Here is a 535671-nt window from a genome sequence, read left to right as displayed (position 1 = left end):
AACGCTGCGGTTGATTGATAATAATACATTTATTGGGACTGCGTAAAACATCGACCCTCTCACCAATTGCATGCGTTTAAATGTGATTTTTTTGTTTTTGGTTGTTACAGGGTTTTTTTTTGCCCTGGGAGCACTGCAACCTTGTATGGGAGCTGTAAAAAGTAGGAGATTGATAAGAAATAATTTTTATTGGGTTATGTATCTATAGTGAGTTTAAATTTTGGAATAAGTCTATCGTTTTCACATTCAAGAGGCACTTAAATGTGGTTTTTGTTCTTTTTTTCTCATTAATTAGATGGCCAAAGTGCGGAATCACGTATCTCCGTTTGCGACACTATAGACTCTATCCAACTTTATTTTTTCTTTGGAAAACTTGGGGAACGTAATTATTTTTAAAACTACCTTGATTTTTTTCTAGCAGCGGAATAGTCTGTGTGAGGTTCAGGCAATAAAAGTAGGCTTGATTTTCTTCGAAAAAATGAAGTAGGAGCAGAATCTTTGAAACGCCGTAGTAAAGATACGTGGTTTTGCACTTAGGCCATCGAATTGCCTCATATATGCGATGCTACTCTCGGCTGAGTAAGACCGACATAATTAAAGGGACTATTCACTTCATCAGGGTCGGGCTGGCTCGCATCTGAGGGCGTAAGCCCTTGGCTGGTTAAAGGGGCGTAATGAGATATTTCCCGAGAGGGCGCCCCCTACGTGGAGGAAGATTTAGAAAATTTTGGCGAAGCAGCACAAGTTTACGCTGTTTTGAGGTTCAAATTTGATTAATCGTACACGCTAAAAATTACAAAATTGAAATATTGAGGTAACCGACAGACCTCTGAAATTAAAGGGCAAATAAAAACTTAAAGCTACTGGACGCATTCAAGCACCATTACTTCCAAAGGAGCCGAGCCAGAGCTGCAAACCGCAGCTCTGGCTACACGAGCTTTAGATGAGGGTCTGCAAATCAATTTTAAAAAAGAATTAGACATGAACCTGAAAAAAGAAAGAAAGAATCGAGTTTCAACACTGCCGAAGACAGCAGAGATGTATTACACTACTGCACACGATTACGCCGCGCGTCATCGCGCCTTCAATTTTTCAGATGCATCACAGACGTCCATCAAGTACGAATAGTTGTATCTCTGCGCCGTCGTCAACGCGCATCCTTTCCCTCGATCTATTTCCATATTGTGTTTGTATCCGTTTGTCTTATTCGTAACGGTGCCTGGAGGGCCATGTGAGTTAACACAGCCGAAGATAGGAGAGACGCATTCGTTTTTTTTAAAAAACTTTTCTTCCGAATCTCACTAGCATCCTAGAGCAGATCATTGCGAGTTCACACCTCACGACTCACGTCGCGCCATCGCGCCTTGAATTTTTCATATGCAATGTGGACATTCATCTCGCGAGAATAGTTGTATTGCGTTTAGATGTCTCTTATTTTTGAAATTTCAGATAAGCTAAGGTTAAGTTTGCTCGAAATATGCTATGGTATGTCCAAATCAATAGTCATTTTGAAAAGGAGAAAGACATAGTCTGTATATATCCATGAGTTTTTTTCAGGACAACTCATGGAACTCATGGTTGTTCATGTCGGCAGTATGCGGTGTTATACCTATGTTGATAATTTTGATTTTTTTCAATCATCCTAAAAAGGTATAAAATTAAATGTTTGAGGGAGCATTTAAGTTTTGAAATTTTCCAAAGTACTTTAGAATGCTGTATGAAACTTTTGGATCATAGACTTGGTGATGCAGCTGCGTTAAATAGAGAGCAGTTCGATGTGAGAGGTTTCAATAAGCGTAAAATACTCTGATTTTGATGTGTAGAGGAAGACCATGTTTTTATGAGAGACACGCTGCTAAGACAAATGCACCCCTTCCAATGCGCATTCGTTCATAAGAGCTTATCATCTCAATCGACGTTGTCAATTCGACTATCACGGAAAGAAATAAAATTTATTGAGGATCCCCGGAAAAAGAAACCTCACCGGCACCGGTTCTAAATGCAATTAGTACTGCAACCACCAAGTAGTGCAGGTAATTTTCGGGATCGGTGCGGCAGGAGACTTTACCGATGAAAATGTCACAAGGAACGGGGGCAAAATGATGACAGAATAAAAAATAAAATGAGAAGTCAAAGTGGCAACGTCGACGGAGGGTGCAAAGTCACGGGGCCAGTTAGTGTTGGCAATATGTTTTGATATTATGAAACAGGGGGTGGTATTAATATGACACAGCTTACGGCCTCCGAAGATAATCCGATTCATCATGCCTCAACACCCCTCAAAGGGTCCTAAGTGAGAGGCAAATTGAAATTAACTTTCGGATAAATTCACTAAACGGATAAATATTTTCTGTTCCCTTTAGTAATTGCTCGCCCTGCGCTTATTAAGCTGCGTGGCGAGGAATCAAGAGGAATCGACCTTTGCTCTTATCAGTAACTAGGATCCTGTTGTAATCACTCTTAAGCTACAGGTGAGTACCCCTGGCCTAGAGTCCCCGCAGAGGGAGAGAATTGACGTGTTTGAGCCGCTTTCTGATTGGTCTATCGCTTATGCGCTTTTCATGTGCTTTTAATGTGGATTTTCAGCTTTTGCGCGATGAATTCTGGGTACGATCGAGATATCTCAACAGTGCTTTGCGATTTATCGATTGATCTGCCGTTTAAACATACGGAAAAGGATTGATGAACAGGGTGTTCGCAACGAACACCTTTATAATTGATTCTTTATCATAGCTTCGAACGGGGAAATATCGATAATCGATCATTCACGCACTGATTTTTTCCGAAGAAAAAATCGAGTATGACAGGAGTAATAAAGCGTTGCAAACGGAAATATGTGGTTTCGCACTTCGGCCATTGATATCATCTTCAAAAATGTCGAAACGAAGTCTACATACTGCTACTGCATCAAAGTGCTGTGTGTGTTGCTTATACCTACTATTTGAAGGGGCTCTTCTTTCTTAAATTAATCGCACTAAAATTGAAATCAATTTTAATTTGTCTTTACGATTTCCTATCTTTTTAATACGAAAGACTCATTTTATCCATTCTTTTAAGGTGGCATTACTCACCAAACGATGTAAGAATATCGCAATCTCATGGCAAAAAAATTGCAATGTTATAGCATTAAATTACAAGTTAATTTGATATTTTCGTTGCTCTGCATACTTGAAAGTCGGTAGAACTTTCAAGGAAACTCAAAATATAAAAATGTGGTCCTCATGGCCTTTGGCAGTGAATAGAATACAATTTGATGGCCAAAATTAGAAACCGCGTATCTCTGTTTGCGATGTTGCAGAATTCCTGTCACACTTTATTTTCTCTCTCGGAAATTACTCAACGTGATTTCTCGAAACCCTCCTTGATTTTTCTTCTGTATCAGTAGGAAATTCTGTGCTATCAAGCCATAGATTTGACTTTTTTCTCCTCAAGAAAATAACGTAGAAATGGAAATTTTGAAACATTGCAATTGACATACTTGATTGGTGATTCTTCCTCGTATGACCAGAGCAAAGTACCCTAAAACCACAGGCACTTGCCTATTGTCAGGATTGATGGGCTGTTTTGATCGTTGAGGCCTGATCCGTGAGCCATGCGCGGCAAATCGCGGATGAAAAGGCGAAAAAAAGCCGGGCTGAAGTCAGTGCCCGGGGCATGACGAACAGGTTCATTCCATTCAATGTTCCGGTGGCCGAAGGGACGAGACGAGGGACGAGGGGAGCGCGACCGCATCCTAACTAGAGGAACAGGGACAGAGCAAAACAGCAGTAAGTGAGTTTCAGGGTGAGCCACGGTTAGCAATCGTTACAATAGGTTTCAAACCCCATGTAGAAATGTACGCCTGTCTCCCGTGGCAGGGACGCCCGACGCCCTAGGGATGGTTGCGCTTTCTGGAGCAATTAGCGAGATATTACGCGACGCGATATTCGAAATGCACCCTCTCTCGGTCTCGGGCAAATTGCAGCGCCCCGGCCCGAATTTAAATAATAATAACAACACAAAAACAGATTGCGTTCTACTCGTGAATTAATCGGCGCGGTAGGCGTAGAGATCCACTTGTTTAAATCGTATTAAATGTAGGCGACACCGTGACTAATCCTGATTCGTATTGTCTCTGATGCACTGACTGCCGTGAGGAAGGATAGGGAGCAAGGGATATTAGAAGTCTCGCGGTTGAAATAATGTTTTGATTTGGAGGTCGAAGCTGAGTAGTGGCCACGTGGTTGTGGTGTTACGTCAAAGGGTTGACAAAATCTTCGGAATGGAGATGTTCCATGTATAAGGGATTTGCGATTTGACGATTGATAAAAGTTCTTTAAAAGTTTGACGATTCTTTCGTAAAAGTTCGCGGGAAACACGATGGTGCCACTAGTTTTCTCTGAAATCAACTCCCAAGCTCGAAAAAAGCTCTCAAGTTGAGGCCAAAATGGAGGGGATATCCCAAGCTATCCTGAGAGTCCACCTCTACATCAAGACAAACTCTCCATGCGAAGATAGGGAGCAAATACAGCAGGGTTGCAGTGTTTTCAGTTTTAGAGTCCCCAAATAAAGTGGCAGCCCTGTCAATGTATTTGCTCCCTATCTTTGCATGGAGAGTTTGTCTTGATGTAGACGTGGACTCTCAGGAATGCGTGGGATATCCCCTCCATTTTGGCCTCACTTTGAGAGCTTTTTTTGAGCTAAGGAGTTAATTTCAGAGAAAACCAGTGGCACCATTGTGTTTCTCGCGAATTTTTACAAAAGAATTAATAGTCAAATCGCAAATTCCTCACACATGCAACATTTCAATTGTCAATCTCTGAAAAATTCAATTGGAATATCTGTTTTCATTGTTCTTATTTTCCGAATATCATGCACTTTTCGGACATTTTCACGACCATAATAATAAACTGTCCTGCCGTGCTAAGGAAAAACGGCGTGTATGAGCATTCGAGGGGTGCCACATTTCATCCGATAAAATGTTTATTTTTTATGAAAGTTGTGAATAATATTCCTTAAAAATTCCTTCCTTTTTTCCCGAAAATTCGTGATTTACCGGGAGAGCTTTGGGGACACCTGAAGATTCATACGGCGTTTTTCCTTGGCACGGCAGTATGGGATTCTAAGGTTGCTCAATTAAGGGGCTTGGTGGGCACGGCACGCACGTAAGTACAGTTTTTGCTACTTCGAGAAATGCTTGTTTGAAGTTTCGACATTACATAAATCCTTATGGTGGAAAGAACATTTAAACCGCCTTCTTGGCACTTAAAAATTCAAATCTGGGAGCAACTTTTTCACAGAATATGCAATAAAACCAGTTTCACTTGAAATCATTAATATCTCAATTTTGTTAAAAAACTGCACTTATGCGCCTTGTTCTCCAATCCCGTCAATTGAACGTCGATGGCCAAAGCGCGAAATCACGTATTTCCTCTGCGATGTTTCAAAATTTCCGCTCCTTTCTATTTTTTTGAAAAGATACAAGACAATTTTATGGCTGGAAATGCATACAGAATATTCTGCTCATGGAGCAGAAAAATTAGGGAATAACGTTCACTAGATTTCCAAGGAAAAAATAAACTATGACAGAAAGCCTGCAACGTCGCAAACGGAGATACGTGGTTTCACTCTTCAGCCATCGATTTGTAAAAGTATTTTAATTGGATGTTTTAAATGTATTTCCCTTTAACGTGATCGATTTTACCTCTCAGCTCGGACCATCCCAAAAAGAGCATGTGTCAAGTTTCAGCTCCGAATCGGATACGAACTCGAACCCATAAATATGTGTTTTCTGTTTACATCTTTGGCTCTTGGCTGGAAAATGTGTTTTCTGGTATTTTTTTTTAAACTAATAATTTTCCGAGAAATAGCGCAATGAATAAGAAAATTAAGGTCGTTTTCAGCTCCAACGATAAACATTTGGTGAGATACGTTTATTTAGACTCTTCATTCCACACCACATTCAGCCGTCAAAGCACTGCATGAAGTTCATACGAGAATATGGTTTCAATGGTTTCACTTTGAATTTTTGGCAGCAAACGGATCCTTTTCGCCTAGAAGCACATTTCAGCTGTTAGTTTCCATAAAATCTCAGTTTTAAAACTTCAATTAAAGTTTAAAGTATGCGAATGCGCAACTTAGACGTTCAATTCGACTAATCGAATGCAATATTTCGTGTTCGTGTTTAAGATGCACAAAATAGATTCTTAAAGGAAACAGCTGAAGGGACCTACTAAGTGTAATAGATTAATGTTTTGTTAAAAATGTAAAGAGAAGCTATTTTTTTTTGCAACATTAGTCCATCATCTCAATTGCTTAGTGTCGCTAAAAATTTACTTTAACTATCGCGCAATCCCGGTGATTTTCTCCGATTTTCCCCCGTTTTTATTTCTCCTCAGAGTAAGCTAATCGAGTTTGCATCAAAATAGCAAAAAACGATGAAAATATTGGCATAATGTCTGATGTTCAAGTCCTTAGCATATCCTTTTCTTTCTGGATTGTTCCGTTCTATCATGAAAGAGCTAATCTCGGGTGAAAGCAGGTGAATCGGACGTATTTCCACCAAACTGAACTATTCGCATTATGACGTGAGCCCTATTATGAATATATTCTCATAGGTCTCAGGGCTCATGCCTTAGTGCACATAGTTCTATTTGGCAGAAAAACGTGTGCAATTAAGTTCGCGAGCAAAGGAAAAATCACAGCGCAAGCGAGGGCGAGGGGTTGGTGAACGGGCGCGCGGGGATCGGGGGAGTAGTTAAAATAAGGGATGTAATTCCTGCTCTCTGATAGGCTGCCAGGTTGCGCCGAAGCGAGCCAACCGCGAATGAAACAGTGTTTCCAGCGAGGAGGAGGGTCCTTCCTAAACGAGGGTCAAACTATCCCTCCGTCAAAATGTATCTATGGTTTTTCTCGGCGCTCAGTTTTTAATCAATTCTAGAATCAGATTGACTGGAATCTTCCATCGAACTGAGATTTATCCAACCTAACGTGAACGACAATACGTTTTTCTGCGTATAAATTCTTTGACGCGTGGTTATCCTCTTATCAGATTTACGGAATCAGTGTTTCATATAGTTTTTGTTTTCTATCGTATCAAAATTCGGGTAAATTTTTTTTTGACCCACCAAGTGTTTGTGACCAACTTTGTCTGTGTAAAACAAGCGATATTTGCCTTTTTTATTTTTAATGGTAAACAACAATTTTTAGGAAATTTAGTAGAGATATAGGCGAAATTTTTGAGTCGAGTTGAATAAAGCCTGTGGCGCTCTGCTGGGGAGATATTTTGCATTAGAACAGGATATTTGTGTTACTTTTCCATCGGCTTATTGAGGTATTACTGAGATATCGGGACAAAAAAGATATAAGTTTTGGATCATTTCAGTGCAAAAGAGGATTATGGAATAAAATATGGTGTCAAGACTATGAATTCTCATTGCGGACCAACTCCGAACGGCGAGCACATTCCTCTTCCCTGGCATTTGGGACCACCCCCGTCGGCTATAAACGTAAGTAAAATTTTAAATAATGAAATACTTGACAGGGAGAAAATCCTGGAAAAGTTTAAGTGAACGTTTTTAAAAATTTTGATAAACCAAATGACTCCTAAAATTTTCCAATATCGATGGCAAAAGTGCAAAACCACGTACCTCCATTGTGGTGTTTCAAAATTTCCGCTCCTATTTTTTTCGAGGAGAAACGAGCTGTAAATCAGCTTTAAATTTTTGACGAGTATTTTGCAAATAGTGAAGAAAAATTCCGGCAGTTTTTAGGAAATAGCGTTGAATAGTTTTCAAAAGAAAAAAATGAAGTATAATAGGAAGTCTGCAACGTTGCGGACAGAGATTCGTGGTTTTGCACTTTGGCCATCGATATTGTTTCTAATTGAAAAATTCGAGAGGTTAATCTTTTATTAAGTATTGAATCTTTTATGCGGGAAATTTGCAAATCGACGGTGAAAGTCGGCAATCACATAACTCGTTTGCGGTGTCTGAAAATCTCCGCCTCTACGTCATTTTCTTAAAGGAGAACAAATTGACATTATTTCTTGAAGTTTTTGCAGAATTTTCTTCGCATTGAGAAGAAAAATCATGACAGTTTTAAAGAATTGCCGTTGAGTAGTTTTGCCATTTAAAAAATAAAGTATGACAGGAAGTCTACAACGTCGCAAACCGAGTTATGTGATTGCCGACTTGCACCGTCGAAATGCAAATGTCTCTTAATAAACCGAGCATTTAAAAACGTGTCAATGCGTTTAGTTTCTAAGGCTAGTCTCCTCATCGTCATCGACATTCCTTAAAATCCAAAGACCTTAGCGGTTGCAGGAATTGACCAGCTGAGTTGGTGCGTTGAGTTCGCCTTCACTTTCGAGTGATACTGTGCCACGCTCGGGTGGTCGAATAGTTGCTTCGCGCCTTTGCACGCTAAGTATAGGTCGCGTTCATTTCCACTGTTATTCCTTAAAATGCAGCGACTTTATCCATTACAGGAATTTTCGTTTGCTCAAGCAATTCCGGTTTCTTTGCAGTCACCAGTTCGCTTGCTGTCCTGTTTGCAGGATTCGACTTAATTTCATCGATCAGTCTACGGACTATACAGGCAGCCAGTTCAAGGATTGGCCGATTTTCCGGCTATCATGCGGAATGACCTATGTGACCTGTCATTCTGTGAAATGGGGGGGGGGGGGGAGAATGCTTGTTTTGCATACGGAATGGTCGATTCCGTAAACCCTAAACGGGGTGTAAAATTTCCATCACAAGTCGAAAACGTCGTCCGTGATTGAAATTTGTATCAAATCCTCATTCTTGCTTATTTTGCGAATTTCTTTTTCCTCTATAAATTTTTTGGAAGAAGGGATATTAAACAAAAGAATCAAGATAGATGTATTCTTGGCGTGATTTAGCTGTAACCGCCCCCGTAGGCAAAGGGATTTTAATCCATCGACAGATCATTAATGAGTGAAATCGAACACTTGATCATGCAAAAAGCGTTAAAAAAATCAATCAAATCGGTGGCGGATCAGTATCGGATGTATCAGGGGGGCCAAGTTTTTAATTTTGAAAGAACCAAGACCCCTTAAAATATTTTTTTAACTCGAGATTTCGGTATTCAAGAGGCCAAGGATGAATTCATCGCTGTAAATAATAAAGAATAGCCGTTTTTTATGAGTTTAAGTCCGTAGACGTCACAATTACGTGAGAAAAAACAATGTTTTACCTTGAAATTTTGCGGGGCTTTTCGTCCGACAGGAGCACCTTAAAAAAACCTGTCCAAAGAATGAAGGTCTAATTTTGACCCATGCACAAACCGGTAGCCGAAGTGCTCGACCACGTTTCACCCTTTGCGATGTTGCAGACTTCTTGCCAAGTAGCCATGCTTTATTTTTTCTTTGGAAAATTGGTGAGCGTAGTATGCATTAAGAAGTGCCTTTATATTCTTTCTTCGAATACTCTGTATGAATATCAAAGCTATGCGTTTGGCTTGTTTCTCCTCGAAAAAATAAAAACGTAGCAAAACCTTTGAAACTCCGGAATGGAGATATGGGGTTTCGCACTTTGGCCATCTATACATATACACATACATCTGCACGTGTGTATGACACTCCTGTAGTTTGGCGGTTTAACCCAAGGACACCGTGCATAGAAATTCATTTTTGCAAAGCTCTCATTCATCCAAATTTCTAATGAGGCTGATCAGACTAAGAATGCATCATATACTTTCCTTTCTTTGAAACTTCAAATAAATGAAATCACGCTGGGGTAAAAACTCCTGAATAAAACTATTCTAACGCTTGGGAAACCCGTGTTGCGTTCTTTCCACATTGAAGGCGCAGGTCAATACTTATGACGTTGACGATAGAAACGTCCTAGAATATGTCCGTTTTGACGTTTGTTACTGGTCGATAAGAGAAGAACTTCCAAATTACGTCATGGAAGAAGCTGGGTTCCGAATTTTCAATTTTTGACAACCGTGGATCCTACAAAAAAATTTGGAGAAGCATTTTCAATTCCACAAGATTTTTCCAGATCAGTTTCAGCTGACAAATTAGGAAAGACAATTAGGCCTCTCTCTTATGATCTTCGACGGTAACACGTTACCCGTCATTTACGTAATAATTTATTTACCAACAAACCTTAAATCTTCTTTAATTTTGATTGATTTCTCGTCATCCTGAATGGATTTCCGATTTGACTATGATCTAAAGGCATTTAAAACCCGTTTATTAGGTACTTTTACACTAGGATAAATTTTCCAGTTAATTATACGGACGAGACTTCTTGTTGAGTTAACCAGAAACCTCTTTGTAGTGACAGGTTGGCTCTTTGAAATGAGGAGCTTGGAGGACAAGAGGGATAAGTGCAGTTTTTGCTATCTGAAGTAAATACGTCTTTTAAGTTTCAAAACTAGATGGTGCTTTACAAAGAGAGTCCGAACTCACTTTTTGATGCTTAAAAATTTGATTTTAATGGTGAATTTTTCAAGGAATATATTTTAAGACTATTGTATACAGCCTATGTAGGCTAATTAAAGTTTAGAGACGTATCATGTGTATTTTTAGTTCCTATAGGAACTCCATTAGTTTAAATTCCCTTTATAACTATAATAGAAACTGTTAAAAGTTAAAATCGGCCTTAATCTTTGAAATCCGATTAATATCTACTACTCCGGACATAGTTGACAAGGCTTTAGGGTGATTGTGGGTTTCATGTGTTTTTTGCGGGCTTCATGTGTTAAAATCAACATAAACGTTATTCATGTGTAAAAGCATCTCAATTTTTCAAAAACTGCGCTTAATTCTGTGTCTTCCGAGCCCCTTGAATGAGAGACACAATTTTTAAAACAAGATTTCCTGTTGACTCGCGTCGAAAATTCTCGTCCGGGAATCATCGACTGCGGGTTGATTGTTGAAATTTATAGACAAAGCTATATACAAGCGATATACAAAGAATACATAGGGAATATGGAACGATCCTATTGGTTGGAATGGGTGATTCTTAAAGACAAGAGGGAAAATATTGGACTAACCATAGGGTATCTCGTGGCTTGCCTTCAGTTAGTCTATTACCTACCTCCTTTCTCCATTTCGACCACCCGCTTCCACCAATACTGTCGTGCTAGGGAAAAACGCCGTATGAGCCTCCAAGCGCTACCAAATTTCATTCAGTAAATCACGAAATTACGGGAAAATTTGTGAATATTTTTCTTCCAGTTTTTCAGATAATTTTGTTCGCAATTTCACCTATGGTTCCTGGAAATTTCAGGGGAAAATATCCATAGCTTTCCTCAAAAATAAACATTTTATCGAAGGAAATTTGGCAATTCTCTAATGTTCATACGGTGTTTTTCCTTGGCACGGCAGAATAGGATCCCTCCATATCCCTTTTGTTTTTTGTGTCTATAACTTCCTCTATCAATTTCAAAAATCAGCCCGCTGGAATTTCTTTTGATCCAACAAAACAATGGACAGGTTGCGTGTGTGAGGAATTTGCGCTTTGACTGTTGATTCTTATGCAAAAGTTCGCGAGAAACACGATGGTGCCACTGGTTTTCTCTGAAATCAACTCCCAAGCTCAAAAAAAGCTTTCAAGTTGAGGCCAAAATGGTGGGGATATCCCACTCTACCCTGAAAGTCCACCTCTACATCAAAACAAACTCTCCATGCAAAGATAGGGAGCAAATACATTAGCAGTGATGCCACTTCATCTGGGGACTCCAAAACTGAAAACACGGCAACCCTGCTAATGTATTTGCTCCCTATCTTCGCATGGAGAGTATGTCTTGATGTAGAGGTGGACTCTCAGGATAGCGTGGGATATCCCCTCCATTTTGGCCTCAAGTTGAGAGCATTCTTTGAGCTTGGGAGTTTATTTCAGAGAAAACCAGTGGCACCGTCGTGTTTCTCGTGAACTTTTACATAAGAGTCTACAGTCAAATCGAAAATTCCTCATACATGCAACATCTCCATTCTCCGTTTAATCCTTGATTTACGATACACATTCTTCCCATGGATTAATAGAATGGATTCGGACATTTTGTGAGCAGGGATCGGGAGGTGTGCATGTGCACGGACATAGTCACGGACAGGCGCACGGACACGGAGGAGGGTTGGAGATGAACGGAGGCGGCGGTGGAGCCGCTGGTCACTGCGCGGATCTGTCCTACGGAGCAGCTCTCTGGGAGCATCATGGCGGCGCACCTACGCCTTATCGACCGGATCTCCTCGCATTCTCCCCGGAGCTCTGGGCCGCCTCGGCACCCTCCATCCCCCAAAACAGAACCCCCTGCGTCCTCCAGCAAAGGTAAGAATCTAATTCCCACCGCCCTCTTTGTACTCGAGTAGCACACTGAAAAAAAAAATCTCGGTGTATTTACTAAGAAAATGGTAAAATTACCAAGAATTCAGGGTTCTATTCGATCCCAGTTTTTTCTTGGTAAAATTACCATTTATGGAATTGGTAATTTTACCGAGAAATCTCGGTAATTTTATAAACTTTCTCGGTAATTTTACTGGACCTCGGTAAAAACGCCAATATTTTTTATCGACTGTGGTAAAATTACCGAGATAAAATGGTAAAGTTACCCGGAATTGATTACCAATAAAAGTGGTATTCTTACCTGAAAAAAACAGTAAGAATGCCGGTTTGTTGGTAAGCTTACCAGTCTGTCTTTGTAAAATTGCCAATAATTGGTAAAAAAAAGTGAGATGGTAAAGGTACCCACGGGCCGTCGTAAAAACGCCGAGAATTTTTTTTCAGTGCAAGGGTGGCAATGTTGCAGGCAAATAGTGAAATTAGGCACTTAAACAAATGCCTAGGCAATTCGTCAAATTCTGCAGATATACAAAGTTTTCTATGTTTCACGTAGAGCTCTCAATTTCTCAATGTTTTGAACAAGAAACTTGTTTAAATTGAGAATTTCAGTGGAATTTTACCATTCAATTGGCTTTTGAGAAATTTTAGGATTTGAAATTGAAAATATTTTGTTATTCCCGAAACATTGCAAATTTCGAGATAAATGCTCAATCGAGGCCTGAAAATCGTTGAAACGGCCTTAAAATGGTCCAAAATTCTCCTGAGCATTCTTTTCCACACTTTCAAAGACTTGAATCGTTAAAATTGAGCAACTGATTCGTTTTTTCAATCTAGTAGAGAATATTTGCCCATATGCCTGCGACAGCAGTGCATTACGATTTCATAAAAAAAAAAATAATTGATACACTTTGCAATGTTATGTATGTTGCTCCTGTACTAATTGAAGGGGCGCCTCTACTCTACACCCGAGCAGCACAGGTTGAACTAGATTGCGAGTACGTGGAAAAGGTTTCAGGGCATTCCGTCAACGATTTTTTGTCCGCACACCTGTTTTGTCCAGTAGTTTACGCCCCCACGCGTGAAATAAGCAACAGTGACTTGGTCCAAGTGTCATATTGTAGTCTGTATGTAAAACTATATTGACAATAATGAAATGAGAAAATTGAAAGAGACGGAAGAGTTGTTGTGGTAACTCATTTTTTTAATGAAATGTTATTTCCTTCTTTTGATCAATCTTTTTAAATCGTCATGGGTGATTATTTGGTTTTATTTCCATCCTTAAAATTTTCGATGAAAAGTAAACCTTATAAATACTTTTTTTTAAAAGAAAATATTACTTTATTTTAAAAATATTTACATTTTTAAAACAAGGCAAATATTTTTAAAACCTTTTCCAAGCGATGGCATCGATATTAAAGTCAATAAGCAGTAGTTGTGTCGAAAGAAACTGTGCACAAATGAATAAAAGGGGGGAAAAACCGAAAAGCACGCAATCTTCGGTTTTAGCCCATTTGTACATAGATCTTTCAGAGTCAAATACATCCTATTTTGAGTGTTTGGTTGCGCTCACACCACGCTGCAGCACAGTAAAAGCACAAAATATAAAAGAAAAAATTAATGTGCTTTGAAAATCATTAAATACGACAAGGAAACACCTAAATATTTACAAAACAAACATTAAATTTTCCTTTCCTTTATATATTTTTTTTTATCAATTTAAATTACAGTAATCCATGCAGAGTGTGCGAACATATAAAAATCATGAGTTGAAAAACGCTGACTCTGCGAGTTTAAATAATAGGTCCTAACATAAAGCGGAGTGATGCGACGTGCTGCCAGCACGAAACGCGCACTGGCGCCTACAAACCTAAGCAGATACTTCACGCATTGCGCAATGCTTGAGGTATCCCTTAGGTTTGTAGGCGCCAATGCGCGTTCCGTGCTGGCTGGCTGGCCGCGCCGCAGCGTGCCACGGGCCACGGCGCGGCGGCGCTTCACTATTTCACAATAGAGGTGTTGTAAAGTATTATACGAAATTGAAGGCACTCCAACATACCAACAATAAGAATGACAGACATCCTTTAAGAGTACGGAACTTTCCTTGCAAAATAAGTCGAGATTAGAGAAATAAAGGAACATTCTTGAGTATGCCGTCAAGAAGATTTTATTTTGAATCAAGAATAAAATAGGTGAACAAAAGCGGGTTTCTGCTTGATGTAAGTGACTTTCCTTTTTATAAAAGTATCTTTTCTTCTTTAAGAAAACATTTTCTTTATTAACTCATTAGGAAATCTTCTCGGCGGTAAATTTGAGAATATTTCTCCTTAAATTAGGTCATTTGTTCCTCTAATGAAGTTAAGAATCATACTAAACGTTATGAAATACAGATACTAGAACAGTAAGTTTTTCGACTACCGCTCTCTTTTCGTTGTCGTCACTCGGTTTAATTTGCGAGGGAACTTCCTGCTTTTGAAAGATGCCATCAATCATGATACGTTGGGGTGCCTTCGATCTTATATGATACTGCGCAACACCTCCTTGGCGAAATAGTAGCTCGAAGCGCTGCGGCGAACCAGTGCCGAAGCGAAGTTATCATGCACAGGAAAAATATGAGATCCTTTAGCTGCGGCAAATAAAAAGGTTTTCCAGTTCAAGTATAAACAGATGGGATTTTCTTGAAAGATAATTAAGTCCTGTTGCACCAAAGAGGTGCAGAGAGTTTTAGTGCATTTTCTCTCATGGAAATAACGCTCCCTCATTTTTACCAAAAATCTCAATTATGTATTTTTATATGTTGGAGCAAACAAAAAAAAAAACAAAAAAAAGCAAACCCTCATTCTTGCGCCACTTGGGCATGAAGTAGAGGTGCCCCTTCAATTAGTAGAGAGTCAACAAACATAACTCTGCGATGTGCATCAGTATAGTTTTCCATGGTTATATATGTAGGACATTGCGTCAACGATTTTTTGTCCGCGCACCTGTTTTTTTCCAGTAGTTTAAGTCCACGCGTTTTTTCGGAAGGGGAGTTTTGGTCCACTTACCACTTGAGACCCAAAGTTAACTGGTCCACATGTAAATACACACGACAATTGCTTACGACGTTTAATGTCTTGGAAGAATGCGACAAACGAAATTATCTGAAAAATTGGAAGGAAAATATTTGTAAGTTTACCAGGAAATTCGCGTTATATCAAAGGAAATTTGGCAACGCCTGAAGGTTCATACTGCGTTTATCCTTAGCAGGGCAGTTTTGGCCCCTGAGCCCAGAACGGACGGTACGTCTATACATCCCGTAACTTTTTTTCAGTGCAAGGTTCATGGTCTCTTTCAGCAGGAAAATCTGTACTGCACGGACTTCTATTTGCTAATCTCGTTTTTTGTTCTGCTCCCTCAGGTTCGGTCCTAAATCAGCGGCTTCCTCTACCTCGTGCTCCTCGATCCTGTCGAACAGTTCTCTGAAGAAGACGCGGCGACGGGTGGCGACCCTGGCCCAACGACGAGCCGCCAACATTCGAGAGAGGAGGCGCATGTTCAACCTCAACGAGGCGTTCGACAAGCTCAGACGCAAGGTACCCACCTTCGCGTACGAGAAGCGGCTGTCCCGGATAGAGACCCTCCGGCTGGCCATCACGTACATCACCTTCATGTCGGAGCTCCTCAACGGCACTTGCAAAACCACCGAGAGCGTCAGGGGAACTCCTCCGCTGTATCAAGGCCCGGGCAAAGGGAGTACATGCCGTACTCGCTCATATCCTAGTCGATTGAATGATCCGATTTCGAGGGCGAATGGAGATGTTGCATGTGTGAGGGATTTGCGATTTGACCATTGATTCTTATGTTAAAGTTCGCGAGAAACACGACGATGCCACTGGTTTTCTCTGAAATCATCTCCCAAGCTCAAAAAAATCTCTCAAAGTGAGGCCAAAATGGAGGGGATATCCCACCCTACCCTGAGAGTTCACCTCTACATTAACACAAACTCTCCATGCAAAGATCAGGAGCAAATACAATAGCAGGGTTGCCACTTTATTTGGGGACTCCAAAACTGAAAACACGGCATCACTGCTAACGTATTTGCTCCCTATCTTTGCATGGAGAGTTTGTTTTGATGTAGAGGTGGACTCTCAGGGTAGGGTGGGATATCCCCTCCATTTTAGCCTCACTTTGAGAGCTTTTTTGAGCTTGGGAGATGATTTCAGAGAAAACCAGTGGCATCGTCGTGTTTCTCGCGAACTTTAACATAAGAATCAATGGTCAAATCGCAAATCCCTCACACATGCAACATCTCCTTTCTGGACTCATGAAATATTGTTCCCTGCTATAGTTTTTGGCTCTGAATTCATTTCTGGCCTTAAAAAAAAAGGCGAAATCTTACATTCAAGGAAGGTTTCAGGGGGCTTGGGTCTTCCATAGTAAATACTCTGGCCCCTCTGAAATCCCACTTTAATCTTAGATTTCGATATTTTTGAGGCAACAGATAAAGTCAGCGCTGAAACAGTGGGGGGAATGGGGTTGCCATGTTTCATGATTTTTGGTCTATAATTGTTGCTGAATTCAAGAGAGATATGACTTCTTCTTCCATGAAATGACTTCCAAAAATTTAGGGAACCTTAGCTCGAACCAGGGGCACGCGGGACATTTATGGCGAAAAACTGCGAGGAGGAAAAAGTTGTAATTGAACTTACGAACCCTTTCACGCAGTCTGGCGGTTGACCCCTGAGGCATCCTGTATGTTCGGGTCCAAAAAAATGTTACAAACATTACAGTCTTCCTGACCGTTTATGATATCAAGACACGAACTCGAGCTGTCTTGTCTCTCTCTCTCTCACTCTCCCCCCCCCCCCCTCTCTCTACGGGGAAACGCTGAGCTCTGTGAGACCTCGTTTGTATCACTATTGTCTAGTCACACAATATGTCTTCCATTTTTTACTGTGATTAAAAGATGTTTTAATGTTTGTGTTGATCCGTTTGCTGTCTGGCTTGAAAATTAAGGGAAGAAAATTGGGAAATCGGTTGTTAAAGGTTTTCAAAATAGTGAAGTCAAAGAAACTGCGTTGAAAATTTTGGCCCCACAGTTAAAACGGAATGGAACCTCTCTGCGGCTTTGGAGTAATTCTGAGTTGAACTGCCATGCCCCTGATCCGGCTTGAATGGTGTTATTTTCGGACATTGGGTTTTCGAAAAAAAGAGGGGGAAAATTCGCTTCTAACCAAAAAATAAGTTTTTGGCCCTCTTGCAAATTTTTTTAAAAAATTCCTCACGCTTGACCCACTATAAGTTTGAAAAGAAAACATATTAATATTTGCCATTTATTGTGAAGTTCTTATATCGTTTATAAGTATTAATGTATAAGAAGAACTCTTAAGTTAAACGTTGAAAATTCTCAAACGTAATTATGAACACCTCACCTCAAAATTTCAACCTGGAACTAGTCCAAAATGGTCAAAAAATCATCATTGATGGAATAAACTAGGAGAAATATTCTAATTCCTGCATGGAATTGTACAATTTTTCTCTCAGAGAGAAAATTGCTGCATTGATTAAGAAAACTCATACGTATACCTTCTTCGTCACTTTATCTCTCAACTGACGCATTATTGAAGCTCATATTTAATCAGTTCAAAATTATTGCTGTCACATATTAATATTTGGAAATTGCGACCCCAGCAATTTGGCAACACCGAATTCCCTCCATTTAAACCTATCTTGAATTATCGATTCTTGTTGGAGCACCTGCCCCCTCCAAGAATCTATACATTTCCATAGGTTTAGACGGGGAAAAACATCGTTGCCAATTAGCTGGATCCGCCAATGGGAAAAGCGAAATCGTCCTATAGGACTCCTGAAAACGGGTCGCAAAAAATTGTCAATACGTGTTTTTTAGTTTTTCTAATTTCATTTGTGTTGCCGAAAATCTTAATAAAACTTTTGTTTTTTTGTTTAATGAAATGTTGTATCGTACTTACTTTCAAATTTTCTAGACGAACAATGAATGCGAGCAAATATCTACAATAGAGAAAAACTCAGTGCCAGACAAGTATGAAAATAAATGAAGAGGAAGACAGGAAGACTTCAAATGGAAAACGAAGCGCTCCTTCAACTTGTTGGTTATGTAACCACCGCTACATGGGTGTTCAAATAGTCGTATCACTCATTTCGGTGACTTGCAGTGCAATACTGCCGTGCTGAGGAAGAACGCCGTATGAACATTCGAGAGTTGCCAAATTTCCTTCGATAAAATATTTATTTTTGAGGAAAGTTATGATTAATTTTCCTTCACATTCTCAGGAAATTTAGGTGCAATTGCGCACAAAATTATCTGAAAAATTGGAAGAAAAACATTCATGTATTTTCCAGGAAATTCGTGATTTATCAAAGGAAATTTGGCAACGCCTGAAGGTTCATACGGCGTTAGTCCTTAGCATAGCAGCATGACTCTACGCCTCGAACTGCGTAAGATTCGACTATACCTAATGCCGAAATTCTTTTTCCCGTCCAAATTCGCGAATAATTGACAAGGCAAGCGTAGAGTACATTTTACATTTATTTATTCCTATTTTATCTTGAAACCTGAAAAAGTCACGTTGAGTTTTAACTGAGCAAGTTCCAAGTACTTACATAATATCTTATTCCAAATATTACACAAGATTTTCCTCGACCCAGACCCACAGGGAAAAAGTTAGGGGGGCCAGTGCCTTCATAATAGTGGGTATGCAATATGCATGGTAAGAGATCCTGTGTGGGAAGCAGGTCTCTCTTACTACGACATTTCACTCGCCCGTAACTTGGTACAAAATCCATATTTTTTGTGCCAAAGCTTTATAATTCAATACCCTCAGAACGAAATATTCAAACATCAAAATTCCTGCGATTTTTTTCTGCAGAGTGTTGCGCCGCTCGATTATTCCCGTCATCGTGAAATCACCCGTTAGTCCAGGCGCCTGGTAAGTCTAACTGGAATTTTGGGTACACAGCGATTTTTTTGGCTTACTTTATGTTTTTTGGGTCGCTGAATCCGAATCTGAAGTTTCCTACCACGTATCTGGTGAGCATTTTCCGCCATGTTGAAAAAATTGCCCAAAAAGGGCTTTTTTTCGGTTTTTTTTTATATAGTGGCTACGCATGAGTAAAAGTCCCGGATTTAGTTAATGTTTTGAATAGCTGACATAATTTGGAAGAAAATGGTATATGAATATGCTAGGTTTGCTCAAAAATTGAGGAACCTCGGAACTCGGAACTTTGGAAAGCTTCGGAACTTGGCTGACCGCGGCGAGCCGGATCGCGCGTTGACGGGTGCGCCGCGAAAACGTGAATGGGCGCGATGTTCACGATGCTGTATCTTCCTCAATTTTTAAGCAAACCTAGCATATTCATATACCATTTTCTTCCAAAGTATGTCAGCTATTCAAAATATTAGCTAAATCCGGGACTTTTTCTCATGCGTAGCCGCTATATAAAAAAACCGCAAAAAAAGCCCTTTTTAGGAAATGTTTTCAACGTGGCGGAAAATGCTCACCAGATACACGGTAGGAAACCTCAGATTCGGATTCACCGACCCAAAAAACATAATGCAAGCCAAAAAAATCGCTATGTACCCAAAATTCCAGGTAGACTTACCAGGCGCCTGGACTATAGCGTCACCGCTTGGTTTCTCGGTTTTCCTGTGCCGCTACTGCAGTTTAGACCGTTTAGGCAGTAGTTTAAGGGCGCTAAAGCCAGGATTTTATTTCGCAAATAGATAATTTTTGCAGAAAAATCAAAAATTAAGTAGTAGGATAAATTTAACTAAATAGTAAAAGGAACTCAAATCTACAATATAATACAAAACTATTTGGAAAATCTCGTCATGTAAATACAGAAGATTCAAAAACGCCTTCAATTGAGGCGTGATACCTCACGCGTTCCGGAGAGTTCAAATAGTTGTATCCCTGCGCCTTATTAAGAAGATGATGGAAGATTAATATTGAAGCAGCTTTCCCGTTAGCCATTTCGGGTTATTTCTTTGCCGGTACTGCAGTTTTGACGGCATATTGTAAGGGCGCTCAAGCTTAGCTAGTATTTAGCAAATGGATAATTTGTATGGAAGAATTAAAAACAAGACAGCAGTAGGAATTTCACCAAATAGAAGTTACTCAAATCAATAATAAAATTCAAAGAACTGCGATAAAAAATGTGTATGTAAAGCTTAAATTTGAGCCAAATAAGCACGTCCGAGCAAATTTTGATCTCATAATTAACTGGAACAAAAGCAAGGCACAAAAAATCAAATCGAGGGGATGCGCGCGTAACCGTGGCAGTAGCTCGGAAGATCAGTCATTCCCTTTCTTCCACGCTCTGAATGTTATGGGACCAGAAAATCTCGTTTTGCAAAAACGGAAGATTCAAAAACGCCCTCAATTGAGGCGTGATACCTCACGCGCTCCGGAGAGTTCAAATAGTTGTATCCCTGCGCCTTAGCAAGGCGATGGAAGCTCAATATTGAAGTAGCGTCGCCGCTTGGTTTTTCGGTTTTCCTGTGCCGCTACCGCTTCGTCAGTTTCGACCGTTAAGGCCGTAGTTTATGGGCGCTAAAGCCAGGATTGTATTTCGCAAATGGATAATTTATGCAGAATAATTAAATATTAAGAAGCAGGAGTAATTAAACTGAATATTAAAAGGAACTCAAATCGACAATATAATGCAAAACAATTTGGTAAAAAATATGTTTAATAAGCTGGAATTAGAACCAAATCATGTCCGAGCAAAGATTTGAGTACCCTTTATTATTCAGTTAAATTACTCCTGCTTTTTAATTTTTAATTATCCTGCAAAAATTATCAATTTGCGAAATACAACCCTGGCTTTAGCGCCCTTAAACTACGGCCTTAACGGTCGGAACTGCAGTAGCGGCACAGGAAAACCGAGAAACCACGCGGAGACGCTACTTCAATATTAAGCTTCCATCTTCTTAGGAAGGCGCAGGGATACAACTATTTGAACTCTCCGGAACGCGTGAGGTATCACGCCTCAATTGAAGGCGTTTTTGAATCTTCTGTATTTACATGACGAGATTTTCCAAATAGTTTTGTATTATATTGTAGATTTGAGTTCTTTTTATTATTTAGTTAAATTTCTCCTGCTTCTTAATTTTTGATTTTTCTGTAAAAATTATCTATTTGCGAAAGACAATCCTGGCTTTAGCGCCCTTAAACTACATTTGGAGACGACCCATGTCAAAGAATTTTGGCATGAAATTTCGATTTAAGAGTTTTGAAAGTAAAGTAACTGAAAAAAAAAAAAAAATCCACGGAGAACTAAGAATCGGTATTCTGGAGTCCAAATCGGTTTTTTTCCCCTGCGTCTGCTGCTGGACGATTCGAAACGTGCGCTCAGTCGAAATGTGAAACTGCTTACTGTGCGGCGCGGCACGTGGCTTTGTTTACGTCTGTATGAATTCGCTCACCAACACGTCTGATCTTGCAAGAGACTCGCAAGAGTGACGCTGGATAATAACAGATTATACGTTCGAAAAATCGTTCCTCGAGTTACACGCGTTACAACGTATCGTGCCATCGTACCCACGTTGTTATAATCCTTTTCGGTACACAGATTTGACAAGGAGAATCACTGAAGGAGTTTGTGAAAATGTCGTCGTCAAGATCTGACAGTCCCTCCAGGACCATCAAGAGAAGAAAAACCACATCCGACCTGGATGATTCTACTTTGATAGAAGCTGCGATCGCAAATCCACACTTGTCTATTCCAAAATTGATGCGCAATTGCGTCCCCGATTATCCTGCGTCCAGATTTGTTGCTTATTATAGGTAAGTAGGATAGAAACTTGATGTATAGGTACAATAAAGGAGGAAAGAAAAAAGCTAAACCATTGCCTTCTGTCAGTTCAATAAAAAGCACTGGCTGTCACTCAGAACTTCAGAAGTAAGTTAAGTTTCATCAACTTCAGAACTCTAGTTCTCGAGTATTGAGCTTGCATCCGTTTGCTTACTCAGGCATGTACTCATGCATGACGGAAATTCTTTAGTGTATGGGCTGCTGCCCTGCTGGGCTGCTAGAAATGTTCAATTATCAACGGTGAAATAGCAAAAATGCATATCTCGGTTGTGGTGTTCCAAAATTTCTGCTCCTATCTCATGTTTGAAAACAAGATGAAACCAGCAACCAAGATGAACCATCAAAGCTTGAAGTTTCCCTAGAAATTTCTTCATATACAAACAATATACAACAATATCACATCAACAATGTCCGGATATTCTGTAGAGGTTTTTCGTAGTATTTTCCTCTTACAGCCACTGCAACCAGAGAGGATGGCCTTGGGGCATAAAAGAAAAATATCATTCGGAATGGTAACTTGTGTTTGAATCCCTTCAAAAATATGCTACTTATCATATAGGCTTCCTATCATATATGCTGAAAGAAAATAATTAATTCTCAACAGAATGCAACCATTGAAAAAAGGAAAGAAAAAAATAACAATAATTGGTTTCCTGATCAATTATGAAAATTCAAAAGTGAGAAGAATTAATTGGATTATGTTCAATTCACTGAGTAATCATGAAAATATTCTTTTTTCACAGAATCCGTCAACACGGACTGCAGTGGCGAAGGAAGTCTAGGAACATAGACCGGTAAGGAAGGACTACTAACTATCTATCACTTATGTGTTGTCAATATACAAATACCAGCTGCTTTTATAGCGCAACTTAGCGCACCTTAGAGATCGGTGAATTTCACCTAATTTTGGCAACATTCTTGTCGCATATTGACGGAGAAACTACAAAAATGCATACTTCGGTTGCTATGTTTCAAAATCTCTGCTCCTAATTATTTTCTTAGAAGGAGACTGCACCACCATTATGACTTGAAATTTTCTCAGAATATTCTTCTCACAGAATGAAAAAATCACAGAAGTTTTAAAAAAATGATGTTTCCCACATAGCACAGAATATTGATGTAATACTACAATAGTACTGACACGTCAGTATTTATATAATGCTGATGTATCCTGATTTAATATTATATCAAGACTATGCCAGTATTTATTAGTTACTGATTTGGAGCTGTCAAAATATTGTTACAGTATTGGCCGAAAAGGTTGATGTCATATGGAAATCAGGGTTATGACAAGGTCATCAGAACACTGCAGGACAGCGACAATATGTATGCATTACTACCTTGACACTGACACGTCTGTACACTCAGCGCACTCTGTCAAGTAGATATGAAAGTTCAGACGATGACCATCATTTTCATAGTACTACACATGTATTACATTTGAAACATGAATTACACAAGTATACAAGTATTGAATATTATAAACCACTTACTTGATGTCCTGCGACGTTTAGTAGCGTAAAATACCCGGACGCCCTCGGGTGGATTTGAACCCGAACTGCGGAATTCCTAGCCTAGTACTCTGCCATTGAGCCACAGGGAACTGATGGTATTTCGGGTTAAAATCACGCCTGTCAAGGCTGTTACAGCATGCATAGCATCAGTGTGCGGCTCGACTTTCATCATAACTTTGATTAACACCGTGTTTTCTTAGGCTTCTTTTTCTTCCTATATTTTTTTTTCATTTTTTCGTGTTAATTTCGTTTCGTGTTATTTTTTTTTTACCTCGTCAGCACTGACTCAATACTGTTGTTTGATATATTGAAGGTATTAGTGTTATATTCATGCTGACGCGGTATACCTTTTAACCGACAATCTTAATATCATACTGCATTAGTGTTGGTGATATCATGTCAACATCCAACAATATGTATCAGTATTGACATAAGATTCTGTGCTATGTGGGTTAGTAGTTGTCGATGTGGTCATTGTAAAATGGACGAATTTTTTCTTGTTTACAGACACCATCATTTATGTGCAACTGTCTTTTGACTTTTTCTAGTCTAGAAAGTGTTCAAGTTAACAGTATGTCATCACTGTGATAAACTATGTGTACCCACACTCAAGCAGTTTTAATCAAGATTTCTATTTTTTATGATTGATTTCAACACCCCAGAAATAATCAATTGTATAATAATTCTTTTTTAGGAGCAACAAGGACTCTGAAACAACGCCAAAACCTTGTAATGCCTCTTCTGACAGTTCACTCTCATGGTCTCCTCGTCGTTCTTCAACACCAATATCGAATCAACATAGCTCATCTTACGGTCACTGCAACTTATCGAAGCCACTCAAAGCCTCCAGTAAGACCGGAAGATCAAAGACACTCAAAGCCTCCAGTAGGACTGGAAGATGGAAATTATTGAGGAAATTTATTTCTAAAGTCAGTCTTGCGGTGTCTTTCTCTTTACGCGCTTTGAATAAAGTTTATTGAAGGTATTTGGCTTTATTAAAAATCATTTTATCCATTGATTTTCTAAGTCTCAATACCCCCCCCCCCCCCCTCCTTCAAGTTAAATTTTTGCCTTGGTTGATGATAATTCTTTGAAAAAGTGCTTTAAAATAAAACAAACCTCCGATGCATACAAAATGCATAATCTTTGATCAGATGGATAAGGGTGATTTCACGATAATAGGAATAGTCGTGTCGCCGTGGGTTATGAACGACATAGGGCAAAACGATTGAAAACCAAATTAATTAATCAATAGGAATGATGTCCCTGAACCTATCCATGCTAAAAAATATGATGAATTATTATTATATTTAATAATATGAGACTTTAAAGGCCGAAAATGTCCGGTCGGTTACGCGTCGCCAACCCCGATTTTGAAGCAAAAGAGCAATTTGCGGTAACATATCAGTACTGATCATGAACTCTTTGGCAATATTTGCTGAAAAGAGACTCTAGTGTTCAAGAAAATTGCCAGTTTGAACTGAAATGTTTATTATTGAGCGAGAAAAGTCATAAGAAAGAGGTGTCGCCACATTTGGCAACAAATTTTTGCAGTTGTATTAAGTGCAGTGTTTATCTCGCCAGATGGAGTCAGGAGTTTCAAAACTGCCATCAAATTGTTCGCTGAAGTCTTCTTGACAAAACCATTACTGATAAGTCAGTTTTTTTTTACAATGATAACTTAAATTATTATGAAAACCAGTGATTTTTACGTGTGTAGCACTAATTCCTCACTACGCAAAAACCTCAATTTAATAGTATTAAACTAAAACGAAGTCTCCAAAGTTTAGAAAACTTTTAAGGCAGCATTAATTCCACCTCATAACTCAAGAATTGCCAAGTTTCATCTTTTGTATCATCTTTAATCTCACATTTTTGAGTGTCGGTTACGCTGTGTCTGTTACGTAACCGACACAATTTGGCAGGGCCGCCATGTTTGCGTGGACCTCCAGCAGTCCCGCGGAGAGCGCTGATACCTGATTCAATGGCTTGTTTATCAATCACTTTAACTTTGCACTGACTCAAAATAGAGCGTGCCAAAGCTGGAAAAAGGAAGTTTAATACCTTTAGAATGAGGTAATGAAATCCTGTTAAAATTGGTGCACTTTTATTTCTCAGGTATTTCACATTTTAACTATTCCTGTTATCGTGAAATCACCCATAAGAACCTGGGAGAACCAATTATTGTATTTCAGCCAAGTACTGACTTTAGAATGAACACTGTCTAATGCTTGAATAAGCAAGACATATTGTGAACCGTAGCCTAAATCTGATACTTGCATAAATTGTGTTTAGATAGAGATAATATCTTGAGAAAATATATCAAACTAGCTCAACAACCACCAAAAATTCAACTTTCTACAAATGAGTGTTGAAAGGTTGGAGCAAAAATTCAATTTAAAAACCATTCTCCGCAGTTCTACAACTTTTTTTTAAACGTAATCCAATAAAGTCAGAGCTCCTAAAATTTAACTGTATCAGTGACTTTTTGAGAAATCAGGCTTTTAAAAAGCCTTTTTCAGTCTGATGAAAGCTAACGAAAAAAAGGCAACGGCTAATCGCATTAATAGGAGACAATAAAAGATGAAGGATGCAGAATTGTGAGAGGTAACGAATCTGTTTATTAAACAAACAACATAAACAGATAATTAACAAAGTGATCCAATCAGTATGAGAGAGAACCTTGTTTTAACACAGTTTAACTCTGCATCAGAACTCAGTGAGGTGGATGTCCCCTGAAAGATTCCTTATGCTAGGACGGGGGTAAAAAATTAAAACCACTTCCTTCCCATAAAAGCTCTCTCGTGAAATTACTAAGATGCCTCAGAAGTAATGTCAAAAGATTCTGTCGTGCAGGACACGATGATACCATATTCGCTAGCAATAGACTGTTCCAGCAACATATCACGTTTAAGTATTTTAATTTCAAGCAATTTATTTGATTCAAGTAGTTATAAGTTATTCCATTTTCTAATTGGTTCATTTTATTTTGCATTTGAATAGAAAGATGTTTGATGGATTTTTAAGAGAAAAAACTATTCAAGATCTCTCTCTGCACTCCATTTGCCTACATCTACTGTTGCCATCAATGAGAAAAGGCCGAGAGGCTTTTTTTAAAAAAGGAAAAAAAAAGGTCTTAATGTGATACCAAAAGAAGCTGATTATTCCCTAAGCAATTAGTTGGCTTTTTGAGTCCGAGATTCAAAAACCATTTTTCCATCAAATTCTGTGGGTTTACGAATCCCTGGTTCAGAGAGTCCAGATGATATATTACAGCTATCGTCCTGGGTCCCATAGCAACGATTCAAGTTTCAACAGTCTCGGGCTTTCCAGCTTGTCTTAAATGCTAAAATTGTTTAAAAACGTGGTGTGCTACGTAACAACATGGAATTTGTAGCAGTTTTGAAGTAATGAAATGAGCTGGGTCCAGAAAGTCGAAGCCCTTGTTGAACTCTAATGTGTCCTCTCATCAAACTAGTTTTGGCTGAGTTAAATCTTGTCTGTCCAACTAGTTTCATCAAAATTTAACCAATGTTTTGGCACCTGGACCAAGTCTAACAGGATATAAAGACTGCACCTTTCAGAAATTTCAGTTCCCTTTGAAAGAGCATTGAGACTTTAAGAAGCTTAAGCGATGTAAGGCTTACCAAAATATCTAAATAAAAACAGTAGTAGAAGTGCTTTGGACTCATCGTTTCAAAACTTCGATGAAGGTTTCGCGATGCAACTGAATATTTCCTACCATCTTTAATTTCTTCTTGCCCTCAGCTTGCTGCCTCAATTTCTTATATTTCCTCGTCAAATCACCACCATACTGAAAAAGGGAAAAATCAATTACTAACAATGATCTTTCTCAAACCAGGTGACCAGAGGCTATAAAATAAACTCATTAGACTTAGGGATCGTTCACAAAATACACGGTGCAACGTTTTGTATTTTCCGACCATCCTCCCCCTCGTAATACTTTTGTGACGTGAGACTCTATCCTTTAGTACGTAAAACCGAAATGGCGTAACACTCTCCTCGCCCCCTTCCCCTCTTCGGAGCATTACATATTTTCTAAACAGCCCTTCATGAGGGGAAGATCTAAATTAAAAATAAGGATAGAGATCTCAAAGCCAAAACCTATGAAACGCTGCTACAGGTACCAATGAATAAAGGAGTGTGTTGATCACTTTGATAATAGAAGCACCTGAAAATACTGAGAAAATAACTTAGATATGTTCAGTGCAATATAGTAGACTCAAAACGGTCAGATTACACCACAAATCAGTGCCCTCAATTGGCGCAACTAAATTGCTCATTATTCTTTCAGATACAAGAGTACCTCTTTCATTGACGACTCAAATTCAGATTTTTCACTCCAACTTTACAAGCAGCCCTTTCCTAAACATTCAATTCTGGGTTCAAAAGTCTGAGTGTGGACAGTCACATCACTGAGGCCAAAGCATGAGTGGGAGAAAAAAAAGCCTCAAAATTTTTGGGAAAGATTAGCTCATAATACTGATGTTAACGCATTATTTGATGCAGAAAATGAATGACATTCTAAAAAATTTAATTTGCTAGAAATAGAATACAAAATTGTGAAATTTTCAAAGCTCATTAACGCCTTTACCTTTTAAACGAACATATGTTTTGATGGACTCCTGTCTATCTCCTTCAGCAAGCTGTGATTTGCGACTCTAGCAGTACTTCAGGAGTCGCAGCTCACAAAAGAGGATAGGCAGGATTCTGTCAAAATAAACGTCGGTTTCAAATAAGATGAGCGAATTAATAAATTTGAAAATTTTGTGAATTAATATTTAATTTTAACAATATGTCTTGCTTAACAATTAATCCTCTTCAACATTATTAGTGTGGCTCTCTTTGATTTATCGATCTAAAAAAGAACAGCGTATTTTCCTTTATCTGAATACTTCTCAATGTCTTCTATTATGGTCAAAGTTTACTGATCTCCTTTTTGATGCTTTATAGCCTCAGTTATGTTTTAGGTGAAGATTGCAAGCTTTTATTTGAAAATTTTTATCAGTCATTTAATTAAATCTCTTCTTTTTCAAAGCTCTTTAATGATAAAAAAATTCCAACTTCTAGTATAAAATCCTGCTGAACCCTTCTCTAACACATATGCATTAAAACTTTCCAATTGTATTTTATTTATAAAATTAGCTTGCAAAGTTTGGACAGTGCCTGGTGAGACATTTTTCCCTCCACTGAAGTCATCAACTTCTTCCGCATGTTCCAAAACTTTTCAAAATGGCAATCAGTTATAGACTCAAATTTTGTTGGCTGGGGGTTGACTACAAATTGAGAAGACACAAAATAAAATCCCAAGCAGAGAGCAAGTCAGCAGAAAGCTAATATGTAATTGATTAATGAGTGGCTCCAGTCTGCCATGATCTATGCTTCCCTGCTCAATAAAATTCAGGCCTTAGACAAACCTAGGGGAAAAACAAAACAGCATGGAAAAAATTCCTGACACACTACAAACTCCCAAAAAATACCCTTTCAAACTGTCCGAACATTGCTAACTTTGGTAGATGAAAAATAAAATAATACTAACCAGTTTCGCAGTGACATCTTTCCTGTATGGCTTTATATCACCTCGGGATAAGACCTTGGCTCCCACTACAGCTTGGACAGCGATCTGTCAAAAAAGAATAGTTGCGAGAATTAACAAGCTTTCAACTGCGTTTAGACACTTAACTTGTTAAAACCACCATCAAGAGGGTTTTGAGACACATCTACTCTTAAAAATAAATGGTAACATTCAAACTGATATCTATTAGAGCTCTTTCCTGAACACTACAGAGTTTTCTCTTCATCATGGCAATGTTTTTTCATGAAAATTTCAAGTACAATCCGCTAAAGATATAAAAAACTTTCATAATGAACTATTAAGTTAGAAATAATCTTTCATGATTTACATTAGAGACAGTGAATTCCAACTTTCCACCTGGGAAAAAAACATCGACACAGGTCATGATGGGCATTGAAATATATCTAAACGTTGGGCAGGTTAGGTTAGGGTACACATTGGCACACTAGAGCTTGGTTTCATGCACATTTTCCTCCTTCTATAATAAAAAGGTATCTGTAATTTTGTCCAAAAATAAGTTACTACACAGGAGACTTCTTCCATGGTAAAATACAGTGAAATTACATTAGTGTTCGATTTGACACAAGAAGACTCCAGTTTTTTTTTGAGCCGGAAATGACAAAAGCTGGAGCCGGAAAAGACAAGAACCATTATTTCCCCTCGATGAATTCAGTCTAGAGAGTTTTGATACATCTATTATATCGCTGGTCCAAGTGCAAAACCTTGTATCTCCAAAGCAGTATTACGGAACATTCACTTCTAATTTATTTTTTTGATTAAAAACAAGCCAACATTACAGCTTAAAATTCCGACAGAATATTCCGCCCGCAGAACGGAAAAATTGAAGCATTTTTCGAGAAACTGCACTGACTAATGTTCCAAAGATACAACAAAGTATGACAGAAAGTCTGCAACATTGCGAACAGAGGTACGTGGTTTTGCACTTTGGCCATCGTATTCTAGGTAAAATTTTGACAAATATTACGTAATGTGGTGTCAAAGTTGGTCCCCTGTTTTGTGGTCCATTTTCCACGATGATTGTTGACTGATCATAAGAAAGAACTTGGATCGATCTTCTGGAATTTGAAGTTTACCAGTGCTCTATGTCTACATACAGCTATCGTGTTTTCATTTATTGGCCGATTCAGTCTCGGAGTAATTCGCGGTAATGAAAGAATTCACTTACATGAAATTGCTGCCGAGGAACTATTTCTACTAATTTGTCAACAAGTCTTTTGGCCTCGTCCTTTACTTTGGAAACATGGACAATCATGCTCAGTTCCTCGATTTTCTTTTGATTTAAAAGAATATCTACCTAAAGAGAAAAAGCAGTGATTGATTAGAAAACAGAATTAAAGAGGTTAATTTTTTAGTACAGGGCTTAATAAGTCAGCACATTTTTTGTTTTGAAATGTTGGATTCGACTGATTTTCTTGTTTGAAATAATCCTGAGAATTTTGTAAGATTGCGTATGTATCTTGTTAGTGAGAATCACCTGTCATTGAAATGCATTTCTTTTACTCAGAGCATTGCTAAAGTATTGAAACTGATTTAACGTAGGACATGAAAAATAAAATCTTTAGCTACTCCTTACGTTTCACTGACTCTTTTCTAATAAATAAAAGTGAACTCTCAAGTCAATAATAATAATAATAATAATAATAATAATAATATATTTATTAATGCAACAGCCTCATGAAATTCATACAAATTTATGAGCTTAACACTCGTCAAATAATTTAATGGAACAAAATTTAACATCAAATAAATGTAACAAAATTTTAACAAACAAGTAAAAAAAAAAAAAAAAAAAAAAAAAAAAAGAAAACAGTAAATGAAGAACTAAGACTTAAGACTTAGGGGACTACATTCAGGCAATTTAGGGATTGGGGAGATTTGCGTCGAGATATTCTTTTAACTCGTAAAAAGGGTTTTCTATGAAGTAATTTTTTATGTTATTTAGGAATAGATTTGAATTTTCTGATTTAATGAAAAGTTCTTTTAATGGCTTGGGAAGCTTGTTAAAATATCTGATACCTCTGCTTTCTAAGCTATCCCAGTCTACTTTTTCCCCCCGTTTTTTTTCAATTTTTGCTAGGATATTTCTGGTTTGTATTTGATTATTAGTAATTAATTTTTCTTTGATGATGTAGCCTAATTTAATTGATTCCTTTATTGTTGAATATATATACCTAGAGAAGACAGTCATCACATTGAACTCTGGGAATAGTTTTCTACAAGAGTCAAATTTTTTTTTGTTTGCAATAATTCTTAAGATTTTTTTTTGAGTTAAAAGAATATCTCTGGCACCTGTTGTATAGCCCCATAATTGTATGCCATAGCTAATTATGGAATCCACGTTAGAATGGTAGTAAAACATGAGGGACTCCCTATCTATTTTCCTATTAAGTTTCCTAATAGCAAATGCCCTACTTGCAATTTTTTCCTCAATATGTTTTGCGTGAGAATGCCAATTTAGTTGTTGGTCAATGAAGAAGCCCAAATATTTCACTGTTTGATTTGTCTGAATTTCCTTATCACCGATTTTGACCGATTGAAAATCTAATATATTTTTAGTGAAGTTTAATATAAAGGTTTTAGCAAAATTTAATTTTAGATTATTATCCTCTACCCATTTGTTGACTCTATCGATGACCCATTTAATTTTATTTTCTATATCCACCCCTTTAACTACCACATTGATGTCATCAGCGTAGATTACTGTTTGAAGGTCAATTCCATTGTCCTCTAGAAAATCTGGCAGGTCATTTATGTATATAAGAAATAAAAGTGGACCTAGCAATGAGCCTTGGGCTACGCCAGCGGTACTAGGTGTGAAATTGGAATGATATTTTCGGCCATTTTTCGATACTTCGGTTGTTTGAAATCTACCGGAGAGGAAACTCCGAACCAACTTACAGGCTTTAGTGGAAAAGCCATATTTTCTTAACTTTTCAATTAAGATATCGTGATCAACTAAGTCAAAGGCTTTCGACAGATCAAACTGTATGCTTACGATTGACTCTTTAGAACAAGCATTTTTTAGTTGCCTTATTTGGTTTAGGAAGGTCATGACCGCTAAGCCTGTATTTTTTCCTTTTCGGAATCCAAACTGCGATGAAGTAAACAGATTGTTTTTTTCAAAATAATCATAGATTTGATTGTATAGAACTTTTTCGAGAATCTTTGACAAAAAAGGAAGTATCGCAATGGGACGATAATTTTCCAGATCTTTTTTGGAGCCTTTTTTATGTAGCGGGAGAATTTTGGTTAATTTTAATGATTCCGGGAAATTCTCTGTGGAAATTGTTTCGTTTACTCCTTGAACTATTGGATCCAGCAGAAGTTCCAAATTATCTAACAGTAATTTGTTGGGAAATTCATCCAAACCAACTGCCGCTTTTTTGTTCAGTTGTTTGATAATATTTTGAACTTTATACTTTGTGACGGATTTAAAATCAAAGGAATTTTTGTTTTTATTTTTATCTCTCATTAAATTACGAGCTAGGGCTGGACTTCCTGTTTTGGGAAATTTTGCCCTGATGTTCACAAAGCTGTCATTAAATTTGTTCGCAATTTCTACTGGATCATCAATTAGCTTCCCATCCATCAGGAGGTCACTTACATTTTCGTAAACGACTTGACATTCTAAATCGTTTTTGATGACCTTCCATACCTCTGCATTTTTTTTACTGGCAATGGCTGACTTTATGCGCTCAACATTTTTTGAGTATCTACAATTACTTATGAGTTTTTTTATCTTTTTATTTGCTCTGTTTACTAATTTTTTATATTTTCTCAAGTTGTGGAACTTGAAGAGTTCCCAGTTCTTGTTTTTTTCTTTGATTAATTCCCCTAGTTCAATTTTTTTTAGAGATGGTAGCTCAAAATTATCTGTTTTCATTTTTTCCACTTTCAGCGGGAAACTACTGTTGTAGTTTTCTACAATAGATTCATGCAGTTCTTGTAAAGTTAATTGTTTTTTCGATTTTATGTAGTCACCTATGGCATTTTTAAAGATAGTGTTATTTCTTGCAGAGAAATATCTTTTCATTATGGGTTCTGTCTCATTACCTTTTAGCTTTGTTTGTGAGGCAATACTACAATGGTCGCTTAGAGTGGAGTCAAAGACATTTATATTCCCTATATCAAAATTTGAAAGACAGTTGTCAAGGAGGGTTTTGGAGTTTTTTCCTATCCTTGTGAACACATTTTCAACATTGAGCTTTAGATTAAAGGATTTGGCCAACAACCTAAAAGAAGCGTTATCTTTGCATTTCGAGTCGTTCATATCGACATTGAAATCACCGTAAATGGCTACTGTATTTTTTTGCGGTTTGAGTTCGTTAAGCAATTTTTCCATATTACTAAGAAATACCTTGAAATTTCCTTTTGGAGGTCGATACACTACAAGAATAAAAATTGGTTTTAAAAGTTGCACTTTTTTTATTGAGGTCACTTTGATACCTGTTATTTCAAATTCTTCTTCAATCGCTAAATGCTCAAAATCTAGTTGGTTATAATTTACCTGTGGAGAGACATATATGCTTGCTCCACCCCCCCGTTTTACTTTGCGGTTAAAGGAAGACGCTAAAGAGAACGTTTCTAGCTTAATAATATCCTTGACTTCTTTTATCCAGTGCTCAACAAAGCAGAGAATGTCAATTTTACTGCATTTTTCCTTAATTTCTACAAGTACTTCTTCATCTTTATTCCTTAAACTACGTACATTATGAAAGTATACATCTAGTTGTACCTCATTCCTTAAATTGTTTTGCCGCATTTTGTTTTCTAGCTTGGTTTTTTGAGACTGGATGAGAGAAATGAATTTAGTACCTAATTCAACTGTGGGCACAGTTACGTCTAAGGCATTTAGTTTAAAGAATTTTCTCTGTCACTCTTGTTCAAAATTAAGGATGACAGTTTTTCTGCGATTAGGTCCTTACCAAGGCTATTTAGGTGTATACCGTCTACCGAATAATGTTCCCGACTCATAGGCGTGTTTATAAAATTACAATGCTTGTATTTTTTACTAAACTGAATTAACTCTAAGTTAAATTTGTGGATCTCTTTATTAACAAACGCATCTTTGCTGTAATCTATCCGGTATGGAATTGCTAGAAAATTAATTTTTGTCTTACTATGTTTCCTTAGAAACATTTCAATTTCATTTATGGCCTCTTCCGTTCGTCCCTCATACACATCAATCACACAATGGTGATCTGATGATACAATGCTTAGCATTGAATATTTAAATATTTAAAACAAGAAATGCCTTTCATATGGATTCACTTAAATTTTCATTTAAGTATTTGAATATGAAAATAGTGACATGCATTGACCAGCATGAATATTAGTTTCTAGATCTAAATTTCTAACATTTTTAAATGGCAAGATAGTTAAAGTGACATTCGCTCCCCTGAAATTCCTGGTATATGCAGATGTCTGTATTGGAGTACCTTGAGACTGTCAAAGTTTATCTGCTACTTTTAGATAATATTAGTTGTAAATCAAAGGATAAAACAGGGCAGCTGAAATAAGACTTTTTTTCCTCTTTCTTTTTAAAAAAAACTTGTGTGACTAAGGTATTTATTATTACATGCAAGGTTATGATTCCAGCAGAAAGACTCTAAAATGGGCCCCTTCCATGCATTAAATATCTATCGTAAAATTCAAAACTCTAAACTATTGGACAAAATCTACATTAAAACTCGCAACAACTAATGCCCTTTCGAAGTGTCACTCTTAAAACTATGCATTCAAGGGGTATTTTGTTGACTAACTGTAAGGAGAGATTTCAGAGGAGCATTTTCTCACATTCTGATGAATCTAAAGGCCTTCTATGGATGAATAATTTAAAATGCATGAACGCTGCATGATGCATGTAAATGATAAAAAAGCGGAGTTAAAAGAAGCAGTTACAACACTATTCTCTGTCAACCAGAAAAACAGTATACAAATCAGAAAGTTTAAACCAATCTTAAAAGGAGTTATGTGAAATAAGGCACAAGAACTACTCAAAAAAGTCGAACCTCCTTCAACATTTTCGAACGAGAGTTGGGCTGTTTAAAATTCATACACCAAGAGAGTTTTGGGAGAAAATTGTTCAGCATTTCAATCTAGCATGTTCAAAGCTTATAATCGTTAGGTTTTCAACTATGAAAATGCAGCTCTACTTTCTCTGTTGGCAAAAAAAATTAACCAAACTGTTTCTGACTATTTCTCTGGGATACTGGAAAGTGTTTTCAATCAGCAACTCAAATGCCGATTTTTCAATTAAACTTGGCAAAGATCACTCCAAAAAAATTTGCCTCTGCCCACGGACGTTTGTTTGCCTGTGGGAAAATGGGATGAAACTTAGAAAATTGTTCAAATTATTTTAAAAAAGCATTAGTTTTTTGGTTTGAAACAGATCTTGAACTTAATTTTTTAAGATATTGTAAGTAATTCTCAATGGCTGGAGATTAAGAAGAAAAAAAAGAGACGAATACACGTACCTTTGTCACGTCAGTTACTTCATAACCATGGTCTTCATAGTCAAAACTAGCAAATCCAGAGGAAACTGATTTTATGGCATCATGAAAATCTACAATGATTTCATTTAGAGGTAGGATGAATTTGCACATCATTTGAGTCTTGTCAATCATTGACGATTCCTGTTCAACTCCTCTTCGTTCTATGCATAATTTCGCTACTTGGTTGTAATATTGTTCTGCAAATTAAGAGAAAGCCAACAGATCATGATTATTTAGGGGCACAAAAATAAGCATAGAGTGTTGTGTGCTGATATTTTGGTCATGGTATTTGCTCCAGGACCCAGTTTATTCTGCTATTCATCTTTCTTCAAACACCATTTAAATTAGGTATTAAAGAATAAAAATAAAAAGATAGGGAAAGAAGTAAACATTTATGTGATTAAATCTTGGAAAAAAAAGTTGTCTTACTACATGCAGGAATACGACTAACTTTTTAAATAAAAAGCAGAACTAACCAACTATTAGAGTACATGAAAAAAAAAAGAAATTAAGTATATTGAGTGCCGCTGGACAATGTCTGAACCAAGAAAAAAAAAAAAAGTTACTGTTCCTCTTCAAAATCTTACACAGAAAACGATTTAAACAACTGGAAGTTCAAAAACCAACTCCTGGACGAGATATTAAAAATTATTGTTCAAAACAAATCAAATGGAAGTTAGATTATTACAAATGACATCAGTTGTATTTTTGTCATTCAACAAATTTTGATTTTGAACAAATATATCTTGTTTAGGAGTTGATTTTAGACTTTCTGTGGTGTGATTTGCTTTCCTTCTGAAATTTTGAAGAGGAATCACATAGCTTAGAGCTTCCAATCACACCCTGCCTAAAGCCGACCTGATCTGTAGAAAATTCAACAAATATTAATCGAAGACAAATATGAGCTCGTAGATGATCTGCTACAAGTAAATGATAAAAAACATTATATTTGGAATAAAAAATAAGAAAGGATTTTACCAGGTAAAAGAAGTGTGCCAAGGACCATCGGCTCTTGAACCTCTACAATATGCTGCTGTTCAGGCCAATGTGCTGGATTTGAAATTTCCAAAAGTTCTTTACCATGTAACCTGACAATTTTATCACCTTTAATACGAACTGTAACACACAAAAACTAAGATAAAATTTTAAATTTAAAAAAGTTCCTTGCAAAATTTCCTCATAGCATAAAATACGGAAAACCATAAGAAAATTTGCAAATTATCTCTCAGATACGAGAAGTAATTTAGACAAAAAAAAATATTCTTCTTGTAAGAAAGGGAAATTTTTTTAAGGTTGAAACCAAATTATTAAGAAAAAAGCCAAGGAATTTTTATTTTACACCATTTTAAAGAGAGGAAAAACATTTTTGCAAATAACTGAAGCCTCCATACAATGAAGAAGGTGATTTGACATGTTTTAAAGAAACTGATGCACCGGTAGAGTTCATGCCAAGTAAGTTTAAATTGTTTTATACTACTACCACGCCAACACGTCAGTATGAACATTTAAGAGTTGCCAAATAAAATTTTCATTTCTAAGGGTACTGATGGGATCTGATTCTAAATAAAATTCTCTGAAAATTGGAGGAAAAATATTAACAGATTTTCCTGAAGATTTGCCAAAGCCAGAGGGTTCATACAGCATTTTTTCTCAGCACCGCAGACTACGATAAAGGATACTTCGACTCGAGTTTTGTTTACCATTGGTATCAAATACAAGAATCAGGGTTAAGGATTTTTTGTCGCACTTAAAAAACAGTTCTGACTAATTTGGTGTGGACTAGAATCTCTAACAAAACTTGTTTTAAAGTAAACTTTGCAAAAAAAATTGATCTTAAAACCAAATTTTCAACAATGTAATATCAGTTAAATCTTTGAAGGGGTTGGTCTCCTGCAGTGTAGTGATTGTAGTGCAGGTCTTATGATCAGAAGGGTTCTATTCCCCATTAAGTGACCTGAGTTTAATGATCTCAGGCAAAGGTCACATGGAATTTGGTGTAAAATGGTTGGGGGTACTAAGAATTTATAAGAAAAATCTATTTTATTTATTTCATTTACAAGGGTTCCCACTCTCAATGATTTTCCTTGATGCACAAAAAAAATTTATAAAAATATATTGTTTTTTTCCTCTTTGAACAAAAAAAACAGACACCTAGGTTTTGTGAGTATTACGATGGAGTTACTTGTTAAAATGATCAAAATAGGAATCATGGTATTTTGATCATTTTAATATACGGTACTACTCAACCAAGAATGTTTGAGTTACATGTTGTTGAACCATATTTAAAAATATAAAAAGGGAGTTTATCTTTATGCTCCATGAGTAGAGACATCTGGAAAGAGCTCTTTCAGCCAACTGACAAACTAAACTAATAAACTACCACCAGACTATTTTCAGAGAGAGAGAGAAAGAGAAGAAGGTTACCATGAAACGATTTCTCACCTTTATATGTTACACCTGGAGCAGTCATTATACTTGTTGCGTCATATTCTTGCTCCAGGCGTTGTGAAAAAACTTCCAAGTGAAGTAAACCTAAAAAGCCAAGTCTCCATCCAGCACCTAAGGCAGCACTGAAAAATAATTATTTATAAGGAGAAAAAACAAATCATGACTAAAAATAATAGAACATAAAACTATTTTTAAGATGTAAAATTTACCAGTTAATTTTTCACTTTTGTGACATTGTGAAAATAAGCACATTAGACGCCTCAATATTCTTTATAAAAATTCACTCTTTCTGAAACAAGTCTCTATAGGCTGCTCTCTGTTGTTTCTTTCACATAAGGAAAACAGGGCACTTTATGAGAGGACTTAAAGAAAATGTGTCTAGGTTAAAGCTGTTCGGAGAATTATTGAAAATTAATTGTAAGATGTTTAAAAAACGAATAATTTTTACCTGGTATCGGGAATAACAGTTACAGCAGGATCGTTCAAAGCTAATTTCTCAAGCGCTTTTTTCATTGCTATATGTTCTGATTGATCCATAGGGTAAACGCCTGCAAAAACGATAGGGCGAGGTGGTCTAAAACCTGGTAGCGGTTCCACGGGCGCATTTTTCAAATATACTGTATCGCCAATTTTAGCCTCAGCAGTTGAGCGCATGTTGCACATCATGTATCCAACGTGACCTCCGGATCTAGAACAATGAAGTTTTTGAGAATTGATTGGTCATTGCATATGTCATGAAAAACTGACGTATGGAATGAAATGAGTTTGATAGGTTTGTCTGATGCCAAGAAAAGTGATGGGAAGTGGTTAGGTATATAACCGACTCCGTCCATAATTTTAGCGTTGGAATGCTGGAACATTGGCTGATTCAAATTGTTCAGGCTTGCAAGGGCCAATTAGCACTCAAACACAGCTATTGTTATCTGATGAGCAATAACTCACTATAAATAATAATTTCACATAAAAAACAGCGGTAGCATAAATCTGGCTTCAGTTATTCACTCAAACACCTACTATTACTTTCAATTGTTGATAACAACAGGATGGAACCATAAACATACAATAGGATGTAGAGCCGACTACAGTTCTTTAGATGAGACGATAGACAGGCAACCTGGATTGCATGCAGTATCAGAAAATTCAAGGAATCAACAGCACTAAATCAGGTAGAACAGATGTGAGGCATGCATACAATTTATGTGCGGTTGTTGGTATTACAAATGAAACATATAACATATCGACAGTGAAACTACCAGACCACGTATCTCCGTTTGCGACGTTGTAGACTTCCTGTCACACTTTATTTTTTAAATGGAGAACTACTCAACATCAATTCTTGAAAACTTCCGTATTTTTCCTCCTTGTGCAAAAAAAAACTCTGTAAAAATTTCAATGAATGATTTTGATTTGTGCTCCTTCAAAAAAAGAAAATGGGAGCGGAGATTTTTAAACACTGCAAACAAGATACGTTGTCTGGTAATTTCACCGGCGATATTTTCATTTGAAAGGTTGTTGAAGCTGTTTCAATCTTCACTTAAAAAGCTTTATTTTTAAAACTTGTCCAGGAAGGGTTCGTTTTCCCCGGGAAAATTTCATATGTGCAAAAAATTTCAAAAAACATGGAACAGGTTTTGTACAAAAACAATTTCATCAACAAAATTAACTTTCATTCACTCGCACAGCTTTAAAGCTGATAATAGTTGCTTGACACATCCTAAACGCATCTGATCTGAATTTAAACCAGTAAAAGTGAGTATAAGTTAATTTTACTGACAAAGAATTTGCACTTTAATCACAATAATTGGGGGGGCTTGGAGGACAAGGCGCATAAGTGCAGTTTTTGTTATTTCAAGAAATACATGTTTGAAGTTTTGAAATTACATGGATCCTTATGGCGGATAGAAAGTTCAAACTGACTTTTGGATGCGTAAAAATTGAAATTTGAGAGGGAATTTTCATGGAATATGCATTAGGAATAATTATACTTGAAATCATTAATATCTCAATTCTTTCAAAAACTTCACTTACGCGCCTTGTCCTCCAGGCTCCTCAATTTCAGCAATAAATTCCTGTTAGATGGTTTCCATGAGCATTCCTGCTGTATCTTTGGCAATACTGTTCGGTAGCGTCAATTTCAGAATTATTTGTCGGTTCATCAAATTCAAAAGAGTTAAACTTACAATGTTTCAACTTCTTCTTCATGAGGTCGCAAGATTCCAACTGATTTAACAATGTACTGTTTTCCAGAATGAGCCGTTACTACAGTATCGCCTTTCTTTAGAGATCCATCTTTGATTGAAAGAAGAGAGACGGCACCTTGATATTTATTATACCAACTATCAAAGATTAAGGCCTTCAGTGGGCTTTCTGGATTAGACTGAGGAGCTGGTATTCTTTCAATGATGGCTTTCAACACCTCATCACAGCCAGTTCCTAATTTTGCAGAAATCTGGAAAAGAGAGAATAATCAATAATTAATAAGGGGCCAGTGAGTGACTCTCATCGCACAATTAAATTACGACCGAGTTACTTATGTTTTCTCTTCAAAAATAAAATAAAAATTTTGTGGTTGGGCTGATTCTGGCTAATGCCATTTACATATACTTCAATTTCTTTAATTTTTTTTTGGTGCAAAAGAAAAATAAGAGAGAAACAGGTTTCTCAGTTTGTAATAATTGCTTTTTGCAGAGTCTACCTCTTAGTAGATGATCGCCACATGAACGTTATCAACTGTAATTTGAAAGGCATGATTAAACCTGTGTCTGATGACTCAAATTTTTAAAACATCTAAAATATGGTTCTGTTAAGGGACGGTGAAGGACAAGCGTAAGGATAAGGTGAAAAAATGAAAGAAACACAGAAGATATTTACCTTCAGCACCGTTTCCGGATCTACATCAAAGAGTGAGCCGAGTTGTTTTATAACTGCCTCAGGTTGCGCAGTTTTCAAATCTACTTTATTTAATACAGGAATTATTACAAGCTCTTGGAAAAGAGCTAAATAAAAGTTTGCTACAGTCTGAGCTTGAATACCTTGATTAGCATCGATTAATAATATAACCCCTTGGCAAGCAGCCAAAGACCGAGACACTTCATTTGCAAAGTCCACATGACCTGGGGTATCGATCAAATTTAACAGATACTCTTCGCCTTTGTAATTGTAAAATATTGAGACAGTTTGAGCCTTCACAGTGATACCCCTCTCCTTTTCAACCTGTAACCTGAAAGATATGAAAAAGCACAATCGTCAAAATACGTTGAAAAAGTAAAATATTAGTAAATAAAAAAAGGAACATGGTTTATCTTCCTTCAGTGATCATCAATTTGATAATGCATCTGGTGAAATCATCATATTGTTTACCCTGGAATTAAAGAGTTTTAATTTTTTGTTGCAATTATATTGCACAAGCAAATTAAAATTGAAGCATTTTCATCAATATCATATGTGAATTGTCTTATGGCATGAGTGCTGTCCATACAGAGGCGTTAAACAGAATCTCTTAATATCTCAGCACATTCAACGATGCTCCATGTTGAAGTTGGATGCAAAAAGTTCTATGATCTCACAAAATTACTAATTTTATGATGTTCCTTGAAGAGATTTTGTTTTTTCTAAACAGAGATTTCATACATCTATGATATTTTGTTGATTCTTAGGAATTCAACAATGATCGAGTAGGGACAAAAATCGGATGGAGATGAAAATAGAGTATACTGAACAAGGTTTGTATATTTATGAGCATAGTTTTTATAGAATACCAAAAATTTAATTTTGCGTTTGTTGACATTCGGATCCCTTCTCCTGGGTCACCGTTTTGAAATGAGGAATTGCTAATTTTGGCTTATCCATAAAATCACCTATCTACATGGGGAAACTAGTGCTCTTTCCAAAATAATCCTAGAACAATAAATATTATGATAACGCAAAATGCAGTCAAGATATGATGCGAGAACAATTTTTAGAGTGAAGCCTTACCTGTCAAGTACTTGCTGTTTACCTGCTTCTGGACGCAGGGTATCGGTGATTTCAAGCAATCTGTCAGCCAAAGTGCTCTTCCCATGATCGACGTGAGCAATTATACTAAAATTACGAATACGTGATATCGGGATGCTTTTCAGTTTTTCAGAAATTTTATTACTACCTTCCTCATTTTGATCACTTCCTGGTTTTGCAGCAAAGCTTTGGGATCTGAGAATGAATAAAAAAGACTATTTTAAATTCTATCAAAGAGAAGAAAAAAGCATTTTTGGAGGTATTCAGGATCAGTTAAGTAGTACCGAGTGTGTAAGAATCACACAAAATTCTGAATTGAAAACATTTAATGAAGGGTTATAGTTCATTCCTTGTCTAAAGCCCCGTTCTTTCCCATGTTGGTGGTTGTCAAAATAAGTTGATATTTTATGTAAAATTTGATGCGAGGCAATGTTCTGAATGCTTCTAGTTCGGATTCCAAATCCAAAGGCGCCATGGCGCAAAGTGCTCCTAAAGAATAAGCAGTGACCCCTAAAAAATTGCCACAATCCTAATATTTCTGATGGGTGATTTGCTGCCAATTGGCTTAAAGCCGGTGATTTGTTGCCAATCAGCTTGGAGCTAAACTTGTAAAGTAAGCAGCTGCACTTGCATATATACGAAAGCCCAATTCACACTATCATACTTTTCTTCCGACATACTTGAACAAAAAGTTGGATGGAGAGTTGGACGGAAAAACTTTTTTTTTTTTTACCGATTATAAATAGCCTATCGGCTAATCCCACGCTCATTACCCCAGTCCCAGGTGACCATTGCCTGAGACCATCAAACTCAGATCACCTGGCCGGGAATCGAACCGAGGACCTCTTGGTCATAGGGCCAGCGCTACAACCACGACACCACAGGAGGCCGACATTTACCAACATTTTATTCAATTACCGTTGCACTTTGATATCATCATTAGCCTGCGGTTTGCGAAGATACAGCTTCAGCTCATGTCGTTTGGAAGATTTCATACCAAGTGTTGAAAAATTGATAGTGACGTCACATTCAAGTTTCCGTTCAATTTTTCATCACATCCTCGTTTTCTCTTGTCAGTATTACACTATCCAACTATTCATTCGACAAGTTGCATCCCAGAGTTGGATGAAAAGTTTGATAGTGTGAATTGGGCTTTACTGCTCTTTTAACTCAGATAATTTTTCACTGATTGCTTCCCGATGCATGCAAAAATTCAATTCCGTTACCGATAAAAACTCAATTGCTCCTTCAAATTGAGATTAATGGGCCAGATAGCTCTTAAAATAAAAGGCAAGTTTAAAACATTACTTTCATTATGTTTGTTGGCGAGGGTTATAAATTAGTGTGTCCTCTTTCTTGAGTGTCACATTTTCAAAATGTATGTGTATGTGTATGCATGAGCCGCTTTTACGGCGCTCTGCGACGCCTATTCTCCACAGGAATCTGTCATGGTAGAGATCCTCCGGAAGCTGGCATCTCTCCATCTCTTCATGGATGCCCTCTACCCACCGTTTGGCTGGACAGCCTCTCCGTCGCCTACCTGGGGGGACCCACTCCAACACCTTCTTCGGCAACCTGGTATCAGCCATTCTCTGCACATGCCCATACCATACCAATTGCTTGGTCATGATATCGTGCACAATCGTCCCCTCAACGCCCATTATCTCTCGGACACGTTCATTCCTGACACGTTCTCTCCTCGAGATTCCAGCCGATCTTCGCCAGAAATCCATCTCGGTCGCCTTGAGCATTTCTTGGGTCCGCTTCTTCAACTGCCACACTTCACTGCCATAGGTGATAATAGGCTTGACAACCGAGCTATAAATCCTCTTCTTGTTGTCTTTGGAAACCCTTTGGTCCCAAAGGATCCCATTTAGCATGGCGATGGCTTTCCTTCCTAGAAGATTACGGTCCCGAATGGCCTGATCCAGCTTCCCATCCGAAGTCAGCTTCACCCCCAGGTACTTGTATTGTTCGCAACTTTCTATATGTTGACCATCCTCCAGGACTATGCTTTGCTGAGCACCTCCGACTGACATCTTTTTTGTCTTGCGAACACTAACCTCGAGGCCCCATTTGCGGTACTCCTCCGTTTTTTTCAAAATGTGCTCGCTGATATTTCTTTGAAGAAAGAATGAGCAAGCGTGTTGAAAAAACACCCTGATAAATTTCGATACTTGATAAAGGAGTTCATTCATGGGAGATGATATTCTGTAATGACTTAATTGACTGTCAATTGTAATGATTGATGAAACTGATTTGCTTGGCTCCGTGACTTATGAAGGCTTGGGATCAGCAAATTTAAGCCTGTCCAAATGTATTGATGCTAGCAAAGATACGATTCTTGAGCATAAAAAATGGGATGAAGTATCATGAAATGAAGGTATCATATTTTGCAGTATAAAAATTTCGCGATGAATCAAACCAATTCTAAAACATCTTACATCGAAATGGACCTGGAAAGAAACGATGAACTAAAAAGCAGATGATCCCGGTGCTTGCTGAGTTTGGACGGATATGTCTGGAACACTTTTAGACGAAAGATCATGATACTTTATAATAATGATATTAAAAAACATTACACACTGATTGAAAACTGATCTAGAATTGGTTAAAATTTAGAATAAAAAAATTGAACACGTTTGAGTTTGAGGTTATGTTTACAATAACATTTCGGGGTAACAGTGTGACCAACAACTCCAAAACTTTCCGAATTATATGATTGCATTTTATTTAATCGTTGAAATCGCAAGATATTTGTTGCAGTGAGAACACTAGAATACTGAATATCTTGAAATCGATTTTTTTTCGGTTTATTTATTTCCAGTATTAGTACCTATAAATTATGAACATGGTACATGATATGACTAGATTGAGTGACCAACTTTTCCTGCTCCTGTTCCGAAGTCGCTCACATTGCCTGAACTCGTAACTGAAGGCGCATTGGTTTAGGATAAACGCATAGAGAAAAAAAAGGAGGTGTTTGCATTTCGGGCATCTTGGAATATTTTGATGACTTGATGACGTAGGTGGGTACAGCTGGGTACAGAGACGTCCCCTTCACACTGTACCCACCTACGTCATCAAGTCATCAAAAAATTCCAAGATGCCCGAAATGCAAACACCTCCTTTTTTTTCTCTATGGGATAAACGCGATAAATTTTGAGTAGAGAAATATGTTTGTGTGACTGCTGTAAAAACCCATAGAGTACATAGAGTCGTAATGTAATTGGGAGAGCTGGCGCCACTTTTAAGCATTTTCCATGTCCCGAATTCCGAGACTCCTGTGTGACGCCGGGTCACTTTTTCGATACATAATCGATTGTTTGCGATACACAGGTACCCGGTCATCCGATGACAACAACAACAACAACAACGGAGATAGGAATTACCATGTATTCCACACCGCCATTTTGGATCGAAAATGTATCGAAAAAGCGACCCGAACTCGGCGCACACCGGGCTCGGAATTCGTCGAGCAGAACATGGCGCCAGCTCTCCCATTTACATTACGACTCTATGTACTCTATGTAAAAACCTAATGAACGTGAAACTGCTGAAAACACCCATAAGCCTCCAAGCCACTCGTAATATCGAGCTGAGGGGTCAAATTTGCTTCTGTGGAGATTTTGACTGAACAGAGAGGGGACTCTCTCATACTGTCAGGGATCCCCTTCATCACGGATTCACGGCCTTAACTTTGAGAGCTTTTTTTAAATGTACAGGTTCATTTCAGAGAAAACAAGAGTTCATGTTCCTCGTGCTCTCGTGATATTTTCATATTCCAATACTTTCAAAACATTAAAACATGATCGGAAGTTTTCACACGTTGTAATGAAAATCAGCATTTATCAGCTTTGCCCTAAGTCTCTTTGGGATCATTCGTTTCCCTGATTTGAAAAAAATTATCGAATGAATAAGTAGTTGCAACAGGGCCGGATCAAGGGGGTGGCCACATGGGCCGCGGTCCATGGCGGCAAAATTAGGGGGCGGCAAATTTTGCAATTTTTTTTAAATGCAGGTACAAAAAAATCGGATTCTGAAAAAAACTACAAACAAGTAAAGGTGACATAGTCTCTCATTTGCTGAGAGTTCATTTATTTCTAATTTTGTTGTATTTCGGTGATACAAAAGACTGCGCACTTTTAATTAGTTGAGTTAAGAGAGAAACCAAACACGTAATTTGGCCTGGAGCGGCGCGGCACGGCGCAAAGAGAAGTGATGACGAGGACTTGAGATGAAAAGGAGAAGCCCTCGACACGGCGCGGCGGTCGGCATGTAACACATATTAGCGCCTACGAGACTTCATGAATACTTCACGCATTGCGTCAAACACAGTACGGACAACAGCGGTCGGCGCGGCGAGAAACGCACAGTGCCTACAAGACTACACGAATACTTGACGCATTGCGCCAAACACAGTGTGGTTTGCGCGGCACGGCGGCGGAAGTTAAAATTATTAAACCACATTAATGTTTGTTCTTTCTTAATTTTTTAGTTCATTTCTTACAAATGAAAGGCCTTGTCCCCACAGAGATAGGTTTACGAAACTGAACTTTCGCGCGAAGTTCCGTGAACTTTTGCTAGTAGTGTTGACAGGGCTTACGCAAAAAATGTGTCCAACGCGAGTGAACGCGTCTCATGCACCCTTCTCCCTCCGGCACGTTCACTTGATGGATTTTATTGATATTTCAAAATGAATGAGAAGAGGGCGGCAAAATAAAGTCGGCCCATGGGCGGCAAGTAGGTAAATCCGGCCATGAGTTGCAATATAACAACGCTCGTGAAGCTCTTAATGCTACAATTGAGGCATTTTTCGGTAAAAGGTCGTATGAGACTTCTAATGCTATCATGATTGTGCAACGTATAGTTCTCTAGTTGTTGTAAGTAACTTCTCCAACAGCAGAAACTGCACTTATGCGCCTTGTCCTCCAAGCCCCTCAATGTAGGTCCAAACCATGTTCGTCGATCGGCTCGAGTTTACAAATTTTCCTCTACAAATGGTCGAGTTTTAATGAAGGGAGAAGTACCATCCACCAACATCCACAGATTTGAATTTCCAGTAGCAATTAGCAAATCTAGAGACCATCAATTCATTTTTGCCGTTTTCCTCACCCAGAAAACTATAAAGGTCCCCTACAGTTTAGATGCTCATTTTCTAAAACATTTTTTTTGGGGGGGGGGGGGGGGGGGCAATTTTATCCCCTTCTGATAAGGGATGGGAACCATCCTAGATCCCGTACTACTTCACGGCGCGGTGCAAGGCGACCTCAGATTGTTACGAATCACCAGATCCACTTCAAGTTCCTTCATTTCATCGGATATGCAACTTGATCTCCGGGAAGTTAAAATAGTTGCCTGGTGGTAAGGTGAACATTCAGTAACCAGATGATTAGTTACTTTTCTTAATGCACGACTAGAGCGTTTTGCCCGCGATGGCACTTGTTCAAAGCTGTCCGACGACAATGGGTGAAACAGGGTGGGGGGGGGGGGGGGGGCGAAAACACCCCAACTCCCAAATTTGTCAAAAATTCTCTGTAAAACCGAGATTTGCCGTTTAAATAATACGAACCACTTTTTTGCCCAACGGGAAATTGGAAATTCTCTAACACCGCAATCGAGATCCGTGCTGCCATGCTAAGGAAGAACGCCGTATGAACTTCCAGGCGTTGCCAAGTTTCCTCTGATAAAATACGAATTTATTGGAGTAATTGTAAATATTTTTCTTCTGACTTTTCGGACTATTTTGTTCGCAATTTATTCTAAAATATCTGAAAAGTTTAAGGAAAAATATACAAAAATTTCGTCAAAAATACATGTTTTATCGAGGTAAATTTGGCCACACTCGAATGTTCATACGGCGTTCTTCCTTAGCACGGCAGCGTGGTCCATCATCGATATCGATGGCCAAAATGTGAAACCGCGCATTTTAGTTCGCGACGTTGCAGCCTTCCTGTCATTCGATCTCCATGTTTTCTGTGGCATTCTGGTGAACGTAATTTTTTGAAGGCTACCTAATTTTTTTTTGTTTTGTTTTGTTTTGTTTAAACAGAATATTTTGTAAAAATGTCACGCTAATAGGTTGGCTTGTTCCTCCGATCGAAATAATAACAGAGGAGTGGAAATTTTGTAACATCGCGGTAGAGGTACGCGGTCTTAGGGATTCAAAGGCCGAGATCTTAGTTGACCCCCCTCCCCCCTCCACCGCAGAGCACGCGAAGTTTTAAATCACTAATCTTAGTTTTAATTACCAATTTTTTTTACCAGAATGACGTAGATCTTCTGAGTTTTTTAAGCTCATGGTAAGTTTTGATTCAGTCAATTTTCTCGGGATTCTTTGATTTTTTCTTGTGCTTCGTTTTTTCGAAAAACGCGATTGTAGTCTTTGAAGAATTTGACGAGCTGAATCTCAGCGCAGTAAGACTGATCAGAAAACAATCTCAGGATTGCAGATTATTTTTCTGTTCATTAGTAATGTTCGTTCATTTATAATATATTCCCCCATTTAATTTTACCTCAATTTTCTTTCTACTTTTTTTGGCGATGTGTGTGTGATTTCACGTTTTCAAGACATTTTACGAGCACAATCAAATTAATCAAAACACACCAATTAAAAAGTCCGTTTTCGATTCAGATGCGAAAGGTCGCTGTAGGAATGGACGGGAACAAGGGAGCAAAATGTAGGGGAAGGAGCAGAGGGTAGGGAGGTGAGAGACGACACGGTGGTGGGAATACTGCGACGGAGGGGGGAGGGGGAATCAAGAGAAAGAGAAATGAGAGGCATCGCGGCGCGAAGCGTGGAGGGGAATCACAATCAGCGAGAGGGGCAAGCACGAGGAACAACCCCCACCCTTACGGTGCCGCTCTTCGTCGAGTAAGGTCGCCTGACCTCTAACGTAAAACTTGGGAACTAACGGCAAACTCGCTCACAGCAAGCGAATGGGAAATATGCGAATGTATTGCTCGTATGCTCGTATTCGGAGTTCGTGAAGACCCTCAGTGCAGGCGAGATCATGCGGACGGTTTAATAACGTGATTGTGTTTATTTGTGTGTGTGGAATAAAAGGTGAAGTGAGACATTAGGTAAATATCTCTTCTGAATTTCATCTCGTTTTCACTTCATTCGTTTGGATACTTGTGCTTTTTCCCTGAGAAATATTTTTTGTCGCTGTGATTCACGAGTTTAATACTTCGTCACATCGCGATGCTTTGTTGATTCCGTACGCGGTTGATTTTAATTCACTCTCCAGTGAGTAATTGTGTCCTTTGCGTCTTTCTCAAATCATTTTTTCGTATCGTTAGTCGGTGGTTTGATGTAGTCGTCTCAAGTTCCTGATGTAACGAATTTTGGAATGCTCTAAATTGTTTTGTTTACATTCGTGATTAGTCCTGATATCCTCTGAGAATTCGATCTAAGTCATATTCGATGCTTCATTTAGTTGCATTGGAGTGATTGCTGTTCAATTTGTTCTAATTGCATCCTTCTGGATGAGCGGGAAGCTTTGTTTTGACAATTAATTTTAGCGCGTTCGTACGAAAGCGAAAGTTACTCCACGCAAGACGTGACTCATACACGACGGAGTCCCCCGAGCGGGTCGATTTTACGACGACTCGTAGAGCACAACTTTGTGTTTGTGAATGGGAGTAGTGATTTGAAAACGCGTAGCATTGTACCGTTTTGTTTTTCCATATCTTTCGTACTTCGAATTCTTAGACAGCCTTTTTTTACTCAATTGTAAGTGCTTTATCTCAACTGCTGATAGCTCTTTTATCCTGAATCACGAGTCATTCTATGCAGTTACCTACTTGAAAGTTAGTGATAATGAATGTTCCATGAGGAACCTGTACCTACGATTTTAGTTTTTCAATGAACCCCGGAGAGAATTTTTCATTTTAAACTAATTTGTCGGGTAATCGAGTTTTGTTTTGCCTGTATTTCACCAGGTCATGATCGGTTTGTAAATAATTTGAATATTAATTAGTTGAGAACAATATACTTACTTGACTTGCTCGATACATTTCTATGCATGGTTTTGGAAACAAAAATTGATTTTTTTCTCTAAAAGAGGCAAACATACCATCCAATATTCCTAATCACTTTTAGGGGAATATGGTTTGCAAATTGATTTTTAGTTTATGTTGGTGGTTTCTCCTAATTCTATCATAGATAGAAAATGTTTGAGGGTAGGAAAAAGGGGTTGACTTGCTCATCCAAATATCAGATCAGTTCCTGAGAGTCTGCAGTAGGTAGGTCGTGATTTTTAGAATGATGGAGCCAGCTGCTCTCCAGAAATTTCTTGAGGCACTTTATTCCAAGACAGTCCCTTCACCTGTCACTTATGTTTTATCTCTGCATGATTTAAAAAGCTCCTGTATTGGAGGAAAATTTTAATAAAATCATAGGAAGTTTTTTCAATCCCTGGGTGGAGGGAATTGGATTCTGCATTTTTCTGATTAGTACTTAAATCTTTGTTTCTTGATATATTAGACTCAAGAGTTTAGTGATCCTTGTGGAAATTGCACCGATTTGTGTTGACAAGCCCGGAAATAGTGGGGATTAAATAGGACTTTTCTGTAGATATTCATGCGAAATTTTTTAGAATTATGGCTCTCACTTCAAGCAACAAACCTAAAGCTTCTTCCAGTGATTTTTCTGCTCAAATTGAGTCCTGATGTCCTCCATGCTTTTCCCCTGTTCATTGGGTAAGACAACCTAACTTGCCAGAAACCTTGTGTTTTCGAACCTAAAATTAAGTTTTTCAATTACTTAACATCGACTGTTATTTTTGTTTGTTTCAGTTGCTGTTATCAGTCACCAGAGTCAAAATTGGGATTTTTAAGACAATAGATTCGCTCATGTTCACCACAAATGAAAAGTGATCATCAAAACTGCTCAATAATGGGAACGTGATGCCACTATGGCCTCGCCATGAGTGAGGGTGGCGGTGAGGCTATGGGTCCCTCCTTTGCAGGAGGGTACCCACCCTCTCAAACCCCTACTCCCTCCTCAACTGTTCCGGACACTGGTGCAGATAATTCCAAGTCTTCGTCTTCCGCTGGTCTTCCACCTTTCAGCTCATTCTCATCCGAAATGTCCAACGAAGGACTAGGCTCGCGCCTGGGGCCTGAAGGTTTCGGAACAGAGCCCTTCGCCACTGGGCGATTGATAACAGATATCTCTGGATGGGGATACTATGAAGAAGGTTTGACAGGCCGACTGTTAGACAGAGGTGACGGATTCCCTATGTTAATTCCTCAGCCACAATACCGTCCATGGGAGAGTAAACCACTAGATTCTACCTCTCAGGACAGTTTAATCAAGCCTGCGGACTATCCCTTATCTCCTGCAACAATTGCCAACAAATTGCCATCATTCCAATCTCAATTTAATTCAATTCCAGAGCAAAATGGAGAACCGGTTTCTCTGACAACGCTCACTCCTGCTCCTCCTTCCCCTTGCAATTCCTCTACTGGTTTACCCAGCTTCCATACACTTTCTGCTGTCCCAAGAGGGTACCCACTGGTGCCGGCACCAGTTCAAGCAAGGGAAGTTCCAGCCATTCAGCAACAGTTTCTGGATGAAAGACACATTCATTTGTTCCAAACCCCTCCGACGCAGTATCATTTTGCTCAACCTCAACAAACGACTCTCCTTACTGTTGTCAAAACTGAGCCCGTTGCTCTTGTAACTTCACAAGGTGTGTACCAAAATGCCATGACAGTGTTAGATCACGATCAAATCAAAATGGAAGAAAGTCTTTCGCCGCGAGGTCTTCATGAAAGGAAGAAGGAAAGACGAAAAATACGTGCCTCATCTCTAGAAAGCTCAATAGAAAGTGACGGAATTGGTAGTTCAAGTGTCGAAAGTTCGGGTCAAGTAGCTGCTGTTTCGAGTACAGCCGGTTTCAAATCGCCCATGATGCAGCACCAAAACATGGGATCCATGAGTGGCGGACCTGGTCTTTGCCATGATGTTGAAGATTGTGAAAATGGCAGCAATGAAAAGCAAACCAAGAAAAAACGCAAGCGCTGTGGTGAATGTATTGGTTGTCAAAGGAAGGAGAATTGTGGCGACTGTGCTCCGTGTCGGAATGATAAAAGTCATCAAATATGCAAGATGCGAAGGTGCGAGAAACTCACAGAGAAGAAGGTAAATTAATTATCATTTCTCTCACTATTTAGTCAATTTTTTTGCAATTTTAATCTTACCCATTTTGAAATTCAGTTGTTCCATCATTTCCTCTCCTTTTCATAACTATTCCAAGGACTGCATTTTAGGTAACAATCACTGGCAAGGTATTATGCATTTTGTTCATCTAAACCAGGAAGGAGGGCAGACCCTTAATAAGACCAGGTCACATAGTAAATCTCGAAGTCCCCATCTCATGGTAGGGATTCAGGGTTCAAGGTCTATCAGTTACAATTTATTAATTCAAGTGCAACGGGTTTGATCTTTTTAGTCTAAGGTCTTATTTTCCAGGTTAAGTTAGTCTAATTTGCCCATCTATTTAATAATGTATGAAAAATTATAGGTAGTTTCCCCAAGAATAATTGATATTCTTCTGATCATGGTCTCTGTAGATTCTCAAAGCACACATAGGTATTTTTTTTATTATTATTTATTTATTTATTTTTTTTCATCATTACTTACCGCGCTATTCATATTCCTGACATTGGCTCAATATCTCCTCAATTGCACAAAGGAATTAATTGCTGGACGTTAGTACGAAAGAGAGGGGGAGGGGGGATGAAGGTAAAACAGCAGCAACTAAATTAACTTTTACTTGAATGTTTTTCTATTCAAGATTTGTTGAAAACGAAATAATCTATTCTGCCAGCACCTCCCCCCCCCCCCCTCCTCGCCAGGTGAACGTTAAATTTCACAAGAAAGAATTCATAAATGATGAGGCCATTTTTATACCCCCCGGCCCGTTATTGCTAGCTGAAATAAAAATTATACGATCAAAATTCTTCGCTCGCGGGGAAAAAATTAACATGAATTTTTGTCGTTTGTCAAACGGCCACAGTTGGGTGAAACAGAAGCGACGAGTTTAATGAGTTCATGCGTCCACCAATTTTCCACGTGAGTGTCAACTTGATTTCTGACCCCACCTCGTGCTCTTTTTGCCTCTGCAAAGTAATTCGCACTCGAGTACTTTCGCGAATTTCATTTCACGTTTCATTTCGAGTAATGACGCTATTCTGCCAGGAGAATGAAGGAGAAAGGCCGGAGGATCGATCTAGGGTTTTCCGCGAACAGTCGGTCAGCTCCTGCGTTCGGGTGAACTTTTCACGCAATCCCGTGATTAATTTCAGAACAATTTCATTCGGAAGAGAGTTCTCAGTAGAGTGTGCTGCGCGGCAAAGTTTCCTCCACCAGTGATGTCGCTGTATCAACCGGATGTGAGTAGACTCATCTCATGAACGGTTGAATGGCGAATCCAAAATTAGGTCCCGTCATTTCCTCAAGGCAGATCTAAAGTTCCGAAAAGTGCAAAAATAAATGAGCGAAAGATTGAAGCATCTCAAGGGCTTCTTCAGCAAAAACGATTACATTTTTCGAGGGTGTAATGAAATCTGAATCAAGGGCTTCTTCAGCAAAAACGATTACATTTTTCGAGGGTGTAATGAAATCTGAATTCTGATTGGTCGCGGAGTGTTCATTTTTAGAGAAGGAAACCTCAATCAGTGGCGAGGCGTTAATGATCGATTATCGATACTTCCCCCATTTGAAACTATGGTAAAGAATCGCTTCTTCTCCAATCGATTAATCGCAAAGCTCGCCTCGCCACTGACTTCAATAATTCATCAACTCCGCGAGGGGTCTTGAGCAATATTAGGGTCCGAAAAACAATCATTTAGAAAGCTTGGTACTTCGGCAAAAAAAAACCCTCGATTAAAAAGTTTACTCAGACCGTGACTTCGGCGAGAAGCCCAAGAGATAGAGAAAGACAACGTTTTACGCGGCTGTCTTACCTCCGGGGATCAAGGTTAAAGGTCACTATTTTTTCCTTTCCTTCGAAACCTTCGCAACTTTCGTGACGGCAAGCCACGTATGTGCGTGGACCTTCCGGGAAAGCAATGGGATTGCTCATGAATTATTATTGTGCCTGCGTTTCATGCAAACAAATATTTTAATCGAGAACTTTACTCCGGCGAAGGCAAAAAGTCAGAAATAGGTTGAATATGAATTTAAACGTTTGTTACTTATTTTCAAAACATGAAAACACACATTAAATTATTACTTCTGCATAGTGCTGCTTTACGTGGGAGGTGTAATGTATTTCCTCATTTGTGGCACTACTCGGAAAAAAAACGCTGCATGCCCCTCAGTCGTTGTCAAATTTCCTTCGACCAGTCACGAATTTCTGTGAATTTTTCTATTCCGATTCTCCAGTGAATTTTATTCGTAATTTCTTTAAAAAGCCTGAAACTTTCGAGGGGAGATATTCTAAACTTTCCTCCAAAATTATTATATTCTGATAAGGACCTCGGCAACATTCAAATTCTCATACGGCGTCCTTCTTTGGCAGGGCAGACTGCTTAGTCTAGTCAATCGGAAAAATCCGATCCTCGTCCCCGAGACGCGAGATCAGTGCGGCGAGGCGTGAACAATCGATTTTCCCCCACTCGAAGCTATGTTAAAAAATCGATTATCAAGGTGTTCGTAGCGAACACTCTGTTAATCGATTTTTTTCCATAGGTTTAAATGGCAGATCAATCGACATACAGCAAAGCACGCTACGGCGTGAATGATCGGATATCGATTTTCCCCTCACTTGAACCTATGTCAAAGAATCGATTATCAAGATGTTCGTTGCGAACACTCTGTTAATCGATCCTTTTCCATAGGTTTAAAAGGCAGATCAATCGATAAATCCTAAAGCTCGGCAGGGAGATCCGGCCGCGGCCAACCACCAAGAGCCAAGAGCGCGGAGGAATCGGGGGTTGAAGAGGGGCGGCGAGGTTCCGGGGGGACGGGGGATGAAGAGAACCCAACGGTGGTGGCGTTCGGGGGGTGGAGGGGGGGGGGGGGGGTTGCCGGTGAGCATCGTCAACATCCATTCTCAATCGCGCAGAGAGGACATCTGCTCATTTCGCCGTTCCTTCTCGTCTGCCTTTTCCTAGTTTTCGTTCTTGATGCGTCCCATTTTTCGGTTCAGCTATGACGAATGTCCCGTCGCGTCGTCGCGGAGGCTGCAACATCCTGTGCGCGATCCGTTTTCGGTGTCGCAGGGATGCTGCGAGCCACCGATGCAATATGCGTTGTTTTCTTTATATGCTGTTAAAATTGAGCCTCCGATGATCGTAGAAACGACGGATGGGCTTTGCTATGCTACATGGGTTTGTCGTTTCCGGAACGGAGGAACTTACGAGTGGCAATTTTGCAACACTGGAAAGAACACATTGCTAGAGTCCAGACTCTTGAAAACATTGACAAGAAAAAATACGCTTGATTCAATCGGATTTTTGCTCGAATCAAAACGAAATCCGCTTAAATTAAGAGGCTTGATTCTTGGTTTAAGCTTTATTCTGATTGAATCAAGAGTACTTTGTCTTGTCGGTGTTTTTAAGAGTCTGGACTCTTGATCCAATGTGTGTTTTTTTTTTTTTTTTTTCCAGTGAACTTTTCTACTCTCTAACTGTATTTTTGTTGAGAATTTTTGGCATTCCCAACTGATTCACTGATCTCAAGCTGATTTTTTCCTCTACTTCACGCGAATATCAGTAAAAATAAGGATAGGAATTTTGTTAAAATTGAGCCTCCGTTGATTGTAGAAACGACAGATGAGCTTTGCCATGCTGCATGGGTTTGTCGTTTCCCGAACGAAGGAACGTACGTGTGACTTAATTTCAATTTGACAACTTTTCTACTCTCTGACTGTATTTTTCTTAGAGAATTTTGGGGCATTTCTAACCGATTCACTGATATCCCGCTGATTTTTTTCTCGATTACAAGCGAATATCAGTAAAATTAAGGATAGGAATTGCACAATCATTTGCTTGTGAAAAATTGAAGTGTACGAGTCGATTTTTTACAATCGCGCACATGCCACGATATCGAGGTAAAAATTGCGTACTTTTTTAAGTTTTCGCAGAATTGCCGGCAAAAATGAGTATTTGCGCGGTGTTGAGATGAAAAATGCGTAATTTCTCACTTTTCTACAAAACCCCCGGAAAATCGCGCTTTTGCAGCACTACTGAGGTGGAAATCGCGTATGATTTCTTATGTTTTCACTAAACCACTGGATAAAGCACGCATTTTTAGAATTGTCACGGTTTGCGTAAAAATGATCTATGAATCAAAACTGGTCAAAGCGGACACCAAGCGTGCATCTATTTGAACTCCGGAGTAGTGACGTGGTATTTCGTGGAAATAAAGGAAAATCTTAGCTCTTTGTTTCGAGTTGCCTCGAGTTGCGCAAAATTACTGACGTTTAATTGTAGGTATTATGTTCGCATTGTTTAATGCGGAAATCAAGCGCGCAACTATTCGAACTCCGGAGTAGGTATGTAGTATCACGCGGAAATGAAGGAAAATCTTAGCTTTTCGCGTGTCTCAAATTATCGGCGTTGCTGGATGTCGGTATTATGCTCGCATTTTTAAGTAAAGAAATCAAGTGCGCAACTACTTGAACCGCGGAGTAGGTATGCGGTATCAAGCTTAAGTGAAGGGAAATCTTAGCCTTTCGCCTGTCTCAAATAATGGACGTTTATGAATGCCGCTATATTCATGCGAAAAATGGCTGTTTCGTTCCTTCACTGTGGAAGCGATTGTTTGAGCTTTGCCATCTACTTTAGATTGTCCAACTTGGTGCATCATTTGCAATTGAAGGTGGCTAATGGCAGTAAATGAACAGAGCTATCTCACAAATTTTGCTAACATATTGGTTGCACGTTAAATTTTTGGCCAAAAACGGATCCTCCACTTCAAAAGGCCCGTTGCAGCTGTTCCTTCCTAAAACTTTGAATTCTTAAACCATATAATAAAGCTGAAAGTATCCGAACGCAAAATATCCAATTTGTCATATCAAACGGTTGATTTTTGGGGTTTTTCAAGTAAGAAAAAAATCTTCAAATGGAAATCTGCCTCATTGTACCATAACCCTACCAATTTAACGCACTTTTTTGGGGTTTCGTCCCCCTTTCACCGGGCAACGCACCTGTCACTCCTCTCTCCTTCGCAAGAAAAAATGAAAAACCTCTCCCCCCGAATTATATAAGTCTTTTGACTCAATGTGTCATACAAATTTCAATTTCCCCTTCCACCTGTAGGTAATGCAATTTTTTGCACCTGGAAAGTTGCGTTGCATTTTACTTTTTCGCCCACCTCCCCACATCTCAACGCAACGCAAGCCTCGTGTACACAGCCAGGATCATCCATAAAATACGTAACGCTTCTCACCTTGCAAATAGAAAAAGATCGATCTAAAAAAAATCGATTCACAAATTTAAAAACGAAAATAGCCTTTGTTAAGTTAATTTGTTTCATAATTTCTGCAATTTTTTACAAAGAATTTAAGTTGTTTAATCCATAGCAACATTGGCATGCTCTTGGTTCCTTTTTGCAAAATGTAATTCAATTATTGGAACCAATGGTTTCAGGAATTTTCGTCCAATAAATGTCGTCCAATACTACTAATTTTGTTAAACTATACAGTTTAAACTGTATTAACTGAACGAAATACCACGAAAATAAGTATGAGCAAAGAGAAAATGCCTTGAGTAATGAAATACATAATGAGGACATCATGCTGTAACGAAACGCGCCTCGACGCTGGAAAATTTCGAGTTTCGACACGGCTTGGAGCATTTAATTTTTTAGGCGGTTGTGAATCTGGCTCTCTCGCGTTCGTTTTTTCACGGAGACAAACGATGACATCGCAGACAAATGAAACAATTACGTAACCCGTGTAACACTTTTCACACGTGGTCGGAAAAAAGAGATATCATGCCCGAGAGCAGGAGCCAGCGCGTGTAGAGGTGTGGAAAACCCATGAATGTAACGGCGAGAGACGAGAGCGACCTTGGAGTGAAAATTTCGCGTGAGCATTTCCGCGAAGAACGGCTCATCGCGGCGCTGCACTCGGCGTCCCATTCATAAGCGGTCGGCCCCGCCACCCACCGCCTACTAGCAGCCTCGTTTATTCACCGAAAATTCCCGGCTTTCGAGAGCTTTTTCATTCAGCGCTCCGCCAGTCCCTTGTGCTCTCTAAGTTTGTTTCATTCGTCGCGATGTTTGTGTGCCCACGCGGGAATCCAAACCAAACAAGGGGATTCTAACGCGGCTCTTTGGATACTTACATTCTAAAATGAACCACATCATGAAATAAGGAACTAATATTTTTGACCAGTCTGTAAAAGCACCTATCTGCATTGGGAAATTAACGGCGTGTATGTCGTTCCTTAGTTGAGCTAGAAATTGTAGTTCCACGCGGGAATCCAAACCAAACAAGGGGATTCCAACGCGGCTCTTTGGATTCTTACATTCTAAAATGAACCACGTCATGCAATAAGGAACTACTATTTCTGATCAACCTGCAAAAGCACCTGTCTGAATTAGGAAATTAACGGTGTGTACGTCGTTCCTAAATTGAGCTAGGAATTGTGGTTCCTTTCTGCAAAATGTCGTCCAAATACAAGAGTTGCGCGAGCCAACAATATGTGTCCACGTCGTCGTTTATGAAAATCGAAGAGTTGAGAACCTAAATTAATTCCCTTGCTCTATTAGCTCTTTATTGGGAAATTGTTCTTAAATTTTGGTGTCAATTCCGGAATTAGAATCGTTTTTATAAGGCCAACAGATTCCTTGAGAATGACAAGCTACTGAATGTCCTAAAAAACGCGGAAAAGTCTTGAAATATCCAAACTGTGAAAAGTCAAGGTGAAGCCAAGAAATTTCGCTATTATCGATCTTGAAGTTGTTCTGTCATGCTGGATGGCTCCAGTCAAACACATGCGCTATAACGGCTGAGTTTGAATTTTGCAACAGATTTGTCTCTTAAAAGTTTTTTTATAGGTAGGTTTACCAATTATCCTTGAAAAATTTGAAGTCCTTTTGTTTCAACATTTTGAAATTCGGAAAAATTCCAAATTTCAGGGATTCTTTCTCGGAATCTCGGATCTGGAACACCGGGAAAGTCAACGAATTTGTGGGAAAAGTCGAAGGGTTTTGCGAGTAGTGCGGCGGGCTCCTACCCACCGATTTGAATCTCTTGTCTAGAGTTGAGCAAAAGTTGCTAAAAAATTGAAATAAGAAAAGGGGGAAAAGGAGGATTCTTGTTCGACGGTCTAGGAAGTCTCGGAAAGCCAAAATTCGGGAAACTAGAAAATCTCTGAGTAAAACCTGTGTCACACTATCAAAATACTCCATCAAAATGTCAAGGTCAAGTGCTGTGATTAGTCCAAATCATTGAATAAGCCAATCAAAACACCTGATCTTGATATTTTGATGGCTTGCTTTGATAGTGTGACATAGGCTTACGGGTAAAAAAAGAGGTTAGAGGGAAAATCAAATACTTTTAAATTAAAGCATCGATGGAAATCCTGGAAAAGCAGTTCCGAAACTCAAATTGTTCTGAATTGCCGCTCTACAGCGGCGAGTACTCGCAAGTGAAAAGATGAATAGGCAATATATTCAAAGCTCGGCGATACTCCTTCCCGGAGGCCTCTCGGCAGCCACCCAGCGAGCACCAAGCTGTCTGGCTCTCCTCCGCGGATAGCGGGAGCCGATGTCGTGGCCGGCGCGGCGCACAGTGGACCGAGCAATCAGAGTGGTCGAACATGAAACTGTTTACCAAAACTATAAATTTTGATGTTTTTTTCGTCACATTTTAAATTTTGAGGGGTGCTCAGAAAAGAAAATTTTACGAGGAAACTAATGGAACTACTTTTAGAATTTTTAAGTTTTGTATAAACGGAGTTATGAGCGTTTTAAAGTTTCCGAATTTTGTCCGACCTCTCATATTGACTCGATCCAGTGTGCGGCGCAGCGTGGCGCTAGGAGCCGCGGGAATCTCCTCGTGGGGCGCCGGCCGGCGTCTAGTAGCGCTGTCCGTTCCGCGTAAGGAAATGATGCACGGGCCACGAGGAATAGTATCGAGCGTCCCGACGCCGAGGCACGGGCGCCGCGACGCCTCGGAGGCCGCGTGCCGGGAGCCGCTCCACTGCGCCGCCGCGCCGGCTTCACATTGGCTCCTCGTCGCCAAGGCTGCCGCGTGTCCCTGAAAATCGCTTCTCCGGAATTCACCCCGACCGGGAACGGCGTCTTCGCCATGATGGGTAATTGGAAATGTGCTCGGTGGATCTGTTACTTGGACATATTTTTGTTTCAAGCATCGTGTCCTGGGCCTGTGGGGTTGAAAGTGATAGACAAAGCGATAGACAAAGGAGTATGAAGCGGTCCTATTGGTTGAACTGGGTGGTTCATATATACTAAGGGAGAAAATGATGGACTAACTAAAGGGGTCCCTCGTGGGTTGGCGTTAGTTAGTATATTAACTTCCTCCTTTGTCCATCGCAACCACCCGCTTACACCAATAATAGGACCCCTCCATATCCTTTTTGTCTGCTTTATCGATAGCTTTGTCTATCAATTTCAACGAACAGCCCGCAGGGCTTGAGGATCATATCAGCATGATGAGCGCACGGAAAAGGCCGTTGCTTCGCCTTCAACTTACGATGTAGGTAAAAGCGGGACCACAGGAGTTGAAATAGTTGTATCAAAAGTTTCTCGGATTGTTTAAGGTCTCTACACTCAAAAAGGTTCTGTTCAAAAATGACTATGTGCATAGATTTTGCCATTTGCGTGCTTAGTTCTTTAGATTGAATTATTTTCGATTTAGAAAAAACACGTTTATTTCTGCAGCGTACCGAAAAGACGCACATTCTGTATTTTTCGCAGGGTTCTTAGCGATCGGAAAAACAAAGAGCAAACCGCATCTATGACTTTGTTTAGGGCGATTTCTTGAAAACGGGGGAAATTTCTTCAAGACACGCTATTCTTATGCTACCCTCCCATTACTTCACACCTGAGGAAGCAGTTTCTGCAGTCTTGCGACTGACAAAAATCCAGGGTTTCGGCAGTCAGAATGGTTTCAATGTTCAATCATGGCTTCACTCTTTCCGCACGATCGTTGGAAAAATAGCTCCAAGGCTCAAGGCACTTGCTCAAAGGTCGACAGTTGGAAAATCGTGTAGTATCCAATCACGTTATCAGATGACGCGTACAATACCCGCCAAATCTTGACCACAGCCACAACCCTCTGTGCCGTTCTCTCAATTGTCTCTAGGCTTGGCTCGCATGGATTTCCTCCTTAGTAGGGATTCTCCCTCATTCTGTCTGTCTCTTGACGCACTCGTAATCCCTCGGTCCGATCCTCTCGAATTTTTGGAGGACGTATATTACTCGCAACGGTTAGTGGCAGCATGGTCCCAGCCAGTTTAAAGCCCTGATCACACCATCAGCAATCTATCTATCTATCCACAGCCGTCTACAGTCAAACATGTAGCTTTCATTTCTGTGGGAGAGGAAAACCCAGAGAGTACCTATGGAGGAAAAGTATGAATACTGAGCGGTCCTTTTCTAATTGGTTCAGGCATTTTAGGCCTCAAGACGGACGTTGCTAGTAGATATGGGTTTTGATTACTAAGAATGCGGTTTTTGAAATTGAAACAAGAAGTCGCGTTTCTTCGCTGAAGTGACGTTAGTATGATACGAAATATCGATATTGTGACCACGGAGGAATAAAGACGGATTGACTTTTCCTACGAAGGGACCAGAAGGTGCGTGCCCTTCCAGATTTCCAGAAATGGCAACGGAGCCTTGTTTCGGAAGCAAGTAGGAAAAAAAAGCGTAGGGTCGATACTCAGATATCCGCGATGCGGCGTTGCCAAGTCATCTTCGCGGGCGCGCCACCGACCCCAGGATCGCGGGACCCGCGGCCACGGGGTGGCAACGGGGGATGATGAGTCATCGGCCGGGGCGGCGGCGGAGCGCGAAGGGTAGGCTTTTGGCCGAAGCTCCGGTCCGTATCCGCACGCAGCACCGTTGCCAAATAGTGCCGAATCCCCCCATAAACCGTGTAAACTATACGTATTTAATCGCACGACTTGGCAACCCTGCCACGCAGTTACGCACGCCGTACAACTCGGATCCGCGGTATGCCTCGACCATTGGTTATGCTAGGTTAGGGCGCCTACTTCATCCCCTCATCCCCTTTCCGCTAATGTCTTCTGCTCTTCCCCCCTCCCCCTCCCTGCGCCCCGCGGCGGATCCACCGTCTTGACCCCCCTCTACTCCTACCGTGCTTTCCCCACTTTTTCGCGGACTTTAAGCCCCGGCCTCTCGCGTTTCTGCCCCTGCACGAGCCGTGGATCCCTGCGTGGTCGGTCTCTTCGGAGTTCGGACTCTCGCCTTTTGTTCAATGGGTCAGTGTCACAGAATCGTGTTTCGATGGTTGAATCCGACGGGCCGTTTTTAAAATACGGAACGCTGAGAATCCCTCGTTATCACTCTGTAGACGTAGCGGGGAAAATCGTGAATGATCGATTATCGATATTTCCCCATTTGAAGCTGCTGTGAAGAATCGGTTTTTAGGTGTTCGTTGTGAACACCCTGTTTATCGATCCTTTTCTATAGATTTAAATGGCAGATCAATCGATATATCCCATAGCACGCAACACCACTGCAGACCTGTGAAATCAAGGAGATTTTATCACCAATGGACGATTCTATAACATACGGAATTTACCAGATTCATATTATTAATGAATCCTAGGGAGCTTTTACCGTGAAAGATCTGGTTTCTTTCTTTTTTTTCTCGTCGAAAAGCAGTTGAATGGGTATGGACATTAATGTCAGAGTTATCAGTCATTCCGTCTAGGGTGAATGAATGAACTCTTTTCATTAATTTTTATCAAACTTTGCTCTCATACATTATTCAGCTTCTTTAAACTGAAAGTATGGCCATTATTGCTACTGATTTCGTCCGAAATAGAAAACGCAATGTTCAAAGACGCTCGAGGTCAAGGTACTCAAGGTTGACGAATCGGGGTTCGTATGGTTTATAAGAATGTCGAGCCTGTTTTGTTTGTATGAAGCTTTTTTCTTTATTTTCTCCAATAATGCGGTGCCAAAGCTGTCTGTCGAGATGTTTTCTCGATGGAGAACAAGTTTTCATGGCAGTTTCTCGCCATTCTGTCACCGTCGAAAGAAAGTTCATTCGGAAGTTTACCTGCTCCCTTCACTTTTCCGAGCTTTTACTTGGGAAATTCCTATGCATCGAGCAGTCTACCGGAATCCCCGTCGCTAATCCGTGAGTCATACGATGAGTCGTAGGCAATTTTCCAACCCTCCGCCTCATTGCATCATCAACCTCCCCCTGGATTTTCGTTTTAGTCAACTTCATCCTCCCCATTGGTTAGCACCCCTCTTCGACATCGGGAAAGGAAAATTCGGACCATGACGAAACTTACAAAAAAGTCTGCAGATGAACCGTCTCACTTTGCGGCATCAAATGAGATTTTTGATCACGATTCTCGAATTTTGGACTTTTTCGATGTGTTTTTCTTCTTCCTTTTTTTTTTTTTTTTTTTTTTTTTTTTTTTTTTTTTTTATAAAGCTCAATAAGATGAAACTCTTCTCCTCTCTTTAAAAAAAGTTCTCAGAGAATAGGGTATAGTTTTATTTGAGGGCTCCTTCATGTCTCTCCATTGCAAGGTTCATGGTGGACCAAATGGACCGAGTTTATCAGAAAGGAACCAACCCACATTTTCGAAAAAAATGAGTTAAGAATGTTTTTGAGTTTCGTTAGAGTATATTTTCTCCTGCCAAAAACGGAAAGTCTAAAAACAAACATTTTCTTGGGGAAAAGAGGGGTTAAAGTTTATTTTCTAGATTGAGTCTTAGGGAGGAATAAAACTTCAAACATGTTTTTCTCAGTTTCAACTCAATGTGGGTTGGTTACTCTCTGATGAACTCGGTCCAAATGTGCATTTGTGCGCATTCTCAATGGCGGAAACTTAAAAATATAATTTTTTAAATGAAAATAAACGAAAATGTTCTGGAACCATCCGTGCAGCTAAATCTTTGATATTGAACAAAACGAACTCTATTAAGTCGAGAAATGCAATCGCGCCGCGCTGCGAGGCGAAAAATCCTTGCGCTGTTTGCTTTGTGTCTCATCATCTAAAAATAAAGCCCTCATACGGCAATATTCGCATTCGGTCCCGTTCCCACTAATTTGGAGAATCACAAAATACGAGATCAACAAAGAACAACTGATGAGGTCGCCGGTCTGTTTTTCTCTCCATCTGAAAAACTGAAAGCAGAGTCTGCTGAAACGCATTTTACCGTTTCATAACATCGGTTTTAATCGTGGTGTCCAGGAGCCAGGATCTCGAAAACCAGCAAACTTTGGCATTGTCATCAGAGAATTTAAAATATTTAGGAAAATCAAAGAATTTTGGCTAAGGCCCGAGAATTCTTTCTCTCTCCGCCATGCGAGATTTTATTATTTTTGTACCGTTTACGGTTTCTTAAAACTTAATTACAATCTTGGTGTCTAGCACCCGGGAAAACTGGGCAATTCGGGGTTCATGAGTGAGTGCTTATGCTATGCTTAAAACCAAGAATTCCGCCCCTCTCTACTACATACATAGAAGACGCTTCTACAGCGCGCCCGGGCGCTCTGTGACACCTAATCGCCATTCTTGTCTATCGACCCAGAGGTCATCTGGTAAATGGCCCCTCTCTACTGCCAGATCAAATTACTCTTAAAAATGTTGCTCCACCTCAACTTTAAAGAAACAGTCCACCCCGAACCCCGAACCTTAGAGACAAATCTTCCCCCTTTAGAGAATTTAGCGGAAAATGAGAGATCCATGGGTTCAAATCAAGAAATTACACTTAGAAAATCAGGAAAGTGAGAAAATTCAAGAGCTCTAGAGATGATGCCTTCATTGGTCCTCAAAATTCGGGTTTTTTCTCAAATTTTCGTGCGAACTGCATCATACGATTTCTGCCGAGGGCAACCTCTCGAAGGAAGGCAGACGGAGAATGTAGCGGAAAATGAGAGAGATCCATGGGTTCATATCAAGAAATTATGCTGTGGAAATCAGAAAAACGAAAAAATTCAAGAGCTCTCGAGATGATGCCTTTATTGGTCTTGAAAATTCGGTTTTTTTCTCAAATTTTCGTGCGAACTGCATCGGGTGATATCTGCCGAGGGCAACCTCTCGAAGGAAGGCAGACGCAGACGGAGAATTTAGCGGAAAATGAGAGAGATCCATGGGTTCAAATCATGAAATTATGCTGTGGAAATCAGAAAAGTGAAAAAATTGATGAGCTTTAGAGATGATGCCGTTTTTGGTCTTAAAAATTCGGTTTTTTTCTCAAATTTTCGTGCGAACTGCATCGGGTGATTTCTGCCGAGGGCAACCTCTCGAAGGAGGGCAAACGGAGGAAGGAAGAAAAACAACGGTAGTTTGTTTTGGAGGCGCAGAGCAAACACTCCGGGATGAAGTTTCAATTTTGAAAAAGCGGGCAGATATCGGAGGACGAGATCAAAAGCATCTGCCTCGAAAACGCGATGCCATGCGAGCAGATTTCAAAAGATTATTCGGGATCACCGCGGCCCGGATTCTCGGGTTCGTAGTTCCAGTGCGACGTTGCCGCCCGAGGCCGGATGCATTCTCGATATTGCCGAATCACTCGGAAAATGTCCGAAAATTGCCGAATCACTCCTCATGAAGGCGTCGTTTTTAAGGTTTGTCCTCAGGTGACGGACGCATGAAAAAGTTCGGAGGATTATCGGGAAACCGGAAAATTTTCCGCAGCATTGAGAATTCCGGAAAATTCGCCACGGAACCTCAGACTTTGAGAAAACCGGAAAATTTTCCGCAGCATTGAGAATTCTGGAAAATTCGCCACGGAACGTCGGAATTTTGGTCCATCGAATAAATTGGCGAATCTTGTTTCACGAAAGAATTCGCGTTGAAGATTCATATTAGGGGTAAATACATTAGAGTGTAAACTAAATGAAAAATTGTATCTTTTTTTTTTTGCTTTTTCCATCAATTTTCGAAAAATTGGGTTTGGGGTGGGTTGCGCACGTTTTACGTAATTCGAAAGAGCGCCCTGAAAGATTGTCTCATGGTTGCCATTCAGAAGAGAATGGGGTTTGAGAAGTCTGTCAAAATGCCTCATGTAATACTTGACAGGCCTTTAGAACGTGACCTACCCCTTCAAGGTCTGAAAGCCTTTAACGAAGGTAAATGCCTCTAAAATTTTCTGAGCTTCCAGTGTTCGCACTCTTTTAGCACAAGCAATATCCTCTAATGATTTTCAAGACGACAAGTCCAGACAGCCCATCCCTTCCATAGGTTGTTTCGTAGGCCTCTCTACGTAGATGAAATTCCCTTTCGCAAAATGAGTCCAGTTCTTCACTCCCAAAATCGCATACGATTTTTTAAAACCATTAAAGGAAAGGACCTGAGGCACAAAGTAACATCCTATAAAGATTTCCCCATATCCACCCCTTACGAGTCGAGGCAACGCATCCCTCAAATAGTTCCCTTCCTTTAAACTCTTAACGCAGAGAGAATTCTCCTTTACAAGTGCCTTCAGTTATTCACCCCCAAAATCCTCAACAATTTGTCGAAGCTAGTAAAATTCACATTCCTTCAGCACAAGGTAACATCCCCTAAAGATGTCTTCATGTTGTCCCGTTACGAGTGAAGGCAATCCACCCTCAAACAGAGAGATATTTTAATAAAACTCTATACGCAGACAAAATTCTCTTCCAAGCATGCATCCAGCTATTCACCTACAAAATCTTCTGCAATTTTTAACACCCGCAAATCAATGTCCGCTTTTCCTCGGCACAAGATAACATCCCCTAAAGATTTTCCTAAGCGTACCCTTTACGAGTGAAGGCAACCCATCCCTTAAATATAGAGGTCGTTCCTTAAAATTCTACGCTCTTTCACAAATGCATCCTGTTATTCACCCCTGAAAATTTCTTAAACCGTAACACTTACTGTTCATCCCTTAAATATTTACAAGACGACAATTCAACACGCAACACAGGACCGAGATCCTCCCTTAAAATTAATCCCCTAAAACACGCTCTTTCACAAATGCGTCCCGTCATTCACCCCCGAAAACCCCTAAAACCAGAGCACTTACTGTTCATCCCTTAAACATTCCCAAGACGACGACTCACCACGTAACACGGCACCGAGGGGTAAACTTGACAGCCCCGCCGTCGGATCTAGCCTGGTGTGTTATTTTTCTTTTCTCTCAAGTTCGGTAGCCCCCTCCCGTCTCCCGTGCCACAATCCCCTTCCCCTCCCCTGCCTCCGGTGGGCCCTGGCGGGGCCCATCCTCCCCGGCCGCGGCGGCGCGCGGCTCCAGTTCGCAGGGCCCATGGATGTCCGTTATTGGTTTCTGCACTCGGGTTCACTCCAACAGCTGTGAAATGCATGCAGCTTCCCCCCCCCCTCTCCTCTCCCCGCGCCCCGCCGCCTACCCCGGTGCACCCGTGCGGTGACGCGAGATGTGGATGTGGCGGAGGTGGTGGTGGTGTGCACCCAGCAGACGCAGCACCCTCTCAGCTCCTCGCTACTTCCGAGTCTCCGGTCTCGTGGTCCGTGTTGCCAAAAGCCCGTTTCCTATACCTCGCATCCGTTTTTGCATCTTACTGTATCGTGGAATTCTGAGGGTTTTTAAGGTGGCTCTTCAGCGTTGTGGGGAGGAATCGATCAATTGATAATTTCTGGATTTTATGCATTGTGCCCAGGGCTTGAAAAAACCGGGAACTACCTGGATTCATCCGAGAATGAAACACTACCTTGAAAGAAATGGATTGCTGATTTTATAATCAAATCGTTAAAAACTGTGTCCGACTTGTTTCAAATGTACATTTTATAACAGTGGAAAGCTAATTTAACCACGGGGGTGGTTAAATCAACATTGTCTCATTCTAAAATCTATATTGAAACATGCCGGACACTTTTTTTCACTACAAAATTGTAAAATCAGCAATTTAATTTTTCTCCGTGTTGAAAAAGTCTCTTGGATCCTGAGTCCAGACCCTTGAAAAATTTGACAAGGAAAAATACTCTTGATTCAATCATATTTTTCTTGAATCAAAAGGAAATCCGCGCAAATTAGGAGTCTTGACTGCCAATTTGAGCAATGATCCGTTTGATTCAAGAGAAATTTTTCTTATCATATTTTTAAGAGTCTAGACTCAGGATCCTAGAGACTTTTGTTCCGGGAAAAGCAAGGAATTTTTCAGAGATCGATGCTAAAACCGAGAGTTTCCTCTTTCCCCATTCTGAAGTCAGATTATTCTGAAAAATGGTTATTTGTGTTAATTCGGCTTCAAAGAATCGAACAAAAAATGAAAAATGTAATTTTTCATACAGACTCTGAAGAAAAATCTTGTTTCTATTTTTCAAAGAAATCTAAATAAAAACGGATGGAAAGGCTGATAAATCGGGGAATTGCCAGGGGACAGAGAAAATAAAAAATTCTAGACACCACCATTTTCTGACTTTTTTTAAAAGAATTTCCGAGCATCACATCATGTAGATCGTCAGGTATTTGCACAGAAAATTTGACCAAACATTTGGCCATAACTAACTGGGAGCCAGCGTAATATAATTTCAGAGGAAAGTTCGTACGGGAAAAAATTAATTATCACATCCGTCATGACTCGAAAAAAATTCGTAAAATGTGACATGTGCTCCACAATAAAATTGTGAATGACGTTTGCACCGCAGGCATTGCGTGTACCCGCAGCGTTACTCGACTAGCTGCTAGCCGCGGTGAACGCGTCCTTTTTGATGCGCCCAATGCTGTCGAAAAATTCTCCAGCCCGGTTTTTGAACACGATATTTTTTAACTTAAGGAGCCGAATATCATCCCTTTCCACAAAGTCTCATAAGCATATATTTTTGCGTTGGCAAATTTGTATAGTCGGTTGTATGAAAAAAAATAAGCGTCTTCTAGCATATCGAAATTTCAATTAGGAAGGAGAGGTATTTTAGAGATTTCTATGGGAAGCAGCCCTTATTTCTTTACCCTAAATGATAAAAAAACTCCTGAAAACCCCTTTTTACCAATTTTCTGAGACAAGCAAGCACTGGAAAAAACCACTTTGGATCTAGAGTCCAGACTCTTAAAAACATCGACAAGTAAAAGTACTCTTGATTCAATCAGAATCCAGCTTAAATCAAGAACCAAGCCTCTTAATTTAAGCGGATTTCCTTTTGATTCAAGCAAAAATCCGATTGAATCAAGAGTACTTTTTCTTGTCATTGTCAATGTTTTCAAGAGTCTGGACTCTAGATCCAATATGTTTTTTTCCAGTGTATTTTCTTTTCCCTAAATGATCAAAAAACTCATGGAATCCCCTTTTTACCAATTCTCTACGACAAGCAAGGACTAGCTAATCGAGACTCGCCGATTGACGCCCAACTTTGAGTGTTCGAAGCTTCGGCTGCCAACTTCACAGGGGTTGCGAGCATCCGTAAATCATAGCCGACGAGGATTTCTCATAATTTTTCATTCAATTTTAAGGGTGGCCAACCGTCATACGCGTCGGAAGGTCTGCGTGGGTTCCGACGCCCGAAATTCTCCTTTCGTCTCGGATCGGACGCAACGCATTTCACGGCCGCGGCATGATGAATGGCCGAAAGCGAATTATCCGATTCAATTCGGAACGAAATCGAAAAGGAGGGTAAAGGCGGGAACGCGGGATCGACCCCCTCCCCCCCGCTCACCCCCGAGCGAGGGGGAGAGGGGGGGGGGGGGCTGAGGCGATTTATCAGACGAGTTGCATTTCCACTACGCCAGACAAACGGAGCACTCGGGCAGTCGGGCATAAAGAGCCTGATCGGAGCGCGGTAAAGCCGCCCTGGCGCCAGATCTCCGCGGAAAAGCTCCGCGATCTGTAAAACCGCGCAACGTGCTATGTTAAGTCGTGGGTAGATAGGTGGTTTTGGATTAGGGGAGGGCGCGGTCGCCGGAAAGACAACCGCGGGGCGAGCACCCAGGTGAGAAAGAAACCCGATGACGCGTCACAAACGCGGTTTTAGAACGTGTTTGACTGGCGAAAAGGGCCGGGCGGGGGACGGGGGAGCCGGCGGAGGGGGAGGGGGGCTGGAACCGGTACGAGACAACAGCTGTTGTCCGAGGACCCGAGGAGTCTCCATCTCCGCCGCGGTAATCAAACCGGTGTTTGATGAATCGTCTGGCCATCAGTTGGACCGGTGAACCGGGCGTGCGTATTCCCGCCGTCCGCGACCCCCTCCCCCCGCCCACCCCCGCGGTCCCCCCCCCCCGCGCCCCCCTCGGTTGCGTTAAACTTGAACTTGCGCCGTTTCGTGTTTCGCCCCGATCAGTGGGTCGATAGGGCTCGATCTTGATCGATGATAATGACTGATGACATCGCGATTAGAGTCATTGGGGACGGGTTCAAGGATTCTCATCAGCACGTTGACGATTTACCCTGGCAGGCTGATCACTGCAATTGAGTGAATTGAAAATGAATAGGCAAAAGTGTAGACAAAGGAGACGGCGGAAAAGCTGAGGGGTCCTAATGGTGGAAATAGGTGGTTGCAATGGATGAAGAGGCTGAGTAATAGACCAACTAACGGCAACCCACGAGACCTCTAACTGTTAGTCCCACTGGAAAAAAAGACAGTGGATCTAGAGTCCAGACTCTTAAAAACATCGACAAGAAAAAGTATTCTTGATTCCATCAGAATCTAGCTTCAATCAAGATCCAAGCCTCTTAATTTAAGCGGATTTCGTTTTGATTCAAGCAAAAATCCGATTGAATCAAGAGTATTTTTTCTTGTCAATGTTTTCAAGAGTCTGGACTCTACTAGATCTAATGTGTTTTTTTTTTCCAATGCCATCATTTCCTTACGCGGTCTTTGAGAACCATCAATTCAACCAATAGGATCGTTCCTTTTCTCCTTTGCTTTTTTGTCTACTGCTTTGTAGATATACTGCATAGTAATAAAATCAAAAGGAACCAGGCATGTAAGATTTGTGCGCATTCCACTGCCTCTGATGAGACATATTACCCCAGAGCAAGTTTGAACGGAGGAAGGTTGGTTTGAAATTTTATCCCAACGTAAGATTCAATTTCAAGGACAAAGTTTAACGACTTTTTTCATGTTAAAACTAGCACATTTTTAACTAGCCACTGGTTGTGTTGACTACCCTATTTTTTCCGTGTTGCGTTATGCGAGGAAGAGCTTGGGCTCTTTCCGACTGACTCGGAGACTTTAACGCGGAGTAGCAAAGTTGGATGGGCGAAACGCGTGATACAACTATTTCACCCTCCAAGTAGGTAGAATTGCATAGCCACGGAATGAAGGAGAACGTGAACTCTTTTCGGCTGATTCAGAGACTTTAACGCGTGAGTAGTACAGTTGAATGGGACGAAACCAGTGATACAACTGTTTCGACCCTCAGGGAGACGAAATTAGCACGCATATAAATCCAAGGTATCGGTCCTAGGGATTGGACGAAAGAGATAGAAGAGGAGATTAAAGGATTGTTTCAAAGCTGCGATGAATTTACTTTCGACTGGAGCACCCGAAGAATGAGAGTGAACACCTGGGATTAAAGTAAACAACCGCCCTGTTTTAGTTAATGGGCAGCTGTCAACCGTTCCTTCAGTGTATGCACCAGGTGATAAAATTCTGTGCATTTTTTTTGGTGCTCTGTATTGCCTCCAAAATGAAATCTTTCTTTTTCTACAGAAGACTCTCGAAAATTGACACGGAAAAGAGCCGTCAAACTTAGTTCTTTAAAATTAAATATGGAGTATAAAGCCACCGAGTTCTCGCCAAGGGGCAATGGCATCAGGTGCGGTTTAATGTTCGAGGTTCACAAAAGTGTTTCGCCTGCAACGTATCCGATAGGCAAAAGCGGGCTCACAGGAGTTGAAAAAGTCGCATTAGCATAGCAAGCGCGGAATTCGATATGATCATTTGAAGAATCAAGAAGCGCTTATAGAACAGACGGTTTTGGGTGTCAGTTGCATTCAGGGATGTAAAATTTCATGAAACTAAAGAAATTAAGATTTCTCAGTGAAATTTTCGCAGCTAATTGAAAATTCATTTTGCATCTCTGTTTATATCAACGGTGGAACTGTAAAACGCGTATCACGATCGCAGACTTCCCGTTATAATTTATTTTTTGAACGAAAAAAACTCAACGCTATTTCCTGAAAACTGCATTGATTTTTCCCTGAATCTTCGAACTCGAAATTTCTTCCTTCTGCGGGCCGATTATTGAAATTGATAGACAACGCTATAGACAAAGATGACAAATAGGATATGAAGGGAACCTATTGGTGGAAGCTGGTGGTTGCAATGGACAAAGGAGGCAGGTAATAGACTAATCAACGGCAATCCACGAGGAGCCCGACAGTAAGTTATAGTCTGTCCCAGATACGAAGAGCCCTGGAAAATCAGAGTAATTAGCACTATTTGGCGGGTTGGGGTGCCTCGACCCTCGTCACCTGTCATCTCGTCGCCTCTCACATGCGTCGCACAGAGGGTCGCAAGCCACCTTGAGGCAACGCATACTCCCTTCGCATCTCCAGACCGGGATAGGCGATGCACGAGGCCGGTTTTCCCCGGGACCCAGGAGCGGATTCCCGACGCAAGGCGCCGCCGCGCTGCGGAGCTCGTAACCAGCCCTCTGTGCGGTGCGGGGTTGGCTCGGTGATTAGACGGGTATCAATAGAACGAACGATACCTTGCGTCTACATCGTGCAAATTATTCCGATTTTCCAGGGCTCTTCGTATCTGGGACAGACTATAGTCCATCATTTTCTTCCTCAGTCTATCAGAACCACACATTTCACCCAATAGGATCGTTCCATGCCCCCTATGTCTTATTTGTCTATAGCATTGTCTATCGATTTCAATAATCAGCCCGCTGGGGGAAATATCGTTTCGCCCGAGGCGGGAGCGTGCTAAATTCGCCACTGCATCCGATCATAAAACAGTCCGAAATGTTTTATGAAGAATGCTTTTCTCCAATTTCGCGAACATCGCACTAGATTCCGCTGCCTCCATTCTTCCGCAGATAACAATAAGTTATCAGAGGTATAATCGCATAAAAGAAGATCTGTGTCCCAGTTCGATTCGCCAGTGGGTTGCCATCGCGCTCAAAAGAAACCCGAATCCCGCCGTGCAAGAACTCGACCAACCTCGAAATCTGACAATCGCGTAACTGAAGACAGGAAGTCGAACCAGGTGTGCTGTTTTTTTCGGGCGCGTTTCTCGTATTTTATCGAATATGCACGGTTTTCTTCAGCTTCAGCTCCTGCAGGATGATTGTTGAAATTGATAGGCAAAGCTATAGACAAAGAGGACAATAAGGATATGGAGGGATCCTGTTGGTGGAAGTGGGTGATCGCAATGGACATATAAGTCCGTTGCAAAGAGAAACAACGGAATTGCACGGGGGGAAAAAATAGGTAGCATTTACCATATTCTGGTTAATCAACGGTACACCCAGAAGGCATGGTATAACTTCTATCAAAATTATCGTGAAGGTAACAAGAATTTTCCTTATTGTGACAGTAATCTTGGTAGAAGTTAGCACACTGTCTGGTTGTGCCATTTTTTAACCAGAGTATGGTAAATGCTACCCAAATTTTTTTCGCGTGTAGGAGATAGGTAGTAACTAACGGCAACGCAAGGTACACCCTTTCGTTAGTCTATCATTTTCCCCCTTAGTCTATAAGAACCACCCATTTCAACCAATAGGATCGCTCGATACCTCCTAAGTCTTCTTTGTCCATAGCTTTGTTTATCATTTTCAACATTCAGCCTCTTCATTAGATTTTGGTTAGTCAGGCGCGTATGTTTGAGTATCATGTACCTGAGCGAGTTCACCGGGCACATTATTTCGTCACTACTCTGACGTAAAGGCGTATCTCGATTTTGACGAGAACCATGTTCTGCATATAACTCTATGCTTACTGGGGCTCAAGGGGAAATGAAGATACGCCCTTTCGTCAGAGGTACGACGTTATTAGGAGTCTAACTCTGAAGGACACGGTCAGGATCATGGACCGTGCACAGCATTACCGTGCGGTTTCGTCACGGTCTGATCAATGATCCCGGATGTAAAAAGTTAGTTCACAATGTCACTGAAATTACTTTTCGATATGTGACCGTCATGATCAGACAGCTCAACGTCCGAACCAGGATTCGGCCCTGCGGGCTGATTATTGAAATTGATAGATAAAGCAATGGACAAAGAAGACAAAAAGGATATGGAGGGATCCTATTGGTGGAAGCTGGTGGTTTCGATGGACAAAGGACGTAGGTAATAGACTAACTAACGGCAACCCACTAGAGCCTCGATAGTTAGTGCATCATTAACCCCCTTACCCTGTAAGAACCGCCCATTTCAACCAATAGGATCGCTCTATACTCCTCATGTCTTCTTTGTCTATAGCTTTGTTTAAAAATTTCAATAATCGGCCCGCAGATCCGGGTGTACAGCAACCTGAAAAATCGGGAATGCCGGAAATTACCGGGTAATTCTTTTTTGATCAGGGAATACTGCTAGAAACGTCATGGAATTCGCGCGATACGTGTTCATCATTGAATTTTTCGCGGAATCGTCATATTTTCGTCACCGCGATCGGAAAAATCGGAATTTCGCGGAAATAGCGAATGATTTTTTTAATGAAATTTGCCGACAGCCATGTGTGGGATTTTTTTCACGGCCATGGAAATCGTGAAATTATCAGGGATTTTTTCCCCTTTATTTTTATTTTTTTGAGAGTGCTAGGCATCCTGCCTCATTAGACTTCCAAAGGGATCCGGTTAGGGCCCATCACGAATGCACCAAATTTATTTTTACCACAGTCGCTTTCATGCGATTTTTACAGTTTGAATCGCGAAAATTTTCGTATCAGGTTACCGTAAGGGGATCTAACGCGCGTTCTCGGGTTTTGAGGTTCGAGGTTCGATTCCACGTTGCAAGCTCTCCTCCAGCGGGACATCGAGCGCATAAATGAAGTGGTACGCAGCCTTTCCACGGGGAAAACACCGTATGAGCCTTTAGACGTTGCCAAATCTCCTCTGATAAAATACGAATTTTTTGGGAAACTCTTAAATACTTTACGTCCAATTTTTTTTTAGAGAATTTTGTTCGCAATTTGATCTGAAGTTTGTATAATTTCAAGGGGAAAAATTCAACTTTCTTAGGGTGTCTAGCATTAGGATTTTCCCGATTCTATCAGGATTTAAGGTCAATCCGGATGTAATCACGATTTCATCAGGATTTGAGGAAAAATCGATCGTAAAATCAGAATTTGAGAAAAGCACTTGTTTTTAATCCTTAGAACTTATTTCCGGAGTTCTCCTTTCGCATACGCTTATGCAGAAATTTTAGTTTTTCTCCGTAAATAATGAGGATTTGGAAAAATTATGAAATCAGGACTTAGCAGTCATAAATCAGGAAAAGTCAGGATTTAAGGGAAAATAGGTCGTAAAATCAGGATTTCAGAAAAGCACTTGCCTTCAATCCTTCGAACTTAATTCTAGAGTTCTGCTTTCGCATACGCTTATGCAGAAATTTTAATTTTTCTCCGTCTAAAAAATGGATTTAATCAGCACATGGAAAAATTATGGAATCAGGGTTTAGCAGTCAAAAATCAGGAAAAATCAGGATTTCCCACAACGAAAAAAACTAGTAACCCTGTTTCATCCAAAATGAGTATTTTATCTTCTTAAATTAGGCAACGTAGGGATGTTGATACGGTGTTTTCGAGTATGGCATGGTACTGGTATTGGTATTGGGCCGAGCCAGTCTGCGAAGACTTACGACGAGCGGAAGTGGTCGTGACAACGCGAGTTAAAAGGAGGACTTCCGCTCCAATGCGCGGCCACCGCGGGCATGCCCCCCCCCCCCAACCCACCGCGTGCCCCCTTACCCCCCTGTGGGGCCCCGGCCCGGGCCGCCGTCCTTATCTGTATCATATGTTGTGTTATGCTAGTCTTCGGCTCATCGCTTTTGTTTTTTAGCCTCAGCAGCAGGGCTCCCATTGGCCCGCCGCGCTCCCGGTATTATGTGCCATTTTAATTGCGCATCGCGGTGTCTAGTTTCCATTTTCCATGCGTCCATGCTAGCTTCGATTCAGTGGGCCGATATTCTGCTAGGTTTTCCTAGAGTCCCTTTATACTGAGAGTCAAGACAATTCGGCTCATGGATGTCACAAACGGGAATAAAGATTACAGAAATTGAACGTTTTTCGTAATCTTTGATCGGCCCATTCTCAAATGCCTTTCTCCGTTCCTCCTCTCATTCCGTTTGTTCCTTGTCGAACCCGTAATTCCCTGGTCCATTCCAGATTATAATCTTTGCAATTGGTGAAAATGTAATCTTTATTCCCGTTTGTGACACTGTGGAGGCCTAAAATACGGGAACCAATCAGAAATGGATTCAAATTGTCTTGACTCTCAGTATAAAGGGACTCTAGGTTTTCCAATCGATTCGAGGACTTTTTGTTGCCTTTGATGCTCTATTTGTTGCTGCGTAATTTACTTTAATAATTTTCGTCAGAGGCGGATCCAGCAATTTGATAACACCGGAATCCCTTCATTTAAACCTATGTTAAGTAATCGATTCTTGTCGGAGCAGCTGGCCCCTCCAAGAATCGATACATTTTAATAGGTTTAAATGCGGGAAAGACCATGTTGCAAATTCGCTGGATCCGCCAATGCTTTTCGTACATTTATAAAACAGAAAATGACGAAAAATAGAACCACTGGGCTTACCTCGTCAAATGTTTTTCTCGATTTTTCTTTGCAAAATTGTTGGATTTTTTATTTTAGAGCAATGGGCCGCAGGTAACATCGTGTTTCTTTTGATTCTTGATTCTTGTAGATTAGCTAAAAAGAAGAAGATCCGTCCAAACAGCAACTCTCTACTTTGAATATCAACCGAGATATCGTCATTTGAAAAGTCGGGTTTTCGTCATCCACCGCGGTAGTGCATAAGATGGTATGTCCTACCGCCGTGGATGACGTCATAAATCGAGTTTTACAAGGCACGATATCTCGGTCAATCAATATTCAACGTAGAAAGTTGCTGTTTGAACAGATCTTGTTATTCTCAGTTGATCTGCAAGAATAAAGCATCAGGACACGATTTTGTGACCAGCGCAACTGACCCATTTCCAGTATTTTCCTGACTTCCTTAAGTTTCAATTCGAGTTAAATCGAGAGATCTACCTGGACGTATGACAGTTACCATGAATTTCATGACCGTAAGAGAATTTTAGGCCGTTAACGAGCTCGGTATAGAAAAAAATCATTGCTCTTGCAATACTCATAGTGGTTTCCAGGCCCGCCTTATTTTTAGTCATAATTACAATGTTACTTTCATGGTATAATAATTATTTCGGTTCTGGTAACATTGCAACATTCTTATCGGGGCCAAACTATTCCTTATTGCCATTCAAATGAAGATAAAATTACGGCTAGAGAAGTAGGTGGAACCTAGAATCCACCAAAAACAACGCTAGACCAATGATTCCTTTTTTCTTTTTTTTTTTTTTTTTGTCCTTCCTTCCTCCCTCGTAATAATTATCCGGGGCATGCTTGTGATGCGACTCCCGTCACGTCTAATATAAAGCAAAAAGTGGTTTTAAAACCTGGTGTCTTATAAGTCGAACATTATATCATTTATTCATATCGTAAGTTTACATCGTCCTTCCTTAGGGGGACTCTATAGAAATTGCAGAGATAATACTTTTTCCACTTATTGCTCCGGGAAAAGTGAGGTGTCAATGAGCTTGGTGCTATTTATAGTCGGCAGATAGTGTTAAACTCACGAATTCTTACGATGCATGCTATGAGGAAAACGGCAAAAAGTGTTTGAGCTTTTTTTGTTATCACTGTGCCAATATATTTGTTCCAAACGTACATGATAATAATTTTAAATTAATTTCTGTTTGTTCACAGGTAATTACCGAGTCATCCACATCAATTTAATCTCCTGCTTTTGGTCAGACTGGTGAGATTATGCATGGATCGTCCACCTCTGTTCAGTTGATTTTCTTTCTTTTACTTCTTTCAAAATTTTGCATAGCTTTCGGTTTTTACGATTTACGAAGCAGGGTTGCCGCAGTCAGGGAATACCAGGAAATGTCAGGGAATCGTAAAAATTCAGCTAAAACCTGGAAATGTCAGGGAAAAATTATAAATTTATTTATATTAGATTTTTAGAATGAATTTGACGTTTAGAACAACAAATTTTGCAGGGTAACTATTTCAAATTACGTCTTTTTTGTCATATAGCGTGTTTCATTTGTTAGGGAATTTTTCTCAAATGTGTCAGCAGGGAAATTTCAGGGGATTTAATTTTCTAAAGTTTGTGGCAACCCTGTCCGAAAGACTTTTTCCAGTTTTTGGTCGATCGGGAGAGCTGCCGAGGCATTGAACCGACAAAACTACTTTTGAAGACAACTCGGCGGAAGCACGCGATTATTTTCGTGAAAAGTCACACTTGCCGGCAGCAGCACTGCCATGCTAAGGAAGAACGCCGCATGAACTTCCAGGCGTTGCCAAATTTCCTCCGATAAAATACGAATTTATCGGAGTAATTATAAATATTTTTCTTCTGACTTTTCAGACTATTTTGTTCGCAATTTATTCTAAAATATCCGAAAAATTTAAGGAAAAATATACAAAAATTTCGTCTAAAATACATGTTTGATCGAGGTAAAATCGGCAACTCTCGAATGTTCATACGGCGTTTTTCCTTAGCACGGCAGCAGCAGTCGAGTGAATCATCCCGCGATCTCGCGGGTCAAGGGCAAGAGGTGTATGTCCAACGGGTGATTCACGCGGCGGCGGGGCGGGGTGGGGCGGCGAGGGCGGAGGGAGGAAGGCGGAGAGAAAGGGGAGGCGGCCACCACCGCGCCGTTCGGAGTGGAGTCGCGCCCGGATTATAACCGGCAGATTAAAAGGACGTGATTTTTCATTAATGTTCTAATTTGTGACAGACCGAGTTAGTCGCAGTCGGGGAGTAGACTGCTCGTGAGTCAGCCAGTCCGAGAGAAGCGAAAAAAACTCACAGACTGCCTCTGTGAAAGCTCGTGTAGGTCCCGTCCCGAGATCACTACGCGGTCCAACCCCCCGGAAGGTGTCTGTGGAGATGGAATTTTTTCCTGTTCAAAGTCGGAAAATCATTGACAGGGGCTCTACGCAATGGACAAGGTAACCGACATTTCGTGTTAATATGGGAATTAGAACACGAAGTAACCCGGAAAAAAGAACTTAGCGCTGAGCCTTAACACCCCTCGGGTTGAAAACTAAAAAGCTGTAGGGCCCAGCACTACTGTTCAGGGGTGCAAAATCTTCCAAGCTTCCACATTTCCACACGCCAGCCAACCGAGTTTCCACATTTTTCTCATTAGTTCTCCACAAAATTTCCCACCAATCTTCAAAAAGATGGCGTTTTTCTTCTGTTTTCCCTTTAATTTCGACTTTTGGCCCCTCAAAATGTTCCGTCCTTCCCACGGTTTCACGCACACGGGCGGGCGTGTGATCGGGCATTTTCTGCACCCCTGCCCAAATTAGCACCTACTGTCGGTCATTTTTTCTTCCTGTTTGCCGTCGAAGTTGATATTTTTAACCCTCCCCCCTAAAAATCGAGGATCTATCGCCCTCGAGGATTCTTTCGGTCAGGTCTCGCCCTATTGAACCCTCCCAATGAGGCTGTGATGAAAAGCGTGTCTCTCAATTCGACTTAGGACCAAAATTGGGGACAATGATCCAAGCCGGCGTAGGTGCGTAGGTCCTTGTATTAACGTGGCTTTTTCTGTCGCTGTGTGAGCGAGTGATGCGGGAAGCCTACCCATTTTCACGGAGTCGCCGTGTTGTGTTGTGTCCGCGCTCGGCGCGTCCGTGTGCCGTGCTCGGCACGGCGCACAGCGGAGCCTGCCTTTGGTTAAGTAATAAACAATTGAATACCAGTTTTTGATTGGCCGTGTGTCTTCCTGCAGGAAGTTGTTTTTTATTTATCCTATAGCCGGATATGGCTTATAATTTAGCCCTGGATGCATCAATTTAGTTTAGTTTGTTTCAAAATGATCAACCACTCCGGGCACCGTCACCGTCGTCACCGAGCAACTGTCGCGCATCCTTGCCAAATCTCGCGCAGCCCGTCGGCTTCGCCGTGGACTCGTGCGGAGAGCAGAAATCAGAGCTGGAAGGGTCCCGGAAAATTGGGGAAAGTTATCGAGCCGCATACAACGTGGAAAGTCAGAAAAAAATCCGGAATTTTTTATTCGAGTATCTCTCCTAATGTTTTTCCGGTTTTTTCTCCTCAGTGAATACCGGAAAATATTTGAAAATTCGATGTCATCAGGAAAAATTAGGGGAAAAGTAGGGAAATATGTCATGGATCAGGAAACTTAGAGTGCTTCAAAAATGTTTCTAACCTTTGGTTTATTGCATTAAATATGTTGATTTTTTAAATGAAAAAGTGTCAATTTATTCGCGCAAAAATCAGGAAGTCGCGACTTTAATATCAGGAAATTCCAAAATTGAATTGTAGTAGACACTCTGTTTTGTTAACCTTAGATTATTTGTCCCTCGGATATGCATTTTGTAAGGCTCATACGGCATTGCCATTGTTTCATCTGCACGGCGCTGCGCTGTTGATCTACCGAGCTCTAAAAACATTTTGCATGGAAAATCCAACGTTGCGACGTTTCTACTGATGAAATACTTAATTTTTTCGCAAGTTATGTAACATTTTCAACGATTCCTATGTACGAAAAAAAATTATCTACACAATTGAGAGAAAATGTTCCCCAGTTTTCGAAACAAATCCCGCTTCATTTACTCGTTGCAAATATGGGTAAAATAGTGGCAGGTCCACACTATCTATATTTTGCGGGGAAATTAATGCCGAAAAGTTCAAAAATTTTATATATATATAAAGTCGCTTTATAACGCACTCTGGCGTTCTACGACACCCAAACGCCACATATGCCTGTCTTCCCAGAGGTTATCGGGCAACTGACACCGCAACATCTCTTCGTCAACGCCCTGCCGCCAACCCTTTACGGGACGTCCCCGTCGCCTCTTCCCAGGTGGTACCCAATCCAAAACTTGTTCGGGCAACCTCTCCTCCGACATTCTTTGCGCATGTCCGTACCAGCATAACTGCCTGGACATGACGTCGTGCACGATATCTTTCTCAACCAAAATTTTAAAAATTTCAAAAATTTTATACAGATTCAAAAAAATGTTCAAATTTTTTCCATTTTTTACTCTAATTGAAATTTTTAAACTTTTTAGCCTTACTTACCATGCAAAATAGGGAGGACCCGGCACTATTTTACCACCTGAAAACGTACAGTTCGGGCTACATTTTTTAGTTTTTCTATCTTGTTGACTCAGTACAGTAGACTCTGGATTATCCGGATTAATTGGTGCCGGGCCCGATCTGGATGAAAAAGAAATCCGGATAATAATAGTAAACACAAACACCATCAACCAACACTACAGTATTCTTATTATGTATACATCATGTACATACCAACACGAATTCAAAAGGTTAACGCCAAATTGAACGACTCAATGGTGATTGTGAATGGTAGCCAACGACGATAAATTACAATACAACGATTAAAGCGCGCAATGTGTGAAGTATTCATACAGTCTTGTAGCCGCTAATGTGCGTTTTAGGCTAACTAACCGACAGCACTGCGTTTGGCGTAATGCGAGAAGTATTTATGCAATCCAGTAGGCGCTAATGCGTTCCACGCCGACCTCACTGTTTGGCGCAATGCGTGAAGTATTCCCTCAGCCTTGCAGGCGCCAATATGCCTTGCGACCGCTTCTCCGCGGATCCGCTCACTTATCGGAATGCGTACGTAGTTACATGGTTGCAAAATCGATCCGGATAATCCAGAGTCCAGATAATATGAAGCCAGATAATCCAGAGTCTACTGTACTGCGCTTTTTCCATCGTGCTTCTAGTGGAAACGCTGCGCCGCGCCGCTCGAACACTCGAATTTTGCCAAAGTTCCGCAAACAAAATAATTATTTCTAACGATGGCCTTGCAGATTTTCCCTTGAAATGATCCGATATGTTCGACAAAATAAAATCGCGATAAAAATTCGCAGCAAAATCGGAAGAAACATCTGCCAAAATTGTATCGAAAATTCCCATCTTTCGAGAAGGAATTCGCAACAGAGGCTGATACTGCTGTGCTAAGGAAAACCGCCGTATGCGCATTCGATAGTTGCCAACTGTCCCCAGATTATTATTTTCTAGGAAAGTTACTTATATTTTTTTCCTTGAAATTTTCAGGTATTTTAGATCAAATTACGAACAAAATCGTGTGACTTTGAAGCAGAACATTCAAAAAATGTCCAGTAAATACCGTTTTCATTGAGGAGAACCAGACAGCTGCTGAGGGTTCATACGGCGTTTTTCCTCAGCACGCCAACGTACCGTCGTCCCTCTAACGCAGGGGCGTACCTTGATTTCCGTATGAGCCCTAGAAAGCATGGATTCATATGTAAAACGTGAAAATTTAGAACGCTCTCACGCCAGATGAGCTACGATACGACGTATTCCGACAGTGCGTCAGTATTGGCTTCTTGTCGGGGCGTCGCGATGCGCAACGCGACGTCAACGTCGTGCGAATCGCGCGAACATGCATGCGTCCCGGGGCGCGGGCAGCGCATCACTGGAGCGAATTCGCATGTTTTGCCTCACCCTCGACGTCAACCGGGGACACCGGCAGGCCCGACCGATGTAAGATCCTCTCAAGGCTGTTTTATTTCCAGCTCCTGCCGAAATGGGCAACCACTTTCAAGGTTACGTCCCGCGTCTTCGGTCTCTTTCTCTCTGTGCCAACAGCCTTCCTTTGTGCCGTACCCCCGCGCCCCCCCCCCCCGCCCCCTTTCCGCCGGCCCCCGCCAACCCCCCCGCCCCGAGTCCCTCGATCCCCGTCATCCTGGTTTTTCGGCTCGCATTCTATCATCCAGAGACGTTTTATTCCTGGAGCCGCCGTCGTCGTTAACTAGAACAAACTTTTTTCCTTTTCTTCTTTTCTTCGTTTCTTCGTCTTTCTTCGTCTTCGCGGCTTTGTCTCGATATTTTTGCTTTTGCGTTTTCGTTCAATTTTTTTGTCGCTCCACCTTTTTGCATCGGGCTCTGTCTGGCTTTGATTATTCCCTGACGCTAATTCTTTCCCTGTCTCTTAGGTTCCCTAAAATCTGTTGTGTTATGGAAGAAAGCCCTAAGTGCATTCTGGGATGAGCCTCGAGACGGATAAGAGCATGTGCAAACCGTGGCTCATACGAGAATTTCCGTAACATGGCAGAAAAGCGGTCACATTTAGGAGCTTTCCGTCATCGATTTTGAATCTATGTCCTCTTTTTTTCTCGCGCAGAATAAAGTGAGGCGGTGGCTGATCCCGATTTATTGATTGAGTGACATACTGGCATAGGTAGGAAAGAAATGAAGTCAATATTACCGAAAAATCCCAAATTCAATCCATTTGAATCACTCTTTAAGTATGTTTTATTCCCATAAAGCACATAATTTTCGATAAAATCTTGGAGAAAATTGTTTGTGTGCACACTTTAGCGTTGTGTGGGTGTTAATGCGTATCGTCGAAAATTTTCTTTTAACAGCGTATCTCACTTTGTTTTGTCTCGACCGCAGGAAGTAAATATTTTTCTCGATGAAAGTTCGAGAGAACTTTCTTGAAAGGGCCAAGTAAAACCACGCAAAATCATGAGCAGCGACAAGGCAAGGATAAGGCGATGAACTGAGAGGAAAAATGACACAAACATTCGGTTACTGTCGGAAATGACTACAAAGGAATCTCAGCCTTTAGTAGCTCTGGGGATCCATGGTTTTTCCATGATTGTTTTCTGTGATCAATTCGACGTAATCTGTATCGAAATCAAATCCAAATTTGAGTTAGTTTATGTGCTGCTTCTTATGTTAACCGCAGTGGCGTGGCGTGAATTGCGATGTATCGATTGTTCTGCCATTTAAACCTATGGTAAAGAATCGATTATTAAGGTGTTCGTTGCGAGCACCCTGTTTATCGATCCTTTTCCATGGGTTTAAATGGCAGAACAATCGATACATCGCAATTCACGCCACACCACTGGTTAACCGAAAGTAACACAAGAACACGAATCTTAGGTCTGTGATGAGTCAGTGAACCCCAATGGACACATTTAAATTTCTCCCCCAAAAAATTAGGTTTTAGACTCACCAATCATAGTGAAATATCTTTATCAATCAGCGAATCCTAGGGAACTTGTGACGCGATTTTTAGGGTTTTTCGGTGAAAGCATATAATAAACACTATTATAAAAATTTTCACCAAAAAAACCAAAACATTGCGTCAGACGTTCTGAGGTCCAGTTGCGTGATGGGGAAATTTTACTCTCGCAGTTGATTAATTTAAGAACTTTATTTTTCAACCTGAAATTTCGACACTGGAAAAAACCTTAAATGCCGCCGAGAATGTTTTTTTTTTTTTTTTTAATCAAAAATTTTGCCGCTTAATGTACCTAAGCTGCTTTTTTGCTCAATCCGAGGATGTTTCTTTGTGTTTTCATAAACAATTCCGCTAGAATCAAGGGAAAGAAAAGTCTTGGCGGCAAATTCAAGTCATGCTTGAGTCAAGACTCAAGCATACTAAAGTTATTATAGTAACTTTTTTTTCAGTGAAGAAGTCCGGAAAAAGTTCTGATTTTTTAAGGGCGGTCCGGAAGTACTGAAAAACTGCGGACATTCCGCAAGAAGGTCCGGAATTGTACTCACTTCTCTATCATTTTTATCGCTATTTAAGCGAGAAATTCAAATTTTTGAAATTTTTCGAATCTCGTCAAATAGAGGTACTGAAAAAGTACTGAATTTTTCTCTTGAGGAGGTACTGAATTTCTTGGGAATGCACTGGAAAAGTACTGTAAAAGAACTGATTTTTGGCCAGCCTGTTTTAGTAGACGCCCTAAGTAACTTTTTTTTTTCACAGTAATAAGTTTTCACCGAAGGTCCTCTCGATCTCATCCGAAAAGCTAACGTGAAGGGAGATCTGCCTTGTTGCAAAGCGAGTTACGCGGTTTGGTACAGTTGAGGCGATGATGACGGGTCTGGAAAGGTGGAAGTAGACGGGCGCGAAGGAACCGGATGGTGCATCTGCGTGGGCGTGGGAAAGGTGCGATGCTGCCGGTCTACGGAACCGTTCGGTCGTTGCGTTGCGAGCGCGGGCGGCAATGAAAGCATCCCTTAATGCAAATTAGCTCAAGTACCGCCAGGGGTCGAGGGGGGCCCGGAACAAGCATCTCAGCTCGCTACCTGACACGGATCCGGAGCGGAGACGTGCTTCGGGTCATCGACAGCCGAGAGCTCTGATCGCATCCCATTCCAACGATTCTTTTCGGGTGACTTTCGCGCGCTTCGTGCGTCAGTCCCATGCGCATTTAAAAACCGCGTTTGCGCTGAGGATGATTCTGCCGTACTAAGGAAAAACGCCGTATGAGCATTCGAGAGTTGCCAAATTTCCTTCGATAAAATGTTCATTTTTGAGGAAAATTGGACCGCGTTAAACAGAAAGGAACCAAGCCACATCAGCTATTGCCAAATTTAACATGGAAATTTTATTTTTTACGAGAGAACGTTTGTGCGGATTCCTATGAAAATTTGCAGGAATTTGCTTTGTATTATGGAGAAAATTCACTGAAATTTGCACAAAAATCCACACGACTGTTTTCATGTAAAAAATTAAATTGCCCGATTAAATTTGGCAATAGCTGATGTGGCTTGGTTCCTTTCTGTTTAACGCGGTCCAATTGAGGAGCTTTCCGGAAAAAGGGCACATGGCAAAAAATTGCTTTTGAGAGAATTACATTTGAAGTTTTGGTCATTACTCTACGGTCACTGACAGTGACTTTCGTTCGAAATCGGGAGTCCAAGCTGCGATGAGAGGTATCGTCAGTGGCCAGAAATTAATGATGGACACTTGAAATGCATTTTTCTCAAACGCCATTTTTTGCTATGTGCCCTTTTCCCGGAAAGCTCCTTAATTATGAATATTTTTCCTTGAAATTTTCTAAAGTCTTGGATCAAATTACGAACAAAATTATCTGAAAAATTGGTAGACAAATATTTAAAAATTTCCCTAAAAATTAGTGATTTGCCAGGGGAAATTTGGCGACGCATGAAGGCTCCCACGGCGTTTTTCCTTAGCACGGCAGTATTGCGTGAGCTGGGTGGTTTTTTATCGTGTGCGATGCGATTCCGTACTGCGAATTCACAAATTCACCTCTGCATGCTGAGGAAGATGCGTGTCTAAAAACCGCGTTTGTGCTGAGGGTTTGCGCGCGAGTTGCGCCGTTTTTATCGTGTGCGATTCCGCACTGCGAATTCACAAATCTACCTCTGCATCCTGAGGAAGAGCGCCGAATGAATTTACGAATGTTTCAGAATTGCCTCGGATATTTACGAATATTTCTCTCGAAATCTTTGGGATTTCTGGATTTAATTATGAGGTAAATCTTCCAAAAACCCAAAAGAAAATATGCACAGGTTTGAAAGAAAAGTTCGCACATCATTGAAAAATATAAGAGGACATTTTTGGAGTCACAGAAAGTCAAGAATATTCGTGATTTCATGGGTACTGGAAAGCGAGTTGAGACACCTCGGAAAATCCTTGAATTTATCAGTTCTTGGATACCCCCGACTTCCAGATATTTGCCCAAGTGATGCCCGGAACTCCTTGCATTTGCCCTATTTCCATGATTGTGCCGCTTATGACCATCAAGAGGTTCGTTCTTCTTCTTCTTTTTTTTTTTTTTTTTTTTTTTTTTTTTTTCCCTGCTGTGGAGGCCTCTCAAATTTCAAATAGCGTCTTCGGTATGATATTTTGTCTCCTGGGAGTTGTCAAAAATGCATAATTTTGAGTAAAATCATGCAACCTTTGCCTAGAAATCTCCAGATATTCTAGATTAAATTGCGACCGAAACTATCCGAAAATTTTGAAAGAAAATATTCAACATTTTCCCAGTAAATTCGTTTTTTATTAAAGTTAGTATGGCAACGTCTGAAGGCTTATACGTCGTTCTTCCATAGCACGTTAGAACAGTTCTCGGAAGCGAATGCGGATGAGAGTGTGTGCGATGAGTTAAGTTTTCGGCGATTATCCCGTAGCCTCTGATGCTCTGTTTTCAGTTTGCCTCGGGGCGAAAATGTTGAGCTTACGTTACGTGGATACGCGGAATCGTCCGTCTGCGCGAAATCGTTGGCCTTGGAGGGCAATAACCTACAGTCCGTCATTTAAATAAAGTGTACTCGACGCTTCTTTTTTGTGGCCGGGCCAGTATCGAACGGAATAATTTTATTTTTACTCGGGATTTCGTAGCGGGTTCGTCATCTTTTTCTTTGTCCCCGCGGTGGGAACTCTGTTGTTCTGGAAGTTCTGTTGTTCGTTCGTTCGAGTTGTTACTTGTTTCGACGCAACCAAAAGCAGCCGTTTAAGACAGTTATTGGCACTCTTATCCCGTATTTTTCGGTACAAGAGGCCGCTCATAAAATGCGTAACACATTAAAAAAAATTAACCAAAAGTCTGTGTTCCGGGTGTCTACAAGTCTGGAATTACCGGAAAGTCCGGAAACAGTACTGATTTTTTAAGGGCGGTCCAGAAATACTGGATAAGTGCAGAAAATCCGCAAAAAGGTCCGGAATTTTTTTCATTTTTGTCACAATTTAAGCGAAAAATTCAAATTTTTGAAATTTTTCGAATTTTGTCAGTTGGAGGTACTGGGAAAGTACTGCATTTTTCTGTCGAGGAGGTACTGAATTTCTTGGGAATGTACTGAAAAAGTACTGTAAAATTACTGATTTTTGGCCAGCCTGTTTTAGTAGACACCCTGAAACACATTAAAAAAATTTAAGCAAAAGTCTGTGTTAATATGGGATGTTGAGGTAAAAAACGCGGAATTTTTAATGTTTTCACGAACCAACATGAAAAATTGCGTAATTGCCGCGATACTGAGATGAAAAAAAAACAAGTGTTATTTCCCGTATTTTTACGAAACCTCTGGATAAATTCTCTACATTTTCCCGAAAGTTGCATAATAATGTTTCGTGAATCAACACTTATTAAAGCGTACACCAAGCGCGCAACTCTTCGAACTCCGGAGTAGGTATGTGGTATCACGCGGAAATGAAGGAAAATCTTAACTTTTCGCCCGTCTCCAATTACTGACGTTTATGAATGTCGCGATGTTCATGCGAAAAATAATTCTAAAGTGGATTGCATTTTGCAAGAAGGAACCACTATTTCTCGCTCTTCCATAAAAGCACGTATCTACATAAGGAAATCAATGGCATATATATGTTGTTTCCAAAACGAGCCAGAAATAGTGGTTCCTTATTGCAAAATGTAGTCCAAATGAAGTTCCGGCATTTTAGCGGTGGGTGGCAGAATGTAATAGACGCTTTTATTCATGACTTGGGAATAAGTAGTGATTAATTCTTTCTAAATGAAGTCCAATTCGTAAAAAAATTGACTTCAGGAAATTCAGAATAATTTAAGACGGTTTGCGCGCCTCTGTAGGGCAGACACGGAGCCTGTGAAAGTTATTTTCTCCGTTGCGTTCTTAGAAAAAGAAAAAAAATCAGATCAAACATGTTGGAAGTGCAGCAGTTTTAATTCAGCGGGCAAATCGCACTAACACCGACTTTTTCAAGTTGTTTGTATCGGAATGATGGATCATGTGCACTTGACAAATTTTAGATTCAGCCTGGGAATCCGCCCTTTTAGTAATGTCTGTAAATGGTTAAGAATGCGACCTACCACCAAGATGACATTGACTTGCAGTGACTTAAAGAAAAGAAAAAGAAAGCAAAAACGAATTTGAGGCCTGAAAGTGGTTTTTTTTTGCTATTGGTTGTTATCGGATTTGAACCTTGAAAGCTTCGGTTTAAGAGTTGACAATTTTTTTGTTTTGTTTTGGCCATTCCGCGCTGTAATCAAAGAAGAGAAAAAAGAAGAAATGAAAGAAATGATAGAAAACAGTGCTGTGTACACCGTCTACGTTGTGCTCATTATCTCTACTTTAATGCGCAATACATGTCCGATAAAGTGTCCCGGTGGCAGGTTTACAACTGACAAATGAATGAAGGTCTTCCTTTTCTTTTCTGACCAACTAGTTTATCTAATTTACTGTCCTCGTAATGCTCGAAACGTTCTTGTTTGTTCTTTCTTTTCTCGTTAAAATTACTTCATAAGCTCTCAATCATGTTTCGCCTCTACTCATGCCGGAATGGATTCAAGTTCATTTGGCGAAGGTTTCTGATAGTTCTATCTAACTTAGCAAGAGGTGCAGGTCCAATTAGCATGTCTGCCGCATCTCCGTCAGTGGCCAAAATATTACAGCCAAAACACATGTATGTAATGTCCGCCGTACAATCGAATCAGTTCAAGAAAGACCTTCGAGTATTCTTAATGAGCCTCTGTAGAACTGAAAAATGCGTTGGGGAAAAATACCTCCAACTAAAAATAATAAAGCAGTTACCAGATCCTCGCTGGGTTTGAGTTCTAGGTGAGCTAATAGCCAAGACTATGTCAGCAGGCTGATCATTAGAATTCATAGACGAAGCGATAGACTAAGAAGACAAAAGAGGAATAAAGCGATTCTATGGGTAGAAGTGAGTGGTTGCAATGGACGAAGGTGGTACCCACGGCAACGAACAACCGGCAGCAACTCACGAGAGACCCTATGGTTAGTCCAACATTTTCTACTTCAGTCTATGACAACCGCGCTTAGGATCCCTCCATATTCTCTTTGCCTTCTTCGTTTATCGCTTTGTCTATCAATTTCAATAATCGCCCGCAGGCAGTGATTCTCTCTGTGAATGTACTCAAAATTTCACTTAGCATTCATATCTTCCGGGATTTTTGGACGCTGTACAGGCTCTGGCGCCGAATTTTTCTTCCTCGATTTTTAACATCTTTGCAAACGACAACAAAGTCAATGGGTCACCTTTGGGCTCATTGTCAGTGGACGCTATCCTCTGCGAGCCCTCGCGAATTCCGGAGTCCTCTCTCGTCGGCGACGACACGACACGGGGAAGAAGGCCAGAACTAAAAATATTCCGCTCCGGAGTCGGAATGATAATAACGCTCGGCGAAGACAAGAGGGCAGGGGGAACGGCTCCTGTCCCCATCGTGGATGTTGTCATTAGCTACATGCCGACCCTAACCCGTTCCCGGCTCGCATATGTGAGTGAGTGGGCAGAGCAAGGGGCCGACCCCGACCCTAACACCTATCCCACACCCTCAAATAGTCCCGAAGTGGGTCACTGGGTTACCTCGCCGCAAGGTGAGGGAAAGGTTCAAGAACCACGTTTTACCCCTTAAATCCCGACACCCTCTTTTTTACGATCCGGGCCCACCGGTGCGGTCCCGGCGCTTATTCTGCCGCGCGAAGGAAGAACGCCGTATGAGCCTTCAGACGTTGCCAAATTTCCACTTATAAAACACGAATTTCCTGGTAACCTTATGAATATTTCCCTCCCAATTTTTCAGATAATTTTGTTCGCAATTTCACCTAAAGTTTCTGAAACTTTCAAGGGAAAATATTCATAACTTTCTTCAAAAATGAACATTTTATTGAAGGAAATTTGGCAACTCTCGAAATTTCATACGGCGTTCTTCCTTACCACGGCAGTATTTACGTGCCTCCGTTTTCTTGAGATTTCCGTTCGCCCCTAGCCCGGCATCGATAAGGGGCCCACCGGGCGGGGAGGGGCAGAGGTGTCCGCCTCGCCTTGGGCCCCGGCCGGGCCGGTGTTGGGGTCCCTGCCCCGTTCCCCCCTCTCGCCGCGGCTAATCGATATGCTGACCATAGTGCTTTTGTAAATTACTTCATCTGGATGGGGTCCGGGCACGAGCCGGGAGCGTGCCGCGGTGCACACCTTTCCCGTTTCGGACTGATACATGGGCTGTTTATTTTTTCCCCCTCCCTCTTTTATTGCCATTGTTGTTTTATACGCCCTCTTCGCGTCTTCCGCGTGGGCCCAGCTGATTTTGACGAGGGTTCCTCACCCCGGCTCCTCGCGGTTATCTCGCCGCTCCCCGATGCGTCTTCCTATTCACCCGGGTTCGTTGCTCCCGGGTTCGGCCGTTGGACTTTTATGGGGTCCTTAAGTCTTTCCTCCTCGCCGACTCCGCTTTGATTTTTTTTTCTTCCCTCGCTTCTTAGCTCGACGTGGCTTTGCGGTGATAAGGGACGAGCTGTCAGAATCATCCGATCGCGATCCTGATCTTGATTTTTTCTCCTAACGCCCGATTTGAGATGAATTCCGAGAAGTTCCGTTATTTATTTGTTTGGTTGTTCTTTTTTAACGGTTTTATTTCCTTTAGAGTCCCTTTATACTGAGAGTCAAGACAACACCCCCTGATGGAGTCGAAAACGGGAAAAAGAAAGAAATTGAACGTTTTTCGTAATCTCTGATCGGCCCATTCTCAAATTCCTTTCTCCGTTCCTTCTCTCATTCCGTTTGTTCCTTGCCGAACCCGTAATTCCCTGGTCCATTCCAGAATATAATCTTTGCAGTCGGTGAAAATGTAATATTTATTCTCGTTTGTGACACTGTGAACTGTGAAGGCCTAAAATACGGGAACCAATCAGAAATGGATTCACATTGTCTTGACTCACAGTATAAAGGGACTCTACTGCGGATTTGAGAGATCTCTCACTCTTGAATCTTCGGATGAGATTTCGAATGAGAGGACGCGTTTCTGACCGTATCGTGGTGATCTTATGAACTCTTTGAAAATCGTATCCCACATCGGAGGTGCAAATTGTTGTATCTTCCTTATTTTGCGAAGAGACTTCTGCAATTTTCTGCTATGAGTGAAGTTTTCGCGTAAAGGTCAACACAACGCGCTGATCAAGATGCGATTTTATGAGGCGGTCGGTTCTCGCCGAAAGGTCAACACAACACGCGTATTTTAATGTTGTCACATTTTTTGAACGCGCTGTATTTCCTCAATAAATTAAATGATGTATCAGCTATTGGGATTCTAGAGTTGATTTGTGCCTAAATCATTTGGTTTCATAGGAGACAAAAGCCATGAAATATATCGACGGTGTAAGTCGGCAATCACATAACTCGGTATGCGACGTCGCAGACTTCCTGTCATACTTCATTTTTTAAACGGAAAACTCCTCAACGGCGATTCTTTAAAACTGCCGTGATTTTTCTTCTCTGTGCGAAGAAAATTCTGCAAAAACTTCAAGGAATGATGTCAATTTGTCCTGCTTTAAAAAAATAACATAGAGGCGGAGATTGTCAGACACCGCAAACGGGATTCGTGATTGCCGACTTACACCGCCGATATGCTGAAAACGGTAAATTTCCTCCTCTTTTGCTTCGAAATTTGGTTTGCTTTAAAACTGATGGCACAGTATTGCCTCGATCTCGAAGAATTAGACCAAAGATTTTAAGAAAGCCATCGATTTGATCCCAGATCCTCACTCATTTTTCCCGCATTTCTGAGATCCTTCCTCTTCGATACAAAAATCCGTCACGATGATATTTCTCAAACACTCACGCGAGGCTTCGTAGCGTCGCGTTCGGCAAGAACAAATGAGCCGGAAAAGGGGGCGGCATGCGATGGGAACGGTGGAAAACGGAGGAAAAGCGGTGAGGGCCGTAGGCGTGCCGGTTGTGAAAGGTCGTGTACGCTACCGCCTTCGCCCGTGGAAATGTGTCGTGAGTGTTGCAGCGGGAAAGCGAGCAGGCGCCGGCGGCGGCGGCGGGCGGGACGGAACATCCCTTCTTAAACGCTTACGCTCTTTCGGCGCAATGATGGATTACCGTCCCCCTCGCATTGTTTACGATTTATAGCCGCTACAGCGTTGTCGAGTCCCGTTCGCTTCCAGAAAAAGATATTTAGACGGCCAAAGAATTGAACAACTTATATTGCTGTGCTGAGGAAAAACGCCGCATGACTATTCGAAGGTTGCCAAATTTCCTCTCAGAATAGATCCATTCTTGGAAAGGTTATGAATATTTTTCCTTAAAATATTCAGGCTCTGTAGATCAATATTCGAAAAAATCCTTCGTAAAATCTGAGCAGAAATATTAAAATTCGTTGTTTTTCGAAGGAAATTTGGCAACGCCTGATGGCTTGTACGACGTAGTATATGTCTCAATCGCGACGTTTCAAAATCTCCCTAGATGTTTTCTGCCGTGCTAAGGAAGAGCGTCGTAGGAACATTTGAAAGTTACCAAACTACTCCATATAAAACATGTATTTTTGAGGAAATTTTTGGAAAGACACGGTGAAAAACAAGGCTTGTTTCGCTTTTCACTGTATTTTTCTAAGTAATGTGTTAAAAGAGCTCTGTCAAGTAAATGGTAGATGTTATGATCGATCGTATGTTGCGCACCAAGCAAGCTGCAAATTTTCTCCAACTCTTGTTCGTTATGTTTTCTGACCATAGCCGTAGCTTGGAGTTGATCGAAGTTAGCAGTCAGCTATGAATATGAATGAATTTGCGTATAATAATGAATGTATAATAAGAATGTACTGAAGTAAAAATATGAACATCAGCGGAATATTTTGTGTAAGTTATGAATCGTCAAGTTTGTGACTTTTTACCGGCCGTTGTTCGACCATGAGGAAAAAAGTATATTTTCCTGTGATCGCATATCTGGGAATACTCGAACGGTGTTGAAACTTGAAAATTTTGACTTTTCGGTTTCTCGTATTTTGACAAGGTACCTATATTTTTTCTATCAGAAAATATTAATAGGCAAGATATAATTCTTTTTAGACTCTTAGTTGTTAGTGAGAGTCGGCTTCCCAGTTTTTAAAACATATCGATCAATTTATAGTAATGCAAAGCTAAATTCAAGCTTTAAGCGTGTGAACACAAAATGAAGTTTTAATCACGCAGGGAACCTACATCAAGAGCGGGGAATGGAACAGTAAAAAAAACGCAGCAGTTGAAAGTGACGTCTTTTTTATGATCAATTATGTGTGTGATTATTTTTTTGCCGGATCGGTCGGTGAAAAATAGTCTTGTCTAGAAAAGCAGGAAAAAAAGGAAATATTTGCTCCAGAAAAAATTCAGCATGCGGATGGAGCTGTAATGCAGCAGCAAAATGGAATTTAAAATCAGAGGATTGAGATTGTATCTTAACTTGGCTTTCACATTTTTATCACTCCCTGGGAAACCTTTTAGTCTCATTTACCAGTATTTGTCATCCACTGATTTAACTTCGTCAATCACGAGGATCGTTTGGACTACATTTTGCAATTTGGAACTACTATTACGGGCTCATTTTGGAAACAACATGCGTGTCATTAGTGTCCTTTAATATGCAGATATGCGCTTTAATGAATGAACGAAGAATAGTCATCTTTATTGCAAAATGAAGTATACTTCATTTTACGTTTTTTATGAATTCTGGATGACGAAATCGCTATCTCGCGTTGATTTTCCATCCCAGATTACGTAATATCGATGAATCGGTGCTACGCACATATTCTAACGTTCCGCAACGAACCCTCAAATGCCTCACTCTTTCCTGTAATGTACCTGTAACGCAGATTTAGACCCTCTCCCTCCCGAGAACTTCACGGATTTTATGAATTTTATATCCCACAGAACGTCGTTCACACACAATCCAATTTTTTTACAAGATTTTACCAGTGCAATTTTTATCCGAAATTGTTTTGATTTTTGGAAGAGATCCAAGTAAAAATGGAAGCGAGGGAAAATCTGGCAATATTCAAATGTAGTTACGTGCTTTCGTGAGGGGAGCGACGAGTATATTGGTCAAAGTAAATCTTCCTGCTGCTTCCCCCTTTGGTTTTTCTCATTTAATGACCCCCGTAATTTTCTCGAGGGTATACTTAATGGGGAACTCCGGCAACACTTTCGTGTGAATCGCGGGAGGATTCCCGTAGTAAAAGCGCGAAATCCACGGTCGTACCCTCTCCCCTCTCTCCACTGCCTTTATCCCGGCTTTGGCCCCCTCCTTCCCATTTCCCGCGTCGAGGATCTTCCTCAACGTGCATTTCCGTGTCCCCTTGGGTTTCGGCCTCCTATTTCCGCATCCCTTTCGCTTTTTCAGGCTCCTCTACTTTGTGCCACTTTCGCTGCGACCGGGTCTCGTGGCACACCTCTCTCAATAACTAACTAACAAGTCGCTCTTTTAGCGCTTCTGTGCGCTCTGCGACACCTAACCGCCACTGATAGCGATCCTGCCAGCGCTTCAGGCGGATGCGGTGTGATACCTGGACGTAGTTCTACCAAACAGACCTATGTGTAAGTGAGAAATATGGGGTATGCTCGTTAGTTCTCTTTGCGTAGGAGTGAATGAGAATAATTGTGCGCCAGTGACGTCAGCGGCAATGATCGAGCTCCCGCGCGAGGGCAAGATCGTCGTCGGGGCGCTGTAACTCATGAGCCCTGTCCACAACGCTCTCTTGCCATGCCCGCGGCTCATGAGTTCCGCACTCAGCTGCACATAGGTCTGTTTGATAGAATGCAATATCCCGCTTTGCCAATTCTTCAAAAGGAACCACGCCCACTTTTACATTGCTTCTTATGCAGATTTCTAGAGCACACCCCACATTTCTCATCGCCACATAGGTCTGTTTGGTAGAAATACGTCCACCTATCTCACACTTTAGTTTAATTCAACCAAGCTACTCTTTTTTGGTAAGTTGGAAATTTTTGAGCCAACGTGCGTTAGAAATCAGCTTAAAGCTGAAAATCTCAATACAGAGGGAAAAAGCTCATACGAACATAATTTTCTCTCAAAGAGGTACGCTGTTCGGTGCAACACTTGCAACGAACTGATTTTTAACGTACATCGCCGGCTAGAAAATTCCTACTTACTGTCTTACGACGACCCGTGCATCCACCGCAATCAGTTCGTCTATTTTTGTTCCCGTTATTGTTTTCTTCAATTGTCATATCCACCGGACTCAAAGGCACGTCAGTTCACAAAAATTCAAAATAATGCCATCGATACCGGAAAATACATGTGTCCTCTGCGCTGCCATGCTGAGGAAGAACACCGAATCAGTCTTTAGACGTTTCCATATTTACTTCAACAGAAAACGAATTTACCGGATTAATGGGGGATGTTTTTCTTCAAAATTTTCAGACAATATCTTTCGCAATTTAATACATAGTATCTGTAAATTTCAAGAAAAAATAAGCACAACTTTTCTCTGAAATACACTGGAAAAAAAACACATTGGATCTAGAGTCCAGACTCCTGAAAACTTCGACAAGAAAAACTACTCTTGATTTAAGCTAGATTCTGATTGAATCAAGAGTACTTTTTCTTGTCGATGCTTTTAAGAGTCTGGACTCTAGATCCATTGTGTTTCTTTTTCCAGTTTACATGTTTTACTTGGGGAAATCTACAACCCGCGAAGGTTCATACGGCGTTCTTCCTCAGCATGCCAGTAGGACAGCGTAATTCCTCGACTCATGGTCGATCGTCAGTCTGCGTTGCTGAAGAAAAATCAACGTAGTACAACGCGTTTACCAAATAAGGCAATTTTTATAAGCACAATCCTGTTTATATCCCTGCCACAAAATCTGTTTCTATCCTAGAACTCAAATGTCTATTGAACACTAAGTTCGCCTGTCGATGACTTTTTGATTTCTGAAAGTGTAGACCTACATCGGTGGCGTTATTGTTGTACCGTTCGATCTCGATTGTGATTGCGCAATTAATCCTCGTAGTTTATTTTCCCGCACGGATAAATATTTGTCTTTCCTCCTTTCCAAATAATTGTACTTACCGAACATTTTTTACCTCTCTCTCTCACCTCCTTCATTCCGGCCAAAGAGAACAACAAGGTTACGGGAGTTTTAAATAGTCACCATCGACGAATTTACATCTTAGATTGGCGCAAAAGTTAAGAATCCAAGTCTCGTAGCCGATCGTTGTGTAAAGAGGCGGAAAAAAAATTAACAACGGCGGAAAAGTTAAATATCCCGCTGACTTGAACTGGAAAACTTTTACCCTGAGGACGTTAAAATGCATGCTTAATCGGTGTAAGCCCGCAATACCTCCCGCAAAAAATGACCACACCCATGTGACATTGAATTCTTTCTTGATCGAGAATGAACAGTCCGATTGATCACGAATTGAGTATTTCCGAGTTTTTCACGGAATAGCAGAAAGTTCTTCGGTAATGCAACGAACAGGATGTCCCAGATTGCCAGATTGCAGAAATTGCTCTACATGTTCTCTTTTCCTACGTAAAGGTATTTTATTCTTCCCTTCAAAAAATGCCTCCAGTCGAAGCTACGGCCTCGCGTGAATATAGTTCCGTTTGGTAGAAATACGTCCATTTGGCTGAGCTCAAAGTCATTGCGTGCCCACTTCACAAATTGCTGAAATTTAGATAAATTCTAACGCCTTGTGTCCATGGGACGTTTCCTGGGATTTGTGAAGTTCCAATTGCAGGAATGAAACTTCTGGGCTTCTCCGTTAAACGAAGTAACAGCATTTCTTCTCCTTCTCTCTCAGTCGCTTTTAGGACCCCATAAAGACTCTCCTTGGTACCGGATGGGTATTGACAAACTCAATATTTTTCCCAACTTTGCAAGTAAGACTTTTCCCTGGGACAAATCCCATGAAGCGTCCCGTGGAGACAAGACCTAAGGAACCGCCCAACTAATCTTCCCATGGTTCCAGATAACAACTCCAATTTTCAGAGTTACTCCTTGTCTCCACGGTACGTTTCATGGGATTTTTCCCAAGTTCGAGTCGCCGGAATGAATTTTCTGGGCTTTTTCCGTTAAACAACACGACAAAGTTTCTTCCTCTTCTTTTTAAATCATTCCTGGGACTCCACAAGGACTCTTAATTGGTACTGTGACTAGTATTGACTAACTCAGTATTTTTCCCAACTTCACAAGGGAGATTTTTCCCTGGGACAAATCCCATGAAACGTCCCGTGGAGACAAGGCCTACGAAATGAGTTTCAGCTTCAGCTACGCTCTAAAATCCGCGTATATCTCGCACCTCTATCAATCACCGTATACTCATGATGGGACTCGGCGTACTCGATGATACCATCAGACATCGTTAGACTCGGGGATGACGTGGAGCCAGGCGGCAACGCAACGGAGTCCGCGGTCGGAACGATGCTAGCCAATGGCAGCCATGGCTGAGGAACGAATCGGATCCGGAGGGTTGTCAAATTCACGGTGGCATCAACCCCGAAATCCACGGGGGCGAACCCCGAAGCGCCCGCGGCCCGTGCGGCAACACCGCGGCGGCTCGAAAATGAGCAATGAGCCTCACATCTGTTTACCAGCTGCCGCGCGTTCCTTTCATCGGCCAGCTGATTTCCATAAGAATAACGAAAACCAACAGTCATTGGTCGATCCGGCCGTGGCTCCGGCTCCAGCTACCCCCGCCGATGCCAAATTTCAAGTTTTATTAAAAATTTAATTTTTTCCCCGAAGAAAAAAACGCCTCGAGCCCGAGCTGAATAAGTTCGTGCGATTTCAGAGTGAGGGCTATTTTACACTCGGCCTCGTAAAACTTATTTTATTTGCATGATTGGGCAAAACTTTAAAAATTAATTTATCTCCACCTCGCGGGGTGAGACTGAATAAGACATCAATGATGAAATCCGGAAACATCACAGTCCGATCGGTTGGAACTCTTATGATCAGCTTATTGACGTCAAGTTCGGACAGTTATGCCGATCTTTAAGTGAAATGTAGGTACTCACGAGAGCCTATCGATGCCTTTTCTAGCCCTCTTATTGGCCAGCGATGTAAGTTGGAATCATCGATGAGTTCCTTTAGAGCCTTTGTCACTTTCTAAAGAAGTGTGGAAACTTTTCTGGCGTGGATTCCTGCTACTTTTTGCCCTCCTTTCTCGGAGTCATCTAGCTGAATTTGTAACAGAATTCTCTCATTTTTAAAGTGTAAAAGTGATCCTTGATCCCCACTTGCAAAATTAAATGTCATTTGCTCCTTTGTGTTATTTATGGCTGTCTCTAAATAATCTTTACACTATAAAATGTTCACGTTGATCAATATTTAATTTTTTTTCTATTTCTTTTGTTTCAGGTAAAAATGGATCTCCAATTCTCTCCGCATGCACGTAGTATATACAGTCGTAAGCAATACACTCTTCTTCAATAATCTAGTATTCCTCAGACTCAGCACGTTTCTAATCTATAGTCCCTAGTCTGCAGCCCGCCTATAATCCCATGAGCATGTGGGGGTTCTTTCAAAGATGAAGTTAACACTCGCCTTCAATCGATCGAGTATACAAAATTCACTCTTAAAAGTCCGAATAGTGGTATCAAGTTCCTTAGTTCTCTTTCTAAAACAATTGGTTTCTTTGTGAAAATGATTATTAAAGATCACCACTAATCATCTAATGATGACTAAATGAGCGACGGCTTGCGCTGGCCGTTTAATGACGTCCTTTACGTTAAATTCACTCTTCAAGCTGCTCAAAACTTTTCATTCAGCTGTCGTCATTACGTGAATACGATTATTGGCATCGAAGAGGAAGTGTTGAACCCTCAGAAGAAACCATACATTTAGGCCCTCATAGAGCGGATTTTTTTCTCGGTCATGAATTAAAAATTAAAAAAAATAGTGGCAACAGTGTATCTGCTAGGGCGCGCTTCTTGCGTTGTGATCGGAGCCATTTTTTTGCGGCTGTCCATTACATGAGTCCGCTCCGCGCCAAATATGAGCGCATCCAATTTAATGTTTATTTTAATGATTTATTTTTAAAGTTTTTTTCCTCATTTCATCTCGGCTTTTCCAAGTATTCACGAATTCGGAGAAGATCGCGTAATATGACGAGGATCTTGGTCTTCAAGGATCTTGTCGACCCAGAGGTTCTTGTCCTCTCGTTCCAGTAGGTCGATCGCTCCCAAATCGATGTCGTCGCGGTCATCTTGTCATCTTTGCCTCTTTTCCGATGGTCCACAATCCTCTTTGTCTGATTTTACGCTTATATAGTGTGCTCGATGAGTTCCACCGCACCACTATGACTTTTTCGCTAATTAAGGTATCAAGTTGAAACTCTGAGGGGAACCCTATGCCCAAACGAGCTACTTTTTGGACCGCCAAAAATGTTGAGGAAATCTTCTGAGAAAGGGGAGGGGGTTAAGAGAGTTCAGAGTGAATGATGAATTTCAGAAAATAAGTTGGAGAAACGGTTTTTTTTCCCAAGTTTTACTCTTTTCAAATCTTACTACCAACATTTATAAATCCTCGAGAAGAATAAATGAGAACTTTTTATCATCAGGGGTGAAAAAAAATAATCAGGATTTTTGGGATCAAATACGTACTTCGTAGCCTGCAAGGGATGATGACCCATGACTATGTCATCCTTTGACTTTTAAGTGAACTGTCACTCGTTGAATTAAGGATCTGTTCGCTTGTCACTACGCTGAACGTTTTCTTTTTTATATCATGTCAACCCTATAATGCCATCCTCTCGTCAGATCCATGCTGTTTTTCTGGGCACCATTAAATGTTTTTGACTCGGGTTAAAAAGCACAAATGAATATGGCGTTCGAAACTTATTTCTCCAACGTCTCTTTTTCGTTCAATAGGTCAAACAAATATCATTACAAAATGTTAAAAAAACACTGCTAAATTCGTCGTTTCCTGGACGAAAGAAAGTAACTCCATTCCACGGTTGCAAAATTGATTCGAACAATTTGATTTTTACGAGAATGCGCGTGTGCAATTTTAGTGTATAATTTTTCTAATTTTGGCATGAGATCGGATGAATAATCGGTGAAATTTTCAGTTAGAAATGCCCAAGATTCTCCCGGTAAAAATACACTTTGTAAGGGAATATTCGACAACATTGAAACGTAGTTACGGTGTTTAGTGCGGGAAAAACGGATTAGAACTATTCACCATCCGTAATTGAGTAACACCATTGTTACTTAAATTTGTGTGATTAAAATGTAGAATGAAGACTTACCGTAATTAACGACGCTTTTTCCCGTTGCCTCTAGTTGTTTAATTTTTTTTATAAAAAACTCGGCAAAAGACATCTACATTTGTGGTTTTTTTTCCTCCGTCTTATTTGAAAAGCTTTCACAAGAGCGCATTTTCCGCAGAAATGAAGTGATATTGGTTTTTTGCGAAAAGCCCAGAAAAGGCCCCATCATGAGAGTTTGGCTTTTGTACTGCCTTTTTCGCCTTTTCTCACCGTAATTTGCCGATTTCGCACTTACACCACATTAAATATTCCAGGCGCAGTTTTCCTCAATTTATGTAATAATACGATCGAGTGAATAATATTACCCCCGCGGGCATGAACAACCTTGGTATCGGAATTGAAATTTTTCGCAGAAAATGCCGTTTGAAATTGGCAAAACCTCACTGGCTTGCATTGCTGGCTTTGCAGTGTTCACGATTTTCCTCGGACGTTTTTCTACGTGATGCAGTTTTTGCATTTGCATGTTGTCGGTAGTTGAGCTGTCTCGAATGTTTTGCGTCTCACAATTTTTTTTATTCTAATTTTCGCCTACGCAGTCTTCCTTTTTTCATTCCTTTAAGTGGAGCTACAACACTGACAGAAAGGATTCGTTAGGCGATCAATCAGCTTAAAGTATTCAAATTTTTGGATTTGTTTGTCTGTCTGTCTACTTTTTTTTTTGCCCTTTTCAAAAATCTTTGAAACTCAAAGACTAAGCATACTGTAATATGTCTGGACTGGAAGGTATTCATCCCGAAAGAGTGATCTTGAAGTGACTTAAACTAACATTTCAGGTGCGTTTTAAGTGAACGATGCTGCCAAATTTCTCCCGGTAAAACTTTTAGTTTTGAGGAACGTCATGAATAATTTATTCAAAATGTTCTGATACTTCAGTTGTAATTGCGAATGAAATTTCCGAAGAAAATCAGTGGAAAAATACTCTTAAATCTCCCAAAAATTCACATCTTATCGAGAGGAAAATGAGGGAACGTGTTTTTCCAATTATTCGACAAAGGCCCTACCCGCTCTCTCGAGCGTTACGTAAATTTTGGACGGTCAATTCACGAACCGCGACCAAGAGCTCTTATCTGAGAGTCCGTGGGTCCACGCTTCAAATTCAAAACGCTTAATTTCGGATTTTTTACCTCCCTCCCCCCTCCCCATTTCCCCTAGCAACGCGTCTATATCTGTGACGTGGGCCTCTACCCTTTTACATATAGAATCAAAATTGAGTAACGCTTTCCTCGAAGTTCTCGACCCCTCCCCCTTCTGAGAGCGTTACGAATTTCATTAATGGTTCTTAAACTAATTTTAGAAAGGCGAATTGAACGCTTTAAGACGCCTAAAGACGCTTAAAGACCCTTTGCGCATAGTTTCTTTTTATTGAATTCCTTTATACTCCATTCAGTGCACAGGCGAATCTAGGCTTTTCGAACGAGGAATTTTGCGTTGGCAGCGCAGAGCGAAGCATTGCAAGTCTACGTCTCGCGCCATCGCGCCTTCAATTTTGCAGACGCAACACGGACATCCATCGACTACGAATAGTTGTATCACTGCGCCGTCATCAACGTGCTTCCTTTCCTTTCCTTTATTCCCATGTTGTGTTGGTTCCGTATGTCTTATTTGTAGTGGTGATGAAAAGCTACGGAAGCAACATAGCTGAAGATACGAGAGTCGCATTCGGGCCTCGTTTTTAAACTTTTCTCCTGCAGGCCAGGGACATTTTGTCGGCAGCGTAGAGCGAGGCATTGCGAGTTTACGTCTCGCGCCATAACCCCTTCAATTTTGCAGACGCAACGCGGACATCCATCAAGTACGAATAGTTGTATCACTGCGCCGTCATCAACCGCTTCCTTTCCTTTCCTTTATTCCCATCTTCCGTTGGTTCCGTGTATCTTATTTGTAGTGGTGCTTCAAAAGCTAAGTGAGCAATACAGCCGAGGATAGAAAATACTTGAAACGTCCTCGTTTTTCAACTTTTCTCACGAATTTGCCCAAGACACGACTTCCAATTGGCAGCATAGAGCGAAGCATAGCGAGTTCACGCCTCGCGCCATCGCGCCTTCAATTTTGCAGACGCAACTCGGACATCCATCAAGTACGAATAGTTGTATCTCTGCGCCGTCGTTAACGCGCGTCCTTACCCTCGCTATATTTCAATGTTGTGTTTGTTTCCGTTTGTCTTCAAGTCGTATTCGTATCTCAAAATCGTTTCTTGAACAGCGTTTCTTCTCAGAAGGCCTCATTTAGTTCACCTTTTGATTGATATCCTCAAAATTAGCATCTTTAAAAGGACAATTTTGGCAAACCTTGTGTAAAATTCAGTAGTTCAACTTCGAAATGTTCCACTGTTTAAAGTTCAAAATATGGAAGAAAAAATTCCACACCTGCCTCAAAATTTTAAAACTTTTGATGTATTTTCTCTGCTGTTTTGTATTTTTCGTGGGGGTAGATCATTGTAATCTCGCGAAAGGACCCATTTTTAAAGTTACACCGCTGAATTTTATATGAGTTTTGCAAAGATTGTGCATTTTACGATGCTATGTTTAGGATCTCCGTGAACCTCTCGTAATCAAAACGTAAACCGTATCGATGTCCAAAGTGCGAAACTCCATACCTCCGTTTGCGTGCAAGGTGGTAGGGGAGCCCGGGGAGCTTTCTTGAAAAATTTTTCAAAAGGACCCTACAACAAAACGGCTAAATCGGCCTAAACACGGAATCGTACGATTTTCTCAGGAATGATAGAGGGTCTTCCCAGACACTCAAAACTGGTCATATTTTTTGCCTAACCCCCAGGGAAAAGGGGGGAGAGGGGGTCAAAGTCAAAACCTTTAAATTAGCATAACTTCTCAACGGTTTGTTGTAGAAAGATGATCTTGGTGTCAAAGTTTCCAGAAAAATGAGAGCTTTCAGAATATATGTATGAAATTAATTAAATTTTAAAATTTGACCCACTTTTGGGGCATTTTACTAGGTCCCCCTTTCGTAAATTTTCGTTTTTTGAGATTTTCGGTTGTTCGGTTCGCACGGATCAAAACAAAAACAATTTCAAATAAAAGTAGAGCGTTTAAGCTTTAAAACAAGCCCAAGATGATCTTGGGGAAACAATTGGAAGCGGAGTTATGAGTCTTCAAAGTTGACGCGGCGCGCGGGAACCTTGTATGTTCCGAGTCTCAAGGTCACCTGCGCGCCCCGGATTGCCTGCAGGTTGCAAGTTTTTGTGTTTTTATGCTTCTGTAGGTCATTCTTAATGTAAATCATTCAATGAAGATAGAATAATCGAAATTTTTTAATTTTACGGGAGGAGTGAGAGGGGGCTTAGAGTATCAACCATTATGTCCATCATACCTCATTAAACATTTGCTGACGATGATGATTCTGCTCTTATAATTTAGAAGAAACCATGGACCCTCAGTTCAAATATACATATGCTCCATACAGAACTGAACCATTTAGAAATTATAACCCATTGATGCCAAATTTTGGGGTACCCCTAATTTTAAAATTTTTTAATTGAGCTATAAGCTACAGCGCTTGACGGAACTCACTTGGTAAAGCCAAATAGTTTCTCGTAGAAGCAGACGAGCTTTGAGCTTCAAAACAAGTCTCAGTTATTCTTGAGGGGGCTATTTGAAACGCAGTTAAATTTTTTTGACATTAATGTTGTGTACCTCGCCGAAGGCCCATTGTGTTAAATAAAAAAATTCTGATTAAACTATCTTCATTGAATGATTTACATTAAGAATGACCTACAGAAGCATAAAAACACAAAAACTTGCAACCTGCAGGCAATCCGGGGCGCGCAGGTGACCTTGAGACTCGGAACATACAAGGTTCCCGCGCGCCGCGTCAACTTTGAAGACTCATAACTCCGCTTCCAATTGTTTCCCCAAGATCATCTTGGGCTTGTTTTAAAGCTTAAACGCTCTACTTTTATTTGAAATTGTTTTTGTTTTGATCCGTGCGAACCGAACAACCGAAAATCTCAAAAAACGAAAATTTACGAAAGGGGGACCTAGTAAAATGCCCCAAAAGTGGGTCAAATTTTAAAATTTAATTAATTTCATACATATATTCTGAAAGCTCTCATTTTTCTGGAAACTTTGACACCAAGATCATCTTTCTACAACAAACCGTTGAGAAGTTATGCTAATTTAAAGGTTTTGACTTTGACCCCCTCTCCCCCCTTTTCCCTGGGGGTTAGGCAAAAAATATGACCAGTTTTGAGTGTCTGGGAAGACCCTCTATCATTCCTGAGAAAATCGTACGATTCCGTGTTTAGGCCGATTTAGCCGTTTTGTTGTAGGGTCCTTTTAAAGCCTTTAATATGCAGTTGGAGTTTTCATCTCAGACAATTACCAAATATAAGCGTTCTCTCTTCCTCTTTCCACCATCCCTCCGTGCTTTCTTTCTCACCTTTTTTTCCTTCCTTTTTTTGGTCCAAAGGGAAGGGCGTACGCCCCTACGCCCCCCTCCCCCCAGGATTCGCCTATGATTCAATGTAACGTCCAATTCACGGACGAACAGATCCTAGGTCAAATCAGTTGGGTTAGGTTAGGTTAGGTCCAATATCTCACGCTTCGCATCGCGTCGGCGATCGTTCAGAGAAAAAACGAGGAGTGAAGCGATCAAAGCGGTCGGAGCTTACCGCCGGCGGCGTCGCGGCGCGGGGGGCAGCGAGGGGGTCGGTAGGGGGCGGAGGGGGGTTCGGCGGACGAGTGAGTGCGTAAATGAGAGCGAGAGTGGTCGTGGTCGTGGTCGGAGAGAAAGAGTTAAAACGGTTTTATGAATGGTCCGGCCCCGGAGCCAGACTTGGCGCTCTCGCGAGCATTGTCTGCCGAGCGCCGAGTCGATTCGCGCTCGCCAAGACGTCGCGTCGCGTGTCGGCGGCGGCGGTGGCGTCGCGACGCGCCGAAGGCTACTGTCTGGACGCCCGTCTAGAGTGACGGTGGCCCGCAGCGCCTCGGCGGCGCGGCGATGCGTCAAAGAGAGCACGCGGATAATAAAGTGCCTACTCAGGACCTCTCAAGACTGACCTTAAACTTGGCTGCTTTGCCCCCGCGGACGCTGCGCTGTTATCACGCGACGCACAGTGGATCGAGTCAACAGATCGTATTTGCTACATCAAACGGATGAGATTGTATCAAAGACATAAAGACGGAGTGCTCGTATCTAAAAGCACGGGAAAAAAGTGAAGCCTGGTTTGGCGCTGGGTGCTTGTGTGAGTGTGTAAATGAGCGCGGGAATCCATGGCGGCAAACGGAAATTTGATTTGAACTTGTCCTCTTGATTTTTCCTTATTTCTTCTTCTAAACGTGTTTTAAATGCCTAAAACGATTATATTAAGAAAGTTTGGTCTGCGTCCTAATATAATACACCTACTTTTGCTCAGTAACAGGCAGTAATCTCAGATAAAGTTAGTTTTTCTTCTGCTCATGGTGGTTCTGCAGGTTCAAACAGACCGTTACAGTGCTAGATGACCGTTACTCCCAAATGAAATTAAACGGTCGACGACGGACCAAAACTAACCTAAAGTTAAAAAAATATGAGTGGGTAAGTGAATTTGGGCAAAAATCAACCTAGAATACTTTGTTTCCGCAATTTTATTTAGTTCCCGCCCTACATTTGAATTTCAAACTTGTCCCGATTTCCCCGCCAATCCTCTAGCCAATAGTAGAGGTGGTTGAAAAGAAGCTTCATTTTTTGCTTTTAGCCCTCCGTCTTTATGTCTTTGGATTGTATCAATATCGATTGGTTCAAAACATAAACATAGCCTCAAAAGTCAATTCAGAAATCTGAGGGAACGGGTCTTTTGAAATAGATTTTTTATTCTTTTGAGTACCAAATGCCAATGCAAAGTGAAATCGTAAGAAATTTTTTCATTTTCAGCTTTTCCAACTTAAATCCTATTGGTTTTGTTTGAGGTTATGTTCTGTTGTTTTGAACCAAACGATTCATCGAACCACTATCGAATACGGTCTATAGGAGAGGTCGGGCATGATCTTCTAAGTTCAAAAGTGTTTATCTTCAATATCATGAAATGCTAATATTTTAACGGTAATTTCTTTGGTTTTTTCGTAAACTTGTCCACGAAAAGCACCCCTCACAACTAAAATTGCGACAAAATAAACGTACTATTTTACAATTTTGTCAAAAATTTCATGCCCGATTTCTTTCAAAGACTCGATCCACTGTACGACGCTGCGAGACGCAAGACGCGTGGCGCGCCCCCCTTACGCCCACACCGAGGAACTGTTTCGTTTGTACAAGGGGCGTTCATTCTTCGCGCATTGCGTTCGGGGATGGGGGACATAGTAGGTGCCTTTTCTGAAATACGTAACGCTCTAGGCTTTTTTCCCATCGGCCTCTGTCCACCCACTGGAGGGATCTGATTCTGATTCTGCGTTACGTGATGAGTGGGGTCAAGGGACTCAAAGGCCGCGTTACGTAACGCATGAGGATGTAGATTGTGGGTACTTTACTTTTTTTTTACTTTTTTTGAATAAATTATTGTCAGTAAAATTCGTTTGCAGTAATCGAATCTCTTTTTTTCCTTGAAATTTTCCTTTTCCTTTCTTTTTCGTTTTTGCTTCACTATACACTCTTTTTCTTTGCTCTTTGTGATCGAAATATGTTTGGATGACTTATTTTGCGTGTATTTTTACCTTTATTCATTTTCTTTAATGAATGCCAAAAAATTGAGGGAAAAATTGAGGTTGATCATCGACTTTTCCTACTTCGGGTGGGAGGGGAGATCCACAAGGGTCCGCTTTATGTATTTTTTAAAGAGGACGCAAGACCTGCGTCACTGTCCGCAGTGTCCGCAGGATTGAAGGGTCCTGTCTCCTCCTAAGCGAAACGGAAGGATTCGAAATCCCAAGCTTCCTGCTTTCCCCTCGAAGAACCTGCTCGGGCAATCCTCTTTCGGCAAGGGTTGGCACTTGCACTTGTTCCTGCCGATCACACTTACAATTAGCACTGGAGAACCCCTATCCCCACACCCTTGCCCTGTCCCCATCCGCGGCGCAACCTTGTGGCGCCATGCCGCGATAGTGCACCCTCAAAATGTGCAAGCGGCATTAGCTATTCAGCGGATAATTCGAGTGCTCCTCAGTTCAGTCTCTGACTCCGTCCCCACCCCAGGCAGAAGGGCGTTACCCCATTTTCGTGTGAGCCCTCGGGAACGTGGGGTTGAAGGGACGATAGGGGTCGTATCGGAATGTTGTCGCACCCTCGATTTTTGCACCTTCTCCGAACCCGTTGATTTCCGCCGCCGATCGTAGGATCGGACCCTCCCCCCATCGATGATGTTCCACCCCTCCGCATTCCGCGACAGGTTCCTCGGGGTTGGGGTAGTTTTCGCACCTTATTTGCGTACATTATCATACCGTTCCGTCATGGCCGGTGCTTGGAGGGGATGAGCTTCGATAAAAGTCCATGCCTCACTGTAGCTCTTGCTGGTCTCCAAGAACGCATTCCTCGTTGGATGTCATGCCTCCTGCGCCCTCATGAAAGATGAACATCGAGTAGTATTGACCTTTTGTATACCCTTTAGCTCGCCCAGAGGGACTCCCTTCCGGGATCTTCCGATACACCACGCGGAGCTTGAGACACTCAAAAAAAAAGAAGAAAAAAAGCGTACATTCTGTGTTCTAGGGAGGATCTTTAACAAACTCTTTCTTTTGGTCTCAATCAAGCAATTTACTCTTGAGGTGGATTTTCATCGAAAGAGTTTTCAAATGCTTATTTGGACCACATTTTGCATTAAAAAAACACCATTTCCGGCTCATCCCGAAAAGCACCCATTCAGTGCGATCCAGAAGTCCCGCTGATACCAAGGGATGGTGGATAAGTGTTTTAATAGTACTTTGGGCAGAGAGCATCCAAAAAATTGTCTTACCGAAGAGGAAAGTGACTCCTGTACCATCAGCCTGCACCAGACTTTTGAAAAATTGAGGGATGGACTTAACATTTTGCGAATGCTCCTAGGTCAAAGGAAGCGACCTTTGAAAACTTTAAAGGGGTCATCCTGGAAACTGGCAAGAACCCTAGGGATTGTAGAGGTGGTGCGGGACTTTTGGATCATCTCGTCGATCATTCGCGCCACGCCACTGCGATTAATGGCTCCTTAGCGCGAAGTGTAGCCGATACACAAATGTTTGAGAAGGAAAAAACATAATAATTAGAAGAAGAGGATGAAGAAGATGACGGAGAAGAAGAAAAAGAAGAGAAAAAGAAGGTGAAGAAGAAGGAGAGGTAAGAGATGAGAAAGAGGAAAAAGAAGACTTCCTTTGTCGTTCCTCTCATATCTTCTCAGTTTTTTTCCGTATTATTATTGCTTTTTCACTTCCTCTTCTTTTTCGTTCTTTTCTTCTCCTTTCTCTTCTTCTTCTTTTTCTTCTTCCTTATCATCGTCCCCATCCTCCGCAGAGTCAGACTAAGATGATTTCTATGAAGAGTCGAACGGGCTTTTTTCAAGTTTAATTCATCACCGTGCTTTGGACTTACGTCAAGTTGAACAAGATCTTCTCAGTTTTTCTCCGTATTATTATTGCTTTTCCTCCTCCTCTTCTTCATCGTCCATTTCTTATTCTTTCTCTTCTTCCTCATCATCGTCTCTATCCTCCGCAGAGTCAGACTAAGATGACTTCTTTGAAAAGTCGAAGGGGCATTTTTCAAGTTTCATCACCGTGCTTTGTACTTACGTCAAGTTGAACAAGATTAACGGTAACAACGTTCAACGATAGTTGAATCACCGTGGACCATGGAGCGCGGGAGCTTGGCGCATGCGCCTGATGGAGCAATGGCGGTGGCGGTGGCGGTGGTAGAAGCGCAAGCGGTGGCGGCAAGAATGGTTAATTAGCATGGCCTAGGCCTAGGTGGCCAGCCCAAAACCGTGCAGCTGTTCCGCAACGTTGCCGCTCGCGTCATAATTCTACTACCGCCCGTCCTTTGACCCGACCCTCCAATAAAGTCAAGGACTCCATCCAACATTAATTTTAATTAATTCATTTAAATTTCGCATAACTCGGATGGTTGGCGATTGCGACAGCGCGATTTTGTACTCTCTCCGTGGGAAATTTTAATAGGCTCGGTTGGTCGTGCAGGGTGTCTACAAGTTCGAAATTTCCGGAAAGTCAGGAAATAATACTGATCTTTTAAGGGCGGTCCGGGAGTACTGAAAAAGTGCGGAAATTTCGCAAGAAGGTCCGGAATTTTTGTCATTTTTGTCGCAATTTGAGCGAGGAATTCAAATTGTTGAAATTTTTCGGATTCGTCAATGGAGGTACTGAAAAAGTACTGAATTTTTCTATTGAGGAGGTATTGAATTTCATGGGAATGTACTGAAAAAGTACTGATTTTTGGTCATCCTGTTTTAGTAGACACCCTGGCTCGTGCGGATAAGAAATGATTCGCTCAGATCGCCTTTTCCCAGACGAAAGAACGTAATTCCATTCCAAGGTCTCGAAATTGACTCCAACAATATAATTTTCTACTAAAGTATCACCATGCCCTTTTTGTCCAAAATTTTACTGTTTTTTGGATGTAGTCAGAAGAAAAATTGGTGAGATTTTAAGTTAGAAATGTTCAATAGTTTTCTAGGTAAAATACGATTTGCGATTGGGAATTTTGCAACATAGGAATGTAGTTACCTCTTTCGTGCGGGAAAGTTCAATCCGTCCTGTTAAGGGCGATTTTCCACCTTTGCCCTGTTTAAAAAGAGGAACAGCTTTAACTGAATTTAAATTAAAAATCCTCAAGTGAACGGACGAAATAAATAAAAGGTGGAACTAAAATCAACTTATTACCAAATGAAGCATGCGAACATATTTCAAAAACAATTGCTCTAAAGTTATTTTTTCTCCTGACGTATATTTTCTCTCTAAGGCTCTGTCTTTCAGTCTTTAAAAGGCCCTCATTGAATATAAAGCATTTTTTTTCGCGTACTTTATCCTTTCGCGATCCCAATTTTTTGCTTTGCTCGCGCAGTTGCGGATCTAGAGATTTATCGGTGGGAGTGACAACCAGTATTCAAGCCTGAACCGGTTGATAGACACGGATATTCCTTTCCTTTGTCACGCTTAGTGATACAATACTTAAGCTCTTAAAAAAATGCCTGTATGGCTGAGTTTATCAAGACTTCTAGAGCCTTACATTTCAAATGAGTTTTGTGTCAAAGGGTGCACTTCTGTGTATTAACAATTCACTAGTGATAAAAGAACACAAGCACCATAACACTACACGCAGGATTACAACTGAATGATCGAAAGGTGAAACCGCGTGCTAAACACGTCAAAGATATCGGCTTTTTTTTTAGAATAACACGCAAGTGAGGTTTTTTCAAAGTTTTTTTCCTCCCTTGAAACTGGGGAGAACTTGAATTGTTTAAAAATATGTCCGACATGTTTCAAATGTGCATTTTACAACAGTGGAAAGCTAATTTAACCACGGGGGGTGGTTGAATTAACATTTTCCATTCTAAAATCTACATTGAAACATGTCGGACACTTGTTTTAACTACAAAATTGTTAAATCAACCATTTCATTTTTTCAGTGCAATGTGATACTCGATTCCCAACCCTGATCAGTATCCGTTGTTTTAATTTTCAGACACTCTTATAAGTTCTTTTCACGAACAGGGACAGGACAGGACGTCGTGGGCCCATTCACAATATTTCCGTAAATTGCTCCTTTTCTTTAGGGAGGCCCACAACACTGCCGAATTTTTATGAATACCCGGCAAAAATAATCGTCTTTTTAGTGACGCTATTTTAACGGCCTCCTTAATCACAATGTAAACCTTACGGGGTTTTTCTGAGGAAAGGAGAACAACTCTGAATACGGCCCTTATTACACGTAGAATTTGGCAAGGGTGGAGCTCAAGAGCGTTGATATTGCCTAACCCTCTGGGCGCTTTGTCTGTGAACGAGGCTCGCACTCTCCACGGGCAGATGTTTATGGTTCTTGCCTCGGACTCGCCGCCGCGCAGTGGATTGAGTCAATTGGAGAGGTTGGACATGACATTTTTTACTAGAACTGCAAATTTTGACAACTATTTCATCACATTTAAAATTTCAAGCGATGCTTTTGAAAGCATATGTCACGAAGGAACAAATGGAATCGCTTCTAGAACTTCAAAGTTTTGTATAAACGGAGTTATAAGCGTTTAAAGTTTCCAAATTTTGTCCGACCTCTCCTATAGACTCGGCTCAGTGTGCGCCGCACCGCCGCGCGGTGTCAATGAACATCAATCAACATTTTACATCCGCCATTTCAACCCCCGCCCCTCCCCGCGAAGCCCAGTCGGCTCATCAGTAGCATGAAGGGGGGGGGGGGTGTTCATCTGACCTGTGAGTCAGCACTACCTCCACCATTTGTGCGCTTAAATTTTTCCTCCAAACGTCCAATTTTTCACGCATTGGGTGTAACGAGGTCCTTTGTGCTTCAAGTCAGTCAGAGGGGAAGAGGAGAATTGCACCATTAGCTCGGTGAATTAGGTTTTGCGTAAACGAATGCCGTGGATAAAGATCTCGTGAAGAAATCCATTTCTCTCCTATCGATGGAAGTACGATGCTATTTTTCGAGTCTTTGAAGTGCTCCCTCGTAAAGTCACATAATCTTCAGCTTTAATCTTCAAGCTTTGGCGAAATGCATTCTGGGTACCAACAGGGTGTCTAGCGACCGGGAAAACCGGGAAAGTCAGGGAAAGTCAGGGAGATGAAATTGGTCCGGGAGAAGTCAGGGGAAGTCAGGGAAGAAAAACGCAGAACCGGGAAAGAAGCGAACTCCCGTCGAAGATCGCGATTTTTTGAATAACTTCACGGCGCTTCGATACTTAGCCGTGCAGCGCTCTCTCCTGGTCTGAGGTGCCATCTGAACCGTTAGTGCTGACGTAAATAAAGAGACTACATAGCGTAGTCTCTTTATTCTATGGTGCTGACTAGTGGTGCTCCCTCTCTCTATCGCTGTGTTGCGTCCGCGACGCCTCCTTTAGCGTCCGCGACACCTCTGGAAGTGCCCCCGACGCCTTTTGAAGCGTCCACGACGCCTTTAAAGCGTCCGCGACGCCTCCTTCAGCGTCTGCGACACCTTTGGGAGTGTCAGCGACGCCTGTGCAAGCGTCCGCGACAACTTTAAGGCGTCCGTGACGCCTCCTTAAGCGTCCACGACACCTCTGAAAGTGTTCGCGACGCCTTTTTAAAGCGTTCACGACGCCTTCCAAGCGTCCAGGACGCCTCTGGTAGTGTCCGCGACGACTTTTGAAGCGTCCATGACGCCTTACGCAACTTAAGGCGCGTCGGTCCGCGGCGTCCTGGACGCCGGCGGAAAATGCTGCTACCGAGTCGAGGGCGAGAAGACGCTCACATTTCGGAGCACGGCACCTTAGGAGCGGAATTTGTGGATTTTTTCCGCTCTGTCCGCTGTCAATTTCTCGAATTTTCGTTGATCGGACAGTATGCTTTGAGCCGCGAAAATGGCTGGAGGCGCTTTTTTTTAGGAGGGTGTGGATTCGATCGACAAGAATCGACCGAAAAATAAAAACGTGAATCGATCGACACCGATTCGATGGACAAATTATTAAAAAAGCGGTGTCGATTCGATCGACATGAATCGATCGGAAAAAACCGTGAATCGATCAGAAAAAAACGTGAATCGATCAGAAAAAAACGTGAATCGATCGACGAGAAATGATTGACAATTAATTAAAAAAAAAAACCGGTTTCAAATCAATCGACATGAATCGATCGAAAAACCAAAACGTGAACCGATCGACGTAATTCGATCGACTCACAGGTTTGTCGATCGACTCATAGGTTTGTCGATCGATTCACAGGTTTGTCGATCGATTCACGGCTTTTGTCGATCGATTCACGGCTTTCGTCGAACGATTCACGGATTTTGTCGATCAATTCACGGCTTTTGTGTTCGATTCGCGGGTTTGTCGAACTGAACACATTCGAGCTACGGAACCTTAGGCGCGTCTGGACGCCGGCGGAAAATGCTGCTACCGAGTCGAGGGCGAGAAGACGCTCACATTTTAGAGCACGGCACCTTAGGAGCGGAATCCGTGGATTTTTTCCGCTCTGTCCGCCGTCAATTTCTCGAATTTTCGTTGATCGGACAATATGCTCTGGGCCGCGAAAATGGCTGTACGCGCTTTTTTTTAGGAGGGTGTGGATTCGATCGACAAGAATCGACCGAAAAATAAAAACGTGAATCGATCGACGCCAATCGATGGACAAATTACTAAAAAACGGGTGTCGATTCGATCGACAAAAAATGTGGATCGATAGACGAGAAATGATTGACAATTAAAAGGAAAACCGGTATCTAGTCAATCGACATGAATCGATCGAAAAACCAAAACGTGAACCAATCGACGTAATTCGATCGATTCACAACTTGGTCGATCGATTCACGGGTTTGTTGATCAACTCACAGATTTGTCGATCGACTCATAGGTTTGTCGATCGATTCGCAGGTTTGTCGATCGACTCATAGGTTTGTCGATCGATTCACAGGTTTGTCGATAGACTCACAGGTTTGTCGATCTATCCACGGCTTTTGTCGATTGATTCACGGGTGGGTCGGTCGATCCACGGCTCTTGTCGATCGATTCACGGAATTTTCGATCGATTCGCGGCTTTTGTCGATCAATTCACGGCCTTTGTGATCGATTCGTGGGTTTGTCGAACTAAACACATTCAAAAATCGGTAGGAAAGGCAGCGGACTGAGCGGAATTTCTCGGCGTCTTCGCTCCGATCTGTTCGCGACAGATCGGAGCGTCCTCGCTCGGCGTTTTCCGCAGCGTCTCTTCACCGCTAAGGTGCCGTCCCCGCGCAAAAATCATTAGACAGATTTATCGGTGTCTGGACGCCGCGTCCAGGACGCCGCGTCTAGACGCGCCTAAGGTTCCGTACCTTCGAAAATATGTAGGAAAAGCAGCGGACTGAGCGGCATTGTCGGTGTCTCCGCTCCGATCTGTTGGCGACAGATCGGAGCGTCCTCCATCGGCGTTTTCCGCAGCGTCTCTCCGCCGCTAAGGTGCCGTCCCCGCGCAAAATCATTAGACAGATTTATCGGCGTCTCTCCGCGGCGTCCAGGACGCCGCGGACAGACGCGCCTTAAGTTGCGTAGCTTAAAGCATCCGCGACACCTCTGGAAGTGTTCGCGACACCTGTGGAAGCGTCCACGACAACTTTAAGGCGTCCGCGACGCCTTCTTAAGCGTCCACGACACCTCTGGATGTGTCCGCGACGCCTGTGGAAGCGTCCGCGACAAGTTTTAGGCGTCCGCGACGCCTGTGGGAGTGTCCGCGACACCGCTTGAAGTGTCCGCGACGCCTTTTGAAGTGTCCACGACGCCTCCTTTAGCGTCCGCGACGCCTCCTTTAGCGTCCGCGACACCTCCGGAAGTGAACTATTTCTTCCTCTATTTATTTAATTCCCGAAGTTGCAAATGTCTATAAAGTTTTTTGAAGTAAGCAAAGATCAAGTTGATGCAATAGTGGAAGAAAGAAAAGAATCTTTTTTACGGGAGTCTCCGTTGACACTATGACACCCAAAGACCGCAGAAAGGTTTTATTCTTGAATTGTAATCCATCGCTTTGAAGGGTGGAAAACATCGTACAGACTGAAAGCAAATCTTGGTAAAAGGTCATGAAAAGTCAGGGAGAAAGAAAATTCAATAGGTCAGGGAAAACCTTGAAAGTCAGGGAGAATGAAAAGAAAAATTTGCTAGACACCCTGTATTGTCTGATTTCAATCTTTTTTTGCAGACGTGAGATGTACAAATAATTAACAGCCACTTTTCCAATAAATAGGGAAATCTTACACGGAAGCTCTTCTGTTCAAAGGAAACAAGCAGGAAGCTCCAACGCATTGGCGTCGGAGAGCGGCTCTGGGGGCAGTAGTTGTAGTCAAGAATGAGGGCCTAGACACATTTTGTCATTGATGTACAATCCGACAACTGTCGATTCATGTTTTGTAACTTAGCAGATTTACGTAGCCGGTGTATAAATGTGTATTGGGCTTTGATATGGCGAATACATGGCATTATCACTTGTTGTATACTTTTAATTTTGAAAGCTCTTTGGAGGTCCGCTTCCTAAAAAATCTCTGGTTGATAAGTCGTTTAGCGAGGCTGCAAAAAATTTGCATTTTTATATCTGAAAGTGTAGGTATTGGTTTTTTGTATAATTGTTTTTTTGGATTGCTGGAAAAGTAACGCATACTTCTATAATTTAGGACTGAGTCAGGGAAATATAAGGTTCGTTAAATAGTAAATATTCCTAGTACCGTGTGACACTATTGTTAACGAAAAGTTTTTGCAACTTGTCAAAGAGGTTGTTGAATGATCTTCGAATAACTTTTGATGAGCTAGAGGTAATGGTTCTATCTGCAGCTCGTGGACTTCTGTACGATATTGTCCAGAATCATCTGAATTTTCAAAAAGTGTCCGCTTGTTCGATACCCAATTTGCTCATTCATGCATACAAGGAGAAGCGCATGAAAGCTTTAGCAGACATTTTGGAGATGAATCAAGAATTAGATGAAGAATTTATGACTTAAATCACGGCACCTTAATCACGGGATGACCTTAATTACGGCAACTATTTATTGTCCATGAGATGCAGATGGTTCCATTTCCCTAGCTCATCAAAAGGTATTCGAAGATCAATTTCATCAGCCACCCGTACGAACCACGTTTCTAGTGACCCGTACTTGCTTCGCACGTATGAAACATACAATCGGAGAAAACAGAATTCATCTTACAATAATCAATAATCAGTAGGACATGAATCGTTGCGATGTATAATACGACATCATAATGCGGCATTACTATTGTAATTCATTTTAATGGATTAGGGGCATTATAAATCATTATTGCCACGTCGGAATGAAATGTTGTAGACTGAATTGAAAAGCATGTTGGCAAAATTTATTATAAAAATAGTATAACATGTAGGTACATAACATAAAGGTAATACAAATTAAATGATTAGAGCGTGTATATTTCATTACATTATAGGTACATTACAATCATTTTTGTCATTGTTGGAAATTTTGATAGTTTGAAATTTGATAGTTGATAGTTGATAGTTGATAGTTTGAGAGTTGAAAATTTGGTTATTTTATTTAGTTAAGGTGATTCGATAGACGCCATATTTTGTGTCAGAATGGCATGCGACATATCCCATCAATTGGTTCCATTTTTTCATTTACTCATCATTTTTCTCCAATTTTAAGTTTCGCAATTCTGTTTTCAGGAGACTAAAGCACTCACTTATCAATTTGTATATTTATATTGAGTTAAGGGTAGAGACGTATTCCTCACCGGAATTGAGGAATGGAGGTGTTACAGTAAGTCCGGCATTAGGTTCCATTTCGACATCAGCGACGATCAACGCTACGATACTGGAAGCCAGTCTTCCGATATTAAATCCCTAGCGGGGAAGAAAAAAAATGCCTAGATTTCGCTAAAAATCCCTAAATCCCCAGATTTGCTCAAATATACTTAAAAAATCCCTAGATTTTGCAAAAAGCGCCATTTTTAACGAAGAATCATGATGTCATTCGATGTAGCGATTTGCAATATTTAAATCTGATTGGCTCGTTTGAATTTTGGCGCTCTCTGAAAGCAGTGCTAATCCAGACCAATAAAATGAAAGAATATTAGTTGATTTCTTATTATTAACAGGTTGAATGCAGTTGAATGTCAAGTACATCGAAGGACGCAATCGTTTTAATTTCCGGCTTATTTGCGGGGAAAATAGTGTTGCCAAAAAGGCCTACAAAATATAGATGAAAAAATGTTTTCGATTGTCGAAGCTAGAATTGAGGTTAAAAAGTTGATTTTTGGTAACTTTACCTCATCAAAAAAAAATCCCTAGATTTCCTGAAAAATCCCTAAATCCCTGGAAATTCCGGAAAATCCCTAAATCTAGGGATAAACCCTTAGACATCGGATGGCTGTTGGAAGCATTAGAGTCAACATTTGAAACGCTGCTGCAGAATTTGCCGGGAGTATAATCGAGTGTTGAAAGTCAGTAGAATTGAACAATGTAATAATTGCTTTCCGAAATAAGCGTTATAATAAAAAAACCACGAATCTGAACTGTTAATACTGGAACACACCTTCTGTAAATGTACCTTGCGAGAGATAAGTAAAAAAATAGATGTACTGTAGGAGAAGTGCTTCTCCACAGAGTTTGAAGAAGGGGAAAAAAATGCCCAAATTTACTTACTTCAGCATTTTCGGCAAAATCACTGCAATTTCCGAACCTTTTTCTGGCCAGGGGCCAAAATTAAATGATTATGAAGGGCCACTTAGATGTTGTAGATAAAAATAGGACTGTTGAAAAAGTCGCCGTTTTCAATAAATATGTTCCCGGAATGGAAAAAACAGCTCACAAATAAAAGCAAATTGCCATAGAAACTTCTTCACGAAATCACACACACAACGAAGAACGAGGCGCTACAGACGAGTCCGTCCAGGACAAGTTAAAAAATTCCCATGAGCCGAGTGCCGTAGGTTAAGGGCCCGTTCGCCAAAACTAATCGGAACTGTATGAATGAATTGCTCCTTTTAAAAATCAAAACAATATCGAATTGCGATATATTACACAGTTAAGATAGGGCTATGTCCTGTCGTAAGCGGCGACATACAGTCGATATCATTTCAATAATCGCCCCAATGGCCACGATAGTTGTTAGACGTTTACGGTTTCCCTGGTAACCTTTGTTTGCTATCAGCTGATATCGAGTAATTAACTAGGAAGCTCCAACCCAGTGGTTAAAGCTTCCTTAACCGCGAAAACTTTAAAATTCAAATTTTCAAATTTTGAACGTAAAGTACATTTTTTCCATCACGAGATAAAAGCACAAACAAGTTTTGAATTATTGACTGTATCACCATGATTCCAAAAATACAATACACAACATAGCATTGACTAACAATAAAACAGTATGCAATAAAATAAAGTCATGACAAGGAACATAGCCGAAAATGGCGCCGATTCCCATCAACCAACGCGCGGTCTCTACAATGTAACATGCTGCATTGATACTCCCCAGCTGGGACCGTCCGGAATAGCAGCTCTAGTGCAAGCACCAGAGCCGCTAAAACACTTTTCATAGAATGTCATTTTTTGTGTATTGGTCATTTTTTTAAAGTCGCTTTCTAATTAGGGTTTGCTTCCGTTTTTCTAGTAGTTTTCAAAAACATTTTTACACTTCAAGTTTTCTTAAATATACCAACTTCTGCCAAGAAAAAGTACCCGCAGCAGAAGTCCAACTAGCGCATGCTGTGTATAAAATAAGAGAAAATTAGGTATTTATTAATTCGAGACGTAAAACCCAAGAAGAAGTGAGAGCCTTGAACTTGGAAGTCACCAAGTACCAGATATTAGTGTTCTGGGAGGTTAACGCTTAATTCGAATCACTAGGAGTTGTTTTAATCGCAAATTTCCGCCGTTGGTTTTGATCGTATTATTTTTCATCGGAATATGAGTCACAGGATTTTAATTTACTATCCTAAAGATAAAGCGAATGAGAGCCGAAAGGCCGTATTCATAGTTGTTCATTCGTGAGGTCTTATACCTCGGACGCGGCATCATTGAAAGGTCAATTTTTATGAAACTCAAGCATAATTTGACAGTAAAGGGGCAAGAATGACAGAATGACAGAATAGGGAACAAATTCTCTCAAGGGATTACAATGATTTGCCACTGAAAAAAATTCAAAATACGCTAGAAAATGTTTTACACGTTTTGCAAATTGGTAGGTTAACTTATCTTAAAGTTTGTAAAAATTGTAATTTTTTCTCTTATGCTTAAGAATTTTTGCAGTGGCAAACGATCGTAATTCTGTATACAGGCCTACATTCGAAGTTAGGCTGTTTGTAATATTAGTGGAGTCTCATAAAAACCGTCCTTTTTATCATGCTACATTAAAGGCCCCCTCGAACTTGCCTCAGGGACGCTTAAACCTATGGTATCTTTGCGCCGTTATCAACGCGCGTTCTTTTCCTTGCTCTATTTCCATAATGTGTTTGTCCCCGTTCGTGTTATTTGTAGTGGTGCTATTAAAGCTACTTAAGTAACACAGCCGAAGATGGGGGCGACACATTCGGGCTCGTTTTTAAACTTTTCTCCTGCAGCTAAAAGCGACATTTCGTTGGCAGCGCAGAGCGAAGCATTGCGAGTCTACGCCTCGCGCCATCGCGCCTTCAATTTCGCAGACGCAACACGGACATCCATCGAGTACGAATAGTTGTATCACTGCGCCGTCATCAACGCGCTTCTTTTCCTTTCCTTAATTCCAATGTTGTGTTGGTTCCGTATGTCTTATTTGTAGTGGTGATGAAAGGCTACGGAAGCAACACAGCTGAAAATACGAGAGTCGCATTCGGGCCTCGTTTTTAAACTTTTCTCCTGCAGCCAAGCTGCATTTTGTCGGCAGCGTAGAGCGAAGCATTGCGAGTTTACGTCTCGCGCCATAACGCCTTCAATTTTGCAGACGCAACGCGGACATCCATCAAGTACGAATAGTTGTATCACTGCGCCGTCATCAACCGCTTCCTTTCCTTTCCTTTATTCCCATGTTCCGTTGGTTCCGTGTATCTTATTTGTAGTGGTGCTTCAAAAGCTAAGTGAGCAATACAGCCGAGGATAGAAAATACTTGAAACGTCCTCGTTTTTCAACTTTTCTCACGAATTTGCCCAAGACACGACTTCCAATTGGCAGCATAGAGCGAAGCATAGCGAGTTCACGCCTCGCGCCACCGCGCCTTCAATTTCGCAGACGCAACACGGACATCCATCAAGTACGAATAGTTGTATCTCTGCGCCGTCGTTAACGCGCGTCCTTGCCCTCGCTATATTTTAATGTTGTGTTCGTTTCCGTTTGTCTTCAAGTCGCATTCATATTTCAGAATCATTTTTTGAATAGCTCTTTTTCTCAGAAGGCCTCATTTGGTTCTTATTTTGATTGAAATCCTCAAAATTAGCATCACAAAAAGGACGATTTTTGTAAACCTCGAGTAAAGTTCAGTGGTTCAAACTCCGAACTCCTGCACTGTTTGAAGTTCAAAATGAGGAAGAAAAAATTCCACACCTACCTCAAAATTTTAAAACTTTTGATGTATTTTCTATCCTGTTTTGTATTTTTCGTGGAGGTTGATCATTGTAATCTCGCGAAAGGACCCATTTTTAAAGTTACACCGCTGAATTTTATGTGAGTTTTGCAAAGATTGTGCATTTAACGATGCTATGTTTAGGATCTTCTTAAACCTTTCGTAATCCAAACGTAAACCATATCGATGTCCAAAGTGCAAAACTCCGTATCTCCGTTTCCGACGTTGCAGACTTCCTGTTATATTTCATGGTTTCCTTGAAAAACTAGTCGGCGTAATTCAGAGGAAACTTCCCTCGGTTTTCTTCTTCACCAGCAGAATATTCTGTAAAAATTTTAAGTTACAAAGTTGGCCTGTTTCACCTCGGAAAAATAGAGAAGCGGACATTTCGAAACACCGCTATGGAGCTACGCGGTTTCGCTCTGAAAAACTGACGGTTCCAGCAAATTGGCAACATTGTCTTTTCTCCGTTTAAACCTATGAAAATGTATCGATTCTTGGAGGGGCCAGGTCCTCCGACAAGAATCGATTATTTAGCGTAAGTTTAAATGGAGAAAATCCGGTGTTGCCAAATTGATGGACCCGTCTCTGCTTTTTAAACATCGACACGAGGCCTCACAAACGAAACACTGGAAAAAAAAAACACATTGGATCTAGAGTCCAGACTCTTGAAAACATTGACAAGAAAAAGGACTCTTGATTCAATCAGATTTAAGCTTAAATCAAAAGGAAATCCGCTCAAATTAAGAAACTTGGTTCTTGATTTAAGCTTAAATCTGATTGGTTCAAGAGTATTTTTTCTTGTCAATGTTTTCAAGAGTCTGGACTCTAGATCCAATGTGATTTTTTTTCCAGTGCTCACAAAGAAAGGAGTCGTTTAAAAAACGACTATGAACACGATCGTGAGCCTCACCAGAAATGAGCTGTTTAAGGGACGCGCGTTAATATCCCTCCAAAGCTCGGCCCGGGTTCCCTGCCGGGAGTAAATCAGACCCTGTGCTTTTTCATTAGTGGTCCAGTAGGCTTACGTAACGGGAGTAACGCGGAGCGCGAGGCTCATTAGGTTTTTGCCGAACGAGGTGGAATGAAAAATCGATAATGCGTGATGGCAGCCCGCGAAGAGCCGCGGTGGGGGTAGAGTGCGTGAGAGGGGGGAGAGCAGGGATGAAGGGGTACCCGCGGAGGAGAGCCTGCAACTACGCAGCCCCCCCCCCCCGCCCCTCCCGCCTCGCGGCGTCCGCGTCCCTGCGGCACAAGCGCGCGAGAGCTGATAGACAAGCTCATCGGATTCCCCTCCCCGGGAGCTTGGTCCCTGCACCCCCCGCGCCCTCCCCGCGACAGGGTGCTTTATTCAGGAGCCGAGCCCGCGTCCGCGAAACCCGTGCTCTTGCTCTTGCAAAGGGAGTCGAGTCGAGAGTGAAAGTCGGGGGCTCCAGCTGTGTGCGCGAAGGCCGGAGGACGGAGGGACCGGAGGGGTAAGTAAAGGGACAAAGTGAGTAATACGACCGTCGACCGTGTCAGGATGCTCGCTTACCATCGTTGCCGAATTCACTCGATTTTATGTGCCGTTTTATCCCGAAGTTGAACGAGCCAGGCATAGGTTTTGCTCCCTGATTTTAGAGGCTCTGTGTATGGAGGCTTAAGATTTTTAGGCTCTGATATCTTAAAACAATTACACAGTAAGAAAAAGTTACCGACTTTTTGTGTTATTAAAGGAAGTAGAACACAAAGTAGTAACCTGTACGTGTGGATCTTTGATTTCCTTTGGGGTTTCATTGACCAAGTCCTCAGATTGAAAATTTGCAAGCTCGTTAAAAATCAGACGCTAAGGTGTCAGGGTCGAACCTGGATCGCATTGGTGATAGTCCTAGGTGCTATCACTCGCAAGTTGCGACCTCTGGGTGACGTTGAGAGAAACAAGAATACATAAGTTCAGCAGGACACCTTCCTCATCCCCAGATGTAGCAAAGTAACCTACGGTTTCGGTCGATTTAACCAAAAATTGTGTTGATCAGCCAAGTCTTTCTGATTGATGTGGCCGTAAGAAAATTACCTCAAATTAACCTAAAGTAACCAAAAACATAGAGATTTTTCTCTAGGCACGTGAGGAATTGGATGACTCCTCCAGGTTTTTCTTCAAAATCTTATGTATAAAACGATTCACTCCGCGTTCGGAAGTTTAGGAATCAACCCTTAAGTGAGTATTAACAAGTATTTTTAACACAGATCAACTGAAAGTTAAAGCTTACCCTAATGATGCCAATTTTTTTTTTTTTTTTTTTTTTTTTTTTTTTTTTTTTTTTTTTTTTTTTGCCTTTTTATCAATTTTAATTGTACACCTTAATATATTGTCTTGTTCAAAAGTTGATTTCAAGACTTCCCGTCGTGAAATTCGTTTTCCTTGTGAAAGTTTGAGAAGAAATCAGGTCCCGTAGTGTTACAATTCATATCTTGTCTCTCAAGCGCTGTACCATCAGTCGATCACAAGTTCCTATTTGTGATTTGAATCCAAGGCTGGGCCCCTTCGGCTCCTATCTGGGAATCCCTTTGATTCGGCGAGTGCTTGCGACATGGCAACCCCGCGGGATTGCTGATCAGGGTGGGGGTACTACGCGAGAGGAGGGGAAAAGCAGTGCCGCGGCCGCGGACTCTGCTTTACTATGTGCCTCCCGATCTCCGTGTGATCCAAGGGATTCTGTCATATCCACGAGAGGCCCTTTTTTTATCACCTTTTTCCGCCCAAGATAAGAGCCCTGTTCCAGGTCGGATCGGCAACGTTGCACAGGGTTGCCGCAGTCAGGGAAAATCGGGAAATGTCAGGGAAATTTATGTAAGTGACGGGGAAAAATTGTTATAAGTCACCTTCATTTGCCTTCTTGAATGGGTTTGACAATTCGAACACGAGAGGCCCTTTTTTTATCACCTTTTTCCGCCCAAGATAAGAGCCCTGTTCCACGTCGGATCGGCAACGTTGCACAGGGTTGCCGCAGTCAGGGAAAATCGGGAAATGTCAGGGAAATTTATGTAAGTGACGGGGAAAAATTGTTATAAGTCACCTTCATTTGCCTTCTAGAATGGGTTTGACAATTCGAACACGAGAGGCCCTTTTTTTATCACCTTTTTCCGCCCAAGATAAGAGCCCTGTTCCAGGTCGGATCGGCAACGTTGCACAGGGTTGCCGCAGTCAGGGAAAATCGGGAAATGTCAGGGAAATTTATGTAAGTGACGGGGAAAAATTGTTATAAGTCACCTTCATTTGCCTTCTTGAATGGGTTTGACAATTCGAACACGAGAGGCCCTTTTTTTATCACCTTTTTCCGCCCAAGATAAGAGCCCTGTTCCACGTCGGATCGGCAACGTTGCACAGGGTTGCCGCAGTCAGGGAAAATCGGGAAATGTCAGGGAAATTTATGTAAGTGACGGGGAAAAATTGTTATAAGTCACCTTCATTTGCCTTCTAGAATGGGTTTGACAATTCGAACACGAGAGGCCCTTTTTTTATCACCTTTTTCCGCCCAAGATAAGAGCCCTGTTCCACGTCGGATCGGCAACGTTGCACAGGGTTGCCGCAGTCAGGGAAAATCGGGAAATGTCAGGGAAATTTATGTAAGTGACGGGGAAAAATTGTTATAAGTCACCTTCATTTGCCTTCTAGAATGGGTTTGACAATTCGAACACGAGAGGCCCTTTTTTTATCACCTTTTTCCGCCCAAGATAAGAGCCCTGTTCCACGTCGGATCGGCAACGTTGCACAGGGTTGCCGCAGTCAGGGAAAATCGGGAAATGTCAGGGAAATTTATGTAAGTGACGGGGAAAAATTGTTATAAGTCACCTTCATTTGCCTTCTAGAATGGGTTTGACAATTCGAACACGAGAGGCCCTTTTTTTATCACCTTTTTCCGCCCAAGATAAGAGCCCTGTTCCAGGTCGGATCGGCAACGTTGCACAGGGTTGCCGCAGTCAGGGAAAATCGGGAAATGTCAGGGAAATTTATGTAAGTGACGGGGAAAAATTGTTATAAGTCACCTTCATTTGCCTTCTTGAATGGGTTTGACAATTCGAACACGAGAGGCCCTTTTTTTATCACCTTTTTCCGCCCAAGATAAGAGCCCTGTTCCACGTCGGATCGGCAACGTTGCACAGGGTTGCCGCAGTCAGGGAAAATCGGGAAATGTCAGGGAAATTTATGTAAGTGACGGGGAAAAATTGTTATAAGTCACCTTCATTTGCCTTCTAGAATGGGTTTGACAATTCGAACACGAGAGGCCCTTTTTTTATCACCTTTTTCCGCCCAAGATAAGAGCCCTGTTCCAGGTCGGATCGGCAACGTTGCACAGGGTTGCCGCAGTCAGGGAAAATCGGGAAATGTCAGGGAAATTTATGTAAGTGACGGGGAAAAATTGTTATAAGTCACCTTCATTTGCCTTCTTGAATGGGTTTGACAATTCGAACACGAGAGGCCCTTTTTTTATCACCTTTTTCCGCCCAAGATAAGAGCCCTGTTCCACGTCGGATCGGCAACGTTGCACAGGGTTGCCGCAGTCAGGGAAAATCGGGAAATGTCAGGGAAATTTATGTAAGTGACGGGGAAAAATTGTTATAAGTCACCTTCATTTGCCTTCTAGAATGGGTTTGACAATTCGAACACGAGAGGCCCTTTTTTTATCACCTTTTTCCGCCCAAGATAAGAGCCCTGTTCCAGGTCGGATCGGCAACGTTGCACAGGGTTGCCGCAGTCAGGGAAAATCGGGAAATGTCAGGGAAATTTATGTAAGTGACGGGGAAAAATTGTTATAAGTCACCTTCATTTGCCTTCTTGAATGGGTTTGACAATTCGAACACGAGAGGCCCTTTTTTTATCACCTTTTTCCGCCCAAGATAAGAGCCCTGTTCCACGTCGGATCGGCAACGTTGCACAGGGTTGCCGCAGTCAGGGAAAATCGGGAAATGTCAGGGAAATTTATGTAAGTGACGGGGAAAAATTGTTATAAGTCACCTTCATTTGCCTTCTAGAATGGGTTTGACAATTCGAACACGAGAGGCCCTTTTTTTATCACCTTTTTCCGCCCAAGATAAGAGCCCTGTTCCAGGTCGGATCGGCAACGTTGCACAGGGTTGCCGCAGTCAGGGAAAATCGGGAAATGTCAGGGAAATTTATGTAAGTGACGGGGAAAAATTGTTATAAGTCACCTTCATTTGCCTTCTAGAATGGGTTTGACAATTCGAACACGAGAGGCCCTTTTTTTATCACCTTTTTCCGCCCAAGATAAGAGCCCTGTTCCAGGTCGGATCGGCAACGTTGCACAGGGTTGCCGCAGTCAGGGAAAATCGGGAAATGTCAGGGAAATTTATGTAAGTGACGGGGAAAAATTGTTATAAGTCACCTTCATTTGCCTTCTTGAATGGGTTTGACAATTCGAACACGAGAGGCCCTTTTTTTATCACCTTTTTCCGCCCAAGATAAGAGCCCTGTTCCACGTCGGATCGGCAACGTTGCACAGGGTTGCCGCAGTCAGGGAAAATCGGGAAATGTCAGGGAAATTTATGTAAGTGACGGGGAAAAATTGTTATAAGTCACCTTCATTTGCCTTCTAGAATGGGTTTGACAATTCGAACACGAGAGGCCCTTTTTTTATCACCTTTTTCCGCCCAAGATAAGAGCCCTGTTCCAGGTCGGATCGGCAACGTTGCACAGGGTTGCCGCAGTCAGGGAAAATCGGGAAATGTCAGGGAAATTTATGTAAGTGACGGGGAAAAATTGTTATAAGTCACCTTCATTTGCCTTCTTGAATGGGTTTGACAATTCGAACACGAGAGGCCCTTTTTTTATCACCTTTTTCCGCCCAAGATAAGAGCCCTGTTCCACGTCGGATCGGCAACGTTGCACAGGGTTGCCGCAGTCAGGGAAAATCGGGAAATGTCAGGGAAATTTATGTAAGTGACGGGGAAAAATTGTTATAAGTCACCTTCATTTGCCTTCTAGAATGGGTTTGACAATTCGAACACGAGAGGCCCTTTTTTTATCACCTTTTTCCGCCCAAGATAAGAGCCCTGTTCCACGTCGGATCGGCAACGTTGCACAGGGTTGCCGCAGTCAGGGAAAATCGGGAAATGTCAGGGAAATTTATGTAAGTGACGGGGAAAAATTGTTATAAGTCACCTTCATTTGCCTTCTAGAATGGGTTTGACAATTCGAACACGAGAGGCCCTTTTTTTATCACCTTTTTCCGCCCAAGATAAGAGCCCTGTTCCAGGTCGGATCGGCAACGTTGCACAGGGTTGCCGCAGTCAGGGAAAATCGGGAAATGTCAGGGAAATTTATGTAAGTGACGGGGAAAAATTGTTATAAGTCACCTTCATTTGCCTTCTTGAATGGGTTTGACAATTCGAACACGAGAGGCCCTTTTTTTATCACCTTTTTCCGCCCAAGATAAGAGCCCTGTTCCACGTCGGATCGGCAACGTTGCACAGGGTTGCCGTTGTCAGGGAAAATCGGGAAATGTCAGGGAAATTTATGTAAGTGACGGGGAAAAATTGTTATAAGTCACCTTCATTTGCCTTCTTGAATGGGTTTGACAATTCGAACACGAGAGGCCCTTTTTTTATCACCTTTTTCCGCCCAAGATAAGAGCCCTGTTCCAGGTCGGATCGGCAACGTTGCACAGGGTTGCCGCAGTCAGGGAAAATCGGGAAATGTCAGGGAAATTTATGTAAGTGACGGGGAAAAATTGTTATAAGTCACCTTCATTTGCCTTCTAGAATGGGTTTGACAATTCGAACACGAGAGGCCCTTTTTTTATCACATTTTTCCGCCCAAGATAAGAGCCCTGTTCCAGGTCGGATCGGCAACGTTGCACAGGGTTGCCGCAGTCAGGGAAAATCGGGAAATGTCAGGGAAATTTATGTAAGTGACGGGGAAAAATTGTTATAAGTCACCTTCATTTGCCTTCTTGAATGGGTTTGACAATTCGAACACGAGAGGCCCTTTTTTTATCACCTTTTTCCGCCCAAGATAAGAGCCCTGTTCCAGGTCGGATCGGCAACGTTGCACAGGGTTGCCGCAGTCAGGGAAAATCGGGAAATGTCAGGGAAATTTATGTAAGTGACGGGGAAAAATTGTTATAAGTCACCTTCATTTGCCTTCTAGAATGGGTTTGACAATTCGAACACGAGAGGCCCTTTTTTTATCACATTTTTCCGCCCAAGATAAGAGCCCTGTTCCAGGTCGGATCGGCAACGTTGCACAGGGTTGCCGCAGTCAGGGAAAATCGGGAAATGTCAGGGAAATTTATGTAAGTGACGGGGAAAAATTGTTATAAGTCACCTTCATTTGCCTTCTTGAATGGGTTTGACAATTCGAACACGAGAGGCCCTTTTTTTATCACCTTTTTCCGCCCAAGATAAGAGCCCTGTTCCAGGTCGGATCGGCAACGTTGCACAGGGTTGCCGCAGTCAGGGAAAATCGGGAAATGTCAGGGAAATTTATGTAAGTGACGGGGAAAAATTGTTATAAGTCACCTTCATTTGCCTTCTAGAATGGGTTTGACAATTCGAACACGAGAGGCCCTTTTTTTATCACATTTTTCCGCCCAAGATAAGAGCCCTGTTCCACGTCGGATTGGCAACGTTGCGCAGGGTTGCCGCAGTCAGGGAAAATCGGGAAATGTCAGGGAAATTTATGTAAGTGACGGGGAAAAATTGTTATAAGTCACCTTCATTTGCCTTCTAGAATGGGTTTGACAATTCGAACACGAGAGGCCCTTTTTTTATCACATTTTTCCGCCCAAGATAAGAGCCCTGTTCCAGGTCGGATCGGCAACGTTGCACAGGGTTGCCGCAGTCAGGGAAAATCGGGAAATGTCAGGGAAATTTATGTAAGTGACGGGGAAAAATTGTTATAAGTCACCTTCATTTGCCTTCTAGAATGGGTTTGACAATTCGAACACGAGAGGCCCTTTTTTTATCACATTTTTCCGCCCAAGATAAGAGCCCTGTTCCACGTCGGATTGGCAACGTTGCGCAGGGTTGCCGCAGTCAGGGAAAATCGGGAAATGTCAGGGAAATTTATGTAAGTGACGGGGAAAAATTGTTATAAGTCACCTTCATTTGCCTTCTAGAATGGGTTTGACAATTCGAACACGAGAGGCCCTTTTTTTATCACATTTTTCCGCCCAAGATAAGAGCCCTGTTCCACGTCGGATTGGCAACGTTGCGCAGGGTTGCCGCAGTCAGGGAAAATCGGGAAATGTCAGGGAAATTTATGTAAGTGACGGGGAAAAATTGTTATAAGTCACCTTCATTTGCCTTCTAGAATGGGTTTGACAATTCGAACACGAGAGGCCCTTTTTTTATCACATTTTTCCGCCCAAGATAAGAGCCCTGTTCCACGTCGGATTGGCAACGTTGCGCAGGGTTGCCGCAGTCAGGGAAAATCGGGAAATGTCAGGGAAATTTATGTAAGTGACGGGGAAAAATTGTTATAAGTCACCTTCATTTGCCTTCTAGAATGGGTTTGACAATTCGAACACGAGAGGCCCTTTTTTTATCACATTTTTCCGCCCAAGATAAGAGCCCTGTTCCACGTCGGATCGGCAACGTTGCACAGGGTTGCCGCAGTCAGGGAAAATCGGGAAATGTCAGGGAAATTTATGTAAGTGATAGAGTCCCTTTATACTGAGAGTCAAGACAATGCGAATCCATTTCTGATTGGTTAACCGGATTTTAGGCCTTCACAGTGTCACAAACGGGAATAAAGATTACATTTTCACCAATTGCAAAGATTATAATCTGGAATGGACCAGGGAATTACGGGTTCGGCAAGGAACAAACGGAATGAGAGGAGGAACGGAGAAAGGCATTTGAGAATGGGCCGATCAAAGATTACGAAAAACGTTCAATTTCTGTAATCTTTATTCCCGTTTGTGACATCCATGAGCCGAATTGTCTTGACTCTCAGTATAAAGGGACTCTAATTCCGCCCAAGAGCCCTGGTCCAGGTCGGATCGGCAACGTTGCACAGGGTTGCCGCAGTCAGGGAAAATCGGGAAATGTCAGATAAATTTATGTAAGTGACGGGGAAAAATTGTTATAAGTCACCTTCATTTGCCTTCTAGAATGGGTTTGACAATTCGAACTGCAAATTTTGCCTGAAGTCTATTTTATATTATGTACTTTTCATCATCTGGCATAAATAATTTGTAAGTTAATTTTACCAAATGTGGGTTCGAATCTTCGAACATAAAATTTTTCCTGAGATCTATTTTAAATTAAGCACTTTAAATCATCTGGTATATCTTAAATTGTCAGTTAATTTTACATGCAATGCTTTTTGCCTGCTACACACACGATACGAAACTTCTTTTCTTTTCTGCTTTTCCTCAAGGAAAATAAAGAAAGTATAAATGTCGTAGAAGGTAATATAGTTTTCCGGTTAAGAATGCCAATCATTACGAAAATAGTTTCATCTTTTTCTTTTGCTGGAGTTGATAATTTTCCCTATTTTTTTGTCACTCGGTGAATCACGTGTATTTTTATTTTTGCACTGCGCAAAGACGTTTTCCTTCTTTCTCTTTGAATGTCATGGACACTGAACGGATTCGCTCGTAGAGGAATCTAAGCATGCTTGCGTATCATTATCAGGCAATCTTAGACTTGCCGAACAAAATCTATCGCATGAAGGCAAACATAACAGTTCACATTCAACTTATTCATATCCGGTTTTTGCAGACAAGAAAATGGCTAGCGCGATTGCGATAGATTCCAACGCGCACAAATCTTGCACGAGTTTCAAAGCCAAGAACTTATTTAAAATTGTGAATTTTCCGGTGTGGACGCTTACAGCGCCTTCAGATTGGTTGGAATGCAACTCCACGACAACGGTGCTCGAATAGTTGCCATCAACATTTACTGCGACGCATCTTGGCGTGGAGGGTCTCAAACTCTCTCCGTTTAAAGGATCCAGTGCTTGATCGTGGCTCTAAATTATCGCTCATTCGTTCAGCATTTTTATTTCATCGTAATTTCATCGTAATGTTTCTCTTCTTCCTCGTAAAATTGTCCACCCTTAACCCGACCCAACCGCATCCTTAAGTAGCGGGCCCGGTCTCATAAAGGCCATTGATTCGATCGAATGGCAAAAATGTGAACGGATCGACCACTAATTGAAAATCCTTATGTTGATTCGATTCATATGAATCGATCGAAAAATCAAAATTCCGATCGATAGCAACTCGATCGACACAGATTTAATCGAAAAACTTCGATAAAGTCACGGTTTTGTCGATCGATTCCCAAGTTTGTTATCGATTCTTGCGGTTTTCGATTGGTTCCGGGCTTTGTCGATCGATACACTGGGCTGTCGGTCAACTCACGGCTTTGTCAATCGACGCACAGGATTGTCGATCGATACACCAGTTTGTCGATCAATACGCAGGTTTGTCAATCGATTCACGGTTGTCGCTCCCATTGTCTATCGAATTGCATCGATCCATTCGCGTTTTTTCCCCCGATCGATTCGCGTCTATATTTTGTGAAAGACTCATTTCAATCGAATCCATACTCTCCAAATCCAACAACCATCTTCACTGGGAAAAAAAAAAAAAAAAAAAAAAAACATTGGATCTAGAGTCCAGACTCTTAAAAACATCGACAAGAAAAAATACTCTCGATTCAATCAGATTTAAGCTTAAATGAAGAACCAAGCCTCTTAATTTGAGCGAATTTCCTTTTGATTTAAGCTTTAATCTGATTGAATCAAGAGTCCTTTTTCTTGTCAATGTTTTCAAGAGTCTGGACTCTAGATCCAATGTGTTTGTTTTTCCAGTGTTAGTCACCCGTATTTTACATAGTTTCTCAAAGCCGCTGTCCGATTTTAAGACGTTGGAGCTTATTCCCGATTCGAGCGGCGGCCGATCTCTAGCCCCACAGTCCGGGCCTCATCTACGGCACTGGCCTCGCGATCGCTTTTCGAGCCGCCAACTTTTTCAAGTTCACTCGAGCGCCGCGACTGCGCCCTGTCGCGGCTCGCGCTGCCTCCGGAGGGGAGGGCGAGCGGGCGGCGGGGCGCGGAGGGATGGAAATCAAAAGGGTGCTTAATAGCCGGGACATCTCGGCCTACCGTCCCGAGCCCGTGCCGCCTGGCCCGGCTTTTTTTCCCGATCGCGAAAACTCTCCTCCGGCAGCAGCGCCTTCGCAACGCCGGGTAGGCACCTCCTATTACCTCGCTATCATTGGCATATCGATTCGTCCGCGCTCATTTTCAACTCCGCCGCCTCCCGCAGCTCTCCTCGCGTTTTTTTCTGCTTCTTTTTCTCGCGCTGAGGAGCCATGTAAGCTTGCGAGTGCGCTCCTGCTCAAATTGAATGTATGCGGAACAATCGATTCTGAACCATCGATTCCTTGTCCTAGAATCGATTTTTAGGATGGATTCAAATGGAGGGAAAGCAGATTTGCCAATCCGCTAGAATCTTCCCTGCCGTACGCGACGCTATCTGTAAACTTTGCTCCAGATGTATCCAGGAATCGATGACATTCCTTACTTTCACGAGTTTGAAAGTCTACGCAAGAGAAAGATTAAGAAAAAAGTATGAGGATCTTAAACCTCTAAAAGTTGATTAATCAACCTAAAATTTAAATTTTGTACCAAAGTAAACATGTTATATTAAATAAATTAATATTAACTATCTTGTTATTAATAAATAGTTAAATGAATTTATAATAACTGTCTTGTCAATAAAAAATTCAGACCCTATTTCACGGTACGACAGGTCGCATTGGTCATTCAGCGAAATGGACGGGAATGTGGCTGTCTAATGCGTAAACTGGCGTTTATCGAATAATAATAAAACGGAACAGGATCTATACTCGGCGTACATAAGCGAGAAGCAACTATTCGACCACCCGTGCGTGGCACAGTATCATTCGAAATTGAAGGCGAACTCAGCGCACCAACTCACAACGGTTCTGCCGGAGAAAAACCATGGAAATGAACGCGGCTTATAATACTTAGCGTACATTGGCGCGAAGCAACTATTCGACCACCCATAAGTGGCACAGTATCACTCGAAATTGAAGGCGAACACAGCGCACCAACTCACAACGGGCAAAGTTGCTCGATTTTAAGGAATAACAATAAAAATGAACGCGACCTATAGTCAGCGCACATTAGCGCGAAGCAACTGCTTTCGGAATTATTTTCGGAACTCCGCACTGAAACAGTCACGGAGAGTAATAGTACATTTTTTAAATTGTTGTTAACCGTCTCCAGTTTTATGAAAGACATGCTTCTTGTTTTGGATATTAGACTGCAAAATTTCGGTGTGTGCTTTGTTGTATAGAAAATGATACCTCCTGTGCTTCAATAATAAGTAGATATATTTTTGTTTTGTTATTAGAGTTATATACGTTAGAGCTTAGTTTCAGTAGTTTGAAGTAGAAGAGTTTCATGTAAATGGTGTGTTCGTTATTCATTTAATGGGGACATTCGGTGATGAATTTATTTATTTCTCTGTTTCAGCACTTATTGTACCTGAGTAATGATTATGTCCGGGGCGAAAGTCGGCGGGGGAGAGGGAAAGGCAGCAGAGCTTCAACGGTACGTACTCTTGCTGATTTAAAGTTTGAAGAAAATTCAAAAAATTTAAAATTTTAACTGAGTTTAGTAAAAAAGAATCACACAAGTCGTCGTTCCCCTTACAATGAACCTAACTACCTTTCAATATTCCCAATTTTCCGCTCGCAAATCGCATTTTTACCAGAATTTTGGGAATTTGTAACTGAAATTTTCACTGATTTTTCTTCTGACCTCATGCACAAATCAGAAAAATTCCGGGCAAAAATTGTACAATATATTTTTGTAAAAAAATTGAATCGTTTGAGTCAATTTTGCATCCTCGAAATGGATTGTGTCGGTTCCGTATGTCTTATTTGTCGTGCTGTTTCAAAAGCTAAGGGAGCATTACAGCCGAGGAGGATAAGAAATACTTTTAAAGTCATCGTTTTTTAACTTTTCTCATGACTTTGGTCAAGAAAAGACTCGTAATTGGTAGCACAAGCAAAGCGAGTTCACGCCTCGCGCCATCGCGCCTTCAATTTCGCAGACGCAACACGGATATCCATCAAGTACGAATAGTTGTATCTCTGCGCCGTCGTTAATGCGCGTCCTTGCCCCCGCTATATTTTAATGTTGTGTTTGTTTCCGTTTGTCTTCAAGTCGTATTCATATTTCACAATCAATTTTTGAACAGCTCTTTCTCTCAGGGGGCCTCATTTGGTTCACATTTTGATTGATATCCTCAAAATTAGCATCACAGAAAGGACGATTTTTTTAAACCTCGAGTAAAGTTCAGTGGTTCAACTTCTGCACTGTTTGAAGTTCAAAATAAAGAAGAAAAAATTCCACACCTACTTCAAAATTTCAAAACTTTTGATGTATTTTCTCTCGTGTTTTGTATTTTTCGTGGAGGTAAATCATCGTAATCTCGCGAAAGGGCCCATTTTCAAAGTTACATCGCTGAATCTAACTTCTACTAAGCTGAGAATAGTAGTAGCTGAGAATAGTAGTAGCTGAGAATCACTCATAACTCGGTTTTTTTTTCTTTTTTCTTTGAAAATAAGTTATTTTCAAAGTATTAGAAATTTAGAAAATAGATAAAACCACAAAGCTACTTCTCCATGGCCGCGTCTCTCCCCAACGTCCAAACTGGATGCTTCAAAAGTGCTCATCAATTCCCTCAACTTGCATCTCTAGCCAATGAGAGGACTAATAAAGGCACCAATGGGCCTTTTTGAAGCCCCCAGTTTTAACGGAAGCTGAGTCTGCAGCAATACGTATTGATTAATCATTACTGACGTGAGTCCAATACACGGTGGTCCCATTGGTTGACGGTTTTCTACATATCTAAAGCATAATTAATCAGTGGCTTGGCGTGCTTTGCGATATATCGATTTTTATGCCATTTAAGCCTATGGTAAAGAATCGATTATTCAAGTGTTCGCTGCGAACACCCTGTTTATCGATCCTTTTCCGTTGGTTTAAATGGCATAACAATCGATGTATCGCAAAGCACGCCATGCCACTGTAACTAATATTCAGCTGAACACCAAATCGATAAGTTTTTTTGCGCGTGTGACATGATTCCTTTCTGATAGAGTCAGTGTGTCTCGTTCCTTGTTCTTTGTCGGAGTAGATTCACCCTAAGAGAGAATACTGCCTTGCCAAGGAAGAACGCCGTATGAACATTCGAGAGTTGCCAAATTTCCTTCGATAAAATGTTTATTTTGTAGGAAAGTTGTAAACATTTTGCTTCGAAAGTTTTAGGAGCTTGAGGTGACATTGCGAACAAAATTATCTGAAAAATTGGAAGAAAAATGTTCATAAGTTTTCCATGAAAATCGTGTTTTATGGAAGGAAATTTGGCAACGCCTGAAGGTTCATACGGCGTTCTTCCTTAGCACGGCAGAATAAATGCCCGATTTTTTCCCGCGTGTAAGTAATGAAGCTAAGCTTCGAGCGTTAATTAAGAAAATCACAAGCCCGCGTTGAAAAACTGAAACCTGGAATCAGGCTTGAATTCTTGAAAAAAGTAATCTAGGCTCCTGTCGAATCTTTAGTTAGTTCGTCGCCTCATTTCCGCCTTTGCTTCCGGCTCCGCACTCGGCGTTGCCGGGTTTCGATGCAAAATGAATTACGCTCTAATTAAATGGTGAGTTGCCCGCCGCACGGTGGATCGAGTCAGTTGAAGAGCTCGGACAAAATTTGGAAACTTAAAACGTCGTTTATATAAAATTTTGAGGTTCTATAAGTGGTTTCATTGGTTTCCTCGTGAAATTATCTTCTAGAGGCACCCCTTGAAATTTAAAATGTTGCGAAATAAACACCGAAATTCGCAGTTTTAATAAAAAATTTGATGTGCGACTCCTGTAATTGACTCGATCCACTGTGCGTGAGCGCGGGAGCTACCCGTGATCGGTCGAACGAGAACGAGTGGGAGGAGAGTTCCGGTGTAAGTTGTGGTACCCCTAATTTTGTGCTGCGCAGTAGCCTAATACATTTTCATTCGAACGGTGCCCCTCGAAGGTTCCAGGCGTAAAAGGTTGTTGTTCGGTTCGGGGTTATGGGTACTTGGGTAATTTCCTGTTTACAGGAATGGCGAAGTCACCCAGTTTGGTCTTTAGCGCTCTCAAAATACGCATAGGATAATTTTGGGCTACGTTTAGCAATTAGAGATCGCAATACCTGGCTCATTTTAGAAACTTGACGAAAAAAAATTTCGTCACTGGCACTGAAAAAGTACTGAATTTTTCTCTTGAGGAGGCACTGAATTTCTTGGGAATGTACTGAAAAAGTACTGTAAAAGTACTGATTTTTGGTCAGCCTGTTTCAGTAGATACCCCGTAGATAAAGCGATCAAAGAACACAAAAAGGATATGGAGGGATCCTATTGGTAGAAGCGGGTAGTTGCAATAGACAAAGGAGGGAGGTAAGTAATAAACTAACTGAAGGCAACCCATGTGAGACCCTTTAGTTAGTTCATCGTTTTCTCCCTCAGTCTTTAAGAACCACCCATTTCGACCAATAGGATCGCTCTATACTCCTTATGTCTTCTTTGTTTATCGCCTTGTCCATCACTTTCAACAATCAGCCCTCTAATGGCGCTTACCATGCTTTCAATATCCACTCTGCATTTGACCTTTCTATCATGAGAACTTTGTTGATTATTGAAAAGTTAAATCAACGCAAGTCACCATCATCGTCCCCAAAATTAAGCGCTCTGTGCCCTCAACCGTCCCGAAAACGTATTCGCGAGTTCGGTGCGTCGGGAGCAAGTTTTGATGGAAACGAGGGAAGGATGAAAAAGGGTTGTCGATGTTGTACCGAGCTAAGTCGAGCTCGTAGAAAAAGTCGTTCTGGTGCCGCACGGTGCCCAGATTTGTGTTCGTGCATCGCCGCCACCGAGGACTTATCGATTTCTTTTTTTCCGCCGCGGCCGCGATGCTAGTGCGCATGCGCACGCGACATTTCCGCGGCGCAACTACATACTAACAATTGTTGTTAACTGTGTTATTGTTCTCATTCCGCAGCGTTTAGATCCTAACTCTCATGCCTCGGTTCTACCTCTATATTTTTATCCTTTCAACCTTTTTTCACTCTTCGCCTGTCCCGGAATTTCTCTCCGCGTGTTTCGGCGCAAATGAAAGACCTCGTTTCCTCGCGCTGCATGATATCGAATAGCTTTTGCGGCGAATTATTTTTCATCGTCGGGTTTTATCGCTGCTGATGCACATCGATGGCCTGTTGTTGGAAAATGCGGATTGCATGCAAGGTTTAACATACTTATGCCCGCTCTTTATTTTTTTTCATAAGAGGAACTTTCAATGCTGAAATTTTTGTGGGCAGGTAGGAAAGTAAAAAATAAGAGAGAAATGCAAAATGGCCTCTCTTTATATATTTGTTTTGATCTATTTTTTGTTAAAGGCCATCTGATAGAGAAGTCAATTTCCACTTCAGTAATTTTCATTTTTGAAATTAGTTCTTTCGCGGGCGTTTCTCTCTAAAAGTATCCATACTTTTCCCTCCAGTTTCACGCAAAAATGATCAAAATTTAGAAAAAAAAAAATTACACCGTCACCTCCCGTTTAAAATTTTATAGTTTGTGTCGATTTTGCAACCTTTGAATGGATTTACGTTCCCTCGTTTGAAAAACGACGGATTCTCACTCTTTGGTTCTAAGGAAAAACGCAGTATGAACCTCCGAATTTCGTCGAATTGCCTTCTATAAAAACATAATTTCTGAAAAAGATAGTGGATATTTTTATATCGAAATTTCTAAGACTTTCAGATTAAAATGCTAACAGTTATTCTTAAATCGTTTCAATATACAACCTCTCAAGTTTTCCAGAAAATTCCCTCCAAAAATTGGAAAAAATTTGGCAGCTTCCTAATGTTTGAACTTTGTTCTACCTCAGCACAGTAGCGCCACCCTGGTCATGTCGAAAAGGGAAACTCCTTTACGGATGCGAGAAGCTTCCCAACCGGAGGTAAGACTCGAAAACCAAGCGTGAGAATCCACCCTTAAACGGGACACATTTTCCATCGATGGGTTTTCAAGGGCGATTTTCAAGGCCGGGAAAAGTACGTCCCCGGGCCCGGGGTTCGACTCGGGGCGAAAGCGTAAGGGTAAGGGTAAGGTCGGGATAAGCGAAGAGTAAGGTCAGTCGCGGGGTGGAAAGCGAAGGGCGAAGGGGCGCCGATGGCAGCGAGGGATGGTTAATAGAGGTCAAACATGACAGATTGCAGGAACAAAGCTGGGTCGGAACGCACGGCTCGGGTAGACGACTTTCAAGGGGTGAGAACCTCGTTCAAGGTTTCACACTTTGCGCCCCGGCCCGGGCCGGCGAGGCGAGGGCGGGATGAGCCCCGCCGCCGCCGGGAAAAAGGGAAACGCGACAGGGACAAATGACTCGTGGGATCCCTCCGGCCCGGCCCGGGATTTTCCATCTTCCTGGTTCATTCACCATTATCGCCCCGTTATCGGTCCCCGGCCTCGGTCGTTCGTTGCCTCGGTCAACCCTTTTTGTTACGCACTCGGTCAACCTGTCCTCCTTTGAAAATTCAGGAGAGTCTCGATTATCCGCGGTTAAGCGAAGTTCGCAGATATTTGGAAACGTTCAAAATTCAGTATGGTCTCAATTATCCGCGGTAATTGAGGGCAGAGTTACCGCGGCTAAGCGAAAGTCGTGGATAATCAGAAACTTTAAAAATTCAGTAGAGTCTCGATTATCCGCGCCGATTGAGGCCGGGGCTACTGCGGTTATGCGAAATCCGCGAATTATTGGAAACGTTAAAAATTCCGTAGAGTCTCGACCATCCGCGGTGGTTGAGGCCGGAGTTCCCGCGGTTAAACGATATTCGCAGATAATTGGAAACGTTAAAAATTCAGCATGGTCTCAATTATCCGCGGTAATTGAGGCCGGAGCTACCGCGGTTAAGCGGAAGTCGTGGATAATCAGAAATTTTATAAATTCAGCAGAGTCTCGATTATCCGCGGTGATCGAGGCCGGAGCTACCGCAGTTCAGCGGAATTCGCGGATAAGAATTGGAAACGTTAAAAATTCCGTAGAGTCTCGACTATCCGCGGTGGTTAAGGCCGGAGCTACCGCGGCTCAGCGGAATTCGCGGACAATAATTGGAAACGTTGAAAATTTCGTAGTCTCGATTATCCGCGGTGATTGAGGCCGGGGCTACCGCGGTTAAACGAATTCGCGGATAATTGGAAACGTTGAAAATTCAGTGGAGTCTTGATTACCCGCGTTGATTGGGGCCGGGGTTACCGCAGTTAATAGAAACTCGCAGATGATCAGAAACTAAGATATTCGAAGAGGAAAAGGGATTGAGAAGGCTGTATTTAAAAAAAATCTATTCGAACACTTGTCAAATAATGACAAAAAAAGTATTGGTTATAAATTAATAAAACCTTGAAGACGTTATTTTGCCAGACATTGTTTTTAGAAGGAATTTTCTACAGTAATTGGCGCCATAAAATTTTAAAGTTTTGGGTCAAAACCACCGAAAAAACCACAGATGCTCCGAATCGCGAATAAACTAGTCGCCACTGTAATATCATTCAGTTCCAATTTTGAAAAGAAAATTAAGGAAATTTTGGCTCTTTTCGGGTCAAATTTCACTCTCCCCATCCGTCACCTCAAATGGACTCAATTATGAATCTTAAATGTCTTTAAATACCTGAGTAATAAGGCTCTCAATTCAGAGCTTACGCTCAGGTATACAGTTAAAAGTAGAAAAACAAACATCACGAACAAGACCTACCGTCTCACCTCGTAAGTTGCTTTAGGTACTTGATTTCGATGGTTTGAGAAAGAAAATGCGTACCTCCGATTGTAAAGTTGCATATCTCCGCTCCCTCTTCCCTCTCTCTTTATTTTTCTCTTAACGACCAGAAGTTTTTCAAAGATAGTTATGTGAATTTTCTTCACCCCTTCAAAATACTCTCAAACAGTTTTAAAATATATTAAGGTGAATTTTTCTCTACAAAATATAATAAAACACAATCAGAGATTCTGAAACGTCGTCGCATTGGAGACACGTGTTTTTCGACTAGGCGATTGGTATGACAGCATCATCGCTTTTTACGCCGTGGAGCAATCTCCTTCGTTTTGAGCGTAGGCAGAAAGTGCTACTTGTGTTTCCCTCGTGCATAGCCACCGACTTGAAGGCAGTTATTTTGAGCTCATCGATTCATGAGTCATGAATGCATGAAGCTCCGTCTCTTTTCTCGACGAAAAGTAGGCCGTAGAAAAAACGCCTTCAGTTCAGCCGCCAGGCAACATTACTTACCTCTACTTGAGTCCGCCTTTTTTCTTCGTATATGACGTAGCTCTCCCTCTACAGTCTACATCCGTAGACCGTAAACGCATATTCCCATTCATGCGCTTACGCTCAGCTGAAAGGCGTTTCTCCCTCTCCATGCGTTAGCTTCCATGCCACAAAAATATGGCTCGGTGATTCAATCAAGTTGTTCAGCAGAAAATGGTGAGATTCGTTCAAACGTTCAGTTTTAAAGTTTAATGCTTTAGTCATTCGCGCGTCGCGTCAGTGGCCATAATTTTTTCCCAAGCTTTCAAAGTTTCCCCACAAGGCGGAAAAAAATTCGTGCGTGAGACCCGAAGTTCAGCTCATGTAGACTTCTTCGAAGTTATCAGATCGTGCATCCAAAAACTCGTGGTCCAGCTGCCGAAGTTGGGCTCTCGCATAAAATATTAAAGCACTGCAGTCCGAAGAACGACAGCTGTGTGGCTTGAAGTTCGGCAGCTGGTAATCGAGTTTTCGGATGCGCGATCCGAATAATCCACTCTGGAAAAAAGACTCCCGGAACCAGGGTCTAGACTCTTAAAAAGTTTGACAAGAAAAATTACCCTTGATTCCATCGGATTTTTGCTTGGATTAAAAGGAAATCCTCGATCCACTGTGCGCCAGGGGTATGGATTATAGAATCTTCCAAGCTTCTACATTTTCACGCGCCCGCCAACCGGCTCTCCACATATTACTCATCAGTTTTCCACAAAATTTCCCACTAATTTCGAAGAAAAATGACGTTTTTCTTCTGTTTTCCTTTGATTTTCGACGTTTGGCCCCTCATAATATTTCCCCTTCCACATTTTTGGGGCTTTTCCACATTTTCACGCGCCCGCCAGCCGGCTCTCAACATTTTCCTCATCTGTTTTCCACTTTTCCCACCGATTTCGAAAAAATAACGATTTCCTTCTGTTTTCCTTTGGTTTTCGACTTTTGACCCCTCAAAATGTTCCCCCCTTCCACATTTTTGGGGCTTTTCCACATTTACACGCGCCCGCCAGCCGGCTCTCCACATACTTCTCATCAGTTTTCAACTAAATTTCCCACTGACTTCGTAAAAAAAGACGATTTCCTTCTGTTTTCCTTTGATTTTCGACTTTTGGCCCCTCAAAATGTTCCCCCCCCCACATTTTTGGGGCTTTTGCCCGGGCGCGTGATCGGGCATTTTCTGCACCCCTGCGTGCGCCGCTCAAAAGCTCGCGCTTCCAGGTTTTCACGACCCGAAAGTTGCACTCACGGGTTCGAGGTTACGGACCGGCTAAGCTGCGCCTGGATGGCCGTCCACCCGCCGACCATCCTCGCCGCTGCACCACCGCGGAGCATGCGTAGCGGCGGAAACGAAGCGAAGCGAGTCGAGAATACGACTCGATTCCCGACGCACTATGGTCCCAATTCACTTTTCAGTGATCAAAAATCATAGCGGCTCTCCGTTTGAGTATAAATACATTTAAGATGTGTTTTCCTCATGATTTTGATGCGCTGAATCCGAATTTGACCTCCGCTTTTCCCTAAAAAATCATTTGCAAAAGTTACTGTCATTTTCTCACAAAAATCACAAACTACCATACGATTGGCTTGTTATACTTGCTTAGATTGGATGAAAACCATGCGTTCATTGCACATACATGTACAGTTCATGTAAAATTAAGAATGTTTTGATTTTTTGACACCCCCCCCCCCCCATTTTTTTTTTTTTTTAAAGGAAAACTGAACTGAAAAAAATGAAATAGATCTAAAATTCATTTGTATTTTAAAAATGTCGAAATAATGCTTCAGAGAAGACTTTTCTTTACGTTGATTTGACGGGAAACGCAAATCGGGTACGTAACAATGTTGAAGAGCGGGGGTGCAATATTGTCACGTTAAGAAAAATTCAATCAACAATGGATAAATATTCGGAGAGTAAGAAATTTTACATCAGTAGGTACTTTCTAGGATTGAAAAGAGCGTTTTTAAAGATAAAACTGCGGAACGGAAAACTTCCCAAAAAATCTCAAAAAGTAGGGGGAACCAAATTTTTTTCGAAACGGTCAACCTCAAAAAGATTCATAGAAGCTATATAAGTGCGTCTCTGTAGATGCACAAATGCTTAGCACGTGTTAAGCCTGCAACTATAGGTGTTTTTCGGGGCAAACAATTGAGTTTTCCTGGGACAAACACGTAGTCACGTAAAAAATTCAAATTTGGTCGAAAAAGCAGGCGGAAGCAATTATTTTTGGTTCGGTTGCCTTTCTAAGGATCTGCAGAAACGACTTAAAAGTGTCTCTGGAGGTGCCAAATGTCTCAGAATATTTTTCGAGGGGCTTTCCAGGGTTGTAAAACAGTATTTTGAAAGAAACACGCAGGTACGAAAAAGATTCAAAATTAGTCCAAAAAGCAAGAAGAACCAACAATTTTTGGTTTAAAATCCTTCTTAAGGATTCATAGAGACTACTTAAGCACGTTTTTGGAGGTGTCGCATGCCTCAAAAAAGTTTAAGACGACTACAGATTGATCGATGGCTAAACTTGCTAAATACCGTTATTTTAGCCACCGACTTAGAGACCTAGTGAATTCGATTTCTCGAGAAAAAGCAAACCAAAGCACGAAATATTTCTACTGTAGCTTCCCAAGGATGTGTAGAAGCTCCCTAAAGGTGTCTCATTAGGTGACCTTTGGTGACTTTTTTTTAAAATGAAAGTTCGTGGGAAAAATCGGCATTTTTTTATGAAAAATAGGTATCCAACTTCTACCTTGTGTGGGATGTGTCAGAATGCCTCGGAGAAAAATTGTAATTAGTGCGTTACAATCCTCTTAGAGTCCTCTACAAAATGGCATAAGCAAGAATTCTGAGAGACCATTTCATGATTCAGGAGAGGCTCCGAACGCTTTGTTAGAAATAGCCACTTCACGGGTCAGAAAATACGTATCCGACTATTTGCACAGTTTCTGACACTTTCAAAGTGACTAGAAATTTTTTTGAGGTATACTACGTGTAGTTTATGACCCGCAGATACTATATTTATCAATTTTGACTTGAAAAAAAAATGTCGTCCAATTTCATAAACATCGATTTTTGAGCGCTCCCGAGCGGATTGGGACCATAGTGCGACGTCGCCTCCGACGGAACACGCCGCGACGCGGCCGAGTCTATTCCAGGGTGTGGAAACATCGCTCCGAGTTGGACGATTCACGTTCGGCTTCATAAGTCCCAAGTCAGTTTCCCGGCGGCCGGCTCCTAGGACCTAGTTTTTTCCTCTCCTAGTTTTTCGGCTCTCGCCTCGCGCCACCGTCCAGTGTCACTGACCCGCCGGCCCTTCGACGTCACCGCCAATTGATTTCGCGCGCTCCCGACGTCGGCCCGACGTCTCGTCTCGCGTGGAAAAGCTCAGTGCATCGCCCGCTACGAAATGGAAAGTCGCCGTTGATACCGTCGACCCCACGATACTACTCGCGGATTGGTTTGTGTTACATTTTGACGAAAATTGCAAGCGCGATTGACGCCTTACGTTACGTATTATTACGTCTGAAGTAAGTTTTACGCGGAAAAGTCGTGCTACGTTACCCGGAGACTGCAAGTGCCGGGGCCGATGTCAGTTACCGATTCCGTTTCGATTGAAAACTAAGTAACCTGGTTATCTAACAGTGATACTTCGCGTCCTTACGTTACGTATAATTAAGTCTGGAGTAAGTTTTTCGCCGGAAAAGTTGTGTTAAGTTACCCGTCGACTTCTAAGTTACCTTTTTCCGGAAATTGGAAGCGCCGGGACAGTTGGCAGTTACCGAATCCGCGTCGATTGAAATCTAGGTATCTTCATTGCCTAGCAGTGAAAGTTCGCGCCTTACGTTACGTATAATTACGTCTGGAGTAAGTTTTTCAGGGAAAAGTTGTGTTGCGTTACCCGTCGACTTTTAAGTTACGTTTTTTCGGGAATTGTAAGCGCCGGAACGGATGTCAGTTGCCGATCCCGTGTTTGTGCTTTATCGAAATCTAGGTATTCAGTGTCCGCGGTTATCCACTACCTTACGTTACGTATAATTACGTCTGGAGTAAGTTTTCCCGAAAAAGTTGTGCCGTCGACCTCTAAGTTACCTTTTTTAAAAATTTTGGAATCTATGTATCCAGTTTGCGTGGTTAACTAGCAGTGACAGCTCTGTGCGAAAGCTCGCCGTTTACCTTACGTCACGTACAATAACGGCTGGAGTTAATGCGTGTTTTAAGTACCACTAGTACTTAACTCATCGTCGAGCAACCAAAAAAAAATATTCGTATCCGTCCGGAGTTTTTAGGACTTCATTCAGTACGTTGTTTGTTCTTCGAGAGTTCGACGAGACGCATTATCGCGGAAAATTTTTAAGCTTTCGACGAAATTGTTGACCGATCTTCGATATCTGTCGCGAACAGATAGATTTTAGTCTTCTTACTTTACGCTTACCTTCGTTTACCGATACTTGGACCGATTATAATTTGTTTTTACCAAACAATTTTCACTGTTGACAAATCTATTTGAAGAAAAAAAACACAGAAATAATAATCAGTTGACCTACCCCAATTAAAAACGTTGATTGGGAATCATTGTTTCTACAGTGTTGAATTCCCTCTCTTTTAACGTGTTCATTCGTTAGTCACCGGGCAAAGATCATAATAGCTAATTTTTTTCGGTGCGCGTGACTTGCTTTTCTGTTTAAACTGCCAACTCGGTGCGTAATATTATCAGCCGTGTAATTGAAGTTTCTGGTTATCAGCGAGGTGTTATCTGCGCTTTCCACGCACAGCTCTGATCCCAGATCGAGTCTTCGGATATCGAGCACGGCACAGTCTTCGAGTGGATTATTACAGGTAATTGATAAGAGTCATGTCCAATTAAATCATAGGTCGAACTAATCGAGTGAAAGTCGCCTCTCTTCGATCAATTTGTTAAGTTTGTGTTTTTCTTGCACTGGAGGTTGCCAAATCGTCATCAGGTGGACGAGCCAGGGTCACGCGCTATTGAACGTGTGTGTGCTGTGTGCTTAGGCCCGGTTTTTATCATCTCTCGATATCGTTCAACCTCTTCGTATTTGTCAGCTACTTCGAGCTCTTTTAAAATTTTAACCCGAGTCTGAGATTTTTAGTTCCTAAATGTCTTACGCACCGGCAAATATGTCATTAACACCGTTAGATCGTCGATTCCCGACCGAAGACACCTAACTTCATTCCAGGGTTGCAAAATTGACTCTAACAATTATTATTTTAAACAGGATATACCTGTGGATTTTCGTCCGAAATTTGGCTAATTTTTGCATAAAATCAGCGATTGCATTAGTGTAATTTTCAGTTAGGATTGCCCAAGATTCTCCTGGTAAAAATTCAATTTACGTACGAGGAGAAATTTGGCAACATTGATATGTAGTTACGTTCTTTCGTGAGGGAAACTACGAAATATAGTGTTCAAGACCTACGACGCTCCGAAATAGCGTTTAAAATTTAGCTTTGTCAAGGAGTTCTTGTCGAGAGGTGGTAGAACCGGGCCTTACCCGGTCATCAGCAATTGAACCATCAGAGAAAGCATATCTTAAAAATTTGATCCGTGTCATTCTTGTCTGCGCTGACGCGGTATCGTGCGGTTAAGGGGGTGAATTATGACATTTGCACGATGGGTGTACAATTGTACATCAGTGGCTTTGGGTCTGGTCAAGGCTGCGCTTGTCAACGGTCGGAAGGGAGGGAAGGGGAGGGAGCCAGTCTGGGATATTATGATTCTCGATGAACGGACGGGGAACACCAGAACTGGCTTCAATCGAAAGAAAGGTGTGAAAGTACTCACGACCACGAGATTTTTAAAAAATGAGTCCGAAAAAGACTGTATCGTCCTTGATCGTTCATCATCAAAGCCTTCTTGTTCTGGTTTTCATTTAAAACATTTGAAATTTCGTGTAAGAAGCATTTTTGTTCGCGACGTGCCGTTGTATTGCGGGGATTTTTGTGTTTAAAAACCTCTAAAAGTCAGTGAGGAGTACGGAAGTGTAGAGGTACGCGAACATTCGTCGATCTGAAAATGCCGTAGCGCACGGAATGCATACGATGAAAGAGACATATTTAGGCCACCAAACTTTCAAGTAACGATCAGACAGGGAAAAAGTTAGTCGTTAGGTTGAACTCGCACCGCGCTAAGCAAAACTGCCGTATAACCACGCTAACATCGCGAGATTTCTCTCGACAAAATATTTATTCTTGATCAAAGTCATGAATAGGTTCCCTTTAAAGTCCTGCATACTTATACTGGGAAAAAACACATTGGATCTTGAGTCCTGACTCTTAAAAACATCGACAAGAAAAAATACTCTTGATTCAATTAGATTTACGCTTAAATCAAGAACCAAGCCTCTTAATTTGAGCGGATTTCCTTTTGACCTTAAATCTGATTGAATTAAGAGTCCTTTTTCTTGTCAATGTTTTCAAGAGTCTGGACCCTAAATCCCATGTTTTTTTCCCCCTTTTTTTTCCAGTGTAAGTTTTAATTGCAGAGAAAATTCTTTGGAAAATTAGAACAAAACCTCTCCCCCACCCAAGTTTCCCGGGAAATTCAATGTCAACGTCAAGAGACGTTTACAGGACTCTACCCTTACGGCGTTATTTCGTAGCATGACTGCGGCCCGCGCAGAGGCACATGGCATGTTCCAGCAGGTACGGATATGCCCGACTTCGCGTGCACTCCCGGATCGTAGGGCTCGGTGCAGCGAGTCCCCCTTCCGCGCGGGAACTCCAGTGATTGGTCTCAATCGCCCCCCTCCAGACCCCCTGACCCCCCGTGACCCCCTTCGTCCGGCCCCCACGACGCGACGTGCGCGGGGGGACTCCCCTCGTCCCCATCACCGCCATTGATACCCACCTTTTCCCTCAGGATCAATTTTTAGAAGTTTCCGTTGCGCCGTGCCGGGGTGTTGCCCGGTTCCCTCCAAAAATCGGGTTTTCTATCGGATGGGTCGACGTTATCTCGTCGGTCCGGAAACGCAGCCTTTTGAGTCACCGTGAAACTCCGCGACCAACGCATTGTTCCCTGCTGTGTTGTCACGCGCTTGATGAGAAGTCTTTCCTCTACTGTGAGAGCTCTTCGACTCCCCGAATTCTCGGTTCTGAAAACCGAATTTGCTGATCGTAGGAATCGAAATTGGATTTCTGTAACCGAAAATCGGTTATCTTAACCGTAAAACGGTTAACTTAATTGTAAAACTTCGATCTAAAATATGAACTAAACGCGGTGTACGCGCCGTGTTAAAAATTTTGACGTGAATAACAAACACATTTGAGAGTGATTAGTTGGCAGAAAAGGGCGCCAATCAGCACAAAACAGCAGAAGTAACTCACCGCTGTTCAGCAAGATTGGGCGGACTGCAACTCTCATTTTTCAGCGAAAAAATCGCTGTTTTAGGAACATTATTCTGTTTATTTAATTTTGATCGATCGCATCTCGAAGAGAAATCGATTTTGAAATTTTGGTATTAAAATTACTGCTGTCTTCGTCTTTGGTCCGTACCAGTCTCCGCATAAGGACTGAGTTTAGCAGAAACATATCAAGTCTCCTTTTGGAAAAAAAATAAAACTCTAATGACATGTGAAACTTTTGATGCAACTATTTCGACTCCCGTGGACCCGCTTTTGCCTATCCCGTGACTTGAAGGCGAAGTAACGGCCTCTTCCGTGCTCACTACGCTGACGAGCTGATGCGACTATTTTAACTCCCATGGACCCGTTTTTGCTTACCTCATACATTGAAGGCTACACACCTACGCACCTGTTCGTCCCGCCTCGTGCAATATCGTTTTACTGTACAGTTGGACGCATTTATGCCAAAAGGACCTATGTACAAAGGGATTGCGTACGACATAGTTCCTTCTAGCACAAATAGTCCAGTTTAGCTTTAAGACCAGCTTATCGATCCTGCCGAGTTGCATCAACTTTTCAAGGGCTTCGCGGCTCGCGGGACTATCCACGATCATACGGTTCGAGATGTGACAAGTCGACGAGTTCTCAGAAAGCCAGGGGGAAACTGTAGCAATGCGTGAAGTATCCCTGTTAGGTTTGTAGGCGCCAGCAGTCAGCTGATGCAATGCGTGAAGTATCCCTGTTAGGTTTGTAGGCGTCAGCAGTCAGCTGATGCAATGCGTGAAGTATCCCTGTTAGGTTTGAAAAGCCGGTTAATAATCGGCCGTAGAAAGTTGAGATTTTTTACTATCGTACCTCGTGGTTTCTTATTCTGTCGTAACTTATCAATTGTTTCGATCGCACCCATGTGCTGTATCGCAAGATGTCGTAGCAACTTGGATAACCGAAAGTTAGCAGGGAATGTTTTGACGTGGGGGGAACCTGGAAAAACGTCATGGAAATTGCGGAAAATTTGTTGATCATGGAATTTCCTTGCGGAACCATCAAGTTTCAATTTCGTGTTCGAAAAAAACGGGGATATTGTGGAAATATCAGTCATAATTTTTCTGAAAATCGCCGATGAATCGGTAATTTTTTGCATTTCGGTCATGGAAATCATTGATTAATCCGGATTTTTTTGTTTTGTTATTTTGAATAGTGATATAGACACCATGTATCGGGAGTGCTCAGCTTTCGGTCCAGATAGATGTAGTTAAAAGCATTTCGATGGATAATCTCCAAAAACACATGCGACAATGTTAATTTCCAGTAGTATTTCATTTTTTTAAGAGAAAAAAACTTCCTATTCACAATCAGTGTTTTCATCGAATCTAGTTCCCCGATATGGTTATTCCGTGAAATTTCAAGCCCCACCATTTGTAAAACAAGCGGGAAAGTTCTAATACGTGGGTATTAGAGAAGCGCTCAGCGGTGAGCGCAATTTTAATGAGTCCCAGATTTAATTTACTACCTATTAACTGAGTATGTTAAAATTTGCAATAATTAAAACATCTAAAATTGTGCTTCCTCCCCCCCCCCCCCCCGAAAAAAATCCAAGATCCATAAGAAAAATAATGATCCATTACTTAAGTACCGAAATATGAATACATAAAAAATCCTCGATTTCTCATAAAAACAGAGAAAACTATTACGGCTCCAAAAAAATAACTTTTCTAGATCATTTGAAGAAAATGTATCAAAGATGAACGTATCACTTAACGAGGCCAAATTAATTGTTTTAATGATGCCCTAATTGGACACGTAAAAAATATTATAGGTAAATAAATGAACGAAATATAAATATTAATAGGTAAATGATGAGACAATAAACGAAATCAATCAACTGCAACTGATTGTGAGTACTGAAGGTAACTTTTCGCGAATCGAAGGCACCATGTGTCCGCTAGGTTGCAGCACACTACGCTAAAACCTTCTAATGACTCATGATCAGACACAACCTTTCCTATGTTTATTGTTTATGCTCTATGATACTCTGTCTTCGTGATAACAGGATTTCATACAATACAATAATCTAATACGTAATTACGTAAATAGAGAGAATTCAGTCCCCGCCTCGCCGCGTTCGTGTACGTACCGTGTTAGCGTGTTACTTAATCAGTAATATAAGTTTACACAAGTGCCTTGTGGATAATAGTGTTGATTATTGGTGGTAAGATTCCACATGCTCAACCCCTGATTCCCAGGATCCCTATAATGCCAGGATCTAGTGAAAAAGTGTTTATTTTTGGTGATAAAGACTCAAGCTCCAAGGATACCCAAGCCAAAATGGCCGACCTTCCCCAGAATGCTCATCCCGGCGGAACAGGCGAACCTATCCAACCTCCTCCGACTGATGATACGACCCTTCAAAAAATCTATCCCGAAAGTACAAACACAGATAACTCCTCAGATCAACCGGATCAGCTCTTCTACAATGACAAGTGCTCTGCACCCTTCGTCGTCAACATATCCAAACTTCCAGTGTCTGACCGAAGCAAAATCCCCCATATCCACCCTCTTCAACTCAGCAGGATTCTTCGTCAAACTGAGGTGAACGGAATCGTATCTATTATTAAAGTTAATAGGAACACATCCCAAGTGAAATTCAACTCCCTATTTGATGCTAACTCATTTATTGCCAACCACAAATTAGACCGGGCAAAATACTCTGTATTCATCCCCAAACACAGAATTCTGAAGAAGGGGATTCTGAAGGATATTCCACCTGAATACTCTGAGAAAGAAATCAGAGAGATGATCTCATGTGAACATAAAGTCTATGAAGTCAAAAGAATACACAAGTATGACCCGATTAAGAAGACTAAATATCCTCTACCATTAATGGTCGTTACCTTTGTTGCTAACTCTCTACCTGAAAAAGTAAAGCTCGATTACTACATAGCTCCCATAGAACTATATATTAACCCAGTTCAGTTATGCTTCAACTGTTTCAAATTTGGTCATCTCCAGCGTTTTTGTCGCAGTAAAAAACGATGTCAAAAGTGCGGTGATGATTTTCATGAATTACAAGACTGCCCTAAATCTGAACTTAGCTGCTTAAATTGCAAGGGCCCACACCTTCCCACCAACCGTAGCTGCCCCAGTAGGAAAGAATTCCGGAAAGTGAATGGGATAATGGCAGAAAGCAACATCAGCTTTAAAGAAGCACTTGCAATCAAGGACTCTTACAGCAATGATTATAAATTTGGTAATAACAAGAAATTCTCCAACAGGGTGAAAACTCATACAGTTACTAATAGTAACAACAGGTTCACCGCCCTAGGACATGAAGAGTTTCCTGAACTCAACAACTCTCGGAAAGTTAACTCTTCCTCCAAACAAACTTCCAGAAGCAAGTCCCACGATAGACTCTCCTACCCTAAGAAAAAAAGAAGAGCGGACGACGACTTCCCAAGTGAATGGGTCAATCGTCTGAAAAGTCGAGACCCTCCTCCATCCCAGGATAATAAAGAAACCAACTCTACCTCCAGCCCGCCTCCACCCCCCAACGAAACTGATAATACGGATTCCAACCTGGAATTCGTAGGTCTCCAAGTGGACATTCGCTCTGACTCCTCACCGAATTCCATGGACACCTCTGATTCCCACCCTGATCTCATTTCCGACCAACAAGATTATACCCCACCAAGAATACAAGTACCAGAATTAATCATCAACTCAATTAGCAAAAATAATAACAACTTATCAGCACCATCAACTAACTAATTCCCTTTCATCTTTAAATTCACCACTAACTACCAACGTAGAAGAACCTCCAAGTCACATCATCTAACTAAACTCAATCTATTTTTTCTATGTCATTTTCTCTATTTTTCTGGAATATTCACAGCATACGAGCGAACGGCTTTGACATTAACGATTTTCTACGCACATACCAGCCAGATTCTTTTTTACTGAACGAAACATGGCTAAAACCTCAAGACAATATTAAAACAAAATCTTACATTACATACAGTGCCAGCAGAGTGGACGGATACGGTGGCCTCCTCTCTGGCCACAAAAATATCTGGAAATCTGAGTTAGTCCCAGAGTTAAGCTACAACTCCAACGACCCAACTGATCTAGAAATTTCCACCACAAAAATTGTTGATAAAAAAGAACCAAATAGAACTATCTACTTCATTAATGTCTACGCAACGCCAAAGTACAAAGGAGACTTCCAACCTCTGATCACCATTCTCCAAGATCTAGAAACCGAAAAGGTGATCCTAGCTGGTGATCTCAACTCCCACCATCCTACTTGGGGCTATCCGTATTCAGACAGAAAAGGCAGAGCCCTAATCGACATATTCAACGATCACGACATGTTTGTAGTCAACTCTCTCAACCCTACTCCCACAAGAATAACTCGCCCAAACCAGGATCCAAGCTTCACTGATCTAATCGTCATCAAAAACTCACTGGCAGCATCGTCCAATTTGACAGTCCTGGACATCCCATCAGGAAGCGACCACCATCCTTTAATTTTCACCTTCAACCCAAACTTAACTCCCATATGCTCTGATATTCCACCGAACAACCCCACTCCTCCACTGATCAACTGGAAGAAGTTTGCTAAAATAGTGGAGCAACAATTCAAGATCATAGAGAACGTCCGCCAAAAAGACTACGACGTCTGGAATGCAGTAATCCAATTCGCTCTTGAAAACTCAAAATTCTCCCCCAAAGAAAATTCCAGACCCCCTTCTCACCAGTTATCGAAACATGAAAGATGGTGGTCTGTAGAGTGCCAAAAAGCTAAGAACCTGAGAGCACAATGCCTAAACAACTTCAAGACAACCAACTCATACGAAGACCTTATTGCTTACCGTATCAGCTGCAACAAATTTAAACTGACTGTTCGAAAGGCAAAAAGAGACAGCTGGCACAAATACTGCTCTACCATAAACAGAAACACGCCCACCAGTGAAATTTGGGCCAAGTTAAAAACCCAACGCCTCTCCAAAGAGCCAGTAAGATCCAAAGACGACTCATGGGTGAAAGACTTTCAAGCAAAGTTCTCCCCTGACTATGTTGAATCCGAACCCCTACACATGGATGTACTTGACGAAGACCCCATTTTCTTCTCTTATGATTACTTTGAACAGACTCTTTTAACAATGTCCAAGAAAACCCCAGGAAAGGACAGAATCACTGCGAAACTCCTTAAAGTGCTCCCTCCGATAGCGAAAGTTTACCTTTACAAAGTTTTCCTCAAAACAATGAACCTTGGAACCACCCCGGCCAAATGGAATGAGGTAATAATTAAGCCAATTAAAAAACCTGGCAAACCAGAAAATATTCACACCTCTTATAGACCCATAGCGCTTCTCTCCATCGTCAGGAAGGCCTATGAAAAAATCCTAAGGGGTTTCATTGAAGAACATGTCGAACATCACAACCTCCTATCTCCTGTGCAATTTGGATTCCGAAAGCATTTCTCGTTATTTGACAACCACAACGTATTGAATCAGGAAATCCTAGAAGCCCTAAACCAAAATGAAGTACTAAAAGTAGTCTTCCTAGACATACAAGGAGCATACGATTCAGTCCACATTCCCACACTGGTAAAAATGATGAAACACCTGCGAATCAACAAAAGACTTATCAAATCAGTATACTGGCTATTTGGAAGGAAATCAGTCTACATCCAACTTTATAAAGTTGAATATGGAGTCAGAATTTCATTTGTCGGCCTAGCACAGGGCTCTGTTCTAAGCCCACTGCTTTACCTCATTTACACCTGCAAAATTCACAAAGCAGTCTCCTTCGATAGGATGTTAGAATTTGCAGACGACATTGCTATTTATATTAGACACAAAATCGAAGAAGTAGCCGCTAGACTCCTACAATCGGACCTCGACAACCTTATTAAAGCCCTAGACCAAATCGACCTCACAGCATCAGCAGAAAAGACCAAAGCAATTACCTTCTCCCGCAAAAGGAAACTATCCGAAACTCCAATATTCCTCTACAACCAAGCTATCATCGAGGTACTCGACTTCATCTATTTGGGTTTAAAATATGATAGGAAATCCACCTGGCTTGCACATGTCAAATACATATCTGAAAAACTGACTAGAAACACCAACCTAGTGAATGTTCTAACTGGTGTCAAATGGGGTACTCACCAAATATTTGCAAGGACTTTATTCCAAGGCCTCATTTTCTCTGTCACTGATTTCGGTATTCAGTACTATCTCAACAGGAAGACAGCATCAAAATTGATGGTTCATATCAATCAATGTATTCGGAGAATTTTTGGATTCATGAGATCCACTCCTACAAACGCCATGTACGTAGAAAGTGGCATCCCCCCAATCGAAATGAGAGCAAGGCTCGTAACAGATAAATTTATTCTAAAGAACTGCAATTTTAACCTACCATCCAAAAAGCAATTTATTGACAAATTATTACATCTGGGGAACAACAGCCACCCAGGAATTACTAACAACCCTCCTCTAATTCTCTCAAGGGCCCTTTCTCTTGAACATGTTATCGCCCAAGTAGAATCAGCTGAAAATAGACAATATTTCTTCAAATCTTACAATCGAAATGCCTCCATAAATGTCTCCTTCCCCATCGAACGCAAAGGAGATTTAGGCGCAAATAAACTCTTCAACGCCTTCAGAGAAGAAAATAAAGAATCAACTTTCATTTACACTGATGGTTCTATCTCCAGTGAATCAGCAACTGCCGGTATATTCTGCCCAGAACTAAATATAGCAAGAACTCTCTTATTGAATAAACATCTCACAATTCTAAATGCAGAAATGAGAGGCATATTCGAGGCCACAGTTATACTCTACGAAAAAAATATCCAGGAAGCTGCAATTTGTACGGACTCTATGGGAGCCATCCAATCAATAACAAACCTTAAGTCCTCTACTGATAAGCAGGATTTGCAAGACATCAGAAACTTCCTCCTAAAACACCCTAATATCAGATTAGTGTGGACCCCAGGACACGAACAAATATGGGGAAATGAAGAAGCAGACAAGCTAACCAGAAATCATGACGGTGCTATTGATTTACGCCTTGAAAAAATCCATTATTCCAATTTTACTCCTTATCTCAAGGAGAATATGATAGCCGCTTGGCAACAAGAATGGGAAAATTCCTCACAAGTCAAAGGCGCACGACTCTTCAGTATCCAAAACACAGTATCTACTTCACCATGGTTCTCTACTATATTCCTCCCAAAAGACACCACCAACGTTATTTCCCGCTTGAGAGTGGGTCACGGACGATTTGCAGCTCATCTACGAAGAATCAACCTAGCTGACTCTAACCTGTGCGCTTGTGGACAAATTGCGACTATCGACCACATACTTCTACAGTGCAATCAACTTAGTAATTTATCATCACTCTTCGATCAACTGAGCCAAATTGGCGTCTACTTCCCTATCAACTCAGCCACCCTTTTAGCTGATCCATCTAAGAACAAATACTCCATTCTGAGCAACTTCATCCGCTCCAACAAAATAATTGTGTAACTTTAAACTTCCACTCCCAACATCCACACAGTGAATAATCCAAGCAAATAATCAACACCTTACTTTCTTCTACCACCAATAATCAATAATCTAGCTATCTACTGACCATTTATCTTGTTAGTGGCTGTTTGTGCCTATGCACTAAGGCCAAAGCACCGTTACAGGGCAAAAAGTAAAAACTAAAACTAAATAGAGAAAGAGAATTCTTGCAATACCAGAATTATAACCAGGGTAAACGGAAATTACATTCATTTTTTCCTCCTCATATTATGTTGAGCCTTAGTGAAAAATCTTTCCCACTTTCCTTCCGCAGTTTTCCTTCTGACAGCAAATTGTTAATCATGTTCTCCTGAAATCCTTGCTTTCATTTAGTAGATTCGGAATTTCTCATAAATTTTAGGAATTTACATGCGTTTACAGAAATTTCTGGCAAACCAAAGGCAGAAGTTGCCTCTACGCCTTAATTTATAAAGGTAACTTACGTTCTGTGTAATTAATAAACCATGCTGGCCCAAATATCTGAAACCCTCTACTGTGATAACATTCGAATCAGTCACTGTTACAGGGACAGTAATATCTTCAATGTAATCTATAGGGATATTGTAGGTATAGGTATATCGTAACAAGTCAACAGTGAAACTAGCAGACCATGTATCTCGTTTGCGGTGCTTAAAAATCTCCGCTCCCATTTTATTCTTTTGACAGAGAACAAATCATTTTTCCTCCTTGGTTTTCACAGAGTTTTCTTTGCACAGAGAAGAAAAATTGCAGAAGTTTTTATAAATTGATGTTGGTTGGTTTTCCGTGTAAAGAAGAAAGTATGAAAGGAAGTCTACAACGTCGCAAACCGAGATACGGGGTCTGGTAATTCCACCGTCCAACTGTATTTTACAGAAATTACTTTGTGAGTATGGAGCTGATCACTAGAATTACTATGCATAGATATGTACCTAGGATAAGGGTGGTTGCAACAGTATTTGTCATGAATGGTCCATGACACCTGCAGAAAAGATCGGTGGTTCCTGAGTGATGATAAGAGGACTCGTAGGTTTCGTTGAAACGCATGATTCTCATATGTATCTGTAGAGGTATAGAGTTTTGGCCTGCTGAGGAGTTGAGTAAATTAGGAGCCATTGCTCATAAGCTGACAAAGTTAGGAGGAAACACGATGAAACTGTAGAACTTTTGATACTTTGAGAATGTAAACAAAGACTCAACCTCAAAAATCTTTCACAATAATATTGTGTACTCAATTTCCAAAAACTCTATGGTTCATGAATTTTTTAATCAAAGGTAAGTAAAAGTTCTCCAACTGGCTGAGAGATGGCCGTAGTGATCATTCGACGAAATTCTCTCTGCCATTTTACCTATTCATGGAATCAAGTAAATGTAGGTCCCCGTTTATTAGACGATGCGACGCATGAAAAAATGCCAGGCGAAAGCAGTATCTTTTGTTATTGTAAGTCATAAAATCAGGTTGTAGGTAAGAAAACTTCCTCACACATGGAGGTGATGTAACTTTCAACCTCATCTCCTACATAGTCTGGTGGAACACTTATTATCGTCTTATGGTAAGTAATGGAGAAACCTTGTTTTATCGTCTCAAAGCGAGTCCTTAAGGAAGGTTATTTACCCTCTTTACTGAAAAGTAGACAACAGGCCAGTTGAAATTTTTCTCTCATTGAGCGTTCAAATGTCTGTGTTAGGTCTGCGGAGATAACACATAAGGTGTCTTGCAATGAATCTGACGGAACCAAATTCACCAGAGAGTGAATGAGTAAATGAGTCATGAAACCTAGAATTTTTAGTACAAATAAGAGGCTAACACATACCTTTGTTATGGAGCAATGTGAGAGGTAGAATGTAGCGGTTTCAGAGTAGAGTGTTATAAGGAAGATTTATGAAACTGTCGGTGCCGCAAAAAATCTTAGACTTTGAAAGTACACAATTTTCTGCTACTTCAGATATCTCAGATTTTTTGACACCTAGTTAAACTCAATAATTAGAAGTTGTGAACTGACAGGGATGTGATGACGACATCGCTTTGAGAATAACAGATATTCTATGATCAAGGATACACTCGAGCGGTCCTTTTCATAATTTGCAGCGATGAGGTGGTGACAATTACGAAGGTACAAATCCCTGCGCTTGAGCTGCGCAAAATGCTCCAGTCGTTTATCTATGCTATTCAGCATAAAAATGCAAACCGTCTTGTAATTGGTGCTTGAGAACAACTGTGGTACACTAGTATAATGAAGCATTTTGCATGTATCGCAAATGGCAGATCTCCTACCTGACATACTTTAATTAACCCAAAAACACTAAAACAGTCTCTGAGGTAGCATGATAATTGGTCAAATAATTTCACAGCATTATACTTCAGAAACTTTCACAAACTTCACGAGGTGGGCAGAACGAGTCTGAAGACAAGACACGACATACTTTGAATAATTCCAAAATATTATGCTTCAAATTTCAGACAATTTCACAATCTTAAATTTCACAACACAATCTTAAACGAGGCGGATGGATTATGGAATTAATTATGGATGGAGGGAGATGGACGAAATATGAAAACACAAAGGAGTAAGCGAGACGCGAGAAGCAAATACGGGAGAGTAGTGTCATCTGAATCTGAATCGCGGCTATGTACCTACAGAAAATGAAAATGAACATTGATCTTATTAAGCCAGAAGAGGGCCAAAGACGCCAAAACTCATGAACCAATTAGAGAAGGGCAAAAGGATGGCAATACTCTCCAGTACCTAGGTCAAAGACACATAACCTAGATGTAGGCGAATTCTACTAAGGTCTCCGAATAAGGTTATCACCGGTGGAAAAGTTTTCGGAAAACAGAACGCGAATCTTGAACTTTCAGAAGTAATTATAGGATAACTATAAACCGCATAGCAAAGAGAGTTTTAGGACTGTTATTTATTTCTTACGCTAATTTGCATTTAATCGTATTCACAGAGGCATAATGAGGTAATCAAAAAAAAAAAAAGTAAAAATGGCGTTTCGTGCATCGATGAGTTGGTGCGCCATTTGATCGCTTGAGCGCCCTACTATACTAGAGCTCTAGTGGCAAATCGAAATCAAAAAGCGCCGCCTATCGGCTGAGCGCTTAAAAATGGAGGAAAATGAAACGCTGTAATTAAATTACATCCTTCTATAACTCTTACATCGAATTCACACATTCATTCATTGATCGGTTCCCCGACATGGTTACTCCATGAAATTTCAAGCTTTGTCATAAGTAAAAAAAAAAATGAAAAAATGATGAAACGCTGTAATTGAATTACGTGTTTCTATAGAATTCACACTTCAATTTGCACACCGTTGTCCTTGATTCCTAGAATAGTCAGGAAAGTTCTCATCCAAAAACCTTGAAAAGTTCAATTATAATGTTAGGAAAATCAGGTCATTCATTGAAATTCGAGGAATCTTGTCGTTAGAATGAAGTGCTCCTCCGTTAATCATTCAATTTTTCCTCTTTTTTTTATCTCTCTTTTCTATGGAATAATGTGATTGCATTTTCCACTTTTTTCGATCACGATCGTTCGTAACTTTTTCATAGATCGAAAAACAGTCACATAGTGGATAAGTTAACCTCGAATTCATTGTAGTCGAATTGTGTGCTGGATTTTCTGTTTTCCTGTTTATTTGGTTCAAGCTCCAGTGGCGTGGCGTGAATTGCGACATATCGATTGTTATGCCATTTAAACCCATGGGAAAGGATCGATAAACAGGGTGTTCGCAGCGAACACGTAAACAATCGATTCTTTACCATAGATTTAATTGGCATAACAATCGATACATCACAATTCACGCCACGCCACTGTCAAGCTCGCATCTTCGCACTCGAAAATTAAGCTTTTGTGTTCTCTCATCAAAGTCATCGTCTCAAGTATATTGCGGCAATAACGTGTAGGATAACCGCAAAAATGTACGATGAATTGATTCGATGCGTTTTGTCGCTTTTACCTTGAGGTGAAGTCGTAAACTAGTCATGAATCGTGCGTTACTGATCCAGACGACAGGTTTTCTCGACATCAAGAGCCAGCTCTCCAATTCCAAGTCCTACCTATTACCCAAGTGGCCATTCTGTCATCACCCAATTTCAAGTAACCGATTTTCATTTCGAGGAATAGCTATTAATTTTCTCTCGAAGTATCGATCATTGGCTTTTCTGAAAAATTGGCAACATTGGGCTCCGCCCTTCGTACGTAAAATAATCGGTATTATGGAAAAACATCGGAAAGTTTCGGGATAAAGATAATTGAAAAATTCGGATGATAAGGCTACGTCTCCTCTGAGGAAGTGATCTGTAAAAATCTCGTCAATAGACAATTTTCACGAAAAAAATAAATTGTGGCTGTATCCTTATTTTTGGGGCCCAACTAGAATTTCATGGACAAATTGGCCGTCACTAATTTATCCCGGCTGGATCGCAACTTTTTAAGGCTGAATCCCTATAACTAGAGGACCAGGACTATGATTTTTTTCCAGCAGAAGAATCAGAAACATACCAAAAATCTTACAACAAAATGTAAAGTGAGGAAAAATTTGAAAAAATCTTGAAATTCTGAAGATTTTTTGGTTTAAAAAAATAAAATATAATAAAAATTAAAAAATAATTGCCCCCTCGCTCACCGAATTTTTCCTTACCTAATTCGTGATTTCCTTTTTACCCGACGACGGCTTAGCCTAATAATAGGTACCTGCCAATCATACCCCACCGAAGTTTCTGAAAACCGATACGTTTTTGACCCCGAGAAGTTGATGATCCACGAGAAGAAATATCGAGAACCGAGCGGAGAGTGCAATCATTGTTGCCAGATTGTGCCGAAAGCTCACCTCTTTCTCCCATTTAACCCCATATCAAATACGCACATTTTATGGCATAACCTGGCAGTCTTTTGTTCGATTTACTCACCTTTGTCCACGATCGCGCTTCGATTCTCTCTTGTGTTTACCTTCGGAGCATCTCTTAATTTTTATCCCGCTGCAACAAAGGGCGCGGGAGGATCGATATTCTACCTCCTCCCGTTTTTATTTTTTATTTTTTTTGCTCGTTATTCATTTTCCTTCATCTTTCCTGACAGCTCGCGTCCGTTGAACCAGAAATCTGTGAGCATTTTGTTCTTTATCTGCGGTTCGCATCCTTCAAAATATGAACCCTCTAATGCAGCCACAGCTGGCTCGCGTTTTGAAAATCCTGCGTTCCAGCAATTAGTCGCTCTGAATTCTCGGCCCCGTTACGTCTGGATTCGTTGCAAAGTTTTCGATCCCGAATGTGAGTTTTAATAGTCAGTTACTTTTCAGGCGGCATCCTGGTTAACCCCAGAATTTTGCATTCGTATGTGACGCTGGCGCGAATTTTCTGTGTTTTTCTGCCGTGCTTTTTGAGGTACTTAATTATTTCAACTTTCATTGGGGAGTTTCGCTAAATTTTGGTATTGTAAAAAGTTGTTCTGTGTCGAAAATGTAGTCAAATTAGTGCAAAGAGAAGAGGAGACCTGGGGTGTAAGTGAGTAAGTCGACGCTTACTCACGATTCCTTTAATCAAGAAAAATCCGATCGTATGAAGATTTAAACTTTCCTGAATTGAAAAATGTTTCGTCTTCGTTTAAAAAAAAGAAAAACAACTCTCAGAGTGACGTATAGGTGACTTTTTCCCCTGTTTCGTGTACTTTTTATGATCAGTGAATATTTATATCGTTAAGCTCTTATCTCAGCATGTAGAAAATGATTCAAATTCCGATTCCATGCCTTTCGTATGTACATATTTCTTAAGTCCCTTTATACTGAAAGTTAAGAAACCCCCCCCCCCCCCCCCCTCGCGGAGTCACAAACGGGAATAAAGATTACACAAATTGATATGTAGTTTTTCGTAATCTTTGATCAGCTCATTCTCAAATTCCTTTCTCCATTCCTTCTCTCATTCCACTTCTTCCTTGCCCAACTCGTAATTCTCCAGTCCATTCCAGTTTATAATCTTTGCAATTGGTGAAAATGTAATTTTTATTCCTGTTGTGACACTGTGGAGGCCTAAAATACGGAAACCGCTCAGAAATGGATTCACATTGTCCTAACTCTCAATATGAAGGGACTCTACATTTTTCCAGCTGCGTGTGTACGTGCGCTGTGCGGCATCGTTTTCATCATTTATTGCGTAAAGCTGAAGTGTGATAGAGGAAAGGCATGTTATGGTTTATCGAAGAGCAAAGCTGCACATAAAAATTAGAGCTTCGTTCGGTAGTTACTACGACCGATAGTTCGTATTGCGGGAGGAAGGCCTTGGACGTCATTAGACGTGTAATCCGTAAACGGTCTTTGGATGTGTGTGACACGGATAAGATAAAATTCGGAAACTGGCCTCTTCAATCTTTATACCGGCTCATTACTGATAAAAATTCTCGCTTTGCGTTTCCTTTTGTAGTAATACGTGGAGTAGTGGTGTGATTCACTTTTAGCCCGGCTAGTTTCTTTATGATATATCGAGATCTGCCATTTAAACCTATGGAAAAGGATCGATAAACAGGGTGTTCGCAACGAACGCCTTAAAAATCGATTCTTTACCATAGCTTTCAATGGAGAAGCACCGATAATCGATCATTCACGCTTCGCCATTGCTCCAAACTTTGTGCAGATCCTAGTGCTACGTACGCAGCAATAACACCGTATATCTTGATTCTTGATTTTGCACATTTTTCGCAGGAGAACTGTTATATTACAAGGAAATAGCTGCGAACAGTCATCCTTGGTATGTTCAGAATAAGTCTGCTACACCCTCGGCAAGCTGTAATAAAAATATCTAGCATCGATGTGTCTTGGTTTTCTTCAAATAGAGCATTTTTTTTTGAAACTTTTTACAAAGAGAAACGAACGGTAGGAAAAGTCACCAGGTCGGCCCTCTCAGTGACACTAACTCGTGTTCGGGACGAATAAATTAAAAAGTAGATATCTCTCACGTAACAAATGACCTTGAAATCGACGCAGTCCATTCCAGGACGAATGTGCGAGGTTTTCCCTCTAAAAAAGTAGAGTACCTTCATTTTCTGAGTATGGACACTAGGCTTCATGGCGATCCTCCAGAACCAAGAAAATGGCAGCAACCTTGGATGAAAGGGATTGTTGCGAACCTTAGATTCTTATCTCTTGCTGCACTTCTTGCCAACCTTACCCTCGCTGAGGTTCAGAATGGAAAGATCTAATGCACAAAATTGGTCTAACAACTCGGGTAAATACGCCCAACTCTATATTTTGAGTTTTAAGTTCACGTTGATAGTAGTAGCTAAACTTAATTTTTTGTCATTTTGAAAAATTTGTATGCAACGTACGCAATTTTTTTTTTTCGTTTTGTTTCTAAGAGCTCCATGAAGTTTTTGGCCGAGCCAATCAGAAGTGGATCATCCAGTGATCATTCCCTGGCCCATTCTAGGGCCCAAAAATGGCGGACGCTGCAAGTAAATGTAAATACAAAATGACTCAAAATGTAGTTTTATCTGTTTATCGCAATGAGAACTTTACTAAGCTGCATTATTACGACGCATTTACATGGTTTAACGGCTAATCGTGTGCTATTTTTGAAGAAAATAATCTTAGATATATCAAGGTTGGCAGCAATTGCGGTTTATGATAACCATCTAAAGTTGGCAATGACCCCCCTCTCATCCTCAAAAACCAAAGATAAAGCGCCGCCATTTTTGGGCCCTATGTCCTCCATGAGGCCCAGTGTTCATACTCTCCCTATAAATGTACTCTACCTTTGAAGATCTTCTAGTCCACGTTGTCATTGGTCTGAGGTGATGAATAGCGCAGGGCATAAAATGCTAATTCGATGTCGGCAGTATTCGTCATCCTCACCTGATGAGAGTCGTATTCAACTTCTGCCATCGGAGAAGGCGCTATTTGGTCGATTGTCGACTCGATCTTTCGATCGATCAATGGCATCGCTAGGATCCGGATGTATCGATGAAGGCTCCTCGATAGCAATCCAACAGTCGATCTGCTTTCAAGATCAAATTGATGGGTTCGTTTTACAGAGCCCAGGTGCATTCTCTAGAAAAGATGTCTCTTCTTAAAATGAAAAATACAGGAACATATCCAATACTAGGAAAGACTTGGCTCTGACTTTGAGACATTTTCCAGAAACAAACTCGGACCATGCTGTGATTGATTTGTTTCGATTTAGAATTGAATCTGTCTTCCTGCTTGTGAACATGAGCAGACGTAAGGAGAAATAATCGTCCATTCAGATTTATGCCTTGAAAACTCCTTGAATTTTTTTCTTTTCGAATTTTCAAGTCCTTTAATTTTACACTCAAATAAGGATTGCGCAGTCCGCATCTCATACACATGCTTTTTCACGCATAGGTAGTAGAAAAGAGAGGTAGAGAGGGTATCCCCTCAATGGAGATGTTGCATGTGTGAGGGATTTGCGATTTGACTGCTGTTTCTTATGTAAAAGTTCGCGAGAAACACGATGGTGCCACTGGTTTTCTCTGAAATCAACTCCCAAGCGCAAAAAAAGCTCTCAAAGTGAGGCCAAAATGGAGGGGATATCCCACCCTACCCTGAGAGTCCACCTCTACATCAAAACAAACTCTCCATGCAAAGATAGGGAGCAAATACATTGACAGGGCTGCCACTTTATTTGGGGACTCCAAAACTGAAAACACGGTAACCCTGCCCTATTTGCTCCCTACCTTTGCATGGAGAGTTTGTCTTGATGTAGAGGTGGACTCTCAGGGTAGGGCGGGATATCCCCTCCATTTTGGCCTCACTTTGAGAGCTTTTTTTGCGCTTGGGAGTTGATTTCAGAGAAAACCAGTGGCACCATCCTGTTTCTCGCGAACTTTTACATAAGAAACAGCAGTCAAATCGCAAATCCCTCACACATGCAACATCTCCATTGCGGCCTCAACTTTGAGGGCTTTTTTTGAGCTTCGGAGTTCATTTCAGAGAAAATCAGTAGCACCATCGTGTTTTTTTGCGAATTTTTACATTGGAATCGATACTTAAATCGCAAATTCATGGCACATGCAACAGCTTATTATTAGTGACGAGAGACGAAACTCCTTGTCGAAAATATCCTTGGTGCCATCTTCGTGCCTTGCAACCGAAATCGTTCCTCCTGGTCGGGATTTCGGCAGCTCGCGGCAGGTGACGTGGAGACGTTTCGGCCCCCGGGTCCGAGTTTAAAAATAATCGAAAACGCACGTGACCAAAGGTACTTAACCCTCCTCCCGTGCCAAACACTGTTGCCGCTCTCATCGATTTCAGCCGAAGAACCATGGTTGAAGTCGATCAAAGCGAAGACGTGGTAAGTTCGGTTCACATCGAGCTCTCAGTTTTTATGTTCAGGGAACCGAAATTCGGCAGAGGCGGATCCAGCAATTTGGCAACTCGATTCTTGCCGGAGCACCTGGTTCTCCAAGAAGCGATACATTTCCATAGGTTTAAATGCAGGAAAGATTATGTTGCCAATTTGCTGGATCCGCCAGTGAAATTCGGCCCCTTTCACCGGAAACGTCGGTTGACCCTGAATCGAAAAACTGAAGGGTTCAATTTAAACCGATTTTTTTCTCTCAGTACATCTCCGATTATGACGTTGCGAGTCTCCGCTCATGTTTTATTTGTTTTAAAAAAAGAAGAAAAAACCCGGAAATTGATCTTGATATTTCCTGTGTAATTTTTCCTCTTCATCACAAAAGTTACAGAACTTCTCATGGAAGTGTATCGATCAGGTTTCTTTTCTTTAAATTAACCATGATTGGAGCGGTGTTCACTTACCCCATATTTATGGCCTGAGTACGCAACTGCGTATCTTCGTTTCCGACATTGAAGACTCCCTGTCACACTTGATTTTTCTTCTCTGTCAGCACAATATTCTTCTCCGATTTAAAGCTATAAAATTGGCTTGTTTCTCTTCGAAAAAAAATAAAATAGGAGCAGAAATTTTTGAAATACCGCGATTGAGATCCGTGAATTCTTCGGACCATCGATATTATGCTTTTTCAGGGTGTTTATACAAATCCGGAAAGTCCGGAAATAGTAGTGATTTTTAAGAGTGGTCCGGAAGTACTGAAAAAGTGCAGAAATTCCGCAAGAAGGTCCGGAATTTCCGTCATTTATGTCGCAATTTTAGCGAGAAATTAAAAATTTTGAAGTTTTTCGAATTTTGTCGAATGGAAGTACTGCAAAAGTACTGAATTTTTCTGTTGAGGAGGTACTGAATTTCTTGGGAATGTGCTAAAAAATTACTGTAAAAGTACTGATTTTTGGTTAACCTGTTTTAGTAGACACCCTGTTTGTTTTCCCAGTTAGATGCAGCCTCGTTCCGCAGCGTCGTCGCGCGTAACGTAAGGGGTAAAAATGTTTATCAAGCTACACGCGCGATGAATGGCCAGATTATGCATTTCTGTGTGATATTGAAGTTGTCGATTGATTCTTGATGCACTGATGCATTTATTCAATCACTGTTACAGGGTTACCGGAAGTCGCGCGGGAATTCGTCTCAAGCGAGCACGCCGCAACCGTCCACCCCGGCAGGAGCCATCAATGGTGTAGTCGATTCCCCCAATATGATGAGTCTACCTGAACATTCTGTAAGTGTCCACCACCGTTTCTCCTAATAATTAGAATCTAAGTCGACAGGAAGAGATGCGCCTACCGTGCCGCACCGAAAAAAAAAAAAACACATCGGATCTAGAGTCCGGACTCTTGAAAACATTGACAAGAAAAAATACTCTTGATTCAATCGGATTTTTGCTTGAATCAAAAGGAAATCCGCTCAAATTAAGAGGCTTGGTTCTTGATTTAAGCTAAAATCTGATTGAATCAAGAGTATTTCATCTTGTCGATGTTTTTAAGGGTCTGGACTCCAGATCCAATGTGTTTTTTTTTTTTTTTCCAGTGTAGAAAAAAGGTCGAATGTGCGTTCAGGTGTCTCTAAAGAGCTTGATGCAAAAACGGCTTTTTTCGCCCCCCTCTGGAAGTTCTTCAGACTTTGTCTATTGATTACTCATACTTGAGCGCTTCTTCTCCCAAATTTTCAGACCCCCAAAAAATTTTGGGGGGGAGCTAGGGGGGGTGGAAGTCAAAACCTATGAACCTCGATATCTCTTGAACAAAGAAAGATATCGAGGTCCGGTTTGGACGAAAAATCGTCTAAAATTGCATACTTTCATTAATATAAACTTCGAAGGATTCTGCCTTTTTCTATTTCACTCGAGGGGAAGTGTCCCCTCCCGGACTCTCTTCCCCACCCGGTGACTGACGCTGCGCTGTGCTGAACGGTTCAGCCTGAACCTTTCCCCTACGTCTGACCGTTCCCCACTCCTCTGTCAATCGAACCATATGCCACCGCTTACGTATTGTCGCTCGCCCACCCAGGTACCTAGCGGCCAGCGGTCAGTTGATGATAAATCTCGCTCATGCTCCTATGCAGCTACGCATTGATTACGCCAGCTAATTACTTTCTAATAATTAGAATTTCTTCGATAATAGTTTTCTTTATTTATTCGACTGTATTTTTTTCTCTGTTCTACTGTGATTTCCTTGGTTCTCTACTGTGTTTTTTCCTAAATCTCTGAGTCAGAAATCTGAAGCACTTCGGTATGCACCGAGTACTTCAGATGTGTGACCTGAAATCTTCGGTATATACCGAACTACTTCAATTGTCTGACCCGAACTTCGGCAGATGGACCTTAACTTTTCGGATGCGTGATCCGAAAACTTCAGAGATCCATATGATCTCAGCCTCGGGTTCCATGCACAAATTTTTTTCTCCGTGTTTCCTTTTAGGGGACGCAACTAAAATTTCAGTAAATTTTTTCAGAAAAGTAAAGAAAAAAAAAAAAAGAAAAAAAGAAAAAGTGGCTAACGATGGTTCCTCACCTTCACGTGGTGTTGGCTGTTTTTAATAAGTGGGAACCGTCCATTTTAAGATATATAGTCTATTTCTTGCCCTGCCATTATTATTCTACAAGTTAATTGTGGGGTGAAAATTTCATAATGTTTTCTATGAAATCTTCAAAATATAGTGATAAAAAATTTGCAACTACTACAAAATCGGCTCGCGAAGCGAGCTGAATGTCACTCGCGTAGCGAGTAACCGGGGGTCCAGGGGGCGTAGCCCCCGGCTAGGCGTGACGGGCGCGCGAAGCGCGCCCAGAACGGCTAGTAAGATTCTAAAGGTGGAAATCCCGATATCACATTTTTAAGTCAACATATGTGCTTTTTTCCAGTTTTTAGGTCTAGAAAATTTCTTTTAAACGAAAGATCTTTTTACAAAGATCTCAATTTTTTATTTGAACCAAAACCAGTTTTTTAAATTGTTCGTCTTTTCCCGCATCCAACGAGTGGTCCATTGAGCTGGGGAACCAAACGGTTCCGGAGTTATGATCGATTGAAGTTTCCGCTCAACGCGCGCCGACCGATTTTCGCGCGGAAAATAGTCGGATTTGACTGTTATTGGATCAGATTGAATGTTCAAACTGAGCAAAATGCTTTATTAGGGACTCTTGAGGGTCGCTGAGTTCAGAAATTACCGATACTTCCAAAAAATTCACGTTTTTAAAATTACAGCTCCGCAGCGCTATTTTAGAGGCCCACTGAGCGCCGACCGGCCGCTCAGTGGTCCTGTCCGAAGCTGCAATTTTAAAAACGTGAATATTTTGGAAGTATCGGTAATTAATGAACTCAGTGACCCTCAAGAGTCCCTAATAAAGCATTTTGCTCAGTTTGAACATTCAATCTGATCTAATAACAGTCAAATCCGACTATTTTCCGCGCGAAAATCGGTCGGCGCGCGTTGAGCGGAAACTTCAATCGATCATAACTCCGGAACCGTTTGGTTCCCCAGCTTAATGGACCACTCGTTGGATGCGGGAAAAGACGAACAATTTAAAAAACTGGTTTTGGTTCAAATAAAAAATTGAGATCTTTGTAAATTTTTCGTTTAAAAGAAATTTTCTAGACCTAAAAACTGGAAAAAAGCACATATGTTGACTTAAAAATGTGATATCGGGATTTCCACCTTTAGAATCTTAAAGTATGCAATTTTAGACGATTTTTCGTCCAAACCGGACCTCGATATCTTTCTTTGTTCAAGAGATATCGAGGTTCATAGGTTTTGACTTCCACCCCCCCTAGCTCCCCCCCCCCCAAAATTTTTTGGGGGTCTGAAAATTTGGGAAAAGAAGCGCTCAAGTATGAGTAATCAATAGACAAAGTCTGAAGAACTTCCAGAGGGGGGCGAAAAAAGCCGTTTTTGCATCAAGCTCTTTCCTTTGGTAAAATACGAATTTTCAGGGAAGTCCGTAAATATATTTCTTTTTAATTTTTCGGAGAATTTTATTCGCAACCAGATGTATATCATCTGAAAATTTCAAGAGAAAATATTGATAACACTCTTTCGTAAAACACTTTTTACTGTAGAAAATTTGGCAGCTTTTGAATGTTCATATGGCGTTTTTTCTCAGCACGGCAGTACAACCGTGCTATGGAAAAATGTTGAAAGTACATTCGGACGTTGCTACATTTATTACCACCGAATTGCAAGTAAAATCCACCATAAGTACATGGTTGAAAAATGATCGTAAGTTTCCCAGAAAATTTGCGTTTTATCAAAGGAAATTTGGCAACGTACACGGAAAAAAAAGATCGGTAGAATTTACCATTCCTTCAGTCTGTATTTCACACAGCGTCAATTCAGAGTCAATTCTGCTGGAAGAAAGGTAAACAGTAAAAGGTAAACTGCAGTACTATTTACTGGTACAGGTAACCATTCCTCTGGCAGAATCGACTTGAAGATCGACAGGCGCTGTGTGAAATACAGCGTGAAGGAATGGTAAATTCCACCAATCTTTTTTCTCAGTGTACGAAGGCTTCTATGGCAATTTTTATGCGCACGGCTGCACAGCAACTAGTTTTGAAAAATTTGATCCTAGATCAAAATTATCAATGTCCCATACACACTCAGACTCAAATTAGCTGATTTTGACTGCTTATATTTACCTTTTACGTTTTCTTCTAAGCGAAGTTAAAATCATCACAATTATTTGTTCTATAATTAAGGCCCCATTCTGGGTATTTTCGGGACATTCTATGAAGCCGCTCATAAAGTACATAACACCTTAAAGAGAATGCAGGTATGATTTTGAGCGTGCGTCACTGGTGCGTTAAAGATGATCAATCCCACGATTTAGTTTATAGCCCAAAAATCACGTTTCAAAAGCTTTACAGGCCATCGTTCCAAATATTTTTTGATAGACGCCCTTTAGCTTTTCTCATTCTCATCAGTTTTCGCATGTGGAAGGTTAAACCATCATAACATAATCTTCATTCCTGTCAGCATTGTCACTGAGTATTTGGGGATTTAATAATACAGCTCCTAAGTTTAGATACGGTTAGAATGAATACCACGCTCAATCCGAACTCGTATAAATTCTCTGTATCTTAAGTGGATCCGCTAGTAAGTTGTGTTGTGAAATCGAGGCACCAATGATTTTCACTTTCGCGTGGATTGCGTGTGGTGTGTGTGTGTGTGTCTCAAGGATTTATGAATTGAAACATTGAACTTCCAGGGCACTCCAGCTGAACTAATGCCAATGATAACCACGATATTTGTGCACGCTCAACTCTCATAACCGCACGCTCATTCCAAATAGGTATCGCAGAAATTCCCCAGGGACAACGGGAATTTAGATTCCGCAATTCGGAACTTCTATTTTTCGCTTGTTTTAGAAACGACGTATGTGTCACGACGGGTGTCTACAAGTCCGAAATATCCGGAAGTAGTACTGATTTTTTAAGGGCGGTCCGGGAGCACTGAAAAAGTGCGGATTTCCGCAAGAAGATCCGGATTTTTTCAATTTTGTCGCAATTTGAGCGAGAAATTCAAAATTTTGAAATTTTTTGAATTTCGTGAAATGGAGGTACTGAAAAAGTACTGAATTTTTCTGTTAAGGAGGTACTGACTTTCTCGGGAATGTAATGAAAAAGTACTGACTTTTGGCCAGCCTGTTTTAGTAGACACCCTGATTAATTTCCTCGTGCAGAAGAGAACTTTTAAGGATAAACATTCCTCATCGGAAAATGAAGGCTAAACATCGCGCATTGTCGTTCAACATTTTCATTTTAGTCATTCCTCCTCCTGTGAATGTAGTCTTTTTCCGGTTTGTGACACTGTGGAGGCCGGAAATACGGGAGCCAATCAGAAATGGATTCCCCATGTCTCAACTCTCAGTATTGAGGGACTATAACCGTGACCTGCCGCAATGAGGAAGGTCCCCCACGTGGGACTTGATGGCGGGACGATGAAAAGCGACCCTCCTCCCGTTTGTAGGTCGAGACGCGAGACGCGTGGATAGACGATAACTCCATTCATAAGTCGGGGTTAAAAATAATAAAGGACCCAGACTGATACTCCACGGGAGGGGGCTGCAGAGGGTCGTAGACGTAGGACGAGTTAAGGGTGGCGGCGAAGAAAGTGGGCGGAGCGAGGAAAGCGCGAGGGATGAGGATGGGACGGCCGCGGGCTCGGAGTTAGCGCCAGGCGAGGGTACGGATGAATAAGATTGGGGATAGCGCCCCGACGACGCACAGGGGATCGAGTCGATGGGGGAGCTCGGATAAAATTTGGAAACTTTAAAAGCTTTTAACTCCGTTTATGCAGAAATTTGAGGTTCTGAAAGTGGCTCCATTGGTTCCCTAATGAAATTTTCAGCTAGAAGCACCAATTTAATTTGAAAATGTGACGAAAACAGGTAAGGGTGTCTACAACTCAGGAAATACTACTGATTTTTAAGGGCGGTCCGGAAATACTGAGAAAGTGCGGAAATTCCGCAAGAAGGCCCGGAATTTTTTCATTTTTGTCGCAATTTGAGCGTGAAATTTAAATTTTTGAAATTTTTCCACTTCGTCCAATGGAGGCACAATAAAAATACTGAATTTTTTCTGTTGAGGAGGTACTGAATTTCTTACTAATGCACTGAAAAAGTACTGTAAAAGCACTGATTCTTGGCAAGCCTGTTTTTGTAGACATCCTGGGTTCTAAGAGTGGTTTCATTGGTTCCCTCGTGAAATTTTCACCGAGAAGCACCGCGTTAAGTTGAAAATGTGACAAAATGAACATCAAAATTTGCAGTTTTAGTAGAAAATGTCATGTCCGACTTCTCTGATTGACGCGACCCACTGTGCGGCGCTCCGACCCTGCTCAGGGCCGGGGGTGAATGACTCAAAGTGTCAACTCTTTCTTTTCCGGATCCCTTTCTCAAGCGCTGTCTCTACTCTTTGTTTACACTCCCTACCCTACCAAAGAAACGTACCACACGGCTTAGTGTGTGTTAAGTGGTGTTTCAGGGTATCTAGCGACCGGGAAAACAGGGAAATGTCAAGAAATCCGCAAACATTTGGCATGTCGGAAAGTTTTATTTTGCGAGCAATTTTCGTGTCAGGGAAACGTCAGGGAAATGGAAAAACACAGATAGTCTAGGCAACATATATTTTGCTCTATTCATCGCATTATATTTCTAATACATTAAAAAATTATCACTTACGCCTAATAAGTTTAACCCTGTCGAAAAATTAGGAATATTTGTCCTTCTTGTCGTAGGGAAATTTCGGGGAATTATTTTTTTCGTTTGTCAGGGAATTTTAATTTTCCCCCGGTTTTTTGTGCATTTTTTGTCAGGAATTTTTTTGGAAAATTGCTAGATACCCTGTATTTTTATTTGAAGTATGATGATAGATGACACTCCACGGGATAAAGCTAGGAAAAGGGACTTAAATCCACAAAAACTCAAATCGATGCTAGAGTGTAGAGGGTTGTTCTATTCTGAGTACATTTTAGCTTAGAAAACGCTGAAAATTTCAAATTCGTAGGGAGTAAAAGCGATTCAAAGTGTATAGGTTTCACCTGATTCATTCGAAGTTCCTTCATTTCGTCGTATATGCAATTTGATCTTCGGAGAGTTAAAATAGTTGCTCGAGGTCGATAGTTGCGGCGCGACCTCTGAAGAGTTGTAGACCTGACAATGATGACCATGTATATTATCTTGTAATCATTTACTCGCGTACCAGTTCGTCAAATATTCTTTATCTTTATCGGAGCTCGGAAAATTATAATCTCATTTTGATGAAATTCAAAAATTAAGGATCTGAAAGGAGGTCTACATTAGTTTCGCGAGACTGAAAACACCAAGGCATGAATTAATATTTTTCACATGCAAATCAACAAAAAAATTGTCATTACCTACATGCTTGCGAAATTATGATATCCCGACCATTTTGCCAAATCGTACAGAATTTCGTCGCAGAAACTGTTAAAAATTCTGTGAAACTGTAAAAAATTCCCGACCCAAAAAGAAGGTCGTCATCTAAAAATGTTTGGAAATCAAGGAACATTATCGACCCTTGATTTGAAGCAGATAGTTTGTTCAGTAGGTAGTTAGTTTGTTTAAGGGTATCATCTCGTGTTTTGCTCAAGTTAAACTTGATTTTGTTCCATTCAATAACTATGACTTTTCTCATTCGGAGTGTTGATTTTGTGTTACAGGTCTCATCAGTTAGAGCAGATGTCAAGATAGAATCTGGAGTACCTGTTACAGATCCGTCACTCACGCCAGGCCTGGTAAGCAGCACATGCTCCAAAGCATCAATTTTACTGAACAAGATCAAATTTTTTAGCGACAATGCTGCGGCAACTTTTATGGAATAAAACCTCCGGAAAATAACAAAGCATTCACTTATAAGGATATTATTACTTTTTTTGGGACAAGTTATGTATCATGTTAAGTGCTCAGTTGGAAGCAAGCACTTTTCGTATTCAACTCTCAATTAGAATTCTAGAATATTAGAGTATTGCAGTGGCTAAACAGTAAAGCAGAATTTTTCAAGATGATGGAAAAGTGTCTAACATCTTTAGTAAAAATAGCTCATAATACCATTTTTAATGCATTTAATATCAATTGGCAGAGGAAACATATACCTAACAGCAGTTTTCCAATACCAGGTGTCCAAATAAGAGCAACATATTTTTTATTATATCCACACAACTCTCAATACTTTATATTTTATTCAGAATCCACAAGAATTCGTCTCCTCTGATGCTACGTACTCTGGTTAAAATTTTTAGCGCTTTTCACAAAAAATTTTCATCAGTCAATTACAGGGGTCAAGTTTCATATGGGAAGAAAGTAAGCAATCTCATCCACTATACTTAGAACTCTTTGACTGAAGTAATTTACAATTTTTACTGTAAGACCCTGCTGACTGCCAAGCGCTTCTCTAATACATACATATTAGAGCTTTCTGCCTGCTTTTAACTTAGTGGCACAGTTATCATTATAATTTCTTCCAAGCCCTCTCAATGTTCATTTTTATTTACTTTACAAAATAATTTTTGTTTCAGACCATGCCGTTCTATGGGACTGGTGTTCAGTCAACAAATATTGTAGATACCAGTAGTTTTGTTCCACCAATCAGAGAACATAGGTTTCCTAATGCTGTTTGGCAACAAACTTCAGTGCCAGCTCCTGATCCAAGTAATCCAGGTGAGTACACTTGTTTCCAATTATTTTCATCAGTTAATCAATTCCTATGTACGCTTTAGTCCTGCATTATCATACCAAACAAACGATAGCGAGTTTGAGAGTTGAGACGTTGAGAGTATGACTCATAAGAAACATTTTGTAGGTTTCAATTTTATTCATTAGTTTTGAAGCTATGGCAATAAGGCACCTTTGAGACAGCCCTTTTGTTTTCCTCATCCATGAAGTAAAACCTTTTATGGTGATTGGATTCCTCTGTTTTCCTTTCTTTCAGAGCAACAGTTGAGTATAGATAGTGAAAATGAATATCATACTTCTTATGTACGGAAAATGATGTGACTTTAAGAATGAATTGTTTACCAAATTAGAGAAAATCTGATCCTATCAATTTTAAATGTAGGTAGTTATTATATTTTTAAGTTGGGTAATTAACTTTTATTCACATTCTTTCCTTTCTAGGTGGCTGGACCCCTCAAGGGCAGTTCATACAACAGTTACCTCCTCCTCCAACGCTGGATTACCATCCAACTCAATATTCTTATCACCAAAGTTCACCAGGTAAATAAAACAGAATGGTAACCTTGCTTTTAGAATATTGCTCCTTTCTGAGAGTGTATCCCAGATGAAGGCACTTAATTTTATACAGAAAATAGGTACACTCGTCCCAGTTAGCAAGATCGAGCTCCATCGCGGATTCTAGCGGTGGACGGTGCCAAAGCGGAATCGCTTATCCACATAGAGGAGCGGCAGTGTAGCTAGAGATATTCACCCGTTTGAATGTGGATACCCCTCGTCGGACTCGGAGTCCAGGCGCCGCTACTCGCGGCATCCGGAGCGGCTTTGTAGCACTGACGCAAGCGGCCCACGCGCGGCGTCACGCAGCGCGTTCCTAGCGGCAGTTCTGACTGATAATGAAATTTATTCGGGGTTTTTGTTTCTTTTACAAAACATCGGATCTTCAGGAAATAGATCTATATCTCAAGAGAATATAATTAAATTTTGAGGCTAAAAAGCTCAAAAATAAAATGTCAAAAATACCTCTGAAAGAATTTCACAATCCATGAAATTTTTTCTTGTATATTTTTCCCTTTATTCCTCAGTTTTTTAGCTTCAAAATTTCAGAAATCAGGCACTCTAGAGATGTAGATGTACTTCCTGTGGATCCGATTTTTTTAAAAGTAATCCCAAAAGAAAACTTAATTTTTTTAAAAGAAAACTTATAGTAAAGACCTATACTTATAATGTACTTATATCAAAGTGTTTTCGATAGGTACACAAAATACCAAGTCAAAGTTATTAACTAAAGTTATTTTCCATATTACCTCGAAAATCTATTTTTCTAGGAGACAAATTGCCTCTTGGATGAATTCGATATGTCGCTAATAAAACTTTTTATATTGAAATACTAATTATATGTGATTGCAGGAACGTTAACAGAAATTCTCATAATTATTTCCCCTATGGCTAACTAGATTTATTCTCAACAATGTAACAAAGGAGAACATTTAAAGTCAAGAAAAAAACTCAGATGTATACCAACAAAGATATTTTATTACCATTATATCATTCCAAATAGACTCGTTTCTAAATTTAAGATGTACATTGATGATGTACAAGATGATCTTTTCTCTAGGGCAAACTAGAGATTTAAGAGAAAATTTTATTACCTAGTTCAGTTTTTCCATTAATTAAAAAAGTTGATGTATGGAACACATTGCACAAGTAATAAGCATAATTTGTATGAAAATAAGAAATTCTGGAGACTAGCCATATCTTAAAACATTGGTTTTGATAACTTATTATTCTTCTACAACCCTGTTGATAAGAGTCTCCTCTCGGAATCGGCACTATTAAGCAGATGTAAGAATTATTATCGATAAAATTGGAAAGCTGACGAAAGAACAGTATTAATGACTTTAGCCGTATTTGATGGAGCCTCAACATACGTCCAGAATAGGATGCTGCAAATACTTTCTATCAAATCTCATCGAAGCTGACAATGAATCTTCACCACTTTCTCAAGGAAAATATAACTTTTGCCACTTTATCATCAGATGTCGTTCCAAGGGTATATCCTTCATTCCTCACAAAAACATTGAAAGACATTCAACTCCATATATTGTTGAAAATCCTGACATTGAAGGATGCATGTCATTGAAAATCCTAAAACATGTCGTTAGGAATTCTAGGATGATGAATGACATTAAACGGCGCATGTCATTGGTCATCCTACGATTATGGATGACACATGTCATTGAAAATCCTAGGATAATCAATGACACTGAAAGACACATGTAGCTGGTAGCACAAAGGGAGCATGTTTACCATAGAGAACCCTGCAAAGATGAATGAAGTTTGATGTAGAAAATGTATACTAAGGTATTGATTGATGCGCCACATCTAGTCCGAATAACGCTTACTCCAGTAACTCTTCATTAGTCACCGGTGTAAAGTATCGTGAGATTTTGACTGCGAGACCCTCAGTTTTGGGGGGATGGAGTTACACAATGTCTATAATTTAAGCTTAATAAGTTATAATGATAAATCATGACATTCAGATCCACTTAAATGATGCCGACAAATACAGCTAGATCACTAAAAAGTATGACAGAAAATATTCAAGGCTTTGAACTACATAAAATCAAAATTTTCAGGTAATATACAGCACAAATATGTAACTCAAACTTGAGAGGGCATCAAACTTGCTGAGATGATGTTTCATGATGAGCATCAAAAGAAACTGCTTTCTACAGTTTATCAAAGTCCTTCTGTGTTGAAAGAGTATGCGTTAAGAAATTATATAAAAAAAGACTCACCAAATATAAAGTTCTTCTTTAAAACTTAAATTCAGAACACTTTGGTTTGACCTACTGATTCAGATATTTAGGCATTTCCAACACTGAACTTAAGTACACTTTTCTTCTTCGTTTGAAAAAATTAATATCTGGACAAATCAAACTTTGAAAGTCACTTTTTATGATTATTTAAGTTGCCTACACTAAATCTTCCTTGATATCAATGTTGTTTGAAGCACTAAATGATGAATTTTGAGGTGATTTGATTTTGCTGCTAACTCTCTACCAATGATTGCTCAGATACAGGATGGGCAATCAGATCATAGAATATTAGCCGCTTGGAAATTCCAGAATACTTGGAAATAAATCTGAGTGCAGATGCTCGTCTGGAGTGAGGCCACTGAAAAATAGATGAAGAAAATGACATTACACATTAGCTTCACACCTAATAAACCCAACTTATGTTTAGTTCTTATACATTTACTCTGTAAAAAGAATCAGCGATTGTTATCATTTAAATATTGAATACTTCAGAACTAACGCATAAAAGTTCTGTGAAAATCACCATTTCATTTCCGTTGACTTCTGAGAGACTCCGCAACCCCTTGAGGTATGTTATTGTGAACAAATACTCCACACCTAACAAGGAGCACCCAGCAGGTGAAACCAAAATCAATTACTCATTGAGTTCAGCTTATCTCATCCGAGATAGGTTACAATGGACAAGGACAATTCCAACCCTGAGCACAGATGAAAGTACTTAGCGGAGAAGAAGTGAGATGCAGTCTGAAACTCATTGATTAAGTATATACGTCGACAACTCATAAGCAAGCTCACTGCTCGAGTGCTTACACGAGTCTACAAGATATAAGCCAGTGGTACCTTGCATTAGCCAAGTAAGATTCGAATAGACTACAATCACGAAAATTTTGGCTTATTAAGCTGAATTGTGTTCTTGCCGAATTAGTAATTCAACGTCTGGAGGACAACTGAGGATCAGCTGTCCTGCACTTTCGCAAGGAAATATGTTGAATTCAAACAAACAGAGCATGGTACAAAGTGGTAGGGAGGTTAGCTCTGAAAAGGAAAACTAACTTTCGTCCCTCAGCGAAATAACTAACTAAGAGATAAATACTTCGGCTTTGTTTCTTGCACGAGCGGCAGAATTAAACACCGGTAAAGAAAATGAAAACGCAATAAAAACATGGGGAAAATACTTACTTTAACAAGTGGACTTTACAATCAATTCCATAAGCGCTCACGACTCAAATCACAACAACTTGCCTGTTGAAGGACGCGCGGCGCGCGCATCCAGACTCCTGCATTTCTCCGCAACTCCAAACGCACTACACACGCGGCTAGATGCGCTCGCCTGGACTCGTACCCGACTCATTTTCGTTCAACCGCTAGAGACGGTGGATGAACACTGTCAGAAGCGCGCTTATCAACTCAGTCTCCAATCTGCCGCTAGAGACTGTGGACGGAGACTGTAAGGAGCGCGCTTAGCAATGCCATCTTCAATCTACTGCTACATTTTGTGGATAACGCGAGTATTGGAGCGAGCTCCTGTACGGGCTAATGGATCCAAATGACGGAGCTCAATCTTGCTAACTGGGGTGGAAGGCCGCTTTGAATAAACACTTTTTTGTGTCTGAAATCGTTTTGTAAACCAAAATTTTCAGATCCCTCAGATTTTTACAGTCTTATTATGAATGGTTATTCTATGAACAGGTATATTATTCTTTCGTAGTACTACTATGTGTAAAACATCCAGAGGTAAGGAGCCATTAATATTTTCTGGCCGTTCCGTCTAAACAAAAATTGTTTAAATTTTTCATTTAGTTTGTATATATCATCTGTATTTTCTGATGTGTTTAGTCAGAAATAAATTCATTAATTTTGTAATGGTGTTCCAGGGTATCAACAAACAGCTCAAGGCACGTTTATGCAAACACCAAATGGGAGCTACCAAAACTCACAACCATCCCCTTTAGTTAATGGTGGCGTAACACCAACTGTAAATTCAAATCAACAGCTGAATGGCTCAACGATGGAATATGTTGATGCATCACCTAGACCATCTGAATTTGTCAATGGGACTTACAGTCATTCAAATCAAGTAAGTAAACAATTGGGCTTCATTTTGCAATCAGGAACTACAATATCTGACTCATTTCTAAAAGCTCTCATCTGCATATGGAGACTAATGACATATAAATTGTTTCTAAATTGAGCTGAAAACTGTAGCTCTCACTTGCAAAGTTTTGTCTTACTGCAGCCTCAAACAATAGAAAATGTTTCTTCTCAAGAGATACCTGGAAATATTGGAGTAATTTTGTCGTTCATCGCAAAAAAAAAAAAATAGATTTTTCCCATGAAATACAACATTTTCATATAATTTGGTCAACAAGTGCAGATTTTAAACTATCAAAAAAATGAGTTCCAAATTTTAGAAAGGTACTCAATTTGCAATGCGAAGACATTGCAACTTATCTCTATTTTATTTCGAATAGTTTCAAAAGAATTTCGCAAGAACAGTCAGCAAATTTCATTAAGAGTGTTTGTCCTCAGCAACTTTAGCCGGCGCCATTCAAAAGAGTATAAACAGCCATTGAAGCCGCCAAGTCAGTGCCTTTTTCGGTAATTTAAATTTCTAGATGTGGAAATTTTTTTTAAAGTCTAGCAAGCGTCAACATGTTTAAAATAATAAAACCTCAGATGGAAATTTTGTTTGACAGTCAGGGGAAAGCAAGAAAAAGCTAGGAAATCGGGAATTGAATTAATTATGGAAATTCTGCATTTTGCGTGCATTGTTGATGTTATTTCATCAACCTCAACTAACATTACTGATAACTGTATTCTTTACAGGATGTCACAATGATACCTCCTTCAACAACACCAAACAGCAGGTGCAGTTCTGTTCATGCGGAAAGCAACGGAGATGCTGTTAACAATATCCCTAGCTCTGTAGTCAAAACACCAACAAGCAACAGCTTCTCTTCTGGGCAGGGAAACGCAATGCCTGGGTACCCACATCAACTACCTCCCCAATCTCAGCAGAGTTCACACAACTCTAATGGGTGTGTATTACTCTATTAAACTATTACTCTCAGAACTTGGAAGAATCGTACTCCATCTACACTGGTATCTATTAGTTGGAAAGCAACTAGATCAAGTAAATGGAGTGATAATTATTACTATTGACATTAATAATTATTAGTCCTTAATAAACAGAATTATAAATAGTGTCTACAAAAACAATTCTCCGGGTGACAAGCCCTTGAAAAGTCAGGGAAAACCTGAATAATGCAGGGAAAACCAGAAAAGTCAAGAAATTTTTCTGCAGAACCTTGAAGTTTTTCTCTTCCAGCCAAATAATTTCATTTTTTCGATTTCAAGAGACTTAACGATTAAAATTTGTTGCGAAAAGAAGTTTTATGAGAAAGCAAGCCAACCTAGAACATTGGAAAGGCAGGAAGAAATCGGAAATCTTTATTTGAAACAAACCAGAAAATTCAGGGAATTTTGAAATCCAAGAAACCTTGTCACCCTGATTTTGCGATTTTTAATTTTTTTTTTTTCGTCTTTTACTCTTTGAAATTGATGTGCTGGTCAATTGATAGAATTTTTTTCTTCTTTTCTACAGGTACCCAGGCGGTGAAATAAATTCTGGGGAACAGTCAGCTGAACAAGAGTCTCTTAAACTGATGAAATCAGAAAGGCTCAGTCCTTTCTCCCCTCAGTCACCTTGGGCAAATGCTCGATCTCAAAATTTTTCGGGAAATAGGAATGAGCGAAATAATTCAGAAAATCTTCCTAACAATGATGTAAATATTTCCTCATATCAGCAGCAGTCTGAACAGCCAAGCCATGCAAGTAGTCATGTTAACAACCGGTTAAAAAACATGATTTTAAATAAACAACAAAACAACCAACAGCAGCAACAAAACTTAAATTTACAGTACCAGCAACAGCAACATCATCAGCAACAACAACAGCAACAACAACAGCAGCAACAACAGCAGCAACAGCAGCAGCATCAACAGCAGCTACAACAACACCAACAACAACAGCAGCAGCAGCAACAACAACAACAACAACAACAGCAGCAGCAGCAGCAGCTACAGCAACAACACCAACAACAGCTTCAACGACAACATCAACAGCAAATGGCTGAAAGCCACCTAGAGCATCAACAGCTACAAAGAAACCAAAGTATACAGTCGCCAAATCCTGAAAGTTACGGCGGCAGTGGAATGCACCAACAACATCAGCAGCAGCAATATATGATAAACGAATCTAATAATTCCAAATCTCCAATGAATAATTTTTTAGCCCAAGGCCACCATCCTCGGAACTTAGTTACTGAGGGTGGTGGCGTTAAACAATGGAACTCTCACGAAAGAGTTCCAGTAGCAGATGCTAATGCCTCCGCTGCAAAATTTTTCTTTAAGTATGTAAGCCCCACAAGAAATGCAAAGGAAGATTTCATAACACATATCAACCCAATGCCCTTAAACACAAATTATGTTAATACTCACAGCAAGTTAACTGTTCCCTTTCCTCCGTTCCCTAAATCTGATTGGAATATTCAGAATATTATCAAGCAGGAAACACCATCAGAAACTGACATAAATTTTAACATCAAAAAAAGTTCTTCTATAATGAAACCATTATCTGAGGAGCCACGAGAGAGTGGACATTATTTTCCAGGAAAATGCTTGATTAATGGTTCAACTACTAGTGAAAAACTGCAAAAAAATGATCGCAATAAATCGTGGCCTTCGTACAAACCTCAAGACCTTGTAAACAGTGCATCATATGTCCGAAATAATTACAGCTTGAACGGAATGCCAATTTCTAATCCTGAACGTTTTGAAACGCATAAAAGAGAACCTGTTACCTCTTTGTATGATCCCGGCTATTTTCCTTCAAATCAATTTCCAGTAAAAAACCACCCTAAAAAATGTCTGCCTCTGGGCTCTTTTCTGGAACAACCACTAAAGACAGATCCAGCAAAGCGCTCTGAAAATTATTCCTGTCGGATTGAAAAGGAAGTGGATCATAAATCAAAGGTTATAATCGAAGATCGAAGGCCTGCAGGAATCAAAATCTGTCATGTGCCAAGATATCAAGAGATTCCTTTTGGATCTGATCCAAGATTAACTTCGGGAAAAATTAAGGAGGAAAAATGTGATGGATCTGAACTCAAGTCCAGTTTTATTTTTGGTGCGGGCGGAGGGCCTTGTTCAATGGAGACTACAGGCGGGTCGTGGTGCTGTAGGCAAGGAGGAGTGCAAACTCCAACCGCTGAACATTGTTGTCAAGGGTTGCAGACGAAGGATGAAGTTCTAGAATCAAATGAAGACAATGAGAAAAATGTTACGGTGAAGGACGAAAAGAGCAGTTTATTAGATTGTAAGCCAGAAATGGATAATATCAATGACGTGAAACCTCCTATCTCATCTCCGAATATGTCAGCAAAAGAATTTCAGGAGCATATTGAAAGGTGAGCAGTACTTCATTTTGTTATTTTCTTGTGCTCATTGATTGAACAAGGTTGCCAGTCAGGGAGTACCAGGATACCTGGAAATGTCAAGGAATTTTTAAAAGTCAGGGAAAACCTGGATATGTCAGGAAAAATAACGAAAGTGTGAAGGAAAAAATTGTTGAGTCACATATATTTACTTTCTAGAATGGATTGAATGTTTGAAACAACAAATTTTGCCTGAAAACTACTTCAAATTATGTCTATTCAACCATCTGGCATATCCTCAATTGTCTGAGAATTTAAGCAAAATGTGTCAAGGAAATGTCAGAGAATTTCATTATATAAATTCTGTGGCAACCCTGAAAATGCGGCAGACTGAAACAGTCACAAATTTTCAAAATATCTCTAGTTATGGCAAATCAGGGCTGAATTTTAATAGGATACCTTGTTTTTTCGTCCTTTTTAAAGTCTGTTTATCGATCTCTCTAAAGTCTTTAGATTTCAACGTCTTCATTTCTGTCATTTCTAATTCAGGTTGAAAAATAACATCAAAGTTGAAGTTCCTGACTGTAACTGTTTTCCTGCGGATAAATTTCCACCAGAGCCTGGTTCATATTACACTCACCTTGGAGCTGCTGAATCCCTACCGGAGCTGAGGAAAGATCTTGAGAAAAGGACAGGACTAAAAGACAAAGCAATCAGAGTAGAAAAGGTGCGTACATTAATTTTCTTGAGTAATAAACACCCTTTCTTATTTGATAATTTACTTTGGTAAAGTCTTTTGGTACTATTTTCACGCACTTTAGAACCATTACCCAGCCTGTAAAAAGTTTTTTTTCTTTTTTTCCCAATGAGATTTTATTTAAGCTTTGTTTCATGAAAGAGGGTATCTTGATGGTGTAAGTCGGCAATCATATAACTCGGTTTGCGATGTCGCAGACTTCCTGTCATACTTTATTTTTTAAACAGAAAACTACTCAACGGCAATTCTTTACAAGTGCCGTGATTTTCTTCTCTGTGCGAAGAAAATTCTGCATAAACTTCTAGGAATGATGTTAATTTGTTCTCCTTTAAAAAAATAACATGGAGGCGTAGATTCTCAGACACCGCAAACGAGATATGTGATTGCGAACTTACGCCGTCGATGTGTTTTCTCCTGAAGTTATAAGGCATCAAATTTAAAGGAAGAAATGAACTTTTGAATTCAATTGTAATTTTGGTTTTCCGGTTTTTTTCTGGACTCTTAACCTTTTGATAAGTACCCTCATGTCTCCAAAATGCAGCCTGTTGAAAGTATCTCCTAATTATTTTAAGAATTGTAAACTAAATTCAGTAAGTAGAAAAATTTATTTTAACATGTATGACAATAAAATCTATGCCTTCTCTCGTTATGAGTCAAAGTTGATGCGACTTAAGTGACCATAATTTTTCTCTCGACAACAATTATCTTGTGTTCTAATTTTGATTTTCATCTTAACCTCCCCAGATCTTGTACACTGGTAAGGAAGGAAAAACATCGCAAGGCTGTCCCATGGCAAAATGGATAATTCGTAGAGCATCAACCGAGGAGAAGGTATTGGTGATTGTAAAGTATCGACAAGGTCACAAATGCTCCTCAGCATGGATTGTCGTTGTTCTTGTGGCGTGGGAGGGTGTGCCAACATCAGAAGCTGACTGCCTTTACTCCATGCTCACTCATAAATTGAATCGGTAACTATGTTTGCATTTTTATTTTTTGGTTTAGAATATAACTGTGTTTATTATTATTCAAGAAACAGGACATTTTTTTTGCATTATCCATAATTTTCAACGGAAATAAACCAAGGAATCACCCTTTTGTTTTGAATGGGAGAACTTCGAGCAGTTGAAAAATTTCTTTCAAGTCCCTCTCAAGTAATATTCATCAGTCATTTTGAAAGCATGTAGTTGTCACATCATGATCTTTTTTATTTCTTTTTTAATCCTAAGAAATTGTTTATTTTTGCACAGATATGGTTTACCAACTGTTCGAAGATGTGCCACAAATGAACCGAGGACTTGTGCTTGCCAGGGATTGGATCCCAAGACTTGCGGAGCCTCGTTCTCTTTTGGATGTTCTTGGTCCATGTATTACAACGGTTGCAAATATGCCCGAAGTAAAACTGTTAGAAAATTTCGACTATCAGTCCGCTCAGAGGTAAGTTGACTTATTTTCCTGGAACTTTTTATGAATTTAAAAGCTGAAAGTTTAAATGTATGTTTTCTGTTTTGTAAAAAAAAGTGTTTTTTAAAGAATGTAGTTTCATCTCATAGGTAGAGGACAGAAATTATGCTTTGGAAATTGATAACTGTTGAGCTAAATTAAAAGCTAAGATCAATATTTAAATAACTGTCAATTCATTGTCAGATCAAGGTTAGCTAAGAGAGTTAGGTCAATCCTGTCCCTTTCAAGAGTGGTCCCCTGGTCAAGGAAAGTTTATTTTTATCAGTTTGTGGCTAATCTAGGCTTTAAGACCTTCTGTGCTACAACTTTGGCATCCATTTTGAATTTACAATCTGTAGAATATTGTGGTTAAAGAAGCTCACAGGAGTTTTACTAGCTCAAAAATATGTCATTTTACTTACGTTACTTTTCTTGCCAAAGTATTGTATAATTCCCAAGATTGGAAGTAGTCCTGATATTCACTAGCGGGCTGATTATTGAAACTGATAGACAAAGCAATAGACAAAGAAGATATATGGAGTATAGAGCTTTCCTATTGGTTGAAATGGGTGGTTCCTGTAGACTAAGGGGGTAAATCATGGACTAACTATCGGGTCTCTTGTGAGTTGCTGTTAGTTAGTCTATTCCATTCCTCCTATGTCCTTTGCAACCACCCGCCTCCTCCAATAGGATCTTTTCAAATCCCTTTTGTTTTTTTTGTCTATAGCTTTGTCTATCAATTTCAATAATCGGTCCGCTGATCACTTTTAAATTTCACTACCATCTCCTTAATCTATCCACTTTTTTCAGGAACAAGAAGTCGAAGAACGATTGCAGTGTCTGGCGACCAATCTTTCCCCACTCTACCACTCATTAGCGCCCGAGGCGTGGAATAATCAGACTCAGTTTGAGCGAGAGGCTTCCGACTGCAGACTAGGTCTCAAACAAGGCCGTCCATTTGCCAGTGTTACAGCTTGTATCGACTTTTGTGCTCACGCACATCGGGACCTGCATAACATGAACAATGGATGTACTGTCGTCGTGAGTTTGACGAAACAGCGGGGTCTCTCGAAAGGCGAAGATGAACAGCTCCACGTGTTACCACTCTATGCGATGGACGATTCGGACGAGTTCGGAGATAAAATTGCTCAGGAAGAAAAAGTGAAGAAAGGAGCTGTTGAAGTACTGACTAAGTACGTTCATTGCACATATGAATCTACTATTCCAAAATAAAAATAGGTCATAATTAGTCACAAGGGGGTTTCCTTTAGCCAGTTCTAGCCAGCTCAACCACCATGTTCACAGAAGACACTTGAGAGCATTAAATACAATTTAGCTCAAACAGCTCATATTATAAAAATTCAAAGATAGTAATTTCATCTGCAGGCTTTTACATACGTACCATAGCCAGAAAATCATGGAAATTGACTCGGTTGATCCAAGCTAAGTTATCATGTAGAAGGCCGTTTTGTTACCCAGAATACCTATATGTACAATTAATTATTTTTTGGGTCAAATCCAACCATAAGAGTTAAAATTTTGAGCTTTGGAAAAATTTCAATAAATTATATGGTTTTGTTTAAGTAATCGTAATGCAAAGAACATCGCTCCAATATCTTTTCCAAGTTGCTGAATGACTGTTGGCTTATTTTTGATGAGGCAGTTTTCTTTTTTCGCCCGATGTTACAAGTGAATCAAAAGAATAAGGAATTTATCGTAGAGAGTAGTATGTGTAGGTAGTTGGTAATGGTAAGTTGTAACAACTTAGTATTGTACAACTTAACATTATGGTGGCTAGTAAGGATTTACTGATTTTGATTGTATTTTGTTTGTATTTGTATTGTATTTTGTTTGATTGTATTAATCAGGTTGATCCTTTCTGCAGGTATCCATGCCAAGTTCGAGTACGAGCTGTTCCTTTGCAGCCGTGTCGGAGACAAGGGAAGAAGAGGAAAGAGGAGGAGCTAGAGGCAGCCTCTGATAAGAACAAAGCAACCTTGGAAAGTCAAGATCCACCCCCCAATACCTATTCGCCCAGTGAAATATCTGTTTCAGAAAGGATAGAGTCCCAGCTACAAAGTTCTCAGGTGGGTCAGCTAGTAAACTTTATATAGGCAGTAGCCAAGGAAGATATATAAGTATAAGTGCCTTTAACGTAGCCCCGAATTCATATACACTAAAACTCAACTTGGGTAAAAAAGGCTAAAAATATAAATGAAAAAACCGACACATTTCGCCTAAAATCTCAGGCATTTTCAATCAAATGAAAATAAAAAAGGTTCAGAACACAAAATAACGGTCGTCCCTCAGACCGGAGTAGCGAGGTACGGACTGGACTACAAATTGATAAAACCTCATGATCGAAATTTCAAGTGATAATTCTCTGTCTTACAAACTGAGAAAATGTTTTGGGTTTGTCGTCAATGTAACCACCAATGGAGAATTGAACCCTAATACACTGGCATATTCAAGAGAAATTATTCCCTCATTGTGTAAAAAAAATCAGTTTTTGAGTTTTTGACAGGAAACGTTCGCCAGTATTCGCAAGAATGAGTCGTAAGAGGTTTACTTCATTTTTGTGTCTGTAGAGGGATCGTGAAATTATAAAGCAATCAAAAATTTTTCAGCTTGAACATGGATTGAATATACATTTCGTTAGTCGAAGATGCATTTTATTGAGATACAGAAGCATTAGTCGCTAATGCATTTCAGAGTTCACCCCATCATCAGAGCATTATAAATTCGGTGAATAAAATCCATACATGCTACAGTTTATATCCAATTTTTTAAAAAATATATAGTAATGTTTAAAATTGTTTTAAAAATGTAACATAAAATGTGGCATGTATGGATTTTATCCACCAAATGCATAGTGCTCTGAGGCAGTCAAAATGTTAATTTATGCAAAGACTATAAAGAATTTGCTCTGTGTTTTCACCATAGGTATCATCAACTGTATTGGATAGTCCCATCTCATCGTATCCTGGTTGGATGTTTCCACCTCAGGCTCAGTACCTCAATCGTGAAATGTATCACAATCCTCATCCTGAGTGGTTTCAGTCCTCATATCAGCCGGCACCATATTTAAATTGGGTGGAGCCAACATCATGGAACACCTCAACTCCTCTTCATTCCATAGGTTAGTACAGCAGTCTATGTCATTGACCCTCTTAATTTTTTTAAAATGGTAACTGCCAATGGAAACTTCCTGCTCTTAAAAAATCACAATCTACTATCTTCTTGAGTAAAATTGCTCACTAAACATAATCGTAACAGTTTCTGCAGTATGAAAATATGGCACCCTCCATTGCAGCGCTTCAGCTCAGACGTTGTTTACACTTTGAACAACATGAAACAGGGAAGGAACACAACTTATTGAGAAGCCTACTAAAACTGTTGTACTGCACGATTTGATTTACGCGGATTCTGGTCCTTCTTGTGAGCAACTCACGTGTAGAAACGGTCCATCCCATTCTAGTTAATTCTTCATTGCAAGTAACATAGCCTAAACTTCCTAACAATTTGATTTTTAGCTTTGCTTTTTGGACTCCAGTCTAAATCTATATAGGTTTTTTATTGTTTCAGATAATTGGACAACTACTGGATCTGGCAGCTTTAATTTTGAGGGAAGTTTCAAAAGAGAGCTCAAAGTGGATGCAGACAGCACAACCAATGGCTTGTTTCGCGGTGCCTTTAGTTCGCCTCATAAAATAGTCACCTCGCCCAGTGTTGGGCATCATCAGCCCCAATTGAACGCAGTGAATGCTGCCAGCAGTTGGTCAGCTTTACCTGAAATGGGGAACCCGAATCTACCTCAGGGACACTATTCAGACAGATCGGCCCCTGGACTTTCACCCTTCGAACAGTCATTTCATACGAGAGGTGAAAATCGCACCAACAGTGGTGATCCTCGAAACAAAATTAGTTTTAATCCAACTTTAGATGTTAAGAAGCAGCACAATTTGAGTGATAACTCACTGAACGAACCAACACACTCACAGATTAACGTCAGACAAGAGTCAGCATTCAGCTCTCCTTCTAGTCAAACTTCTCAGTATTCAAACCTCCCACCAGAAAGTTCTGGCTGGACCTCGTTGGATCCTCTGGACACCTCTCACTGGAGTCGCAACAGCTCAGAGTCTTCTAATGGCGTAAAGTCTTCATCTTCTTTTCGAGTGCCATCTGGGAGACCACCATCCCTAAGTGGCTCCGTTTCGGGGCCATTATATCTCCCTCATAATGGGAAAGCCACCAGTGCACGCTCGCCGAGTTTTCCACAAAACCTCAGTGAAAAATCGTACGAGTCGTCAAGCGGTTACGGATCAAACACCTCCAGAAGCTCAGTTCTTTCAGAATCTTCTAGTTCAGAATTCAGTCAGTCACCGTGTGAAAATAAGACAGCATTTAGTAGTTTAGATACTTCAAGCAAAACTTGGTTTGAAGACAGTCCTTCTTTAAGTGATAAATCCGCAGAGTCTAAGTCAAATGATCTCAGTCAATTTTTAAAAAGAGATTCTGAGTGTGTAAGTTTTTCCGCTCCAGTGCTAGGATCCGATCATCAATCGTCAATGTATTCTGTCGGAGACTGGTCCAGAAAATCTGGAGTGAATCCTATCAATGGTGTATCATCAAAACCAGTTAACTACATAAATGCTCACATGAAACCAGAAGTTGTGCTGCAGAAACAGCCTGTGCACCAAGCCAACAACTTAACTTATCAGGCACTTCATGATGCTAATCTGATTCACTCGTCTCCTCTCAACAATCTGCCTCCAAGCTATAACATGAAGCCTCACTTCTCTCAGGAGAATTCTAACCAAGACTCAATTGGATCTCATCCGTTACCGAATACGTGTTATAGCCCACAAAGTCTTCATCCACAGTTACGGACCAACTTTGAGAATATGCCTCAGTACTATCCACCCAATCCTGCTTTGGGGCCCTCAAATTCCCATTTAGCTCCATCTGTGCCTTATCAAAGCCAGGTAATTCTAGTCTCCTTGAGTTTAATACTTTATTTTTCATAGACATGTGTTTTCTTCAACAAGCTCAGCTTTTTCTGAATCAAGTAAAACGAGTTGTAGATTTTTGTTGCAATGCCGTAAATTGAACCAAAAGACCTTGTAATATGTTTATTTTTAGTATGAGGTCGCTTAAGATGTTTCTGAATCTTTAAATGTTTGAGTACTTCTGCTCTTTGGGTCTCAATCCCAGTGGCGTGCAGTCCTGGCAAGCAAAAATTGTAAGAGAAGGAAAAATTATATCCATGAAGTTCGTTGAATTTTTGCTTAAGATAATTGACAAGAAGTTGTAAGTAAGTAAAGTAAAGACAGAAGGATCGGAACAAAAATATTCATGGGGCCACAGGAGTAGTAGCAAAGTCAGGCTAATGGAAGAGGCGAAGTAAACTGAGTGGCCGCACCAGAAAATTTCATGCTACTGGCTAAGTGGAGAGCTCCGTTAACCAGAGAATCCAGAAAGGAGGGTAGTGTGAAACGCATTGAGTCATTGAGATTCATTACTTGATCACGGCTCGGTCCCCTTGGCTCTTGGATGCACCACAGTCAGTCCTACCAGGCAGTTGATTCAACGTTGCCATCACCATGGTCGCTACCTCCATTTTTGCTACGCTCCTTTCAGTTTTCTCTCTCCAGTGATGCAGAGATCACTCGCTCCAGAGTTTATGCCCTTTGTAATGGTCTAAATTCTCTAAAATTCAAACGAAACTTGCCGATCATAAGGAAGTAAGGAATTATATGATATTTTCTTTTCCACACTTTTGATGGTCTTTGGTTACTTCATCATTACTTTTTAGTGTGCCTAGTGTTCTAAAAGATTATATGCGACTAATTTTGTATTTTTCTGATGCAGGGAATCCATCAATCATCAAAGCTGGATTTATTTGGTGGGACATCACCCTTTGATCCAGTTGCAACAGAAGCTCCTAAAGCAACCGAAAGACTAGGACAAGTATTAGGTCATTCGGATAATGAAGAGTGTTTCAGAGTAAGTGCTCCTTGAAGCTTGTTTTTCAGTTAATGTGTCTTGCAGTTAGTTTTGAACGATGTGACTGCACTCTGCATAAGCAGATGGAAAGGGTTAATGTTAAAGGATAGAGCCAAAAGCTTACATAGCAAAATCACAAAAAAATAACGGCTTTGTTTGCAACAGGAAGCATTTATTTTCTAACATTTTGTTCCAGGATTCACAAATTGGTGGTGTGGCAATTGCTCTCAGTCATGGATCCGTCCTGTTTGAATGCGCAAAACATGAACTGCATTCAACGACAGCGCTGAAAAATCCCAATCGCCAAGAGCCGTCACGCATAAGCTTGGTATTCTACCAGCATCGCAATCTAAACCGGCCGAAACACGGATTGGACGAGTGGGAGGAGAAGATGAGGCTTCGGAAATTAGGCATCACGACATCTCAGTCAAACATACAAAGTACATCCTCTTCAACTGCAGCTTCCTCTGTCGCCTCCGATTTTTTCCAGCTTCTCCCGTCGAAAGACAAAGTCTCCTTATCCTCATCGCAATGCATGATGAGGGCACTCACCGCGACAACAACTACATGGACAACACTGTTTCCTATGCACCCGTGTATGATCAGTGGACCCTATCAAGAAGATGCTCCTGTTCCTTCATAGTGACTCTCTAGTAAATTTGTTACAAATAATGCTCCTTGGCAATGATTTTTACATTTTCAACAGATGTTGAGAGCCCAACGGTCCTCTCTATTTCCATTACATAGTGTTTTTCAAATGCTCACAAGAAACTTTTTCAAGTTTCTGCGTTGTATATTATGTGTAAAGGGTATGGTTACAGGTTTCTTCCCGGTTTTACAAATAATGTGATTTGAATTGGTTTAATACTTATCTTTTGTAGGGGTTTTTCCTCTACTTTTTTAAATTTGGAGAAATATTTCTACCCGTATAACCAGTTTAATTATCTGAAAAGGATAGTTTAAGCTGTGTACACCACCGGATTTTGACCACAAGCCTAGACATATCTACTTCACTGGCAACAAATAACCACAAATGGTGGATGAAAAATTGGCTCGCTTTTTTTTTCTCTTTTTCCCTCCAAAAACTTGTAAAACTTATTTTAAATTGTGTCTAGCGTTTGATTTTCTTCTCTCAGTTGCAATACGCGATAGATTCATTAAAGTTGTGCAAATATTTTGTAGAAGGTATGAGTGCTTCTTTATTTTACATTTTTTCTTGAATCTACAAATTAGGAGAAAATTTCTAATCAAAAACTTTTTAAATATTAGATTGGATTTTTTTTACTCATTAATTTTTTGCTGGTCAAAATTTAAGGAAAGTTAATTACTTTTTTAAGGAGAAATTCTAGTTATCATTTCCAACATATCATATTCTAATATTTTAAATCCTCAGCGTAAAAGTTGCATTGTAAAATTAATCACTCGGAAAACTTCAGTTCCCATTTCATCATATATTTTATGAAGCAAACATGAGAAAAAATGACAAAGTGTAAATATTTTATTGCCATTATAAAATAACATGGGAAAAATATGAGAAAGAAAGAAAAAAATTACCTCTTAGAAAAAACGAGAGAAAAATTGTGAGAAGCGGTCATTTCAATAGTTTTGAATGAAATCATCAGAATAACTTTTCCTAGGTACAATCATTATTAGGATCAAAACATAAAAATTTTATTTGTCAGCAAGTTAAAGAAAAAAATCAGTGTTGTGTACGGTTAGACAAAAATGCCTAATTGTTTTAAAATTCCAAGCCTATTTTATATAATCCTACTTATAGTACAAAATCAAATCATCGTAATCATTAAATTGTATATTTTAATAAAAACAAATTTGCGATTGTTCAAAGCTTAAAAGTTTCTTTCTATTTATTCGCTGTTCTAATTTTATTTTTTCTATCAGACAAATTTATTTGAGCCGTTTAAAAGAAGAAAAAAACAAAATCTTATTTTTTTTTTATATAAAGTAGTGTTATGTAAAGTTATTTATCATCAGTATAATAAAAAAAAATCTTTGTAAGTACATTTGATGGGTTAAACTATCTCCTACTTTATAAGTACCTGATTGATAAATTTTTCAGCCTTTTTTAAAATAATCAATTTTGAATGATGTTCATTTGAAAACTTTATTCAACGTTCTAAGCTGTATTTCGACATTTATCAATGTTAACTTTGTTCATATGCTTACTACGGTATTTTTTGGATTTCAATTTGAACCTGTAGATTTGTAACTTAATAATTTTGTTCGTGTTTTTAAATCGTCTCGTTTTATTGTCAGCTCAGTCTTTATTTGTGTCACTTTTCAATTTAATTCATTTCCATTATTTGTCTCTCCCTTTGCACTATTGTCAAGCAATTCATGAAAAGTCCAAAGTTCAGTCATATGATTAGGCTGGGATATCTTTTTTTAATACGAACATTTTCAAAGGATGTTTTCACCTTTCTTGATCAGAATGTTTTATATCCTGTTTAGGTCATGAACTGTATCTCTTACCCTGTAACTTTATATCAGTTTTAATTTTAACAATCCTTGTTTCATATTTTTGGTAAAAAGTATAAGTTATGAATAAGTTATTGAACTACTGCTGGTTTTCTAAGTTGCAAAAACGAAATAGAGAATATCCATTTAACTTTTTGCATTTACAGTTCTCTCAGCATTCCACTTTGTTTTTCTTACAAAAAGAAAAATGGAGAAACAGTGATTTCGTTCTCGTGAGTGAATCCTCCTGCTCAAATCAGACGATTAGTCATCTTTTTGACTATTTCTCTAGTCCGGAAAAACTGCATCCATTTTCTGGCTTAAGCCTAAAAATTGTAACAGCAATTTTTATAATGTCTGCAGTGCACGACTACAGTTTTCAGTAGCTTGCTGTCGTGCAAGTTCTGCTGTCATTGTTTTTTTTTTTTTTCATTTTTTTTCTTTATCCTAGCTATCAAAAGAGTATCTGTCAAAGGCTCTGTTAGCGTTGAATTGACTATTTCAATACAGGATTTAGATTTAACCATGAGTATTTTGTTCAATCTTCTCAGCATTTTTGTAACAAAGAAAGCATTTTGGTGTTATCATCTACAAGCACAATAATTTTCTTGCATGTCTGGTTCCGTTAAGGTATCTTTGTTTGTACGCTTTGCAAAAATTAATAATTAAAGAAAAGGAAAAAAAATACGTAAGACAAAATTCGAACATAAAAAAGAGCATGGTTTTAATATCCTGAATTCTTGTACGAAGATGAAACCCCTTTTTTTTGATCTCAACAAATAATTATCTAGGATCTAGTGTAATTTTATAATGATCGTTTTGTAATGTACCTATACCGTCTTTTCTATTTTATTTTTTAAATTTATTGTACAGATTTCAATCTAAACCAGCTCCTTTTTTTCCATACTCTGCGTGGAATGAGACATCATTTCATTTATTTTCTAACATTTGAACTCTTTTTTCCCTTGTATAGTTATTGAATGAGAGGCTTTTGAAATATTCATCTATTTCACTGTGTTGCAAGGGGTTAATATGGGCTGTTTTTGGCTCAGCAGGATGTAGATAATTTTAAGTTTTCAAAAATTTGGTGGATAGGGTACTGGGACAGTAGGTAAATTTCCCCTCACCTGGCCGCATTTAATTTTGAGTATGATTCAAATTTCTAGAACGGTCTTAGCCAGATTGTAAGAAATCAAGCAACATTGTCTCGAGTTTCAGAAATTCATAATAGGTCAATGGAAGAACTCTGCTAATATTTTGACATGCACCAAAAAGGTAAAGATTTTGCATGAAGCGCAATTTAAAAATTGGCATCCCTTGTCCCTGATTAAACCTTAACTTAATGTTCTTAAATTACAGTAAAAGAAATTATCAATGCTCAAATTGTGAGGTGAGGGCTTATCGGCTAGAGGCCGATTGGTCGCTCTGATAAATTATGAAAAAAAGGTGTTCACTTTCTTAAAAAGTCCTGAGGAGCTGCCGATAATTACTTTTCGGTTTTCTGGGCTCCAAACACCCCTTATTGATTCTTCCCTTGTTACTGTTATGTGTTCATGTTAATCGTTGAAAGTCACCTTTTAACTGCTCTTTTGGTTGGATTAAACCAAAGAAAATTAATTAATTCAATTCTTTCATCTCAAGAATTTGACTCTTTGTTTATTCGCCCTCCCCCTCCCCTGTAAAATTTATTTTCCTGTAGTCAGTATATTTTTTAGTTTAATTTATCTAATTTATTTGTAAAATATCATTTCGTGACTTGTACACATTATAAATGTTTTGTGTTGTTATTTATTATTTCATTTGTGTATTTATTTTTTTATTTATTAATTTTTTCTTTTTTTTCATTGTCTTACTTTTACGTTAGTTTTACACACCTACCCATTTTTGGTCCTTAAATCTTTCGAGTGTATTGTAGGCTTAACCCTGTAGTTTTAAATTTTATTGTTTCTCAAGCGTTCTGTTTTGTGTTTTTTTTTTCTCTTTCCTCTCTGCTCATTCCGCTGTTTTTATTTGGAAAACCTGTTTTTATGTTAGGTTAATCTTTCAATTGTTCATTTCATCTAGTCTTCTTTGTAGGTTTAAAATTATGTTACTCTAACATCTCACCACTCTCTCTAATGATTTTCTTTCACCATTTTTGCGTTGTTTACGCTTTTGACTTCAAAGTTACCCATCATCTCTTGTCCACTAAGGGAAATGATTCAGTATTCACCATTTGAAATAATTGAATGCAGAAAAAACATGAGAGAAGTTATAGACCACTCAATTTTGCTGGGTGTCAAAATGAAGAAGTGAAGCTGCATTTTTGACTACAGCACTAGATACACAAAGAGATCTCCAAATTTCATAAATCCTACTTTTCATTCATTATAATTCTACACCCTACATTTACTCCTAAGACGAAATAAAAGCATCTACATTAGCATAAGCATCTATAAGTTGTTATTTTTTGTTCCATAATCTAATTAATTTGACTAATTTACAAACACCTTTCTCTTACGAATTTCTATTTAATTTATTTTCTTACTTAATAATCGTAAGTCTCTCAAACTACCATGCTGCCAGGGTTTTGGTTCTAGTAAGAAATATAGGAATGATTTCATTCAATTTCAAGCAAATATCCACGAGTGAATTTGGTTCAGTTTATGACATACTGCCAACCTTTGTCAATACAAAACGAAATTCCCTCCAGACAACAGTGCCCACTTCTGTAGGTGGGTCAAGAAATGAATTCTTGCAAACGTTGAGTGCAAGTCATCAAACCCCCGAGTTCAGCTCTTGACTTCTGGTGACTGTTTTTTTTTTGTCTGTCAGCAGGTTTGTGAAATTTGGCTTAAAAGTGAACCAAATTCCTCCTGTAGAAATGTGTCAATTGCTTTGTTTGCTTATGTTGATCATTCGTAGTACGACTTCTCGGAACAAGATATCCCTTTCAAAACTTACTTTCAAATCTTTCGCTCTAAGACCTATCAATGCCGCATTTTTACCTCTCAGGCCAAGTTTAATTAAATATAAGCTGATAAAAAAATGTAGGTAATAACTATCATTGGAGATTTAAGGACCTAAGTTAATTTTAGTTTTAATTTTTACCCATTGTAAAAAGTATTTTGTGTTCCTCTCTCTACATAAGATGTTTTACAATCATATTTCATTTTTCTCTTCAACAATTGAATTGGCAAAGTAGAAGGATGTCCTATCTCCACCCCACTCCTCCTGTCTTTCCATTCCGTCATCAAATTTGAACAAGTTTTCTCAAACTGATCGCAGTTTACTTTTTTTTGCTCACTGAGACCAAGTTTTGTATCAATAAGCCCCGTGTTTTCTTTTTTGTACAATGAGTTATGAGGTTATGAATCGAAAATCTTTCATTTTCATCTGAACCAATCAACAGTTAGTGTTGACAGGGCAAATAAATGGCTCGTAATTTTCCCTCCATTTTGTGATTAGCTACCAAAAATCGGAAAATTTGTTTATCTTCTTGCCCTTAGGCATTGTAAATAATCATGAAATTACAGCGTGTTTTTCAACATACCTTGGTTGTACCTACATATTTTATTGTACTTTTTTTAATTTTAAATGCCTTGATATCTAGGCAAAAGAAGAAAAAATCAGAAATAAAAACAGATATTATTTTCAAGGGACACATTCTTGCTTTTTTTCTTGTTGCGTCAATGCTCTGATTCTTTGTATTTGTAGGTTCAACTTGGTGTTTCAATATCCTCAGAAAATTTGCCATGTAGTATTTGTAAATGAATCATTTCATTCAATATATTTTTGCCAACATATTTTACATCTGCAAAAGAAAAATTTTAACAAAGATAAAGAGATCCATTTAACGTTTAAAACGAACAATTTTGATTTAACACCACAAAATTTCTCGTCATGATACCTTCATTTTAAAATTGATTTGGGCTCTATTCCATATTTTCCAGAAATCTACCCTGTGATAACAAAGTGAAAAGCTTGCAAGTTTTCCATCCCCATAAACAGTGCATGAATCTTTTTTTTTCATTACTCATTATTATTTTGCTCCAATTCAAGACTGCAGTCAAGCGGTTTCTGAACCCAATCTCTCCCCCCACCATCAAATTTCAAATTAAGTATAGATTCAGAGTTTCTTGGATCCACCAAGTAATTACTTCACCATTTTACGCTTTTAGAATCTCAGTTGGAAAGAAACCAGCAGTAAAAATAAAGAAATGTTAGCTCAATTTAGATTTACCCAATTTTTGTAATTTTTTTGTACTGTATAAAAGTATTTTTATCTTTAAAAATTTTATTGTGATGTTTGAACAATTTAAAGGAATTTTTCCAATTCTAATTTTTTTAAAAAAAAACAATACTATCATTTGTGTTATACTAAGCTAGTAGCTAAAACTATTCAAAAAATTACCTGTTTTGTATTGAACGTAAAAGCTCTGCATTTTACCATCATTTTACTTTAATCCGGGGCTGATAAATTTCGCTCTCATATTTTTTCATTTCGCGCAAAATTGCAACTGCTTGGAAAGTGAACAATCAAATGGCCAATTTTTAGATTAATGCCTCATTACAACTTACATCTTTTATTTATTTATTTTTTCTTCTTCACAATAATCCTCACGTAGAAGTGCCAATTTTTTTTCCAAGCCATACATTGAAATTGCTTATGGTTTTTTTGTAGTTCAAGCAATCAGATCATTTTCTATACTCAAATTCACTTTTTCTTGCAGTCTTTTCTTTTTACTTATCAATATTTTAAAGAATTTTCATAAAAGTTAGTCTATGAATGTCACAATATGAACAAACGGCCCTAGCAAGTTTCGATCGGGTTTCTTATCGGTTTTGTATTAATACAGGACACCCTTGAGCTCTACCTAAAACTTGGTATCCATAATCTGTATCTAAGTTACACTTAAAGATGCAAAACTCATTCTCGTTTAGGTATCAAACCTGAAAAATCTGTCTCTCCTTTAAATTGTCAGGTCTTTTGAAATTTTAATGGTAGAAATGCTTGCTTTTTCTCACTTGTCATGCAGACCATGTTTCTATTCTCCAGAGTTTTGCTGACTTGGCATGCCTTAGAAATGCTGTTGCTTAAATTAAGACTTTTCCAATAAATGCATGCGGGTCAAAAAGTCGCCCTGTATGCACTTTTGCTGTTGCCATCTCAATCAAACTTAGCCGGTAGAGCTTAAGGGCTTCCTTAATTAGAATTTAAGAACCTCTTACTTCAACTCGTCAAAAATTTCTCGTCTCGTTCTCATTCATATGATTGAGAGGCACTTCCTCATTGGATTTCAAGGTTGCCACAGTTAGAGATAATTGGAACAACCGGGAAATATCAGAAAATTTTAAGAAGCCTGGGAAAACCTGGGAGCGCCAGTGAAAATGATGAGAGTTCAAGGGGAAAATTGCCTAAGGGGAAAATCTAACCTTTATTTGCTTTTTAGAATGGTTAACGTTTTGAACAACAAAGATTGCCTGAAAACTATTTCCAATTTTGTCTTTTTAATCATTTGGCCAGAGAAATCAGAGAAATTCATTTTCCAAATTCTGTGGCAAGTCTGGAATGTCCTCGAGTGAGAAAGTTTAGTGATCATGCCATTCATGTTCGAAGGATGCAGAAAAAGTCATTCTAACAGCCTCTCATTTCAAGTTGGAGGAGTTAGTAAAGATGTTCAATATTTGTTTATAACACTTGTTGATTTTTCACCGTATGGTTTTCAAAAGTAATATTTATTATTTATTTATTTTTTTTCCATGAGGCGGTACTACAAATATGAGCAATCAGTATCTTATTAATTTTGATAGGTTAACTTAAGAAGAAAGGAAAATAAAAGAAGAAAAGAATCTTTCATGAAGTGCTTAATCATGACTGCACAAACATTAGGGTAGAGTGAGGTACATTAGGCGTTACTTCAATTTCCTAACCTTCTTTTTCTATGAGCACTGAAGCAACCAAATATTTATCGGCAAGACCTTTGGGAGAAAAAACGTAATTAAATGGCAAGTGTCCTGAGCCAAGAACACAGGAGAGCAAAATGGTGATTAGAAAAAGTCTCCTAATACATTAGTCACTTAGCCTAAGCAACACTCAAATTTTCCTTGCCTATAGTTTTTTGTCTCTCCAAGTTCGAAAATGCTAAGGATATGCAACGACTCAATCGTTGTATTTTGGTTTTATCCATTGGTTTTCTTTCAGCTTACAATTAGCCAGGTGTACCATGAAATTCTATTCGAATTCATTTGCTCAATTTTATCAATCTAAGAAAACCATTATTTCATTAAGAAGTACTTCCATCTGTATTCTTGCTTCTTGCCGTGAAACACGTTTTTTTAATTGGTTAATTTGTATCGTATTCCACATTTCTGATGTGGAGTCTAAGTCTGCTTACTGACGCCTCACTCATCCCTAAACGGATAAATTAGTCTTTGTATCTTTTCTTAAATTATTTGTATAAGATTTTTAATATAATAGTGTGTTGCCAATATGATTATTTATTACTGTAATTTATTTATTGAGTTTGTAGTATTATCTATTAAGTATTTTATTTTTTATAAAGTCACATTCTTGAATTTTATGACTTGTGTTCTTTTTTCCATCTCGTCCTTTCCAGTATTGGCAATGAAAAATAACTTTCGATGAAACCCTGTTTAAAAGAGAATGCTACTGTCTCAAGTCAAATTTGTTTATTTTTTATTTAGTATTTCTAGAGACCATAAAGGCTTTCTGTTAATGTCTGAAGACCAAAATTTCAAATTGCACATCACATACGTTTTACAAAACATTTAACTGAAAAATCTGGAGGAAAAGAAAGGAAAAAGTGAAGTGTAACTATATACTAGAAATTGCACGATTTGTTTTAAAAAAAAAATCAAATTCCTTTTCCTTTCAATTGTTCGAACTTTCGACTTTTGCCAAATTTGCTTTGATAAAACACAGGTTTTTCTGGGAAATGTTTGAAAATGTTTTCCAATCTATCAGAAAACTTTGTTTGCAATTTCATTTAAGTCATCTGACACTTTCAATGAAAAATATTCATAACTATACTTTAAAATAGTACTTCATCGAGAGGCATTTGGCAGCATTTGAATGTTCATACAGCGAGTCTGGCATTATGTGTCTGTCAATTAATTGACAATTCCTCAAATGTATGTAATAGATACTTATTCAGGATACTTAGAAACGTTCAGAATACAACCAATCGGAGGATGCAACTTAATTAACTTCTGCGTGGGGTTGGGCTGCATCGCCAAATTTAAAGGCGCACTATCAGCGATTTCGTTTCCAAGCGACGCGGCGCACAATGGTCCCATAGCTCGATTTAAGCGGCATTAAATCAGATCAGTATGCGAAACATTGCATTATGCGTAACCAGGGTTTTTTTTGGAATGCTGCGTTCAAGAATGCTAATGTAATATTTTCCAAAAAATCCACTTTTAAAGTCACAGCATTGCATAATTTACCTTTTTCAGTCACAAAATTTGGGCTGAATTGATTCTATTTAACTTGAGGTTGAATGTATCTATTCTGATAGATTATGTTTTTAAAACATAGTAAAAAGTCGAAAAATTACTTCTATGGGACTTGAAAGTGGCCTCCCGAGACGATTATTTAACGTTTCATGGCTATGGAGCGCTTCTTTCAAGTCTCATCGATCGGCACAGACAACAGGGTGCGAGTTTCAGCAATGTGATCAGGGCCGGATTAAGGGGGTGGCCACATGGGCTGCGGCCCATGGCGGCAAAATTAGGGGGCGGTAAATTTTGAAATTTTTTTAAATGCAGGTACAAAAAAATCGGATTCAGAAAAAAATTACAAACAAGAAAAGGTGACAAAATCTCTATTTCCTGAGAGTTCATTATATTAATTTCTAATTTTGTCGTATTTCGGTGATACAAAAGACTGCGCACCTTTAATTAGTTGAGTTAAGAGAGAAACCAAACACGTAATTTGGCCTGGAGCGGCGCGGCGCAAAGAGAAATGATGACGAGGACTTGAGATGAAAAGGAGAAGCCCTCGACGCGGCGGTCGGCATGTAACTCATATTAGCGCCTACGAGACTGCATGAATACTTCACGCATTGCGTCAAACACAGTACGGTCAACAGCGGTCGGCGGGCGCGGCGTGAAACGCACAGTGCCTACAAGACTACATGAATACTTCACGCATTGCGCCAAATACAGTGTGGTCAGCGCGGCACGGCGGCGGAAGTTAAAATTATTAAACCACATTTACGTTTGTTCTTTCTTAATTTTTTAGTTCATTTCTTACAAATGAAAGGCTTTGTCCCCACAGAGATAGGTTTACGGAACTGAACTTTCGCGCGAAGTTCCGTGACCTTTTGCTAGTATTGTTGACAGGGCTTACGCAAAAAATGTGTCCAACACGAGTGAACGCGTCTTATGAGTAGAATCAAATAAGTTTTGCTCTACCATGTCTCCCGACTTTTTAGCCCTTCAAAATGGAAAAATCTGACCTTCTTTTTTTTAAAATTTGTTCAAAATTTTACGCTTAATCAGGTCCCAACATCGCTTTAGGCAGTTTTTGCCATTTAATATCAGAATTTTGGCCCTAAACAGCTGAAATGTCCTGTACCGTAGCCTGTCTGCGACTCAAGTGCGCAACTTTAACGCTTCACAACCATCATCTTGCATCTAAATACTTCCACTTCTGCTGTAAATTCACACTCAACTTGTACCTAACTTATTATTTTCAGTTATATTCATCCAAATAAGTGAAAATATTGACCGTCTTTGCCAGGGCCGGACTGGCTAAGGCAGCTAGGCAGCGATCGCTGCCTAAGAATTGTCGGCTCAGGGGCCCCGTCGGGGCCCCTGAGCCGACAATTCCTGAATTTTTTCTTCAATGAATGAAATGAATCCATGAAAAAGTGAAAAATCCTTGAATTTATTCTTCAATAAATGAAATGAATCCCTGGAAAACCCTCGTTTTTTCCAGTCCTTGAGGGTTTAACTCATAACACCTTCTCTGAGGCCCCTACGGCCGGAAAAAGGTAACCTCAGGGGCCCCTGAAAAGATGCCAGCAAAGGCCCCTCAGCGATCGAAAAATATGAGCTTTAAGGGCCCTGGAGCGGCCCTCGAAGCTATATTTTCCCGGCCTCTAAGGGTTTTTTTACTTTAAACAGCATGACTCTTTCTCTGAGACCCCTATAGCCCGAAGAAGGTCACTTCTGGGGCCCTTGAAAAGATGTCAGCAGGGGCCCCTGACCCTGGGCTCGAAAAAAAAGTTTCACTTTCAGGGGCCCTTCCGGGTCTCGAAAGCTCTTTTTTCCGGTCTTTGAAGGTTACTCACTTTAAAATGACTTCTTTTTTGAGACGCCCCTACTGGCCCTGCAGCCGGGAGAAGGTAACTTCAGGGGCGGGGCCTCTGAAAAGATACCAGCAGAGGCCCCTGCGTAAAAGTTTGAGGAGGTTATGTGCTTCTTTATCAACAAGAGGAATCGCCGAATTTTTCAAAAAATATCTGAAAAATAGGTGACATTTTCGGAGGCGCTATTTATCAAATTTCAATGCGGAAAGAGCCTAATACTTCTATTTTCAGGGGTTAAATTTTCAAAATTTTCCGGGGGAGGACCCCCGGACCCCCCTCAATCCCTGGGGGGCGACCCCCCAGACCCCCCATAAGGGCCCAGTTTTTACGTCAGGGGCCCCAAAATCCTAGTGGCTGCCTAACTTTATTTACGCCAGTCCGACTCTGGTCTTTGCGTCAAGCAGCCTTGTCTGCGAAATTCGCGTCCTGTACCGTAGCCCCCTGTTTTCAGCATCATTTCGTCCGCTAAAGTGGAGCACTGAAGAACTTTGTTTACTTTTTTTTGTGTTTTCGTAACTGTCGTGCACGTTGTAGCCGAGAGGAGGAAAAAACCGGAATGAAAAGGTAAATTTTGACCGTTTTTTATGAGTTTCTAGGTTTAACGACCATCTAGGATGTCCTTACCGTATACCTACCTTTTTAATGCATAAATCACTTCAAACTCTCGAATTTTGGTATATTTTGATACGCTCTGATATCTTAACCTCAAATCCAGAATTTCAACCACATGCGTGAATATGCCCGAGCGCCGTTGCCAATAATCACACGATTTGTCCGCACCGTAGCCGTCCGTACCGTAGCCCGTAGCCGTCCGGTATCGTAGCCCGTAGCTCACGCGCGATGCGGCCGGGTCTACGGTAAGTACGGACAAAATGCGAAAGTCATCCAAAAATCGGTGCGCTGTTTGATAGATCATCCCACTTTACTTTATTTTATCTATCACCAAAATTTGGAATTAAAAAAAAAAAGAGAGAGACGTATTTTTTTTAGTACGACGCGACTTAGAAGAAGGAGGCTTTTTTTTTCGATGATTGCATAAGGATCGCCATCTTTTTATTTTTTTCATTTTTTCTTTTAGAACTTTGAGTCCTCTTTTTCGTCTGAAGTTCATAGCAATTTATTCGTTTAATATTTACTCGTTAATATCTAAATTATTTTTTTCTTATCGTCCTTTAAATATTTATTTAAGGTGATTTGTGACCACATTTTCGATAAAATTACCTTATTGTTTTCTTTCTTTTTTTGTAAAAGTGCACCTAAAACGTTCTAACGTTGTCAAGCTTGTTTTAAGAACTCAGCTTCTAAGATTTGTCCCTAATTATTTAATGCGTTTACTTTAAAACAAAAACAGTTCATTATTTTTGAAAAACTGATTTACTTACTCTTTGTACCTTTATTGCCTGTAATAATTTATGAAAGTGGCACTTATAAGCTATGCTATAACTTAGCAGTTTATTCCCCAATGAATTTCAGTTCTTTATAATTCGGCCCTTGCATACAGTAATATTTACGAATGCCTCTTCGTCCTTACCGTAGCCCGTTTGTCCGTACCGTAGACCAGTAAAAAATTGTACAATTTGTAGCTTTAAGAAGAGCATACCTGTAGAAATTCTTTAAAAAAGTTGTCTACCACATCTTCTAAGTTAGTTCTAAAGAAATTAATTAAAATTAAGCGTTTAAATACATTTCCTGGCTTTCTTAGGAGAAAAATGATGGCGCAAAATTCTAGAAATCGGACTTTAGAGCAATTTGGGGGCTAAATTTTGAAAGTAAAAACTTTGAAGGGTATTTTGTTTTATTCTTCTACAAGAATATAGCTCAATGAGTGCAAAAAAACTTAAAACGGTAGTATTATTGCACGTATTGATGGAAAAACAAGCCTGTTTAGTTGGTCTACGGTACGGACAAAAAATTTAACTTCCAGTGATAAAGGAGGCCAAAAAAATTTTTTTTTTTGAAAACGAAGATTGACCACTATTAAAATCGACTTTCATAGAGTATGAGGACTTCAGAAAACATGCTGAAGTTTTAAAATAACTAAAGTCACTTTTTTAAAAAACGATGGCTCCAAGAGCAAAACTTATTTGATTCTACTCTTATGCACCCTTCTCCCTCCGGCACGTTCACTTGATGGTTTTTATTGATGTTTCAAAATGAATGAGAAGAGGGCGAAAAAATACAGGCGGCCTATGGGCGGCAAGTAGGTAAATCCGGCCATGAATGTGATACGTAATTTTTAGGGACCATATGCTCAGGGGGGGGGGGGGGGTGTGCCCCATCTGACATCCAAGCAATCCAACCCTCGGGGCTCCCCCACCTGACATCTAAGCAATCCAACCCTCAGGGTTGCCCCCACTGGCATCTAAGAAGCCCAAACCCCAGGGGTCGCCCACCTGACATCTAAGCAACCCAACACTCGGAGCTGCTCCCCCTGGCATCCATGAAGTCTAGCCAGAAAAAAGTTCTAGTGTTTCAGGTGCCTTCCCGATTTTTTTCGATCTCTTGCTTGCCGATAGACGACATCTTCAACAACACGTCTATGCAGCTAGCTAACTCAAAACTGTCAAAAATCGAATTACGCACTTCTGCACTTTCGCCATCGATATAATATGTAGTACAAGTTCACGAAGTTTGAATTTCGCGCTGTGTTTCTGAAACGAAATACGGTATGACGCTTCGCGTTGTGATTGGTTGCTCACGCTCTTTTTATTCAAGGTTGAACGGCTGCGGCAACGTCGCGCCTTATGTGATTACAGATTTGTGTTATCATTCTCCGAGGTTGTTTATTTTATTTTGTCCCGAGCAGCATTTTCAACCATACCAATTTAAGTAATTAGTTCGTGTGTTTCCTCGGAAAATGATCATTCTACCGTCTATTTTGTCGTGTGCTTGATCAAGTGCCATTTGTAAGCCTTGTGTGATTTCATTATGGTCATTCCTCCAATTATTTCACCCAGAGAAGCGGGTTTTACAGCATCTCATCCTTCAATGAGTCAAATTCTCTTTATTCTTTGCCGTAGTAAAACTTCTTTATAATCAATATATACCATCGAGAGAGCAGTTTTTCTGTGTGCCTCTGCCCTGCCCTAAAGCTTCTGGAATCGTGAGCGTCACCACTCCAAACCATGGATCAAGATAAGGAGCAAGTTGCCGATGCTTTCAGCACCATAAATGAGAGGCCAGTCGATGATATTTCTCTGGATATTTTCTACACCCCTCATACAATCACTCTCTTGGTTGCTTCAATTACTGCTGTAATATATTTATCATTTGTGAGGTAAGTTCAGAAGTTTCAATTGGAGGTAGCGATCATAGCTTTGAGCTGTGTAACTGAAATATTACTCTTACACGTAACAGCCAGTTATGAATGGATAAGATTAATTGATAAGATCCTTACTTTTACTCCTTTTTTCATATACATTAACAAAGTCTTATTTTTAAAATGATAAAGGAAGTTTAAAACACCGATTGGGTAATATTTCAGCTTGCAATGAAGTTACCTTGAATGCATCCAATGGTCAAAGTCAACTGCTGTTCGAAATATAGAATACTTAAGGTTAACTGGTGTGAGGCATATCAGGTTTTTAGTTCAAACAACTGAATTAACCAAACCAAGAATGGTATCCTGTGTTCTTTCTGCTTGTACTGTTGGAGCCCGTTTTGGATGAATGTTCTTCTTTGCTCTGTTTTTATGCAGAATAGGGAATTCCCTATTCTGCGCATACAATGAAAAAGGACAAGTTATCTGAAACAAGCTCTATGTACCTATCCACAGGTATCAGATGTTCAACCGATGGCTTTTTGCACTCTCTTCTCTTGGCCAATGGTCTGTCCATTATGAATAAAAAAAAATATACCATTAGCTATATGGATGGGCATAGTGTGAAACTGCGTGTATCCTACGTCCTGTTTCAAACTCTCCGCTCCTATGTTATTATTTCCTTGAGAAACATGCCAACATCATAGCTTGAAATTTATACTGAATATATTCCTCTAACAGAAAAAATAAATCAAGGAAGTCCTCAAGAAATTATGTTAACTAGTTTTCTAAAGAAAAAATAAATAACAACAGGAAGTCTGCAGCTTCGCAAACGGAGATACATGGCCTTGCACTTTGACCATATGTATTATTTTATTTTCTGAAAAAATCATTTGGTATTTTTACCTTTCAACATTTTGATTGATTCGACTCATTCACATTCCCTTCCTCTGGAATAGTAATAAAACAGTTGTAGAAAAAAAAGGATGACTTACTTATAATTTAAACAAGTGAGACACTGAGATCTCTGATGAGCCTCCAATTTAAAGAATTGCCTGAAACAAGATGCCCTCTAATTGAATTAAATACTTACTTTTTCATTGAAAACTCAAAATCCGTTGAAATAATTTTTCTCGTTTATTTTTCACAGAGATGAACAAAATGTTGACGATAACATTTGGGCTGGCTGTTGGTGCGTCCTGTTCTTTTTCCTCATCATATCGGTCTTAGCATTTCCTAACGGACCATTTACAAGACCTCACCCAGCTGTATGGAGGATGGTGTTTGGAATTAGTGTTCTCTATTTGCTGTGTCTTCTATTCTTACTGTTCCAAAATTTCAAGACTGTGCGAGGCATCCATCAATGGTTGGACCCAAATTTAAAAAATTTCCACATAGATATGGATCGAGTAAGTATTGTATTCCTACCATAAGTAATTTTTGATTTTGCTCTAGAAGTTAGCCTTTCAACAGTATAAGTGGTAGCCATTAACCTTGTCAGCGGGCTATATTAAAACTGATAGACAAAGAAGGCAAACTGAAAATAAAGCAATTCTATTGGTAGAAGCGGGTGGTTGCAATGGACAAAGGAGGTAAGTAATAGACTTACTAACGGCAGCCTACGAGAGACCCTGTACATAGCAAGTCCATTATTTTCCCCCTTAGTCTAGAACTACCACTTGTTGTAACCAATTCAAACAAATTCAGAAGTTTTTGTCATTTTTATTTTTAAAGAGGGTGTTAAAAAAAAGGGGGGGGGAGGTAATTACTTGAAAGCTTGAGCTCCACACAGAAAAGATTAAAAGTATCGTGTGTGGAAATAATTAGAAAGAGTGTGGGGAGCACAAAGCCAAGATCCACTGTGAAAAATTCTGACTGAAATTCGGGAGCAAACAACTTTTCCTACTATGAAATCTTTCCATTGATACTTTTGTATCGCTGTTAATTTAGTAAAATCTTGAAAAAGTATGTGAAAAAGCCCAATTAAAAACTTTGCCAGAAATTCTGAAAACACTTTTCCTAGGGCAGAACTGGAAAAATTTGTATGAAGTACTCTATTCGAACCTTTCAAAGAATCCATTTAAGTAGGTAACCTTACATTTCCAAACATTTTCTAGAATAAACCCCTCATTACTGATTTTTCATTTTGTTTGTTATCTTTTATTTTTTCAGCAATATGGTGTCAACTGCTCAGATATCACTTTCGAAAAAATCTGGGCCCATCTTGATGTCTTTGCTGCTGGTCACTTTTGCGGTTGGGCCTTCAAAGCTGTCCTAATTCGACATTACGGGATTCTATGGGCCATGAGCATCATGTGGGAAATAACAGAGGTATAATTAAGCTACCAATATGTGAACCATTTGTGTTACTAAAATTTAAGAAAGGAAACATTAAAGATTAATGATGTTCAATCTGGGTCAAAAGTGAAATTTGTTACTCACAATCAGTAGGGAAAATTTCTTTTAAAAAATACACCTAATACAAGGTCTGTCTAGAAAGTATCAAGCTTTTTTACTTTTAAAGGAAACTAGCTAACCTGGGGCTTTGAAACTTTAATCTCCCTCGAAGTACTCTCTACCAGACACAATGCACTTATTCCAGCGGTATTTTAACTTCTGAAAGCACTCCGCAGTACTTTTTTGCAGTACTCATGATCTGATCTTCAATTTATCTATTCACTCTTTTACTTCTGCTTTCAGATTCAGTTTACTCATCTGCTACCAAACTTTAAAGAATGTTGGTGGGATGCTCTAATCCTAGATGTCTTGGTGTGCAATGGCTTGGGAATTTGGGTTGGAATGAAGATCTGCAAGTGTTTAGAGATGCGAGAATACAAATGGGTGAGCATCAAAGACATTCACTCGACAAGAGGAAAATTGAAAAGAGTCATGCTTCAGTTCACGCCTGAAAGTTGGACCCATGTTCGATGGCTCGACCCAACCTGCTCATACATGAGATTTTTTGCTCTTAGTCAGATGGTTATTTTCTGGCAGCTCTCCGAATTGAACACGTTCTTTTTGAAACATATCTTCGAAATGCCTCCAAATCATCCTCTTGTCATCGCCAGGCTTGGTTTTCTTGGAATAATGGTGGCTCCATCTGCCAGGTTAGTCAATTTTTTGTCAATTTGATTACTTCGTCTTTTTTTATTTTGCATATGATTTCTCCATTGGCTATGAGTTGTTGTTTTAAATTTTGAAGCCAGGCAGATTTTTTTTTACTGTAACCATTTTTTCCATCAACTTAGTGAATCTGTCGAATAACTACCTACTCCGAAGGTTATTGCACCGTAGCAAAAAGCATGAGCGAGTTACTGAGAACCCTAGCAATGGTGCCCAAAATTCGGTCTGATGAAAACATAAAAAGTGCGCACTTTTCATTTCGCTGTTATCGTTTCAACAGGCACCCAGCTTTGTGTTGTTTTTTGTTGTTGATTTTGCAACGCTTCTACTTAAGACTTTGTGCTTTGCTATGTAGTGTTACCTTGGTTCTGTATAGTTTTAGTGCCCTATACCCTTACCCTTAATATTTTCGGCCAGCCTTCTCTTCCCTCTCGTTTCTATAACCTTTAGCATGGACGACTAAAGCATTTTGGACGAGAAACTGCAGCCTGTTGGGACCCGGAGCACAAAAATGCATGTACGCTACTTTGTGGCCTCTCATTAAAGGGTAAGACCGTGCTTTGAGCTTTAGCTTTTAATTTTTCCCTCTGTTTCTTAGTGCATTTTACAACTTTTCTTTCTCTGCCTCCCCTTCATTTTTTTTTGCATTTGCACTGGTTCTTTATTTTTCTTTGTCTTTTCACTCTCACTTTGATCCAATGTCTACTTGGACATTTCAAAAACATTAAGGATATTTCAGAGTATCAAATTTTACCGCAACATCTAATTCTGGGAAAGTTGATTCTTGAGAAAATTTTCATTTTTCGGACAATTCTGAGATTACAGAGAATATTCATTTCAATTTCCAAATTTACTGCAAAGAATTATTTGGCGAACAGCTCTGAACGTTAGTGATGAACGCAGAATTGAACGTTATATTTGTTGACTATTAGCAATGATTTACCTGACACAAGATTGTTTACTTCTGGCCCTGTAAGAAGTCAGCACCCTGGATCCTTAAGTGCCCAATTTTTGTTCAACTCGGCTGATCAAGGTCTCAATCAATTTTTTTTAGAGTTTTTTTTTTTTTACAAATGAGACCAAGATTTGCTTAATAAGTTTGTTAGTTTATGAATTAGAGCGCCAGACAGGGTCATTTTGGGACACCCTTTGTAGAATTTTACTGCGGTCATACATCAATGAATGACTGAAAGAAGATTCGACAGAGGATTGTTGACCTAATTGACAATTACTAATAGAAAAAAATAATCATCATCATATCCTTTTTTATCACTCTACTTATTATTCCCGCCATTTACTTTAGTTGTATATCTTTGTTTTCAGACAATATTACAGCTTTATTACGGATACTAGCTGTAAGCGGCTAGGAACTCAGTGCTGGGTTTATGGTGCCATAATGCTCTGTGAAACACTGTTGTGTGTTAAAAATGGAAAAGAACTTTTCGGCCACACAAAAACTGTCAATATTATTGTATGGTTCATTTTCATGTTTTTTGCGACGATGCTGTGCATCTCTGGGTGTGTGCTGTGGCATAAATATTTTGAGGTAAAGATTAGAATCATTTTTACTCAGAAATTTATTTTCTCTAGGTTAGTTATGACCATGCAACAGAGACTATTTTAGTGAGAAATTTTCATTTTTTTCTCAATCTTGGTTCTATTATCAGAAACTAAGTCTTAAAAAATGTGTCAGTACGTATGATGCTCTATAGTATAATTTCACCAGTTGGTCTTGGTACAGTTAGTAACCATCTTTTTTTCCACATAACTCTAACTTCGACTATTGTCACTCATAGTGATCCTTGATTTCTCTGTGCTTTGTTCCCATGATGATAGAGAAATAAATTAAGCGCTTTTTTTTTTTTAACAAAATGTTGATAGTTTTTACCTCATTATGTAATCTTGTAAAATTAGGAAGTTATTAAACATACGGTCTTTTTTCAGATTTAAAAATTAATATTTCTAGTGCGAACATCTGTACAAGAATGTATTGTAATGAGCTCGCAATTTTTACTTTGTGCTTTTAACTAAGCAAAAAATTTTCATTGGTATACTTTTGTGAGAGAATAATTGAGTGCATCTTAATTTCTGAAAATGACTATATGTGCTTGATAGGGAGTGGAAATTCTTGTTTCCATGCATTCAGTCAAAGTTGTGAACTTCTGACATTTTTTAACAATTATTTGACCTCACATCACATAAAAATAATGAACTACAACTAACTAATTTATCCCTTTTTATTTCAGGGTTCCAAAGAAGTTTGGGACGGATCTCCAGTTCGGTTGATAAAACCTACGACACCAGATTCAAACTCGACCAACGAAGAAGGTGAGTAAAATGATGTTTGAAGTTGGTAATTTTCTACTTTTAAAACTTTGCTGTAAATGTGATGCAAGAGAAGAGTTGACATAAGGGGGATTTGTACCTTTTTAATTTTTGTGGAGAAACTTTAGTAAAATAATGCAAAAATGTGTCTCGGAGATGAAAGTTTTATTTTTTTTATTTTATTCATTTCCTCAAAAGATCATTCAAAATTTATAAGAAAGATTTTGACTAGGAAACAACAATGCAACTGATACAGCTAATAGGTTGAGCATAAAACGACATCATCGTCGAAAAGAAAACAATTAAAATTAGTACATGTAAAAAGCAAGAAGTTGTGTTTCTTTTTTCCTCCTTTATCGAGTTGTATCAGCATAGTACTCAGACTTTTCCTTTTTTGCCCGATGTGAATTTCGGTTGTCAACTTAAAACTTAAAATGTAGTGTCTTAAGTTTTAAGTTGACAACCAAAATTCACATTGGGCGAAAAATGAAAAGTGTCCGTACTATGCAAAAGCAAGAAGATTGTAAGATATGATTGCAAGAGATGTAAGTAGATGAAACATTAGTCAGCAGGCTGATTATTGATATTGATAGACAAAGCGACAAATGAAAAAGACGAAGGGAAAATGGAGCAATCCTATTGGTTGAAACAGGTGGTTTTATAGACAAAAAGGGACTAATTGTAGGGTCTCTCGTGGTTTGCAGTCAGTCGGTCCATTACTGTCCTATAGATATCCTTTGCCTATTGCAACTCTAAGTTTCTACCCACAGCGTTGCTCTATTTTCCTAATGTCTATTTTGTCCCTCACTTTGTCTATCATTATCAATAATCAGGTTTTAGGTGCCTAAGAAGGTAGAGTTACTTCCAAATTGTTAATGGCTGAAACAATAATAGGAATCTAGATCCAGATGGTGAAACTCCAGATGCAGTTACGACAAATGAAGAATATACGAGACTGTGTCATTTTTTTTATGAATGTTACAATTAATCTCACAAAAATTAATTCATCAATAATGGACCACTAGACAAGGTACGAATTTCAGCATTCTGATACATGTTTCGCAAATAAAATTTCACGTAGAACACGATGCGCACAACAAAAATTACCGAAATTAACTCCTTACGAAGATATTTAATGTTTCTTGATGCGTGAATTCAAACCACTCGCTCATGAAAACTCAATGTTCTACGTGATTCACATCGCGCGCTAAACGTTAATCATGACAGTCTCTGTGTTATAAAAATCTGGCAACCTCAATATTGACGCTTCGGCTCAGCTATAGCAAATTGCTAATAGTTTGAACAACACATGGTGGGAAATGAACATTGCTCGATTGAGAAGCTTGCTGAAACCATTGTAGTGCGCGATTTGACTCACGTAGAGCTTTGAGTTTCTTGTGAGCGGGCAGTTCAAATTCCTCGTAACCAGTGTGAAATAAAAACGTTAATATCTTCCTTAGGAGTTGGTTTCAGTAATTTTCGTTGTGTGAATCGTGTTCTACGTGAAATTCTGGTTAAGAATCATGTATCAGATTGCTTAAATTCGTACCTTGTCTAGTGGTCCATTATAAATGAATCTAATTTTTTTTTATGTGTAAGTAGAGTTTCTTGCTTCCATGTTTACCAGGTTAGTTAAATTGCTATTTTTACTCCTCTGTTTATAGATGCTGCTTTGTATTCCAATGATGTGAATAGTTGCAGTTATTTGAAACGTCGAAACTTAACAGTCACCTGTCAAGACTGAGCAGCATTTCTTTCACCTACGGATAGAATTTGGAATTCTGAACTCTCCGTCTCTTCTCTCTATTTAAAGACTTCATGACTTATAAAGTTTCTGTGATTTATTTTGTTATTTTGTTTTAATTAATTGCTCCTCTTCTCTCGTTTGTTTTGTGTGGTTTTATTTTGTTGTTTTTCAATTGTATATATTAATATTTCGATAGCCAAGGTGCGCGGTCACGTGTCTCCATTGCAGTGTTTCAAAGTTGCAGCTCTTATTTTATTTTTTTTTTGAGAGCAACAAGCCCTCTTCTTTGCTTGAGATTTCTGCAGAATATTTTGCTAATCAAGAGGATAAATCATGGAAGTTTTCAAGGAATCATGTTGACTCGTTTTTCAAAGAAAAAATGAAGTATGACAGGAAGTCTGCAATGTCGCAGACGGAGATACGTGCTTTCGCAATTTGGTTATCGATTCTCTCTAAGAAGGTGAGAAAAGTACCTTGATCATTGCAGTATTTGCTAGTTAGAAAATTATTTTAAGTAATCTTAGTAGCATTTATTTAATTTTGCTCAAGAGAGCTAGTTTTAGTCAGTCATTTAGATTTCTTTAAGTTGTATCAATTTCGATTTGTACAACTTTGTTTCAGCTTACCATTGTGTTTGTGCGTTTCTTATGTTGGCTTCTGAAGTTGATGTTTGCGTATGATAAGCTTGCCATTTTGCCAGTAATTTAATCTTTTTGATTTGATGTCATTGCATTTTACTCATCAAAGACGAATCAAATTAAATTTTTTAAGTTTTATCTCTGTACAGTTATTTTGTTCATTCCCTTTCATTTTTAACTGGGGGTTAGAATGAATATTTTTATTTGTGCAATACTATGAAGACGCTTCCCTGTGATTTTTGGTAGTGCAGCGGTTGTAGTGCTTGACCCTTGACCTATGTCAGAGAGGTCGTAGGTTGGATTCTTAGCCTCCGACACTAATTGCTCGTTACTGTTGATGGGGTTTGGAATCAAAGCGCAGGGTTAGTCATTAGGAATATTTGAAATGCAATCACAAATTCAGATTACAGTTTTCCTGTATATCCACACACTCACCTTCTCTAGCATTTTGTAATGCTAAAATGAGCCTACCTCACTCCTAAAATTTCATTACACTTCAACGGCGTAAGTCTGCAATCACATATCTCGTTTGCGGTGTCTGAAAATCTCCACCTCTATGTTATTTTTCTGAAGGAGAACAAATTGACATTTTTCCTTGAAGTTTTTGTAGAATTTTTTTTTGCACTGAGAAGAAAAATCACGGAAGTCTTAAAGAATTGCGGTTAAGTACCTAGTTTTCCGTTTAAAAAATCAATAAGTATGACAGGAAGTCTGCAACGTCGCAAACCAAGTTATGTGATTGCTGATTTACACTGTCGACTTGCACAGTAGCCTTCTCTTCTTTCCTCAAATTGATATAAAATACATAGAGGCACCATTAGAAGAGTAGAGCTAGGTTACCTGCAAGTATAGAAGACTTTTAGAGTAGATATTAGGTACGAGATCTGAGCTGTGCTACCTTGTTGAATGTCGATGAAAAGCAGTGTCCACTAAGAAAAGGTATGTTTTCCTAGAAAGGTGACTTATGTTCAAGACGTCTTAGAGTAGATATTAGGTATGAGATCTGAGCTGTGCTACCTTGTTGAATGTTGATGAGAAGCAGTGTCTACAAAGAAAAGGTATGTTTTTCCTAGAAAGATGACTTATATTCAAGACCTCTTACTGTCAGGTCACATATTCATTCCTGCTTTTCACGTGGTAATATTTCAATTTTTCAAAATTGACCGTGTTTAGCAGAAAGGAGCCAAGCCACATCAGGTATTGCCAAATTTAATCGGACAATTTAATTTTTTACAAGAGAACGTTTGTGGGATTCCTTTGAAAACTTTAAGAAATTACTTTGTAGTGTGCAGACAACTCACTGAAACTTGCACAAAAATCCGCACAACCGTTTTTATGTAAAAACGGAAATTGCCCAATAAAAGTCGGCAATACCTGATTCAGCTTGGTTCTTTTCTGCTTAACGCGGTCCAAATAATGTTTTGCAAAATTTTATCCCCTCAACCAAGTCAAATTAGAATTCAAAATGGTAAGGTGTGCTTATGGTGATAATTTATATTTAACTAATACATTTACTGTACCGTTATTCAACACTGCTATAGACGTGAAGATCAGGAGAAGCATTAATTCTAGATTTCTTTGTCGAATTACATTAAAATATTTACCTTACACCTATCTCTATTTAATACCTTCTGGCCCAAACCCCGTGTGACGAAATCTTCAGGATCGATGTTTTGGCCTATTGAAAAAATAGGATAGCCGATTACGAGTTAACTTTCGGAGCCATTTCCGCATTTTACATAGCTGACTACGACTTGGAACGCCTTCGTTATTCGCGATCCTTAGCGTTCTGTTACGCATTTGGACTAAACGCACTCTAACATCGGCGATAGGTTCAGTCAAAGCACATGGAGCGATAAAAATATGCGTTTTTCGGATAGGTAACTATTCGCACTCCGCGGCAGATTTGTTGCCTATACGACGAAATTGAAGGCGAATCTAAAGTAGACGCTTTCTGCCGTCAGGTTTATGTAAAGTGCTCTGGCTGTATCATGAAAGTCGGTGGAGAAAGATAACGACGTGTTCCTCAAGTAGAGAACTATTCGCATTTTCCGGTACGTGTGTTGGCCATGCAGAGAAATTGAAGGCCGACTTCTAACAGGGCCGGATTAAGGGGGTGGCCACATGGGCCGCGGCCCATGGCGGCTTTAGGGGGTGGCAAATTTTGCAATTTTTTTAAATGTAGGTATAAAAAAATCGGATTCAGAAATACAATTATCAATGAGAAAAGTGCACAAAATCTCTCTTTCCTGAGAGTATAGTAATTTCTAATTTTGTCGTTTTTCGGTGATGCAAGAAGTAGCATCTTTAATTAGTAGAGTGAAGAGAGGAACTAAATACGCAATTAGGCCTGGAGCTCAACGCAGAGGGGAATGATGACGAGGACTTGAGATGAAAAAGACAAGCCCCTGCGCGGCGATCGGCATGTAACACATATTAGCGCCTACAAGACTGCATGAATACTTCACCCATTGCGCCAAACACAGTGCGGTCAGGAGCGGTTGGCGTGAAACGTACAGCGCCTACAAGACCGCAGGAATACTTCACGCATTGCGCCAATCACAGTGCGATCAGCAGCGCGGCGCGGCAGTGGAGGTTAAAATTATTGAACCACATTTATGTTTATTCTTTCATAATATTTTGGTTCATTTCTTATAAATGGAGGACCTTGTCCACATAAAGATAGGTTTACGGAACTTAACTTTCGCGCAAAGCTCCGTGAAATTTTGCTATTAGTGTTGACAGGGCTTTCGCAAAAAATGTATCCAACACGAGTATGTAAACGCGTCTTATACACCCCTCCCCCTCTGGCACGTTCACTTGATGGTTTTTATTGATGTTTCAAAACGAATGAGAAGGGGGCGGCAAAATAAAGGCGGCCCATGGGCGGCAAGTAAGTAAATCCGGTCCTGACTTCTAATGTAGGTAACTAATCGTGCTTCGTGGTAGGTTTGTTGCCTACGCGGCGGAATTGAAGGCGAATCTAAGGGGGACGATTCATTGATGGTGAAACTACCAAACCACGTATCTCGGTTTGCGACATTGGAAACTTATTCTGCCGTGCTAAGGAAGAACGCCGTATGAACATTCTAGAGTTTCCAAATTTTCATCGATAAAACATATTTTTGACACCATTTATGCACTTTTCTCCTTGAAATTTTCAAATATTTTAGATCCCATTGCGTACAAAATCGTCTGAAAATGTTGAAAAAAGTATTCACGATTTCCCCAGTAAATTTGTTTTTTATCGAAGGAAATTTGGCAACTTTTGAGGGCTCATACGGCGTTTTTCCCAAGCACAGCAGTATTGTCATGCTTGATTTTAAATGGAGAACTATACTGCAAGTCAATTCTTAAAAACTCACGTGATTTTTCTTCTCTGTGCGAAGAAAGTTCTGAGAAATCTACAAGGATTATTGTCGATTTCTTCTCGTTTTTGAACAAATAAAACAGGAACGGAGATTTATAAACACCGCGTTTGCGCGGGCAAGATAACTGTGCGTTTCTCAAATAGACAACTATTCGCACTTTCCTGTGTGTGGATTGTCCATGCGGCGAAATTGGACGTGAACTTCTGATAGACGATACTGGAACGTTGATAGGTTCCATCGATATTAGGTAGGTATTCGCGGTAGGTTTGTTGCCTAGGCGGCTAAATTGAAGGCGAATCTAAAACGAGGGATGTCTGCCGGTTTACTATTCGCACATCCAGTATGTGCGTTGTCCACGAAATTTTGAAGGCGATGGACATGACAATACCTACTCTAACATCGTTGGTAGGTTTGTACTCAGCAAAATTGAAGGCGAAATTGAAGCTGGAGTTCTCTAACTAGCTCCAATTGAGGGGCTTGGAGGACAAGGCGCAAAAGTGCAGATTTTGGTATTTCGATAAATACGTGTTTGAAGTCTCGACATCACGTGGATCCTTATGGCGGAAAAAAGTTCAAGCTGACTTCTTGGCGCTTAAAAATTGTAATTTGGGAGCGAATTTTTCACAGAATATGCATTAAGACTAGTTTTACTTGAAATTATACTATCTTAATTTTTTCAAAAACTGCTATTATGTGCCTTGTCCTCCAAGCTTCTCACTGGGGGGAAAAAAAAACACATTGGATCTAGAGTCCAGACTATTGAAAACATTGACAAGAAAATATACTCTTGATTCAATCGGATTTTTGCTTGAATCAAAAGGAAATCCGCTTAAATTAAGAGGCTTGGTTCTTGATCGAAGCTTAAATCTGATTGAATCAAGAGTCCCTCTTCTTGTCAGTTTTTCAAGCGTCTGGACTCTAGATCCAATGTGTTTTTTTCCCAATGCAATTCTTCACCATCTCGACTTTGTCCGCACAAAATTCTCCAAAATTCTCAAGATCTGATGAATGAAGTATCCCGAACACTCCGGTCACCGTCCAGGTAGTCGATATCGAAAAGGCAACGGTCAAAACCACATCGACGAAGCCTCCAATTTGTACCTGGAGAGGAGCCTTTTAATTGAAGGTTCGACCGGGAGGTTGAGAATCCCGACAAACACGGCTAAAACTCCGCGCTTGAGTAAGCTGATGGTACGCCTGGGGGGCCACGCCACCGGGGGGGGGGGGGGGGCGGCAGGGGAGGGACCGCGGCGCAGCGGGTGTGGGCTGGACTGGGAAAAAATCAAACAGGTTGTTTTTAGTCAAAGCAAGACGCTTGCAGGGAAGTGTCGAGCGTTCTTAGTCGCCGCATAGCGCGGCACCGGTTTTCGCGCTTCGCGTCCTCTTCAGCTTTCGCGGTTTTCCCGGACAATAGCTTCGCGATTTGTGCTTCCAGCTTAGTTCGCACTGGTTTTTTTTTTTAGTTTTTAAACTGCATAAACACGCCCGGACAGGCCCGGCACAGTTTTAAATCAGCATTTTCGTATGGTCGTTTTAATCAATCTCAGATTCTCATCTTTTAATTTAATCCCCGTTTATAAATACACAAACCTGAAGTGACATAAATTTCTGATTGAGCGTGTTGATATTGTGAATAGTTCAGTGATTTTGGACTTACCGGTCCGGATATTTGGATTGAGCCTTTTTCGGATTGTTCTCATTTGGCAATACAGGTATGTCTAGTTTTTTCAGCGCGAAAAAGATACAACTGTTAATGAACTGCTTGGTCTAACCAAGTCAAAAAAATAACACATTACGCCTATTTTTTCTCTCTTTTTTTTATCAACTACAGTATGCAGAATATATACCTAGACTTCTGAGTGTCCAATATTAAGAGGCATAGTTGGCCGGTCTTAATACCCGATGGAAATTTCAGATTGGTAAACCAAAGGTCTCGTTAAGTGATGGGAAACTCTGATCGCTGCAAAATGAATGAGTTATAAAAGTTTTTATTGCATAAACTCCAAATTTGTGTTTATCATTTCAATTGCAACGCCCTAAAAATGTCTCTGCTTACTTTATTTTTACCATGAGAAATTCGCAAAGTCGCAAGTTGAGTTAAGCTCTTTGCAGTGGGAGATAGATCTCTCTGTTGGAGAGCCCTCGGCATTTAACGTGCAGCTGAAACCATGCTGAGTCAGCTCTGTTCGCCATTAAGCTTGAAAGTTGAAAGTTTGCAAATTTGCTGAATCTTAAACCTCATTCAAGCACAAGAAAACCGACAAGGATGTAGATAGACAAGGGTACCTACAAGATTAACGAGAATGTTAGTGTCTTCAATATCCATGACGTTTTAACGACTTGTTTTTTTTTTTTTTTTAAATTTTTTACCATCATTATGAATATAGGACAGTGATGGCCAAAATCGGAAACCACGTACCTCCATTCTGCCGTGCGAAGGAAAAACGACGTATGAACATTCGAGAGTCGTCAAATTTCCTCTAGTAAATGATTTATTTTTAAGAAGAGTTATGAATATTTTCTCTTGAAATTTTCTAAAAATTTAGAGCTTACCGCAAGTAAAAACCTCCGAAAAGTTGGAAGAAAAATGTTCACAGATTGCCTTGAAAATTTGTATTGTATCAAAGAAAATTTGGCAGCCTCTGAAGGCTCACACGGCCGGCGTTCTTCCTCAGCACTGCAACATTGCGCATTTTTCAATTTTAATAAATCCGCTGGTTTTTTTTTTCAAAGAAAAAAAAACCAATTCTACAGCTTGAAATTTTTGCAGAATATGCTGCTAACAAAGAAGAAAATCAAGAAATTTTTAAAGAAATTACGTTTAAATTTAAATAACGTGTAGTTTTCCAAAGAAAAAATACAGTTTGACAGGGAGTCTACAACGTTGGAAATGGAAATACGTAGATTTGCACCTTGGGCATCGATGGGTAACTCCGGTGTGATTCGTGCGCGGAAAAGGAGCTGAAATTTGACATTTTTTCCACTCGTACTGTTTCAGCGATCTTTTTTGACTGAAAATTCAGAGGAAACAAAATTAAAAGAAAGGAGGTATTCAGGGCATCTGAATTGCTATTTCGTCCTTAATTTTCGCGGCAGGCCAGGTGTATACAGAAAGTTCCTCGGCCTACGCAATTTTGAGGAATCAGGTATTCAGCCTACTCACCACCACATTGCGCGTTCGCGGTAATTTTTAGCACAAAATGGCGCGTTCGCAGTAGTTTTTTCAAAATTAAACACGGTTGCCTTAATTTCATAAATTTCAACGCTTTTGCGGTAATTATGTTAAATAATTCAACATTTAAGCTGTTTTCTAAAAAAATTAGTACTTCCTGTAAGCGGACGTTTGGTTCAAGTGAACTTCTTTCATTTTTAACCTCACATGTTCGGTTACACAAACTGAAAGTTGGGTTTTTTTTTTAAACGAAAATCAATTATTTTATTATGTTTATTTACAGGGTGGAATGATATTTAACAGAATATCACCCGAAGGCCTTGTTTACATTTTAAAAGAAAGTTCCTAAATAATACAGTTATTTGTTACTTATAATTCCCCCCTGTCCCGTGGAAGCTTAGATTTCTAAGTTAATAATAATTGTATCTTGAGTTCCTCAGACTCTAGTTTAATGTTGTGGTTGATTTTCCTCGGCATTACCATTTGGTTTCTCTTCGAGGGAGGGAAAGTTGGGTTTGACGAACCGAATAGTTGGGATAGTATGGAACACCATGTTCTCCTTCATTTTGTGGGTATGCTGTTTTATCTTCCTGGAAGTTGAAATAGTTGTATATCACGTGTTTCGCCCTATATAACTTTTCTACCCCGCGTTAAAGTCTCTGAGTCAGCCGGAAAGAGTTCACGTTCTCCTTCATTTCGTGGATATGCAATTTTACCTTCTTGGAAGTCAAAATAGTTGTAGCACGTGTTTTGCCTCATTCACTTTTTATACTGCTCTGCGTTAAAGTCTCTGAGTCAGCCGAAAAGTACCCAATAGTACGTATCTCCATCGTACTGTTTCAGAATCTTGAATTTATAATACCGTTGTACACGGAGAAAAATCTAGGGCTTGTAAACCAATCAGTGGTCCTCCTGGTAAATTCAGAATTTTATCGAACGAAACTTGGCAACGTCTGAAGGCTCATACGCCGTTCTTTCTCAGCGCCGCAGTGTAGATTTGTAACGCGCGGAGAAACGCATTTTTAGCGTATTTTCCGAAGAAAGTACACTATTTTTCAATTTCAGCAATCGATACGCAGTATGCGCATCTGATAATCCTAAAATTTTTAGAGATGCAGAAGGACTGGATCATAGTGTAATTAGCGGAAAAGAGGCAAGTAAAAATCAGTGAAGAAATTAAAGTTCCTCGGAAAAGTAGTGTAACGACCGCCTTCAAGAACCGATGCATCTCTCGGGTCAAAAGTGTTAAATAAGGCCGCCCAGACCCAAATTTCGGAGCGGCAGGCTAACGGACGGAAAAGAATGCGTATCATGAATAATTAATTCGCCGGTTTTGTACAGTGATATGATGCCATATCTTTGGTTTAAAAATCAATTTTTTTTTGTACGCACTCAGTGTAGTACACTGAGAAAAAACTATGGCTTATAAACCTATTAGTGGTAAATATGGAACACCACTAATAGTAGTACCTCTACATATAATAATAGCACATATACCTTAGTTATGGTCTCTGTACCTTAATTAGGTACAGAGACCTTAGTATGGTTCACCGACCGAGAATCATTAGTTTATTTACGACTATTATAGGTGTTCCATATTTACCTCTAATAGGTTTATAAACCATAGTTTTTTCTCAGTGTATAGCTCAGTGCTGCATATTATTTTTCGATGGCCTCCCTCGTTCACTTTTAGGAAACTTATTTTCTTAAACAAAATTTCAAATGAACCCAACAATATAGCTTGAAATTTTCACACAATAATCTTCACGCGCAGACGGAAAAAAAACCGGAAAGTTTTCAAGAAATGTCGATCAGTAGTTTTTTAATCAGAAACTAAGTTATGACAAGAAACATGGAACATGGCAAATCGAGGTACGCACTTTTTTAGTTTTACCGTCGGTACGCTCGAGTAATGGTACTGTATCCTACAGTGAAAACAATTCAAATCAAAGAGAAATGATTACTGGTCGGAAATGATGAACCCATTCCCAAAAAAACATTTTCCTCCTCAACAAAAAAAACCGGCCGGGAAGTTTTCAAGACATGACGCTCAATAGTTTTTCATTCAGAAATGAAGTTATCACAGGAAGCAAATCGAGATACCTTTTTTTTCAGTTTCATCGTCGGTATGCTCGAGTAATGGCACCACATCCCACAGTTCAACAATTCAAATCAAAGAGAAGTGATTACATGTCGGAAATTATGAACCCCTCCCCGAAAAAACCCATCTCCCCTTCGATGAATCCCCTACGAAATCGGACCCAGGGTGGCGAAGGGATCGACGCGCGGTGACGTGTCAAGGAAGGGTGTCGTGAATCACCGGTGAAACAATGAGGATTTCATTCATAATCAAAAATAAAAAATCGTAATGACTCGGACAAAGGGAGGGTCGGAGGCAAAGGCGGCGTTAATAGCGCGGCGGCGGCGAACGGATGAGGAAGTGGGTAGTATACATTGCGGAACTTGGGAAATAGGAAGTCGAAAGTTATTAAGCGGGACCCGGGGGCAAAGGGGATATGCAGAGGAGTCGTCGGTGGATGGTACCTGTGTCCTGTGGGGATTCTACGCTCTTCTGACTCTGGTTCTAATTTGACCATGTCACTCGAGCGCGTCCCTTCTCCTCGCCCGCGGCGCACAGGAGAAAGAGTCATCCGTCGCGATCGGACATGCGAGTTTTTACTGAGACTGTGAATTTTTATGTTAATTTGCCGCAGTTGAGGGTTTTTTTTTGGGACATAATATTCTATTAAAGAGCGTACAAGTTGAAACCAATATTGACAGATATTGGCACGAAGGCCTAAGTGGTACAATCTAATAGAAAGAAAGAGCAAAAAACAAAAAGAGAAATGATATCAAAGTTAAAACAGAGAGTTATAAAAGTATAATTATATATTTTAGGTTAAGATTCAGTGGCGTGGCGTGCTTTGCGATTTATCGATTGTTACGCCATTTAAACCTATGGAAAAGGATCGATAAACAGGGTGTTCGCAGCGAACACCTTAATAATTGATTCTTTACCATAGGTTTAAATGGCATAGCAATCGATATATCGCAACTCACGCCACGCCACTGTTAAGATTATGTCAAGTTGAGGGGCTTGGAGGACAAGGCGCGGAGAATTTGCTCAGAAAAATTTTATCGTTTCATCTGAGAATGCTTAATGAGCTGAATTCGCAGTAATTTTCATAATTTTTTTCTGACATGGGAAATTGGAGAGAAATTTATTTAAAAATGAGAAAATGTGCCGCCTTATGACGTCATCTGGCGGCAATTTCCATTTAAACACATGTATTTTAGTTTTAAATTTTCCACTTGATGTCCAACTCCACCAATTGATTCGCCCTACCGTGTGGTGCGCCCGGCTGAGCGGATGTACTTCTACCACTCACGCACTTACGTATCCCGCGGTGGGTAGAAAAAAGGTTGAGGTTGCAGCCGTGCAACCGCCCGTGGTAGCGACATGGATATTGAGTCTTGTTTTTATGTCCAGGTTTTTTACCTCGCTGTCCACATGCGCAGTGCCAGAGGTCCGACCCCCGCGATCATTAGTTTTCAAGCAATGCGATAACATGCAATATTCATAGTAGATGAACAGGCGTGTACATGATACCTTGAGATAATTGGCCGCTTTTGAGCCACTCGGACCGAGTTTCGCATAGAAACGCATGCACTCAGCTACGAGGCTCAATGTCAAGTTTGAGGACTGTTTTTACGTTCAAACTTTATTTTTTCGGCTTCAAATTGGACTATTATTTTAGCTGAGAGGAACTATCATTTCCCGGACGAAAAAACGTAGTTTTTTTTACGAAGGTTGCCAGGGTTGGCGCAAACAGTTAATTTTTCAAAAAAATGAACCTGTGCATTTTTGTCCAAAAATTTGAGTTTTCCATCAGATGAGAGAAAAAAATCAGTAATATATTCACAAACTGATTGCGGTGGACGCGCGGGTCGTTAGACAGTTTTTTAGAGTAATTTTAACGCACGTTGGCTAAAAAACTCCAACAAGCTGTAATTTTTTCAGTCAAAAATAGCCAAGATTCTTCTCGTAAAAATACAGTTTTCGAGGGTTTTACATCATTGAAATTTCGTTTCGTTCTTTCGTGAGGAAAATGATGGTGTAGAGTGTGCAATTGTGCATAGAGTTTGCTTGCAACATAGTTCCTCTCAGCATAAGTAGGTCTAATTTCTAACCGGAGCAAATTTACGATTAGAAGAATTCAAAACTACTCCTAACTCAGATTTTTTTTCGAAATTCAACTTCGTACGTTCCCGTTAAATCGGTCCAAATGAGCTATGGCATCGGTGTAATGTACGAGGTATACGACGCTGTTTCGCCTTCAATGCAGAAGATAGGCAAAAGCGGGCACACAGGAGTCGAAAAAGTTGTACCAAAAATTTTACATCATTAATCATCATCATCATCATCATCATCATCATCATCATCATCATCATCATCATCATCATCATCATCATCATCATCATCATCATCATCATCATCATCATCATCATCATCATCATCATCATCATCATCATCATCATCATCATCATCATCATCATCATCATCATCATCATCATCATCATCATCATCATCATCATCATCATCATCATCATCATCATCATCATCATCATCATCATCATCATCATCATCATCATCATCATCATCATCATCATCATCATCATCATCATCATCATCATCATCATCATCATCATCATCATCATCATCATCATCATCATCATCATCATCATCATCATCATCATCATCATCATCATCATCATCATCATCATCATCATCATCATCATCATCATCATCATCATCATCATCATCATCATCATCATCATCATCATCATCATCATCATCATCATCATCATCATCATCATCATCATCATCATCATCATCATCATCATCATCATCATCATCATCATCATCATCATCATCATCATCATCATCATCATCATCATCATCATCATCATCATCATCATCATCATCATCATCATCATCATCATCATCATCATCATCATCATCATCATCATCATCATCATCATCATCATCATCATCATCATCATCATCATCATCATCATCATCATCATCATCATCATCATCATCATCATCATCATCATCATCATCATCATCATCATCATCATCATCATCATCATCATCATCATCATCATCATCATCATCATCATCATCATCATCATCATCATCATCATCATCATCATCATCATCATCATCATCATCATCATCATCATCATCATCATCATCATCATCATCATCATCATCATCATCATCATCATCATCATCATCATCATCATCATCATCATCATCATCATCATCATCATCATCATCATCATCATCATCATCATCATCATCATCATCATCATCATCATCATCATCATCATCATCATCATCATCATCATCATCATCATCATCATCATCATCATCATCATCATCATCATCATCATCATCATCATCATCATCATCATCATCATCATCATCATCATCATCATCATCATCATCATCATCATCATCATCATCATCATCATCATCATCATCATCATCATCATCATCATCATCATCATCATCATCATCATCATCATCATCATCATCATCATCATCATCATCATCATCATCATCATCATCATCATCATCATCATCATCATCATCATCATCATCATCATCATCATCATCATCATCATCATCATCATCATCATCATCATCATCATCATCATCATCATCATCATCATCATCATCATCATCATCATCATCATCATCATCATCATCATCATCATCATCATCATCATCATCATCATCATCATCATCATCATCATCATCATCATCATCATCATCATCATCATCATCATCATCATCATCATCATCATCATCATCATCATCATCATCATCATCATCATCATCATCATCATCATCATCATCATCATCATCATCATCATCATCATCATCATCATCATCATCATCATCATCATCATCATCATCATCATCATCATCATCATCATCATCATCATCATCATCATCATCATCATCATCATCATCATCATCATCATCATCATCATCATCATCATCATCATCATCATCATCATCATCATCATCATCATCATCATCATCATCATCATCATCATCATCATCATCATCATCATCATCATCATCATCATCATCATCATCATCATCATCATCATCATCATCATCATCATCATCATCATCATCATCATCATCATCATCATCATCATCATCATCATCATCATCATCATCATCATCATCATCATCATCATCATCATCATCATCATCATCATCATCATCATCATCATCATCATCATCATCATCATCATCATCATCATCATCATCATCATCATCATCATCATCATCATCATCATCATCATCATCATCATCATCATCATCATCATCATCATCATCATCATCATCATCATCATCATCATCATCATCATCATCATCATCATCATCATCATCATCATCATCATCATCATCATCATCATCATCATCATCATCATCATCATCATCATCATCATCATCATCATCATCATCATCATCATCATCATCATCATCATCATCATCATCATCATCATCATCATCATCATCATCATCATCATCATCATCATCATCATCATCATCATCATCATCATCATCATCATCATCATCATCATCATCATCATCATCATCATCATCATCATCATCATCATCATCATCATCATCATCATCATCATCATCATCATCATCATCATCATCATCATCATCATCATCATCATCATCATCATCATCATCATCATCATCATCATCATCATCATCATCATCATCATCATCATCATCATCATCATCATCATCATCATCATCATCATCATCATCATCATCATCATCATCATCATCATCATCATCATCATCATCATCATCATCATCATCATCATCATCATCATCATCATCATCATCATCATCATCATCATCATCATCATCATCATCATCATCATCATCATCATCATCATCATCATCATCATCATCATCATCATCATCATCATCATCATCATCATCATCATCATCATCATCATCATCATCATCATCATCATCATCATCATCATCATCATCATCATCAATATAAACTTCGAAGGATTCGGACTTTCAGCGATTCTACCTTTTTATATTTCACTCGAGAGGTTGCCAGATTGTGCGATAAATGTGAATATTTTACATGGATTTGAATTGGGAAAAGTGCTAAAAAAACAACTTATCTGGCAACAATAGAGTCCGGGAGGGACGAGAGGCTGCCTTCCTGGGAAAACCCATGATTTAGCCGGAAGGTCATTAAAACAATTGATTCTATTTGAAGCATCAATTGTATACTAGGGGAAAACTATTTTAAAATAGTAATTGTAAATAGACAAAGATGCTACAGAAAAGGAAAAAGGAAAGGGAAAGGAAATGAAATGAGGATATGATTACTAATATGCAATCAGAGAGAGTAAAATAAAAACATCAGAGAAATTTATATGCGATGAAAATGTAAGAAAAAAACACGAGTGGGCTCATTGCGATTCGGAACTCGAACTATACTATCGTTGAGCAGTTTTTAGACCCCCACGCTACCGATAATCTTCTTAAGAGGTAAAGATGAACTTTTGCCACTTCAGCGAGTCAAATCGCGGAAGGAGATCCATGGATTGTCTTTTTCCGCCACCCGAAGGGATGACGTCCCAGTCAAATGCGTTTTTGAAGAAATGATCGATCCCCATCATCGCTTCATCTCCACACATCTATTCATGTGCAAATAATGGCACGCTCCGGCAACAAGGTTCTGTGACGAAATCATTTTTGCCTCCAGCGTCTCCAAAATGTATACATCTAAGCGATCAAACGTCCAATCACTGAGAAAAATGGCTCGCGTAGCGAGTGATCGGGGGTCCAGGGGCGCAGCCCCTCGGCTGGCCGTTCTGGACGCGCAAAGCGCGTCCAGAACGGCTAGTATCGTATAAGCGAGGATCATCTCATTTTTTCATTTTGCAACTGACTCATTTTGATGAAAACTAAAATTTAAAAATTTAGTCTCTCTCGAGTGAAGGAGCAGCGTAGCAGTTGATACAGTTAGGATCGGCTCCAACTTACAATCAGTTTAAGGGGGTCCACCGAATAAATGCAGAAGAGCGATAAAGCAAGGAGCCGGTCCGCGGAGCACGAGCCGAGAGGGGTCCGAAGTCACCCACAGCACTAGAATTGAGCGATTTATCGTGAATGCTATGGTTACGATGATTGGAGTAATAACTATCGTACTCGAGGATTTATAGTCACTTTCCCATGTAAAAGTAGCTGCCAAAGAGCGGGAAAAGTGCTCCGGGTGCCCATTCGGAGAGCTTTAATTTTAGTAATGACAAAAAAGAAAAAAAGCTGACCTCCTTGATCGGGCGTAAGTCAGCTCCTTGAGTGCGGTGGATTGCTCGCTGACCGTTTGACCACCGCGGTCCTGTTTGATCATGCAAGAAGTGCCCCCCAGCGATCGGTTCCTTCTGCGCCGCCCGCATCTCCCCATCACTCCAGACTTTTTCATACTCCCATCCTCGGGAAAAACGCCGTATGTTCCTCCATTTGTTGCCAATTCACGGAAAAAGAATTATTTTGGCGCCGGTTATAAGAGTTGTTACACTAGTCAGAGGTATGATCGAACAAAGGTCACTGGAAAAAAAACACATTGGATCTAGAGACCAGACTCTTGAAAACATTGACAAGAAAAAGGACTCCTGATTCAATCAGATTTAAGCTTAAATCAAAAGGGAATCCGCTCAAATTAAGAGGCTTGGTTCTTGATTTAAGCTAGATTCTGATTGAATCAAGAGTACTTTTTCTTGTCGATGTTTTTAAGAGTCTTGACTCTAGATACAATCTGGTTTTTTTCCAGTGCAGTAAAAAAACAAGTTCCTTTACGTAGGTGTATTCAGATACTTCAAACGGGGGAAGGCGGAAGAGGGTCCCCAGAAATTTTTCGAAATTTGAAAACAAAGTATTAATCTAATTTGATGAAACGACTGATCAGATGATTCGCCAATGACATAATTTTTTTCCCCAAAAATGTTCCCACCATTTTATCCACAATATCATTTAGTGTGTTTGTGAAGTTCAAAAAAAATAAAAAATGCAATTCTCCTCGGAAATAAACATTTTGTGAGAGGAAATTTGGCAGTCTTGGACTGCTCACACGACGTTTCTCCAAGGGACGGGAGCATAGCTCACCGGCTTTCATGCAAGAGAATAAAGAATCTGTCCTCCCACCCCCTTTAAATCATGGCAGGTACGGGTATGGGTATGACTCAGCTGTAGGCGCCACCATCCAAAGCAAATAGCGCTTGAGTGAAGCTTTACTTTATCAAATACTTTCTCACTGATATTATTCGATGGATGATTCGTCAATATCAAAATAAGGAATGAAACCTCATCGTTAGCTCTCAAGGACTCCTTCATTTTTTTTTATCCTGTCTCTTACCTCCAAACTACACAAAAGGCGTCTTTTCCGATGCATTTGGAAGGAGTCAAACCTCAGAAAATTATTAAAAAAGGATTAATTCGTCAACATCATCCAGAAAAAGGCCAAATTTCTGTGGCGGGGTTAGCCATTTCCTATAGTGCCGTAACGGCGCGGCGCTATCGGTGAAGGTTTTTTACAAGTGTGAAAGTCAATTTTTCTCTCCAGGTAGAATACAGAAAGGAGGTTGTTGTGTGTAGATTACCCCATTTTTGTCCAAAAATTTTGAAACAAGCTTTCTGTGAAAGTAATAATGAGAATGACCCTGATAGAAATTCTCAAGATTCTTATCGAAAAGACACTCGCTAATTTTCGGAAGCGTCTATTCCTCCTATCTTCATTTTGGCTCTTCCTGATCCCCGCCAATTCTGGTAAAAAAAGACCTTAAACAGCCTTTTCACGTGGATGATATCCGTGAATCAAAAAGCAAGGTCGTATTTTTTTAAGCATTTCAAAGTCTCGGAGTAGCCTCGTTCAGTGACATGCTTGAGCGCGGAGAAATTTTTTGCAACATGTACTTGACGGCTAATGCAGTGACGCATTTCGCGGTTCACCGAGGAACTTTCGCACCATCGATCAGCTCATTTGATATGACTCGAATCGCATGAGAAAAAGTTGCTTAATTTGGTTCAAGAAGTGAATAATTATGAAAAATTCCTAATAAATGAAACGTGAGAGCAATACGAACAAGCTTAAGAAATTTACGGCACGTAAATACACTCCGGAGGGTGGGAAACATCTCTAACCAATATTATTTGTTCTCGAGAGAAGAATTCTTGATCATTTATCAATGGAAACACTAAGATTTCTGTTAATTTAAAAGATGTTTAAACATCTGTAAATCTGCCATGCGTTTAGGCAATTTTTTTCAGCCAACAGCAGAAGCAGTATCGACGAATTTTCAAGTCTATCGTAAGAGGCACTGATCATCCCGTAAGAAACCTCAACCTCCTAAGTTTTCAAGGCTAGAGGTCTTGCCATTTATTTTAGTAATGCTAGAGACCTAGTGACGAATCGACTCTCCATTTCAAGTTCTAATTTGAGTCGCCATAGCGGTGCACTGACAGCATTGAGTAACTTATAGGCGAGCTCTGATGTTCTTTTTTGCGATTCAAAAGATGGATTGACTTTTTTGCAATTTTTGACGGTGCATGTGAAGAGTAAAAATCCAAAAGTTAAAATGGACTCAGGAATGGAGCACTACAGGGTTATTCAAAAGTCACGCACCACTGACCATAACTTTAGTTCTAATTAAGATATCGACTTGCGGTTTAAGACATTTTTCCTTATATCGAGGGAGAAACTTTTAAAGGTACTTTCCAGTTTTTGATCCCCTCGTGAGGAAGGGGGGCGGGGGGCAACTCAAAAAGTTCAAATGGCCACCCCTTCATGGCCAGTGGTGCGTGACATTTGAATAACCCTGTATATAAATCGTGAAATCTCCGGGTCTCAGGAGGTCAATCTGCCGTCCAAAGCAAGAACACCGTAAGTCCATTCCAGATTTTCAAATCGCGTTTTCAACCGAAGTCGCTGATAAAAGAATACCTCAACCCTTACATGCGTTTTTCCTCCAGTATAAGTTCCTATAATACAGTCACCTCGAAATCCTAAATACACCTAGAGTAAATTTTTGCTGGTCTCCTTGAAATAAAACATTTTGTCAGGAAAATAACAGCGAAATTTAGAATGGAGTCTCGGTGTTTTTGCCATGCGTGGCAGTAATGTCATTTCCGGAGTCAAGCACGATAAATTTACTGTAAAAGCGCGGAGATTAATATAAATCGCGTGCGAAACAAATGCCCGTGTTCCTTTTTTTCAGTGCAGAGAGTACAGGCAAATAAACTCGTGTCTTAATTAATCTACACGGGAATGAGTCTGATCTGTCGAGACCTTAGGACTCAAGTTGCAGGATTTCAGAACACGCTCGTCGGCTCTATTCTGTACTTAGTGCAAAGGAAAAAAGCCGTATGAACATCGGACGTTGCCTAATTTCCTAATATTGAACGTAAGACTTCTCTTGAAAACTTGCAGATATTTTTCTTTAAGTTTTTCAAATACTTCCCTCCTCAATCCATCGCATATGATCTCAACGGAAAATCCCTTTAACATGTCGGGAAAATGAATATAGGGTAGGGTGGCATAGAACGTAAGAAAGAAACGAATGATTGGAAATTTCAGTGAAATATTTCATGAAATTTCACGAGGCTGTGAAATATTTCATATTTTTCAGGGGCTAGAGCATGCAACCCGCTCTCAAACACACCAAATTAGAGGAAAGTCACAATTTTTTACATTTTGCGAAACATGAAGAGGCGCCGGTATTTTCCTGAAATTTCATGAAATATTTTACGTAAAATTTCAAGATTTTATTTTCATGAAATTCTGCTACCTTAAAATCTCCCTTTAACTTGAAATTTCAACATGTTTTGAGAGTAAGGATGAATTCAGTACCGAAATGTATGGTAAAAGCCAATGTTTCATTAGTTTTAGCCCGCAAACTTCTCCGAAATCCAGAAAATACGAGGATTTTTCTAATGAATTGGTGGGGGGGGGGGGGGGGGGCACTTTTAGAAAACAACCCGTAACCAAAACAAGTTTTCTTTCGACCCGTAGAACACTCTTATTATAGTCAAGTGGCTAAACCCTGGACATCGCTGTATTTCATCGGAAGAGAAATTTTGCAACATTCGAACGTCCATACGGCGTTCCTCCTCAGTACGGCTCGTATCTGATCCTTTCATACCTCCAGATGAGGAAGTGTAACCGAGAGCTTTAAGCACCCGGCGCATGAAACATCGCAAGATTAAGCATAAACGACATCGCATAACATCATTCACATCGCAAAGATCACAGGCATCGAAACTGGCCGACTTAAAATATCTCGTTGCACCGTAGCAGTATGCGTTGAGCCAAGTTCTGAAGTAATGACAGCGCGAACTTTAAGCTTGCGATAAACACACGAGACCCTCGTAAAGTCAATGGCGTGGCGTGCTTTGCGATATATCGATTGATCTGTCATTTAAACCATCGGGAAAGGATCGGTAAACAGGGTGTTACCTTAGTAATCGATTCTTTACCGCAGCTTTAAATGGCAAAATATCGATAATCGATCATTAACGTCCTGCGGTCGTAAATTAGCTCAGGAAAAGAATGAATCGGATAAAATTACCAACTGCAGTCAAAGAGTCCGCCGCGGGTCCCTCTCGATGAGTTTGCTGCCGAGCTAAGGAAGAACGCCGTGTGAACCTTCGAAAGTTGCCAAATTTCCCTCAATGAAACATGTATTTTTGACAACATTCATGCGTGTTTTGCATTGAAATTTTCAGATATTTTAGATTAAACTGCGTGTAAAATTGTCTGAAAATTTTGGAAAATAATATTCGCAATTTACCCAGTTAGTTCGGTTTTTATCGGAGGTTTGGCAACGTCTGAAGGCTCATACGGCGTTCTTCCTCAGCACGGCGGATTGCTTCCTGGTGCCATTAGTTGATTTTAGAGGACGGCATGGATGTCGCATGCAGCGGGCTCCCCGAATATTTCACTGCTAAGCCGCGAAAGTCATTACACTTAAATCGTTTAATCCTGCTCGTAGAATAGATTCGTAACATTATCCTCGCTCCTTTTTCTTCCCTCCGCACGCTGGAGTCGTCTTCCGTGTCAGCGTGAGGTTGGAAGATCCTTTTTATTCATGTGTGTTACGCTACACATACGCAAGCTGCACTGTTGGAATTCTCCAGGATGTCCATTAGAATGGACATCCGGACTAGAGTCCGGAATTTTCGGAAAGCTCGGAAATAGTAATGATTTTTTAATGGCGCATAGTGGATCGAGTCAATAGGAGAGGTCGCGGACAAAATTGGGAAACTTTAAACGCTTATAACTCCGTTTATACAAAACTTTGAGGTTCTGAAAGTGGTTACACTGGTTTTCTCGTAAAATTTTGTCCCATATGCACCCCTTATTTAAAATGTGACGAAATACGTATCAAAATTTGCAGTTTCAGTCAACAATTTCATGTGCGACCTCTCTAATTGACTCGATCCACTGAGTGGCAGTCCGGAAGTACTGGAAAAATCCGATTATGAGAGGAAAAATATTTTTGTTTGAATTTGAATTTTAAACAGGAGAAAATTTACAACTAGTTTAATTTACTGTTCCTAATTCATTTTATCCAAAATGCATCCTCGTGCGTTTCTACTGAATTCGGTCCAAATGAGCTATGACGTCGGTTTAATGCACGAGGTATACGACGCTGTTTCGCCTTCAATGCATAAGATAGGCCAAAGAAGGGACACACGAGTTAAAATAGTCGCATCAGCACCGTGAGCGCTGTAGAGACCGTTGTTTCACCATGAAGTCACAAACTACCCTGGTAAAAATTGGCGATAGGAGCTGCGTTTCAAAATGCCATAGGAGTTCTTATAGCCGACTTTCGATGGCTATTGAAAATCATATAGCTGACCGTAGAAAGATGAGCAAATCATATAGCCGGGCTATACGAAGCTATAAAAAAGTATACAGTCGGGCTATAGTTCCTATCGCCGGGCTTTACACTTTATCGCCATTGGTTATAAGAGGCTATAAGAAATTGTGTAGAAATTCGTGTGCTTTGGGAATCATTAAGTTTGATACGGAACTACCTTAAAATTTACAAAACACACAATATATTTTCCTTTAAAACATATTTTTTTTTCATCAATTAAAATGAGAATAGTCCATACAGAGTGAACAAACATTTCAAAATCATCAGTTGAAAAACGCTGACTCCGCGAGATTAAATATTAGAGCCTAACACAAAGCGGAGCGGCGACGCATTGGCGCCTACCAACCTAACAGGGATACTTCACGCATTGCGCAATGCGTGAAGTATCCCTGTCAGGTTTGTAGGCGCCAATGCGCGTTTCGCGCTCTCTGCCCGCCTCACCTCGCCGCAGCGTGCCACGGCGCTTGAAGCAACTATTTCACACCAGAGGTATTGCACAGTATCATTAGAAATTGAGGGCGCTCCAACATATTAAGAATGACAAGCATCCTTCAAAAGTACGGAGCTTTCCTTGCAAAATAAATCAAGATACTACGGCACAAAAAGAGAGTGGTAGTCCAAAAACTAACTAAGTCCTAGTATCCGTAATTAGTAACGTTTAGCATAAACTTTATCGTCTGGCTGTTGCTTAGTCGCCATCGGCTATAAAAGGCTATAAGAAATCGTAAAGCCGGCTACAGAAGCTATTGGAAATCTTACAGCCGTCTTTGGGTCTATAGTATTTTGGAACGAACATTCTACTGCCAATTTGTACCAAGGTAGGCAAAAGTGGGTCCACAGAAGTCAAAATAGATGAAAAATTCACGCATCGCAGAGAAGATTTCGTTTTGGAAGCAATAAAAAGCTCAAAAAATTTATCACCTGGTGCATTTACGGAAAGGACGGTTGACAGCTGCCCACTGAAACTGCCGCACATAATGAAAAATAATAATATTCTGTTCTCAAGTTGAAGATGAGGTTCAGTCAAATTTGCTTTTAAGTCATTAACTATTTCAATTTATTCGACTCTAATTGAATCTTCGTGGCTTTGATTGGCTATTATAGAAAGTTTATTATGAGACTCAATTTAACGCTCAATTACTTTATTTGTCTCAGAGTTGTAATCTCATTCAACTCGATCAACGCGTAAATCGACTCAACGGATCTTCAATATCGATGGCCAAAGTGCAAAACGACGTATTTCCGTTTGCGACGTTGTAGACTTCCTGTCATACTTTGTTTTTTCCTCGGAAAACTAGTCAAGGTAATATTTTGAAAACTTTTTTAATTTTTCTTCTCAGTCAGCGGAATATTCTGTTCACATTTCAAGACACAAACCTACTTTGTTTCTCTTCCTCCAAACAAAAAAAAAGAAAAAAAAAGCGGAAATTCTAAAAAAAACTCAATGGAGATACGTGGTTTTGCACCTTGGCCATGTATTCGAGAGCATAGATTTTCACAACTGAACGAATTTAAATTACAAGGAACCATATCCACTGTGACATAATCCCTGTCATGCATGTATTTTTACGGCTTCTAGGGCTCATGTCAGAAAGGATACAGCCCCTTTTGATTTAAATGCGTCCAATTTTCAGTAGTAAATAAACCCATTCAGCGTTGCTTCCAGACTCCCTGGCTGGAGGTGGTAATTTTAAACTCCGTCCGTTGTCTATTTCTCCGATGAAGCGACTGGATACGCGGGCGGCGCGATGTGCGATATTCGAGAAGTTGAAAATAAAATGTTTATTTCTGGCGCGCGAGTCGACACGGCGGATTATGCGATACTCCAGTCCTTGGTGCAGCGCATAGCGCACTATTTCATGTTCTTGGAGCTTTTTTCCCTTTTTTTTCCTCTCGCGAGGAGTCCCGAGGAATAGAGAGGCGTAGACTCGTTGAAACTAGAAACGCGGGCCGGAGCTGGAGGTGTGGCTGTGGACGTAAAGGTGTATTCTTTCACTTGAGGATATGATTACGGATTACGGCGCGCGCCACCGGGATACGGCGCGCCACGCGGACTGTCCGTCCGTCCAGCTGGTCAGCCATCGGCTGGAGCGTTTGCAGACCGCATCGCACATCTTCGTCTATCAAAAGTCCATCTTCCAGTTCTGCTGTGCCAAGGAAAAACGCCGTATGAACCTCCAGGTGTTGCCACATTTCCTCAGATAAAATACGAATTTACTGGGGAAATAGAGAATGGAGATGTTGCATGTGTGAGGAATTTGCGATTTGACTATTGATTCTAATGTTAAAGTTTGCGAGAAAAACGATGGTGCCACTGGTTTTCTCTGAAATCAACTTCCAAGCTCAAAAAAAGCTCTCAAGTTGAGGCCAAAATGGAAAGGATATTCCACGCTATCCTGAGCGTCCACCTCTACATCAAGACAAACTCTCCATGCAAAGATATGGAGCAAATGCATTGACAGGGCTGCCACTTTATTTGGGGACTCTAAGACTGAAAACACGGCAACTCTGTCAATGTATTTGCTCCCTATCTTTGCATGGAGAGTTTGTCTTGATGTAGACGTGGACTCTCAGGATAGCGTGGGATATCCTCTCCATTTTGGACTCAACTTGAGAGCTTTTTCTGAGCTTGGGAGTTGATTTCAGAGAAAACCAATGGCACCATCGTGTTTCTCGCGAACTTTTACACAAGAACCAATAATCAAATCGCAAATTCCTCTCACATGCAACATCTCCAAATTTTGTAAATTTCATGTTTAAAATGATACTACCAAGAAAACTACTACTAATACTACTAATTCCAACTTATTGTCAAAAAAAATTAAGTAAATTTGCCCAAAAAAGTGTTATTTGTCGAAGGGAATTTGGCTACGTCTGAAGACTCATACAGTGTTTTTCCCTAGCACGGCAGTCGGGCAGTATGTTCCTAACTTAATGTTCTCGATGGGTGACGTAGTCATAAAACGGTCCATTTCGCTGATGGTTATGTGACGTCTCCGCCGTCCGAGGAAGTTGGAAACGGAGCTCGAGAAACGGAGAGGGAGTTTACATTTCTAGTTTACATTTCAATTAGAATGTGTAACAATAACTGTTAAGGAAATTCGAGCCACGGAGCCCGGACGGCTCCTTTGTCCGTGCTTTCATGTCTCGGTCTCATCTTACTTTTCTTTGACTTTTTCTATTTATGCAGTGCGGAGTCCTTTCTCTTTCCGAGCTGGTTGTCTCTTGATACTATTTCAGGAAGTCTATAGAAAGGGAATGAACTCCGCGAAACGATCATCTCGTCATCAGGAGAAATCAGCTGTTCCGATTCCTCATGTCCTATCGTCGCCTCAAAAGCTCGCGTTATTCGCGAAGGAGTCAAGCTAAATGTGCTTCTAGGTGTAAGGTGGCTATGTCTAAACTCTAAAGGTATTACCTTAAGACCGATAGTGGGAGTAAGCGAATTTCAATATCCAATGGAAATTCCGCTAGAGTACTGATTCACTCTAAATTTTTGGCAAAAACGGAACCCTTACGCCCGAAAAGGTGATTCGATGGACGCCATAGTTTGTGTCAGAACGGCATGCGGTATATCGCCTCAATTGGTTCCATTTTGTCCGCTACTCGTCATTTTTCGCCAATTTTGAGATTGCAATTCGGTTTTCAGGAGACTAAAGCACTCATTTACCAATTTTAACAAAGAAATTCAACGTAATAAAGGCGTGGTTTTTTTAGAGAGAAAATATCGCATTCGAGTGCAGTTCCGATATCAGTATCGAATGCTATGTTTTCTCTCTAAAAAAACCACGCCTTTGTTACGTTGAATTTCTTTGTTAAAATTGGTAAGTGAGTGCTTCAGTCTCCTGACAACAGAATTGCAATCTCAAAATTGGCGAAAAATGACGAGTAGCTGAAAAATTGGAACCAATTGATGCGATATATCGCATGCCGTTCTGACACAAAATATGGCGTCCATCGAATCAACTTAACTTTCGCTAACGATCAAAATGCACTGCCATCAACTTTTTAGGATTTACCGTAAGAATTGTACCTCTGCTCCTTGATCTCGTCCCACCGGGTCGTAGCGTATCTCCGATGGGAATTTTTGAACATGCATCCGAGGAGAAATTGAAAAAGGAATGCAATTGTGCATGACTCGTCAAAGATGCAAGATGCTTTGATCGGAAGGGTATTACTCACTCGGACGCATAGCACAAAGCACATGCCACGGCATCAGCACAGGCTCGAGGAACTCCTTTTACGAGAGGAATGCTGTGAATTACCTCGGGATTCACGCAGTGCATTTGACCTTAGCTTTAACGGCCGAATACCAGTCAAGTACTCACAATCAGTCGCCGCATAAATGCATTAATGGTCATTCAGAAATGGTTATTGCTATTGTTTAACGATACGAGTCGTGGAAGGTGAAGTATAAACTGGAGCTAACGAAGCTGACCCTTAATCCCGCGCCGCCGCCTGCAAATTGAAATTTCACTCACCGGCCCGAGCTTACTCGATTTTCAAATTGAACATATTTATGCCAAAAGGAACTATGTGCATAGGGATCGCGTGTAACATAGTTCCTTTTGGCATGAATAGTCCAATTGAGAATTCGCCCGGAACTCCCTCGTAACCGGTTGACTTGAGGTGCAAAAACGCCGTATGAGCATTCGAATGTTGCCAAATTTCCCCAGGGTGTCTACAAGTCCGGAAAGTCCGGAAATAGCTCTGATTTTATAAGGCGGGTCTGGAAGTGATGAAAAAGTGCGGAAATTCCACAAGGAGGTCCGGAATTTTTTTGTCATTTTACAGCGAAAAACTCAAAGAGGGTTATTCAAAATCGGCGATTTTACCCTACGCTTGGATTTTGCCCGGAGTTGGATATGTTGTTCCCTATCATAAGACACGCCTTTTTCCGGCATTGGCAAGTTCACCCGAAATTTTTCCCGCGCGCTACAGCGTTGCCAAGTTGAAAACAGGCAAATTCCGTAAGTGGCATCAAAATTGAGCTATGAAGTTGCGGTTTTAACGAAAATTCTCTAAAAATTACGCACTTTTAGGATATGACCATGTTTTTAATGTCGCATTAATTTCAACATGCATTATTGCCAAATTTCCGATTTTTAAATTCGACAAATGCTACATATTCGCAAATACCCAAAAAAGCTATCTTCAAATTTGAATAAAAAGTTGTCTAATCGATAGTTCGTTTGATTCCGCATCCATCGATATATTATAGCTCGCTGGGAAACTTTTGGTTCGCGAGATATCATCATTTTTGTGAACAGCTTTGTGGAGCGACGACGCTTTTTGAGTCCGGGCGGATAGAAATTTTAGCCTCCAAAAACACCGGGTAGCATTAATTCCATGGTTTCCTATGTAATTTTTGGCGCTGAATCCGAATTTGACCATTTCATAAAAAAATTGTCACCAAGATGTTGCCAAATTTGGCAAAAATTGCTTAAAATCGGCCTTTTTGGCGGATTGTAGCCTGTGACTTGCCAGGAGTTGATCAGACGACAAAATTGGTTATTTCCACAGTTAAAACTCGTTAAACTATCTACAAGCTGAGTCAAATTCTTTCTGCTCACGGTAAAATTAAACGCGCGACAAGCAGCAAACTGAAAAAAAGACACCAAAATTGGCGCTTTTTGCGGTTTTTGTCGTAAGTTTCTTGTTTTCCGATTAAGAGAATGTTTCTTAGGAAAATCCTAATTACGCCGAGTGTAACGACAAACTATTGTATTGTTACATATATAGATAAAGAGCCGCTTTAACAGCGGTCTCTCGGGCCCCGCGACGCCTAACCGCCATAGTCCCTTGTCCACCCACAGGTCCTCAGTAATTTAGAGCGCCCTTGTTCCTTTTTAAGCCCCTTATTGTCCTTTCCTGGGCGTCTTCTTCAGTTTGGTGTCGTTATTTTTTTTCTATTAAACTCCATTATCTCAGAATTATAAAATAAAATTGTATTCTAAATATAGGGTAATGAATAATAACGGTCAAATACCGCCAAAATTCAACGATTTGTACGTAATTTTGGCAATATTGCAATGCGTCTTGTCTTGTTTTAATGAAGTCTGTCTGAGGAGTACATTTTATTCATTAATTTTTAACAGAAAATTTTCCATTATTGTTTCAAAATGTGGTTTATTGACACGATTCGATAAAACTCACTATTTTATGAATTTTTCCTCTCTGAACTAAATACCCTAGTTATTAGTATATATCTAAGTTGAAAATTAAATTATTCTACAGAAGTGTATTATTTTGCAAGAGAGATACATTTATAAAATTTAAAAATAAGAGGTGAACAAAGAATATAGGACAATAATATCGAAAAAACCAGCGAAAATTAAAGTATTTTGTTTAAGCTTGGCAACATTGGACTATGTTCGATCTTATTTTATTGTTCAATTTTATTAAATTCTGCTCATGTTGTTCATTAGTATAGTCAAGAAACATTCTCTTAATCGGAAAACAAGAAACTTACGACAAAAACCGCAAAAAGCGCCAATTTTGGTGTCTTTTTTTCAGTTTGCTGCTTGTCGCGCGTTTAATTTTACCGTGAGCAGAAAGAATTTGACTCAGCTTGTAGATAGTTTAACGAGTTTTAACTGTGGAAATAACCAATTTTGTCGTCTGATCAACTCCTGGCAAGTCACAGGCTACAATCCGCCAAAAAGGCCGATTTTAAGCAATTTTTGCCAAATTTGGCAACATCTTGGTGACAATTTTTTTATGAAATGGTCAAATTCGGATTCAGCGCCAAAAATTACATAGGAAACCATGGAATTAATGCTACCCGGTGTTTTTGGAGGCTAAAATTTCTATCCGCCCGGACTCAAAAAGCGTCGTCGCTCCACAAAGCTGTTCACAAAAATGATGATATCTCGCGAACCAAAAGTTTCCCAGCGAGCTATAATATATCGATGGATGCGGAATCAAACGAACTATCGATTAGACAACTTTTTATTCAAATTTGAAGATAGCTTTTTTGGGTATTTGCGAATATGTAGCATTTGTCGAATTTAAAAATCGGAAATTTGGCAATAATGCATGTTGAAATTAATGCGACATTAAAAACATGGTCATATCCTAAAAGTGCGTAATTTTTAGAGAATTTTCGTTAAAACCGCAACTTCATAGCTCAATTTTGATGCCACTTACGGAATTTGCCTGTTTTCAACTTGGCAACGCTGTAGCGCGCGGGAAAAATTTCGGGTGAACTTGCCAATGCCGGAAAAAGGCGTGTCTTGTGATAGGGAACAACATATCCAACTCCGGGCAAAATCCAAGCGTAGGGTAAAATCGCCGATTTTGAATAACCCTCTTTTTGAAATTTTTCGAATTTCGTCAAATGGAGGTACCGAAAAAATACTGAATTTTTTTGTTGAGGAGGTGCTGGATTTCTCGAGAAAGTACTGAAAAAGTACTAATTACGTAAAAGTACCCTATTCACTGGAAAAAAACACATTGGATCTAGAGTCCAGACTTTTAAAAACATCGACAAGAAAAAATACTCTTGATTCAATCAGATTCAAGCTTAAATCAAGAACCAAGCCTCTTGATTTGAGCGGATTTCCTTTTGATTTAAGCTTAAATCTGATTGAATCAAGAGTCCTCTTTCTTTTCAATGTTTTCAAGAGTCTGGACTCTAGATCCAATGTGCTTTTTTCCCCAGTGTTCCTCTCAGAGAAGATTACATTTTGGAAATAGTTATGAATATTTTTCCTTGAAATTTTCAAACCTCTCAGATCTAATTACAGACAAAATTCTCTGAAAACCCGGAGGAGAAATACTCAAAAATTTTCCTGAAAAATCGTCGAAGGAAATTTGGCAACGCCCAATGGCTCATATGTCGTTTTTGCTCAACACGGCAGTGCACATCGAGCAGTTCATCCGGCGCCCATAAAAAGCTTTACATTATTAGTTATGAGGCCAAGTTTCGAGGATTTTAATGTGGGTAGCAGCATGGGATGTTCGACGAAGTGTTCTCATCCCGGCACTTTCACATCGCGAAATTCTCGTTCCATGTGCGGTATCCGCGGAGTTTCGAATAAAATTCTCGGAAAATATTTTATTATCTTACTTATTCTCGCAGGGAATTGCTTGTGCTTTTAATTTTTATCACTTCAAGCTTACGAATACTGAAAGGGTAGAAATTAACAAGTTCTCTTTACTGAGGTGTTTTCACGTTACAATAGTAGCGGTAATTATTATGTTTGACTCTTCGCGTGTAAACGTCGTGGGATGTCGGTCAGAAGGATAATAGTTGTGTTTTTATTTTGCACCGCGTGAAGTGCTCGAGCAGTACCTTATAATGCCAGTTTATTACTTTTTAGTCGGATTCTTATGAATATTGCTTAGAATTGTGAGTAACACTAAAAATTTTAGCGGAAAATATCCCGTGAATATATGTTGCGTTCTTTTAAAGCGGAAAATAACTTAGGCCATAATATGTCACTAGCTGAAAAATGAAACAATACGAAAGCTTTATTGTTCTGAGAAAAATTGGAATTATTTATTGAAAAATCGTAAAAATCGAGTAAAAATAAAGTACAGAAAACCAATTTATGTCTTCAGGGAGCTTACGTCATCCTTGGCTTGACCCCTCCCCCTTCTCCATCACCCAACGTCATCCAACGGTAGATTCCCTCCCCCTACTTGGGTGACGTACTTTATGGTCGGCCCCATAGTTACTTTGAGAGCGGCCTATCATAAAGGTCTATTATTTTTCCCGATCATTCACTCGGAAAAAAATGGATTGCTGATTAAACAATTAAATTGATAAAAAAATACGTCCGACATGTTTCGAATGAACGCTTTTCAATAGTGGAAAGCTAATTTAATCACGGGGGTGGTTAAAATAGCATTTTTTTAATGGTAAAATCTACATTGAAACATTTCGGACACTTTTTTTAATTACAAAATTGTTGAATCAGCAACTTCATTTTTTTCTTGCAAAAAGCGATACACATGACCATACCATCCCTACACGGAGAAAAAAACTTCGCGCGTGGGACCCGAAGTTTAGGTCATATGGATCTCTGCAGTTTTCGGATTGAGCATCTGAACACTTTAGGTCTAGCTGTCGAGGTTCGGATCACACATCTGAAACTTCAGTTCTTACATCTGAAGTACTTCGGTTTTCACATCCAAAAAACTTCGGTTCTCACATCTAAAGTACTTCAGATGTAAGAACTGAAGTTCCAGATGTGTGATCCGAACCTCGACAGCTAGACCTAAAATGTTCAGATGCTCAATCTGAAAACCTCAGAGATCCATATGACCTAAACTTCGGGTCCCACGCACGAAGTTTTTTTCTCCGTGTATGCAGGTACTCTGTTGGAATGTCTCTTGTTGTCTCCGTTTGTAAAATCGCAGTACCGAAAAACTTCTCTCCAATAGGCAAAGCTCTGCAAAGCTCGTGAGCCGGAAACTTCCTCGTGGCGTATCGGCGCGGAGGCAGAGCCGCCCGGCCGGCGCTGTTTTCAATTTGGAATATCTCGGACGTTCCTAATAAGATGCCACTCTCGCGTCTCCAGTCTCCAGTGGGCAATTTCTATCACGAGCCGCGTGCGCATCTTCGGGAGTCAGGAAATCGGACGTTTGGGAAGGGGCCAACTGCCAGGCCTCCACGGCGGGACACCGGGGCGCACGCTATAAAAATTAAAAAGCCAACCGCCCGGGTTTCACCTCCTTAAGTCGGGTCCTCATGTCACGTCAGATCACGTTATGCTTTTCGATGTTTTGTCTGAGCTTCCTGCCGCGGCGGCGGCGGTTGAAAAGTGCGCGGGTTAATTGGAAAGTGGCGGCGCCCGCGCGGGTCAGCCGAGGAGCGCCGAAAGAGCGTCTTTTCGGAGGCCCCCGGACCGGACCGGACCCGCACCCACGCACTCCGGCGTGATGAGTAAAAACCGCGTCGTCTCGTAGGGTTTTCGTGGGACTTGCGTGGTTTTTGCTCGGTTCCGACCGGACGCAGGAAGTGGTTTCGGTAGTGGCGTGAGACTCTCACGCCCCGACGGTTCCAATGCCTTTGCTTTGCTCGTCTTTCTGCGGCCTGCGTCATGAGTTGGGCCCGCGTCTTTCGTGCTTGTGATCGGAGACAATATGTTTATCTCAGAAATTCCAAACAATCTGAGCAATAAAAGGCGAATTTTCGCGACAGAACATCATACTTTCCTATAAAAAAAATTTGGCTCAGGGGCCGTTCAAGTACATTGGAAAAAAAAAACACATTGGATCTAGAGTCCAAACTCTTAAAAACATTGACAAGAAAAAGTCCTCTTGATTCAATCAGAATCTAGCTTAAATCAAGAACCAAGCCTCTTAATTTAAGCGGATTTCCTTTTGATTCAAGCAGAAATCCGATTGAATCAAGAGTATTTTTTCTTGTCAATGTTTTCAAGAGTCTGGACTCTAGATCCAATGTGTTATTTTTTCCAGTGTATACTATGAAACGCATTTAGGGGGGAGGGCGGGGGTTTGATCCAGCATTACGGTGCGTCACAAGGGAGAAGGGGGAGTCAAGCTCAGCGTCACGTAACAAATCCGAGCCGGGGGGGGGGGGAGGGGGGAACGTGCAAAGAATTGAAAATCCCATCTTTTTGTCTATGAACTTGACAAACTTTTAAGCACATTAAAAATTGTGTCTTCTTGGACATTCTTCTCGGTAGTAACCATAACCAATAATAATGACATTTTTTACATGCCATGATCATTTTACCAGCTTCTCGGTAAAAATACCGAACCAACTGTTGAGCATTTTGGTCATCCGTTACTATGGAGCAAAATTGAACTTTTGACTTTCAAATATATCTTTCCCTCATTAAAAAAGAACAAAAGAACAAAGCGAAAAAAAATGTGAAAAATGTTTTTGGATAATTGAAACACTATGAAGAACATAATGTCCTCATATTTCCGAATTAGGGATCCAGATTTTTTACAGCCGCCAAATGACCTTCCAGGTGTTTGAGCACACAGATATGACGTCGCAGACACACGGCAAAGTGGCTGGTGTGTTGGGAAGGGAGGGCGGAGGGGGGAGGTCTAGTATCTAAAATAGAGTATACAACTGATAATAACCCGTAAGTGCTTCAATTAAAACTTTAGCGGCCCAAAACGATGATGCAACAACACAATGCCATATTCTCTACCTTCCTTCCAAATCCTCCAAAAATGGCTTGATTTTTTTTTTCATTATTATTATTTTTATCTGGAGTTGATAACCTCTGATTTCACCGATTTTTTCCATTGCGTAACGCTCCTCTCGACTTTTTCCTCTCATAACTCAATCGTTGTGTAAAATCCGGTGTGCGCTCTGCTCAAGTGCGTTACGCGTTACGCATCCTAACCGTATTATACAATTTGTGCGTGTAAAGCGGGAAATGACAAACGCAACACTGACCGACCCTCCATCGACGCAGATATTCCGTATCAACAGATCGTATTCGATTGTAGTTCGATGTATCGTATAGTGGATCGCTAGTCCGTGCTCATCTTTTGAAAGCTAACTTTCCGAAAATTTTGTTTTCCGTTGGAAAGGCGACAGGCAGGGTTGCAATTTTTTAAAGGATACTGGGAATGGGGTTGCCAGCGTTCTGGAAAACTGTCAAATTCAGGGAAAGTCGGGGAACTTCTGACACATGTATCAATCACTAAAATATTAAGCTCTATTATTCGATGCCGCGACTATTCTGACAGGATTTCGAGTAATCGCACCGAATACAGTGCGGCCGGCGCTAAACGTATATTAGCGCCTGCAAGACTTTAGGAATACTTCATGCATTGCGCCAAACAGTGCGGTCGGCGCAAAGCCCATACTAGCGCCTACAAGACTGCATGAATACTTCTCGCATTGCGCCAAACGCAGTGCAGTCGGTTAGTTGGCGTGCAACGCATATTAGCGCCTACAAGCCTGTATGAATGCTGTATGACTGCGTATCATCATTCTTGACTTTCTGCTCCAGTTTTTACCATAATAAAAGATAAAATAGGTATCCTAATTGTAACGATTCAGACTCTCGAATCTAATCTTTTTTTTGGTTACATTTCATTACGTTTTTACGTGTAGTTTTTTTTCAGTTGTTGGCGATCCGGTAGCGGCCATACGTTACCCATGTCACATTTATATACCATTTATCATCATCACGGGATGCTGCATCAGTTGTATCAATCGGACGTATTTCTGCCAAAAGGGAAATATGTGCATTATGACGTGAGCCCTGTTATGCATTTATTCGTATGGGCCTCAGAGCTCACTGAGCTCATGCCTTAACGCACATAGTTCCGTTTGGCAGAAATACGTCCAATTGGAGGCTGTGAACTTGTGAAGGTCATACAGATCCCCCGACAACTCGAACAAAACATTCGTAATCAGAGCAAAAATGTAGGATTCCTCGCAAAACAGAGAGTCGTTGCTAAACAATAACCGAAAATCTAATTGATTTAGATGATAACGATGTTTAACGATGATAACGAGCTCTGATACGCATACATTCTTACGGGTCTCAGGGCTCATGTCTTAATGCGGATAGTTCCGTTTGGCAGAATTACGTCCATATTTTGTACAGATTTGCAAAATTGCATGAAATTTTCCACGGAAATTCCCACTCTGTCATATTTCCCATTTCGCTCGTGCAACCCTGGCGACGGAGCTTCCACGGCGACGGCGGTGGCGGTGGAGGAATCCAGGCGAGATGTCCTTTGAGCCCTTGACCTGAATCCCGGATTTTTGCGGGGTTGCAGCGTCGGGCAACGCACCGGGGCCCCGCGGTGGGGGGTGGGGGCGGAGGCGACGACGATGCCGATGCACACGAGACATGACAGCCGTGTCTGCGTAAAGCACTCGAATATTCCGGGAAAAACGCCGTATGAATCTCCGGGCGTTGCCAAATTACCTTAAATAGAACACGACTTTCCCCGTAAATTGTTGTATATTTTTCTCCCAATTTTTCAGATAATTTTGTTCGCAATTTCACCCGAAGTTTCTGAAAATTTCAGAGGAAAATATTCATAAATTTCCTCGAAAATAAACATTTTAGTGAGGGAGATTTGGCAACTCCCGAATGCTCATACGACGTTATTCCTCAGCGCGGCGGTATTGCGTTCGGCGACGACAGCCGCGTCGCGACGCTCCACGCAGCGCGACGGCTTCAAACCAGTTCTTGGAAAGTCGAAATAACGGCTAACGGCGTTTCTCATTAGAACTGGTTTCGAGTCTCAGGATCCGAGTCCATCGCGAGCCCCCCCGGCCCCCCGGCCCGGCTGAATATTGCGCCGTTGCGGTGCGATGAGCCGTTGCGTCTCCGTCCCTGCCAGGGCCGAGGGCCCTTCAAACCCGATCGGACGGGCCGGGTGTCCCGGAATCAAGGTTGACGCCTCGGGTGACTCCGTAATCACGACTACCGTTTCAGGGTCGCTCTCGAAAGGCAGAGGAGTTCCTCGGCCGCCGGCAGCCGGGAGGAAATGGGAGGGTAACGAGAGAATCGTAAGGCGAAAGGTGCGCCCATCGTTTAATGCTCGGAGGTGTCAGCTCAGGCGAATTCTAGGAGGGGGATGTGGTCAGAAAACTAAGAGGGAGAACCTCGAAAACTGTTGGGAAAAGTCCTAATGAGACGGTTAAGCTGGTCACAGAATCGTGTTTTGATGCTTGATTCTTGTAAACATAATAAGATCTGTCCAATCAGCAATTTTCTACGTTCAATATCAGCAAGGATACCGTCCCTTGAAAAATTTGGTTCATGATGTCATCCATCGCGGTAGTGACATCCTTGGTTGCTTCCACCTTGCTTTCATCTCAGTTTTACGTAGAGTAACCAGTGCAATTGTGCGTCACACCGGCTGATGAAAGCAAGGTGGAAGAAACCCAGGGTGTCACCACCGCGGTGAATGACGTCAATAACCCCATTTTTGGGTGACTCCTGTAGCCATGCGCAGGTTTTTTTCCTAATGAAAAAGAACTCCGGCCGTGGAAGCCGTACTTACGGGCTGTACAGATATGCCGTTCCCTTTCCGAGCTCTAAGGCCGAAAGTTCCGGGCGTAGCACCCGGAGCAATCGAAGCTACGGCTCCAGCACCCGGAACGGGTGGTACGCCTATATAACCCGTATTTTTTTTCAGTGCCGTAAATGATACAAATGAATAAGACAAAAGTACACTGGAAAAAAACACATTGGATCTAGAGTCCAGACTCTTAAAAACATCGACAAGAAAAAGTACTCTTGATTCGATCAGATTTAAGCTTAAATCAAGAACCAAGCCTCTTAATTTGAGCGGATTTCCTTTTGATTTAAGATTAAATCTGATTGAATCAAGAGTATTTTTTCTTGTCGATGTTTTCAAGAGTCTAGACTCTAGATTAGATCCAATGTGGTTTCTTTTCCAGTGTATATTAGAAAAAACCGGTTGATCGAGGGTGGAAGAAGTCAAAACCCAGCGATCACCCCTCTCGACCAGTAGAAAACGTTGGGTCTAGGTCAAGCAGGAGGATCCGCGCGATGACCACTCATTTATCCCCGTTCATCCGAAACCCGCATTATCTGGAAAGCGGCGCGCGGCAGGCAGTACAGTGGGAGTGGGACCAGAAGCCCGGCATGGATCCAGGCCCAGGCCCGGGCACGCCCCGATATGAAAAGCAAGCTCGGAGAGGCGATCGCGGATAAGATTTAATAACGGCTATCCATAATCGCGAGAGGCGCAAGCAGGATCCCCGCTCGCAACTCGCATGCGAATCCGCACTCACCGATCATCGGAAACGGCGAGACGCATGTGGCGCTGCCGTGTCTCCCGTTGCCGGACGTCGCCGCCGTCGCGTCGGACGTCTTCATTCCGGCCGCGTCGCGTCGCCGTCGTCGGAGACCACGCTCGGATTCCCGCGCGGTGGCGGTCGAGATGGGAAACCACTCGCCGGTGGCATCGGTGTCATCCAGTCTGGGCACTGGCTACCTCCACTACACTGTCGTCTCGTAGAAATAATAGGACTTGACATCTGATCTTTCGCGGGGAAAGGACTGTTATTACGGCCCACCTCTCTTATGAGGAGGAAAAAATCAAAATTAAAAGTTATTTTGCTTTTAAAGTTTAAGGAATTTTCAAAATTTTGGTTTTTTAAAAATATTGGAAAAATTATTGGTTCACTGGAGAAAAAAAAAAAAAAAAAAAAAAAAAAAAAAAAAAAAAAAACATTGGATCTAGAGTTTAGACTCTAGAAGAAGCTTAGACTCTAGAAGAAACTTAGACTTTAGAGTAGAAAACATTGATAAGAAAAATCTCTATTGATTCAATCAGATTTAAGCTTAAATCAAAAGGAAATCCGCTCAAATTAAGAGGCTAGTTTCTTGATTTTAAGTTTAAATCTGATTGAATCAAGAGTATTTTTTCTTGTCGATGTTTTTAAGAGTCTGGACTCTAGATCAAATGTGTTTTTTTGCAGTGTGGTTACGTCGAAAATTCTATAATGGGTCACTTGCGCTGGTCTTAGAATCGTGTTTTGGTGCTTGATTTTTGTAGATAAGCTAAAAATACTAAGATCTGTCCAAACAGATCCGAACAGATTCTGTCTAATAAGATCTGTCTGAAAGAAAAATATTCATAAGTTTACGGGGAAAGTCGTGTTTTATCAAAGAAAAGGCAACGCGTGAAGGTCCATGCAGCGTTTTTCTTTAGCATGGCAATGTAAGAGTTGATTTCCGAACTTCTCAGAGAGGAAACCGCTTTAAAACGTAAAATTTCAAAGATGTAATATGTGTTCAGCATGTGCTAGATTCACGCATCTGCGTAGTACTTAAACTTCTACCTTGTCCAGTTGTTCATTATCTGGAACTATGCTTGTTCTTCAAAGGGAAATTTCTCCAGCCTTCATGAGTACCTATATGATGACCTTTTTGCGGGAACGCGCACTGCGCAGGAATCATCAATCAATACTCCATTAATTGTGATTTTAGACGAACTTTCATCGAAGTCGTCTTTCCAATTCACTTTTGCTGAGTAGTCTCCGCAAGTGGTGACATTTACGCATCGTACAGGTCTATGCCTCAGGAACTACGTATGTGGGTAGACTTCTCTTTTGTAAATGTTGGCAACTATTTGTCTCGTTATTTTTTTCTCATTTCAAAGAAAATCAAGCAAAATTTTTTTCTCAGAATTTAACTGAATTTTCTTCATCTCTTGTAAAGAATATCCTGTCAAAATTTTGAACAATAACGTTTATAAGATTCCCCTCAAAAAATGAAATAAGAAATTTTGGAGTATGCGATAGAAACTACTAGTTTAAACTTTTCTCGTCGGTCTGTTTTAATTAATATATCTTTGAATCTGAACTAGATAGTTTCAACTTTCAAAATGAATTCTGATTGGTCGAAATTCTGATAAGTTGTATGCAATTTTTAAGTCGCACGGTTGGGAATCAATTAATTTTAACTTTTTTCAATATGCGTTTTTTTCTTTGCCTTCAATTAGAATATGTTTCTATTTTCTATATTTCGTTAACCTTAAACCTCATGTCTCTTCAAAAAGAGGTACTTAAATTGAAGAATCACCAAAAATTACCACTATATTTCCGCATTTCAGGTTTAATCTGACAACTTTAACCCGCGGAATCAACTTAGAAAACAAAAAAAATTGATTCAAAACTACAGCGAGGCTCGTTCACCTCTGAAAGTGAAGATAAGTGCGGCTTTGCTGTAATTAAGCGAGGATGTAGGTCAGCAAAAATACAATCGCGGACCGCTCCTTAGTCCGAGCCGTGAGATAGCTGCCGATTCAATTTCTATTTTTTCGCGATAGGCGCTGTGAAGTTATTAATTTCAGCACTACCGCAAATGTATAATTTTGGATACGAACCCAGGAAACAAAATCCGACCAAAGTGATTCTCCTTTCGTTTGAAAGGAACGTACAATTTTGAGCGAATAATTATAGCAGGAGAGATCAAATCGACTCCTTTGATTAATAATACTTTCGCACGACTAGACCGCAGCACTTTTGAATGAGATTCTGGATATCGCGGTTCTCTTGGGCGAAAAAAATTGCAGAGGCGAGGTGTAAGAAGCGGATGCTTTACTTTCGAAGGCGTGTATTTTCCATTTTTTGGCAACGTAAACATACTACAGTGTGATACAAAAGTCCCGTACCACTCCCAAAACCCCAATAATTCTTGCCCCCCTGTGGAGTCATCCCTCTTAAATTTTGAAGGGACCCAAAAAGTCGTTTCCTCTGAGCACTTGACGTAGGAGTCCTCGTTCAAAAATTACAGAGGTGATTCCGGACGCTGGTGTGCAGTAATTTTTGATCACTCGGTATATTGATGTTTTGAGAATTTGGTTATATTGAGAGTTGACTTTTCCGGTTTTTCCAAAATTTACGGGGAGAGCCAAGTGCCGAGAATGGGTAAGGAAATGTAAAATTTAATTTTTTATTTTGAAAGCATCCGAGGCCTCTTTACACCCAAATAATCGTACGTTCTCAAAGCAACTCATTCACCTCACTGGAAAAAAACACATTGGATCTAGAGTCCAGACTCTTAAAAACATCGACAAGAAAAAATACTCTTGTTTCAATCAGATTTAAGCTTGAATCAAGAACCAAGCCACTTAATTTGAGCGGATTTCCTCTTGATTTAAGCGTAAATCTGATTGAATCAAGAGTCCTTTTTCTTGTCAATGTTTTCAAGAGTCTGGACTCTAGATCCAATGTGTTTTTTTCCAGTGCTCTAAATCAACAGTATATACCAATCATTGAAGCAAATGTAGATCTTATAAGATTCATCGAGAGACTATACAGATCGCGTTAAGCCAAAAGGAACCAAATCACATCAGCTATCGCCAAATTTCGTGGAACAATTTCTTTTTTTAAAAGGAGAACGGGTGCACAAATTGTTTTGGAAATATCAGGGAAATTGTCTCACGTAACAAAGCAAACACCCAAAATTTTCACAAGAATTCACATTATCGTTTTCCCATAAAAAAATAAATCATCCGATGAAACATGGCAATGACTTATGGGATTTGGTTCCTTTTTACTGAACGCGGTCCACTAAGGTGAAGAGATCCAAGATTATATCTCTGTTTTTTCCGCTGTTCCTTTCTTCGTTTGTTGCTAAAAATCAACAAATAAAATGAGCCATTCAGTGGGCAGAGACTTTCCTCTCCAAAAATGTGAATTGACTCAGCTCTGTCGAAACGAAGGCGTATGTATTCAAAGACAACAATGAGTGCCCTTTGCCCCCGTGAAACGTAGTAACAGGTTGTGGGTGTTCGATAGACGAGGCTACAGCATCAATAGTAGCACGCGGATCATGATAACGAGACGAAAGGCGAGAGACTTGAACGAAAGGATAAGAAAGTAGTCGAAATGGTAATGACACCTTATATTCCGTCGCGGTATCTCTTAAATTCAGTTGAGCTGATATGTTAGTCTCAGCGGTTTTTCAAATTTTAAAATTCGGCTCGTTGTAGGCTTTTTCCTTGTTTTTAAATATATCTCCACGGCGCACAGTGGATCGAGCCAATCAGAGAGGTCGGACATGAAATGTTTCACTACAACTGCAAATTCCTATGTTTATTTCGTCACATTTAAAATTTTAGTTGGTGTTTCTAGAAGAAAATTTCACGAAAAAACCAATGGAACTACTTTCAGAACCTCTAAGTTTCGTATAAACGGAGATGTAAGCGTTTAAAGTTCCCAAATTTTGTCCGACCTCTCTTATTGACTCGATCCACTGTGCGGCGTAAGTCCGCAACCATTTATGTCGTTCGCGATGTTTGAGAATCTCCGCCTCTATATTCTATTTTTATAGGAGAACAAATCGACATCATTTCTTGAAGTTTTTGCAGAATTTTCTTCGCACAGAGAAGAAAAACCACGGCAGTTTTAAAGAATTGCCGTCGAGTATTAATTCGGCGTACATCCCCTACGCAACCCCGGATCCGCCTATGCCGACATAGATCTCAATCTCAACAAATTTCACTGGAAAAAAAACACATTGGATCTAGAGTCCAGACTCTTAAAAACATCGACAAGAAAAAGTACTCTTGATTCAATTAGAATCTAGCTTAAATCAAGAACCAAGCCTCTTAATTTAAGCGGATTTCGTTTTGATTCAAGCAAAATCCGATTGAATCAAGAGTATTTTTTTTTGTCAATGTTTTCAAGCTTCCGGACTCTAGATCCAATGTGTTTTTTTCCGGTGTTACGTTGAAACAAAAAATTAGATGGAATAAAAATGAATAAGATTTGGTCCGAGACTGAGTCACAATGTGAAAGCAAACATATCCGTTCATTCGGAACACTTTGTAACACGTCAAATTCAAGGTTTGGTCTGTCTCGATACGTTAAAAAATTCACGGAAAATTCGGGCGATTGAGCACTTGTCATGTATGTTCGACGTTTCCGCATTATAAAATTAGATTTTCAAATAAACTTCTCGCAATAATTGTATAATTATGGCTTCCCGATCTCGTGAGCCCTTGCGTGTTATGTCTGACTAAATGGCAAGGCGTGAATGGTCGATTATCGATATTTCCTCATTTAGAGCTATGGTAAAGAATCGATTATTAAGGTTTTCGATGCAAATACCGTGTAAATCGATCCTTTTCCCTAGGTTTAAATGGAACATCAATCGATATATCGTTAAATATGCCACGCCACTGGTTATATCTGACTGAAATTCAATACGAGTAGCGAACTCCTGGTCTGGATCGGAAAGGAACAAGGCCAAGGGCGTTTTGAGGCGCCTCAATTGAGGCCTGACGGTGTTTAATTATTACGTGGCTATATTTAAAGATGATCGACTCGGTTGCTAAAAATAGGTCTCGTGATTTCCATCCTATGAATTCTGATTTTTACCGGCAGGGGCTGCTCTGCCAGGCTAAGGAAAAACGCCGTATGAGCCTTCAGGCGTTTTCAAATTCCCTTTGATAAAATACGAATTTCTTGGTGAGCTTATGAATATTTTTCTTCTAGTTTTATAGTAACTTTTGTTCGTAATTTCACTTAAATGGACCACTAGACAAGGTACGAATTTCAGCATTCTGATACATGTTTCTTCACCAAAATTTAACGTAGAACACGATGCGCACAACGAAAATTACCGAAATCAACTCCTTACGAAGATATTTAATGATTCTTGATGAGTGAATTCAAACCACCCGCTCATGAAAACTCAATGCTCTACGTAATTCACATCGTGCGCTAAACGTTATATCATGACAGTCTCTGCGATATAAAAATCTGGCAACCTCAATCTTGACGCTTTGGCTCAGCTATAGCACATTGCGGATAGTTTGAACAATACATGGTGGGAAATGAACATTGCTCGATTGAGAAGCTTGCTGAAACCGTTGCAGTGCGCGATTTGACTAACGTAGAGCTTTGAGTTTCTTGTGAGCGGGCAGTTCAAATTCCTCGTAACCAATGTGAAATAAAAACGTTAATATCTTCGTTAGGAGTTGGTTTCAGTAATTTTCGTTGTGTGAATCGTGTTCTACATGAAATTCTGGCTAAGAAACATGTATCAGATCGCTTAAATTCGTACCTTGTCTAGTGGTCCATTGCCTGAAAATTTCAAGGAAGGAGACAAATAACTTTCTCAAAAATGAAAATTTTATCGGAGGAAATTTGGCAATGCCTGAAGGTTCATACGGTGTTTTTCCTTAGGACGGCAGTGCTGATGCGTGCGGACTTAGAATTTACAAAAATCAGTCGCAATGGAGGATGGCGTGCGCAAAGTACCTTAGCGGCTTTTTGAGCCCTCAAAGTAGCTGATGCGTTGATTAACGCAAGTAGCCCTGATGGCGATAAGTTGCAATTTGATCGAAGAATGTATTGCGATTTGATCGACTTCGGTTTATTGCAACATTGTCGGATAAAAATTGCGATGCATTGCAATCTCATCGCATAAATTTGCAATTACACCGCGATTTTATCGACGACGATTTATCGCAATAATATCAAACAAAGAGTCGTGATAAATTGACATAAAATTTCGATTTTATCAAACGATAAAACTGCAACAAGATTGAGGATTGTTGATGATCCCAGCGATTTTATCGCCAAAAACTCCAAAAAAGAATCGCAACTTAATTTCAAAATATCGCGATTTTTTCGTTGAAAAATGTTACTTAAAAAATGGCTGCTATTATTTCATCTCTCGTGAAAGACAAAATGAGAAAAGAGAAAAAAAAGAGAAAATGTAACTTGTAGCATGGATGCAAATTCATTATATAAGAACGGTTTTTGTTAAAGTGGTCAAAAATAACTAACGTTACTTTTATTTATCTTGTGTTTCAGGTAATACGTCACAGTCAATCATCTAGAGAGTATATCATAGCATGCCACCGGTAAGCTCTGCATACATAAAGTCGTAATAAAATTGCAATTTTTCCAACAGCGATTTATCGCAATATTTGCGAACGAAAAGTCGTGATAAATTAAAGTAAAATTTTGATTTTATAGAGATAAAATTGCGACAAGATCGAAGCTTTTGATGATCCTAGCGATTTTATCGCCAAAATATCGTAAAAAAATCGCAACTTAATTTCAAAATATCGCCACTTTTCCGTTTAAAAATGGTACCTGGGTAGGCCTCAAGAAAATTAGGTTCTTATTTAGAGAGATTCAACAACGTCTTCACGTTCATACGGCGTTAGCTCCTAGCTTATCAATATATAAGAAGCTATCGACGATGTCTTGGCCATCCTGGAATATTCAGCTGAGTTGCGGGGCGGTTTCGAGAATGGATGGAGTGGACTACGCTTGGGTAGACGTGAGTACGCGACGGAGCACAGCAGATCGAGTCAACCAGAGAGGTCGGACGTGGCATTTTTTAACAACACTGCAAATTTTGATGTTTAATTCATCACATTTCAAAAATTAAGGGGTTCATCTTGGAGTAAATTTCACGAGGAAACCGATGGAGCCATGTTCAAAACCTCAGCGTTTTGTATGAACGGAGTTATGAGCTTTTAAAGTTTCCGAATTTTGTTCGATCTCCTCGATTGACTCGACCCATTGTGCGGAGGGCCTGGAGCCTGAAGCCGAGAAGACGATGGAGGCTCGGGAGTCGGCGATGACTCTCGAATTACCTGCTGAATCATTTCCCATCAAGGTTACCACGCCAACTCCAGGTCTGGTCCAGGCCGATTTTCCCGCCGACCCCGGAGCCGGACCCCAAGCCGCCAGTCCCGACGTGGATGGGGCTGCACTCGACCTCACTGCACCGGCGCACAGCGCTGTCTTCTTCATCCTTCTTCTTGGCTCTAGCTCTTGTGCTGTTGTGCTATCCAAGCGAAGTAACGAACATTTGAATCAGTGATAACGAAAACACACCAACTCGGAAAGATGAAAATAATCAAAACATACACAAAAATGCACAGTAGATGAAGAATTAAGTCCAAGAAAACTATTTTTGGTGCCAAAAGACAAGTACTACAGTGCATTTTAAAGGTCCAAGATGGGACAGATGCGATAACTTCAATGACCTTTATATAAACTGACTGTCTTCAATGAAAATGTAACATTTTCGAGTTATCGAGTTGGTGTGTTTTCGTTCTTACTGATTCATTTCTAAATCGAGTTACCTTCCAGATTCAGGGGTAAAATGAGGGGGGACATCGGGAAACAAGGCTATAATACAACAATAAACATTTGAGACGTTTCGACTAAAAACAGTCATTTTCAGTCGGAATATACACTAAAAATGAAAAAAAATCGATGAAAAATGTTTAATTATTAGTGTATTTTCCGACTGAAAAGACTCAGTTTTTAGTCGAAGCGTCTCTAGTTTTTTATTGTTGCATTTCAGCATTGTTTCCCGTCTTTCCTCTTGTTTTTTATTCCTGTCACCGCTGTCTCGGGCTGCGTCGATTGTTCGATTGTTTTTAGGGATTTGTAAATATAAACCGATAATCACTCTCGCGAATTTCAGCCTAATTAGGTTGACTAAAGTCGTAATAAATTAAAAAATAAATGAAATTCGCACTTTTCAAACTGGCGGATATTTTCCCTCGCAATTTAATTTAAGGTGCCTGACATGATAAAATTGCAGAACTCCTCTCGTAGAAATACATATTTTATCCGAGAGAAAATGTAGCGACAGTTTGGAGTTTGAAGATTACTCGGAATCCAAAAATTTAAAAAGTGCATCCCTCTCTTTCCTTTAAATTTTCAAGCACTCAAGAGAAAAAACTTTCTCAGTGGCAGTTCAAGCATTCGTATACATTTAAGTTGGGCCTAAAAAAAACTAGTCTGGTAACCGGTTTCCTGTTGGAAAGCGTAACTCGATAGTTGAGAGTGAGTAAAGTACCGAGAAAACTGCTGGGCATGTCCTTTCATATCGTGTACCACCATCCTGGTTAGGTGAGCACCAAGCACCAGATAAAGTCATTAAACGGTTACGTTTTGGACCGTCCGACGACGTCAGAGATATGGCTCGCGTAAGCTTCGATAAAAACATCAGAGATCGGCATCCATATTACGTCATGCAATTTCACGCGTCTGCACTCACCTTAAAAACAAAAATTAATTCAATTCTCTTAGTTCTTGCATCGAGGTGCAATGCGCGAGGAAGAATTACAATATTTTAAATATAGAACTGACAAGGGGAGTCTACGAAGTGACATCCTGGGATTGGGTTCATTTTGCTTGTACATGAAGAAGAGACAAATCTAAGGTTGACGTATTTTTTTTTAGCCGCCAACTCCCAACCGTTCTCGAGATATCGATTTTTAAAGTTACGATTTTTGCACGTTTCCGCGCGGAGTTCCGGCGAGTCAACTGAGCGCCGGCAAGCTGCACGAAGCGCGTTTCCTATCAGCGCTGCAGACCGGCCATTTTTATCAACAGTTCCGTGGCCGAGTGGTAGAGTGTTCACCTACTGTTCCATCGATCGCGGGTTCGAATCCCGCTTCGTGCCGTAGCTTTTAGGGTACGCCGCAATGCGTTTTTACAAGTTTTCTTTATTTTTATCACACACCACGGGATCCGCCCCCTGGCCGCTGCGCGGCCCAACCCTCGGGGCAAAAAGGCGCGCTTCGCGGCGAGCGAAATCATCGAAATCGACCGTTGACGGTTACTGGGTAAATAATTTTAATTGAATGATAAAATGATGTTTCAAATACAAATTTCCCACCACACAATATTCTGAATGACTTTTTCCTTACTCTGAATTTGCAACCGTCAACGGTCGATTTCGATGATTTCGCTCGCCGCGAAGCGCGCATTTTTGCCCCGGGGGTTGGGCCGCGCAGCGGCCAGGGGGCGGACCCCTTGGTGTATGATAAAAATAAAGAAAATTTGTAAAAACGCATTGCGGCGTACCCTAAAAGCTATAGCATGAAGCGGGTTTCGAACCCGCGATCGATGGAGCAATAGGCGAACATTTTACCACTCTGCCACGGAACTGTTGATAAGGATGGCCGGTCTGCAGCGCTGATAGGAAACGCGCTTCGTGCAGCTTGCCGGCGCTCAGTTGACTCGCCGGAACTCCGCGCGGAAACGTGCAAAAATCGTAACTTTAAAAATCGATATCTCGAGAACGGTTGGGAGTTGGCGGCTAAAAAAAAATACGTCAACCTTAGATTTGTCTCTTTTTCATGTACAAGCAAAATGAACCCAATCCCAGGATGTCACTTCGTAGACTCCCCTTGTGAGATGGGTGGGCTTGTTCCAAAGAAGAAACTATAACAAGGTGCTATTCATAATTATGCATGACGCTGATAATCGAACTTTCTAACTTCGCACCCTCCCGTAACACTAATAACTCGGGGCTGTATCCCCTAAAAAATACGCAATTTCTGATTGACATCACTCCTGTTTCAAAGTGGCATTTTGTGATGAATTTTGGATGCAGGTTGCCTCGATTTTTCATCTTAAATATTTAAAAAATCGGCGTTACGCGCCTATTTCAGCGTTCCGTAACGCGCCTATTTCAGCGTTCCGTAACGCAGCCTTGAACTCCTTCTGTAATGTGCCTGTAACGCACGTTGTGCAGACCTCCTCCCCTTCATTGTGTCATGTATTCGTGTTAGAATCTGCGAAGAGGGACCTTATTATCAGGCAAATCGTCCAGTAGAGACTTTAGGGGAAAAGGCCAAAATTGTCGATTTTGAGTTCTCAACGAAAAACGCGTTGTATAGAAGCGTTGGGAACAAGCCACGCGCGGTTTCAGTTTAATATTCTCACCAGAAAGCCGTAACTGCTCCTTTTCTGTGTGCATGTCAGAATTCCTTACCTTTTAACCCATAACTCAAGAATTCTTGTCTTAGGAATTTCAAGACGTCACATAGCTTCCTCAATTTTTGAGCTTTCGGTGTCAAACCTGCGTCAGCATTTCCAGATTTTCTTCCTCTATGCAGCGGTACCAATGACTAAATTTTGAATTTTTGAATGAGATGAGGTCCCTTCTCACAGATCCTGTCATACTTTATGAGCGCTCCTCATGTTTGTAGGGAAGTTCACAAATTTTATAGGATAATTCATTTTCTAACGACCACAGACCGATCATGAAGTCCGCTCGTAACGAAACCAGTATCGACACAGACCGGTGTAACACTCGTAAGATGGCTGTTTTGCGTGAGTGAGCTTGCAGTGCGCGCCGACTGATCGGTCGCAGTCGGGGGGGGGGGGGGGGGGGGCGGAGACATTGCAAAATCAGGAACCTGATTCACGGCGATTCGCCCAGTTTCTGCTTTTGCAGCGGATATCGTAACAATATTCTGTATGCGCATATTTTCCCTCAATGTAATTGTATTACCATTGTCCTCCGTCCCCGCGGTCCGCGGACCGTCTCATTCACCCGCTCAACAATTAGCGTCCAACGCCGGCGCTAACCCGTAGAGGAAAAACGTCGTATGAACCTTCAGGCGTTGCCAAATTTCCTTCGTTAAAACACGAATTTCCCTGGTAAAATTATGTATATTTTTCCTCCAGTTTTTCAGATAATATTGTTCTCGATTTGGGTTGTGCTTGATTGGGTTCTTCCTGGGAGGAGACGTAGGGGACGCCCAGTGAGAGGTTGGCGACAGGGGGTGTTAAATGAGATAAGAGATTGTCAACTCCCTGATGACCTGTGGGAAGACCGAGCTTTGTGGCGATTAGGCGTCGCACAGCGCCAAAGAGCGCTATAAAAGCGACTATATATATATATATATATATATATATATATATATATATATATATATATATATAAATATAAAACCCGGAGTTCCTGAAAATTTCAGGGGAAAATATTCATAAATTTCCTCAGAAATAAATATTTTAGTGAAGGAAATTTGGCAACGCCTGAAGGCTCTTACGGCGTTTTTCCTGAGCACGGCAGCGCTCGTCCTCATCGAGTTGAGTCATCCTTCATCTCCGTTTATGAATGAAGGGGACGAATTAAGTTGTCACGGATGATAAGCCCTCTCCCGGCTTTGATTTATCGGCGCCGGTCATCCCGGGCCGGCGAGGAGGGCTCGCTCGAGCGTGGCATTGGCCGATTGGCGCGCGCACCTGAGTCCGCGCACACCTCCGCGGATGAGCCCGAGTATGGGCCCGGTGCACCCATGGCGTCTAATCTTCTGTGCTAAGGAACATTGCCGTATGAGCTCTCTGATGTTGTCAAATTTTCCTGGACTAATCGCGAATTTTTTGGAAAATGGAGATGTTGCATGTGTGAGGAATTTGCGATTTGACCATTGCTTCTTACATAAAGTTCGCGAGAACGACGATGGTGCCACTGGTTTTCTCTGAAATCAACTCCCAAGCTCATAAAAAGCTCTCAAGTTGAGGCCAAAATGGAGGGGATATCCCACGCTATCCTGAGAGTCCACGTCTACATCAAGACAAACTCTCCATGCAAAGACAGGGAGCAAATACATTGACTTTATTTGGGGACTCTAAAACTGAAAACACGGCAACCCTGCTAATGTATTTGCTCCCTATCTTTGCATGGAGAGTTTGTTTTGATGTAGAGGTGGACTCTCAGGATAGTGTGGGATATCCCCTCCATTTTAGCCTCAACTTGAGAACTATTTTTGAGCTTGGGAGTTGATATCAGAGAAAACCAGTGGCCCCATCGTGTTTCTCGCGAACTTTACGTAAAAATCAATGGTCAAATCGCAAATTCGCAAAAATTAAAATTGGAAGAAAAATTCGTATTTTATCAGAGGAAATTTGGCAACGCCTGGAGGTTCATACGGCGTTCTTCCCTAGCACGGCAGAATATAAGTGGATTTTCAGGACTTTAGGGGCAGTAGCTGCAAGGAGAGGCCCTCCTGAAAGAAAAAATTACACACGAGGAAAATGTATAATTTCGATCCATAGAATACGTTCCGCCGTTAAAGACGCGTTACCTGTATTTATGCGGCTGCGATGATGATGAACGCTGCTCACTAATTGACAGTGATATTACTACGACGAGCCCAGTTTCATCGGAGCTTAAACGCTCGAGAGAGCGCGCTAAAAGGAAGGCTCGACCAATCAATGAGCAAAAACCCACATCAATGGGCCCAAGTCGCGGACGGACAAATCACCGTTCCTCTGACGTAACCCTATTCGCACATGAGCCCCAGAAATCATGGATCCATACGTGAAACAGGGCTCATGTGGAAATTGAGATACAGCCTTACGTCCGCGGGCCGACGAAATGGGCAAACGGCTAGGCCACAATTCAAAACCCACGCGAATCCAATAGACTTTTTTGCCGTCTTCTGCCCCAAGTCCAAGTTCCCTTTCACCGCTAAGTGGCGCGCCGGCACCGCGACCCAGCCGCCATTAAATCAGCGTTGCGGGCGTGAGGGAGCTATTACATTATTGTTTTAAATGGTAACCGACTCCACACGCTGCTGAATTTTGCAGTTTTCGTTGGTAACTTATTGCTGACCGCACGTGTCGCGGCCGTAAGCGCGGTTCGCGACGAGAATGCTGCCCGGCTGCCGTGCTAAGGAAAAACGCCGTAAGAATCTGCAGACGTCGCCAAATTGGACGTATTTCTACCAAACAGAATGGAGATGTTGCATGTGTGAGGAATTAGTGATTTGACTATTGATACATACATATCAAGCCGCTACCTCAGCGCACTAGAGCGCTCTGCGACTCCAAATCGCCATCGGAATCGATCCTCCCACAAATCATCGGGCAGATTACACCGTCTGATCTCCCCCTCTACTCCCTCTCGCCAACCTTTTACTGGACGTCCACGCCGCCTTCTTCCGGGAGGAACCCAATCAAATACCTTTCTGGGCAACCTACTATCTGCCATTCTCCGCACATGTCCATACCAAACCAGCTGCCTGGTTTTGATATCGTGCACAATATCTTCCTCAACTCCCATTATTTCACGCACTCGTTATTTGACTATTGATTCTTGTGTAAAAGTTCGCGAGAAACACGATGGTGCCGCTGGTTTTCTCTGAAATCAACTCCCAAGCTCAAAAAAAGCTCTCAAGTTGAGGCCAAAATGGAGGGGATATCCCACGCTATCCTGAGAGTCCACCTCTACATCAAAACAAACTCTCCATGCAAAGATAGGGAGCAAATACATTAGCAGGGTTGTCGTGTTTTCAATTTTAGAGTCCCCAAATGAAGTGGCAGCCCTGTCAATGTATTTGCTCCCTATCTTTGCATGGAGAGTTTGTTTTGATGTAGACGTGGACTCTCAGGATAGCGTGGGATACCCCCTCCATTTTGGCCTCAACTTGAGGGCTTTTTTGAGCTTGGGAGTTGATTTCAGAGAAAACCGGTGACACCATCGTGTTTCTCGCGAACTTTTACATAAGAATCAACAGTCAAATCGCGAATCCCTCATACATGCAACATCTCCATTTTCTTCCAAAATAAATGACTTTCGAGAGGAAATTCGGCAACACTCGATTGCTCATACGGCGTTCTTCCTGAGCAAGGCAGAATGGGAGTGCCGCGACGGGATCCCTTTACGGGTGGCTTGTTCGCAATAGTAGGCCCAACACGTTGCGTAAGATGTATTGGAGCAATAATTGCTGAACACACTTCCATTATTTTTGGGCAGACTTTACTGGCAAGGGAATACCACTCGTCAGGGGCATTTTGAAATTTGATCTGCTCGGGTCAGTTACAGCGTCGCACCTCTGACGTAAGGACGTATCTCGATTTCTACGCGAACCCTGTTTGACATTCGAATCCATGCTCTCTGGGGCTCATGTGGAAATCGAGCTACGCTCTTACGTCAGACGTGTATTCCAGAAGCGTACTCCGCACGCTTAATAGACGTTATCAAATACAGTGGATCTGTTCGCGAAGGCAGTTTCCAACAACTAGTCCATTATGGTGCTTCAGTATATATACGTATGGTTTTTCAGAACTGTCATTGTAGATACACTTGATGACGTTTAATTAATCCTTCGTTGGTGTTTTGCACAGAGGAGGATTTGCTAGCGAGTTAATCGCAGTGGCGTAACGAGGAAGGTGGTTCAGGGAGACTGAACCATTTCACACCCACGCACCCACCACCTGAAAATTTCCCCCCGAAAACGTCGTTTTTCGTTATTTCAGAAAATTTTTACCAGAGAACGGAGTAGGAAAGAGCTCCATAAGACCTACAAATTAGTCTCAAACACTAGGAAGAAGGGGTCTCTAAAACATTATCTCTGGTTATAAGCTTGAATGGAGTTCTTGTATGTGTCAGGGATTGCGATTCCAGTACATTTATTGAGCTTTCCCCCTCAATTTTGTATTGGTACTCGTTACAGCTCAAAATTTTTGACTCTAATGGGTCAGTTGCACTGGTCACAGTATCGTGTTTTTATGATTGATTCTTGTAAATTAGATATAAATAATAAGACCCGTCCAAACCCCAACTTTATTCAACGTTCAATATTAACCGAGATATCGCCCTTTGAAAAGTTGGGTTTTTGAACGTCATCCATCGCGGCGCGCGGCAGGGACAGCGACACCCTTGGTTTCTTCCACCTTGCTTTACTCCGATTTTCACGTTGAATAAACGGTGTAAATGTGCGCCACACCGACTAATGAAAGCAACGTGGAAGAAACCAAGGGTATCACTACAGCGGTGGATGACGTCAAAACCCCAACTTTTCAAAGGGCGATATCTCGGTTAATATTGAACGTTGAATAAAGTTTGAGTTTGGACAAACCTTATTATTTATATCTAATTTACAAGAATCAATCATCAAAACACGATTCTGTGACCAGCGCAACTGACCCATTAGAGTCAAAAATTTGGGCTTTAACGAGTACCAATACAAAGTTAAGGGGGAGAGCTTTTACAACCTTGTTACATACAGCTCGGGCCACGTTTCTAGTACTATTTTCTCGTTTGATGGTTATGCTGACCAACAAGATTTGGCCCGGGATTGGATCCATCCAAATATATAGATACACATTTTTAAGAGCAGCCCAAGACAATGATGTCAGTGGAAAAACAAGGATGAAAAACGAGAATCAAGGCTAAAAATACACAATTAATGAAACTCGAGACGTTTCGACTCAAAAGTGAGTCATTTTCAGTCGGAAACAATAAAAATTTAAAATTTTTATCGTTTTTCTTTTAAATTGTTATTGTTTCCGACTGAAAATGACTCAGTTTTGAGTCGAAACGTCTCGAGTTTCATTAATTGTGTATTTATAGCCTTGTTTCCCGTTTTTCATCCTTGTTTTCCACTGTTATCCAATTATATATAGTCATGGCTGATCGTTCATATCCTACATCGATGGGAGCGCCTTTCATTTGGGTCTGGCAAGCCGGGGGTTTCATGATCCGCACCGTAACGAACATTACAGCGCTCGGCCTGGACGCTATCGGGGGATCATGTGAGCTAACGCAAGGTAAACAACAAAAGGAGGAGAGCTCGAGCCGAGAGCGAGGCGCAGGCGCGCAAGCAGTGGCGTGGCGTGAATTGCGATATATCGATTGTTATGCCATTTAAACCTATGGTAAAGAATCGATTATTAAGGTGTTCGTTGCGAACACCCATCTATCGATTCTTTTCCGTAGGTTTAAATGGCATAACAATCGATATATCGTAATTCACGCCACGCCACTGCGCGCAAGTGCAAACTTAACTCAACTTGGGAAAGAGACTCGTCTGAAAAGGCGTAAACAACATCCGCGCGGCAAGAAAAAGGGCATTGCTTGATAGATGGATTGCTTGATCGGGACGCCGCGTTGTCGGACGTCACCGCGTCACGTCGCGTCGGCCCGACGTCGGGACGTTTCCGGCATTTCTCCAAGTCCGACAACGCGGCGCGGCAACGGCAAGGCACGGCGGCCGTACCTATACAAAGAACCGATTTCTTAATACTCGAAGCCCATTTAGTGCGACCTCTACACCGCCGTGCTCAGGAAAAACGACGTACGAGCCTTTAGACGCTGCCAGATTTCCTTCACTCAAATCCGAATTTACCGGTACAATTTTGAATTTTTTTCTTCCAAATTTTCTGAAAATTTTGTACGCAATGTTATCTAAAATATCTGAAAATTTCAAAGAAAAATGCGCATAATTGTCGTCGAAAATACATGCTTTATCACGGGAAATTTGGCAACGCTCGAATGTTCATACGGCGTTCTTCCTTAGCACGGCAGTACAGGATAGGACACACCGGCGTGGTGCGACCTGTGACCACGCCGTGGTTTCGTGGCAGAGCCGCGTAAGTGTCGTCGTCGGTATCCATAACCGACGGGGGACGTCGAGAGGAGTGACAACAGCTGACAACTCCGAACCCCCCGGTTCTGACGTCTGGCGTGGAGAGATGATGGACGGCTGCGAGGTGTGCTTCCGGGAAGGAATCGCCGATCTGTAGTCCGACACCAACTCGCGTTACCTTCGAGTGCGGATAAGGAACTGTGTGAGAGTGACAGAGCGAAAACTGAACCATAACCTACGGTTTTTTAGATCAACGAGAAGATTAGCCGGTCATCCGATATTTTGCGAGACGATGGTCGAAATCAGTGGAAGCGTCAATTCATTCAGAATCGGGAAAAATCAACATTTTCGAAAATAATTGACAAGATAAGCACTTGGCACACTAAGCTCTAAGCACACAAGGCCAATTAGTGGCAATTTGACTCAGAACGGAGACTTCCCTCAATACAATTTTCCAGTCAGAAGCTTCTGAGCCCGTTTTTCTCAAAACTTCATTTTTGCACTTACTGCTCTCTTCGCTATCACGGTAGCATTGCCACGAAAGCAATGGAGGGTCTCTTGTCTCTGTGTCCCACAGCAAGTGCCACGGAGAAAAAAACATCGTGCGTGGAACCCAAATTTGAGGTCATATAGATCTCTGAAGTTTTCGGATCACGTATCAAAAAACTTAAGGTCCAGTTGCCGAAGTTCGGATCAGAGATCGAAGCACTTCGATATATACCGAAGGGTTCGGATCACACATCTGAAGTACTCCGGTGCATACCGAAGTGCCCCGATGTCTGAACCGAACTTCGGCAGCTCGACCTCAAGTTTTCGGATGCGTGATCAGAAAACTTTAGAGATCCATATGACCTCAACTTCGGGTCCCATGCACGAAGTTTTTTTCTCCGTGGAGGGTTTCTTGTCTCTGGTTTTGTCCCACAGCAAGTGCGATGTGTCACTGCTTCAATCGCTGTTGACGACACTTTCGCTGCCTCTCCTCTCGAATATTCGATCCGAAACCTTTCGATAAGCGTCGCCCTTCCACAAGCCCGAGTCACGAGCGCTCGGGGACCAACCCGGGTCATGCAATATTTAAATGCGGGCATAAAAATCAAGGGAAGGCCGAGAGGGAACGGCCGCGGGTGCGGGGAGTTTTTCAGCCGAGCAGGTTGTTGCTGTGGCTGTGCATCCGTCGGAGAAAACACGAAAAATCGCTGAACGGAGCTGGGGACAAAGGGGAAAGGATCCGAGGAGCGGCCGAAGAACTATCTGGCTAGATTCGAAGTTGATCACTCGATGACCTCGGCCGCGTCACCTATCTATATTCCCGTACTAAGAAACAACACCGTATGAACATTCAAGCCGTTGCCAAATTTCTGATTCCAATGAAATCCAGAGTACCTACATAGGGAGCGTATGGGCATGTCAAAAATTTTGAGGTTAGGTGATGGAGCTCGTAGACCCCAAAAGGGTAGGCAATCTATGAATTCAAATTATCCAGAGTGATTTATAATCACAATTGTTGGGAATTGTCGTTGGTAAAGCACGTATTTGACTTGTTTTTTGCATCAACTTACTCATTTTTGCGGAAGAATACTTACTTATGAATTTTCTTGTCCATTGTCGTTTGATATGGGAGTCTGGAGATTGACAGTGACATTTTTCGTTTTCAAAGGTTACCTAGTACCTACCCTTTTTGGCCCTAAGATTTACATATCTCGAGCTGTCCATACTCTCCCTATATAGGTACTCTAACAAAATCCCAATTTGTTGGACAATTTAAGAACATTTATCCTTGAATTTTGCATCGAATTTTATTCAAGATTGTACCATTTAACTTCAGGGGGACAGGATAGGTGGCCGTGAAGGCTTTTTTTGCCCTATGGTCAAAAATTTGAAACGAGATTTGTTTGGAGGCAAAAATCTCTCAAAACCCCTCTTTTAGACTTTGGCTCAGTTTACAATTTGTATCTCAGGATAAGGGTAGTATTTGTTGTCCGAGGTTGGGTCTTCCCGAGATTTTTTCAGGAAATAGCCCCAAATCGCTAATTTTCCGATACAGTCGTGTAATTGAACTACGAGCGCAATGTTTGTTATTTTCTTTTTAAAGTATGGTATTAAGTGCACATTCGAAGAAAAACAAATGGGTGAAATGTTTAAAAGAAAAAAATAGCCCCCTATACGCTCTCAGTTGGATTACAGCAAATCCATAAAAAAATAGTTATTTTTAAGGAAAAAACACGAGAAAATCCAACTTTATATACCGAGTAATACCCCTATCATAAAATAAAGATTCAAAACTGGCCTAGGGTCGAAAATATTGTCATTAAAAAGTAAAATTTTCCCGGCACTTTGAATAAAATTTAAAAAAAAAAAAAAAAAAAAACCTCAGCGGGCCGGGCCTTCCCAGGAAAAGCACCCGTAACTTTTCCGAAAAATAAATACGTATTTTACCACAGGATATTCGGCAACATTGGAATGTACATACGGCGTTTTCCTTCGGGACGGCCAGGGGACGGCAGTTATCTATACACCATGCGAGACGCGGAACGGAAACACCGGCTCTCGGCTAATAAATTATACAAAAGCGCGCGGGCCTGGCATAAACAAAACGCTGAAATGCTGAAAACACAAATCGGGCTCAACACATCTCGACGTTGTACGAAGGGGGGGGGGGGGCAACGAGGCACTGGACCAACGACTAGGCCCTTGCCTCGCTCCTGAAGGAAAAACCGCGGATCTACATGGGTTTTCTCATCGGAGTTATGAGGTTTTTGGCGGGCAGGGGAGTGCAGCCTACGATGTCATGCGCTCCGTGGTGGCTCCATCCAGCATCCAGCTCAGTGGCGTGGCGTGAATTGCGATGCATCGATTGTTCTGCCATTTGAACTAATGGTAAAGAATCGATTATTAAGGTACAACCTAATAATCGATCCTTTTCCATAGGTTTAAAGGGAATAACAATCGATACATCGCAAAGCACGCCACGCCACTGATCCAGCTGGAGGAAGAGCAACCCTGCAGGCCAACGCTGCACCGTCCACGCGCCACGCCGATCGCCCTGGTGGGCCCGCTCCCCCCCCCCCCCCCTCCGCGCATCGCCAACTTCCATTTCCACTCGTGCCAAACCTCTTGTTCGGATTTTCGCATTCAACGTTCACGCAATATTTCGCATTGGAAACAGACGCGGATCCAGCAATTTGGCAACACCGGGTTCCCTCCATTTAAACCTTTGTTGAACAATCGATTCTTGTCGGAGCACCTGGCCCCTCCGTTTAAACCTATATTAAACAATCGATTCTTGTCGGAGCACCTGGCCCCTCCATTTAAACCTATGTTAAACAATCGATTCTTGTCGGAGCACCTGGCCCCTCCATTTAAACCTATGTTAAACAATCGATTCTTGTCGGAGCATCTAGCCCCTCCAAGAATCGATACATTTCTATAGGTTAGAATGGAGAAAAACAATATTGTCAATAATTTGCTGGATCCGCCAATGAAAGGAAATATGACTGTTGGACGGAAAAACCGTGATGTGCTTGGTTGGGGTCACCCGAGGCAAATTTTACTAAATATTATATGGTATTATATGGTAATAAGGAACCGCTATCTCTAGCTCATTTTAGAATCAACGTATATGTCAGTGGTTTCTCTATGCAGATAAGTGCTTTTCTCGATGAGCCAGAAATAATGGTTCCTTGTTGCAAAATCTGGTCGAATTATTATTAAACACACGGATGGGAGGCACAAAATACACACTGAAAACAAGTTATGATGAAACAAGACGGCGTCCAAACTGAGGGTTGAGATCGAAAAGGGGGATGGACCCCTGGACCAAGGGCGGATCTAGCAAGTCGTAAACAGAGGAATGCGATCCTTTGGAATTGAAGTCAACGGCGCACAATGGATCGAGTCAATCAGAGAGGTCGGATATCACATTTTTGACTAAAACTGCAAATTTTGATGTTAATTACGTCACATTTTAAATTTTAAGGGGTGTCTCCAGAAGAAGATTCCACGAGGCAACCAGTGGGCTCACTGTTAAAACCTCAAAATTTTGTATAGATGGAGCTATGCGATTTCAAAGTTTCCAAATTTTGTCCGACCTCTCCTATTGACTCGATCCACCGCGCGGCGCGGCGCACTGGTGAGACGCGTCGGCTCTGTCTATGATTGTGGCACAGAGCACGATCACCAAGACGAAAAGTACTCATTAAATAGACTAATCTGGAGATCAGTTATAGATCCGGTAAAATTTTCATGAGGAATCATGCATAGCGATCATCTCTCAGCATTACCGCTCTTTTGACAATGCTTATGTCTGGAGACTTAAACGCAGGAGTAGAAAAGTAGGCAAGTGCACAGAAACACTGTCAACGGTCGTTACCGTGTTTTGTCTTCTTCATTCCATCTTGCTGCTGAGGAAGATTGGGCTTCTTTCAATAAAATTTTCCGGTCAGATGCTTCCAAGGGCATGCAGAATATCTTTTCCGCACAAATCACATATGTGGTAATTTTTCCAATTATCCTTGCCGGATAGAATTATTTTCGGACAAATCAGATCTCAAACATCTGGCAACATCGCGCAGCAACTGGACCCTGATGATCCCTGTTGGACTGCTGATTAAGTTAAGAAATAAGTTTTCCAATCTTTGTTCACTCATTTTTCTTAAATACGCCTCATATTTTTCTCGACGTTGCCACATACTACAGAAAATGTTTTGTGCGAAAATAATTTTGTGCGGCGACGACATTGGCGGATCCAGCAAATTGGCAACCTTGTTTTTCTCCATTTAAACTTATGGAAATGTATCGATTCTTGGTGGGGCCAAGTTCCCTTGACAAGAATCGAATATTAAACATAGGTTTAAACGGAGGGAATCCGGTGTTGCCAAATTGCTGAATCCGCCTCTGGACAACGATAATCGGAAAAATTACCACAAATGTACTTCGTGCGGAAAAGATAGTCAGCTCTTTTCTCAAAACTTCATTTGTGCATACTTACTGAACTTTTCGCTATCACGGCAGCGCTGTGCACCGTGCCCCTGGTGCGCTGTCAAAAGCTCGCACGAGCTTTGAGGCGACAAGATAGTCGAGTGTGAGGAGACACTGAGGGTGTTGGGCAGGGAGGAGGAGGAGGAGGCGGTGTCTCGAGTTACGGTGCTCAGCCCTGCGAGGGACGATGAAACGAGGAATCGGAAAGGAACGGGACGACCCTCCCGAGGCCGAAAGCGGGAGCCGCCTCGCTGTCTACTGTCTGCCCTGCCGTCTTCCGGAAGGGGCCTCTTATCAGGGGACCGGTCGCTGGTCGCCGTCGGCCGATGCTCGATGCTCGATGGAAGGTGGACAACGAGTGAAGCGCCATAGTGCCCGGCGGCAGTGGCAGTGGCGTGGCCTGCATAGCGATGTATCGATCGCTCTGCCATTTAAACCTATGGAAAAGGATCGATATCGCAGCGAACGCCTCAATAATCGATTCTTCACCATACTTTCAAACGGGGAAATATCGAATATCGATCATCCGCGCCACACCAATGCTGCCGTGCTAAGGAAAAACGCCGTATGAGCCTTCAGCCGTTGCCAAGTTTCCTTCGATAAAAACCGAAGTTCCTGGGAAAAAGGTGAATATTATTTTCTCAAATTTTCAGGCAATTTTATACACAATTAAATCCGAAATATCTGAAAACTTCAAGGGAAAATACGCATGAATTTTGTCAAAAATATAGGTTTTATCAAGGGAAATTTGGCAACTTCCGAATGTTCATACGGCGTTCTTCCTTAGCACGGCAGAATGCCCCGCGGGGAGACGCAGACGCCCAGCTCGAGGCGCGATTAACATCCGACGTATTTGAATCAAAAAGCGCTTTTTACATTTTGACATGAGTCCTGTTATGCATTTACGCTTATGGATCTCAGGTCTCATGTCAGAATGGATATATGTCCTTATGGTTAAAATGCGTCCATCTGATGGACCAGGATTATCACCGAAGGTAGAGGCGAGGCTCCTGCCACCGCTCACCTGGTCCTCCACTTCGCAGCAGCCCGGACGTGCTGGATCGCACACACTCCCAAGGCGAAGACACGGCGAATATGTTCGAATTTGAATATGGTATGGAGTTCTGGTTATCCGCGAAGCATCCTGGACCAGTGACGTAGCGTAATTTGCGATAAATCGATTGATCTGCAGTTTAAATCTATTGAACAAGATCGATAATAAACAGAGTGTTCGCAACGAACACCTTAATGATAGATTCTTTACTACAGCTTCCAGTGGCGAAAATGATCGATTATTGATATTTCCCCATTTGGAGCTATGGTAAAGAATCGATTCTTAAGGTGTTTGCTGCGAACACTTTCTTAATCGATCCCTTCCGTAGGTTTAAATGGCAGATTAATCGATGTATCGCAAAGCACGCCACGCCACTGCTTCAAATGAAGAAATATCGACAATCGATCATTCACGCCACGCCACTATTCTGAATCTGCTAGATCGCTCACACTTCCAAGACGAAAACGTGGTGGATGTGTTGGAATTTGAATGTAGTGAAACCTCGGTTATTCGCGGAGATCGGGGCCGGTAGTACCTAGAGAATAAGTAAAAACCGCAGACCAGTAAAATATGCAAATCTGCGGAAATCGCGGATTAGTGAAACTCGCGGATAAGAAGAAACCGCGTGTGAGTGAAAATCGCGGATCACCGGTAAAAGCAGATCAGGGAAAACCGTGGATTGATGAAAACCGTGGTTGGAAAAAAAAATCGTGGATTACAAAAATCGCGGATAAGTGAAAATCGCGGTTGAATGAAAACAGTGGATGAGAGAATTACGCGGATTATCTGATATCACACAGCCGCTGATCTAAAAATCTACTTTTTCCCACGTAGCTCAGCTCGATGGTGCTGAGTGGATAAGTGAAAACCGCGGAACAGTAAAAATGTGGATTTGTGGAAAACGCGGATGAGAAAAACCCGCGGATGAGAAAAACCCGCGGATGAGTGAAAATCGCGTAGGTTCTCGCGAAAACCGCGTAGGTTCTCGCGAAAACCGCGTAGGTTCTCGTGAAAATCGCGTAGGTTCTCGCGAAAACCGCGTAGGTTCTCGCGAAAACCGCGGATGCGATAAAATTATGGACGAGTGCAAATCGCGGATCAACAAAAACCGCGGATGAGCAAAACGCGGATGCGGCACAAGTCGCGGATACTTGGAGGTGGTACAGCAGCGGCCAAAAATCTCATTTCTTTTTCTCTGCAGCGTATGAATAAGAAAAACCACAGAGACGAACGAAACAAAAAAGATGAAGGACGTCACGGCATGGTAGAGGAAAAAAATTATATTAAGTTATAAATGAAACCTACCGTTACGTCTTTTCGACCTGCGGGTCATCACGAGTGATAACTTTGATGGACAAGAAACTTTTGATTGGTCAGCGGTCGAACTTGAACCATCTGTATTCCATCCAATCTATGCGAAAGTACCGGAGTATCGCAATTTGCAGACATAATCTGATAATCTCATTAATCGGCGCCTCTAGTATTGCCATTTCCCCGCATGAGCTCAACAGAACCCACTCCTGAGCATGAATTTCATGCAAAATTTGGCGACGCAGAAGATTGAAATATCATCAATGTTGCGGTAATATGTGTATGTAAATTTTATTGCTACTTTATTGGTAGCAATAAACAAGGAATATCTTGTATCCTAACCGAATAGAACGGGTCTTTTATCAATAAACCTTGTGGTCCACTGTGACCCGTGTGACGTCGCTTAGGCTTTATCACAGCAAGACGCCTCAAAGCGGGTTCGCGTATTGAGGATACTCCTGGAAAAACTTGAAAAGATACATGCTCACTGCTGTGCTGAGGAAGAACGCCGTATCGGCCTTCAGACGTTACCAAATATCCTTCGGTAAATCACGAATTTTGGGGAAAATTTGTTAATATTTTTCCTCCAATTTTTCAGGTAATTTTGTTGACAATTTCACCTGAAGTTCCTAAAAATTTCAAAGAGAATATTCATAACTTTCTTAAAAAATAACGATTTTTTGAGTCAAAGCTTGGCAACTTTCGAATGTTCATACGGCGTTTGTCCTTAGCACGGCATCTTAGGTCCCCGGTTATATCCCCAGTTGTAGGAATTGCAACTTAGCAACGACTAAACTGATACGTATCGCGTCTCAACATCAAAACCAGGGGTTATTTAATGCTATCATCTAGGGTGTAATCATGATGTAGGATAAAATGACAATTTATCGTCATTGCATACGAAAAAAGAAACGCTAGAACTGACCATTCTTTAGTTGACTTCGTCGCTTATCTGACCCCGTAATCTTTGGATGCCATTCCGTCCAACACTGCTTGTAATTGTAGCATCGCTTTGAGAAGGAAATTTTCTGTAACTGGAATTCAACTTTTCGATTCATTTTCCCCTCTTTTTCGTGGGCAATCATGAAGGGACTGATTTTGCAGGTACCTAAAGGTAAATGTTTAGTTTACAATTCTTTACTAAAATTGCTTCGCACTGTGCAAAAAATTCACTTTGCACAAAAATCCGCACAGCCGTTTCCACGTAAACAATTAAAGTTCCCAATCAAATTTGGTTACAACTATTGTGGCTCGATTCCTTCTCTGCCAAATGCGGTCCAATTTTCAAGGGTTCCTTCGACTGAGAGAGCAGAAGGTCATTGGAAGAGCAGAAAATCTACAAAAGGCAGTGGAACAATCCGAAGAATTTATAAAAGCGTTATCGCGGCGGATAAGTCCATATTGAGAACATCGCTAATTGAGACAGTTGCTCCCATCCTGTTTCAGCCGGTGAAATTTGAAGTATCGCGAGTGCCGTAATTCACGTGAACTTTTTCACTTGAAATTTATCGCAGGCGTTGAGACAAATTATTGGTCCGCGGAGATTTGTCGGAAACAACTGGCGGCGATATTTCACGAAAATTTCTCTCAAATATTCGAAAAAGGCAAAAACATCTTCGGCGGCGCGCCGGGTTGGCTCATGCGCGCACATCTGCTCACCGCCCACCGGAGCACCGAAGAAAGTTGTGAAGTTCAAACGATTTAAGCCACTCGCGACGGGCTTGCTCTTCCTCCTATGCCATTGATTTTAACGAGTTCAATACCGGCATCGGCACCGGCTCTGGTAGCTTCATTCCAGCTCTCCTTGAGTGAGTTTCAGTTCAACCGGAATCCCGCTTGGCACAGAAGCCATTGCGCTTCATCCTCCTATCATCATCTTTATATGTCTACCGCACCTGTTTATTGAGATGTCATGTCACCGCGGCTGAAATCCTAGCCACTTCTCGCCAAAATTCCTCTTTGCGAAAGGGTTTGTGTAAATCTTTCTTCCTTTTCCTCATATTTTCTTCCCGTTTTCTTCTCCTCTTCCTCTGCTTCTCCTGTTCTTCATCTTCTTTTCCTAACTTTTTTCTTCTTCGTTTCTTCTCTTTCTTCTTCTTTTTCGCTTTTTCTTCTTCCTCTTTGTTTCATCTCTTTCTTTTCTTTCTTCTTCTTTTCTTTCTTCTTCTTTTCTTTCTTCTTCTTTTCTTCTCTTTCTGTTTTCCTTTCTTCCATCTTTTCTTCTTTTCTTCTTCCCCTCTTTTTTTCTTCTTCTTTTTTATCTCTTCTTTTTATTTAAATCTTTTTTTTTGCTGTAGGGCACAAGCCCAGATGTGCAGCCTTTATCGTTTCAGACACGTATAAGACTAGATGAAATTGATACAAAATTGTCTTTTACCTAACGAATAGTCGAATAAAATTGCTTTGATCAAGCAAACTGCTTTATACGAGAAGAATTTCTTGGAAACTTAAGAATACCAAAGCATAAATCAAGTCACATTTTACCATGATAGGTAGGTCTTCTGACTGAACAATTCCTTTTCGCGATAACCGTAATTCTCAGTAATCTTGTCGTCTTAATAAGACGGTTGCTTTTCAAGCCGATTATCGGAGGTGAACAATACCTCTAGGGCCAGATGTTGGCCATGCATATTTTTTTTTATACATCAGCCGTTTTAAACTAAAGACCATGGTAATATATTTAAAGGTACCATTTACATCAGATCATCTTTCCATGATAAGTCGGTCCTCCCCGGGCGAGATTACTTGAAATGATTGTAGTAAACAAATCCACGGCGGCACCTCGTGACCGAAAATTATAATTCGTATTATTACTGCGCTCGACGTGTAATACCTGAGCAGAAGGAGGCAGCGTTTCGTTTCCAAAAACGGCGCCGGAGAATTAATTGGACGTATTTCTGCCAAACGGAACTATGTGCATTATGACGTGAGCCCTGTTGTGCATATATTCTTATGGGTCTCAGGGCTCATGTCTTAATGCACATAGTTCCGTTTGACAGAAATACGTCCAATTTTGGTAACTGAGACACAGGGCGCGGAGCAGCGCTCAATCTGAACCGAAACAGTGCTAAAGGGAAGAACGCCACATGAGCCTCCAGAAGTTGCCAAATATTATTTGACAAACCTTGAATTTTCAGAGTAGTTTGTAGATATTTTCCCTCCAATTCTTCAAAGAATTTCATTTGTAATTAGATCCAAAGTGTCTGAAAATTTCAAGGTAAAAATTAATGCATAACTTTTTTCCAAAAGAAATATTTTATGCGAGGAAATTTGGAAACACTCAAATGCTCTTACGGTGTTTCTTCTTAGCAGTGCTGCTCTCTATGAGCCCCTCTGACGTAAGAACGTAGCTCAATTTCCACTTGAACCCTGGTTTACATATAAATCCATGCTTTTTGGAGCTCCCGCGGAAATCAAGATACGCCCTTACATCAGAGGAGCGACGTCCTATGCTGCCAAGCTAAGGAAAAACGCCGTATGAACCTTCAGACGTTGCCAAATTTCCTTTGATGAAACGCAAATTCCCTAGTAAACTTACGTATATATTCCTCACCAGTGGCGTGGCGTGAATGATCGATTATCGATATCTCGCCATTTGAAACTATGGTAAAGAATCGATTTCTAAGGTGTTCGCTGCGAACACCCTGATAATCGATCTTTTTTCATAGGTTTGAGTGGCGTATCAATCGATGTATCGCAAATCACGCCACGCCACTGTTCCTCCTAATTTTTCAGACAATTTTGTTCGCAATTCCACCCAAAGATTCTGAAAATTCCAGGGAAAAATATTCCTAAATTTCCTCCAAAATAAGCATTTTAGTGAAAGAAATTTGGCAACTCTCGAATGTTCGTACGGCGTTTTTCCTCAGCACGGCAGTATGAGTGCGGTGGACCGCATCTCGCGCCCACCTCCGCAGGTCTGCTCCTGAAAACCTCCTGTTCCGGGCAGACGTCTATCATTACACTAATAATCATCAGAGATCGGATTTTTAACCCCCTATTTTGCGGGTATCCTCTGTTTTAAGCCCGGATCGAAAATTACACTATTCCCCGCTCGCGCAAAAATTTCATTGCTCCATGCGTAGGGGGCGGTCCTGCCTTTCTAATTGCTGATTGGACCTATTAATGTGTACCTACTTACTCTTGCCGAGCGGGAACGCAATTACTATACTCATACTCTAAGTCGGGCAACCGTTGATGTATTGACCGATCAGCGTGGACCGTAGAGGGAGCGCTACTCGTTACTGAGGTATTGACAACCGTGCTGATAACCTATTTCGAAGCAATACACTGCCGTGTTAAGGAAAAACGCCGTATGAGCCTGCAGACGTTGCCGAGTTTCCTTCCAAAAATAACCGAAATTACTGAGAAATTTGAGAGTATTTCTTTCTAAAATTTTCACACAATTTTGTACGCAATTTGATCTACGATATCTGAAAATTTCAAGGAAAAATGTGCATGAATGTCGTCGAAAATGCATATTTTACAGAGGGAAATGTGGCAACTTTCGAACGTCCATACGACGTTCTTCCTTAGCACGGCAGTACAGTTTCCCTCTTGCATTGTAATTTTTGCTTTTAACGCAACGGTAACGCGAGAGCAAAATTTCAAATTAAACGAGGCGTAAAGATAACAGATTGAATTTCTCCGTAGGGAATACTCCGCATTTTATTCGGGCTTCGATGTCGATTTCAGTTGCAGGAATTTTCAACTGCGGAGCCGTTGGATTTACGAAAGGTATCCGGCATGAAATCTATGGATCTGGAGCATCCTCTTAGCTGGCTTGTTGAAGCCTAACGTAAGGACCAATCGTGATATCGTTTTGAAAGGCTCGCTTGCCTGGAACACGTTAAAAAAATAGCTTTTGCCACACGGAAAGAGGTTACTTTCGTGTCATATCAGTTTTCCTTCAATTTTTAAAGTAGGCAACACGAGCTCCCTCGTGGTCGAATAGTGGTATCATAGTGAAATGACATGCTCGGTTTCAGGACATTTTGTTAACGATTTTTTGTCCGCGCACCTTTTTTGTCCAGTAGTTTACGCCCACACGTAAAATAAGCAACAGTGACTCGGTCCAAGCGTTATATTTTCGTCGGTATGTAAAATTATATTGACAATATGGAAATGAGAAATTGAGAGAGAAGGAGGTGTTGTTATGGTTGCTCATTTTCTAAATGAAATGTTATTACTTTCTCCTTTTGAATCATCTTTTTAAATTGTCATTGGTGAATATTTGGTTTTATTTCTATCCTTAACATATTGAATGTGCAATATAGCGTATATATGTATAGAAACTTTTTTTTTATTTTTTCTTTACGAAATTATTACTTCATTTTGAAAACATTTATATTTTTAAAACGTGACAAATATTTGTAAAACCTTTTCCAAGCGACATTAATCTCAATGAGCCGCAGTTGTGCCGACAGCAACTGCAAAAATGAATAAAAGAAGAAAAAAAAACCAAGAAGCACGCAATCTTTAGTTTTAACCCATTTGGACATCGATCTTTTAGAGTCAAATACGTCAAATTTAGAGCGTTTGGTTGCGCGTACACCTCGCTGCAGCACAATAAAAGCACAAAATGTAAAAGAAAAAATTAAAGTGCTTTGGAAATCATTAAATTTGACACGGAACCACCAATATTTAAAAAAACACACATTATATTATTATTCTCCTTTGATAAATTGATACATGTTTTTTACCATCAATTTAAATGAGAATAATCAATGTAGAGTGTGCTAAGATTTCAAAATCATGAGTTAAAAAACGCTAAATGTTAAAGCCTAACAGAGCGGAGCGGCGTGCTGCCAGCGCGAGAGGCTCACTGGCGCCGACAAACCTAAGTGGATACTTCGCGCATTGCACACTGCTTGAAGTATCCACTTAGGTTTGTAAGCGCCGATGCGCGTTCCGTGCTGGCCGCCCGCCCGCCGTGCAGCGGCGCCTGAAGCAACTATTTCACAACAGAGGTGTTGCACAGTATTATACGAAATTGAACGTATTAAGAATGACGGGCATCCCTTAAAAGCACAGCTCTTTCCTCGCAAAATAAATCAAGATACTTATCGTACACAGGAAAAATCTGAGAGCCTTTAGCTGAGGCAAATAAAGAGGTTTATCGGGTTCAGGTATAACAAGGTGGGAATTATTTGAAAGATAATTAAGTCCTGTTACACCAAAGAGGTGTAGAGAGTTTTAGTGAATTTTGTCTCATGGAATTGACGCTCCCCCATTTTTACCAAAACTCTCAACTTTATGTTATTCTCCGTTGGACCAAACAGACAAAACAAAAAAACAAGCAGTGAACTCCAACACAATGTGTTGATAAGGCGCGTCATTAACTCGCACATATCAACCCCTTTAGTTTTCATTTACAGAGATTTCAAAAAAGGCAAGCAGCACAACAAGAGAATTCACGATCCAACAGTGCAAGGTCAACGACGCACCTTGACGAGACCGTGTATTGTGAATCTAGAAAGCTATTCGAGCAAATTTAAGTTTTTTGATCTGCCTCAAGCAAAATCTTATCAGATTCTTGAAGAAAAGTGCTACGGAAAAATTTAAGCGAAGAAAGGAAAAATTCTGTCGAACTCCTAGAGGATAAAGTCGATTTAAAGGTATTTTGTGGCTAAAATACCCAAATCACCGGTATTATAAATCCCGTTATATTATTGAAAAGAGATTTACTCGATATAAATGCAATTGTATTAAATATGTCTTGATTTTTTTATTTTAAACGTCTTTTCATGCAAAGAAGCTTAACCATGTCCATGCTTTATTCATTCATGAATTGAAAGTAAGCAATCCACATCCCGAAAATCTACCGATTTGCCGTGAAAAATTGCAGAAACTTGATATACCAGGTCGATGTACCCACTCTTTGAATTTACCAATCGATTTAGTGAGTGCACGTATGTGAAAGTCAAAATGCTATAGTCATTTTGGGTGCATTCATTTTTCATGAAACAATTGTAAAAACCCGAAAAACCAATCCCGAAAAACCATACATTTTCCGTATAAAATCGAAAAAATCAAAATATGTCGACTCCCTGACGTGAAAATTAAATTCTACGTGTGAAAATACTTATGTATCGATATGCTGAACAGAATGCCCGCCTCTCCTCGTAATTTACAAACCGTTCCTATACTCATCTCAAAATTTTTCTCAGAGCTTTGTGTTATTATCAGCTTCCATTTAAACCCCGGTTTGATGGCCGAATCGGCTGCCCAAAAAGCAAGCCATTTTTGAAGGGCTCTATGAGAAATTCGTGATATTATCAGCTCTCAGGAAATCACCCCATGGGTAAAATTGCTGGTATAAATTTTCGAGAGCTTAAAATAATCGTATTCAAGAAACTAAGGCATTAAACTATGGAGTCAATTTCGTTTTAATAATGTAACGGGATTTACTTGTCTTCAGGTCAAAACTCATACAAGGAAGCCCCATGCAAGAGGCTAATTTTTTGTAATTTCACTCAATTTTTCCCCCTTTTTATAATTGAATTGCTTGTCAAATTCTGAGGTCAATCATATTAAATTGTAATTTATACATTTCTTTTTTTCCCCCTTCATTTTATTTTTTGTTTGGAGAAGTTTTGTTGATTTCTTCGGATTTCGAATACTGTAACTTCTTTTCTATTTGGCCGATATTTATGAATGAGACCTCTTTTAATTCGTGTTTCAACGGAGAGTAAGGAAAAAATTGCTAAAAACTCGCGAAACAATTTTTTTTGAAAATTGGGCGAATCCTAGCGTGACGGTGAAATGGTTAATGAAGCGTAAGTAATTGGGCGAGGGGCTGAGGATCCCGGCCTAGCTTGGCGACCGTCATTAGCTATTGTTCGTCGAAACGCCGACGCAGTGATCAGGAGCGTGGGGAAGAGAGGGGTAAGTGGATTCCTGTATGAGCCACGTTTAGCTAATGGTCTAATGAGTCTCGAGGCTCATCACAGATTGCACTTACACAGATTGCACTGTATTTCTTAGTTTTAATAAGAAATAAAATATAATTCTGTAAAATTAGTAAATAAATACCAAGACAATTATTCAGGATGTCAAAGACTGACTGAAAACTTTTTATTTACCTCATATTTTTTTTTTTTTTTTATCGGTATTTTAACAACAATCTACAATATATGTATTCAGTTGACTTTGGATAGGACGCCTCACAATATGATCACTGGCATATTAAAACGGGTGGGGAGGAACTTAGCATTCTAAATTCTCCAGCAGATAGCGCTAGCGGTGGTTCACGAATGAAAAGCCATGACGGCGAGCGGTATGAAGCTAAATATGATAAAAATATTATTATCAGCTGACACTGACATTGTTGTCAGATGAACAGCACTATCAGAGCACGGGTACCAACTTTTGAAAAGTATAACAGAGGTGTGGAGATCTGTGAAAGCAACGTTTTGAACAAAACGGAGGAGTTAAATTCTCATTCCGAGAGTGCCGACCTGCTCAGCCATCCTCGAATCAGTTCGCTTGATTCTGCTTATATATGCATATTTTAAATCAGCGCGTCGTACTCTTAGGCTTTTTTTAAGAAAACCAAGTAACGTAGACTCTTGGTATTCACTGCACATAAACTAGAGAGCCCCAGAATGAGAAACAACTTTAAATCATAATTATTGACGGATAAATAAACTTTTTACACGCTTTGGAAAATCTCAGAAGTTCGCGGTAGTCACTTTTCGGTAAGGAACTAAGAGACTCGGTTATTGTATCGAGCAGGGTTCGAAACGATCGCAAAGGCGGTATACTACGTATACGCGCCAACAAGCAAACACTCATTCTTCCAAGACATTATATATTTTCATTCAAAACGTCGTGAGCAATTGTCGTTATTATTTACATGTGGGCCAATTAACTTTGGGCCTCAACTGGCACGTGGACCAAAACTTCCGTGCCGAAAAAATGCATGAACTTAAATTACTGGAAAAAACAGGTGCGCGGACAAAAAATCGTAGACGGAATGTCCTATAACCGACATGCTCACTTGGAATACGCTCTAAACGGAGCTTTTTTCCAAACGGGGAGAGGTCACTTAAACGTCCTGTCAGTTCGTCTTCAATTTTTAATGTTGGCAGTACGAGCCCCCATATGTTCGAATAGTTGTATCGTCGTGATTTGGCGCTCTCATTCAGAACACAGTACATACTGAAAAATAGCTTATTACCATAAGGGAAGTGGTTATTTAACGTCATGCCACGTGAGATCTTCCATTTGTTTAGTGCTCTGTTTTGTTTATTGTTTCTGAAAATTAACTTCTCTTTATCTCTGTTTTTTTCAGGTAAGGAATCAAAAACATTTTCAATTATTCTCACTCTAAAGTTACTGTCAGGAAGCGATGGTAAGTCAAATCGTAAATCGAATGAATGAAAATTTTTTTCAAAAAATCAAAATAAACATCGTGTAGGATCTAACATTCATAGCAGCTTTGAGCGGATTTTTCGAAAAAATTTTCCACTTTGAATTTGTTTTAAATTATTTGTATGAACGCAGTATCGGCAGTAGCTGCATAACCTTGTTACTAACACAATTTATTAAGGCACTCCCATCAGTAGCTGAAAATGTCTAAGTTGGGACTTAACCCCTACCTCTCTTTTATGTGAACCCAAAGAAAAGCTGACCAAAAAATATTGACCGCACGTTTAGGTTACTCTGTGATCCACTCCCCATATTAACACAAAATATCGGTCACTGGAAAAAAAACACATTATTGGATCTAGAGTCCAGACTCTTGAAAACATTAACAAGAAAAAGGACTCTTGATTCAGTCGGATTTTTGCTTGAATCAAAATGAAATCTGCTTAAATTAAGAGGCTTGGCTCTTGATTCAAGCTAGATTCTGATTGAATCAAGAGTACTTTTTCTTGTCGATGTTTGTAAGAGTCTGGATTCTACATCCAATGTGTTTTTTTTTCCAGTGGCTCCTTTTCTGATGACCATGTATATCAGTGAATAACTCAATCAAATTACGTAAGAGGCGAAATCGAAAATGACGTTCACTTTTCCTGGATTCGAAGCGAAGGCACCCGCACCCACACCCACCACTTTTCCCGTATTACGTGAATTCCAGGTTCCAGGAGGAAGCTGTCCGGCGGGCCGCGACAGGGGCTTGTCGGTGTCGGAGAGAGCGAATACGTGATTTAGGGGACACGAAAAGATTAGGTTCCCGTCTCCCTCGACGGGATCGGACCTCGCTCAACGTATTCCGAACGGGGGAATTTTGGATGTTCACGGAGATCGGTCGTGTCGACTTACAGCGGGCCCTATCGAGGTCCAGCATCTGCAAGCACCGCCGGGAACAGGAGCAGAACATCGCCGTGCTTAGGAAAAACGCCGTATGAACATGCAAACGTTGCCAAATTTCTGTTTCAAAACATTTATTTTTGAGGAAATTTATGAATACCGCAAAAAAGTATCGAAAACTATCGACAATGTATCGAAATGGTGACCCGGCACCGCTCCGGAGTCATGGAATTCGGTGACTCACTGAAAAAAAAAACACATGGGATCTAGAGTCCAGACTCTTTAAAACATCGACAAGAAAAAATACTCTTGATTCAATCGGATTTTTGCTTAAATCAAGAACCAAGCCTCTTAATTTGAGCGAATTTCCTTTTGATTTAAGCTTAAATCTGATTGAATCAAGAGTCCGTTTTCTTGTCAATGTTTTCAAGAGTCTGGACTCTAGATCCAATGTGTTTTTTTTCCAGTGAATATTATCAATGGAGAATTTGCATGCAAATTTTTTTATTGCTTCATCTGAAAGTGCTTAAAGAGCTGATTTCACAGTATTTTTCATAATTCTCTTCTGATATGGGAAATAGTACAAAAATAGATGTAAAAGTGAGAAAATGCGCCGCCTAGTGACGTCATCTGGCGGCATTCCCCATTTAAACACGTGTATTTAACCAGATTAGATCATTTTGTCATATTTTCTCTAATAATTGTTCAATTCATGAACCATGGGTATCCTCGTGTTCAGTTCACTCAGTAGTTTTCACTTTAACACGAAATTCATCAAATTTCAGACACCTGCAAATTCTCGATTGAAATTTTCAGTTACTGTACACTGAAAAAAAGTAGCTTGGATCAAGCATGATGATTCTTGAATTTGCCGCCGAATTTATATTAACCAGAAAAATTCTTGATTTAAGAAGAAATACTTTTTGGCGGCAAATTTAAGATTCTTTTTTTTCCAGTGTAGATTAAATTGCGGGGTAAATTTACTGGAAAACTTGGAGGAAAACGTTCACAATTTCCTTCGTAAATTTGTATTTATCGGAAGAAGTTTGGCAACGTCTAAAGGCTCGCACGGCGTTTTTCCTTAGCAGAGCACGGTACCCGTGGCTACGTTTTAGCACTTGTCTCGCTCGCCTCGTCTCGCCACGCCACGCCGCTCAACCTATTAATTAGTCGATAAACTATCGCCACGCTGAGCCGATGCATCAGCTTTTTGGTTCGGCTCTCGGGGTCTCGGACCATGGACCCTCCCCGGATTCCGCTGGAGATCGACCGGGGTGATTTCTGGAACTGGGTGTCTGGTGTACGGAAAAAGGACGGAACCGCTGAAAAAGAACGGATTTTGAAAGGTCGCGCTACGGACTTACACTGCCGTGCGAAGGAAAAACGCCGTATGAACCTTCAGACGTTGCCAAGTTTCCTTCGATAAAAACTGAATTTACTGGGAAAATTGTGAATATTTTCCCCCATAATTTTCAAGCAGTTCTATATGCAATTAAATCTAAAATATCTGAAAGTTTTAAAGAAAAATGTGCATGAATGTCGTCGAAAATACATGTTTTATCAAGGGAAATTTGGCAACTTTAGAATGTTCATACGGCGATTTTCCTTACCACGGCAGTACAAAAACCGCGAGGATTTTCTACATGAAGATACAGAAATTCGAGGTAGACTTGAGGAAAGAGCCTTGAAAGTGTGCAATTTTCATTTTAAAAAAAATGACTTAAATGTCATACCCGCTAAATCTTAGTCAGATTTTGCGTATCTCAGATCGCTCTTTCAGATTTCCCTTATTTTACCTTCCTAATCCGAGTTATTTTAATTTTTCTCTCTTTTAACCAAGTTTCGAATAGCCTACTGGCTAATACTACGCTTATTACCCCAGCCCTAGTTGGCCATTGTCTGAGGAGACCATCAAACTCATCAGGTCACCTAACCGGGAATCGAACCCGGGACATCTTGGTCATAGGGTCGGCGCTACAACCGCTACACCATAGGCCGACAAAATGCGGAATTATGCGAAAATTTGTCTGAGAATTTTTTGGGAAACCTGAAAAAAGCAAAGAAAATGTAAATGAAAAAGGAGGGATTTAAATGAGATACCTTGAATTTCTAGTGAACATTCAAAAATTTTGTCATCTCTAATACAGATTTCCTAGTACACTGAAAAAAATGAGTTAGCGTCAGATGACTAAAAATGGTTTCTATACACTAACTCAAATTGTGTGATTTGGACACACATGATTTTTGGTTTCTGTACACTAACCACTATTAGTGCTGGAAACTAATTCCGCTACTCTAATTCGCATTCGGTAGGGTTGGGTCAACCTAACCTCAAAACTGAGAGAGGAGAAAACGGCTTAGCGAATGATAACTGGACAATACTTTCAGGAAAAGAAGATTTCTTAAAAGATGAGAGGTAAAAATCAACTGACCGGTTCCAAATGAACGACAGAGGAAAGGAATATCCCATAGGTATGTGCAAGTAGACAGAATTATCCTTTAGAGAGACACACACTCACACATGAAACGGTAGCGAATATTCACACTGAATAAACATATCTCGTCCGAACACTTGAGATATTCTTTTGAAATTACGGGAGAACACGAACTATAGAAGTAAGCAGTAAGTTCACAGATTTTCGTAAAATATAAACTGAACGCGGAACGCTTTAATCGCAATTTAATATAGAAGATTGACGACTCCAACGAATATCATGCTTGTTTACGTTTTGAATCGAACAGACGATTTCTAACCTTAACAGGTTTATTTATGTTGCTTTCGAACGTTTTCAAGAAAGAGAGGACACTATAAATCATACCGGGAGTATTTACATTGTTAAACGAGCCCGAAATTTCACATTTTAATTGATTTTCACGAGCTGACGCGATTGAGGCTGTTGTATACCGACGCCACTTTTTCGAAACTAAATAAATGTAACGGACAATGTGGCAGTTAGTGTTGAGAGCGAATTAGTTTGGATGTTTACTCTTGAGAAGGAAAGAGGCATGAAAAGTTGCAGAATCCCCAGCAACCATCCGCGTCGGTCACCGGATTTGTCTTACCACAGCGCTAATTTTACAGCTAGTGCTGTTTTCCAATTCTGGTTCGCGCTCTAGTAAAGTCAAGTCAGCGTATGAAGCGAATTGATTGGTGCTTCAGTACAATAAATCAGTTCTGAAGCCTAATTTTGATTCTACTTGGCGAGAACTTACCAAATTAGTTCCCAACGCTAACTACTTTTTTTTCAGTGTATCATTAATATAAACTTCGAAGGATTCTGCCTTTTTCTATTTCACTCGAGGGGAAGTGTCCCCTCCCGGACTCTCTTCCCCACCCGGTGACTGACGCTGCGCTGTGCTGAACGGTTCAGCCTGAACCTTTCCCTTACGTCTGACCGTTCCCCACTCCTCTGTCAATCGAACTATATGCCACCGCTTACGTATTGTCGCTCGCCCACCCCAGGTACCTAGCGGCCAGCGGTCAGTTGATGATAAATCTCGCTCATGCTCCTACGCAGCTATACGCATTGATTAAGCCAGCTAATTACTTTCGAATAATTAGAATTTCTTCGATAATAGTTTTCTTTATTTATTCGACTATATTTTTTTCTCTGTTCTACTGTGGTTTCCTTGGTTCTCTACTGTGTTTTTCCTAAATCTCTTCGGTGTTTTTATTTTATCGTGCTCATGCTCACACGCAGTTGAGCTTAGATTACCGCAAAGGAGTCGTTTTCTTTGTTGTTTTTCTGAATTTTTTCTCTGTTATACTGAGTTTTTCTTGAATCTCTTCTGCGTTTGTCTGTCTTTTCTTTTTCTTTCTGCTCTGATATTTCTTTTTCTATCCTTTGTTCTCTGAGGATATTTGAGGATATTTTTGATAAAATAATGAATCCAGCTTCAGTTGATGAGGTATTGCAGGACATGTTGTCTGGCGACACAATTAATTTGTTTTTTGACATTGTGCGTCGTAAGACCAACTTCCGACCTGTGAATGTAAGTTGACGAACCCCGACAGGATCCACAACGACGCCGTGGCAACTCGCAACATTGTTTATTCAGAATAATTATTGTGAAAAAAGGGAAATTTATATTAATACTTACACGGAGAAAAAACTTCGTGCATGGGACCCGACGTTGAGATCATATGAGTCTCTTAAAACTTGAGGTCCAGCTGCCGAAATTCAGGTCAGAAATCTGAAACACTTCGGTATGCACCGAGTACTTCAGATGTGTGACCTGAAACCTTCGATATATACCGAACTACTTCAATTGTCTGACCCGAACTTCGGCAGATGGACCTTAACTTTTCGGATGCGTGATCCGAAAACTTCAGAGATCCATATGATCTCAGCTTCGGGTTCTATACACAAAATTTTTTTCTCCGTGTTTCCTTTTAGGGCACGCAACTAAAATTTCAGTAAATTTTTTCAGAACAGTAAAAAAAAAAAGTGGCTAACAATGGTTCCTCACCTTTTCGTGGTGTTGGCTGTTTTTACTAAGTGGGAACCGTCCATTTTAAGATATAGTCTATTTCTTGCCCTGCCATTATTATTCTACAAGTTAATTGTGGAGTGAGAATTTCATAATGTTTTCTATGAAATCTTCAAAATATAGTGATAAAAAATTTGCAACTACTACAAAATCGGCTCGCGAAGCGAGCCGAATGTCACTCGCGTAGCGAGTGACCGGGGGTCCAGGGGGCGTAGCCCCCGGCTAGGCGTGACGGGCGCGCGAAGCGCGCCCAGAACGGCTAGTATATATATATATATATATATATAAAGTCGCTTTATAACGCACTCTGGCGTTCTACGACACCCAAGCGCCACATATGCCTGTCTTCCCAGAGGTTATCGGGCAACTGACACCGCAACATCTCTTTGTCAACGCCCTGCCGCCAACCCTTTACGGGACGTCCCCCCGGGTTTTTTCAGTGTAAACTTGTAAATTTCATTCGTTCAGAAAATTTTTGTCGCAGTTTAATCTAGCATTTTTTGCAATTTCGAAAGAGGAACATTGATAACTTTTTACGGAAACAAAGGGAAAAATACTAAGAAACGAAGCATCACAAGCACAATAGAGCTCAAATTATTTACTCAAATGTAAAATTTTGGAATCTCTTGGTCTTGTTTCCCCCGCACAAAAAAAAAAAAAAAAAAAAAAAAAAAAAAAAAAAAATCAACGTATCTTAAATCGAAACTTCCGTGTGCAGTGAAAATCGGCCGCGATTTTGATGTGTGGTCGATTGGATCATAGGTGGAGTATAATCGTGTAATGGATAACACTTAACTGTACGCGTGACCATGACATCGTGCATACAATTACAACTCGTTGGTGCAATAGGACGGGAGGCGCCTCTAAGCGGTGTCTCTTAAATCGTAGGCAGAAGAACAGCGCGGAAGTCACTTTTCTAAACGACACTCAGACTTCCGCAGTTATCATTCTTAATACCAGGAAAGCATTGAAGAGGGATCCATACATATCACACCTCTCCACACCTACACTCTACACAATGCTCTCGCAACTGAAGCATTTAAAAGCCATGTAGGGAAATGCATTTCCGTCGTGGGAAAAATACTCATCCACATTGGATTGTACACAATCGGATGAGGCATCAAAATCTCATGAGTAAATTGTGTGCCTACTTTTGATTGGTCTATGTATTCTGTATTCCTTAATCCTGAGATGTTTCGGACTCATCCAAGAGGTTAGTGGATTTGGGTCCAACTCTATCACGACTTGTCATTTTTGGATTTATTATCCGGTGAAAATTTAACAGGCACTCTGGATACCTGTAAAATTTAGACCGGAGTTGTTAAAACTCGAAGCTCCAAAATCTCTCATCAGAACCGAAAGTGTCATTTGGACCATCCTAAAACACCTACAAGTCTCCGTTACAATAAAACGAAAGTCCCTCCATACGACGACGGTGCGCTTACAACATTAGGTTTTCATACTGGCAGCAAGGACGACCACATCCAAAATTCATTCATTCAAACGCAAACGTTGGCCAAAATTCATCAAGCAGCTGAGTTAAGTTCTGAACTACAACAGAGCGCTTTTCTCCTGGTTGATCTGTTTGAAAAAGTCGACCAAATCCACCCGCGAAAACTAACAAAACAATTAAAAATTCGGAAATCGTTTAACTGATGTATGACGAATGCTCGTTCTGCCACTGGAAAAAAGTCTCTCGGATCTAGAGTCCCGACTCTTTATAAGATTGACAAGGAAAAATACTATTGATTCAATCCGATTGTTCCTTGAATCGAAGAGCCAAGTCTCTTGATTTAGGCGAATTTTCTTTTGATTCAAGCAAAAAGTCCTATTGAATCAAGAACATTTTTTCTTGTCAATGTTAGAGTACGGACTGTAGATCGAAGCGACTTTTTTTCCAGTGTGTGTGGTTTATATTCGCTATCGGGCATCCGTGTTCTGTGCTCCCAAATCGGGGACGCCACGAAGAAGTATCCGGCGAGGGTTTTCGAAGAGGGTGGCCATCCAATCCCGACCGGGCGCATGATCGGCGGGGGCCAATTACGCCGCGCCGATTCATATATTCCGGGGGCGCGTGCAGTTCATTCACGGATCATCAGTGCACAATCGGGCCCGGGCCCGCCGCCCGGGCCGGACCCACGCCGCGCGCCGCGACGCTTCCGCGCTTGGCTGCTTTCGGCGGGCGGGCGTCGCGACGCGACTCCGCGGACGTGCCGCCGAGCGAGCGAGCGCCGTACCGGCCGCGTCTCTGTATCTCAATTGAGCGATCCTATCGCGGGTTTACCTGCGCCCGTTCCTGCCTCCGTCGTCGCTTTTTCCTTCTCGCCTTTTATAGGCGCTTCGCATCTCGCGCCTCACCGTCGCTCCTAATCACCGACGTCGTTGCCGTTCCAAAACTGCAAATAGTGGAGGAAAAAAAAAATTTTTTTAAAAAAAAAACTTAAGGTAAATAATGGTTTCTGGCGTGATCGAACTGGCGAACGATATAGCGCATCGAATTTGTCAACAGTTTCGGAAGATTTTTTATTTTTACCCGGAAAAAAAAACTTCGTGCATGGGACCTGAAGTTGAGGTCATATGGATCTCTGAAGTTTTCTGATCACGCATCCGAAAACTTGAGGTCGAGCTGCCGAGGTTCGGGTCTGGCATCTGAAGCACTTCGGTATGCACCGGAGTACTTCAGATGTGTGACCCAAACCTTTCGGTATCTATCGAAGTACTTCAGATGTCTGACCCGAACTTCGGCAGCTGGACCTCAAGTTTTTAGATACGTGATCCAAAAACTTCAGAGATCCACATGACCTCAACATCGGGTCTCACGCACGAAGTTTCTTTCTCCGTGTAGTAAAGAAAGAACCACAACCCCTGCGCATGAGCGTAAAGAATCATTCTAAACCAAAAAATTGGCGAAATTCAGTGAAACGAAAGCAGGGCCCCAGGAAACCCTCGACATTCGATACAGTTATCGATTTCTGTATTGAATGTATGGTTTTTTCGCCTGAAAGGATCCTGCTTTCACTTCTCTGAATTTTGCCACATTTTTGGTTTAGAATGATTCTCTTCTCCAGGCTCATGCGGAGGGGCCATCGTTCTTTTTTCGGCTAAAAATGCAAAATCTGCCAAGATTTTTCGCATACTCGATGCAATATATCGCACGCTAGTTCAACCACGCCGGAACCACGACAAATCCACCTTTAAGAGGCAAGAAGAAAGAAGTAGTGTAACTCCCTGAAACCTATGGAGATTTCTCAATTTAACATTGTTGCGGTCTGGAGGTCATCTTAACTTCTTGCATTTCCAGGTTTCACGCCCCCCCCCCCTCCCCCCTCCCCCCTCCCCCCCCCCTCCCCCTCCCCCCTCCCCCCTCCCCCCAAATCGCAAACAAATTGAGCTTCCACTCTTAGTATGAAGGAGAATATATCTGAGTTCATCCATAAGATATTATACGAATAAGAGGTCAGAGTAGAGGCCTAGCGGCTTAAGCAAGAAGTTGAAATGATAAGATGTTTTGCTAGTACGACCCTCGCGCTACTAAAATAAATGGTAAGGCGACTTGCCCTGGAGGCTCAAGTGTCAAACTATTCTGACGTAGCGCTTCACCCATCTGCACAGAGAAACTAGTGGCACTTGTGCAGTTTTCAAAATGAGCCAGTGATAGAGATTTTAAAATTGTGAAAAAGATGGAGCTAGCCTGAAGTGTTATACTCATCGTATGCAGCGCTTCTCGTATCTACATTGAGAAATTAATGGTACATGTGTTGATTTCAAAATGCGCAAAGAATAGTGCGGTTCCGCGTTGTAAAATGTACACTGATAAAAATATTGGTGTTCTTGTGTTACTTTTGGCTAATGTAGGAAGTGAAACACAAACCAGCCCAAATTGTATTTTTATTTTGGTACAGTTCACGCTGAATTTAGTGCAGAAAATACCGGAGAGGGAGAGACTGGGAAACCCGAGGGTCAACCGACACACGGTGGATCGAGTCAATCAGAGAGGTCGGACAAGAAAATTTTGACCATAACTCCACATTTTTATGTTTAGCTTGTAACATTTTAAATTTTAGATTTTAAATTTTAAATTTTAGGGGTGTTTTCAGACGAAAATTTTACGAGGAAGCCAATGATACCACGTTTTGAGCCTCAAAGTTTTGTATAAACGGATTTATAAGCGTGTAAAGTTTCCAAATTTTGTCCGACCTCTCCTATCGACTCGGTCCACTGTGCGACGGCTTGATTCATTCTGTGCTTTACTTCCTGTAATAACCAAACTTTTGTGTTGAGTTTTCTCTCTGTTCATTCAAGTGACAATCTGCGACGTTCGAGACACAAAATTGAACTTCATTTCGCAAAAAGAAACCATTATTTCTGGTTCGTCCATAAAAACACTGATCTGCATAGGAAACGAGCCAGCCTCGTCTCTGTACCTTACCCGTGCGCTGTCACCAACACTTTTTCCGTCTTGCCTTTTATGGGCGTTTCGCGTCTCGCCTCCGAGCATTGGTTTTAATCACTACCGTCGTTTCTGTATCAAAACTGCGAATCGTGCATAAAAGAAATTTAAAAAAAGGTGCAAAAACGTAAAGACAGAATGTGAAATCTAAATCTGAAGTGTTATGCTAGTAGGACGAAACGCTTGTCAAAGAAGATGTAAAGTAGTCAAACTTGACGGAATCAGGTGTCCATATATGAGCTTATCCGTTCGTTTACTTAGATCAGTGGCGGAGAAAGCTTTGTCGCAGAAAAAAATTAAGACGCCTTTAATCAGAAACAGCCTAACTGCATTTCAAGTTGCCTCATTTCCTCGAATTTTTTATATCTTTTTTCTCGAAAGCTGAACAACATGGTACCTTGAAGATTTTTGCAATTCTTTGTATAAACTCTTTGTCTCTACAAATTTTTATTTTTTCTTCTGTGGTTAGTTCTATAAATTTAATGTATCGATTTTCATAATTTTTTTTGTTATAGACAGTTAATATAACCTCCAAATGAGCCTGCACGCTTTAAAGTTTTAAATCATGACACCTCCTATATAGCGCATTAAAGGCCTAAAGTGTTTTTTGAGGATTGAGCCTTGTAGCCTCCTTGTTTTCTCACAGGTTTCAAAGAGTATAATTCAAATTTTCAAAGCAGAACGGCGCTTAATTATCTGTTTGAAGACTATTTACGCCTAAGAGGCAACGTGTAAGAGGTGAGACTCATTCTGACAAGGTACGATTCTATCACCTCTAATCAAATTTAAAATCTTGTTTTTAATAACCTTAAACGATATTTTAAGGGATTTTAGGATGTGTATTATCCATTTTAGGGTTCAGATGACATTTCCGGTTCTAGTAGAACATTTTGGATTAAGAGTCTTGATCTCCGATCAAAACTTAACAGATTCCCAGAGTGCATGTTAAATTTTAATTAGAGGGTAAATTCGTGACATAGAGATGATAGAACCGAGTCTCAGTAAAGCTGTCAACTCCAAAGTCCATTTTACGAACTTTGTGCGCAATATTCCCTAAATCTTGTTCTTGAAAAGATTATCAGAATACCTGAGGAGAGGTACGTATATCCACCTTGCCGAGGCCTATGGTTTATTTGAGTGAAAAGCTCTTTTGTTGCACACCGTGGGACAGTTGGGACTCCTTTCGGCGTATCCGTCGATCTTAGTTCCTTGAGCCAATTGGACCGCGTTAAGAAGAAAGGAAAAAAGCCACATCAGCTACAGCCAAATTCAACTGGGCAATTTATTTTTTTACAGAAGAACGTTTGTGCAGATTCCTTTGAAAATTTCAAAGAATTTGCTTCGTACTAAGCAGAAAATTCACTGAAATTTGCACACAAATAGGCACAACCATTCTCACGTAAAAAATTAAATTGCCCAATTAAATTTAGCAATACCTGATGTGGATTAGTTCCTTTCTGCTTAACGCGCTTCAATCAGCCATGGACCCTCCGATGAATCTCCCTACAAAGGTTCTTTTACCTGGGACTGTTAAAAAGCTCTCACAATCAATGCGTCTCGAGAGATTTTCCACGCAACGCGGCAATCCTGGCGTCGAGACTGTGGATACGCGAACGTGACGAAAACGGACGTCCAATTTTATCTTGGAAATCAGCATCTCGTTGCCCGGCGCTCGGGCCCATGTTCGATGTTCGGCGCTCATTGTGTGTTAACTCGACGTTTATTGGTTTTTATTCGTCGATCGTAATTTTCGCTAATGATGTAAACTCGGCGACTCTACCGATCGACGGTGAAAGCTCTTGTCATTGCGCCTCAATCCGCTCCCCCCCCCCCCCTTTCGCGCCACTCCCGACTGCCGGAGATTCCTTGTTTCTTTTCCCTCCCCTCCGCCCCCTGCCTGCCCTCAACCTAAAAACGGGCGGTTCAATCGTGTGAAAAGTTGACCGCGCTAGGGCCCAAGCCTAGGTCAACGTCACTGTCGTGTCGAAAGTACGCTTTGACTTTGCAGCGTTGCCTTGTCCCGATCATTCTTTTTGACTAGACGGGCTGATTTATCGTTGGATCGTAGGGCTACCAATGTATGGGCTGGACGTATTTAGAGCTACAGGAACTATCTCAATGGTGACCTGGGCCTAGAGCCTAGACTGTGATATCCATAAGAGTTTATTTATGCATAAGAAGGTCCGTGTTACCATTAAGGTAGTTCATTTTGATTTGGTGAAATACGTTCATGTGTCAGAAAAGGACTGATGAGTAAAGAAGGAACATAAAAAGAGAGAAAGGTAGGGGAAAAAGAGAAAGGATAGGGCGAAAGGAAGAAATATAAAAGAGAGGATAATAAAAGAAGGAGAAAGGAGGAAATGGAGAAGAAAAGGGAGAGGGAGAAAAATAAGGAGTACTGAATAAAGAAGAAAAATTGAGAGAAGAAAGGAGTAGTGTATTTATCTTCGCTTTTTCTTCCTCTCTCTTTTCTTTTTCCTCCCCCTCTTCTACTTCCTCTAATTCTACCTCTCCTTTTCTTTCTTCTCTTCCATCCTCTTTCCATTCTCCTTCTTCTTCCCTTCTGCTTCATCCTCCTCCACCTTTTCATTCCTCATCCTGCTCCTCTTCCTCTTCTTCTCTTATTCTTCGTCTTTTGTTTTTCTTTCGTTTTCTGATCTGTAATGCACCCCCCATCTGACGTATAAGGGGAATCCCAACTCCTAAGCTGTAGGGTGTAAAAGACGTGAGTTGGTCAGGCTAAATTTAAAGAGCTTATTCAAGTACAGGAACTGCAGCTTTGCCAATCTCTTGAGAATAGAGACATCTCATCAGCTTTAATGGATAGAGGCATCCGCTTCCTCGAAGAATGTGGAAACACTTCAGCCCTTAAAGTGGATGGTAACATATGAGCAGTGATAGGTAGGAAGTAAAAGGATCCGATTACTTAAAGTGGATAGGAGCATCTCAGCTTTAAGTGGATAGGAACATCTCAGCTGCTTAAAGTAGATAGGTGCGGCACGAGCCTTTAGCGACGGTCGTATCCGAAATCTTAAAGGGGATGGATGCATCGACGGAACATGATTTGATTCGCAATGAGATCAACTCGTTTTAACAATTTTTCGATTTCTTAAAGTGGATAGGAGCATCTCAGCTCTTTAAAGTGGATAGGAACATCTCAGCTGCTTAAAGTAGATAGGAGCGGCACGGGCCTTTAGCGATAGTGATATCCAAAATCTTAAAGGGGACAGATGCATCGACGGAACATGATTTGATTCGCAATGAGATCAACTCGTTTTACAAATCAATTCTTCAAGATATTTTGTAGAACAGGATGGGGTAGGATGGATATGAGGAACAGAAATAGAGGAGAGGGGTAAAATGTGAGTATTGAGAATAATTTAGTTTGTTATGTAAGTGAGTAAGAAAAATTCTATCGACGGACTTAGGGATTTAACTGCACTGTGATCCAACTAATCTGACAACATCTTGCGGAGGAGGATTTTATTTTTGCTTTACATCGTTAAATGCTGCATTTATTCGTTTTCTCCGAGAATGAAACCATTCAGCGATAAGTATTTGGCACTTTTTGCCCCACAGCACAATCGGAGCGCGCCAAACTGAAGTCGGGATCAAACTTTACTGTTCTGCTTTTACAAGCTCCATGTGGCAAATTTTATTGCGGATTTCGCATAATGGTTCTGCCAAACTTGTAATTGTTACTAATCCGATTCTCTCACGCACATTAGACCTCGCCGTATACTTTTACCGCGCATGTTTCTGATGTATCGAATCTTGTCGGAAGTTGTATTTAACTGGAAAATACCTCCGGTATGCGAACGTTCCAAACGCGTAGAATGACTGCATCAGTTATGCGGTAAAAGAAATCGGCAATAGGTATCCCTCGTAGTGGCGTGGCAGCTTTGCGATATATCGATTGATCTGCCATTTAAACCCATGGGAAAAGATCGATAAACAGGGTGTCCGCAGCGAACACCTTAAAAATCGTTACCATAGCCTCAAACGGGGGAATATCGACAATCGATCATTCACTGCTCGACTCACATAAAAAGCTCACAAACGACAACTCATGACAAAAACTCCGGTGGAATAGAACTTGTTTTTAAAACTCCAATCTATTGTACGTTGTTCTTCCGAATAGCAAATTGAACCGAGTTCATCAGAAAGGAACCATCCCACATTAAGTTGAATTGAAATTAAGGAAAAGAGGTTTTAAGTTTTATTCCTGCATAATGCTCAATGTAAGGAATAAAATTTAACCCCTCTTTTCACAAACAAATTTTGGTGTTTAGACTTTTTAGTTTTAGGCTGGAGAAAATATACAGCATGTAAAACTCAAAAAAATTCTTAACTCAATTTTTTCGAAAATGTGGGTCGGTTCTTTTCTGCTAGGCTCTGTCCAAATGCAGTCCACGTGTCCATTAAGTGCGATTTTAAATAACGAGTAGTTCCAATCATTCGGAGTTAAGTGAACTCGTTTTGGATTCAGCCAAGGAGGCTCCGGCCTCAACCCTTCTAGCTACGCTCCAGTGGCGTGGCGTGCTTTGCGATATATCGATAGATATGCCTCTCAAACCTATGAAAAAAGATCGATTATCAGGGTGTTCGCAGCGAACACCCTAGTAATCGATTCTTTGCCATAGGTTCAAATGGCGAGAGATCGATAATCGATCATTCACGCCACGCCACTGCTACGCTCTTCTCATGCACTCTATTTCGAGTTCAATGTGTTTCAATACTGTCTGGAACCATTCACGCCGGCCTACACGCACTACTTTTTTTTCAACCACCGAATTTTGTATCCACCGAGTGAACGGACCATTCCAAACTGTGTAGATCTTCCGCTGCTTTAGAATCTAGGATTAAGGGCCACTGCAGGATGCAGTTCCTCGACAGATCCAGCAAATTAAAGCAGACGAGTAGAAAGAACAGAAAGAAAAAGTAAAGCGACAAATCTCCAAGGTGAGTTTTCGCTGGGAATTGGAATGTATCTTTTCCAATCCTATCCGAGAGAGGATCTCGTGACTCAGGTTCCCACCAGCGTTGCCGGACGGTGCGGAATCGACGTATTTCCGCACTCGCTCGAACGGTGAGCTTTCGGAAATCCGGCAACGCTGTTTCCGGCTATTACTCCGATCTGCCGACCCCGCGATTAATCCCGGGCATGGTATATAAAACAATAATTGTTTTAGTACTTACCTAATTGAGTTACTCCACTTTGGGATTTCAGGTGAAAAGTAGACCAGCGATCCTTTCGTACACTTAGCTCGCAATAAATTAATTAGACTGCGGTCCTGTTCACACGATCTGCAGCGGGTCCTCGAAATTACAGCCGTTGCTGTCGGGCCCGCTCGTGTTCTGCCATGCTAAGGAAAAACGCCGTATGAGCCTTCAGGCGTTGCCAAGTTTCATTCGATAAAAACGGAATTTACCGGGAAAATTTTGAATATTTTTTTCCAACACTTTTAGACAATTTTGTACTCTATATACTCTTAAATATCTGAAAATTTCAAAGAAAAATGTGGATAAATTTTGTCAAAAATACATGTTTTATCGAAGGAAATTTGGCAACTCTTGAATGTTCATACGGCGTTCTTCCTTAGCACGGCAGTGTTGGTAACAGAATTAAAAGCTCGTGTGTTTGTGGTGGTGCTCGGATGCGTGAGAGTTGCCCCAAACATTCCGACAGAACATAAACACTCCGTGTAGCCTTGCATTGCTTTTAGTCTCTTCATTTATACATATATTTACGACAGAGGTTCACAGTTGAGAGCTGGGTGGATTGTCTCCTGCTGAAATGTCCCTGGCGTAGGTGGTCATTTTTTTAAACGTAACCTAACTGCGTTTTATCTATCACCATTCCGGCGATTCACAGGGTTGTTACAGTCAGGGAGTACCGGAGAAGCCGGGAACTGTCAGGCAATTTTGAAAAAGCAGGAAAAATCTGGAAAGGGTATCCCGGGATAAGCATGTCAAAATGCCCTTGTGAATGGATTTTTATTTTAACCATTTTAAGTCATCAAGGGTGTCCTAAAACTTAGGTTTTGGGGGATTTTAGCCCCCCAACCCCCTCCGCCCCCCCTCAGACCCCCCAAAACCGCTTTTTTGGGCTATTTTTGACTATGCTAACGTCATTTCCTCATAACTTTCGTAATTTTCGATAGAATTGAACCAAAATTTGTCAGAATCTACATCAATTAGCTTAGTTTTTGTATAAAAAAATTCATTATCATCGGATAATATTTTAGCCTCTAAAAAAATTCGTAAAATTTTTGAAAAAATCATTTTTTTCCTTTTTTCGCGGCTACGTGGCGTATGGAAACATGCACACAAACAAAAATTGTCTTTTTTCTTAATTTATACATCAAATAAGATACAGGAAAAATTTCGTGTTGATCGGAGTGGTGCGCCATACTTAAAAACGCAATTTTCTAACCTCAAAACGGCCTAAATGCCACCATTAGCCTCCTTTGATGACTAGGCGTGGAGAAATGTAGAGAGAAATATCCGGTTTTATCGTCTCACCTCTTAAGTGATCCACTTAAGTACCTTGAGTCAAAATTTCGAGTTGATCAGAGTGGTGCGCAACACCCAAGCACGCAATTTTCTAACCTCAAAACACCGAAATTGCCCGATTCGGCACACATTATCACTCCGCGTGAAAAAAAAAGAGGTACATCCAATTTGATTGTCCTAACTCATGACTTAGACACTTAAGTACCTTGAGTCAAAATTTCGAGTTGATCAGAGTGGTGCGCAACACCCAAACACGCAATTTTCTAACCTCAAAACGCCCAAATTGCCCATTTCGGCACGCATTATCACTCCGCGTGAAAAAAAAGAGAGGCACATCCGATTTTATTGTCCTAACTCATGCCTTAGACACTTAAGTACATTTGGTCAAAATTTGGTGTCGATCAGAGTGGTGCGCAACAACCAAACGCGCCGATTTCTAACCTCAAAACGGCCAAAATGTCTATTTTGGCACCCATTATCACTCCGTGTGAAAAAAAGAGAGGTAGGTACATTCGATATTATAAGGCTACCTCATGAGTTATACACTTAAGTACATTTAGTCAAAATTTCGAGTCAATCAGAGTGGTGCGCAACACCCACGCACGCAATTTTCTAACCTCAAAACGCCGAAATTGCCCATTTCAGCACCCATTATCACTCCGCGTGAAAAAAAAAGGAGAGGTACATCCGATTTGATTGTCCTAACTCATGACTTAGACACTTAAGTACATTTGGTCAAAATTTGGTGTCGATCAAAGTGATGCGCAACAACCAAACGCGCCGATTTCTAACCTCAAAATGGCCAAAATGTCTATTTTGGCACCCATTATCACTCCGTGTGAAAAAAAAAGGAGAGGTACATTCGATATTATAGTCCTACCTCATGAGTTATACACTTAAGTACATTTAGTCAAAATTTCGTGTCTATGAGAGTGGTGCGCAACACCCAAGCACGCAATTTTCTAACCTCAAAACGGCCAAATTGCCCATTTCGCACACATTACACCAGTCAGCATGGGTTCTGTCCTTCAACCCAGATCAATTTTTTTCGATTTATAAGTGCTGAAGAAGTCCAATAATGCCCATATTAACTTCAGGAAAATTTTCTGGTGGTCAGGACGCCGCCATTATGATTTCTTTCAAAATTGAGAAAACCCACGATTAGATTTTTGCAAATATCTCCTGAAGTGTTCATCTCACGAAAAAAATAAGAAAAAACCCGCAGAAAAAAGATGAACTCTCCTACCAATGGTTACCAAACTTGATTTAATTCTGTGAAACAGCGGTTCATATGCTCCGGCCTTAAATTGGGGGTGTTGCGCACCACTCTGATCAACACGAAATTTTGACTAAATGTACTTAAGTGTCTAAGTCATGAGTTAGGACAATCAAATCGGATGTACCTCTCTTTTTTTTTCACGCGGAGTGATAATGGGTGCTGAAATGGGCAATTTCGGCGTTTTGAGGTTAGAAAATTGCGTGCGTGGGTGTTGCGCACCACTCTCATAGACACGAAATTTTAACTAAATGTACTTAAGTGTATAACTCATGAGGTAGCCTTATAATATCGAATGTACCTACCTCTCTTTTTTTCACACGGAGTGATAATGGGTGCCAAAATAGACATTTTGGCCGTTTTGAGGTTAGAAATCGGCGCGTTTGGTTGTTGCGCACCACTCTGATCGACACCAAATTTTGACCAAATGTACTTAAGTGTCTAAGGCATGAGTTAGGACAATAAAATCGGATGTACCTCTCTTTTTTTTTTTTTCACGCGGAGTGATAATGTGTGCCGAAATGGGCAATTTGGGCGTTTTGAGGTTAGACAATTGCGTGCTTGGGTGTTGCACACCACTCTGATTGACTCGAAATTTTGACTAAATGTACTTAAGTGTATAACTCATGAGGTAGCCTTATAATATCGAATGTACCTACCTCTCTTTTTTTCACACGGAGTGATAATGGGTGCCAAAATAGACATTTTGGCCGTTTTGAGGTTAGAAATCGGCGCGTTTGGTTGTTGCGCACCACTCTGATCGACACCAAATTTTGACCAAATGTACTTAAGTGTCTAAGGCATGAGTTAGGACAATAAAATCGGATGTGCCTCTCTTTTTTTTCACGCGGAGTGATAATGTGTGCCGAAATGGGCAATTTGGGCGTTTTGAGGTTAGAAAATTGCGTGCTTGGGTGTTGCGCACCACTCTGATCAACTCGAAATTTTGACTCAAGGTACTTAAGTGTCTAAGTCATGAGTTAGGACAATCAAATCGGATGTACCTCTCTTTTTTTTTCACGCGGAGTGATAATGTGTGCCGAATCGGGCAATTTCGGTGTTTTGAGGTTAGAAAATTGCGTGCTTGGGTGTTGCGCACCACTCTGATCAACTCGAAATTTTGACTCAAGGTACTTAAGTGGATCACTTAAGAGGTGAGACGATAAAACCGGATATTTCTCTCTACATTTCTCCACGCCTAGTCATCAAAGGAGGCTAATGGTGGCATTTAGGCCGTTTTGAGGTTAGAAAATTGCGTTTTTAAGTATGGCGCACCACTCCGATCAACACGAAATTTTTCCTGTATCTTATTTGATGTATAAATTAAGAAAAAAGACAATTTTTGTTTGTGTGCATGTTTCCATACGCCACGTAGCCGCGAAAAAAGGAAAAAAATGATTTTTTCAAAAATTTTACGAATTTTTTTAGAGGCTAAAATATTATCCGATGATAATGAATTTTTTTATACAAAAACTAAGCTAATTGATGTAGATTCTGACAAATTTTGGTTCAATTCTATCGAAAATTACGAAAGTTATGAGGAAATGACGTTAGCATAGTCAAAAATAGCCCAAAAAAGCGGTTTTGGGGGGTCTGAGGGGGGGCGGAGGGGGTTGGGGGGCTAAAACCCCCCAAAACCTAAGTTTTAGGACACCCTTGATGACTTAAAATGGTTAAAATAAAAATCCATTCACAAGGGCATTTTGACATGCTTATCCCGGGATACCCTTTAAGGGAAAATCTGGAAATGCGAGGGAAAATGACAGATATTTCCTAGGAAAATCGTCCAGTCACCTTTATTTGCTTTCTTAAGTTGGTATGACACTGTTGACATTCAGGAAATACCGAGAAAATCGGGAAATGTCAGGGAATTTAAAATTTCAGGGAAATCTGGAAATGCCCTGGAAAAATCGTCCTGTCGCCTTTATTTGCTTTCTCGAGTGGGTTTGACGTTCCAAACTAGATGTGTCTTTTCGCAATCAGGGTTGTGTGCAATTGTCAGGGAATTTCACCAAGATGTGTCAGGAAAATCAGGGAAATGTCGGGAAATTTAATTTTCCAAATTCTGTGGCAACCCTGGATTTTGTAAACTTTTATTTTTGAATATTATGCATTTAAACCTTAGTATCCTAAATGTTGGATCCATCTCTATTGTTTAAAATATCATTATCACTTTTTTTGTTTCAGGTGAGTGATTTTGCACTTTTTCCAATTGTTTTCCTACTCGCTGAACAAAGTAAGTGAAACTGCCTTTCATAAACTATACGTCCATACGCAAAATTAGAGCCCTCCTCATGAGAGTACGTGGGGCATCCTCTAGAAAATGATCGGGATTTTACAAATAATTGCGAATAATTCATCGACAAACGATGAGTGACATTTTGGAGGCAACTATTTCAACTCCTGTGGATCCGCTTTTGCCTATTTCTTGACTTGAAGGCGAGACAATAGCCTCTTCCGCGTTCACTATGTTGATGCGACTATTTTAACTCCCGCGCGTCCGCTTTTGCATATCTTATACATTGTAGGCGTCGTTCACTTTGTGCATTACACCGATGCAATACCTCATTTAGATCTGTGGCGCTGACGAGGGCGACGACGATTAAGTCGTCAATATTTAACTCATAAGCCCTATCCACAACGCTCTAGTCACATGCCCAAGGCTCATGAGTTAGCAAATTTTGGCGCTTAGTGATTTAATGTAAAATCCCTTTTTTCCATTTTCCTAAAAGGATCTACGCCCATGCACTTTTACATTGTTTGTTGTGCAGCATTTACGAGCACACCCAATATTTCCCAATTGTTTCTAGTTCCTTTTAGTATACATACGTCCTGTTGGACTACATTTTACAAGGAATTGCAACATCTGACTTATCCGTAAAAACATGTATGTCTTTAGGGAAACTCATAGTGCTAACGTTGTTTTTTAACTGAGCCAGAAATTGATGTTCCTAATTGCGGAATGTACTCCAGCGGGCTGTTAGTTGAAATTGATAGATAAATCCATAGACGAAGCAGACTTAGGGAGTGTATAGAGCGATCCTACTGGTTTAAATGGGTGGTTCTCTTGAAGTTAAGGGGATATATGATGAGGTAACTGTAGGGACTCTCATGGGTCGCCGTTAGTTAGTCTATTACCTGCCTTTTTTGTCCATTGCAACCACTTGCTTCCCCTAGTAGGATCCCTCCATATCCCTTTGGTCTTCTTTGTCTATAGCTTTGTCTATCGATTTCATCAATCAACCCGCAGTTTAGTCACCTTATCAGAGGTTACTCAATATCTGAACCTAAGTCAAGCAAAAAATCTGAACTTTTTCTCGATTGCATCAAGAGCGAAAGAACTAGGTCGGCAAGTGACAATGAATGCAAAGCCAGGCCTGGGTGCTTCGCGCCGCGGTTAAGTTCTTTGCTCCCGTCGCCCGTGTGTGATTTATGTCCCGGAATCAAGTATGTTTACTGGTCGAGCTCATTTTGAGTTTGAGCGTTTCCGGGACACCATCCGCCCCGCCCTCTCTCCATACTCCATACTCCATGCTTCATGCTAATGCTTATAATTGCACTGACAATATTTATATGAAGCAAATTCGACACGTTAGTCACTTCGGCCAATCCTCATCGAGCGATGACGACATGCCACAATGCCGCATAACTGTCGACCCGGGCCGTTGCGTCGCGACCAGTTCATCAGAATTGACTTTAAAGTTCCGTTTGCCAAATTAGGCAGGAAACTTGATTTAAGATCTCATGCTATTGACAGAGTGGATCCGTTTGCTGAGTATATGGACTAACTGTTCCAGTTTATTTTCGATTAAAGTTGATCGCTCTTCCAAGGAAATCATCATTCACATAATTGGACCACATTTTATATTGAAGAGCCAATATTTCTGGCTCATTTTAGAAAGAGCATGTGTGCCATTGGTTTCCCTGTGTGATAAAATTATTTTATGGGAGAGCCAGAGATAGTGGATCATTATTGCAAAATGTAATCAAACTGTCCAATAGTGTAAAATATACTTAACATCAGTAATGGTATTTCCGTTTCAAATAAAGCTTCACTCATTTTTCACACATGGAAAGCTCAAATTTCCCCGGAGAGGTACATAGGTTGTCCCAAAAGTACTGCACGTTTTTTTCTTTTTGACGAACGGTAGTAGATATCAAAATGCGGTTTGTGTAATCTTAAAGACCGGCCAATTACCGGTAAAACAAGACAAATCCGAGCTCTCTAAGTCAAAAAATGACCAAGTTACAGCGTTTTGAAAATGACTTGTAGAGGGGACCCCTACGGAATTTTCAGCTTCTTTTCTGGAAAAAAACAAAGAGTTTATTGGTATTTTTTTTTTTGGACAAACGGTAGCAGATATCAAAATGCGGTTTGTGTAGTCTTAAAGACCAAGCAATTACCAATAAAACAAGACAAATTTGAGCTCTTTAAGTCAAAAAACGACCAAGTTACAGTGTTTTGAAAATGACTTGTAGAGATGACCCCTTCAGGATTTTTAGCTTCTTTTCTGGAAAAAACGAAGATTTGATTGATCAAAAATTCTACAGAGAAATCGTCGCGATCGAATGAAGTTGGTAACATGATATCAGCCCGGACCTTGCACCCTGCGATTTTTGGTTATTCCCTACGTTGAAAAAGGGCTTAAGAGGCAGGAAGTTTAACTCCATCAACGAGATGAAAAGAGCTGTTGAAACTTTCTTAAAGAACATTAGGCAAGAAGAATTCGAAAAAACCATCTTTGAAGAATTGGGAAGAACGGTTGCGGCGCTGTGTGGCAAGTGATGGAGGGTATTTTGAGAAGAAACTAGTGTTCAGTCATCTAGTGAAGAAGAGTAAATGCTAGTAATCTTGGTAAGATTCTGCAAAATTGATTTAATAAAACCACTTGAATCCTTAATTCTTTGTTTTTTTTCCAGAAAAGAAGCTGAAAATTCCGAAGGGGTCCCCTCTACAAGTCATTTTCAAAACGCTGTAACTTGGTCATTTTTTGACTTAGAGAGCTCGAATTTGTCTTGTTTTATCGGTAATTGGCCGGTCTTTAAGACTACACAAACCGCATTTTGATATCTACTACCGTTCGTCAATAAGAAAAATACGTGCAGTACTTTTGGGACAACCTATGTATATGTAGTCGAGCAATTGCGATAAAAAGGGTCTAATACGAACGTAAAATAACAAGTTCTGCATGTGGATCGTGGTTATAGGTTTTTTTTCGACTTAAAAACTTTGTCGTGGATTGACTCATTTAGTAATGATAAAGTGTGAAAGTTCAGCTCCATCAAGCATTCTTTAACATTACGTTACCGATTACCTCCCGACCTAAAAGCTATTTTTTGTGGTTGTTCTGTGTAATAAGCGGGCCATTTTACGATTCCACCACTCAACCACTGGAGAGCTCGTGTTGCCTACATCGAAAATCGTAGGCGAACTGCCAATGCGCTAAAATCGCTTCTACCCGTCCGGTAATAGGATGTTTGCAGAAGCGTGGTATTACGGTGATACCACTATTCGACCACGTGGGAGCCCATGTTGCCTACACTAAAAATTGAAGGCGCAAGGCATTGAAGCTTTCTCTTCCCGTTTGGTAAAAAGCTACGTATAAACTAGGTAGATATTTTACGATGATTTGATTCTGTGGTGGTCACTTTTACTAATTAAACTATGCTGAAAACTAAAACGTAAGGATACCATTTCGTTTCGTCAGAAACATGTCATTGCATGCCAAATATTCTGGACAGAATAAACTTAGAATGAGTATTGTGAGAAAGTTCCTGCAAAAAATCAAAATAATTTTAAAACAAGTCGAGGGTGCCAGAGACTAAGTTCCACACAACGTTCCCTCCATCTCTGACAAGCGAACGGCACCCGCCTGTGATCTCTTTTCTCTAGAATGACTCTGCACACCGAGATAATATATTAATTTTAAAGTATGCCAAAATTGGCATTGTATGCTACTTAACTCAATGCGAGGCGTTTAAATCTACGCGGTAGGTACCTTGCTTATGATTTGAATTCGGAAACTTTCATGAACGCGCTTATTGCGCATTCTGTAAAATTTTGATGAGAATACGTGCACATATAAGTGTTCAATCTCTAGCCGCGTATTCTGGCCCCTTTGGCCGAAAATGACGAAGCAGTTAAGCAGTCGTTAAATTCAAACCTAACTGATTTACGCGTGCGCATTATATTTTTTAGGAAATTGCCGAGTAGATTGGCGCACGGCGACAACTTCGGTGGGAACAAGTAAACGAAGACATCGCATCGCCAGGGCTCAATTTTCACGTGACCTCCGAACAGCAACGAGTTATACGCCCGAAAAGGCTCTTCTGTGAACGTAGTTAAGCCCTTTAGCCGACATGCAATTAGAGATAGAGATGAATCTCCGACTCTCGGTCGGGCGGGTTCGGGTTGTTTGCGGCGATGTTTCACAATGATTAGCCGTGTCGTTACACCGAGTCATTTTGTCGCCCCGTTGAGAAACGTCCTAACTACATTTCGAAAGGAGCTCTAACGACCATAAAACCTGTGACTTTCCAGAGCTCGCGTGCTAAATCGAGTTAAGCCCTTTTGCGGTCGACCGACGATTTTCGCGCGAACTTGGCCCGCTTTCGGCTTCGGCAAATCACGAGTTCGTCATTCGCGAGCGTTTAGCACATACGACGTCGTCTTCCGCACGAAGGAACGTAACTCCAATCCAAGGTTGCCAAATTGACTCCAACAATTAATTTATTTTACAAAAATGTAAGTGTGCAATTTATATCCAAATTTGTCTGATTTTTGCATGCAATCGGAAGAAAAATCGGTGAAAGTTTCAGTTAGAAATGCCCGATACTTTTCTGGTTAAAATGCAATTTACGAAAGGAAATTTGGCAACATTGAAATGTAGTTACGTTCTTACGTGAGGAAAACGACGACGAATCCGCCGATGTCAAAATCGAACGTTTCGACTACCGAATGAGCCCTGGAATGCGAGGATCGTACGGGATTCAGGGCTCAGCGTGAAAGAGGACTTAAGAGGATTTAACGTAGACTAATTCATAGGCCCACGCGGCACTCGACGTGACGTGGCGCGACGTGTGCGCAAATGGTGGATACTCACGGAAAACGAATTGGACGTATTTCTATCAAACGGAACTATGTGCATTAAGACATGAGCCCTGAGACCCATAAGAATACACGTATACAAGGGCTCACGTCATAATGCACATAGTTCCGTTCAACAGAAATACGTCAAATTGATGAATTCGCCACTGTGCCCGAGCGCGGCTGCGCCAAGGAGCCGCACAGTGGATCGAGTCGATTAGAGAGGTCGAAAATGAAATTTTTTGACTGAAACTGCAAATTTTGATGTTTATATCGTCACATTTTAAATTTCAAGGCGTGCTTCTAGAGGGAAATTTCACGAGGACGCCGATGAAACCACTTTTAGAACTTCAAAGTTTTGTATGAACGGAGTTATGAGCTTTTAAAGTTTCCAAATTTTGTCCGACCTCTCCCATCGACTCGGTCCACTGTGAGCCGGCTCCCGGTTGCGCAAAATGGAATGAGTGATCATCCTCTAGCATGCAAAAGTTGTGCAACGCACCATACTTGCACTCCCGAGGATTCTGGCGATTTTAACCACGCGTGATTTTATGCCTGCTTCACGAGCTGAAAATGACAGCTGAAAATGAGATCCTGCGGTCGTTGCTCAACGGTCGTAAAGTCGATTTTAGGTTCTTTTATCCAATTTTGTGCTGAATTTATGGGAACAGATCAGAGGAATCGATAGGTGTTGCCGGTGATCCTAATTGGTAGCTGAGTATTAGTTAGGGATAGATTTGTAAGTGGAAACTTTCCTATACTTATAGTCTACTTTCCCGGGAAACTTCTGTCGAATACATACACACACACTGAAAAGAAAATGTCTGTGTATTTACTGAGAAAAGGGTAAAATTACCAAGAATTCAGGGTTCTATTTGATCCCAGTTTTTTCTTGGTAAAGTTACCATTTATGGAATTGGTGATTGGTGATTATTGAACTTCCTCGGTAATTTTACTGGACCTTGGTAAAAACGCCAATAATTTTTATGGACTGAAGTAGATTTACCGAGAAAAAATGGCAAAGTTACCGGGAATTGATTACCAATAAAAGTGGTATTCTTACTTGAAAAAAAACCAGTAAAAATACCGGTTTTTAGGTAAGCTTACCAGTCTGTCTTGGGAAAATTACCAATAATTGGTAAACAAAGTGAGATGGTAAACGTACCAACGGACCTTGGTAAAAACACCGAGAATTTTTTTTCAGTGCACATACCCTCACATGAACTCGGCAATGTAATCACATACTCTTTGAATCGCCAAGTTTTCCGATACTTTCAGGACCTTAATTTTCCTAATTGATTCACGAGGATTGCGCGATACTTCTTACATTTCGGGAAACCATTCGACTAGACAACTTATCACTCCCATGTTCAGAGTTCAAATTTGGCTTCAAAGCTTACTCTCTCAAATTTTTGGAGCAGCGCGCAGAAATTATTCGATTTAAGCTTTGAAGTATCAGTCAGGTGCGTAGCTTGGATATGAAAGGTAGAAAGGGGACGGCAACCTGAAATAAAAGCCTCTTCTCCTTCACTCTTTTTCCCATTTGAAGCATCTCTGCCTCTTAAATTATTCTTCTTGATCTTGCTCTCCTATTTCTCTTTCAACTGCAAAATTTCATGTAACTCATTTAGTCACTCCAAAAAGGAGGGCTCTTGAAAATACAAGTTCCATCGTTTGCCAGTTTCTGTGTCTCAAAATTTCGACTACAGTCAGGAATTTCCTTAACATTCTGTCTCCCTCTTGACCCGCAGTTGTCCCGGGAATTTTTCTCACTGCAAAAATTACTCCCATCCCCCGTTCATTTTACTACCTCAAAGGATGGAGGTAAAAATCGTGAAAGCCGATTTCACCAACTTCCTTCATGTTTTTGTGGAAATTAACCATAAAAGACATTCTTCCTTACTCAGCAACATCACTGTAGTCGGAGCCCCTTCTCCTCCGGAGACATCACTCGCAACATCCTAGTACTTACCTTCACCGAGCAATACTTTACTACTAAGGAAGAACGCCGTATGAACCTTCAGGCGTTGCCAAATTTCCTGAAAGAAACCACGAATTTTTGGGGCAATCGGTATATATTTTTTCTCCCAATTTTTAAGAGAATCTCGTTCATGATTTGATCTCAAGTGTCTGAAAATTTCAAAGAAAAATATTCATTCAAGCCTTCAAAAGCCTTCAAAAGCAACTAATTTCTGAGAGGATATTTGGCAACATGAGATTGCTCATACGGTGTTTCTTCTTTGGCGAAATGCTCATGGGGTCCCGCAAAACAACGTGACGAATCGTAGAGTACCTCCGACCCGAGGGGCTAGAACTCAAATGTTTGTAAAGCGTTTAGTCACCCACCTTCACCGAGCATTTAAGAGATAGTCTGCCGAGCTAAGGAAGAACGTCGTATGAACATTCGGGAGTTGCCAAATTTCCCCAGATAAAACACATAATATTGACAAAATTCATGCATATTTTTCCTTGAAATTTTCAGATATTTTAGATTAAATTATGTGTAAAATTATCTGAAGATTTGAGAAAATAATATTCACAATTTCCCCAGTAATTTCGGTTTTTATTGAAGGAAACTTGGCAACGTCTGAAGGCTCATGCGGCGTTCTTCCTTAGCACGGCAGTAGTGCACTCCGTCCTGCGATTCCCCGGACGGAGCTCTTAAAAAGCTTTTCGGTTGTAAAGTACTCCCGTCGGATTGAGCTGTTGGTAATCGTCTTTCATTTCGCCCGGAAGCCGGCGCTTTACAAGTCGAAATTCGCATCCGCGAAGAAAATAACTTTCTAAAGGCGCGAGGACCGTGGAGCGCGGTAGCTTGTAAACATGAATGTACTTATATCGAGGACCCCAATGTAAAGGATACGTTTCTCGCTGCTCATTGCCTCCGAGTTGCATTGGTCGAAAACTCTAATTATTCCCGAGTCGTTGCGTCATCGCTGCTCGTCCGCCACCGTCGTCGCACAGGGGTTTCGGGGAACATTTTCCGGATCCATTTTAAGGTGATTCTACTTATGGGAGGCTTGGAGGACAAGGCGCATAAATGCAGTTTTTGCTATTTCGAGAAACACGTGCACTGAAAAAAACAAGCAGGAAGCTCCAACGCATTCGCGTCGGAGAGCGGCTCTAGCGACGGTAGGTAGTTGTTACGCGTTTACGGTCTCCTTGGTAACCTTTGTTTGCTATCAGCTGATGTCGAGTAGTATGACTAGGAAGCTCCAACCACGGCATTCTTCGAAAAAAGCGCGAAAACTTATAGATTTGAATTTTCAAATTTTAAACGTAAAGTACATTTTTTCCAGTGCGAGATTAAAGCACAGACCCGTTTTGAATTATTGACAGTATCACCATGATTCCAAAAATACACTACACAACATAGCATTCGCTCACAGGAAAAAGATATCAATTAAAATAAAATCAGTCCCCCCTAAACAGCAGAAAATGGCGCCGATTCCCATCAACCAACACGCGGTCTCTCCAATGTAACATGGTCCGTTGATACTCCCCAGCTGAGACCGTCCGGAATAGCAGCTCTAGTGCAAGCACCAGAGCCGCTAAAAAAAACTCCGGCCGTGGGAGCCGCAATTACGGGCTATGTAGAGTAGACATACCGTCCGTTCCGGGCTCAAAGGCCGAAAATTCCGGCTGCTGGAGGCGTAGCTTCGATTGCTCCGGGTTCAGAGGCCGAGGCTACGGCTCCAGCAGCCGGAATTTTTGGCCCTTGAGCCCGGAACGGACGGTATGTCTATATAGCCCGTAATTGCGGCTCCCACGGCTGGAGGTTTTTTTCAGTGTGTTTAAAGTTTCAAGCTTACTTGGAGTCTAATAGCGGAAAGGAAGTTTAAACTCCCTTTTTGATGCTTTAAAGTTGGATTTTACTTGTGAATTTTCCACAGAATTAACTTTCAAACTAGTTTTAGTCGAGTTCATGTATATCTCGATTTTTTCAAAAACTGCATTTATGCGCCTTGTCCTCCAAGCCCCTCCATTAATAATGAGTAGAATGACATCTTTGTGTACAAAGATTCATCGTAAATTCATACCTGAAACTACGATAACGGAAGTCGCCGATTGACTCAATGTGTAAGAGAGAGTTTAGGGGTTGGTGAAAGTGCTCCTGAGTAGATAACTATCAGTGGCAAGGCGTAAATGATCAATTTTCGATATTTTTCCATTTGAAGAAATGGTAAATAATTGATTATTAAGGTGTTCGTTGCGAATACCCTTTCTATCGATTTTTTTTCCACAAAAGTGTAAATGGCATATCAAACAATTCATCGCAAAGCACGCCACGCCACTGCCGGATAATGAAGAAGTTACCGTAATTTTTGTCGTATTACTTCTACCTATCTTACAGAGTGTTTTTTTTTCCCCTCGATATATACAGCTTTCCCCACTGTGCGGTCGATCCTCGGCGCTACGGTTGCATTATGCGGGTGTTGGGACGCTTTTGCTTCCAGTGACAAGCCGAGTTTTATTTTTTCTCTCCGTTCGGCGTTTTGTGTTGGGTGTTTTGAGACTAAAGTTGAGGCTGCTGCTTAACGATTCCAATCATTGCGACACGGGATTTAATTGCTGGTATTTTCCCGCGGTGTCACCTTACGTCACGCCTTCCTCCTCCCGCCCCCGCCGCCCGGGCCTTGTCGCTTCCTCTCCCGAACCACTAATGTCATTAGCTTGTTTTGCATTTTACCGCAGGACAAACTTAAACATCGTGAGACCTCACTTTTCAGTGGCGAGGCGTGAATGATCGATTATCGATATTTCTCCATTTGAAGCTATGGTTAAGAATCGATTACTAAGGTGTTCGCTGCGAACAGCCTGATAATCGATCTTTTTTCATAGGTTTAAATGGCATAACAATCGATATATCGCAATTCACGCCACGCCACTGTGACTTTAGCATTCATTCTCCAATTCGACGCGTTCTTGAGGTGGACTTCAGTGCATAGTGTATTTTCATTTTTGCAAAGTCTCTTTCGTGTGTTTCACCTCGCGTATACACTGACGTGCAAAGGAAAAACGTCGTATGAGCCTTCACACGTTGCTAAATGAACCGAGTTTAACAGAAAGGAACCAAGCCACATCAGCCATTGCCAAGTTTAACTGGGCAATTAAATTTTTTACGAGAGAACGTTTGTTCGGATTTCTTTGAAAATTTTAAGGAATTTGCTTCGTACCATGGAGAATTTTCACTGAAATTTGCACGAAAATCCGCACAACCGTTTGTATGTAAAAAATTAAATTGCCCGATTAAATTTGGCAACAGTTGATGTGGCTTGGTTCCTTTCTGTTTAACGCGGTCCAAATGTCCTCCGATAAAATTAGACTTCACTGGGAAAATTGTGAATATTTTTTTCCAAAATTTTCACGCAATTTCATGCGCTTTTCAATCTACAATATCTGAAAGTTTCAAGGAAAAATATGCATTAACTTCGTCAAAAATACATGTTTTACCGAGGTAAATTTGGCAACTCTCAAATCTTCATACGGCGATAGTCCTTAGCATGACAGTGAGATGACATTTTAGAGAACAAATTTGCAACCTAGCGTTTTTGTCGAATTTAAAAAGAAATTGAATTGCATTAATCAAAGGTAGTAAATGAATGCAGCTCAGAGAAGTAATTTCATCAAATCACTACGCTCTAACATGTTTCGCAGCTACTGATTGGAAAGCTTTTAAAAATGCAGATAAATGGGAGATTTTCCTTGAAAGGAAAATTCAAATTTTAGGGTCGAAAATTAATCATGAATGCTAACGATATACCGATGTATTACGAGTACTCGCAAAATCACCCATTGTGTGTAAGCTCGATTAACTGAATCGATCGACTAATCGTCTGCATGAAATAAGTGAATGCTTGTGGACTTAGATTTTGAAGGTCGAAATAGCCAGTGAAGAAATGATGCCAGAATCACACGCTGAATTTGGCAGCTGAATATGGAAGTCAAAAGTCATCGCTCAACGGCTGAAATTTCGGAAATTCGAGTTACTTTCATCCAGATTTGCAACAAATCTATTCGAATAGTTCAGACAAATCCGACATTATCCGATGGTCGCTGAATCTTGCGCGGTACGCGCAAAATTCAGGCATCGGACCGATGTCTTCTACATTCAAGCCGCATTCAGCTCCCACATTGAGCATGTAATTCGGGCTGCAGCCTGATTGTTGAAATCTATGTCGTCACGACAAGAATCGAAAATCGATATATTGCTCGGCGCAGATAGGGCTATTTCTTGTCTTATCGTGCCGACATAGCCAGTTAAAGTTTCAACAATCCGGCTGCTGGACGTGAAGGCACTAAAGTTTCCAAGGTCATCCTAACATTTTAAAGTTGAAGCTATCGTCACCTACTTCATGAACTGACGCTACAACTATATCGTAACCGTAACTGAAATGAAAACCATAAAAAATGTGCGCAGCATTAAAATTCACGGAGGAGGTGGTTAGTGAGTACAGTCTCATGAGAACCGAATCCTGTATAAACTCAGGATTTTGGAATTTTTATATCAATTTGAATTCCGAACTCCTTCCGACTCTCGAAACATTCCTCATCCGGGCGAGGAGAAGAATTTCCCGCTCAATTCGTCGTTTTCCTCACGTAAGAACGTAACAACATTTCTATGTTGCCAAATTCCCCCTCGAAAATTGCTATTTTACCTGTAGAATCTTGGGAATTTTTAACTGCAAATATTCGTGGTTTAACCTCTGATCTTATTCAAAAATCAGATTTTTGCACATAAATCATTGCGTAGGTACTTTCTTGTAAAAAAATTGAATTGTTTGAGTCAATTTTGCAACGTTGGAATGAAGTTACGTTCCTTCGTCCGAGAAACGACGAATTAAGGAAGCAAAAACAACTGCGGCCAAAAGGCAATGTCCTAATTAAGAGGGCTCGAAAATAAGGAGGTTTGAGATATTCGGTCGACGACAGGGGCTTGAGTTAAGGATCTGAAGGCGTCTTTCTTCAAATAGAGCTTGGGAACTTGGGTAGTTGGTCTGAGACTCTCGTGTTGAGAGTATCGCAGTCATTGCACCGGCCGCCGCTCTACGGCTCAGACTCTGGGAAAATTTTACACCAAGTGTTGCCAAACGCGAGCGTACCGAGATATAAACGTCATCTCCGACAAATTTTAACCGCAGTCGGTTCTATGGATCAAAATCAAACTTTAGTGTTCAACCAAGTTTGTTTTTCTCTGTTTGTTGTTAAAATTGATCGACAAAGAGATAGACAAAGAGGACATAGGGAGTCTGGAACCATCCTATTGTTTCAAACGGATGATTTCTGTAGACTAAAAGAGATGGACTAACTGAAAAGTCTCTTGTGGGTTGCCGTTAATTAGTCTATTACGTCCTTCCTGTGTCCGTTGCAACCACCCGCTTTCACCAATAGGATCCCTCCATATTCTTTATGTCTTTTTTGCCTATAGCTTTGCCTATCAATTATTTCAATAATCGGCCCGCAGTTGAAGCCACCACGCCCCCTCTTGTAATGAAGATCATTGTTTTTTGAATTTTGGCTGCATTTGTAGATCGAAACTCATGAAATATTGATAGCTTCAAGACTTTTTAACGCTAAATTCACCCGTGGCGTGAAAAATTCCTCCCTCGAAGAATAATCCGCCCCAAATTGATCGATGGCGTCAAAAATATTAAAATCTCAAGTTAAAGGGGATTTCAAAGAATCTAAGGGGGAAGTAAATTTTTTTACCCTGAAAGATCCAAAACCTCTTAAAATCCTCCATTACTTAAAATCTTGAAAGTTCTGAGACCTCGAATGAATTTGACACGAAAAATAACGGGGGAGCCATACTTCACAAGTTTTATAAACACCACCAAAATTAAGGCAAAACGATGATTTTCCCAACAATCTAAGAGGAGATGGCGTAGCTCCGACTTTGGCAACTTTCAGATAAAACTGTAAAGAGGGGGGAAAATCTTAAATTGAGCAATAGAACACCCTCTTGCGGTCTAAGGGTTGAACCCTGGGGCACCCTATACTCCTTGGCTCTGCGAGTGCGTCGGACTTGGACGTTAACGTGTCAACCTGGCGGGGTATCAATGAATCCAAGAAGTAAAGTACAAGGTGTAGAGCTCAACTCTCTCGTTTCTGCGTTTTCCCTCCCCCCTCTTTTCCACTGCGTCATTGCCCCCCTACCCCGCCCCCTCAGCCCCCCGGCCCCCCGCCCTGTCATAACCAGTCTCACTCCGCAACAAGGTAGTTAATCTCGTTTTAGCTTTGAATTTCCGCCGAGGATGCTGCTTTTCTCGCTCCAGCCTCCATTTGGACGTATTTCTGTCAAACGGAACTATGTGTATTAAGACATGAGCCCTGAGACCCATAAGAATATATGCACAACAGGGCTCACGTCATAACGCACATAGTTCCGTTTGGCAGAAATGCGTCCATTTCTCACTCTGGCCTCATCTTTTCCTTGGCAACCGAGGCGAGTTTCTGGGATATTTAGTAGGCCTGTAGCCCCTTTTTCAAGACCGTGTTGCATTCCGTGGACACCTCGAGTGCTTCTATTCGCGGGAAAGCGTCTTGGAACTTGGCAACGCTGCGTTTTCTCCATATAAATCCATTGTATCAATGGCTGAAGTTCAAAATCACGTGATTCCGTTTGTGACATTGCAGCCTACCGGTCGAATTTTATTTTTTCGTGGAGAAGCTAGGCAACTTAATTCTTTGAAAACTTCCTTGATGTTTTTTCTTTATTTGCAGAATATTTCATGAAAATTTCGAGCTCCTAAGTTGACTTGTTTTTTCCGAAAAAGTAAAGGAGAGGAGGGATTTTGAAATATCGCAATGGAGATACGTGGTTTTGCACTTAAGGCATAACCAGGCATGGGTGAGGTTTTCCTTATTATTTTAGAGTAATACAGCACAACACGCTGTGTTTCTTGAATCTCAAAAACAGACGAACTAAGAAAAAACTGAAGTTTAAAACTGCACGTTCTTTTGTCAATTGCATATTATTGTCATATAAATATGATTCAAACGGTTTTGGAAGTCATTTTTGCAATATTGGAAAAATTTCTCCCCCGAAAAGTCAAACTCCAAATTGGACTGCATTTTGCAAGTTGGAACTATGTATGACTTCCGGCCCGGTTTAAAAACAACGTATGTGCCATTAGTTTCCCCATGCACATACATGTTTTTTCAGCTGAGCCAGAATTTGTAGTTCCAAATTGCAAAATGCAGTCCAATTTCCTGTCCTGTTCGACATTAATCGCTCAACCAAAAACTTTTCATGCACTCAGTGGCAGTTCTTGCAAGTTGACTCACTCACTGTGTTCCCTTAATTATATGTATTTTGAAAAATCGATTTTTACAATGGATTTAAATGTAGGTAAATCGTAGGGTCACCTAAAAGAAGAGTCGCTACTGCGTCCATTAAGCTCCCTTTTTCCACGAATGAACGCATGCATAAGAAGAGCCAAATTGAAAAATTCGGCCAAGTAGATTATCTGAACACAGCGCGCTGGATTTGCGCACTGCGCATCACATCGTCATAAATCGAACTCAAGTCACGGATCTTTGTGGGAAAATCCACTGCGAAGCAATAATTGTTCGCCATTTATTCTTTTCCCGCGAAATTCCTATTCCAGAACCAGAGCATTTTATGTCCTTATCTGCTCCACGATGGTAGAACTTGATTTTCCACTTATTCGACGTTTCATGAGAGCAGTTTTCAATGCCTCGCTATCGCGACTCCGAAACATAACTCAGGCCTGGCTGACATTCCTTTAACCATGTGTTGTTCTCAGGTTTCTTTTCCCAGTTCAGTATGCCGGGATGAAAAAATATAGTTCTAAAATGTTTCGCGAAATTCGTTCCATGAGAGACCGCACCCTGTTTTTATTTGACTCTTGTTTTAGGTTGTACTTAATACCGGCAGAAACGTACATTTTTAACGAAGACATTTTTTGCTATTTTATAATTGAATACAATTTCCATGTTACATATTTTCCTTATAGAAATAACAGTCAAATACCAGAAATTTTTTAAAATTAAGGCAAATCATCGTACTCTATAAAAGTTTCCCACCAATCATCACTACACATAAGTAGCGTTGTTTTCCAAACTTGACTTTCCCTTCATCCAATAACATTGTTATAATTGCCATTGTGAGATCCCTGAAAAAATTCTCCATTCATAGCCGAGGCATCCCTAGAGACAAAAAGACACATGGCAAACATGTTTGACTCATTACTATTCCAACTTGAATTGTGTGTGATCAAGTTAAGTATGTATTGAATGGTAGTTGCGAAGACTGGTTTCTTCAGATCGATATAGTATTAGATTAGTCAAGCGCAATTCACCTCACCATCGACATCGCTAAAAAAAACCTTTCCGACCGGATTCCTGGAATGTCTGAATCTTATTTTTGGAAAACTACAGAAGTCAGGGAGGCAGTCCCCCCCAGTAACTGGGTCACTGTTCTCTTCACCGTTCCTCTGGCTAGAGGGCGTATCTCTACCTCCATATGAGCTCAGAAAAGCATAGTGTCTTACGGCGAATAGGGCTCATGTGGAAATTAAGTTCAGCCCTCACGTCAGAACTACCGTGCTAAGGAAAAACGCCGTATGAACATTCGAGAGTTGCCAAATTTCTCTCGATAAAATGTTTATTTTTGAGGAAAATTATGAATATTTTTCCTTGAAATTTTCAGACACTTTAGATCGAATTACAAACAAAATTATCTGAGAAATTATTAGCAGAAAAATATTCAAAACATTTCCTGAAAATTAGCGATTTGCCAAAGGAAATTTGGCAACGCCTAAAGGCTCATACGGCGTTTTTCCTTAGCACGGCAGAGAAGAGCACCGACTTGTCCAACACCAACACATTACGAGCGACCGAGAGAGGTGTGAGGAGACACGCGACTTGCGATCATAGGGCGGAGATCGGACGCAGCTGGGCTTCTGGATCTGAGGAGCTCATTGGCATGAAAAGTGTGCAGCCAGGTAATCAGGCTCATCTTTTAATATGGCTTTAAATAGAACGCTCGCCGCCCGACAGGAGTCAACGCACGGTTAATTTTAAAAACTCAGTCAACCAAAAAATTGCTCCCGTCTCGTATCCCGCGTCGTGCGCCGTGTGTTGAGGCGCCAACTGCACGTCCTCGTCTTACGAGTTCGCCGTATCTCGGTGCCATCGTTATCATCCGGATCAATTAGGCTTTCAATTATTGTTTTTTTTTTTTTTTTTTTTTTTTTTTTTTTAATTTGACCTTTATTATCAATGATTACGAGAACATAAATACAAGGGCTGCAATTAATTGCAGAGTAAAGAAAACAACAAATATAAGTAAGAATAATAAAGGATATAAAGAAAGAAATACATCTCAAAAGGAGTCAAAAAAGAGACATAAAGAAAAGGAAAAGATTAGGTGACTCCTTGAGTTAAGGTCGCGCCGGAATTACCTCCAGGTATACCTCCATCGGCGGTTTGGTTATTGTTTAGTGACGACTCTCTGTTTTGCAAGGAATCCTACATTTTTGCTCTGATTACGGATGAGTTGCTTGCGGTTTTTCAATTCGGTAACTTATTTTGAAGGAAGAATAAGTGGACCGCGTTTAACAGAAAGGAACCAAGCCACATCAACTATTGCCGATTTTAACTGGGCAATTTAATTTTTTACGAGAAAACGTTTGTGCGGATCCTTTTGAAAATGTTAAGGAATTTGCTTCGACCTATGGAGAAAATTCACTGAAATTTGCACGAAAATCCGTACAGCTATTTTCATGTAAAAAGTTTAATTAGTCGATTAAAGTCGGTAATAGTTGATGTGGCTTGGTTCCTTTTTGTTTAACGCGGTCCGATTATAAGTGTAGGGGGATCTTTATGGCCTTGGCAGCCTCCAATTGGACGTATTTCTGCCAAACGGAACTATGTGCATCAAGGCAGGAGCTCTGAGACCCATAAGAATAAATGTATAACAGGGCTCACGTCGTAATGCACGTAGTTCCCTTCGGCAGAAATACGTCCAATTGATACAACTGATGCAGCATCCCGTCCCGTGATAGTGATAAATGGTATATAAATGTGACATGGGTAACCTGTGGCCGCTACTAGATCGCGAACCCCTGAAAAAAACTTGAAATGTAACACCCAAAAAATTAAATCCGAGTTTCTGAATCGTTACAATTAGGATACATATTTTATCTTTTATTATGGTAAAAACTGGAGCAGAAAGTCAAGAATGATGACACGCAGTCACACAGCATCCCTTCATAGTCTTGTAGGGGCTAATATGCGTTTCACGCCAACTAACCGACTGCCCTGCGTTTGGCGCAATGCGAGAAGTATTCATGTAGTCTTGTAGGCGCTAATATGGGCCTTGCGCCGGCCGCACCGTTTGGCGCAATGCGTGAAGTATTCCTAAAGTCTTGCAGGCGTTGATGTACGTTTAGCGCCGCGGCCGCGGCCGCACTGTGTTCTGCGCGGTTATTCGAATAAACGCGGTTAGAATTAACGCGGCATCGAATAATTGGACCGCGTTAAACAGAAAGGAACCAAGCCACATCAGCTATTGCCAAATTTAATTGGGCAATTTAATTTTTTACATGAAAACGGTCGTGTGGATTTTCGTGCAAATTTCAGTGAAAATTCTCCGTGGTGCGAAACAAATTCCTTAAAATGTTCAAAGGAATCCGAACAACCGTTCTCTCGTAAAAAATATAATTGCCCAGTTAAACTTGGCAATCGCTGATGTGGCTTGGTTCCTTTCTGTTAAACTCGGTCCAATTGAGCTTAAAAGACCCATGTTGTGTTTCATCGCCATCTGAGCATTCCAACGCTGCCTCGTTTCTCCCTATTATGAAAAGTTTATGAAAAGTCTCAAGAAAAATGTTGACCTTTTCTCACCAGAGAGTTGAACGTCAGAGATAAAAGATATGCCACGCTCTTATCATAGAAACACCATCAAGTTTTCTGGAGGGGGCCAAGTATATTTCCGGAATGGGGGGGGGGGGGGTCAGACCCCCTCCGGCTTTCTCTAGTTCCGCCCATGGGTAATTAACAAGGTCTACCGAAAGTTGTGAATACCGTTTCAAATTTACAAAGTAGAAGTGCTTGGAGGCATGGACCTGACTCGCGTAGCGTCTGATTGAAAAAGTGCTCTTTGAACAAGACATTCGAGGCATGCGCCACCTCGAATAATAAAATTAATCAGTCGAACGAACAGCGGTAAGCCCATTGGAACTTTTTCCTCGAAACACGCTCCGGCGAATGAGTTGCCTGTCTCGTAACCGCAAGACGTCGTTCAGCTGACATGGAATCCCAACCCCACTTCGAGAAGAGCCCCATGTTCCGTTTCATTCCATTCTTTTTAGGGCTCACGTGAAAGTGGAGTTGGACGAAGAGCCGGAGCTGAGGCTCGTTCAAACAAAAGCAGAGCGAGAAAACTGTACCAGGTGGCGCTCGGGGTTGCGTCAAGTTTTAAAAAATCAGGACAAGGCACAGCTGTCGGTATCTCGAGTACATTTTCGTTTTGTCCGCTCCTAACATTCGAGTCGTGATCCGAATGCATGCTTCGGGGTGGAGGGCTTTCATCCCAGTTTACCCGCGAGCGTCGCGACGCGCGCGCCGCCGCGCGCCGTGCCGTCGTCCTAAGGGAAAACGACGTATCAGCATTTGGACCTTGCCATATTACGAGGAAAGTCATAAATATTCGGACAGATCTGCCGGAATCAGCCTAGTCACATCCGATTTCTCAATTTCCCTGATGTTTCATTTTTTAATCAACTCTGGAACTTGGAATTTCGTAAGTATATCCTTCATAATCTGGCGTAACTCACACAGAGTTTAAAGACCTTAAGATGATTCGATGGTAGTCATATGGACCACATTTTGCAATAAGGAACCACTATTTCTGGCTCATTTAAAAAACAACATATGTATCATAGGTTTCCCTATGCAGAAAGAAGTTTTTATGAAAGAGCCAGAGATTGTGGTTCCTTTTTGCAAAATGTAATCCATATTTTGTGCTTGAACGACGTGCGGTATGTCGCATAGATTAGATCACTGTTCTCAGCTACCCGTCATTTTCATCGAATTTGGAGATCGCATTTCTGTCGTTGCGAGACTGAAGCTTTGACAGACAAGGTTAGCGTAATAAAGACAGGGTTTTTAAGTGGAAAATTATTGCATTCGAGTGCAGTTCAAAACTGCACTCGAATGCAATAATTTTCAGTATCATAATCATCAGTATCGAATTCGATATTTCGCCTCCAAAAATCTCCGCCTTCATCACGGGTAAAGCTTAGAAGCTCGAAGTTTTTTTACGTAGATTATGAAGTTAATGGTAAAATTCAGACCTTACACTGGAAAAATAAACACATTGGATCTAGAGTCCAGACTCTTGAAAACATTGACAAGAAAAAGGACTCTTGATTCAATCAGATTTAAGCTTAAATCAAAAGGAAATCCGCTCAAATTAAGAGGCTTGGTTCTTGATTTAAGCTTAAATCTGATCGAATCAAGAGTATTTTTCTTGTCGATGTTTTTAAGAGTCTGGACTCTGGATCCAATGTGTTTTTTTTTTCCAGTGTACCAGCGTGCTCGTCGAGATTTTTCAGCCATTCCCATTGGGAAAGAATTCTTCTTTTTACTCCAACAAATGTTGACAACGGGCCTTTCCAGATCACATCGGGTTAAATTTGGCATCGTTCGCAGGCACATACGACATTGTTCCTTAGCGTAGGAGCATAGCCCGAAACGACGGCGTCGATGGATGAGGCAAGCCGCTTTCGGTTGTTCCTCGTTTTGTTCCTGTTTCCCAATAACAGCGCCGAAGCCTCCAGCAAATGACTCTGCCGAAGATGAACGATCCTATGTGAGCACAAAGTCTTGGCACGCGCACGACGCAAATTGTCTGTATGCCCGACTTGGGCACTGTTGCCTATTTGATCATTGATATAACACACACTGAAAAACAATATCGGTGTATTTACTAAGAAAAGGGTAAAATTACCGAGAATTCAGGGTTCTATTTGATCCCAATCTTTTCTTGGTAAAATTACCATTTATGGAATTGGTAATTTTACCAACTTTAATTGAACTTTCTCGGTAATTTTACTGGACCTTGGCAAAAACACCAATATTTTTTATCGACTGTGGTAGAATTACCGAGATAAAATGGCAAAGTTACCGGGAATTGATTACCAATAAAAGTGGTATTCTTACCTGAAAAAAAAAACAGTAAAAATGCCGGTTTTTAGGCAAGATTACCAGTCTGTCTTGGTAAAATTACCAATAATTGGTAAAAAAAGTGAGATGGTAAAGGTACCAACGGACCTTGGTAAAAACGCCGAGAATTTTTTTTCAGTGCATGTATGCAAAACATGATTTTTGAATATGGTGTTGATTATGAACGTACTGCCTTTTAGTATTTTTAATGCTTTAGCCTTGATTACCCATGTTTTAATTCCCTCTTTTTTTATTCGCACAGGCGGGCTATGTTTTTATGCTTTATCTTTATCGTAAGGATTAGGATGGATGATTTTCAACGGAATTCTAGGGCTGAATCCTAAAATAATGCTCGCTTTTCCCCATCGCGGAAGGGTTTTTGGAAAAATCTGAATTTTTCTACAAAGGAAGAAACTGTCCGGGAAATGGGTGCTGAGTAGACAAAAATTATGTTATTTTTGGGTTTAGCAGATAAAAATTCTCAAGATCTTACCTGCGGTGTGCTTAAGAATTATATCCGGTTTTTCTGAAAAGAAGGTTTCCTCGACAAAGACAAAATTTGTCCATTAAAATATATTGTATATTAAAATATTTGTCTATTATTTATATTTTATATCATAAATTATATATTAATATATATTTGTCTATACACACACAGTGCAAATAATAGAATACAATTAAATGAAGCACATATAATAAAATATGTACATTTTATCCATGTATTTTTCAGCCAAAGAAGGAATGTGAACACTTTCCTCCTCAGCATCTGAAGGGGGTTATTCTTACTATTGAAGCCAAAAATACCATTCGTTTAATCCAATCATACAGATATTTCCCAAAAAATCATGAAAATTGATTGAATGAAAAATTATTTTCCCGGAAATCGCCTGGCGTCTTTGATTGCACCCCCTCGACCCTCTCCCCTATCGCCAGGTCCAGGCCAGGCACCTGTTGACCCCTCCCAAATGACGTCATTTGTGGACAGCCTCATAGGATGTACTAGATTTCCACTCTTATCATCAAATCGAGTGCGTCCAACGTATTTCGAGATAATTTGGCACAGGTGACGATTGACCCGAAACCCATGAAAGAAGTGAGTACAACTCGTTATGAAGACAGAAAAATGTCGGCGCGGCAAGAAACGCCACTAAGAGGGGCGAGGAGGGGGGGCCGAAGAATGGGGGGGGGGACGGGGAGCAAGCAGGGGCACGGGTACGCCCTCCATTAATTTGTAAAACGCTTACCAAACGCGGCGCGGCGCCATTAGGCTGACATGCTTAGTAATAATCGCACATCGCTAATGAAAACTCCGTTCAGATATGCGGTTTTAGCTCGGAATGGCAGTAGGATGGAGGTAATCTGACGCACGACGCACACCACGCCGAACATAGCACGATTTTCATCGTTGCCAATCCCAGATCCTCTTTACTTTCAATGTCTACCACTTTAAGTGACCGTGTGGGGCTGAATGAGGACGCTCTCGAGAGTATGAGGGAAAAGTGGACTACATTTTGTAATTTGGAATTACTCACTGAAAAAAATTTCTCGGCGTTTTTACTAAGGTCCGTTGGTACCTTTACCATCTCACTTTTTTCTACCAATTATTGGTAATTTTACCAAGACAGACTGGTAAGCTTACCTAAAAATTTTACTGTTTTTTTTTGTGACGGTATTTTTACTGTTTTTTCAGGTAAGAATACCTTTTTTATTGGCAATCAATTCTCGGTAACTTTGCCATTTAAACTCGGTAATTCTACCACAGTCGATAAAAAATATTGGCGTTTTCACCAAGGTCCAGTAAAATTATCGAGAAAGTTCAATAATTCTACCGAGATTTCTCGGTAAAATTACCAATTTCATAAATGGTAATTTTACCAAGAAAAAACTGGGATCAAATAGAACCCTGAATTCGTGGTAATTTTACCCTTTTCTTAGTAAATACACCGAGATTTTTTTTAGTGCTGTTTCAGACTCATTCGTAAAAGCACCTGTCTGCAAGGGGAAGCTAATGGCTTGTACGTCCTGTTTAAAATGATCAGAGGTAGTAGTTTTCAATTGCAAAGTACAATGAGGGGCTTGGGGGACAAGGCGCATAAGTGCAGTCTTTGAAAAAAATTGAGATATACATGAACTCGACTAAAACTAGTTTGAAAGTTAATTCTGTGGAAAATTATCAAGTAAAATCCAACTCTAAAGCATGAAAAAGTGAGTTTAAACTTCCTTTCTGCCATAAAACCCCATATAAGTTTGAAACTTTAAACATGTATATCTCGAAATGGCAAAAGCTGCACCTATGCGCCCTGTCCTCCAAACACCTCAATTCAAGTCATCGGAGGAGCCTGGAGACGCTAAGAAGAAGCAGAAGGTTATTGGGTTGACACTTGTTATGCTTTTTCTACCAATCACTCGAAAAACAAATGTAAGTGTCTTATACTTCAAGCCACCGAAAGCCTACAAACAAAATTAGTCTCGTCCCAAAATGCTGTGCCACATCCGGACTGGTACTTTAGACAAATTGGACGTTTTTATGCCAAACGGAACTATGTGCACTATGACGTGAGCCTTGTTGTGCATATATCTACATGGGTCTCAGGGCTCATGTCTTAATGAACATAGTTCCGTTTGGCAGAAATACGCCGAATGGAGCTCGCGCACTTTCAAATCTGGAGAAATAACAGCAGGTATCACTTTGCCACTCGAGGAAGACGGTTTACTTGATCGATCAATCGATCACCAAAAAAGAAACGGTAACAATTACTGGTGGCATTCTTTGTATAAAGTTGTGCCGCAACTTAGCGGATGTGTTTTTTTCTTGCGGTAGAAAGTAAGCTTCTCAGTCATGATTTATTAGACCATCATTTGCGTCAAAAAATTGGGGGGGCTGATCTACATGGAGACTGCTGGTATATTCGAAATTCGAGTTTCAAAGTGGAGAGCCACCATATGCGACCTCTGTTATTAGCGCACTAAAGAGGAGGAGAAGGGGTATTAGTCCAAATCTATACCATACTAAAGAAAGACGCAGCAGAATTATTGAGCCGTTGTCAATTTATTTTGAAATAAAACTCATTTTTCTGGAGCGGTATGAATATTTCTCATTGAAATTTTCAGATGCCTTTGATTCATTTGCGAATAAAATTCTCTAAAAAGCTGAAACGAAAATTGGCATAAGTTCCGCTGAAAATTCGATATTTATCGACAGAAAATTGGCAGTGCCTGGAGGCTCATGAGGTTTTCTTCCTTTTTAGCACGGCGGTAATGATCTTCCGATCTAATCGCAATCGTAAAAGTTCAGAAACCACATAAAATGTCGCAAAAAGTAGACCAGTCCTTCCTTGCAGTATGTTTGTAAAGTACCACGCTAAAAAATAGTGGCGAGGCGAAAAATATCGATTATCGATACTTCCCCAACACGGCAGTATAATGTTAAAGTAGCAAGACCCAATGGAGGCCCGAAAGTGCGCAGAGTTTTACGCTGATCGTAAAGTTAATGGAATCGGTTTCTGTCCAAAAAATAAGTCCAAATATCTTGAGCCCTAGCTTTCGTTAATTACGCAAGACGCTAGGGCTCTTGAGTTTTTGGATTCACGCCCGTCTAGCAGAAACCGATCCAAAAGTGAATTTCAGACCTTCCCAATACACCTGATAGTTTAATCGTTTGCCGGAAGAAACAACTGCTCCTTTTGCTCTTGCAAAAGTTTCTGACCGACCAATGAGTCAGTTGCACTGGTCACAGAATCGTGTTTTAATAATTAATTCTTGTTGATCAGCTAAAGTAATAAGATTTGTCCAAACAGCAACTTCCTGCGTTCAATTTTAACTCAGCAAGGTGGAAGAAAGCCAAGGGTGTCACTACCGCGGTGGATGACGTCCAAAACCCGACTTTTCAAAGGGCGATATCTCGGTTAATATTGAACGTAAAAAGTTGCTGTTTGGAATGATCTTATTACTTTTAACTGATCTACAAGAATCAAGCATCAAAACAATACTCTGTGACCAGAGCAACTGAACCATTAAAAGCTTCGGGAAAAAATTCAGTTTGACAACACGAGATGAAAGAGGACGTAGATCGTAGAGTCAAACGCGGCCGCGCCGACGCACAGTGGGTCGAGTTAATAGCAGAGGTCGGACAAAATTCGGAAACTTTGAAAAGCTTATAACTCCGTTTATACAAAATTTTGAGGTTCTAAAAGCGGCTCCATTGGTTTTCTCGTGAAATTTTCCGCTAGAAGTACCCCTTAAATTTTAAAATGTGACGAAATTTACATCAAAATGTGCAGTTTTAGTCAAAAAATTTATGTCCGACTTCTCTGATCGACTCGATTCACCGTGCGACGCGATGTCGTCACGTTCGAGACGTTTATCCGCGGCCCAAGAAGCAAAAAATTTCGAAGCCCAGTTGTCGAATGTATGGAACGGGACCCGGGCCGACGGCATTATTATGCGACAACGTTACAACCGCAAATTGCAAAGCCAATGCACACGGACACACACATACACCGGGCGTCGGGTCCGTAAACCGATTAACGGGTTGCGGTCGCCGTTTAATAAATCCGGGCCCAGGCCCCGGGCCACCCGCCCCACCCGCGCCCGATTTCTTCATCCCGAATTCCTAGCATCCACAGCTTTGGATGCGGATTCAGGATTCGCTTCTACGTTTTGTTGACGACACTGCCGTGCTAAGGAAAAACGTCATGTGAACATTCGAGCGTTGAAAATTTTCTTCACGGAAATGTTAATTTTTGAGAAAATTTATGAATATTTTTCCCTGAGATTTTCAAGAACTTTGGGTGAAGCTGAGAACGAAATAATCCGAAAAATTGGAAGAAAAATATTCATAATTTTACGGGGAAAGTCGTGTGTCGTCAAAGGCGCCTCACTGTCTGCGTTGAGCCGAGCAATCGAGCATTGCGAGTTCACACCTGGCACCTTCGCGCCTTCAATTTTGCAGATGCAACACGGACATCGATCGAGCACGAATAGTTGTATCTCTGCGCCGTCGTCAACGCGCTTCCTTTCCCTTGCTCTATTTCCATGTTGTGTTTGTTTCCGTTTGTTTTATTTATATAGTGGTGCTTCAAGGTATTCGTGAGTAACACATTCAAAGATGGGAGAGACGTATTCGGGCTTCCTTTTTAAACCTTTCTCCCAAATCTAAGCAACACCTTACTAGCAGCCAGTAGCGCGGAGTAATGAGAGTTTCCGTTTCACGCCTCGTGCCTTCAATTTTGCAGATGCGACACGGACAGCCATATCGAGTACGAATAGTTGTATCTCTGCGCCGTCGTCAACGCGCCTCCTTTCCCTTGCTCTATTTCCATGTTGTGTTTGTTTCGTTTTGTCTTATCTGTGGTGGTGCTTCAAGGGCTACGTAAGCAACACAGCCAGCAGTTCCTGATATGGAGGTATCTGAGGCATGAAATTTAGGAATGATCACTTTATTTATCTTAAATTTTATTTGCCTTTACCCGATTAAATTACTTATATTTTAGTGCGGAATCTCTAAAATATAATTTCTGTGTTTCCTCCCTGCATAGCAGAGTGCATTTTGAGATGCGACTTAGCCATTCTGCACCTCGTAACTTTCTGGTTGCAACGTGATAAAATGGATGTAATTAAACATGGCTTTATTCACTATTCGTTACTTTGCCCATCGCGGGCTTCTACTTTGTGCCGTGCAGGAAATAAACAATAAACATTCGAATGTTGCCATATTTCCAGCGATAAAATATTCATTGTTGAGAAAACTTTTAAGTACTTATTTTTCCTTGTAACCTTTAAATAATTTAGATCAAACTGTGAATGAAATTCTTTGAGAAATTAAAGTAGAAAAAGTTTCACAGGTTCTTCTGAAAACGCGTGTTTCGGCGAGGAAATTTGGCAACACCGGGAGGCTCATACGTCGTTCTTCCTCAGCTCAGCGGTACTGATTGGCAGACTCTCCGCGCAGGAGATGCGGACCAAGGCGGATGTATTGACCCGCTCGCTTCATAAACAGCCTGTGACCGCCTGGGCCAATGGATCGTATTCGATACATCGAACTGGTGAGGTTGTATTCATATCGATTGGTTCAACACGTAAACATAGCCTCAAAAGTCAATCGAGTAGTCTGAGGGAACGGTTGTCTTGAGATAGATTCTTGATTTTGAGTATAAAATGGCAATTAAAAGTGAAATTGTGAAGAATTTTCTCATTTTCAGCTTCTCCTACTCGAATCCTAAAATTTTTGTTTGAGGTTATGTTGCATTGATTTGACCCAAACGATACATCGAACCACTATCGAATACGATCGATCGAGGAGTACACTTAAACTTAATGTCAAGCGCGCCTGAATCGGTGGTAGTTATCTTAATTGATTTTCAAACACGAGAATGAGAATAATCACTTTGCCCAATTATCTGGAGCAGAAGAGGGAGCGTGCGCTGACCATAAAGATCCATTGCGAGTCTCTGGAGTGCGCTTGAAGGCGCCGCATCAAAAAGGGCTTATCGTATCGCGCCGAAGCCGCCTCGAATGGGCCAAGCACGATCGTCAATGATATCGGGAACTATGTTGGGCGTCTTGGCTCTCCTGACAATGAAAGCCGCATCCTGGCTTCTGGCCCGGTACCAACTTTTGAGGGTAGTCGATTGATTGAAATTTTGCGTTTGGATACTTTCAGCTCTATCATAGGGTTTACAAAATCGTCTTTGGGGCGAAACGACTGAAACTCGAGATCAATTGGACGTATTTCTACCAAAGAGACCTATGTGGAGGTGAGAAATATGGGGTATGCTCGTTAGTTCTCTGGCCGCAAGAGTGAATGGGAATAATAAAGCGCCAGTGACGTCAGCGGAAATGATAGTGCGCACTCGAGCGAGGGGGAGATCGTCGTCGGGGCGCTTTAACTCATGAGCCCTGTCCACAACGCTCTCTTGCCATGCCCGCGGCTCATGAGTTCCGCATTCAGTTGGCACATAGGTCTGTTTGATAGAATGTAAAATCCCGCTCTTCCAATTCTTCAAAAGGAATCACGCCCACTTTTACATTGCTTCTTATGCAGCTTTCTAGAGCACACCCCATATTTCTCACCTGCACATAGGTCTGTTTGGTAGAAATACGTCCAATTGCATCCGTTTTTTGCCAAAAATTCAAAGTAAAACCAGTGATTCAGTAAAATGTGTTCGATATCACGATGTTAAGTCCCTCCTTGAACTTATTCATCACAGCAAGAAAGCTGGCGCCAACTCAAATACAATTTTATATTAAGAATTTCTTTTCGTGACGCAACAAATTTTTCTCGGCGCAACAAGACTTTTCTGACGAGATCCGTTAATTTTTCTGTCGCCAAAAGTCCAATTGGACTACATTTTGCAATTAGGAACTATAGGTTCTAGCCCGATTTAAAAACAACGTATGTGCCATTAGTTTCCCCATGCACATAAGTGTTTATTCAGATGAGCAAGAATTCATAGGTCCAAATTGCAAAATTCAGTCCAATTCTTCTCCGTGTAGGAGTTTTATTTGACAATTCTACAGTTTCCCCATTCTTAATCCGTCGAAGCTTGTTGTATCCGTCCTCGGCCTACACGATTAATGTTCAACCACGCGTCTATCAATAGCATTTCGGCCATAAAATTGTGTTCGGATCACCGATGGTGGTTTTATGAGTAAGAAAGGAGGAGTCCATAATACCACCTAATTTATTCCGTGGAATTGTTCGATTCGCCGCTCCACTTCACTCGATGATGAGCCGTCGCGCGCCGTCTCAAGCAGGCGTTAATGATCGATTATCGATATTTCCCCATTTTAAGCTATGGTGAAGAATCGATCATTAAGATGTTCGTTGCGGACAACGTGTTTATCGACCTTTTTTAATAGGTTAGAATGACAGATCAATCGATTTATCGCAAAGCACGCTGCACCACTGTCTCAAGGCTCAGTGCGTCGCGTCGCGTTTATTTGCCCTCAGCTGATTAAATACTCATACAGTGCGGTAATTTGATTTTATACTCTCGGTCTCATCCTACAACCTATTAATCAATCGGGAGATCAGATAGTGGATTAACTCGCTTTTCATTTAACTCTTTATCATTATTTGCTTTGCGTAGTGATCCTTCATCGTCGTAAAAAGCATTGAACGCATAATTAACTCGGCGTTACTTTGTCACACACCTGCTTTGGAATTTCGCACAAGCCGGTAAGATGGAAAGATAAACCTTATTATTCTTTCCCTTCGTATTACCAATAAGAGATGATAGCTCAAAAATCCTGGAAAATTTTTGAATAAATGGACCAGTGACCTGTGCCAGTGTGCTTTGCGATGAATCGATTCATCTGCCACTTTAGTTTCCCCATGCACATGAGTCTTTTATACCGCTGGGCTAGAAATTACATTTCCTAATTGCAAAATGTAGTCCAATTGTACTTATGCGTAGTTTTCTGGCGACCCCTCCTGAATCTCCTTCCTACACGGAGAAAAAAAACTTCGTGCGTGGGACCCGAAGTTTAGGTCATGTGGATCTCTGAAGTTTTCGGATTGAGCATCTGAACACTTTAGGTCCAGCTGCTGAGGTTTGGATCACACATCTGAAACTTCAGTTCTTACATCTGAAGTACTTCGGTTTTCACATCCGAAAAACTTCGGTTCTCACATCTGAAAAACTTCGATTCTCACATCTGAAGTACTTCAGATGTAAGAACTGAAGTTTCAGATGTGTGATCCGAACCTCGGCAGCTAGACCTAAAGTTTTCAGATGCTCAATCCGAAAACTTCAGAGATCCATATGACCTAAACTTCGAGTCCCACGCACGACGTTTTTTTTCTCCGTGTAGACCCCTCTCCCAAGACAGGGAGCCTAATTTTCGACCCTCTACGCCCCTTACCTATTCAACCCGACAACAGCGTCTTTTCCTTCCTCTTCCGCATCTCCTCTTTCTCCTAAATCGGGGTCCTCGCCAGCGATGCAAGCGGCCGATGCGCGTCGCGACGGCGCGGCGTGCGACATTTTTTATTTATGTTCCTTCAACTTTGATGGACGAACTTACATTGTTTACTCACAATCGGCGAGGCGAGGCGGGCCGGGCCGGGGCGACCGTCAACGCGTGTGTCAATTATTGTCAGCTGAGCGGCTCCCGCGTTTACATCAATCCCATCCCATGTTAACTATGTGGGTCAGTAGTCGCTACTCGAGCCGCGACGCAGCCGTGGTCGCCAGTAGTGACCCGTTGTGAGGCCGTCCATGCGCATCGCTCGCATCCCTCCAATAAACTTCGGGTTTTTATCGGGAGGATTAACTTGCCGCGCAGACTGCCGCATGCCGTCTTGAAGGAGAACACCGCACCGACAGTTGAACCTTGCCAAATCGCCTCGCTGAAGTATGTATTTTTCAGGAAAGTTATGAATAGATGTTACACGCGCGGAGAAAAAAACTTCGTGCGTGGGACCCGAAGTTTAGGTTATATGGAACTCTGAAGTTTTCAGATTGAGCATGTGAACTCCTAAGGTCTAGCTGTCGAGGTTCGGATCTTACATCTGAAGTACTTCGGTTTTCACATCTGAACTACTTCAGATGTAAGAACTGAAGTTTCAGATGTGTGATCAGAACCCCGACAGCTAGACCTTAAGTGTTCAAATTCTCAATCTGGAAACTTCAGATATCCATATGACCTAAACTTCGGGTCCCACGCACGAGGTTTTTTTTCCATGTAGAATAGATTGTCACCTTCCAGCCAAAGAATCACAAGCGCCATGCGACGTTTGAAAATTTCCGCCGCCATTTGATTTTTTTACGGAGGAATTACACGGAGAAAAAAACTTCGTAGGTGCGACCCGAAGTTGAGGTCACATGGATCTCTGAAGTTTTCGGATCACGTATCTAAAAACTTGAGGTCCAGCTGCCGAAGTTCGGGTCAGACATCTGAAGTGCTTCGATATATACCGAAGGGTTCGGGTCATACATCTGAAGTACTCCGGCACAGACCGAAGTGCCTCGATGTCTGACCCGAACTTCGGCAGCTGGACCTCAAGTTTTTAGATACGTGATTCGATACATATGTGCATATGACCTCAACTTCGGGTCCCATGCACGAAGTTTTTTTTCTCCGAGTATTGGTTGAATCTGTCTGAAAACACTGAATGTTATCAGCAGCACAAGAAAATTCAGTGAAATTTTTGGACAACTTCGTTGAACAATTTCTCTGTAAAAAAATAAAATGACGGCGGAAATTCTTAAACGTCGCATGGCGCTTGTGATGCTTTGGCTGGAAGATGGCGAGATGTTATGAATGGATAACAACATCCTTCTCGTTTCGAAAGGCACAGCCAGGTACTAAGATTTTGCTAAGAGTGAAAAAATTGGAAGGAAAATATTCCCGAGTTTTCCGTGAAATTCGCAATTAATCGAAGGAACTTTGGCAACGTTTGAAGGCTCATACAATGTTCTTCCAGCATGGCAACAGATCCCGATCTCATTGGGTGCTGGCTTGCGTTTCGGCTCATTGCATGTGTACTTTGACGTCAATCGAATAGCTCACATGGATAAAGAATTCTGCTGCGGCGACAGAACTTTCGAAAAGTACGGAATGACAGATGCTTCATTATACAAAGAGGTCTCTCACTATCTGATCGCTGAAAGCCTATTAAAGCTACCCTTCTTACACCCCCCCCCCCCCCGCGGCTGGGAATTTTATACGCTTGTTAGGAAATGACGCGAAAAATTGCATTTATCACAGCTAAGACAACGGTTTCCTTGACAATTTTTTGTTAAACTGAGGTACATAATCGTTCTTTTAGAGAATCCCTGCCCAAATTAAAATTTTAACAATGACAACGATTTTCCTCCTCTCAAGGAAAGTTCTTTTGATCTGAGGAAGTTTCTTCTTGCGAAGGAGAATTCATTTGTCCTAAAAATGTAACTTAGTTCTGAGGAAAGTCTCCTCGTCAAAACGAAAATTTTATGAAGTATAAGAAAGCAGAAAGGTCATACATGTGGCGTTTGAGTGTCGTAGAGCGCCAGAGTGCGTTGTAGGAGCGACTTCTATGCGTGTAAAAAGGCAGAATACATGATACATGAAGTAGTAGAAATACCAAGGAGGGGAAAAAAACTACCATGGACACATCACGATGTGCTTGGTCATGGTCATGGCGTGAGGCTGATTCTTGAAATTGGTGGACAAAGCTGTAGACAAAGCAGACAAGAGTGAGCATTAAGTGATCCTATTGGTTGAAATGGGTGGTTTTTATAGACTAAGGGGGTAAATGATGGACTAACTATGGAGTCTTTCATGGGTTACCGTTAGTTGGTCTATTACCAGCCTCCTTCGTCAATTGCAACCACTGGCTTCTACTAATAGGATCCCTTCATACTCATTATGTTTCCTTATGTTTCATTTATGTTGTATCTCGAAGTGCCCGCTGGGCACTTCGAGATTTGACCGGACTTAACGCAATAAGCCCACACTTCGGCTTTTACTCGGGACGTACACACAAAAATCAAAGACAGCTCGTAATATAATTAACCCAAGTCTCCTAAGAAGTAGTGTACATAAATGGTTCCGAACCCACGCAAAATAATTATCGGCTTAACTTAACCGGCCGGCTCAACCTAACCTGATGGCTTAAGCCAGAGTTAAAATGCGCTCGTGAGCCGTTCGTTCAGTTCATTTGGAGGCATGGGTAGCACACCAGGGGGGGAGGGAGAGCAGAGGAGACATAGTTTGGAAACTAAAACTGACCCATTGACCCGCGGTGCGTGCAGGCGACCTCGGCGTCGGCGGTGCGGTAGGTTAAATCTCCGGCCGAACAAGATGGGTATAATTACAATCAGCGGTGTAAACAGCTTCCACGCGATGTCCGGCCGGTTTCTATTCAACACAGACGCATGTTGTAAGTCGCGACGTCACGCCTGCTACTGCCAGCGTTGCCGAACCGTCGTTTTAAAACACGGAAAACTTGTGTCGTTACAAAAGTATCGCATAGGTTCTTCGAAAACCCGGAAACTAACTAGAGTCCCATTATATTGAGAGTAAAGATAGTGCGAATCCATACATGACTAGGTCCTGTTTTTTAGGCCCTCACAGTGTCACAAACGGGAATAAAGATCATATTTTCACCAAATGCAAAGATTATAAACTGGAATGGACCGGGGAATAGGGGGACGGCAAGGACAGAAAGGAGGGGCAACCAGGATAGTCGCTGTATTTGAGAAAAAAAAAGTTTCGGTCACAGACCTCCCTTCTGTGAGGGCCCTTGAAAATTTGGAAAGAACATTTGTAAAAGTATAGTTTACACTTATCCATGAGCATCCCAAAAGTTTCATTTCATTATATGAATTAGGTAACATTTTAGAGGGAGTGGACAGGACTTTTCGGACACCCTCTATATTTGCCGGAGACTTAAACGAATGAGTAGAAAGAACAATCATAAAATTCATTCGGTAGCACATGTATTCCCGTGGGACCGTTCGTGGTACAAGTTGACGAGATGGCTTGATCTCTTCGTTTTGATGTTCTGAAACAGAATTTTGATGTTGCCAGGCTCAATTTTTCCGGAACACCCATAAATTCAAGATGGCGTCCAAAACAGCCGCTACGGGGATGAAATCGGTGAAATAAATTCCCACAGTCAACATGCATTTCGCCTCCTTTGTATCTTTGATCGAAAATTTCAAATACGAGCTTCAAAGAAATTTTGACCTCTTATGGCGACCCTTAAATCCAAGATGGCGCCCAAATTCTCCCATTAAAGTCAAATAGGCATATCTCCATGTCTGTCATCATGAACGTGACATTTACGGTGACACCAGTATCACATTATTACTACATATTATTATTGCTACGTAAAATCTCTTATTGCCTACACTGAAAATCAACCTGCTGCACTTGCCGTGCTGAGGAAGAACGCCGTATGAAACTTCGAGAATTGCCAAATTTCCTTCGATAAGATGTATATTTTTGAGGCAAGTTATTGATATTTTTCTTTGAAAATTTCAGGAACTTTAAGGAGAAATTGCGAACGAAATTATCTGAAAAATCGGAATAAAAATATTCATATGTTTACCATCAAAGTCGTGTTTTATCAAAGGAGATTTGCCAGCACTTGAAGGTTTATACGTCGTTTTTCCTTAGCACGGCAGTATTGTCAACCTTGGCAAAACAGAGGTCTAGGTCGGAAATATAGTTTCAACCGTAATGCACAAAATCGGTCTCAAAACGGAAGGAATATTCCTAACTGTATGATTTGAGGATATCAAGGTGATAACGCAAATAAAACCCAATTTTCTGTCATTTTTAATGATCCGATTCCACCGTAACCAGAAGCCTGCGCTCAGAGCCCCCCGGACCCCCGACCACGATAATGCTCATTACTCACCAGTGGTCCGTACATAATTGCGTGGACGTTTAAAAAACCAAGCAACAAGGATGTCGCTGTACCCGTATTTGCCTCATTTTTTATGCTCGCATTTTCTTTCCGGGAACAGAGGTCAAAGGAGTGCAGAAACGAATCGATTCCGTTTTAATATTCTCAATCGTGGTTCATTTCTGTGTTTCAGGTCCAGGAACGGTGGAATGTGAACAATAAAATAATGACCCCTACTGAACTGCAGTCCCACGCTGAGTGCATCTGCCGCACTATGCAGGTATGTAAATGCATTATTTGACTCCGGGCTCGATCGGGTACCTCTCTAACATTTTCTCTTTCTTTAGCATTCATTCATCGAGCAAGTTCCGCGGGAAGTTTTACAATGTTGCACTCAGAGGTCCTTTAGCTTCCGATCTTTCCGGAGATACCGCGTATCGGAGGATCTTGCATTAAATAGGATCCGGTAACTCCACGAAAGAATCCGACTGTTCACAAGTTCACAAGTGGAGTGGAAATTCAAAATATTCTGTGCGCCGTCAGATGTTGCCGATATGGCCGTGAAGCAAACTCTTGCGAGAGCAAACATTACAGATGTTTCTTCTAGAAAAATTCTCAAAAATCACGATGAATGCATCGGAAAAGTCAGATTTACACTCCTGTAACTTCGCAATCTGCGTAAGAAATATGGTTTTTTCCAAGCTTCCCACTTCAAAAGCGATACATAGGCACAGATGAACCACTAGATTATATGGTTACATGAGGATTATAGTCATCCAATCTCAGCAACAAGTGTCAATACTCAGAATGTTTTGAATTTTCAATCATTAAGTGACTCCCGTCATTTACAAATATACTCTTTCATTTTAAAAACAGTTGCATGATGCGAGGACTTGGGGTTATTGCTGCTCAATTTTAAAAAGCCTCGATAAGAATTCCGAAGAGACGAGAAACCTTTTGGAAAGGAGCGTAGCGCCGATATTTTGAGAATTAAAGATGAAAAATCAACAAGAACTAGGAAATTTCTCATCCTAGTTTCCCCGCAAAACACTAATTAAAGATAGGCGTTTCAAATTTAGTGTTTAGTAATTTTTAAGGGGAGGGGGGGGTTGCAGACTTGTGATACTGGCGTATTACATGAGAGAGGACAAAAGGGGAAGGGGTTGAAAGTTTCATTTCCAGCGATACATATTTTATGAGTGCTGTCTTATGTTATTGTTTGGATTTAAATCAACACTTGTTGTAATAATCTGTCCAGATTATAGGTACGTCAATGTGGATCAAAACTACGATGCGAACAACTTTGCCTCATGGGTAATAAACCGACACCTGTTGCATAGTCAACACCTGTTCAGCCCTGTAATGGCGTCACTTTTTGGAGCAGCCTATACCTACTCCTGTGAATATTTTATTCAATGCTCTTAGGCAACCTGCGTCGGATTCACGTTCACTTTCAACCATCCCACGCATACGAAGCCCATGGAAAAATGCATGAAATGTTGTTTCGTAATGCGCTCCGATCGGTTCGAGTGCAAGATCTACTAAAATCTGCTCATCAAACTTCGAAAAAGTCTTAAAAGATAGCTCAGAACTTTATGACCCAACTTTCTCCTCCACGACATGCGCTTTGAGCTTTATCTATTGGTTTTTTTTTCTTTCATGCGCGGACGAAAATATGTCGATTTTCAAACGGCGATTGTCACCTGTCATCTGTCGTCAGTTTATCCTGTATTTTTTTATAGGTATACCGGGAACAAGAATTTTATCGAAAGCTCATTGGATTCCAAAGCCTGGCGTCTCAACCGTGATGTTTCCAGATTTACTTTATATTTTATTCGTCGATTATTTTTCGCGTTTGTGACTATTATTCGTTTTGATGGTAGTGATTAGTTCGTGCTGATTCAGGTATTCTTAGAAAAAAAAAATTAATGAGGAAAGAGAGTGTTTCTCTTCACCTTCTTCGTCTTTCTGATGAAAAAAAATGGGAGAAAATGTCCAAGGTTACAGTCGAGAAAGAGTTTGCAGATATAAACCCTATCACCAAGTCTCAGCGAAAACTTCTGAAGAAACTTCTCAGAGGAAACTTCTTGGTTTCATCTAAACATCAATAGCGAGGACTGCAATTAGAAAAGTATAATTATTGATTTCCTCATGGATGACACTTTAAATCTCTTTTTCTGAAGAGTGAATTTTACTGTCCTGGCGGGCTCATCGTTGAAATTGATAGACAAAGCTGTAGACCAAGAGGAGAAAAGGGATATTGAGGGATCCTATTAGTGGAAGCGGGTGGTTCCAATGGATATAGGAGGTAGATACTAAACTAACTAACGGCAACCCACGAGATAGAGCCTTGTATCATTTACACCCTTAGTCTATAAAAACCACCCATTTCAACCAATTCGATTGCTCCATACTCTATATGTCTTCTTTGTCTATCGCTTTGTCTATCAATTTCAACAACCAGCCCGCACACGGAGAAAAAAATCTCGTGCGTGGGACCCGAAGTTTAGGTCATATGGATCTCTGAAGTTTTCAGATTGAGCATCGGAACACTTAAGGTCCAGCTGCTGAGGTTTGGATCACACATCTGAAACTTCAGTTCTTACATCTGAAGTACTTCGGTTTTCACATCCGAAAAACTTCGGTTCTCACATCTGAAGTACTTCGGATGTAAGAACTGAACTTTCAGATGTATGATCCGAACCTCGACAGCTAGACCTAAAGTGTTCAGATGCTCAATCCGAAAACTTCAGAGATCCATATGACCTAAACTTCGAGTCCCACGCACGAGGTTTTTTTCTCCGTGCAAAATCTCAGAGTATGGATCATTCGCCTCATGCAACGTTACCCCAATGAGTGGTCGGGCTAGAGAAAAAATCATTGAATCTCTTCGCACCGGTGGCAAAGAAGAAGAAATAAATAAAAATAAATAGACAAAGCCCCACCGAGGGAGAACCTCGTAAATCCCATATAAACTCAACGACGACCCGCGGTTTTTGCCGGGAAGATAGGGGAGCGGTCGGCAAGTTTTCGACTCACGCGCCTGCTCGGCGAGTCTCGAGCGGCGACTTGAAAGAGACAACCCGTTTGACCCACATCGTCTAAAGTTTTCAGAACAATTAAAAAAAAAATACTGTGTAAAGAATTTTTTATCGCGGAATTATGCCGTATGATGAGGGCATTTACACTCGGCGCGAATCGAGAATGGTCATCGGTTCCGCAAGTGTCTTTCACGGTATCGCGGCGAGCGGCATTTCCCATGAACCATCCGATCCGCTCTGTCTTTCGCTTGGTTTATTTACTCTCTTTGGTACTCGAGCGAATCTGACGGATGCTCGGTGTCACCCTTGTCATGCTCCTCCTCTCGATCAATCGTGATGGATTGTAATTTTAACATCACTCTCTTTGCTGAAAGATTCGTTTTTGCAACACGAGGTAATGGGCGGATGACAAATCTAGAGACCTCGAACAGAGGGGGAGGGTGTAAGGGGGGTCCAGGGGACAAGGGGTATCCCCCAAAAAATTTGCGAAGCTGTGAGGAATCTAATATGCAGTTTGAGTAAATGTCGTAATTAAATATTGCAAAATGTAAACAATGTTTATAATTTGACGCAACTTGCGCAATGCTTTGCTCTAATCAAAGATGGATTATGAGGATTCAGTTCCAGATGCTACATTTTTTGTTTTATTATTTATGAAAAGTATCTTCAAAAAACCACAAAAAGTGTTTCAACCAAATTTTTTAATACCAACGTGGAAATTGATGGCTTTCAACAGCAGTAGAATTTTTTTCAATTGTAATACCCATGATTGACGCCAAAGTTAGCTACGAACACGTGAAAGCTAATAGTTCGGCAAATTCGCATCTTGCGGTTTGAAAGGTAACGAAAACTATAAAAAGAGTTGAGTTAATGGCTGCTAATACATTATCTTTACATACACGATTGACACTTTAGAAAATGTGTGCAATTGCCAAAATGTGTCCTATTCTTTAGGTGAACGATCTGTGAAATTTGTTTTCCCTATGTGTGTCTCCTCGTCCGAAAGCAGATGTTTTGGACTTTTTTCGCACAACTCCCCGCAAATCCTCCCCCCCCCATCAATTCCCCCTCTAAAGTCCCCTCGTCAATATTTCTCCCCTTTTTCCTATCCCACGAGTGTCGTGCGGAAGGTCCTGAGACATCGTCGCTTCCTAATAACGTAAAAGCGTAATTCTATTTTTGGTTGGGCCCTACACATTACCTTACGCTTTCCAGGGCTCACGCAAAAATCGAGATATTCCTCGACGAAATCAGGGGTTAACGCGGCGCAGCGCTGCACTGTCATAAAACAATAAACCCGAGGTCCCGCCGCGGGTGGAGAATTCGCCGTAGACGCTCGCGACCGCTGAAATTGCCTCCGTTGACCGCATGGCTCCCGCGAACGAGCCGAGATCGCATGCATAAATCTAAATCCATCGCGTCATTTCACTTTCTTGCGAATTAGATAGTGACGAATAGGCATACAAATGCGGAATACGGCAAGTTGTCGCTGTCCCGCGGTCGTTTTTATTACCGCGATGGTCATGCCGGCCACCAACCCCCCCCCTCCGCCCTTTCCACGCCCGCGCGCCCGCCGGAACTCACGGGGCACTCGCGGATGTCTTTTCGGTCAGGTGATCGGTCGCCGTGTGACTCTGATTGTCGTGATTATTTGTTATCCGCCCTTGCCGGACTTCTCGGAAACCGACTGTATGCGCTAGACGCAGGAGTCGTATACAAGGAGAAAAAACTTCGTGCGTGGGCCCCGAAGTTTAGGTCATATGGATCTCTGAAGTTTTCGGATTGAGCATCCGAACACTTAAAGTCCAGCTGCTGAGGTTTGGATCACACATCCGAAAAATTTCGGCTCTCATATCCGAAAAACTTCGGTTCTCACATCTGATGTACTTCAGATGTAAGAACTGAAGTTTCAGATGTGTGATCCAAACCTCAGCAGCTGGACCTTAAGTGTTCAGATGCTCAATCCGAAAACTTCAGATATCCGTATGACCTAAACTTTGGGTCCCACGCACGAGGTTTTTTTCTCCGTGTAGTAAGTTGGAAATTTAGTCAAATCCAGATGACTGGAAATCTCAATACAGATGGGAAAAGCTCATTCAAGCACAATTTTCCCTCTATGAGATAACTAGTGTTGCACCAAACAGCGTATTTCATTGATGGAAAGTTGCGCTTGAATGAGCTTTTTCCCGCTGTTTGGAGATTTCCAGTTATTTTGAATTTCCCGCACGCTGGCTACATTTCTAATTTACTGACTGTGCTGTAGCCAGAGTCAATTCAGTGGCCGAAGTGCGAAGCTTCGCTTTTGAAGTTAAATTTTACTCGATCTGATTGTGAGTCTAGTTTGAGATGGTACATTCCTTACAGGGATCAGGGACCGAATTTTGTCGGTTCTTTCACATAGAAGTGCAACATCCATCGATGAGTCCAAACCGCACGACCGGCCAATCAGAAGCGCTGAGCCGGACATAAGTGCAGTTGAGACTCGTCCGAAGTATATTCAAGTACGGTGGAGGGACCAACAAAATTCGGCCCCAGGTCTCTCCTTGCTGATCGTGAGTGAGAATGCTCTAGCGCACTATCGTCATGCTTTTGTAGTATTCAAATTAATCGTTGCATTCATCGACGGCATTGTTGTCCCTATTCGGGTGCATTTTCAAAGGAGCTATTAAACCTCAGACCTGGATGAGAGACGATTCCCACCGGCCAAAACTGCGCTTTACTCCAGTTTCTAGACTCGGTTCTTTTTGATTCCAGTCTTCGTCTTCTGAATGGGAGGGCTAACATGTAGAACAAGAAAAGAGCAGGAATAAAAAGTTGTAGAAGAAGAAGTATAAAGAGAAAGGCAGAAGAGGAAAAGGAGGCATAAGAGGAAATTGTGTTTCTTCCTCTATTTCCTCTTCTCCTTTTCCTCCTTTACCCTTCTGTTTCTTTTTCTCCTTCTCTGCTTCTTCACGCAATTCCAACCAGCCATGACTACGCCTTACACTCACCTTTTAGACTCGGGTTTTCTTCTCTGGGAAGACGATGATGTAGAATACAAAGAAAAGGATAAGGAAGAAGAAAAGATAAGGGAGAAGGGTGCATAAGACGCGTTCACTCGTGTTTGACACATTTTTTGCGTAAACCCTGTCAACACTACTAGCAAAAGTTCACGGAACTTCGCGCAAAAGTTCGGTTCCGTAAACCTATCTCTGTGGGGGCAAGGCCTTTCATTTGTAAGAAATGAACTAAAAAATTAAGAAAGAACAAACATAAATGTGGTTTAATAATTTTAACTTCCGCCGCCGTGCCGCACTGACCACACTGTGTTTGGCGCAATGCGTGAAGTATTCATGTAGTCTTGTAGGCACTGTGCGTTTCACGCCGCGCCGACCGCTGTTGACCGTACTGTGTTTGACGCAATGCGTGAAGTATTCATGCAGTCTCGTAGGCGCTAATGCCGGTAGGTAATGCCGTAGGTGTTACATGCTGACCGCCGCGTCGAGGGCTTCTCCTTTTCATCTCAAGTCCTTGTCATCATTTCTCTTTGCGCCGCGCCGCTCCAGGCCAAATTACGTGTTTGGTTTCTCTCTTAACTCAACTAATTAAAGGTGCGCAGTCTTTTGTATCACCGAAATACGACAAAGTTAGAAATTAATGAACTCTCAGGAAATGAGAGGTTTTGTCACTTTTCTTGTTTGTATTTTTTTTCTGAATCCGATTTTTTTGTACCTGCATTTAAAAAAATTGCAAATTTTGCCGCCATGGGCCGCGGCCCATGTGACCACCCCCTTAATCCAGCCCCGCTCTTAATGATCATTTTCTAATTGTTTTTTCACCCCCTTATTTCCCTCATCTCCCTTCTAAGGGAGACCCCCAAATCCTCTTTTGAAGGCTCCCGCTCTCCGGGAAATTTTTAGCCAGTCCGCACCTGTTCACCCCTACCTCTTTTCCTTTTCATTCTCCTTCCATATCCTCATTTCCTTCTCTTTCCCTCTTCGTCTACTCTATTTTTCTTTTCCTTTCCTCCTCATCTCCCTTTCGATTTCTAATGCGTCCTATATAAGGAATCCTCCGATCCGAGTCTAAGAGGCGAAGCTTAATGGAGCTCGGGTCTGGCAACCGTCGAGTCGCGGGCGGTGCGGCGGTCAGGAAATATCGTGCTCCTATCGGGGGGGTTTTGTCGCTCAAGAGATCGCTCGCGACTAGTAAATCACTCGCGACGCACGGCGCGGCGGTGGCGTTCGTGGCTCGAGGATTGAGGAATCAGGAATAGGAATGGAAAGGAATAAAAATGGCCGGAGCCGCCGCTTGGGATTTCTCTCCTAAAACAGAAACCGGCCGATTTTAAACGAGCGCCGGCCGGAGCCCATGACCGTGCCCATGCCTCATGCCTCATGCCCCATACTCGCACAAGCGCGAGCTGGCTCCAGCGCACAGTGGATCGAGGCAGTATGAAAGGTCGGACAAAATTTGGAAAATTTAAACGCTTATAACTCCGTTTATACGAACCTTCACCGGGGGAAAAAAAAAACACATTGTATCTAGAGTCCAGACTCTTGAAAACATTGACAAGAAAAAATACTCTTGATTCTATCAGATTTAAGCTTAAATCAAAAGAAAATCCGCTCAAATTAAGAGGCGTGGTTCTTGATTTAAGCAAAAATCCGACTGAATCAAGAGTACTTTTTCTTGTCGATGTTTTTAAGAGTCTGAACACTAGATCCAATGTTTTTTTTCCAGTGTTTGAGGTTCTGCAGGTGGTTTCATTGGTTTCCGCGTGAAATTTTCTTCACGAAGCACCCCTTAAAATTTAAAATGTGACAAAATAAACATTAAATTTTACAGTTTTAGTTCAAAATTTTATGTCCAACCTGTCTGATTGACTCGATCCACTGTGCAGCGTCCAGCTCCGCCACGCAGGAGTGAGTCGCGTCGCCTTCCAGTTTAATCCTTATCGACGCGACGCCGACGTAGACGCCAGAAGACCCGAGATCATACCATTCTTTGCGATTTATCGATCGATCTCCCGTTTAAACCTATGAAAAAGGATCGACGGTGTTTCCGATGAGCGCATTTATAATCGATTCTTTACCATAGCCTCAAATGGGGGAAATATCGATAATCGATCACTCTGCCCGGGATCGCTCTTCGCCTTGCCAACTGCTTATCCGCATCCGTCCGATAGTCGCCATGGCGCATGGCTCCGTGACCAGTGACCACTAACCACTCTGGTATCCAGCCTCGGATGGTTATGGTTCCGGCTCATCCGCGTGCGTTTTGCAGATCCTCCGTCGAAAAACGGGAGAGCGGGTCCGCGGTGCGTCACAGGATCGTCTTCAGTTGGTTTCACTCTCAGAAATTCAACAGGCTGCCCGCTGTTTGGGTTGGGAATACAGGATTATCCAAGAGTACAGCAACACCCGTCTAACCCCTACACTGGGGGAAAAAACATGCACATTGGATCTAGAGTCCAGACTCTTGAAAAAATCGACAAGAAAAAATACTCTTGATCCAATCAGATTTTTGCTTAAATCAATAGGAAATCCGCTCAAATTAAGAGGCTTGGCTCTTGATGTAAGCAAAAATCCGATTGAATCAAGAGTATTTTTGCTTGTCGATGTTTTTAAGATTCTGGCCTCTAGATTCAATGTGTTTTTTTTCCTAGTGTAGGATTCTTACTCTTTTTTAGGTCAGCTCCCCAGAATTTTGGCGGGCGTTTCATTTAAAAACTTAGTTCTTCCCCTCCCCCTACTTTGGACCCCTGACAAATATCCAAAAATCGCCGAACGCCAACTTTGTTAGTCGAAAAATTTACGTCATAGAAAAATGGTAAAGGGCTCAGGCCACTACAGGATTGCCACTTTGTATGAGGATCCCAAAGTTGCAGCTAGGAAAACCGTGATAATGTATTCGCTCCCTATCTATGCATAGAGTATTTGACTGGTTATAGTGGTGGACTTTCGGCATAGGTCAGGCGATTCCCTCCATTACGGCCTCAACTTTGAGCGTTTTTTTGGTCGCGGTTTGAGAATTAGTTTCAGAGAAAACCAGTAGCACCATCGTGTCTATCGTGAAATTTTACTCAAGGTGCATTGCTCAAATTGCAAATCCCTCAGGCACATAAGAGCTCCTTTGGGTGAAATTAAAAGAGAAACTGTAGTCGAAACACATGCTTTAAATAGTACGTATAACGGTTTGATGGTTTAATTACTTCTCAACGATCAAGTGGTCGCTGCAGTCGGGGAGGAATTAAATATCGTACGTTGCCCTTCAAATGGACGCATTTTTGTCAAACGGAACTATGTGCATTATGGCACGAGCCCTGGTATGCATATATTCTTATGGGTCTCAGGGCTCATGTCTTAACGCACATAGTTCTGTTTGATAGAAATACGTCCAAATAATTAATAGCCGCGGGCCGCCGACTCGGGTTCAGCGAGTTCATGCAGGAGAAAATAATAAAGCAATTACGTGCTAATATCGATTCGACCAACCTAATCATGACGTCTTTACGAACCAGTCCGGTCGTTATCGAGGTGTTCTCGTACACGTGTTACGTGTTACCTTACAGAGGAAAAAACTACATAAACTTGAGATATAATTGCGATATTTTCACTTAGTTCAATTTTACGGCTCGCGTACGAGCACTTTTAACGCCTCCATCGGCTGGTGCATTAAAAAATTATAAATCTTTTCGAAAACAAAATGAAATGAAAGCGAATGCAACTTCATCACTCTTGATGGACGCATGAACCAGATGAACCTGTTGCGTTCAGCTGAGATCAGCTCAATCGTTCAAGGCAAGAACGCCATAACTTGTTTCTGGATTTGTTCCCAAATTTTCCTGGAAAGAATAGGGCATTCCTTGTCAGTTCCAAGATGGTAAGATTAATATTCTATTTGGACGTATTTCTGCCGAATGGAACTATGTGCATTAAGACAAGAGCCCTGAGACCCATAAGAATATATGCATTACAGGTCTCACGTGACAATGCACATAGTTCCGTTTGATAGAAATACATCCATTTGCAGTCAACTGTTTTTGCTACTCTGATATGAAAATTAATGTGTTGCGATGAATTCAGCGCAATTATTCATTCACAGTATTTTACAGTTTTAAATGATTAGTTAATCTAACTATTGCCGAAATAGATGGTATCCACTGATATCAACTGTTATTACCTGAGCTTGGGCAGTGGTCAAATGGACGTATTTCTGTCAAACGGAACTAAGCGCCATGGAAAAGCATTGCGAGTATAGGACGGTACGAGCATCGCGTTCCGCAACACCCGCTAATCCAAGCCCCCTCTCCCTTCCTCCCCCTATGACGCTTAGTTCCGTTTGATAGAAATACGTCCTAATGATCACGCATCAAATATGACACATTGCACTGAGAAAAGTATGGTCTGATGTATGGTAATATGAGTATGGTAATCAATAATTGACTCTATGGTAGCACACTCCAGAACTCTGATGATATTCATCCTACGTATAGAAATATTGGCAGACGTCACATTATCTCGGCCCCTATCACTGTGTCAAAAATCAGGTGGACTCGTAGCAGCATTTACCAAACTCATTTCATAATTGGACGCATTTCTGTCAAACGGAACTATGTGCATTATGACGTGAGCCTGTTATGCAGGTATTCTTATGAGTCTCGGAGCTCATGTCTTAATGCACATAGTTCCGTTTGATAGAAATACGTCCAATTGAAATACTTTTTTCTCGGTGTATCCGGAACGAGTTTGGAAAATACTCGTCGCTCACCTAACAAGTACATCTGAACTCCAGAGCGGTAGTGTTTTGTCTAAATATTTGAGTTTAAACATCATTTGCGTCATAAGCCTGCACGGAACATTCTAATCCCAACACGATCACAAACATATCACTTAACTCCTACATCCGTGACAAGTTAGTACTCCTCAAATAATTTTTTCTCCATTCGATAAAAGAATTAATGCAGTACGATAAAAATTATGTAACGTGCTTTATGGTGACCTCAGGACCAGATATTCAACACCGTAAGGTATGCACTAATCCCAAACAAAACTAATGCTAGGCACTTCGAATGTTACCTCACACACTTACGGCACACTGACCATTCGACCGGGTTAAACCATCGAAAACCCGTGTAATATTCATGAACGTTCAATGTTAACTCGTCGAGATCGAGCTGCGCTGCGTTCATTCATCCATTTCTTACGGCGGAATAAATCATGGAATCGGAGAAGAACCAGTCTTCTCCGATGGCTATACTTTCATTCGCGGAAACTTAAAAGAGAGGTCTCATGATCGGGCGATCAAACTACTCTTAAGAGCGGAGAATAGGATGAGGGGGGGGGGGGTGTCGGTGCGGCACGAAATCGAACTACGTTTGAGATACACCGGTGCCGGTGTGGGTTCGGCGAGGGAGAGCAACTATGAAATTACCAGCTAATAAAGGCAAATAAAGTAGATTGATGAAGAAAGCGCCACGTTTGAGTGCAACTTGCAAGATGCCATGTTTGAGTGAGATGTTCGACGCATGTCAGATTTCGATGCGTGAGTTGCTGAACTGCGCTTGCAGAGAGACTAAATCGATGACCGAAGTAAAAAAAAAATCCTCATTTGAACGAAAGAAAAAGAACGATTAGTGGATTACAAAAATTAAAAAAAAATATTACATTAAATTTAATAAGTTCGTTACTATATCACTTAAATTAAACCAAAAATCATTGTGATAAAAAGCATTTGCAAATGAAATACAGATAGGATTGTCCGATTCCCATTACTAATCAGTATAATTCGAACACATGGAAAAGATTTTATAAAATCATCAAGAATCATAAAATTTTCAAAAATCAGGAACTTTTAAGATGATACTGCGTAATTAGCCCCTGAAGCACTTTCAGATGAAACAATAAAGAAGTTGCGAGCAAATTCTTCATTTTGCTGTTATCAGTTGTATTTCCATTGATTATGGGGAAATCTTTACTTATATCAATTAAAGCCCTACTGATGCAAATAAAAGTGTAGTGGTATCAGCAGAATATTTTTTTATCCATTAAATCCATTTTAGCCAACTCGTATGAGTAGAGATCCAGCTGATATCAGGACAGATGTTGCGTCTACGATGTCTAATAAATTTATCTTGAAGAAAAACTAATCTCCGCATCAAATAAAAATTAAGATACAAAATGTGATCATTCTTAAATTTTATGTATCATGAAGATGCCTCTAGATCAGGAACTACTGGCTGTGTTGCTTACGTAGCCCTTGAAGCACCACCACAAATAAGACAAACGAAAACAAGCACAACATAGCGATAGAGCAGTGACGACGGCGCAGAGATACAACTATTCGTACTTGATGGATGTCCTTGTCGTATCTTCAAAATTGAAGGCGCGAGGCGAGAAGCGTAAACTCGCATTGCTCCGCGCTATTTGCTGCTAATGAGTTGTCGCTCAGATTTAGGAGAAAGGTTTAAAAAGGAAGCCCGAATACGTCTCTCTGATCTCTAGCTGTGTTGCTCACGTAGCCCTTGAAGCACCACCACAAATAAGACAAACGGAAACCAACATAACATGGGAATAAAGCAAAGGAAAGGAAGCGCGTTGACGACGGCGCAGAGATACAACTATGCGGGCTCGATGGATGTCCGTGTCGCATTCTGCAAAATTGAAGGCGCGAGGCGTGAGGCGTGAGGCGTGAAGCGTGAACTCGCATTATTTCGCTCTATAGACTGATAATTAGGTGTCGCTAATATTTGGGAGAAAGGTTTAAAAAGGAAGCTCGTTCCAATTTTTGGGTGTGTTGCTCACGTATCCCGTGAAGCACCACGACATAAATAAGACAGACAGAAACAAACATAACATGGGAATAAAGCAAAGGAAAGGAAGCGCGTTGACGACGGCGCAGAGATACAACTATTCGTGCTCGATGGGTGTCCGTGTTGCATGTGCGAAATTGAAGGCGCGATACTGCGAGGCATGAACTCGCAATGCTTCATTCCATGCTGCTGTTGTGATGTCGTTCACTTTTGGGAGAAAATTCAAAACAAGCAGGAAGCTCCAACGCATTCGCGTCGGAGAGCGGCTCTGGCGACAGTAGTTGTAGTCAAGAATTAGGGCCTAGACACATTTTGTCACTGATGTACAATCCGACAACTGTCGATTCATGTTTTGTAACTTAGCAGATTTACGTAGCCGGTGTATAAATGTGTATTGGCCCTTGATATGCAGAATGCATGGCACTATCACTTGTTGTATACTTTTAATTTTGAAGGCTCTTTGGAGGTCCGCATCCTAAAAAATTTCTCCCACAGTATTTTTTTTAACTTGTCGTTGTGATTGGGCGCCAATTTCTTTCAATTGAGTGATCATCTTCTTTTTTTGTCAAATAACTAGTTTGTGCAACAATAAGACTGAAACTGACTGTAACTGAAATTTTGTCTTTTTAGATATTTGGTTATTTTGTATTTATTAGATTGTATATTTTCACAGCCCTGTGATAAGAAACTTTGGAATGCATGGTTGATAAGTCGTTTAGCGAGGCTGCAAAAAATTTGCATTTTTATATCTGAAATTGTAGGTAATGGTTTTGAATATCGAATTGCGATATATTACACGGTTAAGATAGGGCTATATGTCTTGTCGTAAGCGGCGACATAGAGTCGATGTCATTTCAATAATCGCCCCGATGGCCACGGTAGTTGTGTGCCGTCTGCCCACGTAGCAAATGGGAGGCGAAAATGGAAGTCATCAGTGCATCGGTGAGTGTTGAACGTGAAAATTGCGCGGGCCGCGCAAATTTCGCGATCATCGATGTGTCGGGGCTGAGCATCCATCATTTTCTATCTTGTTTTGAAGCTATGTGAGTTGTGATAAAGTACATAATTTTTTTGTATTATATTACTGTATAAATAGTGTAAAATTTGTACAGAACTTTGTACAAAATAGTTTCTTGTAAAAAGTATGGACTACTGCCACGTCGTTTCCATACAAACTCCCAATACGCCGCAAGTACCACAAATGCCCATGTTAACCAAATCACCTCATCATCCATTTTTTAAGGACACAATTTTTAATTCAAATCAACTTACTTTATCAAAACTCCAATCGTTTATCAAATAACATATATCGAGTCATTTTAACAAAATCAAAGACGGCATAATATCATTTATCACACAGCCAAAAACCTAACCTAGAAACCACGATGTTTACAAACTCAAATTGGAGAACACTCATTGGTCCAATAATAGAAATTGATTTGCCGCCTTTTTTCTTTGCAAGCAAAACGTGTGAACATGTCTGAAAATGGGGTCGGGCGTCAACACTCAACGATGCACTGATGACTTCCATTTTCGCCTCCCATTTGCTACGTGGGCAGACGGCATTAGACGTTTACGGTTTCCTTGGTAACCTTTGTTTGCTATCAGCTGATATCGAGTAATATGACTAGGAAGCTCCAACCCAGTGGTTGGAGCTTCCTTAACCGCGAAAACTTTAAAATTCAAATTTTCAAATTTTGAACGTAAAGTACATTTTTTCCATCACGAGATTAAAGCACAGACAAGTTTTGAATTATTGACTGTATCACCATGATTCCAAAAATACACTACACAACATAGCATTGGCTAACAATAAAACAATATGCAATAAAATAAAGTCATGACAAGGAACATAGCCAAAAATGGCGCCGATTCCCATTAACCAACGCGCGGTCTCTCCAATGTAACATGGTCCAATGATACTCCCCAGCTGGGACCGTCCGGAATAGCAGCTCTAGTGCAAGCACCAGAGCCGCTAAAACGACGCCTAAATAAGTCCCTCCGTTCTTCGGTTGTGGTTGCTCCAGCTGAAGCTGGAAAGAAGAGGGAAAAACCAATAATTGTTTACTGGTATCAGATGAATTTTTCCACCGGTACTTATCAGGAGAATACTCTGATGATATCGGCAGAATTTCTGCTGGAACGTATGTTGGCTGAAAACAAGTATGTCATCTCATTATTGAACTGCATTTTGCAATTAGGAACTAAAATCACTGACTCGGTTTAGAAACAACGTGAGCACCATTCGTGTGTCGCTTGTGTGATGGGGTTCGGGTCCCTTTCCACAGATCCTGTCACATATCGACGGTGTAAGTCCGCAACCACGTATCTCCTTTGCGGTGTTTAAAAATATCCGCGTATTTATTATTTTTTAAAAGGAGAATAAATTGACATCATTCTTCGAAGTTTTTACAGAATTTTCTTCGCACAGCGAAGAAAAATCACGGCAGTTTTAAAAAATTGAGTAGTTTTCCGTTTCAAAAATAAAGTATGACAGGAGGTCTCCGACGTCGCGAACCGAGATACGTGGTTGCGGATGCACACCGACGGTATTTTATTTCTAAATATTTCATACAACATTTTCTTCCTGATCCGAGTCAAGTTTTGAGAAGACAGATTGTCAAATTGAAGTAAGTGACCTCCGCATTAAACGAACTTCCCGTTACCCGAACCGGATAATCGGAGGTTTGATGCACGTCCATTTGACGGTGACATAAGCGCGGAGCATTACCATCGAATGCCATTGGAGCGCCGGGGACCTTGCGAGATGAAAGTTATTTTTAGCTCTCGACCGCGAACTCAGAGCGGGTAGCCGGAGCCAGACTCCCCGATCCCCGGAGCAGCCGCAAACCATCCGGTCTTGCCCTCGGCCCTCGCTGGCTGCGGCGAGGATCCTCCAGTCTGGTCTTGTCTTCGCCTCCAAGTGCAAGCACGCAAAGTTGCATTTTCCCAATAGTTACGCCCCCCCCCCTCTCGCCGCCACCTCCATCGCTTCTCCGCCGTCGCTACTCAAGCCATGACCTTTCTCGGTCACTAGCGTCATCAGCTCACCAGTCAGTGCCTCCCCCCTCCCCCCGATTATCCGACCCTTCCGTCTGCCTATCCAGACCCCCACCACCCACCTGCCACCACCCTCATCTCATTGGTGATACAGTGGCGAGGTGTGAATGATCGATAATCGATGTTTCTCCCATTTGAAGCTACGGTATGATGAATCGATTATTGAGGTGTTAGCTGCAAACAGTATGTTTGTCGATCCTATTCCATAGATTTGAAGGGCAGTCCAATAGATCAGTAATTTGGTTGCGTTGGCACATCTGGCGAGGGTTCAAGAGAATCTTAGACCGGCCGTGAGAAAGAAGGCCCTACTTCCTGCGAATATTGGCTTGAGCTACTGGTACCGTGGCTTGGAGGTGTATTTTACGAACGTTTTGTGCGAAAAAACTTGGAAATTCCTACAAAGATTGGACTAAATTATGCAATTAGGTTCGTTGCCAGTTGTTCGCAAACAGATCGTGTCACTCATGTAATTAAGCAAATTACACATCAATTTTGATAAATCGGTTTAATTTCTTTGTAACTGGCCTCAGGAATCTCTATAGTCATAACAATGGGTTTGCTTTGCCTGCCAAGAGAAGATTCGAATAAAGCGGGGAAAAATTTAAATAAATCGGTCCTCCCAAAAACTAGTTCTTGACACTGATTGTGAATGCATTTTTATGTTTTGGGTGAAGATGAAGATGTCGAATTTAAAGAAACGTTTAGTCACCGGGTCAGCATACTTGAATCCTCATTTGAATTGTGCGGCTGGAGAACTCACCTCACGAATAAATGGTTTACTCGTATGACTGCATTTGCGTTTTTCAACTGGCAACTCATTAGAATCATCGAATAATGAATGATATTCTCATGTTCTGTAATTGAAAAGCGCGGTTTTTCATAATTTCATTCGAATGAGCTCAGAGAAGTAAATGGAAGATGTTGTGGTTACATTCAAGTTGCACAGAATTCTGATTGGATCGTAATGAGGATTTTCCTTCGAGGAACCAGATTAGGCAAACGATCGTAAACGAAGACGAGCTGTCAGAACCCCGCAGGACCATAAAAAGCGCTAAAAGCTTTACCGCAGGATTGTTCGTCTTTTTATGTAAAATTAATGAGGTAACACTTCTAATTTATCTCGTGAAGATTTGCTTTTCTAGCACTTCTTATGCAAAAACGATGATTTCTTGAAGAGATACGCGCTCTAAGCCGAGCAGACCAATGCAACTCACTGTTGCCAAAGTGTGTTTTTTTATTTTACCGTTCGTACATCGTTGAAATTTCAGTGATTCCTCCTCTGAAAATCAATCAGAGTAACATCGAATGTTTGAGAAATAACGGTTTGTAAAGATGGGGTCTGCTCGTGCTGAGCTGCATAAGATACATGTAAAGGTGGGCGCGATTCCTTCTGGGGAAATGGGAAAGCGGGATTTGGCATTAAATCAAACGGAACTCATCGCCAACTCTGGCTCTCCCCTGAAAGCACATATCTGCATAGGGTAACCAATGGCGTGTATGTTGTTTATAAAATGGGCCAGAAATAGTGGTTCCATATCGCAAATAAAATGTAATCCATTTTTAGCCTGGTGAATATTGCTTATCCATATTAACAGTGGTGATTACGGAAATATTGTTGCTAGAATATCACACTGCGACACTGCTGTGAATATTTCCATTCAATATTGTAGAAATATTCTTCAAAAATACCTGCAGATTTCTGTGATGAAAAAATATTGCGAAAATAGTCTTCAAATGATCATGCATTAGTATTGCCGGCCTTATTGGCCCCTATGCCCCCTTTCAGGGTGGGAGGTTCCCTCGCAAAGAATGTGCTACAGAAAAATTTCTCAACGATCTACTCACATCGGAAAAGCTATCTTGAGCGTGTGGTTTTAGTCATTATCATTCCGCACTTTTCTAGCTGGCAGCAGCAATAGTGCAGGAGCAGCACGCAACATCGCAGTGCGAGGCTCACAAGAAGAGCAGAAAAAATTACACAAGTAACAAATGAAATAAACTACTTTCACACAGGAAGATTACTTCACTGAATTTGTACGCCGCGCCTGGTATCCCCTTCTCACAGACTGCTCTGTTTGTTTTTTTCAAGATCGATCCGAACCAGCGACTGCATCGTTTCCGTAAGCACGTAGCTCGCGGCGCTACTGCAACCGAGATGTGTATCGGAGGGGAAAAATCATAAAATAAAAAACCCTCATTTGAAACTTATGAGTAGCTATTACACGACTACTATCAACAATTGACAACCACCGGAGGCCATGAAAACAGGATTAAGTTTTTAATTCTTCTCTCAGTTTTGTTGTGGGAGATACTTTCCCAGCGCGACTTATCGAGGGATTGAGTACTCGGTTCTAGGAATTATTGTGTATTATTATTATTCCAACAAAAACCCTCCGATAACTCCAAACAGGCAACAAATTATTGAAACCCCCCCCCCCAAAAAAAAAAAATTGTATGAAACGTAACGTTATAACCTACCATTTTGGCTCATAAGTATACGTAAAACTGCAGATCCAAAACAAATGAAGGAGATTGGGACCAAATTGGGTCTCTTTTCTGCCGACTTAGAGACTTTAACGCACAGGAGAATGGTTGGATGGGGCAAAAAACACATGATACAATCATTTCGACTTCCAGGTAGATAAAATTGCATCTCCAAAAAAATGAAAGAGAACTTGGTGTCTTTTCCGCTAACTAAGAAACTATAATACGGAGTAGAAAAGTTGGGTGGGGCAAAACACGTGATTCAACTGCACTCCATTTTGCAATGAGGAACTACTATTTGCTGCTCATTCTGTAAAACGCTTTGCTGTATAGAGATAATCTAAGTGGAAAGGCAGATGAAGGGTTGTAGGAAGAGAAGAAGAAGAAGTTGAAACATAAACAGAAGGAACAGGAGAGAGAGAAGCAAAAACCAAAGGAGTAAAGGAGAGAATGAGGAAAGGAGAGGGAGAAAAAGAAGAAATTAGAGGAGAGAGATAGAGGGAAAGAAGAGAGGGATGATTATGGAGAGACGACGAGGAAAAGGAATAAGGAAACGAAAATGAGAAAAAAGGAGAGTGAGGAGGAGACGAAGAAGAAGAAAAAGAAAAAGAAGGAGAGAAAAAGAAAAGTGGAAGAAGCATCCGCCTGCGCAGGAACACGAAGAGTACATACGTGATTTCTAAAACGAGCTAGGATAGTAGTTCTTAATTGCAAAATGTAGTAATACTAAATTAGTTGTAACAAGCTCGACGTAAAAACATCGCTCAACATTTTCTTGAGATATTCTTCGCGTAGAGCAGAAAAATCATAGAAATTTTCAACAAAAGATGTTGAAAATAAACTGAGACGGATAATCTGCAGGGTTGCAAAGCAAGATACGCGTTTTTACATCGAGATTCTGAGAGTGCACAGACTGCAGAATCTGCGGAAGAAGAGGAGTGCTGACTTCCAGGTAGGAGGAATGCGCGGAATGGCGCGAGGTGGCGCACCTAGACTAGACTTCTCCTCAGCCGAGACGGAGACGTGCGTATAAATATCGTTTTTCTGGTGGCGCTAATTGGTCCTTCAACGCCGCAGATAATTGCAGCCAAGTGCGCACTCCTCGCTGCACACCCGAGAAATCGTCGGCAGATCCAGGGTCCGAGATCCGCGCCATTGCCGGCCGGCGCGGCCACGACGCGCGTGTCTCCAGCAAGGGCATCGCCTCCAAAGCGCACAACTAGCGCCCTCTTCTCGGCTACCCCTGTGTGTTTCTCAGGGCATTGTTTTGCTTACATTTAGTGTCGCAATGAGAGCAGCCCTTGTTGTTAGATGTCTTGAGAACCCTGCAGCCTGATTGTTGAAATTTTGTGTTTGTGGGGTAGACACAGATGGCATAGGTTAAAAGGCGGTGCTTGATTGGTTGGCTATGTCTTATCGCTGCTTTGTCGTGCCTATGTCGGGTGGAACTCACGACAAGCTAATGGCACCTCTTAAGTTTCCGACAGTATGTCGTCCATTCCACCTGACAAAAGCACGATAAAGCAGTGGTAAGACATAGCCGACCAATCACGTTCCGCCTTATTTGACCCTGTGTCATCTATATGTCTACCCGACAAACACAAAATTTCAACAATCAGGCTGCTGGCTGATTCAGTGAAATCTTGCTAATTGTAAGTCGAACACTACGATTGTTAAGACGAAATTCCGCTTACCTCGAAAATTGCAGGCAACTACGCAAGGAGGAAGGGAAGGGAGTACGCTTGAAATGACGTAATGTTTAGGAGGGATCTGGAGATGAGTGACATGTAGGCAGCGACAAGAGACCCTCCACTGGCCTTTTGGCGACAGATGAAAGCTTTTACTTTCGGGGATTCAACACTTCCTAATGGACAATAATAAGGGAGCAACAGTCATCACTCTTTTTTCGGCTTTTGACCTACCTTCTTGGCGGGTGATGAGCTTCGGCTGACGTCATGAGCCAAACAAGTTTCCCAAACTTCGGTAAGTTTGCAAAACGAAACTTCCAACTCGTTGTTAACCATCATCCAATTAGTATAGATCATCAGTTGAATGTTGAAGTCTCAAAAGTAAAAGCTTCCACCATTGCCAAGATACTAGAGGAGGTTCTTTTGTCTCTGCATGTAGGTGACAAAGGGGGAGGAAAATGTCAAAAAGTCGGGGAAAATTGGTGAAGTAATTTATGGAGAGCCCCCAAGTCTACTTAACAACCAGACTGAATTCAGTGAAATTGAGCTTATTGTTTTAGGATTTTAAGGGTCCAATTTGGCTGAATGTAACAGAGATGGACTATGTCCGGGGGGGGGGGGAGAGCGAGTTCAGCTATTGTTACAAATTCACATACTTCCGTTAAGTAGCAAACGCTGTGTTTCGATTGTAAAGTCATAACTTTATAAAGTTTTCATCCGGCAGCAATAATGTTCCTTTGTTGTTTCCACTTCATTCATTTACAAACGAGGGATATAAATTACAGGAGCACTTGCGCCTGTTTGTATCGTGGTTACGCACCGCTCCAATCAGTCGCATTTATTACGCTTATCGGAAAAATATATGAGCCAGTTACGACCGGGAACGGATGCTACAGTTATAAACTTAGAGCGGTGGAACCAGCGCACAAAGCTTCCGTTCCGCGCGCAACTACAAGATTGCATCACTACATCGTCTTAATTGTATTTATTACATTTTGTCTACTCCTGTGTATTTAGTTGCAATTTGTTCGAATCCTACAGTGCCCACTTAAGCCATTCGTGCCTCCGACTCCATAACTTACAGCACATACACGACGCAGGAGCTTGAAGTGTTCGTTAGAAGTCATTCCTTGGTGTTTTATTATTCCGCGACCTTGTTTACCGCGACTTTCTTTTCTTTTAAATGCTACTTTTTTCAGTGCCTTTGTATCTTCGTCATTTATTATCCAGGCTCGATTAAAGTCTCTAATTTTTACCTTTTGTTAGCTGTAAAAGATGCACAAAACATGCCTCAAGATGCGTAACATGTGGCAAAAAAGCGCAGCCCGTTTTTTGTTGTTTTTTTTTTAAGATTTTTTGGCGGATCGCCACATCACCACATCGCCACTCGGTTAATTTTCCCAATTTCTATCGTGGAGAAGTGATCCAACAGCAAATCGTATTCGATATAATACATCAAACAGGTGAGATTGTATCGATATCGATTGGTTCTACGTGTAAACATAGCCACAAAAGTCAATTTAGAAACCCGAGGGAACGGGTTTTTTGTGATTGATTTTTTATCCTCTCGAGTACCAAATGGCGCAATGAAAAGTGAAATTGTGAGGAATTTTCTCATTTTCAGCTTTTCCAACCTAAATTCAAACATTATCGTTTGAGGAAATGTTCCATTGTTTTGAACCAAACGATACATTGAACTACTATCGAATACGATCAATGGGGCAAAAAAACGCTGGCCCTTTTTTTAGATTTTTTGGCGGATCGCCACATCGCGTTCGGTCAATTTTCTCAATTTCTCTCGTCGAGAAGTGATCTGACATGACAATAGATCGTTTTTGATACATCAAATAGGTGAGATTGTATCGATATCGATTGGTTCAACATGTAAACATAGCCTCAGAAGTCAATAGAGTAATCTGAGGAAACGGGATTTTTCTGATAGATGTTTGATTCTTGTGAGTACTAAAAAGCATCGCATGGTGAAATATTTAGGAATTTTCTCATTTTCCAACTAAATTGAAAAAACTTAATTGAAAATGAGAAAATCCCCAATACAATTTCACTTTAACGGTGAATAGTTTCACGCCAACCGAGCTGACCGACTGCACTGCGTTTGGCGCAATGCGAGGAGTATTCATCCAGTCTTGTAGGCGCTAACATGGGCCTTACGCCGACCGTGCTGTTTGGCGCAATGCGGAAAGTATTCCTAAAGTCTTGCAGGCGCTATACGTTTGACGCCGTCCGCACTGCATCCAGAGACAAGAGACCCTCCACTGGCCTCCTAGCGACAGGTGGAAGCTTTTAATTTCGGGTTTTCAACAATTCCTCATGGACAATTATTAGGAAGCAACAGTCATCACCCTATTTTCGGCTGTTGACTTACCTACATGGTCGATGATGAGCTTCGGATGACGTCATGAGCCAAACAACTTTCCCAAACGTCGGCCATTTTCGGCTTGTTTGCAAAACGAAACTGCCAACACGTTGTTGAACATCAACCATGTAGGTAAGTCAAGAGTAGAATGCTGAAGTCCCGAAAGTAAAAGCTTCCACCATGGCCAAGATACTAGTGGAGGGTCTCTTGTCTCTGACTGCATCCGGAAATCCGGAATCCGGACTGAAATCCGGAAAGTTTTGTTTGAGGTTATTTTCGATTGTGTTGAACCAAACGATACATCGAACCAATATCGAAAACGATCTTTGGAGAGGATGAGTCGAAGCGCACGGCACTTTTCTCTCGGCCACGTGGGTCGTGGGTGTGCTCTCGGCGCGGGCGGGCGTCGCGGCGCATCTCGGTCATGAGCCGTGTCCGCGTCGCGGCGCGGGGCGTCGGGCGTCTGGCGGCGAGTCATCGAACGCTGAATGTCAACAAACGAAGGCGTCGCGCGTCGCGGAAACGAGAATCCCGACTCGGACTCCCGCGAGAGGTAAAAAGCCACAAAAAAGCCCGTGAGGAATGGCTCGGCTCCAAGTTCGACGCACCGCGCTACGCCACACAATGAGTCGAGTCGATGAGGGAGGCCGGACAAAATTTTGAAACTTTAAAAGCTCATAACTCTGTTCACACAAATTTTAAGGCTCTAAAAGTGGGTCTATAGCTTTCATAGTGAAATTTTCTTCTGGAGGCATGGACCACTAGATAAGGTACGAATTTCAGCATTCTGTTAAATATTTCTTAACCAAAATTTCACGTAAAACACGATGCCTACAAAGAAAATTACCGAAATTTACTCCTCACGAAGATACTTAATGATTCTTGATGCGTGAATTCAAACCACCCGCTCATGAAAACTCATGCTCTACGTAATTCACATCGCGCGCTGAACGTTCTCATGACAGTCACTACGATATACAAATCTGGCAACCTCAATCTTGGCGCTTTGGCTCAGCTATAGCAAATTGCTTATATTTTGAACAACACATGATGGGACATGGACATTGCTCGACTGAGAAGCTTGCTGAAACCGTTGTATAGTGCGCGATTTGATTCACGTAGAGCTTTGAGTTTCTTGTGAGTGGGCAGTTCAAATGCCTCGTAACCAATGTGAAATAAAAACGTTAATATCTTCGTTAGGAGTGGGTTTAAGTGAAATTCGTTGTGCGAATCGTGCTCTACGTGAAATTCTGACTAGACAACATGTATCAGAATGCTTAAGTTCGTACCTAGTCTAGTGGTCCATTCCGCTCATACACAACTTTGAGTTAAAAATAAATGGTTTCCTCGTGAAATTTTCTTCGAGATGCGCCCCTTAAAATTTAAAATGTGACGAATAAAACATCAAAATTTGCAGTTTTGGCTAAAAATTTCACATGGTCGACCTCTGTGATTGACTCGATCCACTGTGCGCCACCGGCGACTATGTATAACTCACACATTAACGAGTCCCCAACAAATGGAGATGGACCCGCGATGTCGTTGTCTTTGACGTTGTCGGGCAGACTTCATCACGACTTCCCTTCACTCTCGTCACAGTCTTCACTTTAATAGAGTGCCTATATAGCATCTACATGATGTAGAATGCAAAAAAAGTTACGCTTTATTCTTTATAGAAAAAAGGAGGTGGTGGCATTGTCCGATTTGTTTACACCGTGACAATCATGACATAGGTATCGTAGGTGGGTACACTCGCCCAAAACGGTCGCGACTCGATTTCACTCATAAAACATGTGTATCATGCCGCAAATGCTTAATTTTTATTTTTTGCACTTCAGGAAATAAAGCAATGAGCCTTTAAAATATATTGTCTCTGGCACCAATTTTCATTTGCTCTATTCATATACCTAACCTGAGCATTCGGATCGTTTTCTAAATTATTTTAAATACTTACTTTATCCTTTTTTGTTGCAGGTGAGTTATTCCGCACTTTTTCCGTATGTTGGCCACATTGACGAACACGGTAAGTGAACCAGCCGTTCGTTACTTATCATGATCACGGAGATCCTCAGGATATCATTCTGTCGAGCAGGGCCGGACTGGCTAAGGCAGCTAGGCAGCGATCGCTGCCTAAGAATCGTCGGCTCAGGGGCCCCGAAGGGGCCCCTGAGCCGACAATTCCTGAATTTATTCTTCAATAAATGGAATGAATCCTTGAAAACCCCTCGTTTTTTCCAGTTCTTGAGGGTTTAACTCATAACACTTTCTCTGAGGCCCCTACGGCCGGAAAAAGGTAACCTCAGGGGCCCCTGAAAAGATGCCAGCAAGGGCCCCTCAGCGATCGAAAAATATGAGCTTCAAGGGCCCTGGAGCGGCCCTTGAAGCTATATTTTCCTGGTCTCTAAGGGTTTTTTACTTTAAACAGCATGACTCTTTCTCTGAGACCCCTATAGCCCGAAGAAGGTCACTTCTGGGGCCCTTGAAAAGATGTCAGCAGGGGCCCCTGACCCTGGGCTCGAAAAAAAGGGTTTCACTCTCAGGGGCCCTTCCGGGTCTCGAAAGCTCTTTTTTCCGGTCTTTGAAGGTTACTCACTTTAAAATGACTCCTTTTTTGAGGCGCCTTTACTGGCCCTGCAGCCGGGAGAACTTAACTTCAGGGGCGGGGCCTCTGAAAAGATACCAGCGGAGGCCCCTGGGTAAAGTTTGAGGAGGTTATGTGCTTCTTTATCAACAAGAGGAATCGCCGAATTTTTCAAAAAATATCTAAAAAATAGGTGACATTTTCGGAGGCGCTATTTATCAAATTTCAATGCGAAAAGAGTCTAAAACTTCTATTTTCAGGGGTTAAATTTTCAAAATTTTCCGGGGGAGGACCCCCGGACCCCCCTCCATCCCTGGGGGGCGACCCCCCAGACCCCCCATAGGGGCCCAGTTTTTACGTCAGGGGCCCCAAAATCCTAATAGCTGCCTAACTTTTTTTACGCCAGTCCGACTCTGCTGTCGAGTTCCTTCAATAAGGGTGATGCCAATTTGAGCGGTTTCGGAGCACGAATAGTTGCGCGCAGTAGTCAGCTCAAGGCGCTGATTCACTACTCCGATGAAGTGAAATTGAGGGGCCTGGAGGACAAGGCGCATAAGTGCAGTTTTTGCTTTTTCGAGAAATACATGTTTGAAGTTTCGAAATAAACGGATCCTTATATCGGAAAGAAAGTTCGAACAGGCTTTCTGATGCCTAAAAATTGGAATTTTGGAGCGATTTTTTCCCAGAATATGCATTAAGACTAGTTTTACTTAAAATCATTAATATCTCAATTTTTTTAAAAACCGCACAATATGCGCCTTGTCTACCAAGCCACTCGGTCGCTCACGATGAGAGCAGCTGCGATGGGGTGAAAAGCCCAATCTTCATTAGAGTTTAACACGTCGCACAACGTGTCCCTCCCATTGGGGGTCATTAGTGCGGCGTCAATGTACTCCATCCTTGACCGCCCGCCATGAGGATTGATGCGCCACACGGCTCGAATCTGTGGAGCCATCAGAATAAGCACATGCATTACCGTTTAAGCTTTTTACGAGGGGGGGGGGGGGGCGAGGAGTAAGCCGGCACACAGTGGATCGAGTCAATTAGAAAAGTCGGACAAGAAATTTTTGACTGAAACTGCAAATTTTGACGTTTATTTCGTCATATTTTAAATTTTAAGGGTTACTTTCAGAAGAAAATGTCACTATGAAACCAATGGAACCACTTTCAGAACCTTAAAATTTGTATAAACAGAGTTATGAGCGTTTAAAGTTTCCAAATTTTGTCCGACTTCTCCTATTGACTCGATCCACCGTGCGACAATCGGGGGCCGAGTCGACAACCGGGGCCGCGGTGCAAGCTTTACACTCATTCTCACTCCCAAGACACAAGCCGAGATCGCGGCGGATCCAGCTCATTAGCCCCCACCTCCCGCCGCACAGTGTACCCATGGCTAAAGTGCGAAACCTTGTAGCACCATAGCAGTGTTTCAAAAATGTCGGCCTCTATTTTTACTTTTGCGAGGAGCAACAAGCCAACCTCGTGGAAGAAACGGACTGCTGGTCTAATAGTTAATTTGTTAAAAAATATTTCCGACATGTTTCAAATGTACACTTTACAATAGTGGAAAGCTGATGTAACTACAGAGGTGGTTAAATTAGCATTTTTTATTTTGAAATCTACATTGAAACATCTCAGACCTTTTTTTTAACTACAAAATTGCTAAATGGTTTTTCATTTTTGATCAAAACTATGTAAATCATGATTTTTAAAGGATACAAGCGTAGAAAGTTTCCACATTACGTCCAACCTCTTCCACTGAGTTTCCCCACCGTGCGCCCATTGGCTCCCGCACTCTCGCTTCGCGCCAAGTTCAATGAATGAAACTTCTTTTACCGAATACCCCTCGTGTCCACATTTTAGTATTCCCACAACTTCTCACTTATCGCACTTGTGGTTGGATCTTTTCTCGTGTGGAGGAAGGGTTAGGGTCTTATTCATAGTCGTTATCCTGAAGCAGCACTTCTCCTTAGGAGGCCCCGTTTTGTTTACATTATGATTAAGGGAGGCTAAAGAGGGTCCTCAAAATACCATTCTAAAAAGGACAATTTTTGCCCTCCTCGACTAAAACCCAGCAGTATAACTTAAAAACAGATCCTTGTGAGAGGTTACAATGATTTGCTACTACCAAAAATACACAACACAGAAGGAACAGATTGAGGATTTTCAAAAATTTCAAGGTAAACCCAAATCGCGTCGGTATGTCATTACCATGTCGATGGTGCAACCGCAGGGATGCGTATCTCGGTTTGCGGCGTCGCAGACTTTCTGTCGTATAATATTTTCTACATGCAAAACTACTGAACGTCATTTCTTGAAACTTTCAATGATTTTTCCTCTTCTTATAAAGCATACTCCGCGAAAACTTGAAACCATAATATTTGTTCGGTCTCCTTTTAAGAAGTAAAATAGGAGCGAGGCTTTCGAATCAATACACCCGAGAGACGCATTTTGCAGTATCACCGTGTGCATCAATGCAATAGCCTTTCGCAAGTTGCAACCTTTGAGTGATATCGAGAGAAATTAGAGTACATTAGCTCAACAGCAGCCTGATTGTTGAAAATATCGGCAAGACAAGAGTCGAAAATCGACACATTACACGGCACAGGTAGGTGTATGTATTGTCTTATCCTACTGGCATAGCCAGTTAACGTTTCAACAATCAGGCTGCAGGACACTTTCTTCACTCTCAGATGTCTCAGAGAGGAACCTACGGTTTCAGTCGATGTAATCAAAAATTTGCCTGATCAACCAAGTCATTTGGCTTATAATATGACCGAAAAATAGCAACTTAAAGGATTCCAAAGTGACTATAACGCAGAAAGTAACCGTGTGTCAGTGTGTGCACGACAGGTAACTGTATTCCTGATTTCGGCATTTGCGGTATGGACGCCAGGGTACAATGCGCCCGAAGCCTCGATAAGCCGCTTTGCAGTGGCCAGGTGGTCCAGCCGACCCAAAACCTCGTAACTCAAACATGGTGCCTGACGCAAATCCGCGATGTTCGTTTAGCTTGGCCGCCGAGCTCTCACTGATCTCGGGATCTTTGTTTAGAGTTTCTTTTGTTCCCCCTGATCCTCGCTTACTTGGCCGTTCTTTATTAGGAGTATACACAGGGTGTCTCAAGGTTCAATCACCAGACTTCAATAGTATGTTCTTTCGGCCAAAATAAGAATTTGCTTTAAAAAAAGCCCCCCCCCCCCCAAAGACGCCCTCAGTCAAAGCTACGGTCCCTCAAATTGGGGTGCTCATAGTTTTTCTGGATTTTGGCAACGGTTATGAACCCGAAGTATTAAAAAAGGACTGCCTCTCTTAGTTTTAAGCTCTGAATGCTTCCATGGCCTCATAATATCGACATTTTAAATTTGAAAGCGGTTTGTCAAAGGGCTCCATAGGATGAAGGTCCTCTAAAAGATCCTCTGCGGATCAAATTATCTTTCTGGGTAAAAAACTTGGGTAATTGATCGACGTAGGAGCTGTTTTCAGAGAGCCGTAAAAAACTGTTAAAAATGGTAAACAGAGTTTTCTTTCTCCACAACTTATTCTTCGAAGAAATTGGGAGAATAACGAAAACAAAACCAAGTTTTTATCTTCGAGAGATCCAGGATTCCCGAAAACCCTCTAGAGTCCCCCTCCAACTTGTGATATCGATATTTTTGAGGTCATAAGTAAAGTCAGATTTAAATGATAAGGGCGGTAGACATATTTCATGAGTTTTGATTCATATCCGTTTTTAAAAGTCAGAAAAAAAACCCAATGCATTTGGGCGCCAGATATCCGACTGGGGACACTGCTGGAAGGCATTTTATTGAAGAAAAAAGTATTATTTTGATCCACAGAACACACTCCTGCAGTCTGACGGTTTACCCCTCGAACACCCTGTATGCAAATAGAGTGCGACGCGATGTCCGCTCGAATCGAGATCGCGCTCTATTCCATATTCGATGCTTTGGATGCTAAAAACGAGCATGTCTATTATCTCATGAAATCTAGAATATAAACATTTTATGGATCCCAGGGCTCATCGGAAGGTGGACTTGTTCGGTTTTTGCGTGGAGCGATTCATATTTTGGCGGTGAGGATGCTGGAAATGTTGGAACAGCGCCAGGGGCCAACAACACGCTGTGCCGCCCGCGTCGCGCCATGTCGTCCCCACCGGCTGCCGCTGCACGCCGGCCGGCCGCGCGCCGGTCTGCGAATATAGGCTCCAACACGCATCCTTGCCTATTTGGACTGTAAAGTATGTATTCAGAGTAATAAAGCATACGTGGAACTCATCGGAAAGAAACCCAGTCACATATTAAGTGTTCATTTCGAAAAGGTATCACAGTGATATGAAGCGAAGAAGAAGGAGGAGGAGGAGAAGAAGGAGGAGGAGGAAAAGGAGAAGAAGGAGGAGAATAAGGAGAAGGAGGAGAAGGTGATGAATGAGAAGGAGGAGAAGGAGAAGAAGGAGAAGATGGAGAAGAAGGAGAAGGTGGAGAATAAGAGTAAGGAGAAGTAGATGAAGTGGGAGAGGAAGAAGGGGGAAAATATTCAGAGGACAAGAGGAACTATACAGGAGGTGGATTAGGATTGGGCACTTTTCCATTAAAAACTAAATTTCGAAAAAAATCTAACTCGGCACATTTTCAAAATAAACAATAATTTGCGCACCGGTCATGCAAAAATGACCTTAAAATGTAATATGATCGTATTCATAGTCGCTCTTTAAATAAACCACATTATGCAATTGGGAACTACATTCTCCAGCTCATTGTCAGTTTATAGAAACAACGTAACATTAGTTTCTTTATGCTGGCACGTGTTTTTGCGGATGAAAAAGGAACTATGGTTTCTTATTGCAAAATTTAATCGAAATAGCCCCCTCCATTTGGAATCCACTCATTGTTTACATTATGATTGAGAGAGGTTTAATGAGCTCATCCAAGAGAACTCTGAGCAAATGGATGTTTTTTCTGGCCATGGAAGGTTTGCGAATCATTTGATTGCCCGAAACCATGTTTTCTACTACTTCTAAATTATGTTTGGTTCATACATGGCATGTTTGCATTGGAACAGTATATAAATTTAATTTACCGGGTGAAAGAAGGCGAGAGAATTGAAATCATAACAGTAGATGGGGGATAATTAATGAACGGTTATAAACCGCTTTAAGGGAAAATGCCAGAGAGATACCGCCGTGCCCTGGACCTTAGTTTCATACCAAAATGCTATGAAGTGAAAAATTTAACACCATCCATTCCAATCATGCAGATTTGTTGCTCTTATAAGTTTTTACGATGCCGTTGAGCCCACCTGTTATGCTACCGACAAACGTTTTCTATAAAGTTTTAGAAAGTCCCATCGATTTCTGGCATGGACGATCTCCGCGGAATGTGATGTCTGAATTTGCGCAAATATGCATTCCTCCGTCCTCGCAGTTTGACTTCTCGAAAGGTTGTCATAAAAATATTTTTGCACGAAAGTCCGGCAGGTCGTCATTTTTAGGCGTAATTAAAATGGCTCTCACTTTTTTTATTTCCATACGTGCGTGGTCAGAATTTTTTTGAAACTAGCCTTTCCGGGGTGCCGGAGGCTAAAACATATATTTCTAAGAATTTATTTTTATTCAAGAATGTTTGCTTCGGATCAACGTTCTTGGTCTTATTTATTATGAATTGGACGTATTTCTATCAAACAGAACTATGCGTATTAAGACTTGAGCCCTGAGCCCCTTAATAATACATTCATAACAGGGCTCACGTTATAATGCATATAGTTCCGTTTGATGGAAATACGTACAATTGATGATACGAGAGTGGAGAAAATCGGTTGCACCAACGCTAGGGTGATATTATCCAAGGCGTTTTCATGGTGCTATTCCATTCCTTAAAAAAAGACGCATTGATAACCTTCAATAACTGTCATAATTTTTGAACGATCTATATTACATAATATTTGAAAATCAAAATAAAGCTCCGACACATGCGCTACTTACCGCCTAGAATAGGTATTTTGCAAGCTTTTGTCATAGCAAAAAGAAGACTCGATTTCTATAAAAAATGACTCAAAACTCACTCTAAGTTAATCAAGCGAGCCTATAATTAAAAGTTTCAGGACATGTGCTGGAACTTTTTCCCGTTTTAATTTAATTAAAAGCCGGCGCGCCGAATCTATGTTTGAATAGACCCAGGTGTGGAATGCTGTTTCATTTGAAGGGGCAAAAAAACGGATCGGTAAATCGGTGCTTAATTAATTGCACCGGTTCCGAATCTGACCGGACACCAGTAGATTTAATTTTTGACCACATCAAAGCCCAGTTGTTATAAACATGGCAGAGCATTAGAGTTCAGAAACAAGTTGCCAAATGTGCCGCCTCTGTAGTCGCGGGGAAAAAATCGACGGGAAAGAAGTCATTTGTCCGAAAGTCACTCGGATCACAAGATTAATCGACGTCTAAAAAGTTTTTCGGGCCCTTTTTTTGGGCCCTAAATTAGCCCCGAAGCGCTTGTCCATCGTGCGTGAAGATGAATGTGAGAGTCTAATGGAAGATCATCATTAAGACCCACCAAAGGTATCGCCTCACGTGGGCAAATTGATTCATTTAGCCTCCGGGATAAGAGAATTTGATGGCTACACTCTACATGGATAGATATGTTGATCCATGTCTACTTCGTTGTATCCATACCAGTCAAAAAACACGTTTCTCCAAATCCAACAATACGTTTTATTTTGTTTTTAAAAACATACTAACCAAACGATCTCTAAGAACCCTCTGTCAATACTATGAATTTAATGAAAATTCACAAAATATTAGTTTAAAAAAAAGAAGAAGAAAATTACACGAATTACAGTCAAATTTGACTCGAAAGTACAGGCAACTTGATTCAATTTCTTCCTCAATATAGAATTCTTACTATTCTTACAATATATTGATAATCACAGTGCAAAACCACGTATATGCCATTTGTAGACTACTTGTCGCACTTCATTTTATCTTTGAAAAACTAGTCTCTCTTAAAAATTTCCTCAGTTTTTCTTCTCTAACGGCAAAATATTCTGTATGAATATCAAGCTCTACAATTAGCATTTTTCTCTTCGAAAAAAAAGTAGGGGCCGAAATTTTGAAACATCGCAACGGGGATAAGTGATTTCGCACTTTGGCCATCGATATCGCATGATGTTCTTTCAAAGAATTAAACACGAATAGAAACTTGCGACGTCAGAGACACTCATTTTCCCACTTTAGCCATCGATATGTTTGTTGGCCGAGTTTAGTATGAAAAACTGACGTTCGCAGCTTATTTCAAAAACAACATTTCGCCAATCGATTTTCTCAAATAGCAAAGTACCTTGCCCATGTGGTTGGTTCCTCTTCGTCGTAACACGGTCCAGTTCCCTTTATCATACAAAGAACATCATTCTGCACTGAAAAAAAATTCTCGGCGTTTTTACCAAGGTCCGTTAGTACCTTTACCATCTCAATTTTTTTTACCAATTATTGGTAATTTTACCAAGACAGACTGGTAAGCTTACCTAAAAACCGGTATTTTTACTGTTTTTTCAAGTAAGAATACCACTTTTATTGGTAATCAGTTCCCGGTAACTTTGCCATTTTATCTCGGTAATTCTACCACAGTCGATAAAAAATATTGGCGTTTTTACCTAGGTCCAGTAAAATTACCGAGTAAGTTCAATAATTTTACCGAGATTTCTTGGTAATTCCATAAATTTCATAAATGGTAATTTTACCAAGAAAAACTGGGATCAAATAGAACCCTGAATTCTCGGTAATTTTACCCTTTTCTTAGTAAATACACCGAGATTTTTTTTTTCAGTGTATCATACAATGAACATCAATCTGGCGTCACCGCAAAAGTTCACAGAAGGCAGAACCAGGTCACGGCTAGCGAAACGCACCCAAGTCGGCACCCAGTCGGGCCTGTTTGATACGAGCCAGTACTCAATCGCGATTCGATTCAGCAGTATTTCACTCCGCGACGACTCGGCATGAGTTATCGCATCTTCGATCCATCGAATCGCGATGGATCGAACGCACGAAGCGACTACCGGCGCGGCGCGCATGCCGGCTTCCGACGACCGTAGGTTGTTAACCGCGCAGGCGCAGGCTCACCTCCCGACTCCTGATTCCGAGGGTCCAATCAACTTTTCAATTGCAAATTTCTCGCCCGCTCCGCGGCAAAATCCAATCGCCTTACGTCAGTTTTGACGTCATTCATTAAGCTCAGGAGCAGGACCCGGATGCTGGAATCGCTCGAAAACCCTCTTTTTCTGCGGGGTATCTGGGATGCTTGCGGGCGTTGATCGATTTCACACAGTGCTGCGATTTGTGTACCTTACGTAATTTTTTCGAACTCTGACTCACAGTCAGACTTATACCTTGTTGGTGAGAGAAAATGAATAGCTCAGTTTGAAACCCTGCACTGGAAAAAAGAAAGAAAAAAGAAAAATGACGAGCTATACAGGGTGGCGTGGCCCAGACCTACCGCACCAGGCTTTTTTTCGGTTAATTTGGGTCGTACGAAGTCCAGGATCGCGTTGATGAATGGGGAATTGACCCCAAGGGATCCGAATATCATGATCCCAGAGCTCTCTGGCGACCCTTGGGGCTGTAAAAGGGGGGTCTGTACTTCAAAAGTCAGGGTTTTTGTCAAAATTTTGAAATTATTTCATCGGAATCAGAACGTACGGAAATTTTTAACTGAAATTGACACCAAGAAATCCAAAATCGGCCCATCCGTGTCCAAAATAGGGGGACAGAGCCCTTTTTCAACAAAATTCAAGTTCGTTAAATTGACGCGGAGACTCTGAAAAATTCAGGCGTAATCGACGCCAAGGAATCCAAATTTGAGGGTCCCGTTGTCCTCAAAGACTTTTCTGATGGGGGCACAGGGGTAACCTCCACACTGGTTAAATTTAAAAGTTCAGATAATTTTGTTCGCGATTTCACCTGAAGTTCCTGAAAATTTCAAGGATAAATATTCATAACTTTTCTCAAATATAAACATATTGTGGAAGGAAATTTGGCAACTCTCGAATGCGCATACTGCGTTCTTCCTTAGCACGGCAGAATTGTTAATAACAACGGTTTACTTTTTAACTTTGAAGTGCGGCAACAACTTCGGAGTGCAACGCATGTCGTGCAAGGCGCGTGGAGAATGAGTCGTAAATTTAGGCAGCTTGTTGGAATATTAAAGTCAAAGACATCATTTTTCTGTTGCATAATTGTTTCCTGTCGTCTTGGAGCACTTGCATGCGCAGCGCCTCGTTTCTAATAACTAGGAAAAGTGGGATGATTCACTATGGGTCGCCGTCTGTACTTTTACTTTCATCTTCCACGCCGCGGCCGCCCCATCTTGCTTTATATTCGATTGAATTGGTCCGGGTCGACTTGATCCTATAAATTCTCACGCAAATTGTTCCTTGTTCGCTACTCCAGTTTCGTTTCCAATTGTTCTCCAACCTTAAATTCTAAATTTAATGTTGCGGCGTCAAAATACCTTCAGTAAATGGTTATTCCACAACGTGCAACGATAAACCTACTCGATTCCTCTCAAACGCTCGACCGTTTCAAGGGAAAAAAAATTCTACAGAAACTCGGAAAAAAATAACTTACACTCGTTACGTAACGCTTCGCTCTGTACCCTTTCACCCTCCTGTAACATCGCGTAACGCTGGCAAAGAATCCCCCCCCCCCCCTGGAGCGTTATTTAATGTAGGGACGGCCCCCAAACACAATTTACTCGACTCGTATTATTTTGAAGCCTGGAACTTTGGAATTGAGTGCATGCTCAGAATGCTCACAGGTTTTTACAAATCTAGGTATTTTTGGCTCAATGTCCGTATTAATTAAACCCTTCTTCATTGTATGGAAGGTGATTAGTGGAAATGTCCAGTCTGAAATGTCCAACAATAAAAATGTGCAATAAGTAATACTCACCGTTGTAACGTTCTCTTTTTAATGTCCATGACATAAAATGTTTAAAAATAATAACATATGTAGAACACTTTGGAAAAAAAAACACATTGTATCTAGAGTCCAGACTCTTGAAAACATTCACAAGAAAAAATACTCTTGATTCAATCAGATCATTAAATTTGGCACGGGCCCACCAATATTTAAAAAACACACTTTATATATTATTATTCTCCTTTGATAAATTGATACATATATGTATTATTTCCCATCAATTTAAATGAGAATAATCAATGTAGATTGTGCTAACATTTCAAAATCATGAGTTAAAAAACGCTGACTATGCGAGTATAAATATTAAAGCCTAACAGAGCGGAGCGGCGTGTTGCCAGCGCGAGAGGCTCACTGGCGCCTACAAACCTAAGTGGATACTTCACGCATCGCACAATGCTTGAAGTATCCACTTAGGTTTGTAGGCGCCATTGCGCGTTCCGCGCTGTGCGGCGGCGCCTGAAGCGACTATTTCACAACAGAGGTGTTGCACAGTGTTATACGAAATTGAACGTCTTTCCTCGCAAAATAAATCAAGATAGTTATCTTACGCAGGAAAAATCTAAGAGCCTTTAGCTGAGGCAAATATAGAGGTTTACCCGGTTCAGGTATAACAAGGTGGGAATTTCTTGAAAGATAATTAAGTCCTGTTACACGAAAGACGTGTAGAGAGTTTTAGTGAATTTTGTCTCATGGAATTGACGCTCCCCCATTTTTACCAAAACTCTCAACTATATAGTATTCTCCGTTGGACCAAACAGACAAAACAAAAACAACAAGCAAACCCTCATTCTTCCAAGACATTATATATTTTCATCCAAAAACGTCGTGAGCAATTTTCGTTTGTATTTACACATGTGGGCTAATTAACTTTGGGTCTCAACTGGTACATGGACCAAAACTCCCGTGCCGAAAAAACGCCCGGACGTAAATTACTGGAAAAAACAGGTGCGCGGACAAAAATCGTTGACGAAATGTCCTACATATAACCGAGGACATTATGACAGTAGGTATTTTTTATTGGAAATTTTCATAGTTGGACATTTTAGACTGGATATTTTCACCTGTCACCGTATGGATCAACTCCTGAGGAGTCATCAATAATTACGGTCTGGTACGGATTCCATTTTTGACTTCCTCCCTCTTGTCAGATACCTGTCAGGCACTCCTAAACCCCCTCTCTAAATGACGTCAGAATTGGATTCGTCCGATCGGCCTGTCGTGTAAAAGAAGGGTAGTAGGCGGAGAGTTAAAACCCACCTGATTGCTTGTTGGCTTTCAATGATAAACTATTATGGATCATGAGGCAAAGTGAAAATGTAAGCTATAAAAAGCGGGTACACCAACATTATAGTGGTGTTCTTTTTCCTCTTTTCGCTTGCATTTACGAGCATTTGCACTCATGATGTTAAATCTTTCTGCACTTCTTTTCTTCCTTTTTCGATGTAAAATGTACTTAATCCGTCCATTCACCATGGAAAAACCTCACTTCGAAATAAATTCTGGATATCTACCCGAGCATGTAACATTTTATCTCTTTCGAATAATCACGACTTTTTTAATGAGACTGTTAATTTAATTCAGAATTCAGTCCATTTAATACCAGGGAAGTTAATTGATAGTCAAGGTCACACTCATAGCTGTGCAGTTTGCACCTAGTTGCAAATTTCAAAAATGTATCATGGTGTACCTATCCGAGTTATACTATGAAGTAACCGTATTTGGACCGCTTTAAGCAGATTCGAACCAAATGCACATCACCTATTGCCATATTCAATTGGGCAGTTTAATTTTTTACATGAAAACGGTTGTGCGAATTTTTTGGCAAATTTCATTGAATTTTCTACATAGCATGAAGCAAATTTATCAAAATTTTCAGAGGAATCCGGCCAAACGCTCCTTGTAAAAAATTAAATTTCCCTGTTAAATTTAGCAATAGCTGGTGTGGTTTAGTTCATTTCTGCTAAGCGCGGTCCATTTCTGCTGAATTGAACCATGTAAAGAAGAATTCCATGAAAAGAAATTATATCGACGGTGTAAGTCGACAATCACATACCTCGGTTGTGTCGTCGCAGGCTTATACTGTCATACTTTATTTTTTAAACGGAAACCTACTCAACGGCAATTCTTTAAAACTGCCGTGATTTTTCTTCTCTGTGTGAAGAAAATTCTGCAGAAACTTCAAGGAACGATGTTAATTTGTTCTTTTTAAAAGAGTAACATAGATACGGATATTTTCAGACACCGCATACGAGATATGTGATTACGGACTTACGCCGTCCATATTCATGGGATTTGCGTGCTGCATCTTATGGCTTTAATTCATGCATACTTATTTTTATACTTTCAAAAATAGCTGAGGCCTGCACATTAAAAGAGTTGCGAAGGATATTGTCATGATGATTTTACTAGAAAAAGCAACCGAGTATGGTAGCTTTATCGGACGCCAATGACATATTTCTCTCGTGAATATGTTAGCGCCATGGTCATTCCAAGGTGAAGGTTACTCAAGGTGAGGGTGGAGAGAAAATAAACGGGGAAAGCCTGGTCATCAATAATTCCTATGCATAGGAAGAACACTGTATTAGCATCTCCATATTGCCAACTTTCTTCGGAAAAGTATTCTTTTTGAGACAAGTTTTATTTGCTTTTCTCTCGGACATACACAGATACTTGATGAAATTGGAAATGTAAGTCTCTCCAAACGTTGAAAATACGAAGAAAACTCAATTTTATCAGGAAATGCATGTAGGCTCAACAAGACAAAATTCAAACTTTGAATTATTTAAAGAACCGCAGAAAACTGTTTTGTTTTAACGTGATGTATTTTTTTTAGCTAAAGCTCAAAGTACAGCTCAGGCTCAGGACCAATGTGAGACTTAACGATTTCAAAAGTCAAAGTCGCAATTGTTACTCTCCTTAAAAGGAAAATGTTTTTACCCCCTTTTGATCTTAGCTTTTCTCGCCAATTTGAATTCGTTGCAGATTATGTTTTTTGATACTATCAACTTCAACGGTGTAACTTTAGAAATTTCCTAAAAGTTACAGTTAATTCAGGAGGAGGCAAATCATGAAATTATCAATGAAGACCTTTTAGTAAACTCGTTTTTTTCAGTTTTAGTTATAACTTTGAAATTTTAAATATCTAAGGCATAAAATTCTTTCCTCTTGACTCGAAAAATTATTTACTCCTAATTTATTTCTATGTATTTGAATGCGACTTTAAAAAAGCACCAAGTGGCCGTATTATCTCAGTTTCCTGTAGGAAAAACCTCTGTACCCTCTCGATCTAAAATAAATCGAGATTCGAGACTAGCGAAGCTAGCAGACACTCATGAAGAAATGAAACCAAGTCCAAAATCGTTGTTTTTCCTCAGCGCGGCACTTTTGCAATCAGGAGTGGCCACGCCGCGCGCCGCGCCGCGCCGTAGCGATACTCCCAACTAATTTCGTCGGCTCTTTAACGTAAGGGCGTACCTCAAGTACCATGTGAGCCCTGCTTCACGTATAAATCCATGCTTTCCGAGGCTCATGCGGAAATCAAGATACGCCCTCCCGTCAAAGTGGCGAAGATTTGTGGCGTGGAGGGACCTCCAACCCGCGCTACCGTCTCTGAACATGGTCGCTAAAACCCTTTGAAATCCTTAACATCCACCCGGCTGGCCGCTCTTCCGTCTTTGTGTCACTTAATCGGTAAGCAAATGAAACCTCTCTCTTTGTTTGTTTGTTCCTCTATTCATTCCTTTATTGGACTTGAGAAGGTTAAGTAACAGTTCCGGACTCGCCTGCCGCGGCTTCCTCGCCGCACACTGGACCGAGTCAACCCGATTGAACTTTGGAAACTTTGAAAGCTTATATCTTCGAAAATATGAAACAAGAGTTTTTAAAGGCGGCACCATTGGTTTTTTCATGGAATGGAGATGTTGCATGTGCGAGGAATTTGCGATTTGACTGTTGATTCATATGTAAAAGTTCGCGAGAAACACGATGGTGCCACTGGTTTCTCTGTAATCAGCTTCCAAGCTCAATAAAAGCTCTCAAGTTGAGGCCAAAATGGAGGGGATATTCCAAGCTATCCTGAGAGTCCACCTCAACATCAAGACAAACTCTCCATGCGAAGATAGGGAGCAAATACATTAGCAGGGTTGCCGTGTTTTCAGCTTTGGAGTCCCCAAATGAATTGGCAGCCCTGTCAATGTATTTGCTTCTTATCTTTGCATGGAGAGTTTGTCTTGATGTAGAGGTGGACTCTCAGGATAGCGTGGGATATCCCCTCCATTTTGGACTCAACTTGAGAGCTTTTTTTGAGCTTGGGAGATGATTTCAGAGAAAACCAGTGGCACCATCGTGTTTCTCGCGAACTTTTTTATAAAAAACAACAGTCAAATCGCAAATCCCTCACACGTGCAACATCTCCATTGAATTTGTAACGAAATAAACATCAAAATTGAAAATCGTAGCCAAAAATTTCTTGTCCGACCTCTTCTATTTGTCCGTTCCATTGTGCGGTGTCCGCGAAGAGCTCATAACTTAGGGACGCGGTCACTTTAACGTCTCTTAGTGCTCTGCGATAAATCGATCGATTCGATTCTTTACCGTAGCTTCAAATGGGGAAATATCGATGATCGATCGTTCACGCTTCGCCGCACTGATTTCTTACGGATCCTTTGATATCGTGCGCGCCGCGGCGTGCGCCGGACCCTGGGGCGCGTCGGTCTCATAGCTGCTTCACTTTCAAATATTTTCTTTCGCTTTCATCTCCTCCATTTGTTATCATTAGAGATGAGTAAATATTTCCGTGCCCGGTGTTTACTCGCAGAGCGTGCTCGTTGGGACCGAATTGTGGGCTGCGATCGTGCACATCGTCCGAGAGAAAGAAACTTTCCGTTTGAATGCTAATGCACTTTTATTTCGGTTCGCGTCTTCGTTTATGTGTTTCCTCGTTGGCTATTTAACGCAGCCTGATAGAAATAAGTTAATGGTCGACAATGTCTCCCGATGCGTAATAAGCATGAATGGAAACGCTTTACTGCAAAAAGGGTCTATCTCCATTTGGCTCCCATTACTCGGATGGGTTTTCTATTCATGCACCGCGGCTCAAGGACTATACTTTCAATGCCTCATGAATATTCTTAATTTACCAACAATCGAGTATTCTGGATATCTTTTTAAGTCGCAGGACTGCTGGTAACTTTGAAGGGACTTAAAATGGTATTAAATGATTAACTCCTCAGTCGCTGTTTATGTTTTTAGAATGTACCGCAAGTTTAGAACCACACTACCACCTTACACTTGAAAAAAAAACACATTGGATCTAGAGTCCAGCGAAAAATCGAGGAGATTTATCCATAAGATTTTTAATTATCCATAACGAAAAAATTAAACATTTTAAGAGTCATACAGAGTAATCTCTACAATCTAGTAATGATCTGATGGGGGTTCAAATAGGAACAATCTTATGCTATCAACTTACGCCATAATCTGTTTCAAACTTACTGTCAGTAAATTTTAAGCACTGGGAAAAAAAACACATTGGGTCTAGAGTCCAGACTCTTGAAAACATTGACAAGAAAAAATACTCTTAATTCAAACGGATTTTTGCTTGGATCAAAAGGAAATCCGCTTAAATTAAGAGGCTTGGTTCTTGATTTAAGCTTAAATCTGATTGAATCGAGAGTATTTTTTCTTGTCGATGTTTTTAAGAGTCTGGACTCTAGATCCAATGTGTTTTTTTTTCAAGTGTATTTTCATCTGCTGTCATCAATTGGAAAGGGTCATGCCAACCAGTCATATCTAATTGCAGTCGTTTCAGAAAGAGTCTATAGTTCAAAGGAAAAATGTGGGCTGCAAAAACTGCGGGTTGCTTATGGAAGTTGATATAAAAAGCTGTAGACAAAGCTGTCTGCGAGAAAATGGAGCAATCCTATTGGTAGATACGGGTGGTTCTTGTAGACCTAGGGAGAAAATTATGGACTTTCTGCAAGGTCTCTCATAGGTTGATTTTTAGTCAGTCTTTCACTTGTCTCTGCCCTCACAACCATCCGATTCCGCACCGATAAGATTGCCCCATTATCATGTTGTCTACTTTGTTCATAGCTTGTCTATCAATTTTAATTATCAGCCCAACGCTGACCTGAACAAGTCAAAGTACCCCAGTTCAATCAGTTTTAACTATCTGTAAGTCACAAAACTCGATTTAATGTTGATATCTAAACTCATTTTTCTCCAAATCACTAAAATGTTACGTACTCCCTCCCTCCGTTCAGCGAATGCCCTAGATATGTTTCCATCGTCGCCATCAAATCCAGAGGCTGCGGGTCGATTATTGAATCTTTATCGATTGACCCCCATCGATATAGCCTTATCCAGCAATGCAATGATTGCAAAATGACTATAACATAATGATTCAACAACTCCATCGTCTCCATCAAATTCAGAGGCTGCTGGTCGATTATTGAATCTTTATCGATTGACCATGATCGATAAATCCTCAAGCAACGTTACCTATCAATCGGGATGACTCTACAACGATTCGAAAATCCAGGCGTAGAAGGTGCGGTTGTGACGCAGCACTGCCCCCTCTCACCATCGCGTCCAGTAGGCGAGGCGTGAATGATCGATTATCGATATTTCCTCATTTGAAGCTATGGCAAAGAATCGATTATTTAGGTGTTCGGCACGAACATTCTGGTTATCGATCCTTTTCCATGGGTTTAAATGACAGATCAATCGATATATCGCAAAGCACGCAACGCCACTGATCGCGTCTCGTCGTGCCTGATTGACTCTCGTCTCAAGTTTTCATTGTTTACTTTAAAACCTCAATTTACTTGTTTACATTCCGTCCCCCGCCGAGCTGCCCATCGTAATAAGTTCATTCTCCTTGGGAGTGATTTTTTATTGTCATCCTTGCCTCAATCCATTTACCTTCTTTTCTAATTAGTTTTCGTCAGTCGAACGCGAGACTAGACGAGGCTCGTTTAAGGCGCAAGTAATGGTACTCTGTCGTCCTAAGGAAAAACGACGCATGAGCATTCGATTGTTGCCAAATTTCCTCTCATACAATATTTATTTTTGAAGGAAGTTATATACATTTACCGGTAAAATAAAATTCTTGAGATATTATTTTTACTTAGAGCGTAGTTTCTTGTCGAGAAAATTTGGTTTGTTTGCGTTAAAGTAACCTTGTCTTGTTGTCGTTTTTTTTTTTTTTTTAAATTTAAACTTAACGTTTGCAAAAGAACGTTTTTCAGCTAGAAAACCAACTATCAAGTTAAATTTGCACGGATTTAATACAGAAGAAAACCAAATTTTGTCGACGAAGAACGAAATTTTAAGTAAAAAAAATATCTAAAAAAAAAAAAAAAAAAAAAAAAAAAAAAAACAATTTTCAGTGTTCTTCATTGAAATTTTCCGACATTTTAGATCAAATCACGAAAAAAATTATCTGAAAAATTGAAGAAAAAATATTTCCAAATTTTCTCTCAAATCGTTTCCTCGCTAAAGAACGTAACTTCATTTCAATCTTGCCAAATTTCCCGTCGTTTATTCCATATTAACGAGGAGAATCTTTGGCATTTACGACTGATAATTTTACTGATTTTTCTGCACATTTCATGCAAAAATCAGATAACTTTTGGATGAAAATCGGACACGTACATTTTGGTCAAATAAATAAACTGCTCGAGTCAATCTAGCAGTCTTGGGATGGAGTTACGTTCCTTCATCCTAGAGTCCCTTTATATTGAGAGTCAAGACAATGTGAATCCATTTCTGATTGGTTCCCGTACTTTAGGCCTTCACAATGTCACAAACGGGAATAAAGATCACATTTTTGCCGATTGCAAAGATTATAATCTGGAATGGACCAGGGAATTTTGGGTTCGGCAAGGAACAAACGGAATGAGAGCAGGAACGGAGAGAGGAATTTGAGAATGAGCCGATCAAAGATTACGAAAAACGTTCAATTTCTGTAATCTTTATTCCCGTTTAAGACTCCATGGGGGGCGTTGTCTTGACTCTCAGTATAAAGGGACTCTACTTCGTCCGGGAGACGACGAAATTTTCGGGTTTTTCAAAGGAAATTTGGCAACGTCTGAGCGCTCATACGGCGTTCTTCCCTATCACGGCAGTGCTCGTCACTTACTCCGCGGTTGTGAGACGACCTTGTGGGGCGCCGCGCTTCCGTAGCGTCGCGGCGCGGGGCACAGGTGTACGCGCGGGTGGATCCGAGTGGGAGGGGGGGGGGATAAAGGGGGGTTATTCCGCCGGGATAGGATACGGAAGAGCAAGCAACGGACACGGCCCAGTGGGCTACACTGCACGTCACAATCACGTCATAGTCGAGCTCTCAAATGCAGATGACAGCCGGCCGTTCCCTCAGTTCGAATTAATTCTCCCGCGCGCCGCCGACGCCGACACAACTGCCGTGATAGCCAAGAGAGCAGGAAGTGCATGCTGGGATGAACCTCGAGACCCATAAAAGCATGTGCTAACCATGGCTCATACAGAATTGCACTTACTGCTCTCTTCGCTATGACGGTAGACAATGCAGCTCTCGACACGGGAACATGGGAGGATTGCCGCTGAGAAAAACTCAGCCGCTTCGGATATGTAGCGACTGCTGTTTTCCTGTAAAGGTGGACGGTGTTAAGCAAATTAGTCCTATCTGCATTGAGAGATTTGAAAAATGACCTATGTGCGATTCTGCCGTGCTTGGGAAGGACGCCGTATGAGCCTTCACACGTTGCCAAATTTCCTTTGGCAAATCACGAATCCCCTGGAAAATATACACTACTTTTCTTCTGATTTTTCTGAGGATTTTCTTTCGTCGTTTGATTTAAAGGGTCCGAAAATTTCAAGAAAAAATATTCATAAACTTTAAACATAAATTTTTTTCTAAGAGGAAATTTGGCAACATTTGAATGCTCATTCGGCGGTTCTCCTTAGCCTGGCAGAATTGCACATAGGTCATTTTTCAAAACTCTCGATGTAGATAGGATTAATTTGCTTAACACCGTCCACCTTTACCGCAATAGTATATCACTTATGCATGCGTTAAATCCTCTTAAGCTTGAAAATTGGCAATTTAAATGAAGATTTGTAGGATTAACTCATAACTTGGACTTTCTACCATACCAAAGTCTGCTTCGCAAATTCATAGTTGATATAAGGCATATCGATGGCCTAAGTGCGAAACCACGTATCTCCGTTTGCGACGTCGCGTCGTAGGTTTCCTGTCCTACCTTATTTTTTCTTTAGAAAACCAGCCAACGTAATTTCTTGGAAATTTCTTTTTTTCCTTCTCTATCAAGAAACTATTCTGTTTAAACTTTCGGCAATGAAGTTGGATGGTTTTTCTTTGAAATATTGAAATAGAGGCGGAAATTTCAAGACCATGCAATGGAGATACGTGGTTTTGCACTTTGGCCATCGATATGTAAAACATGGTTTGGATGAACATTTATACTAGGCTGAATTATATTCAGACGTATTTTTGCTAAATAAGAGTATGCATGCAATGCATTAAATTGGTAGGGAACCTTTGGATTTGATTTCATTATATTTAGTTCATTTTAGCATAATATGTTCATTTTAAGGTGAAGTCTGCGTTTACTTTACGTATCAGGCGAATGTGTCGGCAAGTGTCGGCTATACGTGTCGGAATTTTGAAGAAAATTGACGGCACCCTCATTTCGATGGTTGTGCAATTTTAGCTACAATGAAGTTGAAATAGTTGCATCTTGTATCACACCTGTCAACTACTGGGGTGTTGAAGATCGCCACTGAGGTTTACTAGTACATTTGCAAATTCTGATTCATTTATGGGAACCTAAAACACAATAGCATACACAAATAGCGGTGTCTGCATGTACTTATCAGCCATGCAAAAAATGTCTGATTGTTTAAAAAAAATATTCCTAAACTTAAAATAACCTTGTGCCTCTATCATCTTCCGACTTTCTCCTAATTCTCATGCGAAAAAGCAACATGAGCAAACTCGTATAGAGAAAGTCAGGAAATTAAAAATTTGAGCCTTTCAAAAAAATGATGGAGCCTTAATAAAGATAATGAATTAATGTTCCGGATTTTAGGAGATGCGTTCGGAGATCCGGTTAAGGAATATAACATCCAAGATGAGAGTTCAAGAAATTGATACTCTGGAAAAAAGATTCGGCTATCAGTGATCTACCGTCACCAAAACACGAACTAGCGCCCAAAGATCCTTCAGAATGGTCGAATGGCTCAAATAGGAACGACTATGATAATCTTTGAACGGGGCCGAAACCGCCTTTTTGTAATGACTCGTCGACCGCAATGCTGCCGCGTTAAGGAAAAACGCCGTAAGAGCATTCGAGAGTTGCCAAATTTATCCGAATTAAACATGTATTTTGTAGGAAAGTGATGCTTATTTTTCCTCGAAATGTTCAGATATTTTAGATTAAATTGCGGGCAAAATTGTCTGAAAGATTTAATAAAATGTTAACAATTTTCCCGGTAATTTTTTATTTATTGAAGGAGATATGGCAACGCCTAAAGGCTCATACGGCGTTCTTCCTTAGCAGGGCAGAATGCGCCATTGGCGTGGCGTGCTTTGCGACGTATCGATCGATGTGCCATTTAAACCTATGGAAAAGGATCGATAGATGGGGTGTTCGAACGAGCAAATTAATAATCGATTTTTTACCATAGCTTCAAATGGTGAAATATCGATAATCGATCGCTGCACCGACCACAATGCGCAACACGGACTAGCGGTGGGTACAGAAAACCGCACGAATCATACTCACGCAGACATTGATCGATGGAGAGCGAAGATCAAAATCTTCGAGACATAAATTAATGAAAGTCAGTATCGAGGCGCGCGCGGTGCTTACAATTAGAGTTAAATCGCATTAGGACATGAAAATATCTGTAAGCGTTTGTAAATACTTAGTGCGGATTATGTAAAGGTGCATGGTTTATGATTTAGCTCCATATTTTCGTCAGAAAGTTCTTAAAATTTACTGACATAGTACGTTTGAAACAGATTATGGCGTAAGTCGATAGTAAAAATTCCAATTGCATAAGATTGTTTCTATTTGAACCCCCATTAGATCAACACTAGACTGTAGAGATTACTCTGTATGACTCTTAAAATGTTTAATTTTTTTCGTTATGGATAATTAAAACTCTTCCGGGTAAATTTTCTCGATTTTTTGCTTATTGGTAGGTGAATATCATGAGATAAGTCCTCTTTTTTCGTACTTTCAAGTCATTATGAGTCCAATTTTCTTTTCTATCATTAAAAATCTAGAAAGAGCTACCGCATACTAACTTTGAACGTAATCAATAACGTCAATAGGTTTTAAATCAAAGAAAAGTAATAATAATTATCGAAACGATTTTTAATGAATTTATGATTTAGTGAAGAAAGTTCATCGTAAATATGAAAAAAAAAAGTATGACCTTAAAATGGGCGTATTTATGTTAAGAGGAACTGTATGCTTAAGGATTTGTGCAACATAGTTCCTTAGGTACGCATAAATACAATATGCACAGCATAAATTCGTTCAAAATATAACTATGCATTACTTTTCTATCCTTGCGTTGAAGTCACTGCGAATGTCGCGCACAGTGGCAGCCAAATATGCTAAGTTACTACCCTTTTACTGCAACTTCACTTTCATTTGGGGAATTTCAACTCCAGGAAGACTCTCAGAAGTTCTACCACGAAAACAACTTGTTCTACAGCAATTTCAAGACAGGTTCACGCCGATAAATTAAACGTTGATTTATCCCGCCACGAAACAGAGATATTAATCCACTTGTATCAATTTATTGTGCCTTTAATTAATGAAACAGTCGATTAGCCAATAAATTACATCCGTGATTCATTCATTGTATTATTCATTTACTGCGGTATTTTTGAGCTGAGGGAGTGAGGTGCTTAAGCCATTAAAAGCTGACCTCTCACCGGGCGCTACGTTCGAGACGTTTATGCTCCGGGAGCATAACACATTATTTCATTTATCGCCGTTGTTGCCATATTTACTGCCGTGCCTCTCGCGGCCTTTCCTTTTACAATCGTGTCATATGGATAGTTATAAGAGCAGCAAACGAGGGTATCTATTTCCTGATGATTTTTAAGGCAAAAAGCGATATGACAGCCTTTGATTCTCTGACGTTGGTTGCAACGAAATCGCATGGGCGAGCGAAACGGTTTTGAACTATTTAATGTATATTCATTTTGAAAAACTGAGTAGGGTCAACATTGGTCGTTTAAAATGTCGGAGGTGTGTGCAAGGACCTCAATGCAACGGTGCCTCAGAATCTCGGGTTTTATGAATTTATTCTCACGTTATGTCATAATACGATGGCTGTAGTATTAGAAAACTTGTACCTTTTTGCGAGCTTTCAGCCAGTAATAATATTGGAGGTTACTGCTACGTTGCGCTCCTCTCGTATGTCCTCGTGAGTCATTTATTCCCATTTATGTGAAAGAGCTATGACAACTACACACAATTTCAACTTTATCAAAATGGAATTTTTATCAATATGAAAGAAAACCTACAAAACTCGTTTGTCATGAGCTATATCAGTGTGCAAAAATTTATGCGAGAAAATCAGTAAGAATAATTTAAATATCACCGCAGCGAATATTTACTAATTTCCTTAGAAACAAGGGAAAACAAGTCTTTTTAATAAATATACTGAATATGAATCCCTACCGCATGCAATTCTAAGCTAGAGCTTTTGTTTAGCTGGTGGCGCGGTTTCAACACAGGAATAAGGGCTGGACACACGTTCAAAGTGAAGCTTCAAACCCTGGTAAAAATTGACGATAGGAGCTGCGTTTCAAAATACCATAGGAGTTCTTATAGCCGGCTAAAGAAGGCTATTGGGAATCATATAGCTGACTGTAGAAAGCGGAGCAAATCATATGGCCGGGCTATACGACGCTATAAAAAAGTATACAGTCGGGCTACACCTAGTTCCTATCGCCGGGCTTTACACTTTATCGCCATTGGCTATAAAAGGCTACAAGAAATTGTGTAGAAATTCGTGTGCTTTGGAAATCATTAAGTATGATACGGAACTACCTTAATATTTACAAAACATACATTATATTTTCCTTTAAAACATATTTTTTTCATCAATTAAAATGAGAATAGTCCATACAGAGTGTGCAAACATTTCAAAATCATGAGTTGAAAAACGCTGACTCCGCGAGATCAAATATAAGAGCCTAACACAAAGCGGAGCGGCGACGCACTGGCGCCTACAAACCTAACAGGGATACTTCACGCATTGCGCAATGCGTGAAGTATCCCTGTTAGGTTTGTAGGCGCCAATTCGCGTTCCGCGCTCTCTGCCCGCCCGCCGCGCCGCGCCGCGCCGCGGCGTCTGAAGCAACTATTTCACACCAGAGGTATTGCACAGTATCATAAGAAATTGACGGCGCTCCAACATATTAAGAATGACAGGCATCCTTCAAAAGCACGGAGCTTTCCTCGCAAAATAAATCAAGATACTACGGCAGAAAAAGAGAGCGGTAGTTCGAAAACTAACTAAGTCCTAGTATCCGTAATTAGTAACGTTTAGCATAAACTTTATCGTTTGGCTGTTGCTTAATCGCCATCGGCTATAAAAGGCTATAAGAAATTGTACAGCCGGCTACAGAAGCTATTGGAAATCTTACAGCTGGCTTTAAGTCTATAGTATTTTGGAACACACATTATACTGCCAATTTTTACCAGGGAAGTAGTAGCTGTTTAGACAAGTGTTGCGCATTGATGCGGTAATCGATGGCAACACTTGGCTAAACAGCTTCACTTTGAACATGTGTCCAGCCCTATAGAAGTTGATATTCGGTGGAAATACTGAGAAAATTCGGCCGTAGCAATCTGCCGGGGTAATTATTATGATTTTTAAGTCATCGGTAGGTACTTTCATAATGAGCTGTCTCCAAATATTCAAATAATGGCCAGGAAGTTTTAACAACTGATTGCGGTAGACGCAATGGTCGTAAGACAGTACACTGAAAAAAATGATATAACGCGCTATACGAAACTGGTGTGGTAGGTACCCGTTTGAGGTGCTGTACGGAGCTGCCTAGTGGCGGCCACCAATTCGAATGGCGCGCGCCACGAAACTCGTTTGGTACAGCGCTGCGCGGTGCTGCGCCTCGCGGAATGTTTATGAATCTCAATCAGCCAGGCGGAACAAATACTAACATTCTCGGATCTCATTTCATAATGGAGATACGTGATTTTACACTTTGTCTAATAGAATATATGTCACATTTTTGAAGAAAAGATACAGTTTAAGATGCTTAATAGCAGATACTCACCTTCAGGCTTCACAATTTGAAAAATCCAGTAGTAAGATCTGACAGCAGTTGGGTACAAAGAATTTCAATGTAGGTAGATCCATAACGATGATAATTTCTGTGAACTGATTTTTTAGTAAAATGTCCAGTAGACTGACACATTTACTTTAAGAATCAGATTTCAAGAAAGGTAATGGTTTAAAAAAACCTATGTTCATGAGCACGGTGGATATGAAGGATGAATAAGGAAAACATAAGAAACACTGATTTTGAGTAATGCTAACTCTAACTCACAAGAGAAAAGCTGTCAACCTGATGTTTTACACTAGCCATTTAGCAATCATTGATCAAGAACTTTCGAGTAATAGGAAATCACAAAAATCACAGGGTACAGAATAGAAGCTGGTTGTAAGCGATTACTTGGAGCGTTAAAGTAGGTAATGAATATTGATAAGGTAACCATGTAAAATGTTACTCAGGGGCACAAGATGGTGAGTAAGGGTGGTATTTTTCATCATTCAATCTAAAGCCAAGACCGACAGTTTCTATTTACAAATTAACGATTAATAGAGAGAGGAATAAGTATCCTTATTAGCCTTGAAACTGTTTAGCGCAGTCGCTCAGGAAATCCCAAATCATAGAAGAAAAGCGTTTAAAGAATTTCTCCGGTTGAGCACATATTTTGGTGCATTGATGTATCTCTCTGTAGTTCTAAGCACAAAACATTGAATTTTCATGGGTATAAGAGAGTTTTAGATGAAATAGGAAAATTATCAAGTAAATCATGGTACCCAGGCAATCTAGCGTATCATGCATCCATCAACATCTTGCCCTGGTATTTAACATTCTCAGAGGTGGACAAGGGAAAAGCGAAGTAAAATTTCGTTTGAAAAGATTATAAAATGAAAACTTCTAGACAACTAGGAAATGGAAAAAGCACAAAGTAATCTTACTTTGAAAACAAACAATCAAAGAGATTAAGGTCTCGGTCGACATTGTGGGCAAGTGCACTTAGGAGCTAGAGTAGCTTCAAAACTTCACGGCATCACAAAACCAATTAGGTTCGAACATGTTCAAGATAAATATATCCTTGATTGTAATTATATTTAACGAATAAACATGCTAAAAACTACCGATATTATGTATTGTGAGGGATCTGAGTGATATGAACTTGGTAATGGCCGGAACTTCGGTTTGGTACGATCGCGGTTTTCCACACATAAGACACGATGTTAGGAAAAGTAATGTAACAAACTGTTGAATACTAGAGTAAACATGAGATAGGGTGAAATTAGAATTAAATTTTTAAAGTCAAAGAGATACAAGAAAGAATATTGGCATGTTTTGATGACGAAGACACTAGCTACGTTTATGCGAGGCTCGAAACCGGGGTTTCACGAAACCCGAGTTTGTAATGCAAGTTTCCTCCGTCGGGTTTATGCGGGCGCTGTAACCCGACTTTCGCGGGAAATCAAACTTTCCGATTTTGGCGCTGTTTATGCGCATATTTTCGATTGAACTTGAATTTCATGTTGGCGCCATTTTCACAAGCTATACTTCATTTTTCCACTTTGAATTGATTCAATAAATTATTAGGTATCACTCCTTTATCCTGTGTATGTTCAATTTTTCCACAATATATAAGCGGAGGCTTCATCTTCACTAGAAAAGCCTTTACTGACTTTCTGAGCAACAGTTAATTGGAAAAATGACAGTAGATGTTTAATCATTTTACGTTCATCTTTAAAATTGAATGAATGCCTAATCTCAACAACCCTCCAAATCATGCTCGAGCTTATATTCTGAGTTCAGAAAAGTTGCCATAGGTAATTTTTAGTCATGTTAAAAATAATTATGGCAGGCGCAGAAATTCATCATGTTGTTGATTGAGCTTCTAATGATCTTACAATAGGTAGATATAGGCATTGAAAGTGTAGGAGTGCTAATCCAGTAAAGCACCGCACCTTCACTCCATGCTGTCGTAAAGATTGTGTGTCTGCCATTATTGTAGTGAAACAAATAAAGAATCGGGATATACTTACTTATGGGAATTCCTCCTTCAAGATATGATCAAAATAAGCAGATATTGATAGGTCAACAATGTATCGCTGAAGCAGAGGCGTCTAAATCCTCTTGAGGCAACGGACGGTGACAATCTCAACAAACTGGTGACGCTTCACAAATTTTGAATTTCCACATTCCTAGAGACACGCGCTGAAATCCTGTTTCTCACCCCTCTTTCCGACTGCTCTCCGAGTCCATGAAAAAGACAGGAAGAAAATAGGCAAGCTACCTACCACTGTTTGCCTACCTATATGTGTTTTTCTTAAACTTGATTTTCAAAGGTGACTCATGTAAAGAGCAACTGACAAACAAGATTTCAGAACCTGCCATTGCATTTCATTAACCTAAGACACAAACCCAACCTTACCATTGATATTCTTTCGCTTAGACTGTATATTATTCTCCCACTGAGATTCGATATGAACTCAATTCAAAAATCCTTCTGAATTTAATTATTCAGGTAGATTGGAATCTGGAGCTCTCAGTCTATCTGTAAAGCGCATTTACTAACATTCACTGCTGTCACAAGATATTTTTGCACAGGCAGAGCCACTTTCCACAGTTGATGCATCTCTAACGCCAAAGCTCAATTATGACAAGTGGTTCAACGACCAAAAATTGTTACACGCCTCAATAATAACCTTATTCTTATTTCAAATTGAAAATCTTGGATCACAGAGCACTCACCGAAGAATCTCCTTCCTTCTGCATCAGTATGAGAAGAGTGACGATACTTTGGAGCAATAACTTTGAACTAGTTTCAATAAATGATGGCTTCAGAATTTGAGTCATCATTTACTAGAGATTGGATCAAAGAAATAAGTCAGCAGGTCACGGTTGTGGCTGGAGTCACACTTCCAGTAGGACAATCAGGAAATACGTACACGGATAACACACAAATTCAAGAGCTATGCAGCTCTGATTGGATCAGATTTTGGATTTAATCGGTAGATTGAAATGAAAAAATTCGGTGCACTACTTAAAGGGAAGCAGGGTGCCTTATCTTGAAATCCTAGGCAAATCGTGCGGATGCAGTAAAAAAGTTCTCCGCAGATGATGAACTGGTGGGTAAGGCTATTACTCAATTGTAGCCTGTAAAGCTCTTTGCTTGCTTTGCTTCTGTAGTCATAAAATGTTGATTAGAGTTGCAAGAATAATCTGAAAAAGCAGTAATAAGCCTGGATTCCATCTGACACTAAACACCTTCACTAGAAAATAACGTCCTACGTTTAGCTAAATAAGGGTAAGTAAGCCACATATAACTGAAGGAATCACGCAAAAGTGCTTAAGCAACAATTATAGTAAAATTATGATTGTAAAAAATGTTGAATGATGGCAAAATTAAAGCTAAATCGTGGGATTAGCACCAGTTGTTTACGAACGGTATGATAATAAATCCGCCATATTGCCGATCGCGCACCTGAAAATCGCATTTGAAGTCGAATTTCAACTAATTTCAACCTCCGGTTCGTTTATGCGGAGTGCGAAAACCTACTCTTTAGTGATAAATAAGGTTTCAAACACAAATTTCGGAAACCTACATTTCGTTAGTTCCGAATCGTTTATGCCGTGATTTGAACCTAGGTTTCAAACTCAGGTTTCGATTGAAGTTAGGTTTAGAGGCTCGCATAAACATAGCTACTGATAACAATCCAGACCAACAACAACCTGCCTTACTTACTGTTCATAGCAAAAACATCAATTATTAAAGATAGCAGCACTATCAACCCAAGAAGCGGGAAAATAGAATAATCATTTAAATTAAAGCGGGGACTTTTAAATTGACGCACCCGAAAAAGGGTCCGAAACCTTTGTAGTTGATACCTCAACGCAACGGCCATTTTTGTAACAGCTCGGAATGATTTGCCGTGGATGATGGTGTAAACGAGATGAATCGTGCCGCTTACCAAACTTGTTTGGTGCGCGGCATAAACCAGTACGTGACGTCAGTTTATAACTAAAAAATTCTGGTACGCCGCACTAGATTCTCGTTCTGCGCATCAAACTCTTTTTTCAGTGTAAGTTGGAATTTTTTAGCCAACATGCGTTAAAAATCAGCATAAAGCTGAAAATTTCATTACATCGTTACTAATTACAATCTTTACTAGTTTTTCGTTACTAGTGTTGCACCAAACGGCGTATATCTCTTTGAGAGAAAATTATGCTCGCATGAGCTTTTCCCCCTCTGTATTGAGCTTTTCAGATTCCTGCTGATTTTTAACGCACGTTGGCTAAAAAATTCCAACTTACTGTCTAATAACAAGGACTTTTTTTTCATACCCATCGGAGGTTAGGCTGCATAGCAACGGTGGGGCCCACCGCCTACCCGACCCATTCTATTTCCGAATGCGTACCCTGTAATTGATCAAACACCCTGAACTGCTTCAATAAATCACTCCATCGCAACAATGAAACAGAAAGAAATGATTGGAGAGCCTGTGTCTCGATCAAACGCAGAACAAGAGGCCCGGCCCTCGATGGAATTCATCGCGACAGATCCCAATGCCTTTGACCTGCCGAGTCCTGCGTTGCGCTTTATGGTCTGGCAATCGAATAGCTTCGAGCAGCACAAGCCTGACTACAATGAATTGGCGCCCGAGGAACAGTTCGCGGAGTCCATTAAAAAAAGAGTCGTTCTTTTTGGAGTATAGTTCCTCGTAGCTGCTTACGCTAATGCCACCCTAAAGCCGTCCAATTATAAAACACTCCTTTCATATTCGCCCGTCGGCGAAAATCGGGAGTTCAACGCCATCGACGTGTGATAGGTCTGGTCGTAAAATCGCAAAGATACACTAAGTCTGTCGCAGGGAGAGCTCGTGGTGCGGCGCGAACCGGTCGGCGACAAGGTGTAATAATCGACAATCGATATTTCCCCATTTGAGGCTATGGTAAAAAGTTGAATAATCGATTGTCGATCCTTTTCTATAGGTTTAAATGGCGGATAAATCGATTCTTCGTGAAGCACGCCACGCCACTGAAACCGGTGAACCGTACCGTGGCGTGTAGCGCACCGTGGGACCATGCTACCGACCTGTGCTGCCAGGCCAGGAAGAAACGACGTAAGGGCATTCAAATGTTGCCAAATTTCAACTGATAAATACTTTATTGTGGAGGAAACTTGTGTATATTTCTCATTGAAATATTTTGAGAGACTTTAGATCAAATCACGAACAAAATTCTCTTGGAATTCGGATGAAAAATGCCTGAAAATTTTCTCCAAAATTCGTGATTTGCCAAAGGAAGTTCGGCAACGTCTGAAGGCTCTTATGGCGTTCTTCCTCAGCATGACAGTTAATTGCAATGCTAGGGAGAAACGACGTGTGAGGAATCAAATATGATCATATTTTCCCCGATGAAATATTTATTCCCCGTGAAAGATACGAGTATTTTACTTTGAAATTTTCACATATCTTCGATTAAATTTCAAGTGAAAAATGTGGAAATTTAAAATTAATATTAAAGATGAGTCATCGAAAAAATTCAGGGTTTATCAGAGGAAATTTGGCAGCGTTCGAGTGTTCATAAGGCGTTTTTTCTTAGCATGGCAGTGTAGCAATTCCCAACAATGGCTCGAGCTTTTGAAGAAAGTACCGCTCGCTCTGTGGATGACATATAAACACTAATTACACCACGCCTCGAGTATTCCTCCGGGTGATTCGGAAAAAAATAAGTGATCTGAACCTCGTGTTAAGACTTTCCAAAGCACGCATTTTATTACGCTCATCGATTCTCTCAGTTCCTCGTAAGTTATTATCCTATTTCCTCCACGGTTTAGGCCTTGAATTTTATTCGTATCTTCAGATAGAGATTCGTTCCAATGATAAGAGATCTGCACGCGTGTTAGGATTCCATATTTGGGCTCTCTATTCTATTAACTAATGAATCAAGGGGAAGCGTATTTTACGATCCGTGATAGTTTGATCTAAACGTATGCGAGCGATTTACAATTCGTTCCGCGGTATTCCTCCATTTTTGTTTCTACCTAACTAATGAACGGGTAGGGAGAAAAATTTTCCAAAAAATAAAAAAATAAAAAAAATAAAAATAAAGTTACAAAAATGAAGAAGTATTCTCTTTGCTCTGCAAAATCGTCATTTTGCAGGTAGGCGGCATTGTTCGTTAGCCATCGCATCGAGAATTCCTGGGGATCAATGAAAATACATGTTGCTATAAGAAGCCACTATTTTCGAGTCATTTCAGGAACCACTTATATGCCATTAATTTTTCCATGCGAATAGGCACTTTTATAAAGAAAATGAACCAAAAATAATGGTTCCCCAATGAAAAATGAAGTGCATTTCAAACTCGCAAGTTTTCCCCCTTTTTGGCAATTTTATTGGCTTTAAAACACTGTCCTCTCGTAAATGAGAGTGGATATAACGCCAGACAAAAAAAATCTGCCAATAAAAGCATCTTTACCCGCCCCAAATGGATCCCAAAAATGGTCACTACATCAATTTGAGATCAGGAAGAGCAAAGAGAAGGAGAAATAATGAGAGAACACCAAGTAATTCTGTATAAACAAGTCATTTGCGGCAGGACATTTGAAATGCAAAGAGACTCCTCTTATCCTCTGATATATGATAATTGAAATCGGCTCAAAAGTGCTGTGAATAATGAGTATAAAAATTGTACGTCGGCTCTCTGGACAAAATTGTAACCGTCGTGCACTTAAGGGAATGTTGGGTCACCTTCTCAGATTGGAATTGGAATGCTGTAGGCAGAGTTGTCAATTTGTGAAGTTTATTCAATTTTTGCGGATTACTATTTTAACTTTTTTTTTTTTTATTTTCGTTTTCTGACACTAAGTCCTACGTGCGGTGTGCTGTGACTCGGAATTTAAGATTCTTTAAGAAAAAGTCCGCTGGAAAGTAAGACTTACCCAACCAAAATTTGGATAAAAATGTTTCCTGGTATCTGAATTCTAAGCCAAATATAGTGTGTGATCATTTTAAGGTTTCGAAAAGAGATACCCAACCGATCAGCGTGGCTGCTTTGGATTCGTCGCATACTTTTCAAAAAGTTTGGTCACAGTTTTGTTCATACCTACTTTTCAACTATTTTCACTACATTGAAACTTTCCACCCGGTTAGTTTTTGATCTTCCAGCAATTTGACTCCTCCTCAAGGAAAAAGATTTAAGTCTAATTAAATTACATTAATTTAACATCATAACCGTAATAAGACAGAAGTGCGTGAAGCACGTTATATTAATAATAGTTTTTCCTTTTCCTTGCTTCATCAATTCTGCCGTGCTAAAGAATACTGCCGCGCGAGCCTTCACGCGATGCCAATTTTCCTCTAATAAAATATGAACGTTCAGATAATTCTAGGAGCATTTTTCTTTGAATTTGTAAGAGAATTTTATTCGCGACTAGATCTAAATTATTTGAAAATTTCAAGGGAAAATGTTCATAACTCTCCCCAAAAATAAACATTTTATTGGAGGAAATTGGGCAACTTTCGTATGTTCATACGGCATTTCTCCTTAGCACGGTACCATTGCCGTACTTGCTTGATTCATTTCGGATTTTTCTCATCTTTTTTTAACTCTTCTTATCAGTTTTCTGCTTGTGAGCTCTTCGACTGCAAAATTTTTCTTATCTAGGTATCAACATACATTAAGCCGCTTTTATAACGCAGCCTCGCGCTCTGCGACGCCCGATCACCATTGCCCCCTATCCTCCCAGAGACCATCAGGAAATTGGCACCTCCTGGTATCTACCGGCACCTGGTACCTGGTATCTAGGTATCTACCGGACCAATTTTCATAATTTTTTACCCACTTCAGACGGGAGCGCTCGCGGCAACCAAAAGTAGTCCTAGAAGTAGCTTCCTCATGCTGAGAATTACGATGTGTCTGATCGCGGATAACAGGAACACATTTAGTGGAACAGAACTAGGTGTAAATCCGCTGAGGGTCCTGCCTGAAGCGCTTGCGCAATTTCCACCGTTGAACCAGATTGGACTTACGGCCGTGCTGAAGAAGAACGACGTATGAGCCTTCAGGCGTTGCAAATTTACCTCTCGTAAAATTCGATACTGAAGGAGATTTGACGAATATTTTCCCTCAAATTTTTAGAGAATTTCCTTTGCACTTTAATCTAAAGATTCTGCAAATCTCACGGGAAAAATACAAGATTTTCTCTAAAATTGATACATTTTTTCAGGAGAAATTCAGCAGCATTAGGATGCTCATACGGCGTTTTTCCCTAGGATGACAGCATACATGCACGCGCATGCGTATCGAGCATGAACCGCGACCGACCGCAAACGCGCATGACGCAATTTCATGCGTCACGTTCGGAGATGTTTCAAATCGGATCGGTGTACATACGCGTGCCACCGAAGGGAGTATCCTGCCGTGTTACCGAAGAAAGTGCTGACGCGCTAAAGAAGAACGTCGTATGTACAACCGTACGTTGTCAGATTTCCCTTCATAAAATATCGATTTTTGAGAAAAATTAGGAATATTTTTCCTCGAAATATTCAGATAATTTAGCTCAAATTTCGTGCACAATTCTCTCAAATATTGGAAGGAAATTATGAACGAACATCCTTGTGAAATTTTATCTCGTGAAAGGAAATTTGGCAACGTTTAAAGAATTATACGGCGCATACTCTTATCACGGCAAAGCAGTACGTGTACAAATGGAGTTTTGAGAAAATGGACCCAGTTGGGTCGCGGAGCAGAGCGTCTTATTGAAATAACCCTCTGTTCTTCGTATAATTGGTGAAATCGGTCATCATCCAAAAATCCCTCAAAAATTGTTCGAAGGATTGAAAACCAAATAATTACACCTCTGATAATACAAGAGGGACCTTTAAAAGGCCATGTTCGGCAAGCCAGTATGAAGTTGAGTTACTTTGTCTGATTCGACGTCAATTTTCGCGCCTTCCCATTCTCCTTTTTTTAATTTTTTTTTTTTTTATATAAGAGGAATTTTGCTGCCCTACCTGACTCAACCAGTACATTTAAATAAAATCGGTCAACTTTTGGGCTCAACTTTGATAATTACAGCATCACTGCTCCGTGCGAGAGTACGGCAATCCAGTGCGACGAGGCATGAATTACCGATTATCGACATTTCCTCATTTGAAGCTATGGTTAAGAATCGATCATTAACGTGTTCTTCACGGACACCCTGTATATCGATCCTTGTCCATTGATTTAAATGACAGATTAATCGAGATATCGCGAAGCACGCCACGCCACTGGCAGTATCATCAAATAAGATCATGAAGAAGCATGTTCAAAAAAAATTGACAGCGGAAGAAGATTAAGACGAAGATGAAGAAGGAAAATGAAGAAATGAGGAGCAGAGGAGGAAGGAGAATAGTATCAGAAGCTCGTTCGGGGTTCAGCTTTCGAGAAGGCCCGTGCCCCAACTCTCCCGCAGGCCGCTTTTTGTCCCCCGCGCGACAATGAGCGTAATTAAAATGAGTGACGTTTGAATTTTTTTACCGATTCCCCTCACGGCCCGGCGACTGAATGAAGATATCGAGGCCTTAACCGTATTTGCCAAACTACGGCACGAGATTCGTTGCTGCGAGGTTTTCCTATCCGCCGTGGTAAGGAAGAACGCCGTATGAACCTTAAGGCGTTGCCAAATTTCCTTTCATAAAACACAAATTTCCTGGTACATGTATGAATATTTTCTTTCTAATTTTTCAGATAATTTTGATCGCAATTTTACCTAAAGTTCCTGAAAATTTCAAGGGAAAATATTCATAACTCGCCTCAAAAATAGGCATTTTATCGAAGGAAATTTGGCAACTCTCAAATGTTCATACGGTGTTCTTCATTAGCACGGCAATACTCGCGTGAGCCCCTTGAATTACATGGGAAGAAGCGACAATGTTTTTAGCAAGTGAACCTCTAGATAGGGTTCATATTTCGTCGTTTCTCCTAAGAAAGAACGTAACTTCATTTCAATGTTGCCAAATCAACCATTTTAACTGTAGAAATTTCGGCATCTCTTACTGACAATTTCACTGATTTCTCACCTGATCTCATGCTAAAATCAGAAAAATTTTTGAATAAAAATTTTACAGGTACGAGCTTGAAAAAAATCGAATTGTTTGAGACAATATTGTAATTTTGGAATGGATTTACATTCCTTCTTCCGGGGAACGATGGTTTATAAAATATTTTTTCATCCTACTAACACGCCGCTCTCATAGCGCTTCCTTGCGCTTTCCTAGATTTTTTTCATAAGAGTACGCATTCCAAATGTGTATTGAAGTTTTAAAATTGACAAGTATCAGATAGGTCAGATAGGTCCAATGGTCAGATAGTTGAGCACATTTCCGAGAGGAAGGATGGTGAATTTTCCTGTCAAAACCAAGTAAAGTCAAATATTTTTTAATGGAGACTTGTTTGACAGTTCGTCCGTATAAATATGAACTGCCTTGGAAATTTTGAAAATTCCAGTGGATTTACAACCTATTGCAAGAAAGTGTATTCAAAATGTCCTCAAGATAGCAGAAAAAAATAAAAAATAAGAGGGACCTTGAAAAAACGGTGCATGACGTCATTCCCTGCGATAATCCATATACCATGGTTTCCTCTATATTGGTTTCAACCATATTTTACGTCAAGTAACCAGTACTAATGTGTATATCACTAATTTATGAAACAAAAGTGGAAGAAATCATGGTATATGACGTCATACGACGTGTTTTTTAAGGGCTATCTCTCTGTTAATATCAGACGTCTCATTATTTTTTGCTCACTAATGATCTGACATTAAGAAAACACATTTTGTGACCAACGCAACTGATCCATTTGCAAATTATCTTCGTCTCCTGGACGAAGGAACGTAACTCCATTCCAAGGTTGCCAACTTGACTCAAACAAATAAAATATTTCGATAAAATGTACCAGTCCAATTTTTATCCAAATTTTTTTCCAATTTTTGTCTGAAATCTGAGGAAAAATTCGTGAAGCCTCCAGTTAGGAATGCCCAAGATTCTCCGAGTTAATACTGCTGGTTAATTTCTTACAACAATATTAATCAATAAATTTGCCACACTAGAAAAAAAACACATTGGATCCAGAGTCCAGACTCTTAAAAACATCGACAAGAAAAAATACTCTTGATTCAATTGGATTTAAGATTAAATCAAGAACCCAGCCTCTTAAATTAAGCGGATTTCCTTTTGATTTAAGCTCAAATCTGATTGAATCAAGAGTCCTTTTTCTTGTCACTGTTTTCAAGAGTCTGTCCTCTAGATCCAATGTGTTTTTTTTCCAGTGCAGGGGAAATTTGGCAATGTTGTAATGGATTTACGTGCTTTCGCGGAGGAAACGACGGCATGACGTTAATTCGCAAACGAAGATACTCGGGATGGATGTGGCAATATCGCGGGCGACATGGCTAAAAGTGAAATAATGATTAACTGCCGCGGTGCGTCTATGTGAGACATGACGTGGCGGAAGAAAAGGCAAGAACACGAAACTACGAGCTTGTTTCTTTTACATACGCCGAGAACGGGATGAGGAGTTCACAATAAGTATGATGTTAGATACGAGGCCGGTGTACACGGACGGACAGCCGAGTTCCGGGCCGGAGTCCTCTTCCCGAACTTTTTTGACACGTGGTTACGGAGGAGGTGCTAAAATGCGTCTTGCCTCATCTCTCACTCTCACTGCATATATTATTTTATAGAAGTCTATCGCCTGCATCCACGAGGAACTCCTACAACCGAGGGACATGTGGACGTATATCTGCCAAACGGAACTTTGTGAGTTATGACGTAAGCCCTGTTATGCATGTATTCTTAGGGGTCTCAGGGCTCATGTCTGAGTGCACATTGTTCCGTTCGGTAGAAATATGTCCATTTGTCCCGATCCGCGGTGTGAAACTACTGACAAGTTAATTAACCTCTTCGACTGATACGGCAATGCCTAGAGTGCCTTAGCGAAGCGAGTACGGATGCTTCAAAGAGGTTGCTTAGGGCGAAAAATGGCGGCTGTTAGAGACAGTACAGGGTGTCCCAGGTTAAAATAGCAATACTGTACTGCCGTGCTAAGGAAAAACGCCGTATAAACCTTCAGGTGTTGCCAAATTTCCTTTGATAAAACACGGATTTCCTGGTTAACTTATGAATATTTTCATTCCAATTTTGCAGGTAATTTTGCTTGCGATATCACCTAAAGTCCCTGAAAATTTAAAGGAAAAAGAGTCATATTTTCCCTCAAAAATAAACATTTTATTTAAGGAAATTTGGCAACTCTCGAATGTTCATACGACGTTTTTCCTTAGCACGGCAGTGTAGAAGCGTGTTATATAAGTAAAGGTCGGACATTTTCTTTCTGTAATGTTTTCTTCCAAAAGGTCCCCCTGGAGAGACTTTCCCATAATTTTGGGAAAATCATCGATTTTTCCAACTTTTGTCAACGATTACCGACCAAAAGTCTTGAAATATGTCTCGAACACATAATTTTAGCGCTATCCATCCATGAATTTAAAAATGTCAATATTTCAAGGTAAGGGGTAGGGGGTGGGGGCTTTCTAAGTAATATGCCCTGCAAGATCCAATACCTCCCAAAATCTCGCGTGAACCTGAGTAATTGATATTTTTAAGGCCATAAATGGATTCAGCGCTAAAAATCATGGAGGCCAGTGCTCGTGCTACTCCATTTCAGCATGGTCTGGTAAAAACTTGAACATGTTCTTGGAATAAACCGAGTTTAACAGTTTAGCAAAAATGTATTGCGTACATGAACTTATACACAAATGCGTCTCCTCTTGTAGGAACTCCAATAAACAGGAAACTTCCTTCCTGCTGAATTCTATTCAAACTATATGCTGGCAAAAATTTCGTATTCATCACTGAAAAAAATCATTTTAATAAAATATGGTTTGGTTTCTTTCTGCTTAACGTACTTCGTTATTAGACGAAGTTCAGAATCAGCCTAGCTGCATTTATAGTGGCTTAGCCTCTCATATTTCGTTTAAAAAAATAAAAAAAAAAAACATGTAAATCCAGCTTAAAATTTCATAAGAAGAGAAAATTCACATGCAGTTTCAAGGCGTAATGTTATTTAATCAGAGGAAGTTATGCAACGTGAAATGCAATTATGCTGATTCTGGTTAAAGTCGTCCGATTGTCTTCAAGTCAAGTGTTGGATCTCTGGCAAGTTCGCACGGTTCTTACGTACCCCCAATCGAGGCACTAGGAGATCATCCTCGGTATACCGCCGTGCTGAGGAAGAACGCCGTATGAACATTCGGGAGTTGCCAAATTTCCTCCGATAAAATTTTAATTTTTAGGAAAGCTATGCATATTTTTTTACGAAATTTTCAGGAACTTTCGGTGAAATTGCGAATAACATTATCTGAAAAATTGGAGGGAAAATATTTACAGATTTTCCCGAAAATTCGTGATTTACCGAAAGGAAATTTGGCAACGCTTGAAGGTCCATACGGCGTTTTTCCTCGGCACGGCAGTATCGAGCGAGGCCCAACCCGAAATGGTTGAAGTTATCTTTGTTTGCCATGCTTCTTAGTTCCCGGGCCGAACTTGAGGAGTGTTAATTATCAATCATTATCACCGTCGAGTAATCAAACTTTTTGCTCTTCCCGCCCCCTCCAACCCCCTCCGCCCCCTCCACCCCCCTCCGCCCCCTCTCCGCCCCCTCTCCGCCCCCTCTCCGCCCCCCTCCGCCCCCCTCCGCCCCTCTCCGCCCCCCGTCACGACCAACCTCTCCGTGCCAAATTGTGGCTCCGTGTAACTCCATTCCCAAGTGAGCCCCAGAGAGTATGGGATGATGCGGAAACCAGGGTTCATCTCGAAAGGCGGTTATGGCCTTTCGCACGGCGGAACGACGAAATAACGACGTGACGCGGCAGCCCCAAGTCGGGACTGCGCGCGCGCGTACGCCCACACGAACCACCGTGAAAATGAGATGGTGTTTCTGTGTTTGCTCTTGTCAGGTTTATTGGGAGAAATTTTGGGGACAGTGGGTAGTGGTCGCCGGAGCGATTTATTGGGTCCTCCCAATTTTGTTGCTTTTACTTTGCTCTCTCGGATTCGCACAAAAAAAGGCTACGTTTTGCGAGGAGGGGCTACGAGTTCTCGCTCATCTGATATTTGCAAAAACTTATTTGCCTAAGGAAACCTATTACATTTATGTTGTTTCTACTATGAGCTCGATCTAGTCGTTCCTGATTGCAAAATGCGTTCCAAATAATGGGCATCGCTGGCCGAGGTGCGAAAATACGTATCCAATTGCAATGCTCTAAAATTTCCGCTCCTATTTCATTCCTTCGAAGGGATATAAGTCAACTTAATGGCTTGAACTTTATTATAACAATATTTTGAGAACATTTTTAATATTTTCTCCAGAACATCTGCACATACTTTCATGAAACTTACAGGGATTAATCTTAATATCAAAAGAAGTATTGGGCAGTATTTTCAAGTGATTCTGTTCATTATTTTTTCATAAAAGATGGAAAAATTTGAGAGGTCTGGCAAAATAGTACCTAAGCACAAATGCCAAAATGGTGCTTGTGATAATTTGGCCGAAAGGTGACGATATGAGCTCTCTGACTCTTCAAATATCATTTTTTATCATAGTTCATCCTCGCTATCTACAGGGCATATTTCCATCGGCGGCTATTGGCACGTCACCTGCCAGACCGTTCTCTTTAAATTAAACTATGACTCATATCTTGAAATTCAGGAGATGAAATTGTGAATTCTCTCGTAAAAAGTATGTAACTGTTCATTTTATGTCATAATTCGCTCTAGAGATTTACCTAACTTCTGTGTTTTTTGCGGCTATACCGTAGTAACCTTTAGATATGAGCACGCTTTCTGATAAATTTTCAAAATGACCCAGGAAGCGGCCCATTGAGGGCATTACCATACGGATGGATCAAAATTTTGCTGACAAGCCAAAAAATATGAACTCGAACAACCTCACTCGATTTGTTGAATCATCACCGGACGAAGCTTAGTGAGGTTGGGGAGTATGTCATGAGTCTGACGCATTGCTATCCTTGCGTTTAAGTCTCCGAACGATTATAACTGTTCCTCGTCGCACGTGGCTCAGAGATGAAAAATGACTTTTAAAACACAAAATTAAAAGCTAATTACGAATTCTGCATTATACTTGCGTTGTGCCACATCCGTTTTCAATTTTATTGAGTTATATTTTCGACACTTCTCACCCCCCTCCTTCGCTACCATTCTGCGAGTGTGTGAGGTTCTAGGCCATGTGGCGTGTGACACTATTTTTAACCTAATTTTTGAATCTCGTGCGCTACTTTTTCACTGATAATCTAATTCATTTCGTGGTTGACGGTTTGTTATTACTGAGGTTTTCAGTTTTCTTTATCCACAAACAACTAGCAACACTGTTTTATCTCCATTTTTTATGACTAGTATCGATTCTAGTTGACGCAACCTGTTTCAGCGAAAATCGATTGTTTTACATATGTTTAAATGTATAAAAATCAGTGTTGTAAACTGTACTCGCAATATTAGAGGGGAAAATATTCTCGGCAAGTCTAAGTATTTTTACAGATTTTATTACGAATCAAATTTGCCAGATTGTGCAAAAAATGTGGATATTTTACATGGGTTTAAATGCGATGGAGAAAGTGATAATTTTTCAGCACTATCCACCAACTGTGCAAACTCTTTCTAGAGCGTAAAGTTATTTTTTATGCCGAATTGCCTGAAAATCATGATTGAAACATCAGAAAAGTCTGAAATATATTCCTAACTTTACAATCCTCTTAAGCATCGTGCGAGTTTTTTTAGCTGAGATCTTCAAAAATTATACAGCGCAAAATACATCATTTGATACAAATGAGTCACCAGAAAAATTTTTCTTAACTCCACGCTAAACTCAAAATAGCCATCGTCGTGTGTCAAGTTTTATTCAAAACTTAAAACACACACCACAAAAAATGTCATGTATCCTACATCTTCACTCTCCCGCTTTTTCATCAGTTATGATTTCATCGTATGATCTCACTAATTTCTCGATGTTTTTCTTCTGTGCAGGATCAATGTGAACCATGAGCATTAGGAGTGGAGGGGGTGGTGGTAGGGCACCCCGAGTTGGATCAAGATGCTCGTGGATCCTCCAAAGAAACTTGGCCATCACCCTAGTCAAAAGAGGTCTCCTCCAGAATCAACAAACTCAATCGAAGAGTCCGTCCAAGGAGGTTGGAGATCATGCCTCGTCGTTTTGGATGTATGATAGTGGGTACTTGGTTTTCCAGGTATGTACCGTTTTAACCCTCTTGTGGGCTGATGGTCCATGATTTTTTCGGCTATTAGCGTATTTTTCTAGATCAACTCGTCATTTTCACGTACCTCAATTGAATCGGGCTCTGTTAGGCGGGCGTAAGTCCTAAAACTCATGAGTCCTGACTTTCGTTGATTACTCACGACGCTAGGGATCACGAGTTTTTGGTCTTATACGTCCGTTTATCAGAAATGGACTCAATTCTGATCCAGGTTTTTAACCGTGACGATGCGGATTTTTGAATAATTGCAAGGAACATTGTACAGAGAACGAGTGTCCGAGACTTGAAAAGTAAGGGTTTTTTTTTTGCAGGAAAACGTTATTTTTGGTAACGCTACAAAGAGATACAACAGTATTTCATTCTTTGCATAGGGCTCTAGGTGTAAATGGCCCAGCTTTGTTAAACAGGGTGTCTACAAGTCCGGAATTTTCGGAAAGTCCGGAAGTAGACTGATTTTTTAAGGGCTGTCCAGAAGTACTGAAAAAGTGCGAAAATTCCGCAAAAGGGTCCGGAATTTTTTTAATTTTTTGACATTTTTGTCGCAATTTCAAATTTTTGAAATTTTTCGAATTTCGTTAAATGGAGGCACTGAAAGAGTACGGAATTTTTCTGTTGGAGGAGGTACTAAATTTCTTGATAAGGCCCTGAAAAAGTACTGTAAAAGCACTTAATTTTGATCAGCCTGTTTTAGTAGATACCCTGTTAAAGCAGCTATGAATACATGTATAAAACAAACAAACAAACATTTTTACTCTCGATGCAAGAGAATTTCTTTCCGGCGGCAAATTCAAAAATATCTCTGCCCAAATCAAGTAACTTTCTTCAGTTTGAAACTGCCTGGTAGCACGGCTATATTTTTCTGTTGAGACTATAAAATGGTGAGGGGTCTGCTAATGAAGATACGAGGAACAATCCGTAAACTAACGGCTACGGTTTCAATAGCGAGGTAGACCATACTTCATGTTTTCTCACAGTTCATGCAGTTCTCTCTTGACACATGTCCAAACGCTCCTTATTCTATTCTCTGATCATTGGTAGGATTGTTTCTTGTTCTCTCACTTTCCGCGTACATAATGCCCTCGCCCTCGAGAACACTTTCTTCCACCAATTCTACCGTGCTTAAGAAAGACGTCGTAAGAACACCCAAAAGTTGCCAAATTTCCTCCGATAAAATATTTATTTTTGAGAAAAGTTAGGTTTACATTTCCTTGAAATTTTCAGATACAATACATCAACTTTTTAGTGAAATTCTATAAAAAATTGTAAAGAAAAACATTTAAACATTTTCTTTTAGAAACTCATTCTTCATCGGAGATAAAATTTGGCATTGCCCGCATGTCCATACGGCTTGTTCCTCTAACACGGCACACTCGCACACACTATCAATGAGTTGAAGAGCTCTTCAGGTATCATTGGAAAATGATGTTTACTACTCAGTTGATGTTTGTCTTTGAATTGCGAAAATGATGTTTGCAAAATTTGCAAAAACTTATGTTTATCATCAAGGTTTTAAAAATTAGTAGTCCTTTTCCTTTGCAAATGAGCCTCGATCAGCAAAGTCAGACACTCATAGGGTATTTTGTATATTTCTTTTAACATGGTGCAATTAAAGTAATTTAGATTTTCCACGGTTCCTCCTATCTTGAGCAGACTATAGGACGATTGCCAATAGCCCAACGAGTTAGAAATATTATCAATCCTTCGCTTCTCAATTAATTATAGACCTTCGGAAGAGAACTTTATCAAACTTTCATCCATGCAAATACCATGAGTGAAGAATGTACAATGAAACGAATATTAATTCGAGAACGTAGAGAATTCATAAATTATTTCGCGATCGCAGCTCGCGTTAATTGAGTTGCACTGCGCATCCTCCCGCGGGACAGAATGAATCGAACACCGAGCAATGCAAAAATGCCTCGCATGATTTACTGTAATTATTCTACTCCTCTGAGGAATTAACTTTCGATTTATGTTCCGTGACGCAAGAAAGTGAGGGCTTGTGGAGAGATATCATATCAGGAAATTGCAGTTACCACTGCACCGTCTTTGTACCCAACTTTGGTGCGGGGCGTAACCTTTCGAATCACCATTACCTCACATTTCTCGTGAGACAAACGCCTTTTCGGTTATTTTTCAACCACCAAATTTTTATGTTTTTATATTTACCTGTCTTACATTTGGATTGCATTTTGCAGAAAGGAACCATGAGCATTGCAATGTTGCTAAGATCGAGCAACTTCTTTGGTCTTGGAAGAAGAACCTGATTATCCAATAACAGTCTCTATTTTACTCGCTAAAAACTGTAAATTTAAGACAAAAATTACCCTGTAAATTTCATATTTTTTCATGGTTTCAGTAATTTCATTGCAAAGGATGAAAATGCACAATCTTAGAATCATTGCAATTCTTCTGGTTCCTTTTTGCAAAATGCAATCCATTTGTAACTGTATACAGATAAGTTTATCGAGGTGAGAGGCTCATTAAAAGCTAACTGGGATACATTTTGCAATTAGGAACTGAAGTTTTTGGCTCAGTTTAGAAACAACGTATGTTACCATTAGTTTTCCCAAGCACATAAGTGCTCTACGCATAAGCCAGAAAGTTTCGGGCGCAGCACTCGTAGCAATCAAAGCTACAGCTCCAGCACCCGAAACTTTAGGCCTCTGAGCCCGGAACGCGGACGATATGTCTATGTACCCCGTAACTTTTTTTCAGTGTACTCTACTTTTAGATAGAGGAAAGTTTATGGAGGAGGTCTCAAAAACTTCCATTGATATGTGAATTGTAGAACTTTAAAAAAGATTCTTGAGGGGATCTTTAGACGTTACGAAAGCGAAAGAGGACGAAAGAAAGTTACCAAACAACATGAAGAGGAGGACACAATTTACAGTAGTCAGAAACTTAATGCGTTGCATTGCGTGCAAGCTTAAAGTTTATGGACATACCGCGAACATGCGCGATCTTCCCTTTTATTTTCCTCCGTCCAATGACGTCTGCATCTCGGCATCTCGCACAAAGCTGGAAGCTGGAAGTTGCTCTTGACGCTAATCGCGTTTGAGTGAGCCGTGTTGTAGAGCGTGCGGCTGCGATGCAACACTCGCCGGTGCTGCCATTTTATTTTACCGAAGATTCCGAGGTTCCCAGAGTTAGTTCCAATTTCCCAAATTTGCGAGCAAAATTCCGATTTTTCAAAAGCTCTCGGAAAAATTCTGGAACACACCCGAATTTAGCCGTGAAGATTGTCTGATTTGATCAAAAAATCATCAAATTTGATCAAATAATTGGTCAAACTGACGAAAAACCACGAAATCCCGGAAAACTCCGAAAACAGGTAAAAATCCTGGGAAAAGTTCTGATCATATGAAAACTTCCGAAATTCGGAATTAATTCCAGTAAAATATGGCAGCACTGACTCCCAAGGTTCCTAGAATTAGTTCCAATATCCCAAATTTGCGAGCAAAATTCCGATTTTTCAAAAGCTCTCGGAAAAATTCCGGAACACGCTCGAATTAAGCCGTAATGATTGTCTAATTTCATAGTAAAAATCATCAAATTTGATCAAATAATTGGTTAAACTGACAAAAAACCACGAAATCCCGAAAAACTTCGAAAATAGCCAAAAATCCTGGGAAAAGTTCTGATCATATGAAAACTTCCGAAATTCGGAATTAATTCCGGTAAAATATGGCAACACTGACTCGTGCTGTGGGGTACGGCATGAATGAACGGATGCGCCTTCGCATTGCGCCATTGCTTCTCAAAAGTTGCCGGCCGTAAAGATAATTAGAAGGCCTGTAAGCAGTGGCAACGCGTGAATGATCGATTATCGATATCTCCTCATTTGAAACCGTGGTAAAGAATCGATTATTAACCTCTATGGAATAGCGTTACAAATGCATAAAATCGTATTTTTGGGGGTTTTTAAATATTGAATTTTTCCTTTGTTTCATTTTTTCATTCTGCAAATTTTCCTCAGTGTTTTCTTGTTTTAAATAAGTGATTTCCAAAAATTTGTTTTTTTTAAAAAAGAAATTTGGTACTCCATGTCTGTTATGCAAGCTAAAATATAGATTAGTGTCCCCCAGAATCTGAGATCCAAAATTAATTCATGCCATAGAGGGTCAAGGTGTCTGTTGCCAACACCCTGTTTATTGATCCTTTTCCGTAGGTTTAAATGACAGATCAATCTATGTATCGCAAAGCATTCCACGCCACAGCCTTTAAGCTTCAAGGTAGCTTTTCCAACAATCAAGGAAGTCGGATCGGTAGGTTTTTAAATATTTCATCTAACGAAAAACGAATAGGAATGGAAAGTCAGATGGTCAGTAGTAATGATTACGTAGATGACTCTGATATTAAATTAGCATGATTAATACGTGGGTATTTGTTTGCTAGAGTCAACGCTAATATAATTACAGGGGGAAATGTAAATATTTTTAAAGAATTCTCACACTGGTTTTAAAGGAAAATATAGCTTAAGATGAGTGGTGTTGTTAAAAGTAGATCAGACGACAACATAAAAGGTGAATTCGCCGAGGGAATAATTTTGTTACGGGGGTTCTGTCCGACTAAATTTGGACCCTGGGACCTCGAATTTAATTGATTAGAGTCCTTCTCCTCTTAGATGCTAAGGACACGTTCCAAACTCACGTCCAAAAATCGTGCCACGCTCAGCGTTCGTGATGGCACGTTCCTTTACCTCTCTACGATCGCAAAAAATCGGGTATTTAAATATCTGGGTAGTGCTCAATTCCTCAAAAAATATTTGCAAGCTCACTCGAAGAATTACTATATTTTCTAGAATCTTTTCGGCATCCAGAGCGTTCTCTGTGTCGTTTTAATTATAAGGTAATGTGGATATCAAGAGAAATCACTACGTTTAATTTAATTTCCACATCGCTTTAAACGAAGGACCCACTGGACCCGGCACGCCAGACGAAATTCAATTTTTCTTAATTTTAGTTTCTTGGGCAAGATTCAGATTAATAATTATTTGAAATCGTAGTAATCTCAACTGGCGTAGCACTAGGAAAAAGATAGACGTATATTTCACAAAATACCTCAACTCAATACAATCTTATAGTTCTGCAATCCTCAATCTGTTATAAGAGTCATGATCAAAGTGAGATGCTGGAATTGCAATCGTGACCTGATGCTTAGTGATAAGAGCGATAGTAAAACTAGAAAAAAAAACAACCTCCCTCGGCTCTCTATTTCAATAGCATCATGTAAATTGAATGTGATAAGGGGTAGAAAAATTTAAAAAATTCACTAAAACTTTAGAACTTTCAGGCTTTCCACTAAAATTTACAATCATTAAGTTTCACCAATCAGGATACTCAGTTTTGAAGGGTATTGTCCTCTTCCATATCAGTACCCCAGAGCCAAAAGGTACGTAACTCCATTTTGGTCTTTTCGAGATATCAAGGGAAAACCCTGCGTCGGACTTCATTGATTTCCATGTAAATCGCAAACTTTGAAACTCCGTATTTCATATAACCAGCGTAAGATAGGGCTACCAAATGTTTCACACCCACACACTCGTAATTGGAGATTTTTTAAACGACACCAACTCGATTTTTCCAAAAATGTGAGTTAGATACCTTTTGGCTCTGGAGTCCAGTGGCGTGGCGTGCTTTGCGATGTATCGATTGATCTGCTATTTAAACCAATGGAAAAGGATCGATAGACAGGGTGTTCGTAGCGAACACCTTAATAATCGATTCTTCATGATAGCTTCAAATGGAGATATATCGATAATTGATCATTTACGCCACGCCACTGCTGGAGTCCTGACATGATGTCAGGTCTTTTTGTCTATAGTTAGTCAAAAACTTTCCAAAATTGAGCAGTGCAATGTAATGCTCCAACTTTTGAGCGTTTCGATTAATTTTTGTGTCTCTGAATAATCGTGCTCGGTCCAGCTTGGCAACTCGGAGGTGGGTGAATGAGCATGAGCGCGACATCTCGAGTTTGAGGAGTTCAGGAGCCGGGTCGTGGCGAGCGACCTGGAAAAAAATCTCTTGATTTTGCATTTAAATATTCATCCCTGGGTTTTTATTTCTTTGCGGAGCCGGAGGATCGCCCGCAATCCGCGCGTCCTCGCTTCCCGTTTCTCGTTTTACTCGCGTTTCGTGTGCTTCCGCGTCCTTACATCTTTTTCCCACGAAAACCGGAGACACCGACATCCCCCCCCTCGTTCCCCCTTGTCCCCGCCTCCACTACGCCGAGGGTCCATCCTGTGTTCTTGTGTAGGAAGCAGTGCTCCCATTTCTTGTCCGTCAAAAGTTCCGGGATTCGGAACTTTTTTGTTCCAATTTCTCCCACACCATGACCGTCAAAAGTTCCGGAATTCTTTTTAGATTTTTCAAAAGTTCCGGAGTTATTTTTAGAATTTTGAACAGTTCCGAGAAAGTTCCGGAACATTTCGCGCATTTTGAAAGTTACGGGGAAAATTCAGGAAAATTTCAAAAGTTCCGAAATTCGGCACTAGCTTCGGGAAATGGGAGTACTCCGGACTACCGTCGACTTGTCAGCTCTCGGATGGCATCAATGGAGCTCTTGCATATCCTTCAGGGATTCGCGATTTAAGTACACCGGAGGAAAAGTAACGGGATGTACAGACATACCATCCGAGCTCCCAGCTCAGAGACGTCAAGTTCCGGGTGCTGGAGATGTATCTTTGACAGCTCCGGGTCAGAGGACGGAGCAACGGATGCCTCACCCGGAAATTTCGGGCTCTGAGCCCAGAATGGACAATATATGACGGTATAGCTCGTAAATACGGCTTCCACAGTCGACGGTTTTTTTCGTGTACTTCTTCTTTAGTAAAATTTTGCGAGGAACACGATGGCACGATGGCACTTGTCATCATTGAAACGGAATCCAAAATTGAAAAAAAAATTCTCCAAGCATCGGCTGTAATGGAGCAGGGAATTTCCGCATGCTACGCTAAGAACTCCCCGCGTATCTAGTCAAACCGCCAATGCTCAGATAGGGAGCAAATACATTAGCGGGGTTGCCGTAGTCCCAGCCTCGAGGTCCTCAAACGAAGTGGAAACCCTGCTAATGTATTTACTTTCTATGTGTACATGGAGAGTTTAATTGGATACAGAGGTGGTCTTTCAGTGTTGCTTGAAGCGTTTGATCTCCTTCATTACGGGCTCAACTTTGAGAGTTTTTTTGTTTCTGTTTTTTAGTTTGGGAGTCATATTCAGAGAAAACCAATAAAGCACGTGTTTTTCGCAAAAAAAGCACTTATTAATTGTAAATCGTTGACGCATGCAATCGTTCCATTGCCGATATAATGGGCCTCTGACTAACAAGCGACCTGATCCCCAATGGGCCCTGCGCACCTTCAGAAAACCGCTTTGCCGGAATGAAAAACCTCTGCATGGACCATGGGAAAAGTCGAAGAAAGTGAACTCATTTGTGATGGAATTATGCAAAAAATGCCCTCAGGTCGATAACTCCACACTGAAAAAGAATATTCCCTCCACCGGAAAATATCAACACTTAAATGGAGCCAAATAAAAATGTCTTCCAGGAAAAAATCATTCAAAATCCAGAAGAACATTAAATGCAAATTATACAGAGGTCTGAAAACTGGTCCACAAAGTTTACCTTTTAGATCAGTTCGTCTCACACAAATCGTCGCGGCTCTGGCGTAAGGGCGCATGGCGATGTCCACGTGAGCCAGTGGTGTGGCGTGCTTTTCGATATATCGATTGATCTGCCATTGGAACCTATGGAAAAGGATCGATTAATAGGGTGTTCGCAGCGAACACCTTAATAATCGATTCTTTACCACGGGTTTAATCGGCTTAACAATCGATACATCGCAATTCACGCCACGCCACTGACGTGAGCCCTATTTTACATATAAGTCCACGCTTTCTGGGGCTCATTTTGAGATCGAGATACGCGCTTACGTCAGAGGGGCGACGAAATGAACAGTCTCATTCCGCGGCGAGCCCCTTCCATTTACGAGGACTCGCGATGTACAATGAAATTCCGATTTTGGCTAGGAATTCGAGCTGTGACCTAGGATGAAGAAATAGCGATCAAACTCAGATTAGTTACACCAGAATGCCGCCTCTGTCCGAGCATGCAAAGAATGTAGCGCATGATCTGATCCAACCTCACTGTCCAAATAAACACTATCGAATTTTCTCGCGGAGGACCGCTTGAGGTGCTTCCAAGTGATTTTAGGGACGATATCCGCCATTACGTTGCGCAGTTACGCAGCCTGTGCATTTAAGGAACAATAATTGTCGTAAAGTACAAATTAATACATGGAACTGATCCAAAACTTACAGTGATATTATTGTGATCTGTATGACATTGCGTCAAATTTGAGAAGCTTCATTGAAAAATTATACTGAAAATTATCATAATGGACCTAGCTCAATTGACCTAATGTAGACGTAGAGAAGGTATCATGAGACTATCTCTCTAACGTAATGAGTCGGTAGGTATAAGCTACATCTATTTTGATCATTTTCGACGTTGGTAAATATTGAGGAGTTTCTTCAGACACTTTTATGTAAATTGAAATCTTCTTATGTTTGCATAGAAATTCCATTTGGTTGGCCATTGCCAACCGAAGGGAAAACTTCATGGTACTTAATAATAAATAAGAGTTTCACCAAATTTAGAAAAAATTGGAAGCATTTATGCCAAAAGAAACTATGTTGCACGCAAACCCTATATGCATATAGTTCCATTCAGCATAAATTCGTCCAATTGCACGTATTAAAATCAAAAGGACCCGTATCCATAGTGACATAAGCCCTATCATGCATGCACTCTTATGGATCTCAGAGCTCATGTCAGGATGGATATAGTTCTTTTAGATTTAAATACGACCTTCGATCATCGTCAACTGTTAATACGGTTGTGGAGAGTATGGAAAACAATACTTGTCGACCTGTTACAAAGTTTTAGATCTTGCTTTTATGACTAGAGAGGCTGAAAATGCAACCACTTCGTGAATGTTCAATTTTAAGGAAATAAACATAGTTCTTCGGCCGTGAAATTACTTTGAACCGTTGCAAAATCTTTGCCCCACCTGATAATCGGCGCTTAACAGGTTTTGATCGTCCACTTCCCATGCAGTTAATGGAAAGGATATAGCTTGCAATGCAGTGGCCTTTACTCTCTCATTCAACCGTGCTAAGGAAGAACGCCGTATGAAAAGTCAGACGTTGCCACGTTTCATCATTATAATTCAAATCATTATTTTAACTTCAGAATGTTTGTCATCAAATTCTTTACACACACTGGAAAAAAAAACATTGATTGGATAGAGTCCTGACTCTTAAAAACATCGACAAGAAAAAATACTCTTGATTCGATCAGATTTAAGCTTAAATCAAGAACCAAGCCTCTTAATTTGAGCGGATTTCCTTTTGATTTAAGCTTAAATCCGATTGAGTCAAGAGTCCTTTTTCTTGTCAATGTTTTCGAGAGTCTGGACTCTAGATCCAATGTGTTTTTTTTTTCCAATTCAATTTCATACAGTTTATTTGAAACTTGTAAGGAAAATATCCACACATTTTTATAGAGTTTATAATGTTAACAGAGAGCATTTTTGCCTCCTAAGGAAGAACGCCGTACGAGCCTTCAAGCATTGCCAAATTTCCCTCGACTATTCACTGATTTTCTGGAAAATGAGTAATTATTTCTCTCCCGATTTTTTAGAGGATTCCGTTCGTGATTTGATATGTCGCTGGCAACTAATCAAATCAGGCATTTTATCAAGTGCTGAGGCAATAAGTCAAATTTTCACTGATTTCGAAGTTTAGTATGTTTTCGACGAAGGATTTTCAAGTTTTCGGCGCTTTCTTAGTAAAACTTCATAAAATCTACCCAATTTCCTAGTATATTCCTCTTTAAATGCTCCTCACATGTTTTACCTGTGAATATTTGAAGAATTCTATATTTTATGTGATTGTGATTCTGTACATTATGGGTCCTAGTTCAAGGACTAGGGGTCTTCACAGATCCTCGTATAATGCACATTTTTTAGTACATTTTTTCGAATATAAGGCAAGAATTATTCGTTTTAAAATAAGCAAAATAACCAACAATTTCAATTTACGTAAGTTTATTCGACTATCTGCCCAGGCATTTGACAAAATGACTGATTTGAATTGCTGCACTGGAAAAAAAAACATTGGATCTAGAGTCAAGACTCTTGAAAACATTGACAAGAAAAAATACTCTTGATTCAATCAGATTTAAGCTTAAATCAAAAGGAAATCCGCTCAAATTAAGAGGCTTGGTTCTTGATTTAAGCAAAAATCCGATTGAATCAAGAGTATTTTTTCTTGTCGATGTTTTCAAGAGTCTGGACTCTAGATCCAATGTGTTTTTTTCTGTGTGCCTGAGATAGACATAAAAAGTCTTAATATTTCAAGGAAAAACATTCACAGCTTTTTTCGGAAATAAATATTTTCTAAGAAGAAATTTTGCAGCATTCGAATGCTCTTACTGCGTTTTTACTGAGCACGACAAATTAAGCAAGATCCGAATGCCGATACGAGGTTTTTCCTCGGGACGGGAGCATCGCTCACCGGTGCCGGCGCCGGCGGGAGTGAAGGGAGAGCGCGAGGTTCCGGCGTTTATTAGCCGCCTTGATTAATTGGTGCCGTTTAATTGATGAACGCTGTTGGTTGGTGTGTTGCAGAGCTTTTTGGATGCAAATTCCAAGTGTTTCTGGAATCCCTCGCTCATGGAGGCGGTGAGAGTGTTGGAATTCCAAGGATACGTGGCCCCCGGTGTCCTCCTGGTCACGGCGAACCCCTGCGCGCTGGAGATCATCCGCTCGGCGTGGTCACGCAACGTCCTCAAGCCCCCGGCCAATTATTCCATTTCTGCCCTCGGTAAGAACCACCTAACCCTCATTGTCGGGCTTGGAGGACAAAGCGCACAGGTGCAGTTTTTTAAAAAATCGAGGTAACACCGATTTCATGTAAAACTTAGGGTCCCTTTATACTGAGAGTCAAGACACTGTGAATCCATTTCTGATTGGTTCCCGTATTTTAGGCCTTCACAGTGTCACAAACGGGAGTAAAGATTAAATTTTCACCGATTCCAAAGATTATAATTTGGAATGGACCAGGGAATTACGGGTTCGGCAAGGAACAAACGGAATGAGAGGAGGAACGGAGAGGGGAATTTGAGAATGGGCCGATCAAAGATTACGAAAAACGTTCAATTTCGGTAATCTTTATTCCCGTTTGTGACTCCATGAGGGGGTGTTGTCTTGACTCTCAGTATAAAAGGACTCTAGTAAAACTAGTCTTAATGCACATTCCGTGAAAGATTCGCTCCCGAATTCCAAATTTTAAGCATCAAAAAGTCAGTTTGAACATTCTTTCGCCATAAGGCTCCGTATGATTTTGAAACTTCAAACACGTATTTCTCGAAATAGCAATAACTGCATTTGTGCGCCTTGTCCTCCAAGCCTCTCCATTGTACCTTGTGTCTTCACGACTTTGTCTGCCTCTATCTCTAGGATGACGATCTTTCTCTCTCACTATCCATCCCCCCTCCCCTCTCTCTCTGTCCGGGTAATTCGCGCAAGAGCTTTTTATTTGCTGACACCGCGTCGGGTCACAGTGGAACTTTTGTCTGGTCACGTGCCGGTGCTGATGCCGTTCTCGACACAACTCCAGCGCCACGCTGGGCCCCGTTGTTTCGTGACTGAGGCTCTTGACAATGGCGCGGCAGTCAGTGATCCTGAAAATTTATCAATGAAATTTTAAATGGGTAACTTAACCATCTATCGGGGTCTTACTCGTTTACCTTTCAATGGAGATGTTCCACGTGTGAGGAATTTGCGATTTGACTGTTTGTTAATTCTTATGTAAAATTTTGCGAGAAACACGATGGTGCCACTGGTTTTCTCTGAAATCAACTCCCAAGCTCATAAAAAGCCCTCAAGTTGAGGTCAAAATGGAAAGGATATCCCACCCTACTCTGAGAGTCCAAGTCTACATCAAGACAAACTCTCCATGCAAAGATAGGGAGCAAATTCATTAGCAGGGTTGCCGTGTTTTCAATTTTGGAGTCCCCAAATAAAGTGGCAGCCCTGTCAATGTATTTGCTCCCTATCTTTGCATGGAGTGTTTGTCTTGATATAGACGTGGACACTTAGGGTAGGGTGGGATATCCCCTCCATTTTGGCCTCAACTTAAGAGCTTTTTTGAGCTTGGGAGTTGATTTCAGAGAAAACCAGTGGCACCATCATGTTTCTCACGAACTTTTACATAAGAATCAATAGTGAAATCGCAAATTCTTCACACATGCAACACGTCCATTGCGCACGGTCTGGCAGGGTTCTTTTCAAGTTCAATTTTTAACTTGAAGAAAAATGTACAATTTAGGCACCAAAAATTGCTAATTATAAATATTTTATCAACATTTTCGCGATTGGAGAAAATTCTGCAATACTGAGTCCGTGTGAAAAAAATATCAACTTATTAGAGAAAATAATTTTTTTTTTCTTGACAAAATAAGAGTGAAATATATTTTTCTTTAATTTTTTATTTTACTGCATCATTTGATCAACGAATATGCACAAACTGTAAGAAATGTAAAATATTTTCTATCAACTGCGTATACAGTTTGGTGGGGCTCTTAGCAAGTTCTATCTTTAACCTGAAGAAAAATTTGAAATCAAAGCATCAAAAATAGTTAATTGCCATTAATTTGATTGAAATGGAGGAAATTCTGCAATGCTGAGTCCATGAGAAAACAATATTAACTTATCAGAGAGAAAACGATTTTTTTGGACAAATGAACCATGAAATTGATTTTGTTCATCACATCATTTTATTCACCAACGTCAAGTTTAAATGATGAATAAGTACCATGTGTTATAAAAAGAAACAATTTGCAATGAAAAGAAATATTGCATCTTATTTCAATTCATTTCATCAAATTTCAATGAGAAGAGCCCCTTCAATCATCCGATAGGCAACATACGCAACACTCCGATACAATTGCATTAATTAATTGGACTGCATTTTGCAATCTGGAAGTACAATTTCTGGCTCGCAATCAATTTAGAAACAACGTATGTACTATTTGTTTCCCCATGATTTTAGTATTTTCTCGGATGGGTCAGAGAGTGTAGTCACTACTTGCAAATTGTAGTCAAATTACACCCCAACTCATTGCAACCTGCGGTGTGTAATACCAAAAAATATTACCAGAAATCTAGGGAAATCCAAGGGAACTTGGAATCTTAAAAATACTATAAACTCTGGGCCCCAGCAAGTAAGGCAAGCATTGCGTTTCACGACTGGTAATGAAGCATTAAAGCGTTTGTGGTAATAGACAACTGAAGCAACGGAGCAACGACTCATGGCGTGGATTCGCCGAAGCCGCTAAATTGTTTCCTAATAAGTGGACATCCATTCCTGATGAGAATTTACCAATGCTAATAGAAATTAAGCAGACGATCCGATTTAGATAAGGAATCCTCACCGATGCTCAATACGCACTAATTTTAATAGCCGTGCGCGCATGCCCTTTTTTCGCCAGTAATTACTTGCAAACTGCAAGACTACCGCAGTATAATGGACATTGGAGATGCATTGTCAAACCAATGCTTGTACTCCTTTCTCTCCTCCATGTACGGCACTGGCTCAAATCGCAGATAAGGATCCGTTCTCAGGGATCTCTGGACTAGTTATGAATGGCTGCAAGTCGCTCCTGTTAGCTTCTAAGTTTACCTACTCTCTTTATAATTTGATAGTGACGCAAGATGCATATCAATTTATTGAAGGGAAAAATGGAGATTTTACGGCTAATAAAATGTAAAAGGTTATGAAAGGTTGTGTAACGGAGTATAGGGTACCTTTATAACAAGAAAAATGGATTTAAGGGGCTGAGAATTCATTTTTGATGAAATCAGCCGTCTTAGGCTATATCATGAAGGGATTCCAAAATGACAGACGGTTAACTTAACCCTTATGGAATTCGAACTGACTCGATTAAGAAAGTATTGGTTTTATTCGCTCGTTGTGATGGGTGGAACCATAAGAGGCCGAGAGTTCTGTCCTCCCATCCTCAGAGATCTACTAGATCCCTCTTAAAAACTTTGCGGGTTTTTTTCAATCAAAGTGCGACAAATTCTTAATCTGCAAATCGTATTTCAATAAATTTGTCAGTAAAGACAGCTCAAAAACACTTCTGACACAAAATCAATTTTTCAAAAATTTCGTGGGGAAGCCCCGGGACCCTTTTTCGGAGTTGGGTAGTCCACCATGAGGTGTCTTTTTGGATCCTCCACAGAGAGTTCCAAGTTTCGCTCATGTCCACAGTGTAATGCCCAGGCCGAGGGATATAGTTGGAGCTCCCGCTCCCCTGCTCCAGAAGAACAAAAATCTAGAAAAACGTGAATCTCGGAAGCGCTTTCACTGGAAAAAACACATTGGATCTAGAGTCCAGACTCTTGAAAACATTGACAAAAAAATGGACTTTTGATTCAATCAGATTTAAGCTTAAATCAAAAGGAAATCCGCTCAAATTAGGAGGCTTGGTTCTTGATTTAAGCTTAAATCTGATTGAATCAAGAGTCCATTTTCTTGTCAATGTTTTCAAGAGTCTGGACTCTAGATCCATTGTGTTTTTTTTCCAATGTTGGATCGTGGGATTTCGTAACACTGGAACTGAAGATTTGACTTTTAGACCGAACCAAATATTGCCACAAATCAGTAACATTTACCCAATCATTAGAGGATGTCTCTGAAAAATGCACTTAAATGACTCATTTTAAGCAGGAAGACCACCGGAAGAGGAAGATGTGCTTTTGACGAATCTCAGGAGGCATCATCAGAATCTTTTCAATTTTTTTTTTTTTTTTTTACTATCCGTGCTTCCGAAGTTTCTAAAAGTTCCAGAATGACACGGCTCATTATTGTTAGGACAATAAATAAGCAAGAGGATTCATTCATCCCGAGTTAACGGAAGCAATAACTCAGAGGCGAAAAACATCGGTAGTCACTAGTCAGGAATCGGTTCAATTTAATCATTCCTCCTTAAATAAAGGAAGGGATTAAACTCATAAATAAGAGCTTCGAACCCTCACCGCGGAGAACTCGAGCGATAATTGTTTTGACCTTCGTTCTGTTCGCGGATCCGTCATGTTATTTATTCTGGTTTTTGATCCGTCCCGACTTTCCTTTTCGCTGGAACACTCGAAAAATCTCTCTGTCCGGCGGAATCAATGAGAGGATTTCACCGGACTCATTTCAATATTCATTGCCGGTTCCCGTGACCCACCCGAGTCCCAGTCGAAGCGCGAACATTTCCTCCGTCTTTCATAATCCGCTCAAGCCGGGGTTACGTGAATCCGCGAGTCAAGTTGCTCGAGTTTGGAGAAACTTTGCGCTGATTATTAAGTCGCTTATTGTTTTTCTTCTTATTTTCTTTCCTTTTTCTGAGGTCGTGTCTCTGTCCGAGTCCCGCTTGAGCATGACAATCGCGGTGGCGAACTTTTGACTGCGACTCCGCCTCGTCTTCGTCCCAATGCCGCGTCGGTTGCCGTCGTCGACGTTCGGGTCGGGGCACGACCTACCGGGAAATAGCATCCTTGACGACGGCGAAACTTCCAGCGCGGATAGATACCCAGCGTTACCTCGTCGATGTCAGATGGACGCGTTTGGAGGGTTTAGAGGATAAGGCGCTTACGAAAAAAAAAACGTATCACACGGAGAAAAAAACCTCGTGCGTGAGACCCGAAGTTTAAGTCATATGGATCTCTGAAGTTTTCAGATTGAGCATCTGAACACTTAAGGTCTAGCTGTCGAGGTTCGGATCACACATCTGAAACTTCAGTTCTTACATCTGAAGTACTTCGGTTTTCACATCTGAAGTACCTCAGAATGTGAGAACCGAAGTTTCAGATGTAAGAACTGAAGTTTCAGATGTGTGATCTAAACCTCAGCAGCTGGACCTTAACTGTTCGGATGCTCAATCCGAAAACTTCAGGGATCCATATGACCTAAACTTTGGGTCCCACGCACGAAGTTTTTTTCTCCGTGCACAATCCCTACTATACTCCTGGCTCAGGGTGTCTACAAGTCCGGAATTTCCGGAAAGTCCGGAAATAGTACTGATTTTTTAAGGGCGGTTCGGAAGTACTGGAAAAGTGCGGAAATTCCGTCAAAAGGCCCGTAATAGTTTTCATTTGCTTGTCATTTCTGTCGCAACTTGAGCGAGAAATTCAAATTTTTGAATTTGTCGAATTTCGTCAAATGGAGGCGCTGAATTTTTCTTTTGGAAGGAGGCACTGAATTTCTTGGTAATGTACTGAATAACTACCCCATCCCTTCAACACATACATTTTTTGGACGTATTTCTATCAAACGGAACTATGTGCATTAAGACATGAGCCCTGAGACCAATAAGAATATGTGCATAATAGGGCTCACGTCATAATGCACATGGTTCCATTTGATAGAAATACGTCCGTTTAGAGGAAAAGGTTTTGTCTAAAAGAGGTGTTTAATCAAAAGAAGAAGGTGGTAAATGAGAAGAAAACGTAGAGAAAATATATTATCAAAAAGCAAAAGAAGGAGGAGGAGGAGGAGCAGTAAGAGCAGGAGGAGGAAACGACGACAGAGAAGAGGAAGAATGAAGGGGAGGACGGATGAAGAAGAGGAATGGAGTAGCGGAAAACGAGGATGAGGAGGGATGAAGAAAAAGAGGAATGAAGAAGAAGAGAGACGAAGAAGAGGAGGCTTGAAGGAGAGAAAGAATGAAGAAGAGGATCGAACGAAGAGGAGAAGGAATGATGAAGATAAAGAAGGAAGATGAGGAAAAGAAAAATGCAAAAAATTCCTTGGGTTTTCAGACTTTAGCCCCTCCTCTCATAAATCCCAGCCAGAGCGAGGGTAGAGCATTGAAAAGAAGAAATAGACACATAAATACTGGGAGCCGGAGCCGGGGAGCGCGTAATTGAGCTCTCGGATAATTAGCAATGCTCCGGGATCGGGATGGGTGTAATGAATCGATGACGTCGTCAAAGACGCGGACGTGGCATCGCGGACGGGGTGAGGACGTTGGCGGACGTCGTCGGCGCGTCACGGATTCGGGCGGGGAGAGTGTCTCGGTCCTCGGGTCTCCGTGACCGGGGACTCCTTTTAAACAAATAACCAGTGTCATCAACTCGGAGCTCACGAAGCAAACTCCTTTCACGTGTCCCTGCTGAGGCTCACTCTGCCCGCTCGGGCCCCCGGCCGTAGCTAACAAGTTCATGATCTCTTCAGTTTCCGTCCAACTTTTCTTCTCCTAGTTTGGCCATGTCTCAAAGTTCACGGTGAAAGTCCCGAGGAATTAACCCCGGCCCCGGCCTGCCCAAGCGACGTCTCTCCTATTGATTTTGAGCTTCCGGCCGGCGCCGTCTTCGGATCGCGCCTCCCGGGGGAGGGGCGCCGGCCGCGGGACCGGGTCCTCTTCACTACTTCAATTCGCAACGGGTTTATCGCCCGTGGATCTCCTTTGACGCAACCGTTTCGTTTCGCCGGGGCTAATTGCCCGCGCCCGGCCCCACCGGACCCACCGGGGCCACTCCCAGCCCCGGGCCCACTAATGATGCCCCACTCCCTCTCTATCCCGCGGGCACTTTCCGTCCTTTCCCCGTCAAATTTCTGCTCCAGGAAATCGGCACTGGGAAAAAAAACACATTGGATCTAGAGTTCAGACTCTTAAAAACATCGACAAGAAAAAGTACTCTTGATTCAATCAGAATCTAGCTTAAATCAAGAACCAAGCCTCTTAATTTAAGCGGATTTCGTTTTGATTCAAGCAAAAATCCGATTGAATCAAGAGCATTTTTTCTTGTCAATGTTTTCAAGAGTCTGGACTCTAGATCCAATGTGTTTTTTTCCAATGGGGGTAAAAGTCGCGGAAGTGTGTTTTACTATCATGCCGCTTCCATCTTCCATGAAAAGTCTCTTGGACCGCGTTCTGCAGAAAGGAACCAAGCCACATTTGCTATGGCCAAACCTAATTGGGCAATTTAATGTTTTACATGAAAACGGTTGTGCGGATTTTGTTGCAATTTTCAGTGAATATTCCACATAGTACGAGGAAAATTCCATTAAATTTTCAGAGGAATCCGTACAAACGTTTTCTTGTAGAAAATTGACTTGCCCAGTTAAATTGGCAATATCTGATGTCGCTTGGCTCCTTTCTGCTAAACGCGGTCCACTTTACGATCAAGCCACTTCAACCATGTCTAAAAAGCCATCTGGACTGCGCTTAGCAGAAAGGAACCAAACCACATCAGCTGTTGTTAAATTTAACAGTGCAATTTAATTGTTTACAAGAGAACGTTTGTGCGGATTCCTTGGAAACGTTTAGGGAATTTGCTTCGCACTATGCACAAAATTCACTGAAATTTGCACAAAATTTTGCACAACCGATTACATGTGAAATCTAAATTGCTCGATTAAATTTGGCAATTGCTGATGTAGCTTGGTTCCTTTCTGGCTAACGCGGTCCATTTAACGATGGATGTTAAAAAGTTTTGACAAAATCGCGCACAAAGTTTTCAAAGCTGTGCATTTCGACAGTGCAAGTCCCTCAAATGTAGAAGATTATACGTTTGATGCAATTCCGATTTGTGTAAAATTGATATTCTCTTAATTTGGTAGACGTGTTCTCATTCGTCCGTTTTGTGGCACAGGGGATGTGGAGGATTGCTTGGTGCAGCCAATCAGCCAGGGGCAGTTTACCCCATTGCCGGAGGCGCTATGTTGGGTCATCCTGGATCTAACTTCAAGCGGACAAGCGGCAGTCTTAGAGAATATACGCGCCACTCTGCGACTAGCTTTCCCCGATATGGAGTGCCCTTCTGAGGAGATAGTCTACGATGCCCTAGCCAAACTAATGACTGATAAAGTGGTAATATATTTAAACATACTCATTTCAGGAGAGCTCATAAACACATACCTAGAAACATTTTAGGAGGAAGTGGCTCGCTCGACGGAAGTATACGGAGAGAAAAGAATCAGAGCTCTTTCAGTGATCATGGTGGATTCAGGCTTAACCTAAAATACAAATCTCCTCAAAACTTTACTCTTGTGTTTACCATTCCTTCGATCCTACTAACAATGCAATAGTGTTACGGGGATCTAAAGGGCTGTTATCACGAAAGTGGCAACTTATATGTAACCAAAATTTTAAGTTGGACGAGAAATTCACCATGAGCAAAGTAAGAATTACATTCCTCTTCCTGAGTGTGCAAAACTTATCAACAGTTTTGGAAGCATCGCAAAAGAACTACTAAAGTAGTTGAAATTCCACAACCCTACACACATGGAGTAATGGGATGTTACAATTGTGCTAAGTCTACATCAGAGGGATTGTGGCTCAGAAGGAAAGAAGTACACAAATTGGACGTATTTCTGCTAAAGAATCTAATAAATTAATTTGAAGGGGTAGCGTACTACTGAGAGAATGAATATGTTTGGTTCATGAGCTTGTCTCGGTATTTTGTATTCAACAAAACAGACTCCAAGAGACACCGACTAATGCTGAACGTGAATCTGAGCCCCTTCAATTCTGAGGCGGGCAAATTGCCTAGCACATTCTGCCATGAGATATGACTCATGAGTCGTGGTCGCGTGATCTACGAGTATGACTCTTGCAAAATTGTTTTGCTTGACGAAAAAAAGATTATTCGTCTTGAAAAATACCCACCTACTGTTGATATTCCTTTACGAATAGGATATTTCATGAAAATGTTCGGACTCTTTTGCATTTTTACAGGTCTCAGCCTTCAATATTATGGGTCAAAGGAATGATTTTTATGAGGAATGGAATGGTAATTGTGCCTTTAGACCGTAGGGATCCATCATTTATCATACATTTTAATACACACTGAAAAAAATGATATAACGCGCTATACGAAACTGGTGTGGTAGGTACCCGTTTGAGGTGCTGTACGGAGCTGCCTAGTGGCGGCCACCAATTCGAATGGCGCGCGCCACGAAACTCGTTTGGTACAGCGCTGCGCGGTGCTGCGCCTCGCGGAATGTTTATGAATCTCAATCAGCCAGGCGGAACAAATACTAACATTCTCGGATCTCATTTCATAATGGAGATACGTGATTTTACACTTTGGCTAATAGAATATATGTCACATTTTTGAAGAAAAGATACAGTTTAAGATGCTTAATAGCAGATACTCACCTTCAGGCTTCACAATTTGAAAAATCCAGTAGTAAGATCTGACAGCAGTTGGGTACAAAGAATTTCAATGTAGGTAGATCCATGACGATGATAATTTCTGTGAACTGATTTTTTAGTAAAATGTCCAGTAGACTGACACATTTACTTTAAGAATCAGATTTCAAGAAAGGTAATGGTTTAAAAAAACCTATGTTCATGAGCACGGTGGATATGAAGGATGAATAAGGAAAACATAAGAAACACTGATTTTGAGTAATGCTAACTCTAACTCACAAGAGAAAAGCTGTCAACCTGATGTTTTACACTAGCCATTTAGCAATCATTGATCAAGAACTTTCGAGTAATAGGAAATCACAAAAATCACAGGGTACAGAATAGAAGCTGGTTGTAAGCGATTACTTGGAGCGTTAAAGTAGGTAATGAATATTGATAAGGTAACCATGTAAAATGTTACTCAGGGGCACAAGATGGTGAGTAAGGGTGGTATTTTTCATCATTCAATCTAAAGCCAAGACCGACAGTTTCTATTTACAAATTAACGATTAATAGAGAGAGGAATAAGTATCCTTATTAGCCTTGAAACTGTTTAGCGCAGTCGCTCAGGAAATCCCAAATCATAGAAGAAAAGCGTTTAAAGAATTTCTCCGGTTGAGCACATATTTTGGTGCATTGATGTATCTCTCTGTAGTTCTAAGCACAAAACATTGAATTTTCATGGGTATAAGAGAGTTTTAGATGAAATAGGAAAATTATCAAGTAAATCATGGTACCCAGGCAATCTAGCGTATCATGCATCCATCAACATCTTGCCCTGGTATTTAACATTCTCAGAGGTGGACAAGGGAAAAGCGAAGTAAAATTTCGTTTGAAAAGATTATAAAATGAAAACTTCTAGACAACTAGGAAATGGAAAAAGCACAAAGTAATCTTACTTTGAAAACAAACAATCAAAGAGATTAAGGTCTCGGTCGACATTGTGGACAAGTGCACTTAGGAGCTAGAGTAGCTTCAAAACTTCACGGCATCACAAAACCAATTAGGTTCGAACATGTTCAAGATAAATATATCCTTGATTGTAATTATATTTAACGAATAAACATGCTAAAAACTACCGATATTATGTATTGTGAGGGATCTGAGTGATATATATGAACTTGGTAATGGCCGGAACTTCGGTTTGGTACGATCGCGGTTTTCCACACATAAGACACGATGTTAGGAAAAGTAATGTAACAAACTGTTGAATACTAGAGTAAACATGAGATAGGGTGAAATTAGAATTAAATGTTTAAAGTCAAAGAGATACAAGAAAGAATATTGGCATGTTTTGATGACGAAGACACTGATAACAATCCAATCCAGACCAACAACAACCTGCCTTACTTACTGTTCATAGCAAAAACATCAATTATTAAAGATAGCAGCACTATCAACCCAAGAAGCGGGAAAATAGAATAATCATTTAAATTAAAGCGGGGACTTTTAAATTGACGCACCCGAAAAAGGGTCCGAAACCTTTGTAGTTGATACCTCAACGCAACGGCCATTTTTGTAACAGCTCGGAATGATTTGCCGTGGATGATGGTGTAAACGAGATGAATCGTGCCGCTTACCAAACTTGTTTGGTGCGCGGCATAAACCAGTACGTGACGTCAGTTTATAACTAAAAAATTCTGGTACGCCGCACTAGATTCTCGTTCTGCGCATCAAACTCTTTTTTCAGTGCAGAATGAATTTATGCAACCTATTTGATATCGAGGATTTAAATCAACGATTCAGTTTGTTGAAGAATGTAACTTCGGAACGTCTTAAACTGACTGTTTTAAAAATTGGGCATACTTCTTAGATGACTACGATAGAGATTGTGATAGGGCACATAAGTTTGTTGTTTTCTGGTAAAAAAGAATAATTATATTTCATCGTCCCAAAATTTTCCCGCGCAATTTGAATTTTTCCCTGGAAATCGTTTGGCGTTTCTGACTTAAAATGGCAATACTTTTCTTCTGATCACAGGTGATCATACTATTAAACATTTTGGAATGCTAACTGGTTAGCAGTTGACTTTGGAGCCTATTGCGCTTCCTTGGAAACGCCAGTAATATGAATAAGGAGTGCATTCCGTTCTGCACGAGCGAAATCTACTCATTTTTGTGGCTAAAATTGTATCCCTTGGCGGGACGATTATTTACTTTGATAAACAAAGCTGTAGACAAAGAGGACGCAGAGAAATTAGAGCACTCCTCTTGGTTGAAACGAGTGGTTGTGTATAGGGTTTCCCGTGAGTTGCCATTAGTCAGTCTATTACTATTGCTTTATCAATTACAACCTCGCGCTTCCACGAATAGGATCACTCCATTTTCTCTTTGACATCCGTGTCCATCGTTTTTTCTATCAATTTTAATTATCAACCCACATCGGAGCGGATTGCACTCCTTCATATAATTCGAGTTTTCCGCACTGAAAAAAGAAACCCTGGCCATGGAAGCCGTACTTACGCGCTATGTAGACATACCGTCCGCGTTCCGGGCTTAGAGGCCAAAAGTGCCGGACGTAGCACCCGGAGCAATCGAAGCTAAGGCTCCAGCACCCGGAACTTTCGGCCTCTGAGCCCGGAACTGCCGGCATGTCCATTTCGCCCGTTACCTATTTTTCAGCGTGAACACAAAATGAATCAGTGAGAACGAAAGCTAAGCACACCAACTCGGTAACTCGAAAATACTCATTTTCATTGATGACAATCACTTTCATAAAGGTCATTGAAGTTAGCGCATCTGTTCCAACTCGGACCTTTAAAGCGTCTTTAGGCATCCAAAATATTTTTCTTAGACTAACTTCTTCACCTTCTGTGCAGTTTTGTGTGTGTCTTGATTTTTTCATTTTTTCGAGTTGATGTGTTTCCGTTCTCACTAATTCAATTTTGCTCCGGAGTCAGCTGCACTCCAGATTTCTCACAGTACACGGAGAAAAAAACTCCGTGCATGAGACACAAAGTTGAGGTTATATGGATCTCTGAAGTTTTCTGATCACGCATTCGAAAACTTGAGGTCGAGCTGCCGACGTTCGGGTCAGACATCGAGGCACTTCGGTTTATGCCGGAGTGCTTCAGATGTGTGACCCGAACCCTTCGGTATACATCGAAGTACTTCAGATGTCTGACCCGAACTTCGGCAGCTCGACCTCAAGTTTTTAGATACGTGATCCGAAAACTTCAGAGATCCACATGACCTCAACTTCGGGTCCCACGCACGAAGTTTTTTTCTCCGTGTACAACTCGCAAAATCTCTGGAACACTCGGTGGCGCTCGGGACGCCTCGAATTTCCATTCCTCGACTAACTGAGCTGTTGATTAAACAGGGGTACAGGTCGTAGGGGGCACGGGCTGAGCTATTCATAATGGCAGCCGGGGAGCCGAGTGAATGAAGTTGGCACTTCCTTATTATTGCTCGCAGGTTTATCAGACATCTCGGGGGTACTTCGTGGTGACGCCGGAGACACGGCGACTCTACTCCAAGTACGGGAGCAGCAGTAGCAGCAGCCTGGCCGGCGGCGGGGGAGGCGGCAGGAGTCGCTACGCGCGGGGCCCCTACGAGGACGGCGAGAAGCCGTTATTGCTGTCCCCCGACGAAGCCCTCGTTCGCGCCCTCGGCGACATGGAGACCATCCGCGACGGTGACCTCACCCATCAAGCGGTTCAAACCAATCTCGCTGATATCATCTGCAAAGGTATTACTCTCGCCCCATCTCACTCCGCCTTACCCTCCTGCCCTCCTTACTCTCCTCGCCACCTTCCCGCACTCTCTATTAGCGTAGGGATATCCCGGAGCTTTCGTTCGCATTTCTACAGGGTGTTTTCGAAGTGGGTGCCCTCGTCCAGGAAAATGGGTCTGTTGCATTCGAGAGAGAGATATACACACTGGAAGAAAACCACATTGGATCTAGAGTCTAGACTCTTAAAAACATCGACAAGAAAAAATACTCTTGATTCAATCGAATTTAAGCTTAAATCAAGAACCAAGCCTCTTAATTTGAGCGGATTTCCTTTTGATTTAAATCTGATTGAATCAAGAGTCCTTTTTCTTGTCAATGTTTTCAAGAGTCTGGACTCTAGATCCAATGTGTTTTTTTTTTCCAGTGTATGTATAAAGGAGAAGAAGAAAACACGAAAAATATGGTCCGAATGATGTAAGTAGTGCTGGGTCCACACTACTCTGCGGGGTATTCAAAGCCAGAAAAACGCGAAAATTAGAATTGTAGTCACAAACAGTGTTCGAAACTCACCTTTGAGTTTTTGGAGCCATGTGGCCCATCAAGCTCGACTTTTCGGGGCCATTGAATATTTTTTAGGGACCAAATTGACTTTTTGCCTGTATATCACGGCGCATTTAGCGAAAACTTAGACTCAAGATGTTGTAGGTGCAGAAATAGTAGCTATAATTTGAGGAGGAGAAAAGCTTAAAAAATCACCAAACAGAAAAATTTGGATTTTGGGGGGGATTTTGGATTTTCAGGGGCCACAATGGCGCAGAGCCTTCATTTTTTAGGCGCCATGACCGATTTCTCGGGCGTATTTCGCGAGTTGGCGCCTGTGAGTTTCGAACACCGGTTACAAACTGCACTCTAATTAATTTTTAGTGCAAAACTGAGGGGGGGGGGGGGGTGCTCATCTCAGGATTCTCAGGTAGATGCACTGGAATACTAATTTGCGCGCACCGACTGTGTTGCGGCGTGAGATCTGTACCGGTTTGGATCTCATTGAGTCATAATTTTGAGGCTCTAATTCTAATTTGTGTTTTTTTGGCTTTGATTTGCCTGTGGATTAGTGGTATAGATAAATTAGTTAACTTCTGGTGGCTAAAACTGCTCAAAAATCATGATGAGCACATCAAAATTGGTGAAATCCGCTGGTCAACGCACTATTCCCAGTGGCGTGGCGTGCATTGCGATGTATCGATTGTTATGCCATTTAAACGTATGGAAAAGGATCGATAGACAGCGTGTTCGCAGCGACCACCTTAATAATCGATTCTTTACCATAGGTTTAAATGGCATAACAATCGATACATCGCAATTCACGCCATGCCACTGACTATTTCCGGAGTCCATATCAAGAACTTTCAAGAATTTTCTGAATCCGCGGGCTCTTTGTCACTAGTACTAATGTTACATCAGAAGATAATCTTACAATGAAAATAAGCTAAAAAGAATATATGTGTAAAAAAAATAAAATTCGGAAGAGCACAGCATTCATAAAAATATTTTCGAAGTTTTAAATTACAAAGAGGAGACCAAAAATTAATTTATTTTAAAAATTATGATCGATAGAAGCGCCAAATAAATCTCAATGTTTTGTCTTTGGTTTTCCAGGAAATCCGAATGATAAAGTCCTCTACGCGAGGAAACCCAGTAAAAGGAGTCAAAGTTTACCGCCGCGAAAACTGGAACGGAGGCATTCTCTGAGAATCTCGGCCAGCTCCAAGCGACAAGCAACTTTGCAACGAAGTGGTTCGTTGAAATACATACCGACTGAAACTACCATCAAATCAGATAGGCCGGTCACAAGTAAGTTATATCTTTCGTGTAATCTTACAGGAAAATTACAAAATTCTTGCTTTTAAAAACACCGAAGAAATGAGAGCCATAACTGGACAGCATTTAGCAGAAAAGGACCAAGCTACATCAGCTGTTGCCAAATTTAACTGGGCGATCTAATTTTTTTTTTTACAAAATAACGTTTGTGTTCGGGTTCCTTTGAAAATTTTAAGGAATTTGCTTCGCACTATGCAGAAAATTCACTGAAATTTGCATAAAAATCTGCTCAGCCGTTTCCATGTAAAACATTAAACTGCCCAATTAAATTTGGCAGTAGCTAATGTGGCTTCGTTCCTTTCTACCAAACGCACCGCACCACGGTTGCTCACTCTCGAACCGAGGCAACCTCAAGTGTATAGATTATTGCGTCCAAGCGAAATGCAGGCGCAACGTGAGATTTTTACTCATTGCGCGCACGGCAGCGTAATCTAAACGCAACTTCTATAGCAGCAGACGCCGCGAGTAATAAACCACCCTCTGTTGAGGCTCATTTATTAGAATTTATATGCTTTTCAAGCATATTATGAAAAATCCTTTGTCCGTTAATGTATTTACAGTTGTCCAGTTGATGTGTGGAGTTGTCTCTTTTCCTGATTACTGATATACCACTCTGCTGCCCAACTATTCGATCCATACCGATGCAACAAGACAAGACATAGCCCCATCGTAACCATCCAATATATCGTATTTTGATGTCTCTTCGTTTTACAATGAACTTTCAATCATTGGCTCCCAGGATAATAAATTACCGTGATAGGGAAAATTATGAGACAAACGGAAAAGTTCTTCAAAGAACTTCAGTTGTCACAACGTGAAATTTCGATTAATTTTACAGGTTTCATCAACTTGCAACAGAAGAGAGTTATTTGCTTGCGAGCATGGTTGCAAATGTTCGCAAAGTAGAGGGAGTCATGTCATGTCATGAAATAAATGCAATTTTTTTAACTCGACACTCCAGATTTTAATATTTCGAGTAAATTCGGAATAATTTTGGAATGTCAAAGTCTTTCATTTCCTCAGAATACTTTCCTATGAAAAAAATTCTTTGTGAAAGGATTAGTTCGATTTGACGCATCCTCTTGATCAGTGGCGAGGCGTGAATTATCGATTATCGATATTTCCCCCATTTTAAGATATGGTAAAGAATCGATTATTAAGGCGTTCATTGCGAACACCCTGTTCATAGATTCTTCTCCATAGGTTTAAATGGCAAATCAATCGATTTATCGCTAAGCACGCTAAGCATGCCATGACTTAGTTCGTTTCCTCAGCGACTCATGCAGTGTTTTTGTTTCTGCTTTCAGAGCGATCGACCTTTTCGCTGTTGACAAGATTCTTCCGGAGTAGCCTCCGACTGAAGCAGAATTCCTCTCTCAATTTGCCATTCTCGAATCAAAGTCCACCACCCACCGAGTGGTTCAACAAAAGTGTCGCTCATCTCCACTCTGTTGGGACTCAAACTTGCAATTTGTCGGAGGTGAGTGCTAACATTAATTTATTTTTAACAATAAATAAGGATTGGATTGAAACATGAGTAGACAAGGCTAAAACATTAAAAACACTAAAAATCAGGACATTTGACGTTATTTTTAACTGGAGAACTCTTTGATCCCGTCTGAGAAGCGAACATATTTCAAGAATAGTTTTATTTTTGCACGTAAATAAGTTACACATTCCCCGGTGGTTTCAGGACATTTCCGTTTTTTGTCTGGGCACCTGTTTAGTCCAGCAATTTACGTTTACGTCCACGCGTAATTGAGAGAGAAGAAGGTGTTGTTATGGTAACTCATTTTTTAAATGAAATGTTACTCTCTTCTTTTGATTCATCTTTCAAATTTTCATTGGTGAATATTTGGTTTTATTTCTATCTATAAAGTTAGTTAGTTAGTATAATTTTAAGACATTCAGCGTCTCAGGCTATTAACGTCTTTACAGATAATTTTGAAAATGGGAGGATATACGAAAATTTAGATTTTTAAATTAAGAGAGGAGAAGAGTTTCAGAATTTTGGTAGTAATATTGGGTTCATCGCATGTAAGTGGGTTTGTATTGTCGATTTAAAATATACCGTATATATATATACCTATTTTTAAATGATAATATTACTTCATTTTATAAACATAATTATTTTTAAAACATGGCAAATATTTGTAAAATCTTTTCCAAGTGATGGCGTCGATATTAAACTCAATGAGCCGTACTTGTGTGGAAAGGAACTATACAAAAATGAAGAAGAAAGAGAAAAAACCAAGGAGGATGCAATCTTTGGTTTTAACCCACTTTTACATCGATCTTTTACAGTCAAACACTTCCAATTTTGAGCGTTTGGTTCCGAATATACCACGCTGCAGCACAGTAAAAGCACAAAATATAAAAGAAAAATTAATACACTTTGGAAATCATTAAATTAGACACGGAACCACCTTAATATTTTCAAAACACACGTCATATTTTCCTTTAATACATTTTTTTCTTTCTTTTTTTTCATCAATTTAAATGAGACCAATCCGTGCAGAGCGTGCAAATATTTCAAAATCATGAGTTGAAAAATGCTGACTCCGCGAGTTTAAATATTAGAGCCTAACACAGAGCAAAGTACGCACTGGCGCCTGCAAACCTAACGAGATGCTTCACGCGTTGCGCAATGCGTTCAATGGCGCCTACAAACCTAACAGGGATACTTCACGCGTTGCGCAATGCGTGAAGTATCCCTGTTAGGTTTGTAGGCGCCTGTACGCGTGTCACGCTGGTCGTCCGCCGCGACACGGAGTGCTACGGCGTTTCAAGCAACTATTTCGCGACATAGGTGTTGCACAGTATCATATGATATTGAAAGCGCTCCAACGTATCAAGAATGATAAGCTTCCTTTAAGGGTACAGAGCTTTCCTTGAAAAATCAATCAAGATACTACGTTACAAAAAGAGAGCGGTAATCTAAAAAACTCACTTAGTCCTAGCGTCCGTATTATCCGTAATTAATAACGTTTAGCATAATTTTTGAATGTTATTAGAGAAAAATGTGAGTCGATTTAGGCAGAAACATTCTTGAGTATGCCGTCAAGAAGATTTTATTTTGAATCAAGAATAAAATAGCTGAATTAAAGCGGGTTTCTGCTTGATCTAAGTGACTTTTCTTTTTATGTAAGCATCCTTTTTTCTCTAAACTGGCATTATTTTCTTTATTGATTTATCAGGAAATCTTCTCGGCAGTAAATTTGAGCATATTTCTGCTTGAATCAAGTTACTTTTTCCTCTAATTAAGTTCAAAAATCATTCTAAACGTCACTGGATCCAGGTACTAGGACTTAGCAAGTTTTTCGACTACAGCTCTCTTTTTTTCGCCGTCACTCGATTTAATTTGCGAGGGAACTTCGTGGTTTTGAAAGATGCCATCAATCATGATACGTTGGGGTGCCTTCAATCTTGTATGATACTATGCAACACCTTCATGGCGAAATAGTAGTTTGAAGCGCCGCGGCACGCCGGCGCCGTCACGAAGTTATCGTACACAGGAAAAATCTAGGAGCCTTTAGCTGAGGAAAATCAAAAGGTGTAAGAGGATGAGATTTCCTTGACAGATAATTAAGTCCTGTTGCACCAAAGAGGTGTAGAGAGTTTTAGTGAATTTTCCCTCATGGAATTGACGCCGAAATTCTCAATTATATATTTGTTTCCGTTTGGCCAACCAAACAAACAAAAAACGAGCAAACCCTCATTCTTCCAAGACATTATACTTATCATCCAAAAACGTCGTGAGCAAATGTTGTTTGTATTTACATGTTGACCAATTAACTTCGGGTCTCAATAATTGGTAAGTGGACCAAAACTCCCCTGCCGAAAAAACGCGTGGACTGAAACTACTGGAAAAAACAAGTGCTCGAACAAAAATCGTTGACGAAATGTCCTATAACCTTCCCAGTAGTTTGTACACTTCACTTTAATTCATCTTTAAGAACAATGTGTATACCTACTTCTTGTTAGAAGAACACAATAATGAAAAAGTAAAATAAAAAAAAGACTAATTTTAGTTGAAATCATTAATATTTCAATATTCTCAAAAACTACTCTTATTCTACTCGTCTGCCAAGCCCCTCATTTAAAAATGAGAAAACCCCCAACCCAAGTAGCATTTTTCAATGTAAAAGTTGCAACAAGTTGAAACAATGTTGGTATTGGCTGCAACGAAGTTCCAACTTTCGATCAACTTTTGGTCGATAAGTGCCGATTTTCGGCGATCTGATCGGAAGATAGAGTTGCAACCTGCTGAGATCACAAAATTGCTGAACCGAAGTTGTTTAAAATCTAAAGATAGGCAACCAGCAATACTTTGAAACTTAATTGCAACTAGTTCTAACAACGATAGCTCCTTCGGGGGAGAGAGTAGGCAATCTGCACATCAATCCGTTAGTTGCAAGAATCAAACGATTTTGTTGCAAGTTGTTGCAAACTTTGCTACTTGGGAATGATTTCATAGCAGGGTCTAATAATATTTTTTTATCATTCCACAGACCGGGAGCGACAGCTACCTGGGCCGCTCGTACCGGAGCTTCCAAAGCTGGGACATGGAGGACCAAGCCCTCTCCCGATCCTCAACCCTCTCCCGGCACCGGAAGCACCACGACCTCTCGTCCAGCGTGGTGACGAGCCCGCAGGTGCACACCCCGCGGCGAGCCCCGCACAGCGCCACGTTACCACGCCGCCTCATCGGGATGAGCAGCCTCCAGTCCGCCTCCAACCACCCCTCCCCGGCCGCCTCCCAGCTCTCCATCCCCCAGACGACGGCCTCCATCGGCTCCGCCAAGTCCGTCATCGAGAGCCGCGGGCTCTGCTCCCCGGTCGCCAAGTCCATGTCCAGCTCCTCCTCCGGCTACAACTCCCTCCCGCGCTCCACCACGAGCAAGCACCGCTTCCTCAACTACAACCCCCAGTCCCCCTACGAGAAACCCAAACTCGGCGGATACTCCACCCCGAGCGAAAGCTCCTTCACCGTCAAGGTCCTCAGTCAGAACGGGCAGGGGAGCAACCGCTACTGCAGCGACAACCAGCCCAACGGTAACCTCTCGTACAAGTCCACCGTCGACTCTTCGTCCAACAGCGACCACAACTCAACAACCTTAACAACGACCATCAACGGTGGAAATAAAACTCGGATCTTCGTCCAACAACAGAACTCCCCGGTGCGGTCCCTCATCACCCTAGAGAACGGTTACCCGAAGAAAGGTAGCTCGGAGAAACCCAACACCGATAACATTATTATCCTGAATGGCGGGTCCTTGGACCGAGGCAGCAAACACTCCCTCTCGAAGGAGACCCACAGGCCGCAGCGGGCCCAGAACGAAAGGCCGTCGTCCTTATACTCGAAGGAAACGAATTTGGACGATTTCATGACCGTCGACCGCCCCAAGTTCTCCGAGAGCCACATGAAGATGAAATTCCCCTCGACGGAGACGATCCAGCTGGAGGAGAAGTGTTTGGACTCCCTGATCGACGGCAAGACGAAGCCGCTCAACGCTACGTCTCCGTGGAAGGAGACCGAGATGAAGATCAACGGTTTGATTGATGCGATGAGCTTGTCAAGTTTCAGCAGTGAAACTCAGTTGAATAACGCTCGGAAGGCATCTCTAGTCACCAAACCTCTCGTCTCGAGCGACCGGGACAAGCTGATCGACTCCATCAGCTACAAGAACCTCCTGAAGGACTCGGCCGAGGACCCCGATCAACAGAAGAAGAACATCATCAGGTCCAGGTCGCCGAGCCCGACCAAGTCGTGCAACGATTTGACGAATCCGGTGACGTTTCCCCTCTCCTCCTTCGCATCCGCGCTTGCTCTGCTGAAGCAGTCGACGGCGCCGCACGGCAAGTTGGATATGAAGAGCGACGAGATCATTTTCCCGGACTTGAACGACTTCCCGCTCAACTTCACCTCCCTGGCGGCCCAGAACATCCTGAACGGGATCAGCCTCAACTCGGTGGACACCCTCGTCGAGGTCAACATGGCCGCGGACAAGCTGAACAAGAACAATATCGAGTCCACGCAGTCCGATCTGGGATTAGTCTGATGTGTGCCAAATGGACTACGAAATTGAACGGGCCATCTCGAAAAGTCTCAAGCGCTAATTGGACGTATTTCTTTCAAACGGAACTAAGCGCCATAGGGTGAGGAAGGAAGAGGGGGGCTTGGATTGGCGGCGAAACCGGGCGTCGGGCTCATTCCGTCCTATACTCGCAATGCTTTTCCATGGCGCTTAGTTCCGTTTGACAGAACGCGCTATCCGGCATTCAAATTTCCTCAAAAGGAACTCAAATTGGTGCTTAGTTCCGTTTGACAGAAATACGTCCAATTATAAAAATACAAGAAAAACCGTGATAAACGACCCGTTTTAAACCGCATCTTGATTAAGAATGTCATTAATTAATTCATTGCGTTCATAATTTAGAGCTCTGAGATTTAGAACAGGGCAATTGAGATGGTGAATACCGTACTTCTTTTAGATCCATTTTTGGCGCTTAAGACTTTTTGAGAACGACCGATTCAACTAGGAACTGTAATTTCTGACTCTGTTTAAAAACAACATATGATGACCTCCCTGATCAAACAGCTTATACCCATGTCAACGTCGCTAAGATTGTGTAAATTTTCCTCCTTTTTTTACAAGTTTCCGAAATCACCCATATTTCATCATTTTTTCTGCCATAATGTTCAGAATAATAGAAAGAAAATTCGAGGCAAATGTTAGACCGAAGCCTACAGCTCTCCAACAGCTTAGCAGTTGAATGTCTTTGCACAGTTTTAGCAGCGTTGACATGGATATGAGTTGTTTGGTCTGAAAGGTCCTTATTATGTACTCTTACCCAAGTAGCATTTTTAGCGGAAAAATTGCAATATCTTGAAATTAAGTTGGTATTTTTCTCCAATTATTTTGCGATAGAATCGCCAGAATCATCAACATTTGAGCGATTTTCCTCATACTTGCCGCAATTTTATCTCTTTGAAGTTGCAATCGAAAAAATCTAAATTTTATTTCGGTTTATCGCGATTTTTGTTCGATAATATTTCTATAAATCGCCGCCCATAACATCGCGATTTGATCGCAAATTTATGTAACGAAATCGCAATTTTTAACCGATAATATTGCAATATATTGACGTTGATGTAATCGCGATACATTTTCCGATCAAATCATATCTTATCCCGATCCCTGCTTCTTGGGTAGTCCTCTAAGTGTTTTTTTACCGATGAGCCAGAAATTTTAGTTCCGAATTACAAAATGTAGTCTAAATAAAAAGTAAAATAATATGACATGAGCTTTGCACGGCAGCAAATAATAGGAGCCAACTGCACGAAACATGCCTCACGCGATGCTCACAGAAAAGAAGCAAAATGAGTAGTCATAAGCCATCCTTTTAATTCGCCAACTCCCCTAACCAATGGGAAAGAGAAAAGGAAGGGATGGACTCTCATCCGCTTTTTGTGCCTAAATCTCCTTAATTATCACTTTAAATTGAAAAAGGGACAAACTCGTTACCACATTATTTATTTATTTTTCTGTGAGAGATATGTATTTAGGAAGCTTTCCCAGTAAAAATTAATGTATTGTTTTGGAGGTTACGAGAACTGGTAATGCAATCTATTAAGATATCCTTCGGTCCCAAATACACCCACATATCTAACTTGAGTAACCTTTATATTGTACTTCAATCTTCCGTGGAGAAAAACTGTGGTCCGTACAGAGTTTGATTTCACCCGAACATCATGATATCTCCTCTGATACTATGATACTATATTAATTGTTTGGTTTTCAAGATGTACACAAGGGAGCCCTCTCCCACAGACTACCTTTGTAAATAGTTCGTTGACTTCATGAAGTGTCCTTACAGACTCACAATCTTCAGGTTTTTGTTTGTTCGTTTTTTCTCTTTTTTTATTTATTTATTTATTTTTTATTTTTTTGGTCAATTACATTTTATTCATGAACTAATATTCATTTATGAGTGTCTTTTTAGCTCATAAAAACACTTTTGAATCAACATTATTGAATATACTAGACTTAAACAGACTGCCCTATCTAGAATCGATTTTTCAACATACATTTGGACGTATTTCCATCAAACAGAACTATGTGCATTATGACGTGAGCCCTGTTATGCACATATTCTTATGGGTCTTAGGGCTCATGTCTTAATGCACATAGTTCCGTTTGATAAAAATACGTCCATTTAAATTGAGGAAAACAGTGTTGCTAACTTGCAAGGATCGCCACTGGCTCATTGTAACGGTAGATACGTCTTTTTGTACTGAAACCGAAAATCAATCCATACTTGATTATACCTATGTTCATTGATAAATTACTAATCTCCGGCATTATTAGATTCCTCTTTTATTAATTGACGTCAAAACTGTTACTAGTCAAAACTAGATTTTAAATATATTATGTATTAATCACCTTAATTTGAGACAGTAATAATTTCACAAATAATATTTTCCCGTTATTCCCCACGGAAATTCAATGCAAAAATATCTGTTTTTTTCCAACGAGTTAAATTTTAAATGATCAAAATATAAATGATAAAGGACAGAAAAAAAAATAATTTCTATTGAAATCAATAACCTTAGTTGCAAACTCTAATGATGCACAGAATATAATGTGAAAAATAATTTTATTTTGTACTATTCTGTTGACATGATATAAATTTTATGTTATTTATGTAAAAAGTTGTTCATTAAAGAAGTAACCATTTATTTTTTAAAATGGTATTGATTCTTTCTCCTCATCTTTTTATACCTAATTTTAATAGAGAAAAGCAGTCCAAAACCTGCAAACTTAACATTCACTCAGGCGGAGTATTATTTTACGAGTGATTTGTCAGGAGGAGTTTCTTGGCGAGTCGCAAGATTTACCTCTGATAATTTGCAGGCGCTTAAAAAGTTAAAAAATTACCGAGAACGATATTTGAGGTTTGCATTCAAAATCATGAGTTGAAAAACGCTGACCCCGCGAGTTTAAATATTATAGCCTAGCACATAGCGAAATGCGCATTGGCGCCTACAAACCTAACGGGATACTTCACGCGTTGCGCAATGCGTGAAGTATCCCTGTTAGGTTTGTAGGCGCCTAGGCGCGTGTCACGGTGTCACGCTGTTCGTCCGCCGCGCCGCGGAGTGCTACGGCGTTTCAAGCAACTATTTCGCGACATAGGTGCTGTACAGTATCAGAACTATATTTGAGGTTTGCAGAGCAAAAAGTGCGAAAGTGCACAGCAAGCTGTTTAAGGAACTTTCATTTTAATTTTTTCCAACGGACACGATTACACTCTTCCTTCTGAAATTCACAGATCGTCACCTCTCGGCCAAAGTATCACAAACGCCATGCGAAGTATCAAAATTTCCGCCGCAATTTTATTTTTTTTTACAGCTAAATCGTTCAACGAAGCTGTCCGAAAATTTCACTGAATTTTCATTGTGCTGCTGATAAAATTCAGTGTTTTCAAACAAATTCAACCAACAATTTCTCTGAAAAAAAAATAAAATTGCGGCGGAAATTTGCAACGTCGCATGGCGCTTGTGATACTTTGGCCGGTAGGTGATGAGATAGTGTTTTTCATGTGAGAAGGAAAATATTCTAGCATAGGGCATTCCAGAAAGGAAGAGTCAAAAAGGATTCCATTGAATTCTTTATAATGCTGGTCAATGTCAGTGGGTGTCTAAAGTTTGACCATATCTTCTCGTCGAAAGCGATTCTTGATGATAAAACTGTTTCTGCTTTTTTGAGATTAAACCGAAACGATTTTGCGATTCTCAAGGCAGGAAACCTGGAGTAAGCATTTATCCATAACACTTGTATTGACCACTACAGCAAAAAGACAGACATATATATTTGTCGCAGGCAATTAGTAAAATCAGGGATTTTGACAAATGCCTAGGCAACGAGTCAAATGTTCTTTCCGTCATTGAAATTCTGATTCTTTTCCTAATTTTAGGCAAAATAATTCGTTGCTCCTGTAAGAAAGAATTCTTCGTAAAAATAAGCATCGCATAAAATGGTATTAAAACGATTTTAGGATCCTTAACGAACATCGACCTACCTTGACATTTTTAGCATGTCATAAAATACAGAATCCTAAAATTTTGACATTTAAATATATTGAAGGCATTTGAAAAGGAAGCAACAAGAAAAGATCGTAGATTTGATCAATTATTTTTCCCGAAATATTGAAAGCTCGAGAATTATTTGGTATGGATTTACAACATTTTGTAAACTGTCAATATTTGATTATCTGTCTAGGCATCTGGTAAAATGCCTGATTTGACTAATTTCCTGCGACATATCGATTGTGGGTTACTTTAACTCAATCCCATCTACTTATCGATGGCGAATCTGCTCAACCACGTACCTCCGTTCTGAATGCACTAGACTTCTCTTCATAACAAATACTGTAATTTTTCTTTCGAAAACTAGGAAACGTAATTTTCGGAACCGGCGAGAGACCGCATACCACATGCCGGTGAGCCATACATCATATTCGATACATCAAACAGGTGAGATTGTATCGATATCGATTGGTTCAACATGTAAACATAGCCTCAAAAGTCAATTTAGAAATCTGAGGGAACCGGTCTTTTGTGATGGATTTGTTATTCTTTTGAGTACCAAATGGCAATGGAAAGTGGAATTGTTAGAATTTGTGTTTCATTTTCCAACTTAATTGGAAAAGCTTAATGGGAAATGAGAAAATTCCCAACAATTTCACTTCAATGGTGAATAGTTTCACGCCAACTGAGCTGACCGACTGCACAGCGTTTGGCGCAATACGAGAAGTATTCAGCCAGTCTTGTAGGCGCTAATGTGGGCCTGACGCCGACCGTGCTGTCTGGCGCAATGCGTGAAGTATTCCTAAAGTCTTGCAGGCGCTATACATTTGACGCCGGCCGTACTGCGTGTTCGGCGCGACTATTCGAACTCGCGTTAGAATAATCGCGGCATTGAATAAAAAAGCTTAAAAGGCCCATGTTGTGTTTTGACGCCGTATGAGCATTCCAACGTTGCCTCGTCTCGATCAAATATTTTATCCGAGGAAAGTTAGGAAATTTCTTTATACCCACGAACATTATTTAGATCTTTTTACTTTCATCAGTAGGTACGACATCGATGACTTGTCAAGAAACTAACCTAAACTAGCGTTAACAAAAAAATGCGTTCATTTTCCAACTGTTCCCTGTTTTGTCGAACTTCAACCCTAAATTAACTTCATTTTAAATTAGCGCATTCCAGTAGCAGATGTTAAGGTTTCTATTCGCGCAATCCTTGTGCCTTTTTCGCGCAATCTTCATATATTTTCTTAGACCTTTTTCGCAATCCTGGATGACCGCTCTGATTCTGGTTGGGGATGGTTTCGGCAGTGGGAACGACCGGCGACGGTCTTTTTCAGCTTTTCTCTACTTTTTTACCCATGCGTTGAAGTCTCCGAACATATCGACGGTGTAAGTCGGCAATCACATATCTCGTTAGCGGTGTCTGAAAATCTGGTGCGGTGGCGTTTGCGGACGTGGCGTTTGCGGATTCTAAGAATCGGGTGGCGTTTGCGGATTCTCATATTTTGACGGTGGCGATTGCGGACAGGCGGAACAGGGCCGGTGGACTTTGCGAACCGGAGAATTTCGGTGGTGGCGATTGCGGACAGAGGGGTAGGCACCTACATGCTGTCCCCCACCCCTGCGCTGTATATTAAAGAGAAAAATTACCGGAGAGGCTCTGGATTCCTTGCCGTGGATGTAGAATGAAAACAATATTAGTATTATATAGTATAAAAACATATGAGCTGTGAACATAAAGTAAATTTTTAAAAACAGGCATATCAGAAATCAAGAAACTGAAAAATCGTCAGTTTCAGTTCATTTTTAGGATGAAAAACATGTTGTAAATTCTAGTCCAAAATTACTGAAAGTCAAAAAATTAAAATGTGTTTTCATTTTTCGTTGTAGTTTTTTGACTTTCACACTTTCAGTAATTTTGGACTAGAATTTACAACATGTTTTTCATCCTAAAAATGAACTGAAACTGACGATTTTTCAGTTTCTTGATTTCTGATATGCCTGTTTTTAAAAATTTACTTTATGTTCACAGCTCATATGTTTTTATACTATATAATACTAATGTTGTTTTCATTCTACATCCACGGCAAGGAATCCAGAGCCTCTCCGGTAATTTTTCTCTTTAATATACAGCGCAGGGGTGGGGGACAGCATGTAGGTGCCTACCCCTCTGTCCGCAATCGCCACCACCGAAATTCTCCGGTTCGCAAAGTCCACCGGCCCTGTTCCGCCTGTCCGCAATCGCCACCGTCAAAATATGAGAATCCGCAAACGCCACCCGATTCTTAGAATCCGCAAACGCCACGTCCGCAAACGCCACCGCACCAGATTTTCAGACACCGCTAACGAGATATGTGATTGCCGACTTACACCGTCGATATGTTCGGAGACTTCAACGCATGGGTAAAAAAGTAGAGAAAAGCTGAAAAAGACCGTCGCCGGTCGTTCCCACTGCCGAAACCATCCCCAACCAGAATCAGAGCGGTCATCCAGGATTGCGAAAAAGGTCTAAGAAAATATATGAAGATTGCGCGAAAAAGGCACAAGGATTGCGCGAATAGAAACCTTAACATCTGCTACTGGAATGCGCTAATTTAAAATGAAGTTAATTTAGGGTTGAAGTTCGACAAAACAGGGAACAGTTGGAAAATGAACGCATTTTTTTGTTAACGCTAGTTTAGGTTAGTTTCTTGACAAGTCATCGATGTCGTACCTTGTGAAGAAAGTAAAAAGATCTGAATAATGGTCTTGGGTATAAAGAAATTTCCTTTTAAAACTTTTAAGCTTTTTAAACGTGCATATAGGTTTAAAGAGCGTCAGTGCTGTGGATTTTAATGGTGCGTGCTTCCGTGAAAGTTTTACATACTCCTCGTCATTTTTAGCATGGATTGTACCATTATTTCCTCAAAGAGAGCGAATGACCCCTTAAACGGTAGCGTACGTCTTTGTGGAATGGTTAAAACTTGATTTCTTGGTTGTTCTTATTATAATTATAATTAATATTAAACATTTTATAATTTCAATACTACTAATGACTATATAAAATCATTTCCATGAAGTTGAATTATGCTGATTAAAATAGATGGTCCTAGAACTCTTTCTGTACCTCATTAATAAAATTATAAAAAATAAGACATTATGATTTTCTAAACTTATTATCTTGGTAAAAACTAGTATTGAGATAATTACCATAATAGAGATATATATTTAATAATAATTAAACTATTAATAATATGTGTTTTGGAAATTAAATAAAATATTATCATTAAAATAACAGGTGCGATTATTTCTTCTATTACCATGATTTTAATAGTTTATATAAAAATCTTGATTTTGTAACTCAATGAAACACCCCTAGGTTTAAAATATCAGTAACAATAAGAATAAATATTTCTAATTTCCAAAATTAACGACCTCCCACGACCCTTACCTGCAAGGAGCATTCACCCTTGGTAAGCCGATAGAAAAATTAGATTTGCGTAATGTGAATATTGACAACCTAAGGATTGGAATACGTCAATGTACCTAAAGAGCATAATCCGCATTACTTTCGGTCAAAAAATTCCGATGAGAGGTTCATGGAAAAAAGATTGACAAACTTGGAAACCCCAATGTGCCACGATGACGCGACTGAAAATAGCTTGGGAGCAACCTTTCGATATCAAGTGAAACCGGACTCGCCCCGAAGAAAGGCGAATATAATTTCCGTACGAATATTTAAATTAGTTAGGTACTCTATTTTTGTTTTAGAGAAGAGGCTCGCTGCTTGACGGGAGCAAAGCGAATTTTCTTAGATGTACAAGTCGCGGGGTATGACGTGGTGTGAAAAACCCGTCATAACCTTTTGATGAGGTTAATGTTCGGGGGAATGATAATTTGATGTACTTATTCGGAAGAAATCTTCCTACAGAGTGAGTATTGTCCTGGGAAATAACGCTTCTATTTTAGTGACGGATCTGACGAGAAGGATTGCCGAGTGAGGCGAACAGATTCTCCTTCATGTACCAGGATGGGCAAAAGTGGCTGCAAGTAAGTATGTTCGGAATGTGGTATCAAAGTACCGCGCTTTGTGAGGACATTTTATAGTCATTGATAGGGATGGTCGAATATTTAGATGATCGAATATTGGATATTCGAATTATCGGCACTGAGATAATCGCACCACATTCGAATATTCGCTTCCGAAGTATTCGCAATCGCAAGATTCGAATTCTTAAATAATAATCGCAATAATCGCATTGAAAAAGTTTCGAATATTCGAATCATCGCATTCGAATTCAATATTCGTCCATCCTTAGTCACTGATCCGCGTTTGTTAGATTTTTTATTACTGCTTGCGAGAGCTGACTACTTAATAAAATTAAAATGAATCAATTTCTGAGAGGAAAAAAGTTTACTGGAATTTTTTTCTTTTACATTTTACTGCGTTTCTAGTCCTTTAGACACATGTATCATCCTACAGGTCATCAAACAATTTTGCCCATTTTATCGTTTCCTCAAAAATGACTCAAAATACCAATAGCATTAAATTCATCTACTGCCTCAAAAAAATCAAAATGTCAGGTTACACACGGAAATCAGAAGGATCAAGTTTTTTAACGCGAAACACCCAAGACTCCCTAAAAGAGCCTTTACCCTGAGCTTTAGATATTTTTGAGGCTATAGATGAATTTTGCGCTAAAATACGTGGAGTGGGAATGGGTATTTTTGCATGAAAAGTCATCACCGAAATCCAGTAAACCCTATGATTTTTCACAAAAAAAGGGGGGTCATGTATCTGCGACCGGGGGGAGAGGGCTTTTGGAGAAAATGTTGATAGACGAGTTTATTTTGACCCATTGAGTACACTTTCCAGCAGGCTAAGAATTGAAATTGTTAGACATAGCGATAGACAAAGAAAACGATGGAAAAATGGATGCAATTCTTTTTGTTAAAACGAGTGGTTATTATAGACTGAGGGGGAAAATAATGAACTGACTATGGGGCCTCTCGTGAGCTACCGTTTGTTAGTCCTTCATCTCCCTATTTGTCTCCAAGAACCACCCGTTTCAACGAATGACATCCCTTCATTTTCCTTTTGTCTTCTTCGTCTATAGCTTTGTCTATCGATTTGAATAATCAGCCCGCTGCATTCTGACGATTTAACCATGGGATAACCTTTATCGACCATGTTTCGCATGAACTAATCGGGGGACGAGGAAAAAAGCTCTCGTGGTCCATCAAGATCCACTTAAGAAGCTATTACGTGAGCAGGTCGCGGAGACAGAGGCGCAAGCATATCTCCGTTCCCCGAACGAAGAAACGTAACTCCATTCCAAGGTTGCAAAATTGACTCAAAAAATTCCTTTTATTAAAAAATGCAACGGCGCAAATTTTGTTGAAAATGTGTCTGATTTTTGCATGATATAGAAGGAAAAATCAGCGAAATTTTCAATTTGGGATTCCAAAAATTCCTCTGATAAAAGCGCAATGAGCCCGGGGAAATTTGGCAATATTGGAATTGAGTTACGTTCTTTCGTGAGAGAAACGCCGAAGTCGACGGCGTGCGAGCACTCGGGCATAATTAATTAGTAAAAAGGAGACAAGCTGCACGAATCTCGAGGAATCGGCCGCGAGGAGCGGGCAACGGAAAGACAATGCAAGGAGAGGAGTGACAGAAAATCTAGCGACCTGACCGCCATAAAGTTTATTTATTCGGCATTTTAAAATATCATAACCAGTCGGCCTGTATTCGAAAGTTGCCGGGGTGGGAGAGCGCAGGCGCAGACCCGACCGTCCTGAGCCGCACCGCCCTGTCCGCCTCATCTCTTATCACATTATTTGGTTATCCATTAGTTCACGATCCCATCTCACTTTGCGCACTTGATAACTTTTTCGCTCGCGCTGCCCACGATTTTCGCACGGACGAATTTGAAACTCAGTATTCGACGCTGAAGACACTCATTTCGCGCGCGTGGATTGACTTTAATGACTTTTGCACATACCTTACATTCCGTTTACATACGTTCCTGTGTTGTGTGAATTTTCTCCCGAGTAGTATTAATTTGAATTTAAGGATCTCCGCTCTGAAAAATTAAACGTTTTTCGTCTGATCCGGTGAGCAATCCGTGGTTAAACGATTGAGCTCCCTGTGAAAAGTCAGTGATGAAAAAATTTTATTCGATAAAACGTCTCAAGTGGCTGCAAATTGTGTAGCGGTGAACGGAACACGTGGTCGGATTGCGAGGAGTGTCCTAAAAACAATTTCTCTCGTTTGTATCCCGGATTATTCTGTCTAAGGTAAGGTGTGAATTGTACTCTACTCAGAGCTTACAAGCTTTTGAGATGGACTTTCAATTTATGCATTTTATTTGGCAGTGCTGCATGTATGACTGATCTACGTCTTCATAATGTAAGTTGAACAGCGATGAAATAATTCCGAATCATTATTGGAAGCTCTCTGATCCCTTAAATTTTCATCCTTCGTCACTGTTTTACTGAATCAATTTCCATTATTTTTGCAGCTATATCGACAGGTGATAGTCTCTAAATGAACCCACTATATTCAGATTTGTGAAATATGACTCTTAGTTTTTTTTTAAATTACGTGAAAAGTTGCGAATTCCCCCATTTAAACAGTGTAAATGTTCATTTATCGTCACAAATTGCACTAGCCAATTTTTGTGATTTTTGTGGCTATCGATAAGAGGCATTCCTTAGATGAGCCCCCTCTAATAATTAGACGGCGGCACTCTGAGGGTGTAAAGCGCCCTCTAGGGGTTGGGCTGCGTTAATTAGCTTTCTTTTTAAAAAAATAATACATAGATCGCATTTAGCAAAAAGGAACCAGTGCGATTTCAGTGTTTTCCAGATCTTGCAACTCCTCATTTTCTTTTGAAAATACTTAATACATGTACGATATTATTACACAATTACTTTCCTGTAAAATTAACAATTTTTTAGTGGGAGACCAAAATTATTTGCTATTCTGAAAGATATTTTAGATAATTATGAAGAGGCAACATGTTTACAACACTAAGATCGGGCTTGTTCCTTTTTGCTAAATTCGATCCACATGAGGCAAGACTTACCAAGTTGCAATCTGAGGTACACATTTTTCGATTTAAGCTATGATTTTTAGTTTTAAGTGTCATACTTTTACTAACAATAATTGTCTCTTTACTCATAGTTGTGCTGGTAATATTTCCTCTTTTTAATGACATTTGATTTCAAAATTAGTCCTCGTTATTGGCAGTTGGCTTTGACCTCTAACAACTACTTTAATTACCGGGAGATCAAATTGCATACCCTCCGAAATGAAGGAACTTCGTGCGTTTGCTTTTTATGGCGAATCTGTTTGGTATTTATTTTAAAAAACTAAATAAATTTATAAGGACGGTGGAGAAAAATATTTTTCCCGAAGGTTTCGTCATTGCCCAGAGAGCTGAAAATGATCAATTTGTGTTATCTTCTTAAAAGACATTTTTGAAGGGAGGTTAGATCCCGTTTGTAATGCCCTATACTTACAAAAAGGCGGAGGATGATTCCGCTGAGAAATGTTCTCATTCATTCATTTTTCTTTCTCGCGACCATTTTTTTTGAGCCAGTTCCTAAAATATAAGCGATGAATTTAGTCTTTTTTATCAAGGACAAAACATACGTAGGTGCAGACTACGAATCAAATTAATTAAAGCGTTAAAAAATAAAACATTCTTTCGGTAATGACAGTTCTCCGGCCACTCTAATCTAACAACCAATTTATCCTCCAGTTTTATTCGCGATAAAACTTTAATAAACTAAAGCTTGTCTAACCATTAAATAAAAACAATTAACTGGAAATGTCCTCCTGTGTGTACGTAAGAATAGACATCGGAAGTCAAAGCATTCTTAAAATTCTCGTCGCTTCCGCTTACTTTTGACAAATATTTGTTCGGGAGGAATGTTTATTTTTTGAATAGCATGAGCCACTTATCGGTCTGTTCAAATTGTTTGGAAGCGTCGGAAAAAGTTGGGGGAAAAAAACAATCTCTGTTGCCTGAGTTTGCCAGATGTCTATTTCTTTGAATGATTAACCATCCGTTGGAGAACATTTGCGGATATCGAAAGAAAAAATTTGAGGGAACAATTTCATAAGTTTGAACTTTTGTCGAGATGAATCATACATTAGAATAAACGAGGAATTTTTAACCTTCATCGCAAACACAACTCGAGGTCGATTTTTAAAATGCTCAATAAAATTATATACTATGTAAGGAGGGAGGGCCGACCAGATTCCGCATTGACTACGTAAATGGGACCCGGGCTCTAATTCCGGTGGTGGAGTTTTGCATAAATTTTAAAAAATGTGTACAAAAATGACTAGTGGATCTGCTAAAACAGATACCTCTCGGCTTTAATAACAAAAGCTATTCAATTTTTCACCTTATTTTTCTTTCATTTTAAGGAACGTCATATGGACTACACTTTGCAATTTGGAGCCATAATTTCCGCCTCATCGATAAAAGGACTTTCCCAAGTAGCTGTGATCGCGATACGTAGCAATTTGATGGGAAAATGTATTCAGATTTTATCGATATCAATTTATTGTATTACCATCGGGAAAAAATTGCGATTTCATCGCATTAATTTGCAATATAATCACGATTAATCGCAATATTATTCAACAAAAAATCGTGATAAATTGAGACGAAAGTCCATTTTTTTAAAGCAATTTTAAACAGATATAATTGTCGAGAGATTGAGAATAGTCGCTCAGATATTGATCCCAGCGACTTTATCGCCAAAAAACCACAAAAAAATTGCATCTTAATTTCAAAGTACAACGATTTTTCCACTGAAAAATGCTACTTGGGTCTGAACACAAAGAAACTGATCTGGTACATACGTTATTTCTAGACTGAGAAAGAAAGTGTACTTCCCGATTGCAAAATGTAGTTAACTGGATAGAGCCCCAATCGGCCACTTTAATTGACTCAAGACACGACGACGGTCCACCTCAGAGGAAAAGCCAAACCTGTAAAAAAGCTGTGAGAGAGCATTAGCAAATTCACTTCAAATGATCAGATATGCTGCGCTGATTGTGCAAAAGTTACAAATTAGAAACGCATTTTACGGCGCGGATACCTAGATATTACACAACATATTCACAAGAGGAGCAACCGTCTCAATTCAGGAATTCCCAAAGTAAGGCGCAGAGGATTAACAGTGCAATTTTTTTGCAAGCACGCAAAAGATGAAGAGACAGATACAAAAAAAGTCATAGACTTGACCCATTAGTGCATTAGTCGATCTGCCAAAGATATCTGACGGTGGTTTGCATTGGAGAGTGAAATGAAGAGGTTGGAGTGACCATCCACAGATGGAAATAAAAGCAAATGAGAGAAGAACACGAGCATATTTGGGAAGGAAAATAAGATAATCCATTTACGTGCTGAGTCCCAATTTTATTGGAGCTGGAAAAGTTTGTTCTAGATTCTTAGACCCTTTATTTCCCAAGTAGCATATGTTACGATTTGATCGGATAATGTATCACAATTTTATTGACGTCAATTTCTTGCAATATTATCGGTTAAAAATTTGCGATTTCATCGCTTAAATTTGCAATAAAATCGCGATTTTATCAACTGCGATTCATCGCATAATATCGAACAAAAATCGTGATAAATTGAGGTAAAAGTCCTATTTCATTGGGCGCGAATTTCTAGGGATGAAATTGCGACAAGATTGAGGAGAATTGCTCAGATGTTGGTGATCCTAGCGATGTTATCGCCAAAATATCGTAAAAAAATCTCAACTTTCTTTCAATATATCGCGATTTTTTCGTTGGAAACTGCTAATGGGGGCCAGTGGCAAAAAGAATGAGACGACATATAAGCATTGACGGTGAAACTGCCAAAATCTCTGCTGCGGTATTTCAAAATTTCCAGTGGCGTGGCGTACTTTGCGATGTATCGATTGATACGCCACTCAAACCTATGAAAAAAGATCGATTATCAGGGTGTTCGCAGCGAACACCGTGGTAATCGATTCTTTACCACAGCTTCGAATGACGAGATATCGATAATCGATCATTTACGCTGAAAATTTCCACTCTCGTTTTACTTTATTATAAAAAGACAAACCAACATCGTGACGTAAAATTTTCACAGAATATTTTTCAATTTTTTTTCAATTTCACGGCAGATGGGGCCCCTCCTCCTCATTCTAGATCTACCAAGCGCGTAACACCCCGAATTAAATTTTTTTCTGAGCACTGGTGAGAATAATTCCGAGTGACAAGAATATGTAGCGGAAAACACCACTGAAACTTGTACAACTTAAAATATTGAGGTATGCAGAAAATCAAATGTTCGGACAAAATTAAAACATTTCGACAATCGTTTGAAAGAATTCAGGAAAATATATTCATTTTTTGAAAAGATTGCGCGCATATTGAATCCTGTTCTTTAAATTGTTGAATTTCTCACAAAATCTGGAACAATTTTGGGATGAAGACACCTCTCATTAATAATCGAGTATGCTTTTAACTAATTAATTTCTCGCTTGAAATCTGAATCACCATTTTATGGACAGTTTGTCCCTGAAATGTTGTTAACTCTTTTCAAAAACAGCGTAATCATCAAAGTTTATACAGTGCGGTAGCGTTTACGGGCTTGAAATTTAGTGTAAGCGAAACTGAGACAAAGGGACTTACATATTATGGACAAGTTAATTGCGCCTTCAATTTTCGAGGTAGGCCAGAAAGTATCTATTGAGCAGCAATAGTTATCTACTTGAAACTTTTTGCAATGTTTTAAAAAATGACAATAGAACCTTTCAATAAATAATATCAAACTTCAACCTGAAGATTTTGACGCTAGCTCTAATTTCAAGATTATATCATTGATAATAAAAAATCGGTACTCATTTCCAAATTTCGTCGAAGGAGCATTTCTTTCCCAGCGCATGTGCAGAAAACACCCCTGGTCCAGTTCAAGGTTACATCCTTAGTTTGTGCTTTTTAGAAAAAAACACTTAAAGTTGTAAAAGCGGGTCCAGTTACTGGTACATGTATATCAGGGAGCTGCTTGTGGCGCAAACTTTTGAATTTTGCAGGAAGAAGAGGGAAAATATGATGAATCCACAAAGTGGTGGTTTACAAATTTTAAGGAATTTGTATTCTACATATTTGAAAACCATCAGGGGCTGAGTTAGGGGTCAGCTTCCTTGTATGTTAGGTCAATGCACCCTCAGAAGTGCAAAGAAGGAAATATAGGAATGAGTCACTTGAAGCAAAGCCGATGGCTGAAGTAAAAAAATACGTATCTCCATTGTCATGCAGTAGCACAGTTACAAGGCAATGAAAATATTTAAATACAATTGCGATTCAATGCAATAAAATTGGAACTTTTTTTAACCACGGAACAGAACGCGAGGGGTCGCCCTAAAATTTGCGTGCTTTGACTTTTGCCATCGGAATTCTACGTAGTGCATTTTGACTCCATCTTAGGATTCGGAGCTACTATTTCTGGCTCATCCGTAAGAGCCCTTATGTACATAGGGAAACTAATGGTACATAAGTCGCTTCTAAACTGAGCCCGAGATTTTAGTTTCGAATTGCAAAATGTAGTCCTGTAATGCAGCTTGTAATATGGAACTACGATTTCTGGCTCATACGCAAGTACACTTATGTACGTAGGAAAACTAACGGCACACACATCTTTCTAAACTGAGTCAAAAATTTTAGTTCCAAATTGCAAAATGTAGTCCTAGACTGCAGCTTGCAATATGGAACTACGATTTCTGGCTCATACGCAAGTGCACTTATGTACATAAGAAAACCAATTGTACTTACGTCGTTCTAAACTGAGTCAAAAATTGTAGTTCCGAATTGCAAAATGTAGTCCTGGACTGCAGCTTGCAATATGGAACTACGATTTCCAGCTCATACATAAAAACAGCTATCTACATGAGGAAAGTAATTAATCATATGTCGTTTTTAAAAGGAGTCAGAGACAGTAGTTCCCAATCGCAACATGCACTCCCTTTATATGACGAACCATAAACGTGGTTACCGGAACAACCTAAAAGGATGAGTCGCGAAGGGGGCTGAAGTTAGGAGGGTGAGGTGGGGTGGGGGGTGCGGTAGCCAATCTGCATATGCAAATGGACAGAGCGCGACGAGCGATTATCAGCGTCATGATTTATTATTCATCAAGTTTTGACACGCGGTCTCGGATCCCGGAGCTGGAATCCGCGTCGCATCGGCGAAAGGGAAAATGCGACGGACCCTTTCCGAAATTTCTAAGTTTACACGGCGGTCGCCGAGCGGCGCGAGCCCGGAAACCAGTTGTCGCTTAGACTTCTGCCTCGCATCCTCGTCTTCGTCCACCTTCTGCCCCTCGACGCGAACCGAAGCTCGTAAGAGTCAAAGTTGAAGGAGACCGGAGAAAGTAATTACCGACCATATAACCCGTCCCAAGTTTAAACCACACACCCGGCACCTGTTTGCCATCCTCGGAAGTCGTCGGCCTCCTGACATACACTTCGCGATGGACCTTGCCGTGTATATGACTCAATGCCTGCCAGGGTTCATCCCCAAGTGTAGTTACGTGTTTTCATTAGCTAAGCGCGAAGTGTCCGAAACTGCCGTTTTCAGAGTCGTAAACCTGCTTCCCGATCGATTTAAGGTCGCTCGGGCCAGGTCTTCGGCGCTGAAACGCATCGGCGACGAGAGACAGAATAAATATTGCACGGTGCACTCAACGCGGCGAGGATGCTGGCTCCTGGCAACAGCAACGACGGCGACCGGACGTTTTTCAATCTCCTGTTGCATCGCTTCTCCTTGCTCCTCTTCAGCCGGAATATCGCAAGCGCCATCTCAGCTTTGGCGTCATGTTGCCGGACATCTGAAAATCGTGTTGAGTTTAGTCTGACAGACTCGGATATTCTGGACCCGTGTCTTCGTCTTCAAGATCGGAAGACGCTGACGGAAAATTGGAGAGAAATAGTAGAAGAAGAAGAGGAGGAGAAGGAAGCAGAAGTAGAAGAGAAAGGAGAAAGAGGAGGAAGGAGATAGAATCAGAAGAAGAAAGAAGAAGAAGAAAAAAGAAGAAGGAGAAAGAAGCCGAAGTCGAAAGAAGAAGGAGAAAGAATGAGAAAGAAGAAGGAGAAAGAAGAAGAAGTAGAACGAAGAAGGAGACAGAAGCAGAAGTCAAAGAAGAAGGAGAACGAAGCAGAAGTAGCAAGAAGAAGAAGGATAGAGAAGCATAAGTAGAAGAAGAAGGAGAACGAAGGAAAGAAGAGGAGGAGTTGATGAAGAGAGAGAAATTCTTCTTTCTCCTCGTAGTCTTCTGCCTCTTTTTATTCTTCATCCTCCTCGTATCCGTCCTCCTCCTCCTCCTCCCCTTCTTTTTCTTCTCATTCTTCCTCTTCTCATTCTTCCTCTTCTCCTTCTTCCTCTCCTCCTTCTTCCTCTTCTCCAGCATCCTCCTCTTCTCATTATTTTTCGTCTTCTTCCTCTGAGTATCTTTCTTCAACTTGCTTACTGCATTCTCATCTCATATGGGGGTCACGCACCTTCGTGGGAGTCGCAAGATCTCAGTCCATCAGACTAGAGTAAATTTTTCTTTCAAAACTTTTCCTTCTATTTTAATGAAAGATTTAAGTAGGGACTAATTTTAATCATACTAGGTAATATTTGTTGAAATTTCAGGTGATTATATATCGCTTTATTTGTAAAAAATTAGATAAATTTAAAAAGTTTGGCAACATAGTGAATAAGTTCAAAGGGCACTTAAAATACTCTGCATAGATAAGAAAGATGCGCTATTGGGTTTTATCTTGTGGTGGATGGCGCAGTAGAAACGTTCGCGCGGTGTTTAAAGTTTTCTATGCTATTATCAACTCATTTCGCGAGTGGACGAAAGTTAAGGAAATTCCTGAAAGACAAAATTTTTTCACCGCCTGTTTCTTGAACCTCGCGCATACTCGCGCACATATACATACTTGCGGCTTGGGCCTCTTAAAAATGAATTATTTCGTCACAGACATCTTTCCTCACTCATTGAAAAATATCCATCGATACTTTAAAGGAGAAATTTTGGTCAATTTTCTTTTGAAAATTAAGAAAGCAGTTGGCGATTTTTAAACATGGCTTTTTTATAGCAATCACGCTCAGCCTCTTTAACAATAATGGGCCCAAAACAACAAAACTGCTGAGATTAAAAGTGGTCCACATTCATTTTCTCGTTTCATCGAAGCATTTGTAGAGATTTCAAACCTGTTGTCGATGAACCACTGACCGATGTGTTAATTTAACAATGACGCAATATTTTCTTCGTCCTTTTTAGGAACGGTACAAGAATCTCCGTCGAACAAGGTGTATGGTTATTTGGTGGTGTAATGGTTAAGTGGGAGAAAATTACCTATCTACCGGTGCGGTTAATATCCGACAATATCCCTGAGGGCGGGTCAGAGGTCACGATATTTCATATTCGAACAACTTGTATCATAATCGGGGCCCGGTTTAAGATGATCCCGCTGCGACTCAGATTCGAGAGGCAATCTGCAGTATCAGAAGTAAACGGGTTCTTTTTGTTATCTAAGGTGTTAAGTAATAAAAAATTGCTTGAAATATGGAAGACGAAGCTTTCTGTTGAATTTTATCCCGTCAGATAAAAAAACAGAAAGGAAATAAGGCGACTTTCCAAGTAGAGCGATGGAATGAAAATATTGCAATAAAATTGTGTGTTTTTTATTTTAAAAAACATGAAACTGCAATATTTTTACATCATTCAGTCGATGAAAGCCGATTTTAAACGATGATTAAAATTATTACTTCTATGTGTGAGAGAAGGATGCAATTTGGAGTGCTGACAAAATTGCGACTTATTTCAATTTTATTGAAATAAATGTCAGTAAGATGAGTCCCTTCAACTAGTGAATAGGCAGCATGCACAACACTCCAAAACAATAGCAATGCGACGCGACGGTGAAACAGCAAAAACTCATATTTCTGTCTACAACGCCACAGACATCTTCTCATAATTTATTTTTGTTGTTCAACTGTTGTGCATTTTTAATGCTGATTACACAAAGAATGAGAATTGGCCTGATGTATCCAACCGGTAAAACAAAATTTTTGGGAGTCAGAAAATGTATTTTGATACCAGCGCTCATTAGTTTCGACAACGTAGCAAAGCAATGTTTTAAAATTATTGTTTTTTGCATCGATCGACCATAAAACACCCTTATGACCATCATTGATCTACTTAAAAGATGATCAATTGATCAAAATTATTGCTCCACTCTCGTGTCCATCAGAGAAATTTTTATTGGGAACTACATAATAAACAAATGAGCTCTCAGACACACGCAACCAGCAGTTAATTTCTTCTCTCCCTCTTCATAACAAACAAGTGAACATTTAATGAGAGGGAAGCATGCGTGGAACATTTCTCAAGAGCGGTTTGCGGTAATGATAATTGACACGCTCTGCTTACACATGTTTCTATGACTAAGTTCAGATCGAGCATAAAATTATTTCACTAAGGGCACTCTCTACTGAAGCAGAAACTAGGCTGATAAAAAGAGGGAAACTTCAAGAAGCGCACGGGACCGTGGTGAGGATTCACGGCTTAAAATGAGGGTTAAAAGTTTGGGATGAAACTTTTACCCGTTTGGGATGAAACTTTTACCCGTTTGGGATGAAACTTTTAACCCGTTATCTGTCCACATGACATCTAACGGGCTAGGGGATGTTGACCGAAGTTAGCACATGAAAAGATGAGTCCAATTGCTGAATTGGAATGCCCTAGGTCACTTTCTACTAAAATCGATCAAAAATGGGTTTACAAGACATTGATAAAAAGTGTGCCGTTTTTAATCATTAAGGGTAGGAATGACGAAGAGAAATGCGTAATTATGATCGCCGTTTCTACATCTCAATTTTTATGTTACGTTTTTGCCCTGCGTCCGTTACAAAATTTAGTTCATGCGCTCTTGAGTATACCTGGGCCTAGAATCATTCTAAAATTTAATTTATATTTCGGTTAGAAAATATTTGTATCGAAGAAAAACAAACATAATTCTGTCATCAAAGAACGTATGAGGATCCGCAGGTTTCCAGTTCTTTCTTGATACAACATTAATTACCGAGAAAATTACAAACATTTTCCCTTGAAATATTCAGTAACACTAGATTAAATGGGGAAAAAATCATAATTTTTAAAAAAAATTTGGCCATGTTCAAATATTCATGTGAAGTTTCTCCGCAGCACGGCAGAGAGTGGAAGTGTGACGAAACTCACTCTGCAGTTCGTGGTCGGTTGGGCACCAGGTCACCAAAAAAAAGGAAGAAAAAATTCAAGCGCCAGAACGTCCGGATTCTGCATTTACTCAAACGCGTGAGAGAATATCGGAACGTGTTACGGAGACCTTGCAACAGTGATAACGAGTCTCATTAGGTGCTATTAAGCAAGGATATGTCTCAAAATCTTGGCGCTGCAACGAGAACGCCGCGGACTCATTAACGACGCGTCGCAGCGCCACCGTGTGAGGCCTCGCTCCCACAGGGCACCGGCACGGCTCGACTCGAATCGCGCAGCACATTCGCGCGACCGGATACAGTGATTTTAAACCTGCCTAATCTAGAGTCCCTTTATACTGAGAGTCAAGACAATTGGAATCCATTTCTGATTGGTTCCCGTATTTTAGGCCTCCACAGTGTCACAAACGGGAATAAAGATTACATTTTCACCAATTGCAAAGATTATAATCTAGAATGGACCAGGGAATTACGGGTTCGGCAAGGAACAAACGGAATGAGAGGAGGAACGGAGAAAGGCATTTGAGAATGGGCCGATCAAAGATTACGAAAAACGTTCAATTTCTGTAATCTTTATTCCCGTTTGTGACATCCATGAGCCGAATTGTCTTGACTCTCAGTATAAAGGGACTCTAGCCTAATCTGCCACTGAAAACCCGATGCGCATTAATCGCATCACGTGCGACAGGTTTAAATGTATCTCGCCCGACTGCATGCGCGCAATTCGCGCTTCGCTTCGCTCGCGCCTTGTGGAGACGTACCTTTACTCCCTCGCCTCCCTCCCATGCACAGTGTCTACTCACTGTACAATCCTCAGGTGGGAGTATGTTCGACTCATTAATATTTCGTCGATCGGTGATGCAAATGAGTACACACAATTTTGCAAAATTAACTATCGCAACACGACGGATGTTGCACTTTCCTCTGAACAGCACCATTTTTCTACCTACGATCGTGGACACCTGACAAAAATTAGAGGTTGATCGCCATGGCTTTTCGGCAATTGGCAGTTAATAATCATGGCTCTACTGTCTTTGGATTAAAACTAGGTTTTTCATTTCCACGAAGCTCTTTGTCAGGCGTGGGTTTGACCGCTTAGTGGCCGGGAAACTTTAGTCAATCCGCTTGTAAAATTACAGTCCTTCCTCGAGCTGAAAATCCAAAGCGAGCAGAATTGACATCAGGGATTCTTAGGGTGGGCGCATGGTTATTTTGCCCTCAATTCGAGGGAGGCCACAAAAAATCTTCCATGCAAGTATCCATTCAAAAACTTACGTTTTGTGTTGTCCACAGATTTTGCCCGGGGGTAAATTATATATACCAAGCTCCCCACACAGATTTTGATGCTATTCTGTATAGCGTCGTTCTTACCGTGCCAAAAATCCACCAGATACCAAATTTCATCCAAATCATAATGACCATCAGAGACCTCAAAGGACAAAATCCATAATATTTTCAGATCCATGTATTTTGAACATTTCTATTACAATGCCATACTAACATATTTTTGGAGACTTAAACGCCAGTATAGAAAAAAACAACCATATTTACGGATATGGCGTTCTGTGGCCTTTGCAAAAACTCGAAACTATTGTTACGGTCCATACATTTATGTACAAATCTATCATAAAGCCGTGCTGACACATTATTCGAGACTTTAACGCAGGAGAAGGAAAAACAACCATATTCGTGGATGGCGCTCTGCTGTCTTTCAGGGCAAAATCCTTGTTACGATCCATACGTAACGTGCAAATCTATCATAATGCCGTGCTAGCACATTATTAGAGACTTAAATGCTGGCATAGGAAAAACAACCAATATCGCGGATGGCGCCCTGAGGCCTTTGTAACTTTCTGGGGGTTCCTTTTTAAGGGAAGCTATGTTTCCGAAAGCGTTTTTAGTCAGCTTAAGTCGATAATGCGTACCTCCAATTGCGACTATTTAAGCCTCCGCTCTTTTTCTTTTTTTTATGTGCATGCAAACTGACGAAATGTTATTCCAAAGTTTTTCAGGGAGACATTTTGGTTGTAGTTTGATTATAAAAATTAGAACATAATCGGAGATTTTGAAAACGTTTCGATGGTGACACACATTTTTCAACTCTGGTCATTAGCCATTTTTAGGGTGTTACTTTTTTCCTCATATCATCAACAACGTCTAATTAAATCTAGGGAAGGCATTAGTCGGAATAAGGAAACATTAACGCCACGATTTCAGGAGGAAAAAAAGCTCCAATTTCAAGTATCGAGTCGCGATGTGATTTATTGTAACAAATGGGACCGGTCTCTATCCCTGACTCTCCGTGGAGTCTGACTGACCCTGAGACTGGATTTATTAATTTTAATGGGTAATGAATGGCCGGGTATGCCATGCACCCATCCGTGGCCGGACAAGAGGTCAAGGTCGTGCGATTTGGCGGCTTGGTCGCGGAGAACGCGAAAAAAAGAAGAAAAAATCAATGAAGAAAATATCGGGCTCCTTGGGTCCCAAGGAATGACGCCGTATGAACATTCGAGAGTTGCCAAATTTTCCTTGAAAAAACATGTATTTTTGACAACATTCTTGCATATTTTTCCTTGAAATTATCAGATATTTTAGTTTAAATTGCGTACAAAATTGTCTGAAAATTTTAAGAAATAATATTCGCAATTTTCCCAGTGAATTCGGTTTTTTATTGGAGAAAATTTGGCAACGTCTGATGGCTCATACGGCGTTTTTCCTTAGCACGGCAGTATTCATGGGAAGGGTAGGACGAATTATGTTCCGTTTTCCTTATATTATATTCGACGTGTCATCAATCAAGGACTTTAAATGGCAAAAGTATGAAGTCATATCTGCCATGCTGAGGAATAACACCGTAAGAGCATTCGAATTTTGCCACACTTCCTCTCAGAATATATTTATCATTGAAAAAAGTTATGCATATTTTTCCTTGAAATTTTCAGGCTATGTAGGTCAAATTATTGATAAAATTCATTGAGAATTTGTAAGAAAAAATTTACAAATTTCCTCGAAAATTCGTGATTTGTCGAAGGAATTTTGGCAACGTCTGAAGGCTCATATGGCGTTCTTCCTGAGCACAACAGATATTGTGTCTGCAACGAAAATGTCATGCAATTCGCATTTTGAGGCTCCGTCATAGCCTTATCGAATGACCTGCAATCCTGCATAGATTGGCAAACTGAAAGATGATACTCTTTGATCCAAATCGTTCGATATTTCGATAAATCGACGAGGATGCAGTTGTAACTCGCTGGATTTACATCTAATTACAGCCAGAGATGTCTTGCAGCAAGCGGTACCATATCACTTAATGTGACAGGAGTGCGGGGCCATATTCATACTCGCTCTGTAGACAGCTCTTTTTTTTGAGAGGGCCTCGTATGGTTTAAATTATGATTAAGGGGAGTTTAAGAATGCAGTCAACATGGCTTCATAAAAATGATGATTTTAACGTGCCTTGAGTGAAATTCAAGATGGAAACACACCCTCGCAAGGGATTAAAATGATTTGCAAAAAGTGCAAAATCTAAACGAGAAAATTGGATTATACCAACATTTTATCAACTTTATAACACGTTCGGAAATTCTTCATTTTTCGTAAAATCTCTATACATTTTTACTTGCATTTTGTAATTTTTGTGACGGTAAATTAGCTTAATCCTTTGCCAGGATCTATTCCTACACCTTAAAATTTTACCAGTAAACATCTTTGGATTTAGGAAATTCGGAAAAATTGCGCTTTCATGATGCTACGTCAAAAGCCTCCTAAAACCTACCTTGTTCACGATGAAAACAGAATAAATACTTGGTCACCCCCTCGGGATCCTTTGAGCCGTAACAGTCCATTTTCCGTAGTTCATACCTCACTGGAAGAAAAATAAAACACATTGGATCTAGAGTCCAGACTCTCGAAAACATTAACAAGAAAAAATACTCTTGATTCAATCAGATTTTTGCTTAAATCTGAAGAAAATCCGCTCAAATTAAAAGGCTTGGTTCTTGATTTAGGGGAAACTCCGATTGAATCAAGAGTATTTTTTCTTGTCAATGTTTTCAAGAGTCTGGACTCTAGATCCAATGTGTTTTTTTTCCAGTGTTCATGCCTCGTTTTGCAAAAACGTGACGTCATGTTGCACCTAACTACGTCACGGTGTAAACAAATCAGACAATGCAACAACCTTTTAGCGGCTCTGGTGCTTGCACTAGAGCTGCTATTCCGGACGGTCCCAGCTCGGGAGTATCAATGCAGCATGTTACATTGTAGAGACCGCGCGTTGGTTGATGGGAATCGGCGCCATTTTCGGCTATGTTCCTTGTCATGACTTTATTTTATTGCATACTGTTTTATTGTTAGTCAATGCTATGTTGTGTATTGTATTTTTGGAATCATGGTGATACAGTCAACAATTCAAAACTTGTTTGTGCTTTTATCTCGTGATGGAAAAAATGTACTTTACGTTCAAAATTTGAAAATTTGAATTTTAAAGTTTTCGCGGTTAAGGAAGCTTTAACCACTGGGTTGGAGCTTCCTAGTCATTTACTCGATATCAGCTGATAGCAAACAAAGGTTACCAGGGAAACCGTAAACGTCTAACAACTATCGTGGCCATTGGGGCGATTATTGAAATGATATCGACTGTATGTCGCCGCTTACGACAGGACATAGCCCTATCTTAACTGTGTAATATATCGCAATTCGATATTGTTTTGATTTTTAAAAGGAGCAATTCATTCATACAGTTCCGATTAGTTTTGGCGAACGGGCCCTTAACCTACGGCACTCGGCTCATGGGAATTTTTTAACTCTAAATTTTTTAACCTAACTCTTCCATTCCGGGAACATATTTATTGAAAACGGCGACTTTTTCAACAGTCCTATTTTTATCTACAACATCTAAGTGGCCCTTCATAATCATTTAATTTTGGCCCCTGGCCAGAAAAAGGTTCGGAAATTGCAGTGATTTTGCCGAAAATGCTGAAGTAAGTAAATTTGGGCATTTTTTTTCCTTCTTCAAACTCTGTGGAGAAGCACTTCTCCTCCAGTACATCTATTTTTTTACTTATCTCTCGCAAGGTACATTTACAGAAGGTGTGTTCCAGTATTAACAGTTCAGATTCGTTGTTTTTTTATTATAACGCTTATTTCGGAAAGCAATTATTACATTGTTCAATTCTACTGACTTTCAACACTCGATTATACTCCCGGCAAATTCTGCAGCAGCGTTTCAAATGTTGACTCTAATGCTTCCAACAGCCATCCGATGTCTAAGGGTTTATTCCTAGATTTAGGGATTTTCCGGAATTTCCAGGGATTTAGGGATTTTTCAGGAAATCTAGGGATTTTTTTTTGATGAGGTAAAGTTACCAAAAATCAACTTTTTAACCTCAATTATAGCTTCGACAATCGAAAACATTTTTTCATCTATATTTTGTAGGCCTTTTTGGCAACACTATTTTCCCCGCAAATAAGCCGGAAATTAAAACGATTGTGTCCTTCGATGTACTTGACATTCAACTGCATTCAACCTGTTAATAATAAGAAATCAACTAATATTCTTTCATTTTATTGGTCTGGATTAGCACTGCTTTCAGAGAGCGCCAAAATTCAAACGAGCCAATCAGATTTAAATATTGCAAATCGCTACATCGAATGACATCATGATTCTTCATAAAAAAATGGCGCTTTTTGCAAAATCTAGGGATTTTTTAAGTATATTTGAGCAAATCTGGGGATTTAGGGATTTTTAGCGAAATCTAGGCATTTTTTTTCTTCCCCGCTAGGGATTTAATATCGGAAGACTGGCTTCCAGTATCGTAGCGTTGATCGTCGCTGATGTCGAAATGGAACCTAATGCCGGACTTACTGTAACACCTCCATTCCTCAATTCCGGTGAGGAATACGTCTCTAACCTTAACTCAATATAAATATACAAATTGATAAGTGAGTGCTTTAGTCTCCTGAAAACAGAATTGCGAAACTTAAAATTGGAGAAAAATGATGAGTAAATGAAAAAATGGAACCAATTGATGGGATATGTCGCATGCCATTCTGACACAAAATATGGCGTCTATCGAATCACCTTAACTAAATAAAATAACCAAATTTTCAACTCTCAAACTATCAACTATCAACTATCAAAATTCAAACTATCAAAATTTCCAACAATGACAAAAATGATTGTAATATACCTATAATGTAATGAAATATACACGCTCTAATCATTTAATTTGTATTACCTTTATGTTATGTACCTACATGTTATACTATTTTTATAATAAATTTTGCCAACATGCTTTTCAATTTAGTCTACAACATTTCATTCCGACGTGGCAATAATGATTTATAATGCCCCTAAACATTAAAATGAATTACAATAGTAATGCCGCATTATAATGTCGTATTATACATCGCAACGATTCATGTCCTACTGATTATTGATTATTGTAAGATGAATTCTGTTTTCTCTGATTGTATGTTTCATACGTGCGAAGCAAGTACGGGTCACTAGAAACGTGGTTCGTACGGGTGGCTGATGAAATTGATCTTCGAATACCTTTTGATGAGCTAGGGAAATGGAACCATCTGCATCTCATGGACAATAAATAGTTGCCGTAATTAAGGTCATCCCGTGATTAAGGTGCCGTGATTTAAGTCATAAATTCTTCATCTAATTCTTGATTCATCTCCAAAATGTCTGCTAAAGCTTTCATGCGCTTCTCCTTGTATGCATGAATGAGCAAATTGGGTATCGAACAAGCGGACACTTTTTGAAAATTTAGATGATTCTGGACAATATCGTACAGCAGTCCACGAGCTGCAGATAGAACCATTACCTCTAGCTCATCAAAAGTTATTCGAAGATCATTCAACAACCTCTTTGACAAGTTGCAAAAACTTTTCGTTAACAATAGTGTCACACGGTACTAGGAATATTTACTATTTAACGAACCTTATATTTCCTTGACTCAGTCCTAAATTATAGAAGTATGCGTTACTTTTCCAGCAATCCAAAAAAACAATTATACAAAAAACCAATACCTACACTTTCAGATATAAAAATGCAAATTTTTTGCAGCCTCGCTAAACGACTTATCAACCAGAGATTTTTTAGGAAGCGGACCTCCAAAGAGCTTTCAAAATTAAAAGTATACAACAAGTGATAATGCCATGTATTCGCCATATCAAAGCTCAATACACATTTATACACCGGCTACGTAAATCTGCTAAGTTACAAAACATGAATCGACAGTTGTCGGATTGTACATCAATGACAAAATGTGTCTAGGCCCTCATTCTTGACTACAACTACTGCCCCCAGAGCCGCTCTCCGACGCCAATGCGTTGGAGCTTCCTGCTTGTTACCTCTCCAAACGGACACCCTGGCGGCAGTGTCCTCCGATCGCTGTGCTCCCTAACTAACCTCCATCCCCGTCCCGCTCGACCGGCTTGTGTCGCGCATCCCGACGCGACCTCTGGCGACGGGCTTTTAATTAACATATTCGAGCGCGCAGTATCCGCACGCGCGCGGGCTCGTGCGGAGAAAGTTGCGCGCGCCGGCTGACCAGCATCCAGTGAGGAACTGTCGTCGTCGGGATTGATTTGTCATCGTAGTCGTCGAATATGTCCGTCCTAAAACCGAGGATGCCCATCATTTGATGAGCCCTGAAATGCACGTGTTTTTACGGCGCTCGCGGCTCGGCTGAAGTGAGCAAGTTGGATTATGACATCGAGCGGGTCGCTCCTTCCTTCCGCACTTCGGCATGTTTGACGAGCGAATAATTATTCGATTCGATGGCGTTCGTCGTCTTCGGACCGTTCTGGCGATGCATTTGTGAGCGTTTCCACACCCTGCCGCGAAAATTAATTCTTACGCCCCACAGTGGACAGAGTCGGGGGAGAGTTCGGGCATGATGTGGAGACTCTAAAAGCTTATATCTTCGTTAATAAGAAACGTAGAGGTTTAAAAAAGCGAAACTCGTTGAATCAACGAACTAAACGTCTGGAATGGCTGACTATAGTGCAAACACTAGCGTAACACTTTGGAATTGATTTAGATAGGTTCACTTGGGCTCATGCACTGGAAAAAAAAACACATTGGATCCAGAGTCCAGGCTCTTAAAAACATCGACAAGAAAAAATACTCTTGATTCAATCGGATTTTTGCTGAAATCAAGAGCCAAGCCTCTTAATTTGAGCGGATTTCCTTTTGATTTAAGCAAAAATCTGATTGAATCAAGAGTATTTTTTCTTGTCAATGTTTTCAAGAGTCTGGACTCTAGATCCGATGTGTTTGTTTCCCCAGTGCTCACACCGCAAGCTACCATCTAAACCCATGTTAAACACTGCCCACAGTTTGCCGAATATTGTAGAATAAAGTGATAGCCATGAAAAGACGGCATCATAATCGCATCTTACAAGGCCTCCTTCACTCAAAAAATAGGAACTTTTTAAGGCATAAGGCACACCTCAAAATAATTAAAAACTATTTGGGAATTTTCGCATGTAATTCTAAGTTCCCGAAGAAGATGAGCACCATTGAGATGAAACAACTCACTCACTAAAATTTCAGCTATGAGTTTTGAGAAAACTACACTTCCTACCGCTAAAAAAATAATTTATTGACGGACGATTACCGCCCTCCGTACTTTGATATCAAAAGCATTAAATAAAGGTATCAATGATTAATCTATTCTAAATATGCTAGGCCCCTCTCCCGCTGACTTTTTGTTGAGCAGTTGCGCCATTTGAATTTATTTCCACTAGTTTACTAAAATTCTAGAGGTAGGTGGAATGGAAATCAAAAAGCGATTCCTATCGGCAGAGCGCTTAAAATGTGTTCATTGGTTTGCACTGAAAATCTACGCAAAAAAGCATCCCTCACAATTTATCATAAAAACAAACGTAAAAAAATTACGATTTTGGGTCAAAATAGTCGCTCCTCTAACGTAAGGGCGTATCTCAATTTTAACGCGAGCCCTGCTCTCCGTATAACTCATTGCTTTCCGGGACTCAAGTAGAAATTGAGATACGGCCGTTAGTCAGAGAAGCGACGAAATGTCCGACCTCTTCCAAAGGCTCGATTCACTGTGCGCCCTCCCGAATTGAATTTTAGCAGTTAACTTTTAATAGTTCCTTTCATTCTGGCTCTCAACAAAAAAGCAATTTATTATGCTGCTTCAGTGCAGTTAATTTACTGCGACGATTTTAGCGCTCATGACGGTTGTATCCTTCGGACTTCGTGCTCCCTAACCTCTATCTCCCGCCCCCGTTGAGGAACCGTTCATAAAATATACGCAGTGGCGAGGCGTGAATGATCGATTATCGATATTTTTCCATTTAAAGCAATGGTAAAGAATCGATTATTAAGGTGTTCGTTGCGAACACCCTCTTTGTCGATCCTTTTCCAAAGGTTTAAATGGCAGATCAATCGATATATCGCAAAGCACGCCACGCGAATGAATATACGTAACGCTCGAGATGAAGCGAGCCTGCGTTACGTATGCGTTGCGGGAATCCGCACTGCCGGGCTAAGGAAGAACGTCCGATGAACATTTGAGAGTTGTTAAATTTCCTTCGATAAAATGACCTTTTTGAGGAAAGTTATGAATATTATTCCTTGAAATTTCCAGGGCCTTTAGGTGAAATTGCAAACAAAATTATCTGAAAAATTGAGAGAAAAATATTCAAAAGTTTCCCAGGAAATTCGTGTTTTTCCGAAGAAAATTTGGCAACGCCTGAAGGTTCATAAGACGTTTTTCCTTAGCACGACAGTGTAACGGGGTTACGTGACACTTTAACGTTGTATTTTTTTACTTTTCTCAAGGAGGATTTCTTTTCTTTTTCTTCTCCATTTTTATTCTAAAAGTATTCTTCAATTCTCTACATTTTTTTTAAAAAAAAATGTAACCACACTTAAAATTTTTGAAATTAGAGTGCTTAGAGTGTTACAGTACTTTATACGTCGTTTCCCTCGCGGAAGGACGTAACTATATTCCAATGTTGCCAAATTTCTTTTCCTGGATTGCATTTTTACTGGGAATATTTTGGGCATTTCTAACTGAAAATTTCCTTAACTTTTCTTCCGATTTTACTCGAAAATAAAAAAAAAATTAGACAAAAATTGCTTCGGTACATCTTTGCAAAAAATTGAATTGTTCGAGTCAATTTCGCAACCTTGGAATGAAGGTACATTCCCACGTCCTGTAATGTTCCCGAGTGCTAATTTAACTGAGGAGATCTTCAATTTTCAGATCACTGGTAAAAAAAAAACCTCTTGGTTCAAGAGTGCAGTTTCTTGTCGCCGGATTTAAGAGTCTTGAACTCTTGTTTCAAGCGGATCTTGCATTGATTCAAGCGGATTTTGCATTGAAACAAGAGTCCAGACTCTTAAATCCGGCGACAAGAAACTGCACTCTTGAACCAAGAGGTTTTTTTACCAGTGATGTTTCGCTGTTTTTTTCACACGTCTCATTTTAAGAACACCCGGTATATGCTTTACACCACTCAAAGCGCCTCGAGCACATTTTTAAATCGCACAAAATCCCCACCGACTCTCGCGCACGCTAAATCACGTCCGATTTCGGAGATAACGACTATTTCGGATTCCTGAGCCCTGCGACGATCTTCAGCTTAGCTGTGGGCCGTTCAAGGTGAGGATCAGGGTTATCCTCGTTTTCTTCCTCACTATCCTCCTCCTCGCCCCCACCCCCTCGCATTATAGAAATTAAATATCAACAGTGAAAGTTGAAAAGCATCCATTTCGATTGCAACGTATCAAAATCTCCACAGTCGTTTTATCGATTCGAGGAAAGAAGAGATGAAGGAAAAAACTGAGTGTGAGAAGCATTTCTGTCGCTTATGAAAATGTCAAATCCATTCTGCGATCATTTTGATAACCCGATAGGATTGAAACACGCGTGTTGACATTGATACGTCACCAATAGGTTATCAAGTAGGTAGTTATCTAACATTATAGCATCAATGTTGATGACAAAAGTGCAAAAATCATGTATCTCCATCGCGGTGTTTCAAAATTCCCACTCCCCGTTTATTATTTTTTTGCAGAGGAATAAGCCATCTTTGTAGCTGTAAATTTTTACAGAATATTCTGCTGAGAGAAAAGAAACATCAAAGAAGCTTTCAAAAAATTGCATCGACTCGTTGCGATGACGTCACAAACGGAGATACGTGGTTTTGCACTTTGGCCATCGATATAGTTCAAAGTATATGACTCACAACATGTTCCAATGAGCCACTCTGCCGCTTGTAACAAAAGTGCCATGTCTCTATTCCAGATTTGGCACATTTTTTTCAAAAGTATGTTTCGTTGTTTCAAGCTGCGAAAGACAAGCTGCGAAAATCAATCTGTTGTAGTTTCAAAATACTTGATACTTTTTGAACGTCATGATGAAAATACGGAGCATGGGCATGACTAGGTTTCGAAGAGAATTTTGTCTGAAAAAGAAATTCACGATCTGGAATTGAGTTACGGCGTTTTTGATGTCCGGCATTGCCGGGTCCAGCAAATTGGCAACATTGTCATTTCTCCATTTAAACCTATGGAAATGTATCGATTCTTAGAGGGGCCAGGTGCTCCTTTAAGAATCGATTATTTAGCATAGGTTTAAATGGAGGAAATCCAGTGTTGCCAAATTGCTGGATCCGCCTCTGGTGTCCGGACGCGACGGCAGCGCTAGAGTCAAGATGGTTTTATCGTCCATAGGCCATGGGAAAAAACGAGAGGAATGTGGAACGCAAAATTGAGTCATTGCTTTGAACATAACGCATGAAAGAGTGGTCTTTAAATGGTTCGGAACGAATGAATATGCTCAAAAATCCTGAACCAAATACAGTTATAGAGATCTAAAGTTTTTAGCTCGAGTGATGTAGTTTCGATAAAAAAAACTACACAAAATTCTAATGTATGTACCGTTTTCATAGAAATTGCTGGATTATTACATTCTGACACCCTTCATTTGCACTAAAATGAAACAAGCAACTCGAAGCTTATTGCTCGGAACGTTAGAGAGGAAGTTTCTTACAAATATCAAACATCAAAGGGTCGATCGACCAAACATGAGAAAAATCCCTTTCCTGAAAATTTCGAACTCGTGGGGAAAAGTTCTTTTTCCGCCGCGGGCGGTCACTTTTATTCCTAAATAATTGTCAATATCACTACACGTTTCACCTATACAGCCGTGCTAAGGAAGAACGCAGTATGTACATTCGAGAGTTGCCAAATTTCCTCCGATAAAATGTTTGTTTTCGAGGATAGTCATGAATATTTTCTCTTGAAACATATAGATAATTTTGATCCAATAGCGTTCTCTGAAAAATTGGAGGGAAAACGTTCACAAGTTCTCTACAAAATTCGTATTTTTAAAAGAGGAAATTTGGCAACGTAATGATCGTTTATACGGCATTCTTCCTTAGCACGGCTTTATAGGTTACTAACATGCATATTTTTTGCAGCTTTTAAAGTTTCCGGAATATTGTCCGTATGTCAATAGAAAAGAGTATACAAAATGCCAAGAGAAATGAGTTTCCTTCAGAAAAAATAAAAGTTGACAAGAAATCTGCAACGTTGCAAATCGAGATACAAGTTTTCGACTTTCACCATCGATATGTACCTTCGAACTTGGGCGTAATTGAGCGAAAGCAGGGGCAAGCCACGACTTATTCAGAGTCTTGTCCAAGGGCCCTTTTGCGCATCATCGGAAGGTCCGGGAGACTCGAATGCCCGGACAGAAAAGTGGAGAGATTGCGAATTTGCGATCGCTCGCTTCCGGAGTTGCTCTCAGTTGAGATAGGATTTTATCTAAATTGCTGACTCACGATTAAAGGCCTAAGAGTACCCGGAATACGCAGAGAGAGGATACATCGAGTAACATCCAGCAAAACGATTCTTGAACGGCCACGTGAAAAAGGCAAGAGATGACGTAACAAAAATGCTCCTTCATCGTCATCCTCTTCTTTTTTTCCTCAACCTCCTTTTTTTCTCTACACTCATCCTCTCCTTCTCCTTTCTAATCTTTCAGTTCTTCTCCTTTCTCCTCTCCTTCTTCATCTTTCTTTTTTTCCTCCTCGCAATATTTGGTTATTCCTTGCACTAAAAGTTATTATCAATACTTAATAAATAAAAAATAATAAAATCTTTTTTAGCAGTTTTTAGCAGTTTAGTTAGTTTTTATATATACTGACTTTTTTTTGTGTGTTCATTATTATGAAAATTTGAAGATGGTTGCACACTCATAAGCGGATCCAAAAGGTAGGCGTAGGAGGCACCCCATTCGCTCGAAAAAATGAGAAGAAAGGGAAGAAAGAAAGAAGGGAGGAACAAAGGAAAGAAGAAGTGAGAGCGCGTGTACTTGGTAATTACTCGTGACGAAATTGACTCAAACTGTTTGATGGATGATTTAAAATTTCGACAATTTTCTGACCCTCCCTTCCGCCCCGCCCCCTTCGAAAAGTCTGGATGCTCCCACGTGTACACTTGTGCGTAGATGGGAGCACTACCCATTTTTTTAAATCAATCAATAAATAAAATAAAAAATAAAAATAAAAATTGATCACTATTTACACATTGTTGTCCTGGTAAAAATTGGCGATAAGAGCTGCGTTTCAAAATACCGTAGGAATTCTTATAGCCGGCTAAAGAAGGCTACAGAAAATCATATAGCTGGCTGTAGAATGCGGAGAAAATCATACGGACGGGCTATACGAAGCGATAAAAAATTATGCAGCCGGGCTATAGTTCCTATCGCCGGGCTTTACACTTTATCGGCTGGCTGTTGCTTTTTCGCCATCGATTATAAAAGGCTATTAGAAATTGTGCAGAAATTCGTGTGCTTTGGAAATCATTAAGTTTGATACGGAACCACCTTAATATTTACAAAACACACATCATATTTTCCTTTAATACATATTTTTCTTCATCAATCAAAATGAGAATAATCCATACAGGATGTGCAAACATTTCAAAATCATGAGTTGAATAACGCTGGCTCCGCCAGATTAAATATTAGAGCCTAACACAAAGCGAAGCGGCGACGCACTGGCGCCTACAAACCTAACAGGGATACTTCACGCATTGCACAACGCGTGAAGTATCCCTGTTAGGTTTGTAGGCGCCAATGCGTGTTTCGCGCTGGCTGCCCGCCTGCCACGGCGCTTGAAGCAACTATTTCACACCAGAGGTATTGCACAGTATCATACGGAACTGAAGGCGCGCTTATATATATTAGTAATGGCAGGCATCCATCAAGAGTACGGAGCTTTCTTCGCAAAATAAATCAAGATACTACGGCCCAAAAAGAGAGCCGTATTCCAAAAACTCACTAAGTCCTAGCATCCGTAATTAGTAACGTTTAGCATACACTTTATCGCCTGGCTGTTGCTTAATCGCCATCGGCCATAAAAGGCTATAAGAAATTGTGTAGCCGGCTATAGAAGCTATTGAAAATCTTACAGCCGGCTGTAGGTCTATGGTATTTTGGAACACAGATTCTACTGCCAATTTTTACCAGGGTGCAAATCGCTATTCTTGAAGTGCACTCAATTTATCCTCGAACACACAGTCAAGACTATCAATTTTCAAAAGTTGTGGTGTACCTTACTACTGTGTTAAGGAGAAACGCCGTATGAAAATCCGAGAGTTGCCAAATTTTCCCTCTAAAAATATTCATTTTTGTGACAAATAATGAAGATTTCTATTTCAAATTTTCTGATACTTTAGATCACAGTGTACAGATGATTCTCCGGAAAATTGGACGGAAAGTTTTCACACGTTTTTCTGAAAATTCGTATTTTACCAAAAGAAATATTTAGCGACGCACGAAGGTTCATACGGCGTTCTTCCTTAGTATGGCAGCATAGGAAGATGGTCAGAACAACGCGCGGTCATGTAGGAGCACGATGGGGAATTCCCGTTTAAAATTCAGACGGACGAAAAAGAAGAAAAGGACCAGTGGCGTGGCGTGCTTTGCGGTACATCGATTGATCCACCATTTAAACCTATGGAAATGAATCGATTAATGGGGTGTTTGCAGCGAACATCTTGATAATCGATTCTTTACCATAGCTTCAAATGGGCAAATATCGATAATCGATCATTCACGTCCCGCCACTGAAGAGGACAGTGAATCCCGGAGATTACCTCTTTCCTCCAGCAGTTCATTACTATTCAAGAGCGTTGGTCAGCGTGAGTGCGGGGTATTTACGCATGGGTTTGAGGAGGAATTTAAAACAGGAACTGATTCTAATTCAGTCCTTTTCGTCGCTTTGTGTGAAATCCCGAGGATGCATCCGATATCGACTCATATTCATGAGATATTTACCCTGAATTTGAACTTCCGTCTGCGATCGATCAGTCAAGTCGCGAGCCGGAGTCTCCCATCTTTCAATCCTCGGAGCATGTTTCATAATATATTTAATTTTTTTTTGTAAATGTTATTTTATTGTGAACTTCTTACACGAGAATTTTACACATTGTCATTGAATATTAAATAATGATGATTGTACGGGCTACTGAGAAACTTATAACTTACTTACATGTATGTAGGAGAAGGGTATAAATTTACAAATAAAGTATATATCTAGATATATGCTTTAGATATATTAAACCGTGGGAACTGGCCAGCCCCCAGGTCTGACCCTTTTGAGGCGTCTGGTCTCGTTTGAGTTATCTGGAAGTTGGATTGCTTCAACATTTGGATGGGAATGGAGTCGGCTCGTAATTTCTAGCGAATTTAGTGATAAATTGCGAGACTGTCTCCATTCCAAGAATTCCAAGATCCCTGTGAATATCCAAATTACGCTCATACCAGCAAGTAATATATTGAATGGTAAAATTTTTTCAAAATCGTCGAGAGCAGGACACAGAAAAGGTATTCTGATATCGATGGCGAAACTGCAGAAATGCGCATCTCGCGCATCTGAGATAAAAAGTTAGGTCAAACGAACCATAACCAATGTTTTCCATGTCAGCCGCTATATTCGGTTCATGGAACCATATCCTCGGTTCATACGACCGGTCTTCCAAACCAAACCGAACCGAACCTTTTAGAGAAAGCTCGGTCGAATAAACCGAAGCACGGTTATTTTCGCGAGTAGTTCAGCCGATACAGAACAGCGTATTTTGTACAGTATGTACTTATGTACAGTCCGAAATGTTTCCTCTACGTAGAGAGTCAACAGAGCAACTCTAACGTGCTAAGGAAGAACGCCGTATGAACATTCGAGAGTTGCCAAATTTCCCTTGATAAAACATGTATTTGTGACAACATTCATACGTATTTTCCCTTGAAATTTTCAAAAATTTTAAATTAAATTGCGTGCAAAATTGCCTGAAAATTTAGGAAAATAATATTCACAATTTTCCAAATAAATTCGGTTTTTATCGAAGGAAACTGGGCAACGTCTAACGGCTCATACGGCGTTCTTCCTTAGCACGGCAGAACTGGAAAAACAAGCAAAGCCTCCTTTGCGACTTCGTAAGTTTTTATCATACTTTTCCCCCTTTTTTCTCTTTATTTTTCAATGTATTTCTTAAATTCTGTTCCAGATGTGTTTTAGAGTGATAGTGGCGGTAATATTATGCATTCCGGCGAGCAGGGCATATTGTGGTGGTAGCTACGGCCCGTGTTATTCCTCATACCCACAATCTTACTATTCACCAAAGAAATTCATCCCGGCGCCCAAAGGTCAAACGCCAACTTGCGCTGTCCCGGGTTTAACATTCTGTGATCATGTCGACAACTATCCAAAGTGAGTTTTCTCATTGATTAATACATCATTTTTACAATAGAGAATTTGCAGATGTCTGAAATTTGATGGATTTCGTGTTTAAGTGGAAACTGCTGAGTGAACTGAACACGAGGATACCCTTGGTTCATGAATTGAACAATTATTCGAGAAAGATATGACAAAATGATGTAATCTGCAATCTGCTAAAAGACATGTTTTTAAATGGGAAACGCCGCCCCATGGCATCACTGGGCGGTGCATTTTCTCACTTTTAAATATATTTTTATACTATTTCCCATATCAGAAAATAATTATAAAAAGTACCGTGGCATCGGCTCTTTAAGCACTTTCAGATGAAGCAATAAAAAAATTGCATACGAATTCTCCATTTCACAGGATTGCTTTCGGACTGCCAATGAGTTTAGTCAAATATTTCAAATAAAAGAAAGATGCAATATTTTTACGCAATAAGAACACTTTTAAACGATCAGTTGAATGAGCACCATGTACCAGAAAAAGGGGTAATTTGAAATGCAAAGAACAATGGAACATTTTCACGGACTTTTTTTTATTGTTTCGTCAAAGAGTGCTTAAAGTTCTGACTTCGCAGTATTTTTTTGTAATTTGAGAAATAGTATAAAAATAGATTTAAAAGTGAGAAAATGCACCTCCTAGTAACGAAATCTGGCAGTATTTTCCATTTAAATAAATATATTTTACAAGATTTGGTTATTTTGTCATATCTGCTCCAGTAATTGCTCGGTTTCTAGTGTTCACCTCACTCAGGAGTTTCCCTTTAAACACGTACGAACTTCATCAAATTTCAAAAACCTGCAAATTCATCATCGCAATTAATTTCAATGTTGTTGCAATTAATTTCAAAAGTGGCGTACTTTCAATCAGTAGATAGGCAACATAGACAACACTCCGATGCAGGAGCAATAATTAGACCACATTTTGCAATGAGGAACCACTGTTTATGGCTCATTTTAGAAACAACGTATACGGCATTGGTTTCCCTATTCAGAAAGGTGATTTTACAGAGGAGCCAAAGATAGTGGTTTCTCATTGCAAAATGTAATCCAATTTAACTTTGTAAGCAAATGTAAGTTATTGCATTCACAGTGCTTAAGTGTAATGAGTGGCGAAGTGTAAATAATCGATTTATCGATGTATCCCCATTTAAATCTGTGGCAAAGAATCGATTATTAAGGTGTTCGCTGCGAACACCCTGTTTATCGACCCTTTTCAATAGGTTTAAATGGCGGATCAATCGATATATCGCAAAGCACGCCACGACACTGAGTGAAATGTGAACTATTCGCAGTAGTAACCGTAAATTAAGATGCGCATCGCAGCTGAGACTAATGCAGCTCAGACTGCCGCGCTAAGGAAAAACGCCGCACGACCCTCCAGGCTTTGCCATATTTCCTTTAATAACAAACGAATTTACTGAGGAAATTCTGATCATTTTTCTTCAAATTTCTCAGACAATTTTGTTCCCAGTTAAATCTAAAATATCGGAGAATTTTAAGGCAAAATACGCATAACTTTCTTCAAAAATACAAGTTTTATTCGGGGAAATTTGGCAACTCTCGAATGTTCATGCGACGTTCTTCCTTAGCGCGGCAGTAGAGTATAAATAGCTTCTGGAAGACGCAAGTTCGTGATGAGGTAAAGTGATAGGCAAATTGCAAAGCATGCCTCATTTACAAATCATAGAAACCAGCGACCGGGTGATCTAAATTTGAGCAGCCGATTACTGGCTTATTTCATTTTTCGCAACCCAACTTACACGAGTCGTGACTCATACGTTTACCGTCTCCAAAGCAAGAGTTACACACTTGGCGGTGCAGCTGATTGAATCCTCAGTGTTATTTATGTCACGGAAAGAATGTAAACACCGCTGTGTGCGCTTCTGTATGGAATCGAGGGGTTCATTTTTTCTCGTTCTCATTAAATGAGAGGCTTGGAGGACAAGGCGCATAAGTGCAGTTTTTGCTGTTTCAAGAAATATGTGTTTGAAGTTTCGAAATTACATCAATCTTTATGCCGGGAAGAAAGTTCAAACTGACTTTTTGATGCTTAAAAATTGGAATCTGGGAGCGACATTTTCACCGAACATGTATAAAAACTACACTGAAAAAAATAGTATGCTGTTTTAGCACCTAGGATGTCAAAAATGTGTCTGGTGATCCTAAGACGCTGCCTTTACTGCCCTCGCAGTTAACTTTACATCCTACGAATGCAAATGCAACTGCGTGGGCAATCAAGGTAGCATCTTAGGATGACCAGACACATTTTTGACATCCTAGGTGCCAAAACAGCATACCATTTTTTTCGGTATAGTTTTACTTGATAACCTATTTTTTTCAAAAACTTCACTAATGCGCCTATTGCCGTCCGAGCCCCTTAAATCTCCTTTCAGATGATTTCGAGGAGGACTCTAATATTCATAATGAAAAGATGCCCGTGTTTCCAATATTTTACGAGTTCTAAGATGGTTAAAAAGGCGTGGCGTACTTTGCGATACATCGATTGATCTGCCATTTAAGTCTATGGAAAAGGATCGATTAACGGGGTGTTCGCAGCGAACACCTTAATAATCGATTCTTTACCATGGCTTCAAATGGGGACATATCGATAATCGATCATTCACGCCACGTCCCTGCAGGAGCGAGCTCTTTGGGTCCGAATGATACTTTTTACTTCGATGGACTTATTCCAAAAATACCCCCTGTCGAGACTTCGGCACTCCTCCAAAATTTTCGAAAAGTCAATATTATGTTAGAACGATTGCCTTTCATAATTGTTCGCCATTTGAATTTCGATGTTTTGAGACATAAACGAATTCAGCACCAATAAGTAAAGGATAAAGCCATTTTAATGAGCCTTAGTCCATGCCTATAACGGCGATCGCCAAAATTTAGAGAGAACGATGGGTGATTCTACCGAAAATTATGGGTACCGTGGCTCCAACTAGGGGGAGGGGGGATACAGAAAAAACTTTAGAGATAGTAAAAAGTCTCATTTTGATCCATTAAACATAATCCTGCGGTCTGACTGAAACCTGTAACTTCATGTTTTACTTGAGACTGAAACCGTCGTGTTATGAACATCTCCAATAGGTAATCTGTCAGCCCCAGGCACATGGTGCAAAAACTGGTGGATATCAGAGACCTAGTTTTTAACTTTATACCAATCCACTTTTACTGAAGCTTTTCCTCTCTTTTTTCAATTTTATTTCCAGGCAAATTGTAAAGCATCTCATCGAAAACATGGAATTCAACTTCAACACCCTGTTCCGAGACGAGTCCAAAGACAACTTCGGAAAGAGGTAACTCCTTTTTAATACTTCTTTTGTTTTTGAACAGCAGACGTTTGTACTTGACAAAAATTAAGTATTGAGAACAAATTTTACGTTAGACAAATAAAGGGAACTTGATTCGTTTCACGCACACTTCCTTCCTTCTCTGATGCAAGGCACCTCTAATCATGTCCGAAAAAAGCAACACGAAGGAAACTTCATTACGTAGACTTCTTTATCACAACGACGGTGTAACTGCACAAATGCATATCCCGGTTGACCTGTTTTAAAACTCCGTTCTTACTCTATTTTCTAAAAAGATACCCGAACAAAATCACGTCTCGAAATGTTCACAAAATATTCTTCTTGTTGCCTAAAAAATTCCTTTAAGGAATAGTAAGGCCTTTTTTGGAGACAGTTTTTTTAATTTTTTCAGGAAAATTTACCCGCGGGACGCCAATTTTCATGGGTGAGGATTTCGCCACGGTCCCATATTTTTTCTGGCTCTTGGTGAACTGTCTTCGATTAGCGCGACGCCAAGCTGACTGGGCTGGGGCAGAGCATTCGTGCGTTTTCACCGCACCGGCGCACAGTGGATCGAGTCAATAGGAGAGGTCGGACAAAATTTGGAAACTTTAAACGCTTATAACTCCGCTTATACAAAACTTTGAGGTTCTAAAAGTAGTTTCATTGGTTTCCTCGTGAAATTTTCCACATGAAGCACCCCTTGAAATGTAAAATGTGACAAATTAAGCATCAAAATTTAAAATTTTAGTCAAAAATTGCATGTCCGACCTCTCCTATGGACTCGGTCCACTGTGCGGCGGCGCGTCGAGACGGAGGTGGTTAAGCGCCGGCATGGCATGCCGCATGCCGCATGCCGTGTACCGGGCCTCCTTGAAATTTGAATTTCGCGTATCGACTATCGTGTCTGCATCGTGCGAAGCGCAAGATGAGTTGCCTCATTAAAACTCGCACGGCTCCCAAGTCCCAGCCAGCGCCACCAATGAAGTCACTGCACTGAGTTCACCGACAACAGCCACGGGCCGGCACCCTCGTGTGGCATTGACTTTCGGAAGCGGCTAATCTCGCCAGGAGATTCCGGCCCTTGCAGGAAGTCATTTATTCCGCAAAGGCCGGAGTTTAAAGTGCCAAAAAAATGTCACGTATGATCTCTTTTTGTGTAGTGTCATGAAACTCGTAACGATGGCTCTGCCGTGCTAAGGAAGAACGCCGCATGAGCATTCATGCAGTCTTGTAGGCGCTAACATGGGCCTTACGCCGCGCCGCGCCGACCGTGCTATTTGGTGCAATGCGTGAAGTATCATGGCAGTCTTGCAGGCGCTAATTTACGTTTAACGCCAGCCACACCGTGTTCGGCGCGATTGTTCAAACTCGCGTTAGAATAATCGTGGCATCGAATAATAGAGCTTAAAAGGCCCATGCTCTGTTTCGACGCCGTGCGAGCATTCCAACATTGCCTCGTTTCAATTGAATATTTTTTCCGAGAAAAGTTAGGAAAGTTCTTTATACTCACGACCATTATTCAGATCTTTTCACTTCAATTATCATCGGAAGGTAAAGTATCGATTACTCGTTTACAAACTAACCTAAACTAACGTTAACAAAAATGCATTTATTTTCCAACTGTTTCCTGTTTTGCCAAATTTCTACCTTACATTAACTTTATTTAAAATGCGCGCATTCCAGTAGCAGATGTTAAGGTTTCTATTCGCGCAATCCTTGTGCCTTTCTTGCGCAATCCTCGTATATTTTCTTGGACCTTTAGCACAATCCTAGATTACCGGTAACTTGGTATTTCCCTCCGGACCAATAATCAGAGTTGCCATGTTTTAAATTCCCTGGCGTTTCTCTGACTCCCAAATTGTCTAGTGTCCTAACTTTCCCTGATCTTCGAACAAAATCCCCCCTTTTTTCTGTTTAAAACAAGCTGACTTTCATTAAACTTTGGACGTGTTTAGAGGTGAAATTATGGAAAAATGCAATTGTAGTAGCTGGTTAAAATATGACAAGTCCTAAAAATGAACTGAGTGAGTAAAAAGTTGGAAGATCAGGGTTACCTACGTTTGAGTGATTAGTAGATGTGTCAGAAATTCCCTGACTTTTCCCGGTAGCAGGGCCGGATAAACGCTCAGGGGCCCGGGGTGTTCACGGGTATAAGTGCCCGCACACTGCGGGTTGTATGCTTCGTAAATTGAAGGCGGTTCAAGTTTCCAAGAAAACAAAATGTCCCAAATGCCCATTTTTTTGTCCAAGGAGTAGAAAATTAACTTTCTACTCTTTCTGATTCAGTCCCCACCCCCCTTGCCAAAAAAAACTACTATCTGAGCTTACCAAAATATCGGTCTTCAGAACCCGATAAAACATTGATATCCAAGCTCTTGAGATCACGGACATTGTCGTATACAGGGTCCACAAAAGTCCTGATCTCAAAATTTTATCAAAATTCCAGGAACTCCGGATAATCCGGCCCTGCCCGGTCGTCGCAATTCTCTGACTTTCCCTTATTTTCCCGATTTTCCACACCCCCGGCGACCCTGAATATGTGCACGGCGAAACTTCCAAACCACATACCTTGGATTGCGACTTCTGAGAGAGCGTCAGGGAATAATATTTTGTGCTTCCTTAAAATATTTAATAGGCGTGGAAATTTTTGAACACCGCAAACGAGATACGAGGTTCGGAATTTTCACCGTCGATACGGAACTGCGAAACATTTTATTTATGATTCAGGGTTGGAATTTTTAAAGTTCAAAAACGACGTGTGTGGATCAGGACCAAGATGTAATGTCATAAGGAGGAAACTGAGAGAAAACGAAGAAACCTGAGAGGAAACTCGAGGAAAATGAGAAATAGAGGAGGAAGAAGAATAAGAAGATGAGGTAAAAGAGGATGAAGAGAAAAATGAGGATGATGAACATAAAAAAGATGAGAGAGAAGAAAAAGGAGAGGGTATAGGAAGACGAGAACGTGAAGAAGAGGAGAATCAAGAGGAATAACGAGGAGATGGAGGAAAAGAAGAAGACAGAGAGAAGTGAAAGAGGGGTTGAAGAATAAGAGGGGAAAGATGTAGGAGAGGAAGAAGATATGGGAGGAAGAGGAGAAGGAGAGAGATAAAGATGATGTGAAAGAGAAAATACAAAAAAAGGGAGAAGAAAATCACGCATGAGAATCTCTTTAAACGCGAATTAATAAATGGAGGATACGCAATGTCCGTTTTGTTCGATAAGATCGTTGGGTTTATCACGAGCGATCGCCGACGAATCTCACGCGCCGATGGTCATCGATGTCCTTTCCTGTTGGTCGGTGTGACGGTGAACCGCGACTTCTACAACTCCATGAGCCATCGTAAGGCCATGTTTAGGAAGAACGTCGCTTAAATATACGAATAATGCCAAATTTCCGATAAAATCAGCATTCTTCAGAGAGATGAGGAATGTTTCCCCCGGGAATTTTCAAAAAAATTTATATCGAATTACGGACAAAATTTATTGGAAAACTGGATGGAAAATATTCCCATACCAAGTTTCCGAGAGAATTCATATTTTATCAAAGAAGATCTGACAACGTATAAAACTCTCGCAGCGTTCTTCCGTGGCAGGGCAGATCGACGTGAGAGCGTATCTCAATTTCCACGTGAGCCCTGTTCTACCAGTGGCTTCGAGATATATCGATATTTCGTCACCTTCCAGGCAAAGTATCACAAGCGCCATGCGACGTTTAAAAATTTCCGCCGCCATTTTATTTCTTTACTGAGAAATTGTTGGTTGAATCTGTTTGGAAATTTCACTAAATTTTACCGGCAGCACAAAGAAAATTCAGTGAAATTTTCGGACAGCCCTGTTGAACAATTTCTCTATAAAGAAATAAAATGGCGGCGGAAATTTTTAAACGTCGCATGGCGCTTGTAATACTTTGCCTGGAAGGTGACGATTTCCCCATTTGAAGCTACGGTAAAGAATCGATAGTTAAGGTGTTCGTTACAAACACCCTGAAAATCGATCCTTTTCCATAGGTTTAAATGGCGGATCAATCGATACATCGCAAAGCACGCCACGCCACTGTGTTTTACATACTGATGCATGTTTTCTGGGGCTCGTGCGAAAATCGAGATACGCCTTCACGTCAGAGGAGCGACGATTTCGATGACACGAGTGGACGATTCGGCCGTCGCCGTTGCACAAAGCGAAAATATCGCGGTCAAACTCGGATTGCACGAAACGCAAATCCGGTGCGTTGTTGCCGCGTTTTTCGCACGAAACTTTTCGCCGCACTAACACTTTTGATGTTTTTTGCAGAGAATTGTTTGTATTTCCCAAGAAAAGCCTCACAGGGGCGGGAAAATTTAATTCAAAATCCCGAATTTCACCCGGAATTAAAAAAAAAAATCCTTTAGAGGAAGCTTCTAAATTTTCCTACACTGAAAAAAATTCACGGCGTTTTCACTAAGGTCCGTTGGTACCTTTACCATCTCACTTTTTTTTTACCAATTATTGGTAATTTTACCAAGACAGACTGGTAAGCTTACCTAAAAACCGGTATTTTTACTGTTTTTTCAGGTAAGAATACCATTTTTATTGGTAGTAATCAATTCCCGGTAACTTTGCCATTTTATCTCGGTAATTCTACCACAGTCGATAAAAAATATTGGCGTTTTTACCAAGGTCCAGTAAAATTGCCGAGAAATTTCAATAATTTTACCGAAATTTCTCGGTAAAATTACCAATTCCATAAATGGTAATTTTACCAAGAAAAAACTGGGATGAAATAGAACCCTGAATTCTTGGTAACTTTACCCTTTTCTTAGTAAATACACCGAATTTTTTTTTCAATGTAAGTTTTGGGATTATTAATTTAAAAGGTTCGCCGCACGCGCTGCCTGAAGAATGTCACTTTTTCAGTACTTCGGCTTCACAACAGGGTATAAAATACGCGCGGTTTAAAAGTGGACGTTCTATTTTGGTACGCTGCAACTTTACAATATAGGAATTGAGTCTCTTTCTCAAAATGAAAAAAATATTACAAAAACACAAAAATATTCAGAGGGGATATTCTGGAATTATCGCATTCTAAATATATCAAGGAACGCATATAATTAAGTATTTAAAAAAGATACATTTCTATCACTCCAGGAATTTTGGAAAATTCCTGGTGCTAATGGTAGACTTCAATTACATAAATATGGTCTCAACAGAGTGAGAGACAGGTAATGAAGAAATGAATCAAAGTAAGTTTAGTATTTTTTGGGCCCGGGCCCTCGGAGTTTTTCTAACTCTGCGTTAAAGTCTCCAAGTTGGCGTCAAGATGGTATCATATTTCACTCGCCGACATGATCGTTTAAAGCAGGAATGTTAGTAAAACTCATGTTTTGAGACAGACTTTCGCCTGAATTCTGGGCCCGGGTTCTCGGCGTTTTTTCAAACTTTGCGTTTAAATCTCCAAGTTGGGGTCAACATAGTACCATGCTTCTTTCCCCAACAGTTTTTGGCAAGGATGTTAGTAAAGCTCATATTTTGAGGCAGACTTTCGCCTGAATTCTGGGTCCGGGGCCTCGGCGTTTTTTCAAACTCTGCGTTGAAGTCTCCAAGTTGGGGTCAACATAGTTCCATGCTTCTTTCCCCAACATGATCGTTTTTAGCAGGGATGTTAGTAAAACTCATATTTTGAGACAGACTTTCGCCTGAATTCTGAGCCAGGGGCCTCGGCGTTTTTTCTAACTCTGCGTTAAAGTTTCCTTGTTAGCGTTAATATAGTACCCAAGTTCACTCACCAACATGGTCGTTTAAAGCAAAGATGTTAGTAAAACTTATATTTTGAGGAGACAGACTAGGACTTTTCGGTCCGTATCGCTCCATGAACTTCGATTGAACCAATCACAGAGATCTTGAAGCAAAAAAAAAAAAAAAAAAAGAGCTACAAAAATGTACCCAAAAATGGTTTTCAGGGGGTAAACTTATGGACTTAAAATCACGGAAAATCAAAATCTTGGCTGATCCTGATTTCGAATTATCGCAATTTGAAATTTTCATAGTAAATTCAAGTTTTCAACTAATTTTGATCCGCTTTTTGATTTATTCGTCCATTGACTCGCTGTCGATCGGCTCACGTTTTAAGTTTTCGTTCGAATCATGTCGATCGTATGCGTACCCTCTCGTTACATGCAGACTACCTATCATACCTTTTTTTTTTCTTCTTCTTCTTTTTTCTTTTTTCTTTAACTAGACAATTCGCCTTCTGCAGTCTGCTGCGTCTGCAGCAATTGTTGTTACGGATATGTTGTGCGTGCTGATTTCGGCGCATTACATACTTGACTCTCTGAAGGTATTTTACGTGCGAAAGCAATTCGCCTTCAGATGCGTCCGCAGCAATTGTTGTTGCGAATATGTTGTGCGTGCTGATTTTAGTTCATTACATACTCGATTCTCTGAAGGCGTTTCATATGTGCAAGTAGCGCAATCTATAGGAGAACAACAAAAGTAAATGAATCGCTCAATCCCTTACTTCTGTTGTTCTCCGACAGATTGCGCTACTTGCACACATGAAACGCCTTCAGAGAATTGAGTATGTAATGAACTAAAATCAGCACGCACAACATATCAGCAACAACAATTGCTGCAGACGCATCTGAAGGCGAATTGCTTCCGCACATAAAACGCCTTCAGAGAATCAAGTATGTGATGCGCTGAAATCAGCACGCACAACATATGTGTAGCGACAATTGCTGCGGACGCAGCAGAAGGCGAACTGTCCACTTAAAAAAAAAAAAGAGTATGATAGGTAGTCTGCGTGTAACGAGAGGGTATGTATTCGATCGACATGAATCGAACGAAAAATTAAAACGTGAACCGATCTATGCCGATTCAATGGACGAATAAATAAAAAAGCGGATCAAAGTCAGTAGAAAACTTGCATTTACTATGAAAATTTCAAATTACGATACCTCGAAGTTAAAATCAGCCAAGATTTTGATTTTCCGCGATTTCAAGTCCACACATACCATAGACTCACCACTTGCAAACCGTTTTTGGGTACATTTTTGAAGCATTTTTTTTTGTTTGCTTCGAGACCACTGAGCGATAAACGATGTTGATAACCTGATAGTAGTTGGTATCGAATACCTATCTTACAAAAGTTTGCCTACAGTTTGTCCACATAGGCCACGAACACATACCTACCGAAGAGCACGAATATCTATCCATTCGAAAAATACATGCACATTGATCTCTCTCCATCAAGTTTGCTAAACCAATAGACCATGCGTAAACCTATTGACAGATACAGTATTTTTGAGGTTCGCCTTTCAATCTTACCGCATAGACAACAAACATACCGGGGCACCCGGGGAGCGTGAAAAGTTATCCATTTCATGATCACACAAATAAATCGCTCTAAATGATCTTTGGTTGAACTGAGAAACGACGTTGTTAATCGAATACTAGCATCGTTGTTAATATCGTTCCTTACTTATTACCTTGTTTCTTATATTGTACAAAAAATTATTGTAATTCCTGTGTAAAGGAGACCAATAAATCGCAACTTAGAAAAAAAAACTTACTTCTGGCATCATATTTTTCTTCGAAGTTCTGCTCTAAAATTGGTGATTGAAACAACGAATTCACGAATCACGATTTATAGAGTTGAGTCCGTAACTTTTTCTTTGTTTTTATTTGTCGTACTGGATTGTTTTATTCCGATAAACTGGCTGGCTCAGTCGTTGACAGCGAGCACAATATATGATATTAGAAAATTGTTGAAAAACTTTGAAGGGACAATTATTCTGGAATTCGTCAAATGCGACCATGAAAATGTAAAGACTTAAAGAGCGAGTATCTGCTGACTGAATACACAACGACGAAGCTTAGGAATTGTTTATACCTACTTTCTCGTTTTCATCAATACTCCATTTCATTTTTAGAAATATTTAAAGGGACGCGGAAAGTGAGTACTCGCTGAATTTACTTAAAATGCCGTACTGGACGATCAACATTTTCTAAACAAATTCAGGGGGCCTGCCCCGTGGACTGATTTTTGAAATTCATATACAAAGCTATAGACAAAGAGGATAAAAGGGAAATAACACGATCCTGCAGGCCGATTACTGAAATTGATAGACAAAGCTATTGACCAAGACGACAAAGGAATATGGAGGGATCCCATTGGTGGAAGCGGGTGCTTGCAATGGACAAAGGAGATAGATAATAGACTAAATAACGGCAATCCACGAGGAACCCGATAGTTAGTGTATCATTTTCTCTCTTAGTCTACAGGAACCACCCATTTCAACCAATAGGATAGCTCCGCACTCCCTATGTCTTCTTTGTCTATCGCTTTGCTTATCAATTTTAATAATCGACCCGCTGTAGGCAGGAGCAGGTGGTTGCAATGGACAAAGAAGGTAAGCAATAGACTAACTGACGGCAACCCATGAGAGTCCGTCAGTCCGTAGTTAGTCCATCATTATCTTCCTTAGTCCATGACAACCACCCGTTCCAACCGATAGGATCGCTCCGTGTTCTCTATGTCTTCTTTGTCTATCGCTTTGTCTATCAATGTCAATAATCAGCCAGCTGAGTCCCTTTTCAGCTTTAGTGTGCCCCTTAAACCTGCCTCCTAGGGGCGTTCTAATTGATCTGAATGTACACCTTACATGGCAAGGTCTGCAGGGGTGTTCGTTACACCACTGTATTAGCAGCCCTATTCGAATACAGAGCCTTCGGCCTTGACAAAAATCTTTTTGGCGGTTCAACGCGCGCATCAATAGAACTTGCAACACGAATGAGGCTGTGAGAAGGATGATTCACCGAGACGAGATCTCTGACGCAATTTCAAGGCAAATTCTGAACGGACTAAATACTTAGCTCTTCGGCACGTCTTGGAAGTCTGGTGTCATCCAAGTGCGCAAGCGTTGCCGATACGAAATGAAAAAGAGAACAGTGGCGGAGGGCGGAGGGCGGGGGGAGGGGGGATTACTTACTGCGCGTTGCTCAATTTAATGGTCTTACTCCACGTATTTGGAGGGAAAAAATTGATAAAAATTAAAAAGGAGAAAAAAAATAAAAATGGAAAATGGAGGATAAGGTCGAAGGGAGCGAGAAAAATTGGAAGAGAGAGTTTTAAGTTTGAAACGTGAGTTTCGCCTTCAATTTCACAGCATAGGCAACAAACGTACCGCGTAGCGAAAATAATTATAAAAATATTCCAAAGACACTCATATTCCGCTCTTTACTACGACTCACTAAACTGGAATGAATTTTCTGCTCTCCCGTTTTCTTCAATTTTCCATTCCATTTTTTTTAAATACTTAGAGGGACGGACAGTAAGTTCTGAATTTACTTCAAAGGCCGGATTAGATACTCAAAATGTTTTAAAAAATTCCGCCCAAAGACCATGCGCGATCTTACTGGCGAATATCGTTAACTTGATGTTCGCCTTCAATTTCACCGCATAGGCAAAAAACTCAACACGGAAAGCGAATGGATAATAGGTATAAAGTATATCTATTGAAAAACACGCATATCGACGGCGTAAGTCCGCAATCACATATCTCTCGTTTGCGGTGTCTAAAAATCTCCGCCTCTATGTTATTTTTTTTAAAGGAGAACAAATTGACATCATTCCTTGAAGTTTTTGCAGAATCCTCTTCGCACAGAGAAGAAAAATCACGGCAGTTTTAAAGAAGTGCCGTTGAGTGGGTTTCCGTTTAAAATATAAAGTAGAATGACAGGAAGTCTGCGACGTCGCGAACCGAATTATGTGATTGCCGACTTACAACGTTGATATATCGATTAAGAAACTCCCAAACCACGAGCCTCGGTTTGCGACGTTGTACATTTCCTGGTATAATTTATTTTCTAAATGGAAAACAACTCAACGTCAATTCCTCTAACTCCTCAAAACTCCGCTGTGCGTACAAAATTCTGTAAAAACTTCAAGGAATAAGACTTGAGGTCCCGGTTCGCCTGCAATTTCTCCGCATAGGCAACAAATATACTAAGGAGCGTGAATATAGATGGCAGGCCTTAGAAAACCGTTACTCCCTACAGTTCTTCTCCACCCAAGAAGTTACAGCAAGCAAGATTTCTGGAATTTATACAATAAAAAACAATTTAAAAAGCGGGTAACAAGGCTTAAAGTTCAGGCACACAAAACCAAAACGTTTCGGCTGAAAGTTCAGCCATCCTCAGGATAAATAAAAATAAAAATGGTTAAAAATCTAAAATAGTACCTCACTGTACCTTTCAATTGAGCGTGTTGTTTATGACAATGTATCATAACAACATTCTCAATTGAAAGGTACAGTCAGGTACTATTTTAGATTTTTAACCATTTTTATATTTATTATCCAACTGAGGATGGCTGAATTTTCAGCCGAAACGGTTTGGTTTTGTGTGTGTGAACTTTTAGCCTTGTTACTAGCTTTTTAAATTGTGTTTTATTGTATATCTTGTCATGGGCTGCAGAGCATGTATCAAATCTCAATTCTAGAATTTGGTGACAGATAAATATTTATATTTCAATGAGGAGTAACTATTTTGAATCTTTGATGGAATTACAGGGATCCTGTTCCATATGGTGTACATCACGATTCAGGCAAAGGATTCCAAGGCTATGACTATAGTCCTGCTGTGATGTCACCACCACAACATCATCCTTTTGATCAACCGGCTCCTTTCCAGAGTAATTCTCAAGTATGTTTTCTTTTCTTAAATTTATAATTCTAGCACGTATATCTTGTCCGCCGCTGTTCTCTTAAAACCTAACCGCCAGGGCTGCAGACGGGTTAAATAATTCCTTGGTAGCATTGGCTTTTTTTAGAGAACCTTTGAGAGACGCGGTTTTTATCCCGAATTAGGAAACCTTTTTTGCTCTTTTTTACGTAAAAATGCCACTTTTCACTTATAAGTTTTTCTTCACTTTATTTTGGTAAATTAAAACGTAAAGATATTGATGTTACATAAATTTTTTGTTTCTTATGTTGCATTTTGCTTTTTATTTGGTGTTAAGCATCAATTTATATGATTTTTAGAATATAACAAAATTGCAATGCCATGTTGTTTGCAACATTTTTTAACGTTATTATTACACAAATTATACCTAAAAAAAAAAACAAAAAAGGCTTCCTAATTCATACATTTTAACAATTTTTTAAGTTATTTTTAAGTCCAGTCGATGTTACTTCAGCTTAATTGATTTACTCCAAAGGAAAGAGGATAAACTAAGAGAGGAAATCTTCAGGTTCGCCCTTTAAAAATTTTGGCATTGAAGTTTTAAAAGATCAACACTGCCTCAGAAACCAATGCTTGTTACTCTCACGAAAAATTCTAGAAATTTCTCCCGAAGAGATGAGATTTCTTTAATGAAACGCATTTTACTTAAATCTGTGATAGCTAATTTGCCTTCAATTGTTTTTTCTCTATTTTTATTTGAAGTATAGGCTCACCGGCACTATGATGAAAGGAGACTCCCTTCATTCACGACTAATGCGCCGGAGAAGGGATATCCATCCTTCACTACTGCCGAACCTCCTCATTTTTCGGACAAAAAACTATCAGCCTTGACCAATGATGTGCCCTACACGGATCCCTTCTATGATAATTTTTTTAAGTCAGATTCAACTTATTACAACAATCCATCAGACTGGTTTAGTAGGTATGTGTGTCTTAAATCTTAAGATTAATTCAAACATGGATAAAGTACGTTGGCTCGTTTGAAAACCAAAGAAAAAGGTTGAGACCTACATTCAAAGCTTAAATTTCCAGAGCCTACACGGATGAAATGATTAAAGAGTGGAAACTTTTCGGCGGCAGGTCACTGGAGTTTTGATCAGTACACAGTACTCTCTCAAAAATCCAGTCAGTCATGTTTGCCTGTTCATCGCATTGATGGCCGTAAAATTAATCAAAGAACGAAAATTTGTGAGTGACCCTCATATGGATTGCATTTTACAAAAATGAGCCAAGAGCATTCCAATGGTGCTAAAATTGTGCAAATTTATGTAGGTACCTTGCAAATATAAACTGATCATCTTAACAAGTATTATCTTTACTTCCAATAAACTATAAATACAAGACGAAAATTACTTTCATAAATTTAATTTTTTGCATGATTTCCGTAATTTTATTGCAAAGAATGTAAGTTGCACAATCCTAGCAACATTGGAATGCTCTTGGTTCCTTTTTGCAAAATGCAATCCATATGGTCTCTGCGGTATAGAGTATGGCAGCTGCCCATTCTATTGACTGTGAGATCTAAAAGAACGGATTCGGTGAATGCAGGTTTAAAATGGGTAATTTCATAGTTTCTAGAAATTTGGAAAATGTCGTGACTAGCAGAGAGAAAAGTGCATTCTGTTTCAATGTCACTTATAGATATGATTGCAGTAAAACCTCCTCGGTTAGATTTCTTTTCCTTTCTTTTTCATGTGCTTACAGTACCTGTCTCATTACACATTCAAAACTTTTTCACAGATTAAAGCGCTCAAATCAGAGTGAAGGATTTTCTTTAGCACCAAGACCTCGGCGACAAGCGAATGGCGGTTTTACAGAGACACTGTGCCCAACTAGGTCAATGTATGTTATGCCTCAGGCTGCACTAAATAACCAAGGATCTTGGAAGTATGTTGTGAATCTTGGTGACAAACCTACACAATTTGTCCAAAGTGAAGTTTGTGTGTAAGTACCTTCGTCAACTAGATATCTTCTTTCTCTCTCTTTTTGCAGTAATGAGAGGCATATCTCAGATGCACAGTCTTCAGCAGCCAGCACATGATGATGGACTTACTATGTGAGACTTATGTAAACAATCTAAGCAGGTACCTTCAAGTTTTGCGGTGTTACACCAACCAAAAAATTCTGCTTTGCTGTTGTCAGTAGAAGGATAATTCATCATCTACAAGCTGATCGTAAAATTTTGTGCTTGTCAACAAGGCATTACAAGACTGAGGTGAAATGAAAGATTTTTCGAGGAGTACCAAGAAATTTGGCCCCAGCTAAATTTTAAGATTTCTTGATACAGTGTTCCTCACTATATTTTGAGTCGGAGGAGCTTTTAAAATTGAATTTTTACAGGCCAATCTCGAGAAAATTGGTTCTGAATAGTGCACTTTTTGGAAATTGATCTCTTGACATTATCCAGAGAAGTAGAACTGTTACTGAGTTGTGGATGCAGAGCATATTGTTTTAAACGATGCAATGTCTTATCTCCCAGCCAGCACAAGATGAGGAGAGAGGAGGTTGCTCCTCAATCAACTACGTTTTTCCACTAGATTATGCTTGTGAAACCGCCGAAAAGAGCACTTTCCAGACTCCATTTTTTTTGAGGTTGGCACATAGAAAGTTCGATTTTAAAAACTCATCTTACTTAGGAGATCATAATGAGCATCATTTAAAAAATCTTAAAATTTGGCCAGTGTCGAATTTTTTAGTATTCTGTGTGCAGGTTGTCCTTTGTTGTCGATTTTGTTGCTCCACAGTCACATTCTCTTTTTGTTGTGCCTTTTATCAAGCCTTTTAATAGACTGGATACAGATCACCAAGAAGGGGTCTTTAGCTTGTTGACTATCCAGCCCAATAAAGGCACGACAAAAAGAATTCTTGAGTATGAAGCAATTAAATAGACCAGTCATCTGATTCCATTTCACTTAAAGCTTGACTTCGTCTTGTTGAAAAACGCAAAATTTCAACCATCAACCTAAAGGCAAGAAAATTTCATCACTTAAAGCACTAATTTTAAAAATGATCAAAATTCAATTTGAACCTCTGCCTTTTTTACAGGATAAAGAACACATGAATCTAGATTTGTGTGCTTTAAAGATGTTTTCTGTAAAAAGACTGAGCATTTTAATACACCTGAAAGAGCCTTATCACCGATTTTGTATTTATCATTTGTGGTTTTATTTTTTCCCCTTTCTTTTCAGATCCTCTCAATGTAATAGTCTGTGTTCCCTTCCTAATGGTTACAACTCAAGATGTGAGCAGAAGTACGTTCAGAAACGTCTAGTAGCATTAAGTGATGATGGTAATAATATCTATAATGATATCTTTTGGTTTCCTCATGGCTGTGTTTGTCAATTTTCTACTCCTGTCTAATTTAATCATTGTAATTTATCTTTGTAAAATAAAATTTTTGCGTTAACTTGAATTTTTCAATAACTGAAAGAGACCCTATCCTTGAGAGGATACTGATAATCTTTACCTAGGTACAATTTTCTCTCTTTTTTTTTTTTTAATTTTTTTTTTTTATTTTATTGTACACTTCCAACACCCTCGAAGGGCTAATCTTAAGCTTTCAGTTATAGCCCCATCCCCCTCAATCCCTACTCATTAATCAGCCCAAAGTGATCATTCTTCTTTGAGACCATCAAACTTAACATCGAACTTTAACTTAAAAAATGGATGTGAAACTCGTTTTCAAAATGTAAATAAGACCCAATTCAATTCAACTTCAGTAAAAAAATTTATCAATACAAAAATGATACATTCATTCAAAATGTCAATCAAGAAAAAAATAAGAGTGAAGGCTTGCTTTTAAATTTAGTAGAAAGGGCCATCAAATGTTCGGTTTACCAAATTGTATATATGCACTATGAAGAACTGGGAAACAAAAAAGGAGGAACTATGACATTAATATGAGAACAGTTCAAGAACATTGAATTGAACTTAGTGTAACCTTATGTTCATACTTAAAAGATTAGAAATCTGTTATGTTGAAAAAATATAGGAAAAAATCTTAAAAAAGACTTATCTTTACAATGAGACGTTCACTTTAGTACAAAAGTATACATGGGAGGGCATTACTCTTGGTTTTCAGATTCCTCAGGAGAAGAGCTAAGCTCTTGTATTACTGCAGTTAAGTTGATTACCTTCTTCCTCCAAGTTTCTCTTTCAGTTTTGAGGATTTCTTGCTCCTTTTTGAGGATCTCTTGCTCCTTTTTAAGGGACTCTTCCAACTCAGCAACTTTTTTGCTCCATTTCTGCTCTGTCTGTTTCCTTATGATATCACTTGTATGAGCATATTCCAAGAATTGTTGGTCTACGAACAAACAAATTGGAAAGATTAGTGCATGGTAAAAAATCTTCAGTGCCAAAACACACAAGAGAAATTAAACTTGAAAACTCCTCTCCTTCAACAAGGTGTCTACTAAAACAGGCTGGTCAAAAATAAGTACTTTTACAGTACTTTTTCAGTACACTCTCGAGAAATTCACTACCTCCTCCAACAGAAAAATGCCGTTCTTTTACAGTACGTGCATTTGACAAAATTAGAAAAATTTCAAAAATTTGAAATTGTGACAAAAATGACAAAAAATTAAAAAAAAATCCGGACCTTTTCCCCGAATTTCCGCCTTTTTTCAGTACTTCCGGACTGCCCTTAAAAAATCAGTACTATTTCCGGAAATTCCGGACTTGTAGTCACCCTGTTCAATTCAACCTCAACGCGGCTTGGTGATTTTTAATTGAGCTCTGTCCAAATGTGACTCTTCGCAGAGTGAAGACCGCCAACTTCCACACAAAAAGTCTCAGGGCAGTGGAAAAATTAGAGTTTGAATAAAAATACATCTAATTTTCATTTTTGACTGCAACACAATAGATGATCTATTCAACATTTCAACATGAACAAAGATTTTCAGCATCTTATTTGTTTACACACTGCAGTATAAGAGTTTTGATTTTGGAATTGGTATTGCCCTCTGTCAGCACAAAAGTGAAAAAATCCACTTTAGGCTTTCTTTGAGACACTCAAAAGCATTTCGATCAAAAATTTGAGAGCTGAATTTTTCCATGAACTAGCTGTCAGTCGCCCTTGTGAAAAAGTTACACCCTGTGCACTTGTAACACTTCCGAACGGATAAACTCAATTTGATTTGACTTACTCATCACATGCTTCAGGCTACTTATTTCTTGCACATGTTTCTGTTGGATCTCTTCTAACTCTAAACGCAGAACTTGAATGAGGGCATCTTTATTTCCAGCATTTGCCAGCTTCTTCATCATACCACTTAGTGCTTCAGAGACAAGTGGCACTAACTGAAAACAGAGGAATGAAAAAATCATCAGTCACTTGTTTTCAAGATATGTGAGATTGCAAAAAAAAAATGGTAAAAATAGTTGTGCTGCAGTAGATAAGCAGCAGCCATGAAAAAAGCGCCCACGAATCTTCCCCCCTCCCCCCACCCCCAAAGGTCATAGTAAAGAATTTGCATGTTTTCGTTGCAGACATTTTAAAGTTTTGGAAGCCGATATCGATGATGAAACTGCAGAAACTTGAAACTCAGTTTGCAGAGTTACAGACTTCCTGCTATACTTTATTTTTTGCATGGAAAACTACAAAACGTCGTTATTTCTCTAAAACTTCAGTGATTTTTCTTCTCTATGAAAAGGATGTTTTGTGCTAGGATGTTAGTCTAGTCTCCTTTCAAAAAATAAAATGGGAGCGGCGGTTTTCAGACCCTGCAACAGATTTTTTGCAGTTTCACCGTTGATACAAGCTTGACTAACATGGCCCATTGGCCCCCCCTTCTGGTAGCAAAATATTGCAACTGTTATTGTAGGATTTCCCGATGTGGAAAAAATTAGGACTTGTAATCTACAGGCGATAAAGTCGTTAGGATCATCAACATTTGAGGGATTATTCTCAATCTTATCGTGATCGCCCAGCAATTTAGCACGATATTATCGCGATAAAAATAGCGACATATGGCAATTTAATCTCGACTTAATCGCCAAATATTGATCGCGATTTTATCGAACCAAAAATTGCGATGTGTAGCGATGTCATTGCGATATATTGCAACTTTTAATTCAATAATATGGTGATAAGTTGCCACCAATATGATCACAATAATCGACCAATAAAATCGCCATTTATCACAATTGCTGCTACCTGGGTTGCAGTCGGGCACTCAAAGACTCAGGCTTAAATATGAAGATATTTTTTCAAGTCCGTGAAGTTAAAATTGGTAGAAAGCGAATTTTACAAACAAAGAATACAGAGTGATTACAGGAATGCTTACCTGTTGGACGGAATAATTGAATAATCTTGTGGCACTGCCTTCATGATCAAATGTAGTAGGATTTACTCGCAAACTACAAGCTTCAGTCTCCAATCCAATTGGTCTTTCGGATAAATCATTAAAATTTAATTCCTCTTCCTCTGGACTTGATATTGCCGGGGAGTCTCGACTATTAGAGGCTCGATTCATTCTAGTGGCAGGGTTTAAATTCGTATTCACAGAATCTTTTTGTGGTGAATCTTTTGTCGAAGACTTTTGCGATTTAGCTGACGTATTTGATATGGCTTCCACAGTTTGGAATTCAGAGTAGTCAAACTTTGTGCTGCCCATGTCTTGCGAGGTTTTTTCAATTGGCGATCGTGGCTTTTCAGTCATGAAACATTCATCCTCGGTCTTCTTTGGGGAGTTATCAAGGTTTGGTCTCTCATGAGCTGGAGTATCATTCAAAAAGGACAGAAGAAACTTTTTGTTGGAGTCGCTATTGGGGGTATGAACAGTAGTTTCCGACACTTTCAGGTGATCTTTAAGTATTGGATCAAGTATTTGTTTAAGGGATTTACCAGGGTTCATGATCACTTTAAAGTCGTTTGAATTTGACAAAAGCATTTTTTTAAGTAATGTCGAGTCCTTCTTTTGAGTAGGTGGAACTCCTTTGACTTCTGGAATCTCTTTATTTGGAATACTTTGCTTTTCAACGAGTTCAGGTTCCTTGGTATCCGTGCTTTCACTTCTTTTCTGAACGAGTTTTATCCTACTTGTAGTAAGCATATCATTGTCTAATTCTCTCAGTGTGATTTTTGGCTGTTTTATCATTCCCTCTGTGTCCGAACCGGAATGGCCGACATCGGAATCAGGATTCGAGCTTGTCTTCAAACGCTTGACTTTCTTATCTGGTAAACTTTTCGGGTTTGCTGGTCTCTTACCAACGGAGTCCTGTGAAATATGAAGATAAGGTCTCGCATTATTAAATAACAAGAAGAGAAATAACATTACTCTACAGTAAAAAAAAAAAAAAATAAAATAAATTGGGATTTCATATTATCACCAAATCACCCATTACTATATTGTCACTTAAAGATGGGGTCATTTGCAGGTAAGAGAATACTGCTGTTAAAGGAGGGATTTTCAACTTTGGCCTAATGCATTCTGGATACGATCAATATATTTCAAATTTTAACCATATGGTGGATTATTTTAGGAAAATTGAAATTTCAGTTAGTAGATAAATCATTACCACCTAAGAGATCTCGTGACAAGTACTTTTCATCCTATTCATGACCAAAATTCATTTTCATATCAATATTATTGGCTCAAAGATGTTGGTAGACCTAGATGGGCTAATGGCATGAGTCAATTATAGACCAAAAACAGACACACTTACGATTCAAATTAAAATGATTACTTTTACTACATTTGCATGTTTTCAGACGCTTAACTGCATCATAGCATCAATACGTCTAAAATAGCTGAGAAGAATTTGATTTTGAACCTTGGCATTCTTTATACTTTCTTTCTATTCAGACTTGCGTCTACCAAATTGGGACTTTACCTGCTCATTGTTTCCACTCTTTTTGTTCTCTGGTGTTGACTTGAGGGCTGGAACAATGGTGTTTCGAGCTTGCAGTTTCACTGGATCATACTATGGACAAAAATTAAAAAATTGTGGATCAGAAATTAAGATTGAGCAAAATCTCTGAATGAGAATAAATGAGGAGCTTTTTTCAGTTAATTTTTCTGTGGTAGTTAAAATTACCAAGTTATACACAGTGCCTTTTAGATACTTGCATGATAATTTTGCAACGTAAAAAATTAATTAGGAAATAAGGCTTAGTTGTCAGCTACTGATTTGATCAAAAGGTGAATGATCACTTTAATCAGGATTAGAATGAATCCAACAGATTCAGAGTAACTCATTAACCTTGGTCTTGGAAAATGAGGGATGGATTTAACTGAAGAAAGACAGAAATCTTAAAAGAACCAAACATTTGCAGAAAAATGAATAAAAATAAAAACTGATGATGAAAAAATCCAAACACATAATAAGTTCTTCCCATTGGTCATCTATGCCATCAAGCGCTGGGATGTTGGGAGCGCCTCAACTTAAGAACAAGTTGTAAGGCTGGGGGTAAGATTTTCAGAGTTTGCATTACCCACATCATACATACACCTTTCAAAATGAAAGTGGTTTTTCGATCAAACCTCCATAAAGATTCAGTAAATCTCAGAACTTACCACAGATGTATTAATAATAATTACGAAGAACTCAAGAAATTATACCACTTCAAATACAGCATTAAAACCCCCATAAAGATTAGTTGCGGTCTCAAGAATTCTCCAACTCTAGTTATCAGTTTTAAGTTGTTAAAAATATTCATATTTTTTATGCACAGCTCATATGGGCCTTGCCTTTCAAAGAGCAGACCTTATTAACTAATTTAGCCAGTCTGATGCCTAGATTAATATGAAGGAACAGTTTGCAGAATAAAAACAAAAAGTCGTGAATAATAGTCACAGTGAAAAAGAAAATTAAACTGACTGTGGCAAGACACTGAGTAAAAAGTCTTGAAAGGGAAAAGTTACTGTGGAGAGAGGTTGCAACGGAAAATTGTATACGATGAAATTTTGAGCGGTTAAAAGTCCTGCGGTTAAATGTCACTACACTACCTGGAGTAACATAATGTCATTGCACGCACTGTTATGAAACAAGATTATTTACCTCAGGCAGCATTGATTGTAGATGTTCCTTGTAGTTATCGGGATTAAACTCAGTTTTGGTGGGAGCATACACAAATTTTCTAAACCGCTCCATTAGGAGGCCAACATGCCTTTGAACTTCAACAAGGGCATTTTGGTAACTTTTGAAGTCTTTTGAGTTGGCTAGATGTACTTCTACAGGACTTGTCTTGCTAAATAGGTAGATGGACTTGGCAGGAACCCATGCTCTGAAAATAGTGCATAAGAAAAATTAATGGAATACATTATTATGTTAGTTCGGCTGATGGTAAAAATCAAAGTGGGACTCTAGTCCATGAAAAAATTTTGACTTACCAATATATTTTTCCTAAGATGAGAAAAATGAATCTTAATAACTAAATTCGCACCTTTTCTGGTAATCCATTCAAACACGTCAAAAAATTTGCAGGATCAAATAAGTAGATTTAAATTTTTGATTTGACTAAGGCAAGCCTTCCTAAAAATGACAATGATGGAGTTCTTAGCCATCGTGCTTAAAAAGTTCAGCTTAAAGCTGATATCTCATTACAGAGGGAAAAAGCTCACACACAAGCACAATTTCCCCTCAAAGAGCTACGCTGTTTGGAGCAACACTCGTTACGTCCATTCATTTCCATTCAAGAACTCCATCATTGTCTTACAACCTGTGCGTTTACCGCAATCAGTTTGGGTTTCCTAAAAATGCTCCAACATATCTGAATGAATAAAATGGAGAATTTGCAGGTGTCTGAAATTTGATGAATTCCATTTTTAAGTGGAAACTACTGAGTGGACTGAACACGAGGATACCCCTGGTTCATGAATTGAACAATTATTCGAGAAGATATGACAAAATGATCTAATCTGCTAAAATACATGTTTTTAAATGGGTTATTCGGCCCGATGACGTCACTAGGTGGTGCATTTTCTCACTTTTAAATCTATGTATTTTTACACTATTTCCAAGACCGGAAAAAAATTATAAAAATTACTGTGAAATCAGCTTTTTAAGCAATCTCAGATGAAGCAATAAAAAATTTGCGTACAAATTCTCCTTTACGATCAGACAGGTTTTTTTATCAGTAGTAAAGTGATAGGATGCAGGGTAGCAACTACCACTCAATTAAAAATTGACTAGAGCCACGATAGGTGAAAATCAAACACTTTTGAGAGTAAAGAAACCTACTGAGTACACCTCATTGATCCTGTAACATAATGGCATATCTCCAATTCTACATGAGTCCCAGGAAACTTGAAGTTAAATGAATGACAGGGCTCTTGTGAAAATAGAGATATACCCTTACCTCAGAGGAGCGACGACACATCTTTCAATGAAATGCACAATATATTCAGTAATTACCTGCTGTAGTCGTTGAAAAATTTGACTTCAACGATGCAGTTGTTCTTGTTATCCATTTTCCAATGGAATACTTTGCTTGGCCAAAATGGATAGCCTTTGAATTTGGCCCAAACCAACAGATGAGGTTGCCGGCAAGGTTCTAGAAAACTTTCAGAAATACTATACTCAAAAGACTTCTTGAAACAATCTACGCATCGCTCCAGCTGGTTCATTTTACTCTTACATCGAACCAAAATAGACTTGGCAACAGCTGTTAAGCTTGAATTCACTGAAATCAAATCAAAGTACTGGATATAATAGAGATACAACGATTAAGTCACAGACAAGAAAAGTTTCGATCTAAATTTTTGTTTCTTTACCTCTATCACACCCTTCTTTGTGATCTAATACAAGCTACAATAGATGCTTTGAGACAATCTTTACTGAGCTCAAACTTGAATCTAATTGGATGGATTTTTTTATTTTGACTGTAAACTAAACCACATAACTCCTGAACTTTCCATAAAGCAGTACAATACCAACAAAATGCCAAGGAAATCGACGCCGGCTATGTTTTAATAGTATTTAATATGATGTTCCTCACGGCCTCTTGCAAACAATGAGCATTTAAACTCAAACTTTCTATGCGCCAATCTCAAAAAAAGCAAGGTTGGAAAGTGAATTTCTCTACTTTCTTACGTGCAAATTCTAACGGAGGTGTAAGACTGTTGCTATGGGTGAGTGGAGACTGCGACGCACATTGTTATTCTTTGAATAAAGAGTTGGATTCTTTTTATTTGTCATATCTTCTCAGTTAGCAAGAAAACAGAGGATCTTCTCGATCAATAAAATGTTATGATAGATGTTATGAAAGATGAAAAAATAAACTGAATCAAAATTAAAACAAGAAAGGACGAAAAAATTATAGTGCGATAGACCTATTTTAGCAGAGCAATGATACGCTTTTTTCCCTGTTGTCTAAACAATGAAGTAAAAACAGTTTAAAGAAAAACATTCAAAAATCAAAAATAGTACACAAGAAAAAATTGCAACAGCATACTTACACCCATTGTATATTATACTGTTGTGATACAGCCATTTGATATCAGCAATAAATGACTCAGTAGATCCATAAAATTTATTGTTAATATTCGCTTGTATTTGGCCCAAATGGACAGGGTTCACGATATGATCTCGATAATCAGGGAACTCAATAAGATCTACAGGCTCTGTGAAAAGGTCCGCTCCTGGTAACGATGAAAGAAACTCAATTGTCCTTGTGAGAAGAGAGCAAAATTCATCAGCTGATATAAGTTTCATTGACTCTGACTGGTTTTCAAAAGACTCCATCTTAAGGCTAAGGGTGCATTCTGGGCAGGACCAGTTACTTGTTTCCTGAAATAAAAAAATAAAATGACTTGTATGGTGCTCAATTAAATTAGGGCAATGATAATGTTTCATTACTGAAAAGTAGATGAGGCAAAGAAAGTTAGGTTTTTTTTAGAGTGAGGAAATTGTTCCATAAGAAATGAAGCGCCTCTTGAAAAAAATGCACTTTTACTGTTTATACATAGAGGTGGCTATCGCCACCCATGGTGCATGCACATTTTTATTTCACCAAAATAAACCAAGTAGTTGAGGGACTTGACAAATTTTTGGGTGATCATTTTGAGAAAACTATACCACCTACAGAGGATATTTTTTGGAAAAGATATTTGTTTCCTCCGAGCTTGGGCATAAAAGACTTTTACAAAGAAACTGTAGGCTAAATCTTCTTTCAATATTGGTATCATTTCCAGCTATCTAGCCATATTCATGGGTTATCGAAAAGCAGCAACACTAATATTCTTGTAGATGACGATGGCAGAGTAGAATAGAAACTGCTTGTTGCCACCTGGATGCTGAAAAAAAAATCACTTACTGCTGTATCCGTCTGGCCCCTGATACACCGTAGATGAAAAACTCTTGGACAGGTGACACAGTGTCTGGAGACATGATGTGTGTCAACAAGATGACATACCCAGCAGAAACGATCCTTGCCGTCAACAATGAATGTGTCTTCCTAATCAAACATATTTGGATGAAAGTTACATAAGGCCGAAAATGAAAAAACGAACATACAGAATACATGTTAAAGGAGCAAATAAGGTAAAAAATATTGGCAATAATGTTGCTGAACAAAGACAATTTCATAAGACTCAAGAAACTTTGCATTGAAGATTAGAGGAGTTTGACGCAAGGATGAGTTTAAAAGTTGCTAAAAACCCAAAGCCACAAAAGTCAAGGACTAGTCAGGTAGGGATTGAAAAAAAAGCCTCAGTTTAAATTTTATTCCTTCTGACGTTTCTTTTTCAAACCACTAATGAAGGAGCCTTTGCATTTGTGTAAAACTGTAACTTTTGTTGACTTGATATCAAACTTTTCGAACGTTGGTTATATGATGACCCAACTCCAAAACCACTTATCTCAATTGCAATGCTCCAAAATTTTGTAAGAACTCGATTCTTTGGTAAGAAAAAAAATTATGGGAGTCATGATACGAAATTTTACGGAAGGGCAATCAAGAAAATATCACCAAGAGCCAAACTCACCCTTTAAACAAAAAAGGTATCCATTATTTGTTTGTTTATTGGTGATCTCAAAACTTCCATTACAATAATAATTAGAGTTTCTTCTCAGGGAGACAGAAATTTATCTTCAGTGAGAAGTTTTTCCAGCATGAAGTGCTAGGCTAAAACGTTAATAATTCTACATACTCTGAGCTTTAGTACATGACCAACAAGAGTCCATCCAAGAAAGTAACCGCAAATTGAGATAATGAGCATCGTATTGAGATTGTTATTTGAGATAATGAGCATCGTGGTAAAAATAGCTCAATACCATCTTGAAAGTGCATTTTCTTGCTTGACAGATGCTCAGTAATTTGACACTATCACATACAGAGTATGTCAAAATTATTACCTGTGACACTGCTACTTCAGAAAGATTACTCTTGCGCGGCATATCGAATCTGGAACTCTTCCTTCGATGCATTTTCAATGCCATTTGCCTGGCATCAATTGGTTTCTTCCTTGGCCGCCCACGAGGCCTTCCTATTGTGAGAGGTTTGCCATCGCTTTTAATACGTTTGTTATCCTCTTCAGTCGTTGCTTCAGAAACAGCACTCACACTGCTATCATTATACTCACTTTCAATCTCCATATTACCTGAATTTTCATACGCAATATCCTGCGAATCTTCCTCATTCATAGATGAAGATACCATGGCCAAGAAGTTTTTCTGCTTTTGAGCAAAAGTAGGATTGTAAGAGCAGCGAGTTCGCCTGCTCATTTGACCACTTTCTTTAGTGGAACTGTTGAGAATTGACTTGGACTTATGCAAAGCATATGTTGAGGGACTTGCGTTCCTTCGAGATTTCTTATCTGTTCGCAATAGCGAATTCTTCAAAGTCTTCTTTTTTAGCTTCTTTACTCTGAGTCCTGTTTTATCATTAAGAGCTAGTTCATTCACAATTTTTTTCCTGGAATGTTCTGGTACATTTAGAGAAACACCTTCTTTAGACATCAATTTTTTATCTATCGCATTGGTTGATCCTGAGCTCTGACTCATCTCATGACTACCTTTGAGACCATTGTACTCTTGGGGGTTTTCGGATTCTTTCAATGTAAGCGATTCTCCTCTGACATTCGGAAATACATCCTCTGCCGGCATATTGTCTTTAGTTTTAGGTTCACTGTTTCCATGATTCATTGTATTATTTAGAAGGTTTCGTGACGAACTGTCTGATGTTGCCTGAGGTGTTGAAGTTTGTGAATTACTAGCAGAATGCATGGCGGAAACAATACTCTCAACAGTTTATTTTTTTTGAGCTGATCTTATCTGGATTTTCCCTCAAAAAATCAATCCTGTTGTTACTTTATCCTTCCATAATTGTGAGTATTAATTAATGATTCATCTCAAAACACATTTTTCTACAGAACCATCGGAATTGTTAGAGGAGTCAGGTTTGCTGCATGCTGTAATTTTTGAAAACACAGGGAGTGCAATGTTGATCAACACAAATCATCATAATCTACTTAGTTACATATTTTAATTTTTCGGAGAGATGATGCGTCCCACGATGACACGGTGAGGAATTGACAGAAACTATATTGTGTATCAGTAAAACTGGTGGTAAAACTGATATACTAATATCTAATTTGAGTCCAATGTAGTTTGATAGCATATACTTATTAGTTGGTGGTGGGCAAACGTTAGTGAACAAACTGCAGATCCTGATGAGCGAATGAGTTAGACAGCTGTGCTGCAACTAGTTGTTCGATAGGCAAATGGGGTCAGAGCATAAAGGTGTAACTCTTTTAGAAGTCCTTTGGATGGTGTGTGCTGCAACAAATGAACACAAAAATAGTCAGAGAATCCATGCGTGCTTGAGATAATTATGGAGGAAATATTAAAAATGATCGAAAAGGCATAGTCTGAGAAATTAGATGGTAAGTATAACCTAGAACAATGAATGACACAATCCTTGGCATAATTGCGCAATCTTTCCTGACTGGAAGCGGTGTAATATCTATCAATAGGACGTATTTACATCAAAAGGAACTACTTCCATTTTGACGAGAGCCCTGAGATATATAAGAATACATACTTATATAACAGGGCTCGCATGTCACAATAGACAGAGTTCTTTCTGCTTTAAATACATCCAATACATTCATCGGTCACAGACTTTTCAATAATAGCTTAAAAATTCTTGTCATTACCTACTCCCAAATAGGTTAAGTATGCTCAACTTGCAAATGGCAGCCAGAAGACTACTATCAATAACATTTTTTTCACTCTCTGTCTCTGCTCAGAGGGCTTGTAGGTCTGCTAGTAAGTATGCAATTTTACTATGCCCAAGCAAGGAGCATCTATTATTCAAAGTCCATTCTCTCAGAGTTTCCCCCTTCGAAGAGGCCTCATCGACTGAGCAATAAATCACAACATTCCCAAGCAAAAGCTTGAGAGAGTGATGAAATAATAGAAAATTCTGATGTTTAAAATTTTGAAAAAATTTCTACCTACCCAAAAAATCTGAGTAGGAAGGAATAAATATTTTCAAAAATGTGATCCGATGAGCTATATTTAATGAGAGAGGTGTGATAATAAATTTCGGATTGGAAATTAAGAAATTATTTTTAATGATCAAGTCAGTAACTGAAAAAAAAACCTTCACTACAGCGATTCCATTGGAGTCGGTAACTAACCAAAAATTAGAGGGCAAACAACTAAATTACCAAATCAAGGGCATGAGTGAGAAGGGAGAGTTAAAATAAAAAAATGAGACTAACGCAAATGACATGTGAAAAAGACAGTTAGTATTCATATAGATATTGACATTTTAAATGAGCATTTATTAGATTCTAACATGTGATGACCTTGACCATCTATCATGCATACCAAAGTAGGAAATTGAGGACTTCGATTATCACACCTCTTATCAGAGTGGCAAAGAGGACTCTGGTGATTAAATCTTATTTTATAGAATAGCTACGGGCTGTGTACCTATTATGTACGTAATATCATCAATCAAGTTTTAACCTAAAAAAAATTAATACAATTATAAATGATAGGAATGGCAAAAAAATTATTGATTCAGACTGAAAATAAAATTTTACTGATACTGAAAAGATAGAGGATGCTGGTTCAAACCAACGATGAAGCTTGTTTGTGAGATAAATTATTCACGGGTTGAAAAAAGTCAAAGTTTTACCGTTGAGATTATTTCTAGGAACGACCAAGACAATTTTTCGATCCATGTTTACCCATGCTAGGGGCGCAATAAAATAGTAGAAATCATAAATTAACAATTTGATCAGGGGAAAGGATAAGAAAAGTATAAATGATGAAATTTTTTTATAAAAACAGGACTTTTCGGAAAATGAATAATCTCACTTTCAACCAGAAGAAAAAGCGGAAAATGGGTTGTCAATTCGCTATTATTGCGAGACCAAGACTGACTTCAAAGTAAAATAAGTGTTGATGAGATGCTCAAAAAGTTGCAGAGCTGATTGATGTGCTTTTTAAAACTGGCCCAAAACTTACCAAAAAATATCGTTCAAATGGGTGTAAAATTTCGACAGATGGATTTCTCAGAAAAAATCCTTGCATAAAATCCTTTGTTTTATGTTCATAAATAAGCAAAATTTACATTATTCAAATATGCTCCAACCAAGGATGGGCTGATGTTTTCACTCATCATGTAAAAATGTCCAAGGTCAGTAGGTACCCACAGCTTTTCTGGCGGACAGGTTACATATTTAAAACTTGTCGGGACCATATTACCAAATTTTCAACTGTCCAGGAAAATCTAGGAGTCAGCATTTCTGAAAAAATCTGTTCTTTTGCTGGCAACAAACATGACTGATTGTGATCTAACGCTTATTTCATCCAGACTCCTGTGCAGTTCTGTGGTATCTGCAGCAAACAAGATTCTCAGCAGACGTTAGGGGTGAAAATATATAGGGATTTTCATTGCAACACCAAGAAGTGGATGAATGCAAATCGAAGAGACAATGTGCAATCACCTGAGCCAGACGCTGCAGATTGAGTAGATTAGCGCTTAAGATAAGTCTGATTCTTTAAAATCCAAGAGTAAAACAACCTTACCTAGGTAGGTACCTTTCAGAGTTTGGAGTTTGGTCACTTTTCACCGAGATTTGTAACCATGAATAATTATCTTCAGACCAGTTAAAGTTCAATTAGTAAAACTGCTTAATATGTACTCAAAGTCGCGAGATAAATATAGGTACGAGAATTGCGACAACTTTGTTTAAATTAAAACTTGCACTTGCAAGCGGTGTACCTGCGGTGTAAACAATGGTCATGAGTTCGATGATAAATGTGGCAAATCAGCATCATGTTAGCATAGCATTGGGAACAGTGGCACTCTCTAACGGCGAAAGCGTTATAACTCAAAATCTTACCCAACATTGATGCCGTTTCATTATAGAATAATAGCCATTATTCTATGGTTTCATCGTTTGTGAATTTGATCTGAGTGTGTGAAAAGGTGCGAGTGAGAAAATATGCCGTAGAAAATAATGAGTTTCTAGGACTTTGAATCAATCATAAAATTCAGAAAATTTTATATGCTATTTCATGACTTATTGAAATTTTAGAATTTGGAAAAACTAGGTAGGTACTTTCTAGGCGGAACTTTGGTACTTATTAACTGAGCATTTATACTTGCTCTTTAATTTATGCATCTTTTCGTTCGGTTGTATTGCGCTTATTGAAAAAAAAAAATGAAATGATAAATTTAAAAAATCGACTCGCAAATCAAACGCTAGGTACAAAAGAGGCGATACTCTTAATACATATTTAGGATTGATGAAGTGCTTACTTACCTACTGAAAAGTTCTCGCAGCTGCAAGAGAGTATGGGAAAATTGATTCTGTAGATGTGGGAAGAATCTAGGAGTCTACTTAGGTAGAAAAAGTGGAGAAAGTTAGGTGACTTGGGAGGGATGTTTTTAGAAATTGAGTAATTTGATTCTGAGTTAAAAGTTGATTACAATAAAGAAACTTAAAAACTCTGCATATCACCCGTGGTAACATGCAGACTTGCCACTATTTTCCTTCACCTTGAAACCTACGACATTTATTTAAGTTGCAAAATTGACACGATTTTCTGCTTCTGTATCTGATATACCTTTCCTAAAAAAATTCAGACCTGTACACTGATGAATTTTTTTAAAAATTGAATTGCTGGTGTCATCATAACTCATCTTTAGGTTGATTTAGAATTTTTAAATACAAAATGTGTGCTTTTCCTATATTTCCTTTTATTTGTAGTGATATTTTGAGGGACAGTCTACTAGAGGAAAAATCTTTTCTATTAATTTCCTAGTTTTAAAGAAGAGGATTATTCTGTAAAAATAAGAGGGTAAAATTAGTTTCTAAAATAAAAACATTGGGTGGTAGAATTATAGTATGTAAAAGTTTTTTCAAAGATAAGCCATTTATATGGGGCTGTTCAATTATAAAATACATTATGTGACATTCGGTATTTTTTCACCCTCCTCCTCGTAGTGCTTTGATGATGTGGGTCCAAATCCTTCAACACATAAAAATAAAAAGGCGTAACGCTCTCTTCAACCCTCCTCCCCTCCCTACAGCATATTTGAAGCATCTTGAAGCAGAGGGAACAAAGTCCATTTTGCTGATGAGCCCCAGATTACGTAAGAATACTAGAGTTGTGAGGCTCATCAGCAAACTGGACTTTGCTCCCTTTGCTTCAAGATACCTCATTTTATGAACTACCCCTAGGAAGATGAAAATGATGGACAGACAATTCCAGATATCATGTTTTTCAGCTTCCATAGGTACACTTGAATGATGAAAAATAAATTATAGAAGTTAATTAACAGTATATTTATTTGAAAATCACATTTTTTATAACTAAGTTCAACAGATAAAATTTTGACAAGCAACATTACTAGAGAAGCAAGCTTAGAAAATTAGAGCTCAAAAAATTGATTATAAAAATATCTCGGGAAGAAAAATACAAAGTTCGTTAAATCAGGCAAATTACCTGCTTTCATACATAATCAATATCACAAAGACTAGACTCAGAGTTTAAAGGGAAACACCGCTCAGTCTAATTGAGTCTGCATATAAGGATATTTTTTTGCACTGATACGCAGACAACTATGGAGTTTCGACAGAATGAATTTATGATAACAGTTAACTAAGAAAAAAGTGTTAGCAACAGACCCGGCATATTAAAAAAAAAAAAGAAAAAAAAAGAAAAGAAGTTGAGTTTAATAGGATGTTAGCTAGTTCAAAAATTTGATTTTTTACAAGGGCAAAATTTTGAGCAAGGTCCTGAGCTTTTGTAAAATTATATGTTACTCATCAAACATGGTAAAAAAAGGAATCTTGACGACAAGTTGGACTGCATTTTGCAATTTGGAACTATAAATTCTGACTCTCCTGGAAAAACACTATGTGCATAGGGAAACTAATGGCACATACGTTGTTTTTAAACTGGGCTAGAATTTATAGTTCCTAATTGTAAAATGTAGTCCAGTTTACTCTGCAAGTTTGGGAACTCAGGGATATGTTTCATTCTAGACATCAGTTTGTGAGAGACAGCACTTACAATAGAGTGCACATGTCAGTGATCTAGATATCAATTATTTATGAAATCGTTTATGCTTAGTAACACCATTTGCAGTATGAGAAAGAAAAGGATTTTAGCCAAGGTGTTATGGTTATAATAGTGACCAGCATAATGTTTTTTAAGTCTTTGTTAAAGTTGTTGTAGTTTTGTGGTTTTGACCCTTTTTTATGCTCTGATGATGGCCGCGAGCCGAAAAGCTTTAGCGTTTAAAATGTTTATAAAATAAATAAAGCAGTGATAACCATAACACCTTGGCTAAAATCCTTTTCTTTCTCATACTAGATATCAATTGTCTGGCGGGTGACAATCATTACGGATTAGCTTGGATCGGTGGAAGATTTACTCTGGAATAGTTTCCCATGGATTCAAGGTAGAAGAGGATTGTTGAGCAACTTGAAATCCCTATCAAAATACTAACACATCAGAAGTTGAACTTATTAATTACTGATGATGGAAACAGTTTGAACTGCATGCACATTTTCAAGACCTATTTTCGAACAATGATGCCAAAAAAACCACAGATGGGGCCAAAACAGCATGAGGTGAGGGATGCTGCATTATTTTAGTAGAGGTGACAGACTGAAGAACAATATAACAAGTTACATTGCATTTTGCAAAAAGGAACCAAGAGGATTCCAATGTTGCTAAGATTGTGCAACTTATATTGTCTTGAAAGAATCTGATCATCTATAAACATTATCAATTCTACTCGCTAAAACCTGATAATTGAAGACAAAATTACCGTATAAATTTCATATTTTTTTATGATTACAGTAGTTTTATTGCAAAGGGTGAAGTTGCACAATCTTAGCAACATGGCATTGCTCCTGGTTCCTTTTTGCAAAATGCAATCCAGTTGAGGAACTTGAGACAAGGACCAATTTGGAGCATCTTTTTTCTGCCTCTGGAAAATCGGCGCTCTTCCTTTGGTGCTGAGTTGAAACTGCAAAGAAACATCCATTCTTTCACCATAAAACCCAAAACTTATGCATCATGAGACTTTAATTTCCATGCTACAAATATTCAACTGTTCCTACAACAGTTCATTTGTGCACTCTTTTACATGCCCTTCCCTATGGGAGGCAGTGCATTGTGATAGAAACAAGAAAAAAATTAATTTAAAAGAAAAAAAAGAGAAAAAAATACAAAGAAACCAGTTAACTCATTTATGTGCTTTCAACACAAGTAAAAAATAATCGGTTAAACTGACTCATCGTTATGCAAACTGCAAGATTACCAAGATATCTTCATCAATTCGGCCAAAACAGAATGGTAAATTAAACTTCATTTCTGAGTGTACTACCATTCACTAAAATCTTAGTGAGCAAAACTCTTTACGAGAACAAGCAAACATTTTCAAAATTCGATCTTCCTACTTTTATCATATATTGATCGCATTTAGCAGAAGAAACCAACATGATACAGTGTTTTAAAAATTGTGCATCTTCATCTTCATCTAAAGAAAAATGCCTGGAAAAGCAAGGAGTTTTTGTTTTTCCACTAAAAAATTGTTAATTTGATTGCTGTACACATATTTAATAATATTTAAACCCAAGAGGAAGCTGCACAACTTTGAGGGCACTGTAATAATGCAGGTGTCCTTCTACTCAATGCAACCTGGATAGAATCTGTCACCGATTTAAATATTTTGAAGACTAGGAAATCAAAAATACATTATGTTAACTTATGACATAATTTAGTTCAGTTAAAGTCAATAATACTACCTGAGAATCAACATGAGTGACTGTCCACAGGAAAAAAGGACTACATACTAATAATTGCCCTTCAAAAACATTATTACGATGTACGGCTGTATTTTTAAGGACTGAATAGAGCAGCAAAAAGAAATTTAATTTATAATGGAGTTGAGAACCCATAAAACATTTATTTTGAATCTATTTGAGGTGAATATTCTCGAAAACAAAACAATGCGAACACAGAACTTAAACATTACAAAAATACGATTGTTATTCTCAGCATGGCAAGGCTACAGTGATGGTGGGAAGCAGTTACAATAGATTCCCTACCAAAGTAACCGTTTTTCGGGGGGAATTTCTATTTAAAACAAATTAGGAAAAAAAAAAAATACTGACAATACTATTGCTACATGACAATGTTTTTGAATTGTTGGCGAGGTTTTGCATTAAAGGGAACTGGTTAGATTAGCAATTCTTTCTAGCAGATTTTAATCTTTGAACCATCGAGTAAATGCACACATTTAAAGAAAATGAATTTCAGTACCGACAGAGGTTGATACTGTGAGACATTGCTTCTTACTTGCTGTTGCAGCTCACATGTGATTAGTTCAATCATGACTAGTATCCTACTTTATGAAAAACATGACTTAGGATCATTGCTCATAAAATGAGTTAAGTAATAAACCGCTCCTCAATCTTTTATCACACACAATCTTTCTAACAAAAGTTGAAGCTCTGAAAACGGTCCATAATCGTTTAGAGTGCCTGTATAAAGGGAGTATCCCCATGAGGAGACCACTTTTGATTGGCTCTTTCATCTCAGGCTTTCTTGGGGCTCTTGAGATCCAAAAATGGTGGATTTCAGAAAGGTAAGTATCCTAGAATAACTTTGAATGGAATTTAATTTGCCTTCAATCCCCAGATATTTGGCTCAAGTTATGTAAATCTACAGATTTCTACATTTATTAATCAAATTTCTGCGTTATAGTTGAAAAACATCCTTCACCATTGTTCAATTTAGTGGAGAGGTTAGCAGCAAGTGGTAACTGCTAAGGGTTGGCAATAGCCATTCTTCAATCCAATTATGCCGCCATTTACGGGTCTTAGAGCGTCCATGAGAAAGTGCTGGGTGAGATGGCAATGCTCTTCTTGTTAAGGTACTCTATAATAGTCAACTAGTAGTTAATACTTGGTTTGTTTCTGCTGAACTCCGTCCAAATGCAAGCTATTTCTGAATGGGGAAGGATAGAATGAAGTATACAGCTATGGTAGCAAGAGGTTAGAGGCTACCCTAGATTTCTAATGATAAAAATGTGTGCCTAGCATAACGTTAGCTGCTTAAAATGATTGGTTTTTATTATAGTGTATTTTCTATGAATATGTTGTTTCAACATCAAATTGAACCTACAGAGCACCTGCCAAATGCTTAGGCGATTGCTTAGGTTTTTTTTTTGCAAAACTGTTGATTGAATCGTTTTCAAAATAAAAAGAAAGAGCACAAAATAAGTGTGGAGGAATTCATAATAATAAAAATTATAATTAGGGAGTTCAGTTAATTCAATAAATAACAAAACTTAAAGTTAGTTAAATAGAAAAAAATCACAAAAATTTAACAACTTCTGAGGGAAAGTTATCCTCAATACTAATGGTTCTTCACCCGCACGTTTTTCAAATACATACCTAACAGAAACATACTACCTGTTAGAAGATAGGGTAGAAAATAAATTGAAATAAGATACTTCAAAATTGCACTTATCCTTAAAAGCTGGAATGTTGTGCCCCAATATGCAAACTGGTAAGTTTTCATGAAGAACAAACAACTTGTCCAACAATATTGTTGCTGAAAAAAAACAGCAAAAAAGAGGAAAATCAGCGATAATTTTGTACTAGGTTTAAATTCGTTATGATCTCCTAGCTGAAAAGTTAAAAGCGCCATTTGGGCTTGGGCACCGCTTCTAAACTTCTCAAATTTTTCCAATTTTTTGCGGAAGAATTGAAGATCAGAATCACTTGAAACTTTTACCTGATATATATTTTGTCATCAATTTTAATACCTGATATTTTCATAAAAAAATAAGGAAAATTTTTAAAGAAAACTTGAAAAGTTACTGATAAGTCTGGCAAAACAGGATCTGAACGTAAATGGGCCTTGTGATAGTTTGGCTGAGAGATGACATTGCAGGGAAAAATTCAAGAATAAGCTCAGAAATAGGATAATTCAAATTAGTTCACACCATGCTTGCCATTTCCTTTTTTACCAGTCTTCATTCCCTCGCCATAAGAATAATGTTGAAAAACAAATGTTAACTTCAGCTGAATTTTCAAATCAATTAACTGAAATTCTCAACCTCAATGAACAAAGTCCATTGACCTACCAAGTTAGAGAAAAGAGTCGTACATGTATTTAGGAGTGAGCCTCCAGACACATTAAAGCATGTGTTTACGACGGCTCATACATAACGCACTTACGGCTCTCTTCCGTAATCGGGCAGTGACAAGAGGAGGCTCAAAATTGGCCACCTCTGATATTGATTCAGTTCACTGTGATGAACAGTTCAAAGAAAGCTAATGGGCCAGGGCCACTAGACATGACTTCACCTTGAAAAACATGTCACATTTTCTCTTTAAAATCTTACATAGAAAATACATCCTCTTTCACAACAGGAAGTCCATCAACTCTTGAAGACAATAATAACTAGTATTTTTATCAAATAGAGGTTAGACTATGCCAATGACGTCATCTTTTTTCTTTCAAATCAAAATCAGAAAAAAGTGAAATGAATTTAAAACTGTCCTTGTACGGAAAAATATGACAGGTAAACAGTGAAATTAGGAGAATTAAGCTTTGTATGTAGTAAAAATAAAGCGATTTACATTACAAAAAATTTTAAAAAAATGGACTGCGTCAAGCAGAAAGGAATCAACCCATATCAGCTATTACCAAATTTAATTGGTCAATTTGATTCTTCACATGAAATCAATAGTGCAGATTTTTTGTTGCACAATTCGGTGAATTTTCAGCACAGTACAAGGCAAATTTCTTAAAATTTTCAGAAAAATCTGCAAAAACTTTCTCTTGCAAGAAAATAAATTGCTCTGTCAAATTTGACTATAGCTGATAAGCTGATGTGGCTTGGTTCCTTCCTGTTAAACGCCATCCAAATAAACTAAATTGAATATTTGCTGCAGTTTATATGTTTTTAAAATCAGTAGAAACTGCATGGAAGGAATGTTGCTGAGGTTAAAATTGTTTTCCTCTATTATAACCTTACCAAAGCAAGATTTAAATTTTGATCCTTTTAAATTTCTTATGTTCATTTATTTCCACATCATACGTCTCTTGGGCTGTAAAGAACCTTTTTTTGCTCCCCTTTTTTATCAGTGCCTAGATTCTGAGTAATAAGAAAGGTTTAATTTCAGAGAAAAAATAACCTTCCGGACAAAATTTCAAAATGAGTAATGGATGAAAAATTACTTACAATCCGAGATTCTTCTTTCTTCCAAAAGTTAGTGACAAAAATGTCTTCAACAGGAAGATACAAAGGCACTGAACATAGTGAAACATAATACCCTGAGTACACTCCATGCCATAATGCAGATACAACAAAGACAATGAAGAGCCTGAAAACAGAAAAGAAGGTCAATTCCAATATGATAACAATACTTTCATACATTCTTTTAAAAATTTTCTCTGATTAGTACCTTCATTGATATCAAGAAGTAGTTATTTTACAATAATTTTCCGATTGGAATCTCATTAGAGAAGCAGATCTCACATAAAAATTGGATATTTAAGAAAAAAAAACCCCCAGAAAAACCATCAATCAAGTATGAAAAAATTCAATTTTTTTTTCTCTTAAAGTCCAAAGGTGAAAATTAGAGTTTTTTTCACTATTGAAAATTAAACTCCAACATCAGTTTGACACTGAGAAAAAAAGGCTGCTCATTCCGGATAAGTGCACTGTCTTCAGGATAGGGCTCATTTTCATGGCTAAAAATAATAGGTCAGACTGAAAAACAACTTCAGATGGAGGAAATACTCCTTCGTCAAGTAACAGGATAAAGATATTTACCTCAGAGATTTTTTCGGAAAACGGTGATAAACGTAAGCAGCCAACCAATATTGAACACTGATATTCCAATACCTCATACTCCCTCTTACAGTGGGATCTGATTCAGCTTTCCACACATTAACTGTGTTGACTGTCTCAAAATTGTAAACCTCTTGTTTAGCTTGATCTGAACTTGCCGCACTGAAATAAAATCAAATGAATAAGAATCCATCATCCCAACATAAGCTTTAAAAAAAGGCCATTATCATATTGTAGGTTTTTTTGCCTTTTTAAACATTTGTGCGTCCTCATTATGATACGACCTTTTAAAGCCCCATCTCTTATGAAGCCCATTTTCTTTATCTTTTAATGTAATTAGGCTATACAAAATATGGCAAGAGCTGATAACTTTTTTGCATGATATTGACCAAGTTCATTTCTGAAATAAGGTTTGAAGTAAGTCTTCATATGTTAATTTAAAAATTCAAGTCTAAAATAAGAATGAAAAGAATAAAGTGACACATGCAACGCTGTGATTGGATGTTTGAGCTGAAACGCTACTAAGAAGAGAAAGATGGGAGGAGTTTAAAATGACTTACAGAGAAACTAAAGAGGCAAAGTCCTGCGTAGGGCCTTTGCCAGGTTTTGGTTGAGTTCTGGCTGGATAAGCTCCTAGACCTGCCATTGTGCAGACACATTCAGACAAGATAAATCCAACATACAACCTCATTCGATAGGAAAAGAAGCATGGGTATGCATACAATACTCGATATAAGAATGAGCTATCTCTGTAGAACTCTTCTGATCCCACGTACTGAAAAATGAAAACAAAAATTGACAAGAGGTGACTCGGATGTATAAAAAAACAAAGCAAACAAATATCAAACATCATTACAAATTTGTTTTTTTTAATAGGATTAAAGAGAATATTAAACATGCCTTGAGACACAGTAAATACAGCATGAACTATCTCTTAGCTATATAAAAGATGGCGGCTTTTTTTTCTTTTTTCCCTACATATTTTGAATTAGAAAAATGATGGACTAAGAAGATTATTCCTACTGCTTCTCCCTCATGAGGAAATTGCACTGTTTTTACTAAATTTAGTATGTATGTTGTCTGCCACATCAGACTACTGGGCCTTCCACCAAGGTATTCCTATGGTTCCACGCTGGGTTAATGAGACGAATACTGGCAAAAGGACAACAAACTCTGACATCAACTGACAGCTGGTCAACCGGTCTGTCAACTGGTGTTGACAAATTAAATAAATACAAACAATTTGACTGCAACTTTTGAATTCAAACATTTTTGTTTCCTCTTGAAAGAGTTTACTCACTTTTGTACCAATAATTGCTTACTTTTCCAATATTTATTATCTACCGCCTAGTTGTATAAAACAGCAATTGCGGGGAATTTGTTCAAATTTTTTTTAGAGAAAACAAGGAGTAGAATGGAGTAGAATGGAGTAGAACTTACTCGTAGAGGAAAGAGCCATGTTGAAAGAGAAAACAGAATCATGTACAAAGGAACAAATTTTATGCGTTCGATGGTTTGTTCAAAACATGGGGTGAATTCAGCATGTCTTGTGTAGAAAAGATCCCAGTAAGTCTTGTACTTGTAATAAGGACCTGGAGAGTCAAGGATAAAAAAGGAGTTGTACAATCTGAGCAGTGAGAAACCAGTCTTCAATAGATAATTTCAGAAAGATAATTTAATTCAAGACTATCTAAGTGAAAAATAGCATAGGTGCCCGTTTCAAGAGAGCAATCTGATTTGACAGAATTTGGACAGAAAACTCTTTAATGCTCCGAAAAAAAGTAAGTTGTTGGCAGATTGACTGCAGCTCAAAATTAAAGCTCGTTGCTGCTCTGCTCACAAACAGAAAATGTTAACAATAGGTTTCTGAGAACTCACTCTAACACTGGAATTTATGATTTTGGAGCAGAAATAGAAGAAATTCCTGATTTTCAGCTCGAATTCCTGATTTGCCCAAGTACTTTTCCATTCCCAGATGTATCCTGTTATTTTGTTTTTCCAGGTCCTAGATGCCATGGCTTGGACTCTCCCCAATCTATCATTTTCATCGTCAAACCACTCTGACCATAACATCGCTTTGCATGAACGAGCATCTACTTTATTAATAATCCCACTATGGTGACACATTCGCTTAATCCAAAACTGCAAAAAAAATTACATCTCACCTGTTAGAACACCGATGTAACAAAAAGCATAATGAAAAACATCTGCTACACTGGGTCTTGTAATAACATATGTTTCAAGATATGCAGATGGAGCATCACTATCATCGAAGTCGTCAAGTCTAGATTTCGTTCTTTCGCTATCATGAACTTCAAATGCAAGTCCGACTAACTATTTTAAAACAGAAAAACCACTTATTAGTTTTTGTTATAGGTACCTGGCAAAGATATAGGTTTGCAAAGCAACTAGTTGGATCAATTAAAGTAAAATTTTGATTTAAAAAAGTCTATTTAATCAAAATATGTTGAAATAAGCACCAAAATTTTCATTACTTTCGGACTCAACACTTGACTCAGGGGTTGCTAACTGATTTTTCAACAGTTATTTAACAACTAATTTGATTTCAAAAACTAAGCGCGTTGCTTTATGACCAACAAGGCTTAGCTCTTAAGGTCATGTTTTCGGATGTGTCATCATCTTTATGGCACATTTTTAAACTTAGTGTTCCCTCCTTGGAAATCTCATGCATTTCCTTTGCATTTAATTATTTCTTTCCTCTCTTTGAAATTTGGTTTATTATCTGTATGGAATCTTCTTGTATGGAAACAACTAATAAATGCTTTGAAACTGTTGTTCAAGACAAATTTTTTCCGACAAACCTTTAAAGTGAGAATCATTTGAACCAGATTAGCATGGCCTGTAACCTCTGGGAATCCAAAATAACTGGTGCAACGAGCAAATAATAAATATGCAAAGGTGAATGAGAAGGACAGAATATGACAGAATCTGAAACAGAAAACCACATCTTGTGAAGTAGTAGCTCACATTAAAATTTTTGAGGATTTCTAGGGTACTTACCTGCAGGACCCAGAAGACAGTCAAATGAAGAACAAAAAATTCTAGCCCAATCGTATTTAATTCTAGACAATAAGAATTCAAAAATCATGATCCAGTGGTGTTTGTATTAAAAAGAGTGTGATAAATTCTGCTGTGAAAATTAGTGGCGATTCTCAAGGACTATATTGCCGTTTACAACCAATAAGTAACAGTCAACTGGTAAGAACAGGTAGGTAGTGAGCTGCTTCCAATTGACCAGACAACCCTTCAGAGCACAAGTTAAATAAGTATGACCTCGTTCATACGAGCAACGGTTCGCAGAACTTTACCAGATCAAGTTTACAGTACTTTCAGCTGCGCATCATTAATAGCCGTTTTTCTGAAAGCAAACGGCATGAGTAATGTCTCAGATAAAACTAATTGTACCAGTGTTCCAGAAACTCTGCAAGCATAAACAAGGCCTACGACCAACTTGTGACCTCCTAAAATCCTTTAAATCTTTCGCAAAGGAGACAGATAAACTAATCATGACACAAAGATGAACATGTTACAAATGTGTACCTCCTTATAAGTCACTACACTGCAGTGCCGTTAGTGGTAGTATCCCACAGACGAAGAGAGCCACCAGCTCAGTATTTTAGACATAAGTACATGAGAGAAAGTGGCTCCTGCTGCTTGGGGTCAATTCACTAAGTCTAAAGATCATGACCGATGCTGAAACCTAGAAAAACTTTAAGCTGATAGTTCGCAAGTCTTGCATGAGCAAGATAAGGACTTTGGATGACTGTCATTTGAGAAGAAAGTTATGCAATTCCGAGGGAGGAAGAAGTGCAAATAAGCGTAAGAGTCTACTTCCACTGAAATTTACAGACCTTCAATTGCCATCTGCTTTGGTGTCTGCCACTTCGAGCTATCTAGAAGAAGCTTCAGGTAAATCATAGTCTATTAAAGGTAAAATAGGAATAAAAAGTAGCAAATTTACCTTGCATTGCATTTTGATATGATGAAAGAATTAATCAGGGTGCACAGAATGGGATGTAAAGTATGTTTCCCACAAACGATAAGTACTATAACAACTCCTACAATTGTGGCAAGGCATCGCTTGTTACTTTTGTTCTGAATCTTCCTGAAAATATTACCAAAACCTATGGAAAACAACAAACTAGATAAATAAATAATATCATCCAAGTCCATAGTGAAATAAATTAATAATGACACAAATAACACAACCAGCCATGAGATGGGCAAACACATTGGTTTTCATATGACACAATTTTATCAGAACAGAAAAATAAACAAAATCGCAGCTGATTACAAAAATTCGTCCAAGGTCAGGGGGGTCTAAAGCTAAAGTCTAAATCACCTAACCTCCTTCCTTTATTTACCATGTCACGCCGGTCGCCGATACAGCATGTATTCTTTTGAAGTTTTTTTTCATTCAGACTATCAAAATCAAATTGTGTACGAGACTAATTAGTGCCCTTCCCTAGATCAAACTGTCCTCACGAATCACTCTCTCTGAAATGATTGGAAAGTTTTTAAAGCCAAGTAAGTACTTGCTGGAACTTAACCTGTGCACGTTGTTCTCATTAATATTTATCAACTCTCAGCCCTCACAACTACTTAGGATTCTTTCAGATTTCATTGAACCCATCTAAGCATCGAAATAAAGAAGTAAGGAACCAGTGCAAAATTGAGAATTCATTTGTTACGCAAGGGAGGGGTGCTGAAAGTGCGTGACTACAGGCCAATTATTGAAAGTTTCAAGCAGCCCAATGAGCAAAGACATTGAATCACGTAGACTGTGCGTCCGGCTCGGTTTAGTACAGGCGAAGCTAGACAAGTTTCTGGAAGCTCCATAATGGGCGGGCGCCGAAGTGGAACAAGCGTGTGTCCCAAGCACTTGAAGAGACTGTAGAGAAGCAATGGAGATTTCATACCTGCGCTCGGTTTTTCACGAATATCTTGTTTAGAGTCCATTTTCAGACAAAATTCCTAAGAAGAAAAGTTTTAGAACATATAATTTTACAATGGAACAGCACTGTTTCATTTTTCCGAACTGATTATTAACTGAGAAAAAAAGCCTCACAATGCGATAAAAATTCACTGAAGCCGCTACTGCGCAGAGGCAGATGTGCGCAACTGAGACACACGAACTCATCGATGCAGGTCGGTGCCAACACTCATCGGCATGCAAATTTTTAAAAGTTGTCTCGCCTTCCGTAACTCGGATGCATGGTTTATAAGATTCAAGGTTTTTGCCAATAAGACATCGAATTGCGATGTATTGCATGGTTAAGATAGGGCTACATCTTGTTGTCTCAGGTAGCCATAGTTTCATTAATCTGGTTGCTGGCATGGCGCAAGTGATTTGTCAAGGCATCCCGAAAGGGAAGAACAAATGTGAGAGCAGGGCCACTTTTTGTGAAGAAAACTGGTGCAATAGTGAAGTGTGCAGTCTTGTGTGTACCGTAATATGAAGGCTTCCAAAGAAAATGTGAAATAAAAGGAGTCTTATATCAGGGTGGCTAGCAACGAGGGAAAGTCAGGGAATGCAACTCTTCCACGAAGAGTTACTTAGGGAATTTCGCCAATGGTCAGAGAATTTTTTGTGGAGCCTGGTTCCACGTAGAAATTGGGTCCACAGCGGGCCAGCTGATTGCGTTGTTGTGCCAACATTTTGTCCACATTACTCAAGTGCCCCTAAGTACGTTGTTGTAAGAAAGTTAGGGAATTTCATTACTTAAGAGAAGTCAGGGAATGATAAAATGAAATTTTGCTAACCACCCTGTCCCTGTGTATGGAGAGCACTAAGAAGGTAGCTTTAAAATTTTTAAAAACTGCCCAAAGAGATCTGAAGTCAAAGAACTTCATCATTCCCTTTACAAGATACCTGATTCCTTCCCTGATACCCATAAAAAGTGAATTTTAAGGTACCCACCTAAGTGTTTTTGGTGGAGACCATCCCCTGGGAGACTGTTGTCTCAAATTTTGAGGGACCTGAATGACTCAGTTTTCTGGTTAAGGGAGTAAAAGGGGTCGTTCCAAGAATATGTAGTTCACAGAAAATCAAAGTTTTCAAGTTATCATGCCATTCCTTAGTGCTAATTGCAAGGAACTAATTTTGATTCCTCATATCTCTCCGGACAAATGGCCTCAAGGGAGAAAAATTTCACTCTAACCCTCAAGAGTTATGAATTGAAAATAATTAATTAAAAAAATTTTCCAGGTGGTGGGGACTGCTTGTGGGAAGAAGACAAAACTGATGTCGATCAAACAAGTGGTACCGCTTTCGTCTTCAATGCAAATGTTTCATTGTCTGTTGATCAACAAAAGCAACGCTTGCCAATTTTTGAGAGTAGATTGCACATCCTTTACTTACTTGAACAATATCAGGTCCTAGTTTTGGTTGGAGAAACTGGATGTGGTAAAAGCACGCAAGTACCCCAGGTATGTTTAAGAAGCACTCATTAGAAATTAATTTAATCAGCATCATTCTACCTGCACAGAGTTTAAACTTAGGGAAGAGTGGTGTGAAAGAAGAAGGGAAGAAAATTGTTAAATTAGTTAGTATGCTTAAGGAACACCAATTCTTGCACAACGCTCAACTGAATGAAGCTTATCGTGTTGGTAAACTTAAAAAAAAAAGAGAAAAATCCTTAATTTTAACGATCACAATTCAGGGAAAAAACTATGTTCCAAAGAAAAACTCATAATAAGTAATTGATTATTTATTCTTCTGGCTGCACAAACATCGGACATCTCAAATCGTATTTTGTACTAATTCTAGATCTTGTATGAAGCCGGCTGGTGTGAAAATGGAAGAATGGTTGGCATCACCGAGCCAAGGAGAGTTGGTGCCACCTCACTTGCCAAACGTGTTGCCGAAGAAATGCATTCCCATCTAGGTCAACTTGTAGGATATGCAATTCGTTTTGATGATGCCTCTGATCCATCAACCACCAAAATAAAATATATGACCGAAGGTATTTTGCTTCGAGAAATGATGAGTGATCCTCTTCTCAGAAAGTATTCCGTGATCATGCTGGATGAAGTAAGTATTTGTTTCATTTGCTTTCATGAAGTAAGTCATAAAAGTTCACCCTTCAGTTACAAAAGTTTATGGAGTTTCAGAAATAAGTGTTGTCTAATCAAAATTGTGCCATTGGTGCAAAAATAGAATTTTTTCAGGACTGGTACCACTGTAACTAAGACTTGATATGGGTGAATTTATCTAAAACGACCCCCAGAAACATTTATTAGAAGGAAGTAAGTAAATGTATGAAGGAACAAAAATGAAGCTATCTCTGTTTCTCTTTTACAGACAATTGCTGTCTCCCGTGCCAAGAAGGGGATCTTGTTTTTGCTGTTCCAGTATTTTCACAAACATTTTATTTTTTCATGGGAGTTTTGTTGCACGAACAAGTCTGAAAATTACTTAAGTTTTTCTCATTGGGGTAAAGAAAAATCTGTATCTGGAAAATGTATGCAACATTTCTCTATTAGCTAACATATGTAGGCAAGCAATACTGAAACAGCATGTCAGACGGGTCTAAAAGCTACATGATCCTAAACCAGCCAGAAGGTTGGGTTTTGTACTGCAATAGGCCACTAGTCAAGGTGCAAACTTAAGCATTATAACATGAGTTTCTTCATCAGAATTTCACGTAGAACACAATCTGTGCAACAAATATTATTGAAAGTTACCTATGACTTAAGATATTACAGTTTTTCGATGCTTAAAGAAACCTCATCTACTAGAAAACTATAATCTACCTGGGTTACTGTAACAGTCTTTGCGGCATGAAAATATGGCAACCTTAATCTCAGTGCTTTAGCTCAGCTGTTGCTCTTTTTTTAAAAGAAAGGATTACTTTGCTTGTTCTAGAAGCCTGCTAGAACTGTTTTAGCGCAGGGTTTGATACCTGTGGACCCGGTTTTTCTTGTTAAACTAAAATTAAATTAAAAATAAATTAAGGTAACACAATTAAATAAATATAATATTTAATAAATAATATAATAATAATAATGTTTAATTTTTAATAAATGAATTAAACTTAAATATCAATTAAGATAAATCCAAATTTTTCATACCCATTGGCCATTAACAACATTAATATCTTGGTTAGGAGTTGATTTCAGTAATTTTTGTGCGAATGGTGTTCCACATGAAATTTTGGAAGAGAAACATGGATTGAAATGATTAAATTTGTGCCCTGTCTAGTGGTCTATTTTTTGTGGTTTTATGTGAACTAAGTATGTTTTTATGCATCTCTGTGTCCTAAAGAAAAAAATGTACATGATTTTTTTTTTTTTTTTTGTCAGGTGCACGAAAGGACTCTCCTCACAGACATTCTTCTAGGATTACTCAAAAAAATTTTGAGAAAACGCAAAGATTTAAAACTCATTGTTGCATCAGCCACCGTTGACGCAGAGGAATTAAGAGATTTCTTCAATCAAAATAAAAAGAAAAAAGAAATGGCTTCAATCATAAGTATTGAAGGTCGGTTGTACTCCATCTCTGTTTTCTATAGTAAAGGTTAGTATTCTTGCTATGTACTCTTAACTGTGATGGTAATTCATCATGATGTTGCTGAAAAACAATGATAAAGTTTTAAGAATAAATATGTGTTCAATTTTTTTCCGATTGATGAACATCTCAGGAAACTAGCAATACTCTACAGGGTGTCTAGCAACCTGGGGAACTGGGAGAACAGGGAATTTTTTGTGTGTGTGTGTATGTGTGTGTGTGTATGTGTGTGTGTGTGCGTTGAAGAAATCAGGGAAAACGCCAGAGAATTCGCAAAAATGTGGCATGTCAGGGAATTTTATTTTGCAAGCAATTTTTTTGTCAGGGAAATCAAAAAACACAGATTTTTTTTTTTTTTTGAAAATTGATGATGAATGAAGATTCAGAAAAATGGAATCGATACTTAAATTTCTACCAGAATTTCCGCTCATGTCTTTTAAGTTTTCAAAATTAGGTAAACGCATCTTGTATGAGTTTGCATTTTGTATATATTTTCGTATGTATTATGCTCTATTCATTACATTATATCCCTAAAATATGAACAAATTCCTACTTCAAAATTAAAATTAAAAACTTTTCCGCTTTTGGAGGCCGCACAAGGAATGATCAAAAATTTTAAAAAAGTACTCTGAGTCGCACTGATGATGCTCCATGGGCAGGAGCGAAATGCGTCCGCAATAATAATTAATTGATGTGCAAGTGAGTACTTTTTTTAAAAAATTTTGTTTTTTCAAGTTCCTACTTATATCTAATCAGTTCAACCACGTCGAATAATTGGGAATATTTTTCCTTTTTGTCAGGGAATTATTTTTCCTCTCTGTCAGGGAATTTTAGATTTTCCCCCGATTTCTTGGTTGTTTTTGTCAGGGAACACAGGAAAATATCAGGAAATTTCGTTTTTGAAAATTGCCAGACACCCTGCTCTACGCTAAACAATTGTATTTTTTGCTTTTGCATCGATAAAGTTCCTCAGTAGTGTAAGAGCCAGTTCCACTTTTAACGTTACTACTGAAAATACCACCACCCTTGGCTCCACCACAGGAGAATTTTTAGTAACTGTACATTAGGATATTAGAATTCAAGCATGTAAAAATAAATTTTCCAAAGCCTCTAGAATTATAATCTCACTTGTTTTCAGAACCTGTTCACTGAATAGATAGGATTAAAAATCTTAATATTTATCCGGGTTCAGTGATGTGTATTGAAATAATTTTTAGACAGAATTCTTGTCAAAACTAAGATGACAATCAGTCCGAGTTCGAATATCAGTGAGCACTTAAGTTGTCATTCCTGGATATCAACTATGGAAAACCGTGAATTGTTTAGCTGCGGCAAGTTGTTTGTCTACCAGCCAGTTCCATCTAGACATTACTGATGCAATACTGGCATTACTTCATGCAAGAAGAAATACTGTGGGAGAGGCATGTGCTGACTGGGACAAAATCGTGGAATTTTTTCAAGATTCATGTAGCTCATAGGTCAGAAACTTCCAAAACGTTTCCTAAAAATTAAAAAAATTGTGAGTTCCATGAATAGAAGATATCCATTGAAGAACAAGGAAGTGATTGTAAAAGTGGTGTCCAGCGAACTGTGTTTGATCGTGAGTGTAAAATGGACACAGGAAGTAATTATATTGAAGCAAAAGCAAGTGAACCTTCAATAAATGATTATGGTGTCGATCTAGGAAGTGGAAATAGTGTTGTGCTGCTTTTATGTTTAGGTACTAAGATGAAAATCAAAGCATCAAAAATTTACAACAGCATGGGTTTGCTACTTTGGAAAACAAAATACCTACAGTCACTTGAAAGTTTATAATCTGTCACGTTTTAGACACTCAATGTTTCACATTTCTTAATGTGACTTATTTCATAATGCGACTTTTCTTACCTGTTTATGACTTTTGTTTAATCAGAGCCAGTACCGAACTATGTGAAAGGATGCGTGGAGACAGCTATAAAAGTGCATGAGCATGAACTTCCCGGTGACATTTTGATTTTCCTTCCGGGAAAAGAAGAAGTTGATACTGCCGTTGAAATGTTAAGAGAACATGGAAACCAAATCAAGAGAAGTGACAAAAAGCTTTTAGTTCTTCCATTGTATGGTTCTTTGCCAAACTCTGAGCAGCTCAAAGTGTTCAGATACACTCCACGTGGACTGCGGAAGGTACGTATTCCATGAAACTCCAGGCCCTTTGCTGTTGTGTTATCGGAGGCAGTAAGTTCATAAATGAACTTTCTTGAAAAAAACTACATGGTTGTAACTTTTTATGATAAACTAGATCTTAAAATTTCATGTGAAACATTTCATGAAATTCCAGATTAATATGAAAGATATTGAAAAACATTTTTTGAAACTAAATGAAAGGCCAATGGTTCTTGCTCTTTAGTATTTTTAGTGCAAGTTGCACACTATGGACTAAGCCATGTGAGGTGCTCATCGTGTGGTGGCCGTAATCAGGGCCGTTAGAAAGGGGCAAGCCGGCCGGCTGCATGAGCTCCGCTGTGTGCTGCTCGATGTGAGTGTCGTGTGGCTGACGGGCGCGGAGTGAGCTGAGAGATGAGCTCGCGGCTGTATGTAGCCGTGACAGTGTCAAGCTACAGCCAATGAGCTGAGCTGGTTGGAGGAGTGGTGGCTAGCCATCTCAACACCAAGCCCCTGAAAATATGTTCATGTTTCACAACTTAGTGACATTTCATGAAATATTTCACAGAAATTTCCGATCTTTCATATTTTTCATTTCACTTATGCTACCCCGGTTAAATAGCATCTAAATGGAAAATTCTCTTGAGAGAAGCTTCAGTTCTTTATCAAATTTCCTCAAATCATCCGAAAGGCACTCAAAAATCGTTTGGATAATCGAGAGTCGACGAATTTTATTTTTAACTTTCTAAAAAGGGCCTTTTTGATCTTCATGTGGGACAAAACAGGGATAAAAGCTTCTTGCATTTTCAAATTGGGGCTTCTTTGCCAATTAAGGGGCAAGAAAATCTGAAAAACTCCTTGAAGCTTAATGGAGAATTTGCAGGTGTCTTAAATTTTGTAAATTTCATCTTTTAAATGGTACTACTAGGAAAACTGACCACGAAGATATCCCTGGTTTCTAAATTGGACAATTATTGGAGGAAATATCACAAAATAACCTATTCTGCCAAAATTCAATACATGTGTTTAAATGGAAAATGCCGCCAGATGACATCACAAGGCGGCACATTTTTTCACTTTTAAATCCATTTTTCTCCAATTTCCCTTGTCAGAAAAAAATGTTTGAAAAATACTGCGAACTCAGCTCAGTAGGCACTCTCAGATGAAGCAATAAAATTTTTGTGTGCAAATTCGCCACTTGCTCAGTATTTTCAGAAAATAAATTTTTAAAAAAAATGGATGCCACTGACCTATTGAAATTTTGCATAGGTATTATAAGCCAATAACATATTTTTAAAATCACACCATTTTCAGTTGGAAGGAAAGCTCACTGTAATAATACTGAGGTTTAGCCGTTTGTAAATAGAGTGAAAATATTAGCCTAAAAATCTTGTAATTTTTTTTGTTGTAGTAAAATGTATTGTTGCAGGGAGTCTACCATCAGCAAAAACAGGAAATATTCGGAAATATTAGGAAATTCGATTAATCAGGAAAATATCAAAAAACCGACGGTAAAATTCTCAGTGCCTAAAACCTTTTCAAACATTTAATTCAATTGATAAAATGGACTGCATTTTGCAATTAGGACCTATAAACTCTGGCTCATCTGAAAAAACACTTATGTGCATAGGGAAACTAATGGCACATATCGACAATGAAACTACCAAACCACGTATCTCGGTTTGCGACGTCGCAGACTTCCTGTCATACTTTATTTTTTAAATGAAAAACTACTCAACATCTAGTCTTGAAAATTTCTACGATTTTTCCTCTTTGTACGGAGAAAATTCCGTGAAAATTTCAAGGAATAATATTGATTTGGTCTACTTCAAAAAAATAAAATGTGAACGTAGATTTTTTTTAAACACCGCAAACAAGATACTTGGTTTGGTAGTTTCACCGTCGATATGTTGTTTTTAAACTGGGCCGGAATGTATAGTTCCTAATTGCAAAATGTAGTGCAAATATGCTGATTTTTTAAATCAATGAGTGTCAAGAAAATCAGAAGAAATCAGAAAATTTTATTTAAATTATCAGGGAAGTCCAAAATGAAATTTTAGTTGACACCCTATGCTCAACTTCCCTGCTCTGGTCTCCATCATTTCATAAACATTTTCATGAACATTGTCTGTTCCTTCGAAACTCGTGTGTTGAATCCTAATTCATCCAGTCCTGATATTTCTCTCATTTTGTCTTATAGATAGTAGTTGCTACTAATATCGCTGAAACATCGGTCACTATTCCTGGTATCGCCTACGTCATCGATTGTGGATTCCAGAAATTGAAATGGTTCAATCCTGAGTCGCAAACAGATGCATTGATTACAGTACCAATCTCACAAGCGTCCGCTGATCAGCGAGCAGGGCGATCTGGTAGAGAAAGACCAGGAAAAGTCTTCAGGTATTTATCCTCTGTAGCTTATTTTACGAAAATCCACTTTTTCCCTCATACTGCGCTTTGTAGGCTTTCACTCTCGAACTTACTGTATTGAACACACCAACTGTAAGGCTGTACTCGTCGTAGCGTCTAGAACTGTGAAACTACTACAATCTTGTGCGGTTGTGGTGTTGAAAAAGGGGGCTGTAAAGTAATATGCCTTCGTTTCATCATTTTATCTTTACTTATTTACAATTCTGAGGTATATTTTCTTTTCTTTAATATGAAGTAAACATTGCCTCAGTTTCTCAATTGCTTTTTCATAGCTTTTTTTATCAGTCATCATTTAATGCTGCCTTCATTCAAAAATCATACACATTTTTGAGGGTCTTACCGTAAATCAGATCCTCTTTCTGAGAGTATATCCAGCCATTTTTAAAATTTGGCAAAATACTGGCTGTTTTTTAACAAAGCTGATTCTTCAATGCATTTGATGCTTAATCAGTTAATCGACAGACATGAATAGGTTCTGTTGCAAAAAGAAAGAAGATTCTTGTTTACCCTTCATGTCAGTATCAAAGAAGTTGTGAGCTCCCACTATTTTTGTAAATTTCAGGAAATTAATCGTACTGGTGTTAGGGAAGAGGAAGGATAGTGAAATAGGAAGGAAATTTATATCTCCCAGCAAAATTTGTCTATCTTGTTCTCTCTTATTTTCTGCTCTCTCTTATCATTCTCTGTTTGTTTTATGTATTAATGTTTTGTACTTATATTTTTTAATTTCAGGTTGTATACAGAGTCTGCCTACAGTGAGTTAAGTGAAGCTACTCCTCCTGAAATGCAGCGGACAGAACTGTCGTCTGCCATTCTTCAGTTGAAAGCATTAGGCATCAGCAATATTTTGCGCTTTCCGTTTCCTTCGCCACCTCCAGCGAAAAATGTTCTAAGTGCCTTGGAACTCCTGTTTGCGTTAGGTGCATTGGACGAAAGAGGAAATCTAACAGAACCAACAGGCTTGCAAATGGCGGAATTCCCTCTACCTCCACTCTATTCAAAAGCTTTGCTTGTTTCAGGTTTGTCCTATCTTTGCTTGAGTCTCGCTAAACTCAATTCTTTGTGTTGTTATCCTCTGCTTATCTGGGCTGGGCGGATCGGAATGAGTAAAGATCAGAATACTCTGTTCATAAAACATTAGCTCCAAAGATTGTCAATAGCATGTATGTGTTAAATATAGTAAAAGTAAGCAAGTCTGTATCATAAGAGTATGCAAGGATCTTATTAGAGAGAAGTTATACATTTTTATTTTAACCAAGCCGTAGTCTCTCATGTTTCTAGAACCTTGGTGATTGTTTGAACAATGTGTTTTTATGACTGATAACCATCTTATCGATCCTAATTCTGCATCTACTGGAATCAGCAGATGAAAGTGAGAATAAAGGAAGATATGAAGGCAATCTAGGACCTAACCCTCATCTTGTTCCATCCTGCAAAGAATGTTCGGAAAGTACCCTTACAAGCTTAAGTGATGCACCAAACAATGAAAAAGTGGAGTTTGTTTTAGTGTCCATTTTGCATGCACTGTGTCTATTGAAAAATTTATCAGGAACTGAAGAATGAGAACATGTTACTTCTTTGAAGGGCTTGAAGACGTATTTTTGACTATTTAACATTTTACACATTTTTTTGTGGATCCCAAGTTTGCAAATTGGAAGTTTTATCATATGTTTGATGTTGGTCTTTATTTCAGTAGCTGCATCAATGGGGCTGTGGCGTGGAATTTTCACAGGGTCATATTGTAGTTTTGCCTGTGTAAAATTTGTGATCAACCAAAAAGTTCATTAAAAAGTCCAAAAAAGCACTCCTGAAAGAAGGAAAAGAATTCAAAATTCGACCAATCAAAAGTCAACTTTTTAATTGAAGTAGCAAGGCGAAGCCTGAAACTGAGACCAGCCAATCAGGAAGCGCCATTTCCCATGCCGGACCACATCATCAGAGCTCACCAAATATTTTGTTTTAAATGGGTCCTATTTTTGGCATTTTCTAAACAAAGTTTCTTTGCCATTTAGGGCGGAACAAAATTTGAAAAAATTCCTGGAAGTTCGGTTCACTCCGTATTTTCAAGTAATGAATAATAATAATTAAAAAAAGAAAAAAAAGAGAAAGAAAGTGCCTCTGACCAATTATCTGTATTTTCATTCTCTCTTTTTTTCTTTCCAGGAGACATGGGTTGTTCAGAAGAAATGGCCAGCATCATAGCCCTCATGCAGGTTCAGAATATCTTCACTAGACCTCAGGGTGGTCAAGCTTCAATCAAAGCCAAAGTCGAAAAGCGAAAATTTGAAGTCGAAGAAGGGGATCTCCTCACGTATCTAAATACTTATAACTCTTATGTAAAGCATTTAGAAGATGAAAAAGAATGGTGCCATAAACGATTTTTGAATTACAAAGCATTACGGCGGTCGACAGAATTAAGGGAGAGAATACTGAGATTACTGAGAAAAATGGATGTGCCCATTGTTTCCTGCAAAGGTATTTTTTTGTTCTGTGCATTATTTTACATACTTTTTTTTACCTCTCCTGACTTGAACAATTGTAGAATGAGGAGTTTGCATTTCCAACTCTCAGGATACATGGGTTTTAATGATGTCACCTGTATAGCTTCCTTCAGTTCATAATTGGAAAGGAGTTGCGCTGGTCACAGAATCTTGTCTTGATGCTTGATTTTTGTACATCAGCTAAAAATAATAAGACCTGTCCAAACGGCATTTTTCTATATTGAATAATAACCAAGATATCATGCTTTGAAAAATTTGGTTTATAACATCATCCGCCTCGGTGGTGACACCCTTGGTTTCTTCGACCTTGCTTTTATCAATCAGTGAAACACTTGTTTGCACTGGTTACTCAACATAGCACTTGGATGAAAGGAAAGTGAAAGAAACCAAGAGTGCCAGCACAGTGGTGGATGATGGCACAAACCGAATTTTTCAAAGTGCCATATCTCGATTAATATTGAACGCAGAGAGTTGCTGTTTGGACAGATTTTATTATTTTTAGCTGATCCTCAAGAATCAAGCATCAAAACACGCTTCTGTCATCAGTGCAACTGACCCAATGCCTCCTCTGTCTGTGCAAGAAAGGTGTCCTCTCCCCTCCTAAGAGTCAGCAGCATTCTTTCGTTGGACCAAATTGTTATAAAGTTTACTTTTGTTTTGACTGTTGGAGTATGGATGACCATGAATACACTTTTGAACAGTTAAATTGTCTTTCATTCATTGAAACTGTGTCAATGGATGAAAAAAGAAAGATTCTATAAATGAATTGAATAGTTCATCTAAAGTAAAATGTGAAATAGTAGGGCGGATAAGCATAACAATCGTGCATTTCTGGAAGAAAGCATGAAACTTTCAGGATATCATCTTTACCTATAGAAGGTTCAATTTCGCAAGTGAGCCCAAAATTCTGAGGCCATGGGGGCCGGGGGGGCAGGGGGCCCTGATTTCGCTATGTTTTGCCGAATTTTTGCGTTGGATCATCGTGAGAACGCCGTTAACAATGTAAAATGTGATCAAAACCTGTGTAAACGTCATTAATAGGTTCTCTCAAACAGTATCCTAAAATGCTAGCACTGTCCGATCCCGGAGCACCCCTCAAAATGCCTAAAATTCAAAATGGCGCCCATAATAAGGCCTCCGGAATATCGGTATTTTCACTTGTGCATATCCTGTCATGTGAGGTATCGTTTTCCATGTAATTTTGGTCGCAGATTTCATATTTGAAGTCAAAACAACCCCCCGGTCAAAATTGGTGCCCCCAATCCAAGATGGCGTCCAGATTTGAAAGGCAGGAGGGTGCATTTTTTAAACTTTTACGCGATAAGGCAAGTGATATGTCATTTCCTATGTAATTTTGGTCGTAGATTTCATTACTGAAGTCAAAACAGTCCTCCGGTCAAAATTGGTGCCTCAAATCCAAGATGGTGGTCAAATTTTAAAGGCAGGAGGGTGCATTTTTTCAAATTTTTACGTGATAAGGCAAGTGATATGTCATTTCCTATGTAATTTTGGTCGTACATTTCATTATTGAAGTCAAAAAAGCCCTCCGGTCAAAATTGGTTCCCGAAGTCTAAGATGTCGGCCAAATTTGAAAGGCAGGAGTGTGAATTTTTATGAGAAAAATAATCACGTGAGATGACAAGAAAGGTAGGTATCAATTCGTACGCATTTTTAGTCAACAAAACGAATCTAAATGAAATGTAAAAAAAATCTTTTACACAAAAATGAAACGAGATAATCAAGATGATTGCCATCATGGCTGACAAGTGAAAAATGATGAGCCACTAATAGTGAGGTGTCTTGCTGGTTACTGCACAAAAACTCTGAACTCAATTTCAGATGCCCTAGACTCAGAGGATGAACAATTAATAAGTACCGAAAATAATTTAGAAAACTTTCAGTCGGTTTCAGTTGGTGGGTCTCTACTCCATCGAGTGCGATCGAAGCATAGGCATACTTACGAATCCATTGCACAAACCTATGTTGCATCAAATTGATGAGCAGACTCCAATGTTTCTTTGCGTTTTCAAAGTGATGTTAAACGCGCAAAATCCGAGATGATAGCTGTTCTTGCATGCGTTTACTGGTTGCCATTTAACCCCTCACATCCATAAAATAGGAACAGCAACTTTATTCTGTACGCTTTTATGTGATCCTTACCTGCAAGAATCTAAAGAAAGGTTCTTGGAACCTAATCAAAACCATGAACGGATATAAAGAGCTGGAAAAGAGTAAATCGATGGTGAAACTGCTTAAATACTATTTCGGTTTGCGGTGTTGCAGACTTCTTGTCATACTTCCGTTCCTTCATTAAAAAACACTGGAGTCATTTCTTGTAAACTTTGCTTGTTTTCACTCTCTATGTGAGGAATATTCTGTAAAAATGTCAAGCCATGATGTTGGTTTGGTCCCCTTTCAAAAAATAAAATAGGAGCGAATATTTTGAAATCCTGCAACCAAGATACGCACTTTTGCTGTTTCACCGTCGAAATATTACTCCTCAATGGTACCCAAAAATGTGACTTTCGAAGACCTCCGTCATCATATATCGAAGGAAAAATTTCCAGCTTTCAAAGTCTTCATTCAATTAGAGAAATTACCCTCGATATCATCAGCAATGAAGTAGGTAACATTCATTTAGGAGCTACTTTTATACTCAACTGTGGATGGGATGAAGTGATCTGGATGCTTGTCTTTGGGGATGGATGAATAAAAACAAGGAGCTTCATCCTATTTTAAGTGACTTGCCTCCAGCTTTCGGAATCCCCGCTTAAAATTATACGGTGTAATTGTAAGAAAGGGAGTGACACCATGCTGTACCACCAAGAAAATAATATTTTCGTTCTTAGATTCATGCAGAAGTTCTGAAGACTCCAACTGTAAAAACTTACAGAACCGTAGGAGGAAGATCCTGAAGAGCCTCACTGGGAATGTGAATCAGCATAAGTTGATTAGGATTTTCTCCTATACTGACTGGAGAGGGTACGGCAGGTGCGTCGCGTAAAATGTCCTTATCTTTATTGAGAAATTATATGGGCTTAAAAATGAATAAAATAGCTCATTATAGATGCTCCTGTTAACATCATTCCTACCGTGGACGGCCAAACTGATCACCCTCTTAATTATCTCGTATCATTTTTGTGTAAAAGATTTTTTTTACATTTCATTTAGATTCGTTTTGTTGACTAAAAATGCGTACGAATTGATACCTACCTTTCTTGTCATCTCACGTGATTATTTTTCTCATAAAAATTCACACTCCTGCCTTTCAAATTTGGCCGACATCTTAGACTTCGGGAACCAATTTTGACCGGAGGGCTTTTTTGACTTCAATAATGAAATGTACGACCAAAATTACATAGGAAATGACATATCACTTGCCTTATCACGTAAAAATTTGAAAAAATGCACCCTCCTGCCTTTAAAATTTGGCCACCATCTTGGATTTGAGGCACCAATTTTGACCGGAGGACTGTTTTGACTTCAGTAATGAAATCTACGACCAAAATTACATAGGAAATGACATATCACTTGCCTTATCGCGTAAAAGTTTAAAAAATGCACCCTCCTGCCTTTCAAATCTGGACGCCATCTTGGATTGGGGGCACCAATTTTGACCGGGGGGTTGTTTTGACTTCAAATATGAAATCTGCGACCAAAATTACATGGAAAACGATACCTCACATGACAGGATATGCACAAGTGAAAATACCGATATTCCGGAGGCCTTATTATGGGCGCCATTTTGAATTTTAGGCATTTTGAGGGGTGCTCCGGGATCGGACAGTGCTAGCATTTTAGGATACTGTTTGAGAGAACCTATTAATGACGTTTACACAGGTTTTGATCACATTTTACATTGTTAACGGCGTTCTCACGATGATCCAACGCAAAAATTCGGCAAAACATAGCGAAATCAGGGCCCCCTGCCCCCCCGGCCCCCATGGCCTCAGAATTTTGGGCTCACTTGCGAAATTGAACCTTCTATAGGTAAAGATGATATCCTGAAAGTTTCATGCTTTCTTCCAGAAATGCACGATTCTGGGGACTTTTTCCCCTTATCCGCCCTACTAAAAGAGAATATCACATCAATTTTCAATTTGCTGCTACTTCTTGTTGATTTAAACATTTACTCTAATTTAACTTAAGACTAGACTTATGCAATTATGGATTTTTCAATTCGATTACGATTAACAAAATTAATTAAGATTACGATCACGAGTACAATTAAAATTTGGAAAAACTGAAAAAGTAAAACAGAGTACCATAATATTTTTTTTTTTTTTTTCTTTGCTAATAACGAAGTTATTTTTTGGCTTTCGTGACCAAAAACAAAGTTGAAGTATTTAAGTTCTTGAAGATATTTTTTTAAAAAGTTTGAAAGCTGATAATTTTCCTCCAATATTTTTTTTTCTTCTTTCACTTGAAGTTGACTCATTGTCTATTTTTCTAAAAGATCCTTTCCACCCAAAATAAACTAGACCCGCCAACTATTTAATTTTTTTTCTATTTGATGCACTGCCAACCTCTCCAATCAAGAGTATTCGAAGAACCTTTATCATCGACATGAAATCGCGGCACAAGCCCGATGGATGGGGATATTTTTGCGGGGTTATCACTATTATCAGTGCGAGTTTTTACCGCCGGGTGCTAGCAGCATGCTACCGTAGATGTCATGCAAATTTGAACAAACGCGGCGGGAATTTTAAATTCAAAATGCGGCGCGAAACTGGACATTCTGTGTAGTCAAATTAATCGAATCAATCATAATTAATTTCTCAAAACGGTCACGATTACAATGAAAAAATTAATCGCTATTACTATTATCGTTCGATTAATCAAACAGGTCTACTTGAGACTTTATTTTCAAGCTTTTCGTTGAGTAAGATTTTAATGCGTGTAAAATTTTAAAGAAGTAAAAGTTTTATTGTGTTTTAATTCTTACTTGAATAGATCCAAGCTAAAAAGTCATATGTACATCGAAGTGTTTCAAAGTTTCATCTCCTATTCTGATTGTTTGGAAAGAAACCAACCAACATTTTTACTTACTCTTTTGTGAAAATAACCTTCATAGAAGCGAGAAAAATGGCAACAATTTTCGAGTGAGGATGTTGACCTGTTCCCCTTCAAAAAATGTAAACAGTAGATGTAATTTTGAAACTCTACACTGCAAATGTGACTGTTTTGTCAAGTTCCATCTATTTGCTGTGTTTTATCATCTTAGGATTTCCCACAGATGTAAAATTATCAGGCTATTTGTTGTTTTGAAAGGCACTTACTGTAATCAAGAAGCATCCCTTGAACTCACTGGGGCAACTGGTTATATTTATTTTTTACATCTGTTTTCAGGCAACTCAGTGAAAATTTGTCGTTGCATTGCTGCCAGTTTTTATCCAAATGCAGCATATCTTCATCCCTCGGGTGTGTACCGTTCTGTGCGAGGACAACAAGATTTTTACATACATCCTACTTCGGTCCTCTACAATGTACAACAACCTCAATGGTAAAATTTGCAGGTTTTTTTTTCTCTCAATTTTCTTCCTTCCAAACTCCGTTATGGAATGTTTTTACTTCAACGCCAAATGAAGAGGTTACCAACAGAAGAGCATTTCAATTACATGTTCTGTTTCTTCTTTGCCTAAAGAACACATCATGAAACTGCAGAAATGCATATTTCAATTTGATGTGTTGCAGACACCCTGTCATTCCTCATCCTCTGAATAGAATATGGAACAACATTATTTCTTAAGAGCTTCGGTGATTATTCTGTTCTATTTGAGAAAAATTCTGTGAAAATTTCCAGCCATAGCGTTGATTCAGTAATCCTTTTAAAAAATAAAATAGGAGCAAGATTTTGAAATACCGCACTTGATATACATGTTTTTGGTTTCACTGTTCAAATTCTCCATTTTTTCTACAGCTATTTATGCTTAAGTAAGAAAAATAAAGTCCATCTTCTCACATTGAAACCTTATGAAAGAAGTAAACTTGAAACCTATTTCTCAATGTTATAGCTCTTTGTGACTTGGTTTTTTTTTTTTATCCAATGCTTCTTATTTGATGGAACTAATTTGAATTTCTTACTCCTCTCGTCACTCTGAATAAAAGTTCAGCTGAGCGCTTAGCTATTTCCTGCGTTCTCTCTGAGATTTTCAGCTCTGAATATTTGCAGGCTTGCCATTGTTTGCATTACGTACAAAATTTCACCTATTTCCTCTATTTCCATTTACTGCAGTCAGCATTCTAGATTTAGATTTCTGTGTACCTAGACATTAGGTGCCACAATACTGCAAGCTCCTACGTATGGACAACTTGTTGAAGAAACGAATGTCATTCTTCTCCTATCTACGTTTTTTGGGGAAAAGATACTTTATTTGTAATTCTATAATTCATATTTGTTCCTTTTTCAGGATTCTGTACTGTGAATTGCTTCATACGGACAAAATCTACATGAACGAGCTGACAGCTATCGATCCAGCCTGGCTTGAAGAACTTGCTCCACATTTTTATCACAAAACCTCCGTTGACTATGGCTGATCTATTTCACTCACTGTAAGCATGGTGGAAGAATATTTTCTGGATGTCCATAAAAACTGTTTATATGGATTGCTAGGATTGTCACTCACTTAAAGGTGTCAAGATGACTGAACCAGTTCATCATTTTCCACAGGTCTGGTGTGTCATTTTTAATTGATTGGTTCCTTTTAATAGGAAACCAATTCGTTGTAAAAACTGTCAAGACAAAATTGGCAAGGATGATTAATTGACTAAAATTTAAGCTCAGAACCTTGTAGGCCCGCAAATAAGTAGAGTCCTGTTGTTTCACCATTTAAATGTTCAATAAGATGCTGCAGCGGTAGCGTGTTGCTATGTAATTGACAATTTGCTCATTAAAGAGGGATCTTTTAGTGCATCTCTTTTGATCGTTACAGGAGATAGATTGACACTGTTTGATCGAAAATTCATGGATGGTGAATTGCCACTCCCTCTCTGTCTCCCTTCTTTTTTCCAATGTTTAAGGAAGAACTGCAATAAATTATTTTCTTGCAAAACAAAAGCTGCTGCGAGTTAGAAACATGAAACTTGTGTGAAAGATTCTTCATTAGTAATGGTTTGTTAGGAGGAGATGAAGCAAAGAAGACTGAAAAACAAACGGAAATTTGTTAAGAATTTAATCAATCAAAGAGACACAAGAATTTTAGGCAAATAAGAAGGGAATAATCAAACACAAGACAAATAAATAAATAAATAAAATTAGATGATACGAATCTACAATAGAATAAGGGTTGAGCATTGACAAACCCGTCTGACCCCTCGTAAATATTTTACTATATATTCAGTTAGAAGGAACTTTTCTCTAGACATGGTGAGGGTTTTGCAGTAGCCTAATTGGATACTTGGGCTTTGTGTGAATAAAGCTCCATGTAACCTGTTGCGACAGCTGCCTGTTTTGATGATAGTAGTCTGAAGAGAAGATAATCGCAATTATTATTATGCCAGAAGTCCAGGTTTGTAGACTAATATGACTAAAGTTTTTTTGTCGCAGCGTTCTGAAAAACGCGTATATGTTGAATTATGTTGTGGTGAAAGGTTGGCTTTTCTTGAAAGTATACCTAAGTTTCTGAAGGGCTTTTAGCAAAATAAGAAAAAAAAAGTTTCACGGAGCACTGAAAGTGCATTGCTGATTTTTACTATCCATGGGATGTAGCAATGAGGGAAAAGTAACTGAAAATATTACAGCTTGACTATCTTATCTTCTAGCTTAATAGGTAACTTAAATCTAAACCACTGACAATCTAGCAGCGACGTGGGACTGGACCTCTGCTGTCCTTTCGCTTGCTCTTGATAGGGATCGCTCAATGTCCCTGATGATCCGTCTTTGGACCCACGGGGCTAGCTCGGAAAACTTCGTGTCTGGCGTTGGCAGGCTGAGGTTGAGCTTGCAAAAAGTTGAGTCTCGCATACAAGAACTCGCGTCGATGAGTAAGTGACCAGATCGCAGCAAATGTATTCTGCTGGAGCGGTAACGGTGCATTTCTCCTTGTTTCTGAGTTGAGCATAGATCATAACCAACTTAAAACCCATCAAGCATACTGTTTAAATTAACCAACTAACACCTATCAATACGAAAATCAATCCTGTCAATCATGTTGGTTTCGTGCAAATCGACGGACATATTGAATCTACCATGTTCCCAATTCTGAACTGCATTTGTCCGATAATTCAAGACCTCACCATTTTGGCCAGGCAAACGAATATCGAAGAGCTAGGAAATACAGAGGCTTACCACATATTATGGGACTTTATATATGAACACGAATATACAGATCCTGGCAGTGTAAGAGTAAAACTGTATCTACAGGAAACTTATTCGAATCCTAGAAATCGACGGGGATTTTACGTGCGACGTGCCTTGATCCAGAAAATGTTTCAGTTCTTACTTCACCACGACGATTAAAACTTTATAAAATGAGTTAGAGATTTACCCTTTTAAAGCGTGTGGAGCAAGTTAAAATTCTCAAAAGTCTATGCCAGAAATTTTCCATAGTGTAATGAATAAGAGTTAGTTTTCGGCACAAGAGTTAGTTGAAAACTTATCTTATTCTCATTGGTGATGTGATATGAATATGAATAAAAGTTCAACAATATTAACTGTTTCGGCACCAGCTGATCTTTGTTAACGTAGGATCAACAAACTACAAGAAATGGAATGGAAATTAAAGAGACTAAATTTTGAGATGAAGTTTGTCACTGTATTACTCCGAAATTCATAAGAAAGTTGCACAAAATACGGAGAACAAGAGTAGATGAAAAGTCGACAAATTTTCTACACAACGATGCCTTTTTAAGTGTTGAGAGTGAGAAACACTTGATGAAAAGAAATTAGAATGGTCACTTGAGGCTAAGAACTGAGAGAGAACAGAAAATCACTATGAGAGAGTGTATGTTCCTAGGGTCTGAGAGATGGAAAAAAGACCACTTGAGAAACACAGGTCTAAGGTCTGAGAGATGGAAAAAGACTTCGATTTAGGCGCAGCGCACGCTTATATAGACTTGCTGACATCACAGGGGGCGAGACTATAAGTGTATGCGTGATTGGCTGGCTATAATGTATTATTATCAGTTGCAAGTCTAGTAATAAAAGTAATGAAGGTGAACTGAATGATAGGGTGTAAAGAAGATTTGAGATCGAAAAATGAGCTTTTGTAAGACGGAAAAATGGATGTTAGAAAAATATTGGAAAGTGTTGACACATTCATGTGTTAATTCCAGATTTTTTAGTACACTTGCTGAATCGAAATGTTTTCACTGAATTTTTAGCGTCAGCAAAATGAAATGACTCACTTGTGTCAGCATGTCAATAGCTACATAATAAGATTCTGTATGTACTCTCTGATATTTTATTTGTAAGTTATAAAGTCATTGTAACTTTTTCTCATATTTTACTTTATTTTGACTGATTGCTCAAATTGCATGCATTGTTCTGGAATAAAATGTATTTTCTACGAATCACAGTGTGTCATTTTTTATCCAGCTAAGAATGAGATAAAAACACGAAGAATGGATGTGCACAGGGCTGAAATAATTGAAAAAATCAAACATATTTATTCATTACATGACAATTACTTTTATCTACACAACAAAACTGAAACTTAAAGAGCTTGATGCAAAAACGGCTTTTTTCGCCCCCCTCTGGAAGTTCTTCAGACTTTGTCTATTGATTACTCATACTTGAGCGCTTCTTTTCCCAAATTTTCAGACTCCCAAAAAATTTTGGGGGGGGGGGAGCTAGGGGGGGTGGAAGTCAAAACCTGTGAACCTCGATATCTCTTGAACAAAGAAAGATATCGAGGTCCGGTTTCGACGAAAAATCGTCTGAAATTGCATACTCTAAGATTCTAAAGGTCGAAATCCCGATGTCACATTTTTAAGTCAACATATGTGCTTTTTTCCAGTTTTTAGGTCTAGAAAATTTCTTTTAAACGAAAAATTTACAAAGATCTCAATTTTTTATTTGAACCAAAACCAGTTTTTTAAATTGCTCGTCTTTTTCCGCATCCAACGAGTGGTCCATTAAGCTGGGGAACCAAACGGTTCCGGAGTTATGATCGATTGAAGTTTCCGCTCAACGCGCGCCGACCGATTTTCGCGCGCAAAAAAGTCGAATTTGACTGTTATTAGATCAGATTGAATGTTCAAACTGAGCAAAATGCTTTATTAGGGACTCTTGAGGGTCGATGAGTTCAGAAATTACCGATACTTCCAAAAAATTCACGTTTTTAAAATTGCAGCTTCGGACAGGACCACTGAGCTACCGGTCGGCGCTCAGTGGGGCCTCTAAAATAGCGCTGCGGAGCTATAATTTTAAAAACGTAAATTATTTGGAAGTACCTGTAATTTCTGAACTCAGCGACCCTCAAGAGTCCCTAATAAAGCATTTTGCTCAGTTTGAACATTCAATCTGATCTAATAGCAGTCA

At 40.2% G+C, this 535671-nt stretch overlaps 10 protein-coding genes and 1 long non-coding RNA gene across 16 annotated transcripts; 7 read left to right on the top strand and 4 right to left on the bottom strand.

Moving 5' to 3' along the window:
• The first annotated feature begins 6277 nt into the window (after positions 1 to 6277).
• Positions 6278 to 18487, top strand: LOC109029576 (uncharacterized). Its single transcript, XM_019040075.2, has 3 exons — positions 6278 to 7487; positions 12022 to 12278; positions 15685 to 18487. Exons 1-3 carry the CDS (start codon positions 7404 to 7406, stop codon positions 16118 to 16120), a joined length of 777 nt encoding a protein of 258 aa, XP_018895620.2. The 5' UTR covers positions 6278 to 7403; the 3' UTR covers positions 16121 to 18487.
• A 3172-nt stretch (positions 18488 to 21659) lies between these two features.
• Positions 21660 to 24653, top strand: LOC109029565 (uncharacterized). The gene is made up of 3 exons (XM_019040063.2): positions 21660 to 22093; positions 22865 to 22915; positions 24330 to 24653. The coding sequence occupies exons 1-3, from the start codon at positions 21915 to 21917 to the stop codon at positions 24613 to 24615; spliced, it is 516 nt and encodes a 171-aa protein (XP_018895608.2). The 5' UTR covers positions 21660 to 21914; the 3' UTR covers positions 24616 to 24653.
• Positions 24654 to 26233: 1580 nt separating this feature from the next.
• waw (Translation factor waclaw) lies at positions 26234 to 44857 on the bottom strand. The gene is made up of 11 exons (XM_019040270.2): positions 44632 to 44857; positions 42170 to 42382; positions 41066 to 41414; positions 40375 to 40643; positions 38643 to 38882; positions 38189 to 38316; positions 36725 to 36862; positions 35729 to 35943; positions 30418 to 30546; positions 29196 to 29279; positions 26234 to 27449 (listed from the first exon to the last, which is right to left on the bottom strand). Exons 1-11 carry the CDS (start codon positions 44733 to 44735, stop codon positions 27324 to 27326), a joined length of 1995 nt encoding a protein of 664 aa, XP_018895815.2. The 5' UTR covers positions 44736 to 44857; the 3' UTR covers positions 26234 to 27323.
• A 4097-nt stretch (positions 44858 to 48954) lies between these two features.
• Tet (Ten-Eleven Translocation (TET) family protein) lies at positions 48955 to 199729 on the top strand. 6 transcript variants are annotated; one of them, XM_072302653.1, is made up of 19 exons: positions 48955 to 49270; positions 50987 to 52337; positions 133920 to 133997; positions 166151 to 166270; positions 173224 to 173298; positions 174079 to 174220; positions 174677 to 174775; positions 178929 to 179131; positions 179881 to 180092; positions 180659 to 182521; positions 183038 to 183215; positions 183990 to 184213; positions 184493 to 184679; positions 185496 to 185878; positions 186571 to 186772; positions 187629 to 187824; positions 188271 to 189670; positions 190557 to 190691; positions 190888 to 199729. In XM_072302653.1, exons 2-19 carry the CDS (start codon positions 51117 to 51119, stop codon positions 191332 to 191334), a joined length of 7365 nt encoding a protein of 2454 aa, XP_072158754.1. In that variant the 5' UTR covers positions 48955 to 49270; positions 50987 to 51116; the 3' UTR covers positions 191335 to 199729. The 6 variants fall into 6 exon arrangements, with proteins under 6 accessions (XP_072158754.1, XP_072158758.1, XP_072158757.1 ...); XM_072302656.1 differs by lacking the exon at positions 48955 to 49270 and adding an exon at positions 49301 to 49436; XM_072302655.1 differs by lacking the exon at positions 48955 to 49270 and adding an exon at positions 49591 to 49922.
• Positions 175749 to 178910, bottom strand: LOC140225098 (uncharacterized). The gene is made up of 2 exons (XR_011900266.1): positions 178234 to 178910; positions 175749 to 177412 (listed from the first exon to the last, which is right to left on the bottom strand). It is a non-coding gene; the product is annotated as an uncharacterized lncRNA (long non-coding RNA).
• Positions 199730 to 205221: 5492 nt separating the features above from the next.
• Positions 205222 to 213713, top strand: LOC109029640 (phosphatidylserine synthase). Its single transcript, XM_072302986.1, has 7 exons — positions 205222 to 205760; positions 206893 to 207151; positions 207915 to 208073; positions 208443 to 208849; positions 210189 to 210411; positions 211112 to 211193; positions 212855 to 213713. The coding sequence occupies exons 1-7, from the start codon at positions 205609 to 205611 to the stop codon at positions 212932 to 212934; spliced, it is 1362 nt and encodes a 453-aa protein (XP_072159087.1). The 5' UTR covers positions 205222 to 205608; the 3' UTR covers positions 212935 to 213713.
• A 4529-nt stretch (positions 213714 to 218242) lies between these two features.
• On the top strand, positions 218243 to 435871 carry ko (Stork-head domain-containing protein knockout). Its single transcript, XM_019040261.2, has 9 exons — positions 218243 to 218658; positions 335871 to 335957; positions 401068 to 401288; positions 412009 to 412204; positions 420025 to 420242; positions 424982 to 425255; positions 426897 to 427091; positions 428426 to 428598; positions 431630 to 435871. Exons 3-9 carry the CDS (start codon positions 401082 to 401084, stop codon positions 433178 to 433180), a joined length of 2814 nt encoding a protein of 937 aa, XP_018895806.2. The 5' UTR covers positions 218243 to 218658; positions 335871 to 335957; positions 401068 to 401081; the 3' UTR covers positions 433181 to 435871.
• Positions 435872 to 442924: 7053 nt separating this feature from the next.
• spz5 (spatzle 5) lies at positions 442925 to 487709 on the top strand. Its single transcript, XM_019040058.2, has 7 exons — positions 442925 to 443490; positions 470061 to 470263; positions 473493 to 473579; positions 484126 to 484258; positions 485005 to 485219; positions 486038 to 486241; positions 487486 to 487709. Exons 2-7 carry the CDS (start codon positions 470061 to 470063, stop codon positions 487655 to 487657), a joined length of 1014 nt encoding a protein of 337 aa, XP_018895603.2. The 5' UTR covers positions 442925 to 443490; the 3' UTR covers positions 487658 to 487709.
• Positions 487710 to 488005: 296 nt separating this feature from the next.
• Positions 488006 to 501530, bottom strand: Zmynd8 (Zinc finger MYND-type containing 8). The gene is made up of 10 exons (XM_019040252.2): positions 501284 to 501530; positions 497594 to 499015; positions 496554 to 496694; positions 495697 to 496027; positions 494654 to 494921; positions 493298 to 493523; positions 492131 to 492220; positions 490582 to 491514; positions 489442 to 489595; positions 488006 to 488600 (listed from the first exon to the last, which is right to left on the bottom strand). The coding sequence occupies exons 2-10, from the start codon at positions 498461 to 498463 to the stop codon at positions 488362 to 488364; spliced, it is 3252 nt and encodes a 1083-aa protein (XP_018895797.2). The 5' UTR covers positions 498464 to 499015; positions 501284 to 501530; the 3' UTR covers positions 488006 to 488361.
• Positions 501531 to 503025: 1495 nt separating this feature from the next.
• On the bottom strand, positions 503026 to 513875 carry frj (membrane bound O-acyltransferase domain containing farjavit). The gene is made up of 8 exons (XM_019040266.2): positions 513571 to 513875; positions 512411 to 512537; positions 511754 to 511922; positions 511029 to 511180; positions 510149 to 510363; positions 509571 to 509750; positions 508977 to 509118; positions 503026 to 507337 (listed from the first exon to the last, which is right to left on the bottom strand). Exons 1-8 carry the CDS (start codon positions 513840 to 513842, stop codon positions 507140 to 507142), a joined length of 1455 nt encoding a protein of 484 aa, XP_018895811.2. The 5' UTR covers positions 513843 to 513875; the 3' UTR covers positions 503026 to 507139.
• Positions 513876 to 513971: 96 nt separating this feature from the next.
• On the top strand, positions 513972 to 534701 carry LOC109029688 (probable ATP-dependent RNA helicase DHX35). The gene is made up of 10 exons (XM_019040269.2): positions 513972 to 514136; positions 515818 to 516038; positions 516379 to 516642; positions 517914 to 518127; positions 520031 to 520281; positions 522461 to 522660; positions 523423 to 523709; positions 524854 to 525165; positions 530541 to 530694; positions 531602 to 534701. The coding sequence occupies exons 1-10, from the start codon at positions 514112 to 514114 to the stop codon at positions 531726 to 531728; spliced, it is 2055 nt and encodes a 684-aa protein (XP_018895814.2). The 5' UTR covers positions 513972 to 514111; the 3' UTR covers positions 531729 to 534701.
• Positions 534702 to 535671: the final 970 nt, after the last annotated feature.

This window comes from Bemisia tabaci, chromosome 7, assembly GCF_918797505.1.
Source record: "Bemisia tabaci chromosome 7, PGI_BMITA_v3".
Taxonomy (NCBI): Eukaryota; Metazoa; Arthropoda; class Insecta; order Hemiptera; family Aleyrodidae; genus Bemisia; species Bemisia tabaci.
Note: the sequence above shows the minus strand (reverse complement) of the source record. Positions and strands in the feature narration are given on the sequence as shown.

What these genes read in the sequence shown, in the direction of transcription:
- Zmynd8 (XM_019040252.2), bottom strand. Translation starts at nt 498,463, where the DNA reads ATGCATTCTGCTAGTAATTCACAAACTTCAACACCTCAGGCAACATCA. An exon ending in TTTTTCAACGACTACAGCAG is followed by an intron (nt 493,524 to 494,653) that starts GTAATTACTGAA and finishes CACTATTTTCAG; the next exon opens with AGCATGGGTTCCTGCCAAGT. An exon ending in TAGCCTGAAGCATGTGATGA is followed by an intron (nt 488,601 to 489,441) that starts GTAAGTCAAATC and finishes GTTTGTTCGTAG; the next exon opens with ACCAACAATTCTTGGAATAT.
- waw (XM_019040270.2), bottom strand. Translation starts at nt 44,735, where the DNA reads ATGATCTTTCGTCTAAAAGTGTTCCAGACATATCCGTCCAAACTCAGC. An exon ending in ACTGTTATTCCCGATACCAG is followed by an intron (nt 38,317 to 38,642) that starts GTAAAAATTATT and finishes ATTATTTTTCAG; the next exon opens with TGCTGCCTTAGGTGCTGGAT. An exon ending in TGGCACACTTCTTTTACCTG is followed by an intron (nt 35,944 to 36,724) that starts GTAAAATCCTTT and finishes CTTAATTTGCAG; the next exon opens with AACAATATTACAACCAAGTA.
- LOC109029640 (XM_072302986.1), top strand. Translation starts at nt 205,609, where the DNA reads ATGGATCAAGATAAGGAGCAAGTTGCCGATGCTTTCAGCACCATAAAT. An exon ending in TCATGTGGGAAATAACAGAG is followed by an intron (nt 208,074 to 208,442) that starts GTATAATTAAGC and finishes TTCTGCTTTCAG; the next exon opens with ATTCAGTTTACTCATCTGCT. An exon ending in ATGGTGGCTCCATCTGCCAG is followed by an intron (nt 208,850 to 210,188) that starts GTTAGTCAATTT and finishes CTTTGTTTTCAG; the next exon opens with ACAATATTACAGCTTTATTA.
- LOC109029565 (XM_019040063.2), top strand. Translation starts at nt 21,915, where the DNA reads ATGTCGTCGTCAAGATCTGACAGTCCCTCCAGGACCATCAAGAGAAGA. An exon ending in AGATTTGTTGCTTATTATAG is followed by an intron (nt 22,094 to 22,864) that starts GTAAGTAGGATA and finishes CTTTTTTCACAG; the next exon opens with AATCCGTCAACACGGACTGC. An exon ending in AAGTCTAGGAACATAGACCG is followed by an intron (nt 22,916 to 24,329) that starts GTAAGGAAGGAC and finishes ATTCTTTTTTAG; the next exon opens with GAGCAACAAGGACTCTGAAA.
- Tet (XM_072302653.1), top strand. Translation starts at nt 51,117, where the DNA reads ATGAGTGAGGGTGGCGGTGAGGCTATGGGTCCCTCCTTTGCAGGAGGG. An exon ending in CTTACAGTCATTCAAATCAA is followed by an intron (nt 179,132 to 179,880) that starts GTAAGTAAACAA and finishes TATTCTTTACAG; the next exon opens with GATGTCACAATGATACCTCC. An exon ending in ATAATGAAGAGTGTTTCAGA is followed by an intron (nt 190,692 to 190,887) that starts GTAAGTGCTCCT and finishes ATTTTGTTCCAG; the next exon opens with GATTCACAAATTGGTGGTGT.
- LOC109029688 (XM_019040269.2), top strand. Translation starts at nt 514,112, where the DNA reads ATGATTGGAAAGTTTTTAAAGCCAA. An exon ending in TGGAAAGTTTTTAAAGCCAA is followed by an intron (nt 514,137 to 515,817) that starts GTAAGTACTTGC and finishes AAAATTTTCCAG; the next exon opens with GTGGTGGGGACTGCTTGTGG. An exon ending in CTCCACGTGGACTGCGGAAG is followed by an intron (nt 520,282 to 522,460) that starts GTACGTATTCCA and finishes TTTGTCTTATAG; the next exon opens with ATAGTAGTTGCTACTAATAT.
- ko (XM_019040261.2), top strand. Translation starts at nt 401,082, where the DNA reads ATGAGCATTAGGAGTGGAGGGGGTGGTGGTAGGGCACCCCGAGTTGGA. An exon ending in ATCAGATAGGCCGGTCACAA is followed by an intron (nt 427,092 to 428,425) that starts GTAAGTTATATC and finishes TTCTGCTTTCAG; the next exon opens with AGCGATCGACCTTTTCGCTG. An exon ending in AAACTTGCAATTTGTCGGAG is followed by an intron (nt 428,599 to 431,629) that starts GTGAGTGCTAAC and finishes ATCATTCCACAG; the next exon opens with ACCGGGAGCGACAGCTACCT.
- LOC109029576 (XM_019040075.2), top strand. Translation starts at nt 7,404, where the DNA reads ATGAATTCTCATTGCGGACCAACTCCGAACGGCGAGCACATTCCTCTT. An exon ending in CACCCCCGTCGGCTATAAAC is followed by an intron (nt 7,488 to 12,021) that starts GTAAGTAAAATT and finishes TTTTGTGAGCAG; the next exon opens with GGATCGGGAGGTGTGCATGT. An exon ending in CCCTGCGTCCTCCAGCAAAG is followed by an intron (nt 12,279 to 15,684) that starts GTAAGAATCTAA and finishes CTGCTCCCTCAG; the next exon opens with GTTCGGTCCTAAATCAGCGG.
- spz5 (XM_019040058.2), top strand. Translation starts at nt 470,061, where the DNA reads ATGTGTTTTAGAGTGATAGTGGCGGTAATATTATGCATTCCGGCGAGC. An exon ending in CTTTCCAGAGTAATTCTCAA is followed by an intron (nt 484,259 to 485,004) that starts GTATGTTTTCTT and finishes TTTGAAGTATAG; the next exon opens with GCTCACCGGCACTATGATGA. An exon ending in CCATCAGACTGGTTTAGTAG is followed by an intron (nt 485,220 to 486,037) that starts GTATGTGTGTCT and finishes ACTTTTTCACAG; the next exon opens with ATTAAAGCGCTCAAATCAGA.
- frj (XM_019040266.2), bottom strand. Translation starts at nt 513,842, where the DNA reads ATGTGTTTGCCCATCTCATGGCTGGTTGTGTTATTTGTGTCATTATTA. An exon ending in TTACATCGGTGTTCTAACAG is followed by an intron (nt 511,181 to 511,753) that starts GTGAGATGTAAT and finishes TTGACTCTCCAG; the next exon opens with GTCCTTATTACAAGTACAAG. An exon ending in CATGGCTCTTTCCTCTACGA is followed by an intron (nt 510,364 to 511,028) that starts GTAAGTTCTACT and finishes TTCATTTTTCAG; the next exon opens with TACGTGGGATCAGAAGAGTT.